This window comes from Orcinus orca, chromosome 2 (assembly GCF_937001465.1).
Source record: "Orcinus orca chromosome 2, mOrcOrc1.1, whole genome shotgun sequence".
In the NCBI taxonomy this organism is placed as follows: domain Eukaryota; kingdom Metazoa; phylum Chordata; class Mammalia; order Artiodactyla; family Delphinidae; genus Orcinus; species Orcinus orca.
The window spans coordinates 169842439-170419154 of NC_064560.1; the positions used below are offsets into that span (position 1 = coordinate 169842439).

At 40.9% G+C, this 576716-nt stretch overlaps 6 protein-coding genes, 5 long non-coding RNA genes, 1 other non-coding gene and 2 pseudogenes across 21 annotated transcripts in view; 5 read left to right on the plus strand and 9 right to left on the minus strand.

Annotated features, from left to right (window-relative positions):
* Positions 1-5701: 5701 nt before the first annotated feature.
* Positions 5702-165307, minus strand: LOC101290084 (cytochrome c oxidase assembly protein COX16 homolog, mitochondrial). Of its 3 annotated transcripts, none has more exons than XM_049706224.1 (4): positions 165043-165307; positions 32126-32197; positions 9299-9361; positions 5702-6067 (listed from the first exon to the last, which is right to left on the minus strand). In XM_049706224.1, exons 1-4 carry the CDS (start codon positions 165295-165297, stop codon positions 5951-5953), a joined length of 507 nt encoding a protein of 168 aa, XP_049562181.1. In that variant the 5' UTR covers positions 165298-165307; the 3' UTR covers positions 5702-5950. The 3 variants fall into 3 exon arrangements, with proteins under 3 accessions (XP_049562181.1, XP_004262229.2, XP_049562182.1); XM_004262181.4 differs by lacking the exon at positions 165043-165307 and adding an exon at positions 39188-39397; XM_049706225.1 differs by lacking the exon at positions 32126-32197.
* LOC125963551 (UV radiation resistance-associated gene protein-like) lies at positions 56697-58389 on the plus strand (annotated as a pseudogene).
* Positions 65940-73126, minus strand: LOC125963553 (uncharacterized). The gene is made up of 2 exons (XR_007475662.1): positions 72410-73126; positions 65940-70539 (listed from the first exon to the last, which is right to left on the minus strand). It is a non-coding gene; the product is annotated as an uncharacterized LOC125963553 (long non-coding RNA).
* On the minus strand, positions 76991-126852 carry SYNJ2BP (synaptojanin 2 binding protein). Of its 2 annotated transcripts, XM_049706226.1 has the most exons (5): positions 126674-126852; positions 121804-122066; positions 90858-90994; positions 82096-82191; positions 79529-79883 (listed from the first exon to the last, which is right to left on the minus strand). In XM_049706226.1, exons 2-5 carry the CDS (start codon positions 121865-121867, stop codon positions 79728-79730), a joined length of 453 nt encoding a protein of 150 aa, XP_049562183.1. In that variant the 5' UTR covers positions 121868-122066; positions 126674-126852; the 3' UTR covers positions 79529-79727. The 2 variants fall into 2 exon arrangements, with proteins under 2 accessions (XP_049562184.1, XP_049562183.1); XM_049706227.1 differs by lacking the exons at positions 79529-79883; positions 126674-126852 and adding an exon at positions 76991-79489 and having other exon boundaries at positions 121804-122043.
* LOC105747719 (synaptojanin-2-binding protein) lies at positions 76991-246905 on the minus strand. 4 transcript variants are annotated; one of them, XR_007475661.1, is made up of 4 exons: positions 215798-215962; positions 207037-207132; positions 203815-204434; positions 76991-77447 (listed from the first exon to the last, which is right to left on the minus strand). XR_007475661.1 is itself a non-coding variant. In XM_012531653.3 (4 exons), the coding sequence occupies exons 1-4, from the start codon at positions 246809-246811 to the stop codon at positions 204294-204296; spliced, it is 438 nt and encodes a 145-aa protein (XP_012387107.1). In that variant the 5' UTR covers positions 246812-246905; the 3' UTR covers positions 201936-204293. The 4 variants fall into 4 exon arrangements, 1 of the variants encoding a protein (XP_012387107.1); XR_007475660.1 differs by having other exon boundaries at positions 203238-204434; XR_007475659.1 differs by having other exon boundaries at positions 76991-77794; positions 202739-204434.
* Positions 181643-183335, plus strand: LOC101269660 (UV radiation resistance-associated gene protein-like; annotated as a pseudogene).
* Positions 246906-246920: 15 nt separating the features above from the next.
* Positions 246921-305777, plus strand: LOC125963554 (uncharacterized). The gene is made up of 4 exons (XR_007475663.1): positions 246921-247034; positions 275616-275848; positions 301608-301737; positions 305740-305777. It is a non-coding gene; the product is annotated as an uncharacterized LOC125963554 (long non-coding RNA).
* Positions 305778-337344: 31567 nt separating this feature from the next.
* On the minus strand, positions 337345-487974 carry LOC125963557 (uncharacterized). Its single transcript, XR_007475666.1, has 2 exons — positions 487878-487974; positions 337345-337842 (listed from the first exon to the last, which is right to left on the minus strand). It is a non-coding gene; the product is annotated as an uncharacterized LOC125963557 (long non-coding RNA).
* LOC101269907 (disintegrin and metalloproteinase domain-containing protein 20) lies at positions 348397-413353 on the minus strand. Its single transcript, XM_004262184.3, is given in 12 exon segments — positions 348397-352691; positions 352694-354462; positions 354464-354562; positions 354564-354605; positions 395039-395165; positions 395772-395799; positions 405372-405487; positions 406919-407027; positions 407334-407416; positions 409031-409122; positions 410190-410349; positions 413194-413353. Coding segments are annotated over 12 exon segments (3078 nt in total). The 5' UTR covers positions 413216-413353; the 3' UTR covers positions 348397-352260.
* Positions 419027-419099, plus strand: TRNAW-CCA (transfer RNA tryptophan (anticodon CCA)). Its single transcript has one exon. It is a non-coding gene; the product is annotated as a tRNA-Trp (tRNA).
* On the minus strand, positions 456887-459812 carry LOC125963558 (uncharacterized). The gene is made up of 2 exons (XR_007475667.1): positions 459719-459812; positions 456887-458253 (listed from the first exon to the last, which is right to left on the minus strand). It is a non-coding gene; the product is annotated as an uncharacterized LOC125963558 (long non-coding RNA).
* TTC9 (tetratricopeptide repeat domain 9) lies at positions 458626-494993 on the plus strand. 2 transcript variants are annotated; one of them, XM_004262185.4, is made up of 3 exons: positions 458626-459265; positions 486638-486820; positions 489563-494993. In XM_004262185.4, the coding sequence occupies exons 1-3, from the start codon at positions 458866-458868 to the stop codon at positions 489640-489642; spliced, it is 663 nt and encodes a 220-aa protein (XP_004262233.1). In that variant the 5' UTR covers positions 458626-458865; the 3' UTR covers positions 489643-494993. The 2 variants fall into 2 exon arrangements, with proteins under 2 accessions (XP_004262233.1, XP_033278192.1); XM_033422301.2 differs by lacking the exons at positions 486638-486820; positions 489563-494993 and adding an exon at positions 462652-475771 and having other exon boundaries at positions 458701-459265.
* Positions 494994-511071: 16078 nt separating this feature from the next.
* On the minus strand, positions 511072-526745 carry LOC125963556 (uncharacterized). The gene is made up of 3 exons (XR_007475665.1): positions 522107-526745; positions 519999-520162; positions 511072-511237 (listed from the first exon to the last, which is right to left on the minus strand). It is a non-coding gene; the product is annotated as an uncharacterized LOC125963556 (long non-coding RNA).
* Positions 526746-536615: 9870 nt separating this feature from the next.
* MAP3K9 (mitogen-activated protein kinase kinase kinase 9) overlaps positions 536616-576716 on the minus strand; it is a 78336-nt gene continuing 38235 nt past the window's right edge. For 2 of the 3 annotated variants that reach the window (XM_004262187.3, XM_033422211.2), the window contains 10 exons: positions 569733-569913; positions 560386-560534; positions 559273-559448; positions 555083-555323; positions 553224-553346; positions 551797-551950; positions 549486-549554; positions 547934-548046; positions 545912-546718; positions 536616-544798 (listed from right to left, as the gene is read on the minus strand). In XM_004262187.3, the coding sequence (XP_004262235.1) occupies positions 544314-544798; positions 545912-546718; positions 547934-548046; positions 549486-549554; positions 551797-551950; positions 553224-553346; positions 555083-555323; positions 559273-559448; positions 560386-560534; positions 569733-569913 (2498 nt within the window). In that variant the 3' untranslated portion in view covers positions 536616-544313. The remainder of the gene's footprint in view (positions 544799-545911; positions 546719-547933; positions 548047-549485; positions 549555-551796; positions 551951-553223; positions 553347-555082; positions 555324-559272; positions 559449-560385; positions 560535-569732; positions 569914-576716) is intronic. The other variant, XM_033422206.2, reaches the window with a different exon arrangement.

Genomic DNA, 576716 nt, shown 5'->3' on the forward strand with positions numbered 1-576716 from the left:
TCTTGATATGATAATGTGGTTTTTGTCAATTCTATTGATAGTCTCTTACATAATTTAAAAAAATTAAATCAATATTGCATTCCTGAGATAAACCTCACTTGATCATGATGTATAATCCTTTCTATACATTACTGGATTCAGTTTGCTAGTATTTTTTTGAGGATTTTTACATCTACAATTCATAAAAGATATTGGAGTGTAACTTTCTTATGATGTCTTTGCCTGCTTTTTGTATCAGGATGATACCAGTTTCATAGAATGAGTTGGGAAGTGTTCTGTCCTCTTCTTTTTTGGAGGTAAAGTTTGTGAATAATTGGTATTAATTCTTCTCTTGAATATTTGGTATTATGTGCCAATGAAGCTATTTGGGTCTGGGCTTCTCTTTGTGAGTATTTTTTAAATACTAATTCAGTTTCTTTATTTGGTATAGGTATATTCAGATTTATATTTCTTCTTGAGTCAGTTTTGATAATTTGCCTTTCTAAAATGCATTTATTTAATCTAAATTATTTAACCTATTGGCATAGAATTGTTCATAGCACATTCCCTTATAGTTCTTTTTTAAAAATTTCTGTAAGGTTGCTAGTAATGTCCCCTTTTTCGTTTTTGATGTGAACAATTTGAGTCTTTTTTTAATCTAAAGACTAAAAAATCAAAACTTTTGGTTTCATTGGTTTCTGTTGTTTTTCTATTCTCTTTCATTTACTTCTGTTATAATCTTTATTATTTACTTTCTTCTGCTTTTAGTTTTTTGTTTTGTTGCTCTTCTTTTTCAAATATGTTAAGGTAGAAAGTTAGGTTACTAAATTTGAGATCTCTCTTTTTTTTTTCTTTTGTAATACGGGTGTTTACAGCTATGCATTTCCTTCTAAGTACTGTTTAGATGCATCCCACAGTTTTGGTATGTTGTGTCTTTATTGTAATTCATCTCAAAGTATTTCTCATTTCCCTTGTGACTTCTTCTCAAATGGCCAGTTGGACATTTAATTACATTTAAGTTTCAGATACTTGCAAATTTCCAACATTTCCTTTATGGTTGATTTCTAATTTAGTTCCCAGGATGTTGTATGATTGAAATCCTTTTAAATTTACTGAGGCTTGTTTTATGTCCAGGCATAAGGTCTATCCTGGAGAATGTTCCAGGTACACTTGAGAATATGGATTCTGCTGTTGTCAGGTAGAACGAGCCATAGATGTCTGTCAAGTTTAGCTGGTTTACAGTGTTCTTCAAGTCTTCTATTTACTTGACTTTCTGCTTAGCTGTTCTATCCATTATTGAAAGTAGGGTATTGAAGTCTCCAACTATTATTGTAGAGTTGCCTTTTCCTAAGTTGCCTTTTTGGCTTCCTGTATTACTGGGCTATGTTATTAGTTGTATATATGTTTTATAATTGTTATATCTTATCTAGATTATCTTTTTTCTTTCTGTGTTTCAGATTTCATAATCAATTTGTCTTCATGTTACTCAAATCTTTCTTCTATACTCAAAACTACTGTTTTGCCTCTCTAGTGAATTTTTCATCTTGGTCATTGAGTTTTTCAACTCTGTAATTTCCATTTGTTTCTATTTTGTAATTTCTAATTCTTTATCAATGTTCTCTATTTGATGAATCATTCTCATCATGTATGATCCTTTCCATGAAACTTTAGAATAAGTTTGTTTATATCCACAAAATAACTCACTAGAATTTTGAATGGGATTACACTGACCCTATATATCAGATTGTGAAGAACTGGGTTTTTTTTGTTTGTTTTTTGGCTGCATTGGGTCTTCATTGCTGCACGCAGGCTTTTCTCTAGTTGCAGCGAGTGGGGGCTGCTCTTCGTTGTGGTGTGCGTGCTTCTCACTGCAGTGGCTTCTCTTGTTCATTCCCAAGTACAGGCTCTAGGCACATGGGCTTCAGTAGTTGTGGCACGAGGGCTCAGTAGTTGTGGCTCACGGGCTCTAGAGTGCAGGCTCAGTAGTTGTGGAGCATAAGCTTAGTTGCTCCACAGCATGTGGTATCTTCCCGGACCAGGGATCGAACCCATGTCCCCTGCATTGGCAGGAGGATTCTTAACCACTGCACCACCAGGAAGGTCCCAAGAACTGGCATCTTAATATTGAGTCCTCCTAACCATGAACATGGCATATCACTCCATTTATTTAAATCTTCCTGGATCTCTTTCATCAGAGGGTTTGTAGTTTTCTTCATTTAGATCTCGTACGTGTTTTGTTAGTTATACCAAAGGGTTTTTTTATGCTAATAAATGAAACTGTGCTTTTAATTTCAAATTCCAGTTGTTCATTGCTGGCATATAGGAAAGTGATTGACTTTTGTATATTAACCATGTATTCTGCATCCTTGTTTTAATTTCTTATTTGTTCCAGGTTGTTTTTGTTGATTCTCCAAGATATTCTCCATGTCACCTGTTAACAAAGACATTTACTTCTTCCTTTCTAATCTACATACCTTTTATTTTATTTTCTTGTCTTATTGTATTAGCTAGAACTTTCCATATGATGTTAAATAGGAGTGATGAGAGGGGACATTGTGTATTGTTCCTGATCTTACTGAGAAAGCATCTAGTTTTTCACCATTAAATATAATGTCAGCTGTAGATTTTTTGTAGATGTTCTTTATCAGTTTGAAGAAGCTCCCCTTCATTCTTAGTTTGCTGAGAGTTTTTATCATGAATTGGTGTTGGAGTTTGTCAAATGCTTTTTCTGCATGTATTTATATGATCATATGATTTTTCTTCTTTAGCCCATTGATGTGATGGATTACAGTAATTGATTTTTGAATGTTAAACGAGCCTTCTGTACCACCCCAGGAATACGTGGGATAAATCCCACTTGGTCGTGGTGTATAATTGTTTTTATACATTGTTGGATTTGACTTGCTAATAATTTCTTGAGGCTTTTTGCATCTATCTTCATGAGTGATATTGGTCTATCGTTTTACTTTCTTGAAATGTCTTTGTTTGCTTTTGGTATTATGATAATGTGGACCTCAGAGAATGAGTTAGGAAGTATTTCCTCTGCTTGTATTTCCTGGAAGAGGTTGAAGAGAACTGATATAAGTTCTTTCTTAAATATTTGGTAGAATTCACCACTGAACTCATCTGTGTTTGGTGCCTTCTGTTTTGGGAGGTTAATTATTGATTCAATTTCTTTAAAAGATATGGGCTTATTCAGATTACCTATTTCTTCTTGTGTGAGTTTTGGCAGATTGTGTCTTTCAAGGAATGAAATTTCAAGTAATTGAAAGGTAATGGAATTGATCCATTTTATCTAGGTTATCAAATTTGTGGGCATAAATTTGTTCATAATATTCCTTTATTATCCTTTAATGTTGTTACAGAGTCAATAGTGATGGCCCCTCTTTTATTTCTGGTATTAGTAATTTGTGTCTTCTCTCTTTTTTTTCTTAGTCTGGCTAGAGGTTTATCAATTGTATTGATCTTTTTAAAGAACCAGGTTTTGGTTTTGTTGATTTTCTCTACAGATTTCAGCTCTAATTTATTATTTATTTTCTTCTCCTTGCTTTGAATTTAAGTGGTGCTTTTTTCTTGTTTCCTAAATTAGAAGCTTAGATTAATAATGTTAGAGTTTTTTCCTAATACATGTATTCAATGCTTCTAATTTCCCTCAAAGCACTGCTTTTGCTGCACCCAACAAACTTTGATAAGTTGTATTTTCAACTTCATTTAGCTCAAAATATTTTAAGTTTCTCTATAGACTTCTTGGACATGTGTTATTTAGAAGTGTACTGATTCATCTCCAAGTATTTGGGAATTTCCAAGTAGCTTTCTGTTACTGATTTCTAACTTAATTTCATTGTGGTTTGAGAGTATACTTTGTATAATTTCTGTTCTTTTAAATTTGTTAAGGTGTGTTTTATGACCAAGAATATTGTCTTGAAAAATGTTATGAGTTTGAGAAGAGTGTATTCTGTTGTTGTTGGATGAGGTATTCTAGAGATTTCAATTAGACCAGTTGATTGATGCTACTGTTGAGTTCAACTATGTTCTTACTGATTTTCTGACTGCTGGATATATCCATTTCTGACAGAGGGCAGTTGAAATCTCCAACAGTAATAGTGGATTCATCTATTAGTCTTTGCCTTTTTGTCAGTTTTTGCTTCATGTATTTTGCTGCTCTGTCATTAGGTACAAACACATTAAAGATTGTTGTCTTCTTAGAGAATTGACTCATTTATCACTATGTAATTCTCCCTCTTTATCCCTGATAATTTTCCTTGCTTTAAATTTTAATTTTCCTACTTTGCCTGAATTAAATAGCTACTTCAGCTTTCTTTTGATTAGTGTTAACATGGTATATGTATCCTTCTCCCTCCTTTTTCTCCCTCCCTCAACCATATCTACTCTACTGATGACTACATCATTCTTCATTTCTGTTATATTGATATCCTTATGATTCCTTAGAACTTCCTTCTCTCTGCTGACATTACCCAACTGTCCATGCATGTTGTGTACTTTTTTTCATGAGAGCTCTAAGCATACTGACCATACTTATTTTAAATTCTCAGTATGATGATTCCAATCCCTGCCATTTATGAATCTGATTCTCTTGCTTAGTTTGTCTTTTCAAACTGTGCTTTTTGCCTTTTAGTATGCCTTATAGTTTCTGTTGTTGTGGAAAGTTGGACATGATAACCATTTGGACTGCGTAAAAGAAACTCCAGTGAGTGGGCCTTTGGCGATGTGGCAGTAATGTGGAAAGTGAGGGGAACCTTCTATACTCTTTTGATTAGATCTTAGTCTTTTAGTGATCATGGGATCCTGGTATGTGACCTGCACAACTGCTTCTCAGTCTTACTCCCCACCCCTCTTCCTCCATTTAGGTGAGACAGAAAGGCTAGAGGGAGGCAGAGTTGGGTATTTCCCTTACGCCAGTTGGTTAGGCTCTGGTAAAACCCAGTATAATTAAGCTCTAACAAAATAGTTTCCTTTGAGACCAGGCTTTTGTTAAGTACAGAATTCGGAGGGCACATTTCAAAATGGTTACCTTCCCCTCCCCTTGTTAGAAGAACAAGATTTTTCTCTGACATTCACTGTGAGAACTTGGTGGGGTTCCAGGAAGTAAAAGTGTGTCCCTGGCCTGGTCTCCAGGAGTTTTTATCTCTCAGGTTAGTCCATGCTCAGTCTCTAATAATTAGTGAATTACCCTTTAGGTATTCCTATCTGATGCTGGGCCCAGAAGTGGTTTCCAGGTGTTTTCTCCTCCAGGTAAACTGTGATTCTTTATATTTCTCTGTGTCTCTAGTTTTCAGGGTGATGGTTTTATCCTGTACCTCAGTTCTCTCATGGATCAAAGCATACTGTTTTCAGTTTTTCAGCATTTTTCTTTTTTTTTTTTTTTTGTATATTAGGATGGAAGTTATGACCTCATGATTTTTGCTTTAACTTGGAGCAATAAAACTATCTTAACGCATTTTAATGGTATCAACACCATCATCAGGTGATGCTTTGGAGACTGATTAGCCTGACATGTGAGGTATTACAAATAAAACCAAGGCTCTTACCAGACTGATCAACATTATTTTCCACATAGGTCTGACATAAAATCCTGCTTGATGTTACTGTGAAAATTTGGATCCAGACCTATTATTCTCATTAGGAATCAGATTGCCCTACTGGCTAGGGGAAAAGAAATATGGGTGGGTACCTGGGAGTAGAATAAATGACACTGTTTAAGTGGCAGTATTCACATTTTTATTGAGCAGTAAAAAATATATGTGGTCAACATTGTTACTTTCATTTGCAAATAAAAGAGTTGGGAAGTATAGAAACCTGTACTTAACTTTTTATCAAGAGTACTTATCATCAAATTACTCCCATCCAGGCTTCTGCAGGTCTGTAATTTTCTTTCCAATGTACAGGAGTATGTGGTGGGAATTCCAGTTGATAACATTTTTATTTAAAAAAAAAAAAAGAATCAGCATAGTCAAGTTGTCTTAGTGTTACGGATTTCTGGATTTTGTCCTTGGAGGAGGTCAGGATCTTCCCAAGGCCTGGGTCCTCGAATATTCTTCCAGTCATCAAAAGTGGAGTCTTTTATTTTCTATAGAGCCACAAATATTAGAGGATAAATATTAGTATAGGAGCCCTGTGGGTTCGATTAGGACCTCAGTGAATGAATGAATAAATGAGTAGAAAGAATTCAATAGGCCCTCACTTATAATTCTAATAAATAACTGCATATCAAGCTTAATAATTAAAGAAATGTCATATTTCTTAGGACTTAAAATTTTTCTTACTTCCTATTGATGTTACTGCCTATCTTTCCCCTCATCAGAATTAAACTATTAAAACAGAAAAACTCTATATTTTTTAAAAATTTATTTTATTAAATTATAGCTTATTTACAATGTTGTGTTAATTTCTGCTATACAGCAAAGTGATTCGGTTATACATATATATGTATATACACACACATACATTCTTTTTCATATTCTTTTCCATTATGATATATCACAAAATACTATAGCTCCCTGTGCTATACAGTAGGACCTGGTTGTTTATCCATTCTATATATAATAGTTTGCATCTGCTAATCAAAAACTCCCAATCCATCCCTCCCCCATGCTCCCCCTTGGCAGCCACAAGTCTGTTCTCTATGTCTGTGAGTCTGTTTCTGTTTTGTAGATGTGTTCATTTGCATCATATTTTAGATACCATAATAAGTGATATCATATGGTATTTGTCTTCCTCTTTCTGATTTACTTCACTTAGTATGATAATCTCTAGGTCCATCCATGTTGCTGCAAATGGCATTATTTCATTCTTTTTCATGACTGAGTAGTATTCCATTGTATATATTAATATGCACCACATCTTCTTTATCTATTCATCTGTTGATGGACATTTAGGTTGTTTCCATGTCTTGGCTATTGTGAATACTGCTGCTATGACATAGGGGTGCATGTATCTTTTAGAATTATAGTTTTCTCCAGATATATGCTCAGGATTGCTGGATCATATGGCAACTCTATTTTTAGTTTTTTGGGGAACCTCCATACTGTCTTCCATAGTGGCTACACCAATTTACATTCCCACCAACAGTGTACAAGGGTTATCTTTTCCCTAAACCCTCTTCAGCATTTGTTATTTGTAGATTTTTTTAATGATGGTCATTCTGACCTCTGTGAGGTGGTACCTCATTGTAGTTTTAACTTGCGTTTCTTGAATAATGTACATGTTTTATTTTTGAGAGCACAAAGAAAGGGAAGAAGCTGGGAAAACAAAACTCAAGGTCCGAACGCTAATCCAGCATAATAATGACTAGCATGGGTTAACATGGGTGATGGCAGTAAATGAAGAGAACAAAAGTGGAGAATCTAGAGTCTGCTAGAAGGAATAGAGACCAAGATGATTTGTTCTGCACCTAAGAAATGAGCCTGGGCTTAAGAATGAAAAGATATTCCCCATAGCTGCCATAAGCAAAGCTCTTTTGGGGCAATAAAAACTAGCTTCAACCACAGTTTGGATCACCATATCTTTAGTTAGTGTGAAGTGTCTCTCAAGCACAGGAATGAAAATAGGAAAAAAGGGAAGAACATAAACCTTTCTTTACCCTTCTGACACCACTCTGACAGTAACTTTCATATATCTGCTTTGGTTATTCTGGAATAATTAAGTGCACAAGATAGAAAAAGAAACACAGAGAACACAGGACAGCTTTTATTCAGAGACAGGGAAAATGATATCAATTTACCTTGACACTTGGATACTAAGCACTACTGTTTTACTAACAAGCTATATAACCCTGGGCTAGTGATTTGAGCTATCTGGGCACTAATTCTCTCAAAAGTAATAATGAAAAGGCTAGACCAAATGGTCTATATAATTTCTTCAGCTCTCAAACTCTACGGCTTCTAAAAGAACTTTAAGGAACGTCCACTCCCAGACAAACCCTCCATAGATATATACTGAGAAGTAGCAAATTAGAGGTTTTGACAAGATAATGGGGAAATAGTAAATGAACCATTCTCTAAATTTCACTTACAGTTTTACCAGGAGTTTACTAAATCTACATAGATGAACAAAATTCTACTAATTTAGTGTCAAGAACAGAGTAAATTATTTTCACGTATAGTTATGAAATGATACAAAGTTATAAAAAGGTTTTAAGAAAGAATAATGGCCTTCACTCAGATAACATAAGACCTATATGCTCAAGAGAATTTGAGAATAATTCTTAAATGGGATGCAAGGTTGGCAGAACAACTTCATGCAAAAGTGGTCCAGTCCCAAACTAAACTAAAAAACAACAACAATAAAACAAAAACAAACAACAACAACAAAAAAGTGGTCTAGTCTTAAGCTCTGACGAGATCCTCTGGGTGAACAATTTGGAGACTGAATGCCACAGTTTGAGGGGTTTAGGAAACGTCAAAACCTTTCTACAGATCCTCCCTTATGAAGCATAAAATCAAGCTCAAAATGATCAGCCAATGATTGAAATGCTAAAATGAGAATCAACACTCTACACACGTCTCTTCAATGTATATTGTTCACAATGTCCACCTTTCAATCAAAAATGACCAAACATGAAAAGAAATGGGAAAATATGATCAGAGATGGAGAACACCCTCTCTCTCCACATCCTATAATAAAACATGCTATTAAGCTCTTTGATTTCGTTAATAAGATAGGTGGAAAATGATACCTCGCTATAATTTTAATTAACATTCCTATTATAAGTTGAGCATCTCTTTATCTGTTTAAAAATGATATTTATTTCCTTGTCTCTGAACTCATTACATGCTCTGCCCATGTTCCTACTGATCAAGTGAGTTGTTGAAATTTTCCATACTGATTTGCTCTTCATATTTAAATAAATTAATTCATCGTGTTAAGATAAAAAATATTTTTAGAATTTCACATTTAACTAGTAACTTTATATACACTATTTTTTTTAGGTTGAACTTTTGAACTTTTGAATTTTTATGTATGAATTCTGCAATCTTTACTTTTAAAGCTTCTGGGTTTTCTATATTTAAATAGGGTTTTCTGACTCAAGACCACTAAAAAGAATCTTCATTGTTTACTCCTAGTACTTTTACCTTTTGTTTCTTATTTTTAAATTCTTGATCCATCTAGAATATGGATATGAAACAGTATATGAAATATAGATCCATCTTTATTTTCTTTTCAAACGACTACATAGTTGTTCCAATAACATATATTTAAGGTAAATATTTTTTTCCTGTACTGATAATAATTTGAATTTACCTTAAAGCAGATAGAACCAGTCACTGACTAGGAAGATTGCTACATTAGCATACTGTACCTCATACTCGGACTCCAATGACACTTTATTCATTTTCAGTTTTTTTTCTAACTCAGGATCAATCTGTAGAAAAGAAAGAGCAGCCATAAGTTATTTAAGTCTGTTAGATCCCATTTTCAATTTTAAAAAGTAATATAAGGCATGGCTGGGATGGCATGGCAGATTACAAAAGCATGGGAAAATCTCCACAAAACATACAATTGCATAATGATAACTAATATAGTACTACCACCACTACTACAACTAATAGCAGCTAATATTTACTGAGGACTTGGTATATGCCACGTATTTTGACATTTATTACCTCCTTTAATCCTCAAAAAATTCTATGACATAAGTATTAGTATTATGATCAAAGTAAGGATAATGGAATACAGGGAGTTTGAATAGCTTGTCAAAGAGGCAGAACTTGGCTTTGAGCCTCGGCCCTCTGCCTCCAGAGTCTATGCTATTAACCACCACAATAAATTATGTTATTACATAGAATCATTACAAAAATACTAATAAATGTAACACTGCTCTTGAAAACAAAAAAGAACATTTTATATACACCAGAAATTAAAAAGTTAGCTATGAAAAAATTAGACAGGATTCCATAGTGGTAAACAGAAACTGATGCCACGTTACCTGTGTGTAGCAAAGTCTTTAGGAAAGAAGAATGTGATTGCTGAAATTAATTAACAACCATCACCATCAACAAAACCCAAATTAAATTCAGTGGAATAGCTGAATAATGACTAACACAGCTTAAGACCAAAGTAGTACACAAGAAACACAACATGAGGATTCCACTAGAATGATGCACAAACAGATGGGATAAATGAAAGAAAAGGCATATTATGAAAGCTAGATCCAAAACAGGTCTATTAGGGGTTTCAGAATTACAGGATAAAGAGAATGGAGGAAGGGCAATAACTAATCAATAATTAATGAATAATATATAAAAATACATGATTCCTCAGACTGAAAGAGCACAATAAAAAATAACCACAACAGGAATTCCCTGGTGATCCAGTGCTTAAGATTCATTGATTTCACTGTTGTGGGCTGAAGTTCGATCCCTGGTCAGGGACCTAAGACCCTATAAGCCATGAGGCGCAGCCAAAATAAGTAAATAAATAAAATTTAAAAATAACCACAACAAAACAAAGCCAGCCCACTCTTCATCAACTAATAGTAAAGCCTCAGGATATTAAGGATAAAAAGAAAATCTCAAAAGCAAAAAGAGTGAAAAGACAAAGGGATGAGGATTAGAAAAAAGACTTCATCAGCAACTTAAAACGCTAAAATAAAATGAAATTATATCTACAATGTTGATATTAAAAGGATTACTTTGAACCTCAGTTTTTTTGGGGGAGGGTTTGGGTTTTTTTTGTGGTACGCGGGCCTCTCACTGCTGTGGCCTCTCCCGCTGTGGAGCACAGGCTCCAGACGTGCAGGCTCAGCGGCCATGGCTCATGGGCCCAGCCGCTCCACAGCATGTGGGATCCTCCTGGATCGGGGCACGAACACATATCCCCTGCATCAGCAGGTGGACTCTCAACCACTGCACCACCAGGGAAGCCCTGAACCTCAGTTTTATTTTGACTATTTTCTCTCTTCTTTCTCAGCTTCTACTTGATTGGGTTTTTCTCAATCAGTGTTTTGAGTGGTGGAAATACATACAAACATATCAACAATCTCAGTAACTGCTGAACTCATCTATTAACTAATAAAGATTTTCTGACTGACATTTTTAGAAATCCAGTTATATATTACTTACAAAAAATGCACTTAAAAAAAAGAATGAAAACACAAGATTGAAGGCAGAGGTTACAAAAAATGATACACTACACACACACACACAAAACTGGTGGGGGCAGGAGGATCAATACATAACAATATTTTTAATGGACAAAACAGAATTCAAGGCAAACAGCATCAAAAAGGAACATTTAGGACTTCCCTGGCGGTCCAGTGGTTAGGACTCCGCGCAATGCGCGGGTTCAATCCCTGACTGGGGAGCTAGGATCCTGCATGCATGAGGCACGGCCAAAAAAAAAAAAAATTCAATACTGGAAAATGGAACAATTTTTAAAGAAAATGTTAGAATTATTAAATATTATGTGACTATATTGCTTTGAACTGTATGCAGCAAAATGGATAAAAATTTAAGAAATAAATACACAAAACATCCTAAAGGAGCTTAACATACCTCTCCCAGAAACTAAGTGATCAAGCAGATTATAAATAAAATTATTGAAGATGAGTAAAGTGATTAAGTTCTTTCTAATAGATATATATAGAATTTTGAGCTCAGCAAATTTGGATTGCTATTTTCTCCTCAAACACACACAAAATATTAATAAAAATTAAACTTATTATAGGGCATAATGGAAAACTAGGCAAATTCACATATAAAAAATCGTCATATATAACATATTCAATGACTACAATCGATAATATTTAAAATCAATAGCAAAGAGATAACTGCAGAAAGAATCCATATATATGGAAGCTGAAAACGTTTTAAAATACATTAACATGTTAGAGAAGAAATCAAAATGAAAATTACAAAGTATTTACAAGTGAAGAGCTATCTGTTGCATGATCTTTTTCATTCTAATAGGTTTAATCTTCTTGTGTATAAAATTTCTTGGTAGAGAACATTTCATCTGCACATAATGACATTTTCACTCCTTTCTATCTAAACCCACTTAGTTCAGATTAGCTCAAGATGGCAGAGTGGAAGGATGTGAGCTCGCCCCCTTCTTACAAAAATACCAAAATCACTACTGTAGAATAATCATCAACAAAAAAACACAGGAATCTACTAAAAATGATACCCTACATCCAAAGACAAAGAAGCCACAATAAGATGGGAGGAGGGGGCGCAATCGTGATAAAATCAAACCCCATACCCACCCGATGGGTGACCCACAAACTGGAAAATAATTATACCACAGAAGTTATCCCACAGGAGTGAAAATTCTGAGCCCCAAGTCAGGCTTTCCAGCCTGGGCATCCAGCAATGGGAGAAGGAGTCCCCAGAGAATCTGGCTTTGAAGGCCAATGGGGTTGATCACAGGACTTCCACAGGTCTGGGGAAAACAGAACTCCACTCTTGGAGGGCATACATAAAGTCCTGAGGGTACCAGGACCCAGAGGAAAAAAGCAGTGACCCCAGAATAGACTGGGTCAGACCTACCTGCTAGCATTGGAGGGTCTCCTGGGGAGGCAGGGGGTGTCTGTGGTTCAGTGCGGGGACAAAGACACTAGCAGCAGTTCTTGGAACTACTCATTGGCATGAGCCCTCCCAAAGGCCGCCATTACCACCAAACAGCCTGTAGCCTCCAGTGCTGGATCACCTCAGGCCAAATAACCAATGGCACGGGAACACAGCCCTTCCCATCAGCACACAAGTGGCTTAAAGTCTCCCTGAGCACAGCCCTGCCCACCAGAGGGACAAGACCCAGCTCCCCACCACTGGGAACCAGTCCCTCCCATCAGGAACCCTGCACAGGCCTCTTAGACAGCCTCATCCACCAGAGGGCAGACAACAGAAGCAAAAACTACAATCCTGCAGCCTGTGGAATGGAAACTGCATTCACAGAAATCTAGTCAAAACGAGAAGGCAGAGGAATATGTCCCAGATGAAGGAACAAAATGAAACCCCAGAAGAAAAATTAAGTGGAGTGGAGATAGCCAAGCTACTAGAAAAAGAATTCAGAATAATGACAGTGAAGATGATCCAAGATCTTGGAAAAAGAATAGAGGCAAGGATTAAGAAGATGCAAGAAATGTTTAACAAAGACCTAGAAGAATTAAGAACAAACAGAGATGAACAATATGATAACTGAAATGAAAAATACATTTGAAGGAATCAACAGTACAATAAGTGAGTCAGAAGAACAGATAAGTGACCTGAAAGACAGAATGGTGGAAATCATTGCCACAGAACAGAATAAAGAAAATAGAATGAAAGAAATGTAGACAGTCTAAGAGATCTTTTAAATGCACCAACATTCCCATTATAGGGGTCCCAAAAGGAGAAGAGAGAAAGGACCTGAGAAAATATTTGAGGAGATAATAGCTGAAAACTTCACACAGTCATCCAAGTCCAGGAAGCACAAAGAGTCCCAGGCACATAAACCCAAGGAGGAACACGCCAAGACTCCTAGTAATGAAACTGACAAATACTAAAGACAAAGAAAAAATATTAAAAGTAACAAGTGAAAAACAACAAATAACATACAAGGGAACTCCCATAAGGTTATCAGCTGATTTCTCAGCAGAAACTCTGCAGGCCAGAAGGAAGTAGCACAATATACTGTATTTAGAGTGATGAAAGGGAAGAACCTACGACGAAGAATACTCTACCCAGCAAGCCTCTCATTCAGATTTGATGGAGAAATCAAAGGCTTTACACACCCCAATATGTTCACTGCAGCACTATTTACAACAGCCAGGTCATGGAAGCAACCTAAATATTCATTGACAGATGAATGGATAAAGAAGATGTGGTACATATATACAATGGAATATTACTCAGCCATAAAAATGAATGAAATTGGGTCATCTGTAGAGACGTGGACGGACCTAGACACTGTCATACAGAGTGAAGTAAGTCAGAAGGAGAAAAACAAACATTGTAAATTAATGTATATTTGTGGAATCTACAAAAACTTCACAGATGAACCAGTTTGTAAGGCAGAAACAGAAACACAGAGGTAGAGAACAAACATATGGGCATCAAGAGGGGAAAGGGCGGGTGGGATGAACTGGGAGATTGGGACTAACATATATACACTAATATGTATAAAATAGGTAACTAATGAGAACCTGTTGTATAGCACAGGAAACTCCACTTCACTGTAGAGAAGAAGCAAACAACCCTGTAAAACAACTATATCCCAATTTAAAAAAAAAAAAAAGAAACTTTACAGACAAGCAAAAGCTGAGAGAATTCAGCACCACCAGACCAGCTCTGCAACAAATGCTAAAGGAACTTCTCTAGATGGGAAAGAAACTAGAAAGTTAAAACAATCTTGTACCTATACAGACTGCTATATCAAAACCTCACAGGAGGGATTTCGCTGGTGGCAGAGTGATTAAAAATCCACCTGCCAATGCAGACGACATGGGTTCAAACCCTGGTCTGGGAAGATCCCACATGCCACAGAGCAACTAAGCCCATGTGCCACAATTACTGAGCCTGTGCTCTAGAGCCCATGAGCCACAGCTACTGAAGCCTGTGCACCTAGAGTCTGTGCTCCGCAACAAGAGAAGCCATCGCAATGAAAAGCCTGCACACCACAACAAAGAGTAGCCCCCGCTGGCCACAACTAGACAAAGCCCGTGCACAGCAACAAAGAACCAATGCAGCCAAAAATAAATAAATAAATTAATTAATTAATTAAAAACAAAAAAACCTCATGGGAACAGCAAACCCCAAAACTATAAACAGATACACACACAAAAAAGAAAAAGCAACACAAACAGAACAATAAAGATAGCCATCAAACCACAAAAGAACAAAAGAGAAAGGGAAGAAAAAAGACCTACAAAAACAAACCCCAAACAATTAAGAAAATGGCAATAGCAATTTACATACCAATAATTACCTTAGTACAGTGGAGAAAGGACAGCCTCTTCAATAAGTGGTGCTAGGAAAACTGGACAGGTACATGTAAAAGTATGAGATTAGATCACTCCCTAACACCATACACAAAAATAAGCTCAAAAGGGATTAAAGACCTAAATGTAAGGCCAGAAACTATCAAAATCTTAGAGGTAAACATAGGCAGAACACTCTATGACATAAATCACAGCAAGATCTTTTTTGACCCACTTCCTAGAGAAATGGAAATAAAAATAAACAAATGGGACCTAATGAAACTTCAAAGCTTTTGCACAGCAAAGGAAACCATAAACAAGACCAAAAGACAACCCTCAGAATGGGAGAAAATATTTGCAAATGAAGCAACTGACAAAGGATTAATCTCCAAAATTTATAAGCAGCTCATGCAGCTCAATATCAAAAAACAAACAACCCAATCCAAAAATGGGCAGAAGACTTAAATAGACATTTCTCCAAAGAAGATATACAGACTGCCAACAAACACATGAAAGAATGCTCATCATCATTAATCATTAGAGAAATGCAAATCGAAACTACAATGAGATATCATCTCACACCAGTCAGAATGGCCATCATCAAAAAATCTAGAAACAATAAATGCTGGAGAGGGTGTGGAGAAAAGGGAACACTCTTGCACTGTTGGTGGGAATGTGAATTGGTACAGCCACTATGCAGAACAGTACGGAGGTTCCTTAAAAAACTACAAATAGAACTATCATATGACCCAGCAATCCCACTACTGGGCATATACCCTGAGAAAACCAAAATTCAAAAAGAGTCATGTACCAAAATGTTCATTGCAGCTCTATTTACAATAGCCCGGAGATGGAAACAACCTAAGTGCCCACCATCGGATGAATGGATAAAGAAGATGTGGCACATATATACAATGGAATATTACTCAGCCATAAAAAGAAACGAAATTGAGCTATTTGTAATGAGGTGGATAGACCTAGAGTCTGTCATACAGAGTGAAGTAAGTCAGAAAGAAAAAGACAAATACCATATGCTAACACATATATATGGAATTTAAGAAAAAAAATGTCATGAAGAACCTAGGGGTAAGGCAGGAATAAAGACGCAGACCTACTAGAGAACGGACTTGAGGTTATGGGGAGGGGGAAGGGTGAGCTGTGACAGGGCAAGAGAGAATCATGGACATATACACACTAACAAACGTAGTAAGGTAGATAGCTAGTGGGAAGCAGCCGCATGGCACAGGGATATTGGCTCAGTGCTTTGTGACAGCCTGGAGGGGTGGGATAGGGAGGGTGGGAGGGAGGGAGACGCAAGAGGGAAGACATATGGGAACATATGTATATGTATAACTGATTCACTTTGTTATAAAGCAGAAACCAACACACCATTGTAAAGCAATTATACCCCAATAAAGATGTTAAAAAAAAAAAAGCAGCAGAATACACATTCTTTTCATGTGCACATGGAACATTCTCCAGGATTGACCACATGCTGGGCCACAAAGCGAGCCTCGGTAAATTTAAGAAAACTGAAATCATATCAAGCATCTTTTCCAACCACGCTATGAGATTAGAAATCAACTACAAGAAAAAAAAACTGTAAAAAACACAAATGTGGAGGCTAAACAATATGCTACTAAACCACCAATGGATCACTGAAGAAATGAAAGAGGAAATCAAATAATACCTAGCGACAAATGGAAACAAAAGCACAACGAATCAAAACATATGGGATGCAGCAAAAGCAGTCTAATAACCAATGGGGTGGGAACACAGCCCCGCCCATCAGCACACAAGTGGCTTAAAGTCTCCCTGAGCACAGTCCTGCCCACCAGAAGGACAAGACCCAGCTCCACCCACCACTGGACGGGAACAGGCCCCTCCCATCAGGAAGCCTGCACAAGCCTCCTAGACAGTTTCGAGCAATACAATCTTACCTCAGGAAACAAGAAAAATTTCAAACAACCTAACCTTACAGCTAGAGCAACTAGAGAAAGAAGAACATAAAGATCAGAGAAGGAAAGAAATCATAAAGATCAGAGCAGAAATAAATGAAATAGAGATGAAAAAAACAATAGCAAAGATCAATGAAACTAAAAGCTGGTTCTTTGACAAGATAACAAAATTGATAAACCTTTAGCCAGACTCATCAAGAAAAAAATGGAGAGGACTCCAATCAGTAAAATTAGAAATGAAAAAGGAGAATTTAAGATGGACACCACAGAAATGTAAGGATCATAAGAGACTACTACAAGCGACTATATGCCAATAAAATGGACAACCTGGAAGAAACAGATAAATTCTTAGAAAGGTACAAGCTCCCAAGACTGAACCAGAAAAAAACAGAAAACATGAACAGCCCAATCACAAGTATGGTAAGTACCCTACATACGAGCCTTCAAGTTGCCATCTTTCAAAGATGCAAACTTATGTTCACATGTCTAATCACATAAGTTACTTCACGTGTCTGGTGTACATTGTCACATGAATGCATCCTCTACAAGTGGTTGTGCTTTTGTGTACCTTACTATACAGTACTGTATAGAGTACAGTAGTACAGTATCTTTATTTCAAGCCCAGGATGTCTGGAAGCAAGTGTAAAAGGAGCGGGTGATGTAGCTGGCACTGCTAAGAAGTGCCAAGAGATAACAATGGAAACAAAAGTGAAAAAAATTGAGAGTGAAGCGAGGAGAAAAGATGGTAGACGTCACTTGTTCTTATAACATGAATCATTCAACCATCAGCACAATTCTAAAGAACAAAGACAAGATCATGGAATATGAGAAGTGTGCTGTGCCGATGATGTCGACAATAATATCAAAGAAGTGTGGAAGAATGATGGAAGAGATGGAGAAACTTCTCAGTGTATGGATGCAGGATCAGCAACAGTGTTGAGCCCCACTCAGCTTTATGCTGATTCAAGACAAAGCTAAAAGCCTTTACAAAGACTTGAAGAAGAAACACGGCAAAGAATCAGAGGGCACATCTTTTAATGTCAGCAATGGCTGGTTTCACGGGTTCAAGGTTAGAGCCAAACTTCACAACGTAAAAGTAAGTGGCAAGGCAGTGAGTGCAGATACGGTAGCTGCCCAGGAATTTCCTGAAACTCTTTGAGAAATTACTGATGAAGGCGTGTATTCAACAGAGAAGGTTTTTAATGTGGATGAGATAGTACTGTACTGGAAGAGGATGGCAGACCAAAGTTACATCAGTAAGGAGGAAAAGTTAATGCCAGGCTATAGAGCAGCAAAGGGCAGACTAACTCTATTGATTGGTGGCAGTGCTTCCCGCAGTATGAAGCTGAAGGCTCTCTTAGTTTATTATTCAGAGAACCCAAGAGCCCGTAAAAACAAAGCCAAGGGATCTCTTCCTGTTGTGTGGAAGAGTAACCCCAAAGCCTGGGTTACACAGGCCATTTTCTAGAACTGGTTTTTCCACCACTTTATCCCGGAGGTAGGGAAATATTGCTTGGAGAAGGACATCCCATTCGACATTCCTTTGCTGCTTGACAGTGTTCGGGGCCAACCCCCATTCATGGATGACTTTCATCCCAACGTCAAAGTAGTACATCTGCCACCAAATACTATATTGTTCATTCAACCTATGGACCAGGGCGTTATAGTGACTTTCAAGAAATATTATTTACATCACACTTTTCGCAGTAAAGGCGAGTGACAGGAATCAGGGACCACCTTGTGACAATTTTGGCAGGACTACAAGGCCATAAAAACACTGACTTTGCATGGCGTGAGGTTACGGCCATCACCACGAATAGGGTTTGGAAGAACCTTTGCCTGCAGTTTGTTCACGATTTTCATGGATTTGAGAAGGTGGATGAGGAGCCCAAAGAGGTCTTCAGCAACTCAGTGACCCTAAGCAAGAAGCTGGAGCTAGATCTGCAACAGGATGGCTTCATTGAATTCCTTGCTGTGCAACACAAGGAGGTTACAGTACTAATTGAAGACTTGATGGAATTGGAGGCCCAGAGAAAGGACAAAGAGAGACAAGAGGAAGAAGTAACTGAAGAACCGAAGAGATTCACAACAAGGGAAATGGCAAGGGGATTTTCTTTATTTGAGGAGGCACTGTTAGGTTTTGAGGCACAGGACCCAAACATAGAATGGTGCACAAAGGTTGCAGCAGACGTTCAGAATTCAGTCCAGTGCTACCATATCATCTATGACAAGAAAAAAAGAGCTACTACCCAGACATCAATGGATCATTTTTTCAAGAGGGTGGATAGAACTGAATCCAGCAAGGAACCAGAACCTGCGCCATCAACATCAGGCGTGAGTGAAACTGCACCTTGCCCTCCACCTCCTACTGCTGACGATCCTTCCTCCTATTGCTCTACCATCGCCCCCCTCCTCTCCCTCCTCCAGTCAGTAACTCTTCTTGCCTGTTCACTTGATGCCAGCCTCTGTGTCAGCTGTTGTACTGTACTACTGTACTTTTCAAGGTACTGTACTGTAAGATTAAAAATGCTTTAGTTTTTTGAGATGTTTGATTTTTACGTATTATTTGTGTGAAAAGTATTATAAACCTATTACAGTACAGTACTATATAGCCGACTGTGTTAGTTAGGTACCTAGGCTAACTTTGTTGGATTTACGAACAAAGTGGACTTACAAATGCACTCTTGGAACAAAACTCATTCATGTGTAGGGGACTTACTGTACTGAAATTGAAACTGTGATTGAAAAACTCCCAACAAACAAAAACCCAGGACCAGATGGCTTCACAGGCAAATTCTATCAAACATCTAGAGAAGAGTTAACACCTATCCTTCTGAAACTGTTCCAAAAAAATTGCACAGGAAGGAAAACTCCCAAACTCATTCTATGAGTCCACCATAGCCCTAATACCAAAACCAGACAAACATATCACAAAAAAAGAAAATTACAGGCCAATGTCACTGATGAACACAGACACAAAAATCCTCAACCAACTACTAGCAATCTGAATCCAACAATACATTAAAGGATTACACACCATGATCAAGTGGGATTTATCACAGGGATGCAAGGATTTTTCAGTATCCACAAATCAATCAGTGTGATACACCACATCAACAAACTGAAGAATAAAAACCATATGATCATCTCAATAGATGAAGAAAAAGCTTTTGACAAAATTCAGCACCCATTTATGAAAAACAGTCTCCAGAAAGTGGGCATAGAGGGAACCATACCTCAACATAATAAAGGCCGTATACTACAAACCTACAGCTATTCAGTGTTCAAAAGCTAAAAGCAGGGACTTCCTTGGTGGTCCAGTGGGTAAAACTTCACACTCCCAATGTAGGGGGCCCGGGTTCAATCCCTGGTCAGGGAACTAGATCCCGCATGCATGCCGCAACTAAGAGTCCACATGCCACATCTAAAAAGTCTGCATGCCGCAATGCGGAGCCCGCGTGCCTCAATGAAGACCCAGCACAGCCAAAATAATAATTTAAAAATAAATAAATATTTCAAAAAAAAGCTGAAAGTATTTCCTCTAAGATCAGGAAGAAGACAAGGATGTCCACTCTCATCACTTTCATTCAACACAGTTTTGGAAGTCCTAGCTGTGGCAATCAGAGAATAAAAAGAAATAAAAGGAATCCAAATTAGAAAAGAAGTAAACTGTCACTGTTTGCAGATGACATGATTCTGTACATAGAAAATCCTAAAAACGCTACCAGAAAACTACTACAGCTCATCAATGAATTTGGTAAAGTTGCAGGTTACAAAATTAATACACAAAAATCTGTTGCATTTCTATACACTAACAACGAAAGATCAGAAACAGAAATTAAAGAAAAAATCCCATTTACCACCACATCAAAAAGAATAAAATACCTAGGAATAAACCTACCTAAGGAGACAAAAGACCTGTACTCTGAAAACTATAAGACACTGATGAAAGAAATCGAAGACGACACAATAGAGGGAAAGATATACCATATACTTGGATTGGAAGAATCAATGTTGTCAAAATAAGTATACTAACCAAGGCAATCTAGATTCAATGCAAACCCTATCAAATTACCAATGGCATTTTTCACAGAACTAGAACAAAAAATCTTAAAATTTGTATGGAGACACAAAAGACCCTGAATAGTGAAAGCAATCTTGAGAAAGAAAAATGGAGCTGGAAAATTCAGGCTCCCCAACTTCAGACTAAACTACAAAGCTACAGTCATCAAAACAGTCTGGTACTGGCACAAAAATAGAAATATAGATCAATGGAACAGGATAGAAAGCCCAGAAATAAACCCACGCACCTATGGTCAATTAATCTATGACAAAGGAGGTAAGACTATACAATGGAGGAAAGACAGTCTCTTCAAGAAATGGTGCTGGGAAAACTTGACAGCTACCTGTAAAAAAATGAAATTAGAATGCTCTTTAACACCATACACAAAAATAAACTTAAAATGGATTAAAGACCTAAATATAAGACTGGACACACACAACGTATTACAGGAAAACATAGGCAGAACACTCTCTGACATAAATCACAGCAATATCCTTTTCAATCCATCTCCCAGAGTAATGGAAATAAAAACAAAAATAAACAAATGGGACCTAATGAAATTTAAAAGCTTTAGCACAGCAAAGGAAACCATAAACAAAACAAAAAGACAACCCACAGAATGGGTGCAAATATTTTCAAACAATGCAACAACAAAGAATTAGTCTCCAAAATTTATGAACATCACATGCAGCTTAATATCATAAACACAAATAACCCAATCAAAAAATAGGCAGAAGACCTAAGTAGACATTTCTCCAAAGAAGACATACAAATGGCAAGAGGTGCATGAAAAGATGTTCAGCATCACTGATTATTAGAGAAATGCAAATCAAAACTACAGTGAGATATTACCTCACATAAGTCAGAATGGCTATCATCAAAAAATCCACAAACAACAAATGCTAGAGAGGGTGTGGAGAGAAGGGAACCCTCCTACACTGTTTGTTGGAATGTAAATTGGTGCAGCCACTGTGGAGAACAGTATGGAGATTCCTTAAAAAACTAAAAATAGAGGTACCATATGATCCTGCAATCCCACTCCTGGGTATATATCTGTAGAAAAACATGGTCCAAAAGGATACACGCACCCAAATGTTCATTGCAGCACTGTTTACAATAGCCAAAACATGGAAGAAACCTAAATCTCCAACGACAGATGAATGGATAAAGAAGATGTGGTACATATATACAATGGGATATTACTCTGACATTAAAAAGAATGAAATAATGCCATTTGCAACAACAGGGATGGACCTAGAGATCACCATACTGAGTGAAGTAAGTCAGACAAAGACAAATATTGTATAATACTGCTTATATGCAGAATCTTAAAAACAAATGATACAAATGAACTTATTTACAAAACAGAAACAGACTCACGACTTAGAGAATGAATTTATGGTTGGGGGGGTGGGGAGGCTGGGGGGTGGAAAGGATAGTTAGGGAGTTTGAGATTGACATGTACACACTGCTATATTTAAAATGGATAACCAACAAGGACCTACTGTATAGCACAGGGAACTCTGCTCAATATTATGTAACAACCTAAATGGGAAAAGAATTTGAAAAAGAACAGCTACATATATATGTATAACTGAATCACTTTGCTGTACACCTGAAACTAACACAATATTGCTAACCAACTACAGTTCAATATAAAATAAAATTTAAAAAAAGTGTGCTGTTCAATTTTATAGGCTATGCTGTCCAAAATATTACTTAAAAAGCTTTAATAGGAATGCTTTTAATGTTTCTCTATTAAGAATATTTACTATGATTACTGCTTGTTAAAGAGAATTCAACAAGGTAGTTAAATCAACACCCAAAAATCAAAGGGCATGGATCCACATACAAAATCAATATAGTTTCTTTATGCAAGTAAAAACCAATTAGAAAATGTAAGAGAAAGAAGAATACATAGCCAGAATAGTCTCATCTATTTAGAAAATTAAATTCATAGCTAAAAACATTTTGAAAAAGAAAACGAGATGCCCAGATGGTTTCACTGGCAAACTTCTATAAAATATTTAAGGAAGAAGTAACACCAGTTCTACATAATCAATTCCAGAAAATAAAAAAGAGGAAACACTTCCCAACTCATGTTATGAAGTCAACATTATCCCAATACCAAAACCAGACTGTTGGGGAGGAACAATTTTCCCTTCTTCCCTTCTAGGGTCGTTGGCTGGTTTAATAATTAAACTGACATAAAACAGATTTAACAGGAGAAAAACGTTTAATTATGTATGTATGGGAGCCCCACAAACACATAAGACTCACAGGTAGTCAACTTAGACTTATATGCCATCCTGAGCTAAGGGGGTAGGGGTCTGGGGCTTCAAAGAGGAAGAAGCAGGAAGATGAGAAGACCAAATGTTTGGTAAACAAACGTTTCCATGCCATGCAGATAAGTCCTTCTGATATAAAAAGTTCTCTCTCATAATAGCTATCTTCCTGTACAGGCTTCCTACCTAAATCCTTTTGGGCAGTTAAGGAAGAGATAAAAAGCTTTTCCTGAGTCTGTTGGGTCATAATTGCCTTCAGCTTAAAACAATCCACATGCCAAAGTGGCACATTGTGGGGTGGTGTATTCTGCTCCCCATCAAGACCAAAACAGTAGAAGGAAAAAAAAAAAATCTGTAGATCACAACAGTCTCTAGTGAAACTTCTAGTGGAAGAGTAAGACTACAGCTCCCAAACTAATGGAACAACAGCAAAATAATATAATGTTATTAATCCAAAAGAGAACAACAAGACAGAAATAATTATAACAATAGCACATAAAAGGAAGGCATATTTAAACCCAAATATATTTTAAAATTACATTAAATGGAAATATATTTAATGAGCCAATTATAAAACAAAACTATTAAAACATATTTTCTGTTTATAAGAGATATATCTAAAACTTAAGTTTACAGAAAGGTTGAGATTAAAAAGAAAGCTGGTGAAGCCATATTAATATCCAACAAAATAGGTTGTAAGGGGAAAAAGCATTATTACCACGCAAAGTTTCATTACAATGAAAATTCAATTCACCAGAAGACATAATAATTCTGAAATTATATGTACCTAAAAGCACGGTGAAATAGGCAAACAGTCATAATGAGAGATGTTAACACAATTCTCTTGATAGGAGAACAGATATAAAAAGTCAAAAACACAGAAATTTGAAAAAACACAAATAACAAACTTGACCAAATGAATGTATAAACTTTTAGTATGTACCCAACAACATACTTTTATTATGTACCCAACAAGCATACATCATTCATACAAACTGATCATGTGTTAGCTCATAAAGCCAGTCTCAACAAATATCAAAAGAAAGAACTCAATGAAAATTTTCTTTGATTACAACACACTCAAGTTAGAAATCAATAAAAAATAGTAACTAGAAAATTCCCGATGTTTATAAGTTAAGGAAAACCACTTCGAAATAGCTCACGGATAAATAAAAACAAATTTAATTCGATTGATTATGAATATATTACATATTAAAACTTTCATGACATAGCCATGGCCATGCTTAAAAGGAAATTCATCACATTACAAGCATATATTACAAAAGAAGATGGAATTAATCATCTTCTTAATTGCAGTTTTGAGAGTCAAGATGTCTTTTGTTTATGATTCTCTGCCCAGGCAGTCCATGGCTCAGGGGTCTGTGAGCTAGTCTTGCCCTAGAGAAACAACCTGAGTTTCTACATTAATGATGATATCTATAATAGCAATTTTAGTACATTAATAATGTTACTAACAACGGCAATTTTTTAGTCATCTGACTCTGGTTGATTAGTGTTCAGTTAGCTCAAGATTGAGGTCAGATGGGACAAGAAAGGGACTAGAGTTCTGGATAGAGAGATTAATCAGACTCAATACAAGAACTTTTAGGGGGACTCAGTTTCATCATCACGAAAATTTCAAATTCATCACATAATTAGGTAACAATTCATAACACACCCACCAAAACAGCTTTAAAAAACAAAATGAGGAAAACTACCCCAACCTATAATAGCAAGTATTGGCAAGTATTTGGAGCCTGGGGTACAAAAAACTGTTAGCAGTGTTGACTGAAAGAAAAACGCACAATATAAGAGCTCTCGGTTGAGTATCCAGTGTCTCACTGAGGACTATAGCCCAGGAGACAACCTCCCAGATAAATCTGAAGAATTGCTCTGAAGAGGTAGGGGAAGAGGCTAGTATATAGAGAGTATATATATGGCTAAGGAATACGTGCAATCAAGCATACATCTCGGTAGAAGGTTATTGCTAGTCGTGAGGAAGAGACATCTCAGTTAATGATTTTAGTGCTCTTCTGAGTATGGGAAGATGCAAGAATCCAGGTTCATAAAAATCTTTTTCCAAAATATATCTAACTAAGGGCCTGTTTTGCCAAAGCAGAGTGTCTCATCCTGTTCTTTGTCTTGAATTCCTTTCAGGGTGTATGGTAAGGTCAGTGATTGTAGTGGCTAATTACCTGATTCCTATGAGGCAGGAGACAGATGGGCCCCAGGCTGAGCAGCTCGAGACTATCCTGTTGGGGGACAGAATCAAGGAGGAGCTGAGCCCTGCCCAGATAAAAGATAAAGAGACCACATATTTCTCATTCTTGAGGTCAAGGAGACCTTCCCGACTATGCATGCGCAGAAAGGCTCCTCGGGGGTCAAAAAGGGAGGGGGCATCACCCCACAGTAAGTGATGTCAACCTACCCATAGCCCTCTTCACTAGAATCCATCTTGGCTAAGAGATGCGTGTGCACACAGGGGAGGACCCTGACATAAACAAATATGGACTCAGAGCCAGGCAAAGGCAAGATGACTGGCCAGAGGAAACCCAGAAGAAATGCCCCGTGTAAGTGATTCCAACTACCACGAGGGCGCGACTCTTTCTCTGAGTCCACCTGTGTTAAGTTTTTTCACACATACTCTTTTCCTCCTAATAAACACTTTATTTGTTTCACTACTTTCCACCTCTTTGTGGAAATTCACTTCTACAAACCCTACTGGCCACTGGCCTAGTGGCTAGGATTCACCACTCTCACTGCCACAGCCTGAGTTCAGTCTCTGGCCAGGGAACCGAAATCCTGCTTCAAGCCACTGCAGTCCAAGGCCACCCAAGATCACCTACAGAACTGGACGGAGGACGACATTCTTTGTTTTAAAGCAGCAGTGCAGAATGTGAAGGGAAGCAGAATATGACACCCCAAAATATGTCTCTTTGGCATAAAGATTATCTTGAGCTGATTGTTTTTAGGAAACACCAGACGCGCAAGCTCTGAAAACCAGTACAAGTTACACTTTTGTGAGGGACACATACATTTACAAAGGAAATCTCCATTTATAAGTATCTCCCTTTTAGTACCAGGAAGAGAAGGATGATTCTAAATCACAAGAAACTTCTACCAGTCGAGAAGGTACCCACTTCAATCTGTGTAACAACCTTACCCTTTTACTGTGCTTTTCCCAGTAACCTCTCATAACTGCCCTCCCCCTCCAACATCCTTCTTCTGTCTTAAGATAGTATTTAAGGTGGTGGTAGGGAAAGTTTTACTCACTTTTCCTGGGTATCTCCCATGTATACAAGAGGTATACATGTTATTAAACTTCTGTTTGTTTTTCTCTTATTAATCTGTATTTTATTACAGAAGGATCTCAGACAAGAATGTAGAAGGGTAAAGGGAAAATTATTTTTTCTTCCCTACAACTGATTCAATCACTCTGAAAAACAGTTTGGAAATTATCAAATGAAGGTGATAATCCAGCAATGCCTTTTTTGCACACATGCAGCAAGAAAAATATACAAGAATGTTCACAGCAACATTATTTTCAGTAACCAAAACTGCCAAGCAACTCAAATGTCTAAGAGTAAAATGGATAAATAAATTATGGTATAATTAGTGGAATACCATACAGCAATGAAAAAATCATGGGGTCAGCAACTATGGCCCATGGACCAAATCTAGTCTAATATCCATTTTTGTCAGTAAAGTTTTATTTGAACACAGCCATGCTCATTTGTTTTTGTCCATGGCTGCTTTTATGATACAACACCAGATTTCAATAGTTGTGGAAGAGTGTAGCTCACAAAGCCTAAAACACTTACTACCTGGCTCCTTACAGGAAAAGCTTGCTGACCCTGAATTTAGAGCTAAAATAGAGATGAATTTCACATACATAATACTGGGGGGAGGAAAAGGCAATCAACACAATGATAAGGCAACCTACTGAATGAAAGAAAATAAGTGCAAATCATATAACTCATAAAAGGTTAATATCCAAAATATATAAAGAACTCATACAACTCAGTAGCACCCCCTCCAAAAAAAAAATCTGCTTAAAAAATGGGCAGAGGATCAGAACATTTTTCCAAAGACAACATACAGATGACCACCAGGTACATGAAAAGATGCTCAACATGACTAATCATCAGGAAAATGCAAATCAAAACCACAATGAGATATCACCTCATACTTGTTGGAATGGCTATTATCAAAAGGACAAGAAATGACAACTGATGGAGAGGATGTGGAAAAAGGGAGTCCTTGTGCACTGTTGGTGGGAATATAAATTTGTACAGCTATTGTGGAAAACACTATGGAGATTCCTGCAAAAAATGGAAAATAGAGCTACCATATGGCCCAGGAATTTCACCTCTGGGTATTTATCTGAAGGAAATGAAATCACTATCTTGAAGAGGTATCTGCACCCCATGTTCACTACAGCATTGTTCATAATAGCCAAGACATGGAAACAACTTAAGTTGTTTAAAAGGGAAAAAATTAAACAAGCACTATTTCTTTACAAACTACAACAGTCAAGCAAAGGTTTAAAAAAAAAGACTGTTAATGCTCAGGATTACAGTGCACTTAATTGTACACTTAAATCATATTACTTGGAATGATGCAAAAGCAGATAATCTATTACTGTGGAGCCACAGTTGTTAGCATTAGGAGTCAGGAGAAAACAAGAGCAACAGCCATAATGAAGGCAGATGAGCTATGTCAGGTCTATTTCACACTAATTGAAAGCTATTGCTTTCAGCTTATTTGTTTAAGCCTGCCTCATGGGTTCTGTACTTTCCTTTCAACCTTCCATACCCACAACTGAAGAGCAGGAATTTTTACATCCTGGGACACTGGATTTTCAGTCCTAAAATCAGGACAGCTCCAGGCAACCTAAAACGGCTGGTCACTCTGAATCAATACAGTCTTTTTCCACCCTCCTCAAAACTTCTCAGCTGTACTTATCCTTGATCTTTCTTAACTGAATTTGTCCTCTCAACCAGTCTTGACCCCCAGCCCTTGACCTCAGCAATCTTTCCCTCGACTCCTCCTTAATCTCAACCTCTCAACCCTTGTAAGAGCTGTCAGCCTCAACCAATCTTACCTTCTCAATTCCTCTCAAATTTAATCCACCTTACCCTCTCAACCTTATTTGAACTCAACCTCACCTAAACACTGACTCTTGACTTCACCTGAGTCTGACTTCTCAACATCAACCAACCTGGACATCTCAGTCTCAGTAGGTCTTGTTCTCTGATCCTTCTCACCTCAACTTTGTCCTCTCAGCCTCCTTCCATAGACCTTGACCAATCTCATCCTCTTAATTTCAATCAGCCTCATTTCTCCCACCTTTGTTCTCTTTACTTCGACCCCCCTCGTCTAGACCTCTTCTGTTATTGCAATCTCCCTCACTCTCTCTTGCTACGAAAATTTACCCAGTCCTCAAAAGCAAAGCCTCAAGTCATCTGATATTTATTCAGATTTTAATATTATATCACTATCAATTTGCTGCTAAAAATTTTTCTGGAACCCGTTCATTTCTATCTTCATTGCAAATGTTTTATTTCAGATTCCATTATTGTTCATCTATACTCTACTGCCAAAGTGTCTTAACAGGTCTCTGCATCTCCACTTGAAACAATCTCCTCCCTCCTATCTTGCTCCCCCAATCTTCCCTCTATGTTAGCCACTCTATGTTATATAATACTAATCATTTCCATCATTTAGCTAACTCTTACTCATTCTTAACCTTAATTCAAAGGTTGATACCTCTAGCAGACCTTCTCTGATACCCCTTTGCCAAGTCTAAACCGTATGCTTCTCCTTGAAGTTCTAGTAATGTTTTATGCAGAGTTCTAATACAGCATTTCACTGGGCATTGTTATATTGTATGTTTGGATACATTTTTATATTAGATGTCTCCCAGCCTTGATGATGCTATAAACTTTATAAGAACCAGTTTCTTGAATCTTTATCTGTAGGATCTAACATATGATAAACACATGACAAATATTCAATTATTTTTCAAATATGTACATGCCATCCCATTTCTAAAAGTCAGATTATTATAACTTTCATCTTAAAGCAAAAGGGAAAAAATTCCTTAATAAAATAATTGGAATGCTAACAGAAACTTTAAAACTCAGTTATAATTGCTCTATTCCCTCATAGAAAGTATATATTCCTTTTAAATTTACTATTTTTTCTAATACCTACTGTCTTTAAGACTAGCTAGGGCTTCCCCAGTGGTGCAGTGGTTGGGGGTCCGCCTGCCGGTGCAGGGGACGCGGGTTCGTGCCCCGGTCCAGGGGGATCCCACATGCCGCGGGGCGGCTGGGTGCATGAGCCATGGCCGCTGGGCCTTTGCGTCCGGAGCCTGTGCTCCGCGGCGGGAGGGGCCGCAGCGGTGAGAGGCCCGCGTACCGCAAAAAATAAGAAGAAGAAGACTAGCTAGCGTTGGTATTTCTCTTAAACCATAAAATTAACTGAAAAAATTGAATAGGCCTTTAATACTCTCCCACCAACGTTACTGAGGTCTGCTAATGAAATACACCTGACCCTTGAAAACACGAGTTTGAACCTCGAGGGTCCACTTATACAAGGATTTTCCTCAATAAATAACAGTTGGCCCGCCATGCCATATCTGCGAGTTCTGCATCCGTGGATTCAACCAACCGCAGATCGTGTAGTACTGTAGTATTTATTGAAAAAAATCTGGGTATCAGTGGACCATCACAGTTCAAACCCCTGTTGTTCAAGGGTCACCTGTACTCAGGAAAAAACCCTCAAATATCAGAGGTGTGCCACAAACAAAAGCTACATACTTCTGAATGAATGAACCAGAATTGGTCTGTAACAACAGACCTGAATTTGACAGTAATTGTGTAATCATAGAGGTGGGAATCCTAGTTCTAGCCCTAAACAGCCACATGGCCTTAAGCAAGTTACTTAAGCTCTCTGAGACTCAGATTCCTCACCTGTAAAAATAAAGACAGTCATATATCTACGCAGGAACCACTACAGTCCTACCACAAATGCATACGCGTTAAAAGGATCGCTATGAAAAGACAGGTATCACTATAATGAAAGATAATTTTCCTTTCTTTTAGTATTAGTTACTAAAGATACACATCAATATAACTTATAATTTACTGGTATTAATACAAAATAGCTAATTTACAAATAGAATAATAAAATGGAGTGAAATTATTGTCCCCTGTTCTTTAGTCCCTTCTAGATCCTAAAAATGGCTACATCAGAGCATATTTTATGGGAAAAAGCTAACAGAACTGCAAAGTTTCTAATGAGTGAGGAGAAAGATAACTAAATTCTATACATTTCATGATTCACTTCCATGTGATCATTAATGTTATTTTAAAGAGTAAGAAAGAGCCCAAAGATCATATATCAAGCAAGATAAAACTCAGACTGCTTAGTATATTGAGTATACATGATATCATCTCACACCTGTCAGGATGGCTACCATCAAAATAACACAACAAATGTTGGTGAGGATGTGGAGAAAAGGGAACCCCCCTACACGGTTGGTGGGAATGTAAATTGGTGCAGCCACTGTGGAAAACAGTATGGAGGGCTCTCAAAAAACTAAAAATAGAACTACAATATGACCCCAAAATTCCACTCCTGTGTATAACAAAAACACTGATTCAAAAAGATACATGCACCCCAATGTTCATAGCAGCATCACTTACAGTTGCCAAGATATGGGAGCAACCTAAGTGTCCATCAACAGATGAATGGATAAAGAAGATGTGTGTCAGACCTACTAGAGCATGGACTTGAGGATCTGGGGAGGGGGAAGGGTAAGCTGTGACAAAGTGAGAGAGTGGCATGGACATATATACACTACCAAACGTAAAATAGACAGCTAGTGGGAAGCAGCCGCATAGCACAGGGAGATCAGCTCGGTGCTTTGTGACCACCTAGAGGGGTGGGATAGGGAGGGTGGGAGGGAGACGCAAGAAGGAGGAGATATGGGGATATGTGTATATGTATAGCTGATTCACTTTGTTATACAGCAGAAACTAACACGCCATTGTAAAGCAATTATACTCCAATAAAGATCTTAAAAAAAAAAACCATAATTTGCCAAAAAAAAAAAGATGTGTGTGTGTCTGTGTGTGTGTGTATATATATATATATATATATATATATATATACATATATATATATATATATATATACACACACACACACAGACACACACACGTATGTTTTACTTAGCCATAAAAAAAAGAATGAAATTTTGCCATTTGCAGCAACATGGATGGACTTGGAGGGCATTATGCTAAGTGAAATAAATCAGAGAAAGATAAATACGGTATGATAACGTATATGTGGATTCTAAAAAATATCACAAACTAGTGAATACAACAAAAAAGGAAGCAGACTCACAAATATAAAAAACAAACTAGAGGTTACCAGTGGGGGGGGGGAGGGGCAACAGGGGTGAAGGCATGGGCAGTACACACTGTTGGGTGTAAGACAGGCTCAAGGATATAATGTGCGACATAGGGAATATAGCCAATATTTTGTAATAACTGTAAATGGAAAGTAACCTTTAGAAATTGTATAAAAAATTTTTTTTAAAGAGTCCAAAGATCATATATCAGTCTTTTTTTTTAAACAGCTCTTTGTATTATTTTTATTATATTTAGTTAGTTAGTTATTTTATTTTTTGGCATCACCATGCAGCATGTGGGATCTTAGTTCCCTGACCAGGGATCGAACCCATGCCCCCTGCATTGGAAGAGCAGAGTCTTAACCACTGCACCGCCAGGGAAGTCCCCATATATCAGTCATAAAAAGCAAGATAAAACTCAAGACAGCTTAGTTTACTGAATATTCGTGTCTCATAAACCAGAACATACATGTACACATGTCAAATACCAATGACAGTTCTTACTTTAATCTTTACAGCATCATAACGGATTTGTGAAAACTCACGAAGGCCAAAAGAACCTCCAACAATCAGCAACTGAAACAAGACAGGGAAACGATTAAACAAAATAGAAGGGCAGAATTCAGTCTATCTATACATTACTTATCTGAACACCAACAGTGGTAGATTATACAAAATCTTATAGATTATTTTCCCTGGTGAGTTACCATTCATCTTCTCAGAGTAGATATAGTACACACTATCACTGGGAAACATTTTAGCACATGAGCAAATACCAAAATCATTACCCCCACCTGTACTTGACCTTATTTAAATATCACCATTAGAAGCATTATATTAGTTGATTCTTACAAAAGACCTATGAGCTAGGGGAAAAAAAATACACTTAATAGATGAGGAAATAAAAGTACAGCGAACTAAATGACTTGCCCATGATTGTAATGGGTAAATCCAGGAATAAAATCCTGGCCTTGCTTCTTCAAGACTAGAATTCTTTCAATTTTATGATTTTGCAAAATAGGCCAATTAGAGAGCATTTTTCTCCATTTTCTAACCAAGTGATAAAACAATCTCATGAAGTATGTTACCCTTCTCAGTATGTGGTACACCTTAAAAGAGCCCATGAATGGCCATTGCTGCTTTAGCATCTCCTCCGATAATCTAACGGGCTTCACTCTCATCCTCAAGCTGTAAAAGTCTAGCAATTTGGAAAAACATTAAGTTTGATCCCTACCATCAATATATTAATATTACCAATTAAAGTAATACAAACAGATAAAAACACTGTAAAATATAAAATTCTATAATTTTGAAGTGGGAATACCAACAAAACCTTGAGGCTATGAATTTAAAAACCCAATAAATCTGACCACATAAAAATTTAGTCTCTTATCTGCAAATAAATAAAACAAAAATGACATCAAATCAAAAGACAAGAAACCAGGAAAAATATGTTATATATAACCAGCTAATACTTCCAATGTCAATATCAATATCCAATGTCAATATGTTATCATTCTTTGTATAAGTAAAGTAACTTTTTTGTCTCTTGGTTTCAATGAAAATGAGACACGCTGGGACCTGGGACCTGGGACCCTTTGCTGCAGTGCTTGCACCTGGACAAACTTCTCCTCCAGCAACAAAATGCAAAGAAAGTATTAGGGACTAAAAATTACTGCAAGCATGCACAGTTGGGACAAATTATGCACAACAAGATACAAAAAGACCAAAAACCCAACTGCCACTTCTGAAGAGCCGGGAGCAAAAACACGGTGTCAGGAGTAAAAGCAGGGTACTGCACATGCCCCCTACACTCAACACCACAAAGGGGTGGGCAGACCACCTAAGCCACCCCTTTAGCTCCACCCATAGACACATTCCTACGCTCTCCCCATATAAGGAATCAGCTGGCCCCCACCCTAGGGGTTCGAGCGAGCCAGGGAACCTATTTTCGCTCCCCCCTGCTAATAAAGTCTTGCCTGAATTTCTTGTCTGGCCTCTTATCAATATCTGTTGATTAAGGAAGGCCAAGAACCCCAGTTGGTAACAAAAAGACACACCTGTGATTTTCCTAACTCCTCTCAGCCTCCCTTTATTCATTCTTCCTCACCTTCCCATCTCAAAATGTTGGAGTATCTCAAAAGGCTCAGTCTTCACACCTTTTTTACCTATTCACAACCAAGAGAGTCCCTAGGTGATGCCATCCAGTTCCACGGATTTAAATAGCTTCTGTAACCTAACAACTTCCACATGTACATTCTCAGTGGGAAACAGCCCTGAGGTGAAGACCTGCCCTCCTACTTCACGTCTCCACTTGAAAGTTTAACAGGTGCACATAAATTAACATGCGACAACTCTTGATTTTTACCCCAGCACCCTTTCTGCCCCAATCTGCTGCTAAGCGATCTTCCACATCCCAATTAAGGTCAAATACTTCCATCCAATTACTCAAGCCAGCTTCTCTGGAGTCATCTTTAGCTCCTCTAATTCCTATCTCACATCTAATCCATCACTGAGTTCTGTCAAAATATTTCTTAAATCTGACAATTTCGGACTATATCTTCTTCTAATATTCTAGTCTAGGCCCCCATCATCTCTTTTCTGCACAACTGCCATCGCAATACCCACGTGTTACATAATAAAGAATTTGTCTGGTCTTGGTCCTGGGTTCTTGGGAGGGAGCTACTCACTTGGAATTTCCTGAGTGACAGGGGCATCTTTGTTATTGGGACCACAGCTGAGTTTATGCTAATGAGATGACTCACTGTGGGTCCCTAGATAGTCACAGCATAGAGGTTGGCCATGCTGGAATGATCAACCATGTGACTAGAGGGTGGGGGCCTTGAGCCATGTGATAGCCACCTGACCTCCTGACCTCCAAGGAGGAAAGTGAGGCAGGAGATTGAGTTCAGTCACACAGCCAATGATCCAATCAACCATAGATGATGAAAATCCCAATAATAGAATCCCAATAAAAAACTCTGGATGAGCTTCCTAGTTGGTGAACACATCAGTGTGCTGAGATGGTGGCATACCCTGATTCCACAGGCAGAAAACAGGGAAACTCTGCCTTTGGGACATTCCCCAGACCTTGCCCTAAGGGTCTCTTCCTTCAACTGTTCCTAATTCATAACCTTTATGATAAAACAATAATCCTCAGTATAGTGATATCCTGAGTTCTGTGAGTCAGTCTACTGAATTATTGAACCTGAGGGGCTATCAGGAACCACTGAATTTGTAACCAGTTGATCAGAAGCACAGGTGGCCTAATATCGCACAGCTTTCAGCTGGTGTCTGATGAGGGGAGTTTTATGGAGAACTGTGCACTTAATCTATGAAGTCTGTACTAATGCTACATAGTTAGTGTCAACATGGCACTGTACTACCGACCACTCATTACCATGGTATCTACACTCCTAGCTAAATATCTTCATTTCTGCACTAGATCCCAACCATCTTATATACTGAAGGGCAGTGATTCATCAAAAATCTTGCTCACCACACTGCATGATTCATCATAAAAAATGCTATCATTTCTCCCATCTTATTACCAGATTTCTCTAGACCTTACTTCCCCATGTTCTTAGCCCGCTTCTTCGTTCTCACCTGCAGTAAAATTTCTCAAACAAGTTGTCTGTGCTTGCTGCTCTTTCCACTTTCTCTCAGATCCATTCCAACCAACACTGACATCATGTTACTAAATGCAATGTTTAGCTCTCTGTTCTCATCTTATTTCATGAGCAAAATTGGACACCGTTGATCACATTTTCCTTCTCTTCCCTTAAACCTGGTTTTCCTTTTACCTCACTGAGAACCCTTCTCAGTCTCCTGTATTGGTCCCTCCTGTACACCCCAACCCTCTGAACTTGGAGTACCCCCAGGGCACAGTGATCTACTCTACCTACATTAACTTCTATCCACAAGCTTAATGCAAGCATGGTGACCGCTGCTAAAGTAGAAGACCTAAAGAGAATATAAAGTTTCCTAACATACTATACAGAATGTCCAAGATAAAATAAACATTCACTTGTTACAAGAATCAGGAAACAGCAACTTGAATTAGGAAAGACTATCGAGTGACATTAGCAAAGATTTTAAAGGAACCATCATAAAAGTGCCTCAAAGAGCAATAAACAAATGAAAATTTAGAAAAATCTCACCAGAGCCCCCCCAAAAACAAAAAAAGTGACATCAGTGAAATGGCAGAGTAAGAATCTCCAAAACCTTCTCCATTAACGCAATGAAAACACTGGCAAAAGTTGTCAAATCTATTTTTTCAGAACTTTGGAAATTAAAAAAGGCCTGCAGTGATGTTGGGAACATTTATGTAAGGAGAATGACTGAATCTCGGTTAAAGCAGAAAGCTTGGTGGCATTTTTAGCCTACCTGTTCCCACGACTCGACCCACACTCCTTGGTAAACATGAAAACCAGCAGTCTAAAATCATGATATAAAGCAGTAACCGCTGGAAGGGGCATAATGGGGTGGAGCTCCTTGAAGTCTTATTCCCTGAGAATTTTCATTATTTGACCAGTCTGGTGGTTCCCTGGAAGACCCACTCACAAGGCTGTCTTTAGTTTTCCTGACTTGGAGCTCAACTAGTGCAAACAGACTTCTCCCTGGAAGTGTTTGCTGAAAAAATTCAGAGGCCATTGTTTAACATCATACTGCCTGAGGTGGTAGAAAACAGGGCAAGGAATAGTCTAACCAAAAAACTCAAAGGAAAATATGAGGCATAAGGTGTCCATAGCGGACTCTGAAAAGCTCAAACATATTCCTGACACTCTGGAAGGACATGCACATGAGCAGAACTGTCCACGTGCCCAGAGCAGCGCGTAAGCTCAGGAGAGATCTGAGAAGGCCCTAAACACTCACCTGTGGCTAACCTTGAGGCTCTGAGCAAGCAAGAAGTAACAGCTTAAGGCGAAGTGTAACCTGCCTGGGTACTGAAGGCATACCCAATCAAGCACACAGAGCCCCTTGACAAACACTGGGAAACTTACTGCTTCCAGGTGTTTAAGAAAACCTCTGCCCAATAAAAACAAAAACAGCCCCATTTAAAAATGGGCAAAGGACTTGAATAGACATTTCCCCAAAGAAGATATACAGATAAACAATAATCCACTGTATGAACGAATGTCCTGCATCATTAGTCATTAGGGAAATGCAAATCAAAACCACAGTGAGATACCACTTCACACCCACTAGTAAGGGTTTAATTAAAAAACAAAAGTGGACAATGACAACTGTTGGCAAGAATGGAAAAATCAGAAGCCTCATATATTGCTGGTGGGAACGTAAAATGACGTAGTTTTTGGGAAATAGCTTGGTAGTTCCTCAAAATGTTAAACATGGAGTTACCATATGACCCAGCATTTCTACTACTAGGTATTTACTCAAAAGAAATGAAAACACATCCATACAAAAATCCGTACATGAATGTTCATAGCAGCATCATTCATAATAGCCAAGAAATGAAAACAACCTAAATGTTCATCAATGAAAAATAAATATTCCAACTGATGGAATATTATTTAGCCATTAAAAGGAATGAGGTTTTGATACATGTTACATGAGTGAACCTTGAAAACATTATGCTAAGTGAACAAAGTCAGTCACAAAAGACCATAAGTTGTATTATTCTATGAAATCTATAGACAAAAGTAGATTAGTGGTTAACTAGGATGGGAGAAGGGTAGGGGACAACAGGAAGTGGCTACTAGTGAGTATGGTGTTTCTCTTAGGGTGATGAAAATGTTCTAAAATTAGACTGTGGTGATAGCTGCATAACACTGAATAAACTAAAAACAACTGAACAGAAAACATTAAATGGGCTCATTTATTAGAATGTAGAAACCAGTAGTCACTGGTCAGATTAGAAAGGTAAATTCTGCCGACTAAATGCGCAGTGTGGAAACTGAAACAACAAATATACTCTCTTTTTCAAGTGGTTTGGGAGAGCAGGGAAGGACAGTATTATTGGCCTGTACCTGGTACTCTAAGTCCTCTTCTGTATGTTGCTGAATAAAGATTCTTATGAAGCAAGCATTAACATTTATCTAAGAGAGGAAATAATTTCAACTTGAAGTATAGTAGTATACTACAGTAATTATGGAATATTTGACTGATACATGATGAAGACGATGTATCTTTTGAGGTCCTTCTAGTAGTACTGGGTTTTAGAGTACTGAATTCAACATTTTCCTCTACAAAAGTAGTTATATGTCTAGGACCCATATTTTGAAACAGTACAGACCTAGGTCCAGTATAGTACAGGTCCAATATAGACACAGAGATCAGTATAGAGAAATACACTTGGGAAGAAGTCTACTGTGGTAGTCTCCACTCCATGAAATAAAACAAATGAGGGAAACCTTAGAAGGTACTTTAATACTACTGGTTTTAAGAGCTTAGCTTTGATGATTTTGAAAGATAAAAAACAAAATCAAACTGTCTTCCAGTGGGACATGCAGGTGACCTCAACGTAATGACTACAATCACAGTATTTTTGAATGGATCTCTATTTTGTGGCAGGGGAATCTACAGGGACGATAGTTTTTACACATTCCCCATCACCTACATTGTCTTATAGCTTTCTTTAAACTTTTAGAAAGATAGATAAAAAGGAGTTTCCGAAGATGAGCAAGAAATCCGCATTCATCAAAGATGAGTAAAAAAACTCATTACTTTTCTAAGGTCACTTCTTTCCTTTAGTCCTGCTTAAATGCAAAAGCTAGTAACTTCACCTGTACCAAATCCATACCAAAGTAATAAACTATTTAAAAGAAAGTGGACTTTGTCCACATGCTTTTTATTTAAATTGTTTCATTTACTATGACATCAAGGCTTGCTGAAGCAAAGTAACTTGCCAAGGTCAAACTGAAAAGAAACGGAGTGGTCTCGCTGGATTCCCACTCGGGTTGGTGGTGTGTTAAGCCAACAACAATCTAAATTTCAAGACGAATGCAACCTTCTGGGGACTCCGCGTAGGAATAGATGCAAAGAAATAGACACCAAAACTACTTTCAACGTGCTTTAAAAATATCAACTATAATTCAGCGACCATGTTTTGAGGGCTGCTACAACGTGCTTCGTTCAATTCACAAGGATTTATTTAACTCATCACAACCCTGGAAGAATTAAGCCAGTTCACAAACTAATAAGCTGACACCTGAAGATGCCCGAAATTATACAGTTAAATTAAGTAAATACAACTAGTTCCAATGCTGCAGAGTGTCGTCAAGCTGTAGCTGGGGGCGGGCGGGCGCGGAGCGGGGTAAGATGGAAGGTTAGTAATCACCCAGACTTGGGTTAAAATCTGGTTCTGACATCACTCTCAGAAGCACATCCAGGTAACTACCAAAGAGGTAAAAGGGGGACTCGAGATCCCACTACCAGCGCGGGGAGAGACTAGGAGACTAGGACCGCCTAAACGCCAGCCCCTTCCTAGCCCAGACTGCGGTTCTGGGTCGCACGCGTTACAGTTTCACAGAACTCTCCTTCCAGCCAGACTTGTGGTCCCACCCCTTCCGGAATCCCTCCCCCACTTTTTCTCACGGCGCTCACCAACGTGGGAACTCCGTAGCGAAGGGTCTTATTCTTGCGCAGGGCGCGCGTCACCGCGTGGGCGAACATGACTGAACTCTCCGACCCGCTTGGATGCCCAGCCAAACAGGCCAGTGTGGCCTTCCGAATCTCAGTGGCTCTGGGTCCCTCCCGAGGAGTACGTCCTTTACTAACCTCCTTTCCTTTGCCTTCCCAGTGCAGGGCCCTTCCAGATAGGTCTCCGCCAGGCAAAAGCAATCGATCCGTAGTAACATACTCACGCTTCCCCCCGGAAATTCGAGCGTCAGAGATTTGGTCCGGCAAGCTGGTTTGCAATCGGGACTTAGGGACTTACGTCGTGTGTGTAGTAACCGTCAAAGGATATAGAAACCTGTACCTCCTGTGTTGTGGGTCTCTTCTTAGAACACTCCCCTGGCACATAAAATCAGCTCAATAAAATCTGTTTTAAAAAAGTTACTTTGAAGCCAGTACTTTAGCCTCTATAGTTACGTGTGGGATGGGTAGTTTACCAGCTTAAAAAAGATGGGGGGAAAAAGTGCTGTGAAAGTTTAGGTTTAACGTTAATTGTTGTAGTGTCTTGCTATCCGTGAATTTTTAATGTTAGTGCTTTTATTGCCAGGTTGCGTGTAATCTTCAGCCATTTATGAATGTCTAGTTTCCACTCATTCATCAACCATCCAGCACACCTTTCTGTGGGACACAGAGAAGAAGAGATATGATCCCTGCCTTAAAGAGACTGGCAATCTAATGGGCACACGAATGAACCATGGGTAGCTTGGGAAACAGACCTCCCCCCCACGTGTGCCATTTGCCAGGGTGAGTCAGAGGAAGCCTCAACTGTCAAGTGTTTGAGATGACATAATAGTATAGAGTGCAGGTGACATGACTCACATTTCCCATGCTATCCCTGAAATCTTTCCATCTATCCCTGCCTCTTTATTGCCACTGAAATATTCCTGGTTTAATCCCTTATCATCTTTCCATCTATTAAATTCACCCCTAAGTGTCTGTAGAAAAGAAATTCCTGATCTCCTTCCTGCCTTTAGGCTGATCTAGTTAACACTCATATCTAGACCCAAAAACAACAACAGAAACAAACAAAAACCTTAATTATAGGGACTTCCCCGGCAGACCAGTGGTTAAGACTCTGCACTTCCAATGCAGAGGGCGCCGGTTCTATCCCTGGTGGGGGGAACTGAGATCCCACATGCCATGGGTGCGGCCAAAAAACTTAAAAAACAAAAACAAAACCTTAATTATGAACTCAAGTCTATCTCCCACACTGCTGACAGTTATCTAAGAGACATAGATAATGATGAGATTCTCCTCTTTTTTTCTGCCTACAATAGTCACTCCAATTTTCTTAGCAAGTAAGTGAAGGGCGTTTGTAATATGACTTTGGCCTGCCTTTACTACCACTGTTCTTCATTCACTCCATGCTCCATCCTGGAGGAGATATTAACTCCCTGAGTATTGCATGAACTTCCACATCTTCCAGATGCAGCTTTAGGGACACCAGGTTCTTGAAGCCTCCCTTACTCCACAGGCAATGTAAATTATTTCCTCTTCAGAGCTCCACTAGTCTTTGACTAAAATATATCACAGAGCTCTATCACACTGTATTGTCGGTTTTGGTGTACAAAGTCATTGTAAGTCCAAACAGTATATAAGAAAGATGAAAAAAAGGAGAGTGGAAAGAATAGTTCAGGGTTTGAATTTGAACTTTGGGGTTTTGTTTTGGGTTCTGGGGCTGAGCAAATGTATCAACCCCCTCCCCCAGAGCATCACCTGAACTGAACCAGGAAGATTTTAAAGTGATCAGCGTAAGGTTTATTAAAGTAAGACTGCTAATCCCTTCTCTTACCCCTATTTCTCCAATCTTCCCCAACCCCAATCTCTCCAAAAAAGAGACACCTTGCAAACCTGGGGACTGGAGCAGTAAGAAAGGTGGGAAGACTTAGCCTGAGAGGTTAAGTCACACTACATAGTTGCTGGGAGGAAATTATTTGGATTCATGGGAAAGAGCCTGGAGCAGTTGTAGAATACAGGAGAATTTAGGATTGCAGAGGTGGTCTTGTGAACAGGGTTGCTAAGGTTTATGAATAGTCTCCTTCAGTGCTGTGATTCCTTTGTATTTTATTTTGAATTGTTTGGCTTACATTTTTTGTTGTATGTTTGTTTGTTTAACTTATCTCTGTGCAGAGACAGAAACATATAGGGCCATAGGATTTATTAGAGAATGTATTGTGAAGTGTGCAAGAATTTGTATATGGCATTGCCTCTCGCCTTAGTCACTTCTTTTGATACTTCAGAACTCATACAGCATCCAGGTTAGTCAAGTGTATTCCTTCTCCAACTTTTCCTCATATCTTAAATGCCGAGGGAACTGTTCTAAAAGTCCAGACCTTTTCCTACCTTTTCACTACATAAAATGTCACCTTATGGATCTGACTCCAATAAAGGCTGGCACTCAACGAATAGTTAATAATGGATTAAACCATATACATGTATTCTAGGTAATGCCATAGCTAATAATGTTACCCTTATCAGATAAAGCATATATTCAATTTAAGTGAATATAGGTCTTCAGTCTTCCATTTATTCCATCATCCAAATAAGCCCTTATTAAGAACCTTGAAATGATCTCGAAGGAGCAACTAAATAGTAGGTATTACAAGTATGCTGGAAAGTTTTCATGAGATAAAATTGGGGGCAGTGTGGCATTTAAGCACTTAAGAAATGTTTTGCCAAAAGCCTGCTTTCAGTTTTAAGGTTCGTTGGATTCGCTGGCAAAATTACCACTCATTTGACACAAATAAACAGCTTTAATCCACTCTTTAATGAAAGCTGATTTAACTTAATTTTAATATACAATCATTAGAAGGAAAGGAATAAGAATATTAGAGAAATACAACAGGGCATATGCATCACTGGATTGGGCCAACACCTACTTCCAGATCCAAACAGAAGCTGGGAGGTTCTGAGTAACAGCAATCTGGACCCCCAGTAGGGAAGGGTCCCGGGTGGTGCGTCCACCCAACGGGTGAGACTTTAGAGTTCTGGGGGCTTCCGTTTGTAATTCCAGGCCACAAACTGATATCGGTTTGCGTGCAAAAATGCAGCTCGGGGGCTTCCCTGGTGGCGCAGTGGTTGAGAGTCTGCCTGCCAATGCAGGGCACACGGGTTCGTGCCCCGGTCCGGGAAGATCTCACATGCCGCGGAGGGGCTAGGCCCGTGAGCCATGGCCGCTGAGCCTGCGCGTCCGGAGCCTGTGCTCCGCAGCGGGAGAGGCCACAACAGTGAGAGGCCTGCGTACCGCAAAAAAAAAAAAAAAAAAAAAAAAAAAAAATTGCAGCTCGGGATTCACTTTAACAATGCTGTTGATTTCACCATGTGAGTCACAAGATTTTCCAGACTCCAGGGGACTGGCCAGGTCCTCAGGGCTCAAGACATTGCAAGACGCACTCCCTTTCTTATTGTAAGCACCATTTGACTTGCTAGCAGTAATTGTTAGGTGTGCAAGCAGGCGTGCAGTCCAGCCAAGGTCACAGGTCGCTCAGAGGCCTGCTTCTGCCTCTGAAGGCTGAACAAGATTATTTTACTAGTTTTCCCAACAACAAATAACACGTATCCTCACCTTAAGCATCACTACTGTATACCTCACTTTACCTATTTGTTAAATCAAAGTGATATTTGTCATCATTTTATAATTCTCACAAAAACCACAAAATAGCTCATCAGTATGGCTTCTGTTGCTTTCCCATAAATATGACTCAAATCTCAACTGTGTGTTTCTAGTGTTAATAAACAGAAAAATAGTTGACCCAGCCATCTTAACTGTCACGCTTCCACGTGGCAGTTTATAAAAATTTACATCCAGAAAACAAGGCATCTCCACCGTCCATGCCAGTCCCTCAGCACTAGTATGTTCTTGATATCTAGCCAAGTTACATAATCCTCCAGTATCTGCTCTACCATCACTTAACTCATGCAAGTATATGGCAGTGTTGTTATCAAAATCACCAATTCAAGGGGCTTCCCTGGTGGTGCAATGGTTGAGAGTCCGCCTGCCGATGCAGCGGACGCGTGTTCGTGCCCCGGTCTGGGAAGATCCCACATGCCGTGGAGCCGCTAGGCCCGTGAGCCATGGCCACTGAGCCTGCGCGTTTGGAGCCTGTGCTCTGCAACGGGAGAGGCCACAACAGTGAGAGGCCCGCGTACCGCAAAAAAAACAAACAAAAAAAATCACCAATCTTGAGAGCTTTAATACCAAAGTTAGGTTTTAGAACTATGGCCAAATTTAATGGCTATGGTACAGAAAGATTACTTCATGAATCATCTGGTTTCATAATTGACATCTAGTATATAATTTAATTCACTAAAAATCTTAAAATTTTGGAAGAGCATGATTCCAGACTCATTTTACAGGTGCACACATTGAGGCTCAGAAAGGTTAAGAAGCTTGCACAACAGTTCACATCTGTACTATTTGTGAACTAGTACAAATGCCCCAACTTGAACTAAACTTCCTATAACATTTGACAATACTGACTATCTCCTTCTTGAAATTCTCTCCTCCCATGGCTTCCATGAATGTTTGGCTCCCATGGATCCTCTCCAACTTTGAGACTTCCTTTTGTCTTCTGCAGCCTTATAAACCTTCAACTGGGGTCTTTAGCTCTCTTCCATTTTTTTTATTTGTCCCAGTGACTCTCAAACTGTAGTGTGCACAGGATCCCCTGGAGACTTTATCAAAACACAGATTGCTGTGTTCCATCCCCAAGATTTCTGATTCAGTAGATCTGGAATGGGACCTGAAAAACTGGGTTTTCTAACAAGCATCCAGATGCTGCTGGTGGTGGTGGTGGTCCAGGGACTACACTATGAGAACTATTGCTGTATCCTCTTTTGCTAGGTAAACTCAACTTTCACCTTGGCTTCAAATTTTATCACAGTGTGGATGATTTCCGGTACATTTTCAGTAACCTAAATGGTTTTCTAACACCTCAAAGTCAACATTCCACAAAGATCTCCTTCTGGACGGGGTAGGGAGTCTTTCCCTCCATTCTATCTAACTTCTATGGCTAGAACTAGAGAGTTGGCTACTCAGTTTCCAATTCAGTCCAATTTCAAACCACTTAAAATTAGTACTTTACATTATTCAACTAGGAAATTCACTGTTTTGCCCTTTATTGTATATTTCTCCTATGGTAGTGATCATTAACATCTAGTTTTAGAATAATTCATGTTTTGTCCTATTATTTTTTAAGTATTTAAATATTTATTTATCTGTGCTGGGTCTTAGTTGTGGCATGTGAGATATGCGTTGTGGCGTGCAGGGCTCTTAGTTGCAGCATGCAGGATCTAGTTCCGTTATCAAGGATTGAACCCAGGCCCCCTGCATTGGGAGTGCTGAGTCTTAACCCCTAGACCACCAGGGAAGTACCGTATCTTATTACTTTTTATAGAGTATAGGCTACGGGATGAATGGGACTGTGCCTAATACATTTCTGTCCTCCATGACTTTTTTCATAGTCCTAAACCATAATTCATACTTTTTGGAAAAACAAATGAAATGGCAACTGGAAAGGTGGCAAGAGTTTCCCATACCATGCTATACAGTGAAGAATCCCCCATTACTGATTCCTAAACCAAACAAAAATCTGCTGCATAACACTTTGCAGAGAATCAAAGGTAACTCTTCTATACAAAAGTGCTAGAGATCTCTTCTGTACAGATTAGTGAAAGCAAAAGGAATTCAAAGTTAAACGAATTGTCTTGAAGTACACTTACTACCTTGGTTAAAATTAAGTTTCGGGCTTCCCTGGTGGTGCAGTGGTTAAGAATCCGCCTGCCAATGCAGGGGACACAGGTTCGAGCCCTGGTCCAGGAAGATCCCACATGCCACGGAGAAACTAAGTCCATGCGCCACAACTACTGAGCCTGTGCTCTAGAGCCCATGAGCCACAAATACTGAAGTCTGTGCACCTAGAGCCCGTGCTCTGCAAAAAGAGAAGCCACTGCAATGAGAAGCCCACGCACCACAACAAAGAGTAGCACCTGCTCGCCGCGACTACAGAAAGCCCACGTGCAGCGACAAAGACCCAATGCAGCCATAAATAAATAAATAAATAAATAAATAAATAAATAAAATTTTTAAAAATTCAAAAAAAAAAGTTTCATGAGGTAGAGCAAATCAGGAAACTTCTAACTTTCCAATTGCCATGGGACTAAAGCCCATCTGAAAGCTTTCTGAATACTGTCAGTTAAGCTAACTAGGGCTTCCTTTTTGGGCAGGTGAATGTGTGCTTTTGTGATATAAGTCAATGGTGAAACAGGATCTTATCTATTGAAATTTATGTTAAAAAACCTTTGCAGGAAAACATATTTAGAAATGTAAAGACAAATCTTTGAATTCAGGGCAAGTAAAGTGTACTTTAATCTGAAGATAAATTTTTTGGAAAGGAAACCATTAAAAAATGGCCTGACTGTATGTGTGTTTTAAGTGCTTGAGTAACATCAGTTGCCCTGGTTTAAGAAAAAAGTCAAATACCATTGTACTATAAAGTTTCCTATACACCAAAACACAATGCCCATCCAATAAAAATAGAATTTGAGGGCTTCCCTGGTGGCACAGTGGTTGAGAACCTGCCTGCCAATGCAGGGGATACGGGTTCGAGCCCTGGTCTGGGAAGATCCCACATGCCGTGGAGCAATTAGGCCAGTGAGCCACAACTACTGAGCCTGCGCATCCGGAGCCTGTGCTCGGCAACAAGAGAGGCCGCGATAGTGAGAGGCCCACACACTGCGATGAAGAGTAGCCCCCGCTTGCCACAACTAGAGAAAACCCTCGCACAGAAACAAAGACCCAACACAGCCATAAATAAATAAATAAATAAATAAATAAAACTTGACACCTCGAAAGTAAATTGGCTTCCTAAAGTACCACTTCAAAATCATATAACACTATTTTTAAAATTTAAATTTTTTTCAATTTTATGGAGATAAATTGACACATAACATTATATAAGATTAATGTGAACAACATAACAACTAGATATACATATATATTGTGAAATGTTTACCATGATAAATTTGGTTAACATTCATCACCTCATATAGGTACAATATTTTTCCTTGTGTTGAGAACTTTTAAGATCTATAACACTATTAGTAATACTACTTTGCATAACCCCCCAAATCAAAAAGGGTATCAAAATAGAAATTATAAGTTATATGGCAAGTAAAAGGAAAAAATTTCATATGAAATCCTATTATTTAAGATGACAGAAAATAAATACCTGACTTACAAAAAAAAATGAACTAAGAGAAAGTATAAAGAGAGAATTAGTCAAAAGAAAAGCTAAAATAAAAGAAATGGAAAACAAACAAAACCAGAAGAATAAATCAATAAAACAAAAAGCTGGTTATTACAAAGAATCAATTAATAGATTAAGGGAAAAAATTTAATGTTAGGGATGAGACAGAAAATAAAAACGTGTAAAAGAAAATAAAAGGGATTACATGAGAATTTCAAGTTATCTTCTATTACAGTAAATAAATTGAACAGCTAGAGAAATTGATGTTTTAGTGATAAAACATAAAGGATCATTTAAAAGTCGAAAATCGGGACTTCCCTGGTGGTGCAGTGGTTAAGAATCCACCTGCCAATGCAGGGGACACGGGTTCGAGCCCTGGTCCGGGAAGATCCCACATGTGCCCCACAGCTACTGAGCCCGAGTGCCACAACGACTGAAGCCCACGTGCTGAGCCAGTGCTCTGCAACAAGAGAAGCCACCACAATGAGAAGCCCATGCACCACAACAAACAACGAAGAGTAGCCCCTGCTCACCACAACTAGAGAAAGCCCATGCGCAGCAATGAAGACCCAACACGGCCAAAAATAAATAAATAAATTTATTTTTTTTTAAAAACGTCGAACATAACAAGTACTATGGAAATTGCAAATTTACCATTAAGAAGAACTAGGCAGTTGGCTGTGACACAGGAAGAAGCATTCATGCTAATTGAGCCAAACCATATCTTGCAAAAGTCTAGTGCAAAATTTTATTCTTCCTCTATTAAGATCTTCTTGGGAACTATTATATAGGTACTTTTACTGGTTCCTTAAAGGAATTTACCATTTCATGGTTTCAAGAGCCTTTTCCCCAACACTGTATGATCACAGACCTGATATCAACTTCCTTTGTCAGTTGTTTGCAGGTTTCTGGAAGAATTTGAGTTCTTATGCCTTGTCCTTTATGTCCTCCCTAGGCGCAAAGTTCTTTACTGTCTACATATGTTGGGTATCCCTCAAACAAAAAATTATCACTTTTTGTGGAGCCCCAGAGTGGATGCCCAGGGAAAATTTAGAAACCCAAGAGGAAGGATTGGAGTCTAGAGTGATAATGAGAAAATAAGACAAATTTGAAAACAAAAGTAAATGAGTAGTTGGTATTAGAATGGACTGATGGGTGGAGAATCTAGATGTAAAAGGTTTAATCCTTGGAGGTTTCTGCAGAGGTGCAGGTTGGGCTATGGGGAGAAGGTCTCTGAGGGGCATTGTGGCCTCCAGGAGGCGGTGAGGAGAATGCATCTAGGGAACCAGCTCTAAGGTGCCCCCCGGGACCAAACAAGCTTGAAAATACAGAAGGCATCTGGGGAAATAACACTAAGTTGAGAATTTAGCCCGAAAATCAGTGGGGGAGGAAATACACAAACTTTAAAGTTTGTAGGAAGACCCTAAGGTAAAGAATCTGGTATTTTTGAGTAACTGAAAGGCCAGGGAGGAGAGGGATCAGAGAGAAAGCATGGAGTGTAGAGTGAAATGAGTTTGGAGAAAGTAGGCAGGAATTAGATCATGCAGTGCATTATAAGTGGTGATGAGTATTTTGGACTGAATCCTACGGGCAGCTGGAAACTTCTAGGGGATTTCTAAGCAGGGGAGAGATGGGAATACAAGCCACCCCACCCCCTCACTGTCCCCCAGAGCCAGGTGAACAAGGGGTGTCCCATGGGTGGCAGCTGCAAAAACCAGGCCACCAGACATAAAAAACTAAGTCACCAGCCGTATGGTGGAGTAAAACTCCCCTCCAGGAGACACTGGTGCACTGGAGTGTAGCAGAGGGAGAGCTTAAAATAGTGCCCGCCCTCCAAGGTCTCTGAAAAGGATTAGAGTCAGCCCTTAGATGAATGTTTAGTTAGAGGCCTGCCCCTCAGGTCGCAGTCATAATGGCTAGCTAATAGGCTTCCTTCACAGAAAGACCAAGCATTTGGGTCTGTTGCCTTTTGCTGTGTCCTGGGGGCGGTAGCTGTTTAAGAACTCTTTCTCTCTTGGCTACAATCCTGTGGGACCCAAGATCATAGGCCCCACTGTCCTCCAGAGCCAGGCAATGTAGAGGTGTCTCCTGGCAGCAGCCACAAATATCTGGGTGCCAGGCAGAGGGGTATGAACTCCTTTCTAGGTGACATCAGTTATTACAGTCCCACGGGACAGGAACGCAAACTCCCCTGGCCTCCAGAGCCAGGCAGTTAAGATGCACGCCTTTGGCAGCAGCCGCAAAGATCTGGGCAGCAGACGCATGGAAAAGGTCCCTTCCAGGAGAAACGCGTGCTCTGGAGCATGGCAAAGGGAGAGTGCAAAGACGGCACCCGCCAGTCTCTGTCGCTGGAGAGTATTCCAGCAGGCTCCCGGATGTATGTGTTAAATTAGATGCCTGCCCCTCAGGCTGATGCTTTAATATAAGCAGGTGAGCCTCCTTCACTTTATTTTTAATTTTTTTAAAGTTTTATCTATACAATTTTTATTTTATATTTTTTAATTACAATGTTTTCCTCCAAGTTTATTGAGATGTAATTGACATACAGCACTGTATAAGTGTACAGCATAATGATGTAACTTACATCATGAAATGATTACCACAATAAGTTTAGTAAACATCCATCTCGTAAAGATACAATATTAAGCAATTAGAAAAAATTATATTTTCCTTGTGATGAGACCTCGGGATTTACTCTCTTAACGACTTTCATATATAAGACACAGCAGTGTTAATTATATTTATCCTGTGGTACACTACAATCCTGGATTTACTTATTGTAAAACTGGAAGTTTGTACTTTGTGACTACCTTCATCCCTCCCCACAACCCTGCCTGCGGTAAGCACAAATCTGATCTCATGTTCTGTGAGTTTGTTTCTTTGTTTGTCTGTTTGTTTTGAGGTATAATTGACCAACAACGCTATATTAGTTCCTGGTATATAGCACAGTGATTCCATATTTCTATACATTTCAAAATGATCACCATGGTAAGTCTACTTACCTTCTGTCACCATACAAAGACATTACATGATTATTGACTATATACTCCACAGAGTACATGTCATACCCATGACTCATTAATTCTGTAACTGGAAGTTTCTACCTCTCAATCTCTCCTCCCCTGCCTCCCCTCTGGCAACCATCTGTTCTCTGTATCTATGACTATGTTTCTATTTTGTTATGTTTGTTCATTTGTCTTGATTTTTATTTTTTAAATAAATTTATTTATTGTATTTATTTTTATTTTTGGCTGCATTGGGTCTTCATTGCTGTGCACGGGCTTTCTCTAGTTGCAGCGGGCAGGGGCTACTCTTCATTGCAGTGCGTGGGCTTCTCATTGTGATGGCTTTTCTTTGTTGCAGAGCATAGGATCTAGACACGCAGGCTTTAGTAGCTGTGGCATGTGGGCTTCAGTAGTTGTGGCTTGTGGGCTCTGGAGCGCAGGCTCAGTAGTTGTGACACACGGTATTAGTTGCTCTGCGACATGTTGGATCTTCCCAGACCAAGGCTCGAACCCATGTCCCCTGCATTGGCAGACGGATTCTTAACCACTGTGCCAACAGGGAAGCCCTGTCTTGATTTTTAGATTTCACATAAAAGTGAAATCATATAATGTTTGTCTTTCTCTGGTTGACTTATTTCATTGAGCATAATACCCCCTAAGCCCATTCATGTTGCCACAAATGACAATATTTCATTCTTTTTTATGGCTGAGTAATATTTTACTTTATAGATATATTGTATTGTGTGTATATATATATAAAATACATACCACATATATATATATACCTATACATAAATACCAATATATATATAAATACACACATATACACACACACACACACACACACACACACACATATATATATATATATATATATATATATACACACACACATATATATCACATCGTCTTTTTCTATTCATCTATGGATGGACCCTTAGGTTGCTCCCATATCTTGGCTGTTGTAAATAATGCTGCAATGAACATTGGGGTATATATATCTTTTCAAATTAGTATTTTCATTTTCTTTGGAAAAGTAACCAGGAAGGGAACTGCTGGATTGTATGGTAGTCCTATTTTTCATTTTTTGAAGAACCTCCATACTCTTTTCCATAGTGGCTGCACCAATTTACACTCCCACCAACAGGACGTGAGGGTTCCCTTTTCTCCACATCTTGCCAACACTTGTTATTTGTTGTCTTTTTGATGATAGCCATTCTGACAAGTGTGGAATATCCCTAATGATTAGTGATGTTGTAAACCTGAAACTAATAGAATGTTATATGTCAATCATACATCAATACAAATTATTTAAAATGTACTGGTGCAAGGGGCAACATCATCTTTAAGGAGTTCAGTTGAGTCCCTCATCTGTAGAACAGTCTGATGATACATTGTCACAGACCAGTGTTTGTTAAGAGCTCTGAGGATAATGAGTTCTCCCAAGTAACAGAGGTCAGGGGCTGCACTTAAGAGCCTGAAACTACGAGATCAGAATTAGCATCAAAATTGCCAATATTGGAGGGGCTGCTGAAGTGATTTATCTTTTACCTAAGGACTTCTGAGGTGCTAACAGACAATGTCATTCTAAGACAAACAGATGAGTAGCCAAAGAGAGTGCTGCTTAACATCTATAATCAGAAGAAGGCAAAGTGGGAGGAGCAGGAGACTGAGAATGGTTGCACCAAGAAAAAAAAAAAATAGTGATGCCTGCTCAGTTCATGTGGCAAAGCTAATTTTCAAATACAGAATCTGTTGACTAAAGAGATCACTGTGCTCCTAGGAGGAAGGACATATTAACATCATGACAAATAGATTATGTAGTGATTCTCCCAGTCCTTTCCCCAAGAAACCTACAACCATTTCCTTGGGAGACAATATGGTAGGGATAGAGAAACAACTAGAATTGAGAAGATTATTGGACACAGTGTCTTCACTGATATTGCTGCTCAGACTCCAAAGCATTTTCATGGACCCTGAAATAGTGGGAGCTTATGACATCAGGAAATAAGTGGAGTCCTAGCTGGCATACATTTTACAATGTGTTCAGTGGTCTGCAGTCCAAACCAGTGGTCATTGCCTCCAAGTCCCCAGGTATATAATTGGGATTGGTATCTTAGGCAGTGGGGATAATGTCCTTCTAAGGTCCTTGGCATGTGGAATAAGAGCTATCATCGTCACTGTGCGGGTGGAAGCCTCTTAAACATCCTTCTGGCCCTGGCCAAGATAGTGAATCGAAGTCAATATTGTGTTCACGGTGGGAAGATGGACACAAGGGTCACCATTAAAGACAAAAAGAGGCAGCAGTGGTTGTACATATCATATCTCCATTGAAATCACCAGTCTGGCCCTAACAGAAACCTAATCAATCCTAATGAGTGATTGTAGACAACCAACTCTCCCAAAGAGAATGTCTCATTGTGGCTGCTGGATCAGAAATACTATCATTCCTAGAGGATATTTAAATGACCTCAGGTGCCTGGCATGCAGCCATTGATTTGGTAAACTTGTTAATTTCTATTTTGAACAGAAAAGAGTATTAAAAAAAAGGTAGCATTCATGTGGCATGGATAATCATATTTGTGTACTTGCCTCCAGGGCCATGTTCACCTTCTTGCATCTGGCATAATATTATCTGAACAGATCTAGAGTCTCAGAACCTGCAGAAGACATCGTACTGATTCATTATATCAAGAGCATCATGCTGATGGGACCAGGTGAACATGAGTTGGTTAGTTCATTAGAGGTCTTATAAGGAGATACACACTCCAAGCTTAAGAGATAAACCTTACAAAGATTCAGGGACAGTTCACATTACTGGAGTATTTAGGGTTACAGTGGTGTAGGTCATGTTCAGGCATACCCCGAGTTTAAGGGAAATTGCTTCATGGTGCCTTCCCTACCACAAGGAATGTGATGGCTGATATATATGTCGCTTTGGGTTATTGAAGCAAACATTTCACACCTATGAATACGAGCTGGATGATAATGAAGTGGGAACACAAGGCAAGAAAGGGCCTTGCTTTCTTGCTAGCCTGTGTAAGCAGAAGCCATAATTTGAGCCATAATGTCTGGCACGGCTGATGTCTTTGACCCTGTGGGAAACTGGTGGTAGGGGTAAAGATGTGGTGTGGAATCTGTGGCAGGCCCCAAAGGAGAATCACAACGTAGGCCATAGGGTTTTGAAACAAGGCCATGCCATCTATGTCATGGAGACTATGGAGAAACAGCTCTCAGTGCGTTAGGGGAACCTGAGCAAAGTGAGCTTTTAGTCCATGTGGCCCCATATGAGCACGTGTCCTGAATCATTGTGTATCAGCTAGGTTTCTCTGGGCCTGGCAATCCATAAAATCAGATGGATCTGGCAGCAATTCACAGAAAACTCAAAATAGAACATCCAATACCAAGCTCATACAAGAGGAGAAGACATGTGTACGTTGTATGAGCAGGTATTTGAAGTCATCATATCACTCACCATGGTTTCACCAGTCACTTCACTCACCTTCCATATATGCCCACATGGGGGTTTTGTTCAGTCAGCTAAATGAGGAATAAAATGCCTGACTTTGGTGTATGGATGGGTAGGCTTGGTATGTGGGTTCAAACCAAACATGGAAGATGACTGCATAACACTCCTCTTCAAGGATGACTCTAAAAAGAGAGAAATAAAAAATCATATTATTGGGCAGTTTTATGCCTAGTACCTTGATTGTCTACCCTACGTGGAAGGTTTCTAATTAGACTACTTCAGGTGGCGAAGAGCCTGATGAGCTGGTCAGGGCCTGGAATAAAAAGGACTAGAGCATCAGAGAAAAGGTGTTCTGCGATAGAGCTCTGTGGCTGCTCATATAGCTTTAGTCAGGAAGTGTGAAGATTTTCTTTTTTAAGTATAGTTGATTTACAATATTGTATTAGTTTCATTTGTATAGCAAAATGATTCAGATATATATCTCTCTATAACTGTATCTCTCTATCGCTATACAGTGCAGATTATTTTCCATTATAGGTTTTTAGAAGATATTGAATAGATTTCCCTGTGCTATACAATAAATCCTTTTTGTTTATCTATTTTGTGTACAGCAGTTTGTATCTCTTAATCCCAAACTCCTAATTTATCCCCCTATTCCCACCCTTCCCCCTTTGGTAACCGTACATTTGTTTTCTATGTCTGTGAGTCTGTTTCTGTTTTGTATATAGATTCATTTGTATTATTTTTTAGACTCCACGTATAAGTGATATCATATAACATTTGTCTTTCTCTGTCTGATGTACTTAGTGTGATATTCTTTAGTTCCATCCATGTTGTTGCAAATGGCAGTATTTCATTTTTTATGGCTGACTACGATTCCAGTGTGTGCACGTGTGTGTGTGTGTGTGTGTGTGTGTGTGTGTGTGTGTGTGTATATATATATATATATTACATCTTCTTAAACCAATTATCTGTAGATGGGCACATGGGTTGTTTCCATGTCTTGGCTATTGTAAATAGTGCTGCTATGAACATTGGGTTGAGTGTATATTTTTGACTTAGTGTTTTTGGTTTTTGCGGGTATATACCCAGGAGTGGAATTGCTGAATCTTATGGTAGTTCTATTTTTTTTTTTTTTTTCAGTACGCAGGCCTCTCACTGTTGTGGCCTCTCCCGTTGTGGAGCAACAGGCTCCGGATGCGCAGGCTCAGAGGCCATGGCTCATGGGCCCAGCTGCTCTGCGGCATGTGGGATATTCCCAGACTGGGGCACAAACCCGTGTCCCCTGCATTGGCAGGCGGACTCTCAACAACTGCGCCACCAGGGGAGCCCTATTTTTAGATTTTTAAGGAACATCCATACTGCTTTCCATGGTGACTGCACCAATTTACATTCCATTAATAGTGTACGAGAGTTCTGTTTCTCCCACATCTTCTCCAGCATTTATAATGTGCAGATTTTTGATATAGCTATTCTGACATTTGTGAGGTGATACCTCACTGTGGTTTTGACTTGCATTTCTCTAATAATTAGTGATGTTGAGCATCTTTTCATGTGCCTGTTGGCCATCTGCATGTCTTCTATGGAGAAATGTCCATGTTGGTCTTCTGCCCATTTTTGATTGGATTTTTGTAACACAGGTTCATGCCTATCAAGAAGCATCCATCCTGGAAAAGGTCTTGAACAACCAGGCAGAGAAAATGACTCGGCCAATCAACATTAGACAATCTTCACCGTTGACCCACCATGGAACTGGCACAATGGGCACATGAACAGAGTGGCCATGGTGGCAGAGGTAGTGGCTACACTGAGCTCAATAGCATAGACTCCCACTTGCCAAGAAAGTCAGTCCAGGTACTACCGTCTCTAAATGTCCAACTTGCCAACAACAAAGATCATTGCTGAAGTCCTGAGAAGTCATTATTTCTCAAGAAGACCTAGCAGTTAATTGGTGGGAAGTCAACTACCGTGGGCCCCTTCCAATCTGGAAGGGCCAGCATTTGGTCCTCGCAAGAATAGATAGCAATTCTAGATGTGATAAGTAGCCTTTTGTGCCTGCAGAGCCACAGCCAGCATCAGTATTGGGGGCTTGCTTATGAAATGTGTGATCTTTAACCATGGAATCCCACGTGGCTTAGGATGTGAACAGAGACCTCAGCCTTCAGTGAATGAGGTAAAGGAATGGGCCCATCCCAATGGAATCCATTGTTTGCACCACATCAAATATTCACTGGCAACCACCCGCACACTGCACTGCAATGAGCTACTGAAGGCACGGCCGAAACATCAGCTCAGAAACAATATCCTGGAAGGATAGAGTGCCATCCTTCAGGGTACAGTGTGTATGTTCAATCAAAGACTGCTACATGGTACTGTATATCCATTATGAGGAATATATGGGACCGGGAAGCAAGGAGTAGAAGTTGGGTGGCCCTACTTACCATGACTCTTAATGATCCACTGGTGGTTTTTCTGCTTGTCCTCCCAGCAACTGTGTATTCTCCAGGGCTGTAGGTAGGTCTTGGTCTACAGAGAATGCACTTTTGCCAGGGATACAGCATGAATGCCATGGAACTGCAAGGTACAGTGGCCATCAAGGCCCCTCAGTCATCATATGTCCAAAGACTAGCTTGTGAGAGCAGGAGTCACCATTATGGATGGAGTCATTGACCCGGAGTAGCAGGGGAGTTAAGGCTGCTATTCCTCAGTAGAGGCTTGGAGGATTACCTTTGGAACCCAGGTGATACTCTTGCCAGACTCCTGGAACTCCCTTGCTTGGGCAATGGTAACTGGAATGGACTTGTGCAACAATCTTGGCCTGAGAGGTCTCAGACTCCTCGAGGATAAAGATGCAAAATTTTTAACAAACAATATAGAGAGTCTCCTGTTTTTCCTGTATGTTGTACTCTTCCCCATCTACTTTCTCCTTTCTTATACTCATACCCCATGAGTATCTAAAACTACCACAAGGCTTGCAGAAACAGTTCTCAGCAATAGTGTTCTGTTGGTTATCGGGACTCCTTCAAGGGGCAGGATAACAGGAAAGAGCCTCAAGCACTCGTCTTGGTTAAAGGTGAAACTGCTGCTAAAGTTAAAATATAGGACAGTTTCTCCGATTCTTCCTCTTACAGAAACCCTGAGCCTGCTTCAGCTGTGAAGCCACCTGGTCTGCCATTGTTCTCTGATACGCCTCAACTCAATGAAGATTTACCCTCTATTGGAGTCACATAAATCTTAAAAAAAAATAATGTGGTGCCATTGCTTGGGGAGAGGGTAGAAAAATTTCCAACACTGCCTGATGGGGTCAAAAACAGAACCGATCAAAGAACCCTAATTTTCTTTGGTGTGGAGGTAAGTCCTCCTCCTGTTCTCATTTTGTTTTTGTTTGTTTGTTTATTTGTTTTTTCATAGTTTGGAGTTGCAGGGCTGTGGATCTCTTGAAGGTCAAACTTTTGTCAGACTGAGGTCAGTATTCTTCTTTTGCTTTCTGGAGATCTTTGGACGAGCGGAAACTTAGGCATTTTTCCTGAGGTAGGTCATGTCCCTCTTTCTACCTCAGACTTCTTTTACCTGGGAAAACTCCTATTTTACCCAAACTGCTGGTCAGATTTGCTCTAGAAATATGGTCTGCCAGAAAGACCTTTACTCTGTCAATTTCTTCTCAAAGTAGCATGTGTTCATTGAGTACCATCTCAAATTTAGTGGCCCTATAGTTTCTTGGGTGTGTCAGACTTGTGAGTGTGGCACCTTAGAAGAAAGGGCATTAGAATGGCCATCGCACCATGGGCAGCCTACCTCAGTTGGTACAAAGAAGACAAGAAAGGAAATACATTAAACAGATTCCAATATTTTGAGGCCTCTTTAAACGTCAACCTTCTTCTCCTCTCAAAGCCTTTGACCTTCTCTCTACCTCTGTTTATGTCTCTCATAACCCCACTCCTTCCTAACATCGTTACTAGCCTGACCTCTCCTTTCTTTTAAGCTCCCTTGCTTTTCTGCCCTTGTTTGATTGGGAGTAATCCAACCATGTTAACTAGGCTATACTTAATCTATCTCACAGGTCTGGCACCAGTTAGAAACTGCTTTTTAGGAATATTCATCTTAGGCCTTAACATGAGATAGCCACCTTTCCAAAAAGTGTGGCCTAAACCTGAAACATCAAATGTTATTTAGAAGTACAAAATGGACTGACAGACCACATGCATCCTCACATTGCCCAATTCTGAGGACTTCCAAGCAAAAGATGCTGGAAGCATTGCTGTTGCCCTTGTTTACACTGCACATTTGGTATCCATGATTTCCTTTTTCCTACAAGTGCCCCTCAGATATCCTATAACTTTAAGAGATCTATCAACAGTCAAAGATAATATTAATGACAAGTTGAAAAGGAGGGAGAGTTTCCATTACACCCAAAAGGAGGGGAGAAGTGGCTGTTTGATTACAGTGTCTATCTTCTGAACAAAAATATAGCACAGCTAAGATATCAACATGGACTAGGGACTCCAGACTTGAGGCAAACCCTCCCCAACCTGAAAAACTTCATGGAGCGGACTAGTGGTCAGGTGCGACAGACATCACACCTCCAGTGCAACCGCCGTTCCAAAGATACAAAGCTCCATATTTGGGGGTGCAGATGTAGGCTTTTCTGGGGGATCCCTTCACCAGACAAAGGACACCGGAAACGGGCTAGCTCAGGGAATGAGAGACGCGAGTACAAAACCCCTCCCTCCAGTTAGAACTCAGTATTTGCCCAGCCTGTGACCACCATCCCCTCCATGGGAGAATCTGAAAGATAATGTCTCTGTCTTCCTCCTTAGACACCTCCAAAGAAAACAAGAAAAAAGGGGTAGATCTGGGAGACAGATTACATGGAGGCCAAGTGAGTGTGAACACTAGCCAGGAACAGGGACAAGCCCTCTCGGGGTCTCCAGCCAGTCAGCGGCACCCTCCTGCCCAGCGAGCAGGCCGGCTCCTCCAGCACCCTGCTTCTGGAGACGGGGGTGGGAGGGGATTTCCACCCTGGGTCTGAAGCCGAGCTCTGCTGTGCAATGGAGCAAGGGGAAGAGTTCATCGGTATGAAAGCCCCAGCCTTCACCTCAGGCAACCAGCTGAAAGCATTTAACTGCATCCCCGTGGACAGTGCCGGGGCAGTGGAGGGTGATGAACAAGTTCTGGGAGAATTTGAAGAGTTCTCCCCAAGGATCTATGCACTGAATGAAAACATATCCAGCTTCCACTGGCCATGCAGGAGTTCTGATAAGTGAAGCGAGAGGACAGACAGTAGGACCAGGGTAGAGTCACTGCTTGAAATGAGGATAAAGCTGCACTGGTCACCCTTTGTAATAATTATGACACAAAATGAATATTAATGAAGGGTATTCCTCAGAAATATAGACTTTGTGAATCGAGGAGGAACTCAGGATCACTGTGTATCAGGGCCAAAGTTAGATTTTGCTTGCAAGATTTGCTTTTCAGGCCTGACAATTGTTTAAAGGCAAAAGTCACTCTATAGCTCGAGTCACTTTATAGGCATTTGTCTGCTTTTATATTTACACTTCTATGTTATCCTCAGAGGGAAGATGATAATATATAAATAATATAGTGAACTCGCTTTTAGTTTCTCATGAGCATTTGCCCTCACCACAGTTTATGAAACTTTGGGGAAATCGAATATTCAGTAAAGGTCTCCAGGATCTTTGGCCATCCATTAAGTTGATGAATAAGAAGAACAATGTTCTACTTATACACAGGCCCACCCGCCCCCGCCCCTGCCCCCAGGCTCCACAGTCAACCTAGCTGTCGTCGCATCTGCACAGTAGATGCTTGTGCATCCTGAGCGACTGAGAACACCACATTCACTTGTTCTTTAATGCCCTCACCATGAACTTCCAGCTCTTCCAGTCAGCCATACCCTTGATGCAGCCCTCAGATTAGATGAAAAACCTCACCTCTGGTGGATCCCAGGGGACCCCCAAGGACCACAAGGTTACTATAGTCAGATGGCATCCAGTTCCACCTGGGAGTCAAAGTTTTATGTGTGCAGATGCTGTTGTCAAAAGCTGGGTGTGTTTTCTGGTAATGCACTCATCATATAAAAATCCCTATATGCAAATCCCGTGTTAATTTATCACATTTCAGTTGGAAAGGAAGGCATTGTATATGATGAAATATATGTGGAGAGTCAGGCTGTCCAATGTGCAAACCGCAAGGCAGTTGAGGTAGTTGGATTAAGAGACTAGATGAGGCATAGAATACTACTGGTATGTGTGCAATGGAAGAAATATTAAGTTATGTTTTTGAGGTCCATTTTCATTCCTGGAGCTCAGATTTCATTTGCTATTGCTATGTACTTTATATACCCAAGGACATTGCCTCAGGGTTGCAAGCTCTTTAAGGAAATTTTGTGCTTATATCCATGTATTGTATAGAAGAACACAAATTGAGTTTTCCTCAAAAAAAAAAAAAAAGCAGTCCAAGATTTTAGAGATAGCATAATAACCAAAGAGAAAATCACATACACTCAAATGTATGAGACTATAAATTACATAGCTTGAGGGAAAAGAAAGTCCTTCACAAATACAAACAGATCCATAATGATACCAGCAGTTAATGGAAAAATGGAAGTAAGAGAGAAAAAAGGCTACAGGGACCACGGTTATCATTCTTTGGCAAATGGACTGCTCAATTCGAAACCAAAGTGCTCTACTTCTGGGAAGACACAGTTTAGTTTCAACAAGTCCCTTTGGATCAGCAAGAAATAACAGTGTTGGAGATTGGTTCAAGATGGTAGAGAAGGATGTGCGCTCATTTCCTCTTGTGAGAGCAATGGAATCACAACTAACTGCTGAACAATCATCGACAGGAAGACACTGAAACTCACCAAAAAAGATACCCCACATCCAAAGACAAAGGAGAAGTCACAATGACACATTAGGAGGGGTGCAATCACAATAAAATCAAATCCCATAACTGCTGGATGGGTGACTCACAAACTGGAGAACACTTATACCACAGAAGTCCACCAACTGGAGTGAAGGTTCTGGGCCCCACGTTAGGCCTCCCAACCTGGGGGTCCGGCAACGGGAAGAGGAATTCCTAGAGAATCAGACGTTGAAGGCTAGCGGGATTTGATAGAAGGACTTTGACAGGACTGGGGGAAACAGAGACTCCACTCGTGGAGGGCACACACAAAGTAGTGTGCACATCGGGACCCAGGGGAAGGAGCAGTGACCACATAGGAGACTGAACCAGACCTACCTGCTAGTGTTGGAGGGTCTCCTGCAGCAGTGTGTGGTGGCTGTGGCTCACTATGAGGACAAGGACACTGGCAGCAGAAGTTCTGAGAAGTACTCCTTGGCATGAGCCCTACGAGAGTCCACCATTAGCCCCACCAAAGAGCCTGGTAGGCTCCAGTGTTGGGTCACCTCAAGCCAAACAACCAACAGGGAGGGAACCCAGCCCAACCTATCAGCAGACAAGCAGATTAAAGTTTTACTGAGCTCTGCCCACCAGAGCAACAGCCAGCTCTACCCACCACGTGTCCCTCCCATCAGGAAACCTACACAAGCCTCTTAGATAGCCTCATCCACCAGAGGGCAGACAGCAGAAGCAAGAACTAGAATCCTGCAGCCTGCAGAACAAAAACCACATTTCACAGAAAGATAGACAAGATGAAAAGGCACAGGGCTATGTACCAGATGAAGGAACAAGATAAAACCCCAGAAAAAGAACTAAATGAAGTGGAGATAGGCAAAATTCCAGAAAAAGAATTCAGAATAATGATAGTGAAGGTGAGCCAGGTTCTCGGAAAAAGAATGGAGATAAAGATCGAGAAGATGCAAAAAATGTTTAACAAAGACCTAGAAGAATTAAAGAACAAACAAACTGATGAACAATACAATAACTGAAATGAAAAATACACCAGAAGGAATCAATAGCAGAATAACTGAGGTAGAAGAACGGATAAGTGACCTGGAAGACAGAATGGTAGAATTCACTGCCGTGGAACACAATAAAGAAAAAAGAATGAAAAGAAATGAAGACAGCCTAAGAGACTTCTGGGACAACAGTAAACACAACAATATTCGCATTATAGGGGTCCCAGAAGGAGAACAGAGAGAGAAAGGACATGAGAAAATATTTGAAGAGATTATAGTGGAAAATTTCCCTAACATGGGAAAGGAAATAGCCACCCAAGTCCAGGAAGTGCAGAGTCCCAGGCAGGATAAACCCAAGGAGGAACACACTGAGACACATAGTAATCAAAGTGACAAAAATTAAAGACAAAGAAAAAATATTGAGAGCAACAAGGGAAAAAGGACAAACAACATACAAGGCAATTCCCATAAGGTTAACAGATGTTTTCTCAGCAGAAACTCTACAAGCCAGAAGGGAGTGGCATGACATATTTAAAGTGATGAAAGGGAAGAACCTACAACCAAGATTACTCTACCCCGCAAGGATCTCATTCAGATTCGATGGAGAAATCAAAAGCTTCACAGACAAGCAAAAGCTAAGAGAATTCAGCACCACCAAACCAGCTCTACAACAAATGCTAAAGGAACTTCTCTAAGTGGGAAACACAAGAGAAGAAAAGGACCTACAAAAACAAATGCATAACAGTTAAGAAAATGGTAATAGAAACATACATATCGATAATCACCTTAAACGTGAATAGATTAAATGCTCCAACCAAAAGACAAAAGCTCACTGAATGGATACAAAAACAAGACCCATATATATACGCTGTCAACAAGAGACCCACTTCACACCTAGGGCCTCACACAGACTGAAGGTGAGGGGATGGAAAAAGATATTCCATGCAAATGGAAATCAAAAGAAAGCTGGAGTAGCAATACTCATATCAGATAAAATAGACTTTAAAATAAAGAATGTTACAAGAGACAAGGAAGGACACTACATAATGATCAAGGGATCAATGCAAGAAGAAGATATAACAATAACAAATATATATGCACTCAACATAGGAGCACCTCAATATATAAGGCAACTGCTAACAGCTATGAAAGAGGAAATCGACAGTAACATAATAATACTGGGGGACTTTAACACCTCATTTACAATTAGGGACAGGTCATCCAAACAGAAAATTATATAGAAACACAAGCTTTAAATGACACAATACACCAGATAGATTTAATTGATATTTATAGGACAGTCCATCCAAAAACAGCAGATTACACTTTCTTCTCAAGTGCATACGGAACATTCTCCAGGATAGATCACATCTTAGGTCACAAATCAAACCTCAGTAAATTTAAGAAAATTGAAATCATCTCAAGCATCTTTTCTGACAACAATGCTATGAGATTAGAAATCAATTACAGAGAAAAAAAAGTAAAAACAAAAATACAACACATGGAGGCTAAACAACATATTACTAAATAAGCAAGAGATCACTAAAATCAAAGAGGAAATAAAAAAATACCTAGAGACAAGTGACAACGAAAACACAACGATCCAAAACCTATGGGATGCAGCAAAAACAATTCTAAGAGGGAAGTTTATAGCAATACAAGCCTACCTCAAGAAACAAGAAAAATCTCAAATAAAGAATTTAACCTTACACCTACAGGAAGTAGAGAAAGAAGAACAAACAAAATCCAAAATTACTAGAAGGAAGGGAATCATAAAGATCAGAGCAGAAATAAATGAAATAGAAACAAAGAAAACAATAGCAAAGATCAATAAAACTAAAAGTTGGTTCTTTGAGAAGATAAACAAAATTGATAAACCATTAGCCAGACTCATCAAGAAAAAGAGGGAGGCGCAGTGGTTCCCTAGTGGTGCAGTGGTTGAGAGTTCGCCTGCTGATGCAGGGGACACGGGTTCGTGCCCCAGTCCGGGAAGATCCCACATGCCGCAGAGCGGCTGGGCCCGTGAGCCACGGCCGCTGAGCCTGCGCGTCTGGAGCCTGTGCTCCACAACGGGAGAGGCCACAACAGTGAGAGGCCCGCGTACCGCAAAAACAAAAAAAAAAAAGAGGGAGAGAGCACAAATTAATAAAATTAGAAATGAAAAAGGAGAAGTTACAACAGACATGGCAGAAATACAAATTATCCTAAAAGACTACTACAAGCAACTCTATGCCAATAAAATGGACAACCTGGAAGAAATGGACAAATTCTTAAAAAGGTATAACCTACCAAGACTGAACCAGGAAGAAATAGAAAATATGAACACCCCAATCACAAGTAAGGAAATTGAAACTGTGATTAAAAATCTTCTGACAAACAAAAGTCCAGGACCAGATGGCTTCACAGGTGAATTCTTTCAAACATTTAGAGAAGAGCTAACACCCATCCTTCTCAAACTCTTCCAAAAATCGCAGAGGAAGTAACACTCCCAAACTCATTCTATGATGCCACCATCATCCTGATCCCAAAACCAGACAAGGATACTAAAAAATAAAGAAAATTACAGACCAATATCAGTGATGAATGTAGATGCAAATATCCTCAACAAAATACTAGCAAACAGAATCCAACAACATATTAAAAGGATCATACATCATGATCAAGTGGGATTTATCCCAGGGATGCAAGGATTCTACAATATACGCAAATCAATCAATGTGATACATCATATTAATAAATTGAAAAATAAAAACCATATGATCATCTCAACAGATGCAGAAAAACCTTTTGACAAAACTTAACACCTATTTATGCTAAACACTCTCCAGAAAGTGGACATAGTGAGAACCTACCTCAACACAATAAAGACCATATATGACAAACCCACAGCAAACATCATTCTCAATGGTGAAAAACTGAATGCATTTACTCTAAGATCAGGAACAGGACAAGGATGTCCACTCTCACCAATATAATTCAACATAGTTTTGGAAGTCGTAGCCACAGCAATCAGAGAAGGAAAAGAAATAAAAGGAATTCAAATTGGAAAAGAAGAAGTAAAACTGTCACTATTTGCAGATGAAATGATACTATACACAGAGAATCCTAAAGATGCCACCAGAAAACTACTAGATCTAATCAATGAATTTGGTAACGTTGCGGGATACAAAATTAACGCACAGAAATCTCTTGCATTCCTATACACTAATGATGAAAACTCTGAAAGAGAAATTAAGGAAATACTCCCATTTACCATTGCAACAAAAAGAATAAAATACCTAGGAATAAACCTACCTAGGGAGACAAAAGACCTGTATGCAGAAAACTATAAACACTGATGAAAGAAATTAAAGATGATACCAACAGATGGAGAGATATACCATGTTCTTGGATTGGAAGAATCAATATTGTGAAAGTGACTATACCACCCAAAGCAATCTACAGATTCAGTGCAATCCCTATCAAATTACCAATGGCATTTTTTACAGAACTAGAACAAAAAATCTTAAAATTTGTATGGAGATACAAAAGACCCCGAATAGCCAAAGCAGTCTTGAGGGAAAAAAAATGGACCTGGAGGAATCAGACTCCCTGACTTCAGACTATACTACAAAGCTACAGTAATCAAGACAATATGGTACTGGCACAAAGACAGAAATATAGATACAGAACAGGACAGAAAGCCCAAAGATAAATCCACACATCTATGGTCAACTAATCTATGAAAAAGGAGGCAAGGATATACAATGAAGAAAAGACAGTCTCGTTAACAAGTGGTGCTGGGAAAACTGGACAGCTACATGTAAAATAATGAAATTAGAATACTCCCTAACACCATACACAAAAATAAACTCAAAATGGATTTGAGACCTAAATGTAAGAGTGGACACTATAAAACTCTTAGAGGAAAACATAGGAAGAACACTCGTTGACATAAATCACAGCAAGATCTTTTTTGATCCACCTCATAGAGTAATGGAAATAAAAACAAAAATAAACAAATGGTACCTAATGAAACTTAAAAGCTTTTGTAAAGCTAAGGAAACCATAAACAAGATGAAAAGACAACCCTCAGAATGGGAGAAAATATTTGCAAATGAATCAACGGACAAAGGATTAATCTCTAAAATATATAAACAGCTCATGCAGCTCAATGTTAAAAACACAAACAACCCAATCAAAAAATGGGCAGAAGACCTAAATAGACACTTCTCCAAAGAAGATATACAGATGGCCATGAAGCACATGAAAAGCTGCTCAACATCACTAATTATTAGAGAAATGCAAATCAAAACTACAATGAGGTATCACCTCACACCAGTTAGAATGGGCATCATCAGAAAATGTACAAACAACAAATGCTGGAGAAGGTGTGCAGAAAAGGGAATGCTCTTGCACTGTTGGTGGGAAGGTAAGTTGATACAGCCACTATGGAGAACACTATGGAGGTTCCTTAAAAAACTAAAAATAGAATTACCATATGACCCAGCAATCCCACTACTGGGCATATACTCAGAGAAAACCATAATTCAAAAAGACACATGCACCCCAATGTTCAGCGCAGCACTATTTACAATAGCCAGGACACAGAAGCAAGCTAAATGCCCATGGACAGATGAATGGATAAATAAGATGTGGTACATATATACAATGGAATATTACTCAGCCATAAAAAGGAATGAAATTGGGTCATTTGTAGAAACGTGGATGGATCTAGAGACTGTCATACAGAGTGAAGCAAGGCAGAAAGAGAAAAAGAAACACCGTATGCTAACACATATATATGGAATCTAGGAAGAAAAAAAAAAAAGGTCATGAAGAACCTAGGGGTAAGACGGGAATAAAGACACAGACCTACTAGAGAATGGACTTGAGGATATGGGGAGGGGGAAGTGTAAGCTGTGACAAAGTGAGAGAGGGGCATGGACATATATACACTACCAAACGTAAAATAGATAGCTAGTGGGAAGCAGCCGCATAGCACAGGGAGATCAGCTTGGTGGTTTGTGACCACCTAGAGGGGTGGGATAGGAAGGGTGGGAGGGAGGAAGACGCAAGAGGGAAGAGATACGGGAACATATGTATATGTATAACTGATTCACTTTTTTATAAAGCAGAAACTAACACACCATTGTAAAGCAATTATACTCCAATGAAGATGTTAAAAAAAAAAATCAGATGTTCAAATTTGGAAGAAGCCTCCAGTGGTTTGATTTCCTAAGTGAAGTCATCCACCTGCAGCATGCCACGCAGACCCCCATAGCAGGTGTCCAGTGTGCCCATGGACCCAGGAACCCCTTCCAGGTAGCTAAAGTAGTAACAGTCTCGGGGGATAAAAGGGTAGTCCTCCTGCATGGCACCTTGGTCGTTATCGGTGATTAACAGGAAAATGCCTGGGCAGCAAGCTCTTCTTGACTCTCATGTGAAGCACGTGTCTTTGGCCACTGAAGCGAAACTTGTAGGAGAGCTGGCCTTGTGTTGTGGCTCCACGCACTCTGTGGGACACCTTCCTGGGGATCACAATTTCAGAGGAAGTGAAGCGCCAACCTGGGGGGTCATGGGAGCAGCAGGTCGGAAACAGGAGTAGTCAGAGCAGAGGCAGCCAGAGATCATCTGCCAGGTGGGCCTGGGCCCAGGCAGGCCCCATGAGTGAAGAAGCCTGTGACCAAAGAAATCCACTCCAGCGGGAGGCAGGCAAGACTATCCCTGCAACAGCAACTCCTAAAAAGCAGTCTAGTCCTGAGGAGAGCAGAGAGAGGCTGGAGGCTGGGCATCCCCAGAGAGGTGGAGGAGGGAGAGGGAAGCTCTTACATAACAATGGTGTATTCATAAGGGGGAGGGGCTGTGCTAAGTGATCCTGGGGATCCTGGCACAGGGCTCTTAGAGAGGAGGAAACATGGGAGAAATTAGGAAAAACGGAGTGTATAGCTTGGGCTGAGTGGTCCCGTGGCCTCTTGGAGAAGTCACAGGGGAAGAATCAGTGGGTGTCGTGCAATTTTAAGACAGTGATTGACATATTTTTCCTGAAACCAAAATGAGACAAGGCTTCAATTTGTAATTAAGAAATTACAAAATGGAGAGGAGAATGGAAGCTTCTTTGTGTAAGAATTTTGAGGAAAGAACCAGATTCTCTCATACTTTATAAAAATGGAATGTGTTGGGGGTGATTAACGGAATGAAAGAATAAATAGTGTCACGAGTAGAAAAGGTAGGGTGGATAATAATAGTTTCTAATAAAGTTAAACTTATACTTGCTCTACATCTCAGTGATTCCAGCCATAGGACGTTCCCCACAGTGGTATGTGGATATTTATAGCAGCATTATTCACAAGTTTATTCCACAGACTGGAAAAAAACAACCAGTACTGAATAGATGAATGGCAAACTGGCATATTCATTTAGTACGATAATCCTAAGTAAATCTGAACAAGTTTCCAACATGTGTAAGAACATGGATGTATCTATCTCATAGATATTATGATGATAGAAAGAAATCAGACCAAAGAAACTTCATACAGGACTTCATTTGTATGAAGTTCTGGAATAGTCCAAAAAATAATATAGGGGAACAGAAATAAAATCACTGTTTTTGTGATGTGAGGGAAGGGAGGGATGGAGGGAAGTTTCTGGAGTGATGGGAAACTTCTGAATCTTGATTGGGGTGTGCTCAAGATGAACGTTTTAAATCCTAACCCCCAAGGTGGTGGTATTAGCAGGTGGGGTCTTTGGAAGGTGATTAGTGCTTTTATAGAAGAGGACTCAGAGAGATCCTTCACCCCTTCTGCCCTGTGTGGTTACAGTGAGAAGGAGTCATCTATGAGCCAGGAAGTGGTTCTCACCAGACACTAAATCTGCTGGTGCCTTGATTTTGGACTTACTAGCCTTCAGAACTGTGAGAAATTAAGTATTCTTGTTTATAAGACACCGAGTCTAAGGTATTTTATTATAGCAGTCCAAACAGACTAAGACAGGATGGTGCTTACAAGTCAAAACTCATCAAGCCACATCCTTAAATCTGTGCATTTTATTGTATGCTGACTATACCTCAAAAGAATTGATTTATAAAAAAATTCTGACTTTAGCTTCTTTTTAGCTCTTTCCAGAAGAGTGCATCACTATCATGATCATCACTGTTTCATACTTCCTTTTCCTTGTCTTTTCAAAAATCATTTCTACATAGAACTGCTTGTAAATTGAATCAACTCAAAATAAGGAAGTTACCATGAACAGCTTATCTCACTTGACTAATCCTCTTGTGGATCATATTAACACACACATTAATATTTAGAAAAGAAGAATGTACCACTGTGTAAATGTGTTGTATGCAATACTGGAGGATTTTTTTAAAAATCAGTGCACCCAGGAATATTCAAAAAGATACAAGTATGATTTAACTCAGCCTGAATTCACCACGAGAAAAAACGTAATTTCTTTTCTTATTTTTAAACTGAAGTATAGTTGATTTACAATATTATATTGTTTTCAGGTGTACAACACAGTGATTCAATATATTTATAGATTATACTCATTTACGTTTACTACACTTTAAATATATGATGCCAGATGCCACTCTCTTCTGGCCTCTAGCATTTCCACAGAAACTTCAGCTGTTGGCCTTCTGAATTAGTGTTTTCCTTTTCTTCTTATATATACCCAGGTGTGGAATTGCTGGATCATATGGTAGTTTTACTTTTAGCTTTTGATAAATCTCCATACTATTTTCCATAGTGGCTGCACCAATTTACATTCCTACCAACAGTGCATGAGGGTTCCCTTTTCTCCACATCTTCGCTGACACTCATTGTTCCTTGTCTTTTGGATAATAACCATTCTGAAAGTTGTGAGGTCGTATCTCATTGTATATTTGATTTGCATTTCTCTAATGATTAGTGATGTTGAGCATCTTTTCATGTGCCTGTTGGCCATCTATATGTCTTCTTTGGAAACTCTTCAGGTCCTCTGCCCATGTTTTAATCAGCTTATTGGGTTTTTTTCCTTTTTTTTTTTCATGTTTAGTTGTATATTGCGGATATTAACCCCTCATCAGATATATCATTTGCAAATATCTGTTCCCATTCATTAGGCGGCCTTTTCACTTTGTCAATAGTTTCTGCCACTGTGCAAAACCTTTTTAGTTTGATTAGGTTCCATTTGTTTATGTTTTCTTTTGTTTCCTTTGCCAAAGGAGACATATCCAAAAATATATTGCTAAGAAGAATGTCAAAGAATGCACTCTCTCTGTTTCCTTCTAGATGTTTTATGATTTCAGGTCTTACATTTGAGTCTTTAATCCATTATGAGTTTATTTATACATAAGGGGTGAGAAAGTTGTCCTGTTTGATTCTTTTCTATGTTCCTGTCCAGTTTTCCCGACACAATTTACCAAAAAGGTTATCTGTTCCCCATTGTATTTTCTTGCCTCCTTTGTTGTAGGTTAATTTCTGTATAAATGTGGGTTTTTCACTACTGTAGTTTTGTAGTATAGTTTGAATTCAGGAAGTGTGATACTTCCAGCTTTGTTCTCTCTCAAGATTGCTTTGGATATTTAGGGTCTTTTGTATTTCCATGGAAATTTCAGAATTATTTGTTATAGTTCTGTGAAAAATGCTATTGGTATTTTCATAAGGATTGCACTGAATCTGTAGACTGCCCTGGGTAGTAAGTTCATTTTAACAATATTAATTTTTCCAATCCATGAGCATGGTATATCTTTCCATTTGTTTGTATTGTCTTCAATTTTTTTCATTAATTTCTTATAGTTTTCCGAGTAGTCATTTTACCTCCTTAGATTTTATCCTAGGTATTTCATTCTTTGCATGTGATTGTAAATGGGATTGTTTTCTTATTTTCTCTGATAGTTTGTTGTTAGTGTATTGAAATGCAACAAATTTTTGTATATTAATTTTGTATTATACAACTTTACTGTATTCATTGATGAGTTCTAGTAGTTTTCCAGTGGTGTCTTTAGGATTTTCTATGTATGGTATCATGTCATCTGCAAACAATGACAGCTTTACTTCTTCAATTTGGATTCCTTTTGTTTCTATTTCTTGTCTCATTGCCGTGGCTAGGACTTCCAATACTATGTTGAATAAAAGTGGTGATAGTGGTCATCCTTGTCTTGTTCCTGATCTTCCAGCCTCTTTCACTTTAAGTCTGGGTGTGATTGGCTGATGGATGAGCTGAGCCCTGGTGCTCTTCTCAGTGCATGGGCCCTTTAAGAAATGTCTCCCAGATTACTACAGTCTTGTGGGTCCTCTTAGTTTTCAAAGATGTTGGGGGTCATCTCTCTGGTGCAGGTCCTAAAAGTTGAGGTTACTGATGTGGAAATAAAACCCTTTGCTCCTCAGGGAGAAGCTTCAGGTTTTGAGTTTTCTCTGGGTTGTGTGCCACTGTGCTGGGGATGGGGTTTATGGCAAGATTGTATCCCAGCCTCCCGCCCAGTTTGAGGTGGTTTTCCTCTTGTTTGCCTGATGTGGTCATCACTTAGCCAGTCTTTAGGTTTTTTTAAGAGAAAATTGTTCTGTAGGTAGCTGTAGACTCAGTGTGTGAGAAGAAGTGAGATCAGGGTTTTCCTATGTTGTCATCTTGAACCAGAACCCTCTGTTGTTGTTTTGCTTCCTTCCTTGTTCTTGGCTATTTTCTAGATAGTTCTGATTACCTTTGGCTATCTCAGTCATTTCTGTAGGTTTGGGAGTAAAGGCAGAAATTAGAGGGACAGAGATCCCACTATAGTAGTAGTGGCAGTGTAACCAGTGTTTTTTATCTTCTGTATTTTGATGCTTTGACATCTGGGGCCTTCCTGACCCTGAATGGACTACTCCTCCCAGTGTTAGTCAATTTCTAGAGATAGTAAACAACTCTCCCATGAGCGCAGTTTTCAAATACAAACCAGACAATCCAGAGCCCACATTCCAAATACCTCCTTTCTCAGCTCTCACACTTAGGGCCATTATCCACATGCCCTAATCACCCCCAAGGCCAGGTACCAGATAGCTAGGGACAGCCCCTATGCCACAGAGACCATTGACATTATTCAAACTAGCCAATCCTAAGCCTGCTTACCTGGCCTTGTCTGTTCCTTCTCATGGAAACCACAATCAAGTCTCTTGCCCACAGTTCCTCCCTCTCCCTCTGCTTTGTGACCAGCATCAGTGCTTCCCTGTGTGGCCCCCATGGCACAGTGTGTCCTCTTTTCTTGGAAACTGTGAGTAACAAACTATCTTTTCAATGTCAGTTTTCTCCTGATCTTTTGGCCTTACTATACCTCAAGTATTCTATTAATGCACAATATTTAAAACAGGTAGGAGAAAACTACCAATCCTTTCTTATTCCCTATCTTTTTTCTGCATCTGAAGAGACACTATTGTGTGTGTGTGTGTGTGTGTGTGTGTGTGTGACTAGTACCAAATAATTTTTCCAGTAAGTTATTTTTCTACACAGATTACTTTCCTCCAAACTCAAAAGGCAAGGACAATGTGGTGGAGTATAAGGAGCCAGAAAATATTCTGGTTCTGGTTTCAAACCTTGACTGTTTAGGTTTTAACATTAATAATGATATTAACTAGAGACAGTTAACTTCACAACTCCAAAGTTCTATCTTTCCATCTTTATCATAGGGTAATAATTTCAATCTAATAACATTATTTAAGCATGGAATGAAATAACTTCCATAAAGTGCCTGGTGAGTTCTTAATATTGTTATAACTTTTATGTAAATCCTTGAATTTTGGATGGTATCCTGGCTATGATGGGTGCTTCATGAAGTCTGACAATGGTCACTCTTCAATTCATTTCCAAAATTACAGCAGGGGAAATTTTCATTGAACTTTCCCTGGCTTCTCTTTCTTGTAGGATAAGAGATTCTTAAAAAGAGCCTTTCCTAGGAAATGTGTCAATGCTCCTCAATTTGGGACTCCAAGGGATCAACATTTGGGAGCTTTCTTCTCTCGTTTTCACTCTTAGAAGTCTATCTCAACCTGCGATAGTCTTTGGCAGCAGTCCTCAAACTATAGTGTAGCAGGACCTCAGTTTTTGTAAATAAAGTTTTACTGGAAAACAGCCACACCCTTTTGCATATATATATTGTCTATGGTTGCTTTCATACCAAAACTGCAAAGACCCAAGGCCTGCAAGCCTAAAATATTTACTATCTTGTCCTTTGAGAAAAAATTTGCTGAACCCTGGTCTTTGCTGTTTGAAGTTGGGTTTCTTCCTCTGTGGATTAAAAATGACCACAAATTCTTTGCACTGCTTCCAGCAAGAGGTGGCGTTTAGGTCCCATCCGATAATGACTCTAGGCTTGGCCATGGCCTGGTCTGGCCAATAAAACATCAGCAAGTGTGACAAGTACAAAGGCTTGACTAGCGCTTTCCACATTGGGACTTGCCTTCTTAGAACAATTCCCTGAGAACCCCCCCTTCCACTGCTATGAAGAGCCCAATCTAGTCTATTGGAAAATGAGAGGCCATGTGGAGAAAAAGCAAGGCACCCTGGGCTATAGCTAGCACTAAGTACCAGACAGGAGAGAGAGGCCATCTTGGACTACTTACCGTTCTTCTGTCATCAGATGAATGCTGTTCCATGTGACTCTAGGTGGTAGCAGAAGAAACAGTCAATTCATAGAATCTCTTTGAAAAGAATTTTTAAAAATTTAAGCCATTAAGTTTTGCAGTGGTTTGTTATGTAATTGATAACTTACATACCTTCTTTGCCCATCAAGGGAGAAAATGGCCATTCTGTACACATTACAGTTAGACACTAGCACTTTGACTCCAGGTCTGGTGTTTGCTTAAGTCATATGATGCAGCAATAATGACTTTTCATATCAGAGTCAGCTATATACAAGGTAACTTGGGCAAAAGTCAATATTCAGTTCTGACAAGTCCTTTCACATCCTGTGGCACAAACCCCTTTCTGTATTCTATGTATCTTGTAAGGTTTTGGGGGATGGAGGGAAGACAAGTCAGATAGCAAATGTTGGTAATTGTTTTCAAACTTTGTATAAAACGAATGGTACTACTACTGCTATTGTGGTAGAACATTTAACCTAATGCAGTCAATTCCCTATTATCCATAATGGAAGGCTATGCTAGCATGGTTGAACCAAATTCAGTATAATAAACTTTAATTTCCCGGAATGATGGAAGAGAAATGAGACTCCTCACTGGCTTGAAGGAAATTCCCACGTCTGGCGCTAATTAGCAATGTATCTTGAGCAAGTTATTAACTTCTTTAGGCCTTGAGTTACCCTATCTATAAAAATAGAATTATTGGGCTTCCCTGGTGGCGCAGTGGTTGAGAGTCCGCCTGCCAATGCAGGGGACACGGGTTCGTGCCCCGGTCCGGGAAGATCCCACATGCCGCGGAGCGGCTGGGCCCGTGAGCCGTGGCCGCTGAGCCTGCGCATCCGGAGCCTGTGCTCCGCAACGGGAGAGGCCACAGCTGAGAGGCCCACGTACCGCAAACAAAACAAAACAAAACAAAACAAAACAAAATAGAATTATTGATACTGACTCGCATAGTTGTGAGAATTCACTGACATTTATAAGTCATGGAAAAGGATGGCCCAATGTAGTGCCTGGAACCATGGAGAGTAGAGACAGCATAGTGTAATGGTTATGTATGTAGGTTCTGGAGCTAAACCGCCTGAGTTTAAATCCCAGCTCTGGCACTTAATAGCTGTGTACTTCAGGCAAATTAATCTATGTCTGACGCTTATCTCATCTGTAAAATGGGGATAACAGCAGCAGTTATAGAGTTGTTGTGAGGCTTAAATAAACACATGTAAAGGGCTTAGCACAGTAGCTAAAATAAGATTAAGATAGAAATAAATTGATGAGAGCTTAATAATTGTTAGCCAATTATTATCAGCAGTACATGATAGAGCCCTTATCCTTATCTCCTAATCTTCTATGTCAAAGCTAAGCCTCAAACTGATCATTTAGATTTCTTTCTTTTCTCTTTCCATTGCTCTGTCAGAGTGTTACCCCAGGAAGTTGGTGGTTAAATAAGGAGATATTTATTCAACAATCCCCAAAATAAGGTGGAAAAGATTGTAAAGATTTACTGACAAATGCAACAAGTTTTTGTTGAATGTCAATACTAAGTTAGGCACAGTTAGATACACTATTATTTCATGTACTGTATCTGGTATCAAATAGAAAAGCTTAAGAGAGATTATTATCTGTTTTGATGGCCTCATTAACATATTTAATGTATAATGGTATTCCTTAGAAAATATGGTTTTATCTCCATATGTCTTCCAAGTTGCTATAGGGCATCTATTTGATCTGAGAAACTGACTGCTCTTTAGATCCAGGCATGCAATATGACGTTAGGATCAAAGTAGAAAGGAAGCAAAATAAAATAAGGTTCATAAGGAAAATAATCTTATAAAGACTAACATGTCTTGGGGGTAAAATGCGCATGTATTTCACACAATAAAAACAACGTTCAACGTCAAAAACAGTAATAAGAAACTCATTCAAATCAGCATTGCCGATACAGAATTAAAATGGGATTCAATTTTGTGATTCTATTCGCAAATCTGCAAAGTAGGAAGGATCACCCATTTTCCTGTGACTGGTCAAGCAGTTTAATGATTACAGTAAATACAAAGTTCTTTTGTAAATGACTCTGTTAATGATTGACTTGCATTTGAAACCACATTTCAGCTCTCTCCCTTTCCCCCTTTCCCCTGCAAAAAGAAAGAGAATATGAACAGTAAGGAAAACATTTAGAAACAAGACCTAGTGGTTGCTATAATTTGATTCTTTAGACACAACAATGCTTTCTTATCATATAGGTTATTACAGTATCGTCAAGTATATCAGGTAAGCAGATCAAGTGCTTTGGAGTCTCTCTATAAATATCAACATCAGGCAAGAGACTATGGCTGTTAAGGACTTGGTTCTGATCAGAACAGAATTCCTTAAAATACTGTCTTCCTTTTGGTAGCAATTGCCCTTTTGGATGTGAGTGCTTGTCTCAAAAAGATTTGCAGATAAAAACAGAAACAGCAAAAGGGGCTTACCCCAGGATACCAACCAACTGTAAACCTATTATAAATGAGAGGTAAAGAGCTTCACAACTCAATCTACTATTTCTAGGTGATATCAGAAAAATACTTTAACATCAAGATCACCAACAAATACTCCCCCACTTTCAGATAATGAGCTATTTCAGCTTAGAGTGACCATATTTAATTTATATTATCAGCACCTAGCACATAGTAGGCACTCATTTGTTGAATGAGGAAAAAAACTCTCATCTGTCCAAAGATAAATTTCAACTAAAATAGTTATAATAAAATGTTTATTGTCTTCACATGAAATTACATGAACTCTACTCCCCCACATAGTTGAGAACCTTATGTTTCATTTTAAAAAATATTTTAAAAATTGCTTATCTACACAACAAAAACAATGTCCAATGTAAAAAAAATACTTTTCTAGTTTTGAACTATTGGAATTAGTCTCAGAAGAACTCATCTGATTGAATTTGATACAAGGTCTTTCTCAGATTACTCTGTGTAATCTCCCAATTCTGCATGATGCTTGCAATACCCTTCAGCTGTCAGTTCTTCTGATCTTTATTCAAGGCCCAAAGAAAGAAGATGGAAGTGGACTGAGATAAAAAGGATAGCTTTGTCTATGTTCATATAGTGGATACATTCAAGACATATATATGAGACAGAAAGGGCACCTCTGCCACAGACTAAGTCTTTGATCTGGGTTAAGTTAGTTCACATCTCTGAACCTTGATTTTCTCATCTTTAAGACAGATTCATCCTAGAATCTTTTAGCTCCAATGTTCTATGATTTGGTTTTAATTTAATAGAGGCACACACTGACACGCTAATACATTTTGCTGGAGTTTGGTCAGTCCTTAGCAAATCAGAAGCCAAATACTGCTCCACTTCTTATTCCACATCTATACTTGAGGCAGAAGCTAATGAAAGCTGGGCTCCAAAAAGGCCCAAGTGCAATTCTCATTTTTGGCTGGAGCAATGCCCGTATGTAATTCAATAATTTAAATAGTGTCTAGGTTTAAATGCCAGAGCGTTTTTGTTTTTGTTTTTCCTGACACTGCACACTGGAATTACATGAACTCTGTTCTACTGCTGCCCTATTCCCACCCCTAGAGATTCTGCTTAACTGATCTAGGTGCAGCCTGGGCATCAGAATTTTTATCAGCTCTCTGGGTGATTCTAACCTGAGAAAAAGGTGACTATTGGCATAGAGCAGTGATTCTCAAACTTTAATGTGCATCAGTCACCTGGAGGGAGTATTAAAACAGATTGCTGGGTGCCCTACTCAATTTCTGATTCAGTAGGTCTAGTAGAGCCCAAGAATTTGCTTTCCTAACAAGTTCCCAGGTAGTGCTGATGTTTTTGTCCAGAGACCTCACTTTGAGAACCACTGCCAGTAAGGAAATATTGGTGGTGGCACCTGAAGTCCTGAGTTTAAATCCTGATTCTACTATTACCACCTATGTAATCTTAGTAGAACAATTTATTCTCTTTTCTTTAGTGTCTTTTTAACAATACTTAGACTTCAGAGTTGTGAGGCATGAAGAAACAGTGTTACCAATCAGGGTTTAGTTTAGTACCTGGCACAGAATGTAGTAACAGGTATTAATTTCCTTTTTCTATTATACTTTCTAGATGGTGTGATTAAGTTAAATCAATAGCATTGGTTAAAACTTGGCAGGAAAAGAGAGACGACTGAAGCAAACAATGTCTTATTAGAATTGTATGTATAATATAGGATGATAAATGTAGCAAAGTGTTTTAAGTAAATGTCTTAAAAAAGATTTTCATTCAATTTTTAAAACTTTGAACATAGTAATTTAGGTGGGAAGAATATTACCTACAATCGATAAAGTGATAGAAATGTTAGTCAATCTATAAATAGGATGCATTTTTTAATGACCTACAATGGACTCCAATACTTCATCTATGATAATAATTTAATTTTCTAGAGAATCAGAAATAAGAATATAATTGAAGTAGCATACTTGCCTAAACCTTTACTATATTGATCTTTAAATGCTATTTAATTCCAGAGAAAACCTGAATTATTAAAGTGCATTGGAATCCCTATTATCAACCAAAGCAAAACCTCTACCAATGATGGGATAGGTGTTTTTATTTACATATACCAACAAACAAAAAACAAAATAGCTGTCCTTCCTGCTTGCCATTTGCTTCCTTTTGTATGTCTCAAGGTCCTCTCAGGAGTTAATGTCCAAACCCCGAAAGGAATCCTGGGAGGAAAGCAGGCCCACTGCAGAAGCTGCTGCACATTCCTCCAGATACAGGGAGGGCACCCGAGGTTGTGCCTCCACAGAGGGGCTGGTTGAGGTGAGAACTGGAATACTGAATGCAGTTGTCTAAGTGAGTCTCAGAGGTACTGAACAGTTCAGGTCTGAAGGCAGAAATCCTCTTAGGATTGTTTACAGCAAGTTTCTTCTTATACCAATAGGTGACCCAGAGGCAAGGTCTTAACTGGGGTTTTTATTTTTAAAAGCCTTCCCTTTCCACTCTGGCCTGATGCCATTACGTGACAGCTTTCTTTTTCTGAATTCCTAAAAAAAAAAAAAGAAAATGTGTCTGCATGTCTTTGTAGCTGCATCATACTCTGAAAAGTACCATTTCTTTTATTATTGTTCTCAACTATTACTTAACCTGATGATATACTTTTAACTTCTCATCTATTTATGAATTCTCTTGACTGTGAGCTCCTCAAGGGTCCTTAACTTGTTCCCTTCCTCCATGCAACTTTCTCAAGTGCCTCTATTCTCAGTAACCGTTCCCTTTGGTTTGCAATATAAATTTGACACTAACTTACATTGCCTTGCCTATGGAGGTAATTGTTTATTATTTTATGTGTAAAGGTGTTCTATTCCCAACTGGAACCAAAAAAAAAAAAACCCTTTAGGAATGGAGGCTAAGTATTTTGCTTCTTTGTAAAAGTCATAACAAAGCTGATGTCCAATCAACATTTATAAAATTCTTACCAGATGGTCCATGCTAAAAATTGGACACAACTGACTGCCTGAGGGAAAGTCTTCATACTCTTGCTGTCAAGATTATATAAAGCCTATAGCCTGGCCAGTATATTTAGAGGATGGAAATGATTTTCTTTAAGCCAGAAAATTAGTCTTGGTTCAGCTCTCCTTAGTGCTTTAAAACCAACCTTCAATACCACACGAACAGGAGGGTTCCCACCTCATTTATCTCCTTGGTATTCCCTAACATCCATTCATCCGTAAGGCTTCTCCTTGAAACATCCACCAAACTTCCCTAGCCGCTAAAACAAACAAAACTCTTTTCTAAGCCTTCCCCGCAAAATGATTTATTCATTAAAAGCCATAACCAGCGTTCAGAACCTTTCAAAAAACAGTAGCAATCCAAATCCTTTCAACTTAACTGAATTGAAGCAGAGCTGATTTCATGCCCATCCTGCTGGCAGCAGTCCCTTTCTCAGATTTTGCCTGTTAGTCGAAACAAGACTGGTAGATAGCCTGAGTTTTTTCACTGGGTTGGTTTGGCCCCATCGTCATAGTTATAGCTCTGACCACAGTCATTCCAGCTGATCCTTTATCAGGTCTGTAAGGTACCAAAACAGTCACTAGGGTAGCCCAGAGATTAGTAAGGTTTATATTTACATCTCCCGAGTTTTTTAAACAGACTGACTTGCACAAAGCTGGATTATGTCATTTTACCTCAACTTCACCGCAGCTATTATGAGAAGAAATATTGTTCTAAGATTTTTAATTAGCTGCATCCTCTCTTAAGGCTCACTCTCTCACTCCTGCTATGTATCGAATTCTTCAATTAAGATTATCCCTTAATTCTTACATCAGAAACCCAGAAACCAGAGTTATTTCTCTTTAATTCTCCATAAGGCATCACTATTATACTATCATATATGAATAAGTGTATGTATGTGTGTGTGTGTATTTTTTTTGCTTTCTTAAAAAAGTAGAAATTCTCTCTTCATTCACCTCTGTTTGATACAAAGTAGGTGCCCAGTAGGTAGTTAGAAATTAAATAAAGGACACAAAAACTTCCCAATGAAGATCATTGAAGAGAAAAATCCTTTCTTCCTCTTATTACAGCTGATCTTTGACACATGCCAGGTAAGAAAAAAGGAATCACGCATGGTGATGGGAAGACTGGACCTCTCCCTCTCTGGGTTGCAGCTGAACTTCTATTGGTGGTCCTAGTAAAATATATAACTCTTCATTTGTTCTAAGCAAGTCCTTCTTTCAGCATTCCTTCAAACAATGCCTTTACTCTCCCACCAGAGTATGAGGATTTAGAGATTTTGAGCAGCAAGGTTCTGGTTGGGTAGCAGTCTCTTTAAATTGTGTGTTGGCTATGTAGAGAGAGGGAAAGTTATGGGAGAATGGCAGGGGAGGAGGGTGAGAGAAAGAGAGAAATGTATCTTCTTCTCCGGGAGCACTGGAAGAAAGCAAGCCTTTCAAAGTCGTTGCCGGTATCTCATGAAGGCCCAGGCTGCTACCATGATGAGGGCAAACACGGGCACCAGCACCACAGTTATGGGAATACCACTTGGCTCCCCTTCACCGTGATGTCCTAGAGGCCCATTCTGCACCTGTAACTGGAAGGGGAAGAAAAATGTTAACTGTAGTGACCAATGTGTGTTTACCACAACTGAAATGTCCAAGTTGACACATTACCTGGGTCTACAGTCTCTATACCACCCAAAGCTGCAAACCCCAAGCACTATCGAACAGGAGTCCTCTCTGTTTGTCCTGAGTTGATACAACAATCTCACCAATTCTTTGGAAACAAAATAAATCTGATGGGGAGGCATTTAACCTTGCTGTGCTACTGACCTAAAGGGACCCCTGAGATAACCTCTTTCTATTTCTGTACTGTCTCCACCAAGCTATATGTGTATCATACCAGGAAAATGAAGATATGAGGTGAAGCCTGTTGATCCTATAGGGAGCCTGGAAATTACTGGCCAGGGGCAGGGTGTGTCCATCTTTCTAGAAAGATTATCAGTCATCAGAGTGCAATAAGAGCAGATCTGAGCAATGTTAACACAGGTGCAATGCCATTATTTAGAAATACTTCCAATTCCCAAAAGGTACCCACTCCTTCCGAAGGTGGGGTCCTGTCCTTCATCCCCTATTCTGTAATACTAGGCAAAGATAAAGGTGAAACCTATATGGAACGGAAGTAAAAGACTCAAAGGTAAATAAGTAAAAATAAATCATATCCTAACAGTTATAATTTTTCATTGCCTAAGCATTCCATTTTGAGGCTGGTGGTCTTTCTTTATTTCAATCAATTTTGTAAAAGGTAGCCTTTCTTAACATTACCTTTTTTTTAAACCGTTTTTTAAAACTGAAGTATAGTTAATTTACAATGTTGTGTTAGTTTCAGGTGTACAGCAAGGCGATTCACTTATATACATATTCTTTTTCAGATTCTTTTCCATTATAGTTATTACACGATATTGAATATAGTTCCCTGTGCTATACAGTAGGTTCTTGTTTATCTATTTTATACATAGTACTGTGTATATGCTAATCCCAAACTCCTAATTTATCTCTCCCCCCTCTGCCCCCACTATCCCCTCTGGTAACCATAAGTTTGTTTTCTATGTCTATGAGTCTATTTCTGTTTCATAAATAAGTTCATTTGTATCACTTTTTAAGATTCCACATATAAGTGATATCATACAGTATTTGTCTTTGTCTGACTTACTTCACTTAATATGATAATCTCTAAGTCCATCCATGTTCCTGCAAATGGCAATATTTCATTCTTTTTTTACAGCTGAGTAATATTCCATTACACACACACACACACACACACACACCCATCTTCTTTATCCATTCATCTGGACACTTAGGTTGCTTCCATGTCCTGGCTATTGTAAATAGTGCTATGAACATTGGGGTACATGTATCTTTTCGAATTAGATTAACATTAACTTTTAATAGGTAAGTGGCAGCAACTGTGATGCCATCTTTAATTAGATTTAATCTCCTCATTACAATCCATGAAACTCTGATGCCCTCAATCTGAAAGACAAGACTGAACAAACTACCTTTTCTATCCTCTATCCCACCTCTACATCTTTCATTCATTTCCTGATGAGATGTCCTGAGAGAACATACTCAGTAGAAAGACATGGTTTTTAGGGCTAGGCCAATTCCTTGACCAGAAGAATCTGTTTTGTTTGGAGTTATTTATGGAAGTTTCCTAAAAAATGAACCTTGGAAATCACTTCTCACATGCCTTCAAAAAGAACTCTAATTGTATCTAAAGCGTATGCCTATATTTGCTTGCCTTTACCTATTGCATACATTCTCCCATGCTTTCGAAACAAAGAAGAGCCAAGGCAGAAGCAGCTGAATACCAATGTCTCCTATCAACCTGTTTTCTAATCCAGCACGCTGAGATTCTGCTTGCAACCCCAGCTGTTTTCTCAGATATCTTTCGTGCCTTGCCCTCTCCACTTTTTTTTAACTATCTCCTGTTGAACTTTGAAGCCTCACTCAGGAGTTAATGAAGCAAAGACAGCATCAGTTCAAGAGGGAGTAACTTTAAAGGTACAACTAAACTGTGTTGTAAATGCATTCCAAAGTCCTTCGTGCTATGGGAGGAATTATGTCCACTCAGGCTTCTCTTCTCATTATCCAAATTATAAAACACTAGGAACTAAGGAATGGATGTAGAATAGGTGCTAACTTGACTGAATTCTGAATCCCATTTCCTTTTTCCTGGAGCTCCCCTTTGAGCACTAGAACTTTGGTCAAGAGGATCCCTAAGTTGATAAGAAAAGGGTTCGTTGTGGTGATAGGGAAAAGCACATAGTGGGTATCAAAAAACCCACCATCGTTGCACTTAGAGTTTCATAAATAAGAATGTTCAAGGGCAGACATATATTTCCTTCCCTAGTAAGAAATAAAATTGATTCTGGTTGTATTTTTCCCCATTTATTTTAATTTGGTTGTCAAGCTTTATCTTTAGGGCACATTACCTTGAAGCCAGGACCTGGGTTGCAAACATACTGTTATAAATTTCCTTTAATGATAAGCAGAAGTCTCAGAAGACCCCTGCCTGTGCCAGACAGGTTTTTCAAAAGAATGACAGTGAAAGGAAAAAAGCCAAACACACTACTGAAAATTACACCACATGGTTTATTCACAACGTTACAAAAGCCTGGCGGCAGCAAATGACACCTACCCTGTGCTGCACTCTCAGGGACACAGCATAGCCTGCATTACGAAAGAGGTCTACAGCATCCTGGTGCAGCAGGTTCTTTAGGTCTTGGCCGTTTACCTGCCAAAAACAGCAAGGAAAAGTAGTAAGAGACGTAGAATGTGAACTCTCATAAGTCAAAGATTTACTTTCATGTGACCAAAGATTTAAAAAACAAACTCCTACAGAGCAAATTCCAAGGGCTAGAAGAAGGGGTAAAGTTACTTAGAACTCAGAGTAACTTTTTTCATTTTTGAAGCTATGTTTTCCTAGAACTGAGGTTACATGGGCCATCTGAAGAGTACCTAAGTTTACAACAACAACAACAACAACAAAAGGAATCTCTCCTTTTTCTGAGCTCCTACTGCCTGCCCTGTTTTGACACTTGGGATTCTGTTACTGTATTTGTATGTCTTCCACGAGTATCAGCCTGCTTCCCTACAGCTAACATGGTCTCCCAGGTTATCACTCTATCCTTTATATGTCTAATCCCTGGCATGGCCAGCTTCAGCTCTAGAAATACAACTCTGAGAAGCTCTTCCACAATTTAGTTTGATGTGGTACAAATCTACTAGCTCCTTCTATTGTTCTTGTTTTCTTTTGAACAATTTCCCTTGACTCCATGGATATCCCTATCCTCCTCAAATTTACTAAAAACCGTATTTCTGTGATGATACAAACTTCTAAAATGTTTCGGTGAAGGTGAGTCCTACTACTTAAAGGTGAGAGATGTGAAGGACTCTGGTATTAACACTGCTCAGTGTCAGGAGTGACACTGGCCACAAGTGGTATCTATTCTATGCTGCAATCAGTGACACAGCATAGCGTACTTTATGCAAAATCTACGTATCTTTTATACATGTCAATGTCAGCAACGGCAGCAAGAACATCTAATATATTTGGTAGGTTCTGTGCTATATGTTTTACATACATTATCTCACTGAGTAATCACAATAATCCTATGAGGTAGACACTATTTTTATCTTGTTTTCACAGATGAAAAAACTGAAGCTTAGCAAGGCTACGTAATTTACCTAAAGTCATAGTAAGTGTAGAAGCTAGGGCTATAGGGGTTTTATATCCTGGAAGGAAGACTAAAGTGCCCTGGCCTTTTACTGATCCTTCTGCGCGATTATTCCTCCACCTTGACTCACCAGCTATTCTTTCCTCAGCTGAAGATCAAGTCACTGACTTATTCAACCTTCTCATCTTCCTTGTCACAGTTTTCCTTCTCCAAGAGGTTCAAAATTGTCCCTCCACGCTATTTCCTGCCAATATCCTTGTGAATTAATCTATCAACACTTTGGCCTTATAAACTGTCTACCTTTCCAAAGTGAAGAATTCCTGCTCTATTCCATTCTAATCGCCAATTGGCATAAGCCTTCAACTTCAACATTAGGCATGCTACAGCTCCAATATCTCAAATTCTTAAAAAAAAACAATTTCTACTTTCTTCATACTTCCTATACCTCTGTGAATTCCCCTTTTACCCATCTAGGAGTTCCTATTATTTCAAAAAAGCACTTGGAAAACTATTAGAATCCCTCATCCCCACGATCTTCTGCCAGCTTTCCAGTCCTGGGCAACACACTGCATTTACTTTCCTTGTCATCAGTGTGTTTAATATTCCTAGAGAAAGATACACAGTCACATTCTCTACCACAGACGCATACTAGCTGGCTCCTGCTGCATCCTTACAACCCTTCTCATCTGGTGAACTCCCTAATAAATATGCAGTGGTAGCTGTTCCAAGACCTTTCCTACCATCAAACTCCAACTCCAATCACATCTCTCTTCTCAGCAGATTCCTTTGCCTTATCTTTCTTGAGAATACTGAGAACTTCTGACAAACACTTCTCTCCACTTTCTTTCCTTTCCCCTCAGTTCCCTGATCTCTCATAGTGCTGCTTCCCCCTTACTTCTGAATTAGAGTCCTTTATCTAGGCTAACCCATTTACTAGTGCTCTTGATCATGTTCCTTCCAGCCTCCTGACAGAACTTAAGCAGTCACTTACCCTCTTGACTCCTTAAGTATTATTGTTCTCTGCTCCTTCTTAACTAAAGTTACCCTCATCTATTAAAACACACACACACACACAAGTATTCCTTGGAACCCACCATCACCCTCTTCCCATCTTCTCTCCTCTTTCTTTGCCAATCTTTTTGAAAGAACTGTTTCATGCACTGTCTCCACTTCCTCACCATCCGCTCCCTCTATTTCCTTGTGTTCTTAGTATATGAGGTGTGGGGGGGGGGGCAGGGAAGAACATGCTGCCCCTGCAGGTCAGCAGTAACTTCCAACCACCAAATCCTATAGCCCTTTTTCAGTGTTCAGACCACCTCCTCCCTTCTGCAGTTCTCTCTTGTCTTAGCTTATGAACACTTGGATCTCTTAGTTCTTGCACTGTTCTGTATCCCTTCCTTCCTTCTTAAGGTAAGTAAATATTCCTCAGTATCAATAGTCCTTTGTCCTCTTCTCTCCCATGGTGAATTTTCACAATTTCAACTATAATCTGCTAGACAACTCCCACATTTTCATCCCTACTTCTACTTCTGGATTTGCCGGTTTCCTGCTGGGTACCTATTCTGTCAGCTGGGGCATATTCTGTTAAGACCCCAACTCAACATATCCAAAGCCTCTTTTTTATTTCCCACAAAACCAAACTATCCTGACTTCTTTCTTATTGACACTACCATTCCTTCAGACTAAAATTTTGGTAATATTTAAAAACTCTCTCTGTCAATCTTTACATACAATATATTGGCAACTCCTGTAGTCTAACATAATAACATTACTCATATGTTATTTTCTTTCTATTGCCCCTCTCTTTAGGTTATGAATACTCTTAGTTGAACTACTGGGATCGCCTTCTCTCTAATTTACTTTCCTCTGGGTCCTCCCTCATTCTAACCTATTCAAACATTACGTCTCCAGATCAATCTTCCTGAAGTATAATTCTGTTCATGCCACTTTATTGCTCAAAAACAAACACAAAACTGGGAGCAGGGGAGGAAAGCGTGCATGCCTGATTTCTCATTCTGGTATGCAAAGTCCTCCAGGAAATGAAGGACTGGAAACCTACCTTTCCAGTTTAATCTTTCATTACCCTTTCATACATCCTATGCTTTAGCTAAATCACACAACTCACTGATCCTGGGACATAAAACATATATTCTTACCTTCATACCTGGGCTCAAGCTATACCCATCATCTGAATACCTTTCCCTTTTAAAAAATTCTATTTATCTCCCAAGACTGATCTTAAATACGATTAGTCATGCTACCTATATAGTGTAGAAATGAATACAGGGTTTTCTAGTTGATAGACTGTGATTTCATGCTACCAAGCCACCTTCTGATTATGTCTTGGTTTTCTGGCCGGTAGATTTGTCAAAGGGAAAGAACTGCAGAATTTCTAGAACCATCACAGTGAATTCTCAGACTCAGTTTTCTAGTTAATTCCTGGTAGAGAGAGAATAGGTATGAGATTGCTGATGGTAGTGGGAATACTCACGTAACTAAACTTGCCCATAGGGTAACTGCATTTCTCATTGTAAAGAAATAGGTATTTTCTCTCAGAGGCAGACAAAAAGTTAGTGATGCAATCTTGTCAACAAATGGCAAAGATGTCATAGCTCCATAACAGAGCCAAGTTTCATAATGATATGAATCCAAGTGGGAAAACTGAGTCACTACATGACATTCAATGACAGGAATACTGAGCTCAAAATAATCTTTGCTGTAGCCGTCAGTTTTAATAGCCGGGAATCACTGTATATTTATTATCATGTCTGGAGCTGTCTATCCATTTTACATGTACTAACTTATTTAATCTTCACAATAGTCCTATAAGTTTGGAACCCCATTTTATAAGTAATAAAACTAGAGAGGCTATGCAACCTTTCCATGGACATACAGAATGGAGGTAGCAAAGCTAGGATTCAAACTCAAGCAGCCCAGCCCCCAAACCTTCACTAACAACACTAAACTTTAGAAATTTACATTGTAAGCAAGAATTTTATTTCTGCAGCCTATCACTATCCATCACATTAATGTTGTAAATTAAATTTTTATTGGTTTTGGAGTTTCAGTTTTATGTGTTATACTATACGTTTAAAAAAATTTAGAGTTGTATGAAGACACATGGTGTTTATATGTTAGTATTTTTATTCATTTTATATATTGAAGTGGCATTCACATTAAAAAAGCAATTTAGTTAAGTGCCACTTCATTGACAAGGCCTTTCTAGATAACTGCACTAGATGTGAATGATTTACTTCCTGAATCTCCATACTATGTAACTATCTTAAAGCTCAAACTGAACTGTCTTGTAACACTTTACGTTGGACTGTAAGTAACTTAGGCTGGATCTCAACTCATCATTATCACCCCTATAGTACCTGAATACTGCTCTGAACAACATTTGAGGATAATAAATGCCACACGATTTCTTGAGGTTTGGCTGCAGAGTATACTCTGCAAAAGCCATAACTACACAAAGCCTGGGTGACATTTATTGATATTACACAAAGCTGAAAGGCCTAGACTCTAATAGCAGCTCTAGCTGCCAATGACTCAGTGTGTAATCTTGGTCCTCATGTGAGTTTACTTTTGCTAGCAGGGAAGAAAGACATTGGGTGACATCAGGCAAAGGAGCACAGGCCAATTATACCTTTCAACCCTCCTAGTTAATTCTAAAGGTATCCTAATGTATGAGGTCAGTTACTCTAATTGCTTAAAAAAAAAAAAAAAGAGGCCTTTTAGAAATGCAAAGGGAGTTTCTTTTTTAAAGAACCATTTCTCATCCTTTGTCCAAGTATGCTGGAGGTAAACCAGCTCTATAAAACAAATGATGATTCTTTTTCAATTGACAATATATCTCTCTACTCCAAAGCCAAATTTGCTTTCCAATATTTACCTCCTCTAACTGCTTTTACAGATTCCAGCTCATACTGACTAACCTCCAAGTTCTGTAGATTTTTACCCCTAAATATATGTGGAATCCACTTTCTCTTTATCACCATCCTTACTAATATAGACCAGAGGTTCTCAAAGTATGGTCCCAGGACCAGCAGCATTAACTTGGGAACTTGTTAAAAGTGCAAATTATTAGGTCCCATCCTAGCAATCTGGTGAAGTTTGAGTTAGCTTTAACCTAAACTGCCTGAGTCTTCTCCACACCCAGCCTACTTAATCCACAGATTCCATCAGTGATTTTCCATTTACTGAGTAGTGATTTTTCAAATATAAGTCTGTTGACCCATTCCAAAAGATAGTGAAGTCAATCCAGTGGGTCAAGACCAGTATTTAATTTTAAGTAAGTGAAATTAGAAGAAAACACAAAATATTAGAATGCATCATATATAGAAGAAATAGGTATTATTTTGTTAAACTTTGCTTCAGTTATGTGTGTGTGCATGTATTTCCTATTATGGGTCATAATTCAAAATGTCTGAAAGACACTTGCCTACAGCAGTGCTTCTCAAACTTTATTCATGGGCTTACCCAAGGATCTGTTATAATGCAGATTTTTATCTGAGTGGGTCTGGGTCTGAGGAGCTTCCTGAGACTCTGCATTTGTAATCAGCTCCCAGGCGAAGGCCAGATTCCTTGGACCTCACTTTTACTATCAAGAGCTATTCATTCAACTGAGAAATTTTAGAATACTGCTAAACTTGCTACTTCAGTTTCCTTAACTCATGATATTATAAGTTATATTAAACTTGAGATATGACAGATTTGCAACATGCTAGAAAATTTTGTTAACTGAATGTTCAGAGTGTTGGGATTGTGGTATTCTAGTTAACTGATGGGGAGTCATACAATTTTTTGCTTTAACTGTGGTTGTTATCAATCTATGAGTTTCCTATTTCTTGCCTTAGGAAAGGAGTAAACTGAGTTAAAATATGTTTTCTTGGATGATAAATAATTTTGGATTGCCTTAGGATAATCTAACATTATCTTAGGATAATGTAAGAGTTACTGGAGCACTAACTATATAGGATAATACAAATACAGGTGTATAAAATATAGAAAGAATGGGCTCAATTTAATAAGCACTGACCTCAGATTATACTCTGGATATTTTCATTTTCCCCCAAAATCTTGAAGTGAATTACAATTTGGGGGGAGGGGTCCTCTCTTTCCATTAAAGTTGAAGGAAGAAAAAAAATAGATTATCTAGCTCCAATTAATCAAGCCAAACCAAAAAAGTTATAATTCATTCACAGAGCAAATAATTTACTAGATGCTTACTCTGTTCCAGCTACAGGCCTACATGCTGCAGATAGAGATGAGAAGACAAAGACTCTTCCTTAAAGGTACTTGGTCTAAAGGATTCTGTATATTTCAACGTCTCTGTAGCTGATTGGATGAGGGTTTCTGGTGGGTCTTCCCCATTGATCTAAGACCACAGACTGGTCTTTCATTTTCTTTTAATTTTCCATGGCACCTGGCAGTGCTCTGCAGGCCATCAAATACAATAGTTAATATATGTTGATGACTACTCAACTCTTTTATTCACCAAAGTAAGAATTCTGTTTGAAGAGAATAGGAAATGCAGCTGACTAATGGCCCAATCCATGCCATTCTGTTATATAACAGGTTTGGTCAAAATGGAACATTAATCTGTATCCTATAATCAGCTACATCACCCTGAAGTTATAAGTTTCATTAAACATGTAGAGTTCACTGAGAATTGACTATTCTTGACTATCTACCTCCCTTCATTTAGGTAGACACACAGGAGAAATGAGAAACCTACATAGTTTATTTTTTTACAAAAATATAATTTTCCCAGGTTCTCTGATAGCCTATATAAATATTAAAGCATTCTCACCATCACACACACATACAAATGAACTTTGGGTAAGGACTCTCCAACCCTCATCTCAACTTCAGATCTTTTCTTCTATTGGTAATATCTGTTTTTGTTTCATGGTTGTCAGATACAACAGGGTCTTAAAAATCATTTACATTCATCCACAGTGATCACAAAAAATTAAATTTCACTTTTGATGAGAAAGGAGAAACTGCATGATAAATCATGCAGTTATTTAATTTTAGAACTTGAAATTAAGATAAAACATGGGCATTATTTAGGGAGAAATGGAAAGATTAAATTAATAGTCATTAATAACTCACCTGAAATCTAGACCACTTAATGATACTTCTATTAGTTACCCAAAATGGATATGCACTAAGGAAAGGACATATTATTAGTCTGATTATCTGGCAACAGTTAAAAGAAAGAGTTGGAGCAAATTTTACAACATGGAAAAATAACCATGTGAGGAAACTAGGGAATCCCGTAAAGAATAAATGAGAATATAGGCTAATAAATAATTTAGCATCATTTTACAGAGATTCCAAAGCCAATTATAAGTGAGTACTTAAGTACATCAAAGAGATAAAGTGAGCTCAAGAATAGATGGAACAATTTAATGGTTAATACCTAACAAGTTCACTTAAGGATACAGTGGGAATAGGACGGTGAGGCAATATTTCTTAAGAAACAGGATCTAGAATTTGAATTTTGGAGCAAACTCTTGGCAGGGAAACTGGAGTCAGGGAATATAGCCCTAGATAGAATAGAGAATATGCTGGCCTTTTCCTCTTGCATAAGCTCCATCTTTTTCTCTTTCTGTCGTCTTTTTTTTCTCTCCGTTACCTGTCTTATATTTTTGCCTTTTCTTTGCCTGGCATTTCTTCCTCTCTCCTTTCACATGCTTTTTCCTTAATTGGCTAGAACATAACCTTGAATCAATGTCGTACATATATTTGTAGTGTTTTATATCTTGTAGAGATCTTTGTAATAATTCTTTTATTTTGATAGTCAAGTCCTCTTCGCTAAAAATTTTAAAGACAAATGAGCTCAGTTTCTTAGATATCTACTTTTCTTTTCATTAACATTTATCTCCTACCATACCTTTTTAAGAAACTTGAGTGGCCTTCAAATAATTTCTTTTCTCTCTGAGGTGATGGCTCACATAAGAAAGGCTCCTTATCTTGGCTTGTGTCTAATAAATTCTCTCACACTGAGGTTTATGTCTTTTTGTTCCCTAATTCTACCCTTAATAGAAAAGACTAATTTCAGTTTTTATACAGAACCATACATAAACTCTATTATTAAATAACCATGCAACTTTCTGTTTAGGATAACGAACCCTAGCTCCTCACTTATCTTTTAGGAGGCAATATAGTATATGGGTTAAGAGTAGAGGTTCCAAATTCACAGACCAAGTCCTCTGCCATACACTAGTTGAATGACCTTGAGCAAGCTGTTTGACCTCACCAAGCCTCAGCTTCCTTAGCTGCAAAACAGGCATAATAATTGTACCACTTCATAGGGTTGCTACAATATTAAATAAGTTTAAAGTTCTCAGCATACTGCTTGGCACAGAGTGCTCAAAACTTTCTAACCATTCTCATTTTTCAATAATTTACATTTAACCAAAACTTTTTGAGTAATATGGCTCTCTTCTTAACCCCTGTATTTTTCAAGTCCTTCTTCACCATGGAACCTAGTTCCCAGTGTTCTGGAGAGAATGCAGTTATCTGTCAAAATATTAAACTGCATAGTTTCTAACTACATACTATACTTTAATCTTAACCCATTCTCAAGTTTTCCTTACTGTATTTCCTGATCCAAAAGGGCAGGCAGGAATCTTCCCAAGGAAGGAGTTGGGGGTAGGGACTAGGGTCTAGGGAGCCAGGGACAGTGAAGGAGGTGGAAGCCAGTTCTCACCGAGAGGATCTTATCACCCTCCTGGAGCCGCCCATCCAGGGCTGCAGCCCCGTTCTCTTTGATGCGGCTGACGAAGATGCCACTGTCATTGGAGACATACTGCTGATCTGTGCCACCGACGATGTTGAAGCCCAGCCCTAAGAAAATCATGGAGGAGTTGTAAAGGAGATAGGGGTGAAGAAGAAGGAAAGGGATTAGAGAAGAGGAGAAGGAGAAAGGAAAGGCCATGTGGCAAGGGTGGGGGTTGGGGAGTGGGGGGGTAGGAGGCGGGGAAGTTAAGACTGTGATGTAGCTGGTGGCTAGTCATGGGCAAGGTAAATGATTAGTATCACCAACAGAGGTCAAGAGTACCGAGAGTTGCCCACTCAGACCAGGCAGGACTAAAAATACAAACACAATGATCAACATGGTTAGGTGAATATAAAAAGAAAGATCTATACTGAGCTCAGTGAAAAAATAATGCTGATTCTTTTAAGATGTACTTCTGCTCACATTTGATTTTGATTCTGTTGGTGGCATTCAGAGGCCCCAAATCTTGACTTTCCTGCTTAGAAGAAGCTATGCTTTAAACTAATCGGCAAACGAACGGTTCCTTATTTAGTAGGAGAGAGATTCTTAAGCAAACCATCCCCTCAATACTTCTCCTAACGTCAGGAGAGTTTGTGGATGGTGGTGCTTTGGAAGAAATGACCTTGGGAGTTCTTTTTTTTTTTTTTTCCTAGTTTGAATCGAGGGGGCAGTACTGTAGGCGTTGGCAGAAAACCTGGGAACTAAAAAGGTAACTTATGCTTCATGACAGGACTAAATCACCAAATTAACTCTTCTTTCCTTTTATACCTCAAGTACAAATAACCACATCCTTGGGTACAGTGATTGCCAAGTTTTATTCACTATAGATAACTGATAACCTATTGATTAGCAACTACCCATTTCCCCCTTTTCCTAGCCCCCGGCAATTACCATTCTATTCTTCACTTCAATGCGTGATTATTTTAAACAAGGATAAAATTTCAGTTATGCAAGATGGAAGTTATGGAAATCTGATGTACAACATTGTGCCTTATAGATAACAACAGCCTTATTAGACACATAAGAATCTGTTGAGAGCAGATCTCATTTAAGTGTTCTTACCACAATAAAATAAAACTGAATTTAAAAAAGAACGAAAATTGACTACCAAGGTAATTTTTCCATGGACCAAACACTAAGTTGTGGGAAGGACTTCATTTTACAAAACCATTTATATAGGGATTTTATCTATGCAATAAAAAGAAATGAAAGAAAAGGGAACTTCCCTAGGGCTTTCTTTATGTCAGGTACTGTAGAATTCAAAGCCACAGTGCAAAGAGAAAGGAGATAGTTAGGAAACAATTGAAAAACAAATATCTGGTGGCACAACTGGAAAAAACAGCCATAATCAGTAGCCTCTTCTACTGATTTCAACAGAAAACAGATACTTAAAAAGGTGAGAGGAAAGCTTATAAGTGACCCTCACAATATTAACATAAGCAGTAGCGAATCGATCTATGATTTATGGAAACACATGGCCAAAGAAGGAAGCAGCAGGAAATGTCTAATTGAAATATCATACCTCGTGTACAGTGTACCTATAGCTAGAGAATGAAAAGAAGAATACATAATAGAAAGAACTTCCACTGGAAGATGACTATTTCAGTTTCTTTAAAGGGTAGGGTATGAAAATTTTATGTTACTAAATGGTTTCCCTCAGAAAACTCTTAATTTGAATCATAGTGGGTGGGAGGTATTGGAAAGGGGATGGGAGGTAGTTAATTTAGATCAGATGGAAAGGTAGGTGGACCTTGATTATAAAAGGCTTTGAAATAACTTTAAGACTGTGACAGGTTTGAGCAAGGTGGTTGAGGCCAACCAGCCTCTCTCACTACTGGAAGAAACTATCTGGAGAAAATCTTTCAGTGAAATTCAATATCCTCACCAAACACTAGAGCTGCCTCTGGGGATCCTGGGAACAGGAAGTATGTGTTAAGCAGCTGAATGCAACATAGTAATTAGGGAGAAAAGGGACTCTGCTACTGCTTATTTAAAGCTACAGAACAGTGATTAAAAAAGGAGAGTGGGGCTTCCCTGGTGGCGCAGTGGTTGAGAGTCCGCCTGCCGAGGCGGGGGGCACGGTTTCGTGCGCCGGTCCAGGTGGATCCCACATGCCGCGGAGCGGCTGGGCCCGTGAGCCATGGCCGCTGAACCTGCGCGTCCGGAGCCTGTGCTCCGCAACGGGAGCGGCCACAGCAGTGAGAGGCCCGCGTACCACAAAAAAAAAAAAAAAAAAAAAAGGAGAGTGGATGGTGACCTAAATTGGAAGGAAATCCAAAACAGAGTATGTGTATAGCTGATTCATTTTGCTGTACAGTAGAAACTAACACAACATTGTAAAGCAACTATACTCCAATAAAAATTAAAAAGAAAAAAAAGGAGAGTGGAAAAAAATGTTACCAAAATTTTCTATAAACAAACAAGTGTAGTCTATTCCCCCCATCACATTATATAGGCATGTTTATAACCATGCTTATTGCTACTTCAATTGTAAATGAACCACACCAATTAATATGAGAATTTCTGGACTGACATGAAGTCCCTTTCTACGGTTACAACATTTACAAACTGAACTTATCTATAATTTGAAGCATCGCTGCAATAAACGGGAATCACCGAAGAACTGAGTACCAATACTACCAGTTTAAACCTGGGCCCCATGGATACCTACGTAATCCTCTATCCACTTACTCAGTAAAAATTATTGATCATTTACTGTGTGTCAGGCACTGCATTATATTCTGAGGAAAACATAAAGCTAAACTGGACAGTCCCTGCTTTAACAACAAATAGAAATTTATCCTTTTTCCTGTACCTTTTAGATTCTGCAGAAGTCAATTAGAGTCAGAAGACCTGGCCACAAATTCAACTCCATAACTTACTTGGTATGCGGACTAAAACAAGTGAGTGTATCTCTGATCCTCAGCTTCTTCTGTAATGTAAGGATTATAAATTCTGTCCTCTCTATCTCAAAAGGTAGTTGTTAGCATCCAATAACATAAAATCTGAAAAACTCCTTTATAAACTATGTAGTGGTTGCTATATGGAGTAACTGCACTAAGAGTAGTTGTCAATAAACTAGTAGTGCCTGGAAGATGGCGGAAGAGTAAGACGCGGAGATCACCTTCCTCCCCACAGATACACCAGAAATACATCTACACGTAGAACAACTCCTACAGAACACCTACTGAACGCTGGCAGAAGATCTCAGACCTCCCAAAAGGCAAGAAACCCCCCACATACCTGGGTAGGGCAAAAGAAAAAAGAATAAACAGAGATAGAAGAATAGGGACGGGACCTGCACCAGCGGGAGGGAGCTGTGAAGGAGGAAAGGTTTCCACACACTAGGAAGCCCCCTCGCGGGCAGAGACTGCGGGTGGCGGAGGGGGAAAGCTTTGGAGCCGTGGAGGAGAGCGCAGCAACGGGTGAGGAGGGCAAAGCAAAGAGATTCCCGCACAGAGGATAGGTGCCGACCGGCACTCACCAGCCCGAGAGGCTTGCCTGCTCCCCGGCCGGGGCGGGCAGGGCTGGGAGCTGAGGCTCGTGCTTCAGTCGGAGCGCAGGGAGAGGACTGGTGCTGGCGGCGTGGACACAGCCTGCAGCGGGTTAGTGCGCCACGGCTAGCCAGGAGGGAGTCCGGGAAAAAGTCTGGACCTGCCTTAGAGGCAAGAGACTTCTTCTTCCCTCTTTGTTTCCTGGTGCGCGAGGAGAGGGGATTAAGAGCGCTGCTTAAAGGAGCTCCAGAGACGGGCGCGAGCCGCGGCTAAAAGCGTGGACCCCAGAGACGGGCATGAGACGCTAAGGCTGCTGCTGCCACCAAGAAGCCTGTGTGCGAGCACAGGTCACTCTCCACATCCCCCTTCTGGGGAGCCTGTGCAGCCCGCCACTGCCAGGGTCCCGGGATCCAGGGACAACTCCCCCGGGAGAACGCACGGCGCGCCTCAGGCTGGTGCAACGTCACTCCGGCCTCTGCCGCCGCAGGCTCACCCCGCACTCCGTGCCCCTCCCTCCCCCGCGGCCTGAGTGAGCCAGAGCCCCCGAGTCAGCGGCTTTAACCCCGTCCTGAGCGAAGAACAGACGCCCTCCAGCGACCTACATGCAGAGGCGGGGCCAAATCCAAAGCTGAGCCCCTGGGAGCTGTGAGAACAAAGGAGAGAAAGGGAAATCTCTCCCAGCAGCCTCAGAAGCAGCGGATTAAAGCTCCACAATCAACTTGATGTACCCTGCATCTGTGGAATACATGAATAGACAACGAATCATCCCAAATTCAGGAGGTGGACTTTGAGAGCAAGATTTATGATTTTTCCCCCTTTTCCTCTTTTTGTGAGTGTGTATGTGCATGCTTCTGTGTGAGATTTTGTCTGTATAGCTTTGCTTCCACCATTTGTCTTAGGGTTCTATCCGTTTTTTTTTTCTTTTTCTCTTAATAATTATTTTATTTTAATAACTTTATTATATTTTATCTTTATTTTATTTTACTTTATCTTCTTTCTTTCTTTTTTTCCTCCCTTCCCTCCTTCCTCCCTCCTTTCTTTCTTTCTTCTACTAATTCTTTCTTTTTACTTTTTCTCCCTTTTATTCTGAGCCGTGTGGATAAAAGGCTCTTGGTGCTGCAGCCAGGAGTCAGTGCTGTGCCTCTGAGGTGGGAGAGCCAACTTCAGGACACTGGTCCACAAGAGACCTCCCAGCTCCACACAATATCAAACGGCAAAAATCTCCCAGAGATCTCCATCTCAACACCAACACCCAGCTTCACTCAACGACCAGCAAGCTACAGTGCTGGACATCCTATGCCAAACAACTAGCAAGACAGGAACAAAACCCCACCCATTAGCAGAGAAGCTGCCGAAAATCATAATAAGTCCACAGACACCCCAAAACACACCACCAGACGTGGACCTGCCCACCAGAAAGACAAGATCCAGCCTCATCCACCAGAACACAGGCACTAGTCCCCTCCACCAGGAAGCCTACACAACCCACTGAACCAACCTTAGCCACTGGAGACAGACACCAAAAACAACAGGAACTACGAACATGCAGCCTGCAAAAAGGAGACCCCAAACACAGTAAGGTAAGCAAAATGAGAAGACAGAAAAACACACAGCAGATGAAGGAGCAAGATAAAAACCCACCAGACCTAACAAATGAAGAGGAAATAGGCAGTCTACCTGAAAAAGAATTCAGAATAATGATAGTAAAGATGATCCAAAATCTTGGAAACAGAATAGAGACAATGCAAGAAACATTTAACAAGGACCTAGAAGAAATAAAGACGAAACAAACAACGATGAACAACACAATAAATGAAATTAAAAATACTCTAGATGGGATCAATAGCAGAATAACTGAGGCAGAAGAACGGATAAGTGACCTGGAAGATAAAATAGTGGAAATAACTACTGCAGAGCAGAATAAATAAAAAAGAATGAAAAGAACTGAGGACAGTCTCAGAGACCTCTGGGACAACATTAAACACACCAACATTCGAATTATAGGGGTTCCAGAAGAAGAAGAGAAAAAGAAAGGGACTGAGAATATATTTGAAGAGATTATAGTTGAAAACTTCCCTAATATGGGAAAGGAAATAGTTAATCAAGTCCAGGAAGCACAGAGAGTCCCATACAGGATAAATCCAAGGAGAAACACGCCAAGACACATATTAATCAAACTGTCAAAAATTAAATACAAAGAAAACATATTAAAAGCAGCAAGGGAAAAACAACAAATAACACACAAGGGAATCCCCATAAGGTTAACAGCTGATCTTTCAGCAGAAACTCTGCAAGCCAGAAGGGACTGGCAGGACATATTTAAAGTGATGAAGACGAAAAACCTGCAACCAAGATTACTCTATGCAGCAAGGATCTCATTCAGATTTGATGGAGAAATTAAAACCTTTACAGACAAGCAAAAGCTGAGAGAGTTCAGCACCACCAAACCAGCTCTACAACAACTGCTAAAGGAACTACTCTAGGCAAGAAACACAAGAAAAGGAAAACACCTACAATAACGAACCCAAAACAATTTAGAAAATGGGAAGAGGAACATACATATCGATAATTACCTTAAATGTAAATGGACTAAATGCTCCCACCAAAAGACACAGATTGGCTGAATGGATACAAAAACAAGACCCATATATTTGCTGTCTACAAGAGACCCACTTCAGACCTAGAGACACATACAGACTGAAAGTAAGGGGATGGAAAAAGATATTTCATGCAAATGGAAACCAAAAGAAAGCTGGAGTAGCAATTCTCACATCAGACAAAATAGACTTAAAAATAAAGACTATTAGAAGAGACAAAGAAGGACACTACATAATGATCAAGGGATCGATCCAAGAAGAAGATATAACAATTGTAAATATTTATGCACCCAACATAGGAGCACCTCAATACATAAGGCAAATACTGACAGCCATAAAAGGGGAAATTGACAGTAACACATTCATAGTAGGGGACTTTAACACCTCACTTTCACCAATGGACAGATCATCCAAAATGAAAATAAATAAGGAAACAAGCTTTAAATGATACATTAAACAAGATGGACTTAATTGATATTTATAGGACACTCCATCCAAAAACAACAGAATACACATTTTTCTCAAGTGCGCATGGAACATTCTCCAGGATACATCACATCTTGGGTCACAAATCAAGACTCGGAAAATTTAAGAAAATTGAAATTGTATCAAGTATCTTTTCTGACCACAACGCCATGAGACTAGATATCAATTACAGGAAAAGATCTGTAAAAAATACAAACACATGGAGGCTAAACAATACACTACTTAATAACAAAGTGATCACTGCAGAAATCAAAGAGGAAATCAAAAAATACCTAGAAACAAATGACAATGGAGACACAACAACCCAAAATCAATGGGATGCAGCAAAACCAGTTCGAAGAGGGAAGTTTATAGCAATACAATCCTACCTTAAGAAACAGGAAACATCTCGAATAAACAACCTAACCTTGCACCTAAAGCAATTAGAGAAAGAAGAACAAAAAAACCCCAAAGTTAGCAGCAGGAAAGAAATCATAAAAATCAGATCAGAAATAAATGAAAAAGAAATGAAGGAAACGATAGCAATGATCAATAAAACTAAAAGCTGGTTCTTTGAGAAGATTGATAAACCATTAGCCAGACTCAGCAAGAAAAAAAGGGAGAAGACTCAAATCAATAGAATTAGAAATGAAAAAGGAGCGGTAACAACTGACACTGCAGAAATACAGAAGTTCATGAGAGATTACTACAGGCAACTCTATGCCAATAAAATGGACAACCTGGAAGAAATGGACAAATTCTTAGAAATGCACAACCTGCCAAGGCTGAACCAGGAAGAAACAGAAAGTATGAACAGACCAATCACAAGCACTGAAATTGAAACTGTGATTAAAAATCTTCCAACAAACAAACGCCCAGGACCAGTTGGCTTCACAGGCAAATTCTATCAAACATCCAGAGAAGAGCTAACACCTATCCTTCTCAAATTCTTCCAAAATATAGCAGAGGGAGGAACATTCCCAAAATCATTCTACGAGGCCACCATCACCCTGATACCAAAACCAGACAAGGATGTCACAAAGAAAGAAAACTACAGGCCAATATCACTGATGAACATAGATGCAAAAATCCTCAACAAAATACTAGCAAACAGAATCCAACAGCACATTAAAAGGATCATACACCATGATCAAGTGGGATTTATTCCAGGAATGCAAGGATTCTTCAATATACGCAAATCAATCAATGTGATACACCATATTAACAAATTGAAGGAGAAAAACCATATGATCATCTCAATAGATGCAGAGAAAGCTTTCAACAAAATTCAACACCCATTTATGATAAAAACCCTACAGAAAGCAGGCATAGAGGGAACTTTCCTCAACATAATAAAGGCCATATATGACAAACCCACAGCTAACATTGTCCTCAACGGTGAAAAACTGAAAGCATTTCCACTAAGATCAGGAACAAGACAAGGTTGCCCACTCTCACCACTATTATTCAACATAGTTTTGGAAGTTTTAGCCACAGTAATCAGAGAAGAGAAGGAAATAAAAGGAATCCAAATCGGAAAAGAAGAAGTAAAGCTGTCGCTGTTTGCAGATGACATGATACTACACACAGAGAATCCTAAAGATGCTACCAGAAAACTACTAGAGCTAATCAATGAATTTGGTAAAGTTGCAGGATACAAAATTAATGCACAGAAATCTCTTGCATTCCTATACACTAATGATGAAATATCTGAAAGTGAAATCAAGAAAACACTCCCATTTACCATTGGAACAAAAAGAATAAAATATCTAGGAATAAACCTACCTAAGGAGACAAAAGACCTGTATGCAGAAAATTTTAAGACACTGATGAAAGAAATTAAAGATGATACAAATAGATGGAGAGATATACCATGCTCCTGGATTGGAAGAATCAACATTGTGAAAATGACTCTACGACCCAAAGCAATCTACAGATTCAATGCAATCCCTATCAAACTACCACTGGCATTTTTCACAGAACTAGAACAAAAAATTCCACAATTTGTATGGAAACACAAAAGACCCCGAATAGTCAAAGCAATCTTGAGAATGAAAAACGGAGCTGGAGGAATCAGGCTCCCTGACTTCAGACTATACTACAAACCTACAGTAATCAAGACAGTATGGTACTGGCACAAAAACAGAAAGATAGATCAATGGAACAGGATAGAAAGCCCAGAGATAAACCCACACACATATGGTCACCTTATCTTTGAAAAAGGAGGCAAGAATGTACAGTGGAGAAAGGACAGCCTCTTCAGTAAGTGGTGCTGGGAAAACTGGACAGGCACATGTAAAAGTATGAGATTAGATCACTCCCTAACACCATACACAAAAATAAGCTCAAAATGGATTAAAGACCTAAATGTAAGGCCAGAAACTATCAAACTCTTAGAGGAAAATATAGGCAGGACACTCTATGACATAAATCACAGAATGACCCTTTTTGACCCACCTCCTAGAGAAATGGAAATAAAAACAAAAATAAACAAATGGAACCCAATGAAACTTCAAAGCTTTTGCACAGCAAAGGAAACCATAAACAAGACCAAAAGACAACCCTCAGAATGGGAGAGAATATTTGCAAATGAAGCAACTGACAAAGGATTAATCTCCAAAATTTATAAGCAGCTCATGCAGCTCAATAACAAAAAAACAAACAACCCAATCCAAAAATGGGCAGAAGACCTAAATAGACATTTCTCCAAAGAAGATATACAGACTGCCAACAAACACATGAAAGAATGCTCAACATCACTAATCATTAGAGAAATGCAAATCAAAACTACAATGAGATATCATCTCACACCAGTCAGAATGGCCATCATCAAAAAAACTAGAAACAATAAATGCTGGAGAGGGTGTGGAGAAAAGGAAACACTCTTGCACTGTTGGTGGGAATGTAAATTGATACAACCACTGTGGACAACAGTATGGAGGTTCCTTAAAAAACTACAAATAGAACTACCATATGACCCAGCAATCCCACTACTGGGCATATATCCTGAGAAAACCATAATTCAAAAAGAGTCATGTACCAAAATGTTCATTGCAGCTCTATTTACAATAGCCCGGAGATGGAAACAAGTGTCTAAGTGTCCATTCATCCGATGATGGTGTAAGTGTCCATCATCGGATGAATGGATAAAGAAGATGTGGCACATATATATAATGGAATATTACTCAGCCATAAAAAGAAACAAAATTGAGCTATTTGTAATGAGGTGGATAGACCTAGAGTCTGTCATACAGAGTGAAGTAAGTCAGGAAGAGAGAGACAAATACCGTATGTTAACACATATATATGGAATTTAAGAAAGAAAAAATGTCACGAAGAACCTAGGGGTAAGACAGGAATAAAGACACAGACCTACTAGAGAATGGCCTTGAGGATATGGGGAGGGGGAAGGGTAAGCTGTGACAAAGCGAGAGAGAGGCATGGATATATATACACTACCAAACGTAAGGTAGATAGCTAGTGGGAAGCAGCCGCATAGCACAGGGAGATCAGCTCGGTGCTTTGTGACCGCCTGGAGGGGTGGCATAGGTAGGGTGGGAGGGAGGGAGATGCAAGAGGGAAGAGATATGGGAACATATGTATATATATAACTGATTCATTTTGTTGTAAAGCAGAAACTAACACACCATTGTAAAGCAATTATACTCCAATAAAGATGTTAAACAAAACAAAAAAAAACTAGTAGTGCCTGCGACAACCCCAAACTAGACAGTCTGATGGAGAAAGGATGAATAAATATAAAGTACAAATGTGAAAAGTCTTGAAATACAGGAAGACGGAGAGATTAAAAAGTCCACCCATCTATTAATAAGACAAGAATGGATTGGAACTCAAACTTATTGAAATGAAGGATGTCTCTTACCTGTGACCTACACATCTCCCTCATGTGTAGTTTCTAGCAATGGTGGTATTTAAAATATGCAGTAACCAGGCCAGCACATGCACCAACCAGATGCCAGCTAGAAACAACCAGAAGGGGGAAGGGCTATCCCAGTATATAACTGCTGATTATTGGCTACGTCCTAGGAAAATCTTCTATAAATAGGGTGGATCACATATCTTGGTTTGTTTGGGAGTCTTGATATACGCCTGTTGTCTCTGTAATTAAAATAGTCCCCTTCAATGTCAAAAGCATCTGTTTGGACCAATGTGATCATCCTATCAAGGGTAATGTAAGAATATGTTAATTGCCGCATGTTTTGTGGTATTGAGGAACTGATGGTAATTTAGGTGTTCATCCTTTGGGGCAGGGGTCCCCAACCCCCAGGCCGTGGACTGGTAGTGGTTCATGGTCTGTTAGGAAACGGGCCACACAGCAGGAGGTGAGCGGCGGGCAAATGAGCAAAGCTTCACCTGCCGCTCCCCATCACTTGCTTTACCACCTGAACCCCCCCCCCCCACAACCATCTGTGGAAAAACTGTCTTCCACGAAACCGGTCCCTGGTACCAAAAAGGTGGGGGATTGCTGCTTTGGGGAACAGGTAACTGAGAGATAATTAAAATTCAGAAGCACTGAATAATTATACACAAAGTAACAGAGTTTTAAAATGTAATGTTGGTATTAATAGTATAAAATCTTCTTAAAAACACATTCATGCAGAACAGTATTACCTATTTACAAAAATGCATGCATATTTAAGGACATGTAAAGACACATTATCTGTGAGGGAAGGATACAGGGTGAGGTTTAGGGATGAAAGGTAAAAATAAAACCAAAGAGGGACCTTGCACGTACTGATGAGGACAATGTATTATGGAGCTGAAGAGTATAATTAATTCAGTTCTTGGCATCTACTATCCAAAAGGGGTTGAAGGGAGAGGGAGAAAGAAAAAGACGGGGACTCAATAGACTTTTTAAAAAAGTGAGTGAATGAAAACGTACTCCATAGTGAACCCTGGTTATAACGTGCCAATAAATTTTTTAAATGTGGCAAGATTAAAATGGATTGCTTGGCCTCTAATTTGGAAGAGAAGTCTAACCACAAAAAAGTACAGATGGCGTAAGAATGACACCATCATAGGACTGGGAGAGAAAGAAAATGTGCCTAGTATAAGAGCCCTGTAAAATTAAACAAGACATGCCGTCTTGTGGACTCCTCCTGTCTCCAGGTCTGGATCTTGAGCTTGTTTCCAAATAAGAGCAGCAACAGCAGCAGCAACAACTAATATTTATTAAGAGTTTAATATGTACCAGGTACTATGCTAGGTACTCTATGTATATTATCTCATTTAGTCTTCTCAACAAACACATGAAGTGTTTATCACTCACATTTTACAGGTGAATTTAAAAAGTGAGGCAGGAAGAGATTAAGTAACTTTATAAAAGGTCACACAGTTAACTCTTTGCAAAGCCCAGACACTAAGTTAGGATGTTTGATTGCTAAGTGTAAGTTTTAAACCATCTTGCTATACTGTATCTTTGTAGAAAGTATGAACAACTGCTTTAGAAAAAAGTCTGTGAATTCAACTTGTTTGGGGGCTGGCTGGAATAAGCAATGCTGGGATAATGGTTGTAGAACAATCCTCAGGGATAATATATTCCAGAGGAAGAATTGGTCATTCTGTAGTTCTGCCACCATAGTCAGGGTCCCTATTTCTTACTATCATGATAGAGAACAAAAAATCCTTCATTTCCTTCAGATTCTTCTCTTTAAAATCTAAAGGTTATAAAGTAAAAAAGCAGTGTTTCACAATCTGTTATTCTGGAAAAAATAATTTATTAAAATGAAACAAAACAGTCGATTAACCCCAATGATGACAGCCACTGTTATGAACACTAGATTGACAAACACTCTAATTTCCCCCGATCTACCTGCAGGGCTTTTCTATCCCAAGATAATCTCACTAATTTTCCCTAGACACCAGTCAAGCTCTATTGGTCACACAACCCACTATTCATCTAATCATTTTGTGGTAAAATATATGTAACACAAAATCAAGCACCACTGGACAAACAACTTACTGTCTGTGTAGAGGTAAAATATATGCAACATAATATTTAACACTTTAACCATTTTAAAGTGTATGATTCAGTGGCATTAAGTACATTCACAATGTTGTGCAACCATCACCAGTATCCACATCCAGAACTTTTTCATCATACCAAATAGAAATTCTATATACATTAAACAATAACTCCCCGCTCCCCCCCCCCAGCCCCTGGTAACCTCTATTATACTTTCTGTCGCTACGAGTTTGCCTATTCTATATACCTCATATAAATGGAATTATAAAATATTTGTTCTTTGTGTCTTATTTCACTTAGCATAATGTCTTCCAGGTTCATCCATGTTGTAACAGGTATCAGAATTTCATTCCTTTTAAAGGCTGAATAATATTCCATTGCATGTACATACTACATTTTGTTTAGTCAACTGTCAATAGATATTTGGTTGTTTCAACATTTTTGCTATTGTGAATGCTGCTGCTACGAACACTGGTGTACAAGTGTCTGTTTGAGTTCCTGTTTTCAATTATTTTTGGTGTATATCTGGAATTGAATTGCTGGATCACATGGTAATTTTATGTTTAACAATTTGAGGAACTGCCCAACTGTTTTCTACAGCAGCTGTACCACGTTTTAAATTCCAAAAAGCATTGCCCAAGGTTCCAATTTCCCCACATCCTCATCAATGTTTGTCACCTTCATTTTTGGGGGGTTTTGGGATAGTAGTCATTCTGATGAATGTGAAGCGGTATCTCACTGTGGTTTTGATTTGGATTTCCCAAAGGCTAGTGATGTCGAACATCTTTACATGAGCTTATTGCCCATTTATATATTTCTTAAGAAATGTCTCTTCAAGTTCTTTGCTGATTTTTGAATCCGGTTGTTTTGTTGTTGTTGTTGTTGAGTTGTAAGAGTTCTTTATATATTTTGGGTGTTAATCCATTATCAGATATATGGTTTGCAAATATCTTCTCCCATTCTGTAGGTTATCTTTAACTCTCTTTATAGCATCTTTTGAGTCATAAAATTATTAATTTTGGTAAAACCCAATTAATCTTTTTTCTTTTGTGCCTGTGCATTTGGTGTCATATCGAAAAAATCATCACTGAATCCAATGTCATGAAAAAATTTCCCTATCTTTTCTTCTAAGAGTTTTAATCTTAGCTCTCATATTCAGGTGTTTGATGCATTTTTAGTTAATTTTTGTATATGATGTAGGGCAAGGATCCAAATTCATTCTTTTCCATGTGGATATCCAGTTTTCCCAACATCATTTGTTGAAAAGACTGTCTTTCCCCTCACTGAATGGTCTTGGTACCCTTTCAAAAATCATTTGGCCATATATGAGAGGGCTTATTTCTGGGCTCTCTATTCTGTTCCACAGCTCTATATATCTGTCCTTATGTCAGTACCACATTGTTTTGAATGCTGCAGTTTTGTACAAGTTTTGAAATCAGGATGTTGTGAGTCCCTCAACTTTGTTGTTTGTTTTCAAGATTACTCTGGCTAATAGGGAGTCCTTTGAGATTTCATATGAGTTCTAGGATGGGGTTTTCTATTTCTGCAAAAAGGCAGATGAGATTTTGATAAAGATTGCACTGAGTCTGCAGATCGCTTTGGATAGTACTGTCACCTTGACGATATTAACTCTTCTAATCCATGAATGCGGAATGTATTTCCACTTATTCATGCCTTTAATTTCTTTCAGCCAAATTTTGTAGTTTTCAATGTACAAGTTTTTGTCTCCTTGGTTATATTTATTTATGAGTATTTTATTATTTTTGATGCTATTGTAAATGGAAATGTTTACTTAACATCCTTTTCAGATTGCTCATGTATAGAAACTCAATTAATTTTATGTGCTGGTTTTGTATCTTGCAACTTTGCTAAGTTTATTATTAATTCTAAGTTTTTTTGGTGGAATCTTTAGAGTTTTCTACATATAAGATTGTATCATTTGTGAACAGAGACCATTTACTTCTTCCTTTCCTATTTGTACGCCTTTGATTTCTTTTTCTTGCCTAACTGTTCTGCATAGAATTTCCAACACTATGTTGAATAGAAGTGGTGAAAGCAAGCATACTTTTCTTGTTCCTGATCGTAGAAGAAAAGCTTTCAATCTTACATCATTGACTATGATGTACCCATATATGGATTCTTCATATATGACCTTTATCATGTTGAGGAAGTTCCTTCTATTCCTAGTTTACTGAGTGTTTTTAATGTGGAAAGGTGTTGAATTTTCTCAAATCCTTTTTCTGTATATTGAGATGATCATGTGGGCTTTTTTGCCTTTATTCTATTAATATGTTGTATCACATCAGCCAGTTTTCTTATATTGAACCATCTTCACACTCTTGGAATAAACTGCACTTTGTCACGGTATATAATCTTCTTAATAGGCTGCTGAATTAAAACCATGTACCTCTATGATCACCACAGCTTTCTGTGTGGAGACAATTTCTAAATCACCACCACAGGGAATAAGACCCAAATAGAATCTAGCAGCTTCACTGGTTGGAGGAAATGGGGATCAGAGTTTGAGGAGGGTGAGGTTGCTGGAAGTTGCAGGGCAAAGTTCTGGAAAGGAGGAAGTTAGACCAAAAAAAAAAAAAAGAAAGAAAAAAAAAAAGAAAAAGAGCTCCAGGTATTTGCATGAGTCTTTCCAAGAGGCCATGTATACATTGAGTGGAACTCCACAAGGCTAGACAAATAAAAACTAGTAAGTTATAGGCTGAACAATTCTCAGAGTTCAGCAAGGCAGGGAGACTTTCAACTTTTGACCAACCAGAATTGAAATCCTCAGCGATTCACTAGGAAATTCAGTGGAGACCCACTTAGAACATTTGGAGGGCTCAACTATCGCCGAAGTGAATGCTACTTTTGACTCACCCTAGGAAAGCTTACAAACAGGTCTAAAGAGGTGAAACTGACCTGCAAGTTACTTAACTGCCTACCAAAACAAATTCAACAATGTAATATTAAAAATGTTAATGTAAGAAAACAAAATGCAGACACTGAACAATGTAACAATCACAACATCCAGAATCTAATTAAAAAAATTTAACATGCTAAGAAGCAAGAAAACATGACCTAGAATCAAGAAAAAAACTGGTCAATAGAAACAACCAGAAATAACAGAGGATGAAACTAGCAGACAAGGATGTTTAAAAGGCTATTATAACTATGTGGAAATAACTAAAGGAAGTCAAACATAATGTGAAAATGGAAGTTTTTCCCCCAGTCTTGAAGCAGCTTTTGACTTCATTTTGAGCTGATTTTTGTGCATGGTGTAAGACAGTAGGCCAGTTGCATTCTTTTGCATATGGCTGTCCAGTTTTTCCAACATCATTTACTGAAGATACTATCCTTCCTCCACTGTATATGCTTAGCTCCTTTGTCATAAATTAATTGACCATATATGCATGGGTTTATTTCTGGGCTCTCTATCCTGTTCTACTGATGAAAATGGAAGATTTTTTTAGGAAAATGAAACTTATAGGTTTGAAAACTAGAATATCTGGAAGGAAAAATACACTAGATGTGAGTAACAACAGATTTGATACCACAGAATAAAAGGTAAGTGAGAAGACATAATAGGGAAACCACAGTAACACGTGGGATAACAGGACATGGTTTAATATATATGTAACTAGAGTTCCAGAAGCAGAGGAAAAAAGGGAGATAGAAAAAAATGTCTGAAGAAAACACTTAGCTCAAATGTGATGAAAATATAAACAAACAGATGCAAGAAGCTCAACAAACCCCAATCAGGATAAATACAAAAGAAAAAAACAGTAAGACATATCATAATCACATTGCTCAAAACCATGTATAAAGAGAAAATCTTAAAAGTAGTTCACAGGGAAAAAGGACACCTTAAGTACAAAGGAATAAAGATAAGAACGACAATAGACTTCTCCTCAGAAACTATGCAAGCCATAAGTCAATGAAGCATCATCTTTAAAATGCTAAAAGAAAAATACAAGTTAACTTATAATTCTATGTCCAGTGAATACAGCCTTCAAAAAGTAAAGTAAAATAAACACTTTGTGAGCAGAACAAAAGCTGACAGAATGTGTCTTAAGCAGATTTACATTATGATAAATATTAAAGGAAATTCTTCAGGCAAAAACAAAATACTGAATGGAAACTTGGATCTCTATGAAGGAATGAATACCACCAGAAATCATAAATACACGGGTAAATGCAACTTAAAATAAAAAGAATGAACATAGATATACTAAGCAGCTGGATTGACCGTATTAGTAAGTAAACTTTGGAAAAAGGAATATTACAAGGGATAAAAAGGGGCATTTCCTAATAAAAAAGGAGTCAATTCATAAGAAGACGAAACACTAGATATGAATGTACCCAATAACAGAATTTGAGTATCAATGAAACAAAAACTGAAATGAGAAAAAGGCAAGTCAAAAAGGACTATTGTAGATTTCAACATTTCTCCCTCAGTAATTGATAGAACAAGTAAACAGAAAAGTCAGTAAAAATATAGAACACTTGAACAACACTAAGAATGAACTTGACCTAATTTACATTTACTGAACAACATACTCAGCAACTATAAACATTCTTTTGTAGTGCAAAGGGAATGTTCACAAGGATTGATGGTAGGTCAAGAAAGTCAGTCTCAATAAATTTCAAGACAGAAATGAATTAGAAATCAACAAAAATAACTGTATTAGTCTTCTTGGGCTGACATAACAAAATACCACAGAGTGACTTAACAGAAATTCTGTTCTGGAGGCTAAGGAAGTCCAAGATCAAAGTACCAGCAAGACAGATTTCATTCTAAGGTCTCTTCTCTTAACTTGTAGGTGGCCACCATCTTGCTCTCTGGTCCTGTGACTGCTTTGTTACACACAAAGAGAGAGTGAGCTCTCTGGGTCTCTTTCTATAAGGACACTAATTCTATAGGATCGGGGCCCCATCATCATAACTTCATTTAACCTTAATTACTTCAGTAAAGGCCCTGTCTCCAAATGCAGTCACATTAGAGATTAGGGCTTCAACATGTGAATTTTGGAGGGACACAAACACTGTCCTCAAAAATAAGATATCTAAAAACTCCCTAAATGTTTGGAAAACAAATAACCTATGAGTTAAGGATGAAATTATAAGGGAAAATAGAAAACATTTTAGTTGAATGACAAATCAAAATATATTAAAAACTGTGGGAAACAATAAAAAACTAAATAAATGAAGATACACCATGTCCTGGACTAGATGTCTTAGTACTTTTAAGATACAATTCTCTCTAAATCAAAATGGATTTTTATTTATTTATATATTTTTATTGACGTATAGTTCATTTACAATGTTGTGTTAATTTCTGCTGTAAAGTGATTCAGTTATACATATATATATATATATATATATATATACACATTCTTTCTCATATTCTTTTCCATTAGGGTTTATCACAGGATATTGAATATAGTTCCCTGTGCTATACAGTGGGATATTGTTGTTCATCCATTCTATGTATAACAGTTTGGATCTGCTCATCGCAAACTCACAATCTATCCCTCCCCTCCCCTCCCTCCCCCTTGGCAACCACAAGTCTGTTCTCTATGTCTATGAGTCTGTTTCTGTTTCGTAGATAAGTTCATTTGTGTCATATTTTAGTTTACACATATAAGTGATAGCATATGGTATTTGTCTCTTTCTGACTTACTTCACTTAGTATGATAATCTCTAGATCCATCCATGGTGCTGCAAATGGCATTATTTCATAAAATGGATAATTTTAATGCAATCCCAGTCAAAATCCAACAGAGATGTATTTGTAGAAACTGACAAGCTGGTTCTAAAATTTACATGGAAATTAATACTCTGGGGTGGTTTTTTTTTGAAACTTATATTATTAAAGTTCTAGAACAGTCAAAACATTTTTGAAAAGAAACAAAATTGGAAGACTCACACTTCATTTCAAGGTTTACTATAAAGCTACATTTGTCAACATACTATGGTATTTGTATAGAGAAAGACAGGATAATGGAATCAAATTGAGATCAATATTGGGCCCACATATAAATGGTCAACTGATTTTTGATACAGATAATAATGTATTTCAATGGTGAAAGGATGTTTTCAATAAGTGTTGAGACAACTGCGTATCTATACGAGATAGAGATAAAAATGAATTTTAATGATTAACTCAAACACATGCAAAATAAATTAATTTGAAATGTATCTTGGAACTAAATGTAAAAGCTAATCTATAACATTTCTATTAGAAAACATAGAAGAAGATGTTCTTTACCTTGGGGTACTTAAGATTTCTTAGACATTACACAAATAGCACAACCATAAAAGAAAAAAAAAAAAAAACTTGACAAACTGTTCTTCATAAAACTTAAAGCCTTCTACTCTTCAAAACACAAACCCTACTTCCCAAAAAGGAAAGGCAAGCCAAACTGAAAGAAAATATCTGCAACACATATACATGACAAAGGACTTGTGCCCAGAATATATAAAGAACTCTTACAATCCAATAATAAGAAAACAAACAATCCAATAAAAATGGGTAAACGACTTAAACAAATACTTCAGAATATATATGAATGGCCAATAAACATATAAAAATATGCTCATCATCATTAGTTATCTGGGAAATGCAAACAAAAAACCACTCCACAACCCCTACGATGGCTAAAATAAAAAGGAATGATAATATCAAACGTTGGCAAATGTTGGATGTGAGATAACTGGAACTGTCATACACAGCTGATAGAATTGTAAAATGACACACATACTTTGAAAAAGTTTGGCAGTTTCTTTTAAAGCTAAACACACACTTACCCATAAAACCCACCAAACCCACTCCCAATTATTAGGTATTTAATCAAGGCAAATTAAAACACGTGTTTACACAAAGAGTTGCATATGAATACTCACAGCAGATTTATTTTTAATAATCAAAACCCAGAAACCCAAAAGTCCATTAATAGGTAAATGGATAATCATAATGTGGTATATTGTGGTATATTTACACAATGAAATACTACTCAGTAATAACAAATAAATGCATAGATGAGTGAAAGAAGCCTAAATACACTCTATATGATACCATTTCTATGACGTTCTATATTAGGCAAAACTCATCTACAGTGTTAGAAATCAGATCAGTGGTTGCCTAGAGGATGGGGTGAAAGGGCCCACTGCAGGAACACACAGAGAATTTTCTAAAGTGATGAGTCATGATTACACATGTGTATATTATTCGCCAAACTCCTTAGAACTTTACACTTAAAATGAATGCACTTTATTACATGTCAATCATACTGCAATAAAATTGATTTAAAAATGAATCTGGTAATTCTTAAGTGTGAAAATGCAAGTATCCTAAGCAACTATCATTGACTCTTATTATTAATCAATAATAAAAGACAGTCTAAAGTTACTTGAAGCACCGATTATTTGGTGATAATTGGGCAAAAAATGTGATTACAGTACCCTACTTCTCACACAGTATCTTTTCAATGCAAATATGATAAAATGATTTTTTTTTAAATTCTAAGCACAGTCTCAGGATGTTAATGTGAATGAAAGTTGAAAGTTAAAAAGAACTGAAAAATGCTGATATAGAAGATGAAGTTTAAACTCAAAATCCTTATAACCGACCTTTCTAGCCAGCTTTGGACCCTCCCTGCTCTACACTATACAGTAACAACAAAACTTAATAATTGCCCTCACCAAAGAAGATCTACAGATGTCAAATAAGCACATGAAAAGATGCTCCACATCGTATGCCATCAGGGAAATGCAAATGAAAACAACAATCGGATACCACTACTCACCTATCAGAATAGCCAAAATTCAGGACACTGATAACACCAAATGCTGGTGAGGATGTGGAGTTACAGGAACTTTCACTGACTGCTGGTGGGAATGCAAAATGGTACAGCCACTTTTGTTTCTTACAAAACTAAACATACTCTTACCATATGATCCAGCAATTGCGTTCCTTGGTATTTACCCAATGGAATCAAAAACTTATGTCCACACAAAAACCTATGCATGAATATTCACAGCAACTTTATTCATAATTACCCAAACTTAGAGGAACCAAAACTCCTTCAGTAGATGAATGGATAAAGTGTAGTACATCCAGAGAATGGAATATTATTTAGCACTAAAAATAAATGGACTATCAAGCCATGAAAAGATGTGGGGATCCTTAAATGCATATTACTCAGTGAAAAAAGCCTATCTGGAAAGGCTACATACTGTATGATTTCAACTATATGACACTCTGGAAAAGGCAAAGATCAGTGGTTACTAGGGTTAGGAGGGAAGAGAGGGATATATAGGTGAAGCACAGAGGATCTAAGGTAGTGAAAATACTCTGTATGATACCATAATGATGGACATAGGTCATTATACATTTGTACATTCCCATAGAATGTACAACACCAAGAGTGAACCCTAGTATGAACTATGGACTTTGGGTATTTACAATGGGTCAATCAATGTAGGTTCATCAATTGTAACAAATGTACCTCTCTGGTGGGGGATGTCAATAATGGGGGAGGCTATGCATATGTGGGGATGGGAGATATGGGAAACCTCTGTACCTTCTCAATTTTGCTGTGAAACAAAAACTGCTCTAAATAAATAAAGTCTTAATTAAAAAAAATAATAATTACCACCTCCCTGCTTTTCACCCTTACACACACACAGCTGTTCCATGTCTCCAAGATTTTCGATGTCTTCTTCCTTTTGCCTAGAAACATATTTCACTGAAATTACTTGTTTAATTAGCTCTTTACACTATTGCAGTAATTATCAATAGTTCCAATGATGAATAAAGCTGCTATAAACATCCATGCACAGGGGATTGGCTTTTTTTCATTTTTGTATCTCCTGTGCCCACCCAGTACCTAGGACACATACAAACCTCAGTTGGTGGCAAGCGACTGTTAAAGCCATTGGAAGTAACACCTAAGCCAGGAATTCCTAACATTTCTAATTCTGGGGAAATGCAGCAACGTTAATAACGTCTCTGTGAGCCTCCAGTAGGCTTTTTCATAACCTGAAAAAGAAGGCACAAAAGGAAAGGAGGGAAATATAGAAGGGGAAACCCAATGTCCCTAAAATGCCTATGACATAGGTTACCCTGCCTTCCCTGGATGACTCAACTCTTGCTCCTCTGCAATCTATTTTCCACACAGCAGCAGTAATGACAGGCACCATTTAATTAATTAAATGAGTTATCTTTGGTAAACTGATTAGAAGAGTGCCTGATACAGAATCAACACTATAAAAGTATCTGTAAAACAAAACAAAACAAAACCCCCATTTAATTCTCACAACAAGTCTGAATAGGTGCTGTTAATACTCTCATTTTATAGCTAAGGAAATCAAAGTATATAGAAGTGAGGTAACTTGCCCAAGGCACATAGCTAGTAACACAGGTATTCTGGCTCTTAATCACTATGCTTTACTGCTCACTGCAATTATATTAAAATTCAGTTCTCTTTGTATCCACAGTGCCTAGCACAGAAACATGCGCTACAGTCATTGCTCAATAAATGTGTAGATTGAAAGAAAGAAAGAATGAATGATTCAAACAAGTGATTCAAGAGGTTAAATGACTAGGCATCTTTTCACCCAAAACTATTATATTCTCTGGAGACTCTCTGGTCCAAAGATGAAATATGTCAGTTGTTATTTGTTACTTCTCCCAAAAGAGAGTAACATGACAAAGAGAGAAAGAGGGAAAATCTTAAACCTCAAAGAAACAGAAAGACAGTGCAGCAACAAAAAATGTATTACGCCCATGGTCCGTCTCTGTCCATCCTGGTGCCCCATCTGATGGAGGCGACAAAGAATATGGCCTGTGTGAATGAAAAAAATATTGCCTGCAACACTGTAAACAAAGGTTGTTGCAGCCATCGAGCCATCACATTATAGCTGCCCGTGACAGTGAGCCCTGAGGAAACTCAGGATGGAAGCAGCACTCCTGCCATCAAGCAGTCAGCCACCACAGCCACCTCCAGTGATGTACCCTGAGGAGACTCCAGGTGAGAAAGCCCAGGATACTGGCCCCAGATAGCTGAGGTGCATGTCAAAGGAATGATTTCAATGAGCCCAGACTTTTGCATCTTCCCATACACAGAAAAGCACTAAATTCCTTAACTTGAGATGTCTGGTTTTCTTTACTTAACAGTAACCTTTTGATGTTCTGACTACCTGGTCTTTGTTGCAAGAACTCCTATGTGTCCTGGCTCCTCCCTTACCCCTTCAGAGCAGACTCTCAGAGCTATCTGAGAGGCTGCGTCCCAGGCTTAAGTCCAATTTTGTCTGCTAAATAAAACTTAACTCTCGACTTTTAGGTTGTGCATTTTTTTTTTTTTTTCAGTCAATACAGACCAAAGATGTTTCAGGCAGTACATGCCAGGACATACATCTGGGCCTCTTTTTATTGCTCCTAAGTTTCTCTTTCAAATATCTAGGTAGGCATTTGATCTACCTATTCCTGATCCCTCCAGAATTTGGCTTTTCCAGCTGGCTCTCCTGTGGACTTGATGGTTTATTGCAACCAGATTACAACTAGTTATACTAATTATCATTTTAATTTGTTCTCTGTTTCCAAATTATTTGTGCTTTTTGTCTCTCTGCTGCAGTATGACTTTGTTAATGTTACTAGCCGTATTACTTATATCCTGTCTATTTTATAAGATTGTTGTCTCCTGCATTACCCCAGGCCCCCAACAAAATTAGTGATGTCTTGAGAGTTAAACCTATATAACTCTATACAGAATAATTGTAATAGTGCAACTCTAGGTATGGGAAGAAGCAACAAGGGAAAACATTTCCTGGATCATAATAAACTAGTAAGACGGCGGATCCAGAGAATTTTAAATTATCAACAGGGCCTAATCCAGAAATTGGCACCTTGAGTGGCATATCAACAGAATCTTTGCCTGATCTAGGAATGAGCCTTCCTAGCACTGTGGGACAAGAATCAGTCATGAAATGTCTCCCAAACGTTGGGAATTTATGACCAAGGGGAGGGACTGTGTGTGAAAAGTGTTGCCTGCCATTTTGGTAAACAAAGGATGTTGTAACCATCAAGCCATCAAATTACAGCTGCTCCTGACAATGAGCCCTGAGGGAACTCAGGATGGAGACAAAGGGGCTGACCCACCGCCAAGCCCTGAGCCACTGCAGACACGCCCAATGGTGCAGCCTGAGGGGACTCAGGATGGGAAAGAACAGGATACTGGCCCTAGATAGCTAAGGTGTGTATCAAAGGAACGCTTTCAATGAGCCCAGACTTGCATCTTTCCATACATAGAAAAGCCCTAAATTCCCTAACTTGGGATATCTGGTTTTCTATCATTAACGGTAATCTTTTGATGTTCTGACTACCTGGCCTTTGTCTCAAAACCCCTACATATTCTGGCTCCTCCCTTACCTCTTGGGAGCAGTCCCTCAGAGGTATCTGAGAGGCTGTCTTCTGGGCTTGAAGTCCTCAGAAAGAATGCCAAATAAAACATTTAGATTGTGCATATTTTCTCAACATTTAGATTGTGCATTTTCTTCAGTCGACAGCATCCTTATTCTCTCACTCCAGGATAAGCCCTTTTGCAAGCACTGAATTTGTATATCCGGTCTCTACTAGATCATGTCTCTACTTGCTCCCTTGCTTTCAAAATGTTTCGATCTCTTAATTTTTGCCTGATATTACAATTTATACCCTATCTGTTGCCCTCTTATCAATTTTCTCTTATTCTGCTGCTTCTTGCCCAATATATGGTAAGCTGTGCATAGCAACAGGCATGAAAACACCATAGTTTTGTACAAGGGGAGAAGGACATTATCTAATTCGTTTCTAAGACACTTCCTAAAGGCACTGAGTATTTCCTTTGGTCTTCTGTCTGAAATGTTCCACTGAGTCTGACTCTACTGGGAACGTATCTTATGAAGGTCCATAAGTCTCTGGATATTCTACCTCTTGAGGATAGTTAGCACATGCCTACCATAATTATCCTCCTACTGAACTGCAAAATTCTTAAAAATAGGGATCGTTTCTTATTCTTTATCCTAGTGTCAATGATTCCTAATCATAGTGTACATAGTAAACACTAAATGAATATTTTTAAAAACAGCTTCCCTTTATTTCTGAGCCTCCTGAAACCAAGTTTGTTCTGATTCAATCAATCAAGTATAGATAGTTTTCCTCAATAAATAATTGTGCATTTACTCAAATACAATCATTGGCTACTTTGTTGCCTAGTCACATGGCTTTACAAAATGTTTCTATAGTTGAGCATCTATCAGCTTGCCTTTCTACTTCTATCTTGAAAAAATTCTCAGTAAGATTGATCCTTGAAGCAATCTTTAGAGACACATTCTTTGTATCATATACTTTTCTCACTCTCTGTGTTTTTCCACTTATTCCATCTCCTTGTTTCTGGAATGTTAGTCAGTTTCCTACCGTTATATCACATTAGGACCAAACTGATTCTTCCTTCTCAAATTGTATTTAGTGGAGAACCTTGTTTATGACTTTTTGAAAGCTGAAATAGACCATGTTACTGGTTATCTTTATATAACAACATCCTATTATACTTTTCTGATATTCATCAATTTGCCTAGTCCTTTCAAGAACATTTACTGACCACTTTGTGTCATGTACCAGGCAAGGCATTAGGAAAACAAGAGATGAAATATATATATCCTTTTAATCAGAAGAGCTCAGACTGAAGTAGAGGGAAGAGGAGACACAAGTAAGGAAGCAAATATAGAAATAACGCTATTTTTTTCTCTCTGTGTTCCCACAGGACTCTGTGATCTTTCTAGGATCGTTCAGAGCCTGGATTTTTAAGTCACATAGACCTGGATCCAATTCTTTTTTTTTTTTTTTAACATCTTTATTGGCGTATAATTGCTTTACAGTGGTGTGTTAATTTCTGCTTTATAAAAGTGAATCAGCTATACATATACATATATCCCCACATCTCTTCCCTCTTGCATCTCCCTCCCTCCCACCCTCTCTATCCCACCCCTCTAGGTGGTCACAAAGCACCGAGCTGATCTCCCTGTGCTATGCAGCTGCTTCCCACTAGCTATCTATTTTACACTTGGTAGTGTATATATGTCCATGCCACTCTCTCACTTTGTCCCAGCTTACCCTTCCCCCTCCCCGTGTCCTCAAGTCCATTCTCTAGTAGGTCTGCACTGGATCCAATTCTTAACTCTGCCACTTAAAGAGTTGTGTGATGAGAGTCAAGGTTTTCTCCTTTGCAAAATGGGATAATAACCATTTATTCCTTGCTGGGAGTAGATGAGACAAAGTGCTTAGTTTGGCAATACATGACAGACAATAAATGGTGTCTGAGATTCATAATAAGGGGGCATCTAGCCTGGGTAAAGAAGGCTTCCTGGAGGAGGTGACTCTTGAATTGAATCTTAATCAATGAATGAATAGGAATCAATGAATAGGAAGGGGAAGGAATCAAGATGGAATCTTAGAGAAAGGTTAAGTTTTCACACCAGCATTGAGAACTTTTCATGATCCAGTCTCTACCTATCTTAGCAACCTCTTCTCCCTTAACTCTCCTAAATGAACCCTTCCTTCTACCCAGGCTGGTTTATTCACTCATCTCAGAATATGCTTACTTATTTTCTTTTCTCTATTTCTCCTTAAGCCATCCCTGGTTGTGGCACTAGCCTAAAGCTTGTCTATAAGAGCAACATAAGTTCCACCTTCTTGTAATTGATCAGTCTGGCCCCCACCAATGCCTCCATTCTTTCACCTTTTCTAGCACAGGGTTAGATTAACATACCTCTCTACACACTTCCTTTGTCCTATTACATTCATGCTCATCACAGTCCTTAACCATCTGCACCTCTGCACTGAGATTTAACTTTTTACATGTGAATGTCATATCTCCATCGGAACATAAATTCAATGAGGGCTAGACGTCACATAATCAAAAGAGAAAATAGGGGGCTTCCCTGGTGGCGCAGTGGTTGAGAGTCCGCCTGCCAATGCAGGGGACACGGGTTCGTGCCCCGGTCCGGGAAGATCCCACATGCCACGGAGCGGCTGGGCCCGTGAGCCATGGCCACTGAGCCTGCGTCTGGAGCCTGTGCTCCTCAACGGGAGATGCCACAGCACTGAGAGGCCCGTGTACCGCAAAAAAAAAAAAAAAAAAACCAAAAAATAAAAAGAGAAAATAGGGCAAGGATACAGCACTTTATTCTCAGCTCTATTTGGCATATGAAGGGTCAGAAAACTGTTAGCACCAGTCTCGGGGTTAAACACAAAGCACACGGCAGGTCTGTAGAGGCTTAGATGCTTGGACTTTATGAGGTTTTTGTTTTTAGGTTCTCACCTTGATACGCTGTCAGCTCTGTCAATAGAAAACTATAAAAACTTTCCACTGCGGATTGTGTTAGTCATAGGATGCCTCAAATCATTCTGGAAATAAGGCATGATATAACAAAATAAAGGTCAGGAGAAAGGCTGGGAGCCAACTCCTTAGACATAGCTACTATAGTGGGAGGTAGTATATGGAACACTATAATCAACAGATCTGGGTTAAATTCCTGGCTTTTGAAACTTACTGGCTTTATAACTTGGGCAAATCCTTAACCTCTCTGAGAGACAATTTCCTCAATTAATAATGTGAATTAATCACCATTCACGGTGGTTGTGAAGAAAAAAAATTTATATATATATAAAAAGTAACTAGCACACTGCCAGAAAGAGAATACTTCCTTAATTATTCATTATTAAAACATTGTACCAACCCATTACCCTCTGCAACTCCTTTAAAGAAAGTAGAAAAATAGAGATTCTGTTCCCTCTTTAAAGGTGGTAATCGGGAGCAACTTGCCGAAACTCACTGATAACTCAGTCCTGAACAAGGAATCCTAATATCCAACATGAAGTAGGGTTGTCTTTATGGCCAATATGTACCTGTTACAGTGAAAAAAAGCTAAATTAGATTCTTGTCATACTTCTTAGAGTAACTGAGTCTTTCCAACATTAAAAACTCTCAATTTGATAAAAGTGGGAGGCTTCGAGACTATAATCAAGCTGGATGCCCATAGAAAGAAGAGTGTTCCATAAAGGATAAAAAGTAAACTCTTCAAACCCTTGAGGGCATTTCATTTGAGATTGTGATTGATTCTTCAGACCACCTACTGCTGGTTCAAAATGGCAGGAACCATAAAACAACACATGGCCAAAGAATCATGAACTCTTGGAAGTGGAAGAAACTTACAAAGTCGTCCAGCCTAAGCCTCTCCTTACATGGCTGAAGAAGTAGGCATAGGATAGATATCAAGCTATGTACCAAGCTTTCTTTTGCCTCACCAGATACTCACTTCATAGTCATAACTTCCCCAAGATTTTATTCCCCTTGCAGTAAGCAAGATCAGACAGAATAGGTTCATTTGCCTTGCAAAATGGGCCTAAACACTGGAATTACCCAAGACTCTTGCCCCTGACAGAACACTGACACAAAAAGGCAAAAGTATGTACATCCTTGCAGTTACCTGATTAAACTATCAGGTCCCTACAAAGGACGCTGTACTGAAACAAAGAGTGACAATGCTGACTACAAACAGAGATGCATACTTGGAACTATAGGCTTTTCATATTTCTTCTGTAGAAAGAAAGAACACTATGGGACTACCAAAATTACTGGAAGCTTCTAGTGGTGATAACTGACTTCTTCCCTATGCATCTTCATGATGGCACAGTGAGGAAAAGCCGAGTTAGACTGTGAGACTTCTTAGGAATACCACATACCAGGTAACTAGCTTTGCGAGGTGATAAACAGAAACTTGGAACCTTGTTAAATGAACCAATCAAACTTCAAATGACTGTTTTTATCCAAGTTTGTGGCTCTACTCATCTAAACTTTTAAGTTTATCAACTTATATGAGTAAAACATGAAAATGCTTAGAAAAAATTAAAAGTCACTAGGTGAATAAATTCATTCATTTTTGAATAAATGCACATACAAAACAGAAATGAAACAACTCTGAGGTGAGACACACTAGCATATACAAGTATTCTTAATCAGTCCTTTGACGTTTGTCCTAATTCTAATAATGCAGAAAAATGGTAACACTAGGAACTTCAGGTCTGCAAGATCAATAGGATCAGAAATTTCAGTGAATAGTGAGCTGAACATTAATCAACACTGTTATGTAAATACCAAAAAAGGTGAAGTGATATTACACTAAACTTTTAAAATATTTAGTGACTGGAATATGCAAGAGAATACCAGAGTTCTGCTCTGCTCCAGTCAGGAGATCCTGAAAATACTGTGGATACTGCAGCAAAAGGACCATGTCAAAATACGTTAAATTCTTAAGCAAGAGACAAGAATCAAACTTCAAATCACATCACAAGAGAGCTAATGTAACAACTAGGGATATTTAGGCTGTAGAAGAGACAAAACAGGAGAACAGATGCCTTTAAATACTTGCAGGGCAATCAGAAAATGAACTACCATTGTTTCAGTTGGCCCTAGGAGAAGAACAAGTACCAATGGATGAAAAGTACAGAAAAACAGATTTTGGTTTAACAATAATTTTCCATGTTAGCCTCAAAAGTCAATAACCATTAACAGGGAGAGAAGGAGAAATTTACATAAAATAAGAAAAATGTACCTAAGAGACTTGGGCACACTGAATGAGCCTTTGACAAAAGTTTAGGAGATCGTATGAAGCATGACATTAAACCATGCAGATTAGTAATAAATTACACTCTCATAAGTAAAGCTGATTTCCAATTTTTTTATAACAAGAAAGAAGACAAAGCATGGATGATTCAGAAAGCCATATTTGGGCTTCCCTGGTGGCGCAGTGGTTGAGAGTCCGCCTGCCGATGCAGGGGACACGGGTTTGTGCCCCGGTCTGGTAAGATCCCACATGCCGCGGAGCGGCTGGGCCCGTGAGCCATGGCCGCTGAGTCTGCGCGTCCGGAGCCTGTGCTCCGCAACGGGAGAGGCCACAACAGTGAGAGGCCCGCGTTAAAAAAAAAAAAAAAAAAAAAAAAGAAAGCCATATTTTATGAAAAATAATCTATGAGTGGTGGTCAAGCTACTGCAAAATTCCAGATGGGAAAAGATGGACTGGTCTAAGTAGTGACGATGGAAACAGAAAGGAGTGAAAGACTTAAAAAATTATTTCCGATAGAGTTCATGGTACTTGATGAGTTGTTGGAGACTCTTGAAATAACAGTATTTAGCAGTATTTACTGTGTTAACCTAACCATTTATCTACTAACAATAAAAACAACAATAGTAGTGAACACACAGTGCTTAGCACACAATGTTCTAAATATTTTACATAGATTAACTGATTTCATTCTCATAACCAGAGGAAGCGTACTCTATTATCATGCACATTTTACATATGAGAAATTAAGTCTTACATCAGTAAAGTTAGTTAATAAATATCAAAGAACTAGTAAGAGGTTAGATACCATTTTTGGACCTACATAAGCCCAAAGCTAAAGCTCTTAATTGATACACTAGACAGCTGTAAAGGAAAGGCAACAAAAGCCAAAGTGGGCAGCATGTAGTACTATTAAGAGCCTAGTGGAGTGAAATGCATCAGGAGATAAAAGCACAGTAGGTGAAAGTGAGGATTTGGTAGTATCGGAATCACATGACAGGCTTGTGGGAAGGAAGGAAGGGATGAAAAGGACCAAAGAAACATCTGTATTGAATCCAAATTCACAGAGGTGGGTCCTAGGAATTAACCTTTTTTTTTAAAAAAAAAAAGAAAAACCAAAAAACCTTGGATAATTTTGAGGCGAAACCAGCTTTGGGAACATCTGTAGCAGATCTCTAAGGTCTCTTTCTGGTTTAACATTCCAGTTGACCGTCTAAATGAATTTCCCAGAAATGAAAGGAGGGAGGGAGGGATACTAGCACCAAGAAAACGGCTATGCATTTACAGTACACACCGTTTATGCTCCCATTTTTACTAAACTGTCTCTCATAGAAACAGGGATAGAGCAGGCAAACGGAAGGAAGGGTGTGGTGTTCATGGGTGCTGGCTAAAAAGCAGGCTTTCCCCCAGGATTTTCTAGTACCGTTAGCAGAAAGAAACTTCCTGACTATAAATATATGTGGTAACCCGACTGCAAAATGAGGTGGACCCCTCAGATCCGTCTCAGGCTAACGCTGGATGCCAATATAGCCTTCTATGTGCTCACAAGCGTTGCAGGAAATATCTCGGTTGGGGCCTGCCTTCTCCAAGGCCAAAAGAATCTGGCTCTGCAGAAGAGGTGTCCGCTCTGCAATTACAGCCTCAAGTACCCTACTCCCAGCGATGATCATTTCTGCACATACCTGAGGGTCCTCTAGTGAGATTGATCTCCTCCTCAGTAACCAAGCAATCCACTCTTCCGTTCATATTTTACTCTTGTCCGGCTTCCCAACCTGGGTCAGCGAGGGCTCGCGCAGGCGAAGGTGAAAATCACCCCGGCGGCGGCCACAGCATCGCACTTTCGGTTTCAGTAGCCCCTGAACCGGAAGAGGAAGCAAGGAGAGCGGCGAGCGCCAGGAATGCTGGGAGTCGTGGTTCTGGCTGCCGTTCTGAGGCGTTATCTCACCTGGTGGTCAAAACAAACTGTGAGGTGAGTAGGGAGCGCATTTCTATCCTGGGTAGGGATAGGGAAGGTAAGAGACATAAATGAATTGATATTGTCAAGGAAAAATGAAAACTAAGATCTCCTGCCATCTCAGAAAATCTTACCGAATGTAGAAAAAAAATTATGTTATTCAGTAAGCCCTGAACCAGACTGGGATGGGTGTCACAGGCAACTGCTAATGCGATTGCAAAGAAAGAATCTCACCCTTTTTTATAGACAAGCAGATACAATCCATTACGTGCATGTTCTCATGTAAGAGTACTACGTAACCACACCGGTTGCTATACCTTCTTTGGTAGGTCACGCTTGGGGTAGCCATTTGTGTTCGTTAATTGCCATTATCGAAGGGAAAAAGAAAACTTTTCTATTTCTGTGACAAGAAGGTACTTTTAGCTTGGAGCAACGAGCCTAGGCTAACTTCTATGGTGCGAGGATATGGGGCACTATCTTCCTGGATGTTTAGATTTCAAAGAGTTGGCTCCCAGGACCTTAAGAAAAACTTTACTGAGTTGTACCTGGTAAGAGGCTTGTTTAGCTTTTAAAAAGACTTATATACATATAAAAGAGACATAGGAAGGATTTATAATTACAAATTTGTTCAAGAAAATTCTCTATGAAAGGGGAGAGGGGTAAAGGTCTCTTCCTTTTGGTAACAGGGAAAACAGGGAAAATTCAATCTTTTTTTTTTTTTTTAAGTCCCTGCAGTAAGACTGGTAAACACAGTAGCTTCTGGTTTGATTATTTAATCTGAATTGGAATGCCTTAATTGGAATTGAACTTTTCAATCTTCCATCAATCCCTGTGGTCTGACTCCAGGTGATTTCTCAAACCAGAAGCTACTGTGTTTATCAAACAAAACAAGAAAGAGGCAGATTCAGCAGGAAGGCCTCTTATTTGCCAATCCTGAGAGAAGTTAATATGCAATAGTGGAAAGAACACAGGAGGTGATGTTAGAAGACCTGATCTCAAGTTTCAGCTCCATCTTCCAGTTGTCTGGCTTTGATCGGGTAACCTAATATCTCCCAACTGTGTTTCCCCATCTTAAAAAGGGCATGATAATAGATCTTTAAAAATGTTTTTGAAATGAGTAAATGAGATGAAAATTTTAAAAATGACTTCTCAACTTCAAACTCAGATTCATGCCATCCTCAACTTCCAGCCCTCCTAACACGTGTTAATTGAATGAGTGAATAAAGTGAAAAACAAAGTATGATAAGTGAAAAAAAAAGTAAGTAGGTGATATTGGAATGCCAAGAGAGAAGACATCAGATAGAAATAGGAAAAGAAAATCAGGAAACTTATTAATGAAGAAATTTTGAAGAAAAATAAAAGTTTCTTGTAGACTATGTGGGGGTAGGGGAGTCACTAATCTGTACCTGGGAAGATTGCCCTTTTCACCTGAGCCCTCAGTTTCAAAAGAAACACAAAGAGCAGTAAAAGAAAAAAGGTCACCAAATAAGTTTAGGAAGTGCTGGTAATAAGTGGAGTGACAGATAAGGCATGTAAATTGTCTTTATACCTTAATGTAAGTATAGTTTTTAAGAATGAGGAAACTTTAATATGTAGGAAGGCAGATAACAGAGGAAATAGGAGTTTCCACTAAGAGAAAACAATTGAGAAAAGCTATGGAATCAGGGTAATCACGGTGTTAATGAACACAAGTGCATGTGCCTGATGACGCACAGTGAGGCCAAACAATACCAAAATGTCAGAACTTGGAGCAGAGAATGGTTTATTGCAGGGCCATGCAAGGAGACGGGTGGATCATGCCTTAAAAAACCCAAACTCCTTGAACGCTTTCAACACAGCCCCTTTATAGGAAAGGTGAGGGAGGGGCGTGGTTAGTTGTTGCAAACTTCTTGGTGTCAGATCCTTTGTTCTTGAGGTCAGGTCATGGTCAAGTGATGGTGTTCCTGTAAATCTCCACCAAACAAATGTTATTCTCTGTTCTGACAAGAAAGGGCAAGGTCCCAAGGCATAACTTTCACCTTTCACCCTCCGAGGTCCAGGTCCTGGCTAAGAGGAGGGGATCCCTGCGGGGGCCAGTTTCCCTGCCCAGGAGCGTTCGTCTAGCACCCAGTCTGGGTCCTCCCGCCAGTACCCAGGCCCAGCTAAATAGGCAGATCTCAGCTGGCAGTGCCCTCAGGGCCAGGTCCCCAGTCCCTGCCCAGCCATCATCACTGAGGGAGCCAGGTGCCCAGGACCCAATTGGTCCTCAGGTGCCTCAGGCTGCCTAAATGGGGGGTAGGGAGCCAGGTCCAATGGACCGCAACCCATGCAGACTGCCACTGCCATTAGGTTGCAGAGGTGGGGATGGGGGAGAGGTTCATCACTACCTCAAGGCCTGGGACCGGCCAGCGGATGACCTTGGTGAGGCCTATGGAGCCCTGCAGGACACAGCCCCCTGCCTGTTCCCTGGGCCTCCCAGCTCACCTGCCAGCCTGAGGCCAGGTGAGCTGTAGGGCCCAGGGGGAGAAGGCCAGGATCCGCCTCTTACCTAACTCTCTGCCTGGTGACCACCACACCCGAGGGTTGGCCTAATGGGCCCCCTAACCACCATGCTAGTGGTCTTGCAGTAATGGTTGCCTGGTAACTGCCGCCTGCCAATGGCTGCACGCCCTGCTCTATTACAATTCCCCCCTTTTCTTCGATATTCCTCAATCTTGAGGAGAACATGTAGGTATGTTTTGGATAGAGTGGTTAATCATGAACTTGGCAGAGGAACTCAGTTTTAGGGGGACTTGGTTTCAACCTCCAATTCTGTTTCATCCTTCCCCAAGTCTTTCAGGGAATGGGGTGATGACCACTCTAGCTACTTCCTGCTAAAATGGGACACAGTCCTACCTTGATTTGGGGCATGGATACCGAGTTGGAAATAATCCCAAGTTCCAAGTCCTGGATCCAAGTCTTGTATAAGAAAGATCTCATTCCCTGAGGAATTCAGGAGAATAAGCCTGAAAACCAGTATGGACCTGGCATGCTGGGGGAGACTTGTTGCCACAAAGCCAGACTCATAGAAGTATAATTTACCAAATTGCTTTAAGTCACGAGTAACTTGAGGGGAAGGGCTTCCCTATATCTAGAGAACACAGATCAAAATCAGTAATATTCCAGACAAAACGCATAACCATTATAACCATATATACCAGTTTACTCAGTAACCAATCCTTTTGTTATCTTTTTATGAAGCCATCAGGTCTTCCATTAGAATTTTAAATTTCTTACCCAGTTCAGTGGTATAATCTGAACTTTATTAGAGACCTGCACTTATCAAAAAAGTCCTCCCTATGAATCTTCTTGAAGATGAAGCACTTTTGCAAAGCATCAGCTTAACTGTCTATTAAAGACTTAAAAAGGCAAGGTTAAAAATCTGATCACAATGTGTTGACAAAACTGAATCAATTTGCTATGATATGACCAGAGTTATGGCTGATAGATTATACCAGGACATATCTACATTTCAGAAACTTTATATAATTTCTAGAATATCTATAGTAGTAACATTTATCTGTACAGTATAATAAAGGAAGGCTTATTACTCCTTTGACAATGCTTCCCATGTAATTCAATGTACCAAATAATACTAGTTAAATATTCCTCCTTGAGATGCCTTAGGGGCCCCCTAACAAATCCCAAAGTTAGCTGGAGGTCAAAAGAACTTTAATTAAAATTTGATATTTGGGAAGTTTGCCAAAAAGTTTCAAAACACTTGGTCAAATAAGATCATCAGTCACTGTAAGACAATACTTGTTTCTTATCCACAGTGAGAAGAGAACTTAAAAGCAAATACAGATCACTTAAAGGAAGGAAGTTTATATAACCTGTTATCAAAAGCAGCATTCTAGGTAAACTTGTTCTCTTAGCAGAGAGGAACCAAATCTAGTCTCGCACCAGCTTACTTTTAATATTGATAACAAAATCCATTTACCTAAATTTAATCTAATCTCAGCCTGACCATGCATAAAAGTCCTTTTTTACTCAAAACATATATCCTACTTTCCTACTGTAAACTGAAATGTTTTTAAAAATATTTTAGTAGCTTTAATTACATATTTAGATTAGAATCCTCAACTCTTAAGTACCTTAATTTTTAGTGAAAACTAAGAGGCAAGTAATTGTGAACTGTTTGTCATACCAGCATTTTCTGATTGGAAACTTATGCTTTGGTTTTCCTCTCCTAAGAAGGCAAAGGTAGGTAAACTTAGATTTGCCCAGCAACCAGTGTTCCAATATTTTATCCTATTTGAAATGACCTAGATGGTCAATGAATTCTTGCCATTTAACTTAGTTCAGTTTCAAGTTACCAGTTTGGAGAGGCTATTTTAGATAGACTTAAGGTTTCATTATATCAAGTTATTTTTCTTGCTGACAAATTTGCAACAGATATAAGGTCTTATTTGATCTCTAAATAACCTAGGTACAACAGAAGTATTATACTTAACAAGCTTAAGCTAGCTTCAGTGCCAGATATCAATTCAGTACTGAACATTTCCCAGGTCATGAGGACCTGAAATTCATTTTGGCCAACTTTCTAAATATTAAAAAGTATTTCATTTGTAAGCACTTACTTTTGAGTCAATTAAATAGAGCTCACTTAGGGAGCTTCCCTGGTGGCGCAGTGGTTGAGAGTCCGCCTGCCGATGCAGGGGACACAGGTTCGTGCCCCGGTCCGGGAAGATCCCACATGCCGCGGAACAGCTGGGCCCATGAGCCATGGCCGCTGAGGCTGCGCGTCCGGAGCCTGTGCTCCGCAACGGGAGAGGCCACAACAGTGAGAGGCCCGCGTACTGCAAAAAAAAAAAAAAATAGAGCTCACTTACAAGTTAACTTAGCTGTAATATAACTGAAAGTGGTCCAGTTCTGGAGAATGCATCTCAAGGGGCTGCATTCAGGAAACAAATTTGAGTTTCCCATAGCCAGCACAATTACACACAAGACAAATGCAAACATACACACAAGGAACAAAATCTAATTCCTGCAGGACAAAAACAAAAGGGTGAAGTTCAACAATTTCCTCAACTTTTTCAAGCAAAGATCCCTCTTTTTAACAACAAACAACATGCAAATGGAAAGATAGGGAATCATGACTGCATATGTCGTGGCAATTGATCTGGCAAATGCAAAACCAAAAAGGAAAATAACACCAAAAAACAGTTGGAATAAGTTAAATTTACTTAGTTAACTCCAAGCTTTCTCCTAGAAATATTTTTATTTTCTCAGGGTCAGAATTCTGAAAAAAAAGTATTTCATCAAACCAGCTTTCTCTAACTACATATGCAAAAAGAACAAGTTTTGGAATTTCAAAAGGGTTTCATCTTAACCAAATTTCCTCCAGAGTCTAAAGAACATAGTGGCCACACAGTGGTAAAAAAATCTTCTTTCTTACACCCTAGGGGTGTAAGCTCTATAAGATGGAATAGAGCTCTGATTATCATGGCAGGTGTTATTAAATATCAAACAAACAAATGCAATGCAAAATGGTCTCTCAGGATCACAGTTCCCTAGCACCAAAAAGGAGATTCCCACCCACTGCAAAGGGAAAATCCCAACCAATGTTCCAACACAGGTGAAACCCAATGCAATAGGGAAGGATACCTGGTGTCATCACTTGTGAGCTACATTATTCACCAAAGACGTCTCAACTAGCCAATACAAGTACTGATTCACACACGTACAACATAACAAATAACAAACATGGTCCCACAAACAAAAGCACAAACCAGAGTGGCTCACCCCAAGATGACACACACAAACAACAAATAAGCTACAGTCACACAGACAGAAAATCAGAGGAGGTGTAGTCTAAAATTCCACTTCCACTCACAGATTGAGGCCTACAAACAGAGTGGCCCAGCTCTCAAAAGTGAACAGACCTAAAGTGGCTCACTTCCTGCAAGGGAAGCAGCCCAAATGGAGTGGAGAGAAATCCCAGCCTGAACAAGGGGGAGCGACTTACCCCAAGTGACACCAAATGTGGACCATAGCTCTGGATGTTTGTCTGCTCCAAACAGCCTTGTGCTGTGGGGCGGCTGGCGCCTGTCAGGGAGAGTCCCTCCCAGTTCCCTGGAGCAAAATGAGCTCCAGCAGCTGCTGGGAGCTTGGGAAGGGGCTGCCCCTGGCCGGGGTCAACCTGCCATGGGAATAGACCTCCTGGCTGGCTCACGATAATGAGCATTTGGGGAAAAGAAAATAGAACATAATCTATGAGCGAAAAAGCAGAATGGGTTGGTAGGTGATGACACAAAAAATAGGCTACAAACAGATCATGAAAAAAACCCCACCAGTACAGAGATATACACTTAATTCTATATGCGATAGGCTAAGGAAGTTTATTTCTCTCACATTAAAGAACTCTGGAAATAGACAGTAGAGGACTGATGTTGAGGCTCCTCAGTCACCAGGCATCTTAAATTATCATGATGAAAATAGAATTCCTAATCCCCTATACCTCCTTTAGTCTTTCCTCTTCCTGGGTAACTGGATTTGCCCAATTCAAATAAAAATATTCAGAATAATTCTTTTATTTTCCCCAGCTTCTACTATTTATTTTTAATTGAAGTATAATTGACTTACAATATTATATTTGTTTCAGGTGTACAACATAGTGATTTGATATTTTTATATGTTATAAAATGATCACCACAATAAGTACAGTTACCGTCAACATACAAAATTATTACAATATTATTGACTATATTCCCTATGCTGTACATCCCCATGACTTATTTATTTTATAACTATAAGTTTGTACCTCTTAATCTCCCTCATCTATTTTACTCACCCCAAGGCCTTCCTCTCTGCAATCACCAGTTTGTTCTCTAAGGCTGTTTATATTATGTTTGTTCATTTGTTTTGTTCTTTTAGATTTCACATATAAATGAAATCTTATAGTATTTGTTGTTATCTTTCTGATTTATTTCACTTAGCATAATACCCTCTAGATTCATCCATATTGTTGAAAATGGCAGGATTTCATTCTTTTTTATGGTTAATATTCCATTAAATGCACACATACCCACACATATATCTCACACATCTTTTTATCCTTTCATGTATTGATGGACACTTAGGTTGTTTTCATATCTTGGCTATTGTAAATACTGCTGCAATGAACATAGGGGTGCCTATATCTTTTCAAATTAGTGTTTCTGTTTTCTTTGGAAAAATACCCAGAGGTGGAATTCCTGGACCGTATGGTATTAATTTTTTGAGGGACTTCTATACTGTTTTCCATAGTGGCTGCACCAATTTTGCACCACTGTTGTCCCACCAACAGTGCACAAACCTTCCCTTTTCTCCACGTCCTTGCCAATGCTTGTTATTCCTTCTTGTTCGTTTGTTTTGTTTTGTTTTTTGCTTTTGTTTTTGTTTTTTGATGATAGCCATTCTGACAGGTGTGAGGTCATATCTCATTGTGGTTTTGATTTATATTTTCCTGATGATTAGTGATGTTGCACATCTTTTCATGTGTCTGTTGTCCATGTATATGACTTCTTTGGGAAAATATCTATTCAGGTTCACTGCCATTTTTAATCAATTGTTTGTTTTAATTTTTGATGTTAAATTGTATGAGTTCTTTGTATATTTTGGGTATTAACCCCTCACTGGATATATCATTTCCACATATCTTCTTCTAATAAGCAGGTGGCCTTTTGTTCTGTTGGTAGTTTCCTTTTCTGTGCAAAAGCTTTTTAGTTTGATTAGGTCCTATGTGTTTATTTTTTCGTTTCCCTTATCTGAGGAGACATATCAAAAAATGTTGTTAAGACTGATATCAAAGAGCATGCTGCCTATGTTTTCTTCTACAAGTTTTATGGTTTCAGGTCTTACATAAGTCTTTAATTCATTTTGAGTTTATTTTTGTGTATGGGGTGAGATAGTCCACTTTGATTACATGTGCCTGTCCAGTTTTCCCAACACCATTTATTGAAGAAGCTGTCTTTTCTCCATTTATATACTTGCCTCTTTTGTTGTAGATTAGTTGCCCATTTAACCATGGATTCATTTCTGAGCTGTCTATTCTGTTCCATTGATCTATGTGTCTGTTTTTGTGCAAGTACCATACTGTTCTGATTACTGTAGCTTTGTAGTATAGTCTGAAGTCAGGGAGCCTGATTTTTCCACCTCTGTTCTTATTTCTGAAGATTGTTTTAGCTATTTGGGGTCTTTTGTGTTTCCATACAAATTTTAGAATTATTTGTTTTAGTTGTGTGAAAAATGCCATTAGTATTTTGATAGGGATTGCATTGAATCTGTGGATTGCCTTGGGTAGCATGATCATGTTAACAATATTAGTTCTTCCAATCCAAGAGTATGGTATATATTCCAATTTTTGTACGTCTTCAATTTCTTTCATCAGTGTCTTATAGTTTTCCTGAGTACAGGTCTTTTACCTCATTTGATAAATTTATTCCTAGATATTTTATTTTTTATGTGATTATAAATGGGATTGTTTTCTTAATTTCTCTGATAGTTTGTGTTAGTGTATAGAAATGCAACAGATTTCTGTGTATCAATTTTGTATCATGCAACTTTACTGAATTCATTGATGAGTTCTAGTAGTTTTATTAAATTTTTTTGGTGGTGTCTCTAGGATTTTCTATATATAGTATCATGACATCTGCAAACAGTGAGTTTTGCTTCTTCCTTTTCAATCTGAATCCTTTTATTTCTTTTTCTTGTGTGGTTTCTGTGGTTAGGACTTCCAATATTATGTTAAATAAAAGTTGCAAGAATGGGCATCCTTGTCTTGTTCCTGATCTTAGAGGAAATGCTTTCAGCTTTTGACCACTGAGTATGACATTGACTGTAGGTTTGTCATAAATGGACTTTATATATTGAGATGTGTTCCCTCCACACTCAACTTTGTTGAGATTTTTATCATAAATTGTTGTTGAATTTTGTCAGAAGCCTTTTCTGCATCTTTTGAGATGATCATATGATTTTTATTCTTCAATTTATTAATATGGTGTCTCACATGGAATGATCTGTGGATACTGAACCATCCTTACATTCCTGGCACAAATCCCCCTGGATCATGGTGTATGATCCTTTTAATGTATTGTTGAATTCACTTTGCTGATATCTTGTTGAGGATTTTTACACGTATATACATCAGTGATACTGGCCTGTAATTTTCTTTTTGGTATGGTGTCTTTGTATGCTTTTGGTATCGGGGTTTTTCTGGCCTCAGAATGAATTTGGAAGTGTTCCTTCCTCTTCAGTTTTTGGAATAGTTTGAGAAGGATAGGTGTTAACTCTTAAGTATTTGGTAGAATTCCCGTGAAGCCAGCTGATCCTGGACTTTTGTTTCTTGGGAGGTTTTTTATTACTTATTCTATTTCATTACTGGTAATTGTTCTGCTCATATTTCGTATTTCTTCCTGATTCAGTCTTGGGAGATTGCTTCTAGGAATGTATCCGTTTCTTCTGGGTTGTCCATGTTATTGGCATGTAATTGTTCACAGTAATCTCTTATGATCTTTTGTATTTCTGTGATGTCAGTTATAATTTATCACTTTTCATTTCTGACATTATTTATTTGGATCCTCTATCTTTTTTCCTTGATGAATCTGGCTAAAGGTTTATCAATTTTCTTTATCTTCTCAAACAGTCAATTCTTACTTTTATTGATCTCTTCCATTGTTTTTGTTTGTTTTTACATCTCTATGTCATTTATTTCTGTTCTGATTTTAATCATTTCATTCCTTCTACGAACCTTGGGTGTTGTTTGTTCTTCTCTGTCTAGATCCCTTAGGTGTAAGGTTAGGTTGTCTATTTGAGATTCTTCTTGTGTTGCTACAAACTTCCCTCTTAGAACTACTTTTGCTGTGTTCCATAGATTTTGGATCATTGTGTTTCCATTTTGTCTCCAGGTATTTTCTGATTTCCTCTCTGATTTCTTCAGCACCCATTGGTTTGTTTACTAGCATATTGTTAGCCTCCATGCAGTTGTGTTTTTGCTTTTTTTTTTCTTGTAGTTAATTTCTAATCTCTTATAATTGTGGTCAGTAGAGATTATTTCAATCTTAATATATATCAAGATTTCTTTTGTGGCCTAGCATGTGATCTATACTGGGGACTGTTCCATATGCATTTGAAAAGAATGTATATTTAGCTGCTTTCAGATAGAACTTTCTCCCTGTATATATATATCTTAGGTTCATCTGGTCTAATGTGTCATTTAAGGCCAATTTTTAACCAATTTTTAAATTGATTTTCTTTCATGATGATCTGTTCATTGATGTAAGTGGGGTATTAAAGTCCCCTATTATTGTATTACTGTCAATTTCTCCCTTTATGCCTGTGAATATTTGCTTTTTTGTATTTAGGTGGTCATCTGTTAAGTGCATACATATTTAAGATTGTTATATCTTCTTCTTGAATTGATTCCTTGATCACAGGTAATGTCCTTCTTTGCCTCTTGTAACAGTTTTTATTTTAAAGTCTGATTTCACTGACGTAAGTATTGCTACCCCAGCTTTCTTTGATTTCCATTTTCATGGAATACCTTTTTCCATCCTGTCACTTTTCAGTCTGTGTGTGTCTAGATCTGAAGTGAATCTCATGTGGGCAGCATATATACAGGTCTTGTTTTCATATCCATTCAGCCACTCTATGTCTATTGATTGGAGCATCTAGTCAATTTGGATTTAAAGTAATTATTGATAGGAATGTAATTGTTGCCATATTGTTAATTGTTTTGGTGTTGTTTTTTTAGTTCTTTTTTGTTCTTTCCTTCTTCTTTTGCTCTCTTCCCTTGTGATTTGATTACTTCTTTTATGTTATGTTAGATTCCTTTCTCTTTTTTGTGTGTTTATCTACTATAGACTTTTCATTTGTGGTTACCATAAGGTTTATATATAATGACATATATAAACCTGATTATATTAAGTTGATGATCTCTTAAGTTTGAATGCATTCTAATAACCCTCCCTACATAGGAAATTTTATTTCCCTACACCCATGTTTACTCTCTTTGACATCATATTTTACATCTTTTTATTTTCTGTATTTCTTAACTACTTATGGTGGATATAGGGATTTTACTACTTTTATCATTTAATCTTCCTACTCGTGCTATGAACGGCTGTTCTACTATATTTACTGTATGTTTTCTTTACCAATGAGATTTTTCTTTCACAATTTTTTTGAAAGTTTCTTTCTTTAATTTAATCTTTATTTTATATTCAAGTATAGTTGATTTACAATGTTGTGTCAGTTTCAGGTATAACAAAGTGATTCAGTTATACATATACATATATCCATTCTTTTTCAGATTCTTTTCCCATATAGGTTATTACAAAATATTGAGTAGAGCTCACTGTACTATCCAGTAGGTGCTTGTTGATTATCCATTTTAAATATAGCAGTATGTATATGTTAATACCAAACTCCTAATTTATCCCTCCCCCCACTTTTCCCCTTTGGTAACCATAAGATTGTTTTCTATGTTTGTGAATCTGTTTCTGTTTTGTAAATAAGTTCATTTGTATCATTTTTTAGATTCCACATATAAGTGATATTATATGATATTTGTCTTTCTCTGTCTGGCTTACTTCACTTGGTATGATACTCTCTAGCTCCAACCATGTTGCTGCAAATGGCATTATATTATTCTTTTATATATATATACATATACAAATACATATATACATGCACACACATATATATATACATACATATATACATATATATATATACACATACACATACATATATATATATATATACACCACATTTTTTTTATCCATTCCTCTGCCTATGGACATTTAGGTTACTTCCATGTTATGGCTATTGTAAATAGTGCTGCAACGAACACTGCGGGGGGTGGTGCATGTATCTTTTCGAATTATGATTTTCTCTGGATATATGCCCAGGAGTGGGATTGCTGGATCATATGGTAGTTCTATTTTTAGTTTTCTAAGGAATCTCCATACTGTTCTCCATAATGGTTGTACCAATTTATCAATACATTGCCACAAACAGTGTAGGAGCGTTCCCGTTTCTCCACACCCTCTCCAGCATTTATTGTTTGTAGACTTTTTTGACGATGGCCATTCTGACCAGTGTGAGGTGATACCCCATTGTAGTTTTGATTTGCATTTCTCTAATAATTCATGATGTTGAACATCTTTTCATGTGCTTTTTGGCCATCTGGATGTTTTCTTTGGAGAAATGTCTATTTAGGTCTTCTGCCCATTTTTTGATTGGTTGTTTGGTTTTTTTTGATATTGAGCTGCATGAGCTGTTTGTATATTTTGGAGATTCTCGGTCAGATCATCTGCAAATATTTTCTCCCATTCTGTGGGTTATCTTTTCATTTTGTTTATGGTTTCCTTTGCTGTGCAAAAGCTGTGAAGTTTAATTACATCCCATTTGTTTACTTTTGTTTTTATTTTCATTACTATAGGAGGTGGAGCCAAAAAGATATTTCTAATTTATGTCAAAGAGTGTTCTGCCTATATTTTCCTCCAAGAGTTTTATAGTATCCAGTCTTGCATTAAGTCTTTAATCCATTTTGAGTTTATTTTTGTGCATGGTGTTAGAGAATGTTCTAGGTTCATTCTTTTACATATAGCTGTCCAGTTTCCCCAGCACCACGTATTGAAGAGATTGTCTTTCCTCCATTGTATATTCTTGCCTCCTTTGTCATAGGTTACTTAACTATCAGTGCATGGATTGATTTCTGGGCTTTCTATATTGTTCCATTGAGCTATATTTCAGTTTTTGTGCCAGTACCATACTGTTTTGATTACTGTAGCTTTGTAGTATAGTCTGAAGTCAGGGAGCTTGTTTCCTCTGTCTCCATTTTTCTTTTTCCAGATTGCTTTGGCTATTCAGGGTCTTTTCTGTATCCACACAAATTTAAAAATTTTGTGTTCAAGTTCTGTGAAAAATGCCATTGGAAATTTAATAGGAATTTTATTGAATCTGTAGATTGCCTTGGGTCCTATAGTCATTTTGACAATATTGATTCTTCCAATCCAAGAACATGGTATATCTTTCCATCTGTTTGTGTCATCTTCAGTTTCTTTTATAATTGTCTTATAGTTTTCAGAGTACAGGTCTTTTGCTCCCTACGTAGATTTATTCCTAGGTATGTTATTCTTTTTGATGTGATGGTAAATGGGGTTGTTTCCTTAATTTCTCTTTCTGATCTTTCACTGTTAGTGTATAGGAATGCAAGAGATTTCTGTATATTAATTTTGTATCCTGCAACCTTACCACATTCATTGATGAGCACTAGCAGTTTTCTGGTAGCATCTTTAGGATTTTCTATGTAAACTATCATGTTATCTGCAAACAGTGACAGTTTTACTTCTTGCTTTCCAATCTGGATTCATTTTCTTTTTCTTCTCTGACTGCCATGGCTAGGACTTCCAAAATTATGTTGATTAAAAGTGGTGAGATTGGATATCCTTGTCTTATTCCTGATCTTAGGGGAAATGCTTTCAGCTTTCCACTGTTGAGTGTGATGTTAGCTGTTGGTTTTTATATATGGCCTTTATTATGTTGAGGTATGTTCCCTCTATGCCCACCTTCCAGAGAGTTTTTAATCATAAATGGACACTGAATTTTATCAAAAGCTTTTTCTGCTTCTATTGAGATGATCATATGGTTTTTATTCTTCAGTTTGTTAATGTGGTGTATCACACTGATTTGCAGATATTGAAAACTTCCCTGCATCCCTGGAATAAATCCTGCTTGACCCTGATGTATGACCCTTTTAATATATTGTTGGAGTCAGTTTCCTAATATTTTGTTGAGAATTTTTGCATCTATAGTCACCTAATATCACTAATACAGTGATATTAGCCTGTAATTTTGCTTTTTTGTGGTATCTGGTTTTGGTATCAGGGTGATGTTGACCTCATGGAATAAGTTTGGGAGTGTTCCTTCCTCTTCAATTTTTTGGAAGAGTTGCAGAAGGATAGGTGTTAACCCTTCTCTAAATGTTTGATAGAATTCACCTGTGAAGCCATCGGGTCCTGGACTTTTTTTGTTGTTGTAACTTTTAAAATCACACTTTCAGTTTCAGTACTGGTGATTGGTCTGTTCATATTTTCTATTTCTTTCTGGTTCAGTCTTGGAAGATTGTCCCTTTCTAAGAATTTGTCCATTTCTCCTAGGTTGTCCATTTTATTGGCTTATAGTTTCTTGTAGTAGTCTCTTATGATCCTTTTTATTTCTGTGGTGTCCATTGTAACTTCTCCTTTTTCATTTCTAATTTTATTGATTTGAGCCCTCTCACTTTTTTTTCTTGATTAGTCTGGCTAAAGGTTCGGCAATTTTGTTTATCTTTTCAAAGAAGCAGCTTTTACTTTCATCGATCTTTGCTGTTGTTTTCTTCATCTCTGTTTCATTTATTTTTGCTCTGATCTTTATAATTTCTTTCCTTCTACTAACTTTGGTTTTGGTTTTTCTTTTTTCTCTACTTGCTTTAGGTGTAAGGTTAGGTTGTTTATTTGAGGATTTTCTTGTTTTCTGGGGTAAGACTGTATTGCTGTAAACTTCCCTCTTAGAACTGCTTTTGCTGCATCTGATAAGTTTTGGATCATTGTGTTTTCATTGTCACTTGTCTCTAGGTATTTTTTAATTTCCTCTTTGATTTTTTTTCAGTGATCCATTGGTTGTTGAGTAACATATTGTTTAGCCTCCACGTGTTGTGTGTTTTCCAGTTTTTTTTTCTTGAAGTTGATTTCTAATCTCATACTGTTGTTGTTGGGGAAAAAAATGCTTGATATTTCAACTTTCTTAAGTTTACCGAGGACTTTGTGGTCCAGCATGTGATCTATCCTGGAGAATGTTCTGTGTGCACTTGAGAAGAATGTGTATTCTACTGCTTTTGGATGGAATGTTCTATAACTATCAATTAAGTCCATTTGGTCTAATATGTCATTTAAAGGCCTGTGTTTCCTTATTGATTTTCTGTTGGGATTATCTGTCCATTGTTGTAAATTGGGTGTTAAATCCCCACTATTATTGTGTACTGTTGATTTTTCCTTTTATGGCTGTTAGCATTTGCTTTATATGTTCAGGAGCTCCTATGTTGGGTGCATATATATTTACAATTTTTATATCTTCTTCTTGGATTGATCTGTTGATCATTATATGGTATCCTACTTTGTCTTTTGTAACAGCCTTTATTTTAAATCTATTTTGCCTGATATGAGTAATGCTACTCCAGCTTTCTTTTGATTTCCATTTGCTTGGAATACCTTTTTCCATCCCCTCACTTTCAGTCTGTATGTGTCCCTAGAACTGAAGTGCATCTCTTTGAAACAGCATATATATGGGTCTTCTTTTTGTATACATGCAGCCAGTCTATGTCTTTTGGTTGGAACATTTAATCCATTTACATTTAAGGTTATTAGGGTTATGTACGTCCTTATTGCCATCTTGTTGTTTTGGATTTGTTTTTGTATATCTTTTTTCTTACCTACCTCCTTTGTTTTCTTTTGTTGTGATTTGATGACTAACTTTAGTGTTGTGTTTGGATTGCTTTTGTGTGTGTATCTCTTGTAGATTATATGTTTGCAGTTACCATAAAGTTTAAATATAGCTGTCTCTCTCTCCCTCTCTCTCTCTCTCTCTCTCTCTCTCTATATATATATATATATATATATATATACACACACATACACATACAAGGTTGTTTTAAGTTGCTGGTCTCTTAATTTCAAATGCATTTTCAATACCCTTCATTGGTAGTCTCCTCTTCTCACAATTGCTGGTTTTGATATCATATTTTGTACATGGATGATTTCCTACCTTTACTGTATGTTTGTCTTTAGTGGTGAGCTTTCCCATTTGTAATTTTCTGTTTCTAGTTGTGGCCTTTTCTTTTCCATCTGGAGAAGTTCCTTTGGCATTTGTTGTAAAGCTGGTTTGGTTTTCCTGAATTCTCTTAGCTTGTCTGTAAACCTTTTAATTTTTCTGTCAAATCTGAACGTGAGCCTTGCTGGGTAGAGTATTCTTGGTTGTAGGTTTTTCCCTTCATCACTTTAAATGTATTTTGCCACTCCTTTCTGGCCTGCAGAGTTTCTGCTGAAAAATCAATTGATAACCTCCTGGGGATTCCCTTGTATGCTATTTGTCGCTTTTCCCTTGTGGCTTTTAATATTTTCTCTTTTTTTTTTTTTTTTGTCAATTTGATTAATATGTGTCTTGGCATTTTCCTCTCGGGTTTATCCTGTATGGGACTCCCTGTGCTTCCTGGACTTGCGTGAGTGTTTTCCTTTCCCATATTAAGGATGTTTTCAGGTATTATCTCTTCAAATATTTTCTCAGCCTCTTTCTCTCTCTCTTCTCCTTTTGGGTCCCCTGTAATGCAAATGTGTGTTTAACGTTGTTCAAGATGTCTCTTAGACTGTCCTCATTTCTTTTCATTTTTCCTTCTTTATTCTGTTCTGTAGCAGTGATTTCCACCAATCTGTTTTCCATCCACTTATTTGTTCTTCTGATGCACTTATTCTCCTGTTGATTCCTTCTAGTTTATTCTTTTTTTTTCTTTTTGCGGTACGCGGGCCTCTCACTGTTGTGGCCTCTCCCGTTGCGGAGCACAGGCTCCAGACATGCAGGCTCAGCGGCCATGGCTCACGGGCCCAGCTGCTCCGTGGCATGTGGAATCTTCCCAGACCGGGGCATGAACCCGTGTCCCCTGCATCGGCAGGCGGACTCTCAACTACTGCGCCACCAGGGAAGCCCTAGTTTATTCTTCATTTCGGCTATTGTATTGTTCATCAATGTTTTCTTTGTTTTTTTAAGCTTCTAGCTCTTTATTCAACATTTCTTGTATCATCTTGGCCCATGCCTCCATTTCTTTTCTGAGATCTGGATCATCCTTTCTATCATTATTGTGCACTCTTTTTCAGGCAGATTACCTATCTCTACTTCACTTAGTTGTTCTTCTGGGGTTTAATCTTGTTCCTTCATCTGGAACATATTTCTCTGCCATCTCATATTGTCTCATTTTCTGTGTTTGTGGTCTCCATTCCTCAGGCTGCAGGTCTGTAATTCTTCTTGGTTCTGGTGTCTGCCTCCTGGTGGGTGAACTTGGTCCAGGGGCTTGTGCAGGCTTCTTGGTGGGAGGGACTGGTGCCTGCCCACTGGTGTGTGGAGCTGGGTTTTTCCCTCTGGTGGGCAGGGCCATGTCAAGGGGGTGTGTTTATAGGTGGCTGTTGGATCAGGATGACTTTAGGCAGCCTGTCTGCTGATGGGTGGGGCTGTGTTCCCACCCTGTTGGTTGTTTGCCCTGAGGCATCCCAGCAGTGGATCCTGCAGGCTATTGGGTGGGGCCACGTATCAGTGCCAAAATGGTGAGTTCCGAGAGAGCTCACACCAATGAGTATTCCCTGGGGTGTCTGTCACCAGTGCCCTTGCCCCCACAGTGAGCCACAACTGACCCCTGACTCCCCAGGATACCCTCCATGACCTGCAAGTAGGTCTGGCCCAGGATCTTACAAAGTCACTGCTTTGCCCTGTCTCCCATTGCATGTGAAACCTTGTGTGCATTCTCCAAGAGTGGAGTCTGTTTCCCCCAATCCTGTGGATCTCCTGCACTGAAGCCCCAGTAGCCTTCAATGCCAAATGCTCTGGGGGCTCATCCTCCTTATTTCAGACCCCAAGGCTGGGGAGCCTGACGTGGGGCACAGAACTTTTACTTCTGTGGGAGAAACTCTGCAATGTAATTATCTTCCAGTTTGTGGGTTGCCCACCCGGCAGCATGAGATTTGATTATATCACGAAAGTGCCCTGCCTATCATCTCATTGTGGCTGCTTCTTTGTCTTTGGGTATAGAATATCTTTTTTGGTATGTTCGAGTCTTTTTTGTCTATGATTGTTTAGCAGTTAGTTGAGATTTTGGTGTTTTTGTGAAAGGAGATGAGCTCATGTCCTTCTACTCTGCCATCTTGTCTCTTGTCTCTTTATAGACTATTCTCAATGGATTTCCCTTCTTTGCTGAGCTTCAAAGCTTCCAAGATCTTGGCAGCTAGGAAGTGAAAGGCAGCAGGAGGGAGCACAGGGCAGGAATGGCACCTAGGTGTGTGCCCACAGGGGTGGCTGCCCAAGGGACCCAGAAGCAGAGGGCAAAATGTCCCTCAACTGGATGGAGTGGAGCAGGGACTGTCTTTCATAAATTTCATACTTCTAGAAAAATTTTTTTCCACGTAGAGTAGTCCCTTTAACATTTCTTGTAAAGCCAGTTTAGGGTGCTGAACTCTTTCTTTTAGCATTTCCTTGTCTGTAGAACTCTTTATCTCTCCTTCAACTCTGAATGATAGCCTTGCTGGGTAGTGTATTCTTGGTTGTAGGTATCTTCCTTTCATTGCTTTAAATATATCATGCCTGCACAGTATCTGCTGAGAAGTCAGCTGACAGTCTTACGGCAGTTCCCTTGTACATAACTAGTTGCTTTCCCCTTGCTGATTTTTTAAAATAAAGTTATTTATTTTTTATTTATTTTTGGCTGCATTGGATCTTCATTGCTGCATGCAGGCTTTCTCTAGTTGCAGCTAGCGGTGGCTACTCTTTGTTGCAGTGCGTGGGCTTCTCGTTGCAGTGGCTTCTCTTGTTGCAGAGCATGGGCTCTAGGCACACGGGCTTCAGTAGTTGTGGCATGTGGGCTCAGTAGTTGTGGCTTGCAGGCTCCAGAGTGCAGACTCAGTAGTTGTGGCACATGGGCTCAGTTGCTCCACAGAACGTGGGATCTTCCCAGACCAGGGATTGAACCCATGTCCCCTGCATTGGCAGGCGGATTCTTAACCACTGTGCCACCAGGGAAGTCCCTCCCTTGCTGCTTTTAATATCCTCTCTTTATCTTTGCCATTTTAATTACAATGTGTCTTGTTGTAGACCTTTTTGAGTTGATCTTGTTTGGGACTCTCTGTGCTTCCTGGACCTGGATGTCTGTTCCCTTTTCCAGGTCAGGGAAAAATTCATCTATTATTTCTTAAAATAAGTTCTCTACCACTTTCTCTCTCTTCTCCTTCTGGGGCCCCTATAATGCAAATGTTAGTATGTTTGATGTTGTCTCAGAGGTCTCTTAAACTGTCCTCAGTTTTTTAAATTCTGTTTTCTTTTTTCTGTTCAGTTTGTATGATTTCTACTACTCTGTCTTCCAGTTCACTGATCCACTCCTCTGTATCATCTAATCTACTAATGATTCCTTCTAGTGTATTTTTTATTTCAGTTATTTTATTCTTCAGATGTTCAGTTCTTCTTTATATTCTCTAACTCTTAGTTAAACTTCCATTGTGTACATCCATTCTTCTCCCAAGTTATCTCCATTTTGCTTAGTTCTTCTTCTTGGGTGTTATCTTGTCTCTTTGTTTTGAACATATTCCTTTGTTGCCTCATTTTGCCTAATTCTGTGTTTATTTCTATGTCTTAGGTAGTAAGGTTACACTTCCTTATCTTGGAGAAATGGTCTTATGTAGGCGATGTTCTATGTGTCCCAGAAGCACACTCTGGTCACCAGAGCTTTATGATCTACGGATATCCCTATATGGGCTGAGTGGGCCCTCCTTTTGTTTTGGAGCCAACTATACTGTGGGCATGCTGGTAGGTGGGGCTGGCCCCTGGTCCAGTTGGCTGGCAGGCCCTGCCTTGCGCGGAGGCTGCTGGCCCCTGGTGGGTGTGTCTAGGTCCTGATATAGCTGCCTGCATGGCCTGGGGGGTCCTGAGGCTAATGCCACCTGCTGGTGAGTAGGGTGAGTCCTGGTGTGGCTGGCTGCAGGGCCCAGGGGTTCTGGGGCTGGTGCTGACCCTCTCTTGGGTGGGTTATGTCCCAGGGCAGCTGGCTGCAGAGCCTGTGGGTCCTGACACTGGCGCTAGCCTGCTGAAGAATCATTCTTAATTCTATTCTGTCCTTCATACCCCACATACAACCCATTAGAAAATCCAGTTGTCTCTACATACAGGAAAATACACCCTGTATTGGACCATCTCTGCTACTATCATCCTATTCCTAACCACCAGTATTTATTGCCTAGACTTCTGCTATTCTTCCTAACAGTCTTCCCTGCTGCCATTCTCCACACTCAATCTATTCTTCCCATAGCAGTCGGCTCAGTCTTACAAAAATGTAGATCAGATGATATCATGCCTCTGCTTGAAATCCTTCAATTGATTTCATCTGACTTAGAATAAAAGTCAAGTTTTTTAATATTGCCTATAAGGTCCCACATGATCTGGCCTCTGTCTAGCTCTCTAATTCATCTACTACTACAACCACCACCCCACCCCCACTCACTACTTTCCATCTTCCCAGGCCTTTTATCTATTCCTCAATTCCTCTACGTTTTTCCTTTAGATCTTTGCATTTGGTGTGCTATCTGCCCCCACTCCTTCTTGTTCAGTGCTTTATCTCTAGAATAGATAGCAGCACATGGTAGGCCTTCAGTGAATGAATGTATTTCAGTGATGGCAAAACTAAAACTCAATCACTTGGTGAAGGTGTTACTGCAGTTGTCTTTTGCTGTTTCATCATCTGCTGCTCCCTCTAGTGTCTTGGCTTTCCTGCCTGTATTACTTAGTTCTAGCTGTTCCCATTGACATTGCTGATACCCTCAAAATGATACCCTTAAAATCCAGAATGTTTGCCTCCAAAAGGCAGCCTTGTTTTTTTTCAGGTTGTCAAAAGAAAATTTTGTCCTATTGCTAACACCTGGTTAAGGTATATATTCTGCATCTTCGTTTTGCTTTTGTATAAACTGGCAACGGTCTCTTTAAAATTAGAACTTGTTGCTTCTGGTCTCTGCTGACCTTCCTGCTTTCCTGGTAATTGGCCCTATCAGATGCTACTGTTGGGAATGAAACCTTGTTATTCCAGTATTAGACCCAGATATATTATCAGTTGCTTTTTTTTTTTTTTTTTTTGCCGTACGCGGGCCTCTCACTGTTGTGGCCTCTCCCGTCGTGGAGCACAGGCTCCGGACGCGCAGGCTCAGCAGCCATGGCTCACGGGCCCAGCCGCACCGTGGCATGTGGGATCTTCCCGGACCGGGGCATGAACCCATGTCCCCTGCATCTGCAGGCGGACTCTCAACCACTGCGCCACCAGGGAAGCCCTATCACTTGCTTTTTAAATGTGCTGTTTTTTCCTTTTGGAGAGAGTTGGCCTGCCTGGCATCTTCAGTTATCATTCACAGACTTCCTTTGTAACAACTGATATGGACATGATATTTTTATGACCTTATGAAATTAATTTTTGATATTTTTAATTAAAAGAACCCAATTAGCTGTCTATGTAAATATTCTGTGTTTCCCTCGTATATAATCTTTCATAACTTCTCTCAATTGGTCCACTTTTCTTTTGTTAGTCATCTATCTGGCCTCCTTGTTAAGAAGGTAATAAAGATGCGGGAAGGGCAGAGCAGTGGGCGCCATGAGTGGCTGAGGAACTGTAAGCGTACCTTGGAGCGTTGGGCGGTCCCCCTCCCAAAGCTTCTGGAGTAAAGGCCCTGGGTGCCCCTTGGCATGCCCCATCTTGCAGAGGGGTGCACAGACCATGGCCCTCCAGAGAAGTTGGGTGGCCCCGGGGACGAGTGGCTGCGTTTGTGCAGCTGTTGTAAGCAAGATGTGGCAGCACGTGACCCTGGAACACAAACTCTGATGCCAGTTCCACATCACCTATGTGCACTTTTCTCTGACACTTGGCCCCCAGCAGATGCATCAAAGGATGAATGAAATGAACCTAAGCCCAGTGGGGATGGAGCAGTTTGAAAACAAAACAAAAAAAAAGGAGTTAATAAAGTTTGACATGTGCTTGAGATAAATTTGTCTAAGAAATTTTAAACAAGTCTTATAGTCCCCTCATTTAAGACACTCAGAAAAAATATCTATTCCTATTAATTTATTCTCTATTTAGGTGAAACATATCTCTATACACCTAGCAATTTAAGGACCAATCCTGTGAGATAGCCCAGACTGCTCTCTAGCTTCCTTCCTCCCTTCTTTCTTCCATCAATCAGTCAATCCTTGTGCTTAAGTATCAAAAATATTTCTTCCTCTCCATTCTTTAACTAATTTCTTTAGTTAATATCCTTGAAGTCTTATCTACAATGTTTTAGGAACCTATTCAATAGTCTCTTTGACTGTAGTCTTATAAACCTAAATTCATCCTCCATATGTTTCCAGGTTATCTTTCTAGAATCCAAATTTTATCCTATGAGTGTCTTGCTTAAAATCCATCAATGTTTTATCTTAGCCTTCAGGTAAAAGCCAAATTCCTTAGAAGGGCATACAGTGCTTCATGATTTGGCTTTCCCTACCTTTATCCTTTATTTCTTACATTTTCTTGCTCTAATAGTGTAGTTTGGATTATATTATTTCCCCACTTAAAACCCTTCAATAGCTTTCCATCTCACAAGAAAAGCCAAAGTCTTAATTTTGCCCATAGGGCCTATATGATATGGCCTCTTTTTAGCTCTTTAACTCGTATACTACCACAGTGTTTCCTTCCCCCTATTAACCACCTTCCCACCCCTGCCAACTTTGCAGCCACACTGGCCTTCTTTCTACATGTTCTTGCTTTCAGTCATAGCACTTGCTGGGTCATCTGCTTCCAGAGGAAGCAATAACTTCCTTTTACATTCCTACTTCAGAAGCAGGATGTGTGTGGCTTCTCAGATTGTTTGGTTGGTGATCCCTTCTCTGATTCACCAGGACCTCCTTTTGGACTTTCACTTCTGCATAGTTGTATAAGGTCTAAATCCTTTATATGAATCCCTTATCCTAAAACACTGATAGTGATTCTGCAACCCTGACTGAGTCCTGAATGAAAAGGTTATTGGTACCAAAAGTGTTTCCAGAGGAACAGAACCTAAGGTAGGAATGTGAAATTGGTTCTCCATAGCATTCAGTGACAGAACAGTTACATAAATTATTACCAGTGGTTACCTGCAGTCAAATATCTGTTGCCATTGAACATTTTAGTCAAAATAAAGCAGTTAAGGAATGTGGGGTTAGTTAGTTGCTTTATGTGTACTAGCGAACCTGGAGAAAGAAAATGATGAGATCGGAGTTTTAAATGTTTAGCTTAAGTTCATGGTACAAATAGAAGTATGTCTATGTATCTATATCAATATCTATACGTACATCTCTATTTCTGTTGACAAAAAGGTGGAATTCTAAATGTATATAGTAGTTTATGACTTTTTTGTTTGTATGCTTGATTTCGGTCAGATAATAATACAACACAAGAACATTTATTCAGTCTTAAAAAGGTTTTCTATGAACAGTTAAAAATGAAAAAATATAGAAAAAATCATATGAAAAGATGCCCAGACTCACCAATTAAAATAATGAGACATCAACTTTTGACTGTGAGTTTGGCAGAAATTCAAACAATTTTCTAATTATTTCTTAGTACAGTGAAACTCAGTACTTAGAACAGTGAAACTCAGAACAATGAAAACCTATTTCTAAAATCCATTAAAATAATTAATAGAATGTCTGGTATTGATCAGGGTGAAGATAGCTAAAAAACTGGTAGTAATCATTTCTGGAGTAGGGGCTTTTGATTCAGTCCTAGCCAGTCATCACTGAAATTTGTACTTCTGATTAGGGCAACTAAGTGTATATGCTGAAATACTGTGAAATAATTTACAGACAGCAATAACAAGTTTATAGTAGGAGTGAAACAGTTTATAGTAGATATAAAACAGAATTCAGAAGGAATAAAAGTGAAAGTTCCCTTTTCTCCCAGCTTTATCAGTTCCACTCCCCAAGGGTAACATTGTTTAACTTTTCTATTAGTATCTAGAAATTCTCAGTATGTATAAATACCTTTCAAGGTCTAGTCATGAAAATAGAAACCATACTAATATTTCAAACTACGTAGATTTACTTAATATAGGGAATTACCCACCCAGGACTCACAGCAGCTAACTAGCTGTGGTATTTTTGAGGTGGGACAGCTTGTGATAGGATGACCAAGACAAGGTGGAGGTTACAGCCAGAGTTGTGTTTTGCTGCTACAGAAATGCTGACAGAAAGTACAAACAGGAAGAAAATGCCTTTCCCAATTTGGAAACTCCTGCTAGTGTCTCTGGTTTGCAGAGCCTAGACAGAAGGCAGCCATCAAGGGAATCTGGGAAATTAGTTTGCTGAGTCACAGCCCCAGTATTAAAGAGTAGTAGAGAAGGGTAGGCCTGCTGCTGTGATACAAGTGTATAACTAGCAAAACATACATAAACACAACACATACACACACCCAAACACACTTACGTTTCTATGTGTCACATCAGAAATGGTAGGGGACCCAAATCATACCATCAGATCTCTTTCTCTCTGGATTCTTTCAAGTGGAGGAAACAAGAAATGATCACCAGGTGAATCACAAATTGGATTTCTTAATTTGAGCAAGTACTCCTAAACCCTAAACATCAGTGCTTCTCATAAAACTGTGTCAGAAAATATGGCTTATATGTGAGGCTGAAGATAAGCTTAGTATCTCTCACCCAAAATATAAATATATTTATATTTATATTTTATAGTACCCTTCAGGTTTTCTTGGAGAGGTATGACCAACCGTGTTTTTGCCTGGATGGGGACCACAACTTTCTGCTGGGAGGATGGCCAAAGATGGATTAGACAATAGCCAGGGCGCCTTGGCTTTCATTGCATTGGCCCATAAAGTTGGTAACAGGAAGGTCAAACCCTGACCCATCAGATTAACTATGATGTTAATTAAGCAGTTGAAGATAGGTTTGAGAGATTTGGAGTTTCCTGTGGATCAAGATGGATATATGGTAGGAAGTACAGGAATATTATTTCCCCCACTGTAATTATCTGTAACTTGATTTGTTTATTTAATAATGTATTTAGTCTGTCTACTTTCATCTGTAGTGGTATAGTTCATATATAGATGTTTCATAAGATTTTTAACTTCTATTGACAGGTATTTTTATTTGTGTTAAATTTTACTCCTACAACAGTTTTAAGTGAAAATTCAGAATCAGTGTGTGTCTCGGGAGAGTAAAATTTCTAGAGGTGGACCTTCTGGGTCAAAGGGTAACTACATATTAATTTGTAATAAATATCACCAAATTTTACTTCAAAGAACTTGCACCAATCATCCTTATACCAACATTATATGAGAAGTCTTTTTTCCCTAATAGAATTAGCATCACACCTTTACGTCCTTGCCAAAATGATAGGTGGAAGATAGTATATTATTTTAGCTTGAATTTTTCACTCATGAATGCTGTTGAGATTATTTTAAAATTATTTATTGGCTCCTTTTATTTGTTATCATTTTTTGTTTTTCTGAAAAGTCTTGCTCTTTTCCCATTTTTTCTGTTGGGTTGTTTTTTGTTTTTGTTTTTTTCTATATAGGCTTGAATTAGCTGTTACAGAGAGATTGCAGAAGACTACACAGAACTTCCATCTACCTTTTACCCATGTCTCCAGTTTCTTATAATTTACTTCTTTACTGTGTTTCCTCTCTCTCTTGCTCTTGCTCTTACTTTCTTGTCTCATATATATAACGTATACATAGGTTAATAGAAAGAAGATAATAGGATGAAAGAAAGGAAGGGAAGGAGAAATGGAGGGAGGGAAGAAGATAAAGATACATACAAGAAAAGGTATTCTTGTACATAAGTACAGTATAGTTATCAAAATCAGCACTTTTTTTTTTTTTTTTTTTTGCAGTACGCGGGCCCCTCACTGTTGTGGCCTCTCCCATTGCGGAGCACAGGCTCCAGACGCGCAGGCTCAGCAGCCATGGCTCACGGGCCTAGCCACTCCGCAGCATGTGGGATCCTCCCGGACCAGGGCACAAACCCACGTCGCCTGCACCAGCAGGCGGACTCCCAACCACTGCGCCACCAGGGAAGCCCCAGCACTTTTAATATTGATACAATACTATTATCTAATTCATGGACCACATTCCTCAACTGTTCCTTAATTGTCCTTTACATCTTTTTTCCCTGTCCTAACATATTCCATTCAGTTGCCATGTCTCTTTAATCTACAGCCTGGACCAGTTCCTTAGTCTTTTATTGTCTTTCATGACAAGAATGTACTACAATTATTTTGTAGAAAATCTATCAATTTTCGTTTAGCTGTGACTTTATTTTTGGAATCAGTACCACAAAAGTGATCAATGTTATGTCCATCTCAGCACATATTATCAGTAGGTAAAGATGTCGGTCAGTCCTATTATTGGTTATGTTAACTTTGAACACTTACAGTGTTGTCTAATAGATGGCTCTACTGAAAAGTGACCATGTTTCTCTTTATAATTAATGTGAAATTTATGGAGAATTACTTTAAGACTATGTTATTATTCTTTTCCTCATCAATTTTTTACCCACTAATTTTAGGATTTATTGATAATCCTCCACTGAAAGAGTTGTTACAATGAAGACTGTCAAATGATGATTTTCTACCCATCATTCTATCCACATGTATTACTTGGCATTCTACTGTAATAAACAGATTTCCCCCTTCCCTTACTTCCTTTGTTTATTGTGTCAGTATGGACTCGTTGGCTTCCATATAATTAAAGGCTTATAGTCCATTACTCTAATTCACTTACTTTAATGCTAAATTGCCTTGGATTTGACCCACGGGAGCATCTTTAAGCTGGTATCTGTGTCATTTCAACATATCTCCATCATTATTTGAGCATTTCATTACTCTTTGGCACAAAATATTTCAGGCTTATCTTGTATTTTACCTGCTTGAGTCCTGTAATTAGCAGTTTCTTCAAGGATACCTGGTTTCTTTGAGCACACTGTGCTTTTTATAACACAAGATCTGGGGATGAAGTGTGTTTACTGCTACTGGGGTATAATTGCCTCCAGTCCCTCTCAGAAGGCTGAACTAGATAATACATTTATCTATATCTTTACCTGGAGGGAGACAGTTCTCCATGCATCTCTTACATTTCTGTACATCTTACATGCAGAAGCACTGACAGGTACTATTCTAGAACATCCTCAAGGATGTTTGCGTAGTGCACTGACTTGGAAGATAAAATGTCACACTCCAGAACAGAAGACAGGTTTGTTTACTGTCCAATATAATAAAGACAGTGTCTTCCTTCGGGGCAGAAATTGGGCAGGTTTGCTACCCTACCATGAAAGATTTGGTTTCCCAAAGCATAGAGTTCCTCGGTTATGATGTAAAAGTACTATATGTGCAGTATCCCCAGGACCCCTCTGCCTTACCCCACTGAGATTTTACAGTAAGTTAAATTGACAAGAACTTGAAACTCATGCTCCTTGCTGTGCTATAAGTAATAAATTCCTTTTTCTGAACCAGGCATCATATTATCTTCTGCCAGCATCCTTGAAACTGTGGCAGGCTAACTTGTTAAGTTGCATGTAGGGTAAAATCTTAGACCTATCACATTTCTGGACAGTTTTTGGTGACAAAGATGGCGTGCTGACAGGGACATAGTTTTCTGGAATAAAAGAACAAAAGCCCCCACAGGCCAGCTTACAGGATACTAGAAGACTCACCTGGGTCCATTACTGAATGGTCTTGCCCAAGTAGTAGACAAGAAGGGACTAAGGGTTCCCCTCTGTCCTACCTTTAAAGTGTGTTTAGAGGCTGAGTAGCAAAAGTTAGGATTCAAACAAGTCAATCAAATGCTACTTTAATTGTTGCTCATTCTCCTCCAAAGTAGGATGTGGAAGGATGTTATTATGATAATGGAGGCAGAAAGACCTGTAGCCCCAGCCAAAATGCAGTGCAGCTGTAGCTGCTGAGTCAAAGCATTCTAAGAGTAGAAATAAAGGATGTCCACAATGAAGATTTAGACATTAGATGGGCCAAAAACATTAGAAGTTAATTTGGTTGAGCCGTAAGCAGAGTGGGTCTGGATTTAGTGCCTCTGTTCTCTGGTGTCCAAAGATTTCACTGTATAGATGATACCTTGTTAGTTGGCATATCAGAAGCCACAGTCTCATGGCTCCGACTGACATTAGCACATTTCCACTAGCAGGGTTGTCTGATTAACCGTGACAAAATCCAGAGGGCTTCTCAACAAGCAAAACTGTTTAGGATTCTGTGAGGATTCACAAAGCTCAATCTTTCTGTCAAACAAGGAAAAACTGCTGCCTCCTTGACCCCCAAACACACAAGAAAGAGGTTTAGCACCATACTGAACTCTTTGAATATTGGAGAGAGTTATGTGCTTCTTTGAGGAACCTTATTTTTTCTTTATATTGGATAATCTGAAATCAGCATCCTTTGAGTGAGACTTGCTATGGCCTGAATGTTTGTGTTCCCCTAAAATTCATATGTTGAAATCCTAACGCCCAAAGATGATGGTTTTAGGAGGTGGGGCCTTTAAAAGATGCTTTTAGGGATAGAGCCCTCATTATTGGGATTAGTGCCTTATAAAAGAGGCTCCAGAGATATTCCTAGCTCCCTCTACCATGTGATGACACAGTGAGAAGGCACTGGCTATGAACCAGGAAGCAGGCTCTCAGCAGACACTGAATCTGCTGGAGACTTGATCTTAGATTTCCCAGCCTTCAGAACTGTGAGAAGTAAATCTCTGTTTTTATAAGTTACCCAGTCTATGGTATTTTGTTTTAGCAGCCCAAATGGACTAAGACAAGACCCAAACCAAAAGGCTGTCTTGGAAACTTGCCAGCAAGCTGTTCCACACTCTCTACCTTTGGGCTCACACAGCCATGAACCTTTTGAGTTACCAGCCTCTGTGACTGATGATACTGCAAATGGAGCCTCCTGCAAAGGGAGGCAGCTTCTACTCAAGAGGCCCTACCCCTTGAGGCTTCAGATTCATCATCTCCCCAACATGACTACAGGTATACTCCTTTTGAAAAGCAAGTATTAGTTTGCTGCTGACTCTTGGCTAAACTAAACAGTTGACCCGTGAAGATGTGACTCTCCAGAATGATTTTCCCTTTTGAGGATGGGAAAACTTGGACATAGCAAATAATAAGAGGGAATGGCCCAATAAGCCTCACCCTCACTTGTCAAATGTACATGGTATATTCAAGAATACCACCAGCCTTGTTCCTGATCTTAGAGGGAATGATTTCAGCTTTTCACCATTGAGGATGATGTTAGCTGTAAGTTTGTCATATATGGCCTGTATTATGTTGAGGTATGTTCCCTCTATGCCCACTTTCTGAAGAGATTTTTATCATAAATGGACATTGAATTTTATCAAAAGCTTTTTCTACATCTTTTGAGATGATCATATGATTTCTATTCTTCAATTTGTTAATGTGGTGTATCACATTGACTGATAATCAGGTATTCAAAAATCCTTGCATCCCTGTGACAAATCCTGCTTGATCATGGTGTATGATCCTTTTAATGTATTTGTTGGAGTCACCTTGCTAATATTTTGTTAAGGATTTTTGCATCTATATTCATCAGTGATATTGGCCTGTAATTTTATTTTGTGGTATGTTTGGTTTTGGTATCAGAGTGATATTGGCCTCATGGAATGAGTTAGGGAGTGTTCCTTCCTCTGCAAATTTTTGGAATAGTTTCAGAAGAATAGAGGTTAACTCTTCTCTAAATGCTTGATAGAATTCACCTGTGAAGCCAACTGGTCCTAGACTTTTGTTTGTTGGGAATTTTTTAGGTACTGATTCAATTTCAGTACTGGTAATTTGTCTGTTCATATTTTCTGTTTCTTCTTGGTTCAGTCTTGGGAGATTGTGCCTTCCTAAGACATTGTCCATTTCTTCTACATTGCTTATTTTACTGGTATACAGTTGCTTGCAGTAGTCTCTTATAGTCCTTTTAATTTCTGTGGTGTTGGTTATAACTTCCCCTTTTAATTTCTAATTTTATTGATTTGGGCCCACTCCCTTTTTTCTTGATGAGTCTAGCTAAAGGTTTATCAATTTTCTTTATCCTTTCAAAGAACCACACTTAGTTACCTTGAGCTTTTCTATTGTATTTTTAGTCACTGTTTCATTTATTTTTGCTCTGATTTTTATGATTTCTTTCCTTCTACTACCCTTAGGTTTTGTTTGTACTTATTTCTCTGGTGCCTTTACGTGTAAGGTTAGCTTGTTTATTTGAGATTTTTCTTGTTTCCTGAGGTAAGCTTCTATTGCTATAAGCTTCCTTCTTAGAAGTGCTTTCGCTGGGTCCCATAAGTTTTGGATCATCGCATTTTCATTTTCATTTTTCTCTTAGTATTTTTTGATTCCCTCTTTGAAATCTTCAGTGATTCACTGGTTATTTAGTAGCATATTGTTTAACCTCCACATGTTTCTGTTTTTTGCAGTTTTTTGCCTGTAGTTGATTTCTAGTCTCATAGCATTGTGGTCAGAAAATATGCTTAATATGATTTCAATTTTCTTAAATTTACTGAGGCTTGTTTTGTGGCCTAGCATGTGATCTATCCTGGAAAATGTTCCACATGCACTTGAAAAGAATGTGTATTCTTAAAAAAAAAATGTGTATTCTGCTACTTTCAGATAGAATGCTGTATTTATATAGGTGGGTGGTAAGAGAATGCCCACTCTCACCACTTTTATTCAACACATTTTGGAGGTCCTAGCCATGGCAATCAGAGAACAAAAAGAGATAAAAGAAGTCCAAATTGTAAAAGAAGAAATAAAACTGTCACTGTTTGCAAATGATATGATACTATACCTGGAAAACCCTAAAGACATCACTAGAAAACAACAAAATTAATATACAGATTATACAGATTCAATGCATTCCTTATCAAATTGTCAATGGCATTTTTCACAGAACTACAACTAATAATTTTGAAAATTGTATGGAAACACAAAAGACCCTGAATACCCAAACCAATCCTGAGAAAGAACAGGGGGGGAGGAATCATGCTCCTTGACTGCAGACTGTACTACAAAGCTACAGTAATCAGAACACTATGGTACTGGCACAAAAACAGACATGTATATCAATGGAACAAGAGAGAAAGCCCATGCACTTATGGTCAATTAATCTATGACCAAGAAGGCAAGAATATGCAGTGGAGAAAAGACAGTATCTTCAATAAGTGGTGCTGGGAAAACTGGACAGCTACATGTAAAAGAATGAAATTAGAACATTCTCTAACACCATATACAAAAATAAACTCAAAATGGATTAAATACCTAAATGTAAGACTGGAGACTCTAAAACTCCTAGAGGAAAACATAGGCAGAACACTCTACGACATAAATCGTAGCAATAATGTTCAGCAGAAGCAAACAAAACTACAATCCTGCAGCCTGTGGAACAAAAACCATATTCACAGAAAGATGCACAAGATGAAAAGTCAGAGGGCTATGTACCAGAGGAAGGGACATGATAAAACCCCAGAAAAACAACTAAAGGAAGTGGAGATAGGCAACCTTCCAGAAAAAGAATTCAGAATAATGATAGTGAAGATGATCCAGGACCTTGGAAAAAGAATGGAGGCAAAGATCGAGAAGATGCAAGAAATGTTTAACAAAGATCTAGAAGAATTAAAGAACAAACAGAGATGAACAATACAATAACTGAAATGAAAACTACACTAGAAGGAATCAATAGCAGAATAACTGAGGCCGAAGAACGGATAAGTGACCTAGAAGACAGAATGGTGGAATTCACTGCTGTGGAACAGAATAAGGAAAAAAGGATGAAAAGAAATGAAGACAGCCTAAGAGACCTGTGGGACAACATTAAACACAACAACATTCGCATTATAGGGGTCCCGGAAGGAGAAGAGAGAGAGAAAGGACCCGAGAAAATATCTGAAGAGATTATAGTCGAAAACTTCCCTAACATGGGAAAGAAAATAGCCACCAAGTCCAGGAAGGGCAGAGAGTTCCCATACAGGATAAACCCAAGGAGAAACACGCCAAGACGAAAGTAATCAAATTGGCAAAAACTAAAGACAAAGAAAAATTATTGAAAGCAACAAGGGAAAAATGACAACATACAAGGGGACTTCCATAGGTTAACAGCTGATTTCTCAGCAGAAACTCTACAAGCCAGAAGGGAGTGGCATGATATACTTAAAGTGATGAAAGGGAAGAACCTACAACCAAGATTACTCTACCTGGCAAGGATCTCATTCAGATTCGATGGAGAAATCAAAAGCTTTACAGATAAGCAAAACCTAAGAGAACTCAGCACCACCAAACCAGCTCTACAACAAATGCTCAAGGAACTTCTTGAGGTGGGAAACACAAGAGAAGGAAAGGACCTACAAAAACAAACCCAAAACAATTAAGAAAATGGTCATAGGAACATACATATTGATAATTACCTTAAATGTGAATGGATTAAATGCTCCAACCAAAAGACTTGCTGAATGGATACAAAAACACATATATGCTGTCTAAAAGACACGCACTTCAGACGTAGGGACACATTCAGACTGAAAGTGAGGGGATGGAAAAAGATATTCAATGCTAGTGGAAATCAAAAGAAAGCTGCAATAGCAATACTCATCAGATAAAATAGACTTTGAAATAAAGAATGTTACAACAGACAAGGAAGGACACTACATAATGATCAAGGGATCAATCCAAGAAGAAGGTATAACAATTATAAATATATATGCACCCAACATACGAGCACCTCAATACATAAGGCAACAGCTAACAGCTATAAAAGAGAAAATTGACAGTAAAATAATAGTGGGGGATATTAACACCTCACTTACACCAATGGACAGATCATCCAAAATAAAAATAAATAAGGAAACAGAAGCTTTAAATGACACAATAGACCAGATAGATTTAATTGATATAGGACATTCCATCCAAAAACAGCAGATTACACTTTCTTCTCAAGTGCACATGGAACATTCTCCAGGATACATCACATCTTGGGTCACAAATCAAGACTCGGAAAATTTAAGAAATTGAAATTATATCAAGCATCTTTTCTGATCACAATACTATGAGATTAGAAATGAATTACAGGGAAAAAAAGTAAAAAAAAAAACACATGGAGGCTAAACAATACACTACTTAATAATGAAGTGATCACTGAAGAAATCAAAGAGGAAATGAAAAAATACCTAGAAACAAATGACAATGGAGACACGATGACCCAAATCTATGGGATGCAGCAAAAGCAGTTCTAATAGGGAAGTTTATAGCAATACAATCCTACCTTAAGAAACAGAAAACATCACGAATAAACAACCTAACTTTGCACCTAAAGTAATCAGAGAAAGAAGAACAAAAAAACCCCAAAGTTATCAGAAGGAAAGAAATCCGATCAGAAATAAATGAAAAAGAAATGAAGGAAACGATAGCAAAGATCAATAAAACTAAAAGCTGGTTCTTTGAGAAGATAAACAAAATTGATAAACCATTAGCCAGACTCATCAAGAAAAAAAGGGAGAAGACTCAAATCAATAGAATTAGAAATGAAAAAGGAGAAGTAACCACTGACACTGCAGACATACAAAAGATCATGAGAGACTACTACAAGCAACTCTATGCCAATAAAATGGACAACCTGGAAGAAATGGACAAATTCTTAGAAATGCACAACCTGCCAAGACTGAATCAGGAAGAAATAGAAAATATGAACAGACCAATCACAAGCACTGAAATTGAAACTGTGATTAAAAATCTTCCAACAAACAAAAGCCCAGGACCAGAAGGCTTCACAGGCGAATTCTATCAAACATTTAGAGAAGAGCTAACACCTATCCTTCTCAAACTCTTCCAAAATATAGCAGAGGGAGGAACACTCCCAAAATCATTCTACGAGGCCACCATCACCCTGATACCAAAACCAGGCAAGGATGTCACAAAGAAAGAAAACTACAGGCCAATATCACTGATGAACATAGATGCAAAAACCCTCAACAAAATACTAGCAAACAGAATCCAACAGCACATTAAAAGGATCATACACCATGATCAAGTAGGGTTTATTCCAGGAATGCAAAGATTCTTCAATGTATGCAAATCAATCAACGTGATAAACCATATTAACAAACTGAAGGAGAAAAACCATATGATCATCTCAATAAATGCAGAGAAAGCTTTCGACAAAATTCAACACCCATTTATGATAAAAACCCTGCAGAAAGTAGGCATAGAGAGAACTTTCCTCAACATAATAAAGAACATATATGACAAACCCACAGCTAACATTGTCCTCAATGGTGAAAAACTGAAAGCATTTCCACTAAGATCAGGAACAAGACAAAGTTGCCCACTCTCACCACTCTTATTCAACATAGTTTTGGAAGTTTTAGCCACAGCAATCAGAGAAGAGAAGGAAATAAAAGGAATCCAAATTGGAAAAGAAGAAGTAAAGCTGTCACTGTTTGCAGATGACATAATACTATACATAGAGAATCCTAAAGATGCTACCAGAAAACTACTAGAGCTAATCAATGAATTTGGTAAAGTAGCAGGATACGAAATTAATGCACAGAAATCTCTGGCATTTCTATACACTAATGATGAAAAATCTGAAAGTGAAATCAAGAAAACACTCCCATTTACCATTGGAACAAAAAGAATAAAATATCTAGGAATAAACTTACCTAAGGAGACAAAAGACCTGTATGCAGAAAATTATAAGACACTGATGAAAGAAATTAAAGATGATACAAACAGATGGAGAGATATACCATATTCTTGGATTGGAAGAATCAACATTGTGAAAATGACTCTACTACCCAAAGCAATCTACAGATTCAGTGCAATCCCTATCAAACTACCACTGGCATTTTTCACCGAAATAGAACAAGAAATTTCACAATTTGTATGGAAACACAAAAGACCCCGAATAGCCAAAGCAATCTTGAGAACGAAAAATGGAGCTGGAGGAATCAGGCTCCCTGACTTCAGACTGTACTACAAAGCTACAGTAATCAAGACAGTATGGTACTGGCAGAAAAACAGAAAGATAGATCAATGGAACAGGATAGAAAGCCCAGAGATAAACCCACACACATATGGTCACCTTACCTTTGATAAAGGAGGCAGGAATGTACAGTGGAGAAAGGACAGCCTATTCAAATAAGTGGTGCTGGGAAAACTGGACAGGTACATGGAAACGTATGAGATTAGATCACTCCCTAACACCATACACAAAAATAAGCTCAAAATGGATTAAAGACCTAAATGTAAAGCCGGAAACTTATCAAACTCTTAGAGGAAAACATAGGCAGGATACTCTATGACATAAATCACGGCAAGATCCTTTTTGACCCACCTCCTAGAGAAATGGAAATAAAAACAAAAATAAACAAATGGGACCTAATGAAACTTCAAAGCTTTTGCACAGCAAAGGAAACCATAAACAAGGCCAAAAGACAACCCTCAGAATGGGAGAGAATATTTGCAAATGAAGCAACTGACAAAGGATTAATCTCCAAAATTTATAAGCAGCTCATGCAGCTCAATAACAAAAAAACAAACAACCCAATCCAAAAATGGGCAGAAGACCTAAATAGACATTTCTCCAAAGAAGATATACAGACTGCCAACAAACACATGAAAGAATGCTCAACATCACTAATCATTAGAGAAATGCAAATCAAAACTACAATGAGATATCATCTCACACCAGTCAGAATGGCCATCATAAAAATCTAGAAACAATAAATGCTGGACAGGATGTGGAGAAAAGGGAACCCTCTTGCACTGTTGGTGGGAATGTAAATTGATACAGCCACTGTGGAGAACACTATGGAGGTTCCTGAAAAAACTACAAATAGGGCTTCCCTGGTGGCGCAGTGGTTGAGAATCTGCCTGCTAATGCAGGGGACACGGGTTCGAGCCCTGGTCTGGGAGGATCCCACATGCCGCGGAGCAACTAGGCCCGTGAGCCACAACTACTGAGCCTGCGTGTCTGGAGCCTGTGCTCCGCAACAAGAGAGGCCGCGATAGTGAGAGGGCCATGCACCGCGATGAAGAGTGGCCCCCGCTTGCCACAACTTCCGTGCCCTCGCATGGAAACGAAGACCCAACACAGCAAAAATAAATAAATAAATTACTAAACTCCTACCCCCAACATCTAAAAAAGAGACTGCAAGGTCAATACAAGCAACAAAATGCCTCCTATAAAAAAAAAAGAAAAAAAAAACTACAAATAGAACTACCATATGACCCAGCAATCCCACTACTGGGCATATACCCTGAGAAAACCATAATTCAAAAAGAGTCATGTACTAAAATGTTCATTGCAGCTCTATTTACAATAGCCCGGAGATGGAAACAACCTAAGTGTCCATCATCGGATGAATGGATAAAGAAGATGTGGCACGTATATACAATGGAATATTACTCAGCCATAAAAAGAAACGAAATTGAGCTATTTGTAATGAGGTGGATAGACCTAGAGTCTGTCATACAGAGTGAAGTAAGTCAGAAAGAGAAAGACAAATACGATATGCTAACACATATATATGGAATTTAAGGGAAAAAATGTCATGAAGAACGTAGGGGTAAGACAGGAATAAAGACACAGACCTACTAGAGAATGGACTTGAGGATATGGGGAGGGGGAAGAGTAAGCTGTGACAAAGCGAGAGAGAGGCATGGACATATGTACACTACCAAACGTAAAATAGATAGCTAGTGGGAAGCAGCCGCATAGCACAGGGAGATCGGCTTGGTGCTTTGTGACCACCTGGAGGGGTGGGACAGGTAGGGTCGGAAGGAGGGAGACGCAAGAGGGAAGAGATATGGGAACATATGTGTATGTATAACTGATTCACTTTGTTATAAAGCAGAAACTAACACACCATTGTAAAGCAATTATACTCCATAAAAAAAAAGATGTGGGGTGTGTGTGTGTATATATATATATATGTATATATACATGTATATATACGTATAATGTAATCTTACTTAGCCATGAAAAAAGAATGAAATTTTGCCATTTGCAGCAACATGGATGGACTTGGAAGGCCTTATGTTAAGTGAAATAAATCGGACAGGGAAAGACAAATACTTTATGATAGCACGTATATGTGGATTCTACAAAATACAATGAACTAGTGAATAAAACAAAAAAAGAAGCAGACTCACAAATATAGAAAACAAACTAGTGTTTATCAGTGGGGAGAGGCGAGGGGCAATAGGGGTGAGGGCGTGGGAAGTACAAACTGTTGGGTGTATAACAGGCTCAAAAACACGGTGTCAGGAATAAAAGCAGCGTACTGCACATGCCCCCTACACTCAACACCACAAAGGGGTGGGCAGACCACCTAAGCCACCCCTTTAGCTCCACCCATAGACACATTCCTACGCTCTCCCCATATAAGGAATCAGCTGGCCCCCACCCTAGGGGTTCAAGCGAGCGAGGGAACCTGTTACCTGTTTTCGCTCCCCCCTGCTAATAAAGTCTTGCCTGAATTTCTTGTCTGGCCTCTTATCAATATCTATTGATTAAGGAAGGCCAAGAACCCCGGTTGGTGACAAAAAGACACACCTGTGATTTTCCTAACTCCTCTCAGCCTCCCTTTATTCATTCTTCCTCACCTTCCCATCTCAAATTGTTGGAGTATCTCAAAAGGCTCAGTCTTCACACCTTTTTTACCTATTCACAACCAAGAGAGTCCCTAGGTGATGCCATCCAGTTCCACGGATTTAAATAGCTTCTGTAACCTAACAACTTCCACATGTACATTCTCAGTGGGAAACAGCCCTGAGGTGAAGACCTGCCCTCCTACTTCACGTCTCCACTTGAAAGTTTAACAGGTGCACATAAATTAACATGCGACAACTCTTGATTTTTACCCCAGCACCCTTTCTGCCCCAATCTGCTGCTAAGCGATCTTCCACATCCCAATTAAGGTCAAATACTTCCATCCAATTACTCAAGCCAGCTTCTCTGGAGTCATCTTTAGCTCCTCTAATTCCTATCTCACATCTAATCCATCACTGAGTTCTGTCAAAATATTTCTTAAATCTGACAATTTCGGACTATATCTTCTTCTAATATTCTAGTCTAGGCCCCCATCATCTCTTTTCTGCACAACTGCCATCGCAATACCCACGTGTTACATAATAAAGAATTTGTCTGGTCTTGGTCCTGGGTTCTTGGGAGGGAGCTACTCACTTGGAATTTCCTGAGTGACAGGGGCATCTTTGTTATTGGGACCACAGCTGAGTTTATGCTAATGAGATGACTCACTGTGGGTCCCTAGATAGTCACAGCATAGAGGTTGGCCATGCTGGAATGATCAACCATGTGACTAGAGGGTGGGGGCCTTGAGCCATGTGATAGCCACCTGACCTCCTGACCTCCAAGGAGGAAAGTGAGGCAGGAGATTGAGTTCAGTCACACAGCCAATGATCCAATCAACCATAGATGATGAAAATCCCAATAATAGAATCCCAATAAAAAACTCTGGATGAGCTTCCTGGTTGGTGAACACATCAATGTGCTGGGATGGTGGCATACCCTGATTCCACAGGGAGAAAACAAGGAAACTCTGCCTTTGGGACCCTCCCCAGACCTTGCCCTAAGGGCCTGTTCTTTCAGCTGTTCCCAATTCATAACCATTATGATAAAACACTAATCCTAAGTATAGTGCTTTCCTGAGTTCTGAGTCATTCTACTGAATTACTGAACCTGTTTTCGCTCAGGAACTACCTGTTTTCGCTCAGGGCTATCAGGAACCACTGAATTTGTAACCAGTTGATCAGAAGCACAGGTGGCCTAATATCGCACAGCTTTCAGCTGGTGTCTGATGAGGGGAGTTTTATGGAGAACTGTGCACTTAATCTATGAAGTCTGTACTAATGCTACATAGTTAGTGTCAACATGGCACTGTACTACCGACCACTCATTACCATGGTATCTACACTCCTAGCTAAATATCTTCATTTCTGCACTAGATCCCAACCATCTTATATACTGAAGGGCAGTGATTCATCAAAAATCTTGCTCACCACACTGCATGATTCATCATAAAAAATGCTATCATTTCTCCCATCTTATTACCAAATTTCTCTAGACCTTACTTCCCCATGTTCTTATCCCGTTTCTTTGTTCTCACCTGCAGTAAAATTTCTCAAACAAGCTGTCTGTGCTTGCTGCTCTTTCCACTTTCTCTCAGATCCATTCCAACCATCACTGACATCCATGTTACTAAATGCAACGTTTAGCTCTCTGTTCTCATCTTATTTCATGAGCAAAATTGGACACCGTTGATCACATTTTCCTTCTCTTCCCTTAAACCTGGTTTTCCTTTTACCTCACTGAGAACCCTTCTCAGTCTCCTGTATTGGTCCCTCCTGTACACCCCAACCCTCTGAACTTGGAGTACCCCCAGGGCACAGTGATCTACTTTACCTACATTAACTTCTATCCACAAGGTTAATGCAAGCATGGTGACCGCTGCTAAAGTAGAAGACCTAAAGAGAATATAAAGTTTCCTAACATACTATACAGAATGTCCAAGATAAAATAAACATTCACTTGTTACAAGAATCAGGAAACAGCAACTTGAATTAGGAAAGACTATCGAGTGACATTAGCAAAGATTTTAAAGGAACCATCATAAAATTGCCTCAAAGAGCAATAAACAAATGAAAATTTAGAAAAATCTCACCAGAGCCCCCCCAAAAACAAAAAAAGTGACATCAGTGAAATGGCAGAGTAAGAATCTCCAAAACCTTCTCCATTAACGCAATGAAAATACTGGCAAAAGTTGTCAAATCTATTTTTTCAGAACTTTGGAAATTAAAAAAGGCCTGCAGTGATGTTGGGAACATTTATGTAAGGAGAATGACTGAATCTCGGTTAAAGCAGAAAGCTTGGTGGCATTTTTAGCCTACCTGTTCCCACGACTCGACCCACACTCCTTGGTAAACATGAAAACCAGCAGTCTAAAATCATGATATAAAGCAGTAACCGCTGGAAGGGGCATAATGGGGTGGAGCTCCTTGAAGTCTTATTCCCTGAGAATTTTCATTATTTGACCAGTCTGGTGGTTCCCTGGAAGACCCACTCACAAGGCTGTCTTTAGTTTTCCTGACTTGGAGCTCAACTAGTGCAAACAGACTTCTCCCTGGAAGTGTTTGCTGAAAAAATTCAGAGGCCATTGTTTAACATCATACTGCCTGAGGTGGTAGAAAACAGGGCAAGGAATAGTCTAACCAAAAAACTCAAAGGAAAATATGAGGCATAAGGTGTCCATAGCGGACTCTGAAAAGCTCAAACATATTCCTGACACTCTGGAAGGACATGCACATGAGCAGAACTGTCCACGTGCCCAGAGCAGCGCGTAAGCTCAGGAGAGATCTGAGAAGGCCCTAAACACTCACCTGTGGCTAACCTTGAGGCTCTGAGCAAGCAAGAAGTAACAGCTTAAGGCGAAGTGTAACCTGCCTGCGTACTGAAGGCATACCCAATCAAGCACACAGAGCCCCTTGACAAACACTGGGAAACTTACTGCTTCCAGGTGTTTAAGAAAACCTCTGCCCAATAAAAACAAAAACAGCCCCATTTAAAAATGGGCAAAGGACTTGAATAGACATTTCCCCAAAGAAGGTATACAGATAAACAATAATCCACTGTATGAACGAATGTCCTGCATCATTAGTCATTAGGGAAATGCAAATCAAAACCACAGTGAGATACCACTTCACACCCACTAGTAAGGGTTTAATTTAAAAAAAAAAGTGGACAATGAAAACTGTTGGCAAGAATGGAAAAATCAGAAGCCTCATATATTGCTGGTGGGAACGTAAAATGACGTAGTTTTTGGGAAATAGCTTGGCAGTTCCTCAAAATGTTAAACATGGAGTTACCATATGACCCAGCATTTCTACTACTAGGTATTTACTCAACAGAAATGAAAACACATCCATACAAAAATCCGTACATGAATGTTCATAGCAGCATCATTCATAATAGCCAAGAAATGAAAACAACCTAAATGTTCATCAATGAAAAATAAATATTCCAACTGATGGAATATTATTTAGCCATTAAAAGGAATGAGGTTTTGATACATGTTACATGAGTGAACCTTGAAAACATTATGCTAAGTGAACAAAGTCAGTCACAAAAGACCATAAGTTGTATTATTCTATGAAATCTATAGACAAAAGTAGATTAGTGGTTAACTAGGATGGGAGAAGGGTAGGGGACAACAGGAAGTGGCTACTAGTGAGTATGGTGTTTCTCTTAGGGTGATGAAAATGTTCTAAAATTAGACTGTGGTGATAGTTGCATAACACTGAATAAACTAAAAACAACTGAACAGAAAACATTAAATGGGCTCATTTATTAGAATGTAGAAACCAGTAGTCACTGGTCAGATTAGAAAGGTAAATTCTGCCGACTAAATGCGCAGTGTGGAAACTGAAACAACAAATATACTCTCTTTTTCAAGTGGTTTGGGAGACAACAAATATATTCTATTTTTCAAGTGGTTTGGGAGAGCAGGGAAGGACAGTATTATTGGCCTGTACCTGGTACTCTAAGTTCTCTTCTGTATGTTGCTGAATAAAGATTCTTATGAAGCAAGCATTAACATTTATCTAAGAGAGGAAATAATTTCAACTTGAAGTATAGTAGTATACTACAGTAATTATGGAATATTTGACTGATACATGATGAAGAGATGTATCTTTTGAGGTCTTTCTAGTAGTATTGGGTTTTAGAGTACTGAATTCAACATTTTCCTCTACAAAAGTAGTTATATGTCTAGGACCCATATTTTGAAACAGCACAGACCTAGGTCCAGTATAGTACAGGTCCAATATAGACACAGAGATCAGTATAGAGAAATACATTTGGGAAGAAGTCTACTGTGGTAGTCTCCACTCCATGAAATAAAACAAATGAGGGAAACCTTAGAAGGTACTTTAATACTACTGGTTTTAAGAGCTTAGCTTTGATGATTTTGAAAGATAAGAAACAAAATCAAACTGTCTTCCAGTGGGACATGCAGGTGACCTCAAGGTAGTGACTACAATCACAGTATTTTTGAATGGATCTCTATTTTGTGGCAGGGGAATCTACAGGGAGGATAGTTTTTACACATTCCCCACCAGCTACATTGTCTTATAGCTTTCTTTAAACTTTTAGAAAGATAAAAAGGAGTTTCCGAAGATGAGCAAGAAATCCGCATTCATCAAAGATGAGTAAAAAAACTCATTACTTTTCTAAGGTCACTTCTTTCCTTTAGTCCTGCTTAAATGCAAAAGCTAGTAACTTCACCTGTACCAAATCCATACCAAAGTCATAAACTATTTAAAAGAAAGTGGACTTTGTCCACATGCTTTTTATTTAAATTGTTTGATTTACTATGACATCAAGGCTTGCTGAAGCAAAGTAACTTGCCAAGGTCAAACTGAAAAGAAACGGAGTGGTCTCGCTGGATTCCCACTCGGGTTGGTGGTGTGTTAAGCCAACAACAATCTAAATTTCAAGACGAATGCAACCTTCTGGGAACTCCGCGTAGGAACAGATGCAAAGAAATAGACACCAAAACTACTTTCAACGTGCTTTAAAAATATCAACTATAATTCAGCGACCATGTTTTGAGGGCTGCTACAACGTGCTTCGTTCAATTCACAAGGATTTATTTAACTCATCACAACCCTGGAAGAATTAAGCCAGTTCACAAACTAATAAGCTGACACCTGAAGATGCCCGAAATTATACAGTTAAATTAAGTAAATACAACTAGTTCCAATGATGCAGAGTATCGTCAAGCTGTAGCTGGGGGCGGGCGGGCGCGGAGCGGGGTAGAATGGAAGGTTAGTAATCACCCAGACTTGGGTTAAAATTTGGTTCTGACATCACTCTCAGAAGCACATCCAGGTAACTACCAAAGAGGTAAAAGGGGGACTCGAGATCCCACTACCAGCGCGGGGAGAGACTAGGAGACTAGGACCGCCTAAACGCCAGGCCCTTCCTAGCCCAGACTGCGGTTCTGGGTCGCACGCGCTACAGTTTCACAGAACTCTCCTTCCAGCCAGACTTGTGGTCCCACCCCTTCCGGAATCCCTCCCCCACTTTTTCTCACGGCGCTCACCAACGTGGGAACTCCGTAGCGAAGGGTCTTATTCTTGCGCAGGGCGCGCGTCACCGCGTGGGCGAACATGACTGAACTCTCCGACCCGCTTGGATGCCCAGCCAAACAGGCCAGCTTGGCTTCCCTAATCTCAGTGGCTCTGGGTCCCTCCTGAGGAGTACGGTCCTTGACTGACCTCCTTTCCTTTGCCTTCCCAGTGCAGGGCCCTTCCAGATAGGTCTCCGCCAGGCAAAAGCAATCGATCCGTAGTAACATACTCACGCTTACCCCCAGAAATTCGAGGGTCAGAGGTTTGGTCCGGCAAGCTGGTTTGCAATCGGGACTTAGGGACTTAAGTCGTGTTTGTAGTAACCGTCAAAGGATATAGAAACCTGTACCTCCTGTGTTGTGGGTCTCTTCTTAGAACAGTCCCTGGCACATAAAATCAGCTCAATAAAATCAGGTTTGAAAAAGTTACTTTGAAGCCAGTACTCTAGCCTCTATAGTTACGTGTGGGATAAGGATGAGGCAGGAGATAGATGGGCTCCAGGCTAGGCATTTACAACTGGCCTCCTGTTCACACCTCCTGGGGTAAGAAGATGAGCTCCAGGCCGGACATTCATTACCAGCCCCCTGTTTGCAATTCCTGAGGCAAAAGACAAACGGGCCCCAGACTACATATTTATGACCAGACTCCTGTCTATATTTCGAGATCTGCACTTCAATATAAGAAACAACAACAGGAATAGAGTAGATAACTGGACATTGGACACTTTTATGGCAGGGACAGAGAGAGGCTAAACCCTGTTAAAAGATCAAGAAGTCATACATTTCCCATCCTTGGGGCAAGGGAGACATTGCACATGTGCAGAAAGGCTCCTTGGGGGTTAAAAAGGAGGGGACACTATCCCATAATATGTGATGCTAAGGCCATCCCATAGGCCTCTGGGCTGTAATCCATCTCGGAAAAAAGTTGCCCACTTATGTTGGGGAGGGTCCTAGGGCAGGTCAGGTGTGAAAAAAGAAATCAGATAATTGGCCAAAGGTAAACAAAGACCTGGAAGAACCTCCCTGTATAAATGACTTAACTGCCTCTTTCCTGGGCTCCTCCTCATTAGGGAGGCTGCCCACACCCTTTCTCTCCAGGTGTGCATCTCTGCCTTGCTTCTATCTTAACTAACCAAACTTCCTCTGTGCGCTCCCACTTGTTTTTGTGCTGTGTCTCTAATAATAAACTTGTACCTATTTTTACAGGTTTTGTCTCCATGAGAAATGCATTTTTCACTGGGGGTAAGAACCAGGGGCGTGGTGGCCAGGATTCCTGGTTTTCATCCAGGCTACCCAGGTTCAGTTCCTGGGCAGGGAATTAAGATCTTGCTTCACACCACCCCTCACTGCTGCCTCCCTGAGATCAGGTAGTTCACCATCTTAATAAAAATAGGGGGGAAAAGTGCTATGAGAGTTTAGGTTGAATGGTAATTGATGTAATGTCTTGGTATCAGTGAACCTTTAATGCTAGTGCTTTTACTGCCAGATAGCCTGTAATCTTCAGTCATTTATGAATGTCTAGTTTCCACTCAGTCACCAACCATTCAGCACACCTTTCTGTAGGTCATTAGGAACCTCGAGGAACACAGAGGTGAAAAGATGATCCCTGTCATAAAGAGGCTGGCAATCTAATGGGCAGCAAATGAACCACAGGTAGCTTGGCAAACAGCCCCCCACGTGTGCCATTTGCCAGGGTGAGTCAGAGGAAGCCTCAACTGTCAAGTGTTTGAGATCACATAATAGTATAGAGAGCAGGTGACATAAGACTCATGCTATCCCTGAAATCTTTCCATCTATCCCTGTCTCTCTGTTGCCACTGAAATATTTCTGGTTTAATCCCTTATCACCTTTCTATCTATTAAATTCGCCCGTAAGTGTCTGTAGAAAAGAAATTCCTGATCTCCTTCCTGCCTTTAGGCTGATCTAGTTAACACTCATATCTAGGCCCACCGGGTCTAAAAGAGCAACACAAACAAACAAAAAACTTAATTATAGGGGGACTTTCCCGGCAGACCAGTGGTTAAGACTCTGCACTTCCAATGCAGAGGGCGACAGTTTGATCCCTGGTGGGGAGGAACTGAGATCCCACATGCCATGGGTGCGGCCAAAAAACTTAAAAAACAAAACCAAAACCTTAATTATGAACTCAAGTCTATCTCCCACACTGCTGACAGTTATCTAAGAGACATAAATAATGATGAGATTCTCTTTTTTTTTTTCTGCCTACAGTAGTCACTCCAATTTTTCTTAGCAAGTAATTGAAGGGTGTTTGTAATATTACTTTGGCCTGCCTTTACGGCAACTGTTCTTCATTCACTCCATGCTCCATCCTGGAGGAGATATTAACTCCGTGAGTATTGCATGAACTTCCACATCTTCCAGATGCAGCTTTAGGGACACCAGGTTCTTGAAGCCTCCCTTACTCCACAGGCAATGTAAATTATTTCCTCTTCAGAGCTCCACTAGTCTTTGACTAAAATATATCACAGAGCTCTATCACACTGTATTGTCGGTTTTGGTGTACAAAGTCATTGTTGTCCAAACAGTATATAAGAAAGATGAAAAAAAGGAGAGTGGAAAGAATAGTTCAGGGTTTGAATTTGAACTTTGGGGTTTTGTTTTGAGTTTTGGGGCTGAGCAAATGTATCAACACCCTCCCCCAGAGCATCACCTGAACTGAACCAGGAAGATTATAAAGTGATCAGCGTAAGGTTTATTAAAGTAAGACTGCTAATCCCTTCCCTTACCCCTATTCTTCCAATCTTCCCCAATCCCAATCTCTCCAAAAAAGAGACACCTTGCAAACCTGGGGACTGGAGCAGTAAGAAAGGTGGGAAGACTTAGCCTGAGAGGTTAAGTCACACTACATAGTTGCTGGGAGGAAATTATTTGGATTCATGGGAAAGAGCCTGGAGCAGTTGTAGAATACAGGAGAATTTAGGATTGCAGAGATGGTCTTGTGAACAGGGTTGCTAAGGTTTATGAATAGTCTCCTTCAGTGCTGTGATTCCTTTGTATTTTATTTTGAATTGTTTGGCTTACATTTTTTGTTGTATGTTTGTTTGTTTAACTTATCTCTGTGCAGAGACAGAAACATATAGGGCCATAGGATTTATTAGAGAATGTATTGTGAAGTGTGCAAGAATTTGTATATGGCATTGCCTCTCGCCTTAGTCACTTCTTTTGATACTTCAGAACTCATACAGCATCCAGGTTAGTCAAGTGTATTCCTTCTCCAACTTTTCCTCATATCTTAAATGCCGAGGGAACTGTTCTAAAAGTCCAGACCTTTACTTACCTTTTCACTACATAAAATGTCACCTTATGGATCTGACTCCAATAAAGGCTGGCACTCAGCTAATAGTCAATAATGGATTAAATCATATACATGTATTCTAGGTAATGCCATAGCTAATAATCTGTTATCCTTATCAGATAAAGCATATATTCAATTTAAGAGAATATAGGTCTTCAGTCTCCCATTCATTCCATCATCCAAATAAGCACTTATTAAGAACCTTGAAATGATCTTGAAGGAGCAAATAAATAGTAAGAATTACAAGTATGCTGGAAGATTTTCATGAAACAAAATTTGGGGCAGTGAAAAATTTAAGCACCTAACAAATAATATATATTCTCACTTTAAGCATCACTACTGTATACCTTAGTACATCTATCTGTTAAATCAAAGTGATATTTGTCATCATTTTACAATTCTCACAAAAAACACAAAATAACTCATCAGTATGGCTTCTGTTGCTTTCCCATAAATATGACTCAAATCTCAACTGTGTGTTTCTAGTGTTAATAAACAGAAAAATAGTTAACCCAGCCATCTTAACTGTCACGCTTCCACGTGGCAGTTTATAAAAATTTACATCCAGAAAACAAGGCATCTCCACCGTCCATGCCAGTCCCTCAGCACTAGTATGTTCTTGATATCTAGCCAAGTTACATAATCCTCCAGTATCTGCTCTACCATCACTTAACTCATGCAAGTATATGGGAGTGTTGTTATCAAAATCACCAATCCAAGGGGCTTCCCTGGTGGCACAATGGTTGAGAGTCCGCCTGCCGATGCAGTGGATGCGGGTTCGTGCCCTGGTCTGGGAAGATCCCACATGCCGTGGAGCGACTAAGCCCGTGAGCCATGGCCGCTGAGCCTGCGCGTCTGGAGCCTGTGCTCCGCAACGGGAGAGGCCACAACAGTGAGAGGTCCACGTACCGCAAAAAAAAAAAAAAAAAAAAAAAAAATCACCAATCTTGAGAGCTTTAATACCAAAGTTAGGTTTTAGAACTATGGCCAAATTTAATGGCTATGGTACAGAAAGATTACTTCATGAATCATCTGGTTTCATAATTGACATCTAGTATATAATTTAATTCACTAAAAATCTTAAAATTTTGGAAGAGCATGATTCCAGACTCATTTTACAGGTGCACACATTGAGGCTCAGAAAGGTTAAGAAGCTTGCACAACAGTTCACATCTGTACTATTTGTGAACTAGTACAAATGCCCCAACTTGAACTAAACTTCCTATAACATTTGACAATACTGACTATCTCCTTCTTGAAATTCTCTCCTCCCATGGCTTCCATGAATGTTTGGCTCCCATGGATCCTCTCCAACTTTGAGACTTCCTTTTGTCTTCTGCAGCCTTATAAACCTTCAACTGGGGTCTTTAGCTCTCTTCCATTTTTTTTATTTGTCCCAGTGACTCTCAAACTGTAGTGTGCACAGGATCCCCTGGAGACTTTATCAAAACACAGATTGCTGTGTTCCATCCCAAGGTTTCTGATTCAGTAGATCTGGAATGGGACCTGAAAAACTGGGTTTTCTAACAAGCTTCCAGATGCTGCTGCTGGTGGTGGTGGTCCAGGGACTACACTATGAGAACTATTGCTGTATCCTCTTTGCTGGGTAAACTGAACTTTCACCTTGGCTTCAAATTTTATCACAGTGTGCATGACTTCTGCTACATTTCTAGTAGCCTAAATGGTTTTCTAACACCTCAAAGTCAACATTCCACAAAGATCTCCTTTTGGAGGGGGTAAGGAGTCTTTCCCTCCATTCTAACTAATTTCTATAGCTAGAACTAGAGAGTTGGCTACTCAGTTTCCAATTCAGTCCAATTTCTAACCACTTAAAATTAGTCCTTGACATTATTCAATTAGGAAATTCACTGTTTTGCCTTTATTGCACATTTCTCCTGATAGTGATCATTAACAATCCAGTTTTAGAATTATTCATGTAGTTGTCTTATTACTTTTTATAGAGTATAGGCTACGAGATGAATGGGACTGTGTCTAATACATTTCTGTCCTCCATGACTTTTTTCATAGTCCTAAACCATAATTCATACTTTTTGGAAAAACAAATGAAATGGCAACTGGAAAGGTGGCAAGAGTTTCCCATACCATGCTATACAGTGAAGAATCCCCCATTACTGATTCCTAAACCAAGCAAAAATCTGCTGCATAACACTTTGCAGAGAATCAAAGGTAACTCTTCTATACAAAAGTGCTAGAGATCTCTTCTGTACAGATTAGTGAAAGCAAAAAAATTCAAAGTTAATTGCATTGTCTTGAAGTACACTTACTACGTTGATTAAAAACAAGTTTCATGAAGTAGAGAAAATCAGGAAAATTCTAACTTTCCAATTGCCATGGGACTATAAAGCCCATTGAAAGCTTTCTGAATACTGTCAATTAAGCTAACCAGGGCTTCCTTTCTGAGCAGGTGAATGTGTGCTTTTATGATATAAGTCAATGGTGAAACAGGATTTTATCTATTGAAATTTATGTTTACAAACCTTTGCAGAAAAACATATTTAGAAATGTAAAGACAAATCTTTGAATCCAGGGCAAGTAAAGTGTATTTTAATCTAAAGATAAACTTTTTGGAAAGGAAACCATTAAAAAAAAATGGCCTATCTGTGGGCTTCCCTGGTGGCGCAGTGGTGGAGAATCTGCCTGCCAATGCAGGGGACACGGGTTCGAGCCCTGGTCTGGGAAGATCCCACATGCCGCGGAGCAACTAAGCCCGTGAGTCACAACTACTGAGCCTGCGCGTCTGGAGCCTGTGCTCCACAACGGGAGAGGCCGTGACAGTGAGAGGCCTGTGCACCGCGATGAAGAGTGGACCCCACTCGCCGCAACTGGAGAAAGCCCTCGCACAGAAGCGAAGACCCAACACAGCCAAAAATAAATAAATAACTATTTTTAAAAATGGCCTATCTGTATGTGTGTTTTAAGTGCTTGAGTGACATCTGTTGCTCCGGTTAAAAAAAAAGTCAAATATCATTGTACTATAAAGTTTCCTATACAACAAAACACAATGCACATCCAATAAAAATAGAACTTGACACCTCAAAAGTAAATCTGCTTACTAAAGTGCCACTTCAACATCATGTAACACTTTTTTAATTTAATTTTTTTTCAGTTTTATTGAGATAAATTGACACATAACATTATATAAGATTAATGTGAACAACATAACTGGATATACATATATATTGTGAAATGATAACCACAATAAATTAACATTCATCACCTCATATAGGTACAATATTTTTCCTTGTGTTGAGAACTTTTAAGATCTATAACACTATTAGTAATACTACTTTGCATAACCCCCCAAATCAAAAAGGGTATCAAAATAGAAATTATAAGTTATGTGGCAAGTAATAAAAAGGAAAAAATTTTCATATGAAATCTATTATTTAAGATGACAGAAAATAAATATCCGACTTACAAAAAAAGAAAAAGAAGAACCAAGAGAAAGTATAAAGAGAGAATTAGTCAAAAGAAAAGCTAAGATAAAAGAAATGGAAAACAAACAAAACCAGAAGAATGGATCAAGAAAACCAAAAGCTGGTTAGTACAAAGAATCAATTAATAGATTAAGGGAAACAAATTAATGTTAGGGATGAGGCAGAAAATAAAAACGTGTCAAAGAAAATAAAAATGAGTACATGAGAATTTCAAGTTATAGTCTATTACAGTAAATCAATTGAACAGCTAGATAAATTGATGTTTTGGTGATAAAACATAAATGATCATTTAAAAGTCGAACATAACAATTACTATGGAAATTGGAAATTTACCATTAAGAAGAACTAGGCAGTTGGCTGTGACACAGGAGGAAACATTCACGTTAATTGAGCCAAACCATATCTTGCAAAAGTCTAGTTCAGGGGCTTCCCTGGTGGCGCAGCTGTTAAGAATCCTCTGGCCAATGCAAGGGACACGAATTCGATCCCTGGTCCGGGAAGATCCCACATGCCGGGGAGCAACTAAGCCCGCACGCCACAACTACTGAGCCTGCACTCTAGAGCCCGTGAGCCACAACTACTAAGCCCGCACACCTAGAGCCTGCGCTCCGCAACAAGAGAAGCCACCACAATGACAAGGCTGCCACCACAACGAAAGAATAGCCCATGTCACCGCAAGTAAAGCAACGCACAGCAACAAAGACCCAATGCAGCCAAAAATTAATTAACTAATTAATTAATTTTAAGAAAGTCTAGTGCAAAATTTTATTCCTCCTCTATTAAGATCTTCTTAGGGACTATTATATAGGTACTTTTACTGGTTCCTTAAAGGAATTTACCATTTCATGGATTCAAGAGCCTTTTCCCCGACACTGTATCATCACCGACCTGATATCAACTTCCTTTGCCAGTTCTTTGAAGGTTTCTGGAAGAATTTGAGTTCTTATGGCTTGTCCTTTATGTCCTCCCTAGGTGCAAAGCCCTTTACTGTCTACATATGTTGGGTATCCCTCAAACAAAAAAGTATCACTTTTTGTGGAGCCCCAGAGTGGATGCCCAGGGAAAATTTAGAAACCCAAGAGGAAGGATTGGAGTCTAGAGTGACAATGAGAAAATAAGGAAAATTTGAAAAGAAGCATAAATGAGTAAGTAGTTGGTATTAGAATGGACTGATGGGTGGAGAAGCTAGATGTTAAAGGGGAGCTGGAAACTTCTAGGGGATTTCTAAGCAGGGGAGAGATGGGAATACAAGCCACCCCACCCCCTCACTGTCCCCCAGAGCCAGGTGAACAAGGGGTGTCCCATGGGTGGCAGCTGCAAAAACCAGGCCACCAGACATAAAAAACTAAGTCACCAGCCGTGTGGTGGAGTAAAACTCCCCTCCAGGAGACACTGGTGCACTGGAGTGTAGCAGAGGGACAGCTTTAAGACAGTGCCCGCCCTCCAAGGTCTCTGAAAAGGATTAGAGTCAGCCCTTAGATGAATGTTTAGTTAGAGGCCTGCCCCTCAGATCGCAGTCATGATGGTTAGCTAATAGGCTTCCTTCACAGAAAGACCAAGCATTTGGGTCTGTTGCCTTTTGCTGTGTCCTGGGGGCGGTAGCTGTTTAAGAACTCTTTCTCTCTTGGCTACAATCCTGTGGGACCCAAGATCATAGGCCCCACTGTCCTCCAGAGCCAGGCAATGTAGAGGTGTCTCCTGGCAGCAGCCACAAATATCTGGGTGCCAGGCAGAGGGGTATGAACTCCTTTCTAGGTGACATCAGTTATTACAGTCCCACGGGACAGGAACGCAAACTCCCCTGGCCTCCAGAGCCAGGCAGTTAAGATGCACGCCTTTGGCAGCAGCCGCAAAGATCTGGGCAGCAGACGCATGGAAAAGGTCCCTTCCAGGAGAAACGCGTGCTCTGGAGCATGGCAAAGGGAGAGTGCAAAGACGGCACCCGCCAGTCTCTGTCGCTGGAGAGTATTCCAGCAGGCTCCCGGATGTATGTGTTAAATTAGATGCCTGCCCCTCAGGCTGATGCTTTAATATAAGCAGGTGAGCCTCCTTCACTTTATTTTTAATTTTTTTAAAGTTTTATCTATACAATTTTTATTTTATATTTTTTAATTACAATGTTTTCCTCCAAGTTTATTGAGATGTAATTGACATACAGCACTGTATAAGTGTACAGCATAATGATGTAACTTACATCATGAAATGATTACCACAATAAGTTTAGTAAACATCCATCTCGTAAAGATACAATATTAAGCAATTAGAAAAAATTATATTTTCCTTGTGATGAGACCTCGGGATTTACTCTCTTAACGACTTTCATATATAAGACACAGCAGTGTTAATTATATTTATCCTGTGGTACACTACAATCCTGGATTTACTTATTGTAAAACTGGAAGTTTGTACTTTGTGACTACCTTCATCCCTCCCCACAACCCTGCCTGCGGTAAGCACAAATCTGATCTCGTGTTCTGTGAGTTTGTTTCTTTGTTTGTCTGTTTGTTTTGAGGTATAATTGACCAACAACGCTATATTAGTTCCTGGTATATAGCACAGTGATTCCATATTTCTATACATTTCAAAATGATCACCATGGTAAGTCTACTTACCTTCTGTCACCATACAAAGACATTACATGATTATTGACTATATACTCCACAGAGTACATGTCATACCCATGACTCATTAATTCTGTAACTGGAAGTTTCTACCTCTCAATCTCTCCTCCCCTGCCTCCCCTCTGGCAACCATCTGTTCTCTGTATCTATGACTATGTTTCTATTTTGTTATGTTTGTTCATTTGTCTTGATTTTTATTTTTTAAATAAATTTATTTATTGTATTTATTTTTATTTTTGGCTGCATTGGGTCTTCATTGCTGTGCACGGGCTTTCTCTAGTTGCAGCGGGCAGGGGCTACTCTTCATTGCAGTGCGTGGGCTTCTCATTGTGATGGCTTTTCTTTGTTGCAGAGCATAGGATCTAGACACGCAGGCTTTAGTAGCTGTGGCATGTGGGCTTCAGTAGTTGTGGCTTGTGGGCTCTGGAGCGCAGGCTCAGTAGTTGTGACACACGGTATTAGTTGCTCTGCGACATGTTGGATCTTCCCAGACCAAGGCTCGAACCCATGTCCCCTGCATTGGCAGACGGATTCTTAACCACTGTGCCAACAGGGAAGCCCTGTCTTGATTTTTAGATTTCACATAAAAGTGAAATCATATAATGTTTGTCTTTCTCTGGTTGACTTATTTCATTGAGCATAATACCCCCTAAGCCCATTCATGTTGCCACAAATGACAATATTTCATTCTTTTTTATGGCTGAGTAATATTTTACTTTATAGATATATTGTATTGTGTGTATATATATATAAAATACATACCACATATATATATATACCTATACATAAATACCAATATATATATAAATACACACATATACACACACACACACACACACACACACACACATATATATATATATATATATATATATATACACACACACATATATATCACATCGTCTTTTTCTATTCATCTATGGATGGACCCTTAGGTTGCTCCCATATCTTGGCTGTTGTAAATAATGCTGCAATGAACATTGGGGTATATATATCTTTTCAAATTAGTATTTTCATTTTCTTTGGAAAAGTAACCAGGAAGGGAACTGCTGGATTGTATGGTAGTCCTATTTTTCATTTTTTGAAGAACCTCCATACTCTTTTCCATAGTGGCTGCACCAATTTACACTCCCACCAACAGGACGTGAGGGTTCCCTTTTCTCCACATCTTGCCAACACTTGTTATTTGTTGTCTTTTTGATGATAGCCATTCTGACAAGTGTGGAATATCCCTAATGATTAGTGATGTTGTAAACCTGAAACTAATAGAATGTTATATGTCAATCATACATCAATACAAATTATTTAAAATGTACTGGTGCAAGGGGCAACATCATCTTTAAGGAGTTCAGTTGAGTCCCTCATCTGTAGAACAGTCTGATGATACATTGTCACAGACCAGTGTTTGTTAAGAGCTCTGAGGATAATGAGTTCTCCCAAGTAACAGAGGTCAGGGGCTGCACTTAAGAGCCTGAAACTACGAGATCAGAATTAGCATCAAAATTGCCAATATTGGAGGGGCTGCTGAAGTGATTTATCTTTTACCTAAGGACTTCTGAGGTGCTAACAGACAATGTCATTCTAAGACAAACAGATGAGTAGCCAAAGAGAGTGCTGCTTAACATCTATAATCAGAAGAAGGCAAAGTGGGAGGAGCAGGAGACTGAGAATGGTTGCACCAAGAAAAAAAAAAAATAGTGATGCCTGCTCAGTTCATGTGGCAAAGCTAATTTTCAAATACAGAATCTGTTGACTAAAGAGATCACTGTGCTCCTAGGAGGAAGGACATATTAACATCATGACAAATAGATTATGTAGTGATTCTCCCAGTCCTTTCCCCAAGAAACCTACAACCATTTCCTTGGGAGACAATATGGTAGGGATAGAGAAACAACTAGAATTGAGAAGATTATTGGACACAGTGTCTTCACTGATATTGCTGCTCAGACTCCAAAGCATTTTCATGGACCCTGAAATAGTGGGAGCTTATGACATCAGGAAATAAGTGGAGTCCTAGCTGGCATACATTTTACAATGTGTTCAGTGGTCTGCAGTCCAAACCAGTGGTCATTGCCTCCAAGTCCCCAGGTATATAATTGGGATTGGTATCTTAGGCAGTGGGGATAATGTCCTTCTAAGGTCCTTGGCATGTGGAATAAGAGCTATCATCGTCACTGTGCGGGTGGAAGCCTCTTAAACATCCTTCTGGCCCTGGCCAAGATAGTGAATCGAAGTCAATATTGTGTTCACGGTGGGAAGATGGACACAAGGGTCACCATTAAAGACAAAAAGAGGCAGCAGTGGTTGTACATATCATATCTCCATTGAAATCACCAGTCTGGCCCTAACAGAAACCTAATCAATCCTAATGAGTGATTGTAGACAACCAACTCTCCCAAAGAGAATGTCTCATTGTGGCTGCTGGATCAGAAATACTATCATTCCTAGAGGATATTTAAATGACCTCAGGTGCCTGGCATGCAGCCATTGATTTGGTAAACTTGTTAATTTCTATTTTGAACAGAAAAGAGTATTAAAAAAAAGGTAGCATTCATGTGGCATGGATAATCATATTTGTGTACTTGCCTCCAGGGCCATGTTCACCTTCTTGCATCTGGCATAATATTATCTGAACAGATCTAGAGTCTCAGAACCTGCAGAAGACATCGTACTGATTCATTATATCAAGAGCATCATGCTGATGGGACCAGGTGAACATGAGTTGGTTAGTTCATTAGAGGTCTTATAAGGAGATACACACTCCAAGCTTAAGAGATAAACCTTACAAAGATTCAGGGACAGTTCACATTACTGGAGTATTTAGGGTTACAGTGGTGTAGGTCATGTTCAGGCATACCCCGAGTTTAAGGGAAATTGCTTCATGGTGCCTTCCCTACCACAAGGAATGTGATGGCTGATATATATGTCGCTTTGGGTTATTGAAGCAAACATTTCACACCTATGAATACGAGCTGGATGATAATGAAGTGGGAACACAAGGCAAGAAAGGGCCTTGCTTTCTTGCTAGCCTGTGTAAGCAGAAGCCATAATTTGAGCCATAATGTCTGGCACGGCTGATGTCTTTGACCCTGTGGGAAACTGGTGGTAGGGGTAAAGATGTGGTGTGGAATCTGTGGCAGGCCCCAAAGGAGAATCACAACGTAGGCCATAGGGTTTTGAAACAAGGCCATGCCATCTATGTCATGGAGACTATGGAGAAACAGCTCTCAGTGCGTTAGGGGAACCTGAGCAAAGTGAGCTTTTAGTCCATGTGGCCCCATATGAGCACGTGTCCTGAATCATTGTGTATCAGCTAGGTTTCTCTGGGCCTGGCAATCCATAAAATCAGATGGATCTGGCAGCAATTCACAGAAAACTCAAAATAGAACATCCAATACCAAGCTCATACAAGAGGAGAAGACATGTGTACGTTGTATGAGCAGGTATTTGAAGTCATCATATCACTCACCATGGTTTCACCAGTCACTTCACTCACCTTCCATATATGCCCACATGGGGGTTTTGTTCAGTCAGCTAAATGAGGAATAAAATGCCTGACTTTGGTGTATGGATGGGTAGGCTTGGTATGTGGGTTCAAACCAAACATGGAAGATGACTGCATAACACTCCTCTTCAAGGATGACTCTAAAAAGAGAGAAATAAAAAATCATATTATTGGGCAGTTTTATGCCTAGTACCTTGATTGTCTACCCTACGTGGAAGGTTTCTAATTAGACTACTTCAGGTGGCGAAGAGCCTGATGAGCTGGTCAGGGCCTGGAATAAAAAGGACTAGAGCATCAGAGAAAAGGTGTTCTGCGATAGAGCTCTGTGGCTGCTCATATAGCTTTAGTCAGGAAGTGTGAAGATTTTCTTTTTTAAGTATAGTTGATTTACAATATTGTATTAGTTTCATTTGTATAGCAAAATGATTCAGATATATATCTCTCTATAACTGTATCTCTCTATCGCTATACAGTGCAGATTATTTTCCATTATAGGTTTTTAGGAGATATTGAATAGATTTCCCTGTGCTATACAATAAATCCTTTTTGTTTATCTATTTTGTGTACAGCAGTTTGTATCTCTTAATCCCAAACTCCTAATTTATCCCCCTATTCCCACCCTTCCCCCTTTGGTAACCGTACATTTGTTTTCTATGTCTGTGAGTCTGTTTCTGTTTTGTATATAGATTCATTTGTATTATTTTTTAGACTCCACGTATAAGTGATATCATATAACATTTGTCTTTCTCTGTCTGATGTACTTAGTGTGATATTCTTTAGTTCCATCCATGTTGTTGCAAATGGCAGTATTTCATTTTTTATGGCTGACTACGATTCCAGTGTGTGCACGTGTGTGTGTGTGTGTGTGTGTGTGTGTGTGTGTGTGTGTGTGTGTATATATATATATATTACATCTTCTTAAACCAATTATCTGTAGATGGGCACATGGGTTGTTTCCATGTCTTGGCTATTGTAAATAGTGCTGCTATGAACATTGGGTTGAGTGTATATTTTTGACTTAGTGTTTTTGGTTTTTGCGGGTATATACCCAGGAGTGGAATTGCTGAATCTTATGGTAGTTCTATTTTTTTTTTTTTTTTCAGTACGCAGGCCTCTCACTGTTGTGGCCTCTCCCGTTGTGGAGCAACAGGCTCCGGATGCGCAGGCTCAGAGGCCATGGCTCATGGGCCCAGCTGCTCTGCGGCATGTGGGATATTCCCAGACTGGGGCACAAACCCGTGTCCCCTGCATTGGCAGGCGGACTCTCAACAACTGCGCCACCAGGGGAGCCCTATTTTTAGATTTTTAAGGAACATCCATACTGCTTTCCATGGTGACTGCACCAATTTACATTCCATTAATAGTGTACGAGAGTTCTGTTTCTCCCACATCTTCTCCAGCATTTATAATGTGCAGATTTTTGATATAGCTATTCTGACATTTGTGAGGTGATACCTCACTGTGGTTTTGACTTGCATTTCTCTAATAATTAGTGATGTTGAGCATCTTTTCATGTGCCTGTTGGCCATCTGCATGTCTTCTATGGAGAAATGTCCATGTTGGTCTTCTGCCCATTTTTGATTGGATTTTTGTAACACAGGTTCATGCCTATCAAGAAGCATCCATCCTGGAAAAGGTCTTGAACAACCAGGCAGAGAAAATGACTCGGCCAATCAACATTAGACAATCTTCACCGTTGACCCACCATGGAACTGGCACAATGGGCACATGAACAGAGTGGCCATGGTGGCAGAGGTAGTGGCTACACTGAGCTCAATAGCATAGACTCCCACTTGCCAAGAAAGTCAGTCCAGGTACTACCGTCTCTAAATGTCCAACTTGCCAACAACAAAGATCATTGCTGAAGTCCTGAGAAGTCATTATTTCTCAAGAAGACCTAGCAGTTAATTGGTGGGAAGTCAACTACCGTGGGCCCCTTCCAATCTGGAAGGGCCAGCATTTGGTCCTCGCAAGAATAGATAGCAATTCTAGATGTGATAAGTAGCCTTTTGTGCCTGCAGAGCCACAGCCAGCATCAGTATTGGGGGCTTGCTTATGAAATGTGTGATCTTTAACCATGGAATCCCACGTGGCTTAGGATGTGAACAGAGACCTCAGCCTTCAGTGAATGAGGTAAAGGAATGGATCCCAATGGAATCCATTGTTTGCACCACATCAAATATTCACTGGCAACCACCCGCACACTGCACTGCAATGAGCTACTGAAGGCACGGCCGAAACATCAGCTCAGAAACAATATCCTGGAAGGATAGAGTGCCATCCTTCAGGGTACAGTGTGTATGTTCAATCAAAGACTGCTACATGGTACTGTATATCCATTATGAGGAATATATGGGACCGGGAAGCAAGGAGTAGAAGTTGGGTGGCCCTACTTACCATGACTCTTAATGATCCACTGGTGGTTTTTCTGCTTGTCCTCCCAGCAACTGTGTATTCTCCAGGGCTGTAGGTAGGTCTTGGTCTACAGAGAATGCACTTTTGCCAGGGATACAGCATGAATGCCATGGAACTGCAAGGTACAGTGGCCATCAAGGCCCCTCAGTCATCATATGTCCAAAGACTAGCTTGTGAGAGCAGGAGTCACCATTATGGATGGAGTCATTGACCCGGAGTAGCAGGGGAGTTAAGGCTGCTATTCCTCAGTAGAGGCTTGGAGGATTACCTTTGGAACCCAGGTGATACTCTTGCCAGACTCCTGGAACTCCCTTGCTTGGGCAATGGTAACTGGAATGGACTTGTGCAACAATCTTGGCCTGAGAGGTCTCAGACTCCTCGAGGATAAAGATGCAAAATTTTTAACAAACAATATAGAGAGTCTCCTGTTTTTCCTGTATGTTGTACTCTTCCCCATCTACTTTCTCCTTTCTTATACTCATACCCCATGAGTATCTAAAACTACCACAAGGCTTGCAGAAACAGTTCTCAGCAATAGTGTTCTGTTGGTTATCGGGACTCCTTCAAGGGGCAGGATAACAGGAAAGAGCCTCAAGCACTCGTCTTGGTTAAAGGTGAAACTGCTGCTAAAGTTAAAATATAGGACAGTTTCTCCGATTCTTCCTCTTACAGAAACCCTGAGCCTGCTTCAGCTGTGAAGCCACCTGGTCTGCCATTGTTCTCTGATACGCCTCAACTCAATGAAGATTTACCCTCTATTGGAGTCACATAAATCTTAAAAAAAAAATAATGTGGTGCCATTGCTTGGGGAGAGGGTAGAAAAATTTCCAACACTGCCTGATGGGGTCAAAAACAGAACCGATCAAAGAACCCTAATTTTCTTTGGTGTGGAGGTAAGTCCTCCTCCTGTTCTCATTTTGTTTTTGTTTGTTTGTTTATTTGTTTTTTCATAGTTTGGAGTTGCAGGGCTGTGGATCTCTTGAAGGTCAAACTTTTGTCAGACTGAGGTCAGTATTCTTCTTTTGCTTTCTGGAGATCTTTGGACGAGCGGAAACTTAGGCATTTTTCCTGAGGTAGGTCATGTCCCTCTTTCTACCTCAGACTTCTTTTACCTGGGAAAACTCCTATTTTACCCAAACTGCTGGTCAGATTTGCTCTAGAAATATGGTCTGCCAGAAAGACCTTTACTCTGTCAATTTCTTCTCAAAGTAGCATGTGTTCATTGAGTACCATCTCAAATTTAGTGGCCCTATAGTTTCTTGGGTGTGTCAGACTTGTGAGTGTGGCACCTTAGAAGAAAGGGCATTAGAATGGCCATCGCACCATGGGCAGCCTACCTCAGTTGGTACAAAGAAGACAAGAAAGGAAATACATTAAACAGATTCCAATATTTTGAGGCCTCTTTAAACGTCAACCTTCTTCTCCTCTCAAAGCCTTTGACCTTCTCTCTACCTCTGTTTATGTCTCTCATAACCCCACTCCTTCCTAACATCGTTACTAGCCTGACCTCTCCTTTCTTTTAAGCTCCCTTGCTTTTCTGCCCTTGTTTGATTGGGAGTAATCCAACCATGTTAACTAGGCTATACTTAATCTATCTCACAGGTCTGGCACCAGTTAGAAACTGCTTTTTAGGAATATTCATCTTAGGCCTTAACATGAGATAGCCACCTTTCCAAAAAGTGTGGCCTAAACCTGAAACATCAAATGTTATTTAGAAGTACAAAATGGACTGACAGACCACATGCATCCTCACATTGCCCAATTCTGAGGACTTCCAAGCAAAAGATGCTGGAAGCATTGCTGTTGCCCTTGTTTACACTGCACATTTGGTATCCATGATTTCCTTTTTCCTACAAGTGCCCCTCAGATATCCTATAACTTTAAGAGATCTATCAACAGTCAAAGATAATATTAATGACAAGTTGAAAAGGAGGGAGAGTTTCCATTACACCCAAAAGGAGGGGAGAAGTGGCTGTTTGATTACAGTGTCTATCTTCTGAACAAAAATATAGCACAGCTAAGATATCAACATGGACTAGGGACTCCAGACTTGAGGCAAACCCTCCCCAACCTGAAAAACTTCATGGAGCGGACTAGTGGTCAGGTGCGACAGACATCACACCTCCAGTGCAACCGCCGTTCCAAAGATACAAAGCTCCATATTTGGGGGTGCAGATGTAGGCTTTTCTGGGGGATCCCTTCACCGGACAAAGGACACCGGAAACGGGCTAGCTCAGGGAATGAGAGACGCGAGTACAAAACCCCTCCCTCCAGTTAGAACTCAGTATTTGCCCAGCCTGTGACCACCATCCCCTCCATGGGAGAATCTGAAAGATAATGTCTCTGTCTTCCTCCTTAGACACCTCCAAAGAAAACAAGAAAAAAGGGGTAGATCTGGGAGACAGATTACATGGAGGCCAAGTGAGTGTGAACACTAGCCAGGAACAGGGACAAGCCCTCTCGGGGTCTCCAGCCAGTCAGCGGCACCCTCCTGCCCAGCGAGCAGGCCGGCTCCTCCAGCACCCTGCTTCTGGAGACGGGGGTGGGAGGGGATTTCCACCCTGGGTCTGAAGCCGAGCTCTGCTGTGCAATGGAGCAAGGGGAAGAGTTCATCGGTATGAAAGCCCCAGCCTTCACCTCAGGCAACCAGCTGAAAGCATTTAACTGCATCCCCGTGGACAGTGCCGGGGCAGTGGAGGGTGATGAACAAGTTCTGGGAGAATTTGAAGAGTTCTCCCCAAGGATCTATGCACTGAATGAAAACATATCCAGCTTCCACTGGCCATGCAGGAGTTCTGATAAGTGAAGCGAGAGGACAGACAGTAGGACCAGGGTAGAGTCACTGCTTGAAATGAGGATAAAGCTGCACTGGTCACCCTTTGTAATAATTATGACACAAAATGAATATTAATGAAGGGTATTCCTCAGAAATATAGACTTTGTGAATCGAGGAGGAACTCAGGATCACTGTGTATCAGGGCCAAAGTTAGATTTTGCTTGCAAGATTTGCTTTTCAGGCCTGACAATTGTTTAAAGGCAAAAGTCACTCTATAGCTCGAGTCACTTTATAGGCATTTGTCTGCTTTTATATTTACACTTCTATGTTATCCTCAGAGGGAAGATGATAATATATAAATAATATAGTGAACTCGCTTTTAGTTTCTCATGAGCATTTGCCCTCACCACAGTTTATGAAACTTTGGGGAAATCGAATATTCAGTAAAGGTCTCCAGGATCTTTGGCCATCCATTAAGTTGATGAATAAGAAGAACAATGTTCTACTTATACACAGGCCCACCCGCCCCCGCCCCTGCCCCCAGGCTCCACAGTCAACCTAGCTGTCGTCGCATCTGCACAGTAGATGCTTGTGCATCCTGAGCGACTGAGAACACCACATTCACTTGTTCTTTAATGCCCTCACCATGAACTTCCAGCTCTTCCAGTCAGCCATACCCTTGATGCAGCCCTCAGATTAGATGAAAAACCTCACCTCTGGTGGATCCCAGGGGACCCCCAAGGACCACAAGGTTACTATAGTCAGATGGCATCCAGTTCCACCTGGGAGTCAAAGTTTTATGTGTGCAGATGCTGTTGTCAAAAGCTGGGTGTGTTTTCTGGTAATGCACTCATCATATAAAAATCCCTATATGCAAATCCCGTGTTAATTTATCACATTTCAGTTGGAAAGGAAGGCATTGTATATGATGAAATATATGTGGAGAGTCAGGCTGTCCAATGTGCAAACCGCAAGGCAGTTGAGGTAGTTGGATTAAGAGACTAGATGAGGCATAGAATACTACTGGTATGTGTGCAATGGAAGAAATATTAAGTTATGTTTTTGAGGTCCATTTTCATTCCTGGAGCTCAGATTTCATTTGCTATTGCTATGTACTTTATATACCCAAGGACATTGCCTCAGGGTTGCAAGCTCTTTAAGGAAATTTTGTGCTTATATCCATGTATTGTATAGAAGAACACAAATTGAGTTTTCCTCAAAAAAAAAAAAAAAGCAGTCCAAGATTTTAGAGATAGCATAATAACCAAAGAGAAAATCACATACACTCAAATGTATGAGACTATAAATTACATAGCTTGAGGGAAAAGAAAGTCCTTCACAAATACAAACAGATCCATAATGATACCAGCAGTTAATGGAAAAATGGAAGTAAGAGAGAAAAAAGGCTACAGGGACCACGGTTATCATTCTTTGGCAAATGGACTGCTCAATTCGAAACCAAAGTGCTCTACTTCTGGGAAGACACAGTTTAGTTTCAACAAGTCCCTTTGGATCAGCAAGAAATAACAGTGTTGGAGATTGGTTCAAGATGGTAGAGAAGGATGTGCGCTCATTTCCTCTTGTGAGAGCAATGGAATCACAACTAACTGCTGAACAATCATCGACAGGAAGACACTGAAACTCACCAAAAAAGATACCCCACATCCAAAGACAAAGGAGAAGTCACAATGACACATTAGGAGGGGTGCAATCACAATAAAATCAAATCCCATAACTGCTGGATGGGTGACTCACAAACTGGAGAACACTTATACCACAGAAGTCCACCAACTGGAGTGAAGGTTCTGGGCCCCACGTTAGGCCTCCCAACCTGGGGGTCCGGCAACGGGAAGAGGAATTCCTAGAGAATCAGACGTTGAAGGCTAGCGGGATTTGATAGAAGGACTTTGACAGGACTGGGGGAAACAGAGACTCCACTCGTGGAGGGCACACACAAAGTAGTGTGCACATCGGGACCCAGGGGAAGGAGCAGTGACCACATAGGAGACTGAACCAGACCTACCTGCTAGTGTTGGAGGGTCTCCTGCAGCAGTGTGTGGTGGCTGTGGCTCACTATGAGGACAAGGACACTGGCAGCAGAAGTTCTGAGAAGTACTCCTTGGCATGAGCCCTACGAGAGTCCACCATTAGCCCCACCAAAGAGCCTGGTAGGCTCCAGTGTTGGGTCACCTCAAGCCAAACAACCAACAGGGAGGGAACCCAGCCCAACCTATCAGCAGACAAGCAGATTAAAGTTTTACTGAGCTCTGCCCACCAGAGCAACAGCCAGCTCTACCCACCACGTGTCCCTCCCATCAGGAAACCTACACAAGCCTCTTAGATAGCCTCATCCACCAGAGGGCAGACAGCAGAAGCAAGAACTAGAATCCTGCAGCCTGCAGAACAAAAACCACATTTCACAGAAAGATAGACAAGATGAAAAGGCACAGGGCTATGTACCAGATGAAGGAACAAGATAAAACCCCAGAAAAAGAACTAAATGAAGTGGAGATAGGCAAAATTCCAGAAAAAGAATTCAGAATAATGATAGTGAAGGTGAGCCAGGTTCTCGGAAAAAGAATGGAGATAAAGATCGAGAAGATGCAAAAAATGTTTAACAAAGACCTAGAAGAATTAAAGAACAAACAAACTGATGAACAATACAATAACTGAAATGAAAAATACACCAGAAGGAATCAATAGCAGAATAACTGAGGTAGAAGAACGGATAAGTGACCTGGAAGACAGAATGGTAGAATTCACTGCCGTGGAACACAATAAAGAAAAAAGAATGAAAAGAAATGAAGACAGCCTAAGAGACTTCTGGGACAACAGTAAACACAACAATATTCGCATTATAGGGGTCCCAGAAGGAGAACAGAGAGAGAAAGGACATGAGAAAATATTTGAAGAGATTATAGTGGAAAATTTCCCTAACATGGGAAAGGAAATAGCCACCCAAGTCCAGGAAGTGCAGAGTCCCAGGCAGGATAAACCCAAGGAGGAACACACTGAGACACATAGTAATCAAAGTGACAAAAATTAAAGACAAAGAAAAAATATTGAGAGCAACAAGGGAAAAAGGACAAACAACATACAAGGCAATTCCCATAAGGTTAACAGATGTTTTCTCAGCAGAAACTCTACAAGCCAGAAGGGAGTGGCATGACATATTTAAAGTGATGAAAGGGAAGAACCTACAACCAAGATTACTCTACCCCGCAAGGATCTCATTCAGATTCGATGGAGAAATCAAAAGCTTCACAGACAAGCAAAAGCTAAGAGAATTCAGCACCACCAAACCAGCTCTACAACAAATGCTAAAGGAACTTCTCTAAGTGGGAAACACAAGAGAAGAAAAGGACCTACAAAAACAAATGCATAACAGTTAAGAAAATGGTAATAGAAACATACATATCGATAATCACCTTAAACGTGAATAGATTAAATGCTCCAACCAAAAGACAAAAGCTCACTGAATGGATACAAAAACAAGACCCATATATATACGCTGTCAACAAGAGACCCACTTCACACCTAGGGCCTCACACAGACTGAAGGTGAGGGGATGGAAAAAGATATTCCATGCAAATGGAAATCAAAAGAAAGCTGGAGTAGCAATACTCATATCAGATAAAATAGACTTTAAAATAAAGAATGTTACAAGAGACAAGGAAGGACACTACATAATGATCAAGGGATCAATGCAAGAAGAAGATATAACAATAACAAATATATATGCACTCAACATAGGAGCACCTCAATATATAAGGCAACTGCTAACAGCTATGAAAGAGGAAATCGACAGTAACATAATAATACTGGGGGACTTTAACACCTCATTTACAATTAGGGACAGGTCATCCAAACAGAAAATTATATAGAAACACAAGCTTTAAATGACACAATACACCAGATAGATTTAATTGATATTTATAGGACAGTCCATCCAAAAACAGCAGATTACACTTTCTTCTCAAGTGCATACGGAACATTCTCCAGGATAGATCACATCTTAGGTCACAAATCAAACCTCAGTAAATTTAAGAAAATTGAAATCATCTCAAGCATCTTTTCTGACAACAATGCTATGAGATTAGAAATCAATTACAGAGAAAAAAAAGTAAAAACAAAAATACAACACATGGAGGCTAAACAACATATTACTAAATAAGCAAGAGATCACTAAAATCAAAGAGGAAATAAAAAAATACCTAGAGACAAGTGACAACGAAAACACAACGATCCAAAACCTATGGGATGCAGCAAAAACAATTCTAAGAGGGAAGTTTATAGCAATACAAGCCTACCTCAAGAAACAAGAAAAATCTCAAATAAAGAATTTAACCTTACACCTACAGGAAGTAGAGAAAGAAGAACAAACAAAATCCAAAATTACTAGAAGGAAGGGAATCATAAAGATCAGAGCAGAAATAAATGAAATAGAAACAAAGAAAACAATAGCAAAGATCAATAAAACTAAAAGTTGGTTCTTTGAGAAGATAAACAAAATTGATAAACCATTAGCCAGACTCATCAAGAAAAAGAGGGAGGCGCAGTGGTTCCCTAGTGGTGCAGTGGTTGAGAGTTCGCCTGCTGATGCAGGGGACACGGGTTCGTGCCCCAGTCCGGGAAGATCCCACATGCCGCAGAGCGGCTGGGCCCGTGAGCCACGGCCGCTGAGCCTGCGCGTCTGGAGCCTGTGCTCCACAACGGGAGAGGCCACAACAGTGAGAGGCCCGCGTACCGCAAAAACAAAAAAAAAAAAGAGGGAGAGAGCACAAATTAATAAAATTAGAAATGAAAAAGGAGAAGTTACAACAGACATGGCAGAAATACAAATTATCCTAAAAGACTACTACAAGCAACTCTATGCCAATAAAATGGACAACCTGGAAGAAATGGACAAATTCTTAAAAAGGTATAACCTACCAAGACTGAACCAGGAAGAAATAGAAAATATGAACACCCCAATCACAAGTAAGGAAATTGAAACTGTGATTAAAAATCTTCTGACAAACAAAAGTCCAGGACCAGATGGCTTCACAGGTGAATTCTTTCAAACATTTAGAGAAGAGCTAACACCCATCCTTCTCAAACTCTTCCAAAAATCGCAGAGGAAGTAACACTCCCAAACTCATTCTATGATGCCACCATCATCCTGATCCCAAAACCAGACAAGGATACTAAAAAATAAAGAAAATTACAGACCAATATCAGTGATGAATGTAGATGCAAATATCCTCAACAAAATACTAGCAAACAGAATCCAACAACATATTAAAAGGATCATACATCATGATCAAGTGGGATTTATCCCAGGGATGCAAGGATTCTACAATATACGCAAATCAATCAATGTGATACATCATATTAATAAATTGAAAAATAAAAACCATATGATCATCTCAACAGATGCAGAAAAACCTTTTGACAAAACTTAACACCTATTTATGCTAAACACTCTCCAGAAAGTGGACATAGTGAGAACCTACCTCAACACAATAAAGACCATATATGACAAACCCACAGCAAACATCATTCTCAATGGTGAAAAACTGAATGCATTTACTCTAAGATCAGGAACAGGACAAGGATGTCCACTCTCACCAATATAATTCAACATAGTTTTGGAAGTCGTAGCCACAGCAATCAGAGAAGGAAAAGAAATAAAAGGAATTCAAATTGGAAAAGAAGAAGTAAAACTGTCACTATTTGCAGATGAAATGATACTATACACAGAGAATCCTAAAGATGCCACCAGAAAACTACTAGATCTAATCAATGAATTTGGTAATGTTGCGGGATACAAAATTAACGCACAGAAATCTCTTGCATTCCTATACACTAATGATGAAAACTCTGAAAGAGAAATTAAGGAAATACTCCCATTTACCATTGCAACAAAAAGAATAAAATACCTAGGAATAAACCTACCTAGGGAGACAAAAGACCTGTATGCAGAAAACTATAAACACTGATGAAAGAAATTAAAGATGATACCAACAGATGGAGAGATATACCATGTTCTTGGATTGGAAGAATCAATATTGTGAAAGTGACTATACCACCCAAAGCAATCTACAGATTCAGTGCAATCCCTATCAAATTACCAATGGCATTTTTTACAGAACTAGAACAAAAAATCTTAAAATTTGTATGGAGATACAAAAGACCCCGAATAGCCAAAGCAGTCTTGAGGGAAAAAAAATGGACCTGGAGGAATCAGACTCCCTGACTTCAGACTATACTACAAAGCTACAGTAATCAAGACAATATGGTACTGGCACAAAGACAGAAATATAGATACAGAACAGGACAGAAAGCCCAAAGATAAATCCACACATCTATGGTCAACTAATCTATGAAAAAGGAGGCAAGGATATACAATGAAGAAAAGACAGTCTCGTTAACAAGTGGTGCTGGGAAAACTGGACAGCTACATGTAAAATAATGAAATTAGAATACTCCCTAACACCATACACAAAAATAAACTCAAAATGGATTTGAGACCTAAATGTAAGAGTGGACACTATAAAACTCTTAGAGGAAAACATAGGAAGAACACTCGTTGACATAAATCACAGCAAGATCTTTTTTGATCCACCTCATAGAGTAATGGAAATAAAAACAAAAATAAACAAATGGTACCTAATGAAACTTAAAAGCTTTTGTAAAGCTAAGGAAACCATAAACAAGATGAAAAGACAACCCTCAGAATGGGAGAAAATATTTGCAAATGAATCAACGGACAAAGGATTAATCTCTAAAATATATAAACAGCTCATGCAGCTCAATGTTAAAAACACAAACAACCCAATCAAAAAATGGGCAGAAGACCTAAATAGACACTTCTCCAAAGAAGATATACAGATGGCCATGAAGCACATGAAAAGCTGCTCAACATCACTAATTATTAGAGAAATGCAAATCAAAACTACAATGAGGTATCACCTCACACCAGTTAGAATGGGCATCATCAGAAAATGTACAAACAACAAATGCTGGAGAAGGTGTGCAGAAAAGGGAATGCTCTTGCACTGTTGGTGGGAAGGTAAGTTGATACAGCCACTATGGAGAACACTATGGAGGTTCCTTAAAAAACTAAAAATAGAATTACCATATGACCCAGCAATCCCACTACTGGGCATATACTCAGAGAAAACCATAATTCAAAAAGACACATGCACCCCAATGTTCAGCGCAGCACTATTTACAATAGCCAGGACACAGAAGCAAGCTAAATGCCCATGGACAGATGAATGGATAAATAAGATGTGGTACATATATACAATGGAATATTACTCAGCCATAAAAAGGAATGAAATTGGGTCATTTGTAGAAACGTGGATGGATCTAGAGACTGTCATACAGAGTGAAGCAAGGCAGAAAGAGAAAAAGAAACACCGTATGCTAACACATATATATGGAATCTAGGAAGAAAAAAAAAAAAGGTCATGAAGAACCTAGGGGTAAGACGGGAATAAAGACACAGACCTACTAGAGAATGGACTTGAGGATATGGGGAGGGGGAAGTGTAAGCTGTGACAAAGTGAGAGAGGGGCATGGACATATATACACTACCAAACGTAAAATAGATAGCTAGTGGGAAGCAGCCGCATAGCACAGGGAGATCAGCTTGGTGGTTTGTGACCACCTAGAGGGGTGGGATAGGAAGGGTGGGAGGGAGGAAGACGCAAGAGGGAAGAGATACGGGAACATATGTATATGTATAACTGATTCACTTTTTTATAAAGCAGAAACTAACACACCATTGTAAAGCAATTATACTCCAATGAAGATGTTAAAAAAAAAAATCAGATGTTCAAATTTGGAAGAAGCCTCCAGTGGTTTGATTTCCTAAGTGAAGTCATCCACCTGCAGCATGCCACGCAGACCCCCATAGCAGGTGTCCAGTGTGCCCATGGACCCAGGAACCCCTTCCAGGTAGCTAAAGTAGTAACAGTCTCGGGGGATAAAAGGGTAATCCTCCTGCATGGCACCTTGGTCGTTATCGGTGATTAACAGGAAAATGCCTGGGCAGCAAGCTCTTCTTGACTCTCATGTGAAGCACGTGTCTTTGGCCACTGAAGCGAAACTTGTAGGAGAGCTGGCCTTGTGTTGTGGCTCCACGCACTCTGTGGGACACCTTCCTGGGGATCACAATTTCAGAGGAAGTGAAGCGCCAACCTGGGGGGTCATGGGAGCAGCAGGTCGGAAACAGGAGTAGTCAGAGCAGAGGCAGCCAGAGATCATCTGCCAGGTGGGCCTGGGCCCAGGCAGGCCCCATGAGTGAAGAAGCCTGTGACCAAAGAAATCCACTCCAGCGGGAGGCAGGCAAGACTATCCCTGCAACAGCAACTCCTAAAAAGCAGTCTAGTCCTGAGGAGAGCAGAGAGAGGCTGGAGGCTGGGCATCCCCAGAGAGGTGGAGGAGGGAGAGGGAAGCTCTTACATAACAATGGTGTATTCATAAGGGGGAGGGGCTGTGCTAAGTGATCCTGGGGATCCTGGCACAGGGCTCTTAGAGAGGAGGAAACATGGGAGAAATTAGGAAAAACGGAGTGTATAGCTTGGGCTGAGTGGTCCCGTGGCCTCTTGGAGAAGTCACAGGGGAAGAATCAGTGGGTGTCGTGCAATTTTAAGACAGTGATTGACATATTTTTCCTGAAACCAAAATGAGACAAGGCTTCAATTTGTAATTAAGAAATTACAAAATGGAGAGGAGAATGGAAGCTTCTTTGTGTAAGAATTTTGAGGAAAGAACCAGATTCTCTCATACTTTATAAAAATGGAATGTGTTGGGGGTGATTAACGGAATGAAAGAATAAATAGTGTCACGAGTAGAAAAGGTAGGGTGGATAATAATAGTTTCTAATAAAGTTAAACTTATACTTGCTCTACATCTCAGTGATTCCAGCCATAGGACGTTCCCCACAGTGGTATGTGGATATTTATAGCAGCATTATTCACAAGTTTATTCCACAGACTGGAAAAAAACAACCAGTACTGAATAGATGAATGGCAAACTGGCATATTCATTTAGTACGATAATCCTAAGTAAATCTGAACAAGTTTCCAACATGTGTAAGAACATGGATGTATCTATCTCATAGATATTATGATGATAGAAAGAAATCAGACCAAAGAAACTTCATACAGGACTTCATTTGTATGAAGTTCTGGAATAGTCCAAAAAATAATATAGGGGAACAGAAATAAAATCACTGTTTTTGTGATGTGAGGGAAGGGAGGGATGGAGGGAAGTTTCTGGAGTGATGGGAAACTTCTGAATCTTGATTGGGGTGTGCTCAAGATGAACGTTTTAAATCCTAACCCCCAAGGTGGTGGTATTAGCAGGTGGGGTCTTTGGAAGGTGATTAGTGCTTTTATAGAAGAGGACTCAGAGAGATCCTTCACCCCTTCTGCCCTGTGTGGTTACAGTGAGAAGGAGTCATCTATGAGCCAGGAAGTGGTTCTCACCAGACACTAAATCTGCTGGTGCCTTGATTTTGGACTTACTAGCCTTCAGAACTGTGAGAAATTAAGTATTCTTGTTTATAAGACACCGAGTCTAAGGTATTTTATTATAGCAGTCCAAACAGACTAAGACAGGATGGTGCTTACAAGTCAAAACTCATCAAGCCACATCCTTAAATCTGTGCATTTTATTGTATGCTGACTATACCTCAAAAGAATTGATTTATAAAAAAATTCTGACTTTAGCTTCTTTTTAGCTCTTTCCAGAAGAGTGCATCACTATCATGATCATCACTGTTTCATACTTCCTTTTCCTTGTCTTTTCAAAAATCATTTCTACATAGAACTGCTTGTAAATTGAATCAACTCAAAATAAGGAAGTTACCATGAACAGCTTATCTCACTTGACTAATCCTCTTGTGGATCATATTAACACACACATTAATATTTAGAAAAGAAGAATGTACCACTGTGTAAATGTGTTGTATGCAATACTGGAGGATTTTTTTAAAAATCAGTGCACCCAGGAATATTCAAAAAGATACAAGTATGATTTAACTCAGCCTGAATTCACCACGAGAAAAAACGTAATTTCTTTTCTTATTTTTAAACTGAAGTATAGTTGATTTACAATATTATATTGTTTTCAGGTGTACAACACAGTGATTCAATATATTTATAGATTATACTCATTTACGTTTACTACACTTTAAATATATGATGCCAGATGCCACTCTCTTCTGGCCTCTAGCATTTCCACAGAAACTTCAGCTGTTGGCCTTCTGAATTAGTGTTTTCCTTTTCTTCTTATATATACCCAGGTGTGGAATTGCTGGATCATATGGTAGTTTTACTTTTAGCTTTTGATAAATCTCCATACTATTTTCCATAGTGGCTGCACCAATTTACATTCCTACCAACAGTGCATGAGGGTTCCCTTTTCTCCACATCTTCGCTGACACTCATTGTTCCTTGTCTTTTGGATAATAACCATTCTGAAAGTTGTGAGGTCGTATCTCATTGTATATTTGATTTGCATTTCTCTAATGATTAGTGATGTTGAGCATCTTTTCATGTGCCTGTTGGCCATCTATATGTCTTCTTTGGAAACTCTTCAGGTCCTCTGCCCATGTTTTAATCAGCTTATTGGGTTTTTTTCCTTTTTTTTTTTCATGTTTAGTTGTATATTGCGGATATTAACCCCTCATCAGATATATCATTTGCAAATATCTGTTCCCATTCATTAGGCGGCCTTTTCACTTTGTCAATAGTTTCTGCCACTGTGCAAAACCTTTTTAGTTTGATTAGGTTCCATTTGTTTATGTTTTCTTTTGTTTCCTTTGCCAAAGGAGACATATCCAAAAATATATTGCTAAGAAGAATGTCAAAGAATGCACTCTCTCTGTTTCCTTCTAGATGTTTTATGATTTCAGGTCTTACATTTGAGTCTTTAATCCATTATGAGTTTATTTATACATAAGGGGTGAGAAAGTTGTCCTGTTTGATTCTTTTCTATGTTCCTGTCCAGTTTTCCCGACACAATTTACCAAAAAGGTTATCTGTTCCCCATTGTATTTTCTTGCCTCCTTTGTTGTAGGTTAATTTCTGTATAAATGTGGGTTTTTCACTACTGTAGTTTTGTAGTATAGTTTGAATTCAGGAAGTGTGATACTTCCAGCTTTGTTCTCTCTCAAGATTGCTTTGGATATTTAGGGTCTTTTGTATTTCCATGGAAATTTCAGAATTATTTGTTATAGTTCTGTGAAAAATGCTATTGGTATTTTCATAAGGATTGCACTGAATCTGTAGACTGCCCTGGGTAGTAAGTTCATTTTAACAATATTAATTTTTCCAATCCATGAGCATGGTATATCTTTCCATTTGTTTGTATTGTCTTCAATTTTTTTCATTAATTTCTTATAGTTTTCCGAGTAGTCATTTTACCTCCTTAGATTTTATCCTAGGTATTTCATTCTTTGCATGTGATTGTAAATGGGATTGTTTTCTTATTTTCTCTGATAGTTTGTTGTTAGTGTATTGAAATGCAACAAATTTTTGTATATTAATTTTGTATTATACAACTTTACTGTATTCATTGATGAGTTCTAGTAGTTTTCCAGTGGTGTCTTTAGGATTTTCTATGTATGGTATCATGTCATCTGCAAACAATGACAGCTTTACTTCTTCAATTTGGATTCCTTTTGTTTCTATTTCTTGTCTCATTGCCGTGGCTAGGACTTCCAATACTATGTTGAATAAAAGTGGTGATAGTGGTCATCCTTGTCTTGTTCCTGATCTTCCAGCCTCTTTCACTTTAAGTCTGGGTGTGATTGGCTGATGGATGAGCTGAGCCCTGGTGCTCTTCTCAGTGCATGGGCCCTTTAAGAAATGTCTCCCAGATTACTACAGTCTTGTGGGTTCTCTTAGTTTTCAAAGATGTTGGGGGTCATCTCTCTGGTGCAGGTCCTAAAAGTTGAGGTTACTGATGTGGAAATAAAACCCTTTGCTCCTCAGGGAGAAGCTTCAGGTTTTGAGTTTTCTCTGGGTTGTGTGCCACTGTGCTGGGGATGGGGTTTATGGCAAGATTGTATCCCAGCCTCCCGCCCAGTTTGAGGTGGTTTTCCTCTTGTTTGCCTGATGTGGTCATCACTTAGCCAGTCTTTAGGTTTTTTTAAGAGAAAATTGTTCTGTAGGTAGCTGTAGACTCAGTGTGTGAGAAGAAGTGAGATCAGGGTTTTCCTATGTTGTCATCTTGAACCAGAACCCTCTGTTGTTGTTTTGCTTCCTTCCTTGTTCTTGGCTATTTTCTAGATAGTTCTGATTACCTTTGGCTATCTCAGTCATTTCTGTAGGTTTGGGAGTAAAGGCAGAAATTAGAGGGACAGAGATCCCACTATAGTAGTAGTGGCAGTGTAACCAGTGTTTTTTATCTTCTGTATTTTGATGCTTTGACATCTGGGGCCTTCCTGACCCTGAATGGACTACTCCTCCCAGTGTTAGTCAATTTCTAGAGATAGTAAACAACTCTCCCATGAGCGCAGTTTTCAAATACAAACCAGACAATCCAGAGCCCACATTCCAAATACCTCCTTTCTCAGCTCTCACACTTAGGGCCATTATCCACATGCCCTAATCACCCCCAAGGCCAGGTACCAGATAGCTAGGGACAGCCCCTATGCCACAGAGACCATTGACATTATTCAAACTAGCCAATCCTAAGCCTGCTTACCTGGCCTTGTCTGTTCCTTCTCATGGAAACCACAATCAAGTCTCTTGCCCACAGTTCCTCCCTCTCCCTCTGCTTTGTGACCAGCATCAGTGCTTCCCTGTGTGGCCCCCATGGCACAGTGTGTCCTCTTTTCTTGGAAACTGTGAGTAACAAACTATCTTTTCAATGTCAGTTTTCTCCTGATCTTTTGGCCTTACTATACCTCAAGTATTCTATTAATGCACAATATTTAAAACAGGTAGGAGAAAACTACCAATCCTTTCTTATTCCCTATCTTTTTTCTGCATCTGAAGAGACACTATTGTGTGTGTGTGTGTGTGTGTGTGTGTGTGTGTGACTAGTACCAAATAATTTTTCCAGTAAGTTATTTTTCTACACAGATTACTTTCCTCCAAACTCAAAAGGCAAGGACAATGTGGTGGAGTATAAGGAGCCAGAAAATATTCTGGTTCTGGTTTCAAACCTTGACTGTTTAGGTTTTAACATTAATAATGATATTAACTAGAGACAGTTAACTTCACAACTCCAAAGTTCTATCTTTCCATCTTTATCATAGGGTAATAATTTCAATCTAATAACATTATTTAAGCATGGAATGAAATAACTTCCATAAAGTGCCTGGTGAGTTCTTAATATTGTTATAACTTTTATGTAAATCCTTGAATTTTGGATGGTATCCTGGCTATGATGGGTGCTTCATGAAGTCTGACAATGGTCACTCTTCAATTCATTTCCAAAATTACAGCAGGGGAAATTTTCATTGAACTTTCCCTGGCTTCTCTTTCTTGTAGGATAAGAGATTCTTAAAAAGAGCCTTTCCTAGGAAATGTGTCAATGCTCCTCAATTTGGGACTCCAAGGGATCAACATTTGGGAGCTTTCTTCTCTCGTTTTCACTCTTAGAAGTCTATCTCAACCTGCGATAGTCTTTGGCAGCAGTCCTCAAACTATAGTGTAGCAGGACCTCAGTTTTTGTAAATAAAGTTTTACTGGAAAACAGCCACACCCTTTTGCATATATATATTGTCTATGGTTGCTTTCATACCAAAACTGCAAAGACCCAAGGCCTGCAAGCCTAAAATATTTACTATCTTGTCCTTTGAGAAAAAATTTGCTGAACCCTGGTCTTTGCTGTTTGAAGTTGGGTTTCTTCCTCTGTGGATTAAAAATGACCACAAATTCTTTGCACTGCTTCCAGCAAGAGGTGGCGTTTAGGTCCCATCCGATAATGACTCTAGGCTTGGCCATGGCCTGGTCTGGCCAATAAAACATCAGCAAGTGTGACAAGTACAAAGGCTTGACTAGCGCTTTCCACATTGGGACTTGCCTTCTTAGAACAATTCCCTGAGAACCCCCCCTTCCACTGCTATGAAGAGCCCAATCTAGTCTATTGGAAAATGAGAGGCCATGTGGAGAAAAAGCAAGGCACCCTTGGCTATAGCTAGCACTAAGTACCAGACAGGAGAGAGAGGCCATCTTGGACTACTTACCGTTCTTCTGTCATCAGATGAATGCTGTTCCATGTGACTCTAGGTGGTAGCAGAAGAAACAGTCAATTCATAGAATCTCTTTGAAAAGAATTTTTAAAAATTTAAGCCATTAAGTTTTGCAGTGGTTTGTTATGTAATTGATAACTTACATACCTTCTTTGCCCATCAAGGGAGAAAATGGCCATTCTGTACACATTACAGTTAGACACTAGCACTTTGACTCCAGGTCTGGTGTTTGCTTAAGTCATATGATGCAGCAATAATGACTTTTCATATCAGAGTCAGCTATATACAAGGTAACTTGGGCAAAAGTCAATATTCAGTTCTGACAAGTCCTTTCACATCCTGTGGCACAAACCCCTTTCTGTATTCTATGTATCTTGTAAGGTTTTGGGGGATGGAGGGAAGACAAGTCAGATAGCCAATGTTGGTAATTGTTTTCAAACTTTGTATAAAACGAATGGTACTACTACTGCTATTGTGGTAGAACATTTAACCTAATGCAGTCAATTCCCTATTATCCATAATGGAAGGCTATGCTAGCATGGTTGAACCAAATTCAGTATAATAAACTTTAATTTCCCGGAATGATGGAAGAGAAATGAGACTCCTCACTGGCTTGAAGGAAATTCCCACGTCTGGCGCTAATTAGCAATGTATCTTGAGCAAGTTATTAACTTCTTTAGGCCTTGAGTTACCCTATCTATAAAAATAGAATTATTGGGCTTCCCTGGTGGCGCAGTGGTTGAGAGTCCGCCTGCCAATGCAGGGGACACGGGTTCGTGCCCCGGTCCGGGAAGATCCCACATGCCGCGGAGCGGCTGGGCCCGTGAGCCGTGGCCGCTGAGCCTGCGCATCCGGAGCCTGTGCTCCACAACGGGAGAGGCCACAGCTGAGAGGCCCACGTACCGCAAACAAAACAAAACAAAACAAAACAAAACAAAATAGAATTATTGATACTGACTCGCATAGTTGTGAGAATTCACTGACATTTATAAGTCATGGAAAAGGATGGCCCAATGTAGTGCCTGGAACCATGGAGAGTAGAGACAGCATAGTGTAATGGTTATGTATGTAGGTTCTGGAGCTAAACCGCCTGAGTTTAAATCCCAGCTCTGGCACTTAATAGCTGTGTACTTCAGGCAAATTAATCTATGTCTGACGCTTATCTCATCTGTAAAATGGGGATAACAGCAGCAGTTATAGAGTTGTTGTGAGGCTTAAATAAACACATGTAAAGGGCTTAGCACAGTAGCTAAAATAAGATTAAGATAGAAATAAATTGATGAGAGCTTAATAATTGTTAGCCAATTATTATCAGCAGTACATGATAGAGCCCTTATCCTTATCTCCTAATCTTCTATGTCAAAGCTAAGCCTCAAACTGATCATTTAGATTTCTTTCTTTTCTCTTTCCATTGCTCTGTCAGAGTGTTACCCCAGGAAGTTGGTGGTTAAATAAGGAGATATTTATTCAACAATCCCCAAAATAAGGTGGAAAAGATTGTAAAGATTTACTGACAAATGCAACAAGTTTTTGTTGAATGTCAATACTAAGTTAGGCACAGTTAGATACACTATTATTTCATGTACTGTATCTGGTATCAAATAGAAAAGCTTAAGAGAGATTATTATCTGTTTTGATGGCCTCATTAACATATTTAATGTATAATGGTATTCCTTAGAAAATATGGTTTTATCTCCATATGTCTTCCAAGTTGCTATAGGGCATCTATTTGATCTGAGAAACTGACTGCTCTTTAGATCCAGGCATGCAATATGACGTTAGGATCAAAGTAGAAAGGAAGCAAAATAAAATAAGGTTCATAAGGAAAATAATCTTATAAAGACTAACATGTCTTGGGGGTAAAATGCGCATGTATTTCACACAATAAAAACAACGTTCAACGTCAAAAACAGTAATAAGAAACTCATTCAAATCAGCATTGCCGATACAGAATTAAAATGGGATTCAATTTTGTGATTCTATTCGCAAATCTGCAAAGTAGGAAGGATCACCCATTTTCCTGTGACTGGTCAAGCAGTTTAATGATTACAGTAAATACAAAGTTCTTTTGTAAATGACTCTGTTAATGATTGACTTGCATTTGAAACCACATTTCAGCTCTCTCCCTTTCCCCCTTTCCCCTGCAAAAAGAAAGAGAATATGAACAGTAAGGAAAACATTTAGAAACAAGACCTAGTGGTTGCTATAATTTGATTCTTTAGACACAACAATGCTTTCTTATCATATAGGTTATTACAGTATCGTCAAGTATATCAGGTAAGCAGATCAAGTGCTTTGGAGTCTCTCTATAAATATCAACATCAGGCAAGAGACTATGGCTGTTAAGGACTTGGTTCTGATCAGAACAGAATTCCTTAAAATACTGTCTTCCTTTTGGTAGCAATTGCCCTTTTGGATGTGAGTGCTTGTCTCAAAAAGATTTGCAGATAAAAACAGAAACAGCAAAAGGGGCTTACCCCAGGATACCAACCAACTGTAAACCTATTATAAATGAGAGGTAAAGAGCTTCACAACTCAATCTACTATTTCTAGGTGATATCAGAAAAATACTTTAACATCAAGATCACCAACAAATACTCCCCCACTTTCAGATAATGAGCTATTTCAGCTTAGAGTGACCATATTTATATTATCAGCACCTAGCACATAGTAGGCACTCATTTGTTGAATGAGGAAAAAAACTCTCATCTGTCCAAAGATAAATTTCAACTAAAATAGTTATAATAAAATGTTTATTGTCTTCACATGAAATTACATGAACTCTACTCCCCCACATAGTTGAGAACCTTATGTTTCATTTTAAAAAATATTTTAAAAATTGCTTATCTACACAACAAAAACAATGTCCAATGTAAAAAAAATACTTTTCTAGTTTTGAACTATTGGAATTAGTCTCAGAAGAACTCATCTGATTGAATTTGATACAAGGTCTTTCTCAGATTACTCTGTGTAATCTCCCAATTCTGCATGATGCTTGCAATACCCTTCAGCTGTCAGTTCTTCTGATCTTTATTCAAGGCCCAAAGAAAGAAGATGGAAGTGGACTGAGATAAAAAGGATAGCTTTGTCTATGTTCATATAGTGGATACATTCAAGACATATATATGAGACAGAAAGGGCACCTCTGCCACAGACTAAGTCTTTGATCTGGGTTAAGTTAGTTCACATCTCTGAACCTTGATTTTCTCATCTTTAAGACAGATTCATCCTAGAATCTTTTAGCTCCAATGTTCTATGATTTGGTTTTAATTTAATAGAGGCACACACTGACACGCTAATACATTTTGCTGGAGTTTGGTCAGTCCTTAGCAAATCAGAAGCCAAATACTGCTCCACTTCTTATTCCACATCTATACTTGAGGCAGAAGCTAATGAAAGCTGGGCTCCAAAAAGGCCCAAGTGCAATTCTCATTTTTGGCTGGAGCAATGCCCGTATGTAATTCAATAATTTAAATAGTGTCTAGGTTTAAATGCCAGAGCGTTTTTGTTTTTGTTTTTCCTGACACTGCACACTGGAATTACATGAACTCTGTTCTACTGCTGCCCTATTCCCACCCCTAGAGATTCTGCTTAACTGATCTAGGTGCAGCCTGGGCATCAGAATTTTTATCAGCTCTCTGGGTGATTCTAACCTGAGAAAAAGGTGACTATTGGCATAGAGCAGTGATTCTCAAACTTTAATGTGCATCAGTCACCTGGAGGGAGTATTAAAACAGATTGCTGGGTGCCCTACTCAATTTCTGATTCAGTAGGTCTAGGGTAGAGCCCAAGAATTTGCTTTCCTAACAAGTTCCCAGGTAGTGCTGATGTTTTTGTCCAGAGACCTCACTTTGAGAACCACTGCCAGTAAGGAAATATTGGTGGTGGCACCTGAAGTCCTGAGTTTAAATCCTGATTCTACTATTACCACCTATGTAATCTTAGTAGAACAATTTATTCTCTTTTCTTTAGTGTCTTTTTAACAATACTTAGACTTCAGAGTTGTGAGGCATGAAGAAACAGTGTTACCAATCAGGGTTTAGTTTAGTACCTGGCACAGAATGTAGTAACAGGTATTAATTTCCTTTTTCTATTATACATTCTAGATGGTGTGATTAAGTTAAATCAATAGCATTGGTTAAAACTTGGCAGGAAAAGAGAGACGACTGAAGCAAACAATGTCTTATTAGAATTGTATGTATAATATAGGATGATAAATGTAGCAAAGTGTTTTAAGTAAATGTCTTAAAAAAGATTTTCATTCAATTTTTAAAACTCTGAACATAGTAATTTAGGTGGGAAGAATATTACCTACAATCGATAAAGTGATAGAAATGTTAGTCAATCTATAAATAGGATGCATTTTTTAATGACCTACAATGGACTCCAATACTTCATCTATGATAATAATTTAATTTTCTAGAGAATCAGAAATAAGAATATAATTGAAGTAGCATACTTGCCTAAACCTTTACTATATTGATCTTTAAATGCTATTTAATTCCAGAGAAAACCTGAATTATTAAAGTGCATTGGAATCCCTATTATCAACCAAAGCAAAACCTCTACCAATGATGGGATAGGTGTTTTTATTTACATATACCAACAAACAAAAAACAAAATAGCTGTCCTTCCTGCTTGCCATTTGCTTCCTTTTGTATGTCTCAAGGTCCTCTCAGGAGTTAATGTCCAAACCCCGAAAGGAATCCTGGGAGGAAAGCAGGCCCACTGCAGAAGCTGTTGCACATTCCTCCAGATACAGGGAGGGCACCCGAGGTTGTGCCTCCACAGAGGGGCTGGTTGAGGTGAGAACTGGAATACTGAATGCAGTTGTCTAAGTGAGTCTCAGAGGTACTGAACAGTTCAGGTCTGAAGGCAGAAATCCTCTTAGGATTGTTTACAGCAAGTTTCTTCTTATACCAATAGGTGACCCAGAGGCAAGGTCTTAACTGGGGTTTTTATTTTTAAAAGCCTTCCCTTTCCACTCTGGCCTGATGCCATTACGTGACAGCTTTCTTTTTCTGAATTCCTAAAAAAAAAAAAAGAAAATGTGTCTGCATGTCTTTGTAGCTGCATCATACTCTGAAAAGTACCATTTCTTTTATTATTGTTCTCAACTATTACTTAACCTGATGATATACTTTTAACTTCTCATCTATTTATGAATTCTCTTGACTGTGAGCTCCTCAAGGGTCCTTAACTTGTTCCCTTCCTCCATGCAACTTTCTCAAGTGCCTCTATTCTCAGTAACCGTTCCCTTTGGTTTGCAATATAAATTTGACACTAACTTACATTGCCTTGCCTATGGAGGTAATTGTTTATTATTTTATGTGTAAAGGTGTTCTATTCCCAACTGGAACCAAAAAAAAAAAAACCCTTTAGGAATGGAGGCTAAGTATTTTGCTTCTTTGTAAAAGTCATAACAAAGCTGATGTCCAATCAACATTTATAAAATTCTTACCAGATGGTCCATGCTAAAAATTGGACACAACTGACTGCCTGAGGGAAAGTCTTCATACTCTTGCTGTCAAGATTATATAAAGCCTATAGCCTGGCCAGTATATTTAGAGGATGGAAATGATTTTCTTTAAGCCAGAAAATTAGTCTTGGTTCAGCTCTCCTTAGTGCTTTAAAACCAACCTTCAATACCACACGAACAGGAGGGTTCCCACCTCATTTATCTCCTTGGTATTCCCTAACATCCATTCATCCGTAAGGCTTCTCCTTGAAACATCCACCAAACTTCCCTAGCCGCTAAAACAAACAAAACTCTTTTCTAAGCCTTCCCCGCAAAATGATTTATTCATTAAAAGCCATAACCAGCGTTCAGAACCTTTCAAAAAACAGTAGCAATCCAAATCCTTTCAACTTAACTGAATTGAAGCAGAGCTGATTTCATGCCCATCCTGCTGGCAGCAGTCCCTTTCTCAGATTTTGCCTGTTAGTCGAAACAAGACTGGTAGATAGCCTGAGTTTTTTCACTGGGTTGGTTTGGCCCCATCGTCATAGTTATAGCTCTGACCACAGTCATTCCAGCTGATCCTTTATCAGGTCTGTAAGGTACCAAAACAGTCACTAGGGTAGCCCAGAGATTAGTAAGGTTTATATTTACATCTCCCGAGTTTTTTAAACAGACTGACTGGCACAAAGCTGGATTATGTCATTTTACCTCAACTTCACCGCAGCTATTATGAGAAGAAATATTGTTCTAAGATTTTTAATTAGCTGCATCCTCTCTTAAGGCTCACTCTCTCACTCCTGCTATGTATCGAATTCTTCAATTAAGATTATCCCTTAATTCTTACATCAGAAACCCAGAAACCAGAGTTATTTCTCTTTAATTCTCCATAAGGCATCACTATTATACTATCATATATGAATAAGTGTATGTATGTGTGTGTGTGTATTTTTTTTGCTTTCTTAAAAAAGTAGAAATTCTCTCTTCATTCACCTCTGTTTGATACAAAGTAGGTGCCCAGTAGGTAGTTAGAAATTAAATAAAGGACACAAAAACTTCCCAATGAAGATCATTGAAGAGAAAAATCCTTTCTTCCTCTTATTACAGCTGATCTTTGACACATGCCAGGTAAGAAAAAAGGAATCACGCATGGTGATGGGAAGACTGGACCTCTCCCTCTCTGGGTTGCAGCTGAACTTCTATTGGTGGTCCTAGTAAAATATATAACTCTTCATTTGTTCTAAGCAAGTCCTTCTTTCAGCATTCCTTCAAACAATGCCTTTACTCTCCCACCAGAGTATGAGGATTTAGAGATTTTGAGCAGCAAGGTTCTGGTTGGGTAGCAGTCTCTTTAAATTGTGTGTTGGCTATGTAGAGAGAGGGAAAGTTATGGGAGAATGGCAGGGGAGGAGGGTGAGAGAAAGAGAGAAATGTATCTTCTTCTCCGGGAGCACTGGAAGAAAGCAAGCCTTTCAAAGTCGTTGCCGGTATCTCATGAAGGCCCAGGCTGCTACCATGATGAGGGCAAACACGGGCACCAGCACCACAGTTATGGGAATACCACTTGGCTCCCCTTCACCGTGATGTCCTAGAGGCCCATTCTGCACCTGTAACTGGAAGGGGAAGAAAAATGTTAACTGTAGTGACCAATGTGTGTTTACCACAACTGAAATGTCCAAGTTGACACATTACCTGGGTCTACAGTCTCTATACCACCCAAAGCTGCAAACCCCAAGCACTATCGAACAGGAGTCCTCTCTGTTTGTCCTGAGTTGATACAACAATCTCACCAATTCTTTGGAAACAAAATAAATCTGATGGGGAGGCATTTAACCTTGCTGTGCTACTGACCTAAAGGGACCCCTGAGATAACCTCTTTCTATTTCTGTACTGTCTCCACCAAGCTATATGTGTATCATACCAGGAAAATGAAGATATGAGGTGAAGCCTGTTGATCCTATAGGGAGCCTGGAAATTACTGGCCAGGGGCAGGGTGTGTCCATCTTTCTAGAAAGATTATCAGTCATCAGAGTGCAATAAGAGCAGATCTGAGCAATGTTAACACAGGTGCAATGCCATTATTTAGAAATACTTCCAATTCCCAAAAGGTACCCACTCCTTCCGAAGGTGGGGTCCTGTCCTTCATCCCCTATTCTGTAATACTAGGCAAAGATAAAGGTGAAACCTATATGGAATGGAAGTAAAAGACTCAAAGGTAAATAAGTAAAAATAAATCATATCCTAACAGTTATAATTTTTCATTGCCTAAGCATTCCATTTTGAGGCTGGTGGTCTTTCTTTATTTCAATCAATTTTGTAAAAGGTAGCCTTTCTTAACATTACCTTTTTTTTAAACCGTTTTTTAAAACTGAAGTATAGTTAATTTACAATGTTGTGTTAGTTTCAGGTGTACAGCAAGGCGATTCACTTATATACATATTCTTTTTCAGATTCTTTTCCATTATAGTTATTACACGATATTGAATATAGTTCCCTGTGCTATACAGTAGGTTCTTGTTTATCTATTTTATACATAGTACTGTGTATATGCTAATCCCAAACTCCTAATTTATCTCTCCCCCCTCTGCCCCCACTATCCCCTCTGGTAACCATAAGTTTGTTTTCTATGTCTATGAGTCTATTTCTGTTTCATAAATAAGTTCATTTGTATCACTTTTTAAGATTCCACATATAAGTGATATCATACAGTATTTGTCTTTGTCTGACTTACTTCACTTAATATGATAATCTCTAAGTCCATCCATGTTCCTGCAAATGGCAATATTTCATTCTTTTTTTACAGCTGAGTAATATTCCATTACACACACACACACACACACACCCATCTTCTTTATCCATTCATCTGGACACTTAGGTTGCTTCCATGTCCTGGCTATTGTAAATAGTGCTATGAACATTGGGGTACATGTATCTTTTCGAATTAGATTAACATTAACTTTTAATAGGTAAGTGGCAGCAACTGTGATGCCATCTTTAATTAGATTTAATCTCCTCATTACAATCCATGAAACTCTGATGCCCTCAATCTGAAAGACAAGACTGAACAAACTACCTTTTCTATCCTCTATCCCACCTCTACATCTTTCATTCATTTCCTGATGAGATGTCCTGAGAGAACATACTCAGTAGAAAGACATGGTTTTTAGGGCTAGGCCAATTCCTTGACCAGAAGAATCTGTTTTGTTTGGAGTTATTTATGGAAGTTTCCTAAAAAATGAACCTTGGAAATCACTTCTCACATGCCTTCAAAAAGAACTCTAATTGTATCTAAAGCGTATGCCTATATTTGCTTGCCTTTACCTATTGCATACATTCTCCCATGCTTTCGAAACAAAGAAGAGCCAAGGCAGAAGCAGCTGAATACCAATGTCTCCTATCAACCTGTTTTCTAATCCAGCACGCTGAGATTCTGCTTGCAACCCCAGCTGTTTTCTCAGATATCTTTCGTGCCTTGCCCTCTCCACTTTTTTTTAACTATCTCCTGTTGAACTTTGAAGCCTCACTCAGGAGTTAATGAAGCAAAGACAGCATCAGTTCAAGAGGGAGTAACTTTAAAGGTACAACTAAACTGTGTTGTAAATGCATTCCAAAGTCCTTCGTGCTATGGGAGGAATTATGTCCACTCAGGCTTCTCTTCTCATTATCCAAATTATAAAACACTAGGAACTAAGGAATGGATGTAGAATAGGTGCTAACTTGACTGAATTCTGAATCCCATTTCCTTTTTCCTGGAGCTCCCCTTTGAGCACTAGAACTTTGGTCAAGAGGATCCCCAAGTTGATAAGAAAAGGGTTCGTTGTGGTGATAGGGAAAAGCACATAGTGGGTATCAAAAAACCCACCATCGTTGCACTTAGAGTTTCATAAATAAGAATGTTCAAGGGCAGACATATATTTCCTTCCCTAGTAAGAAATAAAATTGATTCTGGTTGTATTTTTCCCCATTTATTTTAATTTGGTTGTCAAGCTTTATCTTTAGGGCACATTACCTTGAAGCCAGGACCTGGGTTGCAAACATACTGTTATAAATTTCCTTTAATGATAAGCAGAAGTCTCAGAAGACCCCTGCCTGTGCCAGACAGGTTTTTCAAAAGAATGACAGTGAAAGGAAAAAAGCCAAACACACTACTGAAAATTACACCACATGGTTTATTCACAACGTTACAAAAGCCTGGCGGCAGCAAATGACACCTACCCTGTGCTGCACTCTCAGGGACACAGCATAGCCTGCATTACGAAAGAGGTCTACAGCATCCTGGTGCAGCAGGTTCTTTAGGTCTTGGCCGTTTACCTGCCAAAAACAGCAAGGAAAAGTAGTAAGAGACGTAGAATGTGAACTCTCATAAGTCAAAGATTTACTTTCATGTGACCAAAGATTTAAAAAACAAACTCCTACAGAGCAAATTCCAAGGGCTAGAAGAAGGGGTAAAGTTACTTAGAACTCAGAGTAACTTTTTTCATTTTTGAAGCTATGTTTTCCTAGAACTGAGGTTACATGGGCCATCTGAAGAGTACCTAAGTTTACAACAACAACAACAACAACAAAAGGAATCTCTCCTTTTTCTGAGCTCCTACTGCCTGCCCTGTTTTGACACTTGGGATTCTGTTACTGTATTTGTATGTCTTCCACGAGTATCAGCCTGCTTCCCTACAGCTAACATGGTCTCCCAGGTTATCACTCTATCCTTTATATGTCTAATCCCTGGCATGGCCAGCTTCAGCTCTAGAAATACAACTCTGAGAAGCTCTTCCACAATTTAGTTTGATGTGGTACAAATCTACTAGCTCCTTCTATTGTTCTTGTTTTCTTTTGAACAATTTCCCTTGACTCCATGGATATCCCTATCCTCCTCAAATTTACTAAAAACCGTATTTCTGTGATGATACAAACTTCTAAAATGTTTCGGTGAAGGTGAGTCCTACTACTTAAAGGTGAGAGATGTGAAGGACTCTGGTATTAACACTGCTCAGTGTCAGGAGTGACACTGGCCACAAGTGGTATCTATTCTATGCTGCAATCAGTGACACAGCATAGCGTACTTTATGCAAAATCTACGTATCTTTTATACATGTCAATGTCAGCAACGGCAGCAAGAACATCTAATATATTTGGTAGGTTCTGTGCTATATGTTTTACATACATTATCTCACTGAGTAATCACAATAATCCTATGAGGTAGACACTATTTTTATCTTGTTTTCACAGATGAAAAAACTGAAGCTTAGCAAGGCTACGTAATTTACCTAAAGTCATAGTAAGTGTAGAAGCTAGGGCTATAGGGGTTTTATATCCTGGAAGGAAGACTAAAGTGCCCTGGCCTTTTACTGATCCTTCTGCGCGATTATTCCTCCACCTTGACTCACCAGCTATTCTTTCCTCAGCTGAAGATCAAGTCACTGACTTATTCAACCTTCTCATCTTCCTTGTCACAGTTTTCCTTCTCCAAGAGGTTCAAAATTGTCCCTCCACGCTATTTCCTGCCAATATCCTTGTGAATTAATCTATCAACACTTTGGCCTTATAAACTGTCTACCTTTCCAAAGTGAAGAATTCCTGCTCTATTCCATTCTAATCGCCAATTGGCATAAGCCTTCAACTTCAACATTAGGCATGCTACAGCTCCAATATCTCAAATTCTTAAAAAAAAACAATTTCTACTTTCTTCATACTTCCTATACCTCTGTGAATTCCCCTTTTACCCCTCTAGGAGTTCCTATTATTTCAAAAAAGCACTTGGAAAACTATTAGAATCCCTCATCCCCACGATCTTCTGCCAGCTTTCCAGTCCTGGGCAACACACTGCATTTACTTTCCTTGTCATCAGTGTGTTTAATATTCCTAGAGAAAGATACACAGTCACATTCTCTACCACAGACGCATACTAGCTGGCTCCTGCTGCATCCTTACAACCCTTCTCATCTGGTGAACTCCCTAATAAATATGCAGTGGTAGCTGTTCCAAGACCTTTCCTACCATCAAACTCCAACTCCAATCACATCTCTCTTCTCAGCAGATTCCTTTGCCTTATCTTTCTTGAGAATACTGAGAACTTCTGACAAACACTTCTCTCCACTTTCTTTCCTTTCCCCTCAGTTCCCTGATCTCTCATAGTGCTGCTTCCCCCTTACTTCTGAATTAGAGTCCTTTATCTAGGCTAACCCATTTACTAGTGCTCTTGATCATGTTCCTTCCAGCCTCCTGACAGAACTTAAGCAGTCACTTACCCTCTTGACTCCTTAAGTATTATTGTTCTCTGCTCCTTCTTAACTAAAGTTACCCTCATCTATTAAAACACACACACACACAAGTATTCCTTGGAACCCACCATCACCCTCTTCCCATCTTCTCTCCTCTTTCTTTGCCAATCTTTTTGAAAGAACTGTTTCATGCACTGTCTCCACTTCCTCACCATCCGCTCCCTCTATTTCCTTGTGTTCTTAGTATATGAGGTGTGGGGGGGGGGGGCAGGGAAGAACATGCTGCCCCTGCAGGTCAGCAGTAACTTCCAACCACCAAATCCTATAGCCCTTTTTCAGTGTTCAGACCACCTCCTCCCTTCTGCAGTTCTCTCTTGTCTTAGCTTATGAACACTTGGATCTCTTAGTTCTTGCACTGTTCTGTATCCCTTCCTTCCTTCTTAAGGTAAGTAAATATTCCTCAGTATCAATAGTCCTTTGTCCTCTTCTCTCCCATGGTGAATTTTCACAATTTCAACTATAATCTGCTAGACAACTCCCACATTTTCATCCCTACTTCTACTTCTGGATTTGCCGGTTTCCTGCTGGGTACCTATTCTGTCAGCTGGGGCATATTCTGTTAAGACCCCAACTCAACATATCCAAAGCCTCTTTTTTATTTCCCACAAAACCAAACTATCCTGACTTTTTTCTTATTGACACTACCATTCCTTCAGACTAAAATTTTGGTAATATTTAAAAACTCTCTCTGTCAATCTTTACATACAATATATTGGCAACTCCTGTAGTCTAACATAATAACATTACTCATATGTTATTTTCTTTCTATTGCCCCTCTCTTTAGGTTATGAATACTCTTAGTTGAACTACTGGGATCGCCTTCTCTCTAATTTACTTTCCTCTGGGTCCTCCCTCATTCTAACCTATTCAAACATTACGTCTCCAGATCAATCTTCCTGAAGTATAATTCTGTTCATGCCACTTTATTGCTCAAAAACAAACACAAAACTGGGAGCAGGGGAGGAAAGCGTGCATGCCTGATTTCTCATTCTGGTATGCAAAGTCCTCCAGGAAATGAAGGACTGGAAACCTACCTTTCCAGTTTAATCTTTCATTACCCTTTCATACATCCTATGCTTTAGCTAAATCACACAACTCACTGATCCTGGGACATAAAACATATATTCTTACCTTCATACCTGGGCTCAAGCTATACCCATCATCTGAATACCTTTCCCTTTTAAAAAATTCTATTTATCTCCCAAGACTGATCTTAAATACGATTAGTCATGCTACCTATATAGTGTAGAAATGAATACAGGGTTTTCTAGTTGATAGACTGTGATTTCATGCTACCAAGCCACCTTCTGATTATGTCTTGGTTTTCTGGCCGGTAGATTTGTCAAAGGGAAAGAACTGCAGAATTTCTAGAACCATCACAGTGAATTCTCAGACTCAGTTTTCTAGTTAATTCCTGGTAGAGAGAGAATAGGTATGAGATTGCTGATGGTAGTGGGAATACTCACGTAACTAAACTTGCCCATAGGGTAACTGCATTTCTCATTGTAAAGAAATAGGTATTTTCTCTCAGAGGCAGACAAATAAGTTAGTGATGCAATCTTGTCAACAAATGGCAAAGATGTCATAGCTCCATAACAGAGCCAAGTTTCATAATGATATGAATCCAAGTGGGAAAACTGAGTCACTACATGACATTCAATGACAGGAATACTGAGCTCAAAATAATCTTTGCTGTAGCCGTCAGTTTTAATAGCCGGGAATCACTGTATATTTATTATCATGTCTGGAGCTGTCTATCCATTTTACATGTACTAACTTATTTAATCTTCACAATAGTCCTATAAGTTTGGAACCCCATTTTATAAGTAATAAAACTAGAGAGGCTATGCAACCTTTCCATGGACATACAGAATGGAGGTAGCAAAGCTAGGATTCAAACTCAAGCAGCCCAGCCCCCAAACCTTCACTAACAACACTAAACTTTAGAAATTTACATTGTAAGCAAGAATTTTATTTCTGCAGCCTATCACTATCCATCACATTAATGTTGTAAATTAAATTTTTATTGGTTTTGGAGTTTCAGTTTTATGTGTTATACTATACGTTTAAAAAAATTTAGAGTTGTATGAAGACACATGGTGTTTATATGTTAGTATTTTTATTCATTTTATATATTGAAGTGGCATTCACATTAAAAAAGCAATTTAGTTAAGTGCCACTTCATTGACAAGGCCTTTCTAGATAACTGCACTAGATGTGAATGATTTACTTCCTGAATCTCCATACTATGTAACTATCTTAAAGCTCAAACTGAACTGTCTTGTAACACTTTACGTTGGACTGTAAGTAACTTAGGCTGGATCTCAACTCATCATTATCACCCCTATAGTACCTGAATACTGCTCTGAACAACATTTGAGGATAATAAATGCCACACGATTTCTTGAGGTTTGGCTGCAGAGTATACTCTGCAAAAGCCATAACTACACAAAGCCTGGGTGACATTTATTGATATTACACAAAGCTGAAAGGCCTAGACTCTAATAGCAGCTCTAGCTGCCAATGACTCAGTGTGTAATCTTGGTCCTCATGTGAGTTTACTTTTGCTAGCAGGGAAGAAAGACATTGGGTGACATCAGGCAAAGGAGCACAGGCCAATTATACCTTTCAACCCTCCTAGTTAATTCTAAAGGTATCCTAATGTATGAGGTCAGTTACTCTAATTGCTTAAAAAAAAAAAAAAGAGGCCTTTTAGAAATGCAAAGGGAGTTTCTTTTTTAAAGAACCATTTCTCATCCTTTGTCCAAGTATGCTGGAGGTAAACCAGCTCTATAAAACAAATGATGATTCTTTTTCAATTGACAATATATCTCTCTACTCCAAAGCCAAATTTGCTTTCCAATATTTACCTCCTCTAACTGCTTTTACAGATTCCAGCTCATACTGACTAACCTCCAAGTTCTGTAGATTTTTACCCCTAAATATATGTGGAATCCACTTTCTCTTTATCACCATCCTTACTAATATAGACCAGAGGTTCTCAAAGTATGGTCCCAGGACCAGCAGCATTAACTTGGGAACTTGTTAAAAGTGCAAATTATTAGGTCCCATCCTAGCAATCTGGTGAAGTTTGAGTTAGCTTTAACCTAAACTGCCTGAGTCTTCTCCACACCCAGCCTACTTAATCCACAGATTCCATCAGTGATTTTCCATTTACTGAGTAGTGATTTTTCAAATATAAGTCTGTTGACCCATTCCAAAAGATAGTGAAGTCAATCCAGTGGGTCAAGACCAGTATTTAATTTTAAGTAAGTGAAATTAGAAGAAAACACAAAATATTAGAATGCATCATATATAGAAGAAATAGGTATTATTTTGTTAAACTTTGCTTCAGTTATGTGTGTGTGCATGTATTTCCTATTATGGGTCATAATTCAAAATGTCTGAAAGACACTTGCCTACAGCAGTGCTTCTCAAACTTTATTCATGGGCTTACCCAAGGATCTGTTATAATGCAGATTTTTATCTGAGTGGGTCTGGGTCTGAGGAGCTTCCTGAGACTCTGCATTTGTAATCAGCTCCCAGGCGAAGGCCAGATTCCTTGGACCTCACTTTTACTATCAAGAGCTATTCATTCAACTGAGAAATTTTAGAATACTGCTAAACTTGCTACTTCAGTTTCCTTAACTCATGATATTATAAGTTATATTAAACTTGAGATATGACAGATTTGCAACATGCTAGAAAATTTTGTTAACTGAATGTTCAGAGTGTTGGGATTGTGGTATTCTAGTTAACTGATGGGGAGTCATACAATTTTTTGCTTTAACTGTGGTTGTTATCAATCTATGAGTTTCCTATTTCTTGCCTTAGGAAAGGAGTAAACTGAGTTAAAATATGTTTTCTTGGATGATAAATAATTTTGGATTGCCTTAGGATAATCTAACATTATCTTAGGATAATGTAAGAGTTACTGGAGCACTAACTATATAGGATAATACAAATACAGGTGTATAAAATATAGAAAGAATGGGCTCAATTTAATAAGCACTGACCTCAGATTATACTCTGGATATTTTCATTTTCCCCCAAAATCTTGAAGTGAATTACAATTTGGGGGGAGGGGTCCTCTCTTTCCATTAAAGTTGAAGGAAGAAAAAAAATAGATTATCTAGCTCCAATTAATCAAGCCAAACCAAAAAAGTTATAATTCATTCACAGAGCAAATAATTTACTAGATGCTTACTCTGTTCCAGCTACAGGCCTACATGCTGCAGATAGAGATGAGAAGACAAAGACTCTTCCTTAAAGGTACTTGGTCTAAAGGATTCTGTATATTTCAACGTCTCTGTAGCTGATTGGATGAGGGTTTCTGGTGGGTCTTCCCCATTGATCTAAGACCACAGACTGGTCTTTCATTTTCTTTTAATTTTCCATGGCACCTGGCAGTGCTCTGCAGGCCATCAAATACAATAGTTAATATATGTTGATGACTACTCAACTCTTTTATTCACCAAAGTAAGAATTCTGTTTGAAGAGAATAGGAAATGCAGCTGACTAATGGCCCAATCCATGCCATTCTGTTATATAACAGGTTTGGTCAAAATGGAACATTAATCTGTATCCTATAATCAGCTACATCACCCTGAAGTTATAAGTTTCATTAAACATGTAGAGTTCACTGAGAATTGACTATTCTTGACTATCTACCTCCCTTCATTTAGGTAGACACACAGGAGAAATGAGAAACCTACATAGTTTATTTTTTTACAAAAATATAATTTTCCCAGGTTCTCTGATAGCCTATATAAATATTGAAGCATTCTCACCATCACACACACATACAAATGAACTTTGGGTAAGGACTCTCCAACCCTCATCTCAACTTCAGATCTTTTCTTCTATTGGTAATATCTGTTTTTGTTTCATGGTTGTCAGATACAACAGGGTCTTAAAAATCATTTACATTCATCCACAGTGATCACAAAAAATTAAATTTCACTTTTGATGAGAAAGGAGAAACTGCATGATAAATCATGCAGTTATTTAATTTTAGAACTTGAAATTAAGATAAAACATGGGCATTATTTAGGGAGAAATGGAAAGATTAAATTAATAGTCATTAATAACTCACCTGAAATCTAGACCACTTAATGATACTTCTATTAGTTACCCAAAATGGATATGCACTAAGGAAAGGACATATTATTAGTCTGATTATCTGGCAACAGTTAAAAGAAAGAGTTGGAGCAAATTTTACAACATGGAAAAATAACCATGTGAGGAAACTAGGGAATCCCGTAAAGAATAAATGAGAATATAGGCTAATAAATAATTTAGCATCATTTTACAGAGATTCCAAAGCCAATTATAAGTGAGTACTTAAGTACATCAAAGAGATAAAGTGAGCTCAAGAATAGATGGAACAATTTAATGGTTAATACCTAACAAGTTCACTTAAGGATACAGTGGGAATAGGACGGTGAGGCAATATTTCTTAAGAAACAGGATCTAGAATTTGAATTTTGGAGCAAACTCTTGGCAGGGAAACTGGAGTCAGGGAATATAGCCCTAGATAGAATAGAGAATATGCTGGCCTTTTCCTCTTGCATAAGCTCCATCTTTTTCTCTTTCTGTCGTCTTTTTTTTCTCTCCGTTACCTGTCTTATATTTTTGCCTTTTCTTTGCCTGGCATTTCTTCCTCTCTCCTTTCACATGCTTTTTCCTTAATTGGCTAGAACATAACCTTGAATCAATGTCGTACATATATTTGTAGTGTTTTATATCTTGTAGAGATCTTTGTAATAATTCTTTTATTTTGATAGTCAAGTCCTCTTCGCTAAAAATTTTAAAGACAAATGAGCTCAGTTTCTTAGATATCTACTTTTCTTTTCATTAACATTTATCTCCTACCATACCTTTTTAAGAAACTTGAGTGGCCTTCAAATAATTTCTTTTCTCTCTGAGGTGATGGCTCACATAAGAAAGGCTCCTTATCTTGGCTTGTGTCTAATAAATTCTCTCACACTGAGGTTTATGTCTTTTTGTTCCCTAATTCTACCCTTAATAGAAAAGACTAATTTCAGTTTTTATACAGAACCATACATAAACTCTATTATTAAATAACCATGCAACTTTCTGTTTAGGATAACGAACCCTAGCTCCTCACTTATCTTTTAGGAGGCAATATAGTATATGGGTTAAGAGTAGAGGTTCCAAATTCACAGACCAAGTCCTCTGCCATACACTAGTTGAATGACCTTGAGCAAGCTGTTTGACCTCACCAAGCCTCAGCTTCCTTAGCTGCAAAACAGGCATAATAATTGTACCACTTCATAGGGTTGCTACAATATTAAATAAGTTTAAAGTTCTCAGCATACTGCTTGGCACAGAGTGCTCAAAACTTTCTAACCATTCTCATTTTTCAATAATTTACATTTAACCAAAACTTTTTGAGTAATATGGCTCTCTTCTTAACCCCTGTATTTTTCAAGTCCTTCTTCACCATGGAACCTAGTTCCCAGTGTTCTGGAGAGAATGCAGTTATCTGTCAAAATATTAAACTGCATAGTTTCTAACTACATACTATACTTTAATCTTAACCCATTCTCAAGTTTTCCTTACTGTATTTCCTGATCCAAAAGGGCAGGCAGGAATCTTCCCAAGGAAGGAGTTGGGGGTAGGGACTAGGGTCTAGGGAGCCAGGGACAGTGAAGGAGGTGGAAGCCAGTTCTCACCGAGAGGATCTTATCACCCTCCTGGAGCCGCCCATCCAGGGCTGCAGCCCCGTTCTCTTTGATGCGGCTGACGAAGATGCCACTGTCATTGGAGACATACTGCTGATCTGTGCCACCGACGATGTTGAAGCCCAGCCCTAAGAAAATCATGGAGGAGTTGTAAAGGAGATAGGGGTGAAGAAGAAGGAAAGGGATTAGAGAAGAGGAGAAGGAGAAAGGAAAGGCCATGTGGCAAGGGTGGGGGTTGGGGAGTGGGGGGGTAGGAGGCGGGGAAGTTAAGACTGTGATGTAGCTGGTGGCTAGTCATGGGCAAGGTAAATGATTAGTATCACCAACAGAGGTCAAGAGTACCGAGAGTTGCCCACTCAGACCAGGCAGGACTAAAAATACAAACACAATGATCAACATGGTTAGGTGAATATAAAAAGAAAGATCTATACTGAGCTCAGTGAAAAAATAATGCTGATTCTTTTAAGATGTACTTCTGCTCACATTTGATTTTGATTCTGTTGGTGGCATTCAGAGGCCCCAAATCTTGACTTTCCTGCTTAGAAGAAGCTATGCTTTAAACTAATCGGCAAACGAACGGTTCCTTATTTAGTAGGAGAGAGATTCTTAAGCAAACCATCCCCTCAATACTTCTCCTAACGTCAGGAGAGTTTGTGGATGGTGGTGCTTTGGAAGAAATGACCTTGGGAGTTCATTTTTTTTTTTTTTCCTAGTTTGAATCGAGGGGGCAGTACTGTAGGCGTTGGCAGAAAACCTGGGAACTAAAAAGGTAACTTATGCTTCATGACAGGACTAAATCACCAAATTAACTCTTCTTTCCTTTTATACCTCAAGTACAAATAACCACATCCTTGGGTACAGTGATTGCCAAGTTTTATTCACTATAGATAACTGATAACCTATTGATTAGCAACTACCCATTTCCCCCTTTTCCTAGCCCCCGGCAATTACCATTCTATTCTTCACTTCAATGCGTGATTATTTTAAACAAGGATAAAATTTCAGTTATGCAAGATGGAAGTTATGGAAATCTGATGTACAACATTGTGCCTTATAGATAACAACAGCCTTATTAGACACATAAGAATCTGTTGAGAGCAGATCTCATTTAAGTGTTCTTACCACAATAAAATAAAACTGAATTTAAAAAAGAACGAAAATTGACTACCAAGGTAATTTTTCCATGGACCAAACACTAAGTTGTGGGAAGGACTTCATTTTACAAAACCATTTATATAGGGATTTTATCTATGCAATAAAAAGGAATGAAAGAAAAGGGAACTTCCCTAGGGCTTTCTTTATGTCAGGTACTGTAGAATTCAAAGCCACAGTGCAAAGAGAAAGGAGATAGTTAGGAAACAATTGAAAAACAAATATCTGGTGGCACAACTGGAAAAAACAGCCATAATCAGTAGCCTCTTCTACTGATTTCAACAGAAAACAGATACTTAAAAAGGTGAGAGGAAAGCTTATAAGTGACCCTCACAATATTAACATAAGCAGTAGCGAATCGATCTATGATTTATGGAAACACATGGCCAAAGAAGGAAGCAGCAGGAAATGTCTAATTGAAATATCATACCTCGTGTACAGTGTACCTATAGCTAGAGAATGAAAAGAAGAATACATAATAGAAAGAACTTCCACTGGAAGATGACTATTTCAGTTTCTTTAAAGGGTAGGGTATGAAAATTTTATGTTACTAAATGGTTTCCCTCAGAAAACTCTTAATTTGAATCATAGTGGGTGGGAGGTATTGGAAAGGGGATGGGAGGTAGTTAATTTAGATCAGATGGAAAGGTAGGTGGACCTTGATTATAAAAGGCTTTGAAATAACTTTAAGACTGTGACAGGTTTGAGCAAGGTGGTTGAGGCCAACCAGCCTCTCTCACTACTGGAAGAAACTATCTGGAGAAAATCTTTCAATGAAATTCAATATCCTCACCAAACACTAGAGCTGCCTCTGGGGATCCTGGGAACAGGAAGTATGTGTTAAGCAGCTGAATGCAACATAGTAATTAGGGAGAAAAGGGACTCTGCTACTGCTTATTTAAAGCTACAGAACAGTGATTAAAAAAGGAGAGTGGGGCTTCCCTGGTGGCGCAGTGGTTGAGAGTCCGCCTGCCGAGGCGGGGGGCACGGTTTCGTGCGCCGGTCCAGGTGGATCCCACATGCCGCGGAGCGGCTGGGCCCGTGAGCCATGGCCGCTGAACCTGCGCGTCCGGAGCCTGTGCTCCGCAACGGGAGCGGCCACAGCAGTGAGAGGCCCGCGTACCACAAAAAAAAAAAAAAAAAAAAAAAGGAGAGTGGATGGTGACCTAAATTGGAAGGAAATCCAAAACAGAGTATGTGTATAGCTGATTCATTTTGCTGTACAGTAGAAACTAACACAACATTGTAAAGCAACTATACTCCAATAAAAATTAAAAAGAAAAAAAAGGAGAGTGGAAAAAAATGTTACCAAAATTTTCTATAAACAAACAAGTGTAGTCTATTCCCCCCATCACATTATATAGGCATGTTTATAACCATGCTTATTGCTACTTCAATTGTAAATGAACCACACCAATTAATATGAGAATTTCTGGACTGACATGAAGTCCCTTTCTACGGTTACAACATTTACAAACTGAACTTATCTATAATTTGAAGCATCGCTGCAATAAACGGGAATCACCGAAGAACTGAGTACCAATACTACCAGTTTAAACCTGGGCCCCATGGATACCTACGTAATCCTCTATCCACTTACTCAGTAAAAATTATTGATCATTTACTGTGTGTCAGGCACTGCATTATATTCTGAGGAAAACATAAAGCTAAACTGGACAGTCCCTGCTTTAACAACAAATAGAAATTTATCCTTTTTCCTGTACCTTTTAGATTCTGCAGAAGTCAATTAGAGTCAGAAGACCTGGCCACAAATTCAACTCCATAACTTACTTGGTATGCGGACTAAAACAAGTGAGTGTATCTCTGATCCTCAGCTTCTTCTGTAATGTAAGGATTATAAATTCTGTCCTCTCTATCTCAAAAGGTAGTTGTTAGCATCCAATAACATAAAATCTGAAAAACTCCTTTATAAACTATGTAGTGGTTGCTATATGGAGTAACTGCACTAAGAGTAGTTGTCAATAAACTAGTAGTGCCTGGAAGATGGCGGAAGAGTAAGACGCGGAGATCACCTTCCTCCCCACAGATACACCAGAAATACATCTACACGTAGAACAACTCCTACAGAACACCTACTGAACGCTGGCAGAAGATCTCAGACCTCCCAAAAGGCAAGAAACCCCCCACATACCTGGGTAGGGCAAAAGAAAAAAGAATAAACAGAGATAGAAGAATAGGGACGGGACCTGCACCAGCGGGAGGGAGCTGTGAAGGAGGAAAGGTTTCCACACACTAGGAAGCCCCCTCGCGGGCAGAGACTGCGGGTGGCGGAGGGGGAAAGCTTTGGAGCCGTGGAGGAGAGCGCAGCAACGGGTGAGGAGGGCAAAGCAAAGAGATTCCCGCACAGAGGATAGGTGCCGACCGGCACTCACCAGCCCGAGAGGCTTGCCTGCTCCCCGGCCGGGGCGGGCAGGGCTGGGAGCTGAGGCTCGTGCTTCAGTCGGAGCGCAGGGAGAGGACTGGTGCTGGCGGCGTGGACACAGCCTGCAGCGGGTTAGTGCGCCACGGCTAGCCAGGAGGGAGTCCGGGAAAAAGTCTGGACCTGCCTTAGAGGCAAGAGACTTCTTCTTCCCTCTTTGTTTCCTGGTGCGCGAGGAGAGGGGATTAAGAGCGCTGCTTAAAGGAGCTCCAGAGACGGGCGCGAGCCGCGGCTAAAAGCGTGGACCCCAGAGACGGGCATGAGACGCTAAGGCTGCTGCTGCCACCAAGAAGCCTGTGTGCGAGCACAGGTCACTCTCCACATCCCCCTTCTGGGGAGCCTGTGCAGCCCGCCACTGCCGGGGTCCCGGGATCCAGGGACAACTCCCCCGGGAGAACGCACGGCGCGCCTCAGGCTGGTGCAACGTCACTCCGGCCTCTGCCGCCGCAGGCTCACCCCGCACTCCGTGCCCCTCCCTCCCCCGCGGCCTGAGTGAGCCAGAGCCCCCGAGTCAGCGGCTTTAACCCCGTCCTGAGCGAAGAACAGACGCCCTCCAGCGACCTACATGCAGAGGCGGGGCCAAATCCAAAGCTGAGCCCCTGGGAGCTGTGAGAACAAAGGAGAGAAAGGGAAATCTCTCCCAGCAGCCTCAGAAGCAGCGGATTAAAGCTCCACAATCAACTTGATGTACCCTGCATCTGTGGAATACATGAATAGACAACGAATCATCCCAAATTCAGGAGGTGGACTTTGAGAGCAAGATTTATGATTTTTCCCCCTTTTCCTCTTTTTGTGAGTGTGTATGTGCATGCTTCTGTGTGAGATTTTGTCTGTATAGCTTTGCTTCCACCATTTGTCTTAGGGTTCTATCCGTTTTTTTTTCTTTTTCTCTTAATAATTATTTTATTTTAATAACTTTATTATATTTTATCTTTATTTTATTTTACTTTATCTTCTTTCTTTCTTTTTTTCCTCCCTTCCCTCCTTCCTCCCTCCTTTCTTTCTTTCTTCTACTAATTCTTTCTTTTTACTTTTTCTCCCTTTTATTCTGAGCCGTGTGGATAAAAGGCTCTTGGTGCTGCAGCCAGGAGTCAGTGCTGTGCCTCTGAGGTGGGAGAGCCAACTTCAGGACACTGGTCCACAAGAGACCTCCCAGCTCCACACAATATCAAACGGCAAAAATCTCCCAGAGATCTCCATCTCAACACCAACACCCAGCTTCACTCAACGACCAGCAAGCTACAGTGCTGGACATCCTATGCCAAACAACTAGCAAGACAGGAACAAAACCCCACCCATTAGCAGAGAAGCTGCCGAAAATCATAATAAGTCCACAGACACCCCAAAACACACCACCAGACGTGGACCTGCCCACCAGAAAGACAAGATCCAGCCTCATCCACCAGAACACAGGCACTAGTCCCCTCCACCAGGAAGCCTACACAACCCACTGAACCAACCTTAGCCACTGGAGACAGACACCAAAAACAACAGGAACTACGAACATGCAGCCTGCAAAAAGGAGACCCCAAACACAGTAAGGTAAGCAAAATGAGAAGACAGAAAAACACACAGCAGATGAAGGAGCAAGATAAAAACCCACCAGACCTAACAAATGAAGAGGAAATAGGCAGTCTACCTGAAAAAGAATTCAGAATAATGATAGTAAAGATGATCCAAAATCTTGGAAACAGAATAGAGACAATGCAAGAAACATTTAACAAGGACCTAGAAGAAATAAAGACGAAACAAACAACGATGAACAACACAATAAATGAAATTAAAAATACTCTAGATGGGATCAATAGCAGAATAACTGAGGCAGAAGAACGGATAAGTGACCTGGAAGATAAAATAGTGGAAATAACTACTGCAGAGCAGAATAAATAAAAAAGAATGAAAAGAACTGAGGACAGTCTCAGAGACCTCTGGGACAACATTAAACACACCAACATTCGAATTATAGGGGTTCCAGAAGAAGAAGAGAAAAAGAAAGGGACTGAGAATATATTTGAAGAGATTATAGTTGAAAACTTCCCTAATATGGGAAAGGAAATAGTTAATCAAGTCCAGGAAGCACAGAGAGTCCCATACAGGATAAATCCAAGGAGAAACACGCCAAGACACATATTAATCAAACTGTCAAAAATTAAATACAAAGAAAACATATTAAAAGCAGCAAGGGAAAAACAACAAATAACACACAAGGGAATCCCCATAAGGTTAACAGCTGATCTTTCAGCAGAAACTCTGCAAGCCAGAAGGGACTGGCAGGACATATTTAAAGTGATGAAGACGAAAAACCTGCAACCAAGATTACTCTATGCAGCAAGGATCTCATTCAGATTTGATGGAGAAATTAAAACCTTTACAGACAAGCAAAAGCTGAGAGAGTTCAGCACCACCAAACCAGCTCTACAACAACTGCTAAAGGAACTACTCTAGGCAAGAAACACAAGAAAAGGAAAACACCTACAATAACGAACCCAAAACAATTTAGAAAATGGGAAGAGGAACATACATATCGATAATTACCTTAAATGTAAATGGACTAAATGCTCCCACCAAAAGACACAGATTGGCTGAATGGATACAAAAACAAGACCCATATATTTGCTGTCTACAAGAGACCCACTTCAGACCTAGAGACACATACAGACTGAAAGTAAGGGGATGGAAAAAGATATTTCATGCAAATGGAAACCAAAAGAAAGCTGGAGTAGCAATTCTCACATCAGACAAAATAGACTTAAAAATAAAGACTATTAGAAGAGACAAAGAAGGACACTACATAATGATCAAGGGATCGATCCAAGAAGAAGATATAACAATTGTAAATATTTATGCACCCAACATAGGAGCACCTCAATACATAAGGCAAATACTGACAGCCATAAAAGGGGAAATTGACAGTAACACATTCATAGTAGGGGACTTTAACACCTCACTTTCACCAATGGACAGATCATCCAAAATGAAAATAAATAAGGAAACAAGCTTTAAATGATACATTAAACAAGATGGACTTAATTGATATTTATAGGACACTCCATCCAAAAACAACAGAATACACATTTTTCTCAAGTGCGCATGGAACATTCTCCAGGATACATCACATCTTGGGTCACAAATCAAGACTCGGAAAATTTAAGAAAATTGAAATTGTATCAAGTATCTTTTCTGACCACAACGCCATGAGACTAGATATCAATTACAGGAAAAGATCTGTAAAAAATACAAACACATGGAGGCTAAACAATACACTACTTAATAACAAAGTGATCACTGCAGAAATCAAAGAGGAAATCAAAAAATACCTAGAAACAAATGACAATGGAGACACAACAACCCAAAATCAATGGGATGCAGCAAAACCAGTTCGAAGAGGGAAGTTTATAGCAATACAATCCTACCTTAAGAAACAGGAAACATCTCGAATAAACAACCTAACCTTGCACCTAAAGCAATTAGAGAAAGAAGAACAAAAAAACCCCAAAGTTAGCAGCAGGAAAGAAATCATAAAAATCAGATCAGAAATAAATGAAAAAGAAATGAAGGAAACGATAGCAATGATCAATAAAACTAAAAGCTGGTTCTTTGAGAAGATTGATAAACCATTAGCCAGACTCAGCAAGAAAAAAAGGGAGAAGACTCAAATCAATAGAATTAGAAATGAAAAAGGAGCGGTAACAACTGACACTGCAGAAATACAGAAGTTCATGAGAGATTACTACAGGCAACTCTATGCCAATAAAATGGACAACCTGGAAGAAATGGACAAATTCTTAGAAATGCACAACCTGCCAAGGCTGAACCAGGAAGAAACAGAAAGTATGAACAGACCAATCACAAGCACTGAAATTGAAACTGTGATTAAAAATCTTCCAACAAACAAACGCCCAGGACCAGTTGGCTTCACAGGCAAATTCTATCAAACATCCAGAGAAGAGCTAACACCTATCCTTCTCAAATTCTTCCAAAATATAGCAGAGGGAGGAACATTCCCAAAATCATTCTACGAGGCCACCATCACCCTGATACCAAAACCAGACAAGGATGTCACAAAGAAAGAAAACTACAGGCCAATATCACTGATGAACATAGATGCAAAAATCCTCAACAAAATACTAGCAAACAGAATCCAACAGCACATTAAAAGGATCATACACCATGATCAAGTGGGATTTATTCCAGGAATGCAAGGATTCTTCAATATACGCAAATCAATCAATGTGATACACCATATTAACAAATTGAAGGAGAAAAACCATATGATCATCTCAATAGATGCAGAGAAAGCTTTCAACAAAATTCAACACCCATTTATGATAAAAACCCTACAGAAAGCAGGCATAGAGGGAACTTTCCTCAACATAATAAAGGCCATATATGACAAACCCACAGCTAACATTGTCCTCAATGGTGAAAAACTGAAAGCATTTCCACTAAGATCAGGAACAAGACAAGGTTGCCCACTCTCACCACTATTATTCAACATAGTTTTGGAAGTTTTAGCCACAGTAATCAGAGAAGAGAAGGAAATAAAAGGAATCCAAATCGGAAAAGAAGAAGTAAAGCTGTCGCTGTTTGCAGATGACATGATACTACACACAGAGAATCCTAAAGATGCTACCAGAAAACTACTAGAGCTAATCAATGAATTTGGTAAAGTTGCAGGATACAAAATTAATGCACAGAAATCTCTTGCATTCCTATACACTAATGATGAAATATCTGAAAGTGAAATCAAGAAAACACTCCCATTTACCATTGGAACAAAAAGAATAAAATATCTAGGAATAAACCTACCTAAGGAGACAAAAGACCTGTATGCAGAAAATTTTAAGACACTGATGAAAGAAATTAAAGATGATACAAATAGATGGAGAGATATACCATGCTCCTGGATTGGAAGAATCAACATTGTGAAAATGACTCTACGACCCAAAGCAATCTACAGATTCAATGCAATCCCTATCAAACTACCACTGGCATTTTTCACAGAACTAGAACAAAAAATTCCACAATTTGTATGGAAACACAAAAGACCCCGAATAGTCAAAGCAATCTTGAGAATGAAAAACGGAGCTGGAGGAATCAGGCTCCCTGACTTGAGACTATACTACAAACCTACAGTAATCAAGACAGTATGGTACTGGCACAAAAACAGAAAGATAGATCAATGGAACAGGATAGAAAGCCCAGAGATAAACCCACACACATATGGTCACCTTATCTTTGAAAAAGGAGGCAGGAATGTACAGTGGAGAAAGGACAGCCTCTTCAGTAAGTGGTGCTGGGAAAACTGGACAGGCACATGTAAAAGTATGAGATTAGATCACTCCCTAACACCATACACAAAAATAAGCTCAAAATGGATTAAAGACCTAAATGTAAGGCCAGAAACTATCAAACTCTTAGAGGAAAATATAGGCAGGACACTCTATGACATAAATCACAGAATGACCCTTTTTGACCCACCTCCTAGAGAAATGGAAATAAAAACAAAAATAAACAAATGGAACCCAATGAAACTTCAAAGCTTTTGCACAGCAAAGGAAACCATAAACAAGACCAAAAGACAACCCTCAGAATGGGAGAGAATATTTGCAAATGAAGCAACTGACAAAGGATTAATCTCCAAAATTTATAAGCAGCTCATGCAGCTCAATAACAAAAAAACAAACAACCCAATCCAAAAATGGGCAGAAGACCTAAATAGACATTTCTCCAAAGAAGATATACAGACTGCCAACAAACACATGAAAGAATGCTCAACATCACTAATCATTAGAGAAATGCAAATCAAAACTACAATGAGATATCATCTCACACCAGTCAGAATGGCCATCATCAAAAAAACTAGAAACAATAAATGCTGGAGAGGGTGTGGAGAAAAGGAAACACTCTTGCACTGTTGGTGGGAATGTAAATTGATACAACCACTGTGGACAACAGTATGGAGGTTCCTTAAAAAACTACAAATAGAACTACCATATGACCCAGCAATCCCACTACCGGGCATATATCCTGAGAAAACCATAATTCAAAAAGAGTCATGTACCAAAATGTTCATTGCAGCTCTATTTACAATAGCCCGGAGATGGAAACAAGTGTCTAAGTGTCCATTCATCCGATGATGGTGTAAGTGTCCATCATCGGATGAATGGATAAAGAAGATGTGGCACATATATATAATGGAATATTACTCAGCCATAAAAAGAAACAAAATTGAGCTATTTGTAATGAGGTGGATAGACCTAGAGTCTGTCATACAGAGTGAAGTAAGTCAGGAAGAGAGAGACAAATACCGTATGTTAACACATATATATGGAATTTAAGAAAGAAAAAATGTCACGAAGAACCTAGGGGTAAGACAGGAATAAAGACACAGACCTACTAGAGAATGGACTTGAGGATATGGGGAGGGGGAAGGGTAAGCTGTGACAAAGCGAGAGAGAGGCATGGATATATATACACTACCAAACGTAAGGTAGATAGCTAGTGGGAAGCAGCCGCATAGCACAGGGAGATCAGCTCGGTGCTTTGTGACCGCCTGGAGGGGTGGCATAGGTAGGGTGGGAGGGAGGGAGATGCAAGAGGGAAGAGATATGGGAACATATGTATATATATAACTGATTCATTTTGTTGTAAAGCAGAAACTAACACACCATTGTAAAGCAATTATACTCCAATAAAGATGTTAAACAAAACAAAAAAAAACTAGTAGTGCCTGCGACAACCCCAAACTAGACAGTCTGATGGAGAAAGGATGAATAAATATAAAGTACAAATGTGAAAAGTCTTGAAATACAGGAAGACGGAGAGATTAAAAAGTCCACCCATCTATTAATAAGACAAGAATGGATTGGAACTCAAACTTATTGAAATGAAGGATGTCTCTTACCTGTGACCTACACATCTCCCTCATGTGTAGTTTCTAGCAATGGTGGTATTTAAAATATGCAGTAACCAGGCCAGCACATGCACCAACCAGATGCCAGCTAGAAACAACCAGAAGGGGGAAGGGCTATCCCAGTATATAACTGCTGATTATTGGCTACGTCCTAGGAAAATCTTCTATAAATAGGGTGGATCACATATCTTGGTTTGTTTGGGAGTCTTGATATACGCCTGTTGTCTCTGTAATTAAAATAGTCCCCTTCAATGTCAAAAGCATCTGTTTGGACCAATGTGATCATCCTATCAAGGGTAATGTAAGAATATGTTAATTGCCGCATGTTTTGTGGTATTGAGGAACTGATGGTAATTTAGGTGTTCATCCTTTGGGGCAGGGGTCCCCAACCCCCAGGCCGTGGACTGGTAGTGGTTCATGGTCTGTTAGGAAACGGGCCACACAGCAGGAGGTGAGCGGCGGGCAAATGAGCAAAGCTTCACCTGCCGCTCCCCATCACTTGCTTTACCACCTGAACCCCCCCCCCCCACAACCATCTGTGGAAAAACTGTCTTCCACGAAACCGGTCCCTGGTACCAAAAAGGTGGGGGATTGCTGCTTTGGGGAACAGGTAACTGAGAGATAATTAAAATTCAGAAGCACTGAATAATTATACACAAAGTAACAGAGTTTTAAAATGTAATGTTGGTATTAATAGTATAAAATCTTCTTAAAAACACATTCATGCAGAACAGTATTACCTATTTACAAAAATGCATGCATATTTAAGGACATGTAAAGACACATTATCTGTGAGGGAAGGATACAGGGTGAGGTTTAGGGATGAAAGGTAAAAATAAAACCAAAGAGGGACCTTGCACGTACTGATGAGGACAATGTATTATGGAGCTGAAGAGTATAATTAATTCAGTTCTTGGCATCTACTATCCAAAAGGGGTTGAAGGGAGAGGGAGAAAGAAAAAGACGGGGACTCAATAGACTTTTTAAAAAAGTGAGTGAATGAAAACGTACTCCATAGTGAACCCTGGTTATAACGTGCCAATAAATTTTTTAAATGTGGCAAGATTAAAATGGATTGCTTGGCCTCTAATTTGGAAGAGAAGTCTAACCACAAAAAAGTACAGATGGCGTAAGAATGACACCATCATAGGACTGGGAGAGAAAGAAAATGTGCCTAGTATAAGAGCCCTGTAAAATTAAACAAGACATGCCGTCTTGTGGACTCCTCCTGTCTCCAGGTCTGGATCTTGAGCTTGTTTCCAAATAAGAGCAGCAACAGCAGCAGCAACAACTAATATTTATTAAGAGTTTAATATGTACCAGGTACTATGCTAGGTACTCTATGTATATTATCTCATTTAGTCTTCTCAACAAACACATGAAGTGTTTATCACTCACATTTTACAGGTGAATTTAAAAAGTGAGGCAGGAAGAGATTAAGTAACTTTATAAAAGGTCACACAGTTAACTCTTTGCAAAGCCCAGACACTAAGTTAGGATGTTTGATTGCTAAGTGTAAGTTTTAAACCATCTTGCTATACTGTATCTTTGTAGAAAGTATGAACAACTGCTTTAGAAAAAAGTCTGTGAATTCAACTTGTTTGGGGGCTGGCTGGAATAAGCAATGCTGGGATAATGGTTGTAGAACAATCCTCAGGGATAATATATTCCAGAGGAAGAATTGGTCATTCTGTAGTTCTGCCACCATAGTCAGGGTCCCTATTTCTTACTATCATGATAGAGAACAAAAAATCCTTCATTTCCTTCAGATTCTTCTCTTTAAAATCTAAAGGTTATAAAGTAAAAAAGCAGTGTTTCACAATCTGTTATTCTGGAAAAAATAATTTATTAAAATGAAACAAAACAGTCGATTAACCCCAATGATGACAGCCACTGTTATGAACACTAGATTGACAAACACTCTAATTTCCCCCGATCTACCTGCAGGGCTTTTCTATCCCAAGATAATCTCACTAATTTTCCCTAGACACCAGTCAAGCTCTATTGGTCACACAACCCACTATTCATCTAATCATTTTGTGGTAAAATATATGTAACACAAAATCAAGCACCACTGGACAAACAACTTACTGTCTGTGTAGAGGTAAAATATATGCAACATAATATTTAACACTTTAACCATTTTAAAGTGTATGATTCAGTGGCATTAAGTACATTCACAATGTTGTGCAACCATCACCAGTATCCACATCCAGAACTTTTTCATCATACCAAATAGAAATTCTATATACATTAAACAATAACTCCCCGCTCCCCCCCCCCAGCCCCTGGTAACCTCTATTATACTTTCTGTCGCTACGAGTTTGCCTATTCTATATACCTCATATAAATGGAATTATAAAATATTTGTTCTTTGTGTCTTATTTCACTTAGCATAATGTCTTCCAGGTTCATCCATGTTGTAACAGGTATCAGAATTTCATTCCTTTTAAAGGCTGAATAATATTCCATTGCATGTACATACTACATTTTGTTTAGTCAACTGTCAATAGATATTTGGTTGTTTCAACATTTTTGCTATTGTGAATGCTGCTGCTACGAACACTGGTGTACAAGTGTCTGTTTGAGTTCCTGTTTTCAATTATTTTTGGTGTATATCTGGAATTGAATTGCTGGATCACATGGTAATTTTATGTTTAACAATTTGAGGAACTGCCCAACTGTTTTCTACAGCAGCTGTACCACGTTTTAAATTCCAAAAAGCATTGCCCAAGGTTCCAATTTCCCCACATCCTCATCAATGTTTGTCACCTTCATTTTTGGGGGGTTTTGGGATAGTAGTCATTCTGATGAATGTGAAGCGGTATCTCACTGTGGTTTTGATTTGGATTTCCCAAAGGCTAGTGATGTCGAACATCTTTACATGAGCTTATTGCCCATTTATATATTTCTTAAGAAATGTCTCTTCAAGTTCTTTGCTGATTTTTGAATCCGGTTGTTTTGTTGTTGTTGTTGTTGAGTTGTAAGAGTTCTTTATATATTTTGGGTGTTAATCCATTATCAGATATATGGTTTGCAAATATCTTCTCCCATTCTGTAGGTTATCTTTAACTCTCTTTATAGCATCTTTTGAGTCATAAAATTATTAATTTTGGTAAAACCCAATTAATCTTTTTTCTTTTGTGCCTGTGCATTTGGTGTCATATCGAAAAAATCATCACTGAATCCAATGTCATGAAAAAATTTCCCTATCTTTTCTTCTAAGAGTTTTAATCTTAGCTCTCATATTCAGGTGTTTGATGCATTTTTAGTTAATTTTTGTATATGATGTAGGGCAAGGATCCAAATTCATTCTTTTCCATGTGGATATCCAGTTTTCCCAACATCATTTGTTGAAAAGACTGTCTTTCCCCTCACTGAATGGTCTTGGTACCCTTTCAAAAATCATTTGGCCATATATGAGAGGGCTTATTTCTGGGCTCTCTATTCTGTTCCACAGCTCTATATATCTGTCCTTATGTCAGTACCACATTGTTTTGAATGCTGCAGTTTTGTACAAGTTTTGAAATCAGGATGTTGTGAGTCCCTCAACTTTGTTGTTTGTTTTCAAGATTACTCTGGCTAATAGGGAGTCCTTTGAGATTTCATATGAGTTCTAGGATGGGGTTTTCTATTTCTGCAAAAAGGCAGATGAGATTTTGATAAAGATTGCACTGAGTCTGCAGATCGCTTTGGATAGTACTGTCACCTTGACGATATTAACTCTTCTAATCCATGAATGCGGAATGTATTTCCACTTATTCATGCCTTTAATTTCTTTCAGCCAAATTTTGTAGTTTTCAATGTACAAGTTTTTGTCTCCTTGGTTATATTTATTTATGAGTATTTTATTATTTTTGATGCTATTGTAAATGGAAATGTTTACTTAACATCCTTTTCAGATTGCTCATGTATAGAAACTCAATTAATTTTATGTGCTGGTTTTGTATCTTGCAACTTTGCTAAGTTTATTATTAATTCTAAGTTTTTTTGGTGGAATCTTTAGAGTTTTCTACATATAAGATTGTATCATTTGTGAACAGAGACCATTTACTTCTTCCTTTCCTATTTGTACGCCTTTGATTTCTTTTTCTTGCCTAACTGTTCTGCATAGAATTTCCAACACTATGTTGAATAGAAGTGGTGAAAGCAAGCATACTTGTCTTGTTCCTGATCGTAGAAGAAAAGCTTTCAATCTTACATCATTGACTATGATGTACCCATATATGGATTCTTCATATATGACCTTTATCATGTTGAGGAAGTTCCTTCTATTCCTAGTTTACTGAGTGTTTTTAATGTGGAAAGGTGTTGAATTTTCTCAAATCCTTTTTCTGTATATTGAGATGATCATGTGGGCTTTTTTGCCTTTATTCTATTAATATGTTGTATCACATCAACCAGTTTTCTTATATTGAACCATCTTCACACTCTTGGAATAAACTGCACTTTGTCACGGTATATAATCTTCTTAATAGGCTGCTGAATTAAAACCATGTACCTCTATGATCACCACAGCTTTCTGTGTGGAGACAATTTCTAAATCACCACCACAGGGAATAAGACCCAAATAGAATCTAGCAGCTTCACTGGTTGGAGGAAATGGGGATCAGAGTTTGAGGAGGGTGAGGTTGCTGGAAGTTGCAGGGCAAAGTTCTGGAAAGGAGGAAGTTAGACCAAAAAAAAAAAAAAGAAAGAAAAAAAAAAAGAAAAAGAGCTCCAGGTATTTGCATGAGTCTTTCCAAGAGGCCATGTATACATTGAGTGGAACTCCACAAGGCTAGACAAATAAAAACTAGTAAGTTATAGGCTGAACAATTCTCAGAGTTCAGCAAGGCAGGGAGACTTTCAACTTTTGACCAACCAGAATTGAAATCCTCAGCGATTCACTAGGAAATTCAGTGGAGACCCACTTAGAACATTTGGAGGGCTCAACTATCGCCGAAGTGAATGCTACTTTTGACTCACCCTAGGAAAGCTTACAAACAGGTCTAAAGAGGTGAAACTGACCTGCAAGTTACTTAACTGCCTACCAAAACAAATTCAACAATGTAATATTAAAAATGTTAATGTAAGAAAACAAAATGCAGACACTGAACAATGTAACAATCACAACATCCAGAATCTAATTAAAAAAATTTAACATGCTAAGAAGCAAGAAAACATGACCTAGAATCAAGAAAAAAACTGGTCAATAGAAACAACCAGAAATAACAGAGGATGAAACTAGCAGACAAGGATGTTTAAAAGGCTATTATAACTATGTGGAAATAACTAAAGGAAGTCAAACATAATGTGAAAATGGAAGTTTTTCCCCCAGTCTTGAAGCAGCTTTTGACTTCATTTTGAGCTGATTTTTGTGCATGGTGTAAGACAGTAGGCCAGTTGCATTCTTTTGCATATGGTTGTCCAGTTTTTCCAACATCATTTACTGAAGATACTATCCTTCCTCCACTGTATATGCTTAGCTCCTTTGTCATAAATTAATTGACCATATATGCATGGGTTTATTTCTGGGCTCTCTATCCTGTTCTACTGATGAAAATGGAAGATTTTTTTAGGAAAATGAAACTTATAGGTTTGAAAACTAGAATATCTGGAAGGAAAAATACACTAGATGTGAGTAACAACAGATTTGATACCACAGAATAAAAGGTAAGTGAGAAGACATAATAGGGAAACCACAGTAACACGTGGGATAACAGGACATGGTTTAATATATATGTAACTAGAGTTCCAGAAGCAGAGGAAAAAAGGGAGATAGAAAAAAATGTCTGAAGAAAACACTTAGCTCAAATGTGATGAAAATATAAACAAACAGATGCAAGAAGCTCAACAAACCCCAATCAGGATAAATACAAAAGAAAAAAACAGTAAGACATATCATAATCACATTGCTCAAAACCATGTATAAAGAGAAAATCTTAAAAGTAGTTCACAGGGAAAAAGGACACCTTAAGTACAAAGGAATAAAGATAAGAACGACAATAGACTTCTCCTCAGAAACTATGCAAGCCATAAGTCAATGAAGCATCATCTTTAAAATGCTAAAAGAAAAATACAAGTTAACTTATAATTCTATGTCCAGTGAATACAGCCTTCAAAAAGTAAAGTAAAATAAACACTTTGTGAGCAGAACAAAAGCTGACAGAATGTGTCTTAAGCAGATTTACATTATGATAAATATTAAAGGAAATTCTTCAGGCAAAAACAAAATACTGAATGGAAACTTGGATCTCTATGAAGGAATGAATACCACCAGAAATCATAAATACACGGGTAAATGCAACTTAAAATAAAAAGAATGAACATAGATATACTAAGCAGCTGGATTGACCGTATTAGTAAGTAAACTTTGGAAAAAGGAATATTACAAGGGATAAAAAGGGGCATTTCCTAATAAAAAAGGAGTCAATTCATAAGAAGACGAAACACTAGATATGAATGTACCCAATAACAGAATTTGAGTATCAATGAAACAAAAACTGAAATGAGAAAAAGGCAAGTCAAAAAGGACTATTGTAGATTTCAACATTTCTCCCTCAGTAATTGATAGAACAAGTAAACAGAAAAGTCAGTAAAAATATAGAACACTTGAACAACACTAAGAATGAACTTGACCTAATTTACATTTACTGAACAACATACTCAGCAACTATAAACATTCTTTTGTAGTGCAAAGGGAATGTTCACAAGGATTGATGGTAGGTCAAGAAAGTCAGTCTCAATAAATTTCAAGACAGAAATGAATTAGAAATCAACAAAAATAACTGTATTAGTCTTCTTGGGCTGACATAACAAAATACCACAGAGTGACTTAACAGAAATTCTGTTCTGGAGGCTAAGGAAGTCCAAGATCAAAGTACCAGCAAGACAGATTTCATTCTAAGGTCTCTTCTCTTAACTTGTAGGTGGCCACCATCTTGCTCTCTGGTCCTGTGACTGCTTTGTTACACACAAAGAGAGAGTGAGCTCTCTGGGTCTCTTTCTATAAGGACACTAATTCTATAGGATCGGGGCCCCATCATCATAACTTCATTTAACCTTAATTACTTCAGTAAAGGCCCTGTCTCCAAATGCAGTCACATTAGAGATTAGGGCTTCAACATGTGAATTTTGGAGGGACACAAACACTGTCCTCAAAAATAAGATATCTAAAAAATCCCTAAATGTTTGGAAAACAAATAACCTATGAGTTAAGGATGAAATTATAAGGGAAAATAGAAAACATTTTAGTTGAATGACAAATCAAAATATATTAAAAACTGTGGGAAACAATAAAAAACTAAATAAATGAAGATACACCATGTCCTGGACTAGATGTCTTAGTACTTTTAAGATACAATTCTCTCTAAATCAAAATGGATTTTTATTTATTTATATATTTTTATTGACGTATAGTTCATTTACAATGTTGTGTTAATTTCTGCTGTAAAGTGATTCAGTTATACATATATATATATATATATATATATATATATACACATTCTTTCTCATATTCTTTTCCATTAGGGTTTATCACAGGATATTGAATATAGTTCCCTGTGCTATACAGTGGGATATTGTTGTTCATCCATTCTATGTATAACAGTTTGGATCTGCTCATCGCAAACTCACAATCTATCCCTCCCCTCCCCTCCCTCCCCCTTGGCAACCACAAGTCTGTTCTCTATGTCTATGAGTCTGTTTCTGTTTCGTAGATAAGTTCATTTGTGTCATATTTTAGTTTACACATATAAGTGATAGCATATGGTATTTGTCTCTTTCTGACTTACTTCACTTAGTATGATAATCTCTAGATCCATCCATGGTGCTGCAAATGGCATTATTTCATAAAATGGATAATTTTAATGCAATCCCAGTCAAAATCCAACAGAGATGTATTTGTAGAAACTGACAAGCTGGTTCTAAAATTTACATGGAAATTAATACTCTGGGGTGGTTTTTTTTTGAAACTTATATTATTAAAGTTCTAGAACAGTCAAAACATTTTTGAAAAGAAACAAAATTGGAAGACTCACACTTTATTTCAAGGTTTACTATAAAGCTACATTTGTCAACATACTATGGTATTTGTATAGAGAAAGACAGGATAATGGAATCAAATTGAGATCAATATTGGGCCCACATATAAATGGTCAACTGATTTTTGATACAGATAATAATGTATTTCAATGGTGAAAGGATGTTTTCAATAAGTGTTGAGACAACTGCGTATCTATACGAGATAGAGATAAAAATGAATTTTAATGATTAACTCAAACACATGCAAAATAAATTAATTTGAAATGTATCTTGGAACTAAATGTAAAAGCTAATCTATAACATTTCTATTAGAAAACATAGAAGAAGATGTTCTTTACCTTGGGGTACTTAAGATTTCTTAGACATTACACAAATAGCACAACCATAAAAGAAAAAAAAAAAAAAACTTGACAAACTGTTCTTCATAAAACTTAAAGCCTTCTACTCTTCAAAACACAAACCCTACTTCCCAAAAAGGAAAGGCAAGCCAAACTGAAAGAAAATATCTGCAACACATATACATGACAAAGGACTTGTGCCCAGAATATATAAAGAACTCTTACAATCCAATAATAAGAAAACAAACAATCCAATAAAAATGGGTAAACGACTTAAACAAATACTTCAGAATATATATGAATGGCCAATAAACATATAAAAATATGCTCATCATCATTAGTTATCTGGGAAATGCAAACAAAAAACCACTCCACAACCCCTACGATGGCTAAAATAAAAAGGAATGATAATATCAAACGTTGGCAAATGTTGGATGTGAGATAACTGGAACTGTCATACACAGCTGATAGAATTGTAAAATGACACACATACTTTGAAAAAGTTTGGCAGTTTCTTTTAAAGCTAAACACACACTTACCCATAAAACCCACCAAACCCACTCCCAATTATTAGGTATTTAATCAAGGCAAATTAAAACACGTGTTTACACAAAGAGTTGCATATGAATACTCACAGCAGATTTATTTTTAATAATCAAAACCCAGAAACCCAAAAGTCCATTAATAGGTAAATGGATAATCATAATGTGGTATATTGTGGTATATTTACACAATGAAATACTACTCAGTAATAACAAATAAATGCATAGATGAGTGAAAGAAGCCTAAATACACTCTATATGATACCATTTCTATGACGTTCTATATTAGGCAAAACTCATCTACAGTGTTAGAAATCAGATCAGTGGTTGCCTAGAGGATGGGGTGAAAGGGCCCACTGCAGGAACACACAGAGAATTTTCTAAAGTGATGAGTCATGATTACACATGTGTATATTATTCGCCAAACTCCTTAGAACTTTACACTTAAAATGAATGCACTTTATTACATGTCAATCATACTGCAATAAAATTGATTTAAAAATGAATCTGGTAATTCTTAAGTGTGAAAATGCAAGTATCCTAAGCAACTATCATTGACTCTTATTATTAATCAATAATAAAAGACAGTCTAAAGTTACTTGAAGCACCGATTATTTGGTGATAATTGGGCAAAAAATGTGATTACAGTACCCTACTTCTCACACAGTATCTTTTCAATGCAAATATGATAAAATGATTTTTTTTTAAATTCTAAGCACAGTCTCAAGATGTTAATGTGAATGAAAGTTGAAAGTTAAAAAGAACTGAAAAATGCTGATATAGAAGATGAAGTTTAAACTCAAAATCCTTATAACCGACCTTTCTAGCCAGCTTTGGACCCTCCCTGCTCTACACTATACAGTAACAACAAAACTTAATAATTGCCCTCACCAAAGAAGATCTACAGATGTCAAATAAGCACATGAAAAGATGCTCCACATCGTATGCCATCAGGGAAATGCAAATGAAAACAACAATCGGATACCACTACTCACCTATCAGAATAGCCAAAATTCAGGACACTGATAACACCAAATGCTGGTGAGGATGTGGAGTTACAGGAACTTTCACTGACTGCTGGTGGGAATGCAAAATGGTACAGCCACTTTTGTTTCTTACAAAACTAAACATACTCTTACCATATGATCCAGCAATTGCGTTCCTTGGTATTTACCCAATGGAATCAAAAACTTATGTCCACACAAAAACCTATGCATGAATATTCACAGCAACTTTATTCATAATTACCCAAACTTAGAGGAACCAAAACTCCTTCAGTAGATGAATGGATAAAGTGTAGTACATCCAGAGAATGGAATATTATTTAGCACTAAAAATAAATGGACTATCAAGCCATGAAAAGATGTGGGGATCCTTAAATGCATATTACTCAGTGAAAAAAGCCTATCTGGAAAGGCTACATACTGTATGATTTCAACTATATGACACTCTGGAAAAGGCAAAGATCAGTGGTTACTAGGGTTAGGAGGGAAGAGAGGGATATATAGGTGAAGCACAGAGGATCTAAGGTAGTGAAAATACTCTGTATGATACCATAATGATGGACATAGGTCATTATACATTTGTACATTCCCATAGAATGTACAACACCAAGAGTGAACCCTAGTATGAACTATGGACTTTGGGTATTTACAATGGGTCAATCAATGTAGGTTCATCAATTGTAACAAATGTACCTCTCTGGTGGGGGATGTCAATAATGGGGGAGGCTATGCATATGTGGGGATGGGAGATATGGGAAACCTCTGTACCTTCTCAATTTTGCTGTGAAACAAAAACTGCTCTAAATAAATAAAGTCTTAATTAAAAAAAATAATAATTACCACCTCCCTGCTTTTCACCCTTACACACACACAGCTGTTCCATGTCTCCAAGATTTTCGATGTCTTCTTCCTTTTGCCTAGAAACATATTTCACTGAAATTACTTGTTTAATTAGCTCTTTACACTATTGCAGTAATTATCAATAGTTCCAATGATGAATAAAGCTGCTATAAACATCCATGCACAGGGGATTGGCTTTTTTTCATTTTTGTATCTCCTGTGCCCACCCAGTACCTAGGACACATACAAACCTCAGTTGGTGGCAAGCGACTGTTAAAGCCATTGGAAGTAACACCTAAGCCAGGAATTCCTAACATTTCTAATTCTGGGGAAATGCAGCAACGTTAATAACGTCTCTGTGAGCCTCCAGTAGGCTTTTTCATAACCTGAAAAAGAAGGCACAAAAGGAAAGGAGGGAAATATAGAAGGGGAAACCCAATGTCCCTAAAATGCCTATGACATAGGTTACCCTGCCTTCCCTGGATGACTCAACTCTTGCTCCTCTGCAATCTATTTTCCACACAGCAGCAGTAATGACAGGCACCATTTAATTAATTAAATGAGTTATCTTTGGTAAACTGATTAGAAGAGTGCCTGATACAGAATCAACACTATAAAAGTATCTGTAAAACAAAACAAAACAAAACCCCCATTTAATTCTCACAACAAGTCTGAATAGGTGCTGTTAATACTCTCATTTTATAGCTAAGGAAATCAAAGTATATAGAAGTGAGGTAACTTGCCCAAGGCACATAGCTAGTAACACAGGTATTCTGGCTCTTAATCACTATGCTTTACTGCTCACTGCAATTATATTAAAATTCAGTTCTCTTTGTATCCACAGTGCCTAGCACAGAAACATGCGCTACAGTCATTGCTCAATAAATGTGTAGATTGAAAGAAAGAAAGAATGAATGATTCAAACAAGTGATTCAAGAGGTTAAATGACTAGGCATCTTTTCACCCAAAACTATTATATTCTCTGGAGACTCTCTGGTCCAAAGATGAAATATGTCAGTTGTTATTTGTTACTTCTCCCAAAAGAGAGTAACATGACAAAGAGAGAAAGAGGGAAAATCTTAAACCTCAAAGAAACAGAAAGACAGTGCAGCAACAAAAAATGTATTACGCCCATGGTCCGTCTCTGTCCATCCTGGTGCCCCATCTGATGGAGGCGACAAAGAATATGGCCTGTGTGAATGAAAAAAATATTGCCTGCAACACTGTAAACAAAGGTTGTTGCAGCCATCGAGCCATCACATTATAGCTGCCCGTGACAGTGAGCCCTGAGGAAACTCAGGATGGAAGCAGCACTCCTGCCATCAAGCAGTCAGCCACCACAGCCACCTCCAGTGATGTACCCTGAGGAGACTCCAGGTGAGAAAGCCCAGGATACTGGCCCCAGATAGCTGAGGTGCATGTCAAAGGAATGATTTCAATGAGCCCAGACTTTTGCATCTTCCCATACACAGAAAAGCACTAAATTCCTTAACTTGAGATGTCTGGTTTTCTTTACTTAACAGTAACCTTTTGATGTTCTGACTACCTGGTCTTTGTTGCAAGAACTCCTATGTGTCCTGGCTCCTCCCTTACCCCTTCAGAGCAGACTCTCAGAGCTATCTGAGAGGCTGCGTCCCAGGCTTAAGTCCAATTTTGTCTGCTAAATAAAACTTAACTCTCGACTTTTAGGTTGTGCATTTTTTTTTTTTTTTCAGTCAATACAGACCAAAGATGTTTCAGGCAGTACATGCCAGGACATACATCTGGGCCTCTTTTTATTGCTCCTAAGTTTCTCTTTCAAATATCTAGGTAGGCATTTGATCTACCTATTCCTGATCCCTCCAGAATTTGGCTTTTCCAGCTGGCTCTCCTGTGGACTTGATGGTTTATTGCAACCAGATTACAACTACTTATACTAATTATCATTTTAATTTGTTCTCTGTTTCCAAATTATTTGTGCTTTTTGTCTCTCTGCTGCAGTATGACTTTGTTAATGTTACTAGCCGTATTACTTATATCCTGTCTATTTTATAAGATTGTTGTCTCCTGCATTACCCCAGGCCCCCAACAAAATTAGTGATGTCTTGAGAGTTAAACCTATATAACTCTATACAGAATAATTGTAATAGTGCAACTCTAGGTATGGGAAGAAGCAACAAGGGAAAACATTTCCTGGATCATAATAAACTAGTAAGACGGCGGATCCAGAGAATTTTAAATTATCAACAGGGCCTAATCCAGAAATTGGCACCTTGAGTGGCATATCAACAGAATCTTTGCCTGATCTAGGAATGAGCCTTCCTAGCACTGTGGGACAAGAATCAGTCATGAAATGTCTCCCAAACGTTGGGAATTTATGACCAAGGGGAGGGACTGTGTGTGAAAAGTGTTGCCTGCCATTTTGGTAAACAAAGGATGTTGTAACCATCAAGCCATCAAATTACAGCTGCTCCTGACAATGAGCCCTGAGGGAACTCAGGATGGAGACAAAGGGGCTGACCCACCGCCAAGCCCTGAGCCACTGCAGACACGCCCAATGGTGCAGCCTGAGGGGACTCAGGATGGGAAAGAACAGGATACTGGCCCTAGATAGCTAAGGTGTGTATCAAAGGAACGCTTTCAATGAGCCCAGACTTGCATCTTTCCATACATAGAAAAGCCCTAAATTCCCTAACTTGGGATATCTGGTTTTCTATCATTAACGGTAATCTTTTGATGTTCTGACTACCTGGCCTTTGTCTCAAAACCCCTATATATTCTGGCTCCTCCCTTACCTCTTGGGAGCAGTCCCTCAGAGGTATCTGAGAGGCTGTCTTCTGGGCTTGAAGTCCTCAGAAAGAATGCCAAATAAAACATTTAGATTGTGCATATTTTCTCAACATTTAGATTGTGCATTTTCTTCAGTCGACAGCATCCTTATTCTCTCACTCCAGGATAAGCCCTTTTGCAAGCACTGAATTTGTATATCCGGTCTCTACTAGATCATGTCTCTACTTGCTCCCTTGCTTTCAAAATGTTTCGATCTCTTAATTTTTGCCTGATATTACAATTTATACCCTATCTGTTGCCCTCTTATCAATTTTCTCTTATTCTGCTGCTTCTTGCCCAATATATGGTAAGCTGTGCATAGCAACAGGCATGAAAACACCATAGTTTTGTACAAGGGGAGAAGGACATTATCTAATTCGTTTCTAAGACACTTCCTAAAGGCACTGAGTATTTCCTTTGGTCTTCTGTCTGAAATGTTCCACTGAGTCTGACTCTACTGGGAACGTATCTTATGAAGGTCCATAAGTCTCTGGATATTCTACCTCTTGAGGATAGTTAGCACATGCCTACCATAATTATCCTCCTACTGAACTGCAAAATTCTTAAAAATAGGGATCGTTTCTTATTCTTTATCCTAGTGTCAATGATTCCTAATCATAGTGTACATAGTAAACACTAAATGAATATTTTTAAAAACAGCTTCCCTTTATTTCTGAGCCTCCTGAAACCAAGTTTGTTCTGATTCAATCAATCAAGTATAGATAGTTTTCCTCAATAAATAATTGTGCATTTACTCAAATACAATCATTGGCTACTTTGTTGCCTAGTCACATGGCTTTACAAAATGTTTCTATAGTTGAGCATCTATCAGCTTGCCTTTCTACTTCTATCTTGAAAAAATTCTCAGTAAGATTGATCCTTGAAGCAATCTTTAGAGACACATTCTTTGTATCATATACTTTTCTCACTCTCTGTGTTTTTCCACTTATTCCATCTCCTTGTTTCTGGAATGTTAGTCAGTTTCCTACCGTTATATCACATTAGGACCAAACTGATTCTTCCTTCTCAAATTGTATTTAGTGGAGAACCTTGTTTATGACTTTTTGAAAGCTGAAATAGACCATGTTACTGGTTATCTTTATATAACAACATCCTATTATACTTTTCTGATATTCATCAATTTGCCTAGTCCTTTCAAGAACATTTACTGACCACTTTGTGTCATGTACCAGGCAAGGCATTAGGAAAACAAGAGATGAAATATATATATCCTTTTAATCAGAAGAGCTCAGACTGAAGTAGAGGGAAGAGGAGACACAAGCAAGGAAGCAAATATAGAAATAACGCTATTTTTTTCTCTCTGTGTTCCCACAGGACTCTGTGATCTTTCTAGGATCGTTCAGAGCCTGGATTTTTAAGTCACATAGACCTGGATCCAATTCTTTTTTTTTTTTTTTAACATCTTTATTGGCGTATAATTGCTTTACAGTGGTGTGTTAATTTCTGCTTTATAAAAGTGAATCAGCTATACATATACATATATCCCCACATCTCTTCCCTCTTGCATCTCCCTCCCTCCCACCCTCTCTATCCCACCCCTCTAGGTGGTCACAAAGCACCGAGCTGATCTCCCTGTGCTATGCAGCTGCTTCCCACTAGCTATCTATTTTACACTTGGTAGTGTATATATGTCCATGCCACTCTCTCACTTTGTCCCAGCTTACCCTTCCCCCTCCCCGTGTCCTCAAGTCCATTCTCTAGTAGGTCTGCACTGGATCCAATTCTTAACTCTGCCACTTAAAGAGTTGTGTGATGAGAGTCAAGGTTTTCTCCTTTGCAAAATGGGATAATAACCATTTATTCCTTGCTGGGAGTAGATGAGACAAAGTGCTTAGTTTGGCAATACATGACAGACAATAAATGGTGTCTGAGATTCATAATAAGGGGGCATCTAGCCTGGGTAAAGAAGGCTTCCTGGAGGAGGTGACTCTTGAATTGAATCTTAATCAATGAATGAATAGGAATCAATGAATAGGAAGGGGAAGGAATCAAGATGGAATCTTAGAGAAAGGTTAAGTTTTCACACCAGCATTGAGAACTTTTCATGATCCAGTCTCTACCTATCTTAGCAACCTCTTCTCCCTTAACTCTCCTAAATGAACCCTTCCTTCTACCCAGGCTGGTTTATTCACTCATCTCAGAATATGCTTACTTATTTTCTTTTCTCTATTTCTCCTTAAGCCATCCCTGGTTGTGGCACTAGCCTAAAGCTTGTCTATAAGAGCAACATAAGTTCCACCTTCTTGTAATTGATCAGTCTGGCCCCCACCAATGCCTCCATTCTTTCACCTTTTCTAGCACAGGGTTAGATTAACATACCTCTCTACACACTTCCTTTGTCCTATTACATTCATGCTCATCACAGTCCTTAACCATCTGCACCTCTGCACTGAGATTTAACTTTTTACATGTGAATGTCATATCTCCATCGGAACATAAATTCAATGAGGGCTAGACGTCACATAATCAAAAGAGAAAATAGGGGGCTTCCCTGGTGGCGCAGTGGTTGAGAGTCCGCCTGCCAATGCAGGGGACACGGGTTCGTGCCCCGGTCCGGGAAGATCCCACATGCCACGGAGCGGCTGGGCCCGTGAGCCATGGCCACTGAGCCTGCGTCTGGAGCCTGTGCTCCTCAACGGGAGATGCCACAGCACTGAGAGGCCCGTGTACCGCAAAAAAAAAAAAAAAAAACCAAAAAATAAAAAGAGAAAATAGGGCAAGGATACAGCACTTTATTCTCAGCTCTATTTGGCATACGAAGGGTCAGAAAACTGTTAGCACCAGTCTCGGGGTTAAACACAAAGCACACGGCAGGTCTGTAGAGGCTTAGATGCTTGGACTTTATGAGGTTTTTGTTTTTAGGTTCTCACCTTGATACGCTGTCAGCTCTGTCAATAGAAAACTATAAAAACTTTCCACTGCGGATTGTGTTAGTCATAGGATGCCTCAAATCATTCTGGAAATAAGGCATGATATAACAAAATAAAGGTCAGGAGAAAGGCTGGGAGCCAACTCCTTAGACATAGCTACTATAGTGGGAGGTAGTATATGGAACACTATAATCAACAGATCTGGGTTAAATTCCTGGCTTTTGAAACTTACTGGCTTTATAACTTGGGCAAATCCTTAACCTCTCTGAGAGACAATTTCCTCAATTAATAATGTGAATTAATCACCATTCACGGTGGTTGTGAAGAAAAAAAATTTATATATATATAAAAAGTAACTAGCACACTGCCAGAAAGAGAATACTTCCTTAATTATTCATTATTAAAACATTGTACCAACCCATTACCCTCTGCAACTCCTTTAAAGAAAGTAGAAAAATAGAGATTCTGTTCCCTCTTTAAAGGTGGTAATCGGGAGCAACTTGCCGAAACTCACTGATAACTCAGTCCTGAACAAGGAATCCTAATATCCAACATGAAGTAGGGTTGTCTTTATGGCCAATATGTACCTGTTACAGTGAAAAAAAGCTAAATTAGATTCTTGTCATACTTCTTAGAGTAACTGAGTCTTTCCAACATTAAAAACTCTCAATTTGATAAAAGTGGGAGGCTTCGAGACTATAATCAAGCTGGATGCCCATAGAAAGAAGAGTGTTCCATAAAGGATAAAAAGTAAACTCTTCAAACCCTTGAGGGCATTTCATTTGAGATTGTGATTGATTCTTCAGACCACCTACTGCTGGTTCAAAATGGCAGGAACCATAAAACAACACATGGCCAAAGAATCATGAACTCTTGGAAGTGGAAGAAACTTACAAAGTCGTCCAGCCTAAGCCTCTCCTTACATGGCTGAAGAAGTAGGCATAGGATAGATATCAAGCTATGTACCAAGTTTTCTTTTGCCTCACCAGATACTCACTTCATAGTCATAACTTCCCCAAGATTTTATTCCCCTTGCAGTAAGCAAGATCAGACAGAATAGGTTCATTTGCCTTGCAAAATGGGCCTAAACACTGGAATTACCCAAGACTCTTGCCCCTGACAGAACACTGACACAAAAAGGCAAAAGTATGTACATCCTTGCAGTTACCTGATTAAACTATCAGGTCCCTACAAAGGACGCTGTACTGAAACAAAGAGTGACAATGCTGACTACAAACAGAGATGCATACTTGGAACTATAGGCTTTTCATATTTCTTCTGTAGAAAGAAAGAACACTATGGGACTACCAAAATTACTGGAAGCTTCTAGTGGTGATAACTGACTTCTTCCCTATGCATCTTCATGATGGCACAGTGAGGAAAAGCCGAGTTAGACTGTGAGACTTCTTAGGAATACCACATACCAGGTAACTAGCTTTGCGAGGTGATAAACAGAAACTTGGAACCTTGTTAAATGAACCAATCAAACTTCAAATGACTGTTTTTATCCAAGTTTGTGGCTCTACTCATCTAAACTTTTAAGTTTATCAACTTATATGAGTAAAACATGAAAATGCTTAGAAAAAATTAAAAGTCACTAGGTGAATAAATTCATTCATTTTTGAATAAATGCACATACAAAACAGAAATGAAACAACTCTGAGGTGAGACACACTAGCATATACAAGTATTCTTAATCAGTCCTTTGACGTTTGTCCTAATTCTAATAATGCAGAAAAATGGTAACACTAGGAACTTCAGGTCTGCAAGATCAATAGGATCAGAAATTTCAGTGAATAGTGAGCTGAACATTAATCAACACTGTTATGTAAATACCAAAAAAGGTGAAGTGATATTACACTAAACTTTTAAAATATTTAGTGACTGGAATATGCAAGAGAATACCAGAGTTCTGCTCTGCTCCAGTCAGGAGATCCTGAAAATACTGTGGATACTGCAGCAAAAGGACCATGTCAAAATACGTTAAATTCTTAAGCAAGAGACAAGAATCAAACTTCAAATCACATCACAAGAGAGCTAATGTAACAACTAGGGATATTTAGGCTGTAGAAGAGACAAAACAGGAGAACAGATGCCTTTAAATACTTGCAGGGCAATCAGAAAATGAACTACCATTGTTTCAGTTGGCCCTAGGAGAAGAACAAGTACCAATGGATGAAAAGTACAGAAAAACAGATTTTGGTTTAACAATAATTTTCCATGTTAGCCTCAAAAGTCAATAACCATTAACAGGAAGAGAAGGAGAAATTTACATAAAATAAGAAAAATGTACCTAAGAGACTTGGGCACACTGAATGAGCCTTTGACAAAAGTTTAGGAGATCGTATGAAGCATGACATTAAACCATGCAGATTAGTAATAAATTACACTCTCATAAGTAAAGCTGATTTCCAATTTTTTTATAACAAGAAAGAAGACAAAGCATGGATGATTCAGAAAGCCATATTTGGGCTTCCCTGGTGGCGCAGTGGTTGAGTCCGCCTGCCGATGCAGGGGACACGGGTTTGTGCCCCGGTCTGGTAAGATCCCACATGCCGCGGAGCGGCTGGGCCCGTGAGCCATGGCCGCTGAGTCTGCGCGTCCGGAGCCTGTGCTCCGCAACGGGAGAGGCCACAACAGTGAGAGGCCCGCGTTAAAAAAAAAAAAAAAAAAAAAAAAAAGAAAGCCGTATTTTATGAAAAATAATCTATGAGTGGTGGTCAAGCTACTGCAAAATTCCAGATGGGAAAAGATGGACTGGTCTAAGTAGTGACGATGGAAACAGAAAGGAGTGAAAGACTTAAAAAATTATTTCCGATAGAGTTCATGGTACTTGATGAGTTGTTGGAGACTCTTGAAATAACAGTATTTAGCAGTATTTACTGTGTTAACCTAACCATTTATCTACTAACAATAAAAACAACAATAGTAGTGAACACACAGTGCTTAGCACACAATGTTCTAAATATTTTACATAGATTAACTGATTTCATTCTCATAACCAGAGGAAGCGTACTCTATTATCATGCACATTTTACATATGAGAAATTAAGTCTTACATCAGTAAAGTTAGTTAATAAATATCAAAGAACTAGTAAGAGGTTAGATACCATTTTTGGACCTACATAAGCCCAAAGCTAAAGCTCTTAATTGATACACTAGACAGCTGTAAAGGAAAGGCAACAAAAGCCAAAGTGGGCAGCATGTAGTACTATTAAGAGCCTAGTGGAGTGAAATGCATCAGGAGATAAAAGCACAGTAGGTGAAAGTGAGGATTTGGTAGTATCGGAATCACATGACGGGCTTGTGGGAAGGAAGGAAGGGATGAAAAGGACCAAAGAAACATCTGTATTGAATCCAAATTCACAGAGGTGGGTCCTAGGAATTAACCTTTTTTTTTAAAAAAAAAAAAGAAAAACCAAAAAACCTTGGATAATTTTGAGGCGAAACGAGCTTTGGGAACATCTGTAGCAGATCTCTAAGGTCTCTTTCTGGTTTAACATTCCAGTTGACCGTCTAAATGAATTTCCCAGAAATGAAAGGAGGGAGGGAGGGATACTAGCACCAAGAAAACGGCTATGCATTTACAGTACACACCGTTTATGCTCCCATTTTTACTAAACTGTCTCTCATAGAAACAGGGATAGAGCAGGCAAACGGAAGGAAGGGTGTGGTGTTCATGGGTGCTGGCTAAAAAGCAGGCTTTCCCCCAGGATTTTCTAGTACCGTTAGCAGAAAGAAACTTCCTGACTATAAATATATGTGGTAACCCGACTGCAAAATGAGGTGGACCCCTCAGATCCGTCTCAGGCTAACGCTGGATGCCAATATAGCCTTCTATGTGCTCACAAGCGTTGCAGGAAATATCTCGGTTGGGGCCTGCCTTCTCCAAGGCCAAAAGAATCTGGCTCTGCAGAAGAGGTGTCCGCTCTGCAATTACAGCCTCAAGTACCCTACTCCCAGCGATGATCATTTCTGCACATACCTGAGGGTCCTCTAGTGAGATTGATCTCCTCCTCAGTAACCAAGCAATCCACTCTTCCGTTCATATTTTACTCTTGTCCGGCTTCCCAACCTGGGTCAGCGAGGGCTCGCGCAGGCGAAGGTGAAAATCACCCCGGCGGCGGCCACAGCATCGCACTTTCGGTTTCAGTAGCCCCTGAACCGGAAGAGGAAGCAAGGAGAGCGGCGAGCGCCAGGAATGCTGGGAGTCGTGGTTCTGGCTGCCGTTCTGAGGCGTTATCTCACCTGGTGGTCAAAACAAACTGTGAGGTGAGTAGGGAGCGCATTTCTATCCTGGGTAGGGATAGGGAAGGTAAGAGACATAAATGAATTGATATTGTCAAGGAAAAATGAAAACTAAGATCTCCTGCCATCTCAGAAAATCTTACCGAATGTAGAAAAAAAATTATGTTATTCAGTAAGCCCTGAACCAGACTGGGATGGGTGTCACAGGCAATTGCTAATGCGATTGCAAAGAAAGAATCTCACCCTTTTTTATAGACAAGCAGATACAATCCATTACGTGCATGTTCTCATGTAAGAGTACTACGTAACCACACCGGTTGCTATACCTTCTTTGGTAGGTCACGCTTGGGGTAGCCATTTGTGTTCGTTAATTGCCATTATCGAAGGGAAAAAGAAAACTTTTCTATTTCTGTGACAAGAAGGTACTTTTAGCTTGGAGCAACGAGCCTAGGCTAACTTCTATGGTGCGAGGATATGGGGCACTATCTTCCTGGATGTTTAGATTTCAAAGAGTTGGCTCCCAGGACCTTAAGAAAAACTTTACTGAGTTGTACCTGGTAAGAGGCTTGTTTAGCTTTTAAAAAGACTTATATACATATAAAAGAGACATAGGAAGGATTTATAATTACAAATTTGTTCAAGAAAATTCTCTATGAAAGGGGAGAGGGGTAAAGGTCTCTTCCTTTTGGTAACAGGGAAAACAGGGAAAATTCAATCTTTTTTTTTTTTTTTAAGTCCCTGCAGTAAGACTGGTAAACACAGTAGCTTCTGGTTTGATTATTTAATCTGAATTGGAATGCCTTAATTGGAATTGAACTTTTCAATCTTCCATCAATCCCTGTGGTCTGACTCCAGGTGATTTCTCAAACCAGAAGCTACTGTGTTTATCAAACAAAACAAGAAAGAGGCAGATTCAGCAGGAAGGCCTCTTATTTGCCAATCCTGAGAGAAGTTAATATGCAATAGTGGAAAGAACACAGGAGGTGATGTTAGAAGACCTGATCTCAAGTTTCAGCTCCATCTTCCAGTTGTCTGGCTTTGATCGGGTAACCTAATATCTCCCAACTGTGTTTCCCCATCTTAAAAAGGGCATGATAATAGATCTTTAAAAATGTTTTTGAAATGAGTAAATGAGATGAAAATTTTAAAAATGACTTCTCAACTTCAAACTCAGATTCATGCCATCCTCAACTTCCAGCCCTCCTAACACGTGTTAATTGAATGAGTGAATAAAGTGAAAAACAAAGTATGATAAGTGAAAAAAAAAGTAAGTAGGTGATATTGGAATGCCAAGAGAGAAGACATCAGATAGAAATAGGAAAAGAAAATCAGGAAACTTATTAATGAAGAAATTTTGAAGAAAAATAAAAGTTTCTTGTAGACTATGTGGGGGTAGGGGAGTCACTAATCTGTACCTGGGAAGATTGCCCTTTTCACCTGAGCCCTCAGTTTCAAAAGAAACACAAAGAGCAGTAAAAGAAAAAAGGTCACCAAATAAGTTTAGGAAGTGCTGGTAATAAGTGGAGTGACAGATAAGGCATGTAAATTGTCTTTATACCTTAATGTAAGTATAGTTTTTAAGAATGAGGAAACTTTAATATGTAGGAAGGCAGATAACAGAGGAAATAGGAGTTTCCACTAAGAGAAAACAATTGAGAAAAGCTATGGAATCAGGGTAATCACGGTGTTAATGAACACAAGTGCATGTGCCTGATGACGCACAGTGAGGCCAAACAATACCAAAATGTCAGAACTTGGAGCAGAGAATGGTTTATTGCAGGGCCATGCAAGGAGACGGGTGGATCATGCCTTAAAAAACCCAAACTCCTTGAACGCTTTCAACACAGCCCCTTTATAGGAAAGGTGAGGGAGGGGCGTGGTTAGTTGTTGCAAACTTCTTGGTGTCAGATCCTTTGTTCTTGAGGTCAGGTCATGGTCAAGTGATGGTGTTCCTGTAAATCTCCACCAAACAAATGTTATTCTCTGTTCTGACAAGAAAGGGCAAGGTCCCAAGGCATAACTTTCACCTTTCACCCTCCGAGGTCCAGGTCCTGGCTAAGAGGAGGGGATCCCTGCGGGGGCCAGTTTCCCTGCCCAGGAGCGTTCGTCTAGCACCCAGTCTGGGTCCTCCCGCCAGTACCCAGGCCCAGCTAAATAGGCAGATCTCAGCTGGCAGTGCCCTCAGGGCCAGGTCCCCAGTCCCTGCCCAGCCATCATCACTGAGGGAGCCAGGTGCCCAGGACCCAATTGGTCCTCAGGTGCCTCAGGCTGCCTAAATGGGGGGTAGGGAGCCAGGTCCAATGGACCGCAACCCATGCAGACTGCCACTGCCATTAGGTTGCAGAGGTGGGGATGGGGGAGAGGTTCATCACTACCTCAAGGCCTGGGACCGGCCAGCGGATGACCTTGGTGAGGCCTATGGAGCCCTGCAGGACACAGCCCCCTGCCTGTTCCCTGGGCCTCCCAGCTCACCTGCCAGCCTGAGGCCAGGTGAGCTGTAGGGCCCAGGGGGAGAAGGCCAGGATCCGCCTCTTACCTAACTCTCTGCCTGGTGACCACCACACCCGAGGGTTGGCCTAATGGGCCCCCTAACCACCATGCTAGTGGTCTTGCAGTAATGGTTGCCTGGTAACTGCCGCCTGCCAATGGCTGCACGCCCTGCTCTATTACAATTCCCCCCTTTTCTTCGATATTCCTCAATCTTGAGGAGAACATGTAGGTATGTTTTGGATAGAGTGGTTAATCATGAACTTGGCAGAGGAACTCAGTTTTAGGGGGACTTGGTTTCAACCTCCAATTCTGTTTCATCCTTCCCCAAGTCTTTCAGGGAATGGGGTGATGACCACTCTAGCTACTTCCTGCTAAAATGGGACACAGTCCTACCTTGATTTGGGGCATGGATACCGAGTTGGAAATAATCCCAAGTTCCAAGTCCTGGATCCAAGTCTTGTATAAGAAAGATCTCATTCCCTGAGGAATTCAGGAGAATAAGCCTGAAAACCAGTATGGACCTGGCATGCTGGGGGAGACTTGTTGCCACAAAGCCAGACTCATAGAAGTATAATTTACCAAATTGCTTTAAGTCACGAGTAACTTGAGGGGAAGGGCTTCCCTATATCTAGAGAACACAGATCAAAATCAGTAATATTCCAGACAAAACGCATAACCATTATAACCATATATACCAGTTTACTCAGTAACCAATCCTTTTGTTATCTTTTTATGAAGCCATCAGGTCTTCCATTAGAATTTTAAATTTCTTACCCAGTTCAGTGGTATAATCTGAACTTTATTAGAGACCTGCACTTATCAAAAAAGTCCTCCCTATGAATCTTCTTGAAGATGAAGCACTTTTGCAAAGCATCAGCTTAACTGTCTATTAAAGACTTAAAAAGGCAAGGTTAAAAATCTGATCACAATGTGTTGACAAAACTGAATCAATTTGCTATGATATGACCAGAGTTATGGCTGATAGATTATACCAGGACATATCTACATTTCAGAAACTTTATATAATTTCTAGAATATCTATAGTAGTAACATTTATCTGTACAGTATAATAAAGGAAGGCTTATTACTCCTTTGACAATGCTTCCCATGTAATTCAATGTACCAAATAATACTAGTTAAATATTCCTCCTTGAGATGCCTTAGGGGCCCCCTAACAAATCCCAAAGTTAGCTGGAGGTCAAAAGAACTTTAATTAAAATTTGATATTTGGGAAGTTTGCCAAAAAGTTTCAAAACACTTGGTCAAATAAGATCATCAGTCACTGTAAGACAATACTTGTTTCTTATCCACAGTGAGAAGAGAACTTAAAAGCAAATACAGATCACTTAAAGGAAGGAAGTTTATATAACCTGTTATCAAAAGCAGCATTCTAGGTAAACTTGTTCTCTTAGCAGAGAGGAACCAAATCTAGTCTCGCACCAGCTTACTTTTAATATTGATAACAAAATCCATTTACCTAAATTTAATCTAATCTCAGCCTGACCATGCATAAAAGTCCTTTTTTACTCAAAACATATATCCTACTTTCCTACTGTAAACTGAAATGTTTTTAAAAATATTTTAGTAGCTTTAATTACATATTTAGATTAGAATCCTCAACTCTTAAGTACCTTAATTTTTAGTGAAAACTAAGAGGCAAGTAATTGTGAACTGTTTGTCATACCAGCATTTTCTGATTGGAAACTTATGCTTTGGTTTTCCTCTCCTAAGAAGGCAAAGGTAGGTAAACTTAGATTTGCCCAGCAACCAGTGTTCCAATATTTTATCCTATTTGAAATGACCTAGATGGTCAATGAATTCTTGCCATTTAACTTAGTTCAGTTTCAAGTTACCAGTTTGGAGAGGCTATTTTAGATAGACTTAAGGTTTCATTATATCAAGTTATTTTTCTTGCTGACAAATTTGCAACAGATATAAGGTCTTATTTGATCTCTAAATAACCTAGGTACAACAGAAGTATTATACTTAACAAGCTTAAGCTAGCTTCAGTGCCAGATATCAATTCAGTACTGAACATTTCCCAGGTCATGAGGACCTGAAATTCATTTTGGCCAACTTTCTAAATATTAAAAAGTATTTCATTTGTAAGCACTTACTTTTGAGTCAATTAAATAGAGCTCACTTAGGGAGCTTCCCTGGTGGCGCAGTGGTTGAGAGTCCGCCTGCCGATGCAGGGGACACAGGTTCGTGCCCCGGTCCGGGAAGATCGCACATGCCGCGGAACAGCTGGGCCCATGAGCCATGGCCGCTGAGGCTGCGCGTCCGGAGCCTGTGCTCCGCAACGGGAGAGGCCACAACAGTGAGAGGCCCGCGTACTGCAAAAAAAAAAAAAAATAGAGCTCACTTACAAGTTAACTTAGCTGTAATATAACTGAAAGTGGTCCAGTTCTGGAGAATGCATCTCAAGGGGCTGCATTCAGGAAACAAATTTGAGTTTCCCATAGCCAGCACAATTACACACAAGACAAATGCAAACATACACACAAGGAACAAAATCTAATTCCTGCAGGACAAAAACAAAAGGGTGAAGTTCAACAATTTCCTCAACTTTTTCAAGCAAAGATCCCTCTTTTTAACAACAAACAACATGCAAATGGAAAGATAGGGAATCATGACTGCATATGTCGTGGCAATTGATCTGGCAAATGCAAAACCAAAAAGGAAAATAACACCAAAAAACAGTTGGAATAAGTTAAATTTACTTAGTTAACTCCAAGCTTTCTCCTAGAAATATTTTTATTTTCTCAGGGTCAGAATTCTGAAAAAAAAGTATTTCATCAAACCAGCTTTCTCTAACTACATATGCAAAAAGAACAAGTTTTGGAATTTCAAAAGGGTTTCATCTTAACCAAATTTCCTCCAGAGTCTAAAGAACATAGTGGCCACACAGTGGTAAAAAAATCTTCTTTCTTACACCCTAGGGGTGTAAGCTCTATAAGATGGAATAGAGCTCTGATTATCATGGCAGGTGTTATTAAATATCAAACAAACAAATGCAATGCAAAATGGTCTCTCAGGATCACAGTTCCCTAGCACCAAAAAGGAGATTCCCACCCACTGCAAAGGGAAAATCCCAACCAATGTTCCAACACAGGTGAAACCCAATGCAATAGGGAAGGATACCTGGTGTCATCACTTGTGAGCTACATTATTCACCAAAGACGTCTCAACTAGCCAATACAAGTACTGATTCACACACGTACAACATAACAAATAACAAACATGGTCCCACAAACAAAAGCACAAACCAGAGTGGCTCACCCCAAGATGACACACACAAACAACAAATAAGCTACAGTCACACAGACAGAAAATCAGAGGAGGTGTAGTCTAAAATTCCACTTCCACTCACAGATTGAGGCCTACAAACAGAGTGGCCCAGCTCTCAAAAGTGAACAGACCTAAAGTGGCTCACTTCCTGCAAGGGAAGCAGCCCAAATGGAGTGGTGAGAAATCCCAGCCTGAACAAGGGGGAGCGACTTACCCCAAGTGACACCAAATGTGGACCATAGCTCTGGATGTTTGTCTGCTCCAAACAGCCTTGTGCTGTGGGGCGGCTGGCGCCTGTCAGGGAGAGTCCCTCCCAGTTCCCTGGAGCAAAATGAGCTCCAGCAGCTGCTGGGAGCTTGGGAAGGGGCTGCCCCTGGCCGGGGTCAACCTGCCATGGGAATAGACCTCCTGGCTGGCTCACGATAATGAGCATTTGGGGAAAAGAAAATAGAACATAATCTATGAGCGAAAAAGCAGAATGGGTTGGTAGGTGATGACACAAAAAATAGGCTACAAACAGATCATGAAAAAAACCCCACCAGTACAGAGATATACACTTAATTCTATATGCAATAGGCTAAGGAAGTTTATTTCTCTCACATTAAAGAACTCTGGAAATAGACAGTAGAGGACTGATGTTGAGGCTCCTCAGTCACCAGGCATCTTAAATTATCATGATGAAAATAGAATTCCTAATCCCCTATACCTCCTTTAGTCTTTCCTCTTCCTGGGTAACTGGATTTGCCCAATTCAAATAAAAATATTCAGAATAATTCTTTTATTTTCCCCAGCTTCTACTATTTATTTTTAATTGAAGTATAATTGACTTACAATATTATATTTGTTTCAGGTGTACAACATAGTGATTTGATATTTTTATATGTTATAAAATGATCACCACAATAAGTACAGTTACCGTCAACATACAAAATTATTACAATATTATTGACTATATTCCCTATGCTGTACATCCCCATGACTTATTTATTTTATAACTATAAGTTTGTACCTCTTAATCTCCCTCATCTATTTTACTCACCCCAAGGCCTTCCTCTCTGCAATCACCAGTTTGTTCTCTAAGGCTGTTTATATTATGTTTGTTCATTTGTTTTGTTCTTTTAGATTTCACATATAAATGAAATCTTATAGTATTTGTTGTTATCTTTCTGATTTATTTCACTTAGCATAATACCCTCTAGATTCATCCATATTGTTGAAAATGGCAGGATTTCATTCTTTTTTATGGTTAATATTCCATTAAATGCACACATACCCACACATATATCTCACACATCTTTTTATCCTTTCATGTATTGATGGACACTTAGGTTGTTTTCATATCTTGGCTATTGTAAATACTGCTGCAATGAACATAGGGGTGCCTATATCTTTTCAAATTAGTGTTTCTGTTTTCTTTGGAAAAATACCCAGAGGTGGAATTCCTGGACCGTATGGTATTAATTTTTTGAGGGACTTCTATACTGTTTTCCATAGTGGCTGCACCAATTTTGCACCACTGTTGTCCCACCAACAGTGCACAAACCTTCCCTTTTCTCCACGTCCTTGCCAATGCTTGTTATTCCTTCTTGTTCGTTTGTTTTGTTTTGTTTTTTGCTTTTGTTTTTGTTTTTTGATGATAGCCATTCTGACAGGTGTGAGGTCATATCTCATTGTGGTTTTGATTTATATTTTCCTGATGATTAGTGATGTTGCACATCTTTTCATGTGTCTGTTGTCCATGTATATGACTTCTTTGGGAAAATATCTATTCAGGTTCACTGCCATTTTTAATCAATTGTTTGTTTTAATTTTTGATGTTAAATTGTATGAGTTCTTTGTATATTTTGGGTATTAACCCCTCACTGGATATATCATTTCCACATATCTTCTTCTAATAAGCAGGTGGCCTTTTGTTCTGTTGGTAGTTTCCTTTTCTGTGCAAAAGCTTTTTAGTTTGATTAGGTCCTATGTGTTTATTTTTTCGTTTCCCTTATCTGAGGAGACATATCAAAAAATGTTGTTAAGACTGATATCAAAGAGCATGCTGCCTATGTTTTCTTCTACAAGTTTTATGGTTTCAGGTCTTACATAAGTCTTTAATTCATTTTGAGTTTATTTTTGTGTATGGGGTGAGATAGTCCACTTTGATTACATGTGCCTGTCCAGTTTTCCCAACACCATTTATTGAAGAAGCTGTCTTTTCTCCATTTATATACTTGCCTCTTTTGTTGTAGATTAGTTGCCCATTTAACCATGGATTCATTTCTGAGCTGTCTATTCTGTTCCATTGATCTATGTGTCTGTTTTTGTGCAAGTACCATACTGTTCTGATTACTGTAGCTTTGTAGTATAGTCTGAAGTCAGGGAGCCTGATTTTTCCACCTCTGTTCTTATTTCTGAAGATTGTTTTAGCTATTTGGGGTCTTTTGTGTTTCCATACAAATTTTAGAATTATTTGTTTTAGTTGTGTGAAAAATGCCATTAGTATTTTGATAGGGATTGCATTGAATCTGTGGATTGCCTTGGGTAGCATGATCATGTTAACAATATTAGTTCTTCCAATCCAAGAGTATGGTATATATTCCAATTTTTGTACGTCTTCAATTTCTTTCATCAGTGTCTTATAGTTTTCCTGAGTACAGGTCTTTTACCTCATTTGATAAATTTATTCCTAGATATTTTATTTTTTATGTGATTATAAATGGGATTGTTTTCTTAATTTCTCTGATAGTTTGTGTTAGTGTATAGAAATGCAACAGATTTCTGTGTATCAATTTTGTATCATGCAACTTTACTGAATTCATTGATGAGTTCTAGTAGTTTTATTAAATTTTTTTGGTGGTGTCTCTAGGATTTTCTATATATAGTATCATGACATCTGCAAACAGTGAGTTTTGCTTCTTCCTTTTCAATCTGAATCTTTTATTTCTTTTTCTTGTGTGGTTTCTGTGGTTAGGACTTCCAATATTATGTTAAATAAAAGTTGCAAGAATGGGCATCCTTGTCTTGTTCCTGATCTTAGAGGAAATGCTTTCAGCTTTTGACCACTGAGTATGACATTGACTGTAGGTTTGTCATAAATGGACTTTATATATTGAGATGTGTTCCCTCCACACTCAACTTTGTTGAGATTTTTATCATAAATTGTTGTTGAATTTTGTCAGAAGCCTTTTCTGCATCTTTTGAGATGATCATATGATTTTTATTCTTCAATTTATTAATATGGTGTCTCACATGGAATGATCTGTGGATACTGAACCATCCTTACATTCCTGGCACAAATCCCCCTGGATCATGGTGTATGATCCTTTTAATGTATTGTTGAATTCACTTTGCTGATATCTTGTTGAGGATTTTTACACGTATATACATCAGTGATACTGGCCTGTAATTTTCTTTTTGGTATGGTGTCTTTGTATGCTTTTGGTATCGGGGTTTTTCTGGCCTCAGAATGAATTTGGAAGTGTTCCTTCCTCTTCAGTTTTTGGAATAGTTTGAGAAGGATAGGTGTTAACTCTTAAGTATTTGGTAGAATTCCCGTGAAGCCAGCTGATCCTGGACTTTTGTTTCTTGGGAGGTTTTTTATTACTTATTCTATTTCATTACTGGTAATTGTTCTGCTCATATTTCGTATTTCTTCCTGATTCAGTCTTGGGAGATTGCTTCTAGGAATGTATCCGTTTCTTCTGGGTTGTCCATGTTATTGGCATGTAATTGTTCACAGTAATCTCTTATGATCTTTTGTATTTCTGTGATGTCAGTTATAATTTATCACTTTTCATTTCTGACATTATTTATTTGGATCCTCTATCTTTTTTCCTTGATGAATCTGGCTAAAGGTTTATCAATTTTCTTTATCTTCTCAAACAGTCAATTCTTACTTTTATTGATCTCTTCCATTGTTTTTGTTTGTTTTTACATCTCTATGTCATTTATTTCTGTTCTGATTTTAATCATTTCATTCCTTCTACGAACCTTGGGTGTTGTTTGTTCTTCTCTGTCTAGATCCCTTAGGTGTAAGGTTAGGTTGTCTATTTGAGATTCTTCTTGTGTTGCTACAAACTTCCCTCTTAGAACTACTTTTGCTGTGTTCCATAGATTTTGGATCATTGTGTTTCCATTTTGTCTCCAGGTATTTTCTGATTTCCTCTCTGATTTCTTCAGCACCCATTGGTTTGTTTACTAGCATATTGTTAGCCTCCATGCAGTTGTGTTTTTGCTTTTTTTTTTCTTGTAGTTAATTTCTAATCTCTTATAATTGTGGTCAGTAGAGATTATTTCAATCTTAATATATATCAAGATTTCTTTTGTGGCCTAGCATGTGATCTATACTGGGGACTGTTCCATATGCATTTGAAAAGAATGTATATTTAGCTGCTTTCAGATAGAACTTTCTCCCTGTATATATATATCTTAGGTTCATCTGGTCTAATGTGTCATTTAAGGCCAATTTTTTTAACCAATTTTTAAATTGATTTTCTTTCATGATGATCTGTTCATTGATGTAAGTGGGGTATTAAAGTCCCCTATTATTGTATTACTGTCAATTTCTCCCTTTATGCCTGTGAATATTTGCTTTTTTGTATTTAGGTGGTCATCTGTTAAGTGCATACATATTTAAGATTGTTATATCTTCTTCTTGAATTGATTCCTTGATCACAGGTAATGTCCTTCTTTGCCTCTTGTAACAGTTTTTATTTTAAAGTCTGATTTCACTGACGTAAGTATTGCTACCCCAGCTTTCTTTGATTTCCATTTTCATGGAATACCTTTTTCCATCCTGTCACTTTTCAGTCTGTGTGTGTCTAGATCTGAAGTGAATCTCATGTGGGCAGCATATATACAGGTCTTGTTTTCATATCCATTCAGCCACTCTATGTCTATTGATTGGAGCATCTAGTCAATTTGGATTTAAAGTAATTATTGATAGGAATGTAATTGTTGCCATATTGTTAATTGTTTTGGTGTTGTTTTTTTAGTTCTTTTTTGTTCTTTCCTTCTTCTTTTGCTCTCTTCCCTTGTGATTTGATTACTTCTTTTATGTTATGTTAGATTCCTTTCTCTTTTTTGTGTGTTTATCTACTATAGACTTTTCATTTGTGGTTACCATAAGGTTTATATATAATGACATATATAAACCTGATTATATTAAGTTGATGATCTCTTAAGTTTGAATGCATTCTAATAACCCTCCCTACATAGGAAATTTTATTTCCCTACACCCATGTTTACTCTCTTTGACATCATATTTTACATCTTTTTATTTTCTGTATTTCTTAACTACTTATGGTGGATATAGGGATTTTACTACTTTTATCATTTAATCTTCCTACTCGTGCTATGAACGGCTGTTCTACTATATTTACTGTATGTTTTCTTTACCAATGAGATTTTTCTTTCACAATTTTTTTGAAAGTTTCTTTCTTTAATTTAATCTTTATTTTATATTCAAGTATAGTTGATTTACAATGTTGTGTCAGTTTCAGGTATAACAAAGTGATTCAGTTATACATATACATATATCCATTCTTTTTCAGATTCTTTTCCCATATAGGTTATTACAAAATATTGAGTAGAGCTCACTGTACTATCCAGTAGGTGCTTGTTGATTATCCATTTTAAATATAGCAGTATGTATATGTTAATACCAAACTCCTAATTTATCCCTCCCCCCACTTTTCCCCTTTGGTAACCATAAGATTGTTTTCTATGTTTGTGAATCTGTTTCTGTTTTGTAAATAAGTTCATTTGTATCATTTTTTAGATTCCACATATAAGTGATATTATATGATATTTGTCTTTCTCTGTCTGGCTTACTTCACTTGGTATGATACTCTCTAGCTCCAACCATGTTGCTGCAAATGGCATTATATTATTCTTTTATATATATATACATATACAAATACATATATACATGCACACACATATATATATACATACATATATACATATATATATATACACATACACATACATATATATATATATATACACCACATTTTTTTTATCCATTCCTCTGCCTATGGACATTTAGGTTACTTCCATGTTATGGCTATTGTAAATAGTGCTGCAACGAACACTGCGGGGGGTGGTGCATGTATCTTTTCGAATTATGATTTTCTCTGGATATATGCCCAGGAGTGGGATTGCTGGATCATATGGTAGTTCTATTTTTAGTTTTCTAAGGAATCTCCATACTGTTCTCCATAATGGTTGTACCAATTTATCAATACATTGCCACAAACAGTGTAGGAGCGTTCCCGTTTCTCCACACCCTCTCCAGCATTTATTGTTTGTAGACTTTTTTGACGATGGCCATTCTGACCAGTGTGAGGTGATACCCCATTGTAGTTTTGATTTGCATTTCTCTAATAATTCATGATGTTGAACATCTTTTCATGTGCTTTTTGGCCATCTGGATGTTTTCTTTGGAGAAATGTCTATTTAGGTCTTCTGCCCATTTTTTGATTGGTTGTTTGGTTTTTTTTGATATTGAGCTGCATGAGCTGTTTGTATATTTTGGAGATTCTCGGTCAGATCATCTGCAAATATTTTCTCCCATTCTGTGGGTTATCTTTTCATTTTGTTTATGGTTTCCTTTGCTGTGCAAAAGCTGTGAAGTTTAATTACATCCCATTTGTTTACTTTTGTTTTTATTTTCATTACTATAGGAGGTGGAGCCAAAAAGATATTTCTAATTTATGTCAAAGAGTGTTCTGCCTATATTTTCCTCCAAGAGTTTTATAGTATCCAGTCTTGCATTAAGTCTTTAATCCATTTTGAGTTTATTTTTGTGCATGGTGTTAGAGAATGTTCTAGGTTCATTCTTTTACATATAGCTGTCCAGTTTCCCCAGCACCACGTATTGAAGAGATTGTCTTTCCTCCATTGTATATTCTTGCCTCCTTTGTCATAGGTTACTTAACTATCAGTGCATGGATTGATTTCTGGGCTTTCTATATTGTTCCATTGAGCTATATTTCAGTTTTTGTGCCAGTACCATACTGTTTTGATTACTGTAGCTTTGTAGTATAGTCTGAAGTCAGGGAGCTTGTTTCCTCTGTCTCCATTTTTCTTTTTCCAGATTGCTTTGGCTATTCAGGGTCTTTTCTGTATCCACACAAATTTAAAAATTTTGTGTTCAAGTTCTGTGAAAAATGCCATTGGAAATTTAATAGGAATTTTATTGAATCTGTAGATTGCCTTGGGTCCTATAGTCATTTTGACAATATTGATTCTTCCAATCCAAGAACATGGTATATCTTTCCATCTGTTTGTGTCATCTTCAGTTTCTTTTATAATTGTCTTATAGTTTTCAGAGTACAGGTCTTTTGCTCCCTACGTAGATTTATTCCTAGGTATGTTATTCTTTTTGATGTGATGGTAAATGGGGTTGTTTCCTTAATTTCTCTTTCTGATCTTTCACTGTTAGTGTATAGGAATGCAAGAGATTTCTGTATATTAATTTTGTATCCTGCAACCTTACCACATTCATTGATGAGCACTAGCAGTTTTCTGGTAGCATCTTTAGGATTTTCTATGTAAACTATCATGTTATCTGCAAACAGTGACAGTTTTACTTCTTGCTTTCCAATCTGGATTCATTTTCTTTTTCTTCTCTGACTGCCATGGCTAGGACTTCCAAAATTATGTTGATTAAAAGTGGTGAGATTGGATATCCTTGTCTTATTCCTGATCTTAGGGGAAATGCTTTCAGCTTTCCACTGTTGAGTGTGATGTTAGCTGTTGGTTTTTATATATGGCCTTTATTATGTTGAGGTATGTTCCCTCTATGCCCACCTTCCAGAGAGTTTTTAATCATAAATGGACACTGAATTTTATCAAAAGCTTTTTCTGCTTCTATTGAGATGATCATATGGTTTTTATTCTTCAGTTTGTTAATGTGGTGTATCACACTGATTTGCAGATATTGAAAACTTCCCTGCATCCCTGGAATAAATCCTGCTTGACCCTGATGTATGACCCTTTTAATATATTGTTGGAGTCAGTTTCCTAATATTTTGTTGAGAATTTTTGCATCTATAGTCACCTAATATCACTAATACAGTGATATTAGCCTGTAATTTTGCTTTTTTGTGGTATCTGGTTTTGGTATCAGGGTGATGTTGACCTCATGGAATAAGTTTGGGAGTGTTCCTTCCTCTTCAATTTTTTGGAAGAGTTGCAGAAGGATAGGTGTTAACCCTTCTCTAAATGTTTGATAGAATTCACCTGTGAAGCCATCGGGTCCTGGACTTTTTTTGTTGTTGTAACTTTTAAAATCACACTTTCAGTTTCAGTACTGGTGATTGGTCTGTTCATATTTTCTATTTCTTTCTGGTTCAGTCTTGGAAGATTGTCCCTTTCTAAGAATTTGTCCATTTCTCCTAGGTTGTCCATTTTATTGGCTTATAGTTTCTTGTAGTAGTCTCTTATGATCCTTTTTATTTCTGTGGTGTCCATTGTAACTTCTCCTTTTTCATTTCTAATTTTATTGATTTGAGCCCTCTCACTTTTTTTTCTTGATTAGTCTGGCTAAAGGTTCGGCAATTTTGTTTATCTTTTCAAAGAAGCAGCTTTTACTTTCATCGATCTTTGCTGTTGTTTTCTTCATCTCTATTTCATTTATTTTTGCTCTGATCTTTATAATTTCTTTCCTTCTACTAACTTTGGTTTTGGTTTTTCTTTTTTCTCTACTTGCTTTAGGTGTAAGGTTAGGTTGTTTATTTGAGGATTTTCTTGTTTTCTGGGGTAAGACTGTATTGCTGTAAACTTCCCTCTTAGAACTGCTTTTGCTGCATCTGATAAGTTTTGGATCATTGTGTTTTCATTGTCACTTGTCTCTAGGTATTTTTTAATTTCCTCTTTGATTTTTTTTCAGTGATCCATTGGTTGTTGAGTAACATATTGTTTAGCCTCCACGTGTTGTGTGTTTTCCAGTTTTTTTTTCTTGAAGTTGATTTCTAATCTCATACTGTTGTTGTTGGGGAAAAAAATGCTTGATATTTCAACTTTCTTAAGTTTACCGAGGACTTTGTGGTCCAGCATGTGATCTATCCTGGAGAATGTTCTGTGTGCACTTGAGAAGAATGTGTATTCTACTGCTTTTGGATGGAATGTTCTATAACTATCAATTAAGTCCATTTGGTCTAATATGTCATTTAAAGGCCTGTGTTTCCTTATTGATTTTCTGTTGGGATTATCTGTCCATTGTTGTAAATTGGGTGTTAAATCCCCACTATTATTGTGTACTGTTGATTTTTCCTTTTATGGCTGTTAGCATTTGCTTTATATGTTCAGGAGCTCCTATGTTGGGTGCATATATATTTACAATTTTTATATCTTCTTCTTGGATTGATCTGTTGATCATTATATGGTATCCTACTTTGTCTTTTGTAACAGCCTTTATTTTAAATCTATTTTGCCTGATATGAGTAATGCTACTCCAGCTTTCTTTTGATTTCCATTTGCTTGGAATACCTTTTTCCATCCCCTCACTTTCAGTCTGTATGTGTCCCTAGAACTGAAGTGCATCTCTTTGAAACAGCATATATATGGGTCTTCTTTTTGTATACATTCAGCCAGTCTATGTCTTTTGGTTGGAACATTTAATCCATTTACATTTAAGGTTATTAGGGTTATGTACGTCCTTATTGCCATCTTGTTGTTTTGGATTTGTTTTTGTATATCTTTTTTCTTACCTACCTCCTTTGTTTTCTTTTGTTGTGATTTGATGACTAACTTTAGTGTTGTGTTTGGATTGCTTTTGTGTGTGTATCTCTTGTAGATTATATGTTTGCAGTTACCATAAAGTTTAAATATAGCTGTCTCTCTCTCCCTCTCTCTCTCTCTCTCTCTCTCTCTCTCTCTCTCTCTCTCTATATATATATATATACACACACATACACATACAAGGTTGTTTTAAGTTGCTGGTCTCTTAATTTCAAATGCATTTTCAATACCCTTCATTGGTAGTCTCCTCTTCTCACAATTGCTGGTTTTGATATCATATTTTGTACATGGATGATTTCCTACCTTTACTGTATGTTTGTCTTTAGTGGTGAGCTTTCCCATTTGTAATTTTCTGTTTCTAGTTGTGGCCTTTTCTTTTCCATCTGGAGAAGTTCCTTTGGCATTTGTTGTAAAGCTGGTTTGGTTTTCCTGAATTCTCTTAGCTTGTCTGTAAACCTTTTAATTTTTCTGTCAAATCTGAACGTGAGCCTTGCTGGGTAGAGTATTCTTGGTTGTAGGTTTTTCCCTTCATCACTTTAAATGTATTTTGCCACTCCTTTCTGGCCTGCAGAGTTTCTGCTGAAAAATCAATTGATAACCTCCTGGGGATTCCCTTGTATGCTATTTGTCGCTTTTCCCTTGTGGCTTTTAATATTTTCTCTTTTTTTTTTTTTTTTGTCAATTTGATTAATATGTGTCTTGGCATTTTCCTCTCGGGTTTATCCTGTATGGGACTCCCTGCGCTTTCTGGACTTGCGTGAGTGTTTTCCTTTCCCATATTAAGGATGTTTTCAGGTATTATCTCTTCAAATATTTTCTCAGCCTCTTTCTCTCTCTCTTCTCCTTTTGGGTCCCCTGTAATGCAAATGTGTGTTTAACGTTGTTCAAGATGTCTCTTAGACTGTCCTCATTTCTTTTCATTTTTCCTTCTTTATTCTGTTCTGTAGCAGTGATTTCCACCAATCTGTTTTCCATCCACTTATTTGTTCTTCTGATGCACTTATTCTCCTGTTGATTCCTTCTAGTTTATTCTTTTTTTTTCTTTTTGCGGTACGCGGGCCTCTCACTGTTGTGGCCTCTCCCGTTGCGGAGCACAGGCTCCAGACATGCAGGCTCAGCGGCCATGGCTCACGGGCCCAGCTGCTCCGTGGCATGTGGAATCTTCCCAGACCGGGGCATGAACCCGTGTCCCCTGCATCGGCAGGCGGACTCTCAACTACTGCGCCACCAGGGAAGCCCTAGTTTATTCTTCATTTCGGCTATTGTATTGTTCATCAATGTTTTCTTTGTTTTTTTAAGCTTCTAGCTCTTTATTCAACATTTCTTGTATCATCTTGGCCCATGCCTCCATTTCTTTTCTGAGATCTGGATCATCCTTTCTATCATTATTGTGCACTCTTTTTCAGGCAGATTACCTATCTCTACTTCACTTAGTTGTTCTTCTGGGGTTTAATCTTGTTCCTTCATCTGGAACATATTTCTCTGCCATCTCATATTGTCTCATTTTCTGTGTTTGTGGTCTCCATTCCTCAGGCTGCAGGTCTGTAATTCTTCTTGGTTCTGGTGTCTGCCTCCTGGTGGGTGAACTTGGTCCAGGGGCTTGTGCAGGCTTCTTGGTGGGAGGGACTGGTGCCTGCCCACTGGTGTGTGGAGCTGGGTTTTTCCCTCTGGTGGGCAGGGCCATGTCAAGGGGGTGTGTTTATAGGTGGCTGTTGGATCAGGATGACTTTAGGCAGCCTGTCTGCTGATGGGTGGGGCTGTGTTCCCACCCTGTTGGTTGTTTGCCCTGAGGCATCCCAGCAGTGGATCCTGCAGGCTATTGGGTGGGGCCACGTATCAGTGCCAAAATGGTGAGTTCCGAGAGAGCTCACACCAATGAGTATTCCCTGGGGTGTCTGTCACCAGTGCCCTTGCCCCCACAGTGAGCCACAACTGACCCCTGACTCCCCAGGATACCCTCCATGACCTGCAAGTAGGTCTGGCCCAGGATCTTACAAAGTCACTGCTTTGCCCTGTCTCCCATTGCATGTGAAACCTTGTGTGCATTCTCCAAGAGTGGAGTCTGTTTCCCCCAATCCTGTGGATCTCCTGCACTGAAGCCCCAGTAGCCTTCAATGCCAAATGCTCTGGGGGCTCATCCTCCTTATTTCAGACCCCAAGGCTGGGGAGCCTGACGTGGGGCACAGAACTTTTACTTCTGTGGGAGAAACTCTGCAATATAATTATCTTCCAGTTTGTGGGTTGCCCACCCGGCAGCATGAGATTTGATTATATCACGAAAGTGCCCTGCCTATCATCTCATTGTGGCTGCTTCTTTGTCTTTGGGTATAGAATATCTTTTTTGGTATGTTCGAGTCTTTTTTGTCTATGATTGTTTAGCAGTTAGTTGAGATTTTGGTGTTTTTGTGAAAGGAGATGAGCTCATGTCCTTCTACTCTGCCATCTTGTCTCTTGTCTCTTTATAGACTATTCTCAATGGATTTCCCTTCTTTGCTGAGCTTCAAAGCTTCCAAGATCTTGGCAGCTAGGAAGTGAAAGGCAGCAGGAGGGAGCACAGGGCAGGAATGGCACCTAGGTGTGTGCCCACAGGGGTGGCTGCCCAAGGGACCCAGAAGCAGAGGGCAAAATGTCCCTCAACTGGATGGAGTGGAGCAGGGACTGTCTTTCATAAATTTCATACTTCTAGAAAAATTTTTTTCCACGTAGAGTAGTCCCTTTAACATTTCTTGTAAAGCCAGTTTAGGGTGCTGAACTCTTTCTTTTAGCATTTCCTTGTCTGTAGAACTCTTTATCTCTCCTTCAACTCTGAATGATAGCCTTGCTGGGTAGTGTATTCTTGGTTGTAGGTATCTTCCTTTCATTGCTTTAAATATATCATGCCTGCACAGTATCTGCTGAGAAGTCAGCTGACAGTCTTACGGCAGTTCCCTTGTACATAACTAGTTGCTTTCCCCTTGCTGATTTTTTAAAATAAAGTTATTTATTTTTTATTTATTTTTGGCTGCATTGGATCTTCATTGCTGCATGCAGGCTTTCTCTAGTTGCAGCTAGCGGTGGCTACTCTTTGTTGCAGTGCGTGGGCTTCTCGTTGCAGTGGCTTCTCTTGTTGCAGAGCATGGGCTCTAGGCACACGGGCTTCAGTAGTTGTGGCATGTGGGCTCAGTAGTTGTGGCTTGCAGGCTCCAGAGTGCAGACTCAGTAGTTGTGGCACATGGGCTCAGTTGCTCCACAGAACGTGGGATCTTCCCAGACCAGGGATTGAACCCATGTCCCCTGCATTGGCAGGCGGATTCTTAACCACTGTGCCACCAGGGAAGTCCCTCCCTTGCTGCTTTTAATATCCTCTCTTTATCTTTGCCATTTTAATTACAATGTGTCTTGTTGTAGACCTTTTTGAGTTGATCTTGTTTGGGACTCTCTGTGCTTCCTGGACCTGGATGTCTGTTCCCTTTTCCAGGTCAGGGAAAAATTCATCTATTATTTCTTAAAATAAGTTCTCTACCACTTTCTCTCTCTTCTCCTTCTGGGGCCCCTATAATGCAAATGTTAGTATGTTTGATGTTGTCTCAGAGGTCTCTTAAACTGTCCTCAGTTTTTTAAATTCTGTTTTCTTTTTTCTGTTCAGTTTGTATGATTTCTACTACTCTGTCTTCCAGTTCACTGATCCACTCCTCTGTATCATCTAATCTACTAATGATTCCTTCTAGTGTATTTTTTATTTCAGTTATTTTATTCTTCAGATGTTCAGTTCTTCTTTATATTCTCTAACTCTTAGTTAAACTTCCATTGTGTACATCCATTCTTCTCCCAAGTTATCTCCATTTTGCTTAGTTCTTCTTCTTGGGTGTTATCTTGTCTCTTTGTTTTGAACATATTCCTTTGTTGCCTCATTTTGCCTAATTCTGTGTTTATTTCTATGTCTTAGGTAGTAAGGTTACACTTCCTTATCTTGGAGAAATGGTCTTATGTAGGCGATGTTCTATGTGTCCCAGAAGCACACTCTGGTCACCAGAGCTTTATGATCTACGGATATCCCTATATGGGCTGAGTGGGCCCTCCTTTTGTTTTGGAGCCAACTATACTGTGGGCATGCTGGTAGGTGGGGCTGGCCCCTGGTCCAGTTGGCTGGCAGGCCCTGCCTTGCGCGGAGGCTGCTGGCCCCTGGTGGGTGTGTCTAGGTCCTGATATAGCTGCCTGCATGGCCTGGGGGGTCCTGAGGCTAATGCCACCTGCTGGTGAGTAGGGTGAGTCCTGGTGTGGCTGGCTGCAGGGCCCAGGGGTTCTGGGGCTGGTGCTGACCCTCTCTTGGGTGGGTTATGTCCCAGGGCAGCTGGCTGCAGAGCCTGTGGGTCCTGACACTGGCGCTAGCCTGCTGAAGAATCATTCTTAATTCTATTCTGTCCTTCATACCCCACATACAACCCATTAGAAAATCCAGTTGTCTCTACATACAGGAAAATACACCCTGTATTGGACCATCTCTGCTACTATCATCCTATTCCTAACCACCAGTATTTATTGCCTAGACTTCTGCTATTCTTCCTAACAGTCTTCCCTGCTGCCATTCTCCACACTCAATCTATTCTTCCCATAGCAGTCGGCTCAGTCTTACAAAAATGTAGATCAGATGATATCATGCCTCTGCTTGAAATCCTTCAATTGATTTCATCTGACTTAGAATAAAAGTCAAGTTTTTTAATATTGCCTATAAGGTCCCACATGATCTGGCCTCTGTCTAGCTCTCTAATTCATCTACTACTACAACCACCACCCCACCCCCACTCACTACTTTCCATCTTCCCAGGCCTTTTATCTATTCCTCAATTCCTCTACGTTTTTCCTTTAGATCTTTGCATTTGGTGTGCTATCTGCCCCCACTCCTTCTTGTTCAGTGCTTTATCTCTAGAATAGATAGCAGCACATGGTAGGCCTTCAGTGAATGAATGTATTTCAGTGATGGCAAAACTAAAACTCAATCACTTGGTGAAGGTGTTACTGCAGTTGTCTTTTGCTGTTTCATCATCTGCTGCTCCCTCTAGTGTCTTGGCTTTCCTGCCTGTATTACTTAGTTCTAGCTGTTCCCATTGACATTGCTGATACCCTCAAAATGATACCCTTAAAATCCAGAATGTTTGCCTCCAAAAGGCAGCCTTGTTTTTTTTCAGGTTGTCAAAAGAAAATTTTGTCCTATTGCTAACACCTGGTTAAGGTATATATTCTGCATCTTCGTTTTGCTTTTGTATAAACTGGCAACGGTCTCTTTAAAATTAGAACTTGTTGCTTCTGGTCTCTGCTGACCTTCCTGCTTTCCTGGTAATTGGCCCTATCAGATGCTACTGTTGGGAATGAAACCTTGTTATTCCAGTATTAGACCCAGATATATTATCAGTTGCTTTTTTTTTTTTTTTTTTTGCCGTACGCGGGCCTCTCACTGTTGTGGCCTCTCCCGTCGTGGAGCACAGGCTCCGGACGCGCAGGCTCAGCAGCCATGGCTCACGGGCCCAGCCGCACCGTGGCATGTGGGATCTTCCCGGACCGGGGCATGAACCCATGTCCCCTGCATCTGCAGGCGGACTCTCAACCACTGCGCCACCAGGGAAGCCCTATCACTTGCTTTTTAAATGTGCTGTTTTTTCCTTTTGGAGAGAGTTGGCCTGCCTGGCATCTTCAGTTATCATTCACAGACTTCCTTTGTAACAACTGATATGGACATGATATTTTTATGACCTTATGAAATTAATTTTTGATATTTTTAATTAAAAGAACCCAATTAGCTGTCTATGTAAATATTCTGTGTTTCCCTCGTATATAATCTTTCATAACTTCTCTCAATTGGTCCACTTTTCTTTTGTTAGTCATCTATCTGGCCTCCTTGTTAAGAAGGTAATAAAGATGCGGGAAGGGCAGAGCAGTGGGCGCCATGAGTGGCTGAGGAACTGTAAGCGTACCTTGGAGCGTTGGGCGGTCCCCCTCCCAAAGCTTCTGGAGTAAAGGCCCTGGGTGCCCCTTGGCATGCCCCATCTTGCAGAGGGGTGCACAGACCATGGCCCTCCAGAGAAGTTGGGTGGCCCCGGGGACGAGTGGCTGTGTTTGTGCAGCTGTTGTAAGCAAGATGTGGCAGCACGTGACCCTGGAACACAAACTCTGATGCCAGTTCCACATCACCTATGTGCACTTTTCTCTGACACTTGGCCCCCAGCAGATGCATCAAAGGATGAATGAAATGAACCTAAGCCCAGTGGGGATGGAGCAGTTTGAAAACAAAACAAAAAAAAAGGAGTTAATAAAGTTTGACATGTGCTTGAGATAAATTTGTCTAAGAAATTTTAAACAAGTCTTATAGTCCCCTCATTTAAGACACTCAGAAAAAATATCTATTCCTATTAATTTATTCTCTATTTAGGTGAAACATATCTCTATACACCTAGCAATTTAAGGACCAATCCTGTGAGATAGCCCAGACTGCTCTCTAGCTTCCTTCCTCCCTTCTTTCTTCCATCAATCAGTCAATCCTTGTGCTTAAGTATCAAAAATATTTCTTCCTCTCCATTCTTTAACTAATTTCTTTAGTTAATATCCTTGAAGTCTTATCTACAATGTTTTAGGAACCTATTCAATAGTCTCTTTGACTGTAGTCTTATAAACCTAAATTCATCCTCCATATGTTTCCAGGTTATCTTTTTAGAATCCAAATTTTATCCTATGAGTGTCTTGCTTAAAATCCATCAATGTTTTATCTTAGCCTTCAGGTAAAAGCCAAATTCCTTAGAAGGGCATACAGTGCTTCATGATTTGGCTTTCCCTACCTTTATCCTTTATTTCTTACATTTTCTTGCTCTAATAGTGTAGTTTGGATTATATTATTTCCCCACTTAAAACCCTTCAATAGCTTTCCATCTCACAAGAAAAGCCAAAGTCTTAATTTTGCCCATAGGGCCTATATGATATGGCCTCTTTTTAGCTCTTTAACTCGTATACTACCACAGTGTTTCCTTCCCCCTATTAACCACCTTCCCACCCCTGCCAACTTTGCAACCACACTGGCCTTCTTTCTACATGTTCTTGCTTTCAGTCATAGCACTTGCTGGGTCATCTGCTTCCAGAGGAAGCAATAACTTCCTTTTACATTCCTACTTCAGAAGCAGGATGTGTGTGGCTTCTCAGATTGTTTGGTTGGTGATCCCTTCTCTGATTCACCAGGACCTCCTTTTGGACTTTCACTTCTGCATAGTTGTATAAGGTCTAAATCCTTTATATGAATCCCTTATCCTAAAACACTGATAGTGATTCTGCAACCCTGACTGAGTCCTGAATGAAAAGGTTATTGGTACCAAAAGTGTTTCCAGAGGAACAGAACCTAAGGTAGGAATGTGAAATTGGTTCTCCATAGCATTCAGTGACAGAACAGTTACATAAATTATTACCAGTGGTTACCTGCAGTCAAATATCTGTTGCCATTGAACATTTTAGTCAAAATAAAGCAGTTAAGGAATGTGGGGTTAGTTAGTTGCTTTATGTGTACTAGCGAACCTGGAGAAAGAAAATGATGAGATCGGAGTTTTAAATGTTTAGCTTAAGTTCATGGTACAAATAGAAGTATGTCTATGTATCTATATCAATATCTATACGTACATCTCTATTTCTGTTGACAAAAAGGTGGAATTCTAAATGTATATAGTAGTTTATGACTTTTTTGTTTGTATGCTTGGTTTCGGTCAGATAATAATACAACACAAGAACATTTATTCAGTCTTAAAAAGGTTTTCTATGAACAGTTAAAAATGAAAAAATATAGAAAAAATCATATGAAAAGATGCCCAGACTCACCAATTAAAATAATGAGACATCAACTTTTGACTGTGAGTTTGGCAGAAATTCAAACAATTTTCTAATTATTTCTTAGTACAGTGAAACTCAGTACTTAGAACAGTGAAACTCAGAACAATGAAAACCTATTTCTAAAATCCATTAAAATAATTAATAGAATGTCTGGTATTGATCAGGGTGAAGATAGCTAAAAAACTGGTAGTAATCATTTCTGGAGTAGGGGCTTTTGATTCAGTCCTAGCCAGTCATCACTGAAATTTGTACTTCTGATTAGGGCAACTAAGTGTATATGCTGAAATACTGTGAAATAATTTACAGACAGCAATAACAAGTTTATAGTAGGAGTGAAACAGTTTATAGTAGATATAAAACAGAATTCAGAAGGAATAAAAGTGAAAGTTCCCTTTTCTCCCAGCTTTATCAGTTCCACTCCCCAAGGGTAACATTGTTTAACTTTTCTATTAGTATCTAGAAATTCTCAGTATGTATAAATACCTTTCAAGGTCTAGTCATGAAAATAGAAACCATACTAATATTTCAAACTACGTAGATTTACTTAATATAGGGAATTACCCACCCAGGACTCACAGCAGCTAACTAGCTGTGGTATTTTTGAGGTGGGACAGCTTGTGATAGGATGACCAAGACAAGGTGGAGGTTACAGCCAGAGTTGTGTTTTGCTGCTACAGAAATGCTGACAGAAAGTACAAACAGGAAGAAAATGCCTTTCCCAATTTGGAAACTCCTGCTAGTGTCTCTGGTTTGCAGAGCCTAGACAGAAGGCAGCCATCAAGGGAATCTGGGAAATTAGTTTGCTGAGTCACAGCCCCAGTATTAAAGAGTAGTAGAGAAGGGTAGGCCTGCTGCTGTGATACAAGTGTATAACTAGCAAAACATACATAAACACAACACATACACACACCCAAACACACTTACGTTTCTATGTGTCACATCAGAAATGGTAGGGGACCCAAATCATACCATCAGATCTCTTTCTCTCTGGATTCTTTCAAGTGGAGGAAACAAGAAATGATCACCAGGTGAATCACAAATTGGATTTCTTAATTTGAGCAAGTACTCCTAAACCCTAAACATCAGTGCTTCTCATAAAACTGTGTCAGAAAATATGGCTTATATGTGAGGCTGAAGATAAGCTTAGTATCTCTCACCCAAAATATAAATATATTTATATTTATATTTTATAGTACCCTTCAGGTTTTCTTGGAGAGGTATGACCAACCGTGTTTTTGCCTGGATGGGGACCACAACTTTCTGCTGGGAGGATGGCCAAAGATGGATTAGACAATAGCCAGGGCGCCTTGGCTTTCATTGCATTGGCCCATAAAGTTGGTAACAGGAAGGTCAAACCCCGACCCATCAGATTAACTATGATGTTAATTAAGCAGTTGAAGATAGGTTTGAGAGATTTGGAGTTTCCTGTGGATCAAGATGGATATATGGTAGGAAGTACAGGAATATTATTTCCCCCACTGTAATTATCTGTAACTTGATTTGTTTATTTAATAATGTATTTAGTCTGTCTACTTTCATCTGTAGTGGTATAGTTCATATATAGATGTTTCATAAGATTTTTAACTTCTATTGACAGGTATTTTTATTTGTGTTAAATTTTACTCCTACAACAGTTTTAAGTGAAAATTCAGAATCAGTGTGTGTCTCGGGAGAGTAAAATTTCTAGAGGTGGACCTTCTGGGTCAAAGGGTAACTACATATTAATTTGTAATAAATATCACCAAATTTTACTTCAAAGAACTTGCACCAATCATCCTTATACCAACATTATATGAGAAGTCTTTTTTCCCTAATAGAATTAGCATCACACCTTTACGTCCTTGCCAAAATGATAGGTGGAAGATAGTATATTATTTTAGCTTGAATTTTTCACTCATGAATGCTGTTGAGATTATTTTAAAATTATTTATTGGCTCCTTTTATTTGTTATCATTTTTTGTTTTTCTGAAAAGTCTTGCTCTTTTCCCATTTTTTCTGTTGGGTTGTTTTTTGTTTTTGTTTTTTTCTATATAGGCTTGAATTAGCTGTTACAGAGAGATTGCAGAAGACTACACAGAACTTCCATCTACCTTTTACCCATGTCTCCAGTTTCTTATAATTTACTTCTTTACTGTGTTTCCTCTCTCTCTTGCTCTTGCTCTTACTTTCTTGTCTCATATATATGACGTATACATAGGTTAATAGAAAGAAGATAATAGGATGAAAGAAAGGAAGGGAAGGAGAAATGGAGGGAGGGAAGAAGATAAAGATACATACAAGAAAAGGTATTCTTGTACATAAGTACAGTATAGTTATCAAAATCAGCACTTTTTTTTTTTTTTTTTTTTGCAGTACGCGGGCCCCTCACTGTTGTGGCCTCTCCCATTGCGGAGCACAGGCTCCAGACGCGCAGGCTCAGCAGCCATGGCTCACGGGCCTAGCCACTCCGCAGCATGTGGGATCCTCCCGGACCAGGGCACAAACCCGCGTCGCCTGCACCAGCAGGCGGACTCCCAACCACTGCACCACCAGGGAAGCCCCAGCACTTTTAATATTGATACAATACTATTATCTAATTCATGGACCACATTCCTCAACTGTTCCTTAATTGTCCTTTACATCTTTTTTCCCTGTCCTAACATATTCCATTCAGTTGCCATGTCTCTTTAATCTACAGCCTGGACCAGTTCCTTAGTCTTTTATTGTCTTTCATGACAAGAATGTACTACAATTATTTTGTAGAAAATCTATCAATTTTCGTTTAGCTGTGACTTTATTTTTGGAATCAGTACCACAAAAGTGATCAATGTTATGTCCATCTCAGCACATATTATCAGTAGGTAAAGATGTCGGTCAGTCCTATTATTGGTTATGTTAACTTTGAACACTTACAGTGTTGTCTAATAGATGGCTCTACTGAAAAGTGACCATGTTTCTCTTTATAATTAATGTGAAATTTATGGAGAATTACTTTAAGACTATGTTATTATTCTTTTCCTCATCAATTTTTTACCCACTAATTTTAGGATTTATTGATAATCCTCCACTGAAAGAGTTGTTACAATGAAGACTGTCAAATGATGATTTTCTACCCATCATTCTATCCACATGTATTACTTGGCATTCTACTGTAATAAACAGATTTCCCCCTTCCCTTACTTCCTTTGTTTATTGTGTCAGTATGGACTCGTTGGCTTCCATATAATTAAAGGCTTATAGTCCATTACTCTAATTCACTTACTTTAATGCTAAATTGCCTTGGATTTGACCCACGGGAGCATCTTTAAGCTGGTATCTGTGTCATTTCAACATATCTCCATCATTATTTGAGCATTTCATTACTCTTTGGCACAAAATATTTCAGGCTTATCTTGTATTTTACCTGCTTGAGTCCTGTAATTAGCAGTTTCTTCAAGGATACCTGGTTTCTTTGAGCACACTGTGCTTTTTATAACACAAGATCTGGGGATGAAGTGTGTTTACTGCTACTGGGGTATAATTGCCTCCAGTCCCTCTCAGAAGGCTGAACTAGATAATACATTTATCTATATCTTTACCTGGAGGGAGACAGTTCTCCATGCATCTCTTACATTTCTGTACATCTTACATGCAGAAGCACTGACAGGTACTATTCTAGAACATCCTCAAGGATGTTTGCGTAGTGCACTGACTTGGAAGATAAAATGTCACACTCCAGAACAGAAGACAGGTTTGTTTACTGTCCAATATAATAAAGACAGTGTCTTCCTTCGGGGCAGAAATTGGGCAGGTTTGCTACCCTACCATGAAAGATTTGGTTTCCCAAAGCATAGAGTTCCTCAGTTATGATGTAAAAGTACTATATGTGCAGTATCCCCAGGACCCCTCTGCCTTACCCCACTGAGATTTTACAGTAAGTTAAATTGACAAGAACTTGAAACTCATGCTCCTTGCTGTGCTATAAGTAATAAATTCCTTTTTCTGAACCAGGCATCATATTATCTTCTGCCAGCATCCTTGAAACTGTGGCAGGCTAACTTGTTAAGTTGCATGTAGGGTAAAATCTTAGACCTATCACATTTCTGGACAGTTTTTGGTGACAAAGATGGCGTGCTGACAGGGACATAGTTTTCTGGAATAAAAGAACAAAAGCCCCCACAGGCCAGCTTACAGGATACTAGAAGACTCACCTGGGTCCATTACTGAATGGTCTTGCCCAAGTAGTAGACAAGAAGGGACTAAGGGTTCCCCTCTGTCCTACCTTTAAAGTGTGTTTAGAGGCTGAGTAGCAAAAGTTAGGATTCAAACAAGTCAATCAAATGCTACTTTAATTGTTGCTCATTCTCCTCCAAAGTAGGATGTGGAAGGATGTTATTATGATAATGGAGGCAGAAAGACCTGTAGCCCCAGCCAAAATGCAGTGCAGCTGTAGCTGCTGAGTCAAAGCATTCTAAGAGTAGAAATAAAGGATGTCCACAATGAAGATTTAGACATTAGATGGGCCAAAAACATTAGAAGTTAATTTGGTTGAGCCGTAAGCAGAGTGGGTCTGGATTTAGTGCCTCTGTTCTCTGGTGTCCAAAGATTTCACTGTATAGATGATACCTTGTTAGTTGGCATATCAGAAGCCACAGTCTCATGGCTCCGACTGACATTAGCACATTTCCACTAGCAGGGTTGTCTGATTAACCGTGACAAAATCCAGAGGGCTTCTCAACAAGCAAAACTGTTTAGGATTCTGTGAGGATTCACAAAGCTCAATCTTTCTGTCAAACAAGGAAAAACTGCTGCCTCCTTGACCCCCAAACACACAAGAAAGAGGTTTAGCACCATACTGAACTCTTTGAATATTGGAGAGAGTTATGTGCTTCTTTGAGGAACCTTATTTTTTCTTTATATTGGATAATCTGAAATCAGCATCCTTTGAGTGAGACTTGCTATGGCCTGAATGTTTGTGTTCCCCTAAAATTCATATGTTGAAATCCTAACGCCCAAAGATGATGGTTTTAGGAGGTGGGGCCTTTAAAAGATGCTTTTAGGGATAGAGCCCTCATTATTGGGATTAGTGCCTTATAAAAGAGGCTCCAGAGATATTCCTAGCTCCCTCTACCATGTGATGACACAGTGAGAAGGCACTGGCTATGAACCAGGAAGCAGGCTCTCAGCAGACACTGAATCTGCTGGAGACTTGATCTTAGATTTCCCAGCCTTCAGAACTGTGAGAAGTAAATCTCTGTTTTTATAAGTTACCCAGTCTATGGTATTTTGTTTTAGCAGCCCAAATGGACTAAGACAAGACCCAAACCAAAAGGCTGTCTTGGAAACTTGCCAGCAAGCTGTTCCACACTCTCTACCTTTGGGCTCACACAGCCATGAACCTTTTGAGTTACCAGCCTCTGTGACTGATGATACTGCAAATGGAGCCTCCTGCAAAGGGAGGCAGCTTCTACTCAAGAGGCCCTACCCCTTGAGGCTTCAGATTCATCATCTCCCCAACATGACTACAGGTATACTCCTTTTGAAAAGCAAGTATTAGTTTGCTGCTGACTCTTGGCTAAACTAAACAGTTGACCCGTGAAGATGTGACTCTCCAGAATGATTTTCCCTTTTGAGGATGGGAAAACTTGGACATAGCAAATAATAAGAGGGAATGGCCCAATAAGCCTCACCCTCACTTGTCAAATGTACATGGTATATTCAAGAATACCACCAGCCTTGTTCCTGATCTTAGAGGGAATGATTTCAGCTTTTCACCATTGAGGATGATGTTAGCTGTAAGTTTGTCATATATGGCCTGTATTATGTTGAGGTATGTTCCCTCTATGCCCACTTTCTGAAGAGATTTTTATCATAAATGGACATTGAATTTTATCAAAAGCTTTTTCTACATCTTTTGAGATGATCATATGATTTCTATTCTTCAATTTGTTAATGTGGTGTATCACATTGACTGATAATCAGGTATTCAAAAATCCTTGCATCCCTGTGACAAATCCTGCTTGATCATGGTGTATGATCCTTTTAATGTATTTGTTGGAGTCACCTTGCTAATATTTTGTTAAGGATTTTTGCATCTATATTCATCAGTGATATTGGCCTGTAATTTTATTTTGTGGTATGTTTGGTTTTGGTATCAGAGTGATATTGGCCTCATGGAATGAGTTAGGGAGTGTTCCTTCCTCTGCAAATTTTTGGAATAGTTTCAGAAGAATAGAGGTTAACTCTTCTCTAAATGCTTGATAGAATTCACCTGTGAAGCCAACTGGTCCTAGACTTTTGTTTGTTGGGAATTTTTTAGGTACTGATTCAATTTCAGTACTGGTAATTTGTCTGTTCATATTTTCTGTTTCTTCTTGGTTCAGTCTTGGGAGATTGTGCCTTCCTAAGACATTGTCCATTTCTTCTACATTGCTTATTTTACTGGTATACAGTTGCTTGCAGTAGTCTCTTATAGTCCTTTTAATTTCTGTGGTGTTGGTTATAACTTCCCCTTTTAATTTCTAATTTTATTGATTTGGGCCCACTCCCTTTTTTCTTGATGAGTCTAGCTAAAGGTTTATCAATTTTCTTTATCCTTTCAAAGAACCACACTTAGTTACCTTGAGCTTTTCTATTGTATTTTTAGTCACTGTTTCATTTATTTTTGCTCTGATTTTTATGATTTCTTTCCTTCTACTACCCTTAGGTTTTGTTTGTACTTATTTCTCTGGTGCCTTTACGTGTAAGGTTAGCTTGTTTATTTGAGATTTTTCTTGTTTCCTGAGGTAAGCTTCTATTGCTATAAGCTTCCTTCTTAGAAGTGCTTTCGCTGGGTCCCATAAGTTTTGGATCATCGCATTTTCATTTTCATTTTTCTCTTAGTATTTTTTGATTCCCTCTTTGAAATCTTCAGTGATTCACTGGTTATTTAGTAGCATATTGTTTAACCTCCACATGTTTCTGTTTTTTGCAGTTTTTTGCCTGTAGTTGATTTCTAGTCTCATAGCATTGTGGTCAGAAAATATGCTTAATATGATTTCAATTTTCTTAAATTTACTGAGGCTTGTTTTGTGGCCTAGCATGTGATCTATCCTGGAAAATGTTCCACATGCACTTGAAAAGAATGTGTATTCTTAAAAAAAAAATGTGTATTCTGCTACTTTCAGATAGAATGCTGTATTTATATAGGTGGGTGGTAAGAGAATGCCCACTCTCACCACTTTTATTCAACACATTTTGGAGGTCCTAGCCATGGCAATCAGAGAACAAAAAGAGATAAAAGAAGTCCAAATTGTAAAAGAAGAAATAAAACTGTCACTGTTTGCAAATGATATGATACTATACCTGGAAAACCCTAAAGACATCACTAGAAAACAACAAAATTAATATACAGATTATACAGATTCAATGCATTCCTTATCAAATTGTCAATGGCATTTTTCACAGAACTACAACTAATAATTTTGAAAATTGTATGGAAACACAAAAGACCCTGAATACCCAAACCAATCCTGAGAAAGAACAGGGGGGGAGGAATCATGCTCCTTGACTGCAGACTGTACTACAAAGCTACAGTAATCAGAACACTATGGTACTGGCACAAAAACAGACATGTATATCAATGGAACAAGAGAGAAAGCCCATGCACTTATGGTCAATTAATCTATGACCAAGAAGGCAAGAATATGCAGTGGAGAAAAGACAGTATCTTCAATAAGTGGTGCTGGGAAAACTGGACAGCTACATGTAAAAGAATGAAATTAGAACATTCTCTAACACCATATACAAAAATAAACTCAAAATGGATTAAATACCTAAATGTAAGACTGGAGACTCTAAAACTCCTAGAGGAAAACATAGGCAGAACACTCTACGACATAAATCGTAGCAATAATGTTCAGCAGAAGCAAACAAAACTACAATCCTGCAGCCTGTGGAACAAAAACCATATTCACAGAAAGATGCACAAGATGAAAAGTCAGAGGGCTATGTACCAGAGGAAGGGACATGATAAAACCCCAGAAAAACAACTAAAGGAAGTGGAGATAGGCAACCTTCCAGAAAAAGAATTCAGAATAATGATAGTGAAGATGATCCAGGACCTTGGAAAAAGAATGGAGGCAAAGATCGAGAAGATGCAAGAAATGTTTAACAAAGATCTAGAAGAATTAAAGAACAAACAGAGATGAACAATACAATAACTGAAATGAAAACTACACTAGAAGGAATCAATAGCAGAATAACTGAGGCCGAAGAACGGATAAGTGACCTAGAAGACAGAATGGTGGAATTCACTGCTGTGGAACAGAATAAGGAAAAAAGGATGAAAAGAAATGAAGACAGCCTAAGAGACCTGTGGGACAACATTAAACACAACAACATTCGCATTATAGGGGTCCCGGAAGGAGAAGAGAGAGAGAAAGGACCCGAGAAAATATCTGAAGAGATTATAGTCGAAAACTTCCCTAACATGGGAAAGAAAATAGCCACCAAGTCCAGGAAGGGCAGAGAGTTCCCATACAGGATAAACCCAAGGAGAAACACGCCAAGACAAAAGTAATCAAATTGGCAAAAACTAAAGACAAAGAAAAATTATTGAAAGCAACAAGGGAAAAATGACAACATACAAGGGGACTTCCATAGGTTAACAGCTGATTTCTCAGCAGAAACTCTACAAGCCAGAAGGGAGTGGCATGATATACTTAAAGTGATGAAAGGGAAGAACCTACAACCAAGATTACTCTACCTGGCAAGGATCTCATTCAGATTCGATGGAGAAATCAAAAGCTTTACAGATAAGCAAAACCTAAGAGAACTCAGCACCACCAAACCAGCTCTACAACAAATGCTCAAGGAACTTCTTGAGGTGGGAAACACAAGAGAAGGAAAGGACCTACAAAAACAAACCCAAAACAATTAAGAAAATGGTCATAGGAACATACATATTGATAATTACCTTAAATGTGAATGGATTAAATGCTCCAACCAAAAGACTTGCTGAATGGATACAAAAACACATATATGCTGTCTAAAAGACACGCACTTCAGACGTAGGGACACATTCAGACTGAAAGTGAGGGGATGGAAAAAGATATTCAATGCTAGTGGAAATCAAAAGAAAGCTGCAATAGCAATACTCATCAGATAAAATAGACTTTGAAATAAAGAATGTTACAACAGACAAGGAAGGACACTACATAATGATCAAGGGATCAATCCAAGAAGAAGGTATAACAATTATAAATATATATGCACCCAACATACGAGCACCTCAATACATAAGGCAACAGCTAACAGCTATAAAAGAGAAAATTGACAGTAAAATAATAGTGGGGGATATTAACACCTCACTTACACCAATGGACAGATCATCCAAAATAAAAATAAATAAGGAAACAGAAGCTTTAAATGACACAATAGACCAGATAGATTTAATTGATATAGGACATTCCATCCAAAAACAGCAGATTACACTTTCTTCTCAAGTGCACATGGAACATTCTCCAGGATACATCACATCTTGGGTCACAAATCAAGACTCGGAAAATTTAAGAAATTGAAATTATATCAAGCATCTTTTCTGATCACAATACTATGAGATTAGAAATGAATTACAGGGAAAAAAAGTAAAAAAAAAAACACATGGAGGCTAAACAATACACTACTTAATAATGAAGTGATCACTGAAGAAATCAAAGAGGAAATGAAAAAATACCTAGAAACAAATGACAATGGAGACACGATGACCCAAATCTATGGGATGCAGCAAAAGCAGTTCTAATAGGGAAGTTTATAGCAATACAATCCTACCTTAAGAAACAGAAAACATCACGAATAAACAACCTAACTTTGCACCTAAAGTAATCAGAGAAAGAAGAACAAAAAAACCCCAAAGTTATCAGAAGGAAAGAAATCCGATCAGAAATAAATGAAAAAGAAATGAAGGAAACGATAGCAAAGATCAATAAAACTAAAAGCTGGTTCTTTGAGAAGATAAACAAAATTGATAAACCATTAGCCAGACTCATCAAGAAAAAAAGGGAGAAGACTCAAATCAATAGAATTAGAAATGAAAAAGGAGAAGTAACCACTGACACTGCAGACATACAAAAGATCATGAGAGACTACTACAAGCAACTCTATGCCAATAAAATGGACAACCTGGAAGAAATGGACAAATTCTTAGAAATGCACAACCTGCCAAGACTGAATCAGGAAGAAATAGAAAATATGAACAGACCAATCGCAAGCACTGAAATTGAAACTGTGATTAAAAATCTTCCAACAAACAAAAGCCCAGGACCAGAAGGCTTCACAGGCGAATTCTATCAAACATTTAGAGAAGAGCTAACACCTATCCTTCTCAAACTCTTCCAAAATATAGCAGAGGGAGGAACACTCCCAAAATCATTCTACGAGGCCACCATCACCCTGATACCAAAACCAGGCAAGGATGTCACAAAGAAAGAAAACTACAGGCCAATATCACTGATGAACATAGATGCAAAAACCCTCAACAAAATACTAGCAAACAGAATCCAACAGCACATTAAAAGGATCATACACCATGATCAAGTAGGGTTTATTCCAGGAATGCAAAGATTCTTCAATGTATGCAAATCAATCAACGTGATAAACCATATTAACAAACTGAAGGAGAAAAACCATATGATCATCTCAATAAATGCAGAGAAAGCTTTCGACAAAATTCAACACCCATTTATGATAAAAACCCTGCAGAAAGTAGGCATAGAGAGAACTTTCCTCAACATAATAAAGAACATATATGACAAACCCACAGCTAACATTGTCCTCAATGGTGAAAAACTGAAAGCATTTCCACTAAGATCAGGAACAAGACAAAGTTGCCCACTCTCACCACTCTTATTCAACATAGTTTTGGAAGTTTTAGCCACAGCAATCAGAGAAGAGAAGGAAATAAAAGGAATCCAAATTGGAAAAGAAGAAGTAAAGCTGTCACTGTTTGCAGATGACATAATACTATACATAGAGAATCCTAAAGATGCTACCAGAAAACTACTAGAGCTAATCAATGAATTTGGTAAAGTAGCAGGATACGAAATTAATGCACAGAAATCTCTGGCATTTCTATACACTAATGATGAAAAATCTGAAAGTGAAATCAAGAAAACACTCCCATTTACCATTGGAACAAAAAGAATAAAATATCTAGGAATAAACTTACCTAAGGAGACAAAAGACCTGTATGCAGAAAATTATAAGACACTGATGAAAGAAATTAAAGATGATACAAACAGATGGAGAGATATACCATATTCTTGGATTGGAAGAATCAACATTGTGAAAATGACTCTACTACCCAAAGCAATCTACAGATTCAGTGCAATCCCTATCAAACTACCACTGGCATTTTTCACCGAAATAGAACAAGAAATTTCACAATTTGTATGGAAACACAAAAGACCCCGAATAGCCAAAGCAATCTTGAGAACGAAAAATGGAGCTGGAGGAATCAGGCTCCCTGACTTCAGACTGTACTACAAAGCTACAGTAATCAAGACAGTATGGTACTGGCAGAAAAACAGAAAGATAGATCAATGGAACAGGATAGAAAGCCCAGAGATAAACCCACACACATATGGTCACCTTACCTTTGATAAAGGAGGCAGGAATGTACAGTGGAGAAAGGACAGCCTATTCAAATAAGTGGTGCTGGGAAAACTGGACAGGTACATGGAAACGTATGAGATTAGATCACTCCCTAACACCATACACAAAAATAAGCTCAAAATGGATTAAAGACCTAAATGTAAAGCCGGAAACTTATCAAACTCTTAGAGGAAAACATAGGCAGGATACTCTATGACATAAATCACGGCAAGATCCTTTTTGACCCACCTCCTAGAGAAATGGAAATAAAAACAAAAATAAACAAATGGGACCTAATGAAACTTCAAAGCTTTTGCACAGCAAAGGAAACCATAAACAAGGCCAAAAGACAACCCTCAGAATGGGAGAGAATATTTGCAAATGAAGCAACTGACAAAGGATTAATCTCCAAAATTTATAAGCAGCTCATGCAGCTCAATAACAAAAAAACAAACAACCCAATCCAAAAATGGGCAGAAGACCTAAATAGACATTTCTCCAAAGAAGATATACAGACTGCCAACAAACACATGAAAGAATGCTCAACATCACTAATCATTAGAGAAATGCAAATCAAAACTACAATGAGATATCATCTCACACCAGTCAGAATGGCCATCATAAAAATCTAGAAACAATAAATGCTGGACAGGATGTGGAGAAAAGGGAACCCTCTTGCACTGTTGGTGGGAATGTAAATTGATACAGCCACTGTGGAGAACACTATGGAGGTTCCTGAAAAAACTACAAATAGAGCTTCCCTGGTGGCGCAGTGGTTGAGAATCTGCCTGCTAATGCAGGGGACACGGGTTCGAGCCCTGGTCTGGGAGGATCCCACATGCCGTGGAGCAACTAGGCCCGTGAGCCACAACTACTGAGCCTGCGTGTCTGGAGCCTGTGCTCCGCAACAAGAGAGGCCGCGATAGTGAGAGGGCCATGCACCGCGATGAAGAGTGGCCCCCGCTTGCCACAACTTCCGTGCCCTCGCATGGAAACGAAGACCCAACACAGCAAAAATAAATAAATAAATTACTAAACTCCTACCCCCAACATCTAAAAAAGAGACTGCAAGGTCAATACAAGCAACAAAATGCCTCCTATAAAAAAAAAAGAAAAAAAAAACTACAAATAGAACTACCATATGACCCAGCAATCCCACTACTGGGCATATACCCTGAGAAAACCATAATTCAAAAAGAGTCATGTACTAAAATGTTCATTGCAGCTCTATTTACAATAGCCCGGAGATGGAAACAACCTAAGTGTCCATCATCGGATGAATGGATAAAGAAGATGTGGCACGTATATACAATGGAATATTACTCAGCCATAAAAAGAAACGAAATTGAGCTATTTGTAATGAGGTGGATAGACCTAGAGTCTGTCATACAGAGTGAAGTAAGTCAGAAAGAGAAAGACAAATACGATATGCTAACACATATATATGGAATTTAAGGGAAAAAATGTCATGAAGAACGTAGGGGTAAGACAGGAATAAAGACACAGACCTACTAGAGAATGGACTTGAGGATATGGGGAGGGGGAAGAGTAAGCTGTGACAAAGCGAGAGAGAGGCATGGACATATGTACACTACCAAACGTAAAATAGATAGCTAGTGGGAAGCAGCCGCATAGCACAGGGAGATCGGCTTGGTGCTTTGTGACCACCTGGAGGGGTGGGACAGGTAGGGTCGGAAGGAGGGAGACGCAAGAGGGAAGAGATATGGGAACATATGTGTATGTATAACTGATTCACTTTGTTATAAAGCAGAAACTAACACACCATTGTAAAGCAATTATACTCCATAAAAAAAAAGATGTGGGGTGTGTGTGTGTATATATATATATATGTATATATACATGTATATATACGTATAATGTAATCTTACTTAGCCATGAAAAAAGAATGAAATTTTGCCATTTGCAGCAACATGGATGGACTTGGAAGGCCTTATGTTAAGTGAAATAAATCGGACAGGGAAAGACAAATACTTTATGATAGCACGTATATGTGGATTCTAAAAATACAATGAACTAGTGAATAAAACAAAAAAAGAAGCAGACTCACAAATATAGAAAACAAACTAGTGTTTATCAGTGGGGAGAGGCGAGGGGCAATAGGGGTGAGGGCGTGGGAAGTACAAACTGTTGGGTGTATAACAGGCTCAAAAACACGGTGTCAGGAGTAAAAGCAGCGTACTGCACATGCCCCCTACACTCAACACCACAAAGGGGTGGGCAGACCACCTAAGCCACCCCTTTAGCTCCACCCATAGACACATTCCTACGCTCTCCCCATATAAGGAATCAGCTGGCCCCCACCCTAGGGGTTCAAGCGAGCGAGGGAACCTGTTACCTGTTTTCGCTCCCCCCTGCTAATAAAGTCTTGCCTGAATTTCTTGTCTGGCCTCTTATCAATATCTATTGATTAAGGAAGGCCAAGAACCCCGGTTGGTGACAAAAAGACACACCTGTGATTTTCCTAACTCCTCTCAGCCTCCCTTTATTCATTCTTCCTCACCTTCCCATCTCAAATTGTTGGAGTATCTCAAAAGGCTCAGTCTTCACACCTTTTTTACCTATTCACAACCAAGAGAGTCCCTAGGTGATGCCATCCAGTTCCACGGATTTAAATAGCTTCTGTAACCTAACAACTTCCACATGTACATTCTCAGTGGGAAACAGCCCTGAGGTGAAGACCTGCCCTCCTACTTCACGTCTCCACTTGAAAGTTTAACAGGTGCACATAAATTAACATGCGACAACTCTTGATTTTTACCCCAGCACCCTTTCTGCCCCAATCTGCTGCTAAGCGATCTTCCACATCCCAATTAAGGTCAAATACTTCCATCCAATTACTCAAGCCAGCTTCTCTGGAGTCATCTTTAGCTCCTCTAATTCCTATCTCACATCTAATCCATCACTGAGTTCTGTCAAAATATTTCTTAAATCTGACAATTTCGGACTATATCTTCTTCTAATATTCTAGTCTAGGCCCCCATCATCTCTTTTCTGCACAACTGCCATCGCAATACCCACGTGTTACATAATAAAGAATTTGTCTGGTCTTGGTCCTGGGTTCTTGGGAGGGAGCTACTCACTTGGAATTTCCTGAGTGACAGGGGCATCTTTGTTATTGGGACCACAGCTGAGTTTATGCTAATGAGATGACTCACTGTGGGTCCCTAGATAGTCACAGCATAGAGGTTGGCCATGCTGGAATGATCAACCATGTGACTAGAGGGTGGGGGCCTTGAGCCATGTGATAGCAACCTGACCTCCTGACCTCCAAGGAGGAAAGTGAGGCAGGAGATTGAGTTCAGTCACACAGCCAATGATCCAATCAACCATAGATGATGAAAATCCCAATAATAGAATCCCAATAAAAAACTCTGGATGAGCTTCCTGGTTGGTGAACACATCAATGTGCTGGGATGGTGGCATACCCTGATTCCACAGGGAGAAAACAAGGAAACTCTGCCTTTGGGACCCTCCCCAGACCTTGCCCTAAGGGCCTGTTCTTTCAGCTGTTCCCAATTCATAACCATTATGATAAAACACTAATCCTAAGTATAGTGCTTTCCTGAGTTCTGAGTCATTCTACTGAATTACTGAACCTGTTTTCGCTCAGGAACTACCTGTTTTCGCTCAGGGCTATCAGGAACCACTGAATTTGTAACCAGTTGATCAGAAGCACAGGTGGCCTAATATCGCACAGCTTTCAGCTGGTGTCTGATGAGGGGAGTTTTATGGAGAACTGTGCACTTAATCTATGAAGTCTGTACTAATGCTACATAGTTAGTGTCAACATGGCACTGTACTACCGACCACTCATTACCATGGTATCTACACTCCTAGCTAAATATCTTCATTTCTGCACTAGATCCCAACCATCTTATATACTGAAGGGCAGTGATTCATCAAAAATCTTGCTCACCACACTGCATGATTCATCATAAAAAATGCTATCATTTCTCCCATCTTATTACCAGATTTCTCTAGACCTTACTTCCCCATGTTCTTAGCCCGTTTCTTCGTTCTCACCTGCAGTAAAATTTCTCAAACAAGCTGTCTGTGCTTGCTGCTCTTTCCACTTTCTCTCAGATCCATTCCAACCAACACTGACATCATGTTACTAAATGCAATGTTTAGCTCTCTGTTCTCATCTTATTTCATGAGCAAAATTGGACACCGTTGATCACATTTTCCTTCTCTTCCCTTAAACCTGGTTTTCCTTTTACCTCACTGAGAACCCTTCTCAGTCTCCTGTATTGGTCCCTCCTGTACACCCCAACCCTCTGAACTTGGAGTACCCCCAGGGCACAGTGATCTACTCTACCTACATTAACTTCTATCCACAAGCTTAATGCAAGCATGGTGACCGCTGCTAAACTAGAAGACCTAAAGAGAATATAAAGTTTCCTAACATACTATACAGAATGTCCAAGATAAAATAAACATTCACTTGTTACAAGAATCAGGAAACAGCAACTTGAATTAGGAAAGACTATCGAGTGACATTAGCAAAGATTTTAAAGGAACCATCATAAAAGTGCCTCAAAGAGCAATAAACAAATGAAAATTTAGAAAAATCTCACCAGAGCCCCCCCAAAAACAAAAAAAGTGACATCAGTGAAATGGCAGAGTAAGAATCTCCAAAACCTTCTCCATTAACGCAATGAAAACACTGGCAAAAGTTGTCAAATCTATTTTTTCAGAACTTTGGAAATTAAAAAAGGCCTGCAGTGATGTTGGGAACATTTATGTAAGGAGAATGACTGAATCTCGGTTAAAGCAGAAAGCTTGGTGGCATTTTTAGCCTACCTGTTCCCACGACTCGACCCACACTCCTTGGTAAACATGAAAACCAGCAGTCTAAAATCATGATATAAAGCAGTAACCGCTGGAAGGGGCATAATGGGGTGGAGCTCCTTGAAGTCTTATTCCCTGAGAATTTTCATTATTTGACCAGTCTGGTGGTTCCCTGGAAGACCCACTCACAAGGCTGTCTTTAGTTTTCCTGACTTGGAGCTCAACTAGTGCAAACAGACTTCTCCCTGGAAGTGTTTGCTGAAAAAATTCAGAGGCCATTGTTTAACATCATACTGCCTGAGGTGGTAGAAAACAGGGCAAGGAATAGTCTAACCAAAAAACTCAAAGGAAAATATGAGGCATAAGGTGTCCATAGCGGACTCTGAAAAGCTCAAACATATTCCTGACACTCTGGAAGGACATGCACATGAGCAGAACTGTCCACGTGCCCAGAGCAGCGCGTAAGCTCAGGAGAGATCTGAGAAGGCCCTAAACACTCACCTGTGGCTAACCTTGAGGCTCTGAGCAAGCAAGAAGTAACAGCTTAAGGCGAAGTGTAACCTGCCTGCGTACTGAAGGCATACCCAATCAAGCACACAGAGCCCCTTGACAAACACTGGGAAACTTACTGCTTCCAGGTGTTTAAGAAAACCTCTGCCCAATAAAAACAAAAACAGCCCCATTTAAAAATGGGCAAAGGACTTGAATAGACATTTCCCCAAAGAAGGTATACAGATAAACAATAATCCACTGTATGAACGAATGTCCTGCATCATTAGTCATTAGGGAAATGCAAATCAAAACCACAGTGAGATACCACTTCACACCCACTAGTAAGGGTTTAATTTAAAAAAAAAAGTGGACAATGAAAACTGTTGGCAAGAATGGAAAAATCAGAAGCCTCATATATTGCTGGTGGGAACGTAAAATGACGTAGTTTTTGGGAAATAGCTTGGCAGTTCCTCAAAATGTTAAACATGGAGTTACCATATGACCCAGCATTTCTACTACTAGGTATTTACTCAACAGAAATGAAAACACATCCATACAAAAATCCGTACATGAATGTTCATAGCAGCATCATTCATAATAGCCAAGAAATGAAAACAACCTAAATGTTCATCAATGAAAAATAAATATTCCAACTGATGGAATATTATTTAGCCATTAAAAGGAATGAGGTTTTGATACATGTTACATGAGTGAACCTTGAAAACATTATGCTAAGTGAACAAAGTCAGTCACAAAAGACCATAAGTTGTATTATTCTATGAAATCTATAGACAAAAGTAGATTAGTGGTTAACTAGGATGGGAGAAGGGTAGGGGACAACAGGAAGTGGCTACTAGTGAGTATGGTGTTTCTCTTAGGGTGATGAAAATGTTCTAAAATTAGACTGTGGTGATAGTTGCATAACACTGAATAAACTAAAAACAACTGAACAGAAAACATTAAATGGGCTCATTTTTTAGAATGTAGAAACCAGTAGTCACTGGTCAGATTAGAAAGGTAAATTCTGCCGACTAAATGCGCAGTGTGGAAACTGAAACAACAAATATACTCTCTTTTTCAAGTGGTTTGGGAGACAACAAATATATTCTATTTTTCAAGTGGTTTGGGAGAGCAGGGAAGGACAGTATTATTGGCCTGTACCTGGTACTCTAAGTTCTCTTCTGTATGTTGCTGAATAAAGATTCTTATGAAGCAAGCATTAACATTTATCTAAGAGAGGAAATAATTTCAACTTGAAGTATAGTAGTATACTACAGTAATTATGGAATATTTGACTGATACATGATGAAGAGATGTATCTTTTGAGGTCTTTCTAGTAGTATTGGGTTTTAGAGTACTGAATTCAACATTTTCCTCTACAAAAGTAGTTATATGTCTAGGACCCATATTTTGAAACAGCACAGACCTAGGTCCAGTATAGTACAGGTCCAATATAGACACAGAGATCAGTATAGAGAAATACATTTGGGAAGAAGTCTACTGTGGTAGTCTCCACTCCATGAAATAAAACAAATGAGGGAAACCTTAGAAGGTACTTTAATACTACTGGTTTTAAGAGCTTAGCTTTGATGATTTTGAAAGATAAGAAACAAAATCAAACTGTCTTCCAGTGGGACATGCAGGTGACCTCAAGGTAGTGACTACAATCACAGTATTTTTGAATGGATCTCTATTTTGTGGCAGGGGAATCTACAGGGAGGATAGTTTTTACACATTCCCCACCAGCTACATTGTCTTATAGCTTTCTTTAAACTTTTAGAAAGATAAAAAGGAGTTTCCGAAGATGAGCAAGAAATCCGCATTCATCAAAGATGAGTAAAAAAACTCATTACTTTTCTAAGGTCACTTCTTTCCTTTAGTCCTGCTTAAATGCAAAAGCTAGTAACTTCACCTGTACCAAATCCATACCAAAGTCATAAACTATTTAAAAGAAAGTGGACTTTGTCCACATGCTTTTTATTTAAATTGTTTCATTTACTATGACATCAAGGCTTGCTGAAGCAAAGTAACTTGCCAAGGTCAAACTGAAAAGAAACGGAGTGGTCTCGCTGGATTCCCACTCGGGTTGGTGGTGTGTTAAGCCAACAACAATCTAAATTTCAAGACGAATGCAACCTTCTGGGAACTCCGCGTAGGAACAGATGCAAAGAAATAGACACCAAAACTACTTTCAACGTGCTTTAAAAATATCAACTATAATTCAGCGACCATGTTTTGAGGGCTGCTACAACGTGCTTCGTTCAATTCACAAGGATTTATTTAACTCATCACAACCCTGGAAGAATTAAGCCAGTTCACAAACTAATAAGCTGACACCTGAAGATGCCCGAAATTATACAGTTAAATTAAGTAAATACAACTAGTTCCAATGATGCAGAGTATCGTCAAGCTGTAGCTGGGGGCGGGCGGGCGCGGAGCGGGGTAGAATGGAAGGTTAGTAATCACCCAGACTTGGGTTAAAATTTGGTTCTGACATCACTCTCAGAAGCACATCCAGGTAACTACCAAAGAGGTAAAAGGGGGACTCGAGATCCCACTACCAGCGCGGGGAGAGACTAGGAGACTAGGACCGCCTAAACGCCAGGCCCTTCCTAGCCCAGACTGCGGTTCTGGGTCGCACGCGCTACAGTTTCACAGAACTCTCCTTCCAGCCAGACTTGTGGTCCCACCCCTTCCGGAATCCCTCCCCCACTTTTTCTCACGGCGCTCACCAACGTGGGAACTCCGTAGCGAAGGGTCTTACTCTTGCGCAGGGCGCGCGTCACCGCGTGGGCGAACATGACTGAACTCTCCGACCCGCTTGGATGCCCAGCCAAACAGGCCAGCTTGGCTTCCCTAATCTCAGTGGCTCTGGGTCCCTCCTGAGGAGTACGGTCCTTGACTGACCTCCTTTCCTTTGCCTTCCCAGTGCAGGGCCCTTCCAGATAGGTCTCCGCCAGGCAAAAGCAATCGATCCGTAGTAACATACTCACGCTTACCCCCAGAAATTCGAGTGTCAGAGGTTTGGTCCGGCAAGCTGGTTTGCAATCGGGACTTAGGGACTTAAGTCGTGTTTGTAGTAACCGTCAAAGGATATAGAAACCTGTACCTCCTGTGTTGTGGGTCTCTTCTTAGAACAGTCCCTGGCACATAAAATCAGCTCAATAAAATCAGGTTTGAAAAAGTTACTTTGAAGCCAGTACTCTAGCCTCTATAGTTACGTGTGGGATAAGGATGAGGCAGGAGATAGATGGGCTCCAGGCTAGGCATTTACAACTGGCCTCCTGTTCACACCTCCTGGGGTAAGAAGATGAGCTCCAGGCCGGACATTCATTACCAGCCCCCTGTTTGCAATTCCTGAGGCAAAAGACAAACGGGCCCCAGACTACATATTTATGACCAGACTCCTGTCTATATTTCGAGATCTGCACTTCAATATAAGAAACAACAACAGGAATAGAGTAGATAACTGGACATTGGACACTTTTATGGCAGGGACAGAGAGAGGCTAAACCCTGTTAAAAGATCAAGAAGTCATACATTTCCCATCCTTGGGGCAAGGGAGACATTGCACATGTGCAGAAAGGCTCCTTGGGGGTTAAAAAGGAGGGGACACTATCCCATAATATGTGATGCTAAGGCCATCCCATAGGCCTCTGGGCTGTAATCCATCTCGGAAAAAAGTTGCCCACTTATGTTGGGGAGGGTCCTAGGGCAGGTCAGGTGTGAAAAAAGAAATCAGATAATTGGCCAAAGGTAAACAAAGACCTGGAAGAACCTCCCTGTATAAATGACTTAACTGCCTCTTTCCTGGGCTCCTCCTCATTAGGGAGGCTGCCCACACCCTTTCTCTCCAGGTGTGCATCTCTGCCTTGCTTCTATCTTAACTAACCAAACTTCCTCTGTGCGCTCCCACTTGTTTTTGTGCTGTGTCTCTAATAATAAACTTGTACCTATTTTTACAGGTTTTGTCTCCATGAGAAATGCATTTTTCACTGGGGGTAAGAACCAGGGGCGTGGTGGCCAGGATTCCTGGTTTTCATCCAGGCTACCCAGGTTCAGTTCCTGGGCAGGGAATTAAGATCTTGCTTCACACCACCCCTCACTGCTGCCTCCCTGAGATCAGGTAGTTCACCATCTTAATAAAAATAGGGGGGAAAAGTGCTATGAGAGTTTAGGTTGAATGGTAATTGATGTAATGTCTTGGTATCAGTGAACCTTTAATGCTAGTGCTTTTACTGCCAGATAGCCTGTAATCTTCAGTCATTTATGAATGTCTAGTTTCCACTCAGTCACCAACCATTCAGCACACCTTTCTGTAGGTCATTAGGAACCTCGAGGAACACAGAGGTGAAAAGATGATCCCTGTCATAAAGAGGCTGGCAATCTAATGGGCAGCAAATGAACCACAGGTAGCTTGGCAAACAGCCCCCCACGTGTGCCATTTGCCAGGGTGAGTCAGAGGAAGCCTCAACTGTCAAGTGTTTGAGATCACATAATAGTATAGAGAGCAGGTGACATAAGACTCATGCTATCCCTGAAATCTTTCCATCTATCCCTGTCTCTCTGTTGCCACTGAAATATTTCTGGTTTAATCCCTTATCACCTTTCTATCTATTAAATTCGCCCCTAAGTGTCTGTAGAAAAGAAATTCCTGATCTCCTTCCTGCCTTTAGGCTGATCTAGTTAACACTCATATCTAGGCCCACCGGGTCTAAAAGAGCAACACAAACAAACAAAAAACTTAATTATAGGGGGACTTTCCCGGCAGACCAGTGGTTAAGACTCTGCACTTCCAATGCAGAGGGCGACAGTTTGATCCCTGGTGGGGAGGAACTGAGATCCCACATGCCATGGGTGCGGCCAAAAAACTTAAAAAACAAAAACAAAACCTTAATTATGAACTCAAGTCTATCTCCCACACTGCTGACAGTTATCTAAGAGACATAAATAATGATGAGATTCTCTTTTTTTTTTTCTGCCTACAGTAGTCACTCCAATTTTTCTTAGCAAGTAATTGAAGGGTGTTTGTAATATTACTTTGGCCTGCCTTTACGGCAACTGTTCTTCATTCACTCCATGCTCCATCCTGGAGGAGATATTAACTCCGTGAGTATTGCATGAACTTCCACATCTTCCAGATGCAGCTTTAGGGACACCAGGTTCTTGAAGCCTCCCTTACTCCACAGGCAATGTAAATTATTTCCTCTTCAGAGCTCCACTAGTCTTTGACTAAAATATATCACAGAGCTCTATCACACTGTATTGTCGGTTTTGGTGTACAAAGTCATTGTTGTCCAAACAGTATATAAGAAAGATGAAAAAAAGGAGAGTGGAAAGAATAGTTCAGGGTTTGAATTTGAACTTTGGGGTTTTGTTTTGAGTTTTGGGGCTGAGCAAATGTATCAACACCCTCCCCCAGAGCATCACCTGAACTGAACCAGGAAGATTATAAAGTGATCAGCGTAAGGTTTATTAAAGTAAGACTGCTAATCCCTTCCCTTACCCCTATTCTTCCAATCTTCCCCAATCCCAATCTCTCCAAAAAAGAGACACCTTGCAAACCTGGGGACTGGAGCAGTAAGAAAGGTGGGAAGACTTAGCCTGAGAGGTTAAGTCACACTACATAGTTGCTGGGAGGAAATTATTTGGATTCATGGGAAAGAGCCTGGAGCAGTTGTAGAATACAGGAGAATTTAGGATTGCAGAGATGGTCTTGTGAACAGGGTTGCTAAGGTTTATGAATAGTCTCCTTCAGTGCTGTGATTCCTTTGTATTTTATTTTGAATTGTTTGGCTTACATTTTTTGTTGTATGTTTGTTTGTTTAACTTATCTCTGTGCAGAGACAGAAACATATAGGGCCATAGGATTTATTAGAGAATGTATTGTGAAGTGTGCAAGAATTTGTATATGGCATTGCCTCTCGCCTTAGTCACTTCTTTTGATACTTCAGAACTCATACAGCATCCAGGTTAGTCAAGTGTATTCCTTCTCCAACTTTTCCTCATATCTTAAATGCCGAGGGAACTGTTCTAAAAGTCCAGACCTTTACTTACCTTTTCACTACATAAAATGTCACCTTATGGATCTGACTCCAATAAAGGCTGGCACTCAGCTAATAGTCAATAATGGATTAAATCATATACATGTATTCTAGGTAATGCCATAGCTAATAATCTGTTATCCTTATCAGATAAAGCATATATTCAATTTAAGAGAATATAGGTCTTCAGTCTCCCATTCATTCCATCATCCAAATAAGCACTTATTAAGAACCTTGAAATGATCTTGAAGGAGCAAATAAATAGTAAGAATTACAAGTATGCTGGAAGATTTTCATGAAACAAAATTTGGGGCAGTGAAAAATTTAAGCACCTAACAAATAATATATATTCTCACTTTAAGCATCACTACTGTATACCTTAGTACATCTATCTGTTAAATCAAAGTGATATTTGTCATCATTTTACAATTCTCACAAAAAACACAAAATAACTCATCAGTATGGCTTCTCTTGCTTTCCCATAAATATGACTCAAATCTCAACTGTGTGTTTCTAGTGTTAATAAACAGAAAAATAGTTAACCCAGCCATCTTAACTGTCACGCTTCCACGTGGCAGTTTATAAAAATTTACATCCAGAAAACAAGGCATCTCCACCGTCCATGCCAGTCCCTCAGCACTAGTATGTTCTTGATATCTAGCCAAGTTACATAATCCTCCAGTATCTGCTCTACCATCACTTAACTCATGCAAGTATATGGGAGTGTTGTTATCAAAATCACCAATCCAAGGGGCTTCCCTGGTGGCACAATGGTTGAGAGTCCGCCTGCCGATGCAGTGGATGCGGGTTCGTGCCCTGGTCTGGGAAGATCCCACATGCCGTGGAGCGACTAAGCCCGTGAGCCATGGCCGCTGAGCCTGCGCGTCTGGAGCCTGTGCTCCGCAACGGGAGAGGCCACAACAGTGAGAGGTCCACGTACCGCAAAAAAAAAAAAAAAAAAAAAAAAAAATCACCAATCTTGAGAGCTTTAATACCAAAGTTAGGTTTTAGAACTATGGCCAAATTTAATGGCTATGGTACAGAAAGATTACTTCATGAATCATCTGGTTTCATAATTGACATCTAGTATATAATTTAATTCACTAAAAATCTTAAAATTTTGGAAGAGCATGATTCCAGACTCATTTTACAGGTGCACACATTGAGGCTCAGAAAGGTTAAGAAGCTTGCACAACAGTTCACATCTGTACTATTTGTGAACTAGTACAAATGCCCCAACTTGAACTAAACTTCCTATAACATTTGACAATACTGACTATCTCCTTCTTGAAATTCTCTCCTCCCATGGCTTCCATGAATGTTTGGCTCCCATGGATCCTCTCCAACTCTGAGACTTCCTTTTGTCTTCTGCAGCCTTATAAACCTTCAACTGGGGTCTTTAGCTCTCTTCCATTTTTTTTATTTGTCCCAGTGACTCTCAAACTGTAGTGTGCACAGGATCCCCTGGAGACTTTATCAAAACACAGATTGCTGTGTTCCATCCCCAAGGTTTCTGATTCAGTAGATCTGGAATGGGACCTGAAAAACTGGGTTTTCTAACAAGCTTCCAGATGCTGCTGCTGGTGGTGGTGGTCCAGGGACTACACTATGAGAACTATTGCTGTATCCTCTTTGCTGGGTAAACTGAACTTTCACCTTGGCTTCAAATTTTATCACAGTGTGCATGACTTCTGCTACATTTCTAGTAGCCTAAATGGTTTTCTAACACCTCAAAGTCAACATTCCACAAAGATCTCCTTTTGGAGGGGGTAAGGAGTCTTTCCCTCCATTCTAACTAATTTCTATAGCTAGAACTAGAGAGTTGGCTACTCAGTTTCCAATTCAGTCCAATTTCAAACCACTTAAAATTAGTCCTTGACATTATTCAATTAGGAAATTCACTGTTTTGCCTTTATTGCACATTTCTCCTGATAGTGATCATTAACAATCCAGTTTTAGAATTATTCATGTAGTTGTCTTATTACTTTTTATAGAGTATAGGCTACGAGATGAATGGGACTGTGTCTAATACATTTCTGTCCTCCATGACTTTTTTCATAGTCCTAAACCATAATTCATACTTTTTGGAAAAACAAATGAAATGGCAACTGGAAAGGTGGCAAGAGTTTCCCATACCATGCTATACAGTGAAGAATCCCCCATTACTGATTCCTAAACCAAGCAAAAATCTGCTGCATAACACTTTGCAGAGAATCAAAGGTAACTCTTCTATACAAAAGTGCTAGAGATCTCTTCTGTACAGATTAGTGAAAGCAAAAAAATTCAAAGTTAATTGCATTGTCTTGAAGTACACTTACTACGTTGATTAAAAACAAGTTTCATGAAGTAGAGAAAATCAGGAAAATTCTAACTTTCCAATTGCCATGGGACTATAAAGCCCATTGAAAGCTTTCTGAATACTGTCAATTAAGCTAACCAGGGCTTCCTTTCTGAGCAGGTGAATGTGTGCTTTTATGATATAAGTCAATGGTGAAACAGGATTTTATCTATTGAAATTTATGTTTACAAACCTTTGCAGAAAAACATATTTAGAAATGTAAAGACAAATCTTTGAATCCAGGGCAAGTAAAGTGTATTTTAATCTAAAGATAAACTTTTTGGAAAGGAAACCATTAAAAAAAAATGGCCTATCTGTGGGCTTCCCTGGTGGCGCAGTGGTGGAGAATCTGCCTGCCAATGCAGGGGACACGGGTTCGAGCCCTGGTCTGGGAAGATCCCACATGCCGCGGAGCAACTAAGCCCGTGAGTCACAACTACTGAGCCTGCGCGTCTGGAGCCTGTGCTCCACAACGGGAGAGGCCGTGACAGTGAGAGGCCTGTGCACCGCGATGAAGAGTGGACCCCACTCGCCGCAACTGGAGAAAGCCCTCGCACAGAAGCGAAGACCCAACACAGCCAAAAATAAATAAATAACTATTTTTAAAAATGGCCTATCTGTATGTGTGTTTTAAGTGCTTGAGTGACATCTGTTGCTCCGGTTAAAAAAAAAGTCAAATATCATTGTACTATAAAGTTTCCTATACAACAAAACACAATGCACATCCAATAAAAATAGAACTTGACACCTCAAAAGTAAATCTGCTTACTAAAGTGCCACTTCAACATCATGTAACACTTTTTTAATTTAATTTTTTTTCAGTTTTATTGAGATAAATTGACACATAACATTATATAAGATTAATGTGAACAACATAACTGGATATACATATATATTGTGAAATGATAACCACAATAAATTAACATTCATCACCTCATATAGTTACAATATTTTTTCCTTGTGTTGAGAACTTTTAAGATCTATAACACTATTAGTAATACTACTTTGCATAACCCCCCAAATCAAAAAGGGTATCAAAATAGAAATTATAAGTTATGTGGCAAGTAATAAAAAGGAAAAAATTTTCATATGAAATCTATTATTTAAGATGACAGAAAATAAATATCCGACTTACAAAAAAAGAAAAAGAAGAACCAAGAGAAAGTATAAAGAGAGAATTAGTCAAAAGAAAAGCTAAGATAAAAGAAATGGAAAACAAACAAAACCAGAAGAATGGATCAATAAAACCAAAAGCTGGTTAGTACAAAGAATCAATTAATAGATTAAGGGAAACAAATTAATGTTAGGGATGAGGCAGAAAATAAAAACGTGTCAAAGAAAATAAAAATGATTACATGAGAATTTCAAGTTATAGTCTATTACAGTAAATCAATTGAACAGCTAGATAAATTGATGTTTTGGTGATAAAACATAAATGATCATTTAAAAGTCGAACATAACAATTACTATGGAAATTGGAAATTTACCATTAAGAAGAACTAGGCAGTTGGCTGTGACACAGGAGGAAACATTCACGTTAATTGAGCCAAACCATATCTTGCAAAAGTCTAGTTCAGGGGCTTCCCTGGTGGCGCAGCTGTTAAGAATCCTCTGGCCAATGCAAGGGACACGAATTCGATCCCTGGTCCGGGAAGATCCCACATGCCGGGGAGCAACTAAGCCCGCACGCCACAACTACTGAGCCTGCACTCTAGAGCCCGTGAGCCACAACTACTAAGCCCGCACACCTAGAGCCTGCGCTCCGCAACAAGAGAAGCCACCACAATGACAAGGCTGCCACCACAACGAAAGAATAGCCCATGTCACCGCAAGTAAAGCAACGCACAGCAACAAAGACCCAATGCAGCCAAAAATTAATTAACTAATTAATTAATTTTAAGAAAGTCTAGTGCAAAATTTTATTCCTCCTCTATTAAGATCTTCTTAGGGACTATTATATAGGTACTTTTACTGGTTCCTTAAAGGAATTTACCATTTCATGGATTCAAGAGCCTTTTCCCCGACACTGTATCATCACCGACCTGATATCAACTTCCTTTGCCAGTTCTTTGAAGGTTTCTGGAAGAATTTGAGTTCTTATGGCTTGTCCTTTATGTCCTCCCTAGGTGCAAAGCCCTTTACTGTCTACATATGTTGGGTATCCCTCAAACAAAAAAGTATCACTTTTTGTGGAGCCCCAGAGTGGATGCCCAGGGAAAATTTAGAAACCCAAGAGGAAGGATTGGAGTCTAGAGTGACAATGAGAAAATAAGGAAAATTTGAAAAGAAGCATAAATGAGTAAGTAGTTGGTATTAGAATGGACTGATGGGTGGAGAAGCTAGATGTTAAAGGGGAGCTGGAAACTTCTAGGGGATTTCTAAGCAGGGGAGAGATGGGAATACAAGCCACCCCACCCCCTCACTGTCCCCCAGAGCCAGGTGAACAAGGGGTGTCCCATGGGTGGCAGCTGCAAAAACCAGGCCACCAGACATAAAAAACTAAGTCACCAGCCGTGTGGTGGAGTAAAACTCCCCTCCAGGAGACACTGGTGCACTGGAGTGTAGCAGAGGGACAGCTTTAAGACAGTGCCCGCCCTCCAAGGTCTCTGAAAAGGATTAGAGTCAGCCCTTAGATGAATGTTTAGTTAGAGGCCTGCCCCTCAGATCGCAGTCATGATGGTTAGCTAATAGGCTTCCTTCACAGAAAGACCAAGCATTTGGGTCTGTTGCCTTTTGCTGTGTCCTGGGGGCGGTAGCTGTTTAAGAACTCTTTCTCTCTTGGCTACAATCCTGTGGGACCCAAGATCATAGGCCCCACTGTCCTCCAGAGCCAGGCAATGTAGAGGTGTCTCCTGGCAGCAGCCACAAATATCTGGGTGCCAGACAGAGGGGTATGAGCGCCTTTCTAGGTGACATCAGTTATTACAGTCCCACGGGACAGGAACGCAAACTCCCCTGGCCTCCAGAGCCAGGCAGTTAAGATGCACGCCTTTGGCAGCAGCCGCAAAGATCTGGGCAGCAGACGCATGGAAAAGGTCCCTTCCAGGAGAAACGGGTGCTCTGGAGCATGGCAAAGGGAGAGTGCAAAGATGGCACCCACCAGTCTCTGTCGCTGGAGAGTATTCCAGCAGGCTCCCGGATGTATGTGTTAAATTAGATGCCTGCCCCTCAGGCTGATGCTTTAATATAAGCAGGTGAGCCTCCTTCACTTTATTTTTAATTTTTTTAAAGTTTTATCTATACAATTTTTATTTTATATTTTTTAATTACAATGTCTTCTTCCAATTTTATTGAGATGTAATTGAAAAACAGCTCTGTATAAGTGTACAGCATAATGATGTAACTTACATCATGAAATGATTACCACAATAAGTTTAGTAAACATCCATCTCGTAAAGATACAATATTAAGCAATTAGAAAAAATTATATTTTCCTTGTGATGAGACCTCGGGATTTACTCTCTTAATGACTTTCACATATAACACACAGCAGTGTTAATTATATTTATCCTGTGGTACACTACAATCCTGGATTTACTTATTGTAAAACTGGAAGTTTGTACTTTGTGACTACCTTCATCCCTCCCCACAACCCTGCCTGCGGTAAGCACAAATCTGATCTCGTGTTCTGTGAGTTTGTTTGTTTGTTTGTTTCGAGGTATAATTGACCAAAAACGCTATATTAGTTCCTGGTATATAGCATAGTGATTCCATATTTCTATACGTTTCAAAATGATCACCATGATAAGTCTACTTACCATCTGTCACCATGCAAAGACATTACATGATTATTGACTATATACTCCACAGAGTACGTGTCATAGCCATGACTCATTAGTTCTGTAACTGGAAGTTTCTACCTCTCAATCTCTCCTCCCCTGCCTCCCCTCTGGCAACCATCTGTTCTCTGTATCTGTTCTCTGTAGCTATGACTATGTTTCTATTTTGTTATGTTTGTTCATTTGTCTTGATTTTTATTTATTTTTATTTTTTTATAAATTTATTTATTGTTTTTATTTTTGGCTGCATTGGGTCTTCGTTGCTGTGCGTGGGCTTTCTCTAGTTGCGGCGGGCAGGGGTTACTCTTCGTTGCAGTGCGTGGGCTTCTTATTGTGATGGCTTCTCTTTGTTGCAGAGCATGGGCTCTAGGCACACAAGCTCCAATAGCTGTGGTGCGCGGGCTCAGTAGTTGTGGCTTGCAGGCTCTAGAGCACAGGTTCAGTAGTTGTGGTACCCAGGCTTAGTTGCTCCACGGCATGTGGGATCTTCCCAGACCAGGGATCAAATCCATGTCCCCTGCATTGACAGGCGGATTCTTAACCACTGCACCACTAGGGAAGCCCTGTCTTGATTTTTAGATTTCACATACAAGTGAAATCATATAGTATTTGTCATTCTTTGGGTGACTTGTTTCACTAAGCATAATACCCTTTAAGCCCATTCATGTTGCCACAAATGACAAGATTTCATTCTTTTTTATGGCTAAGTAATGTTTTACTCTATAGATGTATTGTGTGTATATATATATATATATAATGCATACCACATATATAAAAATACATATATATAAATACATATATATATATATATATCACATCTTCTTTATCTATTCAACTATGGATGGACTCTTAGGTTGCCCCCCCCTATCTTGGCTATTGTAAATAATGCTGCAATGAACATTGGGGTACATTTATCTTTTCAAATTAGTATTTTCATTTTCTCAGGATAAGTAACCAGGAAGGGAACTGCTGGATTGTACGGTGGTTCTATTTTTCATTTTTTGAAGAACTTCCATACTCTTTTCCATAGTGGCTGCACCAATTTACATTCCCACTAACAGTGCACGAAGGTTCCCTTTTTTCCACATCTTGCCAACACTTGTTATTTGTTGTCTTTTTGATGATAGCCATTCTGACAAGTGTTTAATATCCCTAATGATTAGTGATGTACACCTAAAACTAATAGAATATTGTATGTCAATTATACATCAATACAAATTATTTAAAATGTACTGGTACAAGGGGCAACATCATCTTTAAGGAGTTCAGTTGAGTCCCTCATCTGTAGAACAGTCTGATGATACATTGTCACAGACCAGTGTTTGTTAAGAGCTCTGAGGATAATGAGTTCTCCCAAGTAACAGAGGTCAGGGGCTGCACTTAAGAGCCTGAAACTACAGGACCAGAATTAGCATCAAAATTGCCAATATTGGAGGGGCTGCTGAAGTGATTTACCTTTCACCTAAGGACTTCTGAGGTGCTAACAGACAATGTCATTCTAAGACAAACAGATGAGTAGCCAGAGAGTGCTGCTTAACATCTATAATCAGAAGAAGGCAAAGTGGGAGGAGCAGGAGACTGAGAATGGTCGCACCAAAAAAAAAAAAAAAAAAAAATAGTGATGCCTGCTCAGTTCATGTGGCAAAGCTAATTTTCAAATACAGAATCTGTTGACTAAAGAGATCGCTGTGCTCCTAGGAGGAAGGACATATCAACATCATGACAAATAGATTATGTAGTGATTCTCCCAGTCCTTTCCCCAAGAAACCTACAACCATTTCCTTGGGAGACAATATGATAGGGATAGAGAAACAACTAGAATTCAGAAGAAACAACTAGAATTTGTTCACCGTGGGAAGGTAGACACAAGCGTCACCATTAAAGACTAAAAGAGGCAGTAGTGGTTATACGTTTCACATCACCATTGAAATCACCAATCCAGCCTTTACAGGAAACTTATCGATCCTAATGAGTGATTATAGACAACTAACTCTCCCAAGTATAATGTCTTATTGTGGCTTCTATGTCAGATATACTATCATTGCTAGAGGATATTAAAATGGCCTCAGGTGCATAGCATGCAGCCATTGATTTGGTTAACTACTTAATTTCTATTTGGATCAGAAAAAAGCATCAAAAGAAGGTAGCATTCATGTGGCATGGATAACCATATTTGTATATTTGCCTCCAGGGCCATGTCCACCTTTCTACATCTGGCATATTATCTGAACAGATTTAGACCCTCAGAACATACAGAGGACATCGTACTGATTTATTATAAGAAGAGCATCATGCTGATGGGACCAGGCGAACGTGAGTTGGTTAGTTCATTAGAGGGCTTATAAGGAGATATACATTGCAAGGTTAGGAGATAAATCTTACAAAGATTCAGGGACAATTCACATTATCAGAGTATTTAGGTTTACAGTGGTATAGGTAATATTCAGACATACCCCGAGAGTAAAGGCAAATTTCTTCATGGTGCCTTCCTTACCACAAGGAAGGTGCTGGCTGATATATATACTTCTTTGCATTACTGAAGGAAACATTTCACACCTATGAATATGATGCTGGATGATAATGAAGGTGGCCATCTTTGAGTGGGAACACAAGGCAAGAAAGGGCCTTGCTTTCTTGCTAGCCTGTGTAAGCAGAAGCCATAATTTGGGCCATAAAGTCTGGCACGGCTGATGTCTTTGACCCTGTGGGAAACTGGTGGTAGGGGTGAAGATGTGGTGTGGAATCTGTGGCAGGCCCCAAAGGAGAATCACAACATAGGCTGTAGGGTTTTGTAACAAGGCCATGCCATCTATGTCATGGAGACTATGGAGAAACAGCTCTCTGTGCATTGGGGGAACCTGAGCAAAGTGAGCTTTTAGTCCATGTGGCCCCATATGAGCACGTGTCCTGAATCATTGTGTATCAGCTAGGTTTCTCTGGGCCTGGCAATCCATAAAATCAGATGGATCTGGCAGCAATTCACAGAAAACTCAAAATAGAACATCCAATACCAAGCTCATACAAGAGGAGAAGACGTGTACGTTGTATGAGCAGGTATTTGAAGTCATCGTATCACTCACCATGGTTTCACCCGTCACTTCACTCAGCTTCCATATATGCCCACATGGGGGTTTTGTTCAGTCAGCTAAATGAGGAATAAAATGCCTGACTTTGGTGCATGGTTGGGTGGGCTTGGTATGTGGGTTCAAACCAAACATGGAAGATGACTGCATAATATTCCTCTTCAGAGATGACTCTAAAAAGAGAGAAATAACAAAGACTAATATTCTTGGGCAGTTTTATGGCTAGTACCTTGGTCGTCTACCTTATGTGGAAGGTCTCCAATTAGACTATTTCAGGTGGCTAAGAGCCTTGTGAGCTGGTCAGGGCCTGAAATAAAAAGGACTAGAGTGTCAGAGAAAAAGGTGTTCTAGGGTAGAGCTCTGTGGCTGCTCATATAGCTGCAATCAGGAAGTGTGAAGATTTTCTTTTTTAAGTATAGTTGATTTACAATATTATGTTAGTTTCAGTTTATAGCAAAATGACTCAGATATATCTCTCTATATATCTCTATGTGTATCTATCTATCTATCACTATATGGTGCAGATTATTTTCCATTATAGGTTCTTAGAAGATATTGAATAGAGTTCCCTGTACTATATAGTAAATCCCTTTTGCTTATCTATTTTGTGTATAGTAGTTTGTATCTGTTAATCCCATACTCCTAATTTATCCCTCCACTCCCTCCCTTCCCCCTTTGGTAACCATACGTTTGTTTTCTATGTCTGTGAGTCTGTTTCTGTTTGGCATATAGATTCATTTGTATTATTTTTTAGACTCCACATGTAAGTGATATCATATAATGTTTGTCTTTTTTCTGCCTGACTTACTTCACTTAGTATAATATTATCTAGGTCCATCCATGTTGCAGCAAATGGCAATATTTCATTTTTTATGGCTGAGTACTATTCCAGGGTATACACATACCACAGGTTTTTTAAAAAAATCTTTTGGCCACGCCACACAGCATGTGGGATCTTAGTTACCCTAACAGGGGTCGAACCCGTGATCCCTGTGCTGGCAGAGCAGAGTCTTAACCCCTGGACCACCAGGGAAGTCCCACATACCATATCTTCTTAAATCAATCGTCTGTAGATGGGCATGTGGGTTGTTTCCATGTCTTGGCTATTGTAAATAGTGCTGCTATGAACATTGGGGTGTGTGTATATTTTTGAATTAGTGTTTTCATTTTATCCGGATATATACCCAGGAGTGGAATTGCTGAATCTTATGGTAGTTCTATTTTTAGCTTTTTAAGGAATCTCCATACTGCTTTCCATGGTGACTGCACCAATTTACATGCCCACCAACAGTATACAAGCGTTCCCTTTCCCCCACATCCTCTCCAGCATTTATCATTTGTAGACTTTTTAATGATGGCCATTCTGACAGTTGTGAGGCAATACGTCATTTTGATTTTGATTTGCATTTCTCTAATAATTAGCGATGTTGAGCATCTTTTCATACGCTTCTTGGCCATCTGTATGTCTTCTTTGGAGAAATGTCCATGTAGGTCTTATGCACTTTTTTTTTTTTTTTTTTTTTTGCTGTACGCGGGCCTCTCACTGTTGTGGCCTCTCCCGTTGCGGAGCACAGGCTCCGGACGCGCAGGCTCAGCGGCCATGGCTCACGGGCCCAGCCGCTCCGCGGCATGTGGAATCTTCCCGGACCGGGGCACGAACCCGTGTCCCCTGCATCGGCAGGCGGACGCTCAACCACTGTGCCACCAGGGAAGCCCTTCTGCACATTTTTGATTGGATTTTTGTAGCACAGCTTCATGCCTATCAAGAAGCATCCATCCTGGAAAAGGCCCTGAGCAACCAGGCAGACAAAATGACTCAGCCAATCAACATTAGACAATCTTCACCATTAACCACCATGGAACTGGCACAATGGGCACATGAACAGAGTGGCCATGGTGGCAGACGTAGTGGCTACACTGAGCTCAATAGCATAGACTCCCACTTCCCAAGAAAGTCAGTCCAGGTACTACCGTCTCTAAATGTCCAACTTGCCACAACAAAGATCATTGCTGAACTCCTGAGAAGTCATTATTTCTCAAGAAGACCTAGCAGTTAATTGGTGGGAAGTCAACTACTGTGGGCCCCTTCCAATCTGGAAGGGCCAGCATTTGGTCCTCGCAAGAATAGATAGTAATTCTAGATGTGATAAGTAGCCTTTTGTGCCTGCAGAGCCACAGCCAGCATCAGTATTGGGGGCTTGCTTATGAAATGTGTGATCTTTGACCATGGAATCCCACGTGGCTTAGGATGTGAACAGAGACCTCAGCCTTCAGTGAATGAGGTAAAGGAATGGGCCCATCCCAATGGAATCCATTGTTTGCACCACATCAAATATTCACTGGCAACCACCCGCACACTGCACTGCAATGAGCTACTGAAGGCACGGCCGAAACATCAGCTCAGAAACAATATCCTGGAAGGATAGAGTGCCATCCTTCAGGGTACAGTGTGTATGTTCAATCAAAGACTGCTACATGGTACTGTATATCTATTATGAGGAATATATGGGACCGGGAAGCAAGGAGTAGAAGTTGGGTGGCCCTACTTACCATGACTCTTAATGATCCACTGGTGGTTTTTCTGCTTGTCCTCCCAGCAACTGTGTATTCTCCAGGGCTGTAGGTAGGTCTTGGTCTACAGAGAATGCACTTTTGCCAGGGATACAGCATGAATGCCATGGAACTGCAAGGTACAGTGGCCATCAAGGCCCCTCAGTCATCATATGTCCAAAGACTAGCTTGTGAGAGCAGGAGTCACCATTATGGATGGAGTCATTGACCCGGAGTAGCAGGGGAGTTAAGGCTGCTATTCCTCAGTAGAGGCTTGGAGGATTACCTTTGGAACCCAGGTGATACTCTTGCCAGACTCCTGGAACTTCCTTGCTTGGGCAATGGTAACTGGAATGGACTTGTGCAACAATCTTGGCCTGAGAGGTCTCAGACTCCTCGAGGATAAAGATGCAAAATTTTTAACAAACAATATAGAGAGTCTCCTGTTTTTCCTGTATGTTGTACTCTTCCCCATCTACTTTCTCCTTTCTTATATTCATACCCCATGAGTATCTAAAACTACCACAAGGCTTGCAGAAACAGTTCTTAGCAATAGTGTTCTGTTGGTTATCGGGACTCCTTCAAGGGGCAGGATAACAGGAAAGAGCCTCAAGCACTCGTCTTGGTTAAAGGTGAAACTGCTGCTAAAGTTAAAATATAGGACAGTTTCTCCGATTCTTCCTCTTACAGAAACCCTGAGCCTGCTTCAGCTGTGAAGTCACCTGGTCTGCTGTTGTTCTCTGTTATGCCTCAACTCAGTGAAGGCTTTACCCTCTGTTGGAGTCACAGAAATCTTAAAAAAAAAAAAAAAGTTGGTGCCATTGCTTGGGAGAAGGTGGAAGAATTTCCAGCACTGCCTGGTGGGGTCAAAAACAGAACTGATCAACTGATCTTTGGTGTGGAGGTAAGTCCTCCATCTCTTCTTATTATTTTTTGTTTGTTTTTGGTTTTTTTGTTTGTTTCTTCATAGTTGGAGTTGCGGGGCCATGACCATCCCTTGAAGGTCAACCTTTTGTCAGACTGAGGTCAGTAATTTTCTTCTGCTTTCTGGAGAATTTTGGACAAGCAGAGAATTAGGCATTTTTCCTAAGGTAGGTCATGTCCCTCCTTCTACCTCAGACTTCTTTTACCCGGGCAAACTCCTCTTTTACCCAAACTGCTGGTCAGATTTACTCTAGAAATATGGTCTGCCAGAAAGATCCTTACTCTATTAATTTCTTCTCAAAGTTGCATGGTTTCATTGAGTACGATCTCAAACTGTAGTGGCCCTTTGGTTCCTTGGGCATGTCAGACTTGTGAGTGTGGCACCTTAGAAGAAAGGGCATTAGAATAGCCATCACACCATGGGCAGTCTACCTCAGTTTGAGGTAGAGATAGATGGGCCCCTGGGCTGCACAGCTGGTGTTTGTCAAGTGGAGTAAAAGTGAAGCTTTGTTCTCGCCCCAGACACTCCAAGGGCAAAGCTAGTGGCAGAAGCTGAGCTCTGCTGAAGTAAAGAGATAAGATGACCACTCCTGAGGTCAAGGAAAACTTCCCTGTCTGCACATGCGCAGGAAGGCTCCTTGGGGGTCAAAAAGGGAGGGGCGCCACCCCCTAATAATCTGTGGACATACCCCCAGGGGCCTCTGCGGTGGGATCCATCTTAGCAAAATGTTGCACGTGCATGTTGGGGAGGGCCCTAGGGCAGGTCAGGTGTGAAAAAAGCAACAAGATGATTGGCCAAAGGTAAACAAAGACCCGGAAGGACTGTCCTGTATAAGGGATTTAAATCACCTCTTTACTGCACTCCTCATTAGATTAGAGAGGACACCCATACTCCTTCTCTCCTTTCTCTCTGGGTGTGTATTTCTGTCTTGCTTCAGTATTAAATAAACAAACTGTTTCTCCGGTGCTCTCCCATTTATTGAGCTGTGTCTCTGATAATAAATTTGTACCTGTTTTTGCAGTTTTTGCCTCCTTGAAACATTCTTGCTTTCAAATGGGGGCAAGAGCCATGGGGACTTTTCTTCTAGCCTCTAGTCCCTGGTGGTCTAGTGGTTAGGATTCCTGGCTTTTCACCCAGGCTACCCAAGTTCAATTCCTGGGCAGGGAACTAAGATCCCTCTTCAGGACAGCTCATTGCTGTGTCTCTGAGATCAAGTTGGTACAAAGAAGCCAAGAAAGGAAAGATTTTGAACAGATTCTAATATTCTGTGACCCCTAGTATACAACTTTCACATTGCTTCTTCCTGTCCCAGAGACCTTGTCTTTCTATGTCTACCTATGTTTGTGTGTCTCACAACCCCACTCCTTTCTCACCTTCCTCCTATCCTTCCCCCTGTTTTCCTTTCTGCCCCCTTGATTCTCTCCTTCACCTTCTGGTGCTCCCACTTACCTTTGTTCTGGAACTTCACCCTTTCTTGATATGCCATAGCCCTAGCAATAGGAAAAAAAAAAAATCTTCTAAGGCTATCCCTGAGCGTGTCTGCCCTTATTTGACTGGGAATAATCCAACCACATGAACTTGGCTGTAATGATTCAGTCTCACATATCTGGCACCAATTAGAAACTGCTTTTCAGGAATACCCATGTTGGAGCTTAACACGAGACAGCCACCTTTTAAAAGTATGGCCTATACCTGGAATATCAAATGTTGTTTAGAAACATAAAATAGACTGGAGATCACACTCAGCCTCAGGGTAAAACACTTAGGTCAAGATTTTGGAGATAGCCTGGTAACCAAAGAGAAAACATACACAATTGACTGTATGGTACTACAAATTAAACACCTTGAGGGAAACAAAAGGTCCTTCACCAGTGCAAAAAGACCAATAAGGACATGAATACATATCAGAAAAATAGAAATAGAGAAAAAAAGCTACAGGGGCCACAGTTTTCACCTTTTGGCAAATGGACTGCTAATTTGAAACAAAATCACCCCGACCACACACCCCGACCCACAGGAAGAAAGATACTTTGTTTTCATCAGGTGCCTTTGGATCAAGGCGAAGTAACCATGTTCGTAAATGGTCATCCAACTTCGATTTTAATAGATATTGGTGCAAAGAGCGAATGCAGTAACATATGTTTGACAAGGGTATAGTAAACTGGGTCTCAGACCTGTCAAGGATGAAGATCCAGATTACTCTACTGGATAAGCTCTGTGGACAAGAAATGCTGCCTAAGAGAACTCTATAAAAGTTGGACAAATTAAAATGTCACAGAGTGGCAATCCCATTGATTCTCTACTGCTGCATCCTTCCTCTTCCCTTAGGTAGCTACCCTCATCTGGACTCCATATTTAGAAAGGGATTTGATCCAACGTCTGAGACATTTTAATAGCACGAATATAACACATCTCACTTATGAGACCTGCTTCTAATACTCTCTGATGAAGCGATTGCTTCCTGTTTCCTTTTATGTAAGTTTTTGTTCCTGTACGTATTATACATCAGGCACGCAGTTTCATCCTGTACTTTATAGACTGGCTGTGCTTGGGCAATTCCTAGGATTTTAAATGTGAGATGGTATGACATTAATAACTAGGGCCCATAAGAAGTGATAAATCAGTGATCAATGGCTCCTTGTGTGATGGCTTTACAATAAAAGATATCAAATGCCGAAGTCCTTATACTTGGAATACTTCTGTTTTAGCACTACCCGAGATAATAATGAGAATGAAAGAGTCAGCATTTATTAAGTGCCTAACATATTCCAGGCCCTTCTTGGGGCCTTTCTTTGGACCATCACAAAACCCCAGAAAAGTATATTTCATCTCTCAGTGTAACGTGTCACATATAACCTTGATCCTCTGAAAGCCTATGACTTTGGACAAGATCACATACTTAGCAGGTTGTTGAACTACTGTTGATATTCATGCACTTATGAGCCAAAATTTTTGATCTTCCTACTGTATCTGTCAAGGTGTCTTTTATGCTATCTTTTATGTTAGGCTTATTTAACACTAGCAAAAACATGAACGAATGACACAAATCTAGTACATAATCAACTAAGGGAAAGTCTAATAAACTATTAAACAAGTGCATACCGGTTCAAACAAGGAGTGCTACAGGCATATCTGTGAAACTTTAGTATGCACAACATAAATAAGTATAAGTCCTCTTGTTGTTGAATCTAACAGTTCCCACTATCATCTACAGGAGTAGTAAGACTATGATCAGATATAAAATATTAAATGCATTTAACCACACAGACCCTTTTTAAATTGCCAAGTCATTTTATTTCAAGATAACAACTTGGGAAGAGTTATAGAATTACGTAATTAATCCTGTAAGAGTGATTATCGATCATTTCTTCCAGTAAGTGCCAAAGTAATTTTCTCCATTTTGTGTGTTCCAGTTTGTATTTACTTGGGTTCAAGAGGTTATTTTTTCCAACAGTTTATTTTTCGTTTTCCATAGTATCTTTTACATAGAAAAAGGCACCTATCACCGCTGAAAGCAAAAGAAGGGAAAGACGAAGAAGCAGTAGAGCTGTTCCTCTGTTTATATTCTCTAGTAGCCTGGCTCGAATACCTATTTCTCTGGCAGGTGGGGGGCCACTATCTACACTGCCGCCTGGTCCTTTCTTGCTACAATTTGGTGGTTTCCAGCCTCGCTGACAGTGACAATGTCTTCGGTTGTTGCATACCCCTCTGTAATTGCACATCTTGACATCACAGTCAAAACGCATGTCTTGAAAAGAAGTACAGTTTTGGTTCTTACAGTATGATCCTGGGCCACATGATGCACCATCCACTACAAGCCCCATTTCTGGTGAGTCTGTCCCAAAGTGGGCATCGTACCCAAAGCAGCTTTCTGGTTTAGTACCTTGTACTACTATATGATGAAATGTAGTGTGCTCCCCACCACCAGGAAGTACCTTCACATTAGCACAGTGCAGCATTCCACACAGAACATCATCTTTTTCACATTTTACAGGTTTTCCTCCTCCTTGAAGCACCCTCACACCACAGTTCCCAAATCGGTCACCTAAGATATTCAATGTATTATAGCATGCTGGTGCAGCATCTTTTACTTTATAGCCAAAGAGGGCTTGACACTGCATATCACGGTCACTACAGTTTCCCTTCACACAAACAGCTAATGGCGAACATGGGGTTCCATCCTGGATATAGGTGTCAGCTGCACAAACATGCGTTGTCCCGTTACAGTATTCTGGTAAATCACAAATACCAAGAGTATCTCTGCAAAGAGTTCCAGGTTGAGCATATTTACACTTAACACAGCAACTTCCTTCATTGCAATCACTGCCACGGGTGAGGGAACAATTGTTCTCACAACACGGATCCCTAGCACAGTCTTTTAAGGTGCCACAGTCACATTCTTCCCTCTGATTTATGATCTTGTCACCACAGTGAGGAGCTACATAAGGAAAATTACGGTATGGTACATTTGGTATACTCAAACAAGGATCCCACATAGAAACCCGCTTATACAGTTGGCTATATGTACAATTGCTCATCATATCTAGAAGACCAGGCTCAGGAGCCATGATGCAGTGATCTCTTCGAAAACAGTGACAACCTGGACCATCGTGTACACAGCCCAGAACATGACCTATTGCATGTGCTGCAACAGTTGCAGCTAAAAATATGTGATAATTTAAAACAAATACAAACGATGCTCCCCAATTGGGGTTGCATATTCCTTCATGGGAGCTAAAATATGAGGACCCAGCGATTTTATGTCCTGTGAAAAGCATTGAACTATCATGAGGAATTTGTTTAAACCATCCCCACCATTTCCATAAACCAAATTCCCTTACTGCAGTTGCAGCATTAGGCCACTTATATAAATTCACCTTATCAGCGCGATCCCATATGCACATAAGACGAATCAAAACCTGAAGTTGACCCTGGTAGAAAATGCTATGCAATATGTTGTTTATAATCACTACATACTCTATTATATGTGTATGATTAGTGTCCTTAAGAAATAATGATCTAGAAACTGTGTAGTGAAGTTTTAAGTATTTCCTATGCGGCCACCACAAATACGCAGGACCTGCTCTAGGTATCTCAGCAGTCATCGCCTCCTCATATGCTTGATTTGTATCTTTCCTTTCAATCTTACATTTTGCATCCTCTGCTGGTGTTTTTTGCGACACAAGCTGAGAAATCACATGCTCGAATTTGGAAGAAGCCTCCAGTGGTTTGATTTCGTAAGTGAAGTCATCCACCTGCAGCATGCCACGCAGACCCCCATAGCAGGTGTCCAGTGTGCCCATGGACCCAGGAACCCCTTCCAGGTAGCTAAAGTAGTAACAGTCTCGGGGGATAAAAGGGTAGTCCTCCTGCATGGCGCCTTGGTCGTTATCGGTGATAACAGGAAAATGCCTGGGCAGCAAGCTCTTCTTGACTCTCATGTGAAGCACGTGTCTTTGGCCACTGAAGCGAATCTTGTAGGAGAGCTGGCCTTGTGTTGCAGCTCCACGCACTCTGTGGGACACCTTCCTGGGGATCACAATTTCAGAGGAAGTGAAGCGCCAACCTGGGGGGTCATGGGAGCAGCAGGTCGGAAACAGGAGTAGCCAGAGCAGAGGCAGCCAGAGATCACCTGCCAGGTGGGCCTGGGCCCAGGCAGGCCCCATGAGTGAAGAAGCCTGTGACCAAAGAAATCCACTCCAGCGGGAGGCAGGCAAGACTATCCCTGCAACAGCAACTGCTAAACAGCAGTCTAGTCCTGAGGAGAGCAGAGAGAGGCTGGAGGCTGGGCCTCCCCAGAGAGGTGGAGGAGGGAGGGGGAAGCTCTTACATAACAATGGTGTATTCATGAGGGGGAGGGGCTGTGCTAAGTGATCCTGGGGATCCTGGCACAGGGCTCTTAGAGAGGAGGAAACATGGGAGAAATTAGGAAAAATGGAGTGTATAGCTTGGGCTGAATGGTCCCATGGTCTCCTGGAGAAGTCACAGGGGAAGAATCAGTGGTTTGGTGCAATTTTAAGACAGTGATTGACATTTTTTCCCTGAAACCAAAATGAGACAAGGCTTCAATTTGTAATCAAGAAATTACGAAATGGAGAGGAGAGTGGAAGCTTCTTTTTGTAAGAATTTTGAGGAAAGAATCAGATTCTCTCATACTTTATAAAAATGGAATGTGTTGGGGGTGATTTATGGAACAAAAGAATAAATAGTGTCACGAGTAGAAAAGGTAGGCTGGATAATAATAGTTTCTAATAAAGTTAAACTTATACTTGCCCTACGTCTCAGTGATTCCAGCCATAGGACGTTCCCCACAGCGATTCGTATGTGGATATTCATAGCAGCATTATTCACAAGTTTATTCCAGAGACTGGAAACAAACAACCAGTACTCAATAGATGAATGGCAAACAAAATGGCATATTCATTCAGTGGGATAATCCTCAATAAATCTGAACAAGTTTCCAACATGTGTAAGAACATGGATGTATCTATCTCATAGATATTATGATGATAGAAAGAAATCAGACCAAAGAAACTTCATATAGGACTTCATTTGTATGAAGTTCTGGAATAGTCCATAGTAATATAGGGGAATAGAATTTAAATCACTCTTTTCCTGATGTGAGGGAAGGGAGGGATGGAGGGAAGTTTCTGGAGTGATGGGAAACTTCTGAATCTTGATTGGGGTGTGCTCAAGATGAACGTTTGAAATCCTCACCCCCAAGGTGGTGGTATTAGCAGGTGGGGTCTTTGGAAGGTGATTAGTGCTTTTATAGAAGATGACTCAGAGAGATCCTTCACCCTTTTACCCTGTGTGGTTATGGTGAGAAGATGTCATTTATGAGCCAGGAAGTGCTTCTCACCAGACATTAAATCTGATGGTGCCTTGATCTTGGACTTACTGGCCTCCAGAACTGAGAAATAAAGTTCTCTTATGTATAAGTCACCCAATAATGGTGTTTTGCTGCCTTAACATAATATAACATAAAATCGGTTCCTGGAAGTACTGTTGTAGGTAACAGTTACCTGAAATTGTGTGAATGGCATGGAACTAGGTATTGGATAGAGATTGGAAGAGTTTTGAGCAGAAGACTAGAAAGCCTACAGTGCTGTGGACAGACTCTTGGTGACAGCCTAGAAAGAAAAGAGAAAAGTTGCATAGAAAACCCCCAACCTCTTTAGAAAATACCTTAGAAAATACCTAGGTAATCTTGAACAGATTGGTAGGATATGGACTGGAAAGGCCATACTAATGAGGCAGAAATGGGGATTATGTTATTGGACAATGGAGGAAAAGCCATTTGTTATCAAGTAGCAAAGAAATTGGCTGGAGTGGGTTTGGCTGGAGTGGGTTTGTGTCCTAGTGTTTTGTGGAATGTACAACTTTAGAAAATAAGTTGGATATTTAACTGGGGAAATATCTCAGCAAAGTGTTGAAGGAGTGGCTGGCTTATTTCCTTTTGCTATAAGCTTCTAGTAAAATGTAGGAAGAGAAAAGTGATTTAAAGATGGAATTATTCATCAAAGAACAGTGGAACTTTAAAGATTTGGAAAATTCCCAGGCCATCCATATAGAAAAGACTGAGAAAGCATGGTCTGAATAGAACACTAAGGATGTGGTCAAGCAAACCACTTGATAAGATTAGTAAGTCATCTCCACAAGTCAGGAGCTATGTACAAGACAATAGCAGAATCACCCCCTTGCTCCAAAGGGTGATCCAGAGATCATCAGATCAATTTCAAAGGAGGGGTCTCCAGTGCCTTCAGGACCTTTTCATGCCTTATCAGAGGCATGACAGAGTTGCCACACACTTGGGTTCCATTCCCAGCACTCCACAGCACAGGCAACAGTAGCCACTCCTCTAGAAGGCACAGACAGCAGGCTTTGGCAGTGTCCACGCTGGGCATTCTCCATTGGTGTGCAAATTCCACCCAGATTTTGAAGGATGGAGATTACTGGAGCCGAGGGCCTATGACCCTGGAGAGGCGGCCACCTTACAGAGCACACACTAGGGTAGTACCCAGCAGAGCCATGGGGGCAGGTCACTTCCAGGACCCCAGACTAGTAGAACCACTGCACATTATTTAAGCCTGGGGAGCCACAGGCATATGACTTCAGTCCATGAGAACTGCAGTGTGGGCTGTGCTCAGCAAAACCATGGGGCAGGCCTCCAGGAGTCTTGAGTGTCCAACCTAGAACTGCCAGCCCAGTGTATCTGGAAGGCAGGACCTTCACTCCAATGGATCCGGAAGTGAAACAAAATCCCCAGTGTGCCTAGAGGGAAGAACACGGAGCCAAAGAGAATTAATTATTCTCTTGCCTTAAGATTTTGGACATACTTGGGACTGGTCGCTCCTTTCTTCTTTCCTATTTCTCCCTTTTGGAATGAGAGTGTCCATCCTGTGCCTGTCCCACCATTGTATTTTAGAAACATATAATTTGTGTGACTTTAAAAAAAAATTATTCAGGGAGTTCCCTGGTGGCCTAGTGGTTAGGATTCTGGGATTTCACTGCTGTGGCCTGGGTTCAATCCCTGGTCAGGGAACTTAGATCCCACAAGCCACATAGTGTGGTGAAAAAAAAATTATTCAGAAATATCCCTATATAATTTAAAGATAAAGATTGAGGCTTTGGGGAGGACCTTCAAGGAGTAAGGAGGAGTAAGACATGGTGATCACCTTCTTCCCCACAAATACATAAAAAATACATCTACATGTGGAGCAACTCCTACAGAACATCTACTGAACACTGGCAGAAGACCTCAGACTTCCCGAAAGGCAAGAAACTCCCCACGTACATGGTCATGTGGCTGACATGGTCTTGGTGCTCCAGCCAAGTGTCAGGCCTGAGCCTCTGAGGTGGGAGAGACGAGTTCAAGACATTGGATCACCATACACCTCCTGGCCGCACTTAATATCAATCAGTGAGAGCTCTCCCAAAGATCTCCGTCTCAATGCTAAGACCCAGCTCCACTCAAGGATCAGCAAGCTACAGTGCTGGACACCCCCATGCCAAACAACTAGCAAGATAGGAATACATCCCACCCATTAGCAGAGAGGCTGCCTAAAATCATAATAAGTTCACAGATACCCCAAAACACACCACTGGATGTGGTCCTGTCCACCAGAAAGACAAGATCCAGGCTCATCCACAATAACACAGGCACCAGTCCCCTCCACCAAGAAGCGTACACAAGCCACTGAACCAACCTTACCCACTGGAGGCAGACACCAAAAACAATGGGAACTAGGAACCTGCAGCCTGCAAAAAAGGAGACATCAAACACAGTAAGTTAAGCAAATGAGAAGACAGAGGAATACTCAGCAGATGAAGGTAAAAGTAAAAACCCACCAGACGAAACAAATGAAGGGAAATAGGCAGTCTACCTGAAAAAGAATTCAGAGTAATGGTAGTAAAGATGATCCAAAATCTTGGAAATAGAATGGAGAAAATACAAGAAACGTTTAACAAGGACCTAGAAGAAAAAAACCAAACAAACTATGATGAAAAACACAATAAATGAAATTTAAAATTCTCTAGAAGGAATCAATAGCAGAATAACTGAGGCAGAAGAATGGATAAGTGACCTGGAAGATAAAATAGAGGAAATAACTACTGCAGAGCAGAATAAAGAAAAAAGAATGAAAAGAATTGAGGACAGTCTCAGAGACCTCTAGGAGAATATTAAACGCACCAACATTCAATTATAGGGGTCCCAGAAGAAGAAGGGAAAAACAAAGGGATTGAGAAAATATTTGAAGAGATTATAGTTGAAAACTTCCCTAATACGGGAAAGGAAATAGTCAATCAGGTCCAGGAAGCACAGAGAGTCCCATACAGGATAAATCCAAGGAGAAACATGTCAAGACACATATTAATCAACATATCAAAAATTAAATACAAAGAAAAAATATTAAAAGCAGCAAGGGAAAAGCAAAAAATAACATAAAAGGGAATCCCTATAAGGTTAACAGCTGATCTTTAGCAGAAACTCTACAAGCCAGAAGGGAGTGGCAGGACATATTTAAAGTGATGAAAGGGAAAAACCTACAACCAAGATTGCTCTACCCAGCAAGGATCTCATTCAGATTTGACGGAGAAATTAAAATCTTTACAGACAAGCAAAAGCTAAGAGAATTCAGCACCACCAAACCAGCTTTACAACAAAGGCTAAAGGAGCTTCTCTAGGCAGGAAACACAAGAGAAGGAAAAGACCTACAATAACAAACCCCCCAAAATTAAGAAAATGCTAATAGGAACATACATATCGATAATTACCTTAAATGTAAATGGATTAAATGATCCAACCAAAAGACATAGACTGGCTGAATGGATACAAAAACAAGACCCGTATATATGCTGTCTACAAGAGACCCATTTCAGACCTAGGGACACATAGAGACTGAAAGTGAGGGGATGGAAAAATATATTCCATGCAAATGGAAATCAAAAGATAGCTGGAGTAGCAATTCTCACATCAGACAAATACACTTTAAAATCAAGACTATTACAAGAGACAAAGAAGGACACTGCATAATGATCAAGGGACCAATCCAAGAAGAAGATATAACAACTGTAAATATTTATGCATGCAATATAGGAGCACCTCAATATATAGGGCAAATGCTAACAGCCATAAAGGGGGAAATCGACAGTAAACAAAAATAGTAGGGGACTTTAACACCCCACTTTCACCAATGGACAGATCCTCCAAAATGAAAATAAATAAGGAAACACAAGCTTTAAATATCACATTAAACAAGATGGACTTAATTGATATTTACAGGACATCCCATCAAAAACCAGCAGAATACACTTTCTTCTCAAGTGCTCATGGGACATTCTCCAGGATGGATCATATCTTTGGTCACAAATCAAGGCTTGGTAAATTTAAAAAACTGAAATCTTATCAAGTATCTTTTCTGACCACAATGCTATGAGACTAGATATCAATTACAGGAAAAAAATCTGTAAAAAATACAAACACATGGAGGCTAAACAATACAGTACTTAATAACCAAGAGATCACTGAAGAAATCAAAGAGAAAATCAAAAAATACCTAGAAAAAAAATGACAATGAAAATACGATGACCCAAAACCCATGGGATGCAACAAAAGCAGTTCTAAGAGGGAAGTTTACAGCAATACAATCCTACCTCAAGAAGCGAGAAACTTCTCAAATAAACAACCTAAACTTACACTTAAGGCAATTAGAGAAAAAGAACAAAAAAACCCCAAAGTTAGCAGAAGGAAAGAAATCATAAAGATCAGATCAGAAATAAATGAAAAAGAAATGAAGGACACAATAGCAAAGATCAATAAAACTAAAAGCTGGTTCTTTAAGAAGATAAACAAAGTTGATAAACCATTAGCCAGACTCATCAAGAAAAAAAGGGAGAAGACTCAAATCAATAGAATTAGAAATGAAAAAGAAGTAATAACTGACACTGCAGAAATACAAAAGATCATGAGAGATTGTTACAAGCAACACTATGCCAATAAAATGGACAACCTGGAAGAAATGGACAAATTCTTAGAAAAGCACAAAATTCCGAGACTGAACCAGGAAGAAATAGAAAATATAAACAGACCAATTACAAACACTGAAATTGAAACTGTGATTAAAAATCTTCCACCAAACAAAAGCCCAGGACCAGATGGCTTCACAGGCGAATTCTATCAAACATTTAGAGAAGAGCTAACACCTATCCTTCTCAAAATCTTCCAAAATATAGCAGAGGGAGGAACACTCACTAACTCATTCTATGAGGCCACCATCACCCTGATACCAAAACCAGACACAGATGTCACAAAGAAAGAAAACTACAGGCCAATATCACTGATGAACATAGATGCAAAAATCCTCAACAAAATACTAGCAAACAGAATCCAACAGCACATTAAAAGGATCATACACCATGATCAAGTGGGGTTTATCCCAGGAATGCAGGAATTCTGCAATATATGCAAATCAATCAATGTGATACACCATATTAACAAATTGAAGGATAAAAACCATATGATCATCTCAATAGATGCAGAGAAAGCTTTCAACAAAATTTAACACCCATTTATGATAAAAACCTTCCAGAAAGTAGGCATAGAGGGAACTTACCTCAACATAATAAAGGCCATATAGGACAAACCCACAGCCAACATCATTCTCAATGGTGAAAAACTGAAATCATTTCCACAAAGATCATGAACAAGACAAGGTTGCCCACTCTCACCACTATTATACAACATAGTTTTGGAAGTTTTAGTGACAGCAATCAAAAAAGAAAAAGAAATAAAATGAATCCAAATCAGAAAAGAAGAAGTAAAACTGTCACTTGCAGATGACATGATATTTTACATAGAGAATCCTAAAGGTGTTACCAGAAAACTACTAGGGCTAATCAATGAATTTGGTAAAGTAGCAGGACACAAAATTAATGCACAGAAATCTCTTCCATTCCTATACACTAACAATGAAAGATCAGAAAGAGAAATTAAAGAAACAATCCCATTCACCACTACAACAAAAAGAATAAAATACTTAGGAATAAATCTACCTAGGGAGGTAAAAAGCCTTTACTCAGAAAACTATAGGACACTGATGAAAGAAATCAAAGATGATACAAACAGATGGAGAGATATACCATGTTCTTGGATTGGAAAAATCAATATTGTGAAAATGACTATACTACCCAAAGCAATCTACAGATTCAATGCAATCCCTATCAAACTACCAATGGCATTTTTCACCGAAATAGAACAAAACATTTCACAATTTGTATGGAAACACAAAAGACCCCGAATAGCCAAAGCAATCTTGAGAAAGAAAAACGGAGCTGGAGGAATCAGGCTCCCTGGCTTCAGACTGTACTACAAAGCTACAGTAATCAAGACCATATGGTACTGGCACAAAAACAGAAATGTAGATCAATGGAACAGGACAGAAAGCCCAGAGCTAAACCCATGCACATATGGTCACTTTATCTTTTTTTTTTTTTTTTTGTGGTACACGGGCCTCTCACTGTTGTGGCCTCTCCCATTGTGGAGCACAGGCTCTGGATGCACAGGCTCAGCGGCCATGGCTCATGGGTCTAGCCACTCTGTGGCATGTGGGATCTTCCCGGACTGGGGCACGAACCCGTGTCCCCTGTATCGGCAGGGGGACTCTCAACCACTGCACCACCAGGGAAGCCCTGGTCACTTTATCTTTGATAGAGGAGGCAAGAATATACAATGGAGAAAAGACAGCCTCTTCAATAAGTGGTGCTGAGTAAACTGGATAGCTATATGTAAAAGAATGAAATTACAACACTCCCTAACACCATACACAAAGATAAACTCAAAATGGATTAAAGACCTAAATGTAAGGCCAGACACTATAAATCTCTTAGAGGAAAACATAGGCAGAACACCCTATGACATAAATCACAAGATACTTTTTGACCCACCTCCTAGAGAAATGGAAATAAAAACAAAAATAAACAAATGGGACCTAATGAAACTTAAAAGCTTATGCACAGCAAAGGAAACCGTAAACAAGATGAAAAGACAACCCGAATGGGAGAAAATATTTGCTAATGAAGCAACTGACAAAGGATTAATCTCCAAAATATACAAGCAGCTCATGCAGCTCTATATCAAAAAAACAAACAACCCAATCAAAAAATGGATGGAATACCTAAATAGACATTTCTCCAAAGAAGATATACAGATTGCCAACAAACACATGAAAAGATGCTCAACATCACTAATCATTAGAGAAATGCAAATCAAATCTACAATGAGGTATCACCTCACACCAGTCCGAATGGTCACCATCAAAAAATCTACAAACAACAAATGCTGGAGAGGGTGTGGAGAAAAGCAAACCCTTTTGCACTGTTGGTGGGAATGTACATTGATACAGCCACTATGGAGAACAGTACGGAGGTTCCTTAAAAAACTAAAAATAGAACTACCATATGACATAGCAATCCCACTACTGGGCATATAACCTGAGAACACTATAATTCAAAAAGAGTCATGTACCACAATGTTCATTGCAGCACTATTTACAATAGCCAGGACATGGAACCAACCTAAATGTCCCTGAACAGATGAATGGATAAAGAAGATGTGGCACATATATACAATGGAATAGTACTCAGCCATAAAAAGAAACAAAATTGAGTTATTTGTAGTGAGGTGGGTGGACCTAGATTCTGTCATACAGAGTGAAGTAAATCAGAAAGAGAAAAAAATACCATATGCTAACACATTTATATGGAATCTAAAAAAAAATGATTCTGATGAACCTAGGGGCAGGACAGGAATAAAGATGACGACATAGAGAATGGACCTGAGGACATAGGGAGTGGGAAGTGTAAGCTGGGATGAAGTGAGAGAGTGGCATGGGCATATATACACTATCAAATGTAAAATAGCTAGTGGGAAGCAGCTACATTGCACAGGGTGATCAGCTCGGTGCTGTGTGACCACCTAGTGTGGTGGGATATGGAGGGTGGGAGGGAGATGCAAAAGGGAGGGGATATGGGGATATATGTATAGATATAGCTGATTCACTTCGTTATACAGCACAAAGTAACACAACATTGTAAAGCAATTATACTCCAATAAAGATGTGAAAAAATTTAAAAATAAAATAAAAACAGTAGTGGGGAAAAAAAGAGATTGAGGCTTTCACTGAAGGTGGTTTGAACTTATCTGGGCCATTATGTGACTGATGTCACCTTTCAATCATCTTTTCTTCCTGTTTCCTCAGGTCATGATCTCCCAATGTCCAGTGTAGCATCTCATTTATTTCTAGAGTGATTAAATTTCTGGAGGCTTAGAAGTCTGAGATCAGAGTGCCATCATGGTTGGGTTCTGGTGAGAGCTGTCTTTAGGGTTCCAGGCTGCTGAATTCTCCTTGTATCTTCTCATGGCTTAAAGAGACTTGTGTGTGTGTGTGTGTGTGTCCCATAAGAAGTTTATTGTGTCTTCAAGACCCTACAATGTAGACTCTTCTCCCAGAGAAGGGTCTTTCAGAGACAGGGACCCATTATCCATATGAGTTGCTCATTTGTCATTTTCATAAACAGCTGGGATCCTCCTCTTGTATTTCTTAACCTCCTGGATTCCCCATGTTACACATGATAAAACACTACAAATGGCAACGTGATGTGAAGGATGGACACCCAAGTACAGTGCAGTGTGTTGAGGATGCGCTTGTTGAAACACTGCAGTAAGCGTGCTGCTGGAAAAGGGGAACAAGGTCATCATGTGCTGCATCCCCATCAGATTCCCAGACTTGCAGCAGACCATGATCACAGTGGTGCCTGAGTCATCTCACCCACTACGGTTGTGGGAAGCCACCTGCTTTTTTCTTTTTTTTTTCTAGTATTTTCTTTTCCACTTCCAAGGTAATCAAGGCAGAAGAAAAGAGAACTTACTGTCTTATCAGAGAGTAGAAGGTATTTTGTTGAATAATATAAAGAGTTAACAGTCTGGCACTGTGTCATCTTAAACATGAAAGGATGTTGTAGTGAGACATATTGAATATTCCAGTAAAACTATTGTGATGATAGTCCCTCTGCTAAAAGACCCCCACATTTTTTTCAAATTAAATCATAAACAGTATTTGAGTATTGATATCTTTATTCCCATTCTACCAAAAAGAAAACAAAGAACATGAACAATTTATCTACTAGTCAGAAAAAAAAAGGTTTATAACTAAAAAAGAAAAACAAAAACAAATCTTTACTCTCTAAGAGCTGTTGATTGCTGAAATCACTTAAATTAGAGATGTCAGTGGAATTTTAGCAGTAAATAAAGTAATTCCTATACATGTTCATATGGAGACAAAAGGCAGCTGCTCCAATTTACTGATTCTCTTTTGAAATTGTTTTTTGTATAAAAAATTTTTAATTTTGTTACAGTCAAATGTGTCAATCTAATGTTCTTTTATATTTACTGGGTTTTATATTTTCGCTTGAGATAACTTTGCGATAATCCTTTTTATTTTCTGGGATTATGTTGACTTCAGTTTTCATGCTTAAATTTGGAATTTATTTTGCTATAAAAAATTAAATAGAAATCCAACCATATGTTTTTGCAAATGGCTAGCCAGTTAGCCCAATACACTTTACTGAATAAGTCATTGTTCACTGCTTTAGTGGTGAATTAAGATTCTGTATTATATTTTAAAGTTAATTTGTTAGAGTCATATTATTTTCCTTGCAAATTTTTACAAGAAGCTGTAACTTTTGCAATATTTCTAATTTGAGGAAAAGCTGCATTGTTATTTTATGTTGGCTGAGTTAATTAGGGCTGAGTATGTCAATTATATCAAGATTAGTGGATAAAATTAACCTCCTTATAACAAACATAGAGTCTTACCTACTCTCTAAATTTGGGTTCCCCAAAAAGCATGTGCTGAGACCAGGGTTTAGGTGGAGTTAGTTTATTTGGGAAGCACACAAAAAGTATATTATGAGCAAGTTTCCACTGTGGGCTACTGGAGCCATTCCCTGTGGACTCTCTAAGTCATGTGAAACACACCTTGGAATATTCCTCCATGGTGTAGGAGAAAGCTGTCAGGAAAAGAAGTGAGATACAGCATTTGAAATAGGAAACTGTCAGAGAATGGAAACTGTCTCCTGCAGCTGCCAGTGAACTCAGGTGGAACAGGGGGATGTAGAGTGGACCATCATATACTGTACCCAGATTCTCTAGAAAATAGATGCTGAGGCAAGGATTAAATGCATATGTATCTTCTGTAGTATGGTGACAATTCCTATACAGACTAGTGGCTTCCTACTTTACAGGAGTGTATTTGGCCCATCCATGGAGCAGGCTAGGAGCAAAAAGGAGTGAATACATCTGGAAGCAACTCTTAACCAATGAGAAATGTTTTGCGAATAAATCTCACAGTTTCCCCAGTCCTCATGGGACAATTCTGAGGTATCTGACAGTGTCTCTCAGAGAGTCCACAGTAGAATTGTGTCCTAGTTGCTCATGTGGTCACTCACCCATTAATGTATGCTTGATTTGCTTTTATCCCTTTCCTGTCTCAGTTTCCCACTCCTTTACCATGCACTCAAATCTTGGAATTTCATCCCAAATAAACTGCTCATACTCAAATTCTTGTCTCAGGATCCATTTCTAACAGTTGATACAAGAAGTGTTCCTTCAAAGAAGGATCCATAAGATGTGAGATTTTAGAATTGGATCAGTTACTTAGATTGCAACTAGAACACATAGTCCAGCCAGTAGAAACTAGTGTGCAGTAACATTGTAAACTAAGACTCTCACTTGTGGTGTGCTGGGATGAGGTACAGACAGAAGTAGTGCCCTGGATTATACATTACTCCTGGTATCTGAATTAGAAATGCAAGAATTATGAGGTTAGTTAACTAGTGAAGAAGCCATGAAGAAAGAAAATTGCAGGTTCAGGTTAAAAAATGTGAGTGTGGTGTGACTGTCCCAAGACCTCTATGACAATGTTTACAGAGAATCTCATCCTACAGACTGTACTGAAAATAATACCCAAGATTTGTCATAAATGTGCAGAATTATAAAGATCACTGGGTTTAGATGTCTGGTATGTTCTCCTAAAAAATCAAAGGTCCTATTAGAGGAGAATTGTTATCCTAAGATTTTGGATGAGGACATCTGAGGGGATGCATTTGAAAACTTGAATTGTGAGGTTTTCTTGAACACTCTGGGCCAGGAGAACTCATTCCTTAACACTTGCTAGAAGAGAGCAGTCTCTCATTGCCTGGAGACCATGCTTCACCAAAGACTACGCTTACCCTCCTGAAGATCTGTCCTTAATTTCCCCTCATAGCATCTAGACCTATAACTAGGGTCAGTCCTCAAAGTGGCCCAAGTGGGGCTGTACAGTTCTTAGTATGAGAGGAACTGGATCCTTTCTCAAGAGAATGTAGGGAACTGGCTAACATATACCATTAGAAGCCAGAAGGATATATATAGGAATATATCCTGAGGATACTGGATCAGGAGAAATAGAATATAAGATTATATAGGGGAAAGCTTTTACTTGTTAAATTTTTTAATTTTTTATATTTCATTAATGTGTCATTCATTCTTCCATGAATGCTATAGATTTTAGCCTAATGAAATATCTTTTTCCAGTACTTCTAATTGTCCATGCTCTTATTTCTATTCATGTTTCATTAAAAAAATTTTTTATCGGAGTATAGTTGATTTATAATGTTGTATTAGTTTCGGATGTACAGCAAAGTGAATCAGTTATACATATAACCACTCTTTTTTTAGATTCTTTTTCCATATAGGCCATCACAGAGTATTGAGTAGAGTTCCCTGTGCTATACAGTAGGTTCTTATTAGTTATCTATTTTATATGTAATACTGTGTATATGTCTATCTCAATCTCCCAATTTATCCCTCCCCACACTTATCCCCTGGTAACCATAAGTTTGTTTTCTACATCTGTGACTCTACTTCTATTTTGTAAATAAGTTCATTTGTACCCCCTCTTTTTTATATTCCACATATAAGTGATATCATATGATATTTGTCTTTCTGTGTCTGACTTACTTCACTCAGTATGACAATCTGTAGGTCCATCCATGTTGCTGAAAATGGCATTATTTCATTCTTTTTTTATTGCTGAGTAATATTCCATTGTGTATATGTACCACATCTTCTTTATCCATTCCTCTGTTGATGGCCATTTAGGATGCTTCCATGTCCTGGTTATTGTAAATAGTGCTTCAGTGAAAATTGGGGTGCATGTATGTTTTCGAATTATGGTTTTCTCAGGGTATATGCCCAGGAGTGGGATTCCTGGGTCATATGGTAATTTTAGTTTTTTAAGAAACCTCCATACTGTTCTCCATGGCGTCTGTACCAATTTACATTCCCCCCAGCGGTGTAGGAGGTGATACCTCACTGTAGTTTCGATTTGCATTTTCTAATAATTAGTGACGTTGAGCATCTTTTCACGTGCTTGTTGGCCATCTGTATGTCTTCTTTGGAGAAATGCTTATTTAGATCTTCCCCCCATTTTTTTGATTGGGTTATTTGCTTTTTTGATATTGAGCTGCATGAGCTGTTTGTATACTTTGGAGATTAATCCCTTGTCAGCTGCTTTATTTGCAAATATTTTCTCCCAGTCTGAGGGTTGTCCTTATATAGGGAAAAGCTTTTAAATAAGGAAGTTCTTAGGACTTAACATTCTTGCAAGGATGCCCAGAGCTTATCCTCATGTGCTGCTGGAATTATTGCATCTTCATGACTTGGAAATGTTGGTGGACTATAATAATTGAGGTGGAAATGCTAGAACTACTTTGGCAGTTAAGTGAATTTGGGGGTCAGAATATTCAGGGAAGAAGGCTTGTTAGGAAATGGATTTACTACAAATGACCAGAGAAATCACTGCTGACCTTGTTTATCTGGAGGTCCTAGAGGACACTATCTTCACTCAAGCTGTAAGAAATTCACTTGTCAGAGGAAAGCAGGCATCATTGGGACCTCAGTGGTAGCTGTCTTTGTAGGCCAGATATGATGGCCTACAATAATAGTAGAAAAAAGGAGACAGCCCTTAACTAAAAACAACGGTGGACATAATTACTGTAATGGGCAGTAAGACTGTAATTGCAAACATTGGGCCCTGACATAAGTGTATTTGATGCTATCTCTAATAGATTTTGGTTCTCCTAGGGATGAGATAGCTGGGCAGGTAATGAGGGCATTTATTACTTTACACAGCCAATAAAAGATCAAAAGCTGGTGATCAATAGACTAATGAAACTTCTGCAATGGGCATCTCTTGTCCAGTTTTCAGACCGAAGTCAGAATATCACCGATCTTTTATTGCCAATTAAAGGAGAGACCAGGTATTTTTTAGGAAGGACCCTGAAATGTCATCAGAAATATATAAAATAAATATTCCCCTGACTTGTTCCCCCAACAGGACCTTGTTTCCCAAAGGGGCATGTTCGTCAAGTGGATACACATGTACCAGAGTAACCACTCAATGGGGAAAGAGGGAATACTCAGACTATCAGATGCAAGGTCTGACCTGACACAGATACCACAGAAACCAAAATGCCTCATGAAGGAGACCATATAAGAAATAAAATCCTGATCCAACGGCATCTCACAATGGGTCCAATGGGCACATGAACCCATTCTGTGGTAATTTCCCTGGGTCCTGAGTGCCTAAACTCAGAAGTTGACAGTATCCTCAAAGTGGTTCTTTGGTCTATGGAGTAAAAGTTATAGTGGAAGGAAATACCGAGTAAGAGGACCTAAAAATTTTCCCCACATCCATGCACCTCCAGCCAAAATAGTAAAACAGAAGGACTAATACATCATGAGTGAAAGAGAAGATCACTAATGACTTAAAGGTTGAAGAGTGGTGATCCACATCACATTCTCATTTAATTTACTGCTTTTCTGCTGCAAAGATCAAATAAGTCTTGGTGAATTACCATAAACTTACCCAAGTAGAGGCCTCAAACATGCATAGCATGCTGGGTATATTAACTTTACTGGAAGAGATCAGCACAGTATCTGGCACATGATATATACCCATTGATCTGACAGATACATTATTTTCAGTCTCTATCAGGAAGGAAGATCAAAAGCAGTTAGCATTCTCTTGGGATAGAAAGCAGTATACATTCAAAATCTCACTTCAAGGCTATGTTAACCCTTCTCTTCTCTGCCACAATATAGCTTAAAAATAATTTGATCATCTTGACACTCCTCAGAACATCACACTTGTCCACTATATTATGGTATCAGGTTAATCAAGGGAATCCCCATAAGGTTATCAGCTGAATTTTCAGCAGAAACTCTTCAGGCCACAAGGGAGTGGCATGATATACTTAAAGTGATGAAAAAGAAAAAGCTGCAACCAAGATGACTGTATTCCAGCAAGGATCTCATTCAGATTCAATGGAGAAATCAAAAGCTTTTCATACAAGCAAGAGCTAAGAGAATTCAGCACCACCAAACCAGCTTTACAACAATGCTAAAGGAACTTCTCTAGGTGCGAAACACAAGAGAAGAAAAGGCCCACAGAAACAAACCCAAAACAATTAAGAAAATGGTAATAGGAACATACATATCGATAATAACCTTGAGTGTAAATGGAGTAAATGTTCTGAACAAAAGACACAGGCTGGCTGAATATGTACAGAAACAAGACCCATATATATGCTGTCTACAAGAGACCCACTTCAGACCTAGGGACACATACAGACTGAAAGCAAGGGGGTGGAAAAAGATATTCCATGCAAATGGAAATCAGAAGAATGCTGGAGTAGCAATACTCATATCAGATAAAATAGACTTTAAAATAAATACTGTTACAAGGAATAAGGAAGAACAATACATAATGGTCAAGGGATCAATCCAAGAAGAAGATATGACAGTTATAAATATATATGCACCCAACATAGGAGCATCTCAATACATAAGGCAAATGTTAACAACCATAAAAGGGGAAATTGACAGTAACACAGTAATAGTGGGGGACTTTCTAACACCCCACTTACACCAATGGACAGATCATCCAAAAAGAAAATAAATAAGGAAACACAGCTTTAAATGACACAATAGACCAGATAGATTTAATTGATATTTATAGGACATTCCATCCAAAAACAGCAGATTACACTTTCTTCTCAAGTGCTCATGGAACATTCTCCAGGATAGATCACATCTTGGGTCACAAATCAAGCCTCAGAAAATTTAAGAAATTGAAATTATATCAAGCATCTTTTCTGACCAAAATGCTATGAGATTGGAAATCAATTACAGGAAAAAAACCCTGTAAAAAACACAAATACATGGAGGCTAAACAGTGCAGTACTAAATAACCAAGAGATCACTGAAGAAATCAAAGAGGAAATCAAAAATTACATAGAAACAAGCGACAACAAAAACACAACAACCCAAAACCTATGGGATGCAGCAAAAGCAGTTCTAAGAGGGAAGTTTATAGCAATTCAATCTTACCTCAAGAAACAAGAAAAATCTCTAACCTTACACGTAAAGCAACTAGAGAAAGAAGAGCAAAGAAAGCCCAAAGTCAGTAGAAGGAAAGAAATCATAAAGATCAGAGCAGAAATAAATGAAATAGAAATGAAGAAAACAATAGCAAAGATCAAAAAAACTAAACGTTGGTTCTTTGAGAAGATAAACAAAATTGATAAGCCTATAGCCAGACTCATTAAGAAAAAAAGAGAGAGGATGCAAATCAATAAAATTAGAAATGAAAAAGGAGAAATCACAACTGACACTGCAGAAATACAAAGGATTATAATAGACTACTACAAACAACTATATGCCAGTAAAATGGACAACCATGAAGAAATGGACAAATTCTTGGAAAGGTACAATTTTCCAAGACTGAACTAGGAAGAATTAGAAAATACAAAAAGACATATCGCAAAATGAAATTTAAACTGTAATTAAAAATCTTCCAACAAACAGAGTCCAGGACCAGATGGCTTCGCAGGCGAATTCTATCAAATATTTAGAGAAGAGATAGCACCTATCCTTCTCAAACTCTTCCAAAATATTGCAGAGGGAAGAACACTCCAAAATTCATTCTATGAAGCCACCATCACCCTGATACCAAAACGAGACAAAGATATAACAAAAAAAGAAAAGTACAGACCAGTATCACTGATGAAGATAGATGCAAAAATCCTCAACAAAATACTAGCAAACAGAATCCAACAGCACATTATAAGGATCATACACCATGATCAAGTGGGATTTATCCCAGGAATGCAAGGATTCTTCAATATATGCAAATCAAACAATGTAAAACACCATATTAACAAATTAAGGAATAAAAACCATATGATCATCTCAATAGATGCAAAAAAGCTTTTCACAAAATTCAACACCAATTTATGATAAAATGTCTCCAGAAAATGGGCACAGAGGGAACCTACCTCAACATAATAAAGTGTATATATGAGAAACCCACAGCAAACATCATGCTCAATGGTGAAAAACTGAAAGTATTTCCACTAAGATCAGGAACAAGACAAGGATGCCCACTCTCTCCATTCTTTTTCAACATAGTTTTGGAAGTCCTAGCCATGGCAATCAGAGAAGAAAGGAAATAAAAGGAATCCAAATTAGAAAAGAAGAAGTAAAACTGTCACTGTTTGCAAATGACATGATACTATACATAGAAAATCCTAAAGATGCAACTAGAAAACTTCTAGAACTAATCAATGAATTTGGTAAGGTTGCAGGATACAAAATCAATGCACAGAAATCTCTGGCATTCCTATACACTAATGACAAAAAATCAGAAAGAGAAATTAAGGAAATAATCCCATTTACCATCTCAACAAAAAGAATAAATACCTGGGAATAAACCTACCTAAGGAGGCAAAATACTTGTACTCAGAGAACTATAAAACACTGATGAAAGAAATCAAAGATGATATAAACAGATGGAGAAGTATACCATGTTCTTGGATTGGAAGAATCAATATTGTGAAAATGACTATACTACCCAAAGCAATCTACAGATTCAATGCAATCCCTATCAAACTACCAATGGTATTCTTCACAGAATTAGAACAAAAAATGTTACAATCTGTATGGAAAAACAAAAGACCTTGAATAGCCAAAGCAATCTTGAGAAAGAAAAATGGAACTGGAGGAATCAGGCTCCCTGACTTCAAACTATACTACAAAGCTACAGTAATGAAGACAGTATGGTGCTGATACAAAAACAGAAATATAGATCAATGGTACAGAATAGAAAGCCCAGAGATAAACCCACACACATATGGTCACCTAATTTATGACAAAGGAGGCAAGGATATACAATGGAGAAAAGACAGTCTCTTCAATAAGTGGTGCTGGGAAAACTGGACAGCTGCATGTAAAAGAATGAAATTAGAACACTCCCTAACACCATGCACAAAAATAAACTCAAAATGGATTAAAGACAGAAATGTAAGGCTGGACACTATAAAACTCTTAGAGGAAAACATAGGAAGAACACTCTTTGACATAAATCATAGCAAGATCTTTTTTGACTCACCTCCTAGAGTAATGAAAATAAAAACAAAAAACAAATGGGACCTAATGAAACTTAAAAGGCTTTGCACAGCAAAGGAACCCACAAACAAGACAAAAAGACAGCTCTCTGAATGGGAGAAAATATTTGCAAATGAAGCAATGGACAAAGGATTAATCTCCAAAATATACCAAGAGCTCATGCAGCTCAATGTCAAAAACAACAAACAACCCAATTAAAAAATGGGTGGGGGGCTTCCCTGGTGGCACAGTGGTTGAGAGTCCGCCTGCTGATGCAGGGGACACGGGTTCGTGCCCCGGTCGGGGAGGATCCCACATGCCGTGGAGAGGCTGGGCCTGTGAGCCATGGCCGCTGAGCCTGCACGTCCGGAGCCTGCGCTCCGCAACGGGAGAAGCCACAACAGTGAGAGGCCCACGTACCGCAAAAAAAAAAAAATGGGTGGAAGACCTAAATAGACATTTCACCAAAGAAGACGTACAGATGACCAAGAGGCACATGAAAAGATGCTCAACATCACTAATTGTTAGAGAAATGCAAATCAAAACTACAATGATGTATCACCTCACACTGGTCAGAATGGCCACCACCAAAAAACCTACAGCAATAAATGCTAGAGAGGGTTTGGATAAAAGAGGACACCTTTGCACTGTTGTTGGGAATGTAAATTGATACAGCCACTATAGAGAACAGTATGGAGGTTCCTTAATAAACTAAAAATAGAACTACCATAGGACCCAGCAATTCCACTACTGGGTATATACTCAAAGAAAACCATAACTCAAAAGGACACATGTATCCCAATGTTCATCACAGCACTATTTACAATAGCCACGACATGGAAACAACTCTAATGTTCAACAACAGATGAATGGATAAAGAAGACGTGGTACATATATATAATGGAATATTACTCAGCCATATAAAGGAACAAAATTGGGTCATTTGTAGAGATGTGGATGGACCTAGAGTCTGTTATACAGAGTGAAGTAAGCCAGAAAGAGAAAAACAAATATCATATATTAACACCTATATGTGGAATCTAGAAAAATGGTAGAGATGAACCTACTTTTAGGGCAGGAATAGAGACATAGATATAGAGAATGGACATGTGCACACATTGGGGGAAGGGGAAGGTGGGCCTAATTGGGAGATTAGGTTGCCATAAATACACTACCATATGTAAAATAGCTAGTGGGAACCTGCTGTATAGCACAGGGAGCTCAGCTTGGTGCTCTGTGATGACTTAAATGTGTGGGATGGGGGGTAGGAGGGAGGTCCAAGAGGGAGGGAATATAGGTATACATATAGCTGACTCACTTCATTGTACAGCAGAAACTAACACAACATTGTAAAGCAATTTTACTCCAATAAAAAATAATAATAAATGTTAGCTACACAAACACTAATCATAAGAAAGTACAGTTGATAAATTGACACCAGAAAAAGTTGACTTCAGGACAAAAAATTACTACCAGAGATTGAGAGGGACATTTTGCAATGATAAAAAGGTCACTTCATCAAGAAAACATAACAGTCCTAACTGTATAGGTGCATAATAATAAAAACATAATAAACATAAAGCTTAAAACTGGCAAATTAAAAGGAGAAATAAACAAGGCCATTATAAGTGATATGATGATTTCAACACTCCTTTCTCACTAATTGATAGAACAAGTAGAATATCAATAAAGATATAGAAGACTTGAACAGAAGTATCAACCAATTTGACTTATGTGATATTAGGAAACATTCTACCCAACAATAGGAGAATACACGTTCTTTTCAAGTGCACATGGAACATTCACTATGCTGGTCTATGAAATAAGTCTCTGGAAATTTAAGAGGTTTAAAATTATTCACGGAATGTTCTCTGAACAAAATGTAAATAACTTAGAAAACAATAACAAAAAATTTAGGAAACTCACCCAAATATTCCGACATTAATCAACACACCTTTAAATAACTTGTGGGTGACAGGGCAAATCATGAGGGAAATTAGACAATATTTGAACTGAATGAAAATAAACTTACTACATATCTAGATTTATATATTTAAATATTCAAATAAAATATAGAATATGTAGTATATAGAATATTGCCTATTCTAGGATTTCATATAATTTAAAGAGTATGCATTCTTTTGAGAATTGCTTCTTCCACTCAGCATATTTTTGGAGGTTCATCCATTCTACCTATTCATGAAGTCTCTGTAGTTTTGTCATAAGAAAAGACATATAGATCAATGGGACAGGATAGGGAGTCCAGAAAGAGATCCATGCATACATACTCTATTGATTTTATGGCAAATTTACCAAAGTAATTCAACGAGGAAATGAAAGTTATTGACTCTGGCACAACTGAATATCCTTTTTTGGACTTTATTATTACTACTTTAAATTAAAATATAGTTGATTTACAATGTTATTAGTTTCAGCTGTAGAACATAGTGACAATATTTTTATAGATTACACTCCATTTAGAGTTATTATAAAATAGTGGATATATTCTTTGTGCTTTACATTACATCCTTGTATGTTGCACATCCTTGTATCTTATTAATTTTATACCTAGTAGTTTGTACCTCTTAATCCCCTTCCTCTGTTTTCCCCCTCTTCTCACCCCTCCCCTCACTGGTAACCACTACTTTGTTCTCTGTATCGATGAGTCAGTTTCTGTTTTGTTATATTCATTCGTTTTATTTTTTTGATTTCACATTTAAGTGAAAATATACAGTATTTGTTAGGTTGCTTCCATATCTTTGCCATTGTAAATACTTCTGCTATGAACATTGGGGTACATATATCTTTTCAAGTTAGTGTTTTAATTTTCTTTGGATATATACCCAGGAGTGAAATTTCTGATCATATGGTAGTTCTATTTTTACTTTTTTGAGGAACCTCCATACAGCTTTCCATAGTCGCTGTACCACTTTACAGTACCACCAACAGAGTACCAGGGTTCCCATTTCTCCACATCCTTGCCAACATTTGTTATTTGTGGTCTTTTTGATGAAAGCTATTCTGAGAGGTGTGAGGTCTTATTGCATGGTGATTTTGATTTGTAGTTCCCTGATCATTAGTGATGCTGGGCATCTTTTCATGTGCCTGCTGGCCATCTGTATGTCTTCTTTGGAAAAATGTCTCTTCAGGTCTTCTGCCCATTCTTTAATTGGGTTGTTTATTTGTTTGTTTTTTATATTGAGTGGTATGAGCTGTTTACATATTTTGGATATTAACCCCTTATTAAATATATCATTTGTAAATATCTTCTCCCATTCAGTAGATTGTTTGTTCACTTTGTTGATGGTTTCTTTACTGTGCAAAAGCTTTTAAGTTTAATTAGATCCCATTTGTGTGTTTTTACTTTTAGTAAAAGTTAGTTGCTTTAAAAGAAAACAACAGATTTCTTTTGTTTCTTTTGCCTGAGGAGACAGATCCAAAATAAAATTTATTTTTAAGACTTATATAAAAATGTGTACTGCCTATGTTTTCTTCAAGGAGTTTAATGGTTTCCAGTCTTACATTTAGGTCTTTAATCCATTTTGAGTTTATTTTTGTATATGTTGTGAGGAAATGTTCTCATTTCAATATTTTACATGTAGCTGTCTAGCTTTCCCAGCACCCCTTTTGAACAGACTGTCTTTTCCTCAATGTACTTTTGTGTCTTCTTTGTTGTAGACTGTGACAGTTTGCTTCTGGGCCCTCTATTCTGTTCCATTGATCTATATTTCTGTTTTTGTGCCAGTACCATACTGTTTTGATTACTGTAGCTTTGTAGTACTCTCTGAAGTCTGGGATGGTGATTCCTCCAGCTATGTTATTTTTTTTCTCAAGATTGTGTTGTCTATTCAGGCTCTTTTGTGGTCCCATATGAATTTTAGGAGTACTTGTTCTAGTTCTGTGGAAAATGTCATGAGTATTTTGAAAGGAATTGCATTAAATATGTAGATTGCTTTGGGTAATATGGCCATTTTAATATTAATTCTCCCAATCCAGGGACACAGGCTATCTTTCCATTTCTTTGTATCATCTTCAATTTCCTTCATCAGTGTTTTATGGTTTTCAGAGCACAGGTCTTACACCACCTTGGTTAAGTTTAATAGGTATTTTATTCTTTATGGTGTAATTTTAAACAAGATTGTTTTCTTGCTCTGTCTTTATGATAGTTCATTATTAGTGTGTAGAAAAGCAACAGATTTCTGTGTATTAATCTTGTATCCTATAACTTTACTGAATTTATTGATTAGTTCTAATCATTTTTTGGTGGAGACTTTAGGATTTTCTCCATATATTACCAGGTTACCTGCAAATAGTGACAGTTTACTATTTTCTTTCCAATTTGGATAAATTCTATTTCTTTTTATTGTCTGATTGCTGTGGCTAGGACTTGCAATAATATGTTAAATACAATAGAAATGGTGAGAGTGGGTATCCCTGTCTTGTTCCTGATTTTAAAGGAAAAGCTTCACCATTGAGTATGATGTTAGTGTCGGTTTGTCATAAATGGCCTTTATTATGTTGAGATATGTTCCCTCTATACCCAACTTGATGAAAGATTTGTCTTGAATGGGTGTTGAATTTTGTCAAATGTTTTTTCTGTGTCTATCGAGATGATCATGTGATATTTTATCCTTCTTTTTGTTAATGTGGCATATGACAATGATTTTTTTCAAATGTTGAATCATCCTTGCATCTCTGAAATAAATCCCACTTGATCATGGTATTTAATCCTTTTTACATATTGTTAAATTCAGTTTGCTAATATTTTGTTGAGGAGTTTTGCATCTATGTTCATCAGAGATATTGGCCTGTAATATCGCCTGTTTTTGGAGTATCTTTGGTTTTGGTGTCAGGGTAATGGTGGCCTCATAGAATAAATCTGGTAGTGTTTAGTCCTCTTTAATTTTGGGGAATAATTTGAGAAGGATAGGTATTAATTCTTTATTCGTTTGGTAGAATTCCCCTGTGATGGCTTCAAGTGCTGGACTTTTGTTTGCTGGGAGTTTCTGGATTACTAAGTCAATTTCACTGCTAGTGATTAGTCTGTTCAGATTATCTTTTTCTTCCTGATTGAAACATTGTATGTTTCTAGAAATGTATTCATGTCTTCTAGATTGTCCAATTTGTTGGCATATAACTGTTCATAGTATTCTCTTATGATTGAGTTTCTGTGATATTGGTTGTAATTTCTCCACTTTTATTTCTTATTTTGTTTATTTGGGTCCTCTCTCTTCTTTTTTAATATCTTTATTGGAGTATAATTGCTTTTAGTTTCATTGATCTTTTTATTGTTGTTTCTGTCTTTCTTTTGGTCTCTATTTTATTTATTTCCTCTCTGATCTTTATTGGTTCCTTCCTTTTGCTGAATTTGGGCCTTGTTCTTTTCTAATTCCTTTAGATGGTAGACTAGGATGGTTATCTGAGATTTTTCTTGTTTCTTGTGGTAGGCCTGTATCACTATAAACTTCCCTCTTCGAATTGCTTTTACTGCATCCCATAGACTTTTGAAAGTTATGATTTCATTTTCATTTGACTTGAGGTATTTTCTGAACTTCTATTTAATTTCTTCATTGACACATTGCATTTTTAGTGGCGTGCTTTTTTTTTTAGTTTTCATGTGTTTGTGTTTTTCCCATTTTTCTTCCTGTAATTGATTTCTTGTTTCATACCATTGTAGTTGGAAAAATGCCTGATATAATTTCTATCCTCTTAAATTTGTTGAGACTGGTGGCCTAGCGTGTGATCTATCCCAGAGAACTTTCTATATGCACTTGAAAAGAATGTGTATTCTGCTGATTTTTTAAAACATCTTTATTGGAGTATAATTGCTTTACAATGGTGTGTTAGTTTCTGCTTTATAACGAAGTGAATCAGTTATACATATACCTATGTCCCCATATCTCTTCCCTCTTGCATCTCCCTCCCTCCCACCGTCCCTATCCAACCCCACTAGGTGGTCACAAAGCACTGAGCTGATCTCCCTGTGCTATGCAGCTGCTTCCCACTAGCTATCTATTTTACATTTGGTAGTGTATATATGTCCATGCCACTCTCTCACTTTGTCCCAGCCTACCCTTGCTCCTCCCCGTATCCTCAAGTCCATTGTCTAGTAGGTCGGCACCTTTATTCCCATCTTGCCCCTAGGTTCTTCATGACCTTTTTTTTTTTTTTTTTTGGTTCCATATACATGTGTTAGCATACGGTATGTGTTTTTCTCTTTCTGACTTACTTCACTCTGTATGACAGGCTCTAGGTCCATCCACCTCACTACAAATAACTCAGTTTCATTCCTTTTTATGGCTGAGTGATATTCCATTGTATATATGTGCCACATCTTCTTTATCCATTCATCTGTTGATAGACACTTTGGTTGCTTCCATGTCCTTGCTATTGTAAATAGAGCTGCAATGAACATTGTGGTACATGACTCTTTTTGAATTATGGTCTTCTCAGAGTATATGCCCAGTAGTGGGATTGCTGGGTCATACGGTAGTTCTATTTTTAGTTTTTTAAGGAATGTCCATACTGTTCTCCATAGTAGCTGTATCAATTTACATTCCCACCAACAGTGCAAGAGGGTTCCCTTTCTCCACACCCTCTCCAGCATTTATTGCTTGTAGATTTTTTGATGATGGCCATTCTGACTGGTGTGAGATGATATCTCACTGTAGTTTTGATTTGCATTTCTCTAATGATTAATGATGTTGAGCATTCTTTGATGTGTCTGTTGGCAATCTGTATATCTTCTTTGGAGAAATGTCTGTTTAGGTCTTCTGCCCATTTTGGGATTGGGTTGTTTGTTGTTTTAATGTTGAGCTGTGTAAGCTGCTTGTAAATTTTGGAGATTAATCCTTTGTCAGTTGCTCCATTTGCAAATATTTTCTCCCATTCCGAGGATTGTCTTTTCGTCTTGTTTATGGTTTCCTTTGCTGTGCAAAAGCTTTTAAGTTTCATTAGGTCCCATTTTTTTATTTTTGTTTTTCTTTCCATTTCTCTAGGAGGTGGGTCAAAAAGGATCTTGCTGTGATTTATGTCATAGTGTTCTGCCTATATTTTCCTCTAAGAGTTTGATGGTGTCTGGCCTTACATTTATGTCTTTAGTCCACTTTGAGTTTATTTTTGTGTATGGTGTTAGGGAGTGTTCTAATTTCATTCTTTTACATGTAGCTGTCCAGTTTTCCCAGCACCACTTATTGAAGAGGCTGTCTTTTCTCCATCTGCTGATTTTGGATGGAATTTCCTTTAGATATGTATTAAGTGCAGCTGGTCTAATTTGTCATTTAAGAGCACTGTTTCCTTATTGATTTTCTGTCTGGATGATCTGTCCCTTGATTTAAGCAGGGTGTTAAAAGTCCCTTACTTTTTTTTTTTTTTTTTTGCGGTACACGGGCCTCTCACTGCTGTGGCCTCTCCCATTGCGGAGCACAGGCTCCGGATGCACAGGCTCAGCGGCCATGGCTCACGGGCCCAGCCGCTCCACGGCATGTGGGATCTTCCCGGACCGGGGCACGAACCCGTGTCCCCTGCATTAGCAGGCAGACTCTCAATCACTGCACCACCAGGGAAGCCCTAAAATTTATTTATTTATTTATTTTGGCTGCGTTGGGTCTTCATTGCTGTGTGTGGGCTTTCTCTAGTTGCAGTGAGGGGTTACGGTGAGGGGGAGCTACTCTTCACTGCAGTGCATGGGCTTCTCATTGAGGTGGCTTCTCTTGTTGTGGAACATGGGCTCTAGGTGCATGGGCTTCAGTAATTGTGGCACGTTGGCTCAGTAGTTGTGGTTCATGGGTTCTAGAGTGCAGGCTCAGTAGTTGTGGCGCACCTGCTTAGTTGGTCTTCAGTGTTTGGGATCTTCCCGGGCCAGGGCTCGAACCTGTGTCCCCTGCATTAGCAAGTGGATTCTTAACCACTGCACCACCTGGGAAGTCCCCTGTATCATTATTTTAGATGCGCATTTAAGTGATATCATATGATACTTGTGTTTCCCTATCTGACTTACTTCATTTAGAATGATAATCTCAAGGTCCACCCATGTTGCTGCCAAGGCCATTATTTCATTCTTTTTTATGGCTGAGCAATATTCAATTATATATATAATGGAATATTTTTTATATATGCATATATCCATTCATTCTTCTTTATCCATTCATCTGTTGATGGACACTTAGGTTGCTTACATGTCTTGGCTACTGGAAATAGTGCTGCTATGAAAATTGGGGTGCATGTATCTTTTCAAATTAGAGGTTTTGTCTTTTCTGGATATATGCCCAGGAGTGGGATTGCTGGATCATATGGTAACTCTACTTTTAGTTTTTTAAGGGACCTCCATATTGTTTTCTAAAGTGGCTGTACCAATTTGGAAACTTTGTAGACTTTTTGATGATGGCCATTCTGACTGGTGTGAGGTGATATCTCAGTGTAGTTTTGATTCACATTTCTCTAATAATTAGTGATGTTGAGCATCTTTTCATGTGCCCATTGGCCCTCTGTATGTCTTCTTTGGAGAAATGTCTATTTAGGTCTTCTGTCCATTTTATTTTTATTGGGTTGTTTGTTTTTTTGTTATTGAGCTGTATAAGCTATTTGTATATTTTTTGAAAATAAGCACTTGTCGTTCATGTTGTTTCCAAATATTTTCTCCCATTCCATAAGTTGTCTTTTCATTTTGTTTATGGTTTCCTTCACTGTGCAAGAGCTTATAAGTTTGATCAGGTGCCATTTGTTTATTTGTAGGTTTTTGATTTGTGGTTACCATGGGGTTCAATATATTATTACATCTACTTGTTTTAAACTGATAGTCATTTAAGTTCAAACACATTCTAAAGGATCTACAGTTTTTACCCCCCTCCCCAAGGTTTTGAAATTAGATGAAACAGTTAACTGTCTTGTGTTTTACATCTTTATACCTACCCCTTAATTGTTTACTGTGTTACAGTTGATTTAAAAATTTTTGTATTTTAAACTTTGCACTAGCTTATTTAAGTGGTTGATTCACAGCCTTCAGTATATGTTTGCCTTTACTAATGGAATTTTTCTTTTCTAAAAATTCTTACTTCTTGTTGTAGCCTTTCCTTTTCCACCTAAATAAGACCCGTTAACACCTCTTGTAGGGTTGGTTTAGTGCTGGTGTACTCTTTTAGTTTTGCTTGTCTGAGAAGTTCTTTATCTCCTTCAATTCTGAATGTTAACCTTGCTGGATAGAGAATCCTAGGTTGTAGATTTTCCTCTTTCAGCACTTTAAATATATCATGCCTCTCCCTTCTGGCCTATGAAATTTCTGCTGAAAATTCAGCTGATAGCCTTATGGGGGCTTTCTTGCATGTTACTCTTTGTTTTTCTCTGCAGCCTTTAAAATTCTCTATCTTTAACTTTTGTCATTTAATTATTATATGCCTTGTTGTGGGTCTCTTTGCGTTCGTCTTTGTTGGGACTCTGTGCTTCTTGCGCCTGTTTCTTTCTTCAGCTTCAGGACATTTTCAGCCGTAATTTCATCAAATATATTTTTGGCCATTTTCTTTTTCTCTTCTCCTTTTGGGATCTCTGTAATGTGTATATTAATACATTTGACATTGTCTCAGAATTCCCTTAAAATTTGGGGTTTTTTTTCTGTTCTGATTAGGTGATTTCCATTATTCTACCTTCCAGATCGCTTATGTGTTCTTCTGTATCACTGTGTCTGCTGTTAATTCCTTCTAGTGTATTTTGCATTTCAGTTATTTTATTCTTCAACTCTGGTTCTTTTTTTTTTCTAGTTCCTTATTAAAATTCCATGTTCATCTATTCTTTTCCCAAGTTCAATTAGCATGCTTATTACTAAAGTTTTGAACTTTTATCTGGTAAATTATTTATCTCTTTTTCATTAGTTGGTTTTTTTCAGGTTTGTTTTTTCTTATTCTTTTATTTGAAACATATTCCTCTGTCTTCTCATTTTGTTTAATTTTCTCTATTTCTATGAAATTAGGTGAAACAGTTAACTGTCTTGGTCTTAAAGACATGTCCTGTGTGGGGGCATCCCTATGCAGTCTACATGTGCCCAGTGGCTTTGCTGGGAAACCGGGATCTGAAGTGAGCACTGGCTGTGTCATCCTCTGGGGTGTGCTGGCCACCACTGCCTTGGTGGGAGGTATGGCTGGAGTTTCAGGGGCTAGAGTCAATTCCAGGTGTAAGCCTGAGCCTCTCCCATGCTTAATGTTCAGCACTCCCTGTCAGGAGTGGAGGCAGTGTCCAAAGGGCTGGAGCAGGAGCCCTGAGGGAGTTGGGTTTCTCCAGGTTGTGATGGCAGTCCCCACCTTGGTTTGGGGTGTGGCTGGGTCCTGAGGGCTTGGGACTGTTCTTCTGTGCTCATTTCACTTTTTCCCAGGTGTGCATACCCTGGTTAGAGGCTAGGTCAGAGCTGGAGGGGTTGGCATCACATTACTGAGTTTATTTCACCCCCCACTCTCTGAATATGCACAGGGACACACGCTCCAGTGATGGTGTTTTCCGTCATGGAGTTAGTTTTGCTCCCTCCCAAGTGTGTGCACTGATGCATGTGCTGGCAGTGGCTGCCTCTGTCCTGGTCAGAGGCAGGGCCAGCGTCTGAGCCAGCTCCATTCCCTCTAAGTGTGTACACTCTTGTTGGCAATGGCAGCCTCTACCTTAGTGGAGAGGAAGAGTGGCTGGGGCAGGAGCTCAGTGCAGGCTGGGGAGGGGAGCTGGGAACAGGTGCCGGGGCAGTTCTGGCAGGCCAGCCAGAACCCCAGGCAGTTTTCAATCTGCTGCCTCCACACTGTGACTGTGAGTGAGCAAGTCTGTGCATGTGTTCTTTAAGAGCAGAGTCTCGGTTTCTTATAGTCGTCTGGTTAAGTCTCACTGGTTTTCAAACCAGCTAAGGGGGCTCATCTTCTTGGTGTTGGACCCCAGGGCTGTGGTTCCTAAGATGTGGCTCAAAGCTCTCACCCCCCAGGAAGATCCCCGAGCCTGTGATATCCCCCTCCTCTTGTGTGTCCCCTGCTAGGGATGTGGGTCCCAACCAAATCACTTCTCCTCTCTTCCTAACAGACTCTGGGTGGATCTTTATTTACATTCTTGGTTGTGGAAGAGCTTTCTTGCTAGTCCCCAGGTCTATTTCAGTGAGAGTCTCTCTATATGCACTTGTAGTTTTGATGTGTTGATGAGGGAAGGTGAGCCCAGCATCCTCCTACTCTACCATCTTGATCTCTGCCACAACTGAATATTTTTATTTAAAAATAAAGAAGAAAACCCGCCACCACCTTCCATAGTAAACAGAAATAAACTCAAGATGCATCACAGATGCAACTATAAAAGTTAAAACAAAAGAACTCTCCCCAAAATAGGGGGAAATCTATGTAATATTAGGGTAAGCAATAATTTTATACAGCATACAAAAAGCACTAACCATAAAATAATTGGTAAATTAGATTTAATCAAAATTAAAATTCTCTGTTCTCCCAAGACACTGGTGAGAAAATGACTGGGAGAAAATATTCAATGTACATATACATGAAAACACTTCCAAAAGAAGACATAAAAATGGTTAGTAAATACATGAAAAAAATGCTCAAGGTCATTAGTCATAAGGGAAATGCAAGTTAAACCACAAGTATATACCACTACAAATCTACCAAAATGGTACAATTAAAAGTCTGATGGCACCAGGAGTCTGGAGGGTAGAGTAACTGGAGTACTCAACCATTGTTGGTGGGAGTTTCAACTGTTATAACGACTTTGGAACACATTTTCGGCAGTTTCTCATAAGATGAAATACACACTTATTCTATGCCCAATAACTCTACTCTTGGATGTTTACCCGGCAAAAATTAAACACATGCTCTCCAAAAGACTTGTATATGCATGTCCATTGCAGCTTTACTTACAAACAGGTAAAATACTGGAAACAACCCAAAGATTCATTAACAGATGATTGAAAAAACAAGTTTTGTTAGAATCATATAATGGAATACTGCTGATACAAGCAACAACATGGATGAATCTCAGAAAGAAAAAAAAAGCCAAGTGAACAAAGCAAGACTCAGATAATACTATTTGACTGAATTTATATGAAATTCTAGAATAGGCTACATTCTATAGTGACAGAAGTCATATCAGTGGCTGCATAAGGTAGAGAATAGGGGCACTGACTGCTCAGGGGCACAAGGAAATTTGGGAGGTAATGGTATTGATCCATATGTTGATACATATGTATTATGTGTCAAAACTCATCATACTGTTACACTTAGAGTGGGTGCATTCATGATATTGTATATAAATTATACATGAATAAGTCGACCAAAAAATCATGAATTCATATTAATACTTTCTTTCAAAATGAAAGATAATAAAATTTTAATTTGACTTCTTTGATTGCTTACTTGTAACTTTTTTCTGTTACATTAACTTTGCTACCTTTTGCTTTATCCTATGCTGTATATCAAATACAGTCAAAGTAATTATACCAATATTATTACTAACAATACGACTGTTTGAAAGTCACTTGAAACAATTCTTTTGTCTGTGTGGTTATGTCATCAACATGATATGTGTTTAGGTTTATTTATTTGTTTCCAATTTTGAGTAATTGGTATTTTAGGGGTCAATTTTTCTTTATATCAGTCATTTACATGATCCCAAACTGAACCATATAACCAGTGCTGTTCAAATAAGTCTTATTTCTATTCTGAACTCTCCCCCATCTTATTTTCCCTATTCCCCTCTAAGTAACCATTTTATTAACTTTTGTTTTATTTTTCCAATCTTTATTTTTTTTGCAAATAAAAGAAAATAAATGTGCCTATCTGAACCAATCCTCTTTCTTACAAAAAGAGCAGCTGTATATTACATGTAACGTGATGAATATAGCGTTGTATCCCTTAAGAACAGGTCCTGGAGATCATGTCATATCAGTGTATGGAAATCGTGCTTATCCATTTTAAATGTTGCCACGTATCCATTGTGTGGAAGTATCATATTTTATTCAACTAGTCCTCTGTGGGTAGGCATTGGTGTGGGTAGGCTCCCAATCTTTTGCCATTATATGCCACAAATAACCTTATACCAAAGTAATTTCAAAGTTTTGAAGTATATCTTTAGGATAAAATTCCAGAAGGATTGCTGAGTGCAAGGTTAAGTGCACATGTATTTTTGCTGAATATCAACAAATTCCACTCCATAGAGGTTCTACCAGTTGTCTTTACCACCTGCACTGTATGTGAATTTTGTTCCCCATAATCTCACCAAGAGAGTGTGATACATTTGGTAGCTTAGAGAGGGCTGCAACTTCTTTGACCCTACTCCCCTTGATATGTGGGGTCTATTTATATCCCTGTAACAGTTAATTCTATGTACCACCTTGACTGGGCTAAGGGATGCCCAGATAGCTGCTAAAACATGATTTCTGGGTGTGTCTGTATTTCTGGAAGAGATTAGCATTTGAATCAGTAGACTTAGTAAAAAAAAAAAAAGGTCACCCTCACCAGTGCAGCTGGGCATCATCCAATCATTGAGGGCCTGAATAAAACAAAAAGGCAGAGAGGAAGGGTGAATTTGCTTTCTCTGCTTGAGCTGAGACACCCCTTTATGCCACCCTCGGACATCAGTCCTGGTTCTCAAGCCTTCAGATTTGGACTGGGTCTTACACTATCAGCTCCTCTGATTCTTAGGCCTTAGACTCAGAATGAATTACACCACCAGCTTTCCTCGTTCTCCAGCTTGCAGATGGCAGACTGTGGGACTTCTTGGGGTCTATAATCACGTGAGCACGTATACTACCAGTTTTATTTCTCTAAAAAACCTGGACTAATATGGATTTTGATACCAGGAGTGGCTTTAGAGGAACAGAATTTTAAAGATGAGTTTTCTGAATTGGTTCTGGCGTTGCTGAAATTGGCTCTCTAATCTGATTAAAGACTCTAATAACTCTTTCCAGTAGTAAAGAGAGTACTGATAGTCTGTGGTGAACTGTTGATTAAAGATAGGTAATATATCTGCATCGGAAACTCCTAATCAACCACTCTGTGAAGCAAAGAGAGAAGTGGATACTTTTGGATATTTTTTTAAAACTAAGGGATAAATGACATTGGTTGGTTGCCTAATGTTGCTGGACAAAGTGGTGAAAGAAAAGCATGAACCCGGGGATTCCAATTCCCAGCTCAGGCACTCCGTAAGTGATCTAAGAGCTCCTCGCACGCCCTGAAGTAGAGCCTTATCTCTAGGAGTCACAGGGCTGAAACTGGTGAAAATGAAATACAGAAACTCATTTTGAGATAGGCTGAATTACAACACAAATTGAACTCCCAGCCTCACTGTTCAAGTGAAGGGACTGATTAGGAAAGAACGAGATCCTGTAAGTTGGGATGGGATGTGTGAGAAGACCCTGATGAAACTGCGGAAACTGAGCCTTCTCTAGTGAGTCTTCCTAACCAGGGGAAGAGTTCTCCCCGCAACACACACCCAGTAGCAGCAGCCTCCCCACCCACAGTGGTAGCAGCTTCTCCATCTCTATCTGAGGGGATTAACCCTGCATTGCCTGAGGAAACACTAATGGCCTCCCCTGAGATAGCTGCCACGGAAAACAATGCTGATTCTCCTCAGGACCCACCCCACTACACGCTCTGCTTCTGGACCTACAACTAGAGTCAAGACTTAGCAGACCTCTAGAGGTGAGGTACAAAGTGTGACCCATAAGGGTGTGTACTACACTTCATGAGAACTATTTGAGTTTTCTAATCTATACAAGCAGATGTCCAGGGAACATGTGTGGGAATGGACTCTGAGGGTGTAGGATAATGCTGAAGGGAATGTAAAGTTGGATCAGGCTGAATTTATTGGTATGGGCTCACTAAGCTGAGATTCTGCATTTCATGTTGCAGCTTGGGGAGTTAGAAAGGGCTCTAACTGGAAATACCCAGCCTCTCTTGGTTTAATGTAAAGGAAGGGATTCAGAGGCTTAGGGAGACTGAAATGTTAGAGTGAACTTGTCATTTAAGACTTACTCACCCACACTGAAGGGGTTCAGAGGACATACCTTTCACTAATATTTTGAGAAATAAATTTATGAGGGGAGCCTAACATCCTTGAAGGGCTCCATGATGGCTCTTCCCTGGAGGACGGATCTTAGAGTGGGAACCACGGCCACTCAATTGGGAAGCCTAAATGCAATAGGAATATACGTATCCTAGGGTGGCAGGGGCCAAGTGGTGGCACTCAAGCACCAAAGACAAGGAAGGCAAGATTACCATAATGAACAGTAGAGACAAAGCAGCAATCAGAAAAGTCAGACTCATGCAAACTTTTGGTCTTGGTGAGTTAATCACGATGCTCCTAGAAGAGAAATGGAAATTCTCTCTTGATCTAAATAAGCAGAAAAGCTCTAAGTCAAGTGAACAAAAGTCACTTAACTCAGAAAAACAGAGAGTCACAGCCATTCAATCAATTCCCAGAGTTAAGCCAGTTTACAGACCCCAAACCCCTTGAATGAATGGGAGACCAGTTCCCCTTGAGGAAGGACCCTGATACACTAATGAAAATTTGTACAGTTAACTTTTCTCCCAGCCTTCCCTAGAGGGACCTGTGGCCCTTTACCAGGGTAACTGTACATTGGGGGAAAGGAAATAATCATACCTTTCAGAGACTACCAGACAGTGGATCTGAACTGACACTGATTCCCGAAGACCCAAAACATCACTGTGGCCCTCCAGTCAGATTAGGTGCTCATGGAGGTCAGGTGGTCAATGGAGCTTTAGCTCAGGCCCATCTCACAGTAGGTCCAGTGGCTCTCTGAACCCACCCTGTGGTTATTTACCCAGTTGCAGAATACATAATTGGAAAAGACATATTAGCAGCTGGAAAAATCCTCACATTGGTTCCCTACTTATGCAGTGAGGGCTATTATGGTAGAAAAGGCTAAGTGGAAGCTATTAGTACTGTCTCTACCTAGGAAAATAATAAACCAAAAGTAATACCACATCCCTCGAAGGATCACAGATACTACTGCCACTATCGAGGACTTGGAAGGATGCAGGGGTGGTGATTCACACCACATCCTCATTCATCTCTATTTGGCCTGTGCAAAAGACAGGTGGATCTTGGAGAATGACAGTGGATTACTTTATTGTAAGCTTAACCAGGTGGTGCCTCCAATTGCAGGTGCTGTACCAGATATGGTTTCATCGCTTAAGCAAATTAACACATCCCGGGGTACCTGGTATGCAGCTATTGATGTGGCAAATGTCTTTTTCTCCATACTTGTCCATAAGGTCCGCCAAGCAGCAGTTTGCTTTCAACTGGCAAGGTTAGCAATGCACATACACTGTTCTCCCTCAGAGGCATATCAACCCTCCAGCCCTATTCATAATTTAGTTTGCAGGGATCTCAATCACCTTTCCCTTCCACGGGATATCATACTGGCCCATTATATTGATGATATTATGTTGATTACACCTAGTGAGTGAGTAGTAGTAACAACCCTAGGCTAATTGGTAAGACATTTGCGTGTCAGAGGGTGGGAAATAAATCTGACTAAAATTCACTTCTACCTCAGTGAAATTTATAGGGGTCCTGTGGTATGGAGCATGTCAATATATCACTTCTAAGATAAAGAGGAAGTGGAATCTGGCTTTCCTACAACCAAGAAAGAGGCTCAATACCTAGTGGTCCTCTTTGGATTTCGGAGGCAACATATTCCTTCCTCATTTGGTGTGTTACTCCAGTCCATTTACTAAGTGACCTGAAAAACTGTTAGTTTTGAGTGGGGCCCAGAAGAAGAGAAGGCTCTGCCCCAGGTCCAGGCTGCTGTGCAAACTGCTCTGCCACTTGGGCCATATGATCCAGCACATCCAATGGCGCTTGAAGTCTCTCTGGCAGGTACGGACACCGTTTGGAGCCTTTGTCAGGCTCCTATAGGTAAATCACACTGCAGGCCTTTAAGATTTTGGAGCAATGCCGTGCCATCACCTTCGGATGACTGCTCTCCTTCTGAGAAACAGCTCTTGGCGTATTAGTGGGCCATAGTAGCTACTGAATGCTTGATGATGGGCCACCAAGTTGCCCATCATGAAATGGCTATTATCTGACCCACCACGCCATAAAGTGGGCCTGCACAGTACACTCCATCATCAAATGGAACTGATATATACAAAGTCAGGCCCAAGCAGGGGAGCCTCATGGGGAGTTCCCTGTGATCAGTTGACAGGGGAAGAGAAGATCTGGGCCTGGTTTAGAGATGGTTCTGCATGATATACATGCACCACCTGAATGTGGACAGCTGCAACACTACGGCCTTTCTCTGGGACATCCCTGAAGGATAGTGGTGAAGAGAAATTCTCTCAGTGGACAGAACTTTGGGGAGTTCACTTAGTTGTGCACATTGCTTACAAGGAGAAAAGGCCAGATCTGTGATTATATACCAATTCATGGGCTGTGACCAAAGGTTTGTCTGCATGGTTAGGGACATGGAAGAAATATGATTTGAAAATTGGTGACAAAGAAATATGGGAAAGAGGTATGTGGATAGACCTCTCTGAATGGTCAAAAAACATGAAGATATTTGTGTCCCATGTGAATGCTCACCAAAAGCTTACATCAGCAGAGGATTTTAATAACCGAGTGGACAGGATGACCCATTCTGTTGATACCAGTCAGCCTCTTTCCCCAGCCACCCGTCATCACCCAATGGGCTCATTAACAAACTGGCCATGGTGGCAGGGCAGGGTTGGCAGTTATACATGGGCTTTGCAACATGGACATCCACTCACCAAGGATGACCAAGCTACGGCCACCAATAACTGCCCAATCTTCAGTGGCAGAGACCAACACTGAGCCCCAAATATGGCAACATTTCCTGCAGTGATCAGACAGCTACCTGGTGGGTGCATGCCAGAAGAGGGTTCATTACACTGGACTGCTTCCTGTACAGAAGGGGAAGCATTTTATTCTTACTGGAGTAGACACTCTGGATGTAATTTTCCCTCCCTGCACCCAATGCTTCTGCCAAAGATACCAACCATGGACTTACAGAATGCCTTATCCACCACCATGGTATTCCACACAGCATTGCTTCTGATCAAGGAACTCACTTCATAGGAAAAAAAAAAGTGGCAATTGGTCCATGCTTATAGAATTCACTGGTCTTACCATGTTCCCCACCATCCTGAAGCAGTTGTCTTGACAGAATGGTGGAATGGCCTTTTGAAGACTCAGTTATAGTGCCAGCTAGGTGGCCATACCTTACAGGGCTGGAGCAAGGGTCTCCAGAATGCTGTATATGCCCTGAATCAACATCCAATATATGGTGCTGTTTCTCCCAAACCCAGGATTCATGAGTCCAGGAATCAAGGTGGAAATGGAATTGACACCACTCATTATTTTTTATTTTTTAAATTTTATTTATTTATTTATTTTTGGCTGTGTTGGGTCTTCGTTTCTGTGTGAGGGCTTTCTCTAGTTGCGTTGAGTGGAGGCCACTCTTCATCGCGGTGCGCGGGCCTCTCACTATCGTGGCCTCTCTTGTTGAGGAGCACAGGCTCCAGATGCCCAGGCTCAGTAGTTGTGGCTCATGGGCCTAGTTGCTCCGCAGCATGTGGGATCTTCCCAGACCAGGGCTCGAACCCGTGTCCCCTGCATTAGCAGGCAGATTCTCCACCACTGCGCCACCAGGAAAGCCCAACACCACTCATTATTAACCTTAGTGACCCACTAGCAAAGTTTTTGCTTCCTGTTTCCATGACTTTACTCTTTGCTGGCCTAGAGGTCTTAGTCCTAGAGGGAGGAATGCTTCCACCAGGAGACACAACAATGATTCTATTAACTGGAAGTTAAGACTGCCATCTGCCATCATCAAAACATCTACAAACAATAAATGCTGGAGAGGGTGTGGGAAAAGGGAACACTCTTGCACTGCTGGTGGGAATGTAAATTGATACAGCCACTATGGAGAACAGTATGGAGGTTCCTTAAAAAACTACAAATAGAACTACCATACAACCCAGCAATCCCACTACTGGGCATATACCCTGAGAAAACCATAATTAGAAAAGAGTCATGTACCACAATGTTCATTGCAGCTCTATTTACAATAGCCAGGACATGGAAGCAACCTAAGTGTCCATCATCGGATGAATGGATAAAGAAGATGTGGCACATATATACAATGGAATATTACTCAGCCATAAAAAGAAACGAAATTGAGTTACTTGTAGTGAGGTGGATGGACCTAGAGCCTGTCATACAGAGTGAAGTAAGTCAGAAAGAGAAAAACACATACCGTATGCTAACACATATATATGGAATCTAAAAAAAAAAAAAGAAGTCTCTGAAGAACCTAGGGGCAGGATAGGAATAAAGACGCAGACATAGAGAATGGACTTGAGGACATGGGGAGGGGGAAGGGTAAGCTGGAACGCAGTGAGAGAGTGGCGTGGACATATATACACTACCAAATGTAAAATAGATAGCTAGTGGGAAGCAGCCACATAGCACAGGGAGATCAGCTCGATGCTTTGTGTCTACCTAGAGGGGTGGGATAGTGAGGGTGGGAGGGAGATGCAAGAGGGCGGAGATATGGATATATATGTATATGTATAACTGATTCACTTTGTTATAAATCAGAAACTAACACACCATTGTAAAGCAATTATACTCCAATAAAGATGTTTAAAAAGAAAAGAAAAGAAAAAAAGACTGCCACCTGGCCAGTTTGGGCTCCTCATGCCTCTGAATCAATAGGCAACGAATGGAACTATGGTGATGGCTGGGGTGATTGATCCTGATTACCCAGGGGAAATTGGACTACTTCTCCACAGTAAAGGTAAGGAAGAGTAGGTCTGGAACACAGGAAATAGCTTAGGGTGTCTCAGTAATACCATGCCCTGTTATTAAGGTCAATGGAAAACTATAACAACCCAATCCAGCATTGGCCCAGACCCTTCAGGAATAAAGGTTTGGATCACCCCACCAGGTAAAGAACAATGATTAGATGAAGTACTTGCTGAAGGCAAAGGGAACAGAGTGGGTGGTAAAAGAAGATGGTCATAAATACCAGCTACAACCATGTGACCAGTTATAGAAACAAGGACTGTAATACGTTGCGAGTATGTTCTTATTTTTATATGAATACATTTGCATTCATATTTCCTGTTTGTTTTCTTTCCTTTCTTTTTCCTTGTTATTTCCTCTTATTCCCTTAACATGTAGCATAAGACATATTGAATTTATATCATAGTATCTCATTATTAATTTCACATCATAGTATTTAAGTTACCGGATATCAGGAAGAACAAACATCCCTGAGGGCTTTACTTCCTCTTCTGGGGAAAGGATAAATATATAAATCACCATATCCTGTTGGTTCTGTTTCTCTGCTGAACCCTAATAACAAGTACCATTCCATGATGGGTTGTACACACTAAACCAGAGGCCTCTACATGGGTGGGAACCAGGGGCTGGAAGGAGAAGTGGCACCACTTACCATCACTACCTATGACTCACTGAGGTGGTTCGTGCCTCCTGTCCCCTGCAACTCTAGGCTCTGCAGGGTCACCAAATGGGTCATACTTTCACAGTGGGACAAAGCTGGAGTCCCACCTGGGCATTTGGGGCTCCCTGTGTCCCTGCAGTAGCAAGAAGAGGTGTCACAGTCTTGACAGGCATACTGGAGCCTAATCATTGAGAGGAGGTAGGGCATATGTGTGGAACCCAGGTGATCTCCTTAGGTGCCTCTTTGTATTTTCTAGCTCTATTGCTACTATAAATGGATAGATTCAGCAATCCGAGCCTGAGAAAGACATGGTGACCAGGCACTCGGGTGCTTTAAAGATAAGGGCCTGGGTAATAACACAGGGTTAACATCCAACCCAAGTCATCAGAATGCTATCTAGAGATGAGGGAAACTAGAACAGATAGTGGAGAGACAGTATCAACTTTAGCCCCAGAACTAAACACAGTACTAGGGTCTCTGCTTCATCCCACTAACCTCCCTCTTCTATGGTTCCCCACAGGCAGAGATGCCTGCCAGAATCCTGGAGGAGCTGTTTCCAGAACATATAAAGAAAAGTTGATCAGAGCAATGCAAAGACCAGACTGTGGAATTTCCCAATGAGCCACCTTCATCCTCCTCCCAGGAAAGTCTTGCTGACCAGCTGCTGGGATTATGATCAGCATAGAGCCTCCAGATGTTAGCTCTTTGGGGTCAGTCTCAGTTGCTGGGAGGTGCACGGCCAAGCTCTTACCCTTCCCAGGGCACTCACATCCAGTGAATAAGCAAGAGGAGGGAATGAAGACCAGGCCATTTTGGACCAATTCGAGACTAGTCTGTCAGGCAATATTCGTCCTGGAGCCTTGCTGCCAGGTTGGCCAAGGCTGAAAGGTGAAACGGCCAAGGCTATTTCTCATCTGCACAACTGACTTCATCAACCTTTCTCTCTGACCTTTAATTCAGTGTCTGCTACTGGAGAACCCAAGCTATCATAATGAAGTAACCACTGAAAGCACCTAGATGTCCTAGGGCCAAGGGAACGAAGGAAAGAGGTTGGGTTCATTCAAGTACTGGTGATTTAAGGAGGCCCCCTGCAGAGCAGGCACCAAGACCTCTAAGGAGAGCAAGTGACTAGCTGATGCTGGTGCTTCAGCAACTCAGAGGAGGACCACACTGCTAGCCCCAGAGCTGCAACTCTGATCTCTGAAAGTATCAGTGGTCATCTGGTGCTGGTACTTCTAATGAAGAATGAGGGTAGTTCTAACAGGGTCAACAAAACTGCAATCCAAAGCCAAATGTGGCTACCAAAAGGACAGAGTAACTTTTAGCACACAAGAAAGTGAACTCCCTGCTCCCTTCATCCACCATTCCAGGCTACTTCCACTGCCCCCTTTTGGCACCGCTACCTGGAAAAGAGCTGGCAAAGCAGCAACGGGGTATGTAGCGGCACATCCCGGACATTACATTTTAAGAATACAAAGGTCGGAGGAGGTTTACAACTGATGAGACATTAGCTTAAAAATGTGACTTTGCCATGCCTTTGCTCAGGAAACATAAAGAGATGACTTCCAGGAAAAAAAATGAACTTTTAATATTGCTTAACACACTGAAGAGTAAGTAAGAACATGCTAGGAATCCTTCAGTGAAATATTAATGCTTATGATTCTGACATGAGGGATCCTTAAATTTTTCTTGAAACAGTCAGACATGCCCTAATACTTCTCTACTATTAAAAGAAAAACCAGAGATTTAAAAAAAAATGAAGCAGGAGCCTTAGTCACCTTCTTCCTCCTCAGTCTCTTTTTCTTCCATCGTTTCTGCCTCCTCCTTTTTATGTTTCTCATAAAGCACAAAGATGCAACGTAAAAATAAACAAGTCAAAGGAATAAGCCACAATAATGGCTGTTTTCCCTTCTCCTTCAGTCCTGTCTCTTCTGCTTGGGGATTAAAAGGTGGGCCACTACTATTACTACCTCCATTGCCTTGCTGTTCACAGTAGGGAGGTGCCCATCCAGGATTGCAGTGACATTGCTGTTTATTATTGCAGATCCCCTTCATATGGCAGGTCTCAGGCTGACAGGCTTGTGGTACACGAACCATACTGACACACTTGTTGCAGATACATATCTTTCCTGGACCACACATTGTGCCGTCTTTCACTTGACCGATATCAGATATGGACATCCCTATATGATAATCAGTGCCCAACAAGTGGTGTCATTGAAGTGAAGCTGATGCACTGTGGAATGTTCTATCAGATTAGGAATTACTCCCACATTTTCACACTGAACTCTCCCACACAGGATATCAGGGGATGCACATTTTACGTACTGTGTGTCTTTGATACCACAGTGACCAAATCGATTTCCTTGGGTGTTGATTTCTTTGTAGCAACTCTGAGGTGCACTCCTTGCATCTTTGCCAAATATCTCCCTGCACTGTTCATCATGGTTATTACAGCTCTTTTGATAGCAGTAGGCACCATCACTACAGGGAATCCCATCCTGCACATATACATCTTCTGGGCACTGATGGGATGTCCCATTGCACCACTCTGGAAGGTCACATTCACTGACCTGTTTTCTGCACAAAGTCCCTGATGACATGACCTTGCAGTCTTTACAACAAAGCCCAAAAGCACAAGCAGCTCCAGGCTTCAGAGTGCAATTCAACAGACAGCAGGGATCATTTTTGCACTGCTCTATGGTTCCACAGTCACACTCCTCTCCTTCTTCAACCACTAGGTTCCCACAATACTTCAGCCTAAAGATATTCCCTGGATGTGGAGGAGAGTAAAGACATAATCCATTACTGATAAGATTGTCCCAATACTCGGCATAACTGCAGTTGCTGAATTTATTTGTCACCTCTCTGGCAGGAAACATTATGCACCACTGAAGTTCACACACACACCATTCAGTATCATGCTGCATACCTAAATTATGACCAAGTTCATGGGTCACAACAATTGCAAAAGCATACAGACTCTCGTCTTCAAAAACATTAACTCCACTATTAAAAGGACGCTGGCATATTCCACCAACATAGGCAAGTCCAAGCGTTATGCCAAACGATTTCTTTATGAAAAGATGGGCTGCATCATGTGACAGTCGGTGATCAAGGCTAAAATACTTCCAAACAGAAAAATCCTCCAAAAGCTTATCTATGTTATCGATGGGAACTGGGTTTCCTTTAGTCCAGACTTCAAGCCCAGTTAAAATTACAACAAGTTCCAAAGAGTGATACAAGCTACCTATTATACTGACAACATCAAGTATTTCACGCTGCACTACTTACACATTACTTTCCGAGTGAACGAATCGAAGATTGTCCACAACCACTACCAACTCAAGAAAACGCAAGTGGGTCCACCAGCCTGTGTAAGAACTTTGCATCAGAGTGAAATTATGCAACTCTTGCAACTCCAGTTGGCGTGCTATATCCTCTTCTGTTAACCCACATCTCATAGGTGGGAACTGTGTATCATCACTGTCTATCTTATACACCCAGTGTTCAAATGTGGCAGAAAACCTAACTGGTTCAATTTCATAAACAAGATCATTTATCTGTAGTATTCCTCGAAAACCTCCAGAACAAGTACTGAGGGCAACCAGGGACTTGGGAACCCCCTCCACATAACCATGATAGTAGCAGTCATCAGGAACAAAAGGCTGATCCTGGCGGAGGGCACGCTGGTCTGTGTAGGTGAACACTGGGAGGTATCTGGAAACCAAGAACTTCTTGACCCTCATGTGGGCAATGTGTCTCTGGCCCCCAAACCGCAGGCTGTAGGAGAGCCAGCCCGGAGCCTTTGCATTTCTGCCCCTGCCAGTCACCTTCAAGGGGATCACCAGTTCTGGAGAGGAGAAGTGCTGGGAGGCCCTGGCCTGAGAGTGGTCAGAAATGAACAAAGACACCCCAAATGAGAGCAGCAGAAGAGTGGCTCTGATGTGCACCAGGGCCTCACCCACTGCCATTATGGAGGCATCTGTTTAGGGCTGAAGAGGGCAGGGCATCAGGCGCTACTGGTCTGGCTCCTCCCTCTGAGCTGTTCAGGGTGCAGGGCTGACCTTTATGGATCTATGTCCTGGAAGAGGTGAACCATCAGAGCTTCAGTGCTGAAAGTGAAAACAGAAAGAAGAGCTAGGATGGGGTGGTTGGGGCAGGGAGGGTGGGGGGGCTGGAGAGAGAGAAGAAGGTGATTTCAATTGGGACAAGGCTTGAATCAATAAAATTCCTGAGATTGTTTCATATACAAGTAAGGGCAAGGGGTGGGGGAAGAGCAGGTTACCTGGGAAAGAGATGAAGGAAATGCATCATAGGTTGGTAATTATTGAACCTGATAAAGATTCATTATATACTGTTCTCTAAACATGTACACTGGCATGACATTTTCCCTACTAAAAAGATTGACATCTGACTCCCAATTTCTCCTCTACCCAAAAATCTACTGATACTCTGCTAGCTTCAGTAAGCATGTAGACAGCCCATCCAAAGCTCACCATTTTTTTTATCCCTTTATTCAGACAGTTTGATCCATCTTTCCTTCTCTTCTACAGACATCTTATCTAGCCCCCATTTCTGTTTGAGGTTAGCAGTCAAACTAAGCCTCACTTAATGGACTCATTAGTTTTGTGAGACTCCTCCAATCAAGACAAATTTTTATTTTATAACGCATTCTTACCTGCAGAAAATCCCTGTACATTCAAAGGAAGGCATCCATACTGACGGTGTAATAGGGAAAGGGGCTGCTATTTGGGCACAGCCCCATTGCCTCCAATCACAGCATGGAAGCAGCAGCCTTCTCTCCACCCAGCCCAGCTGCATCATGTTCTGAATCATTAGAGACTCATCTTGGCTGTGTAAATACAGATTCCATTCTATATTTTACATGGCTGGTGAGTTAGCTGAATTCTCTAGAGAAAGCTGGACTGAAGAATTTAAAACTAGAATCAGTTCACTAAAATGTTCAAAGACTACAATTTGAATGGACTTTCTTCATACCTGTTAAAAACATAAATTTTACCTCAGGTAAAAGCTAATTTCACTCATTTTCTGATTTTCAGTTAAAAGTATCAATAATTTGTGCTTCCCTGGTGATGCAGTGGTTAAGAATCCACCTGCCAATGCAGGGGACACAGGTTCGATCCCTGGTCTGGGAAGATCCCACATGCCATGGAGCAACTAAGCCCGTGTGCCACAACTACTGAGCCTGTGCTCTAGAGTCCACAAGCCACAACTACTGAGCCCGTGAACCACAACTACTGAAGCCCATGTGCCTAGAGCCTGTGCTTCGCAACAAGAGAAGCCACTGCAACGAGAAGCCCGCAAACTCGCAACAAAGAGTAGCCCCTGCTCACTGCAACTAGACAAAGCCCATGAGCAGCAACAAAGACCCAACACAGACAGATAAATAAATAAATAAAATTTAAAAGTATCAATAATTTGCTAAATATTTAAAAACAAAAGTTAAAAAAAATTGGAGACACATTTGAACACATATTGGTGGCCGAATATTCTAAATAAGGACACAAATGGGTTCAGTAGTAGAGAGCGTAAGAAATATCCTCAGCATTATGATGTCAAAAACACCTGTACACTCCTGGATACTTTTCCAGAACTAATGTATGAATACTGGAAGCCAAGAATACTAGATGAAACCTCTTAGGGAAAGCACCTCTGATATAGGTGAAATCCTAGTGACCAGATTTCCTTTCCATGTCTCTCTTCATGATATCCCTGGCTACAGATTTGGGAGTATTAAGATGGAAATGTGTGAGTTGGAAGAGGATTATTAAAGCATTATAAAGAGGAAAATAACCTATATTAAGCTTCATCAGAAATATGTGGTAATAATAGAAAATTTCATTGCCAAGAATCTTTGGGTCATACCAGTCTTTGTCACTATTGCACTATTCCAAAGACAAGTCCTGAAGGACCATCACATTACCATTAATTACGTGAACTGGTGTCACACAAAAGCCCTTCCTCTCTAGCATTACCTGTACTTCAAGCAGTGTAAGAATCTTCTTCTGTATCAGTAATTAACTCTTCTATTTCCAGCAGCTATTTCAAATTCCCCAAAACCCCTATTTTACCTTGTCTCCACACACTCTTAGTCACAGCTATTTCAGTGTTTCAAAAACTAGGTCACAAACCATTCAGGGTCATGAAATCAATTTAGTGAGCCACAACTAAATAAAACAACAGAAAACATCAGAGAGCTTCACACAGATCAGTATCACCTGCTATTACCTGTCACCACAGAAGCTACAGCAGCATTCTGCTGACACATCTTACGCTGATTATCAATTATTTTCTGAACCCCAAAACTAAATTTTTTTTTTTTTTTTTTTTTTTTTGCGGTAGGCGGGCCTCTCACTGTTGCGGCCTCTCCCGTTGCGGAGCACAGGCTCCAGACGCGAAGGCTCAGCGGCCATGGCTCACGGGCCTAGCTACTCCGTGGCATGTGGGATCTTCCTGGACTGGGGCACGAACCCGTGTCCCCTGCATCGGCAGGCGGACTCTCAACCACTGCGCCTCCAGGGAAGCCCCCAAAACTAAAATTTATACTTTGTCTATGTAGCTGAAGATGGGAATCTGCACATTATATTACCCCATTTCTAGCTGGCTTCCTGAAGAGTTTTGTCAAGAAGGGCATGAGAGGGAGAATAAAAGGCAAAACGAAAGGACATGGGGCTCTACCTGTTTGCCTGCTGTTACTTTCAGTGACCACCACCTGCAATGGGATCTTGCTCTGGTGGCAAGAGTCAGTTACCACATTCCCAGAACCAGCTCCATCAAGCCCTATCAAAGGTACCCAGGGGACAGTGCCCCCTCCTCAGAAGTCTGAAAACCAGATGTACAGAGCCATCTTCCAGTACCCTGGGCAACCCACACCAGCCAGCCAGTGTCTCTTTCTCAGATGTTCCCTGGCTATACCACAAATCTCCTTGATACAAGCCCCATAAAAGAGCACACACCCCTTCTCTGATATCTGAGTCAGAGTTTTAGAGGACCTTTTTCCAAGTCCTTAAGGAACCAGCACCAGCTCAGCATTACCTTATAGTAGGTACAGCTATCAACTCCACAAAACCCCTTTTCTGAGTTCCAAAATTACCAGCATCACCTGGGCTTGTAATGCCCTATCTTCTACACTCCAGGTCCAGACATATGAGGCCCATTGTGACAGCTTCTAGGTTATGATAACCCCAACCTCTTCCCTTTGTTCCCCCAATCTTACGGGTAGAACTCCTTCTGGCAACTCATACTTCTGTGTACCTCAGTGTCCCCTTTTTTCCCTTTTCAGTCCTCTATTACCTTTTCAAGAATTCCCTATAGTAATTGCTCTTGGTGGGTTTCTCTTTTCTGAACTAGATCTTGACAGATACAGGACTTGGTACCAAGAGTGCTGCCAAGAGAGACAGACAAGATGGGACTCTGGGATTGGCTTGGGTATGTTCATGGCCTTAACACAACACTGAACTCCTTTTTTTTTGGGCGGTACGCGGGCCTCTCACTGTTGTGGCCTCTCCCATTGTGGAGCACAGGCTCCGGACACGCAGGCTCAGCGGCCATGGCTCACAGGCCCAGCCGCTCTGCGGCATGTGGGATCTTCCCGGACCGGGGCATGAACCCATGTCCCCTGCATCGGCAGGCGGACTCTCAACCACTGCACCACCAGGGAAGCCCTGAACTCCTTTTGAATGGGGAATGGGCACATAGTAACACCACAATTAATTAAATTACTACTCACGTTGATTGTGATGAAGTGCCCTACTGAAGCAAGTGTGTGGGGGACCAAGGGAGGGCTGTGATGATGCCTATAAGTATCTCAAGGACTGAGGTGTGGAATAGCTATACTAAATTCTAATGGAGATTTTGCAAAATGAGGTTCAAGGCTCTAAATTCTCAGCTCAGATTTCTGATAATGGTGGACAACGCCCCCGCCCCCCTCCCCCAAATCTCTCTTTTAGCCACATGGCCAACTTCAAAGAAAATCAAAATTTAACTGTGGAGTTACAGAATCACAGAGTAAGCTGAATACAGAGATTTGCCAAGACTGTAGTGGGAAATCTGATTGAGACAGGAAAAAACCTTGACACTTGAAAAGAGGAATTCCAGGTGGACTGGATTGGCTCTGAGTATCTAGATGCTCCCAAGTACCCCTGATTCTCCTTTACCAGGGACGGAGACTACACCTTTCCTGTCTGAGACGTCTAACCACCTCTAGCTGGAGATGCTGTAATTATCTCAGCTGGGAAAATTTTCCTGCTAGGGGATGCCTAGTATCCTCAAGACATACTCCTACTGCCCCTTATTGGCTCTAAATGCAAATCAGAATCTAATTCAACATGCTCCAGAGAAAAAGGTTCAACGTCTGAATTGAGAGGAAAGAAAAGGTACTCTAAAATAATAACAATAGTTTACTAATTTATATTGGCAAAAGAAAGGAAATAAACCATATTAGTAGCAGAAAAGACGAAGTGGTTACAGAGATAAAGATATATCTAATAGGATAAAATTCAAGAAGAATTTGTATCTACTTAACAAATAGCTTTGAAATACATAAAGTGAACACTGACAAAACAAAAAGGAGAGGGCTTCCCTGGTGGCACAGTGGTTGAGAGTCTGCCTGCCGATGCAGGGGACACGGGTTCGTGCCCCGGTCCGGGAAGATCCCACATGCTGCGGAGTGGCTGGGCCCGTGAGCCAGGGCTGCTGAGCCTGCACGTCCAGAGCCTATGCTCCACAATGGGAGAGGCCACAACAGTGAGAGGCCCGCTTACCGCAAAAAAAAAAAAAAAAAAAAAAAGGAGAAAGAGAAAAATTCAAAATCTACCTGTACGTATTAGCACACTGTCAGCAATGGATAGAACCACCACCGCCCCCAAAAAATGAATAAGGAAGTAGAAGATTTAAGCAAAGATAATCAAGTTAATCAAGTTAACCTAACTGATACATATAAAACACCCATCAAAAAAAGTGAGATGACAAAGAAATATGTTAAAGATGAAGGAGCAAGGTAAGAACCTACAAGACCAAATAAATGAAGAGGAAATAGGCAACCTACCTGAAAAAGAATTCAGAGTAATGATAGTAAAGATGATCCAAAATCTCAGAAATAGAATGGAGGCGTGGATTGAGAAAATATAAGAAAAGTTTAACAAAGATCTAGAGGAACTAAAGAACAAACAAACAGAGGTAAATAACACAATAACTGACATGAAAAATACACCAGAAGGAATCAATAGCGGAATAACTAAGGTAGAAGAACAAATAGTGAGCTGGAAAATAGAATGGTAGAAATAACTGCCAAGGAGCAGAATAAAGAAAAAAGAATGAAAAGAATTGAAGACCGTCTCAGAGCCCTCTGGGACAACATTAAAGGCACCAATATTTGAATTATAGGGATCCCAGAAGAAGAAGAGAAAAAGAAAGGGTCTTAGAAAATATTCAAAGAGATTATAGTGAAAAACTTCCATAACATGGGAAAGGAAATAGCTACCCAAGTCCAGGTAGTGCAGAGAGTCCCATACAGGATAAACCCTAGGCGAAACACACCAAGACAAATATTAATCAAAATAATAAAAATTAAATTCAAAGAAAAAATACTAAACGCAGCAAGGGAAAAGCAAAAAATAACATACAAGGGAATCCCCATAAGGTTATCAGCTGATTTTTCAGCAGAAACTCTGCAGGCCAGAAGGGAGTGGCAGGATATATTTAAAGTGATGAAAGAGAAAAACCTACAACCCAGATTACTACCCAGCAAGGATCTCATTCAGATTTGATGGAGAAATTAAAACCTTTACAGACAAGCAAAAGTTGAGAGAGTTCAGCACCACCAAACCAGCTTTACAACAAATGCTAAAGGAACTTCTCTAGGCAAGAAGCACAAGAGAAGGAAAAGACCTACAATAACGAACCCAAAACAATTTAGAAAATGGAAATAGGAACATACATATCGATAATTACCTTAAATGTAAATGGATTCAGTGCTCCAAACAAAAGACACAGACTGGCTGAATGGAGACAAAAACAAGACCCGTATAAATGCTGTCTACAAGAGACCCATTTCAGACCTAGGGACACATACAGACTGAAAATGAGGGGATGGAAAAAGATATTCCATTCAAATGGAAATCAAAAGAAAGCTGGAGTAGCAATACTCATATCAGATAAAATAGACTTTAAAATAAAGACTGTTACAAGAGATACGGAAGGACACTACATAATGATCAAGGGATCAATCCAAGAAGATATAACAATTATAAATATTTATGCACCCAACATAGGCGCACCTCAATACAAAAAGCAAATGCTAACAAAAATAAAAAGGGAAATCAACAGTAACACAGTAATAGTGGGGGACTTAACACCCCACTTACACCAATGGACAGATCATCCAAACAGAAAATTAATAAGGAAACACAAGCTTTAAATGACACAATAGACCAGATAGATTAATTGATATTTACAGGACATTCCACCCCAAAGTGGCAGAATACACTTTCTTCTCAAGTGCACATGGAACATTCTCCAGGATAGATCACATCTTGGGTCACAAATCAAGTCTTGGAAAATTTAAGAAAATTGAAATCATATCAAGCATATTTTCCAACCACAACACTATGGGATTAGAAATCAATTACAGAAACAAAAAAACTGTAAAAAGCACAAACACACGGAGGCTAAACAGTGTGCTACTAAATAAGAGATCACTGAAGAAATCAAAGTAAAAAATACATAGAAACAAATGACAGTGAAAACACAATGACCCAAACATATGGGATGCAGCAAAAGCAGTTCTAAGAGGGAAGTTTATAGCAATTCAATCTCACCTCAAGAAACAGCTCAAAAAAATAATTTAACTTTATACCTAAAGGAACTAGAGAAAGAAGAACAAACAAAACCCAAAGTCAGTAGAAGGAAAGAAATCATGAAGGTCAGAGCAGAAAGAATTGAAATAGAAATGAAGAAAACAATAGCAAAGATCAATAAAACTAAAAGTTGGTTCTTTGAGAAGATAAACAAAATGGATAAACATTTAGCCAGACTCACCAAGAAAAAAAACGGAGAGGACACAAATCAATAAAATTAGAAATGAAAAAGGAGAAATTACAATGACACCACAGAAGTACAAAGGATTAAAAGAGACTACTACAAGTAACTATATGCCAATAAAATGGACGACCTCAAAGAAATGGACAAATTCTTGGAAAGGTACAATTTCCCAAGGCTGAACTAGGAAGAATTAGAAAATATAAATAGACCTATCACAAATAATGAAATGGAAACTGTAATTAAAAGTTTTCCAACAAACAAAAATCCAGGACCAGATCGCTTCACAGGCGAATTCTATCAAACATTTAGAGAAGAGCTAACACCTATCTTTCTCAAACTCTTCCAAAAAATTGCAGAGGAAGGAACACTCCAAAATTCGTTCTATGAGGCCACCATCGCCCTGATACCAAAACCAGAAAAAGATATCACAAAAAAGAGAAAATTACAAACCAATATTACTGATGAACATAGATGCAAAAATCCTCAACAAAATGCCAGCAAACAGAATCCAACAACACATTAAAAGAATCATACACCATGATCAAGTGGGGTTTATCCCAGGAATGCAAGGATTCTTCAATATATGCAAATCAATCCATGTGATACACCATATTAACAAATTAAGGAATAAAAACCATATGATCATCTCAATTGAAGCAGAAAAAGCTTTTGACAAAATTCAACACCCATTTATGACAAAAACTCTCCAAAAAACGGGCATAGAGGGAACCTACCTCAACATGATAGGCCATATACGACAAACCAACAGCAAATATTATTCTCAATGGTGAAAAACTGAAAGCATCTCCTCTAAGGTCAGGAACAAGACAAGGATGTCCACTCTCACCACTCTTATTCAACATAGTTTTGGAAATCCTAGCCATGGTAATCAGAGAAGAAAAAGAAAAAACAGGAATCAAAATTGGAAAAGAAGTAAAACTGTCGCTGTTTGCAGATGACGTGATACTATACATAGAAAATCCTAAAGATGCCACCAGAAGACTACTAGAGCTAATCAGTGAATTTGGTTAGGTTGCAGGATAGAAAATTAATGCACAGAAATCTCTTGCATTCCTATACATGAACAATGAAAGATCAGAAAGAGAAATTAAGGAAACAATCCCATTCACTACAGCAACAAAAGGAATAAAATACCTAGGAATAAATCTACCTAGGGAGGCAAAAAACTTTACTCAGAAAACTATAGGACACTGATGAAAGAAATCAACGATGACACAAACAGATGGAGAGATATACCATGTTCTTGGATTGGAAGAATCAATACTGTGAAAATGACTATACTACCCAAAGCAAACTACAGATTCAATGCAATCCCTATCAAATTACCAAAGGCATTTTATACAGAACTAGAACAAAAAATTTTAAAATTTGTATGGAGACACAAAAGACCCCAAATAGCCAAAGCAATCTGGAGGAAAAAAAACGGAGCTGGAGGAATCAGACTCCCTGACTTCAGACTATACTACAAAGCTACAGTAATCAAGACAATATAGTACTGGCACAAAAACAGAAATATAGATCAATGGAACAGGATAGAAAGCCCAGTGTTAAACCCACACACCTATATCAACTAATCTATGACAAAGGAGGCAAGGATATACAATGGAGAAAAGAAAGTCTCTTCAATAAGTGGTGCTGGGAAAACTGGACAGCTACATGTAAAAGAATGAAATTAGAACACTCCCTAACACCATAAACAAAAATAAACTCAAAATGGATTAAAGACCTAAATGTAAGGCCGGACACTATAAAAACTCTTAGAGGAAAACACTCTTTGACATAAATCACAGTAAGATCTTTTTTGACCCACCTCCTAGAGTAATGGAAATAAAAACAAAATAAACAAATGGGACCTAATGAAACTTAAAAGCTTTTGCACAGCAAAGGATACTATAAACAAGACAAAAAGACAACCCTCAGAATGGGAGAGAATATTTGCAAACCAATCAACAAAGGATTAACCTCCAAAATATATAAACGGCTCGTGCAGCTCAATATTAAAAAAACAAACAACCCAATCAAAAAATGGGCAGAGGACCTAAATAGGCATTTCTCCAAAGAAGACATACAGATGGCCATGAAGCACATGAAAAGCTGCTCAACATCACTAATTATTAGAGAAATGCAAATCAAAACTACAATGAGGTATCACCTCACATGGTTAGAATGGGCATCATCAGAAAATCTAAAAACAACAAATGCTGGAGAGGGTGTAGAGAAAAGGGAACCCTCCTACACTGTTGGTGGGAATGTAATTTGATACAGCCACTATGGAGAACAGTATGGAGGTTCCTTAAAAAACTAAAAATAGGGCTTCCCTGGTGGCGCAGTGGTTGAGAGTCTGCCTGCCGATGCAGGGGACACAGGTTTGTGCCCCGGTCCGGGAGGATTCCACATGCCACAGAGCGGCTGGGCCCGTGAGCCATGGCCACTGAGCCTGTGCGTCCGGAGCCTGTGCTCCGCAACGGGAGAGGCCACAACAGTGAGAGGCCTGTGTAACGCAAAAAACAAAAAAACAAAACAAAAATACTAAAAATAGAATTACCATATGACCCAGCAATTCCACTACTGGGCATATACCCATAGAAGACCATAATTCAAAAAGACACATGCACCCCAATGTTCATTGCAGCACGAGTTACAATAGCCAGGACATGGAAGCAACCTAAATGCCCATAAACAGACAAATGGATAAAGAAGATGTAGTACATATATACAATGCAACATTACTCAGCCATAAAAAGGAACAAAATTGGGTCATTTGTAGAGACGTGAATGGACCTAGACTGTCATACAGAGTGAAGTAAGTCACAAAGAGAAAAACAAATATCGTATATTAACGCATATATGTGGAATCTAGAAAAACTGTACAGATGAACTAGTTCGCAAGGCAGAAATAGAAACACAGATGTAGAAAACAAATGCATGGACACCAAGCGGGGAAAGCCGGGGGAGGGTGTCACTTGGGAGATTGGGATTGACATATATACACTAATATGTATAAAATAGATAATTAATAAGAACCTGCTGTATAAAAATAAATAAATAAAAATGTTTAAAAAAGAAAGAAAAAAAAAACTTCTGATCTGTAAAGACCTTGTTAAGAAAGGAGAAGAGACACAGACTGGGTGAGAATATTTGCAAAACACATATCTGATAATGGATATTATGCAAATTACACAAAGAACTTCTAAAATTCAAAAATAAGAAAATAAACAACCCAATTTAACAATAGGCAAAAGACTTGAACAGACATCTCATCAAAGAAGATATACAGATGACAAGTAAGCATATAAAAAGACGCTCCACGTCATATGTCACCACGAAACAGTGAATTAAAACAACAAGATGCCACTACACACTTAATAGAATGGCCAAGATCCAAAACACTGACAACACAAAATGCTGGCAGGGAAGCAGAGCAAAAGGCACTCTAGTCCACTGCTAGTGGGAATGCAAAATGGTACAGCCACTTTGGAAGACAGTTTGGTAGTTATGTACAAAACTGAACATACTCTTACCACACAATCCAGCAATTGTGCTCCTTAGTGTTTGCCCAAATGAGGTGAAAACTTATGTCCATACCAAAGCCTTCACACAGATGTTTATAGCAACTTTAGTCATAACTGCCAAAAGTTGGAGGTGACCAAGGTGTCCTTCAGTAGGTGAGTGGATAAATAAACTGTGGTACATCGAAACAACAAAACACTATTCAGTGCTTAAATAAAAAAACTATCAAGATATGAAAAGACACAAGGGAACTTAAATGCATATTACTAAGTGAAGGAGCCAATCTGAAAGGCTGTATATTGTAAGACTTCAACAATATGACATTCTAGAAAAGGCAAAACTTTGGAGACAGTAAAGAACATCAGTGGCTGCACAGAGTTAGGGAGAGGGAGGGTGAACAGACAGAGCACAGAGGATTATTACAGCAGTGAAACTATTCTGCATGATAAAATGGTGAATATATGTCATTATACATTTGTCCAAACTCAAAGAATGTATAACACCAAGAGTGATCCCTAGTGTAAACTACAGACTTTGGATAATAATGACATAGCAATGTAGGTTCATCGATTATAACAAATGTACACTCAAGTGTGGGATGTCGATGGTAGGGAGGCTGCACTTGTGTGGAGCCAAGGGAGTGGGGTATGTGAGAACTCTGTACTTTCCACTCAATTTTGCTGTGAACCTAAACCTGCTGTTAAAAAAAATATACAATTTATTGAAAATTTCAATGACTAAACAAGGGAAATTAAATACTATTTTAAATTAAAATAAAAACAAAAATCACAATATACAGAATGCCACTAGAGCAGTATTTAGAAGGAAATTTATAGTATTAAATGCCTATATTAAGAAATAATAGGGAGAAATAGACAGCAATACAATAATAGAAGGGGACTTCAATACCCCATTTTTATCAATGGCGAGATCATCCAGACACAAGATCAACAGGGAAACATTAGACTTAAACTACACGTGATATCTGATGGACTTAACATCAGATATAATACATATACAGAACATTTCTCCAAAAACAGCAGAATACACATTCTTGTCGAGAGCACAGGGAACATTCTCCAGTATAGATCACATGTTGAGCCAAAAACAAGTCTTAATAAATTTAAGAAAACTGAAATCATATCAAGCATCTTTTCCAACCACCATGGTATGAAACTAGAAATCAATTACAAAAAGAAAACTGGAAAATTCACAAATATGTGGAGATTAAACAACATGCTATAACAACCAATGGGTCAAAGCAGAAATCAAAAGAGAAATCAAAAAATATCTTGAGAAATGAAAATGGAAATACAACATACCAAACTTTATGGGATGCAGCAAAAGCAGTTCTAAGAGGAAAGTTCATGGCAATAAATGCCTACATTAAGAAACAAGAAAAATCTCAAATAACAACCACCCTTTACACCTCAAAGAAATAGGAAAAGAAGAACAAACTAAGCCCGAAGTTCATAGAAGGAAGGAAACGACAAAGATCAGAGTAGAAATAAATGAAATAGAGACTAAACAGATAATAGAAAAGATGAATAAAACTAAGAGTTTATTTTTTGAAAAGATAAACAAAATAGAAGAAACCTTTAGCTAGATTCATAAAGAAGAGAAACAGCACCCAAATAAAACTAGAAGTGAAAGAGGAGATGTTACAACTGATACTACAGAAATACAAAGGATCATAATACAACAGTATGAACAATTATATGCCAACAAACTGGACAACCTAGAAAAAAATGGATAACTTCCTAGAAACATACAATCTACCACCTACTAAGACTGAATCATGAAGAAACAGAAAAAGTAGACAGATCAATTACTAGGAAGGAGATTGAATCAGTAATCAGGAACCTCTCAACAGAGGGCGGAGTCAAGATGGAGGACTAGGAGGATGCGAAATTCATGTCTCCACACAACTAGGGCACCTACCAGGCACCAGTGGGGGACCATGGACACCTAAGGGGATGGGAGGAATCCCCAGTGACCGGGTAGGACGTGGGGCATGGGGGGAGTGAAGCGGGAGGAGAAGTGGAGATGGGACGGGACTGACGCCCCTGAGGGGCGGCTGAGGGAGGGGAAGGGATCCCACGGTCGAAGGGGGAAACTGAGGGACGGTTGGGAGGACAGATCAAAAGGCAGCATGGTCAGGTTTCCCCTGCCCACATGGGTCCCTGGGAGACTGCTGAGACCCTGGACCTTATCCTCTGCCCACCAAGGGCCCCTCCAGCCACGTGGGTCCTGAGGGAGTGGGAGGGAGGGAAGGGGGAGCAAAAGTGAAGGCCAGACCTCTGGGACTGGCACCCCTGAGGGGTGGCTGGGGGAGGGGAGGAGTTCTTACACCCAGAGGTCCCACCCAAGGTTAGGAGTCCAGTGGCGATGAGGGATACTCTGGGGGAGATGGTGGGGTGGGACGTGGAGGAACAGAAGGGAATGTGGCCAGCGCTTTCCCCATCCACTTAGGCACCGGGGAGCCTGTTGGGCTGCTGGGCCTAATCCTCTGCCCTTGGAGCCTCCCTCCTGCTGTGCAGAGCCCAAGCCCCGCCCCTACACCCCCACCCAGGGCCCCACCTCTACACTCAGAGACCCCCTCTGACACCCCCTCTAATGAGCTGGGCCTAAACCCCACCCACATACACTGACCCAGGGCTTTATCTCCAAACTCCAAAACTCCGCACTCCAGAGGCCCTCCTTTGAAAGCACTGCCTCCCCTTCTGCACAGGTCCTAAGCAGAGGCCCTGTCCCAAGCTTGAACATCGCCCTGCCTAGGCCCCGCCCCCAAGGCCTTTTCTGACTGCATGGGTCCTGAGCCTTGGCCCCACCCCACCCTAAACCCCACCCCTGCTTAAGTTCCACCCCTGTCTAAACTCTGCCCCCCATAGTCAAGGCTTTTTTTTTTTTTTTCTTTTTTCCTCTTTTAGATTGGGGTTCTGTTTTACCTTGTTGATTCACTGTTGTTGATTCATTTATATTTTTATTTTTTCTGATAAATATTTTATTTTTCTAATTTTATTTTATTCTTTATACTTTGTTACTGTTCTCTGCTTTTGGCTTGTTCCCCCCACCCACCCCCTTTTTCTTTTTCGTTTATCTGTTGTGGTTTTATTTTACCTTGTTGCAGTTGTTTCAATTATATTTTTATTTTTCCTAATATATTTTTTATCTTTTGAATTTTATGTTGTTTTTTATTCTTTGATATTGTACTGCTCCTTTTTTTCCTTCTCTCTCTCTTTTTTTTTCCCGCACCATGCAGCTTGCGGGATATTGGTTCCCAGGCTGGAGGTTGGGCCCAAGCTCCTGTGATGGGAGCTCTGAGTCCAAACTGCTGAACTAACAGAGAACCCCAAAACCCAGGGAATATTAATCGGAGTGAGGCCTCCCAGAGGTCCTAATCTCAGCAGCAAGACCCAGCTCTACCCAATGGCCTGAAAACTCGTGCTGGATGCCTCAGGCCAAACAACCAGTAAGACAGGAATACAGCCCAACCCATCAAAAAAAAAAAAAGAAAAAAAGAAACAACAAAAAAATATATTACAGATGAAGGAGCAAGGTAAAAACCTACAAGACCAAATAAATGAAGATGAAATAGGCAATCTACCTGAAAAAGAATTCAGAGTAATGATAGTAAAGATGATCCAAAATCTTGGAAACAGAATGGAGAAAATACAAGAAACATTTAAGAAGGATCTAGAAGAACTAAAGAGCAAACAAACAGTGATGAAAAACACAATAACTGAAATTTAAAATACTCTAGAAGGAATCAATAGGAGAATAACTGAGGCAGAAGAATGGATAAGTGAGCTGGTAGATAAAATGGTGGAAATAACTTCCAGGAAGCAGAATAAAGAAAAAAGAAGGAAAAGAACTGAGGACAGTCTCAGAGACCTCTGGGACAACATTAAACACATCAACGTTTGAATTATACGGGTCCCAGAAGAAGAAGAGAAAAAGAAATGGTCTTAGAAAATATTCAAAGAGATTATAGTCAAAAACTTCCCTAATAAACTCATCAAGAAAAAGAGGGAGAGGACTCAAATCAATAAAATTAGAAATGAAAAAGGAGAAGTTACAACAGACTCCACAGAAATACAAAGCATCCTAAGAGACTACTACAAGCAACTCTATGCCAATAAAATGAACAACCTGGAAGAAATGGACAAATTCTTAGAAAGGTATAAACTTCCAAGACTGAACCAGGAAGAAATACAAAATATGAACAGACCAATCACAAGCACTGAAATTGAAACTGTGATTAAAAATCTTCCAACAGGGCTTCCCTGGTGGCGCAGTGGTTGAGAGTCCGCCTGCTGATGCAGGGGACACGGGTTCATGCACTGGTCCAGGAAGATCCCACATGTGCGGAGCGGCTAGGCCCGTGAGCCATGGCTGCTGAGCCTGCAAGTCCAGAGCCGGTGCTCCACAACGGGAGAGGCCACAACAGTGAGAGGCCCGTGTACCACACACACACACAAAAAACCTTACAACAAACAAAAGCCCAGAACCAGAGGGCTTCACAGGTGAATTCTATCAAATATTTAGAGAAGAACTAACACCTATTCCTTTTCAAACTCTTCCAAAATATAGCAGAGGGAGGAACACTCCCAAACTCATTCTATGAGGCCGTCATCACCCTGATACCAAAACCAGTCAAAGATGTCACAAAAAAAGAACACTACAGGCCAATATCACTGATGAACATAGATGCAAAAATCTTCAACAAAATACTAGCAAACAGAATCCAACAGCACATTAAAAGGATCATACCCCATGATCAAGTGGGGTTTATCCCAGGAATGCAAGGATTCTTCAATATATGCAAATCAATGTGATAAACCATATTAACAAATTGAAGGAGAAAAACCATATGATCATCTCAACAGATGCAGAAAAAGCTTTTGACAAAATTCAACACCCATTAATGATAAAAACTCTCCAGAAAGTAGGGATAGAGGGAACCTACCTCAACATAATAAAGATCATATATGACAAACCCACAGCCAACATCATTCTCAGTGTTTACAACCTGAAACCATTTCCTCTAAGATCAGGAAGAAGACAAGGTTACCCACTCTCACCACTATAATTCAACATAGTTCTGGAAGTTTTGTCCACAGGAATCAGAGAAGAAAAAGAACTAAAAGGAATCCAAATTGGAAAAGAAGAAGTAAAACTGTCACTGTTTGCAGATGACATGATACTATACATAGAGAATCCTAAAGATGCTACCAGAAAACTACTAGAGCTAATCAATGAATTTTGTAGAGTAGCAGGATACAAAATAAATGCAGAGAAATCTCTTGCATTCCTATACACTAATGATCAAAAATCTGAAAGAGAAATTACAGAAACACTCCCATTTACCATTGCAACAAAAAGAATAAAATACCTAGGAATAAACCTACATAAGGAGACAAAAGACCTGTATGCAGAAAACTATAAGACACTGATGAAATAAATTAAAGATAATACAAATAGATGGAGAGATATACCATGTTCTTGGATTGGAAGAATCAACATTGTGAAAATGACTATACTACCCAAAGCAGTCTACAGATTCAGTGCAATCCCTATCAAACTACCAATGGCATTTTTCACAGAATTAGAACAAAATATTTCACAACTTGTATGGAAACACAAAAGACCCCGAATAGCCAAAGCAATCTTGAGAAAGAAAAATGTTACAGGTTCCCTGACTTCAGACTATACTACAAAGCTACAGTAATCAAGACAGTATGGTACTGGCATAAAAACAGAAATACAGATCAAAGGAACAGGATAGAAAGCCCAGAGATAACCAACACACATATGGTCACCTTACCTTTGACAAAGGAGGAAAGAATATACCATGGAGAAAAGTGGTGCTGGGGAAACTGGACAGCTACATGTAAAAGAATGAAATTAGAACACTTCCTAACACCATACACAAAAATAAACTCAAAATGGATTAAAGACCTAAATATAAGGCCAGAAACTATAAAACTCTTAGAGGAAAACATAGGCAGAACACTGTATGACATAAGTCACAGCAAGATCCTTTTTGACCCACCTCTTAGAGAAATGAAATAAAAAAATAAATAAATAAATGGGACCTAATGAAAGTTAAAAGCTTTTGCACAGCAAAGGAAAACATAAACAAGATGAAAAGACAACCCTCAGGGGCTTCCCTGGTGGCGCAGTGCTTGAGAGTCCGCCTGCCAATGCAGGGGACACAGGTTTGTGCCCCAGTCTGGGAAGATCCCACATGCCACAGAGCAGCTGGGCCCGTGAGCCATGGCTGCTGAGCCTGCGCGTCCGGAGCCTGTGCTCCGCAACAGGAGAGGCCACAACAGTGAGAGGCCCGCGTACAGCAAAAAAAAAAAAAAAAAAAAAAAGACAACCCTCAGAATGGGAGAAAATATTTGCAAACGAAACAACTAACAAGGGATTAATCTCCAAAATATACAAGCAGCTCATGCAGCTCAATATCAAAAAACAAACAACGCAATCCAAAAATGGGCAGAAGACTAAATAGACATTTCTCCAAAGAAGATATACAGATTGCCAACAAACACATGAAAGGATGCTCAACATCGCTAATTAGAGAAATGCAAATCAAAACTACAATGAGGTATCACCTCACACCGGTCAGGATGGCCAACATCAAAAAATCTACAAACAATAAATGCTGGAGAGGGTGTGGAGAAAAGGAAACCCTCTTGCACTGTTGGTGGGAATGTAAATTGACACAGCCACTATGGAGAACAGTATGGAGGTTCCTTAAAAAGCTAAAAGTAGAACTACCATATGACCCAGCTATCCCACTACTGGGCATATACTCTGAGAAAACCATAATTCAAAAACAGTCATTTACCACAATGTTCACTGCAGCACTATTTACAATAGCCAGGACATGGAAGCAACCTAAGTGTCCACTGACAGATGAATGGATAAAGAAGATGTGGCACATATATACAATCGAATATTATTCAGCCATAAAAAGAAATGAAATTGAGTTATTTATAGTGAGGTGGATGGACCTAGAGTCTGTCATACAGAATGAAATAAGTCAGAAAGAGAAAAACAAATACCATTTGCTAACACATATATAGGGAATCTTAAAAAAACAATGTTTCTGATGAACCTAGGGGCAGGACAGGAATAAAGACACAGATGTAAAGAATGGACTTGAGGACATGGGGAGGGGGAAGGGTAAGCTGGGATGAAGTGAGAGAGTAGCATTGACATGTACACACTACCAAATGTAAAATAGATAGCTAGTGGGAAGCAGCTGCATAGCACAGGGAGATCAGCTCAGTGGTTTGTGACCACCTAGAAGGGTGGGATAGGGAGAGTGGGAGGGAGATGCAAGAGGGAGGGGATATGGGGACATATGTATGCATATAGCTGATTCAGTACGTTATACAGCAGAAACTAACACAACATTGTAAAACAATTATATGCCAATAAAGATGTTAAAAAAAAAGAACCTCTCAACAAAGAAAAGTCAATGACCAGATATTTTCAACTGTGAATTTACCAAACATATAAAGAAGAATTAATACCAATTGTTCTCAAAGTCTTCCAAAAATAGAAGAGGAAGGAACACTTCCAAACTCATTTTATAAGGTCCTCATTACCAATACCAAAAACAGACAAGGACACTATAAGAAAAGAAAACTACAAGCCATTATCTCTAATGAACATAGATGCAAAAATACTCAATAAAATATTAGCAAACCAAATTCAACAATATATTAAAAATGTCATACACCATGATCAAGTGGGATTTATTCCAGGATAAGTCAGACAGAGAGAGACAAATATTGCAGGACCTCGTGTATATGTAGAATCTAAAACCAAACCCACTGATACAGAGATCAGATTGGTATTTGCCAGAGGCAAGGGTGGGGGCGTTGGGTAAAATGGGTCAAAAGATACAAACTTCCAATTATAAGATAAAACAGTCCTGGGGATATAACATACAGCATGGATACTATAGTTTACAACACTGTATTGTATATTTGGAAGTTGCTAAGAGAGTAGATCTCAAAAGTTCTCATCACGGGCTTCCTTGGTGGTGCAGTGGTTGAGAGTCCGCCTGCCGATGCAGGGGACACGGGTTCATGCCCCAGTCCGGGAAGATCCCACATGCCGCAGAGCAGCTGGGCCCGTGAGCCATGGCCGCTGAGCCTGCGCGTCCGGAGCCTGTTCTCCGCAACGGGAGAGGCCACAACAGTGAGAGGCCCGCGTACCGCAAAAAAAAAAAAAAAAAAAATCATAGAAAAAAAAATATATATATAAGGGAGAGAACAATTCTATACAAACTCTCCAAGAAAACTGAAGAGGAGGAAATATGTCCCAACTATAGTCCTTTGCAGCCACCATTACCCTGATGTGGAAATCAGATTAAAACGTACATTAATACAAAAATTCGGATCAATGTTCCTCATGAACACAGATGGTGAAATCCTAAACAAAATGTTAGCAACTGAATTCAACAATATACAGGGCTTCCCTGGTGGCACAGTGGTTGAGAATCCTTCTGCCAAGGCAGGGGACACAGGTTCAAGCCCTGGTCCAGGAAGATCCCACATGCCACGGAGCAACTAAGCCCGTGCGCCACAGCTACTGAGCCTGCACTCCAGAGCCCGCGAGCCACAACTACTGAGCCCACGTGCCACTACTACTGAAGCCCACATGCCTACAGCCCGTGCTCTGCAACAAGAGAAGCCACGACAATGAGATGCCCGCGCACCGCGACGAAGAGTAGCCCCCGCTTGCCGCAACTAGAGAAAGCCCGCACGCAATGAAGACCCAACGCAGCCAATAAATAAATAAATTTATTTAAAAAAACAATATATAAAAAGGATAATACACCATGATCAAATAAAATTTATCCTATGGATATAGGGTTGGTCTGAAAATCAATCAATGTATGTTACCATATTAACAAAGTTAAAATGAATAATCACATTGAAAAAGGAAGACAAAGAGTACACAGCCATTTTGGAAAAGGAGCAAGGGAACGGCCTGGAGCAAACAGGCCTAACAAGCCCAGTAAAACAAAGCACCTGAAGGCTTGGGTCTTTGAGACAACAACTAGAGACCCACAGAAGCAAAAGATTATCTCTGTCCCACTGATGTATGTACAATTTCCAAAGGACAAAAGCGGAACTATAAATCCACCAGAGAGCAGAATCACTGAACTCCCAGCTCCCTAAAAGCTAGAGATACAGGCCTGACACACACTCCTAAGCTGTTGTTTCAGGAAGCAGACCCCCACCCGATGAAAACTGCTGACTGCAAGCACATGGACCCCAGACCAACAGAAACCAGAATGCTGATGACATTCAAAACTTCACTTTGATGCCAACCAAACTGAGAACTGAGCACAAGCTTATCAGGCACCCTGTGGCCCTCACACTGCCTTTAAAACCCTTTCCCTGAACATCCTTGGGGAGTTGGCACTCTTTCACCATCTCCCTTGTGCACAAGCTATCCTTTCAATAAAAAGTATTGCTTGCCTAAGAATCTTTTGGGAGTGATATTCATTTCTGTACTACTGCTGTCCAAGAATCCGGAGAAAGCCCAGTAACAATCTGATCACATCAATAGATCAGAAAAATCATTTGACAAAATCCAACATCCATTCCTAATAATAACTCCCAGAAAACTGTCAATAGAAGGGAACTTTTCAACATGATAAAGGGCATCTATGGAAGAATCTACAGCTAATGGTAGATTTTAATGGTAAGACATTGAATACCTTCCCCCTAAAATCAGAAACAAGACAAGAGGTTCTGGCCAGTGCAATCAGGCAAGAAAGAGAAATAAAAGGATTCAAGATTAGAAAGGAAGATTTAAAATTGTCTTTATTTATAGATGACATTTATAGATGTCTATGTAGAAATCCGAGGGAATCTATAAAAAAAGGTACTAGAACTAGTGAGTTTAACAAGCTCAAAGGACGCAAGATGAATATGCAGCAGTCAATTCTATTTTTATATACTAGCAATGAACTGGAAATTAAAATTTTTAAAGAATACTATTACACAGCCAAAAAAAAAAAATTAAGTACTTAGCAATAATTCTGACAAAAGCTGTGAAAAACCTGTAACTTAAAACTATAAACATCAGTGAGAGAAATTAACACCAACCTAAATAAGTGGTGAGATCTTATTCACTGATCTGAATAATTAACATCATTAAGATGTCAATTTTCCCCAGAATGACCAATCAGAAGGTTTTACTTGTAGAATTTAACAAACTGATTCTAAAATTCAAACAGAAATGCGAAAGATCTAGAATAGCCTATCCACTTTGAAAAAGAAGAAAAAGTTGGAGGACTACCATTTTCTGATTTCAAGACATATGAAGTTAGTCTCAAAACAGTGGGTTATTTGTGTAACAATAGATCAATAGAACAGAATAGAAAGACTAGAAATACACCCACACAAATCTGGCAACAGATTTTTGACAAGTGTACAAAGGTAAATCACTGGAGAAAGGATAGTCTTTTTACATACAGTGCTGGAACAACTGAATGGAAAACAAAAGAACTTACTTTCATACCTTGAACCACATACAAAAATCAGTCCAAAATAGACCACAGTCCAACATGTAAAACTGAAAACTATAAAACTTCTAAAAGTAAACAGAGGAGAAATGTTTTTTTCTTTTTAGAAGAAATCTTTTAAACCTAGGGCCTAGGGTTAAGCAAAGATTTCTTAGATATGGCAGAGAATGTAAAATCCATAAAAGAACAAATTGATAAGTTGAACTTCATCAAAACTACAAACTTCTCTTTAAAATATTTTATTAAGAGAATGAAGAGACAAGCCACAGATTGGGATAAAATATTTTCAAAACATATATTTGCTAAAGGACTATTCAAAATATATAAAAAGCTCAGTAAGAAAAGAAACAACTCCTCAAGAAACAGGCAAAAGATGTGAACATATACTTTATCCACCCCCAAGTTTTTACCCAAGAGAAAAGAAAGATCAGGTTCATACAAAGATTTATACATGAAGGCTCATAGCAGCTTCATTTGTAATAGTCTCAAACTAGAAACAAGCCAAATGTTCATCAACAGGAAAACAGATAAGCAAATAATGGTGAAGGTTTCAGGGGTGTACACATATGTCAAAATTTAGCTTGTTACACAATTTAAATATGTGCAGTTTATTATAGATTAAATAAACTGCAATAAAGCTGTTTTATTAAAATAAAAATTTTAAGGGGTGAAAAAATGATACTATATTAAAGTATTGGCAGTCCCTAACTCTCTCTCTCTCTCTCTCACAAGCACACACACACACACACACACACACACACACACACACACTTCACTATCTACTTCAGGTGTTTAGCAAAAATGCAGCAACACCCTCTTAGTCTTCCTCACGGAAGCTCACTTACGTTATATCGCTCTTACAAACAACCAGCTGCTGGCTTTAGCAAACTTTTATCAGCCCACAGTGGAAACAAGTTAATGAAAATTTAGTTTTGCCTTTTTGTTCAGGACCGACACCAAGAAGTGAACTAGGCTTGGGCTCTCAACTTCCATAGCCTCTGGTTCCAGAGTGCTAAGATTCCCTAAATTTCTCTCTTCTGAATTGAATTCCCATCACCCCAGGGCGCCCTTTTGCTGCTGTCTTTCCTCTACTGTACACCCTCTCACTCCTCCCCTCCAAACCGAGTGATTGCCTGCTCAGTTCCCTCTTGTTCTCACTCTGCTTTTCCCCTTAAGTCTCTCTGTGGCCACCTTCCAGACCCTGGAACCTTGGCGCCAGTTCCTTATAACGGACAAACACTGAGGAACCGCCCTTTTTCTTTGGGGCGGGGCGGGGCGGCGGCCGCCGAACCCAGGAGGCTGGGTTACCGCCTTGGAAGAGGATTTGCCTCGGAAGCAAGAGTTTCAGACTCAAGTCTCCAACACCCACCTTCCTAGCACAGCTGACAGCTGTCCCCAAGCTCTCCGAAAGGCCGCATCCTGGAAAGCGAAAGCGGTGTGGGCCGGGTGCCTGCCGCTGGGCGCCCTCCTGCGGCTCAGGCTCCAGGTACTCCTGGCCCCCGCGCGGGCTCCTCGCAAACTCAGCCCAACGGGCACTTGGTCTCCCACGCAGTGCTTCCCCGGAAGGTCTCCAACGCCCCCAGAGCACGTGGAGCCTTCGATGTGTCCCGCGGGCTGGCCGACAGCTGGCACCCACGTCATTCGTCTACAGCCTAAGAAGCTCTTGGTTTCCAGACACCTACCTACATGGAGCAGGGCGGCTTCCATGAGAATCAGCCCTTCATCCAGAATACCTGCTACTCTCATGGTTATGTGGAAGGGCTCCCAATTCCCTGGTTGTCCAGCATTTGGGGGCCTTTCGAGGGATGCCACTGATAAATGATCTCACTTATGAAACAGAGCCCTTAAGGACTCTACCACATTTGAACACCAGCTGCATAAGACAGTAACAAGGTTCAATTCCCATGCAATGCAGCTTAGAAGAGGAAATAAATATGTCAGAAGCTGGAGTTCAAGGCAGAGAATTCAAAACTGCCACAATGCCACAAAATAGCTACTCCCATGGCTGGTGGACCCACTGGCCCTTTGTGGAGTGTGCTTGTGGTGGTGGACAATTACAGTTTCAATTATTCAAATAACAATGTCTCAAAGGCAACAGAAGTTATATTAAATGTGATCAATGTAACAGATTCCATCTACCTATGGCTAGGCCTTCATGTTTCTTTAATTGGGATTGAGATTTGGAACCAGGGGAATCTTATAAATGTTGAACAACACATGAGTCAACTTCTTGACAGCTTCAGTGAATGGAAAAGTATTCATCTTTATCCCCATCTGCCACCTGATTTGGGGGATCTGTTTGTGTGCAAGGATTTTCCTAATATATTTAAGTTGGCCTGAATCTCAGGAATGTGCTACTGTCATTTTGGGCTAGCAGTTTATAAATTCCTCAAAGATAAATCGATTGCTTTCATTTTGCAGTGGTCATTACTCACCAACTGGGTCATAATCTTGGTATGTCTCATACAGAGGAATTCTGTTCATGTAGGAAAAAACATTGCATCATGAATGCCTATAATACAAATACCAGTGCTTTTAGCAACTGCAGTTATGGAAGTTATTTTAACCTCATTAACCACAAAGGAGTCTGTCTGATGAATACACCAGCTTCTCAAAACATTATCCCATTGGAACAATGTGGCAACAAGGTAGTGGAAGGTGAAGAAGATTGCTGTGGGCTCAGAATGTCAGTGCAGAAGGGATCTGAAACCTTGGGCAGACTGTGCTTTTGGACCTTGCTATGTAAAATGTAAGTTTGCTTCTCTTGGAATGCTCTGTAGAGCACATGTCAGTGAATGTGACCTTCCTGAGTGGTACAATGGAAGTTCAAGGTGATGCCCTGACAATTTCTATGTGCAGGATGGGATGCCTTGTGGTGACAGCACCTACTGTTATCACAAAATGTACAACAGCCACAATAAACAATGTCAATATATTTTTGACCAAAAAGCAAGGAGTGTCCCCCAAGCTGCTACAAAACAATTAATGTGCAAGGAGATTGTTGTGGCCAATATGGCGTGGAAATTCAACATACAAAAGATGTCTTCCTTCAAATATTTTGTGTGAAGGAGTGCAGTGTGAATATATAGAAACAATTCCCAATCTAAAATAACACAACGCCATAATTCAGATAACACTGTTAACGGTACCAAGTGTTGGGAAACCAGCTACCACTTTGGGAGGGATACAGTTGATATTGGAGAAGTAAAAGATGGCACCTTGCATGCTCTAGGCAAGATATGTACGAGAAGGAGCTGTGTCAATTATTCAACCCTCAACTCTGCAAATTATAGAAATGTCATGAGAGGAGTATACAACGATGAAAAACATTGCCACTGTAGATACAAGTGTGCTCCTCCCTACTGTGACTTTACAGCCTATGGAGAAAGCTCAGACAGTGGTCCCGCTCCAAGGGGCAGTGTCCTTCCCTCACTATTAACAATTCTTTACACAGTAATTCTAGTCCAACTCGTTTTCCTTGCCTCAGTATCATTATGTTTTTATCAGAGTACTACTCTGTTTTTAAGAGTCCCTACTCAAGAAGAGTAAAAGAACTTAAAACAGGAAATAGAGTATTGCAAAATATTCACTGATTTAAAGAAAATGTCTTTGGAAAGAGAAGACATTGCATGATCATTGTCCAATGACCCACAGTTCATTAATTTAGAAAGTCTGATTAAAGGCAGATATTCTTGGTTCTCTGTATTTAATCAAAAGATAAGCAGGCGCCTAACTTCCAAAATTAAATGTCTTTTACTTTTCCTTAGTATTTAGTTCTTTCTATTTAAGGCAGGGTTGCTCTCAGCAGGAAACCCTGGAAATATGTTCCAGTGTTTTCATTATACTAGCTCTGTGGCTACACCCTTTAACCAGGTATAAGGGAATAAGTGTGTGGCATAATAACTAAGACAAAGCATTAAAAGGTATAGGCTCCTTTGTAATATCTGAAGTAGAAATGGTAGAGGAAAGAATAAGGCTAATAAACAAAGAGCCAGAAATGAGATGAGAATTACAAAAAGATATTAAAAGGCAAAACTCATGGAGTCAAAGGAAAGCACAGGAAAATATGCTTTCTGTTTCTATGGTTTTCCTAAAAGCAGGTAATGGTCTGAAAAGATCTCCAGTGAATTAGTTTCGGAAAGGAATCTGGCAAGAGAGTGTGTGCGTGTGTGCGTGTGTGTGTGTGTGTGTGTGTAGTGCCAAGTACACTGTACAGAGCTGTGGAGACTCTCCTGCCCTCTAGAGTTGCTCCATGTCTAGCTGGGATGAACAGATGTGAGAATTTACAGAATTACAGTAGAGGAGGATAAGTGCTCTAAGATGGTGTACACAGGGTTCTTGGAAGCATAAGTTACTGGAGGGGAGAAGAGGCAATCAGAAAGGTTTCCTAAAAGAGGTGACAGCTAAACTGAGTCACCTCAGAAGGAAAAGTGATAATGAAAGTAGCCAACCCTTACTGAATGCTTATCAAGTATCAGGTTCTAATGTAAAATGATATTAATTAATTTAACTTTCAAAAAACAATCCTCGCATGTAGGTATTGCTGTTATCCCCATTTTATAGTTGGAGAAACTGGGCACAGAAGGATAACATACTCAAGGACACGGATGGCAAAAAATGAAGTAGTATTGGAACCTAGGCTGTATTCTTCATCATTAAACTAAGAGTTAAAATTATGCATGGCAGAGAAGACAGTGCACAGACTTTAAAGTTGGAGAATCCGAGTTCTGCCACTTATTAGCAATAGTACTTCCACATTTCAATCTCTGCAAATTTTTAGTTCCTTGATTGTAACACCACTATCAGTTGCCTACAGGATTGATGCGAACATTGAAGATAGCGCACGTAAAACATCTGTCGCATAGTAACGATGGTGGTGTTGCCTTCCACACTCTCTGCTGTTCCTCATAGGCAAAAGTCAAGGGCAAGCATGGCACAGGGAGGTCAGCTCGGTGATTTGTGTCCACCTAGAGGGGTGGGATAGGAAGGGTGGGAGGGAGATGCAAGAGGGAGGAGATATGGGGATATATGTATATGTATAACTGATATACTTTGTTATAAAGCAGAAACTAACACACCATTGTAAAGCAATTATACTCCAATAAAGATGTTAAAAAAAAAATTCAAGGGCAAGAACTCAGCATTTTGCTTTGCTGTTACTCAAGTTCCAAAGTATGAATCAGGCCAAGAGTGTTAGGGTGGAGTTTTCTAAGTCATCCTAAAATGTGCTAGTCATAGCATACATGGACCTGGGTGTTCATTCATTCATCCTTTCATTCAGCAAACATTTACTGCTGTTGGGCACGGTGAGAAATGCTGGGGATGTAGCAACAATCAACTCTGATATTGCTTATGGAAGTTAAAGTCTAATACAGGAGGCAGACATTAAACAAATAAGGACAATTGTGTTGAGAACTCCCAAAAGAGAATGTTAGGGCCTGTGAAAATGTATAAACTAGTGTGAGTCAGAAAAGGCTTCCCTGAGGAAGAGACACTTGATCTGAGACGTGAAAATGAAGTAAAAATAAGCAAGCTGGGAGGTAAAATGTAAAAATTTCACGAAAAAGGAACAACATCTTCAAAAACTTATCATTGGGATTTGACAAAGTTAACCACTCCCTCCTCCTTGAACTGCTTTCTTCATTTGGTTTTCAGGGGCTCACTTCTGGCTGCTGCTACTCATATTCACTGCTATTCTTTCATATCTCCACAACCCTGAATGATGGAGTGTTTTAGTGCTTAGTCCTCGGGTATTTTCCCCTCTCTCTGCACTCATCCTACTGGTGATCTCATTCCACCTCATGGTATTAAAGACCATATACATGCAGATGACTCCAAAATGTGACCTCCAGCCTGAGACTTCTTTAATATCCAGATACATGCTTCCAGCTGCCTACTTGTCATCACCACTTGAATGTCTAATTAACACCTCAAAATAAGTATGTCCAAACTGAATTATTTATCTCCCCCCCCATCCGCATCCCTAAATCTGCTTGTCTCAGTCTTCCCCATCCCAGTTAATGACAAATCTATCTTTTGAGATGCTCAGAACAAAAGTCTTACAGTCATCCTTGATTCTTCTTTTTGTTACTTCATATCTAATCTGTGAGCAAATCCTATTGTTGCAACCTTCAGAATATACACAGAATCTGATTACTTTTCACCACCTCCACTATTACCACATGGTCAAAGCTACCATCATCTTTCACCTTGATTACTGCCACAGCCTCCTAATTTGCCTTCTGCTTCCATTCTGATCTGCAACACTCAATTCCCACACAGGAGACAGAGTGAATTCTTCTACAAGTAATGATGCGTCATATCATCATTACTTTGCTCAGAATCCTCCAAAGATTTCCCATCTCATTCACAATAACGGTCTACAGAATATTCTATAAAGTCCTACCCAATACAACTCCTGCCACCACTACCCATCCCTTCCACCTTATCGCTCTGATTCATCTCCTACCTATTCTGTACTTTGTTCACTCCTTTTCAGCTGTTCTCCTTGCTGATCCACTAACACACCAAAGCATGACCCCACCTCAGGATCTTTTTAATCCTTGTTACTTCCTTGACCTGAGTGGATGGAAGGAAGGAGAAATGGAGACAAAGTAAAGGGAGCACACAAAATCTCACATACTCCTGGATGCAGAACAGAAGCAGTTATTTGAAAGGAGCCTGGGTCAGACCTATCTGATGATCTTGGAGAGTCTCTGGAGAGGCAGGAGGCAACTGGAGCTCACCCTGGGGACACAGACACTGGTGGCAGCCATTTTAGGGAGGTTGTCTACCACATGGACACTGGTGCTGGCAAGCGTCATTTTGGAATCCTCCCTCTAGCTTATCAGCCTCAGGACCCAGCCTTGCCCCCACCCAACAGCCTGTAGGCACCAGTACTGGGATGCCACAGGTCAAGCAACTAACTAGGCAGGGACACAGCCCCACCCACCAGCAGGCGGGTTGCCTTAAGAACCCCTGAGCCCACAGCTGCCTCTGGACACGGCCCTGCCCAACACAGAGCCCAGGACCCAGCCCCACACACCAGTGCACAGGCACTAGACCTGATACCTCCAAGGTCCTGCGGCCAGAGGAACTGGGGCCAAGCTCTTCCCACCAGTGGGCAGGCACCAGCTGCAGGACAATTGCAGCCTGCAGACCCAGCCCACCCACAAGCAGGCCAACACAAGCTTTAAGACACCTCAGACACTGCAGCCAGCTGTGTCAGGAACTGGCCCCACCCACCAGCAGCCAGCAGCCTCTGCACAGGCAGGGCCTGGCAACCAAAGATACTGGAGGCCAACCAAGCCTACCAGACCACCCACAGTAGTCAGCCCACCACAACAGAACGACCCACTCAGCCCACATAGGGGGGACCCCTAGAGCATACAGCTCTGATGACGAGAGGGGACTGCACTGCTGGGACACACAGGATGTCTCCTACAAAAGGTCCCTTCTCTAAGGTTGGGAAACATAACCAATCTACCAGTAACAGAAATGAAAAAGCAAGCTAGGCAAAAATGAGGCAACAGAGGAACATATTCCAAATGAAGGAACAAGGTAAAACCCCAGAAGAAGAAATAAGTGAAGTGGAGACAGGCACTCTACCTAAGAAAGAGTTCAGGGTAATGATTATAAAGATGACCAAAGAACTCGGAAGAAGAATGGATGCAGAGCAAGAAGTCAGAAGTCTTTAACAAAGACTAGGAAAATATAAAGAGCAACCAAACAGAGATGAAGAACACAATAACTGAAATGAAAAATACACTAAAAGGAATCAACAGCATAGTAAATGATACAGAGGGACAGGTCAGCAAGCTGGAAGACAGAATAGTGGAAATCACTGAAGCTGAGCAGAGAAAAGAAAAAAGAATGAAAAGAAATGAGAACAGTTTAAGAGTCTCTGGGACAACATCAAACATACTAACATTCACAATCTAGGGATTCCAGAAGGAGAAGAGAGAAAGTGGCAGAGAACATACTTGAAAACATAACAGCTAAAAACTTCCCTAAGATGGGAAAGGAAACAGACATACAAGTAATACAAGTACAGGAAGCACAGAGTCCCAAACAGGATCAACCCAAAGAGAAACACACCAAGACACATTATAAGTAAAATGGCAAAAATTAAAGGTAAAGAGAGAATATTAAAAGCAACAAGGGAAAAGCAACAAGTTACATACAAGGGAATTCCCATAAGGCCATAAAGCTGACTTTACAGCAGAAAACTTTGCAGACAGGGCGAGGCACAATATAGTTACAGTGATGAAAAAGGAAAAACCTACAACCAAGAATGCTGTACCCAGCAAGGCTCTAACTCAGATTTGATTGAGAGATCATAAGTTTTACAGACAAGCAAAAGCTGAAAGAGCTCAGCACCACCAAACCAGCTTTACAAGAAAAGTAAAAGGGACTTCTCTAAGCAAGAAAAAAAAAGGCCACAACTAGAAACACGAAAATTGCAAAAGGAAAAAGGTCATCGGCAAAGGCAAAAGCACAGTAAAGGTAACAAAATCAACCACATGCAAAGTGTGTAGGAAGGTTAAAAGACAAAAGCAGTAAAATCATCTATATCTACAGTAAACAGTTAAGGGATATCAAAACAACTAGATACAAAATATGTCAAAAACAGTAATCATGACAGGAGGAAAGTACAAATGCAGGGCTATTAAAATGTTTGAAATCAAGAGATTAGCAACTTAAAACAGCATAGATAGATAGACAGATAGCTACATATAAAGCTCATGGTAAACTCAAACCAAAAATCTGTAAGAGATACATACACACAGAGAAAGGAATCCAAACATAACACTTCACCAGACCACAAAAGAACAAAAGAAGAAGAAACAAAAAAGAACTGCAAAAACAATAAAAATGGCAATAAGAGCATACATATCAATAATTACTTTAAATGTAAATAGTCTAAATGCTCCAATCAAAAGACATAGAGTGGGGCTTCCCTGGTGGCGCAGTGGTTGAGAGTCCACCTGCTGATGCAGGGGACACGGGTTCGTGCCCTGGTCTGGGAGGATCCCACGTGCCGCGGAGCGGCTGGGCCCGTGAGCCATGGCCGCTGGGCCTGCGCGTCCGGAGCCTGTGCTCCGCAACGGGAGAGGCTGCAACAGTGAGAGGCCCACGTACCACAAAAAAAAAAAAAAAAAGACATAGAGTGGCTGAATGTATACAAAAACAAGACTCATAAATATGCTGCCTAAAAAAGACTCACTTCAGATCTAAAGACACACATAAACTAAAAGTGAAGGGATGGAAAAAGATATTTCATACAAATGGAAATCAAAAGAAAGCCAAAGTAGCAATACTTATATCAGCGAAAATACACTTTAAAACAAAGACTGTTACAAGAGACAAAGAAGTACATTACACAATGATCAAAGGATCAATCCAATAAAATATAGCAATTGTAAAATATACACACCCAATGTAGGACCACCTAAATATAGAAAAAAAATATTAACAGACTAAAAGGGAGAAATTGAGAGTAACACAATAATAGTAGGGAACTTTAACACTCCACTTACATCAATGGACAGATCATCCAGACTGAAAATCAGTAGGGAAACAAGGGCACACTTAGACCAGTAGAACACATATTCTTTTGAAGTGCACATGGAACGTTCTCCAGGATAGATCACATGCTAGGCCACAAAACAAGTCTCGGTAAATTTAAGAAAGTTGAAATCATATCAAGCATCTTTTCTGACCACAACACTATGAGACTAGAAATCAACTACAAGAAAAAAACTGCAAAAGACACAAACTCGTGGAGGCTAAAAATATGTTACTAAATAACCAATGAATTGCTGCACTAAAGAGAAGTTTATAGCAATACAACCTTACCTCAGGAAATAAGAAAAAATCTCAAACAACCCAACTTACACCTAAAGGAACTAGAAAAAGAAGAACAAACAAAACTCAAAGTTAGAAGGAAAGAAATCATAAAGATCAGAGCAGAAATGCATGAAATAGAGACTAAAAAAAGAAAGAAAAGATCAATGAAACTAAGAGCTGGTTCTTTGTAAAGAGAAACAAAAATGATAAACTTTTAGCCAGACTCATCAAGAAAAAAAGAGAGAGGGCCCAAATCAGAAATGGAAAAGAAGTTATAACCACAGAAATACAAAGGATCATAAAAGATTACTGTGAACAACTATATGCCAATAATGAAGAACCTACATGAAATGAACAAATTCTTAGAAATGTACAATCTCCCAAGACTAAACCAGGAAGAAATAGAAAATATGAACAGACAAATTACCAGTAATGAAAGTGATTACTGGTGAAAAAAGTGATCAGCAATTTTTTAAAACTCCCCAAAAACAAAGAACCAGACAGCTACACAGGTGAATGCTACCAAACATTTAGAGAAGAGTTAACACCTATCCTTCTCAAACTATTCCAAAAAACTGCAGAGGAAGGAACACTTCCAAACTCATTGTTCGAAACCAACATCACCTTGATATCCAAACAAGACAAAGATTATCAGAAAAAAATAAAATTAGAGGCCAATATCACTGATGAACATAGATGTAAAAATCTTTGACAAAACATTAGTAAACCAAACTCAACAGTACATTACAAAGATCATACACCATGATCAAGTGGGATTTATCCCAGGAATGCAAGGATGGCTCAATACCCATAAATCTATAAATGTGATACATATTAACAAATTGAAAAGTAAAAATCATATAATCATTTCAATAGATGCAGTAAAAGACTTTGACAAAATTCAACATCCATTTATGATAAAAACTCTCCAGAAAGTGGGTGGTATAGAGGGAACAAACCTCAACATCATAAAGGCCATATATGATAAGCCCACAGCTAACACCATACTCAATGGTCAAAAGCTGAAAGCATTTCATCTAAATCAGGAACAAGAAAAGGATGCACACACTTGCCACTTTTTATTCAACATAGTATTGGAAGTCCTAGCCACAGCAATCAGACAAGACAAAGAAATAAAAGGAATCCAAATTGGAAATGAAGAAGTAAAACTGTCACTGTTTGCAGATGGCATGATACTATACTTAGAAAATCCAAAAGAAGCTACCAAAAACTACTGGAGTTCATCAATGAGTTCAGTAAAGTTGAGGGATACAAAAGTAATATACAGAAATCTGTTGCATTTCTATATACTAACAACAAACTATCAGAAAGAGAAAATAAGGAAACAACTCCATTTTCAACCACATCAAAAAGAATAAAATACCTAGGAATATACTTACCTAAGGAGGTAAAAGATCTGAACTCGGAACACTGACACTGATGAAAGAAACTGAAGATGACACAGATGGAAAGACATACTGTGTTCATAGGCCAGAAAAATTTATATTGGTAAAATGACCATACTACCCAAGGTTATCTACAGATTCAATGTACCTACTGAAATACCAATGGCGTTTTTTCACAGAACTAAAACATATAATTTTAAATTTTGCATGGAAACACAAATGACCCTGAAAAGCCAAAACAATCTTGAGAAAGAAATGAGGTGGAGGTATCACACTCCCTGACTTTAGACCACATCACAAAGATACAGTAACCAAAACAGTATGGTACTAGCACAGAAAGAGACACACAGATCAAGGGAACAGAATACAGAGAAAGTCTAGAAATAAACCCATGCACTTATGGTCAATTAATTTACAACAAAGGAGGCAAGAATATACAATGAAGAAAAGACAGTCTCTTCAATAAGTGGTGCTGGGAAAACTGAACAGTTACATGTGAAAGAATGAAATTAAAACATTTTCTCAAACCATATACAAAAATAAACTTAAAATGCGTTAAAGATCTAAATGTAAGACCAGAAACCATAAAATTCTTAGAAAAAAACATAGGCAGAACACTCTTTGACATAAATCATAGATCTTTGGATCTGTCTTCTAAGAAAAACAAATAAAAGCAAAAATAAACAAATGGGACCTAATCAAACTTATAAGCTTCTGCACAGCAAAGGAAACCATTGACAAAACAAAAAGACATCCTACTGAATGGGAGAAAATATTTGCAAATGATATGACCAATAAGGGGTTAGTGGGGAGAAAGTGGGGAGGGGCGAGATAGAAGGGTATTAAGAGGTACAAGCTACTATGTATAAAAACAATAAGCTACAAGGATATATTGTATAGCACAGGAAATATAGCCAATATTTTATAATAACTATAAATGGAGTATAATCTTTAAAAATTGTGAACCACTATGTTGTACATCTGAAACTTACATAATATTGTAAATCAACTATACCTTAATTAAAAAATATTTTTAAATGTGCCAAAGCCTTGAATAGACATTTCTCCAAAGATATGCAAATATTCTGCTTTAATTTTATAATTAATTTTATTAAAATATTTTATGTAAAAACAAATACACAAATGACCAATAAGCACATAAAAAGATGGTCAACCTCACTAATTATTAGGTGTGATTTTGTGATTTATAATAAGAAATATATATTTGGTCTTCTTCCTGGCACAGAACTCCTAAAACCCTTGGAATTTCCTGAGGGGAGAACCATAAAGGTGTCTTTTGTGATGTTAATGAGGTGACTTTTGGAAAGCCCCTATGTCACCTAAAAATGGGAGCTGGTCACCAGAGGAACCAACCTTGTGATTAGAGGGTTTCGATCCCACCCCACCCCCACCTCTGGGGATGGAAAGGGGGTTGAAGTTGGGTTTGATCACCAATAGCCAATAATTTAATCAATCATATCCATGTAATGAAGCCTCCATAAAAACCTTAAAAGGACAAGGTTCTGAAAGCTTTCCGGTCGGTGAACATGTGGAGATTCGGAGAGTGGTGCACCCAGAAAGGGCACGGAGGCTCTGCACCCCTTCCCACATGTATTGCCAGATATTTGTACATCACTGTATGTAGCAGCATTATTTTTTAAAAAATATTTATTTATTCGTTTGGCTGTGCTGCGTCTTAGTTGTGGGAGGTGGGATCTTCATTACTGCGCGTGAGATCTTTAGTTGCAGCACAAGGGTTCTTTAGTTGCGGCATGCAGGCTCCTTTAGTTGTGGCATGCGGGACCTAGTTCCCTGACCAGGGATCGAACACGGGCCCCCTGCGTTGGGAGCGCATAGTCTTAACCATTGGACCACCAGGGAAGTCCCTGTAGTAGCTAGCATTATATACAATAGTGAAAAGGTGGAAGCAACTCAAATGTCCATGGACTGAGGAATGAATAAACAGAATGTGTGTGTGCATACATATATACATACAACAAAATATTATTTAACCTCAAAAAGGAAATTCTGACACATGCTAGAATATGGATGAACCTTGAAGACCTTATGCTAAGTGAAATAAGCCAAAAAACCAAATACTGTATGATTCCAGTTATATGAGATACCTACAGCAGTCAAATTCATCAGGACATCAGTAGAATGGTGGTTGCCAGGGGCTGGAGGAAGGGGAAAAAAGGGAGTGTTTAATGAACAGAGTTTCAGTTTGGAACGATGAAGAAGTTCTGGAGATGGATGGTGATGATAGCTGTGCAACAATGTGAATGTAGTTAATGTCACTGAATTGTATACTTAAAGTGCTTAAAATGGTAAATTTTATGTTTTTTATATTTTACCACAATTTTTTGAAAGGTATACAGATTGAAGATAAAACTCTTTTTTATTCCCAGATGACACTGATCATGGATGTAGAAATTCCTAAGCAATGCACAAAAAAGCTACCAGAACTAATTATTGAAGTTAGTAAAGTAACAGGATACAAGGTCTATATACTAGAGACAAACAAATGGAAATTAAAATTTTTTAAACATCTTTTACAACAGCATCAAAAAAATACGTTATGCTTAGGGGTAACTTTAACAAAACATGTATAAGACCTGTACTCTGAAAGCTCATAACTTTACTCTGAGAAATTAAAGAAAACCTAAATAAAAGGAGGAATATAACAAGTCGGTGGTTCTGAATACTCGATATTGCTAAACTGCTAAATTGTCAATTCTCCCCAAATTGATTTATAGATCAATCCCAACCAAATGGACTATACTCCTGAATGTGAAGTGTAAAATAATAACGCTTGTAGATAATCACAGAGGAGTATATCTTCATAACCTCAATGTAGGGAAAAACCTCAGACAAGACACAAAAAAGCATTAACGATAAAGGAGAAGATTGACAAACTGAGCTACATTAAAATTAAGAACTTCTGATCATTTTTAGGTCACCATTAAAGGGTAAAAAGGCAAGCCAGAGTGGAGAGAAGACACATTTAAACACAATACATGTAACCAACAAAGGATTCTTATCCAAACATACAAAGGACTCTTCTTACTCTATAAGACAAACACAGACAAAACAGTAGAAAAATGTGCAAAAGACACACTTCACAAAAACGGATATTCAAGTAGCCAACAATCACAGGAAAAAAAGCTTAACATCATCAGATCACCAGGAAATACAAATTTCAGCCTCAACAAGATACCACTGTATACCCATCAGAATGACTAAAATTTTCTTTAGTTGACAGTATCAAGGGTCAACAAAGGTGTGGACAATAGGAACTCTCACACACTGCTGGTGGGAGTATAAACTGGAAAATAAAACAACAGAAATTTATTATCTCAAAGTTCTGAAGGCTAGAAGTCCAAAATCAAGGTACGTGCAGGGCCATGTTCCCCCTGAAACCTACAGGGGAATCCTTCCTTGCCTCCTCCTTGCTTTTGGTAATTTGGTGTCAATCTTTGGTGTTTTTAAGCTTGTAGATGCAACACTCCAATCTTCTATCTTCACATGGTGTCTCCCTTTGTCTCTTCATGTGGCATTCTTTTTATAAGGTCACCAGTCACATCAGATTAGGGTCTCAGCCTACTCTAGCAAGACCTCATCTTAACTAATAACATCTGAAATGACCCTATTTCCAAATAACGTCACATTCTGAGGTACTGGGAGTTAGGACTTCAACATTTTGGGGGTGAGATGACACAATTCAGCCTATAATATACACCAAAAAGAATATTCATAGAAGCAATTTTTCACAATAGCCCCAAACTACAAACAATCCAAATGTCCATCACCATTAGAATGGATTTTTAAAAATTGTAATACATGTATATAAAGGAATACTGTACAGAAATGAAAAAAAAAGAACTACAATAACATGAAACAACTATGATAAATGTCACAAACATAGTATTGAACAAAATAAGTCATACATGAAATACACATACTAAATCTATTCATACTAAAAATAAAAAGTAGGCAATAAAAACTAAAAATTTATTTAGGGATGCAAGGTGATGTGGTAAAAATGTAAAGAAAATAAGTGATTACCATAAAACAGGATAAGTGTGACCTCTAATCGGGACAAACATTGTGATTAGGAGGGGACATAAAGGAGCTTCTGGGGCATTGGCAATGTTCAATTTCTTTACCTGCATGGTAAGTTACACAGGTACAATGAACTGTACTATTATTTTGTGTACTTTTCTGTTAACTGATATTTTAAAATAATGTGAGTGAAAGAAAAAGGAGCTTTGCTGGAAATAAAAAGTTGAAAAAATACTAGAGTTAATATCTTTATGTCAAATCAAAGTTCATGCTTAAATAAGTGGAAAGTAAGCAAAGTGCAAAAGTTCATATAATATGTTGCCTTTTGTGTTAGAAGGGGAAATAAGAAAACATCTATTCATTTGTGCAGCAGAAATACAGTAAAGGTAAACTAGAGACTAATTAGGTTCATTTCTGTGAGAGGGGCAGGTAGGAATAAGGTGGAAAAGATAGAAGAAATGAGGAAGGGGTATGATACTTAGAATCTCTTTTGGACAGGTCTGACTTTAAGAACTATGCTAATAACTCACACATCCCACAGTACAACAACAAAATAATCAATAACAATGAGGGGAAAAACTAAAATGGAATTCAAAGCAGAACCAAATGAACTGGAACATCTGATAAATGAGTAATGTAACCACACTGGGGGAAAAAAAAAATTAACCCAAGTGATTTTTAAACACAGTATCTGAACTATATATCTACAAACTAAAGACAAAAAGAAGTCTAAGCAAATACTGAATTCTAATTAAGAGGTTTCTTTTTTTGCAGAGGTATAGGTTAGCAATTCTAAAACAACTTTCTGTTATTCTAGGATTAAGCAAATAAGTACAAACATTGTGTATAACAAGAAACAGTTCTAATCAATGTGGAAGAAAGTTACAAATGTGAAAGAGAACAGCGTAAACCCTGTGATGAATAAACTGGAATTGGTGTTATCAGTGTGAATTGGTTCCTTTTAATATATATAGAATAGGGCTTCCCTGGTGGCGCAGTGGTTGAGAGTCCGCCTGCCGATGCAGGGGACACGGGTTTGTGCCCCGGGAAGATCCCACATGCCGCAGAGCGGCTGGGCCCGTGAGCCATGGCCGCTGAGCCTGCGCGTCCGGAGCCTGTGCTCCGCGACGGGAGAGGCCACAACAGTGAGAGGCCCGCGTACCGCAAAAAAAAAAAAAAAATATATATATATATATATATATAGAGAGAGAGAGAGAGAGAGAGAGAGAGAGAGAGAGAGAGGGAGAGAGAGAGAGAGAGAAGACAGATATGTGTGTGTGTGTGTGGACATATGTGTATTCGCTCATGTCACACACATATGTACATATCTATTTCTTTTTCTTTTTTTTTTTTTTGGCCACGCAGCATGCAAGATCTTAGTTCCCCAACCAGGGATAGAATCCATGCCCCCTGCAGTGGAAGCACAGAGTCTTAACCACTGGGCCACCAGAGAAGTCCCAGTATATATCTATTTCTTAACTCTATCAGCTGACAAAGCCCAGAAGCCATGACACCCCAGTAACAAATGAACACACCTTGCACAAAGATCTTGATTTCCAAATATATTCTCCACCAAAAGGAACTAGGGGTCCTTAGAGAAATGGCTGACTCCAGGGTTGGAATGAGCCTGGGATATCTTACTGTGCCAAAACATAAAGAAAATCCTCAATGAATGACAAGGTCATGTCAAAAGGACCTAAGAATCAGCTTGAAACGGTTCCCATTGGCCCAATCTGGGACAATTTGAGCATCAATATAAATTAATGAGAGTAAAGAAATATAACTCGTTGAATAAATAAGAATCCAAGAGTCTACAATGATATAAATAAATAAGCAGGGGGGGGAAAGGAAAGCTCTTCTTTATAGCAGAAAGCCAACTAATAAACACAGAAGGAATGAAGGAATTAGAAAGAAAATCACCATTCGGCAACCATAATAGTAATAAATGATTTAGGCAAGAATTATCAGTGAATGCTACTGGAGGGTAAAAGTTCTGAGCAATAACAGGGTATTTACAGACCTCGAACTACTTCCCCCCCCCAAAATACCTATAAATTAGAAAAAGAAAAATTCTAACTTTACAGTGGAGTAACCTGACAAACACTACCTTAACCAAGTGATCAAAGTTAACATCACCAGGAATGGGACAAGTTGACAGCACGCGCCTCCACGAGCATCTTTTCCAAGGTATTCCTAACAAAAGTGTATTTTTGCAATTAATATGTTAATTCAGAGTAATAGATCCAATTGTTGAATCATTCTCGTAATCCTGGAATAAACAATGCTTGGAATGTGAAAAAAAATGTTTTTAAGTGCATGAGGTGAATTTAATTATGAAAATATATCAAACAAACCCAAATTAAGAGACATTCAACAAAATAACTGGCCTAAACTCTTTAAATATCAAGTCATGAAAAACATGGAAGATTAAAGAACTGTTTCAGATTAAAGGAGACTAAAGAGCTACGACAACTAAATCTAATGCACAATTCAGGATATTCTTTTGCTGTAAATGACATTCTTGGCATCACTAGCAAGATCTGAATAAGACCTACAGATTAGATAATGGTATCATACTGGTTTAATTCTGATAATTTTACCAAGGCTATGTAAAAGAATGTCCTTGATTTTAGGAAATGCACACTAAAGTTCTTAGGGAAAATGGGCATCACGATTGCAACCGACTCTCAATCCAAAATAAAAGGTGTATATATGTGTGTATTATATGTGTATGTACACACACACACACACACACACACACACACACACACACACATAGAGAGAAGGAGAGAGAAACAGCAAATGACAACACGAGTTAGAGACAGGGAAAGAGAGACAGAGACTAAAGAATAAGACAAATATGGAAAACGTTAATATATGGGGAATTAGGGCAAAAGGTGTATATAGAGAAATTCTCTGTACTACTCTGACAACTCTTCTGTAAGCCTGAAATTATGTCAAAATAAAAAAACTAAAAAATCTTACACAATACAGAAAATCAGATACTTCATAAAAGTAAGAATCAAAGATGAGAAATTATTCAACCACTTAAAATAATGAAACACCACTTTTTTGCTACGTAATTGGCACTAAAAATGTAGGTGACAATACTCAGTTTCAGCGAGATTCTACAGAACTTGGTACTTTCATATTTTGCTGTTAGAGTAATAACAGGCCAAAAAAAAAAAAGTACAGATTCTAATGATTCTATGGCTGGGACTCCATACTAAGGAGATAAATACTAAGTACTGAAAACTCATGATACACTACAGCCTTATTTAAATAATGTAATCACTACAGCCTTAATGCAAATTGTAAATTGGTAAAAACTTAAGTACAACACAGGGAGAGTTTAAGAAAACAGATATAATCACTCATAGGAATTATTCAGTTAACAAAGTATAGTCTATAAAAACTAAGTAAACATGGAATAGCACATACAACAGACATAATATGATAAAGTAAAATTGTATGAACAGAATAATTACAAACTATGGTTTTAAAAATATCTACACACAGGGACTTCCCTGGTGGTCCAGTGGTTAAGACTCCATGCTTCCATGCCACAACATTGTTATAGTATCTGTAGGGTGGTGATATTGCTTAATGAGGTTGTTTTCCTTTTCTTTATCTTTCAAACTGTTAGTAACCTTACTATTTTAATACTGAGGAATATGCAACTAATAATAGAAAATAAGCTTAGCTACTATTTTAACATTAATCCTTTGTGTTTACAAAATGCATCTGGAAATATTTCAGAGGGAAAATAAGGGGGAAAACGTCATGATAAACTAATTTATACAAATACCTTCATCTTATCTTTAAACATGTATCACAGTAAATATGTGAGGGAGGAAGCTGCTCAAGTCCAGTAGGGAAAAGGTTACAAAAGATACATTAAAAATATTCAGACTGAAAGCATGAGCATCCTTACATCCTTTCTCAAAGAACAAGCACATTCTATACAAATGATTGTGACAAAGAATTTTAAAGTTCAAGAGCCTGTCACAGTCATGAGGTAAAATGTGGACAAGAGCAGTCTTGCCAAGCGTCTCTCTCGTCCAATACTCACTGAAGTCTCATTCGTTTTTCAGGGGGGCCTTTAGTACCCACAGTCTGTTGAACGTTCTTTGTGGTCTCCTTCTCCTCAGATTTTACAGTTTCTGGTATAGGTTCTGCCTCTTTCTTTGTCTGATCCACTAGACATCAAAAGCAGATATTTTTTGGAGGGGGAGGAGGGTGGAGGGATAAGACCAGTTTAGACAACAGTTAATGTGAATGGTTCAGACTCTCAAATTAATTTAGAACTACTTATCTCAAGTTCTAAATTTAGCTGTTTCATCAGGCAGATGTATAAGAACCAATTTACAAACAAAAAACCTGATAATACAAGCAAATTATGATACTAGACAAAAACACATGACATTTAAATAAGACATTATGCATAAAAAAGATACATAATTATTCTATGCCAGGTCAATGGGCAGTCCAATACCTATTCTCAATGATGAAACAGAAGGCCTTTTTTCAAACTTTTGACAACCTAGAATCACCTCAGCTTCTCCACACACCCTCAATACCTGTTCATCCCACTCTAATGCATCTTTCAAATACTAATATCACTACCACAAAAGCACCACCTTTTGGCAATCAGCAGATCAAAGGTTAGGAGTAACAAACTGGCATTAGAGAGTCTAAAAGGACAAAATGATCATAATTCACCTCACATGTTATGATTGTTACTGAGTTAAACAGGCTGTTTGGTCTTATTTCAAGTTTGATAAGAATTATCAGATGAACCATACCTGGGACAGGCTTTTCTCCAGACTTTTGCTGTAATTAAAAAAAAAAAAAAAAAAAAGTGGGGAAGAGGGGTGAAGGAAGAGGAAGAAGAAAACAGGGCAGGTTAGCAAAGCTTTTTGCTTCTTGACGTCATAATTTTCATTAAAATTACACCTGCATGCGAATTATATTATAAATGACTTCATCAAGAGAAACTACTATCCATGTACCATAAAAAAGTAAATTTATCATTTTCTACTTCTTATTCCTGTTCCAGAAAAGACACAAATCTAAAACTAGAACAAAAGAGTCAAACATAAAAAAACCCTTGAACATCAACAAAGCCCTTTGCCTCTGCACCGAGGCTACAATGCTTTATAAAAAGTTGCTAAGGAGAATCCAATGAGAGGGAATAATGGAGCCTTTCAAGACTCCAGAGGCTTATTTGCACAGGCGATATGAGCTATAAGTAAGTAGAATGAAATTTGGATGTCTGACTTTTAAAGTTGGCAGGTATGGAACGTAAAGAAAAAGAGGTATTTTTCTATGAATATAAGGCTTCTGTTGAGTGTACTATTAGAAATCAAACTGCAGGAAAAAATGATGGGGGCACTAGGAGTCAGGAACAAGGTCAGATCCTTCATTCTGCACAGCAATTCTTTTACTTCAGTGGGCCCTGTCATCTCCCTGTTCTCGCTACCCAAGTTAAATGCTTTAAAACACTTTCCTCCTCCTCTCCCTCCTTCTTCCTCCTCAAGGCTCACAACCTACCCCTCACCCTCAGCCAATAAGGGTGTCAATGTTCTCTCCCATCCATCTACCTCCAAACTTATTACACCTTTATATACAGACATATATACATAAAAAATACCTCTCTATACTTCCCTGTCATCTCAGAATAAAAGTGTTCTCTTTATTTTTATAAAGTTTAATGCCTCCATTTGTTTTCTGAATTTCTTTCTGAATTTACATGCCCTCCTTAAGCTTCTTATCTATTCCTATGACTAGCGACTACACAATTTTCTGATGTCACATGATCCAGATTCATGCTACAAACTGCCTACTAGCCCACTCCAACTACAAGTTCTGGGAACCATTACATTTAATAAGACCAAAACTGAGCTTCTCATTATTACCCATTGTACACAAAAGGTTAATATAGAAGGTCTGAGCTACTATCCTTAGAAGGGCCAGGCTGCGAGGTTGGCCTTTGGCTGGTATCTGGAAATTTGGATGTCAGGAGGGTTCCCACCATTTTGTAACTGATAATGGCAATTCATTATGCCTAGACTGTTTGTATAAAAAATGTTGTTTTTGCTGAATACCTGCCTTCCTTCAAAGAATGTGGAATTTTGGTATGTGCTAGATTGAAAGTACCTACCTGAAAAACCTCCCCCAAAAACGTGGGCACCAAGTCTCTAATGGACTTCCTTAGGCAGAAATATCACTTACATGTTGCTGCATTTTCACTGTTGAGGCAAGAGTGTACTCTGTATGACTCTTCATGGGAAGAAGAGAGTGTAAGGAAGCCTGCAGGTGGATTCCTCCAGACTCCACTAATGCCTTTTTTCCTTGTATCTGGCTGTATAGCCCTACTATGTCACTGTAATAAATCCTGTGAGTGCTCCAAGCAAATCTCCAAACATGGGGGTGGCCATGGGACTCCCCAACACAACAACATTATTACCTGTTTCATGAACATATTAGGACTTAAACATGTCTAAAGTAATTTGAGGGGACAAATAATTTTTCCTTACTTTAAAACAGGAGAGGATATAGATGGTGTAACATTGAGGAATGAGAAATCGAGAGGGGATATTCTTATACTGCTAGCACTGAACCACTTGAACTATACTGGACACTGGACCATATCCAGACATTGAAATAATGTCATTACCTAATTAGTGCACACTGTCTAATCTTTTCTAGTGAACACTGTCACACAAACTAGTAGGATGTGGTTTAAGATGGGAAAATAGAACAGAGGCGGCCTTTCTGACAAAATTTATCAGGTAACTTTGGAATAAACCTAACTGAAGCAATATCCTATGGTGTCCTAGCAGCTTCTGAAAACAGCACTGAAAAGACATTGATAATAAAAGGCACTGAAGGCCTGAACTCCTATCACATCAGTTTTGGTGTAACTTTCAGCAGTAACAAAAGTTAAAATATGGAAAAAGGAGCTTCAAGGAAAAATGCAGGACTTCTCCAATATTCTCTTGAGCACCCCCATAAAGGGGCAACATCCCTCGGATCCAGAAGTCCTAAGCTACAAATGGTTCTGGGAGACAAAATGGGTAAATAGGGGCTCACAGAAGGCTTCAAGGAGACCAAGAATCTATTTTCTTCTCCAGATCTGAGGAGAAATGCTGTGGGTTGGAGAAACAAAGAGATTATTAAAAGTCCTAGAGAACTTTGATTATTAAAAGTTCTCCTAGGTCTGCTACATAGAGTTGACATACTCTCTCTCTTTGTGAGTTGGCTTTTGGCCCCTGGATGGTTAAAAGAAGGTGAGGTTCTGGAAAATGACAACTTAAGGGTGACTATGGCTAAACCTTTACAAGAAAAATGTAAAAACTCATGGAAGCAGGTAGTCTGCAACCTGCTTAAAATAATTGGGAGGAAATAGGGGAAGAAGAGAGAAAACAAGATTGGCCACGCCTGATAACTGTTGAAGCAGGATAATATCAATAGGTACATGGGGGCTTCATTTTTTATTATTCCCTCTATTTTTATATGCGTTTCTAAATTTCCATAACTTTCTACAAAGTGAAGTTTTTTTGTTTTAAGATTCAAGAGAGTCTTTGAGCTTTCTACAGTGTCCAGCCTAGCTCACCAGGATAGAACAGTACATGGAATTCAAGTCAGGACCCCTAGCCAGAGAAAAAGGAACTGTCAGTCAGCTGGAGTACCACAGAACCCAAACACAGTAGTAAGCTACTGAATGTTCTGGAGGTTGGCTAATGAAAATAGAACCCCTAACAACTATATTTACCCCAAATCTGTTTCTTTTCCTATATTCTGAATTTGGGTTCAACACCAAGTTGATTCTAATCCTAGGCCTGAAACCTCAGAATCATCCATAATGCCAATCTCTCCATATCCAACCACCAAAGTTAGGCAATGCTAAATCTGAAATATACCTTGAATCTGTTTCCTCTCTATCTATGGCCACAGAATTAATTCAGGCTTTCCATAATCTAACTTCCTTGACTCCAAACATCACATTTTTTTAAACATCTTTATTGGAGTATAATTGCTTTACAATGGTGTGTTAGTTTCTGCTTTATAACAAAGTGAATCAGTTATACACATACATATATGCCCATATCTCTTCCCTCTTGCCTCTCCCTCCCTCCCTCCCACCCTCCCTATCCCGCCCCTCTAGGTGGTCACAAAGCACCGAGCTGATCTCCCTGTGCCATGCAGCTGCTTCCCACTAGCTATCTATTTTACATTTGGTAGTGTATATATGTCCATGCCACTCTCACTTTGTGCCAGCTTACACCTTCCCTCTCCCCGTATCCTCAAGTCCATTCTCTAGTAGGTCTGCGTCTTTATTCCCGACTTAACCCTAGGTTCTTCATGACCATTTTTTTGTTTTGTTTTTTAGATTCCATATATATGTGTTAGCATACGGTATTTGTTTTTCTCTTTCTGACTTACTTCATTCTGTATGACAGACTCTAGGTCCATCCACCTCACTACAAATAACTCAGTTTCATTTCTTTTTATGGCTGAGTAATATTCCACTGTATATATGTGCCACATATTCTTTATCTGTTCATCTGTCAGTGGACACTTAGGTTGTTTCCAAGTCCTGGCTATTGTAAATAGAACTGCAATGAATATTGTGGTACATGACACATTTCCTATGCATCGTCTATACCATGAATGGTTATCTTCCTAAAACAAACAAATAACTACATTATTTCGTTGCAACTGTTTTTAAACACTTAATGGGTCCCTACTACCATCATCAATAATTCACAGCTAGTCAGTGCTGAGGGTCAAGAAGATGAGGTAGAGGATATCTAAGTTTACTTCAAGAGAGGGTGTATTTGAAAAAGAATGTACAAAAATTACCACTGCTTTCATTTGTCTTTAGTGATGATAGTTATTGTTTTAATATTTCAAATAACATTTAATGTACCTGGAAACGTATGTTTACAGGAGTGGTACCAGGTTATGGGTTTAAAATAGTGAATAAACACACTGGACCACAGAACTAACCAAAACTCCTTTGTCGAGCATATACGATTCTTCTCAATATGACCTTAATAGAAACTTTAAGTCTCATATTTCAGTACTCCTCCCTTCACAAACACATAAGAGTAATAAAACTTCAGAGTATTTTCTGGTTCCTTTCTTTTTTTTTTTACAGGTACACTGAGGTATAACTGATACATGAAAAATACCTGCACATATCTGATATACACAATTTGATGAGTTTGGACATATACATACACCTGTGATACCATCACCACAATCAAGGTAATAAACATATCCATCACCTCCAAAAGATTTCTTCTGCTCCTTTAGTTTGGGGTTTGTGTGTGTGTGTGTGTGTGTGTGTGTGTTAAGAACACTCCATATGAGATCCACCCTCTTACCAAGTTTTTAAGTGCACAACACCATATTGTTAACTGTAAGCAGTATGTTGTACAGCAGATCTCTACAACTTATTCATCTTATATAACTGTAATTTTACAGCCTTTTTAGAACTCCCTATTTTCCCCTTCTTCCATCCTCTGGCAACCACTATAATATTTTCTGTATCTGACTATTTTAGATACCTCATGTAAGTGAAATCATATAATATTCATCCTTCTGTGACTGACTTATCTCAATTAGCACAATATCTTCCAGATTCTTCCACGACACCACAAATGGTAAAATTTCCTTCTTTTTTAAGGCTGAATAATATTAAGCTATATGTATATCCCATAGTTTCTTTATCTATTCATCTGTTGATGGACATTAGGGCTATTTCCATACCTTGGCTATTGTGGATAATGCTAAATATTCACAAAACTAATAAATGTGGGAATACAGATAGCTCAGGTTTCAAACTATATTACAAAGCTACAGTAATCAAAACAGTATGGTATTGGGATAAAAACAGACATAAATCAATGGAACAAAATAGAGAGTCCAGAAATAAACCCATGCATATATGGTCAATTAATTTACACCACACAAAAAAATTAACTAAAAATGGATTTAAGACTGGAATGTAAGATCTGAAACCATAAAACTCCCAGAAGAAAACATAGGCAGTAAGCTCCTTGACATCAGTCTTGGTGATGAGTTTTTGGGTTTGACATGAAAAGCAAATGCACCAAAAGCAAAAATAAACAAGTGAGACTACAGCAAACCAAAAAGCTTCTGCACAGCAAAGTGAATCATCAACAAAATGAAAAGGCAACCTACAAAATGGAAGGAAATATTTGCAAATCGCATATCTGATAAGAAGTTAATATCCAAAATATATAAAGAACTCATATATCTCAACAGTGAAAAAACAAACAATTCAATTAAAAAATGGGCAGAGGACCTGAATAGATATTTTTCCAAAGAAGACATACAGATGACCAACAGGTACATGAAAAGGTGCTCAACATCACTAATCATCAGGGAAATGCATATCAAAACCACAATGAGATATCACTTCACAGTTGTTATAATGGTTACCATTGAAAAGACAAGAAGTAACAAGTGTTGGTGAGGGTGTAAAAAAAAGGGAACACTTGTGTACTGTTGGTGGCAATACAAATTGGTGCAGCCAATATGGAAAACAGTACAGAGGTTCCCCCAAAAATTAAAAACAGAAATACCATATGATCCAGCAATCCCACTTTTGGGTATATATTTGAAGGGAATGAATACAAGATCTCGAATGGACACCTGCATTCCCACATTCACTGTGGCATTATCCACAATAGCCAAGGTATGGAAACAACCTACATGTCTGTCAACAGAATGGGTAAAGAAGATGTGAGATATATATATGTTTGTGTGAGAGAGAGACATATGTGATACACACACACACACACGCGCGCGCGCGCGTGCGCACACATATACAGGAATATTGTTTAGCCATGAGAAAGAAGGATATCCTGCCATTTGTGAGAGCATGAACCTGGAGAGCATTATACTAAGTGGAGTCAGACAGGCAAATATGATATATCACATCACTTATATATGGAATCTAAAATGTTCAAACTCCTACAGAGGGTACAGCGGTGCCTGCCAGCGGCTGAGGGGGTGGGGGAAATGGGGAGATGTTGGTGAAAGGTATAAGATGAAATAAGTTCTGGAAATCTAATACACAACATGGTGATTATAGTTAGTAACACTGTATTATATATTTGAAAGTTGCTAAGAGAGTAAAACTTAAATGAACTCACCATAAAAAAGAACAGTAATTATGTGACATGACAGAGATGTTCGCTAATGCTATGGCGGTAATCATTTTGCAGTATATAAGTGTATCAAATCAACAGGTTGTACACCTTAAACTTACACAATGTTATTACACCAATTATATCTCAATAAAGCTGATAACAAAAAGTTTATCCCTAAGTATGTTTTTGATGCTATTATAAGTGGGATTTTCTTGATATCCTTTACTGATAGTTGTTAGTATACAGAAGTGCAACTGATTTTTGTGTGTTGATTTTGTATCCTGCAATTTCACTGAATTCATGTATTAGTTATAACAGTTTTTTAATGGAGTCTTTAGGGTTTTCTATGTATAAGATCATATCATCTGCAAACAAGACAATTTTACTTCTTTTCCCATTTGGATCCCTTTTACTGCCTAATTTCTCTGGCTAGGTCTCCCAGCACTATGCTGAATAGAAGTGTGGAGGGTGGATATCCTTGTCTTGTTCCTGATCTTAGAGAAAAAGCTTTGTTCTTCACCACTGAATATGATAGCCGTTTGTTTGTTATACATGGCTTTTATGATGTTGAGGTACATTCCTTTTATACCTAGTTTGTTGTTTTTACCATAAAAAGGGTTTGTTATACGTGGCTTTTATGATGTTGAGGTACATTCCTTTTATACCTAATTTGTTGTTTTTACCATAAAAAGATGTTGAATTTTCCCAAATGCTTTTTCTGCATCTATTGAGATGATCACGTGATTTTTATCCTTCATCCTGATAATGTAGTGTATCATACTGATTGATTTTAGTATGTTGAACCATCTCTGCACCCCAGGGATAAATCCCACTTGATCATGATATATGATCCTCTTAATGGGCTACTGCATTTGATTTGCTAGTATTTCATTGAGAATTTTTGCATCTATTTTTATTGGACTGTAGTTTTCTTGTCTTGTAGTGTCTTTTGGTCGTTGGTATCAGAGTAATGCTGGCCTCATAAAATGAATTTGGAAGTGTTCCCTCCTCTTTAATTTTTTGGAAGAGTTTGAGAAGGATTGGTGTTAATTCTCTTTAAATGTTTGGTAGAATTCATCCATGAAGTCATCTGTTCCTAGACATTTCTTTGGGAGGTTTGTGATTACTGATTCAGTCTCCTTATTCATTATTGGTCTGTTCAGATTTTCTATTTCTTCATGACTCAGTCTTGGTAGGTCATATGTTCTAGGAATTTCTTATAGGTTACCCAATTTCTTGGCATATAAACTGTTTATAGTAGTCTCTTACGATCATTTTACTTCTGTGGCATCAGTAGTAACGTCTCTTCAATTTCTAATTTTATTTATTTGAGTCTCCTCTCTTTGTTAGTCTAGCTAAAAGTTGGTCAATTTCGTTTATCTTTTCAAAACACCAACCCTTAGTTTCCTTGCTTTTTTTTTGTTGTTGTTGTTTTTATTGAAGTATAGTTGATTTAAAATGTTGTGTTAGTTTCTGGTGTATCACTGATTCTTTTCTATTGTTTTTCTAGTCTCTATTTCATAATTTTTAATCTTTGTAATTTCTTTTCTTCTGCTAACTTGTAAGTGGAAATTAAACAAAACACTCCTGAACAACCAGTAGGCCAAAGAAGGAATCAAAAGGGAAATCAGAAATTATCTGGAGAGAAATTAAAATGAAACTACATCATACCAAAACTTATGGGATGCAGAAAAAGAAGTACTAAGAGGGAAGTTTATAGCAATAAATCCTACATTAAAAAGGAAAGATCGCAAACAACCTAACTTTACACCTCAAGAAACTAGACAAAGAACAAACTGAGGGATTTTCTTGGTTTCTGAGTATGTGTTCATTGATCATCTTTCATGTTTTTGGTTTTGCATTTTCTGTTCCCATTTTCTAGATCAGCACTGCCCAAAATATAATGTGAGCCACAAATACAAGCTATATATGTAATTTAAATTTTTCTAGTAGTCACATTTTCAGAAAGAAACAGATGAATTTTATTATTTTTAACCAAATGTATCTAAAAGAGTATCACTGACATATAATCAATATTTTTAACTATTAATGAAATATTTTATAAATTTTTTGTACTAAGTGCTTGAACCCAGTATGTATTTCACACATAACACAACTCACTTTGGACTAGCTGTGTTTCAAATGCACAATAGTCACATGTGCCTAGGGGCTACTGTACTGTGCAGTTCTAGGTGTTCTGCCACGAATGGCCAACCACACCTAACCTCTTACACTCTGTAGTCACTACTCGTCATCTTACACAGAGCTATAATTCATTTATTTATTTATTCAACAGACATTGTTTCATCTTCACGCGCAATTCATGAGATTTCTCTAAACTGGCTTTTTGGTCCTGAGTTCCAACTGTGGCCTCTGCTCCCTTCACCACCACGTCACCATTCCAACAGTACACCTCATCCAGTAGAGTCAGGGAAGGGGGAAGGAAAGGCCTATTCTAAAGTCATCTCAGGGTGTGAAAAATCTCAGTCTAAAACAACCCTTGAAAATCTCTTAAATAGGCCCTCCACAGGAAAAACATGACCTTGTGTGTACACAGCCCTGTAAAGATAAGTAAGAGCTGAGGCAAACCATAAGAATAACATGTTCACATATTCCATCTCACACTTACTTCTCTGCAAAAGCTCATTTAGTACCACGGTACGTGGACCTGCTATTGCTGTTGGAATGCCCAAGACAACATAATGGAATTCATATAGCTCCAATGTATGTTATAAGTCTATTTATTATTACTCCTGCCTCCTCCATTTATCATGCCAAACCCTCCACATCAAATGTACTATTCTTTTTATTACAAAGTTTTTATTATTCTATCATTTAAGGACTTAAATACCCTCTACATCAGGGTGGAAGGCAGCACGTACAGTAAAAACAGCATGAGTTTCAAATTCTAGTTTTGTTACCATCTATGACACTTTCAGCAACCTTCTGAATGAGAATATTATTATATTCAGTCCTCACAGTTTACGAAGATTCAATAAGGAATTAAACTTAAGTGCACGGAACAGTACTAATTCCATTCCCTTTACCACCTCCTCCATTAAGTCCTTGAAAAACCTTTCTTTGATTCAGAGATCATTTTTTTAACTAACAAGGAAAATCAGTATTTTTAGGTCACATCTGAAACAGTCCTCAATTAAAAATAAATATGCCAGGAAAAAGTGTTGAATCAAAATTAACCACACGCATTCTCATTACCTGCACAAATCTGGGTGGAAATTTTTGTCTAAGGTCTAGGAGTAAAGCATCCACACGCTGTCTCTGGAAAATAGAGCTCGGTTCTTCTTTCCTTTTGACTTTAGGTTTGACTTTATCTATTAAAATATAAGGTCCAAATCAAAACATTGTCTAAACTACTTTGGTGCCTTATTATTTCACAAATCTTTGTCTGCCATGAATATATTCAAATTTTATTATTTTTAATGGCTGTTATTCCAAAGATAATCCCCCCAAATACGTTAAACATAGCATATACAGAGAAGCATTCAAACTCTCCCTCTGAAATGAGGTTAAAATTCTAACATTTAAAAAGCTGATATATCTTTCAAAGACATTTCGGTTTTAGCATGTAAACATGGATAAACATCGTTCTTATGTTTCCATAATTACTTAATTATGGAAAACTTTAAGGCTAAATTTTCCATAATTACCTAAGTCACATTCAGATTATTGGTTTGAAATTATCTTGTGTATATTTTAAGTGTATTAAACAGACTTTTCCCGCAAAACCTAATAGGTACAAATGGAAAATGCAACTTTCATAAACTCAAGTAACCATACTCAATTATGAAGACTATAATCCACTGAAAAAAACAGGACAAACCAAACAACAGAAGATCATAAAGACAAGAGAGAAAAGAACTTGCAAGAAAAATTATGAAGCTAATCACGTGTGGGATTTTCCCTGGGAGGGGAGTGTGCTGGTGGACTGTCTATAAAGATAGGGTTCCAGTTAAGTTTTACTCCAAACATTTCATTAGGGTAGGGGCAAAGAGCTCTTGGGAGAAGTTTATTCAACTGATGCAAACTTTCCTAAGTCAAATGTTGTCGCCGGGACCTACTATTACGAATAAATATAACTGTATCTCAAAGACCATTCATTCCACGGGTCTGAATTTTATTTAAAGGCTACCTTTTCCATAGTAATTCATTCTAAGTTTCTATTTCTCTAGAAAGAAATGCAGAATATAGGTATACTGCTATAGATACATTTCTAGAAGTACTTTTATTAGTAAAATATGGTACAGAACAAGTAGCAGATTAGCAGCTATGGCAACTAGAGGACCTGGCATCACGACAGGCGGTAACATAGAAAGATCAGAAAACAGACTGTTCATCTGGAGATAGGGCTTTAAGAGCATATCCCCTATTTCAAAAACTTGGAAGACTTGGGTTCCAGATTTCAAGATGACTCAACAGTTTGGTAAGCAGGAAATATCATCATTACTCATTCCTCATCACTGATTTCCCCTACATGTCCTAAATATTTTAAAACCTTGTATCAACTTATCAAAGATTATCATGTACCAAAGAGATTAAAATTTGTACCTGTTCCTATGGGAATGCTATTATTACCACATCTAGTTACATGAATCATAGCTCTGACAATGTCATCATCCTATGAAACCTTCCCACAGAGAAGTAAAACACAGCTAGAAATCATCAATAGCCATCTTCCGAAAGAAAGCAGCTTCATTCTCTGAGTAACAAAAAGTGTTTTAGGAGGGTCCCGGTGTCCCACCTACCTTGCTCTTCGTGATCTTTGAAGTGCCACCAATACCCTTTGGAAGGATGATATCGACAGTATGACATAGCTTCATCAAAAGCTGACTGAATGCCATGTACCACAGTAAGCTTAGAAAAAGAAAACAAATTCTGAATTTCTCATCAATCATCCAAAATTTACAAAGTGAACACAAAATATTACATATGCAAAGACAGTAAATCTTCTGCTTTTCAGAACCTGAATCACTATGTATCTAGGGGTGGTATATACTTTGAACATGGAGTTGGCCCACAGGAACCAATGCTTAAGATATTCTAATAGTCAACACTTTATACCAACGTACACAAGGGAGAGGAGTTCCTGTTTAATTCTCGGTAGCAAGGTAGTTCGGTTAGAAGTTTTCTTTAATGTTTGAAGTATGTAAAGACACTCACCACTCTAGAGTTTATAACTGATCCCAAGTCTGGTGCCTGATAGATCACTCCGGCAATAATATAGTAATCAGCCAGTGGGATAACTAAAGCAGCGAGGAAAAAAAATTTTTATCAATATAGCTATGCACACAAACTGCTAAATATATTTCCATAAAAAGAACAACTAAAGTTTAACATTTTCCCACACTAAAGCTTAAGGTAGGGTTTGGCAATTCCTGTTTTTGTAAATAAAGTTACATAGGAAAATAACCACACTCATTCATTTGCGTTATTATCTAAGGCTGCTATGGCACTAGTTGAATAGTTGTCTCAGAGACCATGAGGCTCCAAAGCCTAAAATATTTAGTCTCTGGACCTTCACAGAAAAAGTTTGCTAAAAAAAACGTTTGCCCTAGGAGCAGTGCTTCTTAAACTTTAACGTGCTTTTGAATCACCTGAGTATCTTGTTAAAATCAGATTCTTACTCAGTAGGGACGATGCATTTCTAACAAGTTCCTAAGTGATCCGATGCTGCTGTCAGTCAACCACACTTTGGGGAATAAGACCTTAGAGCAAGAGAGATTTAGGGCCCAGGATGAAGATACCAGACACACTGAACTTGCCTCTGTGCCCCAGTCCGAGGTCCTACGGAATAAAACAGCGGCTAGTGAGGCTGGTGCCATCTTCTGTCGCTTCTGTACCTGGAACCCTTCCATCATGGAACTCTTGTCCCCAGCCTTGTCTTTGTTCTAAGTTTCTCTGGGCAGGGACTCTAGATCTTTGACTTTTTTTTTTTTAATTAATTTATCTTTATTTATTTATTTTTGGCTGTGTTTGGTCTTTGTTGCAGTGTGCGGGCTTCTCATTGTGGTGGCTTCTCTTGTTGCGGAGCATGGGCTCTAGGTGCTCGGGCTTCGGTAGTCGTGCCTCACGGGCTCTAGGGCGCAGGCTCTGTAGTTGTGGCACACAGGCTTAGTTGCTCTGCGGCATGTGGGATCTTCCCGGACCAGGGCTCGAACCCATGTCCCCTGCACTGGCAGGCGGATTCTTAACCACTGCGCCACCAGGGAAGTCCTAGATCTTTGACTTTGAAAGTAAATTTGGATTCTTGACTCTGGAACCACAACTTCAGTAGCAAGTCATTCTCTGGAATCAATACTAGGGTGAAGGTTATTCTCAAAGGTCTTGATGAGAGTATCTAATTTAAGAGATGTAGCTGGTCATCTCTGGAATAGGTGACTAGCTCTTTGATTGAAAATCAAGTCTGAATTCTATACTTTTCAGTATGATTTCTAAAGCAAGTTTTTGTCTGGTAATTTTGATTGAATGTATCAATGAGGATTTTCCATTGATCTTTTATGAATTTGGTGCAACTGCATCTGCCAAGAATTAAACCTGATTTCCTTCTGAGAGACTAGAATTTGACAGGCAGAGGACGTCTACATGATCAGCCCTCAATAAAAATTCTCGACTCAGAGTCTCAAACGGTCTTCCCTGAGCTCTGAGCAGACATAGTACACACTGCATTTCACTACTAGAGGGAAGGTGCACTTGGTGTGGCCCCTCACAGAAGGGAAGGCATAGGAAGCCTACACATGGATTCCTACAAATCCCTAAAACAGAACCCAATCCACAAAAATAAGAACATATGTAGCTCCGGAGTAAATAAATCATGGTATTTTAAGAAGAAAATAATGCCTAAAGTTTACATATTTTACCTTGAGTAGGGGACTGCCGCTGTTGCTTTCGAATGATGAAAAGAATGGGCTCTTGGGCATGTAAAAGGATGTATTCCACTCCAACCATCTGACTGAAAACAGGACACAGACACTCAGATATCTATGAATGCCCTACAAACAATTCTCTAGAACATTCAAATTATCACATAAAAGTATAGCAACATTGTAAACAGGATAAAACTGCCTATGTTTGATATGAAAAATTGGCTGTTCAATAAAACTGGCTATTTTTCCCAGGTAGGTGGGGCTCAAATAAAGTAAGATTTCGTTTTTAAACAACAACAAAATTTCTCTACAAAAATTCATGATGAACTTAAATCGGAGTATTTTCAGTCATGAGAGTACAATGAACCTACATTTCAAAAAAGGCAACCAAAATACCAGGATGCTTCCTGACCAAGGAGATCTATAAATATATATAAAATATTAAAATATACATGAACACTATACCTGTCTTAATATAGATCACTACTATATATTGTACCCAACCAGAAAACATCAAAAACCTTATCCTCACCCCCAACATATTTTTTCCTGACATACTATGTTTAAAAGCAACACCAAGGTATCTCAGTAAATGTAAATATTTACCTCAAAACAAAAGCTATTTAAAATACCAGAAATTTAATTTCTTAGAACCCCTGCTCTCCATGTTTAGCTGACAGATGAAAAACTTCATTACACAGTTGTTTCAGAAACTTTTATAATAGTAATGAATTATTTAGCATCCCAAGTCTGAAGAATCTTGCTAAATTTGGCTAAAATTTTATTTGTCAAACAAAGAAAAATCTACTATAAACTCGACTATGGTTTAAGACATCAAATTACATGTAGAGGAGACAACATATATAGTTACCTGGTTAAGGTAACAGTTGCATTGCGGAAATCAATGAGATTTACATCTAAACCTCATAGTTGCATTTTAACTAGACAGTAATATGTGCAGTTATAAAGAAAAGACTTCCCAGGTTACAAGTGACTACTAATAATTCCTTTGCATGTCAAATCTGCACAAACCCAAACAAAACTCCGGTTCTTCCAACACTTCTACTCTGTACTTCATGATTCACAGCTTGAAAGAACTATTCATTACAAAATCTGCAGTTGGCAAAAATGCTACCTTCTTATAATAACTTACTTTAAGTGTTCTAATGTTAGCCTCTGCATTTTGACCACTTCATTATTACATGTCCTGTCATAAAAAGGATTACTTCTTTCTGAAAAGTAATCCAGGACACTTCCACTGTTCAAAATAGGGATCCAGGAACTGTCAACCCAAGAGATTCCCAGCAGATTATCTATAGAAAAGAAACAAAATGATAAAGGATGAGAAAAGAGAAAAAAATCCAATCCAACAAACATTTATTATGCATATAATGTAGGAGGCACTATGAATATAAGGATGACGTGGATCCTAACCTACATACCCTCACAGTCCCGCAGAAGAGCTAAGTATGCAAGAAAGCAATGACAACACAAGATCCATAATAAAGGTATGAATAAATGTGTTATGAGAGCACAGTGGAGCAAGCAGAATACCTTACCTGAGGGAACAGGAATGGTTTTTCATGGGATGAGGAGGAGGTGGGTTTTAGCACTATATGTTAAAGAATAAATAGAGGCTCACCATGGAGAAAAGAGAGGCAAAGTAATTCCAAGCAGAGGTAATGCATATACAAAGGTAGGGAAATATAAAAGAATATTATATGTTTAATTGGGAGATTCTGATTGACATATATACACTAATATGTATAAAATAGATAACTAATGAGCCTGCTGTATAAAAAATAAATAAAATTCAAAGATTCAATAAATAAATAAAAGTACATTATATGTTTAAAGAATAACTCAATTAGGTGAAGAAGTTATAGGATTTGAAATCTAGAGAGGTCTTTCAAAATATCGGAAATCCTGAGTTTTTATAATGTTGGCAACTAATTCAAAAATTTTCAAACAATATGTATGCCAAAGAAAACACATCCATCGCCACTAATGGGAGATCTTCCAATTAAAGAGACAGAAATAAGTTAGGAATCTATTATTATAGATGAGATAATAATTATGTAAAAGGGGCAAATGAAAAGTAGAATGCCCTTAATTACAGCCATTTTAAAGAATTAAACTTTAAATTTTTCAAAATGGAAAAAGAAAACAAAGACATGATAAGTAGGGCTAGATAGCTTTAATTAATGAGCTTTTATTGGGTACTGGCTGCAATGTTTCATACCACTGACAGTACTAAATCCCACTAGCTGTAAGTCATGAAACATCAAATTGCCTATATAATTACTGGTTGAAGAAGGAAGAATGGAAAAGTTCAACCTCCCCATGCCTTAGTTTTCTCATCTATAAAATAGGGATTATAATAGTATCTACATGCTAGATTATATATGTAAAATGCTTAGTACATTGTAATAACCCAATAAATGTTCATTATGATGATGGTGGTAGTGCTGGTAGTCAATTTCTTTTAAGATTAATATGAACAAACTTATTTCTGGCTTAACCAAAGGCTGTCCTAGTTTGTGCCTCTTTTTTTTTTCTAGTTTATGCACTTCTAAAAAATATAGAAACGTCTTTCATTCTAAAAAGGTATAGGTTTACTAGATATTCAAATGGTCAAGCTAGATTAAACTCATTTTAAATGTCACTAATCTCTGCAAAGCCTTTCTCTACTTTGCAAGGCAGAAATAATGGTTTCTTTCTCTATGTCCTCATAGCGGTTTTTATATAGTTTTATAATTGATTATTAATAACCCACAAGTACAAATGTTTTCCCATTAAATGCTGAGTTTTTTAAGGAACTGGGGCTGTGGGTTACTCATCAGAACTAGCACAGGACCTGTTTGGTAAGAATTAGAAAATGTTTATTAATTCATGATTAAGGGCTAAGGACATAAATTTACACACACTCCAGTATCCAAGTATGTTCAGTTACAAACTAGTTAACTGGGGTTAAGAGGGTGGTGTGTGGCTGTGAAATAGGATATATTAGTTCTCCTACATAGAAGCTACCTGTGACCACAACCCAATAGACTACACTACCAAAACAAGCAGACTCCAACTATTTCTTACCATCTCCACTGTTACCACCCTAGTCTGAGCCACCCCCAAATCCCCATGCATTACAAAAATGCCTTCCTAACCGGTCTCCCTAATTCTACCTTTGCCCTCCTACAGTGTTCTCAGCAGTCAAGGTGATCCTAAAAAAAAGTAAGTCAGGTTACGTTCATCCCTTCTGGTCAAAACCCTCCAGTGGTTCTCTATTTTACTCAGAGGACAAGCCAAAGGCCTTACCACGGCCTACAATTCCTGTATGAACAAGCCACCACACCAATTCTCTCTCTGACCTCATCTACTTCCCGCCTCCTCGCTCACTGTGCTTCAGCCATACTGGCCCCCTTGCTGTTCTTCTGACATGTTCCCACCTTAGAGCCTTTGCAATGGACCTAACAAATCTAAATAAAAAGTAAAAAGTTATGAAAGCTAAACAGCCTCGTGGACTAAATGTTCCTCTTTTGTATTCAGTAGCAAGGGAGAGCATACTGACATGGCTCTAATACAGCTCTCTAACAGTCAGCAAGTAATGAAATTAGGTACTTGATATTCTCACTTATAACGAAAGACAAACATATAGTAAACATTATCCAGAACTGCTGAAGATCACTGGACATTTTGACAATATATAAATGACAATATATTTGGAATATGTGTGCTAGACTCCAATTTGGTTAATATAGAAAAAGGAACCTCAAACGTCAGTAATAAGGTAGGCCCCAGGCCAAGTGCCAAGAATGAACCAAACACTGTCGGCTCATGACCCCACCCCCTTCTCTGTCGTTCCTTCACCTGGACAGAACAGCCCCAATACTGCTGTAGAGATACGTATGTAGGACAACACCACAGGGCTCAAAGCCCAGAGCTTCTTCCAACCCCTTCGTTTTGACTCTTCTAAGAGACTCCTGAAAAACTGCGAAAATCTAGGCAATTTTTCGACAGATTGGCGCTTTGGGTCGTTCACAGAAAACATTCCAAAGAGCTTGGGAGACAACACAAAGGAAACGGAATCTTGCTCCCAAGAGCTATAAATCCCTAAACCAGCTCCCAAACAATCAGGAAACAAAGGGGACAGCCCGGGTTACCTCGGATATCCACCGCCGCCATAGTCCCAAAAGCGTCCTCAGGTTCTTCTTCCGGCGCAGAGTAAACGTAACAAGTCTGAGACGAAAGAGCTCTGCTGCAGAGCAGAGGAATGTTAAGGAGGAACCAAAAGAGGGGAGGAGACTGCAAGGCCAGGAAGACAGGGCAGGGAAAGGGAAGAAGTGGAAAGAATAGGAGGTGGAGCGGGACGGGGCTGAGGGGCGGGGCTGAGAGAGGGTGGGGCGGGCTGGGAGGTGCAGCGGGGCGGGGAAGAGGGGAGGGGCGGAGAGAAGGGGTGGGGCGGGGCTAGGAGGTGGAGTGGGGCAAGGAGGAGGGGGGAGGGATGGAGCCGGGAAGTAGAGTAGGGTTGGGGGGAGAGGGGTGGGACGAGGCAGAGAAGGGCGGGGCGGGGCTGGGAGGTGGAGCGCGGTGGGTAGGGAAGGGGTAAGAAGGGGAGGGAGAGGCTAGGAGCTGCTAGCAGGAAGGAGAGAGCAGCGCCAAAGGAAGGAGAGGTAGAGGCAGGGCATACTACCGGGGTAAAAATTTGGAGACTTTGAGGAAAAACAGAGTGAGCAGAGCCCTGCCCAACGTCCACCACTGAGGGATTCGAAAATTCGACCTTGGGCTTCCCTGGTGGCGCAGTGGTTGAGAGTCCGCCTGCCGACGCAGGGCACGCGGGTTCGTGCCCCGGTCCGGGAAGATCCCACATGCCGCGGAACGGCTGGGCCCGTGAGCCGTGGCCGCTGAGCCTGGGCCTCCGGAGCCTGTGCTCCGCAACAGGAGAGGCCACAACAGTGAGAGGCGCGCGTACCGCAAAAAAAAAAAAAAAAAAAGAAAGAAAATTCGACCTTGATCTCCTGTGATCGTTTAAAAGAACAAATTCTGATTGTGCAGAGTTGGGGGTGGTAACATCTTTCATTTTAAAAGCTCTTTCAGGTGTATCCAATGAACTGTTCAGTTTAGGAGCTACTGGCCGTTGTTTTTCACCCTACCTCAAGTGTGGGGATGGGCAGGACTAAGCAGGAAAAATTTGACAGTCATTAGCTTTTATGTGACTAAGCCCATTAAAAGTCTAAAGCCATTGAAGAAAATATTACATGCCTCTGAGACAAAATTTTCACAAGACAGGAAATGCTTCTGAAGCAAAATATTAAAAAGATTAAAAGAAAGGGAATACCCCTGGGTCCCTAAGTAAAGACCTAATGTCTGCATTCCGGCTAATCTGGGCTAGATAGCAAGATGCCAGAGAGGGAATAATTCTGTGAAATGCAGAAGCCATAGGAAGCCTTAGAAAGATTTTCAGGCTCCATAAAAGCAAAATGATGAGGATATCTGCAAGCAAGACCCAGATGCCAAGAAGAGAACCTGCAAATCTGAAGAAGCCCTTTTCATGGTGATGAAGTGTTAGTGCCTGTATCTGTTCCAAAACTTAGGTACTATGAAGGTTCCCCCAGAATTTAACCACAAAACAGAGGTAAGGGGGTGGGGGACCATGAATTTATTGGAATTTTCTACCTCATAGACTGGGAATTCAAAAATTTTAACTCTAAGTGGCATACAAATATATTGCTTTGTTATACTCCACTTTTTGAACTGGGATTTTATACTTGAGATGGTATGTATACAGTATGTGTCCCAATAAAAGCATGCACATGCACAGAGCAGAGTTTTCAAAGGAGAAAGGCCTGGTAGGGTCCTGGTGGAGAAGGCATTCCAAAACAGGGGTTATCATGTCCAATAAACAAAAGTGTGAAACATCAAGCTTTTTGTTTTGTTTTGTTGGTTCTGTTTTCTTGTGTTTTTATTAGAAGAGGATTAGGAAGAGGTACAACAGAACACAGATCTGTAGGTAATAAAACATATGGTAAGCATGGTAGGCCAGACCTGGGAGCTCAGCCTTTATCTTGTAGACAGTGGGAGAAATGTAATTGGGCTTCCATTTTAGAAAGATTGTCCAAGGAGCATGAGTTGAGGCATTTATAAGACTAAAAACAGGGAGTCCGTTTAGGAGACTCTTGCAAACTAAATGATGTCTACACTCATACAAAGGCAGCAGTAGCTGAGGGAAGAAAAAGGATGACAGATATTTAGGAGATAAAATCAAAAGGGAATTAGTGACTAGTAGATGAGCTTGAGGAAGGAAAGGCAGGAAACAAAAAATTATTCCCAGGATACTGCTTTATAAGACTAAGTGTTGTTAATCAAATTAGGAATAACAAGTAACAAGTAAGTAGGTGAAAAGGGGAGTAATGTTTTTTTTTTTTTTTTTTGCGGTACGTGGGCCTCTCACTGTTGTGGCCTCTCCCGTTGCGGAGCACAGGCTCCAGACGCGCAGGCTCAGCGGCCATGGCTCATGGGCCCAGCCGCTCCGCAGCATGTGGGATCTTCCCGGGACCGGGGCACAAACCCGCGCCCCCTGCATAGGCAGGCGGACTCTCAACCACTGCGCCACCAGGGAAGCCCCATGATTTATCTTTGAACATGTCCATCTTATACATGAAGTGTCTGCAGGACATTCTGTATACTAGAGTTCCTTAGCCTTTGCATTATTGACGTTTGGGGCCAGATAATTCTTGGCTGTAAGTATGGGGAGCTGTCCTGTACATTGTAGAATGTTTAACAGCAATCCTGGCTTCTACCCACCAGATGCCAGTAGCAGCAACCCCGTCCCAGTTATGATGACCAAAAATGTCTCCAGACATTACCAAATATCCCTGGAGGGCAAAACTGCCCCCAGTTCATAACCACTGCTTACAAAGGTATCTACAGTAGTATGAAGTCAAAGCAGAAAAGTTTCAGGAAGAGAGGAGTACTCACAGTGTGAAGCAGATATGTGAGATAAGGGCTACGAAGCAGGCATTGGATTCGGTAAATAGGAAGCCCCTAACAAGAATAGTTTTTGTGGAATGATGAGGGTCAGAGGAGAGTATGTTCAGGAGTGAAGGGAAGTGGCATTGGGTATAGTCTGTATTTTCAAGGCTGAGAGGGAAGCCTAGAGTGCTACCTGGAAGCTGTATGGACATAATAATACTGAAATGTGAATATGTGGATAGGCTAAGGTAAAAGACCCAGAGAAGATCTTCAATTACTCTTCAGCAAATTCATTCATTCATTCAGTCAGCCACCAATCATTTAATACCTACTCTGTGTTTTGCTCAGCTCTAGTTGCAGAGGATAAAGCAGTAAACAAAGCCTCTGACTTCAAGGAGTCAACAAGTCTGATGGAAAAGACAGACGATAAACAAGTACATAAATAAAGAAGAGCATTACAGACTGTGATAACAAAAATGGGGGGAGATGAGACAGCGATTAACTGGAGGAAGCCACTTTGGATACGATGGTCAGGACAGACCTCTCTGAGGAGGTGATATATCTGAGCTGATACCTGGAGGATGAGAATGAATCAGCCACATGAAGAGCTGGGGCTCAAGCTTTTCAAGCAGAGAGAAGAGCATACAGACCCTGCAGTGGAAAGTGGCTTGGTCTGGGAACCAGGAAAAGGCCAGTTTAAACTGAATCACATAAGTGAAGGAGGAATAGTGGGAAGAGACGAGGAAAGAAGGTAGGAGTCAGATGATAGATGGCCTTGTAAATAAGTTTTTTGTTTTTTGTTTTTTTGCAGTACGCGGGCCTCTCACTGTTGTGGCCTCTCCTGTGCGGAGCACAGGCTCCGGATGCGCAGGCTCAGCGGCCATGGCTCACGAGCCCAGCCGCTCCGCGGCATGTGGGATCTTCCCGGACTGGGGCACGAACCCGTGTCCCCTGCATCGGCAGGCGGGCTCTCAACCACTGCGCCACCAGGGAAGCCCAATAAGTTATTTTTTTATTCAAAGGAAATGAGAAGCTATTAAAGACTTTAAGGGGTAGAATGCCACAAAGGTATTAGTTCTAACTGTAAATTTGCACTGGATGTCAAAAATAGTTGCTGTTTATTGAGCCACTTACTATGGATCAGGCACTGTGCCAAGCCCTTTGATGAATTACCTAGTTTTCCCCTAACAATTTTATGAGGCAGATGCTATTATTACTCCCATTTTGCAGATGAGGAGACTGAATGAGGCAGATGAATTAGCTGCTCACAAATTATTATCTATGTGAGTACATCGTTGATCTACGTTTTCCACTCCCCTTGTATCTAGATGTAGCTACCTAGGTAGTTCTCATCAATGGAATATGGATGGAAGTGATTAGTGTCATCCCCAGGCCAAGCTGCTTAAAAGCATGGGTGCCTTTTCCACTCTCTCTCTCTGCTTCCACTTGGTAGATATCACAGAGACCTTCAAGTCATGGATTGAACATGGGGAGAGCCAGGATCTCTGAATGGCTGACCATGGTGCTGAACCTCCCTGCTGACCTACATCGGACCTTGATAAAAACAAGAAATAAGGTTTTATTGTGTTAAACCACCCCCCAACACACACACACAATTTGCTTTGTACTCTCTCTTCTATAAAGTCAATAATGGTGATGTAATCTACTCCCTCTTCTGTAGGATATGCTAAAAATTTGTACCTGCCTCCCCTATATACAATATGGCCCTTTGAGGCTTTGTGGTTTGGGGACTTACATCATTTGACATGCAAGTGTTAGAGTGCAAATGAAAGAGAAAAACAAAAAGCTCTTCAGTAAGAGGGTAGGAATGATTTTCTGATTGGTTAAAAGAAATTCATAGCACATTAGAAACAATTACCTGCTCGCACCTTCCTCCATATGGCTACGATCCAGATTCCTCACATAGGTGCCTTTTAAATACTTGACACACTGCTCCTCTTTACCATGTTTTACCTTCTTTAACATTCTCTGCAATAGTCTAAATTTACACACATCATATCCTCCCACTTCTTTACCTGTGTGCCCTTCTTTATAGGGATACCTCTATAATTCCAGGGCCTGAATTAAGACTCTTTCCTAAAAAGAAGTTCTCTAGACTGTAAACTCCACAAGGACACGGTCAGGTATGTGTTTGCCTGATATAATTGATCTAGTCCCTGGCATGGTGTCTTCCATGTACTAGGTGCTCGACAAATATTTGTTGAATTAACAAATCATGTATAAATGAATGGATGATACAATGGCCCTCAGATCAATAACAAACTTCTGCATTTCAATAATAGATAAATGTAATGGGATTGTTAAGTGGAAATGGATTTATGGGAAGTTATAAGAAAACTTAAAATCTCTCTTGATCTTAGAACAATGTAGAACAAACAACAACAACTTCATTTATGCTAATGTTCTGGAAATCCACAGAATAAAAAGAAAAACACAAGATTGTATTTTGTGTGATATCCTACCAGAAAAATGTTCTAGAAAATATTAAAGTTGTGTGAGTTTTTTCTTTCTTATTTAATGAGCAAAAAGCCAGCTACTTCAAAATACAGAACAGGACAGAAAATCACCTCAGAATTACTTAGGAGGTATCTCTGAAAAGTTACCCTGGAACCTCTGGGAATGGACTTGATGGTCCATGGAGAGATATGTTACCAAATATTTCGTATTTTAAGGGTTGTGAGAAAATCTACACTACCCCTGCATGGCAAATACCCAAACCTGACCCTGGGCAGTACCTCTGAAGGCAGCTGTTCACCTTAGGAATTAGCTATAATTGTAGACCAAAAAACCCGATCACTAAGAGTTCAACCCTAGAATCCCAAACATAGAGTACAGATAAGCTTAGTCCAGAAGAAACAGAATCTTCTTCCCTCCAAGAACCTCTCCTTGGATTTTGTTCCCATTGCAGGACAGTGGTCAAGTATCCATGAGACTGGGCAGTACTAAACCTCCGATAAGACTCCATGCAGCATCACAAAGCAATAGCAAAGGCTGACTGGGACTTCCCTGGTGGTCCAGTGGTTAAGACTCCAAGCTCCCAATGCAGGGGGCCCAGGTTCGATCCCTGGTCAGGGAACTAGATCCCACATGCATGCCGCAACTAAGAGTTCGCATGCATAACTAAGGAGCCCGGGAGCCGCAACTAAGGAGCTTGCCTGCCACAACTAAGACCCGGCGCAACCAAATAAAAATAAATACCAAAAATGTTATTTTAAAAAAATTGCAAAAGCTGACTAAATTGATTAGACTTCACTATTACATTCAAAGATGGCTAATAAGTCTCATCCTGTTGGGCGGAGCAGGCTGCTGAGCTGTTTTGTTAATTCTGGAGTGAAGCAAAGAGAGTATCCCAAAGAAGATCGTTAGCTAACCACAGCAAGTAGGGCCCCAGAAAGTGATGCTGAAAGTCAAATTGCTATATCTCAAGTGACTATGCCAGCAAACCTTGGGAAAGGAGTGGCTGAGGCAATAGCTTGCAACTCTGCTGGTAGATTTTGCTTTACTCTTAGGGACCTACAAGTAAAGGATTTGGTAGTTTCCTCAATAAGATTACAGGAAAGAAAGAAGTAATTCCTAGGCCTTATTAGTGATAAAATTGTTCATAGTATTCTCATATTGTCTTCTTAATCTAGGCTATAGCTGTACATATGTCCCCATTTTTAATCATATCTTTTCTTCTTTTTTTTGATTAATGTCACTAATGATTTACCCAATTGGATTGTATTTTTTTTATAAATTTCTTTTTTTTTTTTTTTACTTATTTACTTTTGGCTGTATTGGGTCTTCGTTGCTGCGCTCAGGCTTTCTCTAGTTGTGGCAAGCAGGGCTACTCTTCGTTGTGGTGCACGGGCTTCTCACTGCTTCTCTTGTTGCAGAACACAGGCTCTATGCATGCAGGCTTCAGTAGTTGTGGCTCACGGGCTCTAGAACACAGGCTCAGTGTCATGGCACATGGGCTTAGTAGCTCTGTGACATGTGGGATCTTCCCAGACCAGGGCTCAAACCTGTGTCCCCTGCAGTGGCAGGCGGATTCTTAACCACTGCACCACCAGGGAAGCCCTGGATTGTATTTTTTAAAGAACAACATTTAGCTTTATTAACTCACTCTGTGGTATCTTTTCCTTCTCTCTCTCTCTCTTTTGGTATCTTTTTCTATTTCACTTATTTCTGCTTTTATTTTTTTTTCTTTCCTTCCTTCTACTTTCTTTGGCTTTATTCTGTTGTTCATTTCCTAATTTCTTGGGATGAACATTTAGTTCATTAATTTTCAGCCTCTACTTATTTCTTCAATAAGCATGTAAGGCTATAAATTTTCCTTGAAGAAACCTTTTCACTGTATACCTCAAGATTTGAAGTATAGTGTTTTATTATCATTTGTTCAGTGTTAAGTTTTAATTCAGTTTATTCTTTGACACATGAGTTACTTATATGTATTTTTTTAACTTCCAAATCTATGGCATTTTAAAATTTATCTTTTTGTTGCTAGCATCTAACTTAATTGTTTTCAGAGAACATGTTCTCTATAATAATGTTCTCTATAATAATATTCTTTGATATTTGTTTGGGTTTGCTTTATGCCTTATATGATCATGTATGCTTAAGAAGGAAATGCATCCTTTGAGTGTTGGTTACAGAATCTGGAAGCATTAGACACCCCCAACATCTCAAAACTATCTTTTTCTGGTCTCCATAGCATTACCTTCCTAACATTTCTGCTGCCTCTCAGACCATTCCTTTTCTACTTCTTACATTGGCTTCTCTTCCTCTATTTTACCCTCAAATTCTCTAATCCTTAGTTCCATGTCTCATTGTTTCTATCTTCCTGCTTTTCACTCTCCTCTCTAGATGATCCAGTTCACACTGTGGCTTCAATTTCCATCTATGTTATCACGGTTTACAAAGTAGCCTAATCTAGATCTCTCTCCTAAGTTCTAGGAACATATTTGCAACTGCCTTCTGGACAGCTCCAACTTGCTGTTTTGCGTCCCACACTGAAAGATTTTCACTCCTGCCTGTATTCTTTTTTTTTTTTTTTTTTTTTTGGCGGTACGCGGGCCTCTCACTGTTGTGGCCTCTCCCATTGCGGAGCACAGGCTCTGGACGCGCAGGCTCAGCGGCCATGGCTCACGGGCCCAGCCACTCTGTGGCATGTGGGATCCTCCCTGACCGGGGCACGAACCCGTGTCCCCTGCATCGGCAGGCGGACTCTCAACCACTGCGCCACCAGGGAAGCCCCTGCCTGTATTCTTGATCTTAGCTGAGAAACCTTGCCTCCTCTCTTCCTGACTTCACCAAATCTCGTCCATTCTCCTCAGGCACCTCCCTTGTATCAGGCTCCTCCTCTGCGTCACCATTGCTGTGCTTTTCATCTCAACCCTGGTTCTGTCTTGCTGAGCACTGTTGCTAGGGAAACTTTTCTTTGAAAAGTGTTTTCTTGTTCTAAAATCTCTACTGACTCCCTATTTTCTGCCCACAGAATGAAATGTAAGCGGGCCTCAGCTTGCTTTTCAGCTTTATCTCCAAACCACAAACCACCACTCACACTCTGAATCCCTCCTACAATACTGAGCTTATCGAAGATTCCAGAACTGCAGAGGGTGTTTATGTCTTTGAACCCTTGGAAGTGGTTCTACCTGGAAACTTCTCTCCCTTCCTTCACTCACGCTCTCAGCTCAGTATACAGGAGAGCAAATGTGCATGGGTACACGTGCACACACACACGAACACACACATTTACCTGGAAAAATCTGCCTATGTGTAAGCAAGATTAGAATGGGGGGAAAGGTTTATATTCTGGTTTTTTTTAAGTTTATTATTTTGCAGATGCTGCCAATGAGTGATGAATGTGATTTCGTTAGAGGGGAGTAGGTACAGGGAAAAGTCAGGAAATGGTTAATAAAATCTGTGTTTGCAGATAGTTCCCTTCTCTTTATCCTCTCTCTGCTGACTTAGGACATTTTCTTTAGATTCCATGAAATGATAACACGTCCATTTTCACTCCTTCTCAGACACCTAATTGCCCAGGTATTTAGATGACTCCATCTCCTAATCCACTTTCACGTTACTTTCCCTTGGGATTGGTTGCCTGGTAACTCTGATACCAAGCTTGCTTTCCTAGTAATTATGCTCTTCGTATTCTCCAATAATTATCTCCTGCTGAGTTTCCTTACAGTTTATTTCTAAATTTCATATATGTGGACCTAAGAAAATAATTTTATTTTCTTAGGGTCATGTATAAAGTGTATTTATAAAGAACATTTACCAAATGTTTATTGGTAGAAGGAAAATTTCTGGGTTCATGTTCCATTTCCTGCCAGATAAAGTGACCCTTTGCTTCACAGACTATCTGTCCTTGTGAGTATGGCTTTATGTGAACCTGACATATAATGTGAGCCAATTCTTTACCTTCCTGTGAGTGCTCAACTGTAACATTCAATGTCATTTCACAGAACTGGATTAAAACAAGATAAAAAATTCACTAACAGCCAAATAAAACTTAAAAACAGAAAAAATGTATGAGATGATAGACTTTGTAATTAGTGTCTTTTCTTGTGTCTCCAGTCCATGCCAAAAGTTATTCCCAAGTTATATGCAAGAAAAGTATCAATGCATATACTATTTGGATATGCCATATACCCATGTAAAATGTAAAACCAAATTATACATATGCTAGCATTCAAGGCTTTGTTTTTTAACATGCTATATACAAACATGGAAATATCTGTCTGATTTGTGGACAAATCACTCAGAGAAACAATCTGTCTTCTCAGTGATCATTCATCTAATCATTTGTATTTATCTATTGAGCTGTCAGTGGTGGGTGAGTACAAAATGGCCCCGTGACCCAATATTGTAATACAAATTGAAAAGTGATGTAATAGATGTTACTATTACAGGCTTACAAAAGACAAATCAACTGTAAATTTCATGGGGAGCTCATGGGGAGCTGTGGAATAATGGGGAAATCCTTTTATGCTTAAGACATTTAAGTCTGTATTTTTAAAAAATATTTATTTATTTATTTATTTGGCTGTGCCAGGTCTTAGTTGACACATGCAGGATCTTTTGTTGTGTCATGCGAGCTCTTGGTTGCGACATGTGGGATCCAGTTCCCTGACCAGGGATCTAACCTGGGGCCCCTGCATTGGGAGCGTGGTTTCTTAGCCGCTGGACCACCAGGGAAGTCCCCTAAGTTTGTATTTTTAGATGATAAGACATAGTTGTACACATGTATACACTCAAAGATGAGATAAGTAATTCATAATTAATTTGTGCTGCAAATTTTATTACCCTTCTTACCAGAAACTTATATTTACATAAAAGAGTTTGTCGGATCTCAAAAGCTAGATTAAAAATCACAATGTATCTGTGGCATTTTGATATAGAATGAAAATAAATTTAATTTTGATGCGTAGTTAACATTGAAATAAGTCAAATTTTAAATTAGAGTAAGTTCAAAGTGGTATTTAAAAATCACACTTGTGTGTATAAATTCGGTAAAAATATTTTTCTCCATTCAGACATAGCAAACATAGGTAGAAAGAGTTTTACAAAGGTAGAGTGTTGAAATTATTTGGTTATGTTAATGTTGTTTATTATGAATGCAAAGCATTAAAAATACCTGACTGGACTCTAAGAATGCCCAAAATAGAAAAGTTTGATCCTGGCTTAAAAGTTCTTGGTGGAATCACACTTAAAAGTATCACTGTTACATGGCAGTTCAATATCACTTGTTCAACCATATTCCATGAGATACAGCTGTGATAAATGCTAAGGAATAAAGGAACTAGAGTTGGTAATGACTATTACCTTTCTCATTCAATTCACCCAAATTAATATTATTCTAGGCATAAAAGGCTGGTTAAGCTGAAACATAACAAAGTTAAAATACAATCAAGTTGGAGAAAATGTCAGCAAAAATAGGAATAATAGTTAATATTTACATATTAAGTACTTACAATATGGCGGGTACAGTGCTAAGCACTTTTAAAAGATTGCTGCACTTAATCATCCCAACAACCTCATGTATTACTTACTATTAAATCTACAACTCATAGAACCAGACAGTAGAATCGTGGTTGCCAGGAGCTGAGGAAAACTGGGGAGATGTTGGTCAAAGGGTATAAACTTTCAGTTAAAAATGAATAACTTCTGGGACTCTCATGGTGATTATAGTTACTGATACTGTACTGTATACTTGAAATTTGGTAATAGAGTAGATCTCGTGTTCTCACCATACACCCCCCCCCAAAATGGTAACTATGTGAGGTGATGGATGTGTTACTTAACTTGACTGTGGTATTCATTTCACAGTGTATATGTATCACCACATTGTACAACCTAAATATATACAATTTTTATTTGTCAATCATACTTCAGTAAAGGTGGAAGGAAAAAGTTGCTACCTTACATATGAGGAAACAGAAGCTGAGGGAAGTTAAACAAGTCACTTGAGGTTACAGTGATCAGTGGTGGAGCCCAAGTCTCCAGTCCCCTTACTCTTTCCCATTTTTCTGTTCTGCTTTTTACATATTGAACACAAAAACCGAAATTTGAACTTGTATGAAAAGATGAGTATGATTTTTTTTTCCTAGAAGACAAAAGGCAATGGGCACTTTGGCTGGGGGAATAGCTAATGCAAATTCAGATGTGGAAGGGATTTTGTTCAAAAGAGAGCAGGTATATTGTGCATTGAGCAAACAATGTGATGATGCTGGAAGATGATGTTGAAAGATAAGACCCTTGTGCCCCATTTGTTTCAGATCTTATTTGCTTAAGAGTTTTGACTTGATCCTAAAGGCATCGGCTAGTCAATGGAGATTGTTATTTGATCATGGAAACTCAGATGTCAGTGTGGAGGCTGAATTCGATGATTACTAAGGAATAGCTCCTAACAACCCAGACAAGAACCGATGATGGACCAATCTAAGGCAGGAACTCCCAAAGTAGTGGAGATATAGACCTTGGAGAGGTAAAAGAAATTTGCTCTCCTCCTCCCAGATGCAAGCACTTCAATCAGCTGTTGAGTATGCGTAAAAATGGGAATGGTCAGCAAAAAAGTGCAGTCCTGAGTTTTTCCACACATCAATAATATTTCCTGATGTGGGTTCTTCTTTACCAGTCCAGATGGGGAATTATCACTTGCAGACTTCAGAGGAAAAGGTAATTATAAAATTCATTAGGCTTCCTGAATGAAGAAGTATAATTAAACCACCATGGGCAAAGAGCCTCGTCTGTATAATTTAAAGCTATGCAGCGGGTCATTGTTTATGTCTCCAATCTCATCTACATGTAGCTAATTCATAATCATGCTCCATCTGGCCAAAATTAGTTACATTATTCTGTAGGCCAAGCGAGAATATTTGTTTTTTTTAAAGAGGTTTCAGTATCCTATCCAGTGTAGTCTCACGTGCATCTGAATTATCCATTCTCCTTTTCTCGAAATATTTGAATCTTGCTAGAGTGAAAAGTAAAAATAGAATATATGGAATGTATAAGAAAAAACTCTTGTTTCAAGAGCCCAGCACCCTTAACAGAATGGGGTTAGGATAGGATATTCTTATACCTATTTAAAGGACAGAGAAACCAGGCAGGTCTGTGCCAAGCTGCCAGATGTTGAGGTGTTCAATTAGGATAACAAGCCAAAATGAAAGCAATAATCAAACCTCTTTATTCATTTACTGCGACAGTGCAAGCAAGAGGCAGAAGCGAAAGGCATTGGCTCCCTAGTGTTGCATTTTCCTCCATGGAATGGCCCCAGGCAAGGATCAATGGAAGCACAGATGGGAGATATCATCTCCCTGGCAAGGAGCCCTGAACAAAAAGCTCCTGCTCTTTTACAGACCTGTGTGTCTACAGGAAGGAAGAGGGGAAAGGGCTAGGTGTGAAAAGTACTGAGTCAAAGTGAGAAAAACGGCCTCATCACCTCCCTGATAATGAGGTCCTGGTGGAGGGGCTTGGAAAATGTCTCAGCCAAAGCCCCGGGTAAAAAGACTTCCAAATGGAGGTGCCCGGGCTGGAAATGAAGATATGCATATGAGCATGGCTTGCCCAAGAAGGCCTGAGTCACTGACTGCAACTCCCTCCAGAAAACTACAATGCACAAGTACGATGTGGGGAGGGCAGCTTCCCCCATGAGGCCTGCCAGGCAATTACCAAAGTCCTGTAATTCCCTGTGGTCAAACCTGACCACACATAGGATTTTGTCCTGGAGCCACACTACTCAATGTGAATCCAGATCTGATAATAAGTTGAAATGGGTTCACGTGTCCAGCATATGCCAATCTGCTAAAAGCCATAAACTGTGAATAGAGAGAATAAAGGAAAATTTTTGGTCTAATGTTATGCAACTGCTAAGGGTAGTTGGCAGTCTTGATTTTATATGTTATATCTGAGAAGCCCAAGTACAAAGGTTAGGCCCGGGGCTTGGGTAGGGAAAGGAGAAACTGGGATTTTCCCTCTTGCTTCCCAACTTTGCTGATTTCTCAGCAATCTGTACATTGGAGTTTGAGAAGAGAAGGGAAGAGAGAAGGAGTGGTGCTCTGAAAATACTTGACCTTCTCAGGCCAGTGAACACTCATTGTGTCAGCCTTCACCATTTGGGAAGTAGACATCAGCGCATGCTGTGTAATTTCAGAGCAGTGGCAGGAATCTCCTCATCTGACCTGGAGGCAACTCATTTCTCCGACGGCTCTTAAATTTTTCCCCTAATTTCCATTCTCACTGCCTCTCACTTAGGTTATTATAACAGACTTTGGATTACTGTCTCTGCCTCTGGTTTATTTTTCCCACTGGACTATCTGATAAGCCTTAAAAGACATAGAACCAGAGCTTCTTCGGAAGTCAGTTATGTAGAGTTGGTAACTGAAGCCCACGGGAATGAATAAGCTCTCCTAGACAGTGATGTAATATTAAAAACAAATAACCAAACTCTTCTACTAACGAACTAGGGAAAGAGCACACACCCATCTTTCACTTATTCAATAAATAATTATTATGAATATTTATTATTATACCATTATTACATTCTAAGGATTAAGAAATTCTACCCAGGAAATAAGGGGAACAATGGGGTGGAGTTTTCAGCAAAGGTTTTGTATGACATTTGAGCTGACATGAAAGATGAAGGGTTTTTTCCAGATGAGGTAGGGAGGGGAGGAAAGAGAGGAGTACGGAGGAAAAAGGAAGTGAAACAGAAATATTTAGAAATGAAGCATCCTGGAATATTCAAAGTATTGCAAACATTTCCCTATGTCTGGATAAGGTGGATAATGAGTGAGATGAGTGAGTATAAGAAACAGTAAGAGGCAAAGTGAAGCCCAGTAATTGGAGGGCTCGTAGTCCATGATAAGTAATTCGGGCTTTATTCTGTAGGCAATTCGGGCACCATTGGAGAATTTTTTTACTTAGAGTAATAATAAGGTAAGATTTTCATTTTAGAAACCGCAATCTGGCAATTGTATGAGACAGTTTGAAGGGTATAAGTGACTGGAGAGACTATTGCCTATGGTGTAAGTGAAAAAGAATATGGGCGTGAGTAGGGAAAATAGCAATGGAATGAAGAGGAAGGAATGGATGCGATGGGCATCAAGAAAGTAGAATTTAAAGAACTTAGTAACTGAATAGATGTGGGAGTGAGAAAAGTCCAGGGTGATTCCTAGTTATTTGGCTTGGGTGAATGGTTTGATATCATTCACTGAGACAGGGAATAAAAGAGGAGAAGGGGAGTTTTGAACATATTAAGCTTGAGATGACTATAGAACATATAAAACTGTGCGATCCAGAAGGCAATTGGAATAAGAGCTAGAGGTCAAGGGAAAGCTGTGGACTAGAGTCTTATGTGCCTGGGCAATGTTTGAAGCAAAGAGAATTCATCTTTCCTCTGTAGCCCTGCCAATGACTTTGTTCATGACCTCATCATCTCTCTTTTGGACCACTAAAATATTCTTATTGATCTTCAATCTCTACCCTTGGCAGTTCATTCTTCGTATTCCCATCAGAGTGATATTTCTAAAATACAATTATATATATTCCACCATTTAAAACTTCTCATGGCTCCCTACAAGTCTGCAAAAGAAAAATCTATACTTCTTACTTTGGCTTTCTTGACAGTGAGAGAATAGAGCAGCCTTACTAAAGACACTTATTTTTACATCATACGTTGTAAGGCTCTAACACTTTACAGTTATCCCCCAGGATATCTTGCAGAAGTGCTTCCCAAACATATGTATATTGATTACCCTCCGAAAAGACAAGGTCAGATGGCCAAGATCCTGAGCCCCCATATTCTTCACAAGTTGTCTTCAACTTTAACCGTAAGATCTCACACATACCATGAAAATAATTGCTTTTCATTACCAACCTATGACTTTGGCTCCAAACCCCAATGCATTATCCTGGAGAACTTGAATGGACAACATAAGAGCCACCTAGAACAGGCAATTCTCAAAACTCCAGGTGAAACACAGGTGGAGGGCATTCCTTGGCCCCTTGCCCCTAGACCTATTCCCTGATCATTACCCTCAACTATTTGTCATCCTAGTGACAATAAAAAGCGACTAAATAAATGACCCAAGGGAACAGAAGGTTCTCCCTGCTCTCTAAATCACTAAAATGTGGGCCAGAGATTTTACACCGGCAGCTGCTACAGCACACGCCACTTACAAGCATCTTTTGTTAGCCAACACAGTGAGGCCCCACACAATATTTTTTAAAAAATCTTCATCCTTTCCTTGCCATCCAAACATGAAAAATGAACTTGCAGAAGGGGTGGCGGTGCTCTTTGCATTTTGACATTCGACAATCAACTGGAACTAAAACAGTATTCCTCCTTCGATGGGATATTTATCTTCCAGTTCATCACCTCTGACCCAGTTCTCTCATGGGCGTTAGGCCAGTGCTTTTCAATCATTAATGCGCCTGCGAATCACCTGGGGAAACTTGTTAAAATTCAGTCTCTGACTTGGTAGGTCTGGGGTGAGGTCTGAGATTTGCTTCCAGATAATGCTTCTGCTGCAGGCCCAGGAACCACACTTCGGGTGACAAGGAATTACATAGGTAGCACAGTAGTTAAGTGCTTCTCTGTGGAGCCAACAGTCTGGTTTGGGATTCTAGTTCAGCCACTTACTAGTTGAACCACCCTGGGAAAAGTTCCTACATTAACTGTGCCTCAGCTTCCTCGTTTACAAAATGGTGCTAATAACAGTTCTTAATTCAAAGGATTCTAGAAAAGAGAGTGAGTCCTACGTGACAATCCTCAAAAGAGCGCCTGGCACACTGTAAGAAACCAATGAGTGCTAACTATTATTATTCATTATTGAAGTTATAGTAGGTCCCTCCCCTGCTTAAAATTATAAACTGGTTTTCCATTGTCCTCAGGATGAAGTCCAAACTCCTTGACATGGATTACAATGCCCTTTGTGACCTGACCTCTGTTCTCCTCTCCAACCTCATCTCCCTCCTTTTGCCCCTAGCCATGCACTCTAATCTCTCTCATCTTGATCCTTCTACTCATGGAGTTCTCTCTACCTAGAATAACCTTCCCTTTCTTTACCCAGCCAACTCCTAGAAGTCCTTCAAAACTTAGTTGAGGCAACTCGAGTTAGTTGTGTTGGAATTCTTCCCAGACCCTCCCCATCACCACTGTGAGTTAGGTAGCTCTCTTAAATGTTCCCATAGCTTCCACAGCACTTCTCTGTCACAATACTTATCACATTTATATTGTAATAGTCAAATTGTCTCTGTCTTCTTTGGGGCAACTCCTGTGGTCATAAGCTTTCAGTGTGTCCAGCGTGGCATTAGTAAATGAATAAATGATCAAATATGTTTCTTGGTGCTGCTGTAGATCTCTATTGGCCCAAATCCTTTGATTAGACCTCTTCTTTTATGGGTTGTGGATCACTGACCTTTAAGGATCCAGACAAGCTATAGCCCCATCTCCCCATCCCAGGGATGCACACATATTCACCACTGCCATGACCCTGCCAAGTAACTGGTATCATAGCAGCCCTGTGGGTAAACAATACACATACACTGCAGAAGTTCTTGCATTTCCAGATTTAAGAATATGGCTCATTGCGGTATGGATGTGGGGCTCAATCATTAGCTAAATTACTACACAGCAAAGTAATTTTAAACCTAGAGTTAGTGGCTTCAGTTCCAATTCATGCTAGGTTCTTTCTGTAAGCCATATTCATTTAACCTTTTTATCTCATTTTCATGGCCTGTGAAACTGCTTATGATCTAGCTCCAGTTCACCTCTCCAACCAAGTTTCACTACACTTGCTATGCTCCCGCCACATTGGCCTGATTTTGGTTCCTGGAATACCCAGCTGACCTCTGCAGGATCTTCCCACCAGCTAGTTCCTTGGCCTGAGATGTAACTCCATCCCACCCACCACTCCCACACACTCACAGACTGTAGACCACCTCTGCCCCCTTTTCACTTCCAGAATGCAAGCTCCTTGAGGCCAGGACTTTGGGTTTTTTCCACTGCTCTATTTCTAACACCAAGAGTAGTGCCTGGCCCACAGGAAGAGCTCAATAGTTATTTGTTGAGTGTTGAGTGAATTAAAACTTCCTATCAGGTCTCTGCTTGACTGTATCCTCCATGCTTGCCCCATGTAAGGGCAGCCTCCCTCTCCCTTTAATTCATATGAGCTCTCACTGGGTTTGTCTGTTTTATTTTATGGCATCTATCACTGCTTGTAAATATCTTCGTTTGTTTGTTCACTCCCCTCCCCCCACCCCGTGTTCTCTCCAACAGATTCTAAGTTCCAGGAGGGAAGAAATGATATTAGTTTTGTTCAATGTCCAGCACCTAGTAATTAGTTGATAAATATTTTTTTTTCTTGAATTGTTCAGTGAAAATTAACTGGCCAAAGGAGAATAATGGCACTATTATTCCATTTTATTTATCTGATATAAAAAATCCTACAAAAGTTTCAAGGGCTATTTGTAGCTTTAAAACAGAAGAAATTAGTATTAACCATAGAATGTTTGAATGAGAAAAAGTCTTAGATGTCATGAGGCCCATTTTCCTCACTTTGCAAATAAGTAAGTTAGGGCACAGGAAGGAGAAGTGACTTGCACAACTAGTTAGTAGCAGGATTGGAAGTACAACCCAGGGTTTCTAATGCATGGTTCATCCACCAATGAGTAAAAAAATATATTAAGTACCTACCCTGTTAAGTAATTTTGACTTATATGCTCACCCTAGTGACATCTCCAGGTATCCATTCAAAGGCAGATGCAGGTAAAAGATGGAGTACAGATTGCTACTTCTAAGGATCAGGTTCTTCCATTTATAAAGGCATATTTGGGTTGAGTCAGAAAAAGTGTACCCACTCCTATTTAAGCTCATGAAGAGTTCACTTGTAGCCAAGTTCTGAAGGTGGTGGTAGTAATTAAAACCAACTACACAAAGACCTCATTTTGATAATCATGTATTATCAACAAATGACTCACAGTTTTGATATCTGCAACTGGTTAGGAAAATTCTGTGTAGAAACTAAGTGTCGCATAGGGTCATGCGTTCTCAGTGGGGCAATGAAAACTGGTTCTTGGGGGTGTGTAAAAAAATTTCACTCTCTTTATATATAAAGCACAGATATATATGCAGTACATAAATACATGTATAGTGTATCTGTCCTATGACCACATATTATATAATTCCTTTCATAGGAAATGTTCAGAAAGGCAGATCTATGGAAATAGAAAGTGGATTATTGATTGTCTGGGGCTGGGGGGAATGAAGGTAGGGGCCTGGGGTGATAATTAATGGGTACAGGGTTTATTTGGGGGTTGATTAAAATGTTCTTAAATTATTGTGGTGATGACTGTAGAGCTCTGTGAATATACTAAAAGTCATTGATTTGTACACTTTAAATTGTGAATTTTATGGTATGTGAACTGTATCTCAATAAAACTGTTTTAAAAAAACACCTTCCCTCCTTAAAAAGTCATGGGGAAGGATGGCAATTAGAGGAAAGCCTCTAGAAAGGCTCCTTAAGGGCTCAATAATGAAAAAAAAATTGAGAAACGCTGCCTTGGACCAACAAAATGAATTTCATTTTAAATCTTTGTATTCCCAGTTCAAACATCCGTGATGACAGTGCATCCTCACTTAGCCTGAACAGTTCCTGGGTTAATCCTACCCAAGCCAGGCAATGTCTTCTGGGTCTCATCTCTACCAATAGGTAGAGTCTGGAATTAGGTTTGCTGCCCAGAACCTGGTCTCTGAGGGGCTGAGAAAAGGGTTTGGGGGAGGCACACACCTTATAGGGATCAGAAACCATCTCCTAAAAACTAGGTTGCTTGAGATGGCTAGAGGGTCCTTGAGCACTTAACTCTCTAACTCAGTGTCACAGAGTAAGCTCTCAGGGAGACAGACTCTGAGGTGTTTAGCAAGCATGGCTTGGGAATCAACTTCCGTGGAAAAGCTGGGAGGGAAACAGGAGTCTGCCGAGGGAAAGGTTGAGCTCTGATGCAAGCCTGACAATGGGTTTAGCCAGCCTCAAGAGAAGCTCTAGCACTGGGATAGCACTTCAGAGTTGTCCCAACAGCTGAGCATAAGCTCTTCACTCCTGAAGGGGTGTCTGGGTGATGCATCATAGCATTCATCCCACTCAGCATTTCACAAGGGTCTGACTTGGTGTATTAAAGAGCACCAACAGAAGCTCGTTGAGACTTCTTGGTTGCTGTAACTAAAGTTGACTGCAGAAAGTGACCTCCCAGATGAATCCATCCTTTCAGTGACAGAACCATAGGGGATGAATCTGTAGAGTGTTGTAATGAATATGCAACTAACATTAGCTAATATCACAAATGTATATGGATATTACGACAAAATAGATGAACCAGCCATTATCACAGAAGCCATATCCATCAACATAAGAATATTTAGTAAATGTTGCCAATAATGTACCTTTTAATACCATGCATCTGTGTGTTGTGTTACCTGGCATGCAATGTATCAGGTATGATATGCTATTTCTTTAAGACATATTGCCACATGATAATATAAAAAACTGTACAAATATGTTCAGTTTTTTCATATATATTTAAGAATGCTGCAGCAACATGGATGGAGTTGGAGGGCATTATGCTAAGTGAAATAAGCCAGACAGAGAAAGACAAGCACTGTATGACATCACTTACATGTGGAATCCAAAAAATACAACCAACCTGTGAATCTAACAAAAAAGTAGCAGACTCACAGATATAGAGAACAAACTAGTGGTTACCAGTGGGGAGAGGGAAGGGGGAAGGGGCAATATAAGGGTAGGAGAGTAAGAGGTACAAATTATTCGATATAAAATAAGATATAAGGATATATTGTACAACATGGGGAATATAACCAATATTTTATAATAACTATAAATGGAGTATAACCTTTAAAAATCGTGAATCATTATATCATATACCTGTAACATATAATATTGTACAGCAACTATACTTCAGTTAAAAAAAAAAAGAATGGGGACTTCCATGGTGGCACAGTGGTTAAGAATCTGCCTGCCGATGCAGGGGACACGGGTTCATGCCCTGGTCCAGGAAGATCCCACATGCCACGGAGCAACTAAGCCCATGCACCACAACTACTGAGCCTGCGCTCTAGAGCCCACAAGCCACAACTACTGAGCCCACGTGCTGCAACTGCTGAAGCCCATGTGCCTAGATCCCGTGCTCTGCAACAAGAGAAGCCACCACAATGAGAAGCTGGTGCACAGCAGCAAAGAGTAGCCCCCGCTCGCCACAACTGGAGAAAGCCCGCATGCAGCAACGAAGACCCAACACAGCAAAAAAAAAATTTATACACACACACACACACACACACACACACACACACACACGTCTAACAAAGTCTTTCTCACAGATGTTACATTATGATTAGTAATGAGGGGTTTAGCAGGTTTGGTTTGTCAGAGGATTAAGTAAACCACAAGAATGAAAGCTTCTCAAAGGATTTTTGTCTGATGTTTAGAATAGGATCCAGCACATAGTAGATGCTCAATGAATATTTGTTGGTTGTTCAATGCAAACATAGTGTGTCATATGTCATTTCTAAATATTTCAATAAGAAGCCAATGAGTTTATAGGTTCTTGAATCTGTAAGGGATGGAAACTTTTGACATCTCAAGCTATTACCATAGTCAGCATTTCAGCAGTCCTGCATCAAGCAATTGGCTCACTCTTTCTTTCTACAGGCTACCTGCACTGGACTGAGCATGTGATGGGATGGCAAGTCCCAGTGATGGACTTGTAGGAGATGCGGATCAAGAGAGAACTTCAGGATCTTTCAATTTCTGATTACATGTTGATATCTCTAAGTATGGCTGATTTTACCTTAAGAGAGCTGCAATAATAAAAAAAAGAATATTTTTGTGTTATTATTCAAAATTCATTCAAAAAACAGTTAGAATGTAAACTCCTGTGCCAGCCACTGTGCTAGATGACAGAGAAATAACAGTGAATAAGATAGACATGGTCTCAATATTTCAGTCTAGTGAGAGATATGGACAAAAAAATCTGAGAATTAAACTACATTATAATTGGAGCTATGATGGAGGAAGCAGAGCAATCTGAGAGCATAAAAAGAGGATACAAAACACAGGAGGGGGCTTCCTTGGTGGCTCAGTGGTTGAGAGTCCGTCTGCCAATGCAGGGGACACGGGTTCGTGCCCCGGTCCGGGAAGATCCCACATGCCGTGGGGCGGCTGGGCCCGTGAGCCATGGCCGCTAAGCCTGCGCGTCCGGAGCCTGTGCTCCGCAACGGGAGAGGCCACAACAGTGAGAGGCCTGCGTACCGCAAAAAAAAAAAAAAAACCAAAAAAAACCCACAGGAGGGAGATAGGGAAGACTTCCTGGAAGAAAGCATGTCTAAGCAGACACATGAAAGAAGAATAGGAGTTTACCAACTGAACAGGAGAGGTAAGAAAATGCAAGGCAGGGAATTCCCTGGCAGTCCAGTGGTTAGGACTCTGCGCTTTCACTGCCGAGGGCCTGGGGATCAATCCCTGGTCAGGGAACTAAGATCCCACAAGCCACGCAGTGCGGCCAGAAAAAGAAAGAAAGAAAAATTACAAGGCAGAAGGAAGAGCATGAAGCAAAGCCAAGAGGCAAGAGAGAACAAGAAAGTGAATGTTCAGAATGACTGGAGCATAGAATATATGAAGATTGGGGGAGACAAACCTAGAGCAGAACTCAGGGGCAAGATCACTGTAAACTACATCGAGGAATTGAGAGCAGTAGGATACTAAAGAAAGGTTCTAAGGAACCGAGTGACAAGGTCAGACTTGAACTTAGAAATTGGTTACTATAATCTAAGCCTGAAAAGAAGATGACCTCCACTAAAGAAGTAACAGTAAGAAATGAACTAAAATGATAAATGTGTAAGAGGTGGAATTGATAGGAATTGATGAAGAACCCAGGGTGAGGCAAGGCAAAATTCAAGATAGCTAGCTTGGCAGTTGGGTGAATGATTTACTGAAATAGGAAAGGAGGGAAAGCAGTTTGGAGAAAGGAGTAGAATAGGTGGGTTTTGTTTTCGTTGTATTTCACGTGCCACTGAATTATCCAAGTGACTATGTCTACTGGGCAGATAAAACCAAGTAAAATCCATAAATCCCATATGTAAACGTAGGAGCTCTGGCAGCCATTGAGTATATAGTGGAATGCTGGGGCTGTGTCAAAAATATTAAAGGAAACAGGTATGATGGATACTTTTATTGTCCCATCATGAGCATGAGTTGATTTAATATTCTATTCTGGCTTCCTGCCCTTACTTGTTGAATAAAGACCTCTCAAAACCTTGTGTTTGGGACTTCCCTGGTGATCCAGTGGTTAAGACTCTGTGTTTCCACTGCAGGGGGCGCAGGTTTGATCCCTGGTCAGGGAACTAAGATCCAGCATGAAAAACAAGAAACAAAAAAACCCTGGTATTTGTTAAGAAGCAGATCCTATCTGTTAAACTATTCTAGATCATTTTCATTCCAGGCAGTTACCTGGGCTACATCTGAGACAGGTGACTCAAAGAGGGTGGTAATGAAGTCACATGGTTTTCTAGAAACAACACAAACAATAATTGATTTTTTAAGTGTTTGGAACAGGGTAATGCCTAAACACCCTTTATAGCTGTCAGTCTCATAACTCCCTCTTCTAATCCAAATTCATCATTGCAAAAACTTAGGTGTTCTCCTAAGCCTAAACTAGAATGATGATATCCCTTGCCTGAATGTAAGTTAGGTTGGCCTCTATTGTTTAAAAAACATATTAGACCTTTGAATTCAAACTTTAGTGAGCTTGTTTCAACTCCAAACTCCTCTACATCCCCCCATTTTTAGAAAGCACTGAGATGGTTTTCTAGTTTGGCACCAAACTTCTCTATATTTCAGTTCATATCTCAGTTGCTCAGATATTGAGCTAATTACAGACAACGCTTTTTTTTCATGTAAACCCCACAATGACCATAGAGAGAATACTGGGGTTTAGAGAGGTTTCCCAAGGTCATGGAGCCCACATTCTTTAGCTATGCTGGCTACCATTTTCTATCTATTATCTCAGTCTTGATGGTGACAATAACTACCACAAAAATAACTAACATGTATCAAGCATTTATTATGCCCTAGAAACTCAATGAAACACTTGACAGGAATTTTGGCATTTAATCCTCTCAGCAGTTTTATAAAGTACTATTGTCTCCAATCTTAAGATGGGGACTCTGAAGCCTAGAGAAGTTGTCACTTGCTGAATGCACCCAAGTGATCAACGACAAAGCCAGGATTTGAACACAAAAGCTGGCTTCAAAGTCCTCACTGTAATCACTACAGTTCGGTCAGGGTAGCCTCTGAGGTCCCTCTCCCACTACCTAACCCCCGCTGCCACCTATTCAATGATTCAGTGATTTGTTCCTGTACCATGGAGCCTTATCACATTTGATTTCACATAAGTTACATCATTAAAATTATGGGTTTTGAATGGTTGTGTTGAGTTTATCTTGTTTAACAAGTTTTTGTCTAGCTTAAACACTATAAGTAGCTAAGGAAGAAGAAGCAGGTAGAGCCTGTCACAGGTTGGCCCAAGACCAAGCTGAGGCCAAGGGGTTTAATTTTCAGTCCTGAAGGTACAGGGAAAGGGCTGATTCTTGGCTTCCCACTCCACAGCTTGGGAGAGCCGAGTGCCTCCCCAGACAGCAGAAGTCACCTTTGCCAGCAGGAGTCTCTGCTTCACAAAGCAAATCTTCTACTTGGCTCTTCTTTTGGCTCCAGAAACACGAGGCTGGCAGGACTACCTTCTCAGGGCTCAGGAGGAACTCCAGAGCCCAGATAAAACAACACTTCATCTTTCTCTGGCTTTTTCTTTTAACTGAAAGAGGATTGGTACAATAGGCAGCTATACTTTTATAAGACTTTTTTCAAAAAAATCCTGAGCATTGTGCTACCCAAAGTCTTCAAGCTAATGTGCAAGACTTGGAAATGAACCCTTGGCTTGCTATTTTGAACTTGCTCCCTAGCCGTCCGATAGTCCTCAACTCATATCATGATAGCCCTCATAATACCTTTGTACTGCTCTTCCAGCCCCACATTCGGGTCTATCCATTCTGATTCTTAATTCTTCACTAGACCTTGCCTCTTCTCCCACATAGCCAACTCAAAACAATAGTACCTTACCTTTTCAGCACAAAAGAGTACTTGGTGAATATAGATAAATCTATCAGCTACAGTACAACTTGGTTGCTGGAAAATAGAAGTAAAGAAAAATTGGAAGGAGAGGAAAAGGAAAGAGGAAAAGAAAAAAAGGGGAATTGTTAATAAACTTTCTCTATGTGGTGTAATATATGCTTTCACATGTTTCTCTCTTAATATTAGCCATAAGCAGCCTCCTTAAATCCCACCAGTGAGCCTGAACTTTGATTTATCGAGAAAGTTCAGAGAGCCCTGGGTTTCTGGTCTTAATAGGTCAGATATTTTACAACCCCAGTATAAGATTACCTGGTACATGTAAGAAACAGAAGTATAAATGAAGCTTCATTGTTCATCCTAATTCTTTTCCTCTGCCCTACCAACCTTTACAACCAAATACCTCCCTCGCAGGCCTACACCTCAGCTCTGAATTTACTGACAAAGCCTTTGCAGTCTGTGAGTGGGAGGGCTGAGGCACAGTGTAAGGAAAGGAAATAAATAATGATAAGCTTGGCTGGTGACAGATTGTTGCCACAGCAGCAGAATCTGCAAGAGTTTAGATGCAATTCTGCAGATCTGAAGAGATCTTGAGTACAAGAGAAGGGAAAGAAAATTTGGTCATCTTCAACAGCTCCTTACAAGCTCACACTTCACAGGTGGTGGTCACAAGGCAACAGACAGTTCCATAAAATCCAAACATTTGTGATGGTAAATAGTGTGATTTGAGTTGCATAAGAACAGTTACCTGCTCAGGAAAAGCTCTCTTCCTTGGCTTGAAATGTTCCATTCATTCATCAGACCTTGATGGTTTCCCAGTTCCAAAATCACAAAACCAGGGCAACAATATTGTACCAGTCAGGTACTCAAATTTGAGTGATTTGAGTAGAAAAAATATTGATTAAAAGGCTATGGGGGGGGGGGCTTCCCTGGTGGTGCAGTGGTTGAGAGTCCGCCTGCCGATGCAGGGGACACGGGTTCGTGCCCCGGTCCGGTAAGATCCCACATGCCGTGGAGCGGCTGGGCCCATGAGCCGTGGCCGCTGAGCCTGCACGTCCGGAGCCTGTGCTCCGCAACGGGAGAGGCCACAACAGTGAGACGCCGCGTACCGCAAAAAAAAAAAAAAAAAAAAGGCTATGGGGGGAGAGAGTGATGTCAGCATGATGGTGGACTAAGAATCTTCAGGCCCTCCTTCCCCATGGAGACACCAAGTTAACAATACATGGACTAGACTACCTCTGTGAGAACTTTAGAGACCAGTCAAGAAGCCACAGCAGCCAGGTCATTGTAAAACCAAGAAGACCTTCCAACAACAGGGGTAGGTAAATTTGCAGCATTTCGCAAACCCATGCCTGCCCTTCCTCTGTGCAGCATAGTGCTGAGCAACTGGGAGGAAATCTCTCAGACCAGAGCTCCCTCTTAATATGGAAACAAAAGAGTGGACCATGTGTCCAGCATTCTAGCTTGTCTGGGGGGGTGCCTGAGGGAAAGATTTCTATCTTGCCCGACTTGTACCAGAGTTTGGAAACTCTGAAAACAGAGGCAAGAAGCATGTTAGAGCTGCAGACCACAGGTAGACACCAGGGGGAGCAATAGATCAGAAAAAGTTTGAGATGCCCTAGAACTTGCAGTTGAGCTGATTGGTGAGCCCACAAAGACTGGGAGAGGTGATTATTTTTTCAAATCCCCAATCCTAGCTAAATATTATAAGGCACACAAAGAACATTGGAAACATGGGCCAATTAAGGGACCAAAATAAAACTCCAGAAACTGACTCTAAAGAAACACAGAACTATGAGCTGTGTGGTGAGGAATTTAACTGTCATAAAGATGCTCAATGAGATAAAAGAGAACACAAATAGAAAACTAAATGAAATCAGGAAAATGATGCATAAGCAATGTGAGAATATCAAGAAAGAGATAGAAACTATAAAAAAGAACCAAACAGAAATTCTGGAGCTCAAAAAAACAAACATATGGAAAAATTCATCAGAGAAGTTCAACATTAGACTTGATAAGGAAAAAGAAAGAATCAGGGAGCTTGAAGATAAGTCATTTGAAATCACTGAGTCAGAGGCACAAAAAGAAAAGAAAAAGAATGAAGAAAAGCAAAGAGAACGTAAGGTACTTATTGGACACTATCTAGAGGACTAATATACATACTAGGGATTCACAGAATAAGAGAGAGAAATGGGCTGAAATCTTACTTGAATAAATAATGGCAAAACTTCCCAAATCTGAGGACATAAATGGACATACAGATTCAAGGAGCTGAAAGAATTCAGCTAGGATAAATCCCAAAAAACCACACTGAGATAAATTACAAGCAAATTGAAGTCAAAGATAAAGAGAGAATCTTGAAAGCAGCAACCGAAGATGATTTATAACATACAAGAGCGCTTCCTTAAGATTACTAGTGGATTTCACAGTGGACACTTTGCAGGCCAGAACAGAGTGGCATCATATACTCAAAGTACTGAAAGAAAAAAAAAATCTGGCAACCAAGAATATCATACTCATTAAAACTGCCCCTCAAAAATTAAGGAGAAATTAAGACTTTCCCAGATAAACTAAAGCTGAGGAAGTTTAACCACTAGACCTGCTCTACAAGAATTATTAAAGAGTCCTTCAGTTATTTAAATTGATAACTGTCATTATCAGTTTAAAATAGAATGCTATCACCCTAAGATGTTTTATGTAATTGCAATGGTAACCACAGGAAAATATTATGTGAGGTACCTAGTCAAATTCATAAAAACTGAAAATGGAATGGTGGTTACCAGGGGCTGGGAGAAAGGGGAGGTGAATTGTTTGATGAGTATAGAGTTTCAGATTTACAAGATGAACAAGTTCTGGAGATCTGTTTCAGAACCATGTGAATATACTTAACACATCTGAACAATACACTTAAAGAATGATTAAGATGGTAAATATTATGCTTTTTACCACAAGAGAAAAAAGACTATGAAGGTGAAGGGAAAGTTCCTGTTTAATGGGTATAGAGTTTCAGTTTTGCAAGACGAAAACAATTTGGGAATTGGATGGCCGTGGTGGTTGCATAACAATATGCATGTACCTAATGCCATGATGTTATATGTATTTTACTCCAGCACAGTTTTTTTTAAAAAGCACTGAATCCAAAATAACCAGTAAATGACCAATTCACTTCTTTCTAAATTGTGTTTTATTCTCTTTAGCATAGCGCCTTCACATCAATTACATAAATATTCAGCAAAATTTGCCAATAGAAACAAGCAAAATATGGCAAAAAAAAAAAAATGCTATGGGGTAGCTCACAGAATTACCAGGGCAAGACCCAGGGCTATGTAGGCAAGAACAATGTCTCTAAATCATGCCACTAAATAAATCTGCAGTGTGTGCAGCATGCTACCAGAACCAGGTGCTGGATGCTGTAGCCTGCACCATTATCATCAGATTCTGTCACTGGCAACACTTGTCAAAGCAATCCATGACTCCTCCACGCAGAAGGTTAAGACCCAATGGACCATAAGGTAGCTAATGACAGAATAATCTTATGGAAAACAATCTCCTATCAGCAGAGTAGCTTCAAAGTGATGTTCCAGGAACCAATGATATTTTAACATCTGAAAAGTGCATTGATAATACTTTCCAGTTTTAAAATTAGGAAGTTAAATTTACAGGAAAACAAAAAACCGAAAGAGCTTTGAGTTCTAAATTCCTTTCAACATCCTGAATTTCATGTGGCTTTTGTAATAAAAATGCATGCTTTTAGAGATTGGATAAAGATGGTGGAGTAGAAGGATGTGCTCACTCCCTCTTGCAAGAGCACCGGAATCACAACTAACTGCTGAACAATCATCGACAGGAAGACACTGGAACTCACCAAAAAAGACACCCCACATCCAAAGACAAAGGAGAAGCCACAATGAGACGGTAGGAGGGGCACAATTACAATAAAATCAAATTCCGTAACTGCTGGGTGGATGACTCACAAACTGGAGAACACTTTTACCACAGAAGTCCACCCACTGGAGTGAAGGTTCTGAGCACCATGTCAGGCTTCCCAACCTGGGGGTCCGGCAACAGGAGGAAGAATTCCTAGAGAATCAGACTTTGAAGCCTAGCGGGATTTGGTTGCAGGACTTCGACAGGACTGGGGGAAACAGATACTCCACTCTTGGAGGGCACACACAAAGTAGTGTGCACATTGGGACCCAGGGGAAGGCGCAGTGACCCCATAGGAGACTGAACCAGACCTACCTGCTAGTGTTGGAGGGTCTCCTGCAGAGGCGGGTAGGGGTGGCTGTGTCTCACCGTGAGGACAAGGACACTGGCAGCAGAAGTTCTGGGAAGTACACCTTGGCATGAGCCCTCCCAGAGTCTACCATTAGCCCCACCAAAGAGCCAGGTAGTCTTCAGTGTTGGGTCGCCTCAGGCCAAACAACCAACAGGGAGGGAACCCAGCCCCACCCATCAGCAGAAAAGCGGATTAAAGTTTTACTGAGCTCGGCCCACCAGAGCAACAGCCAGCTCTACCCACCACCAGTCCCTCCCATCAGGAAACTTGCACAAGCCTCTTAGATAGCCTCATCCACCAGAGGGCAGACAGCAGAAGCAAGAAAAACTACAATCCTGCAGCCTGTGGAACAAAAACCACATTCACAGAACGATAGACAAGATGAAAAGGCAGAGGGCTATGTACCAGTTGAAGGAACAAGAAAACACCCCAGAAAAACAACTAAATGAAGTGGAGGTAGGCAAACTTCCAGAGAAAGAATTCAGAATAATGATAGTGAAGATGATCCAGGACCTCGGAAAAAGAATGAAGGCAAAGATCGAGAAGATGCAAGAAATGTTTAACAAAGACCTAGAAGAATTAAAGAACAAACAAACAGAGATGAGCAATACAATAACTGAAATGAAAACTACACTAGAAGGAATCAATAGCAGAATAACTGAGGCAGAAGAACGGATAAGTGACCTGGAAGAAAGAATGGTGGAATTCACTGTGGCGGAACAGAATAAAGAAAAAAGAATGAAAAGAAATGAAGAGAACATAAGAGACCTCTGGGGCAACATTAATCGCAACAACATTTGCATTATAGGGGTCCCAGAAGGAGAAGAGAGAGAGAAAGGACCCGAGAAAATATTTGAAGAGATTATAGTGGAAAACTTCCCTAACATGGAAATGGAAATAGTCACCCAAGTGCAGGAAGCACAGAGAGTCACATAAAGGATAAACCCAAGGAGAAACACACCGAGAAACATAGAAATCAAATTGGAAAAAATTATAAAGACAAAGAAAAATTATTGAAAGCAGCAAGGGAAAAATGACAAATAACACCCAAGGGAACTCCCATAAGGTTAACAGTTGTTTTCTCAGCAGAAACTCTACAAACCAGAAGGGAGTGGCATGACATATTTAAAGTGATGAAAGGGAAGAATCTACAACCAAGATTACTCTAACCAGTAAGGATCTCATTCAGATTCGGTGGAGAAATCAAAAGCTTTACAGACAGGCAAAAGCTAAGAGGATTCAGCACCACCAAATCAGCTCTACAACAAACACTAAACAAACTTCTCTAAGTGGGAAACATAAGAGAAGAAAAAGACCTACAAAAACAAACCCAAAACAATTAAGAAAATGATCAGAGGAACATACATATCGATAATAACTTAAACATGAATGGATTAAATGCTCCAACCAAAAGACACAGGCTCGCTGAATGGATACAAAAACAAGACCCATATATATGCTGTCTACAAGAGACCCACTTCAACCTTAGGGACACATACAGACTGAAAGTGAGGGGATGGAAAAAGATATTCCATGCAAATGGAAATCAAAAGAAAGCTGGAGTAGCAATACTCATATCAGATAAAATAGACTTTAAAATAAAGAATGTGACAAGAGACAAGGAAGGACACTACATAATGATCAAGGGATCAATCCAAGAAGAAGATATAACAATTATAAATATATATGCACCCAACATACGAGCACTTCAATACATAAGGCGACTGCTAACAGCTATAAAAGAGGAAATCGACAGGAACACAATAATAGTGGGGGACTTTAACACATCACTTACACGAATGGACAGATCATTCAAACAGAAAATTAATAAGGAAACAGAAGCTTTCAATGACACGATAGACTGGAGAGATTTAATTGATATTTATAGGACATTCCATCCAAAAACAGCAGATTACACTTGCTTCTCAAGTGCGCACAGAACTTTCTCCAGGATAGATCACATCTTGGGTCACAAACCAAGCCTCAGTAAATTTAAGAAAATTGAAATCATATCAAGCATCTTTTCTGACCACAACACTATGAGATTAGAAATGAATTACGGGGAAAAAACGTAAAATGCACAAAACACATGGAGGTTAAAAAATATGTTACTAAATAAACAAGAGATCACTGAAGAAATCAAAAAGGAAATCAAAAAATACCTAGAGACAAATGACAAATAAAACACGATGATCCAAAACCTATGGATGCAGCAAAAGCAGTTCTAAGAGGGAAGTTTAGAGTAATACAAGCCTACCTCAAGAAACAAGAAAAATCTCAAATAAACAATCTAACCTTACACCTAAAAGAACTAGAGAAAGAAGAACAAACAAAACCCAAAGTTAGCAGAAGGAAAGAAATCATAAAGATCAGAGCAGAAATAAATGAAATAGAAACAAAGAAAACAATGGCAAAGATCACTAAAACTAAAAGCTGGTTCTTTGAGAAGATAAACAAAATTGATAAGCCATTAGCCAGACTCATCAAGAAAAAGAGGGAGAGGACTCAAATCAATAAAATTAGAAATGAAAAAGGAGAAGTTACAACAGACACTGTACAAATACAAAGCATCCTAAGAGACTACTACAAACAACTCTATGCCAATAAAATGGACAACCTGGAAGAAATGGACAAATTCTTAGAAAGGTATAAACTTCCAAGACTGAACCAGGAAGAAATAGAAAATATGAACAGACAAATCACAAGTAATGAAATTAACTGTGATTAAAATTCTTCCAACAAACAGAAGTCCAGGACCAGATGGCTTCACAGTGAATTCTATGAAACATTTAGAGAAGAGCTAACACTCATCCTTCTCAAACACTTCCAAAACATTGCAGAGGAAGGAACACTCCCAAACTCATTCTATGAGGCCACCATCACCCTGATACCAAAACCAGATAAAAATACTACAAAAAAGAAAATTACAGACCAATATCACTGATGAATATAGACGCAAAAATCCTCAACAAACTACTAGCAATCAGAATCCAACAACACATCCAATCATACACCATCATCAAGTGGGATTTATCCCGGGGATGCAAGGTTTCTTCAATATATGCAAATTAATCAATGTGATACACCATATTATCAAATTGAAGAATAAAAACCATATGATCATCTCAATAGATGCAGAAAAAGCTTTTGACAAAATTCAACACCCATTCATGATAAAAACTCTCCAGAAAGTGGGCATAGAAGGAACCTACCTCAACATAATAAAGGTCATATACGACAAACCCACAGCAAACATCATTCTCAGCAGTGAAAAACTGAAAGCATTTCCTCTAAAATCAGGAACAAGACAAGGATGTCCACTCTCACCACTATTATTCAACATAGTTTTGGAAGTCCTAGCCATGGCAATCAGAGAAGAAAAAGAAATAAAAGGAATACAAACTGGAAAAGAAGAAGTAAAACTGTCACTGTTTGCAGATGACATGATACTATACATAGAAAATCCTAAAGAAGCCACCAGAAAACTACTAGAGCTAATCAATGAATTTGGTAAAGTTGCAAGATACAAAATTAATGCACAGAAATCTCTTGCATTCCTATACACTAATGATGAAGAATCTGAAAGAGAAATTAAGGAAACATTCCCATTTACCATTGCAACAAAAACAATAAAATACCTAGGAATAAACCTACCTAGGGAGACAAAAGACCTGTATGCAGAAAACTGTAAGACACTGATGAAAGAAATTAAAGATGATACCAACAGATGGAGAGATATACCATGTTCTTGGATTGGAAGAATCAATATTGTGAAAATGACTATACTACCCAAAGCAATCTACAGGTTCAGTGCAATCCCTATCAAATTACCAATGGCATTTTTTACAGAACTAGAACAAATAATCTTAAAATTTGTATGGAGACAAAAAAAACCCCGAATAGCCAAAGCAGTCTTGAGGGAAAAAAATGGAGCTGGAGGAATCAGACTCCCTGACTTCAGACTATACTACAAAGCTACAGTAATCAAGACAATATGGTACTGGCACAAAAACAGAAATATAGATCAGTGGAACAAGGTAGAAAGTCCAGAGATAAACCCACGCACCTATGGTCAACTAATCTATGACAAAGGAGGCAAGGATATACAATGGAGAAAAGACAGTCTCTTCAACAAGTGATGCTGGGAAAACTGGACACCTACATGTAAAAGAATGAACTTAGAACACTCCCTAACAATATACACAAAAATAAACTCAAAATGGATTTGAGACCTAAATGTAAGACTGGACACTATAAAACTCTTAGAGGAAAACATAGGAAGAACACTCTTTGACATAAATCACAGCAAGATCTTTTTTGATCCACCTTCTAGAGTAATGGAAATAAAAACAAAAATAAGCAAATGGGACCTAATGAAACTTAAAAGCTTTTGCAAAGCAAAGGAAACTACAAACAAGATGAAAAGACAACCCTCAGAATGGGAAAAAACATTTGCAAACCAATCAACAGACAAAGGATTAATTTCCAAAATATAAAAACAGCTCATACAGCTCAATACAACCCAATCCAAAAATGGGCAGAAGACCTAAATAGACATTTCTCCCAAGAAGACATACAGATGGCCAAGGAGCACATGGAAAGCTGCTCAACATCACTAACTATTAGAGAAAGGTAAATCTAAACTACACTGAGGTATCGCCTCATACCAGTTAGAATGGGCATCATCAGAAAATCTACAAACAACAAATGCTGGAGAGGGTGTGGAGAAAAGCCGACCCTCTTGCACTGTTGGTGGGAATGTAAATTGGTACAGCCACTATGGAGAACAGTATGGATGTTCCTTCAAAATCTGAAAATAGAATTACCATATGATCCAGCAATCCCACTACTGGGCATATACCCAGAGAAAACCATAATTCAAAAAGACACATGCACCCCAATGTTCCTTGCAGCACTATTTACAATAGCCAGGTCATGGAAGCAACCTAAATGCCCATTGACAGATGAATGGATAAAGAAGATGTGGTACATATATACAATGGAATATTACTCAGCTATAAGAAAGGAATGAAATTGCGTCATTTGTAGAGACGTGGATGAATGTAGAGACTGTGATACAGAGTGAAGTAAGTCAGAAAGAGAAAAACAAATATCGTATATTAATGCCTATATGTGGAACCTAGAAAAATGGTACAGATGAACCGGTTTGCAGGGCAGAAATTGAGACACAGATGTAGAGAACAAACGTATGGACACCAAGTGGGTGAAAGCGGCCGGTGTGCGGGAGGGGGTGGTGGTGGTGTGATGAATTGGGAGATTGGGATTGACATATATACAGCAATATGTATAAAATGGATAACTAATAAGAACCTCCTGTATAATAAATAAATAAACAAACAAACATAATGGTGCTGACATGGGAAAAAATGCATGCTTTTATACATATTATGAGCAATGGTCAGCTTATCTCATTTTATTTTTCTTTTGATAGTACACAAATTCCCCTTTAGCGCTAGCAAATAGATAGGTACAATAAAAAAACAAATACCTATTTCTCTCTTGACGTAGCCAGGCTCCAAAGACGTTCTCCCAATATTCCCTACCCCCTAGTATTTACAACCTGTGTAGTCCCCTACCACTTTGTACCCGGATTAGTCTGTGTGACCAATAGACTATGGCAGAAAGTATGATAAGTCACTTCTGAGATTAGGTTTTAAAAGACTATGGATCTCTTACAACTCTCGCCTAGGCAGAAGCCAGGTAGCATGTCATGAGGACATTCAAGAAGCCTATGAAGAAACCCACCTAGAGAAGAACTAAGATGTCCAACCAAAGGGTAGCAATGGACGTGCACCTCCCAGCATTGATGTGAGTGAGTTCGGGACTGGAATCTCCTCCCGTAGAGCCTTCAGATAACTTCAGTGCTGGCCATCAGCTTGACTGGAACTTTCTGAGAGACCTTGAGCCAGAATCACCTAACTAAGATGCTCCCACAGAAATTGTGGGACTGTTTAAGAACAGTAAATTATATTTTAAGCTGCTAAATTTTGAGATAATCTGTTACTCAGCTTTGGATAACTGATACATCTCTCCAGCAATCCTGTAGGGGGAAAAAGTTATGGGTGTGTGTTTCAGAAAAGGCTGTTAAAATGTTAAATGACTCCCGATGCACACATAAAATTATGAGGCACAGAACAAAGAGAAAAAATCCATATACGCACAACCTCACATACCAACAGTAGAGCAGGTCTCAGCGTTTGGCTGAATAGGCTGCTGCCAAGCAGATAGAATTTGAGAGTAAAAAGGTTGTGATTAGCTCCAAATAGCTTGCCCTATTAATGTGAAATTTTACCAGTAAAGACAAATTTCGTTGGGTCTTTTTAAAAACAGTTTTTTTCTATTTCTTTCTTTATTTTATTTATTTATTTATTTTTGCTGTGTTGGGTCTTCATTGCTGCATGCAGATTCTTAACCGCTGCACCACCAGGGAAGCCCTCGTTGGGTCTTATAGTATCAGGACTACAAGTCTGGGACCCTTAAAGACGGCATCAGGTCTTTAAGGGTCTCCTGAAAGGCATAACATCTTAAAACAATATTTATAATAGGGTCATGACAGAAAACAAAATCTAACTCTAATAATGGTTCATCTGAAAAGACTTTTAATACTGAGATTACTTACAAAAGTGTGGGCATGGTTACTGGCACCAAGAAAGAATGTTGAAGCATCCAGAGACCATAAGAGAGGCAAGATATTTGGGCAAAAGGTAGGAATTGTGTTATCAGAGTCCACTGACAGGTGGACCCAAGGAGGAGGGGGCACTCCATCATAACTACCACAATGTCAGGACATGGTCACCCCCAAAACCATGGTTCCCCAGGGAGAGAGAAAGTGGGAAAGAAATTTATTCATCTCTGTCTTCCCCCATCCTCCAGTCTCATGTTGGGGCTTTCCTTTGGGCAAAGCTGACCGGCAGCAAGAGGGCAAAGGAGCCCAGCTGGTGCAGGGGTCAGTTTCCCAGGGCAAAGCCAGACAGAAAAGGACAGAGAATGGATGGTGAGGCATGGCACAGTATTAAAGAATTTCTAGATTCTTAAAGAATTTTAAGGTCATCTAAGACAGTCCACCAGGCAGTCTGTGTAAATCCTATTTACTTCACCTCCAGCAGATGTACCAAAACTTCCAATGGTAGCAAAAAGCATGGCCTCTGGAGTCAGGCAGGCCTGCTCCCCACTGCCAAGTTGTGTGACCTTGGGCAAATGACCTAACCTCTGAAAACTCAGGTTTCTTCTTTGTAATGCAAGCATCCTAATAACAACCTCACTGGGTTGTGGTGAAATTAAATAATAAACACAAAGGTGAGGAGACTGGACTCTTCCCTGACAGGGAGCTGTTGACCTAGTTAAGCGTGAAAAATTTGATTACCAGATTCACAGTGCTACCCGACTTCCAAACTAGTTGAGTGGTTCATCAAACCATCTTCGTTTCTACTTAAACACCCATCAGCTGATGCCCTGGTAAAAGCATTCTGATACATCCATATAAACAAATACTGTATAGGTATATTTTTAAATGTGGTAGTTCTCTATATACTGAAGTACAATGGTTTTCAAGATAATACTTATAATTTAAGATAGACATGGAGATAGATAGATAGATAGGTAGGTAGATAGATGGATAGGTAACCTCTGGAGCGATTCACAAGAAACAAGGAACAGTGGTTCCATTAGGAAGGATTTGGGAAGACTGAGCCCAGCGGTAGAAGGACATTTTGATTTTTATTATATAATCTTGATACCTAAAGTCTTTTGAGTTATATTCTTCTGTTTATTCCATTTTTTCCACAACCATTACAAAACTACAAAAAAAAAAAAAAAATAAGACACTATCCCTACTTTCCAGTAGCTCCAGTCTAGTTGACAAAAAAGCAAGTAGATAACCATTATGCAGTGTAATAAGTGTGGCCTATCTGATTTTCCTTATTTAAAACTTGAAGACACACACACACACACACATACACACACCCCAATTGCCCCTTAAACTCCCTTTTTTTCATTGTACTCATCACATTCTAACATCTTATATAATTTATTTATTTATGATATTTATGGTCAGTCTCCCTCCATTCTATGAATGTGAAAATTTTTGCCTGTTTTGTTCATTGATAGATCTCCAATGCCTGAAATGGTAAATTTTTTCAATGGGTGTTTGTTGAACTAATGTTGAATGAATAAATGTTATATAATATAAAATTATGAAAAAGGAGCTATCAGAACACAGCAGAAGGAACACAAAATATGTACATGGAGGTCAGTAAGGCTTCACAGTAGAAGTGACATTTGTGCTGTCTTGAAGCAAATCTGAGTGACTTTGCCTGAAAGGCCTAATGCTCTAAGAGCAAGTAAATGAGAAATACAGAAAGATGAAACACACAGGGAACTGGAGGTCCAAAGGTATAAAGATATGAGAGAATGACATGTATGAAAAACTGAACATATGGCAACAAGTATGGGTTGCTGTTAATTGTTTATGATGGTGGGATGATGGGTTCTTGAAGATTTGTTACATTGCTATTTCTTCTATGTATGTTCAAATTTTTTCCATAACACAAAATTAAGAATAAATGGGGGCTTCCCTGGTGGCGCAGTGGTTGAGAGTCCGCCTGCCGATGCAGGGGACATGGGTTCACGTCCCGGTCCGGAAGGATCCCACATGCCGCAGAGTGGTTGGGCCCGTGAGCCATGGCTGCTGAGCCAGCACGTCCGGAACCTGTGCTCTGCAACGAGAGAGACCACGACAGTGAGAGGCCCGCGTACCGCAAAAAAAAAAAAAAGAATAAATGAATAAGGGGCTTCCCTGGTGGTCCAGTGGTAAAGACTCTGCTCTCCCACTGGAGGAGGAATGGGTTCAATCCCTGGTCGGGGAACTAAGAGCCCTCAAAGATCCCGCATGCCGCAGGTTGCGGCTAAAATAAATAAAGTTTTAAAAGAATAAACCTTTGTATAAAAAAAGAATAAATGAATAAGTAAACCACTTTTGAAGAGTGTAAAAGAAGACTTTAAAAAATGTTTCTAGGCTGTGGTTACCAGCCACAAGTAACAGCACCCAAACTAGGGTGGCAGTAGGTAGTAGGTGAAAAGGGTAAATACCAGAGAAGGAACATATAAGTCCATAGTTTTTCAGTTGTAAATGACAACTCAGACAAGCTCAAGTGTAAAGGGGAATCACGATTGGTTCACATGCTAGGAAGTCCAAGGAAGTATCTGGGCATTAAAAACTGCAGGATCTAAGAACTTAATGGATACCACTAGAGCTTTGTCTCTCCCTCATATCCTTTTTATCTCTGTTCAACTTCGGTTTTCAGATAGGCCTTCCCTAGGTGGTAAGCAAGATGGCCATCGATAGCCCCCACCTCAAATCCTCCCAACTTAAAAAACCACTCTCTCCCAGTGTCCGTATATATCTCTCAGGGAAAATTCTGATTCTCTACTTGGGTCATGTGCTCCTCTCTGACCAAACACTACAGGATAGAGAGATGGCATGGAATGATTGGCCAAGCCTAGAATAGGCACTAGCAGAAGAAGATGGAGGCTCAGACACTCTTTTTGGTGTTCTGAGCACCCAATTCCAGTGTAGGGGAGGGGGAGTTCCACCCGACACCAACAAGCAATACTTCAGACACCAGCTGTGTGTCCTACAATTAACCTCAGTTCTGACACTGTTGACCCAAAGATAGCATCAGACTCCACAGGTCCTACAAGACTGCCACCCCCGCTCCTACTTCAGATGCCAGTCGCAAGTCCAGGTTGTTACCTGTACTTCTGACCAACAAGCTGTAAATCAGAGGTTTCCATGATTCCCCCCCACCCCGCCCCTCATGTTTGATAAATGTGCTAGAGAGGCTCACAGAACTCAGGAAATCTATTTACTCACTAGATTACCGACTTAGTATAAAAGGATACAACTCAGGAACATCCAAATAGTAGAGATGCATAGGGCAGGATATGTGGGAAGTGGCACGGAGCTTCCATGCTCTCTCCAGGCATCCCGTTCTCCCCAAATCTCCATGTGTTCAGCAACCTGAAAGCTCTCTGAATTGTGTCCTTTTGGTTTTCTGATGGAGGCCTCATTACATAGGCATGATTGATTAAATAATTGATCATTGGTGATTGGACTCCAGCTGCAACTCCTCCCCCCTTCCCCAGAAGTTGGATGTCCAAGGACTGAAAATTCCAGTCCTCTAATCACATGGTTGACTCCACTAGCAACCAGCCTCCAGCCTTAGGTGAGTTCCAAAATCATCTCATCAGCATAAAGAAAAGACACCTTCGTTGCTCTCATTATTCAGGAAATTCCAAGGGTTTTAGGAGCTCTGTGCCAGAAAGAGAGATGAAGATCAATTATATATTTCTTATTATAAATCATAATATCTAGACTTCCCTGGTGGTGCAGTGGTTGAGAATCCACTTGCCAATGCAGGCGACATAGGTTCGATCTCTGGTCCGGGAAGATCCCACATGCCGTGGAGCAACTAAACCCATGCGCCAGAACTACTGAGCCTGTGTGCCACACTACTGAAGCCCACACCCTAGAGCCCGTGTGCTGCCACTACTGAGCCCACACACCGCAACTACTGAAGCTCGCTCACTCTAGGACCCGTGTGCCACAACTACTGAGCCTGTGTGCTGCAACTACTGAAGCCCACGCACCTAGAGCCCGTACTCTGCAACGAGAGAAGCCACTGCAATGAGAAGCCTGCACACCACAATGAAAAGTAGCCCCTGCTCACCGCACCTAGAGAAAGCCCGCGCACAGCAACGAAGACCCAACGCAGCCAAAAATAATAAAAAATAAAACAATAAAAAATGAATCATAATATAGACACCATGATTGACAGCTCTACCAGGACCACATGGAATAGGGGAAGGAAGAATCCCTTAAGGAAGACAGGGTAGCAGATCCAAATAACTGACATCATAGCCCCCATGGAGGGCTACAATTGATATTGGAGATGGGAAGACTGGGGGGTGCAGAATGGACTGAGTAGCAGGAGAGTGTAAGGATAGAGTCTCTCTCTTATTTAGAGTGTCTTATTTTTCTAAATAAGACCAGACTGAACCAGGTTCTGGAATGATAGAGAAATTTCTTGTTGGGGTGGGTGTGGGGGGATGAAAATATGAAACTCACATTAGCCTCATATGGTTAATGTTACATCTGGGGATGAGATAGTTAAAAATCTCCCACTTGTCCATAGAGGGATTTTTGAAGGTTGAATATGGATTAAAAACTGGTGATGGAAATGCTGTAATTTTCTCAGGTAAATTGTGAAATTGAGTGCCATTAGAAAAACATCCCGAAAATAGCATTGGTTTTGTTGGCATGTGACCAAACCCTGAACAGCTCAGATTAGTATAAAAGAGATTCAAATATATGTCTTTCACATATGCTTAAGAAACTGAGCTGAAGGAAGAGAAAAAAGCAGCACATGCCATCTGTTTAGGAGGTAAGAAAGCTCCGGAGAGAGTTTGGAAAGAAAGGGAGGCTTCAGTCTTCTAAGACCTGTAGGCAGTGAGAAAGGCAGAGACGCAAAGAAACAGAAACAAGGTCAGGACCAAGGGCACATACAGAGCCTGAGGCCCGTAAAGCCAGCAGGAGCGCTGTGCCTTCTGCTGTGTACCACACCAAATTCTTCCCATCGAAATAGTCCACATACATCTCTAAGAAATCCTGCAACGTGTCTCAGCGGCAATGAGCTATTACCATTAGTGGTATGATCGATCATGCATAGGACTCATTGGCCTATGCCCCGTGCTTGCCTGTTAGGAATGAAGGAAGAGGTTTTGATGACATTGGGCCAAAGAATCAATGAAACCAACCGTGTAGTAGAAACCTACTATGGCTCAACCATTGTTCTCCCCTGTAAGGTTCATGAGCAAGCAATACATTCAAGAACCATCTATAGGTGAGAAGTCAAAATATTACTTTATTTCCACCTGAATAGGTGCCCAATTTCTTAGTGCAGGGTTCTCCTGTAAAAACAAGATTGGAGAAAAAGTAAAGGCCAATAGTAAAGGCCTACATGAATGCTTCCCTCCCCATTACACATCAAAATCTCACCCTCTGTCCTGCCATACTGGGCCAGAAAGAGAAGCAATAAAAAGTATGGTTGTCTATGCATTTGAGGAAGAGAAAACAAGATGGCGAGATCCCAAGAGGAGGCTCTAGCTCAGCTTACCTATTCCTGCTGCACGAAATAGAAGAGGAAACTGCATGGAGGTTCAGAACCCTGCCCTTGTGAAATGTGGACCAATTAATTTCCTGGAATCTGCCCAATCTAATGAACAAGTCTTCTCTGGGAGAAAGCAAAGACCAGGAGAGAAGGGGAGAGATGGAATGTCCCTTGCCTTTAAATACTTTCTCCCCAAAATGTGGGCCATGGACCAGCAGTATCATCATCTACTGGTAGTTTGTTAAAAATACACATTCTTGGGCCCCACCGTAAATTAGTAGAATCAGGAAATTGCTTTTTTTTTTTTTTTTTTTTTTTGAGGTACGCGGGCCTCTCACTGTTGTGGCCTCTCCCGTTGCGGAGCACAGGCTCCGAACGCGCAGACTCAGCGGCCATGGCTCACGGGCCCAGCCGCCCCGCGGCATGTGTGATCTTCCCGGACCGGGGCACGAACCCGTGTCCCCTGCATCGGCAGGCGGACTCTTAACCACTGCACCACCAGGGAAGCCCAGGGAATTGCTTTTTAATAAGATCTCCTGTGGAGTCACATGCATGTTAAAGTTTGAGAAGCACTGAGTTTGTGAATCCTAAATCCATGCCCAAATTGTCTGTCGTTTGGATCTTCACTCGCTGAAATAGTGCTCTGCATATAGTCAATAGTTAATGAAAAGATGTTTGAGAAATTCCCTTTGGCACCTAATTAATTCCATTTGAAGGGAGGAGGCCATTTCTGAGAAACCAGCACACACTTACCAATGAGTGGCTTAGACAGAGACAGAAGCATACTAGAAACAAGCAAACAAAACTGTTCTAGACATACACACACGGCTCTGCAGTGTGGGACAGATGGGCATAGTCAGTTTCCTCTCACACCATCCCCCCCGCCCATAATATTCCCTCCCTTCCTCACTCATGCTCTCCTTCATCCAAGCTAGTCTGAAGCTCTTATGTTGAGCTCTGTTTCCTACACAGGATAGTACCACGTGTGTTACATGTCTTTTGCAGCTCTGTCCTCAAACCCAACATTGAAGAATGAGACACTGTACCATTAAGCCAGGACACAGAAGGAAAACAAAAAGCAATTGGGCACATCAGTACTTCTCACATTTAAATACTGTGACCATCACGACCCAATTCACATCTTATCTCTGACCGTAGCCAAATCCCAGGCCTGGATGTTCATCTGATATTTGCTTTCAGTGGCTCTTCCTACCTAAGTAGGAAGGTAACAATAAAAATTCAGAGCACCCAACTCCCAGTTTCTTCTCTTTGCTCTACCTGACACAATACCCTAAAGTGAAAAGGGCCAGGGGTTGGCAAATATGGACTGAGTCTGCCGTAACATTATTATGTAATCCAATAACGATAAGATTTAATGAGTCATAATTAAAGTCATAATGTGTTGAGCACTTACAATGTACTTCACAACAACTCTGTGAAGTAAGTAGTAACCCCGTTTAATGAGTAAGGAAATTTGAAGTTGTCAGAAGTTGAATAACTTGCTCAGGAAGCAGCAAAGTTAGAATTCCAACCCACACCTGTCTAAGTCCAAAGCCTCTTAACCACTGAACTAGTATGATCTCTCACTGATCAGAAACTACTCTAAACTCACTGCGTGAGTAGAAAATCATTTTCCAGTTCTGAAGAACCTAGGGGCAGGACAGGAATAAAGATGCAGACATAGAGAATGGACTTGAGGACATGGGGAGGGGGCAGGGTAAGCTGGGATGAAGTGAGAGAGTGGCATGGACATATATACACTACCAAATGTAGAATAGATAGCTAGTGGGAAGCAGCCGCATGGCACAGGAAGATCAGCTCGGTGCTTTGTGTCTACCTAGAGGGGTGGGATAAGGAGGGTGGGAGGGAGACGCAAGAGGGAGGAGATATGGGGATATATGTATATGTATAGCTGATTCACCATGTTATACAGCAGAAACTAACACACCATTGTAAAGCAATTATACTCCAATAAAGATGTTAAAAAAAAAACATTTTCCTTCTCTGGGGCTATGAGGAGGATTAGATGAGAATAAAGATGTTCAAGCACTTAGAAAAGTAAGGTGCTGTAACATATAAGGTACAATTTAGTACATTAAGGCTGTGTCCAAATAAAAACCCTCAGTACCATACAAATGGTAAGTACACGTGTGAGAAGTGTTCACCCTTGAAATTAGAGATATCCCAGTTTGTTCGATACACAGTTCTTATTTATCAAATTAGAAAATATTTTTAAAAATTTAATCCTCCATGGTGGCAAGGATGTTGGGAAACTAGTACGTTGCTGGTGGGAGGTCAAGTTAATACAACCTTTCTAAAAAGCAGATTGAAAGTATGTTCCGAGACATTTTTAGACATTAGCATAATTTCTTGCAAGGAAAAACAAATTAGGACAAAAATTTAAGTATAAATATAGTTAGTTAAGAGCATAGATACTGAGACCAGATTGCCTGGATTTAAATCCCAGCTCTACTTCTTATTAGCAGTGTGACCTTGGGCAAGTCTCTGTGACCTGGTGTCCAAAATAGGGATAATAATAGCACCTATTTCACTGGATTGTTATGATATAAGTGGTATCTATTATTTGTATTATCTCAGTGTTTTTTGTAATACCAAACAATTGGAAATCAATCTATCTGACCACAGAAAAATGATTAAGTACGCTATGCTGTAGACACAAAGGGAATATTATGAAGTCATTAAAAATAAGGCTTTAAAAGACTATTTCATCACATTTAATGTAAAGTAAAAAGAGCAGGAAACTGTATATATCGTCCCATACCACTCATGTTCATTAAAAGAGCACTTTGTACAGATACAGATGTATAGAAAACAACCAGTAGGAATTACATCAAAATATTAACAAAGAATATATCTGGGTGACGGTGTAGGGTTGGGGGTTTCTTTATACGTTTCTGTACTTTGCAAATCCTCCAGAGCAGTGTTTTTCACACTCTTCACAGGCATATGAATCACCTGGTAATCTTGTTAAAATGCAGATTCTGGGTCAGTAGGTCTGGGATTTTGCAGATTCTCCACCTTTAACAGGTTCCCGGGTGATGCTGGTGCTACAGGCCCAAGGTCTCCACTTTGAGTAGCAAGGTTTTGGAGCAGGGGTCCTCAAACGTGAGTGTGCATCTGAACCAAGTGGGGGTGGGTGGATCCCATGCCTAGACTTTCTGATTTTAGTAGGTCTGGAGTGGGACCCTAGAAACTGCATTTCTGTTTTGCAGGTGATCCTGATGCTGCAGGTCTGGAAACCATGCTTCAAAAACCACTGCTGTAGACTATATATACATATACTTTTTTCTCAGCATCATAAAGGAGGGGGGAGCACTAAAAAACAGGCCAGCCTTCTCCACTGTTTACAAAATCAAATGCAAACGCTTCATCCAAATGCCTCCATAATCTAACCCGATCATTTCCAGTTACTTTTGTTTAGGCCATAAAAATCACACCACTAATGCCCTAAACACACTCAAGATTCCGAACATCATGCCCTCTGCTGTTTCCTCACTCTGGTTGAGATGTCATTTCCTTCTATCTCCTCATGCCCAGATCTTACCCATCTGTCAAGGCCTTCGAAGGCCATTTCCGGTACAAAGCTTCCCTTCCTTGGGGCTCCACGGGACTTTCTGTTCCCCCCTGATGACACTTACCAATCTCTGCCTGGCAGAGTGACTCTGCCGGTGGGTGGTGTATCTCCCCCAGTAGACTGGGAGTTAGTTAATGGTGAGCAGGGCATCCCTTCCTTGACTATCTTTGTCTGCCCCCTGATCTCAGCAAATCCCCAGTAGACAGCCGCCGCTCAGGGCAGACTGAAAGAATGAATGAACGAAGGGATGGAACCTCCCGAAGCAGGGCAGAACTGTCCTGTAAATGGAAATTCGAATGCACGCCCAGCCTTGATGACCAACAGTAACAGGTGTTTTCCATCGCTGATGTCTGATTCATTCTGCACAACTGCCTGCACACCCAGGCTTCGGCACACGGCGGCTCCTGGAATCCAGTGCCCTACACGCTGAAGTGCCCACTGTGTTCTGGGCGCCTGGGCAGCCACACACGGAGACACACCTCAGCGACAACCTGCATCCACAAAAAAAAGAGGCCCTGCCACCTTAAAAATATTAACGCCTCACTGCAAAGAACACGCGCGCGCGCGCACACACACACACACAGACCCCCTCCCCCGTGTGCCTCTTTCAGACTAGGCGCGTCTCCGAGGGCTGGATTGAATGGGAAAGAAAGGGCCAGTCTTTGTCATTAATCCTCCCCTCCTTCAGGCGAGCCAAGCTTCTTCCGGGTCAGCGACAATCACCGCCAACCCCAGCAGGCCCTCGGTCCCCCTCACCGCTAGCCCCGGAGCGCGCGAGGGCCAGGTCGCCACCGCCCGCAGGTTGAGGGAGGGGAGGAGGGCGAGGAGGAGGGCGGGCGGCGCGGGAGGAGGGGAGGGAGGGAGGGAGGGAGGAGGGAAGGAGGGGAAGGCAATCCGAGGAGGAGGAGGAGAGAGCAGCCTCCCGCAGCTGGCGAGGAGAATGGGAGTGCGGGACGACAGACCGCCGCGGGGTGTCACGGCCGCGGCCAAGCTTGCCAGGCGTGGGGCAGGCGCCCGGCGCTTTTAAACCCGGGAGGGCGCGGCGGCGGCGGCGGCGGCGGCGGGCGGATCGCGGCGCGCGCTGGGCGCCGGGTGGCGGCCGAATGGAGAGGAAGGGCTCGGCGGCCAAGGGGAACCCGAGCCCGCCGGCAGCCGGCGAGGCTCAACGGCCGCAGCCGCCACTGTGCGTCCCGGGCGGCGGCGGAGGGACCCCGGCGCGGGGCCAGGGTGGCGCGGCTGCGGAGCCAGCCGAGTTCATCCGGCGAGCGCATGAGTTCAAGAGCCAAGGGGCGCAGTGCTACAAGGATAAGAAATTCCGCGAAGCCATCGGCAAATACCACAGGGCGTTGCTGGAGCTGAAGGGGCTGCTGCCGGCCTCCGGGGAACGGGAGCGGGACTCGCGCGCGGCCTCCCCGGCCGGGGCCCCCAACCCCGGGAGCCTCTCGGAGGAGCAGAGCAAGACGGTGGAAGCCATCGAGATCGACTGCTACAACAGCCTGGCAGGTGAGCCGCGCCGCGCCCCCGACCCCTCCTCTCCCTGTCCTCCCGATCTCCCGCCAGGCGCCGGTCCCCATTCCCCAGCCCCGGGCCTCCGGGTCACAGCCGACCGCCGCGGCGCGCCGCGACGCACACGCCCCCGCTGGGACCGTGCCGCTCTGGGAAGGAGAACCTGAAAGGGGGGCGCTTTGGGAAAAGTGTGACTTTTAGGATTATACCTTCCAAAACTCGTTGTCATTTCGCATTCCTCCTCCGCATCCTCGTAAATCTCGCCTATAAATAACTGGACCGAGAGATGGGGACCCAGCCGGCCTGGCGGCGACTGCTACTGCTACTACTGCTCGCCAGTGGCCCTGGGTCCAAATGCGGGCAGCAGCACCCAGGGTGGGCCACCCGCACCCACGGCATGCCCAGTGGCTGCTTGCCTCAGGGATCGTTAGCACCAGAGCTCGCCCTCACCTTCCCCGCAGCTGACCGCATCCGTCTGAGTCAAGTCCTTCCCCAAGTTCCTTTGGCCCCAGTAGCAAAGGGCAGTTTGCTACGATGCCTTCAGCATCTCAAGCAAAATGGATTCCAAAATGCACTTTCTTCTCTCTGAGCTCTGCTGGGGCCCGGGTTGCCAGGTGAAGAGAGCGATCTCAACGGAAAGCTAGTCCAAGGTTGGGCTTGAGCTGTGCTGCATTCTAGCTCTTCTCCCTGCCTTACTCCGTGTAGCACTGGTTCTCACACCAGCTAGCTGCTAGGCTTGAGGAAAACGGAGTCCTTTTATTGGGATAAGAAAGTGAGGTATACATTCCCGAGTACACTTTGGGGATTAAGGTCAAAGGCGGGCATTTTAAAAATTAACTTTGGCACAGAAAATTTTAAAGTCTCTAAAACCGGAGGAGTCGGGGTCACTCCAGGGGCTTCATGTGAGAAAGTGGAAGATGTTGGCAGAGGCAATAGCCTTATATTTGAAAAACACTCTCTCTCCTCTTCTCCCACCCCATTTGGTGGGATCTGGGCATGATGCAGCTCCTCTGGCCAGATAAAGGCCATCGCTCCTAGTTCTTAATCCTTGAAGTTGCCTAAACTAGCTCTGGACAGTTGTAGCAGAGTCAAGTTGGAAGAATGGGTGTGGTTGGGGACGGTGGATTTGTCTAGGGCCCAGACAGCTGGGGATGAAAACAAATGTATGGACAATTCTGCTCTGTTCCTAAGTGCCAGTCAGCTCAGTTCCCTTTGAGATCTCTGGCGCCAGCCTACCTCTGCCTTCCCATAACGCCACGTCCAGTGTCATCTCTAGTCAGGCAAAGCCCAGGCACTTTGTAGATTGTTAAGTAGTTTACAAACTTAAAGGATTAATGATAATAGTAGTAGTAGCAATTGTGGAAATGGTGGTGATGATAGCAGTACTAGTAATAACGGCAGCAGATAAAGTAGTAGGAATACAGCATAGATGGACTATTTCAATCCATCGCAAGGTACACCATGACTCCCTTTATTTCCCGTAAGTCTCTGGCATATTCGTTACTGCCTGATGAATATAAAGGGCAGAGTGGCCATGGGGGAAGGAGGGGGCACTCTGGATCACTGATGCAGTGATTTCAGAGTGGTAATAGAGTCTTATATTCAGTGTTTTCCATGGGCATTCTAGAGTTGCCCCTCACCCCATGCTTTGGCTGCCGGCCGATGGCTAGCACTGCCTACTTTCTACCCCAGAATTGGTTACATTTCCAAGGTGAAACCTAAGCTGTGTCCTTGGTCAGGCCAGCCCACTCAGGGCAGGGCTAAGATCTGGACGGTTCCTCCACTTCCATACCCACCCCTCCACACACTTTGGAAAACTTTAGTGGCGAGAGAATGGAAAGTAGCAATGGCAGATTTCCCCCTCTGCTGCCTTCTCCGGTGCTCACCACTTATTAATATTAATAACTTGTGGATTACAAAAGTAATGCTTACCTATAAAATGTATTTTCGTTTAGAAAATACAGAATTACCTTTAATCCCACCAACCTAAAGAAATCCATTGTGATATATTTCCTTCCTGTATTTTTTTCTATACCTAAACATAAACTATTTACAAAGCTAAGGACCTCCCGTGTCCTGTTTTTATTCCCACTTGGCATCATTGTGTCAGAGCATTTTTACATTTCACTAAAATATTTTTGTGAAGATTATTTTAAATGGCAACCTAAAATTTGTAAATGTGTGTTTGCAATGAGCATTTGATGGAAAGAGAAAGAAAGATGATCGCTGTTATTGCTTTTAGAACCAGAACAGTGCAGCGTGGCCCATAAGATAATCTACCCCCCCCCACCCCACCCCCGTGCCTGATTAAAGGGAGGAGACAGCAACTACAAGTTTGTTCCAGCAAAAAGGCAACTGGCCCTTCCACTGGGGCTGCAGTGCTGGCTGAGCAACCCAGTGGGCTTCAGGAGAGAGCATCTGAAGATGTTGGTTCTCTCAAGGACCTGTCCTTCCACACAGCTGTGCATAGAGGGAGAGGTTTGGGGTTTAGAAGCAACATGAACTAGCCCAGAAACACCTGGAGGATTAGGCTGTGTTGCTAAGGGCATCTCAGCACCAAACAAAAGACTATTATGAGGCTTCGGGAGGAAACCTAGGTTCAGTGGACCCTTGCACTCTTAATGGAAGACTCCAAGAGAACAGCAAGGGGGCGGTTAGAATCTGTTAAGAGATGTTAACCTAAAAATCCATTTGGATGACTTGAGGTGCCACTTGAAGGGTGTGCAGGCAGCGTGCAAAGTGCCTGTGGCTGTGGTCTGTTCTGCCTCGGAGTTCCTTCTGATTAGTAGGGATCTGGCCAAGGGTGCAAGACCCCCAGATTTGATTTTGTATGTCTTATTCTCTAAGAAATTCAAGGAAGGAAATGAGAAGCATCTTCTTCCTTCAGAATTTCTAATGACTTTGATACAATGATTAGAAAAGATATTCTGCCTGGGAAGATGTAGACATGTGATTCTTAGCAAGGCTGCAAAAGAAGCATGTACTGGCCTGTCGATCAACTCCCACTGACCTTGAGCAAGACACAGGACTCCCCTGGGGCCTTGGAATGTTCTGTGCAAAACCTCTTGAAGGACAGAACCTTTTGCTTTACAGCTGTTCCTGTGGGGCTGTAGTGGCCCCAGCTGGGTTTGATCAAAATGTTGCAATGCATGACTCTGTTGGTATTTTCAAATGATGTTCAGGACTCAAATGCCCACAGTGGAGATGGGTGCTGACAGGCCATGGCATTGGATCTGAAGGCTAGACGAGAGTCAGCTTATGTCCCTATTCCTGGCATACCTCGTGACTTTGTAGAAGTCCCTACCACATCATTTTACCTCCATTTTCTCATCCATTTAGAGCTATGTTTGGGCGGGGGTTTTTTTTGTTTTGTTTTTTACCAGAGGGGCAGATAATATCCATTGATGCCAACCGAAAGTCGCAGGACAGGGGAGTGACAAGGCCTAAAGAAGTCACGCAAGAAAAAGGCCTGGATGGGAGCCAGCTTTATGAGTGCTTGTGGACGTGTCTTGAAGCCATGGGACCGGGCCAGCTACATAATTTGTGAGGCCCAGAGCAAAATGAAAATGTGGGGCTCCTTGTTCAAAAAAGCAGGAAAAAGTTGTCATTAAAAGTTTTAAAAGATAAAGTTTTTCCCCTTTCTTTCATGGTTTCTCTCTCGACTGGAATGGTGTTTTTATCTGCTATTTAATGTCATTTCAAGAAAATTACAATTTTAAATTATTGGCATGAATTTACTATTCATCTTTATAGTGTGCAATGCCAATTTTAAGTGGAAATATAAAAACACTTAACTGGTATATGAAATCATGTCAGTTACACAATTCACGTTTCGTAGCTTGTACATGCATATGTAGTTTATTCTTTTTTTTTTTTTTTTTTTTTTGCGGTACGCGGGCCTCTCACTGTTGTGGCCTCTCCTGTTGCGGAGCACAGGCTCCGGACGCGCAGGCTCAGCGGCCATGGCTCATGGGCCCAGCCGCTCCGCAGCATGTGGGATCTTCCCGGACCGGGGCACGAACCCGCGTCCCCTGCATCGGCAGGCGGACTCTCAGCCACTGCGCCACCAGGGAAGCCCTGTAGTTTATTCTTACTGGAACCATGGAAATGCGGACAAAATGAACTCAACTGCTTTTATTTCCCTTTTTATATGCATACTTTATAGGTGCCCTTTCTACCAGTCTTGGCTTTCTGATGAATAAGGAAAGGAAAAGGAGCTATTCCATACTCCTACCCTAGTCTTTCCTCCTCTGTCATCATTTTCAGCATAAGTGGCTGGCTAGTACAGGGCACTTAAGCAAGAAAGGATGTGATGGGGTTTTAGGTTATTTTTGTTTCTTAGAACACCATTGCTCTCTTTCTGCATTTGAAGCAATTTCTGGGTTGAATGGAAAGCCTGGCCTCTTCGGCTGTCAGCGTGTGTGCTTACTTAGTTATTGACCTAAGCCTCTTGTTTGTTGCTGAACTCCCCTGCATTGTGGATCCACTGGAATTCCGTGCTCATGGGGTATCGTGAATGCTATATACTACATGGGCCTGCAAAGAATAGTTGTACCTCTGTCTTCTGCTCAACTTCATGCTCCATTATCCAATCAGGCTTCACTTCCAAAACACAGTTTCAAAGGTAAAATAATTAGAATTTCAAGAAGTCAACAGCAGAGCATTAAACCAAATACAAGGCCCTTCTGAGCATGGGTCTTATGTGACGGCACCCTTAAAGCCACCCCTGCAATGGGACACCAGAAGATGACTGAGTGTATACATCTAAGGTGGACAGAATTAGATATAGACCCTGAGGCAGATTCTAAGACAAAAGGTACCCCACAGAAATTGGTGTGGGAACCAGAGAACCAAGCAGGAAGATGGATAAATTACAAATGCAAGAACTCAGTGAGAAAAAAAAAAAAAAGAGGTCAAGAGCTAGAGACAAGCAGTAACCTGGTAGCCAGAAGATGAATTGTTGGGATAAGAGCTGGCAAAGGAGGGGAAAGAAGAGGGGCTTCATGCTAAGTTGCTCAGTCAAGATGCTGCCATCTGGATGGGAGAGTTTGACTGGCCAAGCCATTGTTAACCTGAGGCTGTTCCTCAGGCAGCCCCTTGGCCAATAAATCTTAAGCCTGTAAATGTGGCTTCAAAGATCATCTTCCAAGAAAGGATGTGAGAATTGAAACTTGTAGAATGCTTTCAAGGAGAGAAAATTCTGAATGTGGACTTTGGGCTGAGTTTCTAAAGTGGATTCTGAAGTTCCTTAGTTTACCTGCAAAAGTAATGAGTTGGGTGGCTCGTAGCCAGAAACTGTCTAAGATATCTTGAAGTAAGAGTCCCTACAGCCAAAAGGCATGGGAGTGCCCCATCCAAGGCAAGGGGACTTGGCTGCAGGATGGACAGGAGGGCCAAGGTGTGGAGCAGCCCAAAGCTTCACAGAGCTTCACAGGTTGGGAGTGACCTTCAGATGGGACATCCTCTCCTGCCAGCTCTTCTCTTTCTTCACTAGGTTGTGCCTCCTCCAAAGAGCTGGGATAAAAGCCAAATGTTTCAACCAACCAGCCAACCAGCAATTTCCTAATTCCCAGATATTTGGCTTTGGGAAGTCAGAGGTCCATGCTGGGACCAGAGTTTGCCATTATCACCAACGCGATTAGTGTGGTCCATTCCTAATTACATAGCAGCAAGCACAGCTCTAGCACAGACAGTGGTACCAGACATTTGAAAAGCCAAAGATAGGGGCTTCCCTGGTGGCGCAGTGGTTGGGAGTCCGCCTGCTGATGCAGGGGACGCGGGTTCGTGCCCCGGTCCGGGAAGATCCCACATACTGCAGAGCGGCTGGGCCCGTGAGCCATGGCCACTGAGGCTGCGCGTCCAGAGCCTGTGCTCCGCAACGGGAGAGGCCGCAACAGTGAGAGGCCCGCGTACCGCAAAAAACAACAACAACAACAAAAAAACTGCCAACGATAGGGGAATTCCCTGGCAGTCTGGGACTGGGCTCGGTGCTATCACTGCCGGGGCCCTGGGTTCGATTCCTGGTCAGGGGACTAAGATTCCGCAAGCCACGTGGTGCGGCAAAAACAAACTTTAAAAAAAAGCCAAAGATAATACGACAGAAGATTAAAAGAGTTTAGTCTTGGCGTTCATATGGCCTTGAAATGATCATAAGCAGTGTAAAGCTCATTATCTTCCTCTTAAACATACATACACATTTTCATATCAGCAATGAAATGATGCCATGTCTGGTAGGACTCAAAACCAACAGTTCCCAAATATTTTTTAAAAAGAAGCAGGATGTAGGAGCTATACTCAATATTTTGTAATAACCTATAAGGGAAAAGAATCTGAAAAAGTATGAGATTATATATAATATATATATATTATATATAAAACTGAATCACTTTGTTATACACCTGACACTAACACAACATTTGTAAATCAACTATACTTCAATTAAAGAAAAAGAAAAAAAAAGGAAGGGGAATGTGTAGTGCCAAGGAGAGCTGACTTGAACTAAAAGAATCCTGGGTTGAAATATATCCAAGTGGACCTTCTCTTCTCTTTCAGCCAAAAGGATTTTAAAACAGCACTGAAATTACAGACAGTGTTTACAGAGAGGAAGCTTGTGGAGCAAAGTTTCCCTGCCACAGTGTGTCTGTGGGAAAAGAACAAAAGTGCTAAGGAAGTGCTAACTAGCTAGCTCGAGAGTTATGGAAAACCAGAATTACGATTTCAGATTTGGTTATGACTCCATACCTTACAGAGGTGTGTGAATTTCCTTGTCAACATTACCACCTTGTTATCAGCGTGAGCTTAGGCATTTCCAAAAATAAGGATACTCACCACTACCTATAGTGACTTATTTAATAACCACCACCACAAAACAACAACTATAATAATAATAGCAGTAACAATCATGGTAGTAAAGACTACCGTGAGGAGCCCAGCTCCTGGCACCCAGTAGATGTTCCACAAATGTGTTTGAAAGGAGTGAAAATGCTTATCCCAGCATCTGTCTCATTAAGGATCCAAGAAATTCAATCATTTCATTAATATTCATTGAGCAACTAATAGGTGCTAGACGCTGGGCCTTAAGGGCTGGGAACACAGGAGTAAACATAAAGAACAAGGTCACTGCCTTTCATGAATTTGCATATGTACCTGTATAACTTTGTGAGAAAGAAAACTCAAGCTGGAGCAGTTAAGTCCCTTGCCCATGGTCACACAGTAGTATGTGGCAAACTGGGATTTCTCATCTGCCAGGTCTGTAATTCCAAAGCCTATAGTCCTAACCATTCACCCCACAACCTCCATCTTTAGAAGTTTCTTCCTTAGGTACTAAAATTTGCCTCCTTGAAATTTCTATCAATCCATCCATATTCTATCTATCTTTTGAAACAACAAAAAATACAGCTCATCACTGTAACCAGGAAAAGCCTTGACATTTTTAGGGCAACTCGCTTGCCCATCCTCCAGTCTTGTCTTCTGTAAGTTATTCCTTTTACCGTGATTGTGCCTTGTGTGATTAGGATTCCCATTCCATGACCATCCTGGGTGGTTAAGGGGAAACTGTCCTGCTCTCTGTAACCAGGTTCTATGTCACTAGGAAGGTGACCTGAGGGGAATGAGAATCTGATGAGTCATAATTTCTAATGAGCCTGGAGGCTTACAGAAGCCTCACCCATACCTCCCCTAGTTTTTATCCCCTTTGCTCCAGAGTGTGTGAATTCCAGTTTAGAGGTCTTGAGAAATTTAAGTGGATGTGGTAAGAGTAGGAATTCATTTCAGCCATTAGTTTTCAGTAACCAGTTTGTGGATACAATGACGGGAAATGACCCATTAGAAGAATAACATCTGGACTTGTGCAGATGCATTACTCCAGACCTGGTCAGTTTTAATGTCATGAGAGTGATGATACCATCATTTAAAAATATGTTCTGGTTTAAGTGCTAAACGAGATTGGACACAGTATTATTCTGTGTGGCATGGAACATTTTTCTCTCCTAACATCCTGTAAAGTAGTATTTATTTTTTAGTTTGTGTTTTTATGACTGGCTGATAAGTTCTAACTTTGTGAGCCGAAACCTCATCTCCCAAGAAACAAAAATAACCCCTCCCCCAAACCCAGCAGTAAATAGACCAGTTGGCCCTGTGTCTAGTGGGACGGGAACTAAGGGAGACTCGTGTGACAGCTGGTGGCACATTCGCTACATATGTGAACTTAATCTGGTCTTGAGTTTCCTCACATATTAAATGGGTATAATCATGCCAGCCTGACTCGCAAGATAAGGGTGAAAAGCAAGAAGATAACGTATGAATGTACTTTATAAACTACAAAGTATTAGAAGTGTAAATTATCCTTTTAAGTGGGCAGGGATATTTAGGAGAACAAAAAAAAGAATAGAAATAAGAAGTGGGAACTGAGGCTTCCCTGGTGGCATAGTGGTTAAGAATCCGCCTGCCAGTGCAGGGGACATGGGTTCGAGCCCTGGTCTGGGAAGATCCCACATGCCGCAGAGCAGCTAAGCCCGTGCGCCACAACTACTGACCCTGCGCTCTAGAGCCCGCGTGCCACAACTACTGAGCCTGCGTGCCACAACTACTGAAGCCTGTGCGCCTAGAACCCATGCTCTGCAATAAGAGAAGCCACCGCAATGAGAAGCCCGCGCACCGCAACGAAGAGTAGCCCCCCCTCGCCACAACTAGAGAAAGCCCGCACATAGCAATGAAGACCCAACGCAGCCAAAAATAAATACATTAAAAAAAAAAAAGTGGGAACTGCCCAATGAAGGAAATTTTCACCTTTAATTCTAACAGTTTTAAGACAAAAGAGATACTTGAGTAGTACCTACTAGGAAAACTCTCTTGATGCGTGGTTTCTGCATTAAATATCTATTGATGCTGACTCTCCCATTTTGTTTCAAACGCACACAAAAAAACTGCTCCCCAAATGCACGTACTCCACCAAAAAAAGCACTTGCTAATACAGTAAAACAAAAGCGTTTCTGATGAGCAGAATGCGAGGGACGTTCTTTGAAAGTCTTCAGACGTCCCCATCAAAGACACAGCGGAAGCGTGACTTGGTAAAGAGTGACGTGGACAGCAAGTTCTGTCTCTAACTCACCAGCTGGCTTGGGTCAAGGAATTTTACCTCTTGGGCCGTAGTTTTCTGATGTCTAAAAACCGAGGGTTGGAGTCCAGGATCTCAAAGTTCCTTTCCAGCTCTGGAAAGAATAATTCTCCATTCTTTCTGAACTGGGTGGCCATTACCCAGAATGGGAGAGTTCCATGTGGACTGATAGAGACCAGTCTACAAAATCTGTTATTACGTGAAAAGGCAGAATGCAAAACAGTGTTTATTTGCTTTGTGTCTGAAAAAAGAAAAAAGATATAAACTAGCATCAACATATACTCTAGTACAATACTTGCTTTCAAGAAGATTATCTGAAATTATGCAAGTGGAGCTGTTCACTTCGCTTGAATAGGGACTGGGCAGAGAAATTGGGGAGAGACTTTCACTTCTTTTTTTTTTTTTTAAAGATTAAGACTTGATTGTTTTTAGAGCAGTTTAAGGTTTACAGCAAAATTGAGGGGAAGGGACAGAGATTTCTCATATACTCCCTGCACCCATACATGCCTAGCCTCCCCCGTTATCAGCACTCCCCACCAGAGTGGTACATTTGTTACAGTTGGTGAATCTGCACCGACACGTCATGATCACCAAAAGTCCACAGTTTACTTCGGGGTTCACTCTTGTGTTGTACATTCTATGGGTTTAGACAAATGTATGATGACATGTACCCATCACTGTGGTACCATACTGAGTGCTTTCACTGCCCTAGAAATCCTCTGTGCTCTGCCTCTTTATCTCTTACGCCCCACCCTTGGCAACCACTGATCTTTTCACTGTCTCCATAGTTTGCCTTTTCCAGAATGTCCTATAGTTGGAATTATACAGTGTGCAGCCTTTTCAGACTGGCTTCTTTCACTTAGTCATATGCATTTAAGGTTCCTCCACGTCCTTTTTTAACTTTTTATTCTAAATCTTTCCATAGTGCATGACTTTTCTAAGTATATGCATTATTACTTTATGTTTTACAAAAAACGATGACAGGATTATCTGTGTAGAAAGATTATGGGTAGTTTTGCTTTCTTCTTTTATATTCCCGAAGAAAACCTACCTCAAACACATAATTTTTAATGCCGTTCTGGACATTATCTGTGCCTTGTCTAATCCTGTCAGACTGTAACACCAAAGATGTCAAGCAAACTTATCCCAAGCCTCAGACTTTCTCTTAGTTTCCCATAATATGACTTATCCTTTCTGCAGTGCCCACCACCCCCATGCACACATAGGGCTGGATCCTGGCAGCATGGTACCCCACAGTAGGGAGACGCCCCTTTGGACTCAGTAGCACGTGAGTGACGGTTTGCATCTGCTGGTGAGGCAGGGAAGAAAGTTGGGTCAGAGCTTGTGATACAAACTGGTCCTGAGCATTAGTGATGTGCCGCCGGTGTGGAGGAAGGGACCGTATGGGTGGTCCATGTCCAAGATGCTTGTTGGCCCCTGAGTCTAGGAAGTCCTGCCCATCGATAGCTCAGACACAGCACCCAGAAGGAAGCTCACTCAATCATCAGATCTTTATTGGATACTTGCCATGGCTCTTCACAGCCCAAATCTCAAATCCACTGTGTTCTCCTCAAAACATGGCATGCGGTTGTGGGAACAGGGTTCTAATCTAGAGTCTGCCGTCAACTTGCTCCGTGACTTTGGAAAAGTCACATCACGCTGAGCCTCAGTTTCCTCATATGTAAACAATCGGTGTTGGGTCACATGCCCTCCGAGTCCCCTTTCGGAAGTGCTGAACTGTCTAGGAGTTTGAAGACCCTCTAGCTCCCCTCTCCCCCACCTTCTAGCCTCTCTCTCTGGAAGCAACCAGATTTAGGAAGGAAACAGGAAACGAGCTCTCTTTTGTTCCCGTTTACTGATATGTGTTGACAAATAAGCATAAAGATCTCAACTAAGATTTCCAAGGTAACCTTGCAAATCTGAGGGGAAACCAAAGTAAATGGCAGTCTCCCCGGACGATAGAGTCAGACAGAGGGTCTCAGAGAGAAACCGGAGTAGGGGTTGGAAGCCTCTATAAAACATTGCCTGGGCCCTGGAATCTGAATCGATGGCACCAGAGATTACCTACTGCTGCTACACCTTCTCAGATTATTCCAAAATTCAGACTTTGGTTCTAAGCAGGCAGTCGTTCACCATAAGAAATCTGGCAAGACTAGCTGTATTAGGCCAGGAAGTTCTGATGGAGGGGAAAAAAAAAGCTGTTAGGAAATGAACTGGCAGCGGCAGGGCCAAGAGTTTCAGGGAGCAGTTGCTGGCTAAGCTATAGCATCTCAGAGAGTTGCCACCATTGACTCAAGACTGGAGAGCCCTGAGGAGTCTGGGCCAGATCTGAGGATTTGGGGGATTTGGGGGATGTGATTCTAGGCCAACTGCTCATGCTGAGTCAGAACGGAGCTCCTTTCTTGAATGGACCTGAACCTCAGGCTGTAGGTGCCACTGGGTCATTGGAACTTGTGTGGAATTCTCCCTGATACCTCGAGAGAGAGAGAGAAGGGCTGTGTTCCTGTGTGTGCCAGTGAAGATGGGAGGGAAGAAAGGGAGCACAGAAAACCTGTAGGGCAAGGTGGCCTGATGGAAAAGATCTTTACTTAGTGTAAGAGGATCTGGGTTTGACTCCTGACTTCCCATCGACTCCTCCGTTAACCTTGGGATGGTCCTAATCTTGACAAGCTTCTGCTTCCATTATAACATGGGAGTAGTAGTATGCACCAAACAGGATTGTGATGGTGATTGAAATTAAAGGATACATGCACGCATGCCTAGCACAGTGCCTGGCACGTAACAGATGCTTAATAGATGATGGCTACGGGGACTTCCCTGGTGGCGCAGTGGTTGGGAATCCGCCTGCCAATGCAGGGGACACGGGTTCGATCCCTGGTCAGGGAAGATCCCACATGCCGGAGCAACTAAGCTCGTGGGCCACAGCTACTGAGCCTACATGCCACAACTACTGAAGCCCGTGCACCTAGAGCCCGTGCTCTGCAACAAGAGAGGCCACCACAATGAGAAGCCTGCACACCGCAATGAAGAGTAGCCCTGCTCGGCGCAACTAGAGAAAGCCCGTGCGCAGCAATGAAGACCCAACGCAGCCAAAAATAAATAAATTTCAAAAATAAATAAATAAAATATAAAAAAAATAGATGATGGCTATGTGTAAATCTAACTCCTACTCCGGTAGGAACTATGGCGGGAAAGTGTGCAAGAGGGGAGGAGAAAGGACTCAGAAAAGGAGGCTATGGGGGAGCATGGGAAGCAAGTGAGCAATAGAGGGGTCACACCTTGCTCGCCTCCCCTGCACTGTAGCCACTTAAGAGCAAGTTTCAGCTCTTAAGTGCAGGGGAGGCAAGCAAGGTGTGAACCAACAGTCTTTGGTATGGATGTTTCCTACCTGGGCCCACAGGGCTGGATGAACAAGTAGCCCATCAGGCTTCCTCTGAAGGGCAGCTGAGCTCCAGCAGAACCAAGGACCTTTGGGCCCTGAGGTCTATGCCTGCTTCCAGCTTCTCAGGATATAAGGCGGTCCAGAAAACACTTAGAAACTGCTGAGTTGGGACTTCCCTGGTGGTGCAGTGGTTAAGAAACCACCTGCCAATGTAGGGGACATGGGTTCGAGCCCTGATCCAGGAAGATCCCACATGCCACGGAGCAACTAAGCCCGTGCGCCGCAACTACTGAGTCCACGTGCCACAACTACTGAAGCCCACACGCCTAGAGCCTGAGCTCCGCAACAAGAGAAGCTACCGCCATGAGAAGCCCGCGCACTGCAATGAAGTGTAGCCTCCGCTTGCCGCAAGTAGAGAAAGCCCGTGTGCAGCAACGAAGACCCAACACAGCGAACAATAAATAAGTAAATCAATAAATGAGAAACTGCTGGGTTCTAGGCAGACATGTCTCTGGCCTGAGGTTGTGCAAGCGAATAAGCCTCAGTTAGACGGTGTCTGTTCTCTGCCACTTTCCATCCTCTGCCCCAGGATTCTCTGACCCGTTCTTTGAACTGAACTAGTAGGGAAAGAACTTCGGATTCTCTCACAAGTTAGACCAGTTCAGAGTCTGAGAGCAGAGAGCAAGGATGTTCCAGGAAGAGAAGATATATGCTGTGATCAGCTGGGTTCTCCGGGCAGCTTCACAAGCAAGAAAGTTGACTGGTGCTCTGGGGAAAGGAGGCTGTGGAGGAAGGCAAGGCCCCTGCAAGAGGGAGAAGCTGCTAAGCTGGCAGCCTCATGCCTGCTCTGCCTGTTCTCTTGTGTCTTATGCTGGCGCCAGTTTCCTGAGCTGCCTTCCTCATGTCGGATGAAGAAAGCGCCTGGCTTGATCAGGTGTCCTGGGAATAAAAGCACTAGCAGCCATGTCCCTTGGAGCCTCCTTTCAATCCCGCCTTACCGGCACTCCTCTGCCACAATGCCTGGAGTCCTCTCATGACCCTGGGTCTCTCCAAATTGGTGCTCCGTGAACAGCCAGTGCTTTCTGCTCAGTAAACCCTTCAGAAGCCTTTCCTGCATCTCTCTCCCAGGTTCCCCCACTTCTCTCTTTGAAGACATAATGGGCAGAGGCGATTTTTTTTTTTAATAAAATCACAGTTGATGAGGGTATTCTAGAAAAAGATAATTGCTTCCCTAAGAGGAACTCTGATGCCTGTTATCACACATTCTTCACCCTGATACACACACACTCACACACACACACACACACATATTTATTTTTCACAAGATTCAGGTTGTACTGCACAAACGTTCACAACTTTTTCCACCAATATTTTACACTAAAAACATTTTTCCGTGTCATTATTTTTCTACAGCATGATTTAATGTACGCGTCATGTTCCATTATACCAATGCCCTGTTATTTATTTAGCCAATCTCCTACTGATGGATCTTCAAGTTATTTCCAATACTTTGCTAATACACACAGTGCTGCCACAGAGAGGCCACAAAGGTGCTCTTTCTGCTACATGTGTGCCTGTTAACTAACTTATCTCCAAACATATCTGGTTACGTGGTATTTGCCCTGTTGGCATGGAAAGATGGCAGGAGAGGCAATAGGAACAGGAGAGGTGTTGCTGGGGTCACAGAAGGATGGAGGGAGAGGTGATCAGAACAGGAGAGGTATTTTTTAAAGTCTAAAAAGAGAACAAGATGGCATTTTGGCTTCTGAGATTTTCCCCCATCCTGGCTCAGAATTCCTGCCAATGGGCATGACATGTGTCCTTGGCCAGAGCTAACAAGGTAAAGATACTATCAGGCAGTGGGTTTCTTCTGAATGTTTCTGGGTATATACTCATTGTCATATTCCAGATGGCCCAACTGGCCCTTCCAAAGTCCCACTTCTAACCCAAGAAAGGGTGTTAATGAAGACAAACAGTAATCCTGTCCTACCTTCTTCCTACTACTCCACTTCTCTCTGTGTATATACCCCAATGAAGTCGATAAGAGTTGGGGGCCGTGGATGGGATAACTTGTAAGTATGCTGCTGTAGCACCCAAGTCTGCTCCTTCCCTCATGAACAGGAGCATGTGACAGGCACCAAAAGGCTGAGCTGACCTCAGGCTTTGGCATTACAACTCTCTTGAGCAGATTTCGATATCCCTTAAAGGACTATCAACATAAGCTTTTAGCTTATAAGAGTTTTAGACTGGTTTTTCACTTGAGCTCTTTCAAATGCCACTTTCACAGCCAAGTAGTGGCCAACAGAGGGTGAATAAGAAGAATATAAACTCCTTGAAGATATCAATATCTTTTGAATGCTCTCCATTTCCTTACAAAGCCCCGGCACAGGCCGTGATGAATGAATCCTCATCGAATACGTTTACGAAGAGCCTGTACCCAGGATTGTGTGGTGATGGTGAGAGGGATGCAGCAGCCCTTGAATGCTGGGGACATCCATGTGAAGAATTCGAAGGGCGGAAAACAAAGGGCAGCTTGGGAATGGTGTAAAGAGACCTCCAAGAATAATGTCGCTAAAACAAAACAAAAGAAACACTTCGCAATGTTTATTTGAATCCATGTTAAGCATGTGCTAGATTGGAAAAATAGAAGGTCAGAAATTCATGTGAATGGAATCAGAGGAGATTTAGCCCATGAGACAAAGGCAGACGATCCCTGGTCATGGGAACAGCATCAGCAGTGATGGGGAAACTCTATCTAGGCGCCAGGCAGGGCAAGAATGATGTGAATGAAGATACTGCCACTTGAAGGGTGCTGGCTTCCTGAGTCAGCAGGAAGTTGTCATAGCTTCCCAGTGCCTTAGACTTGGAAAAGACCTTCAGGAATCAGTGAGTCCAGGTCTCTTTACCCACCAGCTCTGCTGGAGGGGAACCAATGTGGGCTTGGGCTTAGACAGTCCTGGCTCTTTCCCTAAAACTCAAATGGCCTTAGCAAATCACTTAACTTCTTTAAGCCTCAGCTCTTGGAAGCAGGACTACTAAGACCTATTTTCCCAGAGTCACTGTCAAGGTCAAGTGAGTCATGAAACGCTATATAAGTGTTTGGTATTGCTACTTCCTGAGCATACAATGTGTGTAAACCAGTATGATGTAGCTTTGCTGTGTGAGGGTTTACAGATGCCCTACAGATGCTTGTCTGGAAAGCAAAGAAGGTATGTGTCATAAATAGCTACCATGATGGGCATGAGCTGAGTCTATGGCTGTGAAAAATGATTTTATTCATTGGGAAACAAAAGGGCCCACCTGATGACTGTACCTGTAGATCTGGCCTCATTATAAAAAGACCACCCTACATGTTCTGTGAAAGTGTTCCCATCAGGGAGGGTTGTACTATAATTCACAGGTATTAGAAAGATGGTAACTTCTCAGCAAATTAGAAATAGAGGGAAATTACCTGATCTTGATAAAGAGCATCTACCAAAAAAACTAAAGCTAACATCATACTAATGATGGTGAGAGACTGAATGCTGTCCACAACTCTTCATAGCAGCATCATTCATAATAACCAAACACTGGAAATGGCCCAGATGTCCTTCAACAGATGAACGGTCAAACAAACTCTGGTATGCCCATACCATGGAATACTACTCAGCAACGAAAAGGAATGAACTGTTGATACTTGTAACAGCTTGGATGCATCTCAAGGGGATTATCTCAAGATTATGCTAAGTGAAAAAAAAGCTAATTCTCAACAACTTCATACTATATGATTCCATTTATGTAACACTTTGAAATGACAGAATTTTAGTCATGGAGAACAGATTAGTGGTTGTCAGGGGTGAAAAAGGAGGTGGGGATACAGGAGAGACATGGATGTAGTTATAAAAGGGCAACAGGATCCCTCCTGTGATGGAACTGTTCTGTAACTTAACTTTGGGTGTAGACACAGGAAACCACGTATGTGATAAATGGTATAGAATTAACACACACACACACACACACACACACACAAATGAGTACAAGTGAAGCTGGAAAACCTGAATAAGATCTGCAGATTGTATCAGTGTCAATATGGTAGTCAATATATTATACTATAGTTTTATAAGATGTTATCATTGGGGACACTGGATAAAGGGTGCAAGGGATCTCTGTATTATTTCTTACAACTGTATGTGAATCTAATATTATCTCAATAAAAATTTCAATTAAAAAATAATACTGTTGGTGTTAGTCTGGCCAGCAGCAGCTAAGATGGATGTTGTTTCAGGAAGAAACCAGAGATGTGTCATGTCAGCCCTATTAGGATCACAGCCGACTCTCAATGGAATTGGAGATGCAGGTGGTTTTAGGACTTAAAAAAGAGAAGCCTCGGTGGAAACTTTGCACTTGGTTTTGTTTGTTTGTTTTTGTCTTTGAATGCAGAGACATAAGAGGGGTAGAGGGTCCCGGAGAGTTATATAGGAAGCTTCCAAATGAGATGTATACAGATAAAGTATACAAATAAAATGAGCACAGTTTGGTACCGACAGAGTCCCACAGTTGCACCTGGCAAGAAGCAGAACTCAAGCCTCAAAGCTGTCTAATGAAGGAACTGAATTAAAATTCATTATAGGCAGTTGAACATTCTAAGACAGCACTGTGGGTAATGCTTAAGATCACGGTCTCAGGTGACAGATGGCTTAGAATCAAATCCCGGCCCTGATGCATATTAGCTTTGTGACCTTTGGCAAGTGACTGAACTTCCTTGGGCCTTAGTTTCCCCATCTGGAAAATGGGCAAAATACTAGAACCTACCTCATAGGCTGTTGTCCAGATTAAATGGGTTAATGCTTAGAACACTCCCTGGCCAATTCATGCTTGATCAAGGTTACCTGCTCTTACTCTTACTACCCTTCTGGGAGGATAGATGAATACTGCCTATGGTGCAAGGCTAGATTCTCCTGAGCTCATCAGGAAGCATCTCAGCGTGCTACCCTGTTTCTTCATTTCCTTGGCCTGGGCTCCTATTTACCAGTCAGAAGTCTCTAATCACTAAGAAGGAAAGAACCCAAAATGTCACATGCTGACTGTCGGAGAACAGCTGTTTGCCTACATGTGCGGATTTCCTGGCTCTAGGGCATGGCTTTCTGGGACCTGTTTGCCCTTGTGGGTAATCCTGGGGCCTCCCATGGTTATCCTGGGCTCTCATGGTTTAACCAATAGATGATCCTGAAGAAACATACATCGAAAATGGTAGAATGTAAAGTACTAGCTCAGGTGAGGCGGCCCACCTGCAGGTGCTCACTGGGGACTTTTTAAAAATGTGGATTACGGGGACTTCCCTGGCAGTCCAGTGGATGAGACTCCACGCTTCCAATGCAGGGAGCGCAGGTTCGATCCCTGGTCGGGGAACTGAGATCCCACATGCTGTGCAGCTCAGCCGAAAAAAACAGACTTAAGAAAAAAATGTGGATCACAGAGTTCCAGAATCTCCATGTTAACTAACGACGATCAGTTAGCGTGGATGATTTAATGAGAAACACTGTGGGGTTCTCATCCGATGTCAGGGAAACCCTGACTTTTCTCAGCCCGCTCACAAGCCTTCTAGGGAGCAGCCATAATTACCTTCATTTTTACCCACTTCAAAACTGAAACTCTGAGAGGCGAGCCGTCTGAACCCAAGGATGCCAGGTGAATGCTAGTGCTGGGGACCTTGTCTTCTATCCACTAACTCAGAGGCACTGAAACTGGCCAGCAACTTCTCCGTAAAAATATTTCCGTCTTCTCTCGAAGGCTCTTTCATGCCCTATAGAGTCGGGAACAAGGCCTATTCATTTTCCTGCCACAGCTGGCTTTTAGAGCTCCTAGCTTTCCCAAATTATTAGGACTCCAGAGGAGCCCAGCAGCTTTGGGTCTGTCTGCCACCCCATCCAAAAAGCTGTCAGTGGAATATCGGCGGTGGTACCCAGTCATCCACTCGTGATGAGAGAAGGGCTGAGAGCAGGCAGGAGGCAGCATTCACGTCTGCAGTTTAGGGATGGAGATGGGTGGGAGGAGGGTACAACTAACTGTTGACTCAGAGGCTGTCTAATCTATAAGTGAAAAGAAAATAGTCCCAGAACCCTACGCCATTCTTTCCCTAAGCCCCCTTTTCTGGCTGCAAAGCTGCTTTTATCATGTTCTCTGCACATACCCACCCACCCCCGATAGGAAAACACACCTTTGAGCACACTTTTGAAAGGAAAACTGGTAAGTAAAACCAAGCGTCAAACCTAGGTGTGGGAAACATTTGTGGCAAGTGTGAGTTTATGTACATCCGAGACCATGAAAGGAAAAATGAGAAATCGGGGATGGGCTCTGCCCTCGCTGCACAGGTTTGGGGGCGGAGCATTTTTGCTGATCTCTGAATCAGCTCATGTCCACGGAGCATTTGCTGTGGGCCCAGCGCTGCATCCAGCGTTGTGGTGCACTTTCTCACTTCATCCTCAGAACAGACCGGTGAGTTCGATAGAGTTGCTGTCTTTATTTCAGAGACGAGGAAACGAGTCTTAGAGAGGGCCAGTCACTTTCTAAGGCCGCATAACTGGCCAGGGGCAGTCAGGATTAGAACCCAGGTCTGCCTTACCCCTAAATTCTTCATCTCCCTTAGAAAGTAGACATCTCTTTGTGCAAACTGGGGTTTGCCCATCTCCTTCCAGCTGTCTTCTTTGCCCTCCCCACAACCCAGTGAAATAAAAGCAAGCCAAACATAGATTATTTCTGAAATGAAGATTCCTAGGCGTTTGGGAGGGCCCAAGGCTCTAAGTAAACAGCCGCTGTCAAGGGGAAAGATCTGTGTGTTACGTGGCAAAGGCCACGCAGACAGTCACACACCCTGACCTAGTAATTGTAACCCTGGGATTATAGGTTATATTTAACATAAACAAAACCTCCATGAGTATATTTATCATAAAGTTACTCCAGTATCTAAAATGTAGAGGCAACATAAATGTCCAGAAAGAAAAAAAAAGAGAGAAATCAAGAAAAGAAAGTTGTTTTCAGAACTCTGAGTGTAAGCATTCGTGTACAAAGAGAGGAAAATCAGTACTTTTATGGAAAGGTAAAATTGGGTGGGTCATAGCAGTCCTGGATATGAAGCCTAATAAGTAAAAATACCCATCATTTCACTGCACACACTACATTCCCATTGCTCTGCCACAGAAAGACCCTCTGTCATTTTGCAATATATACAAACATCAAATCACCATGTTGTACACCCGAAACGAACATCATGTTATGTCAACTTTACCTCAACCTTTTTTCAATTTTTTTTTCTTTTTTTATTTTCTTTGGCCACACCGCATAGCATGCAGGATCTTAGTTCCCCGACCAGGGATTGAACCTGCACCCCCTGCAGTGGAAGTGCAGATTCTTAACCACTGGACCGCTAGGGAAGTCCCTACCTCAATTTTTTAAAAAAAGAATCAAGATGCTAAAAAAAAGAAAGAACCTCTAAATTACCCTCCAAAATATATCTGACCTATTCTTGAAAATTGGCTTTAAATTAAGCTGTAGTTTCCTGCACTGTGTGTAGGATTCAAAATGGAAATTTCCTCTGGTTAACATAACACGTTGCTGGGGAAACCACATTCGACTAGTGATTTCCTAAAGAACTAGCATTTATGAGAATCAGTGTTTGTGCCTAGCGCTGTGTGGGGCCTATAACATACATTAATTACTTCATTTTATCATCACAAGAGTCTCTACAACATAGGTATTATTATCTTCATTTAACACATGAGAAGAAGGAGACCGAGGGAGATGAAGTAACCTGCCCAAGGGCCAGGGCTAGTGCGCGCCAGAGCTTGGATTCCAGCCCGGGACCGTATCTCCAAATCCAGCACTAATGCAGCCAGAACACCCCAGAACCAGCACAATCCCATGTGCCTATTCCGTGTGGTTAGGACCTATACCAGTTGTTAAATATCCTGAATGTCACCTCTATCCTGATCCAAGCTCTTTCCACTTGACTCCTATGCCAACGCCCCTTGAAATCAATTTGAAAATGGGTCAAATAATTTGGTTTGGGAAAATCTCCCCCAGGAACGTCATAGCCAATTCCTGGGCCCACTTCCCAAAGAAATGACCAGCAAGGTGTATTCGTTTCCTAAGGCCACCATCATAAAGCACCACAAACGGCATGGCTTAAAATAACAGAGAAACACTGTCTCACAGTTCTGGAGGTTAGGAGCCCAAGATGAAGGTGTTGGTAGGGTTGGCTCCTTCCGAGAGCTGTGAGGGAGAATCTGTTCCAGGCCTCTCTCCTAGCTTCTGGTTGCCTCTGGCATTCCTTGGCTTGTAGGGGCCACCTTCTCCCTGTGTCTCTTCACATCGTTTTTTCTGTGTGTCTCTGACTCTGTGTCCAAATTTCTCCTTTTTATATGGACACCAGTCGTACTGAATTAGGGTCCACCCTACTGACCTCATTTTGACTTGATCACCCCTATGAAGACTCTCTCTCCATATGGGATCACATTCTGAGGTGTTGAAGATTAGGACTCCAACATACCTTTTTGGGAGGACACGATTCACCTCCGAACAGGGAGCAGCCTCGTGAAGCAGGTTCCCCCTCCTCACTCCTGGCCCCAGATGGGTCTCTCCTTCCCTCCCATCCAGCCCATGCTTCCCTCCCGTCCAGCAGGTAAGGGCAAATGGTAGTGAATCGGCTGTCAGAAGAAAACCAATGGCTACATGAACTTGGCCTTCCTCCTCCCATCCAGTTTCCTTTCATCTCATGCCAACAAGTGGCGTTTTGCCCGGGCTGTCACCATGCCCTGCATGCACCAGGAAAAACAGAAACAAAACAGGTGGCAGAGCCAGGAGAGCCTGACGTGTTTTAGCCTGAGGTCTCAGTGTGGTTGCCTTGGGGAACATCAAACTTAAGATTTCCTCTGTCTCTGTGTGTGAGTGCTTGGGGCTGTTTAAGTTTCTGATTCTCTTTCTCCTACTGAAGAGTCCTCTGCGGAGTTAAGAAAGCCTGCCAAGCTCTTTCCATAAAATCATACCGTAACCACCCAAGGTTGGCAATGGAAGAGGAATCTCCACATGCGAGGAGCGACTGAGGACTTACCGTCCCAATTTTGTCCTCCAAATTTACCTTTCTCTTGTAAGTTGCACTGGCCACTACTGCTGCCCCCACGGTAGGCTCGGGCAAGGCAGTTTCCCTTCTAGCACTCCTCTCCAAGTATGAATGGAAGCTTGTCCTAATTCTCCACAGCTTGGTCGATTCCAGGATGCAGCATTTATTCAAACTTGTCAGAAGATCCAGAGACCAGAAAGTTCATAGTATTTCTCTGAAAAGAGCTTCTAGATATGGTGGTCTGGGAGCCCGGGCCCATCTCCACATGTCTACTTTGGACATGTCTCCCCACCGGGCATCTGCTGCTTAATAACTGCATCTTGGAAGCCAAATATATACTCAGAGCCAAGGCCATGGACAAGAACAAGCTCCCTTTCCATCTAGCCTGAGCCCTGCCTTCCCAAGTCCACGGTCTCCTAAGCTGGGACTGGCCAACAGCGGCGGTGCTTACGCCCTGCAGGGAAGATCCTGCCCCAGAGCCTTGGCTTGGGAAGACCACATCCGAACATAGTCCAGTCTCTGTGCCAGAACAAATCTCCACGTGGCAGGACTGTCTTAGACAAGCCCTTCAATCGCTGCCCCCCCCCATTTCTGATTGTCATCTGCAGCAGAAGATGCCTTTTACCAAAAGTAATAGAAGTCCTTTTGAAGAAGAACCAGTGAAACAATTTCATCCTTCTATTAAGTGGCAAACATTGATATTCACAGGCTGTTAGGTATGGTAGAGATGACTCAATGAAGTGTGGGCCCCTCGTTTTTACTGAGGTCCCGAAAGGGAAAGTGATTTTCCTAATGTTGGCTAGTGGCAAAGGTGGGACGAGGATCCAGCTCTTCTGATTCCCAGCCCAGTACTCTTTAGTATAGTGATCTGTGCCATACAGTAGAGCACAGAGACTCATATTTTAAACCTTATTTCAAACGGAGACCAGGTTGCTACAATGTGGAAGAAAACTCGTGGATCATCAGTGGATCCAAAATGGCAATCTAGGATCTCCCGGGATGACGGGATCCAAGCACGTGAGTGTAACAGCAGAGGGAACATACGTCAGGGGTTCCCTAATGCTAGTCAGTTCTGACTCCTGGGTGCCGCTTGAATGAATCCCTTTCTTCTGCCTTTCTGCCTCAGCTTGAGTCAACCGAGTCACCATTATTTTATCATCCAAATCCACTCTTGCCCTAAGAATAAAGTCCCAGATCCTCAACATGAACCAGGAGGGTCTGTGTGTCCTGGTTTCATCTTGCTTCTCTAGCTTTATCCCCTTTTACCCTTCCCTTCAGTCTCTCTGCTCCAGCTGGGCTTGGCTACTCAAACCTCCTCAAATAAGCCATAATCTCTCTTTCTATCTTCCTTCCTTCCTTCCTTCCTTCCTTCCTTCCTTCCTTCCTTTCTTTTCTCTCTTTCTTTCCTTCCTTCCTTCCTCCTTTCTCTTTCTTTCTTTCTTTCCTTCTTCCTTCCTTCCTCCATCCCTCCCTCCCCCCCCCCACATGGAAAGATTTTTCTCCTTTCCACCTACATCAACTGTTCTCACACAAGCGTGATTCCCCCCGCCCCCCACCAGGGGACATCTGGCGATATCTGGAGACATTGTTTTGCTTGTCACAATTGGCATCTAGTGTGTAGAACACAAGGATGTTGCTAGACATCCTACAATGCACAGGACATCCCCCCCCTAACAAACAATTACCCAGCTTAAAATATTTATGGTGCTGAGGTTGAGAAACACACAACCTTTGGAACCCAGCTTAAACACCGCTTCTTCCAAGAAGCCTCCCATGATACTTGATCTTGGTTTAGGACCCTCCCCCCTCAGGAGGCTGCCACTCATCACTTCTCGTTCACAGCTCTTGGCACACGGGGGTATTTGAGATAACGCACCATCTGCCCTCCCCAGCAGTCCATCAACTCCAGGACGGGGCAGGGCGTTTGGTTCACCACCTCATCCCAGTGCCCTGTACAGTGCTCTGTGCAGTTAGTTTTTGTTTTGTTGACCCTGGGACCCAAAGGAAGGCTGTTTACACAGGTGCCCTGTCTTTTACGAGGGGTGATGTGGTTTCTAAAGGCTTCACACGTAGACCCACAGGTACCCACGGGCAAGAGCACAGTCTTGGGAGCCAGGCAGAAGTGGGAGGATATCGTAATTCCGCCACCTCCTAGTTGAGTGACCTCCAGCAGGTTACCTACTTTCTCTGGAACTGGGTTTCATCATCAGTAAAAGAAGCATAACGGAGAACCTGTTTCATAGATTTGCTGTGAAGATGAAAAGACATAGTATATGTAAGGTACTGAGGTAAGGTAAGGTATCCTCTGACACAAGGTAAGGGATTAACGACAGAGAGGAAGAAAGGGCAATGGGACAAAATGACCTAGTCTCAGGGTTTCCTGCAGCCCCCAGGCCCTGGGTAGCAGGCAGAGAAACATGGAAGAAACATCAAGAGACTGCTGGTCAACCTCTCCTTCTTAACTTCTTCAACTCTAAAATGTGCCTACAAACATCCCATTTTACTTATCCCATGGACTTGTTATATGTACCCCAGATAACTCCCCACCCAAACAAGAGAGGTACCTAAACATCACCCGCAGGTAGGGCTGAGTGCAGCCCAGACTGTCTCTTGCCTCCTCCACCCTGGGCCTTCTTAAGAGCTCTGGCCTGCCACCCCTTGTTTCTTATCTGGATTCCCCCTCTCGGTGCAGAGTTTTGGGAAGGCAGCCCATCTGGACCCGAGCTAACTCCAGATTTCTCCATCTCCCTGGGCTCTGCCTCTGGTGCCAATAGGGCCTCCACACCCTGTAACCTGCCGGGCCCCACCTCCCCTGCGGTCTGAACCCAGGTCCACAACCAGGTCTCACAGTTCACACCAGATCTGCAGGGGAATTCCAGACATTTTCACTGAATGAGTCCTAGAAATCGACTGCTATCCTTCTTTTGCCCAAGGTGGGGGGATGGTGTGTTAGCGGGAGGACTTCCCCATTTCCAGGCCTTTTTGTTTCCCCCCCCACCCCAGTTTTAGACATTCAAACACTGTTTTTTTAAAACAAACAAAGATCCATTTCCTAGACTGCTCAGGTCAGCAAACAGAAGTGTCTGAGGATGGAGGGCTGGACAGGAAGAGGGCTCTCAGCTGAGAACAGTGGACACGAGATGGCCTGTGGAAGTTTGGACAGGAAACCCTTCAGTTCTGGGGGCAGCTGTTAGAGCCAAGTCCCACACAGGTAGCAGCCAGTGAGGTTCCCAGGCGGGAACCTCATGACAGAAGCCCTCCCTGTCCGCAGAGCTGTGAAAGCACCAAGGCAAACTCCAGCAGCAACGGGGTAGGGCAGGGGGGCAGGGGGGCCTCCACCCCACAGCTGAGGGAAGAGAGGGCAGGGAGCTGGTGGCATCAGCTCGGCAGGGTGGACCCCTAGTGTGCCAGCAGGTCTGCGTGTCTCTGAGACCACAGCCACCCACGCCCATGCCCACGGGGTTAGCAACCTGCTGCTTCTGTCGACTTGTTTGGCTTCCTGCCCTGTAGCGAGTGGAACGTGATGGGTCAATTTCCAGATCTGGGCTGATTCTCTGCCACTTCCTGGTTGTCATAGCGCCAACTCAGCCTGCAAAAGGATGTTTTTTGTTTGGGTTTTTTTTGTTTTTTTGGGTCTAAAATGCCCGATGAAAGATCTGGTCTCTTAATCAGCAGTTCACATCCCTGGGAAGTTATTTAAGGAATCAAAGCAGCAGAAGTTAGACCCCTGAAGATTAAAATCAGTGACTTGACTCTATCCCGAGGATGATTCTTCCAACGTGGGAGAAACCTGGGTGCAAAGGAGCAGCGCATCAGCATCCTCCCACGTCCCACCAGCCAGGTCTTGGCAGGAAGCAGCAGTTTGACCTGCTAAGTCTGTTTTCATTCACTTTGAAGAAGCAGACAGGTGCCCTTCCGCCACCGCACCCCACCCCCTTTTAAAAAATTCCTCCAGTGTGTTTGACACCCCTCTTTGCCTTTAGTCAACGCCTACTGAATGCTTGAGGGATGGAATGGAGGCCGAGGTAGCTCAGCAGGGCTGGGATTAGGGTGAGGCAAGTGAGGCCCCTAGGGCACAGTATGTAAGGAGGTGCTCACTCAAGGGTACAAGCTTCCTCACCCTCGCCCTAGCCCTGGCCCTGTGGCTGATCGCTGTGAGAGAAAGCTTCAAGGGGGAGACGGTTTACTCAGAGATAACTGACTCTGGAATAGGAAGGAGCCCCACATAGGCAGCTGCCAGCCTCAGCTTCCTCTTGCCTGGGACCCCCAGGTCTCTCACGCCCAGAGGTGTGCTCTGTATAAGGCTGGTCACTAGCCCGTCAAGAGGCCCCTGCTCCCAGGGACTGCAGAGACAAACGTGTGGAAGAGAACTTGAGGAAAATAGAGGCAGTTGTCACCACGGGATTGCAGGGGCTGCAAAGAATTATAATGACATGAAGTAACAGTGTGGGTGTTTACTATGTGCCAAGCCCTGTGTCAAATACTGTGCCACCATTTCATATAATCTCTTCAACAGCTCAGTGAGGAACCTGGTCTCTGGAGCTGGACAGTTTTGATTTAAATCTCAGCCTTGCCTCTTTCATGTTGTGTGTCCTTGGGAAGTTACTTAAACCTCTCTGGGCCTCAGCTTCCTCATCTGTAAAATGGGAATAATACTTGGACCTTCGTTATAGTATCCCAAAGATTCTATCAGGTGAGACAAGTAAAGCAACGAAGCAAGCATCTGGCACAAGGGAAGCGTTTGACAAATATTGGCCAAGGTTAGTATTGTCATTGTCTCTTGTGGCATGTCCCTACAGTAGCCACAACAAAAGTGTCACAGACTGATGGCTTATACAAGAGATACGTTCTGTCTCATGGTTCTGGAGGCTAGGAGTCCAAGATCAACGTGTTGGTAGGGTTGGTTCCTTCCGAGAGCTGTGCTTCTCTCCTAGCTTCAGGTAGCCCCAGGCATTCCTTGGCCATCTTTTCCCTGTGTCTCTTCACATCGTCTTTCCTGTGTGTCTGTCTTGGTGTCCAAACTTCTCATTTGTCTTAGTCTCTTTGGGCTGCTGTAACAAAAGTATTGCACAGTGGGTGGCTCAAACAACAACCACTTATTTCTCATAGTTCTAGGAGCTGGGAAGTCCAAGATCAAGACACCGCAGATTCAGTGTCTGGTGAGGGCCCACTTCCTGGTTCATAGATGGCTGTTGTCTCACTGTGTCCTCACATAGCAGAAGGGGTGAGGGAGCTCTCTGGGGTCTCTTTTATAAGAGCACGAATCCCAGTCATAAGGGCCCCACCCTCAATACTTAGTCACCTCCCAAAGACCTCACCTCCAAATACCGTCACTCTGGGAATTAGTTTTCAACATGTGAATGTTCGGGGGGACACAAACATTCAGTCTATTGTACCCTTTTTATAAGGACACTGGTAAGATTGGATTAGAACCCACTCTAATGACCTCTTTTTAACTGGATTACCTTTGTAAAGACCCTATTTCCAAAGAAGGTCACATTCTAAAGCACTGGGACTCAGTGAGGGGGGCGGGGGGCACAATTCAATCCATATTACAAGGTCAGGTAACTTGCTCAAGGTCACACAGCTTGTTGAAGATGAAACAGGATCCTAGAACCCTGGATTATTTGATGACCAACTCCATGGCATAAACCCCACCGTAAAGCCCCAGCACTCATAAACCTTCTCCAGTCAGAGAGGAAAAACCAAAGGGAGACATTCAGAGCCTGCTGCTGTTGTGGTGATGACACCATCCCTTCTTTCTCCCTTCCTCTGTAGCCTGCCTGCTCCAGGCTGAGCTGGTGAACTATGAACGAGTCAAAGAGTACTGCCTCAAAGTCCTGAAGAAAGAAGGGGAGAATTTCAAGGCCCTTTACCGGTCCGGCGTGGCCTTCTACCACCTTGGAGACTACGACAAAGCACTCTACTACCTGAAAGAAGCAAGGACCCGACAGCCAACAGGTAAGGCAGCAACTGCTCTTTCCTTACCACCAGCCCCCTGGGGCAGCTCCCAGGCCGTCTCATTGCCGTGGTCAGAGTTCCTGGCCGGCAGGGCCAGGCAGGGAGCGAAATGGCAAATGAAGGGTCAGGTGTGTGCTAGGTCCTGGAACAAGGAGAACACAAAGTCCATGCCTTTGCCTGGGGTCTGGGTTCCAGGGAGCTTGGGCATCTCTTCTTTTCAAATAGAATATGGAATTCTTCATTTCTCCAACCGAGAATCCAGCCCTCTTTACTTATTCAATGGGTACATATTGTATTCTTACTATGTGCCAAGATTTGTGCTGGGTGCCAAGGATGGAGATGAGAAGACTTGGTCCCCACTTGTGAGGAGCTCACATTCTGGTTGATGAGACAGAATACAAATGGATAATCTGGGGGCTAAGCCCAGCATCCTCCAGGAAGCATGCTCCAACTCCTTCAGTCAGATCCTAGTCCTTAGAGCAGGTGTCATCTGTACCATTTGCTTAAGTCACATCCACTAGCCCCGCCATTTATTCATGCCACAGGTATATATTGAGCAGGTACAATGGGCCAGGAACTCTTCTAGGTGCTGGGTAAATAGCAGGGAACAAAAAAAAGTTGCTACCTTCAAGGACTTTATGTTATAATGGAAGGAGATGGACAGTAAACAGACAAATGGATAACGTAATATTTAGTAGTAGTAAGTGCTATGAAGGAAGTAAAGCAGAGTCAGAGGATCAAGATTAAAGGGGGTGCTATTTCAGACCAGGTGGTCAGGAACACCCTCTCTGAGGAGGTATCATTTATTTATTTATTTTTTAATAAATTTATTTATTTATTTTTGGCTGAGTTGGGTCTTTGTTGCTGCACAGGGGCTTTCTCTAGTTGTGGTGAGCGGGGGCTACTCTTCGTCGCGGTGTGCAGGCTTCTCATTGTGGTGCCTTCTCTTGTTGTGGAGCACGGGCTCTAGGCGCACAGGCTTCAGTAGTTGCTGCTCACAGGCTCCGTAGTTGTGGCTCGCGGGCTCTGGAGCGCAGGCTCCGTAGTTGTGGCGCACGGGCTTAGTTGCTCCGCGGCGTGTGGGATCTTCCCGGACCAGGGATCAAACCCGTGTCCCCTGCACCGGCAGGCGGATTCTCAACCACTGCGCCACCAGGGAACACTTGAGAAGGTATCATTTAAACCATGACTTTGACTTGCTGTTGCCGTGGTTGTTCATATGGATGATTTCTTTTTAATGCAATTCTCCTTCCAAGGAGTCTTGCTAGGATGAATTTGCAAATACCCAATATGCTTTTTTCTTTATTTTTTTAAAGAACACTAATATCTTTATTTTTATGTGTTGTTGATTTGTTTTCTGTATATAAATCGTGTTCCCCCAGCTCTACTATAAGCCACTTGAGGACCAAGAATGGGACTCATTCAACAGAGTTTTCTTGAGCACCTGCTATCTGCCAGTACTGTTCTGGGTGCCCTGCCAGGCATTCTGGAATATTATACAGCATTCATTTGTGCTTGTGGAAGTAAACATCTCAGGCAGCCTAATTCATATTTTGGTGTGTGCAGGGCTAAATAGTTGTTCTATGTTTAGAACACTCACTAATTTAAGGGCTGGAACTGGGGGGAAATTCCCCAGTTTGTGGTGAGGTGGTTGCCTAACCTTACTAGTAAGAACGAGATAAGACAATGAAGCAAATTTCTTCTAAACTCTCCAACTGAAAAACATTACAGGGGCTTCCCTGGTGGCGCAGTGGTTAAGAATCCGCCTGCCAATGCAGGAGACACGGGTTCGAGCCCTGGTCCAGGAAGATCCCACATGCCGTGGAGCAACTAAGCCCGTGAGCCACAACTACTGACCCTGCGCTCTAGAGCCCGCGAGCCACAACTACTGAGCCCACGTGCCACAACTACTGAAGCCCGCGCGCCTACAGCCCATGCTCCCAACAAGAGAAGCCACCGCAATGAGAAGCCCGCGCACCGCAACGAAGAGTAGCCCCCGCTCGCCACAGCTACAGAAAGCCTGCGTGCAGCAACGAAGACCAACACAGCCAAAAATAAATAAAATTATTTTTTTAAAAAAACCATTACAATCAACTAATATTTATTGATCATTTGGATTAAGCCCTTTTAGACATATCTACTTTGGTCCTCATAGCAATTTTATGAGGAAGATATTATGATCCCTGGGAGAGGCAGCCTTTGGATTCAGATGCAGCAACTATGTGTGTCTCCTTGGGCATCTGACTTAATCTCTCCGGGGCCCAGTTTTAACTTTGGTCACAGTGAGGATGATGAAACATACCTACAGGATTATAATGATGGTTCAGTGAGACGATGAAGGTTAAAAACATGGCATAAAGTAGGCACTCAAAAACGGAGGTTGTTTCTTGCAGACGAGACAGGAGGCTCAGAGAAACTTCTAAGTTGCCTGAGGTTAAACTCCAACTAACTGTGCTGACTCAGGACCACTGGGGTTTGCTGCTCCATAGACATAAGGGGAGAAATTCCCCTGTCTCTCCTCTCCTTGCCATCTGTCCTCTGGGTCACAGGGACCTGTCCACGTGGAGACGCGGAGCAGTCAGAGAGAGGAACCACATCCTGGTTGCCCTTCAGCCACACTGGACCTTGGCTGGGTGCGTCTGGCTTGTCCATGGTCTGCAGATACAGCTTTGGTCTGATTCTCCACAGACCCAAGAGTTCCCCTCACCAGCTGTTCCCTAAGGTGTGTTTCTCTCCTCACAGACACCAACGTGATTCGATATATCCAGCTGACGGAGATGAAGCTCAGCAGATGCTCCCAGAGAGAGAAGGAAGCCATGTAACTGGAACACCTTTCTAGAGCCGAGCCTAACCCGGGACATCCAGGCACCTGCTGGTGGAGAGCTCTTCCCAGAGTTCTGTTCCTTTCTCCCCACTTCCTCCTCCTATTGCCCCTCAACTCTTTGTCTACTCCCAGTGTGAAAAGAAGGAGACGTGCAGATTTGGAATCTGGTGGGTTGCCCTGACAAGGGACATCCTCTTTCCGGTAGGGCAGCCACTGAGAGGGACCTAACTTCAGCGGGAACAGCCGGAGAGGACTGTCACAGGTTGGGAATGCCATTGCAGCTTTGACTTGGGCCAGTGCTTCCGGCAGAGGCAGAGCCTGGCAGGTGCACCATCCCAAAGGCGTCGGGCACGGAGCCCACGGGCTGGACCCCTCCACAGCTGCCTGACAGACTGCAGCATCTCAAGGCAACTGTGACAAATCCAGGGATGAGACAGACACCAGAAGCGTTGGTTAAGCCAACAGAGTCTGAGAGTCTGTGCACTGGATTCCTGCACACAGACCCGCTCCCCACCCCCAAAACCTCAGGCCCTGCCTCCCTCCCTCACTCGTTGTCTTGGTGTGTGCTTTCTCCTCTCCCACTTGGGGATCTGAGACTCTGCCAGGATTCACATGCCATCGAAGCCCACTCTCAGTGCCCTCTGGTGACCACACATACCATTCTCCCAGACTCCCAGCCAGCAGGCAGCTGTGACAGCAGAAGGGCAGGGTAGAGTGGGCCAGGGGCTGACCACATAGGGACGGGGAGAGGGAGAGATGATATCTAGGGGAAAGAGCATTGTATAGACTGGGAGACTGAACTGCGGACGAATGAAGTGTAAATAAAAATAAATTAACAGGCAGCAGTTCCTGTCATTTCTGTTGAAAGCGGCCCACTCCCTCACTTTTACTCCCTCCCGCAACCCTCGATCAGAGCTGCTTGCAGCCAGGTAGGATGGGGCTTCCCCCAAAACAATGGGCCATTTGCGCAGGGGTCTACAATGCTGGCTGCGCCTTTGTGCTTTTAGAGTAGGCTGGCATTGTGGAGACTGCCCAGGGATTTGGCTATGCGGGAACCTGTAACCTCTCTTTTGATGAAATTACCTGGACTCAATATCTAGCACATAGAATGTGTTCAACAAATATTTGTTGAATGACTAAATGATGACTGCAGACTGGCTCTCCTGCCTTAAACTAATTTTATCCCAGCCTAGTCTCCCGATACCGATGCCCTTTTTGCGATGCCATGTTGCTTCAGTCAAATCAGAGACGCTTACTGAGGGCTTCTTGTTTGCCTGTCATTGTGCAGTTTGCCCTGGGACGTAGGATGTAGTCCCAGTCTTCAAGGAGTTGGAAGAGTTGAGAAATAGTCATAGGAGATTATTACCAATGATACCTTTAATTTATATGATGCTTTAAAATTTTCGAAGCACTTTCATGTATTTTTTGTGTGATCCGTGAGATAATATTGTACAAATTAAAATATATACAGATGCAATAATATTAATAGTGAGCATTTATTAAATGCACTATCCTCAGATCTTTACATGTATAATCTCATTTCTTTTGTGCAATTACCCTACTATTCCCATCTGATGGATAAAAAAACTGAAAAAGAGGAAACTAGCCCAACGTTGCATGGCCTTAAGTGGCATAGCTAGGATTTGAACCGAGTCTGTCTGACTCCAGAGCTTCAGCTGTTAACTACTCTGTAGTTAGTTGCTGCCCTAAAAAGTATAATACTGAGTAGTTACAACCATTCAAAAGCAGGACAGTATGTGTGACAAACCTTGACTACGTCAATGATGGTACGTGGGCTGCCTTTCATATTTAGCCCAAGGTGAAAAATTGTCCCTAACACTTGACTCCCTAGTGGCGGAAAAGGCAGCTGAGACCCAGCAGTTATTTCTGTGTATTGTTTATTCTCCTTGCTGACGGGCCAGCACGTATCCAAACAATCCACCTAGCATTCCTCACCCCATTCCCAGCTTTGGGGAAGAGTCACAGTTACAGGTAGAGATTGAAAGGAAACACAAAGTTAATTCTGGCTTATTTGTTTAATCAGAGGCTCCAACACTGCAGGATCCAATCACTTCTGAGGGGCCCAGAAGCCGGCAGCACAGTTTATATTCACATAGCTCCTCAAACGCTTCCAACGGGGGCTGCAAGAAGGTGCTAGAAATATCCAGGGGCCCCCAGTTGGTTGCCTATAGCTCACCCTCTGGAGAAGGGATAAAGGGAAAAACGCTGATACTGCTGCCACATCCTCCCCCACCCCTACCGTGTCCTCCTCTCTGCCCTCTTCCCTCAAAATGATTTCACATGACCCCAACTCAAATCCGCCCCGCAGCACGCATAGTACAGGCAAACGTGCAGAACTCCCCTCTTCCTGAGGCTCCAGCCCAGAGAGTTTGCGAGCTGGCAGACTGCTTGTTAGGATCTGAAGGATGAAGATGAGGTCAGAGGTGGTGTGCAGAACCAGTTCAAATGGGCAGGGTCTTCCTTTGGTCTTAGTGCCATGAAGAAGGACTCAGAGTAACTATTCGCAGCGTGGAACAGGAGAGGGGTCTTGCCTCACCAAGTGAGTTGGGGCAGAGCTGGACAGATGGGGATGATAAGATTGCTGCCATCCTTCCAAAGAAAACGGTTGAAAACCAGAACTAGGTGAGGACAACCTCATGGGACCTCATAGAACAAGCAACCAGGTCTTCTGCTTGTCTGGTAACGTAGGTACGCGTGCTGGGAACTCCATTCACTGTGACCCAAAGTTAAATGATCCCAAAGAAAAAAGCTGCCTGGGACTTGTTTGAGATGGTGGGACTGAACTTCCTGTGCGTTTGTCCAGAGACTTCAGAGAGCCGGTAGGCAACATCAGCTCTGTTCCCCTTAACAAACCATCAGCTTCCTTCTCCTCGTCCCTCCCCCAAACAGGGACTGGTATTTAATTATACGTTTTGTTTGCAGATATCACTGCTGAGCTATACTTGGAGCGCTCATCCTGGATCTGACCTGCTTTGCCATCTCCCGCTTGGACTTTTGTGATAGACTCTTTGGGGAAAAAATATTATACTTTTATTGTAATTATTATGAAAGCCTCACATGTGTATTGTAGAAATATTAGGGGAAAAAAAAGATAAATTCCGCCCCATAATCCTACTACCGGAGACAGATATTGTTATCCTTATGGATGTATCTTTTGGTTGTTTTTGGTATAAATGTACACATGCACATGCATTTTTTTAAACAAAGATTGGATCATACTGTACATACTCTTTAATAACTCACTTTTCAAAATGTGTATTTATATTGTAGAATATGTAATGCATACACAGGTACAAAATTCAAGAATTACAAAAAGATCTGGAGTCGGAAGTAACTCTCTTTCCTGCCCTGTCTGCCAGCCTCTAGTTTCTCTCCAGCTACTTGTATATCCTTTCAGAGACAGTTACGCATTTTCAAATGTATGTATCTATTTTGTCACAAATGGTAGCACCTGGGACACACTTTCTGCACCTTGTGCTACTTCACCCACTATAACACGAACGTACCATTTTTTGCTGGTCTCGCAAACTGTTTCAACAGCATCCTCATTATGTGGGTGGACCCTCATTTGGTAACCAATCTTCCAATAGTGATTATCTCATGCGTTCCCAATCTTTATTGTAAATAATATTGCAACAGACATTCTTGTAGCTAAATTTTGCACATATCTAGCACTATTTCCTGAGGATAAAATCTGAGAAGGATGTCGTTTGGCTATCTTTAAGAATTTTGATATATTTTACCAACTGCCCTCTGGAGAGTTTGTACCAAAGCACTCTTCTACTTGCAGGCTTGAGAGTGCCCTGTTCCCTGCACCCTCACTACAGGTGGGTATTATCACTTACCAAATCTTTACCAATTTGAGAGGAAAATAATAGTATATCAATGTTATATGAACTCACAATTCTTTATTAGTGAAGAGCATCTTCATATGCTTATTGACCATTTGTACCTCCTTCTTTGTGATTTTTCTATTTATTTGATATTGGTATGTTGATTATCAATATGTAATTTTATTAAGAGTATTATTTTGGGCAAGAAACACTGCCAAGTATGCTTTCCAAGTGCTTTGTTTTCAAATTTTGTTTATGGTGCTTTTTGACATACATAAATTCTTAATTCTGCAATTCATTTGTTTCTCTGTTGCCAGCTTCTTCTGCCTACGGTTCACCTTTTCATTTCTAGCAGAGTGGCCCTTCTAAAACACCATCTGATTATGTCACGCCACAGCTTAGAAATCTTTAGTGGCTGCTCGTCACTTTTAGAATAAAGGCCAAACTCAGCATATCACACAAGGTCTTTCATGTGATTTCTCCCACTGACACCTCCTGGTCCTCTTCCCAAGGTTCCCTACATTCTACTGCTGCCTAGCTTCTTGTGATTCCCCGAACCCATTGTTCTGGGGTCTCTGGGCCTATCCATGCTGTTCCCTCTGCCCAGTTGGCTATGCCTCACCCCTCCAGTCCACTCTTTGCCATGCTAACTCCTATAGGACTTGTTCAAGTCATCACTGCTGGAAAGCCTTCCTTGATCCCTTAGTCTGCATTCCAAACAACATGAGTCTACCTCTGCCTGGCATCTGCTACAAATAGGAATCAGAACTTCCTATTTCTATTCGTCTGGTCCACTATCCGGATGTTCCTCAGGGCAGACACTGTGGTTTATTCATCTTTGCAGCTAGAATGCCTAGTACAATGCCTGGCACATACTAAGTGGCCAATAAACGTTGAGCATTGAACCTGGAATGAATGATGGATCCAGCGGCAAATGTTACTTGAAGTAAGTGCAGGGCTCACTGGATCTTGGCTTCTGAGGACTGAAGAAATCCTACGAGACTTGGGTTAGAAGAGAAGCTATGGGGCTTCCCTGGTGGCGCAGCGGTTGAGAGTCTGCCTGCTAATGCAGGGGACGCGGGTTCGAGCCCTGGTCTGGGAGGATCCCACATGCCGCGGAGCGGCTGGGCCCGTGAGCCGCAACTACTGAGACTGCGCATCTGGAGCCTGTGCTCCGCAACAAGAGAGGCCGCGACAGTGAGAGGCCCACGCCCCGCGATGAAGAGTGGCCCCCGCTCGCCGCAACTAGAGAAAGCCCTCGCACAGAAACGAAGACACAACACAGCCAAAATAAATAAATAAATGACTAAACTCCTACCCCCAACATCTAAAAAAATAAAAATAAAAAAATCACTTCTATCATATAGTCACAAGCCCAACCAGATTCAAAGAGAGGGGATATAGACCCCATCTCTCAGTTAGAGGTGTGTCAAAGAATCAGTGACCACGTTCTAAAAAAAAAACCACCTAAAAAAAAAAAAAGAAGAGAAGCTATGTGCTCCAGTGCTGTGCTTTTTCCAAAACATCAGAATCACTTGAAGCAGCTTTTTAAAAATACATAATCTCAGGCTGTGCCTTAGATGCATTGAATCATGGGGATGATGCTCAAGCTACTATAGTTTTTTAACGTCCTGAAAAGTTTCCGCTGACCAGCCAGGTTAAGGAGCCACTGCTGAGGTAGACCAGCAGGCAGTCGGAACACCCAGCTCCATTATTTCAAATCCTGGGATCTTTCGGCGTGGACAGATGGAGCTTTGTTTGAATACCAGCTTTGATGTCTACTAGCTGTGTGACCTTGGGGCAGTTGCTTGACTTTTCTGATCCTCATTTTCCTCACCTATACATGGCATAATGTCACATTTCTTAAAAGGCTGTTGGGAGGATTAAGAAGTACCTGTCTCCTAGCTCAGTACTTGGCACAGAGTAAGCATGGAATAAACATTCATTTCTTCCTCCCACCCTGCTCAGCCTCAGTTTCCTCATTTATAGTGTGGCTACTAATACCTGTATGTTTATCTTCTGTATTTCCCTACACTGCACTCTAGAAGAAAGTGAACTTCCAGCAGGCCCCTGGGTTACTCTCTGATCAAATAGAACAAGTATAGATACTTGGGGGTTAGGGGAGTAGAGGAAGCCCCATACTCCATCGCATGCCTTCTGCAAGCATATATCAGACTCCACAGCAATCGGTTGGAATAATTCTGATGGTTTGCAGAACCAGGTGTTTCCTAGTCACACCCAAAGATCAACACAGTTTTCTTGCTGCAGTTGTTCCCACAGGCTAGCGGCTTCTGCGCTGCAAGGAGAAGGCAATCGTCAGGGAAGAGGATAGCCATCGCCCACTCTCCTTCCAATGCCATGGTATCCACATCCTGGGCCTCAGAGCAGGAAACACAAAACTGGCTGCAAGGCCAAAACAGCTGATCTGCAGCTGCTTAGATTAAAGTGCCCCTGCTTCCCACTCCCAATGCCTGCACTTTCTCTTCCCACCAGCCCAGAGCGGGTAACACAGGCAGGGAAAATGCATTCAGTCCATCAGGCATGACAGAGTTCAAATTACCAAGTCAGCATGAAAAGTCCCCCTCTAAATGGACTGAAATTGGATTCTGTAAAAAAACCACCCTCAGTGAGGCCCTCGGCTATTCATATTTGCTAAGACATGGAGAAGGGGGAGAAGGCAGAGGACCCTGCAAAATGTTGGGAATCTCAGCTGTTCTGTTGAATTGCTTGTCTGGAAGTAAGCCAACAATTGAAAGCCAGATTTGCTCTGTCTTCAGCATCTCACAGAATATTAGGGCTGGAAAGGATTTAAAACTGAATACTTCAACCTCTCAACTTACAGATGAGGGATCAAGTCCAGAGAAGATAAGTGACTTCTTCAAGGTCACACAGCTAGTAAGTAACAAAGCCAGAACTAGAACTCACATTAGTTTTCACATCAGTTTTCTAACAACAAATTTAACTTCTACCCAGTGAACCAAAATACACTTACAAAGCATCTTTCTTTTTTTAATGTGATGCTGTGACATTACTCTCTTCTAAAGAAAGAAGGAACATAATACTCAGGCAATCATTCCCTCACTCAATATTTATCACTCCCATCACTTCACTGTAGGTGGTTAACAAGGTATTACACAAATCTGTGTAATAAATATTACAGAAAACACCAAGGGCACAGCAAGAAGGGGCATCTATAGCAATCCTGAAGGATCAAGGAAGATTTTCCCGAGGGAGTGCCAATGAGAGGAGCAGAAGTGGTAAGAGGGGTCAGCTTCAGACCAGGGTCAACGGCAAAGCTCTGTTACTCCCTTTACTGGATACCACATGAAAGGATTTGAGGCCGTCAGCATGAGCTGTCTTTTCTCACCCTTTCCCTGTTTCCTCATGCCTGAGCTCAGGCAATGGCAATGTCACTTTACTACCCTTATAGGCCCAAGGGCTGAGAAGTCACAGAAAACTCTGCAGACTCTTATCTGATTAAATCCCCTCTGTGCAGAGTAGGGACAAGTACACCTATTATCTCTGAGTGCAATCAGAAGCTCTTCAACACTTGTGATTTCCATAATAGGTGAAAATTCTACACTAGGTTTCACAAATGTAGCTCCAGAGCCATCACGGCATGCATACTTTTGATATATTCCATTGTTTTATGTTCCTTTTTTCCTCTAATCTCAGCCTCTTCATTCTAGAACAGCACTGTCCATAAGAAATATAATGTGAGCCACCTGTATAATTTTAAATTTTCTAGTAGCCAACCTTAAAAAAGTAAAAATAAACAGAGAAAATTACTTTTAGTAATATTTTCTAAACAAAAATAAGATTAAGAAAACAATCAAAAAATTAAATCATCAGGAATAAATTTAGCAAAAGCGCAAAACTGATACTCTGAAGACTACAAAACATTGTGGAATAAAATTAAAGAAGACCTGAATAAATGGAAAGACTTTCCATATTCATGAATTGAAAGTCTTAAGATTGTTAAGACAGTAATATTTTCCGGGACTTACCTGATGGTCCAGTGGTTAAGACTCCACCCTTCTACTGCAGGGGGCAGGGGTTCGAACACTGGTTGGGGAAGATCATGCATGCCTCGTGGCGTGGCCAAAAAAAAAAAAAAAAAAAAAGTAATACTTTCCAAGTTGATCTATGGATTCAACACAAACTCTATTAATATCCCAACTGATTTCTTTGCAGAAATTGACAAACTGATCCTAGACTTCATATGGAAATTCAAGAGACCCAGGATATCCAAAATAATCTTTAAAAGGAAGAGCAAAGTTGGATGACCCACACTTCTTGATTTCAAATTGACTACAAAGCTACAGTAATTAAGACAGTGTGATACTGGCATATAGATCAATGGAATAGAAATAATAGTCCAGAAATAAACCCTCTCACTTGTGGTAAATTCATGTTCGACAAGGGTGCTAAGACAATTCAATGGGGGAAGAAGAGTCTTTTCAACAAACAGTGCTGGGACACCTGGATAACCATATGCCAAAGAATGAAGTTGGACTGCTACTTCACATCATATACAAAATATTTACTCAAAATGGATTGAAAATCTAAATCTAAGAGCTAAAACTATAGAACTCTTAAGAAAAGAACTTTGGCGTAAATCTTTATGATCTTGGATTAGGTGATGATTTCCTGGGTATTACACCAAAAGCACCAGCAACAAAAGTAAAAATAGATGAACAGGACTTTTTATCTATTAAAATTAAAAACTTCTGTGCTTCAGAGGACACCATCAGGAAAGCAAAATGACAATCCATAGAATGGGAGAAATTTTTGCAATCATCTATCTGATAAGATAATTGTATCTAGAATATATAAAGAACTATTAAACCCTATAATAAAAAGACAATGGGCAAAAGCATCTGAATAGACATTTCTCCAAAGAAGGTATACAAATGGCCACTAAACACATTAACAAATGCTCAACACATCATTAGCTACTAGAGAAATGCAAATCAAAAGTACAGTGAGACACCCCTTCATACCCACTAGGATGACTATCATCAAAAGACAGATAACAAGTGTCCCGATGCAGGGAATTAGAATCCTTATACACTGCTTGTAGTAATATAATGTGGTACAGCTGCCATGGAAAACATTTTGGCAGTTCCTCAAATGGTTAAACATAAAGTTACTGTATAACCCAGCAGTTCCGCTCCTAGGTATATACCTAAGAGAACTGAATACATATGTCCACACAAAAACTTACACACTAATATTCGTAGCAGTGTTATTCATAAAAGCTAAAAAGTGGGGAAAATCCGGATGTTCATCAACTGATGAATGGATAAATAATATGTGACATATCTGTACAATGGAATGAAATTAAGTAGTGATACATTGTACAACATGGGTGAACCTTGAAAACATTAAGTGAAAGCAGCTAGTCACTAAATACCACATACGTACGATTCAATGTTTATGAAATTTCCAGAATAGGCAAATACTAGAGGCAGAGAGGAGATTACTGGCTGCCCAGAGCTGGAGATTTGGGCGTGGTGGTGGGAGGATTGGGGGGTGATGCCTCAGTGGTGCAGGGTTTCTTGCTGAAACGTGATGAAAATGTTCTAAGATTGATCATGGTGGTGGATGCACAACTCTGTGAATATACCGAAAGACTTTGTCAAGTACATTTTTTTTTTGGCTGCACTGCCCGTTTTGGGGATCTTAGTTCCCCCACCTGGGATTCAGTCTGGACCCTCAGCAGTGAAAGCGCCAATTCTGAACCACTGGACCCCCAGGGAATTCTCTCAAGTACATTTTAAATGAGTGAATTTTATCCCAATAAAACTGTTTACGTAATGTATTTTATTTAGCCTAAGATATCTAAAATATTACCATTACAGCATATAATCAATATAGAAATTATTAATGATGTATTTACATTCTTTTTTCATAATCCAGTGTGTAATTTACACTGACAGCACATCTCCATTTGAACTAGTCACATGTTAATTGCTCAATAGTCATGCGTGGCTAGTGGTTACTGTATTGGACAGCAAAATTCTAGAGCTTCAAGGACCGTCCTATGTCATCAGGGGCCTTCCTGGTTATTTTAATCTTGCTCTTTCATGGAGTTTCCATGTCCCCCAACTCCAGACCCTTCCGTAGCTGCTGCCACTGAACCAAGGCAGAGGGGCAAGGATTGCAACATTGTAGGAGAGAGGGCAGCAGGGGAGAAGAGAGCGCAGTCTTCTGCTCCCTGGGCCTCTACTTCTGACCCCACTCTGGCTCACACACCTTTTGTAATGTGAGCCAATCAGAGTTCAACTTCAGACTTTAACACTTATTTGCTGTGTGTCTCATTTCCGAAACTAAGGATAATAACAGTATCATTCTCAAAGATTTACTGTGAAGATTAAATGCAATAATGGGGGTAAACTGCTTTGGATGGCGTCTGGTACAAAGTAAGCATTCTTTAGCATTAGCTAATTATTTAATGATAATAATAATAGTAATAAGATGAGAAGGAGGAAGAAGAAGGAGCAGAGGAATATTTTTTAACAGAATATATAATTATATACATTATATATGCATATTATATATAAATATATAATATAATGTAGTATATTCCTTATCCATTCATCCTTATCCGCATCTTTGTCATCCGTTCATCCATTGATGGACACTTAGGTTGTTTGCATATCTTGGCTATTGTAAATAATGCTGCAATGAACGAGCAGAGGAATATTATCATTCCTAACGTCTCTAGGTTTTAGCAGAGTGCCTGGCATATAATAGATACTCAGGAAACCATAGCTCTCCACCCTGGAAGCTTATGACATCCCCAACAGTTGGTTCTCTAGTCTCTGCGTGAATGCTTCCAGGGAGTTTCATATCAAATAGAGCCCATTCCATTTTTAGGTACTTCTACTTGTTGAAATCCACCATCTTATATTGGACTGGAACTTATAAAATGCACAGATCTCACGTCTTACCAAGTATGAAAACTGATAAGTCCTAATAATGAATACTCCCCTGTAACCAACACAACAATCATGATATAGAACATTGCTGTCATCCTAGAAAGTTCTCTTATGCCCCATTCCAGTTAATCTCCTCCCGGAAACCCTAGAAGTAACCACTATTCCAATTTCTACCCCATAGATTGGTCTTGCAAAAATAAAAATTGTTTTTAAAGTTCATGTAAATGGAATAATACAGTATCGTCACATTGTATTTTTATCTCAATGCACAATTTTATTCCTATTGCATTTAATCATATTGATTTCAGTCTTCCCTTACAGCTTGTTGTGAGCATTTTCATCTTGATCCCATCACCCATATCTGCTCATTTCTCCCACTTGGTGCCACCTACAGATTTGATAATAATTCTCTCTTGTCCTTCGCCCAACAGGACACAAGAACAAAGATGGAGTCCAGCAGTACCTGACTAGAAATCTCCACTAATTTGAAAACGTAGGAGATGAGAAGCATTGTGGAGGTGCTGCCAAAAAGGGGGCATGGGGAGAGGCTCCATGTTGATGGAGAAGACTGAGTTCTGCCTGGATTCATGGAAAGAGGGCAGTGCTGACATGGCATCCTGCTGGGGAGAGTGCAGGGCTGCAGAGGAAGGGCTGAGACTCACATGCATAGAAATGAGTGCTGAGCTGGAGGGAGGAAAAGAGCTTGGGGCGGGGCGTATGGAGAACGGAGGACCCATCACTCACCCATAGTTAGAGGGCCACGAAAGTTTCCAAGATCATCTCGGAAGTCCTGAGCTAAGGTTATTGTTTGGTCTGGTTTTACGTTTGGTTTTATTTGTATTGATAAGTCCCAAATGGAGTCTGGCAGCTTATAAGAAAAATTATTTTCTTGGATTTAGAATCTACTGAAATTGTTAAAACCATGGAGCGCTCTTAGTCTCTCCCCAGCTTCAAATCAGCGAGGCTTTGGGTACCTGCTGAGTGCAGGCTGGAAGGTGGAGCTGCGGGAAAGGATGTTTGGGACTTGTTGGTTCTTTTCATCTTTCAGTCAGGGGATAATTCTGGTAAAGTAAAGCCCACCTTATCAAGATGTTCTTTAAACTTTTACTTTTTGATTACTTTTGATTCAGCATCATAGGGGCTTCTGTTTCTTTGACACACATGTGAACTCAGAAATGTAGATAAGTGCATGACCTATAACAAAGGAAACCTGAACCTCCATCTGCCATCATTGGCTTTGGTACCTTGAACGTGTGGCAGGCCTCATTTACCTTATCCTCAACTATAAATGGGTGAAGGTGAGTCAGAATCCTGTCTTGGTATCAGGAGCACCCAGCCAGCATTTAGGAAATACAGATGTGGGGTCCTGGAAACTGCATTTTTTTAGAAGCTAAAATTCTGATAGAGGTTCAGAGTCATATTTGGGAATCGCTGAACTATTGAGGTCTCTGGCAGTTCTAATAGTCTATAAATATGTGGTAGGAGATCCTAGCTGACACCAAACAGAATTGGTCCTTTCTGGTCCATGTATTTATTTCGTTTATTTGCACGCATCAATATACATATTGGTCAAAGTTGAGAAAACGCTTTTTTTTTTTTTCCCAGAGATTTAGAGAAGATGGAGAGATAGACATAAAGACAGTAGGGATGGAGTGTCTGACCATCAGGTCTGGTTATAAGTTCACGGTAGATTGACATTTGATGGAAACTTCTATGATGAGGAAATGAGGAGATTAAAAAGGTATGCCAGGGGAGTTCCCTACTGGCCTAGAGGTTAGGATTCCAGGCTTTCACTGCTGTGGGCCAGGTGCAGTCTGGTCGGGGGAACATAATTCAGCATAAGCAAGGTACTGACACCTCATCCCCAGTGGACTGAACTGTGAAACCTTTGAGCATGAGGTTACTTAGGCCTCTTAGGTACCATGAGAGCCGTCATTGAACTTGTAGAAGAATTAAATTCTTTCACTTCCTCCATTCTCCTTCTGCTCCTTGTAACCACAGCTACCTTTTAAGCCACTGAGTCCCACTTTCCTAGACTGGGTCTAATCTTACACCTGCCCAGGTTTGCACCAGTTTCCAGTTAAAAGAAGCCAAGGTCTTAGCCGAAGCGTGTTCTGAGATCCAGAAAAAGGAACGGTAAAACAGAAGAGGAAAGGGAGCTGAGAGAAGCTAAAACTCTTTGTCAATCATGTTGCTCACTTTGCAGTTAAGAAACTGAGGCACAGAGCACTCATGCACAGCAAGAGCGTTGCTAGCCTGGTCTTCAGTCTTTCTGGGATTCACTGTACAGAGACTTCAAAGTCTCTCTTTAGGACTGCTGGAGGTTGCTTAAATTGATTTCCTACATCCCCTGGCAGGTGGCAATAGGGGAATTTTGAATAAGACTATTAATAGAAGGTATGCATTAGGGAATGTCTAGTGAATCCACTAATAGAAGAATTATGTCTGGTGACTTAAAAAAAAAACCTCATACTGAATATTGCTGGTGTTAAACTCTGAATATATGCCGAGGCCAAGAATGTTTGATGTGGCAAAGGCGTACTGGTGATGTGGCTCCCTCTTGCTACTGGTCTATATGCAAAGACTTTATTCAAAGACGAGCTCACTAAAGTATAAAGTTAATTTCAATATAGAATGTAATCCAGTTCTTAGCACACCTGATGGCATTATATCCTGGCTTAGAGTTTAAAAATCGTAGCAGTTCACACATTCCCTATGGAGAACCTGGGACCTAGATGTGTGAACAGCAGTGCTTCTCAAACTTTGATGTGCCCAAGAATCACCTTGGAGATCTAGTTAAAATGCAGATAAACTACTGAATGGGAGAAAATATCTGCAAATGATATGAGTGATAAGGGGTTAATATCCAAAATTTATAAACCACTCATACAACTCAATATTGGAAAAGGAAAACAACAAAGAACACAATTTTTAAAATGGGCAGAAGACCTGAATAGACATTTTTCCAAAGAAGACATCCAAGTAGGCAACAGGCATATGAAAAGATGCTCAGCATCGCTAATCATCAGAGAAATGCAAAGCAAAACCACAATGAGAGATCAACTCACACTTGTCAAAATGGCTATTATCAAGAAGTCTACAAATAACAAATGTTGGTGAGGACGTAGAGAAAAGAGAACTCTAGTACACTGTTGGAGGGATTGTAAATTGGTGCAGCTGCTGTGGAAAACAGTATGGAGGTTCATCAAAAAATTAAAAATAGAAGTACCGTACGATCCAGCAATCCTACTCCTGGGTATACATCCGAAGAAAACGAAAACACTAATTTGAAAAGATACGTGCATATGTTCATAGCAGCATTATCTACAATAGCCAAGATATGGAAGCAACCTAAGTGTCCATCGACAGATGAATGGATAAAGAAGGTGTGGTATATATACACAACGGAATATTACTCAGCCACAAAGAGAATGAAATTCTGCCATTTGCAAGGACATGGATGGGCCTAAAGAGTATTATCCTTAGTGAAATAATTCAGACAAATACTCTACATTATCACTTATATGTGGAATCTAAAAATAAAACAAATGAATGTATATAACAAAACAGAAACAGACTCACAGATATAAAAAGACAAAATAATGATTACCAGTGGGGAAAAGGTCAGGGGAGGGGCAAGACAGGGGTATGGGATTAAGAGACACAAACTGCTGTGTATAAAATAAATAAGCAACAAGGATACGCTGTACAGGACAGGGAAATATAGCCATTATTTTGTAATAACTTTAAATGAAGTATTATCTATAAAAATATTGAATCACTATGTTGTATAGTTGAAATTAATGTAAAATGGTAAGTCAACTATACCTCAATAAAAAAAAATGCAGATTAGGATTCAGTAGGTCTGGAGGGAGGCCCAAGATTCTGCCTTTCTAACAAGACGTGGGAGATGTTCTGCAGCTGGTGTTTGGGCCATGCTCTGAGTAGAGAGAGAAGAGAGTAGCCTGACTCCTGAGCAGAGACAGCCAGCCTGCAGAGTCAGCTATTCCTAACCCTGCATCCAGATACTCCTCTGACCATATCTTTATCTAGCTACATGTTGTTTATAAATAAACTGCTGTATGCTTAAGTCTCACTGAGACTTTTGGGTATTCCAGCACTCCAAACATCTTGGGAATCAGGATCTGAACCCCACAAGCCACCTCTACTTCCAACCCCTTTTGCTAACCTCTAAGTTCTTCTTTGCGCAGTCACCCTAATCCAAACCCTATAATCCATACTCCCCAATTTACTTTATTTCCCTGTTTTCCTCCCTGTGAAATAATTTGCTTCTATAATAGGAAACGTCAATTGACTTCTATGCGCCAGAACAGTGTTTTACGGTCCTATCAGGTTTGTAAACATCATTTTATGAGACAGTTATTATTAGAACAACTATTTTACTGACAAGAAACTTGAGAACCAGAAGGGTTAAATAAACTGCCCAAGGTCGTGGAATTAATAAGTGGAAATACCGAGATGTGATCCCAGACCATCTGACTCCAAAGCCCACATTCTTGGCCACTGTAATGTGGGAAGTTGTCCTGGGAGCGTGAGCAATCCATTCTCCCTGGGATGTCAAAGACTCTTACTGCCTCTTCTCAGCCAAATTGTATCTGGTCCTAACCCACTCTGGCTGCTTTCATCTCTCGTTAGCCTGGAACAAAGTTACATTAGGTCCTGAATGTCCGGGATCAAAGTCTGGGTTAACCTTTGAGCCTCTTCAGCACTAGAGAAGTTGGCCAGATTGATGTCTGAGACCCCCAACCTCCTCTTCCTGACCCTCCCTGCTGGCCCCCACGGGACCACCTTTCAGTCCGCTCGTCCCTCTCACTTCAGGAGCCTCTGCTTTCCTTTGTTCTCTACTCTCCTTTCCTTCTACATCAAAGGTGGCTTTTAGAGAAAGATCTGAAAAGATTTCTCAGTGTCTCCACATGCATGAGTTTTTTGAGGCAGTTTGCATTTTAAGCCTTATCACTTCATCAAGGGAGAAAAGTTCTGGGGCGCTTAGGTCAGAAGGATACATGGCTGTTGATTAGGCCCAGGCTGGAAAGGGAAGTGGGCAAGGAAAGGGCATTCCAGGCAGGAGGACCTAAGCTTGCATATCGTAGTTACTCAATAAATGTTTGTTGACAAAACACTGAAGAAGAAATGGATACGTTTAGGTCCACTGGAACCAGAGAGGGATCTCCCTGCAAAAAATCTGGCCTCCCCTCCTGAGCCTTTATCCAACTCTAAGAGAGTTGGACAGAATATGCTTAATAGATAGGGTTTTCCCCCTTCTCTTGGCCACATAGGTTGATTTTTCCTTTAATTTAGTATTCTAACAGTAAAAATAATAATTCCACCAGGTACCACTTAAACAAGAGGAAATCTCTGACATTCAACCAAAGGTACTTGTTATGATGGAACGGGCTGGAATTGCCTCCTTTACCTTCCCACTAGCTCATTTGGTTATTCGGGCCTCCACAGTTTCTCCTTCTAGAAGAGTGACAATAATCATTAGGAGTCTGGCCTCTGACCTTTGGAGCCTCGTCAGGAATAGGAACCAGAACCTAGAACTTTGCCAGGGAGGCTACCTATCAACCCAGTGCATGAACTGGCAGCTCCACCCATTCTTTCGTTTTTCTGGCCCTCGCTCTCCAGCCCCTTGGCTTGTCTGTCATGAGGACCTGTGACCACTCCTCTAAGAGAGCAGCAATCAAGAAGACAGCAGCGAAAGCAGCTTTAGGGTAAATTTCAGGCAGCAGGAGGGCTCTACCATTAGTTGATGCCTGTGTACCAATGAATAGAAGTGTATTAGACTAGACTAGAATGGAAGATAGAAGTGTGAGGAGTGGGGACCTGGGGACGCACTGGGATCATATGTACAGGCCAAGGAACAAGGGTCCAGACAAACCGTCAACTTCTTATCATCTGCTGAAACATCTCCCCATTGTCTCTTGGGTTGAGAACCAGGGACACTTGGCTGGTAAGGGTCTACTTATAAGAACAAACAGCAAGATGAATGTGTTAGCACAGACATTTAGAAGGAAAATTCTGAGCTTTTATATTGTCAAGTGTGGCATAAGAGATGTTAACCAGTAGAACATCTTGCTAGAAAAACAGAAGAAAGGTTCTCATCCACAGAACGTTTGGGCAGCGACCTGGAAAAGAACTAGCTTATTCTAGGAACAGCCAGGTTAAATTTTTTTAAAGTTATCTCTGGCTATTCAGTGAAGGTGATCATCTAACCATAAGTCTTCATGTTTCTGTCCCCCATTAGACACAAGTTCTTCAAGGGCAGAGACCATGCGTCATGCTTTCTTTTGCATCCTTGATGATAGCCATACAATAGTGTGGGTAATCCACCGACCTTTAATAGCCAGGGAAAAGAGTTCACAATAAATATCAAGGGCAAGAAAAAGAAGTTGAATAGTTAGAACCACTTCTGCATCACCTACTTCTGCCCAAAGCTAAAGGCAAGGGAAGACCTAGGCCCTAAATTTGCCCTAATGGAAATGCAGCCTTCCCTCAGCCTCTACTGCTCTCGTGTTGAATTTCACCCACGTCACTGTTTTTTGGGGTTTTTTATTTTATTATTTTTGGCTGCACTGGGTCTTTGTTGCTGCACGCGGGCTTTCTCTAGTTGCAGAGAGCGGGGGCTACACTTCATTGCAGTGCACGGGCTTCTCATGGCAGTGGCTTCTCTTGTTGCGGAGTTCAGGCTCTAGGCGTGTGGGCTTCAGTAGTTGTGGCACATGGGCTCAGGAGTTGTGGCGCACGGGCTTAGTTGCTCCGCGGCATGTGGGATCTTCCTGGACCAGGGCTCGAACCCGTGTCCCCTGCATTGACAGGCGGATTCATAACCACTGAGTCACCAGGGAAGCTCTCACCCGTGTCACTGTTGCCTAAGCATTACAGCTTTTCCCCGTCAAAGCAAAAACTTCTAATTCTGACCACTTTGGTCACTGAGTCTCAGTCGGGAAAAACCAACTATATGGCATGTGACTCCTCCTCCGATAACCCCATAAACAGTCACCGGCAAACCAGTGTCACTCGTTCAAGCGTCATTTAGGAAACATAGTCTTAAGGGTGATGGTGACCAGTTCAGAAAGATCAGAGGGAGAATTTGGGCTTTCCCATCATTGGCTTGAAGGAATAGCTCCCAGGCTGGCTCCAAGACAGCTGGCAGGCTCTGTGTTGCCACAAAAGAAAGATTCCCCCCTGTCCAAAGCTAGGAGGGCTCAAATTCTTTCTCTACAGCCCCTCCTACCAGGCTGATGACCCCAAACAGAACCAGTTAGAGAAGGGTGACCTGGTGACACCCAAGAACGATGGGCCACTTCACATCTTCATGCCTTGTCATGCCTATAGCCCTGGGGCTGACAGAAAAATTTCATTTGCTTTCTGAAAGACAACACACAAGAAACGAGAATAAAGACACCTGGCAACAAGAAAACTAAACCCTGCTGGCATCACCTTCTCTCGTCCCTCCTTTCTCCTGACTTATTCCTTCTTGCCTCAAAGATGAGCATCTTCCACTCAGGCTGCCAAGCGAGGCCCACTGACAGGAGGACGATGAGCTCTCCAAGCCTTAGCCTGGTGATCTAGCTTGAAGGCATCCTCTCTGTCGTCAGGCCATTTTGGAAAACTGTAATTCACCTAGCTATCCTGATTTGTAGGAGGCGAATCGTAAAAGAATGAGGACTCTGAAGGAGTCATGGCCAGAGAAGTCACTATCTCAGTTAACAAAATGCTTTTATTGCATAAACTTCACAGGCCTTTAGAACTTAAAAGAAGCTCATCTAATTGAACCCTTTATAAACAGACGGAGGCCCATGGTGACAGGGCTGGGACTCAAATCCATTTCTTTTGGAGCCCGAGCTCCATACTTCTTAGTGGCCCTGGACCTTCCATGTACTTCTAGATTGGCAACTTGTTTCCTGGGTTGGGAACTCCCTCCTGGAACCCCTCAATGTGTACCTTAAAACTAAGAAGGGAAGGAAGAAATGACTTTTGGGCTTCACCGTCAGGTCCCTGAACTGAAAGAGAGTTGCCACCATAATAAAAATCCTTCATGCCTCCTGTGGGAGTCTTGGCTTCAGAGTTTCCCAAGCACAGGAGCCATGGCTGTGACCTTAGAGATCTTAGCAGTTCTCTATACCTTGGGTTGCCATGGAAAGGGGGTGACCCCTGAGCATATTTGACAGAGATGTGCATGGGAAGGATTGGCTGGCAGGAAGGACCATGTGCCAAGTTATACTTGAGGGCCTGGAATTGGAATTTACGTCACTGCTAGCAAAACACAGCAGTAGTTAAGCTGAGCAAATCCCATCACTTCTACTTTCAAAATATATCTAGAATCTGACAACCTCTTTCCACTCCTACTAGTACCACTCTGGTCTGAGACATGATCTCTAGCCCCCTTAACAACACCAGTTGGACCCAGTACTCCTGTGCTTGACTCCCCCAGTCTATTACAAAGTGATTCTGTAAAACTTGATTCCAGTCATGTAACTCCTCTGTGCAAACCCTTCCACGGCTTCCCTCTCACTCAGAGTAAACGCTGAACTACGAACCACTTACTATGAACAACAGGATCCAACAGGATCTGGATCTGTAGTCTCTGACTGCGTCACCTACTGCTCTCCATCTTCTCCAGCAACACTGGTCTCCCTGGGACTCCTTCTTGGTGCCCACCTCAGGGCCTTTACACTGGCTGTTTCCCCTGTCCGGAATTCTCTACCCACCCCCTCACCCCAATAACATGACTAGCTCTATCACTTCTTTCAAGGTCTTTAATCAAAAGACACCTTCTTAGTGAGGCTCTCCCTGACTAGCCCCCTTTAAAATGTTAACACTCATCCCAGCCGGCTGACATTTCATACATCTCTTTCCCGTTTTATTTCTTCTCCTTCACACCTGCCAGTGACACATTACATACTTTACTTATTTATCTTATTTGTTGTCTTCCTCTCCCACTAGAATACAAACGCCATGAGGGTTCACTGCTGTAACTCCAGCAACCAGAATGATATCCAGCACACAGTAGGTATTCAATTAACATCAGTTAATTGTTGAAAGGCCAGTGGATTACCCCCACTATTGTATGCTTATCATCAAGGATGCAAAAATGAGCCTGACACATGATCTCTGCCCTTGAAGAACTTGTGTCTAATGGGGGACAGAAAAATGGAGACCGATAACTAGATGATCAACTTCACTGAATAGCTAGAGATGACTTAAAAAAATTCAACCTGTCTGTTCCTAGAATAAACTAGTTCTTTTCCAGGTCACTGCCCAAACATTCTGTGGCTGAATGAAGGAAAGTGTGGTTTGGGTGCCCATGACATGGTAGCACTGACCTGCGCCTCAGCTGGGAATGAGGAGTCAGGCCCCCTGAAATAGCGACATTTGAGCATCCCCATCCCCAACTGTTTACAACTCTGTCTCCCCCTGTAGGCAATGAATAAAGACACGCTCCCCAGGGACTTCCCTGGTGGCGCAGTGGTTAAGAATCCGCCTGCCAATGCAGGGGACACGTGTTTGAACCCTGCTCCGGGAAGATCCCACGTACTGCGGAGCAACTAAGCCCGTGCACCACAACTACTGAGCCTGCACTCTAGAGCCCGCGAGCCACAGCTACTGAAGCCCACGCGCCTAGAGCCCATGCTCCGCAACAAGAGAAGCCACCGCGATGAGAAGCCTGTGCACGGCAATGAAGAGTAGCCCCTGCTCACCGCAACTAGAGAAAGGCTGCACGTAGCAACGAAGACCCAATGCAGCCAAAAATAAATAAATAAATCTATTAAAAAAAAAAAAAAAGACATGTTCCCCATATTCCCAAATCCCATCGCTTCAGCCTGACCCTCCTTTCCTACCCAGGCCCATCCAGGCTCAGAGATCCTCCTGCCAAGTCCAGTGAACCTCAACTTGAATAAGAGCAGTTGTTCAAGGGGCAGCACTTACTGTGTCAGCCACAATGATAAGCACTTTTCGAACAGTATTTCATTTCATCCTCATGAGGTAGGTAATATCATTCCCATTCTCATATGAGAAAACCAAAGCTTAAAGACTGCACTGAACACCCAACTGAATGATTTTCCACTTCTTTCTCTTCTTTGAGGACCTGCTATCTACCCACAAAGGTGGGTCATTGCTGGCATGCTGGTACCAAGCATGCCCCACACTCCTCAGGCCACGGTGGAAACTTGACCCCAGAGCAGCAGGTTCAGGTTTTTTCTCAGAAATGTAGATGTGGATATAGAGACATTACTGTAAGGCCCTTCATGACGGGGGGACTGGAACATCAGCCTGTGGTCATGTGTACCATGAAGGCTAAGCCAGAAAGAAGAAAGAATCAGATGCGCTGAAATTCAGGTGCACAGAGAACTTTGCAGCTCCAGGGAAGAAAGAGGAGGAAGAAAGAGGCCACGCCGTGGTCCATGGTGACTCTTCCACTGGCTCCCAGATTTTCTGAGACTCTTTCAATTAGGTACTCCATTCTGATTAAGACAAACCAGGTGGCTTTCAATTATTTGTAACCAAAGGGGCATGACTCAGAGAAGTTAAGTAACTTACCAAATTCCACATAGCCCCAGAAGGATGAAGCTGGACCTTCAAAGCCCATGCATTTCCATAACTGCCAAACCACTCGGGCTGTGTCTTCTCCCAGAGGCTGGCAGGGTAGCTGTAGGGCATTCTCTGCCAGGTCACACTCTCCTTGTCCCTCCTTTCACACCCAATACATTGTCCCAAGGAAAACTGAGGTCACAAGAACCTCCAGGGCAGCCTCAAATGAGATGATAAGAATCTGTAGCAAGTAGAAAAGAGCAGAACCGTATTGTGGGTAGGGAGGGGACATCATGGGGTAATTGATGTTTTTACCAAGTCTCAGGTCTTTGGGGGGAGCAGGTGAACCGTTTCCTTCCCTCCATCAGACCCAGCTAAGCAGATGGCTAAGGTGAGGAGGGGAGAGCCCAGGAAGGAGTATGGGGACAGTCTCTGGAGAGGGGACTTTGTCCATGAGGATTCCAAGCCCAAATCCCCCATGAAGAGAACTGCATTCAGACTTGTCCCCAAATACGCAGTCAAGCCAGGTGAAGCCCAAAGAAAAGTGGGCCAAAGGCTTCTCGGGGCAGATCCATCAGAGGTAGCCGCTCCCTCGGAGCCACTTGAAGCCTGCAGCTCCTGGAGCTCTGGTTATTGACTCTCTTTATTTCTCTAATTTGTCAAGTACTGTCTGCAAGCATGTGCTTGCCTCCTAAGTGCTCAGCTTCTATCCTGCCTCCCAGGCTTCTCCAATTTGATTAGTATACTCTGCACTCCATCTTTTGAGTCATTAATGAAAACACTGATGAATATTGGGCATAAGTCAGATCCCTGGGAGGCCTCTCCTCGGCTGCCATGTCTTCTTGACTTGCTAACAACGCGGCAGGGATGACCCCTCTTTTCAGACAGGCTTTGCCTGTTGTTCAAGGGTTTTTGCCTCCTATTTTCATTTATCCATTTATTCAATCACTCATTCGTTAATTGTGCTAGGGCTAGAGACTTCCCACAATTTCTGGCAAGTGCAAATTCATGGAAAATGCTTAACAAATACTAGTCATTACTACTATGAAATGCTGTGGGGACACAAATATGCATGGGACAGACCCCAGCCCTCAGTAATGAGAATGAGGATAAGAATAAGAGCTGACACCCGCCAGTGCCAGGTTAAGTATCACACAGATATTATCGAGCCTGTGCTGGACATTATCCACCCTAGGGGGGCAGCTGTTGGTAAGGATTAAGAGTAAGGATTCTGGGCTTCCCTGGTGGCGCAGTGGTTGAGAGTCTGCCTGCAGATGCAGGGGACACAGGTTCGTTCCCCGGTCTGGGAAGATCCCACATGCCGCGGAGCGGCTGGGCCCGTGAGCCATGGCCGCTGAGCCTGCGCATCCGGAGCCTGTTGCTCCGCAACGGGAGAGGCCACAGCAGTGAGAGAAAAAAAAGAGTACGGATTCTAATCTTATAATAGCCTATAATGGAAAAGAATCTGAAAAAGAATGTGCATATATATATATATATAACACACATATATATTTATATATCTTTGAATCACTTTTCTATATATCTGAAACTAACACAATGTTGTAAATCAACTCTACTACTTCAATAAAAAATAAAAGTAATAAAGAAAAGAGTAAGGATTCTAAAGTCAAACTTTTTATTCTGGCTCTTCCACTTACTGGCTTAAACCTTCTTTGTCTTAGATTCTTCTTCTGTAAACTTACTAAATCGGGTTGTTATAAAGGATTTAAATTATTAAGTAAGATAATACAGAAAAGTTGCTTAGAGAACAGCCGAGCGCATAATAAGCATTCAGTAAATGCTAGCTATTATTATTACTTCATGCCATACAACTACCTGATATGAACTACTATTATCTGGGTTTTACCAGCAAGAAAACTGAAGATTAGAGAGACTAATTTGCCCAAAGTCCTACAACCAATAACAGAACTAGGATCCAAGTTTGATGCCAAATCCCATTTGCTTAATTATTATAACCTAGAAAGGACAAAGACGTGCATAAATAACTATTCAACAAGATAGAAAAGCAGATGAAACTGTAAGGCACAGAATATTGTCATGACACAAATAGATTCTCAATAAATACTACCAAGTGATGATGATGATGATATAATTATAAGTGCCACACTAAAGTTTTAAAAGAAAGTGTTGTAGGGTGTCAGAGGAAAGAGAGATCATCTCTGGACAAGGAAATAGTTGGGGACTTTGAGGGAGGAGGTGCCGTTTGAGTAGGACTTAGCATATGGATAGGAGATGGACGCAATGAGAAAAGAGAAAATGATCCCCCACGTAGAGGACACTGCATGAGCAAAGGCAAGAAGATGGGGAACATGTCGGGTGTGTCTGAAAAAAAAAATAGCAAGAAGTTTCCTTTAGATAGTATGTGGTATATGCAAGGAAATAGTTGGGAATGAGCCAGAAAGGAAAACACACACACACACACACACACACACACTACCACACCAGTGGCCTCATTAAATAAATGAGGCCTTGAACAAAAAATTGGCCAAAGCAGAGAGATTCGCACATTCCAAGAGTCTCCTGGAACTCATACTGGGGAAGGAACCATAGTGGGGATTTGGGAAGGAGGAACGGGATTTCTTTGATATTCGGGCAAGAGTAACTTCCAGGACTCCTGTACAACAGGGCTTAAGTTTGAGGTGGAGGCTGGGCAGGGCTGACATGCAGCCAACACACGTGCCTAAATATGGGTCCTTAAAAGATCAATGTGCTTTGAACGTCGAGGACAAGATGCCAGGTGAAATGAGCCAGTCACAAGAGGACAAATACTGTATGATCCCACTCCTATGGAGGATCTAAAGGCATCCAAATCATAGACGTAGAAACTAGAAAGGTGTTACCAGGGGCTGGGGAGAGGCAGGAGGGGGGAATTCGTGTTTAGTGGGTAGAGAGTTTCAATTTCACAAGATGAAAATGTTCCAGAGATCTGTTGCACAACAATGTAAAGATACTTAACACTACTGGACTGTACTTTAAAAATGGCTAAGATGGTACATTTAATATTATGTGTTTTTGACAATAAAGAAAAAAAACGTGAATACCACCTCCCTCAAAATAGTGTTTCCCTTTTAGACGGTAAGTGGCACTGCCCTGCGCCTCCTTCCCCTGGACCTCCCTGACATCCTGCTATAAAAGGATTCGTGTCTGGCACTATTTTGAAAATCACCCCTGGGGCTAGGGGACTTGGCTCAAAGATGCTTTTGCGCTGCATTTTTCTTAAGATGGAAAAACACAACCATTATATTGATGAATGGGGGAGGTGGGCAGGGCTGCTGCTGAAGGGTGTGGAAAAAGCAAACAGACTCAACCACTATACTCTGGCCTCGGATTTTCCTGAGGCGGGATCCCTGCAAAAGCGAGTGAGCACTGCCTGGAACTCTCTTCCTGCTGAGTCACCAAGGCGGTAACCCCACCCAGCCATGCCACTGTGTTCTTTAGGCGTCTGGAGGTACAGACCCTGAGATGGTTCCTTCCTGAGCCCAGGATGATCACGAGGACCATATCAGGACATGAGGCATCGCCACCCCGCTGGGCACACACCCTGACTGTTCACCTTGCGGGCACCTGGTTTTCCTGATGCTCCCAGCATCAGATACCCCTGACCCCTCCATTAGCTTGGAAATGCTGTGGAAGGTGTCAGAAAGCAACAGTCCGGAAGAGTTTGTTCTTGGCAGCTCTGCCGCCATCATTTCTCTTCCTAATGAACCAGTGGAAAGCCGGATCTGTCCGCGCATCACAGCTCCTTGCCCGGCTCCCAGTTCATCATCTGTCAGGCAGGACAGGAGGGGAGGGGAGGTGAAAGCTTAACGCCCTGCTCTCACCTCTGCTCTAACTTCCTCCTCCTGTCCTGAGCAGCGGCCTCTCTCAGTCCTGCGTGTCAATCTGATTCCTCCGACTTCCCACAATCACCTCCCACCAACCCGCAGTCCTTCACAAAAAGAGAACCAAGAACAGGGAGGAAGGGATCCTGAGCCAGAGTCCCTGACTGGCCAGGGTCCGAGGGGTGATGCCAGAGGTCAGATGTGAGTGGTGCTCCAGGATGGACGGTGTCCCCAAGCCCTGCCTTCCGGGGGCCGTGCATGCCACATGCTGCTCCTCGCTTGGGAAGCAGTAGGAAGAAGCCTAGACCTCCAACATCTGCCCTCCTGCTGGGTGACGATATTCTTTCTTTAATAAAAGTCAAGGCCTTCCAGTCCTCCCATAGAGAAAACTTAGAAGACACATAGAAGACCTTATCATTCACCCTCAGCTATGGCTGCTCTCAGGGCTTTTCCAAGGGGTCTCCCCTGGGAGGGGAAAGGAGAGCCCATGAATGGCATTGAGGACCTGAACAAGGGAGAAAGGGCACAGGAAATGGAGGGGAGGCAGTTGTGACAATTAAAATGGTCTTTATTACAGTATGGAAGCTCCTCAAAAACCTAAAAATAGAACTACCATATGACCCGGCAATTCCACTCCTGGGTATATCTTAAAAAAAAAAAACCACGAGAAACACTAATTTGAAAAGATACATGCACTGCAATTGCATAGCAGCATTATCTACACTTGCCAAGGTATGGAAGCAACCTAAGTGTCCATCAGCAGATGAATGAATAAGCAGATGTGGTGCACATACACAATGGAATACTACTCAGCCATAGAAAAGAATGAAATTTTGCCATTTGCAGCAACATGGATGGACTTAGAGAACATCATGCTAAGTGAAATAATTTAAACAGAGAAAGACAAATACTGTATGATATCACTTATATGTGGAATCTAAAAGATACAACAAACTAGTGAATATAACAAAAAAGAAGCAGACTCACAAATATAGAAAACAAACTAGGGGTTGGCGGGGGACTGCAATATAGGGGTGGGGCTATGGGCGGTACAAACTATTAGGTGTAGGATAGGCTCAGGGATGTATTGTGCAGCACAGGGAATATAGCCAATATTTTGTAATAACTGTAAATGGAAAGTAACCTTTAAAAATTGTATAGAAATTAAAAACAAATTTTAAAGAAATAACAGGAAATAAAGGTCTTTTTTGGCACATCAGTCCTGCTTACGCAGTGCCTCCTGCCTGCCCGTCTCCAGCAGCTTCCTAGGGAAGCATATGTGTTTTCCATTTTGGCCATCCCTTCCCCTGCAGTGGCACACACTCTCTGTTCCCCAGCCCACTGCTGGCCTGATGCTCCAGTGAGTGCTGGAATGACGTCATCCCTGCCCGTGCAGAACCCACCTTCCATTCCCTACCTCAGCTCCCCTTCTCTACGGCAGTCCCCACGTCTCAAGACGACGGTGCTGATTTGGGGAATTGGCTCAGCCTTTCCTGGGCATCACCAATGTTGGCTTGGCCACTCTGATGGCAGCAGACACTGATCTGTGCCCCCCCCCCCGCCATATCCTGGTCACCCCATTGTGTCTCGTGATTCAGCTCGTCATGGCTGGAAGGCGACCTTTCCTACACACAGAAGAACTCTTGTTGAGCTATGGTACTTCGATTCATATTTATACAGATAACACCACCTAATTTTTCTAGAACTTCTCAAGTGCCAGGCACTACCCAAAGTGTTTATATGTATTATTCATTTAATCCTTCAGCTCCGCAAGTTCTATACTGTTGTAAGCCCCAATTTATGGACTAAGGAAACTGGTGTCTAAACGTTTGCTAATATACCCAGAGCGGCATGTAAGGAAGAGAGCCTGGATTCCAACCCAAGCTATTAAACTCCAGAGTGCAGGCATTTTCCAAAACATCATGCAATGAGGCCACCGAAGGTACAGAGGACTGGTACCCAATTCTTTCCTCAAAACAGGTGGCGATGCGGTGGATGGAGAAGCGTACGAGGAGGCAGATACCTGAAAGAGGGAGGGGAAAGAGCGCAGAAAGGGGATTGGAGCCAAAGGCCAAAGATTTAGGATTTGCTTTCCTGTTCCCCAAGACCTGGCTCCCATGGCAGATGGTAAGCTGTGGGGTGGGAGTGAGGAGAAGAGGAAATTAAGGACCTGGAAAGAGAGTAGATGAGCAGAGGGGGCCTAGAGGCGAGGAACGCAGGCAGGCTTGCCTGAGACAAGCGGTGAGATGGATACGGCACATCCGGGAAGCATGATGGGAAGAGGGGCTGGGGAACCAGTGCTGACCCTTCTGTCGAGATCGTTGATCCCGGGCAGAGCCAGGCAGTCGCTGACTTTAGCTGTAAGCCATGAAAGCAATCAGTTTATCACTACAGCCCTCTTATTGACCAAATGTTTCCAAAGGCATGAGACACCAGTGACCTCAAAATGGGTCTTGGGGAAAGGAGGGCCAGGGATGCAGAAATGGAGACCAAACACTAACATTTCTGCCAGCAGGGCTCAGGGCCCGCCTGGCAATGCTGGTTCCCTGGCCCTGAAGCAGGCTGCAGGCTGCCAAGCCAGGCCAGGGCCTAGGAAAGGGAGGAAGGCCACCCCCCAATGCCCTTGGGATACCTTGTCAACGGGCTAGCGTCCTTTGGAAAACAGTCCAGAAAAAACAGCAAAAGTGAGACAGAGGATTTCCTTCCTCCTCTGACCTGTCAGAAATTCCCTTAGGGCTATTCCGGCAGCCACGGGTCTGTCTTTATAACAATCCTAGACACTGGTCAAATGTTTCAATCCACCCTGCAAACAGGAAATGGAGAAGGAAGCAAGATGGAAAAGACACGTCAGAGTCTGTCACTGTTGCTGGTTCCTGTCACGGGGGATAAAGCTGAGGAAACACAGATTTTTCCGAGTTGTACTTGATGGAGGTGGAAGCTGAGACCCACAGCCTAGAACTGGGGGTCAGGGGGAAACAGAGCAGACCTTTACAGAAAGGGGTCAGCAGGAAAGAAAGAGAGTACCAGAGGCAGATGGGGGAAGGGCTGCAGGGAAAAGAGGGAAAAGGGAAGGATGGGAAAGGAAAGATGGGCAGAGGAGGAAGGGGAGGGAGGCGGGGGGGGGGAGGGGACGGGGTGGGGCAGGGAGAGGGGAGAGGAGAGATGGAATCCTCATTGACTAGCCTGTCTTTACTTCTCGCTGCCTCTCCCATCTGCTATATGCTCTCAGTCAGCAAGTTCTTGCCATGGACACTTAAATTCTCTTCACTTTATCGGCCCCACTGCCCAACCCTCCAGGTCCTTCCTGCCTCTCACCTGGACCTTGTCAGTGGTTTCCATTAGTCTCTTAGTTTCAGTTTCTCCCATCTCCAGCTCATCTTTCCACCCCTCTAGGCTTACCTTCCTAAACTAATTTTTTCATGACTTTCTTACCCTACCATATCATTTTTTTCATAACCCCCTCTTCAACTTTCACCACCCAATTTGGTGTAATGGAAAGAACATGGGATTTTTGTAGAACAGACCTCAGGGGCTGTCAGTCTCAGCGCTACTGACGTTTGGGACCCGATCATTCTTTATTGTGGGGGGCTGTCTTGTGCATTGTTGAACATTTAGTGCATTCCTATTACCCAGTAGCACACCCCTATCTCCCCACCTCCAACTTGCTACAACCAAAAGTTTCTCCAGGCATTGCCAAGTGTCTTCTGGGGGACAGAACTGCCCCCAGTTAAGAAACACTGACCTAGATCCAAATCCTGACTCTGTTACCTACTAACAAGATTCCCTTGGTGATGTGATGGATGGAGAAGCATATGAAGAGACGTAACTTATTTGAACCTTTAGTTTCCCTGACATTAACACAGGGCTGATAATAGCTACCTTACTGAGCCATCGTGAGAATTAAATACTTCTAACACGTAACACATACGTAAACCTAACACAATGCCTAGTACACGATAAGCACTCAGCAAATATTTGTTTCTTTCCCTAATCTCCATTCTCTCACCCAAAAGATTTTAGCAGTTATCATTGTATACAGTCCAAACCAGAGGTCCCACCAACATTTAGCCCCATCCTGTATGTATCAGTTAGCCATCTGTCTGTTATTATAAGGTACAAACAACAGTAGATTAAACAACATAGGAGCTTCTCTCTCCAGTTACAGTCTAAGCGAGATCCGTCCAGGCCTGACACAGCAGCCACGTGTTGTCTGCGTCCAGGCTCTGTCTATCTCGTTCCTGCCATCTTCAACATCTCATGGTTTAAGACAGCTGTTCCAGTGCCCACCAGCACATGTCCACTTCCAACCAGGGATGAGGAAAGAAGGGTGAAAGGGGAGGGTGCACTTCTTATTTTAGACAATTTTACAATTGGGAGGTTGGCCGCATCACTTCTTCCGCTCACATTTTATTGGCCAGAACCGAGTCACATGACCACACCTAACAGCAAAGGACATGTCTGGCCAGAGAGCCAAGTGCTCAGCTAAAGCTTCTATTAGCGTGGATGAGAGGAGATCTCGGGAGGACCTGTGGCTGTCAGCGTCTGTGGATAGCCCCATCCTCCACAGTTCTACCGGAGGGGCCGCATCTTCGGCCAGCCTGCACTACAGACTATCTCCCTCAACACCTCCCACTTTCTCCTCTCCACCCCTTTGCTAGCCTTGTCCCCCGAGGGGGGCTTGCCTTCCCTTCTGCCCTGCCAACCCCAATCCTGTACATGCTTCGAGGCTGAGCTCAATCGCACCTACTCCTTTATTATTTCTTTTTTTTTGGCCGTGCTGTGTGGCATGTGGGATCTTAGTTTCCCTGACCAGGGATCCATCCCATGCCCCCTGCATTGGGAGTGTGGAGCCTTAACCACTGGACCACCAGGGAAGTCCCCCACCTCCTCCTTTAAACGTCCCCCACCCAGAGCAAGGGCTTGCTTCTCTAACCTCCAAAAGGGTTTATTGCCAGCCTGATTACCCAAATCTGAGTCATACTGGCTAGAAGGGCCAGTTGCCAATCTCTGTGCTTCTTCCCTTCCTAAAAGACTTCTAAGTTCTCTGAGAGACTTAGCCCGTGGTGTTTGCTTTTTCAAATCCCGATGTACAGCACTGTATTAATTTGCTAGAGCTGCTACAGACTGGGTGGCTTGAACAACAGAAATCTATTTTCTTACAGTTCTGGAGGTTAGATGTTGGAGGTGAAGGCGTAGGCAGGGTTGGTTTCTTCTGGAGGCCTCTCTCTTTGGCTTGTAGATGGCCATCTTCTCCTTGTCTACACACGGTCTTCTCTCTATGCCTGTCTGAGTTTTAATCTCCTCTTCTTATAAGGACATCAGTCCTGTTGGATTAGAACCCACATATACGACCTCGTTTTACCTTAGTTACCCCCATAAAGTCCCTATCTCCAACTACAGTCATATTCTGGTACTAGGGTTTAGGGCTCTAACATATCGTTTTGGGGGGACACAATTCAGCCCATAACAACCATACTGTAGATGCTCAGGAAATATTTATCTATCTGATTAAAAGACACAGAAGGAGAAAGAATAATCACACTGTTAACTAACTCCTGTGTCCAGGACCTCTCAGTAATGTTCAGCGTGGTTACTTCTCTTGCCTCCTCTTAGAACTCAATATTCTTTGGCTTCTATGACTCCACTCTCTCCTAGGTCTCCTTCTTCTCAGACCACTCCTTCTTCATCTCCTTTGTGAATTCTTCTACCTCTATCATCCTCTAAAACGTCAGTGTTTGCTGCTGTTCTTTTCTCCTAACCCTAAGCTCTTTCCGTGGTGATCTCAGGTACTCCATTGCTGCAGTCATCTTCTGCATCCAGATGGTTCTCAGATCCATAGCTTCCACGAAGACCTCTTCTGAACAACTCATTCAAAGCACTGTTGCAGAAAAAAACTGGGGCACAAGGGGATGGTTGTGTCCCAGGTCTCGAGTGAGTCCCTGGGATGGGCTGCTAGGTGAGGGTCCTTGGCTTCCAGCAGGAAAGAATTCAAGAGCGAGTCATAGTAAAGTGAAAGCAAGTTTATTTAGTGAGATACACACTCCATAGACAGGGTGTGGGCCATTGTAGAAGGTGGGAGCAGAAGGCTGGAGCCACAGCCCCAGGGCATGGGGTCATCTGGGAATGTGAGAGCAGTGGAGGTGTGGGGTGGTTAGTTTTTATGGGTTTAGTAATTTCATAGGCTAATGAGTGGGAGAGATATTCTAACTATCTTGGAGAAGGGGCGGGGACTTCCAGGAATTGGGGCACCACCCACCTTTTGGCCTTTTATGGTTGGCCCTGGAACTGTCATGGCGCTGGTGGATATGTCATTTAGCTCGCTAATGTATTATAACATGCATATAATGAGGCTCAAGGTCTACTAGAAGTAGAGTCTTCTGCCATCTTGGGCCTAGTAGGTTCTAACCTGTTTTTGTCGTATCCTGTTCTCAATGGTTGTGTCATTCTTTTTTTTTTTTTTTTTTTTGGTGGTACGCGGGCCTCTCACTGCTGTGGCCTCTCCCGTTGCAGAGCACAGGCTCCGGACGCGCAGGCTCAGCGGCCATGGCTCACGGGCCCAGCCGCTCCGCGGCACGAACCCGTGTCCCCTGCATCGGCAGGCGGACTCTCAACCACTGGGCCACCAGGGAAGCCCTGTCATTCTTTTACTGGTTGTGCCTTGCCCCCTTCCTTCCAGTCTCAGCGCCAAGCTCTGTTTGGCCATCCTGCTGGTGCCAAAACTGGATTATTTATTAATTCCTTCTATCTTCTCCATCATGACACACTATCTTCCCCAACACACACACACACACACACACACACACACACACACACACACACACACACACACACACAGTCTTCCTTCTCTAAAGATCCTTATCTCAGTGAACTGTATCACCATCTCCCCAGGACTAAACTCTCCCTCAAGTTTTACCTTCTTAATACTCCTTTTCATTGCCTCTTCTACCAGTTGACTTTAGGCCACTGTCACCTCTCACTTAGATTACTGAAAGCAGCCTTCTTTCCAATCTCCCTGCCTTTAATCCACTCTCTCCTCTTCAACCAAAGCGATTTTTCGGAAACATAAATACAATGATATCACTCCCCTGATTAAGACCTTTTAGGAACTTACCACTGGCCTTAGACAAAATTCCAAATTTGTTAGTCTGGCAAGAGAATTCTTCATGCTGTGAGCCCTTTTCAATTCAGCTTCATCTCTCACCCATCCCCCCTGACACTATTATGTTACATTACTTTATCACATTACATTACCATATTACATTACTTACAATTTCTCAAAGAGGTCTATACTCTCCTTCAGCCTCCAGCCTTTATACATGTTTTTCAGTCTGCCTGGACTCCTTTTCTTTTTTTTCTTCTTCTGGTCAATTCTTATTGATATTTCAGGTCTCAGTTCAAGATACTACTTCCTCCAAGAAGCCTGATCATCATTTGAGAAACAGTTTGTCTGCAAACCCCTTCCCAGGAACCAACCACCTCCCCCTACCTTCACACACATTAACACCCTCCCCCGCAGATTTCATTTCCTGACCCTGAGCTCCTCCTGTCCTTTGCTCATGTCTTTGTTAAAGCATTTATCACACTGTAATTTGCACTCCTGTCTCCCCTTCTGGTATGCAAGCTCCTTGAGGACGGAAGCTGTGCCTGATTTCTGAGCTAGAAATCTGTTTGTCGTTCCAGATCCCCACTCTGCTCTTCTCTGCCCTGCTGTGAACCCCAAGAGGCTGACTCATACCAACTATATCAACAGAGTTCGGCCAATGGAGGGAAGTGAAGGAGGTCAAGGTTTTCACCCCACCAGCAAGATAAGTCCTTCAACCTAAGGTCACACACAGCTCCTGCCAGGTGGCCCTCTCCACGTGGCTCTCTCTTTTTGGATTCTGGGAATGTTCTCTCCTTTTACCCCTTCAGCCCAGGGTTGATAACATCATCCTTATATTACTAGCTCCAGGGTACTACACTACGCCTTGTTTTTCTACACTCTATCCACCTTTGAAAAGTCCCTTTAGTAACTCTCCTCAAATGACTAATTACCCAATTTAAGTTTGCCAGGATTTGACTAGTTTCCTCTCTGAATCCCTTGCAAATAATCTAGGACATAAAAGTTGAATGAATGAATGATGAGTAAGTGAATGACTCAGTGAGAACAACCCAAGACCTCGGCTAGCGCGGCTTGATCAACCTCCATGTCACCTCCATTTCACAAGGAGGGGGAAGAAATCCCAGTTCAGAACTTGGAACTGAAGTGAGACAGTTCTAGGGTTGGCAAATAAGGGGATCCCGGGGGCTCTTTTGGCGGGACGTGTGGTGGGAAATCGGAAAGGGGCTGTTGGGCAGATGAGCTTTTACAAGCAGTGCCCAAGCCCTTCTGCAGAGCTTCCGGAGGGCTGGGCATATCTCCCCCGTGAGCCCACAAAGGAAGTCCATTTCCTGCAGTGATGCTGTCCCAGGCAGTGACTATGGGTGGGAAGGGCTCTCAAGCCTTCCTTTTATTTCTCTTGGTCTCACCCCTAGAGAAGTGCTTAGAAAATCACTAGATATGTTGCTTCCTCCATCCTCCCCCTCAAATCCAGCAGCCAGAAATTCAAGCTCTAGAGGTGTGGGAGGGGAAAGGCCAGCAACTGTCAGAACAGGATAGACTGTATTATTGAGGAGAGTGGGGTTAAGGCCACAGCCTGGGGGCAGGATCTTCCGTCATGATTCATACACCACACAACCCGGTGGTGTCCTCCACGGTCCTGAGGGCTGTTTCGAGCTGGGAGAGACCTCAGTGCTCATCAAACCAGTAGAACCTGGGGCCCAGGGAGCGGACGTGATTACCCAAGATCACACAGTAAGAACAAACCTACTGTCTCCTCTGCTACATTTACCACGATGCCTCCCGAGGACAGGCGAGGCTTCCAAGATGTCAAGTTTCAGTGGGAAGGACAGGTTCGCAACAGAAGAGCGGGCAGACGGGCCACAAGCTTCTTACGCTCTGTGACTTGGAGAAGGGAATTAGCCCTGGCCAAGCCACGGCTACACAGCAGGCCCTGTGCACGATGCTGTCAGGGTTAAGAGTGCTGGCTCTGGGCTCAAACAAATATGGACCTGCATTGTGTGTGACCCTGGATAGATGACTCAACTTCTCTAAGCCTCAGGTTCCTCTTGTGTAAAATGAAGATAAAACGAATACCTCATAGGATTTGGGGGAGGATGAAACCAAATAATCCCCATTAAGCATTTAGCGCATTTGAAAACTGGCACTGAATAAGCAAGTACGAAATATATGTTGGCTGTTATTTTTATCTACAGCAGTTGTCTTACTTAATTCTCATACCATCCTTTAAGAGAGGGAGGACATAGGCTCAGAAAGGTAAGTGACTTTTGCTCAAATTGATGTATCCATTTGTATTTGTTAAGTTCCTACCAATAGTCAGGCACTGTTCCAGACACTGGGGTTGGAGCCCTGAACAAAGCCGACGAAAATCTCTGCCCTCGTGGAGCTTACATTGTAGCTGGGGGAGACGGACAATAAATAAGAAATATAAGTGAATTGTACAATATGCCAGAGGGTGATAAGTGCTGTGGAGAAACAAAGCAAGGAAGAAGATGGAGTGAGGGCGTGGCGGACTGCAATTTTAGAGAGCGGCCGTGAAAGGCCCCCACCCGATCACATTGGGCAAAGGCTTGAAGGAGGCAGGGGTGTAGGCGTGTGGATCTCTGGGGGAAGAGCATTCCAGAGAAAGGAAAGCACACGTGCAAAGGCCCTGAGTCAGGCACCAAGGATTAGAGTGGTAACCTGGAGGCTAATGCGCTGAAACAGCCTTAGAAAAGGGTTGTCCATTATGATGCTGGAAGCTGGGGTTTGAACCCAGAACGGATTCCCAACCCCAGGCTCACAAACACACTCTGCCTTGCTGGGCCCCGTCCCAGGCTCCCTAGATAATTAGCTGGTGTGATTGTGAGGGCGGGGTGTTGATTCTGTTCTTTGTGTGGTTCAAAGTCAGATACCAGGAAGGGGGTGAAGAATTCCACTTCCAAATAAATGTAATGTCTCTATCTTTAGAACCAAAAACGGGAATGTAAATTTCGGTTAAGTACATGAACTTATAAAGACAGAATATTTGAAATCAGGGCATCCAAGACATCCAGGACATGGTCACCGTAAACAAACAAAAATGCTTTTCAATCCCAAAGATCCTCAGCTATTTCTCCTTTATCCACCCCTAATAAAGAGCATATGAGAAACTCCTCCTTCACTGGCCCGGGGAAGGGGAAACTGGGTCTCGTTCAAATCCTCTATCTGCTGCGGTAGCAACAAGGTCCAAATAGGCAGCATGAAGGAGGGGTGGCTGCGAGGCTCAGAGACCCCGTCCTGACCTCTGGTCACTCTCGGGACCTTCTGTGTGCCTTCCTTTTCATCCTCTAGGAAGAGGCCCTCCATCTGCCCCCACCCACCCACCCACATTTCTGAGCGCATTGCTAGGAAGGATCGAAGAGAACCTCTTGAAAGGTTCCCACTCCAGATTATTGCCAGGTAAACACACAGTGTATTTATAATGTAATGGGCCTGTGCAGGCAGAGCTGAACAGAGGAAATTGCTCACTTTGGGGAGGGGCAGGAACTCTTCCAGGCCATTACGGTCCACTAAGTAAGTTGCCTTTGCCAAGGTGAAATGGTTCCCTCGTGACTTGAAAAGTGAACTATCGTCTACCATTTCATAAAGCATTTAAGTTACCTGGGCTGTGACCTTCCTCTTCTCTCTCCTTGAAACATCTGCAGCAGGGCTGCCATACTTCTGGTCAAAAGACTGGGAGAACAGCAGTATTTCAAGAGGGTGGGAGTTCATGTGGAAGGAGGTTGGGCAGGGAGCAGGATGGAGAAGAGACAGCCTAGAGCTATGGGAGGGGCCTCAGGGTTATACCAGAGAGGACCCTGGGCCCAGGTTCCGGTCCCGGGCATTTCCTGATACCACCCATCACCTGAGTCACCTTCAGGAAGTCCACAACTCTGGCCTCAGATTTCTCATATATAAAGTGAGAAGGTAATTGCCAAGTTCATATTCAGCTCTAAAATGCTGTGACGATAATCCAAAGAAGATATTGCACGGGAGCATTTGTAATGACTGGGATGCCATGGTTGGGCTGAGATGATCCATCTTTGTTTCCGATCCACAAACCCCTTCAACTGAATGTTACTGACGCAGGACAGACTGAGACCTAGATGGGGCTTTCATCCGGGCGCCAAAACAAAACACATGAAGGGAGCTGGTCATTTTTACGTGGAGCTTGGAGGCCCAGAGAAAAATTGTACCAATAGGAGAGGGACACACACACACTCAGCCCCTGAAATTTTAATATCAGAAGATCATAAGCTGTATCAACAGCCTGGTATCCCAGTTGGTGCCAACTAAGCCCGCTCGCTTAATTACATGCCGAGAGCGCTACAATTTAAAATTCTGGCAACCGTGTTCTATGCAATTAAAAACAAACCAACAGGCCTTCCTTGCGCCCCAGGATTTTGTTAGTTTGCTCCTGCTGTTCTCCCACATCCCTGGTAACACAATGCTTTTCATCAAACATCCTCACTCCCCTGTTCCCCTAATGCCTGCCCATCATTCTCTGACTTCACACAAGGGGCCCATGGTCAGCTATGATTTATTGCCGTAAACAATATCTTTGCTTACTGCCAGCCCCAGCTGCCAGGTCACTGTGCTTCCATTTTTCCCCATTAAGGAACAAGATTCCTGGACTGAGTTGAGGATGCCGAGTGGATTTTGCATCATCACTGGCTTTGAAAGTGAGAATTGAGCATCCAGCCTCAGTTAGCCTCCATTCATTAATCAGCTCTGCTTTTTCTGCCTTTCCAGGTTTTTGAACAGAAATCTTGAGTGCCTAAGAGATGCTCTCCATCGGCCAGAATCACAGGGGACAGAGAGCCCTGACCCCAGCACGCACACTTCCAGGGATCATCCCAACCAAATGTTAACGCCAACTACATATTCTCGCGAGAGCTAGGAACCAGAAGCTATTGGGTCGGGCGTGAAGTTTAACATCTCCCCAACCTCCCACCCCTTCCTGCCCCAGCAAATACTGACACTTCACCAGGGAGCAAAGGAGGCCCCATGGGGTACGCTTAGGGATGGAATCTCCACATCAAATCCATCAGCAAGACCTGGGTGTTCTCCTTTTCTTCACCTCTGGTGCCACAGCCCCAGTCCAGGCCTTCCTGGGTGTTGGGCAGACAACTGTAACAGCCTCCGTTGACAGCTGTGACTTTCTGTTACTCTAGTTAATCCACCCTCCACTCCACAGCCTGGAGGAGCTTTTCAAAATTCAAAGTAGATGATGTCACCCATGACTAAAAACAATGATTTCTTTCTACTTAGAGTAAAATCCAAACTCTTTACTATGGCCTCAAAGACCCCCAATGCAATCCTCTCTCGAGGGACTCCTTATCTTTCGGGTCTCAGCTTAAATCAGTGCTTCTCAAGCAGGAAAAATTTTGGTCCCAAGGGATGTTTGGCAATGTCTGGAGTCTTTTTTTTTTTTTTTTGGTTCTTACAAATGGGGGTGGAGGGTCCTCCTACTGGCATCTCGTGGGCAGAGGTCAGGGATGCTGCCAAACATTCTACAATGTGCAGGATAGTCACCAAAACAAAGAAATGTCTGGCCTGAAATGTCAATGGTGCTGAAGTTGAGAAATCTTGGCTTAAATTCATTTTCTCTGAGAGGCCTTCCCCAACCATCTTTATCTCAAGCTGGTTCCCACCCCGTTGTCCTTCACATCACTAACCACAATCTGTCAGTATGTTTTTGTTGTTGTTTACCTACTTGTATTGTTGTTTACATACTTGTATGCTCCACCAGGTTAGAGACCAAGTACATCTTGTTCAGCTCTTTTGCCTCAGCACCTATCACTTGGTAGATGCTCAATAAATATTTGTGGGAAGAAGAACAGGAAGGAAGGGAAGAAGGAAAAGAGAAAGGGCAGCCAAGATCGAACGGCATCCCTTCCTATCATTTATGAGCCTCTTGCAGTGTCACACCCACCTTCATCTTTATGTGGAAAATCTTCCGCTCAACTTGGCCAATTGCACTGATGGTTTTACTAGAGAATAAGCTTTCTGACCTTTGAAGTGTTTCAAAAAGTCTATGCTGGGTGGTGGCATGAAGATATCTAGATTTCTTCAGTATTGACCTGGTTTCCATAAGATGTTATGGAAAACCCGAATGAACTTTTTGGCCAACCCAATATGAGTGGAAGGCACATGTAAACCCCCAGCCTAGAGGGGAGGGATGGGCGATACCACACTGCATCCATTTCTCTAGCAGCTGGTAAACCCATTCAGAGGGCCAGCCCCCAGTTCAGGCTCTAGTTCCTTTTCTTTGTGACCCTTAAAAGAGCGTTGCCGATAAGCACTTCACCTTCGGAAGAGCATTCTGTCCTTTGTCAGCTATCTCAGACTGCCCTTGAAGGAAAAATAAATTGGCTTCAAGTTTTCCCAACGCCCATTTATAATTCCTCACACAAAGCCCAGCCATTTACACTATTTTGTCCTCCAGAGGCCAGCTAACTCTCTCAAAGATGACCTTCTCTCCACCTCCACCGCAACGACTCCCAACCCAGTCACCTCTCCGCCCACTCAGGGCCACCAAGGACCTGTGGGAAGGAGCTGCCAGCTCGGAGGTTACTACAATGTGCTCCTTACTGGAATGAATCTGCCTACATTTCCCTCTTAAACCCCAGAGATTAATGTTATCTTATTAACAACACAAAATGGAAAAGACGGAGCTCTTTCAGTTTAATCTGCTTAGTTTCCAAGGCTGCACAGAGCTTCTCCGGGGAATGCACTTGGCTTTTGTTAGAGGAAGTAAAAAAAAAAAAAAAAAAGAAAAGAAAAGAAAAGTCTAACATATTATTTGGCATAAATCTGCCTATTTAATTTATATTGTGAAAACCCACTGATTAAATCCTGGGCCTGTCACTTTCTTCCTACGGAGTCTACAAATATCATTGCTATTAGGACGTCTCACACCATAAAACTCCCTACTGCAAATCCCACGTTTATTCACACACACACACACACACACACACACACACACACACACACACACACAAGATCTGCTCTTTATTTTCATCAGCGCCATCTGGTGGTCTCTCAAATCCTCTAGGACTTTTAAAAATTATTGAAGCCCCCAAAGAGTGCCAGTGTATATATGTGCTTTCTATCTATCGTATTTGAAAATGAAACAAAGAAATTTTTTAAAAATTATTGATTCATTTAAAAATAACAATAAGAAACTTGTTAAATTTTAAACATAAGGTATCTTAATGAAAAATAACTATATTTTAAAAAAATTCTATGAAAAGAGAGTCATTATTTTACATTTTTGCACATCCCTCTAATGTCTGGCTTAATAAAAGGCAGCCGAACTCTCCTATCTGCTTCAGCATTCAGTCTGTTTCAACATCTTGTTTTGGTTGAAACATATGAAGAAAACCTGGCCTCACACAGATATGTAGTTGGAAAAGAGAGGCATATTTTAATAGTCTTTTCAGATAATTGTGGGTATTCTTCTTTGATACTATACCAAAACTCAACAAGTTGTAGCTTCTTCAAGATTAGTTGGAATGTAGAATCTGAAACCGTATCCATGATCTTTTTATACTATGCTGCATTAGAACCCATTGGTCTATCCTGGGCTTTGAGTGGATTTTTGTCTTGTTTGTTTGTTTTGCCTGCACCCTGCAGCACATGGGATCTTCCCTGACCGGGGAAAGAACCCACGCCCCCTGCAGTGAAAGCACAGAGTCTTAACCACTGGACCACCAGGGAAGTCCCTGAGTGGATTTTTTTTTTTTTTTTTTTTTTTTTTGGTTTTTTTTTTGCGGTACGCGGGCGTCTCACTGTTGTGGCCTCTCCCATTGCGGAGCACAGGCTCCGGACGCACAGGCTCAGCGGCCATGGCTCACGGGCCCAGCCGCTCTGCGGCATGTGGGATCTTCCCGGACCGGGGCACGAACCCGTGTCCCCTGCATCGGCAGGCGGACTCTCAACCACTGCGCCACCAGGGAAGCCCCTGAGTGGATGTTTGAATGCTTGATTTTGTAGCTCCATTCACTGTATTATGGAAAATATTGGTTCACTGAGTTATGCAGAACTTCTAGAAGTTGACACATTTCGTTATATGACATAAAAAAAAATCACAGTCATTAATATTGCTACCAACCTCATCAGAAAAACCTTTTAAGTATCAGCAGGCTGTCAAAGCACATGACAGACTCAAGTTTTCCAAAATCCTAATTTTTACCTGAAAGCTCAAATTTTATCATTGGGTAACAAATACTGTCAGTTGTTTTCCTTGAAGTAACAGTCTCACTTCATTCATTTTCGAGAATATATCCGCCAAATTCTCAAGCCCGAATAACCATAGTTGGCTTGACAATCATTCTCTTGAGTAAAAATGGCGACCTATGAAAAACAAAGCAGCCAGTGCAGCTAGCAACTCAATCCCACGTGCTTTCCCTCGAGACGACCTCTACAGGCAGCAGGTGTGCTTTATGGGAACTTCACATTTCATCACACAGAACCTTCAGAAGATGACCTCATGAGTCAAGATGTCATTAAGTTGGTAATATTTACTGTTTTATCCAGGATGTTCTTAAGTGGAATTGGCACCTCCTCCGTTACTGTAAGCACGTGGTGGTGGAGAATACAGGGAGTTCTGTGCAGTTTGGTGTCACTGCCACGGCAGGTGCTAAGGTGCCGGGAGTTTTACCTATCATTGTTTTTGTACTCCCGGTGCAGATATCAACACAGCAAAAAGACAATTCTTTAATATTATTGGGAAAATGGTTTTGATCTCGCAGACCCCGGGACGTCTGTGGGCCACACTTTGAAAACCATTGCTGTATGGGCTGTGGGACGAAGGAGGGAGGGGCCGTTATATTCTGTCATTAACATGTTTGCTCAGAGATGGCGTCAGCAATAAGATCCCCATGCCCAGAACCCACCTCCTAAACCCCACATCCCACGCTATTCCCATTGTCCGCAGCCTTTTCAGATTCCCTATAGAAAGTCTCCTTAGAGATACATTTTTTCCTCACTCCTGGGCAGCCTAAATAGCACAGGTGGGAACACATGTGGAAGCATCACCCCCCCCATACCCCCACACCCCCGTTTATCACCTAACCTAACACGATGATAAAGAAAAGAGGACAAGAACAAAGTACCCTATGAGGTGAGGAATGCAAGATAAGCAGTCTGGCAGAGGCTAAATATCCCCTTTACATGGGCTGCTTGCAATCTTGGAATCTCAGTTACCTTCACCACCCAGTGCCTATTTCAGCCTTACTCACCTTTCAGGTCTCAATTTAGACATCACTTCCCACCTCTCCTCTCTCCCTGTCTCCCTCTCCCTCCCCCCACCGCATTTCTCCCTCCCCCGTCCCTCTCCTTCTCTCTTTCTATATGTATATATACATATATACTTAGAGAGAGAGAGAAACAGTATATTGTCATAGCGCCCCATTTGTCTGTAGCTTACCTGATTTTCCCCACTAGATGGTAAACTCCCAAAAGGGAGAAGTCATTCACTCTTGGGGTTTAAAATACAGAGGGGACGCGTTTAACACGTTTTTTATTAGTGGATGCCTTTAGATGGGGCTTGCCTCTCATGTGCCACAGTTCCCCCAGCCCCGCCCCCGACTGCATCTTTTTGTCATAAGAATGCATCATTCGTTGACCTGCCTGACCCCCCAGCCCCCCACCTCCTGCATCCCAGACCAGAGGAGTCCCTCCATAAGCATTTATCAGAGGGATGATTTTTTTTTCTTTTCAGGTTGGGTAAAGCACAGAACAAGACGCGAGTCGGTATTTCTTTAACGACCCCTGCCCCTCACTAGCCATGGCCCTCAAGACTGTCTTGACCTGCAGGATTCCTGATACCAAAAGCTCAGCCTCTCTGTACACCTGTGCCAAACTGAATCTAAGAGACAGAGTTTTGGGCGAAGTAGAAAAGGATAGCTTTTCTGCTTTGCCAGGCAAAGGGGAACACAGCAGGATCCTGCCTCGAAAAACTGTGTCCCAGCCCAGGAGGATTTGATGAGAAGTTTTATAGCAATAGTTCAGGGGTGGGGTTGCTGACAAGATTAGGGTGTGTGCAGGGCCTCAGGTGGTTGTCCTAATCTTGATGAGCTTCTCTCTCCCATTAATCTGGCCTCAGGTGGTTTCATGATGCTCCTCCCTTGATTAGCAAATGTTCAGATGTGCTCTTTGGAACTCAGGAAAGATCATGGAGGCTGGAGTCTTGCCTACAAGAAACAGGGGACAAAAAGGCCTCCACGCCTGGGAGCCCCACAGGGCCCCACTCGGTTTCACTCCCATTGTAAACTTCTTCAGTGCATCCTGGCATATTTGGTCTCACGAGGGGGACTATGAACTTTGAGGGGCAGAATCCAGCCTCTCTTTCTCTGGCCCAATTCTCCATTGCCTCTCCCCTCCCCAACCCAAATGTGACCACTTAATTTGTCAACCACTTAAGTTACAGTCAGCTTCGACACCTGGGTAGATAGCAGAGCGTCTGCTTGAAACAGGAGGGAAGGGGGCAGGGTACAACTTTTAAAAGAATGACATAGACATAGGACATGACAAAAACTGGCTAGAACCAACTAAGTCCAAGATGGCGGAAGATTTGGCTTCCAGTAGACCTTGAGCCCTCATTATACACTCATTGTAACACATCAGCGTATGCTAAATGACACCCCCACAGGCACCATGACGGCTCCGAGGCCAACCATAAAAGGCCAAAAAGTGGGCAGTGGCCCAATTCCTGGAAATCCCCACCCCTTCTCCAAAATAGTTGGAATAATCCTCCCACTCGTTAGTCTATGAAATTACCCAGCCCATAAAAACTAGCCACCCCATATTTCAGGGCCACTCGCCTTCTGAGATGGCCCACTGTCTGTGGAATGTGTTTCTCCCTTGACTGCTCTCACTTTCCGAGATGACCCCATACCTTGAGGCTGCTCTTGCCTTTTGAGACAGACCACATTCTGTCCATGGAATGTGTCTCTCTCTAAATAAATCCACTTCTTACCTATCACTTTTTATCTCACTGAATTCTTTCTGCGGTGAGACATAAAGAACCTGAGCTTCACTGAGTCCTGAGACCAGGTGTGTGATCTCAGATGACTACGGGTTCAAGTCCCAATCTGGGTTTCAGCTGGGTTCAAGTCCCGGCGCATGGGGTCAAGTCCCATCTGAGTTGTGCAGTTTCATGCTCATGAAGAAGAGAATTCTCTTCAGGCAGGAGGCCTCTGTTCCTGGAAGATCGAGTCTTACAGAAAACAGAAAGGGGTATGGTCTTATGTGTGGGGAAGGGCTGGGGGCAGGGAAAGTGTGGTAGGAGTTGGGGAAGGTAGGTTAGGAGCAGATCGTGAAGGCCGTGCTAAAGAATGTGGCTCTTCTACAGACGTTGGGGTGTAACATGATCAGACCTGTATTCCGTGAGCGTATTCGCTAGGGCTGATCTTCTGTCCCAACCCTCCCCCTTTTCCTCTTATCACAAGGAAGTCTCCAGCGCCTGCCATTGAGACTGCACAAGAGGCCCTCCTGATTGGGTGGTTGCCGTGTGACCAGCGTCTGAGAGGAGGGGCAGGGCAGACGCCCACCCTTCACCACCACCGCCCAATGCCCCTACGCCAAAACATGTTCTCCAACTCAAGCTGGTTAGACTAGATCGGGTGGGGACCCAAGGGCTCAGAGGATTAGTACATCCCAGCCTTGAAAGAAGCACATTCCATAGTCAAGTAAACAGGGTGTGGTGTACCTCGGTCCAGCCCAGCTCCTTTCATGGAGGGGTGTGTCCATGTGTCACAAACCTCAGAGCGCACTGCAGGCCTTCCAGGACCTGACATTCCAAACCAGCTCTGCCCTCTAGGAGGCCTGCATGCACCTTCTCTCTTAGCACTTTCTCTGTTCATGTATTCTCACCAGGTTCTGCTTGCATTGCTCAGGTGGCTCCCCTCTCTCAGTTGGGAGGAAGAGATGAGGAAGGGGGTGAGGAAGAGATTCCATTAGGACCAGGAAGCGGGTCCTGGCCCTGGCCCCAATTCTACTTTTCAAGAGCAGGGCTTCTGTAGTTACCTTGCTATATTACTTGGGGCAGGGGGGCAGCCTCGAAGCAAATGACCTCTGGAACATCTGCAGAGGAACCTGAGATCATGAAGAAGTGCCCTCAAACGACTGTATTCACTGTTGTTCTGCTGACTGTAAAAGTAACACATATTCATTGAAAAAACAAAAGTCTTCAAAGTTCTGAAAGTAAAGAACCTTTTTAGATTATCCATGATACCCCTCCATAAAGATATCAGTAACTGACTGTTTCCATCTTTTTCTCGTGCCGACCAAGTGGATATTTTTTTTAAAAGATAGAAAGGAAAGGAAATATATCTTCTGTATATAATTGGGATCAAGTTATTTTTGAAGTTTTTGGTATCCTGCCTTTTAACTTTTGAACACTTCCCTATTTCCTTAACTATTCTTGAACATTCTAATTTTAATGGCTATGTAACCTCACATACGGTTGAATAATAAAATCATCGAGGGTGAGGTATCGCCTGGGGCCACTTTCACACAAAGAAGAGACAGGCGTGTGCTGCTTGCTCTGAGAGGAAGCCACCTCAAGCCTTTGTGCTCTCCCTTCCCTTAAGACTCAACTCAGGTGTCACCGCCTCCCTGAGGCCTGTGAAGCCCCAGCTCAGGCACTTCCCTGGTGGCGCAGTGGTTGAGAGTCCGCCTGCCGATGCAGGGGACACGGGTTCGTGCCCCGGTCGAGGATCCCACATGCCGCGGAGCGGCTGGGCCCGTGAGCCATGGCCGCTGAGCCTGTGCATCTGGAGCCTGTGCTCCGCAACAGGAGAGGCCACAACAGTGAGAGGCCTGCATACTGCAAAAAAAAAAAAAAAAAAAAAAAAGGAATCAGTCTGCCAGTGCAGGGGACACGGGTTTGATCCCTAGTCCAGGAAGATCCCACATGCCATGAAGCAACTAAGCCCATGCACCTCAATTACTGAGCCTGCACTCTAGAGCCCGTGAGCCACAACTACTGAACCCATGTGCCACAACTACTGAAGCCTGTGTGCCTAGATCCCACATGCCATGGGGCAACTAAGCCCATGCACCTCAACTACTGAGCCTGCGCTCTAGAGCCCGCGAGCCACAACTAGAGCCTGTGCTCCGCAACAAGAGAAGCCACCGCAATGAGAAGCCCCCACACTGCAACGAAGAGTAGCGCCCGCTCACCGTAACTAGAGAAAGCCCAGCAACGAAGACCCAATGCAGCCAAAAATAAATAAATAATTAAATAAAGTTACAAAAAAAACCATGCTCTCATGTTCTCAGATCCCACGTTGACTGAGGAAGAGGGTAGAAGTAGACTCCCCAAATCTTGTTTGGGTCATTTGTAGTCACTAGAACCCTCCTGTAAATAAAGTTGAGACGACTTGTTAAACAAGTCTTTGCATCTGACTCATTCTTTGATATGAGTGCAGGGGCTAGAATCAGACAAATCTCAGCTTCACTGTTTGAGAGTTCTGTGGCCTGGGGCCTGTTACTTGACTCCAGTCTTCATTTTTCTCAGTATACAATGGAGAGAATAATGGGATCCGCTCTTAGGATGTTGAGATGTTGTAAATGAGATAATGCAGGTCAAGTCTTAGCACAAGGCGTGGCGCATTGTAGCTAGTTGTTATTACTAAATGAAATTTCTGGGTCCACGTTATAGAATTAATGCCACATGGTCAAACCGCTTTGCAGAAACATGGAGCCATTTATATACATACTCCTCTCACGGCATCTTCTCAAGCAAGGAGTTGGGTCAATTTTTCATCTTTGCCCAATCAGCCTGACAAAGGTTATGTGGCCCTGGTCACACCTACTTTGAAGTCCAGCACAAGGTCACCTTTCCCCCCACAGTCTTAGCGCCCAGCACCCACCACAGTCACCGTCCGTGGGTAGCAGAGGAAGGGGCTAAGAGGGATGCAGTGAGTGAAGGTCACAGTATTAAAGCACGAACGGGTCAATATAAAAATTCAGAAGCCACTTTTCCACATGCAGCTGAATAATGAAACAGTGGACTAAAGTGCCAAAGAATGCCCCCAAACAAGATTCTTCTGTCTGTTTTCACCCTCATCCCCACCCAAAGCACAATCACGGAAAGCGAGAGCACAAAGCCTGCTTTGTGATCAGCCTCTGCTCCAGAAGAGGCCCAGAGAGATTAAGTGGTTTGCCCAAGGTCACAGAGCTCGCAAGTGCTATTAAGAGTTATCAAGACCGCGAGGAAGCCGTGACTCACAGCTGGCAAACCTTGTCCACAAGTGTACAAGTCCATTGGTGTTTGTCGTCTTAGCCACATTTGCAGCTTCACCAGGAATGTCAGTGTGGACAGTGATAGGGGGTGAGAGACAGCACATACTTGCTAGGAGCTCTGAAAGCCAACATTCACGACCTGGGCGAAAGGAAGTTATGTGAAGAAACTGAACTGCCCGGGCAGGCGTTGGTCAGTGCTACGCTTCAGAAAGGCCCCTGTGGTCCAGCGGGGGCTCTAGGACCTTCAGGGAGGTTCCTCAGCCACCTCCTCTTTCCTGCACCATATCTGCCCCTCTCTCTAGTTATTTTACCCCTACGTATGGAAATTCTCAAGAAACAGCCAGTTACTTGGACATCTTGTATAATCACCAAGAAAAGAGGGGAAAAGGACAAGTTTACAAAGCACCACAGCAAACCAAAAGTCATTATTGTAATCGTTTTATTCAAGTCTGTGTGTGCTCTGGTGGTGAGACCAGGCTGAGATCAGCATCACACTGTAATACGATAAGAGGTTTAGCCATTGATCCAAGCCTGCTTGGCATCCCTAGTTAACAATTTACAGTACCTTGAAAAAAAAAAAAAAGCCGAAGAAAAGAACCTGATACGTTTCCTTCAGGACTTTTCTATTTTTAAATATTGTTGACAAATTACAATAACTTAAATCCCAAAGCAAAATGGGAATTCAAGGACACGGGGTCATCACACATGGACAAGACACTGGAGCAGAGAGGGCTTAAGATGAAAACTAGGAGCTACATACTGAGGAACAAAACTAACGTGTATGTGAACTTCCACTTTACCTAGACTTGAAGGCTCTAAGGGGGAGGAAAATCCCAAAGAAAGGTTTTCTGTGAATTAAGTAAAACCCATCTCCAACTCCTTTCCTTAACCCTCTAGAAGATACAGATAGTCTCAGACTAAATCTCCATGTGAGTGTGTGAACATGCGTGTGTGAGATTGAGTGCGTGAGCGTGAGTGTGTGTGTGTGTTTATCATGGGTAGTTAGAGGAGAAAGTCGACAGGTTCGCCACCTCCCTTCTTTGCTACAACTAGGTATTAAGAGCTTGCGGCTCAATACAATACAAAGACAAAAGCCTGATTTCAAGTTCCCAAGAGGAGCTACAGTAAGGCTTCCAAACTCCAGAGGCCGGGAGGGATGTGGGTTGAAGCTGTGCTAAAGGGCGGTAATGGGGCAACTGTGGGCTGGAAACAGAGGCGAGAGGCCCATGGGCCTTCAGTGGTCCTGCGAGAAGAGCTACAGGATGGACACGCTCAACCCTCGCCCCCGTGGAACAGGTCCCTGAACAATCGTGGAGAGGAAATGATGGACGAAGAAGCAGCAGGAGCAGAGAGGAGGTCGGCTGAGCTCCAGGGAGATTGCACGTCCTGCTGGGTGTCTCCAGTCACAAAGGGAGGTGATGGCTTAGCCACAGGACAACTCCTCCCCGGACAACGAGCTACCTCAGAGCCTCAGTGGACCTAAGCTAGGCTGATTTTATCCCAGAACTTCTAAACAGTGCCCTAAAATGTGTTCGGAGGAAAATAAGACATGGCTTTGGAGCCAAACAGGTCAGCAACACTGCTTCCTAGCCATGTGACCTTGGGCATGTTTCATAACCATCTGAGCCTCAGTTTCCACGTCCTTAGATGGAGGTAATATCCCCCACCCCACCCTCCCAGGATTATTGTGAGTCCAAAAAAAAAAAAAAGAAGAAAGAAAAGAATATAAACCTTTAGGACAGCACCTCTCACCTAGAAGAAATATAATGGTTTCATATAATTTATTGTTAGTCCCCATACCCGGGCCAGGATAAACCCATGCCTCATTCAGTGATGAAGAAAAGAGCCACAGCCAGCATGGCTTCTGGAACTGGAGGGAAAGATAAATGATGAGAGTAAAATAAAGATGACAGAGAATAATAATGGTAGCGAAAAAGATCCCAAGGGAGGTGATATGACCGCTGAAGGTCACTGTAGGCCAGGCACAGTGCTAGGCAGGCACGGGAGTAAAAACACCTCTAACTTCTGTCCTTTCTGGAACTGGGAGAGAGAATGATTTATTCACTTCTCTGCAAGTTCAAAGATGGCCCAAAGAGGTTTCAAATGTACTCTGAAGAATCCTCTCCACTGTAATCCCTTCCCTTTCCCTTAAAACACATACACACCTCTAAGTGGCCTCAGGGTTTCAGAGAGGCTGAAAGGAAGCTGGGGGACATCCAGGAAGAGTCACCTCAGTCACAGGTCCAAGGCTGAAAACTGCCCTAGGTGTTTCACTGCTGTTAAGTCAACACATTCCTATTCAAACGCAAACACTTTCAGAGAGCTACCACCCGACTCAGGACTGAAGGGAAGGGCAACCAGGAAAGACCTAACCCTACCTCACAGCTCTGCCTGAGCTTGTTCAGGGGAGGAACAGGTAGGGCTGAGACTAGGATAAGGTGAGGCACTCGCCTTGTACACAGAATTTAAGGGGTCACCAAAAACAAAACAAAACAAAACTCAGTTATCCAGATGAATCATTATTTCAATGCAATACTTTTAAAAGTTAAAGTTAATGAAAAGTGCACGATGAACACAATATCAAAATTTTAAATAAAGTCGGGATCTGTCAAAGCAAGTACCTGGGTGTGAAGGATTTCAGGAACGTGGGCAACACGTCACGGTCTTGGACTACAGGGAGTGTAGAGCAAGACCACCACATCCACGGGGCCATCACTCACCAGGACCCCTCTTGATAAATCAATCTGACCTCTGGGTTCAGATTTCCTGAATGTCTAGCTCACACATCCCAATAGGAAAGGCCTATCTCTGAACCTCTGAAATTGTACTCTGGTGTCTGTCCTGAGATACCTATCTAGCTGCCAGGTTCACGCATGCCAATCAGGCTAGTAAAACTAGGTTGTGGGTGTTTGCAGGGAGGGGGGGTCAGACCAGTCAGGAAGGAGATTGGGTCAGGGAAAAGGCAAGTCTGTTTCCAAGAGAAACAAAGAGAGGAGTAGAAAAGCTCATGCCTCAGCTAACCAGCTGGGCCCCGAGGCTCTTTGCAACTAGCTGTGGTCATGAGTGAAAGACCCAAAGGAAGGCCATGGGCAGGGGATGCAGGGAACCACACAACCGGTAAGAATCAGGAAGAACCAGTCCTACTGGCTCCAGAGCAAGGAGCAGCCCAACCTCCGGCAGGACAAATCAGGGCTCCCTGAAGTGGACAAGGGACGGGGTGAGGCCTGTCAGTAGTGTAACAGGACAAATGGAAAATAATCTAAGTGAATGAGAGGCTCACCTGGCCCGTACAGCCAACCAGAAGCCCGGGCCGGGTCAGGCTAATTAGCCACCTAAGCCCCGTTAATTAGCCTTAATCAGCTAGGACTCTAGTTTCTGCCTCCTGCCCTTCCAAAGCCAGTGCCTGGGGCGGCAGGCACCCAGGAGGCAAGGCCAGGGCAAAGCCAGGGACTGAGGGCTCCCTGGAAGTAGCACTGGGTTTCCCCTTCTGATGTGGAATTTTATTCATTTGAATTCCTGATCTAAGAAAACAATGATCTGTCTGAACAAAGAGAGACATTTGGGAATGTGTTCCTCACAACAGCTGGAGCTTGAAAGGAAGTCATCTCAGGCCTGAAGCCAAGGAGAAGAGGCAGGTGGTCTAGTTGGTCAAACCACATGAAATGGCCAATATTTGACTGTTTTTGACTTCCAACCACACGCACACGCACGCACACGCACACACACTGTTCTCCACAAAAGGAAGCAACCCAGCAAGGGGAGGCTTACCAGTGCTAGACCAGGGGCCCCAGGACCACAGATTTTCAAGCTAGAAAGGCTTCGTGCTTCATCATCCTCAGTTCACAGCTGGGCTCAGAGGTCCAGAGAGGGGAGAGATGTTTGCGACATCACACAACATGCAGGCGGGTAGCTCCGATCACCAGATTCCTGCCGCTCGTGCCACCACGTTCACTTACAAGGCACTGTGAGCTGCTCTCCCCCCGACCCCGGTCTACAGTCTCTGGCAGAGTCCTCAGGAGAAGCCTGCCGCTACAGAAGCGGCAACACCTGCTCCTTCCCCGAAATTCTTCAGGAGACAATGGTGTTTCTGACCTGCCCGACCCACACCTGAGTCAAAGGCACAGGCTAAAAGAAACACACGCAGAAAAGGTCAAGGTCCTGCATTCACAGAGGGGCCTGCCGCACGGACATTTCAACCGTGCGGTGTACCACTCAGAGCACCCAGCCCTCGGCACCCGCTGCTCTGTGCTTTGTGAAAATCGAGCTGGAAGAATTAGGAATGCTCGGGAGGGCTCTTTCCCTGTGGGGGAGGGAGCAGGGAAGAAGCCTCCAACGGGGGGGCTGTGAAGCAAGACTGTTGATACCACGTTAGGCCTAGATGCCCTTGGGGTGTCTTATGGCGTCCCTGAGCAACTGTGGCCTGAGGGGAAAGGGGCCTTGTGAGGAAGCCCACACCATGACCCATGTCCCCCTTTCCCAAGGATTCCTTCTGGAAGCGGGCTGCTTCCAGCCTCTAAACACATCAGAACTTGGGAATGACTCCAAGAAACAAGAGACCCCGAATCATCACCGGGATGTTGCCTCCAGCTCCCCGTCTCCCATCGCCCCCTCTGTAAGACACTAATGGTAGGACCATCAGCCTGACAAATCAGGTGGGGGAATTAGGAGGGATGCTTGTGAACACCAGGGGCGACATAATGCAGTAGAAGAGCATGTGCCTGACCACCGTCCCCATCAGTCATGCTAAGCCAACTCCAAATCATTCCTCTTCCAGAAGCCAGAGGAAGCAGGCAAGTCCCCTAGAGGCAAAGGCGGTAAGAACTGCATCGTCAACTTCAGCGTTTGTCCTATTCACTGGCAGGGAGCCACGGGCTTCACGGACCTGCTCTGATGCACACTCTCTTGCCCTTGTGAGGGAAGCAGGTGATGGTTGCTTTTACAGGAAGGAAATTTGAGAGGGACTAAGAGACAAGCCCAAGGTCAGACAGCAAAAGCAGAACGGAGAACAGAGCCAATCTGTTCAGGTCTCAGGAGTCTGGTGCCCGACTCAGCAATCAGTCCAAGCAGCTTTTTAACCTCTCTTCACTTGAATCTTCATCTTTAAGCACTTCCCCTTCTCTACCAGTAAGCATAACAAATGTAGAAGGCAAATAATGTAATTTTGTAAAGGTCAAGAGGAAAGGTTAGCACAATTCTGAGTCATCCAAATGCAAGGTACCACCACCATCATCTTCACTACCAGACCTCCGGATACTAAAAGATGTGAAGATAAGAGCATCTGTCAAAGCATCTTAGACATAACATATGAAAATAACTGGGACATCTACTCAGCCCCTGGCAGTGGCCTGGATCCCCAAGGACAGAGGACAGTCCTGTGCAAAATCAGTGGAAGGAACTGAAGGAGTCAAGGAGAAGGGGCAGAGAGCAGTATCTGTTTCCCATCACCATCTTCCACGTGGCAGCACCTGCCAAGAGGGGTGGGAAAGTGTCTGAGGAAAGGGAAAGGGGGTCAGCTACTGCTGCTGCAGGGGTTTGATCCCCCGCTCCCAGGCCTGCCCCTGCCCATGACCATGGAGACAAGGGAAGCTGAGTGGACAGAAAGCAACCCAAACCTGTTACTATTACAGGATCCTTATCCCACCTGAGCCTTGCCCCACAGAGAGAGTGTGGCAGGCAGGGGCCCCTCGGAGACCCGGTTTGGAGGAGCTGCGAGATGGTAAGTCCTCCATCTTCGTGGAAGTCCACAGAAGCACCTTCAGAATAACCTCGCTTCCGCTTCTTGCGGGTATAATCGCTCCCTTAGCAGACACCCAGCCTTCCCTTGTCTTGCCCTGGATGGATGAGGAAGAACCGGGTTCAACCTCTTACTCGGCGGCAGCGAGCCATCAGTCTACTCCTCACCAGTTACACTACACTTCCAAGACAGACAGCTGCAATCCAACAAAATGACAGAAAGCAGAAAATGAGCAAAGGAAGGCTTCCTGCCTCCTTCCACAGAGCACTGTCCAGAGCCAGCATGGTCTGGACGACACTGTATGCTGCACCCACCGGGGGGCCATTTAGTGGGGCTAAGGGTTTAGAGATGTGTTAGTGGCTTAGGGCCTGGGGCCCTGGAGAGTCCTGGGAAAGGGCACAGAACAGGCCATCTGTGTCCCTCTCCCCATCGGGAATGAAGGGGAGTCACGTGGTTGGCTGGAACTGCTGACGGGATTCACACTTCCCCCCTCCTAGCCGAGGAGTGGGGCATGGGGGCAAAAATAATCTCTTACGTACTGTCTTCGCTGAACAAAGAGACGGAGAGAGATGAGACGCAATAACAGAACCCTGGACAACAAAACCAACAGTGCCTCCCCGCCCAAGACTACACGGGGCCCTTGAACCAGAGTGTCTGCCAGTGGGCTCGTAAAACAACGAACAACTTGAAAGCCAAGGTCTTCCCCTTTTGTCCTCCCCAGGGCAGGACTTCTATTGTAGTTACAGAGCAAGCAATGACCAAATCCATCCCTCGTGCCCGGATGGCTGCTCTCCTGTCCTGGCATCCAGGCAGCAAACGCAAGGAACCTGCAGGTGGCCCTCCAACACCTGCAGAGAAATAGTCCAGGACAGAAGACAGTGATGTGTAGAGTCTTGAGGGGGGAGGAGCGTGACCTAAGGACTCTACTCCTGTCAAGCTGTTATTCCCATGCAAAGACAACTGTTCACACTTGCTGCAGGAGCCTGAGGGTAAGAGGAAATGTGGAGATACACGTCAGAAAGCGCCAGAAGAAGCTCAACATTCAAGTTAAGGAAACAAATTCCAGAAAAGCCGGGGTTGGCCTCTGTTGTCCTTCCTACCCAGCTCATGGTCCAGAGCCCAGCAGGAGGGCTATCTGTGCACAGAGACAAGAGGCCTTGGTTGGCCTCCAGTGCTCGGAATTTGAAGGTTACTGTACATCAGGGGCTCACTGAGCACCTTACAGACATCATCACTCACCACATCCATTCACACAAGGAACTAAAAAGCGCTCCGTTCTACTTCAAGGGCATCACAGAGTAATGATGGATGAGAAGGAATCCCCACAGTTCCAACTCCCAGGGTCCAGGACCCACCCCCATATGCTATTCTGGTGCAGTGCAGAGATATCTCCCCACCAAACACATAACCTGAAGTCCACTAATTCCAGGGGCTGCAAGAAAGATCAAGGGAAGGGAAGAACACATACAGATCAGATGACCAAACGGACAAACACAAGAACTTTGTCTCTGGTTTCAGAACTGTCACCAGTGAGTCTCCCTGGAAACTATTCCTGGGATGAGAGTGTGTTTGTATCAGAACCTGGTCTGACCACATCTGGAGCCCAGGTAGGAGATGGGTGCCGTCAACAGGTGCTGGTTTCTGCCCTTCTTTGAGTGTTTACAAAAGGAGTGAGGACAGACAGACTCCGTTACCCTCTTTGCTGCAACTCAACTGTATTTCCTAACTCCCTCCCCACCCCTGTCTCACAGAGGCAGGTCCCTACCACTGGGAGGCTCAGATGAATAAGTGGGGCGCCTGGAAGTGCAGTAGGCGGTACTAGCTGCATCGACTCCTGTGCCCGACACTGGGGCACTTTGCCTTTAGTCCTCTGGCCGGCACCGAAGGGCTCAGGACACAGAGAAGCTCACAGCTCACACCAAACGAGATTCTGATTCATGAGTATCAGGGAAGAATGTGGAAGAGGTGCAAAATCAATCACAGAACATCCAATACTGGTGTTTGGAAAGGCTGAACTCAGGGCTAACAGAGGGAGCCCAGGAGGGCACACCCAGGGGGCTGAGGAGAGGGGGCAGCAGACAGATTCGGCTGAGGGACTCTGCAGGGTCACCTCGAAGGCAAGGAAGACTGTGGAGGGTGGAGGACATGCACGCACCCCTCCCTGCCCTACACAGCCACGGCCCTTCCAGTGGACCTGGGGAGAAGGGCCCTGCAGGGCACGAAGCCCTCTCAAGGGGCCCTGCTTCCATCCCTTCCATCTTCAAAGTGCATTATCAGTGCAAGAAGGAGGGCGGGAGCTCAGGGGGTCCAATTCTGAGACAGGGCGGCGCCAGCCGGCTCCCCCCATCTCCTGCTTCCCCCTTGCCCGCCCCCAACCCTTTTCGCGCTAAGACCAGAACTCTTGCTGGATCTCGTAAGGGGCAGGCCTGTGTGTGTTCAGTGCGGCTCTGCACAGCGGCACGGTGCCGTCCTGACTCTGGCCCTCCGCGTCCAGGTCCAGAAGCGTCCGCTCGGCGGGCGGCAGCGGCCCCGCCTGGAAGGGGGGCAGGGCTGGCAGCCCAGGCCGCTCCTCCACGGTGCTGCTGCTGCTTGCCAAGCAGGAGTCCAGGTTGCTGGGCGTCTCCGTGCTGGAACTGTTGGCTGGGGAGGCGCTGCGGGCGTGGCTGGGAGACACGAACCACCAAGGGTCCAGTCGCTGCCGGTTGGCAGAAGGACGCGGCCGAGGCAGAAACTCCAGGGTCTTGGGTCTCTCCAAGGCAGAGTCCTGCTGTGTGTTCCAGCGCCTTGGGGTCGGGGGAAAGACCACATTGGGGTCAGGGAGACGGGGGAATTCCCCTGGGTCTCGGCTGGGGCTGGGGGTTTTCAACATTCCTGGTCAAAGAGACAAAGGGAGAGGCGTTCGATCACGGCGCCACACACGCTGCTTCCTCCCCACCTCGCCGCGTCCCTGTCCGCTCGGGGTAACGTGAATTGCGAGCGCCTACTATTTTTCATGCAGTGTGCTGGCAGGCACCGGGGATGTAATAGTGAACTACAAGGCCACGGTCCCTGTGATCTGATAATAATGGGACACACGGGGCTCGTATCTGTCGTGAAACTTGAGGAAATGTCTGTTCATTCGCAGTTCATCCATTTAATAAACGTGTGACAAGAACAAAGCTAGGTGTCAGAAACCTAAAGACGAGTAACCTAGGGGTCTCTTTTCCCAAAGAGGCCACCTATCTGATTGTAACCAAAAAATCTAAGCAGGGGAAGGGCAAGCTGAATGGTCCAGTACTACTGTCGTTCACACTCAAATCTCACTGAGAGGGTATTGCCATGTTCTCTTCTCCTACGGGATCCGAGGTGGTTTCTAGGTCAGACTGCGGTCTTCTAGGGCGCAAGGGACAGGGTGGGGAAGGCCCAGAGTGACAGTGCACGTCAGGGTGTGCTGGACGTCAGACGGAGAAGGCGAGCGCGTGCACCGGCACAGCGGTTCACCTGGACACATCTCCGCGTCTGAGCGATGGGATGAGTGACTAAGGGATGAGTGATGGAGGGCGTGATGCCCGGGCGGAAGCTCGCCTTCTGAGAGTGTCTGGACTCACACTGTAACGAGAGACAAGAGCCCAGCTGCGTGGCCGAAAATACCCTCCTGCGTGCAGGGCAAGATTGCTCTCGGTAACTGCAGCCTCCTCTGCAGGGAACAGAGCTGGACTCCTGCCCTTGTCCTGAAAGCACCGCGCCGCACGCTCCCAGACCCAGGGCCTGAGCATCCCACCGGAGTCCTGATGGGATTCTTCCCAGAGCCTGCCTGTCTGCTCTCCCTCCTCAGGGAAGACCCCCTGAGGCACAGGACAGAGAGAAGTCGGCCACCTCCCGCGGCCCAGAGCGGCCTGTCTCGACTGGCTGAGCCAGAGGAGAAACGGAGCTGACCCTGATATCTCCACTCCTGGGGGAAGCACGAAGGCGGGCAAGAGGAAGGAGGGGGCGGGCAGGCCTCACCTGCTCCAGGGCTGGGGCTCAGCCCGTTGCTGGAGGGGCTCCTGCTGGCTCGAGGGGCCGCCGGCTTGAGGGCCCCATCGGAAGGAGTCCGCCGGTGAGCGCTGGGCTCGGCGCGGGGGGCCGTGAGGGTGACGTGGGTGGGGGTCAGGGACTGCCTCGGGTCTCGCTTGAAGCGCTCCACTCGGACATTGACCAGGGGATTGCGGGTGCAGGGGCTCAGGGGTGGGGCCTCCCCGGGGCTGACGGGCATCTCGTACACCACAATCTCATCACTGTCGGAACGCAGCAGGGAGCGCGTGGAGTTGCACTCGGAGATGGAGGAGAGCGAGAGCAGTGTGAGGGAGGCAGAGGGGTCTCCTAGCAACAGCACGGGCTCCTCCTTCTTGAAGAGCTTCCGGGATGGGGGGCTGGTGCTCCGACGGGGACGGCTGGCTCTCTGGAAGAGGCCCTCGCGCCTCTTCTTCTCCTCCCGGGCTGGCGGCTCGGGCTCCTCCGGGGGGAGCAGCTGGCACTTGCCAGCTTCCAGCAGGTCACAGCCGAGGCCCGTGGCTGCCAGGACGGCCCCACAGCCGAGCAGAGCCACCTCACAGCGGCGGTGGTGGGGGCCGCCCCGCTTGAGGCTGTTGGTTGGCGTCAGCTGGGGGGTACTGGTGGCCGAGTTGACTGGGGTGGGCTCCTCGGGGACGCCGTCGCCGGGGGGGCCGTCCCCATCCTCTCCACGAGGGAATGGGATACAGAGGTAGGACTGGTTGGGTGACGGCTGTGGACGACTCTCCCCACTCCGTGGACCTTCGCTGTCCTCGTCCTCTGCGAAGATGAGAGGAGTGGAGGGGGAACAGAAAATGGGAACGAAGCGGCAAGAGTAAGAACCTGGTCCTTCTCCCCGACCCCAGGCCCCTGGCCTAGTGCCAGGGATGCAGACGTTGAACAGTCTGAGATGCAGGACAAAGAACCAACAGGGCTTCATGCCTCCACACTCAACTGTGACCAATGTGGGGGAATCACTCTCCACTCCACAGCCTGTTTTCCTATGTGCAGAAAAGACGATCTGCTAATTTGCTCCTTCTGTCGTGGGGACCCTCAACACAAGAAGTGCGGTATGAGTTTCCTAGAACAGACAGATCCCTAATTATTTTACAACTTGAAACTGGAAGGGACCTTGGATTTTTAGAATAATGGCCTACAGACCTGTCTTAAGACTAGCATCCTGCAGGACGTCCCTGGTGGCCCAGTGGTTACGACTCCGCACTCCCAAGGCAGGGGACCCAGGTTCGATCCCTAGTCAGGGAACTAGATCCCACACGCATGCTGCAACTGAGAGTTCGCATGCCCCAACTAAAGAGTCCACGAGCCACAACTAAGGAGCCCACCGGCCACAACTAAGGAGCCGGCAAGCTGCAACTAAGGAGCACGCCTGCCGCAACTAAGAGCTGGTGCAACCAAAATTTTAAAAAAAGAAAAAGACTAGTCTCCTGCAAAGGATTAGAACCCCCTGCGTGGGTGAAGGCCCATCTACTCTGTGGACTGACTTATTATGATCTTGGAATTCTAGGGAGAAGAGTACTTTCTGAGAGAGCCTGGAGAAGGCCTTACCCATTCAGTAATCACAGGGCAACACTGGAAAAGCTTCCTTGGAGGAACACTGAGGTGTCTTCTATCACCATCTCCCATTCTGTGGACTCCCCACATTAAAATACACAGAAATAGACCCAGGAAAGGAAACTGCCTGATTCTAGGCCTCCCCCTTCTTCACTGCCCTAAGAAGACTATAACTGGCCCCTTGGGATAGGAGGCCAAAGGCAGGTTCCATGGCAGCAGTAGTGATTTGAGAAGACTCAATGGAATGAGAGTAGAGCAAACGGAGAAGGAACAAGCGGGGTGGAGGGTGGGGGGGACCAGGAGTTGAGGAAAAGAGGAAACACCCCCATGAAGCAGTACTAGGGGTCCTTAAAGATTCCGAGAAGCTTGGCCAAGAATTCCCTGAGGGAACAGGAGGAGAGTCAAGACAAAGGCAGTACTTACCCATCTCCATAAGGCTGGTGAACCCTGGCAGGGCTGGACTATTCCTCGGCCCCTTCCCCAGGTTGGGGGCACTGGACGACCACTGTTTGTATCCATCTACCAGGGACTTGAGGCTGAATGAGAGGAAGTGAGGAAACTGTGAGAACTGGTTACTTCCTTTACCCTCAGCTCCCTGGGCCTATGGAAATGCCTCTCCCTGTCTGCTTGATTACAGCAAAGCCCAAGAGCCTCGGGGTATAGGCAACAAGCCTTACTGAGCCCACCCGCTTCATTAGCAAAAGTGCACATGCTCTAGGGAATGAAAAGCAGAGACATAACCCACCCCTCACATGCGGCTATGGAGCTGCGGGAAGACCTGCTGGGCAGGCTGGCAAGAGGACAGCGAGAATAAGGACTGCCGGGCACTGGCCAGGGTCTTGCCGAAGCCCAACTTAAGGGAGAGGCAATCACTCCGCAGGCGCTGACTATAACACACTGGTGACATTAGAAAAACTGCAGTGCTGAGATCTGCAATGCAAGGCAAGCACCGGGCAATGAGCTAGCAGAGATGGGCCAGGCCAGGCCACTCCACTCACACCCTTTCTCAATTTCTCCTTCCAAGCTTACGGCATGCTCAGGCAACTTTCAAAGCCATCCATGTTTCAAAAACAAAAATCAACCAACAAGGCTGCACCAACCCAGTGCACTTTGGGACAGACCTATGTGGGCAGTACATAAGGCTGGACTCGAACCCTCGGTTTGTCTGGGAATGGAGAGGAAAATGACAGGCGCTTGCTTTCAAAACCCTGTAATCAGCTCACAGTGGCAAGCCAGTAACTCCAAGGTCACTGACTGGGTACCCCGCCAACTCTCTTATAGGATAGGGGCATCAAAGGCCCAGAAGCACTGGTCTTTCCCCTAAAGGACAGTAAAGAAGGAAGACTGAGGAATCTGTGGGCTATGACTGCCCTGGAGATACCAGTATATAACCAGGGTGGCTCTCATTTTAGGGCTAGAGAGAGCCATTCAACTAAAACCCACTCTTCCCAGCCCATCTTGAGGGAGGGAGAAGGACCAACTTTTTCCCTGACTGCAGACTTCTGCTTCAAGTGCTATCAGAAATACCACTGAATTAAAGTACCTCCCAGCCACCAGTGGTTTCAACCAAAATACACAGCCAGAGAGAAGCGTGCTGCCCAACCCACAGCCTGAGACTTCTCACTGGAAGTCTTATAACATCACCTCCAGCTCTGGGTCCAAGGAATCCAGATCAGCAGAGTCAAAGCCAGTGCTGACGACCAAAGGATAAACAGCCATGGACTGTCTCCCTATAACTAAGGATGCTGGGAGAATCCCAACAGGAGTGGTCAGGGGAGCAAAGGAAACGTCAAGTCAGACCAACACAGGAATTTTCCCAAGGTGCACGATGGTACCGCTTCCAAAAAAAAAAAAGGAAGTCAGCATGGCCCTGGCAATAATGAGGCTTGATTCTGTGGGGTGCGCTGTGAGGAGAAGGAAATGGAGGGAGGGTTATTACCAGTACATGTGATGAGAGGGTGAAGATTAGACTCACCCCAAGTGGAAATGTGGAGATTCTGATGGGGTACTTAAACCATTAGCTTTCTCACGTCTCTGAGGGGATCTTCAATGAATAAAGAGAATCAGTAGCAGGCAACAGTGGGTACATGCAGCTCAGCCTCTCCCACGTGAGAACCCTCAAGGCTGGGCCCCAGCCATGTCGCCAGCTGCCCTCCCCTTGTCTGGTCAGCAAAGCCCCACACCATGAAGGAATCTTAACAAGATGACCAGGCCGGAACTACCACGGGCCCAGGACCTCCCAATCTGTGGGAAAAACATCGCTGGGCAGCCACAGCTTAATTACAGGGGGCTTGTGAATCCTCAGATCCCCGCTGTCTACAGACAGTGCATAAGTTTCCTACAGATATGTACTATTGTTTTCAAGGATGGAGATGCAAATTCACTTAACATTACTGAATTCAATACAGCTTTTTGTCATTACATATTTTCTTCAGTCAACAGGAACTAACATTAGAAATAGTATCCTATAGAGGCTCTCAACATTTTCTGACATGGAAGAGGTCTTTTCTTGAGACTGGGTGGATTTTCCTTATTTCTTCAATAGGAACCGAGAATCATGAAAAATTAAGTCACATATTTTGAACTGCTTCGAAAGTTTTGAGGGCAGATCTATGTAAGTTAATGTAATGTAAGAAAATTCCGAAGTTAATGTTTTGTGTGATGTGAAATGCAGTTAATTTACTAGCAAGACAAAAAATACCTTTAAATGAAGCAGAACCAGAGAAACTATTGGCATCCATAGCCAGCCTGGTAAAGCCTATCTGGAAACACACTAGTGTCAGAAACACCAAGGGACCCAGGGTGATGGAGTTCCTCAGGCTCGGCTCAACCCTACTTCCAGCCAAGGCTCAAAGGACAAACTGAGGAGTGCTTGTACCTACAGAACTTAGTAGAGCAGAGCAACCTGCAATCCCCAGAGGACTCAATCACTGAATTCTTACACAGCTGAGGCAGTCTGCCCTACATATGTAAATATTCTGTTCTAAGGTAGCTAGTGATTTCCAAAGCCTGGCTTCAACGTCATGAACCAACCTGTTCTTTTCACCTTCGGCACAGATCTGACATGGGGAAGTAGATTTGGGACATGAAATCGTAGTATTCAGAGAAATACCCAGGCTCGTTACAGGTTCAGGGCACCTCTAAGTCTAACAGTCAACCTTAGAAGCTCTTTGAAAAGCCACTAAAAAGGATGAAGGGGGCTACTGCTTATCCTCCCACTTGGAAAAGTCAAGAAATAGGGCTCTAGATTCTAACACAAGAATAAGAAGTATATCCCATGACATGCGTTCTTCGAGTATGAAGGAGAACTGCATGAGAAGCACGGACGAATCATGAGAGCAAGTATTTACATATGCTTACTACGAGCCACCCCATCTTCTAGGGACTTCCCAAATATGAGCTTATTCATGATCAACTCCATGAGATGGGTATGGAGAGAATCCCCATTTGATAGATGAGAAAACATAAGGTCCCACAGCTGGGCATGGAGGAGCCGGGCTCAGCAGCCCGGCTCTTCACGACTGCACTACAAGCAACTGGTCTGTGAAGCACTAGGACCCCTGGGTCACAAGCCCACAGTGAGAACACAAGCACATCCAAGGCACCAGGGCGTGCCATGTGCTTTGCCTAGAGGGGCCACTCATACATGGTAGGCGTGGCTGGTGGGTGGGGTCATAAGGAAGTACCAGTGGCCCCGGAGTCACCTCCACCTGCACCTCCAGGGCTGGGTTATTCTGCCTGCCCCTGCTCTAGGATGAGCCTCCACGCAAGGGGCGTGTCACCTCTGTCCCTCCTCCTCTCTCCTCTGGGCAGAGGTTTTAAGGGGAAGAGCCAGGTGTAAACAGAACACTCAGGCTGAACTCCTCACACGCAGTGAATGCTTGGGCTACTTGCTCCTCTGAACAGGAGGCCTCCAGGGCTGGGCCAACTGTAACTCATGGGCTAAATCCTGCCTTGTTTTTGTACAGTCTTACTGGAACGCAGCCATGCTCGTTCATTTACATATTGTCCATGGTCTGTGGCTGCTTCTGTACTACCACAGTGGGGCTGAGCAGTTACTACAGAGACCACGCGGCCCACAAAGCCTAAAATACTTACTCTCCGGCCCTTTATGGACAAAGTATGCCAACTCCTGTCCTAGGGGCTTCCAGGGAACAAGGAGATTGGAAAACCCTATTGTCAAGATCAAGAAGGTTGTCATTTCTCTGAACGCGGCGAAACACGCAACAGAGAAAAAGGTATTCCACATCATAGTTTTAAAGGATTTCCCATCCTCTGGCTCTTACCCTTCGTCTCCTGAGGCAAACTCCTTCTGACCAAGTGTGCCCGGCCCCCACGTCCGTCCCTTCTTCTTGGGGGCCCTCTTCTCCTCCTCTTCCCCCTCCTCCTTGGGGACGACACAGCTCCGTCCCCAGGTTTTGCTGCTTTCGCCTGGTGTCACTGTGAATAACAAAGGTCGAATGGGAGCTGGAAAGCAGAGAGGTCCCCCCAAACTAGCCTCTCCCCGACCGGACACGCACACTCACATAATTGGAGCTGCGGGGGATAGTCAGACCTTGTCAAAAACTTTGTGCCCGAGTGGAGCCTGCCAGGTAAGTAAAGGAGTTCCCAGCCAGCACTCACTCAGTGCTTTCCAAGTACCAAACGTGAGAAAACCTCCCAGATTCTCCCGAGTCCAGCATAAAGTGGGCACTCAGGCCGGCCAGTCACCAGAGCTCCAAGCAGACCTGACTTCGGGAACATGTTTTGTTGCTGGGGACTGGCTTGGGGGGGGGGGCGAGGTGGCGGGTGAGGAAGTAGGTGAGAGATAAGGGGTAAGGAAGATGCAGAAGTGAAGACATTTTGGTAACAAAGTGCTGGAAAGGAAGAAAGTGAGGAATTCAACACTGTGGAGAAGGAAGTCAGGGGTAGGAGAGGGGGAAGGAACAGGCCTGGAGAAATGTAACAGATAGGAGAGGAGGTGCCTTCTTCTGACCCTGATACCTTAGAGCAAGGGTTGAAAGCCAAATGCTTCAGAGACTGGCCTTATATCATAAATGGATGGAGTGACCCAGTTCCCAGAAAACAGGCAGTTGAGGGGACTGAGGCAAAATACAGAGCGTACGGAAAAAAGAATCCACTGGTTTGATTTGATTTTTCAAGGAAAGCCAGAAATCCAGGTCTTGGGAGGGGTTTTGACGAAATCTCTCTCTCTTTAAATTAGGGCATACAACACACTTTACATATATGCATACATGTGTGTCTGTATAAGTTCTTTTTAATAAACACCGTCATAAAATAAAATTGGTTCGGATTCGGCCTATCACAAAGTAGCTGGCAAGTTTACCTTGGAACCTACACTTTGACAAAGCCCCTTCCTGGGAAGCATGGAAAAGAAAAACCACGATGCCCCAAACGTGGCAGCGAGGGCACAAGGTCCCCAGGCCACGGTACCTTCATCGCATCCCAGATTGCTTTGTAATCCACTAAAGAGCCCGCTGGTACCCACAAACCCCTTTGCTGGTGTCTCACTAAGAGTGAAAGGGTCAAGGTCATGGAGAGACGAGGCGGGGGGTAAGGGTCTGCGTACACATGTGCGTGTATATACATATTGTGGAGGAGAGGTGGCAGAGTTACGGACGGAGCCAGCCTGGACCAGCTGGTGGCTGGACAGAGCAGGGGACAGGTGCCCCTGGTGTGTTCTGGCCCCAACTAATTTGGGAAACAGCCTCACACTGGATGGCTCGCAGGCGAGGGATGATGGTGGGGCTCGCAGGAGGGCTAGAGCGGCTGTTGATGAGACTCTTCCTTTTATCCATGGTGGGCGAGGCCTGTACCGTGAACTTGTGCTGGAAATCTGCTTGGGGAAAGACAAACAGATGCGTGTGCATTAGGATTTTCCCATTCTCAAGTTCCTATGAGCTACAAGGATATATACCGCAACACAGGAAATACAGCCAATATTTTATAATAACTCTAAATGGAGTAGAACCTTTAAAAAGTGTGAGTCACTATGTTGTACACCTGACACTTGTGTAATATTGTACATCAACTATACCTCAGTTAAAAAAAAATTCCTATGAGAGAACTGACACTTCCTGGCAGACTTGAGGGACAGGCCCTATTTCCTGAGAAGCTCCTTTTCACCTGGGAAATGTTCTCTTTCAGAATCATTTCTTTTTCCCATAGGGACATGGCAAGATGGACGTATGAAGAGAAGGAAACTTCATTACCCAAGTGAACTTCATCATATCATTTCCATAAAGCCGTCTATATAATGTACATATGTCTATATAATGTATATAGGTGTAGCAAGTACGTGCTTAGAATAGTTTTTAAAAATATCATGAGACCTTGTCGATTATTCTAGGAAATCTAACTTAAAATTCTCCATCTCATACAGTCTATCCGTACACGCCTCCTTTTCTCAGGGACCAAAGCAGGGAGACTGATGCTCCTCGATAAGTGCGGGGTACCAGGACTAACCCACAGAACCTGGGGAAGTGAGGGAGATGCGGTTAATGGTCCAAATTCTGATGTATTCCAAAGGCATTTACAGCGTACATGAGGAATGTAAAATGTACATTCTCTGAGTTTCTGAGCTTCATTCTCCCCATCTATCAAAAGGCTGTAAAACAGATCTGCATGTTTGCACCTAGGTCTCCCCTCTAGACTGTGATCTCCCTGTAGGGGAGCTCCATGGCTTTTCTATCTGCTGCCTTAGCACACAGCAAGATGCTGGCACGTGCCAGATGCTCCGGAGGTGCTTAAAGACTCTGTTGCCTGAAAAGAAAAAAATGTGCAACGACACATTCACTGAATTTCACGAGGTGGATTCTCTTGTCTGTACCTAAGCCACCATCCCAGTGGGTAAAGTCATCCGCTACTACTCCTATTATGCCATTTCCCCTTGGTTCCTTATACTTCTAATAAGCTTGCTTCCTGGGGCCTTACAGACTCAGAATACAATGAACTTTATTTACATAACACACACTTGAGTACTTACCTCCCTCCGTGGGTACGTTACGCCCCGCAGAGATTCTAATTCATAGTTTCATATTTCTTTGCATTTTCCCAAGGCTGTACCTACTGCAAATGTACCTTTGTTCAGCTAATGTGTTTCTGAAAGGTTATGTGTAAATTAAATCCTTAAACGTTCATCCTAATCTCAACCGCACACAGAGAGCTAATTATTTACAGAAACCCTGAGATGAGTTATTTTGCAGACTCACACGCACGTACACACATACCCTGGGATTTTTTTCCCCCAGTGACATAGTCCTTCTCCAGGTTTGCCTATAGTGAGATGTGCCTGTGTGCACGGCCGTGCTACTCGCAGCCTGCAGCCAGGCCTGTCACACTTACGGCCTTCCCCTCATATTCTGTGTGTAGTCAAACTACAAAATCCCCCCGGAAGGCGGAAGCTTTCCATCAGGCCAGGCTTTCCACGGAATAGAATGGACCTTCCTAAACCAGCTCCGTGATGAGCCCTGGGGTCTCCCGTTTCTGAGCTCAGTCCCTGGTTCCCACAGAACCCCTGCCACACCAGCCCCTCGGTCCACTCCCACCTCCCCCAGGTCCCCGGACACCAACCGGAAGGGAGGCTGATGCGGTTTCCATCCTTGAGCTTCAGTCGGTTCTTCCTGAACTTGCCCTTGCGTTTCTTGACCCGGGGCTTCTCCTGGCACAGCTGGTGGATGATGATGTGGAGCTCCCGCTGCAGGATGTCGATCTCCCGCTCGGCCAGCTCCCGCTCCCGGCGCCGCAGCAGCTCCTCCTGGTTCTTCTGCTGGAGTGCGGCCCGCGTCAGCTCCTCCTCCCAGGTGTGCAGCTCCTGCCAGGCAGGTAGAACCATGGCGGGGGTGTGTGTGGCAAGTGGTCCGTGCAGAGGGGGCTCGCCCCTGGGGCGCCAGTGCTCACAGCAGCCTGGACAGCTCTCCTCGGACACCCCACGCTTCAGTCCCCAGCGGAGGTGGGGGCTCAACAGCTGGCTGGAAAAGGAACACCTGACCACCGCAAATGGAGGCCAGGCAGGCTCCGAAGAGCCGTCCTGAGGATACAGCTCGAGGAGCCACAGGCCAAGCCCTGGAGACGGGGGCTGATAGTGCCCCGTGCCCCTTGATTGACTGATTAAAATTACCTGTGACCAGGACAAACGATGGCGTTTGGGTGGAAAATATAATCATATACTCAAATTTTACAGATTTGGTTCTATTTTGATTTTTTCTTTCTGTTACATAAAGGAAAGTTTTTTAAAACCAGAGCCAACTTACTGTGATCTAGCTTAAAATGTGCGTGCTGTGAATGAATCACCCTCCAGGCATCGCCTAACATTCAAATGAAAATAAATATATTTCCAGGGTGGCTGTTCAAAAGGTTCGTGAGGCGCGTCATCTAAATCTTTGTTCACTTGGTGAGTGAATCCACTGAGCGTGTGGTTTAAACTGGCACCTTATCTAAAAGGACAACCCTTTGCTCTGGAAGGATGGGGACAGCACAGCAAAGAGAAGAGGGAACATTTCCTGAAGTCTTTGCCAGGCACTTTCTCTAGAAGGTGGGCAGAACCTCTTCCCTCCCTCCCCTTTTTCCTCCTGCATGAATTCACAAAGGAACTCACCATGGAATTCCTGGAAAGAGGTGGGGGCTTATGGCATCAGGAAATAGGAGAGAGCCCAGGAAAGAGAACAAAGCATGCGTATAAAATTTAAACATGTGGACTCTAAACTGTTAACGCTGGTTACCGCAGGCCTAGGATTGAAGTCGGGTGGAGGCAGAGGACTAAAACTTAAGAAGCTTTCATGTCAACAACCTGAGAGAACCATGTCTAAAAAGGGAGAAGTTTTCTTCAATAAAGTAGCCAGAGCAACACTTCTGTGGTTGAAATTCAAAATTCTCAATGAAATGCTCCCCTGTAAGAAGTCATTCTGGACTAGAACAAACTATAGAAATGGAACCCAGGGCTAGAAAATAGTATGTGAACACATATCGGGGAAGCAGAGCAGCGGGCAGAGAGCAGAAGAGAAAACAAACAAAATGGGAATAAAGTATTCTGATGAAAGGAGTTTTCCGTTCAACTTGCCTTCTATTCTCAAGAGTATATGAAAATGACCATAAAAATGATAGGAGAAAAATGAGAAGAGGATGAGCACCTTGAAAGTTGTCTGGTACGTGGTAGGTCCTCAGTAGTTGCTGATTAACTGCTGAGTCGATGAATGAATGAGAGAGAAAGAAGGAGGAGGAGAGAGAAGACAATTTTATAAATGCAGGTCCTTCTTTATGGGAACATGGATTCATCACAGTGCCTGAGAAATGAGATTGAACTTTTGAACTTCTCCTTCTTTGATGAAATAAGCCCCAAATAAGCCCCAAAGATTAACTGTTGTGCGCCCTCCACCTCCTTGGCTTCCCGGTCCCACTGCTTTGTTTTCACCATCAGAACAAAAACACATCGAAGATTCAGAAAAATTATTCCTGGTTGGTTATTTTGCTGCTAAATGGGAAAGCTGAAAATTAGTTCGAGCTAATCTCAGCCTTCCTAAGTCCTCTCTCCTGCATGCTCTTGTCTAAGGGATGACTTGGGTTTAAGCTCCTTCCTTTAAGGGAACTTGAACCCCAGCCCAGAGACCAATCCATCCTCGCATACACAGAGGCAGCAGTAGGTTGAGACAACCTGAAGAGTGAATCGTATGGGAAAACAGGACATTTATGGAGTCCTCAACTATGGTACCATATACCTGGAAACCCTCCAGCGTGGTAAATCCCCTTCTTGCGAAACACCTATTTGGGTATCAACTCCACAGTACGCAAATCACATCTTCCACATACAATGATTTAAGAGGAATCTCTCCAGAGAGAAAGCTAATGAGCTTTCTTGCCCAACTCCAAGCCTTATAATGGAGAGGTATCACAGCATGGGTGTTAAAAGCAAGGACTCTGGAACAAAGTAGCTGATTTGTGGCCTTGAGCAATTAAAATGGGCATCACACGTTATATGGAGTTAACAGCACCAATATCACAGGACTGTAATACATCAGGCAATTATTACCTTATTATGCAAGATTATGTAAGAATTCATATAAATCACTCATAACAGAGCATGGCAAATAGCACATGCTCTACAAATGTTAGCTATTACGAGAACTGGTTTGACTTTTTCTAGTAACTACCTCCTGACAAAATCCAACTTTCATTTTTCTTATTGGCTGGTACCCTTATAATTCCATCAATCAAAAGAAATAACCACGGAACTATATTCAATATCCTGTGATAAACCATAATGGAAAAGAATATGAAAAAGAATGCATATATATATATATATATATATATATAAAAAACATATAACTTAGTCACTTTGCTGTATAGCAGTAATTAACACAACATTGTAATTCAACTATACTTCAATAAAAAATAAATTTAAAAAAAGAAAAAGAAATAAGCAGGAGTCAGTGATTCAGCAATCTCAAAAAAGGCCAGGAACTCTGGGGTTCTTCTAGTTGGAATAGAACTAGTAATTGGAACAGTCTCTTTTAATCATTCTGCTCAATGGTCAGTGCAGATCCACCCCTCTCTTCCCCTGGGTCCTTAAAGAATTGTCATAAGCTCACTGCATCCCCCTGCAGAATGCTCCTTGACTTGCCAAACAGCACAAGGATTGCTATGTTGCATCAAGAGAGTTATATCTTCAAATCAGCTCCAGAAATGATTTTTAAGTCCTTTGTTTAGGGAAACGATGATATTGGAAAGAAAATGGTTTTGGAATCAGAAGACCCCAGTTCAAGATTCTGCCTCCTCACTTACTAGCTGTGTGACTTTAGACAGACACTGACCCTCAGCTCTGAGATGAAAAAGTTAATAACACCTGCCCTACATGCTGGCAGCAGGGGCCATAAGAGTCCTGGATGAAATGGGTGAAGAGGTCTCATCAGACCTTTCAGGTGAAAGAACTGGGAAGCCATAAAGATAATTTTACATTCTACTATTATTATACTGCTTCCCAAATTTCCACAGAGGGGAGTGAGAAGGGAAAGAAGAAATTAACCAAGTCTATCCATGGACATCCCTCGGGCCCCTAGCCACTGGCCCCGCAGGATAAACAACATAACTACTTTGATTAGCTTCCTCTGTGTGATGCTGACTGCTAGCCAGACACTACGGGCATAGAGAGGGGCCATTTAAGGAATGGTCTCCAAAACAAAAAGGCAAATGCGCTATGGGTCTCTGAACTCCTCAGTTGGTTCAGCCTTTCAGCCCTTTTCATAAAAACATGAAAAATGCCAAACAACTTCAGACTCATGGTATTTTCAGCCCATATGGTGTTTCTGATTCTGATCCCCAAAGACACTGGCAGGATGTTCTGATAATTGCTCTCAGTATTGAAGTATCCCTACATCCAGTTAAACCCCTTCTACAAGTCCACTGCAGAACAAAGAAAGCTTTCTAGAACGCTCTCGTATTTCCAGCCGGCGGGGCGAGACACCCTGCTGGTACTTGCCCAGCCGTGCTCCTCCTCCAGTTTGGACAATAAAGTAGATACTCTGCAAGGACAGCTTTGGATTCATGACTCCCCCCACTTATTCCTGCCACATCCCCAAAAGAAAGAAAACTTCTCCATCGTTTCAGGTCACACCTGAGGCCTGGAGAACTCTCCATGTTAAAGCCAGGAAGGAAAAAGCTGCTCTGTTGCCACAAACCAAGCAGGAACGTGGTCGTGTCAGAATCGGTCCAGAGGCCCCAGTGGAGAAGATCCACTAATTCAATGCATACCTTTTGCTTCTCTTTCTTACCTTTTCTTTGGCCCTGAGTTGGTCAAACATCTCCTGAATCTCATGTTTCCAGTCATCTTGCAGGCAGTGGAAGGAGTCCTTGGGCATTTCAAAGAAACCAGACTCCTCTATGGTAGTTAGCTGGTCCAGGATATTCGTGAAAGATGGTCGTGAATGGGGGTCAGGATTCCAGCAATCTGCATGGGGCACAGGAGTCAGCAGGAAACATCAGCGGACAGAGGCAAATGTAAGATTTAGGGTATGACGTGACCTCATTTGACAGAAAACCACCTCTCATTTCTCCTTCCAGAAATAGAGACTGGGACTTAGAGAACCCCAAACAGGGCTCAGGAAGTAAAGCAATCTGCCCAACATCACAATCACCAACAGTGAAGCTGGAAACCCAGTGCAGCAGCTCTGCACCCATTCCATTCTCACTATTGATTTCACATAGGTAAGGCAAGTCCAAAGCGTTTTCTTGCATGAACTACAGCTACCACAGTTTATCAAGTTACTACACGATTCCAGTCCTGACAATGGGTAACTACACCTTGGGCCCCAATTTCCCATAAATAAATGAGCTACCCTTCCCCAACTCAATGAGCTGATGAGAAGGCAAGGATGAAAAGCATGGGAGTCAGGAAAAGTGAATTCTATCCACTCTCAGCTGAGCCACTAACCAATGGAGTGACCACCTATCCATTTAACCTCTCTCAGCTTAGGATTTCTCACTGACAAAATCATAGGGCTTGCCGAGGTGAATTTTAGAATTCCTTTCTTCATAGATCTTCATTTCTATATGTAAGACACTCAGAGGTCTTGAGATAAAAGCTGCTATACCTTCTTACTTTGGATTAAATAATAATATTCTGAAGCACTGGATAGCAGCCTTCAGTTTCTAAGCTACGTTCTGCAGTCACTAGATGGACAGAAGGGACATCGGTGACACCAGTGTAGCAGGGTGCTGACATCATCTTGTAGTAGCTCTTCCAACCATCTTCAGGATTCCTCCCTGACTGACTCATATTTCACCTCCTCTTTCAGTTACTGACCCTGCAGAACTGGCCACAATCTATCGAGTGCCGATAGAAAAATAAACGGTCTCCAGTTTTGTTCCAGCCAGGGGGCACTCACCTTCCATGAGTTTGGCAAAAGGTTCCGGGCATGTAGAAGGAATGGGAAGGGCAAGCTTGTTCATGGCCACTCCATAAGCGACTGCTAAGCCATCGATTCCTCGGAAGGGCACCTCACCGGTCAGGAGCTCCCAAAGCAGCACCCCATAGCTAAGGAGAGGAAGAAGACAGAAGCCGCACCATGAACCATAGGTGCAACTTCATGCAAATATCTCGCGAGGCTTTGACGAGCATCCCACAGCCTCTCTGACATGTAGGGAGACTAACAAAACAAGTACTGCTATAATATAAAAGGGAGACCATAAAGCCTACTGGCTATAAGCGAAAACTCTGGAGTCGAGCACACTTGGTCTTTTTCCTCAAATTCCTTATGTGTGAAGTGCAAATAACACAAGCAGTCTGACAAGGCTGTCATGAAATGAAATGCACTGCTCTAGTGTTTTAATCAGTGCTCAAGGGCCACATCTATTTTGTGGTTGCTATTGTGAATGTAATAAACTGGGAGAAGAGGCAGGCTTCTGGGAATACATTTTTTCCTGCTTTAAGAAAACTTCAGCTTAAGTCACAGATACATTATTTTTTATTTTTTTAAATTTTATTGAAGTATAGTTGACTTATAATGCTGTGTTTAATTTCTGCTGTATAGCAAAATGATTCACTCATACATATATACGTTCTTTTTCATATTCTTTTCCATTATGGTTTATCACAGGATATTGAATATAGTTCCCTGTGCTATACAGTAGGACCTTGTTGTTTATCCATCCTGTATACAATAGTTTGCATCTGCTAATCCCAAATTCCCAATCCTTCCCTCCCTCACCCCCTCCCCCTTGGCAACCACAAGTCTGTTCTCTATGTCTATGAGTCTGTTTTTGTTTCGTTGATATGTTCATTTGTGTTGTATTTTAGTTTCTACATATAAGTGATATCATATGGTATTTGTCTTTCTCTTTCTGACTTACTTCACTTAGTATGATAATCTCTAGGTCCATCCATGTTGCTGCAAATGGCATTATTTCATTCTTTTTAATGGCTGAGTAACATTCCATTGTGTATATATACCACATCTTCTTAAACCAATCGTCTGTTGATGGGCACATGGGTTGTTTCCATGTCTTGGCTATTGTAAACAGTGCTGCTATGAACATAGGGGTACATGTATCTTTTCGAGTTATAATTTTGTATGGATATATGCCCAGAAGTGGGATTGCTGGATCATATAGCAACAGATACATTTTTTTTTAGCTTTATAAAAGCAGAGAGATGACCACTCGAAACAAACATATTTTGCTCCTGTGAAAGATTTCTTTCAGTGCCCACTAGGTTGAATAGATTCCTGCCCCCGTCAGCGTGAGTGCATCCTTAACGGTGACCTCTGTCTAATTCAAAGGGGAAAGTTTCACAAGGGTGGGCTGCATCGGTAGAGCAGAGCAGCGCATCAGCTGTGAGGGCTTCAAGTTCTTTCCCTACCTTTCAAGTCCACATGAAGAATTTCTTTTCACACGTTCTGTAGTTAGGGAATGGGGAGCACAAAGCTTACGGAATAATTATTCTATGAATTCACAATCAGAACCAGGCAAACTCATGTAGTGTTTAATCCTTCCAGAATAAGTCAGGACCAGAAACCATAAGGCCATGAACAGTTGCAAGAGGGCCTCTCCTTATATTTTCAACACAAAGCTCAATTTTTTGGTAATACTCATCAGTAGTTTACAACCAACAAGAAGACATATTTATTTTTTAAAAAAAATAATAAACCCAGCAACTATTCGATCATGGCACCTTTTATGTGCAGCATGCTAAGACATTTACAAACATGATACTCAATCCCTACAACAAACCTGCAAGATAAGTATTATCATCATTTTGCAGATGAGGAAAGCAAGTTTTAGATAGGGTTAGCAGCATATATTAAGGGCATATGTGGAGTAAGTCACGGTGGACCTGGACCAATTCTCAATTCTTTCTCCCTAGAATGCCCTTCGACCAGTTCTCTGCTTGGTAAACTCTACTAATCATCTTTCAAGATATGATTCAAATGTACCATCATTTATTCACTCATTTTAAATATCTACTAAATATTTACTATGCATCAAACTCAATGCCAAGAACTGGGATACAGGATAAAAAAACACAGATCTTATCCACAAAGAGACTACCAAGAGGAATAGAAAAAGCATCAATTAGAATATGGAAAGAGGAGTCACAACAGAGATACTCTGACAGCACAAAGGAGGGTCACCTACACCAGACCAGGACGGAGGCAGGAGGCAGCTGAACACTGAGTGAAACTTTGCTAATTGAGGGAGGAGCCAGGGCTCCAGAGACAGGGATCAGAGAGCACAACAGCATGGGCTTGCCCTCAAAGGATCCCATGGCCTGGCCTGGCATGGCTCCAAAGGAGAGCAATGTGCCCACCAATGTGCCAGGACATCCCGGGGGTCTCTACAGAGGGACCCTCGGAGTGGACTGGCCAGTGTCCTTGGACAACGGCTTTCCCCGAGTGAGTCCTCCAAATACTATTATTTTCTTTATGTATTTTGACAGGAAAAAAAAAAAAAGCCTAGTAGACTGGTAGTTGCAGGTCTTGTCTTGTCCTGACAAGAAGGCGGATCTTAGTCTGAGGCTGATGGGAACAACTGGACACTTTAGGAAGCCTCCTGACACCACAGCATGTTACTCAGCCCTTGTTTGCGCTGTCAGGTATTCTAGTCGTTTGTTTACCAGCCTGTGGGCTCCTAAAGGGCAGGGACAGTAGTTCCTAATCTTTGCATTCTCAGGGTCTTGCCCAGGCTCTGGGATGCCTAGGCCCTCACATAATGAATGAAGTGGTGGGTGGGTGTAAGAGGGAGTGTGTAGTCAGATGGTCCTTCAGGCTGCCCTGGGTGCCCCAGAGTAAGCCCCAAATATCATCAAGAACTATACTAGGCCACTTCCTGCCAAACCTTTCATGTGACTTATCCAGACAGCAGTCATGCTGGGCAGCGTCCACCCAGTGACCTCTACGAGCTCTCAGCGTTGCTAACTAGATTCCCGGTTACAGAGACTCCCATCTTCAGTTGCCTGCTCTCGGCATTACTGCCCACTTCCACCCTGAGGAACAAAAACTCAAGGTTCCTGAAACCCCTTTCTTCCATCCAGGCAAAGACAATCGATGTCCCAAGCCTAACCACCTGGAAAGACAGGGTGTTTTCGAAGATCCAAACACGCGTCCTGTTTGTGTCCTGGCGTTTCCTCTGTGATGGTGTTTACACTGAGCTCTACTCCGTGGAGATGTCTCAGGCCACCTGGAAGGGAAAGAAGCCAGGGACCCTCCCCTCCCTCCCAGCTTCCACAAGGGCAGCTCTGCTCTCACCTGGCTTGGTCCTTTGTTAATGGGCATTCCGTTCCATTTGAAGGGCTCTACAACTAGGAAAAGTGGGAGAAGTGCTACTCAAGAAAGACTTAGACAGACTTGAGTCGAATGCCTGCTTTACCACTTACAGCCGTGGGACCTTAAGAAAGCAAGTTCACCTCTCCAAACCTGTTTCCTCATCTATGTAACAGAGACAGCAATCCCTACCTCATAGAAGAGCTGCAAGGTAAGAATAACAATAACTACCCCGCATCCTGAAATCGCCATCTATGGTTCGTAAACACCGTGTGCTTCCCTCTCGGAAAGGCCTGAAATGAGAAAGTGGCTGGGGAGAGCCGTGCCGAGGGGTACCAGCATTCAGGGAAGAAGGCTTTCTGGGGATGACTAAACCAGTCGAAGCGTTCCTCTGCCAGCGTTCCTCTGTATTTTTATAACAGAAGGTGGGTGATGTAAATGAAGGCTTGCTGCTCCTCTGTCAGGAACAGAGTCCAAAAAGGGGGCTGGAGAAACACACATTAGATGGATCTGAGCCTCAGGGAGAGGTGGACAGGAGAAGTCCACATGATTCACCTCAGGTTTAGCCTACTTTCTCGCCCTCCCAGGGTTAAGAGAAGGTCAAGAGCTCTGTTCAAGACTGTTTACAAGCAGCCTCGAAGCACCAGCTCAGCTAGAACTCTGCCTCGGAGTCCCTTCCCCCCAGAGAAGTACCAGAGCCCACAGTGCTGCCAATGATTTCCCAAGAGTCAAAGCCTGAACCCAACCCTCAGAAATGCTCCCAGAGGTGCAGTCATCTTTTCCACTGTTTGATAATATCACATGTGGGAGAGGGATGTTTTATTTTTTTCAAAAAGAAGAAGAGCCCTAGAGTGAACAGCAACCCTTCCCAACCGAAGGTGCAGCAATTCTGTACCTGTGCTGGGCCAGGGCTGTTTTTCTTATTAACCTGCATGGACTTTAAGACTGTCAACTCAGGGACCCACCCTCCAAAAGGAGAGGGTGTCCCTTGAATGGGCTCCTGCACTTGGTCATCAGCTTGTGAGCCCACATCCCAGGAACCAAGCTGACTGTTTAATAATCTTTGGCAAAGACAACTGAACTACCATATGTGAAGGTACTCTGTAAACTGTTAGGTAACACACAATTTACTATTCTTGCTGTTAACCAGACCCTCATTCAAAATGACAACATATTTACTAACTTATGTATAAATGTGTATGTTAATATATTTATTGACATAATAAATACTTATTAACATGGCAATATGTTCATGCTCTGTTACATTCAAAAAGCAGCTTACAAAATAGAATGATCCCATTTTAAGGGATGGGTGGGTGATCACAGGAACAGGAATAAACACACCAAAATGTCAACATAGATTATCTTTAGAAGTGCGTTGTGGGTGATTTTTTCTTTTCTTTCCTTTTCTTTTTCTTTTTTTGTTTATTCATATTTTCTATTTTTTTCTATAGTGAACATGTTTTCCTTCCGTAATTTAAAAAACGTAAAATGATTAATTAACAAAATGCCTCCACCTCATCCTACACACGACAGGCAGAGAGTCGCCGTGGGACTATGGCCCCTGGCTGTCACCAGTGCCCTCCCTGCACAACACAACCAAAGGGCAGGCACTGCTTTTCTTGAGGGGGTCTGGGCCATTCTTATCTTACGTTCCACCACAGCACAGAGGAGGCCTAGAGAACTCTACTCGAAGAACAGTGAGACAAACTCAGCTGGCCCTGGGCACCCACCAACTGCAGAGGCCCAAGGCCCCGCATGAGCTCCAGGAGGGGAGTGGGAGGGAAGGGGCTTGGATTCAGGCTCAGCCCTGTACCTGACAATGAAGCCATACCCTTACCTTACACACTCAAGGCCCATAAGGTAGAAGCAAGATAGAAATAAAATGATACGTGGAAGACACCAAGCTTGTTTTGCAGAATACCAGGGAAACCACAGATATGCAGACAACCTGCTGACAGCCCCTTCAGGCACACTGAGGGACTAGGACAACCAATGGTGAACTTTGATAGTGAACTTTAGACATCACAGGCTGAAAATCCACCCCATGTAACACAGGAAACCCCCCTGAATTTGCACATGCAACCCATGAAGAGGCAAGAAGAACAGTTGAGCCTGGGCAGAGAACTCCAGTAACGTACAAATTACTTTCCACCGACCATTTCCCAGCACCCACCGCCCCCGCCTCTTATTCCCTACTTCCATGATAAACATCCTGCTCAACAGCTGATCAACTGGGGAGACATATCTGAGCACTGCCTCCTGCCTCCTCGCTTGGCCACCCTGCAATAAATCCTTTTTCTCTCTGCAAAAGACCGTTGCCTTGGTGTTTGGTCTTTCCATCGTACAGCAGGAAGCAAGTCCACTTGCTTGGTCATAACAGAGTAAGTATGTATTCAACAAACATTTCTTGGAGGAATAAATGCATTACAAGTCAGTCTGGGAACCAGCTCTGCCCCGAGTTCCTAGACATGCTTTGGCCCTCTTGGGACAAGCTGCTGGATCCCAGGCATGGTGGGCCAATCACCCTGGAAGAGGGTGCCCAAAGCGCAGGAGTAAGAGTATATAGATGGTGACGTGGCTAAAAGCACAGAGTTTCAAGAGACACATATCTAGTTCAAATCACAGCTTTACCTCTACCACCTGGCTGAACCTAGGCAACTGATTTCAATCATCTAAGCCTTGGTTACCTCATCTGTAAAACGGAAATAATAATAGCTACTTTTGGAGTCATCTCCAAATTAAAGACAAGCTTCTTGCCATGGATAAGCTCTCTTTCCCCTTTTCTGTGGGATATAATTATTCTGAAGTCACTTTCACTCAGATGTAACCATTCAGAAAAGAATAACACGCCGAGGGATGCTGAAAGGACCTGAGTTCCTGAATGATCTCAAGGTGCAAAGCTGCCCCACCAGCCTAGACAGGCTGGACTACTCTTGAAAAAGAAGTACATTTCTACCATCAGTAGGTCTCTTTGCAATAGCAGATTAGCTTAATTAATACATTAACTAATCTCATTAGCCTACAGTCAAGCAGTGAAAGTGTAGGTTGAAGCATATGAAATTGCTGCTTTTGTGGGTGAAAAACAGTTGAATATCAGGATACAGCTCAACCTAATGAGATCTAGTCAGATATTTTAAGGAAAGGAAAACTCTTTTCTTCACAATAGGTACTTCACCCATAATTAATGTGTAGTGAAATAAGATTCAATATACAGAAGCTATAAAACATCATTGAAAGAAATTAAAGAAGGTCTAAATAAACAGGAAGATATCCCATGTTCATGGATTGAAAGACAATATTATTTAGATGGCAATACTCCCCAAAGTGATCTACAGACTTAACATAATCCCCATCAAAATTCTAGCTGCCTAATTCTCAGAAACTGACAAAATGATCCTAAAATTTGTATGGAAATTGAAGAGATCTGGAATAGCAAAAATAATCTTGAAAAAGAAGAAAGTTGGAAGACTCACACTTCCTAATTTCAAAACTTAGTACAAAGCTACAGTTCTTAAAACAGGTGGCACTGGCAAAATGGGAGACACATAGATCAGTGGAGTAGAATTGAGAGTCCAAAAATAAACTCTTTCATTTGTGGTGAACTGCTTCTTGACAGGGATGCCAAGACAATTCAATGAGGAAAGAAACAGTCTTTTAAACAAATGGTGCTAGGACAACTAGAAGCCACATGTAAAAGAATGAAGCCGGACTCCTACCTCACACCACATACAAAAATTAGGTCAAAATGGAACAAAACGGAACAAAATGGACCTATATGTCAGAGCTAAAATTACAAAACTCTTAGAAGAAAACATACGTATAAAACTTCATGACTTCGTTTCTTAGATATGACACCAAAAGCACAAGCAATCAAAGAAAAAACTGATAAACCGAACGTCGTCAAAACTAAAAATGCTTGTGTTTCAAAGGATACCATCAAGAAAGTGAAAAGAAAACCCACAGAATGGGAGAAATTATTTGCACATCATGTATCTGATAAGGGACTTGTATCTGGAATATATAAAGAACCCTTTCGACATAAAAATGGAAGGACATATAACCCAATTTTAAAATTGGCAAAGGATTTGAACAGATAGTTATTCAGAGAAGATATACAAATGGCCAATAAGCACATGGAAAGATGCTCGATGTCATTAGGGAAACACAAATCAAAACCACAGTGAGATATACCACTTCACATCCACTAGGATGGCTATAATAAAAAATAACAAGTGTTGAGAGGATGTGGAGAAATTGGAACCCTCATGCATTGCTCATGGTAATGGCTGTGGTAAAAAACTGTCTGGCAGTTCCTGAAAAAGTTAAATATAGAATTACCATATGAATCAGAAAATTTCATTCCTAGGTGTATACCATCCAAGAGAACTGAAAATATATGTTCACACAAAAGCATGTAAACAAATGTCCACAGCAGCATTATTTACATTAGACAAAAAGTGAAACAACCCAAATGTCCATCAACTAAAGAACAGACAAATTGTGGTATACCCATATGATGGAATATGATTCAGCTATTGAAAGGATGAAGTTCTGAAAAACATAGATGAACCCTGGAAACATTATGCAAATGAAAAAAGCCAGTCACAGAAGAGCACATACTGTATGATTCCATTTATATGAAATGTCCAGAAGAGGCAAATCCACAGTGACAGAAAGTAAATTAGTGGTTGCCAGGGTGTAGGGGGAGGGGTAGGGGGTATGAGGGAATGACTACTAATAGGTATTGAGGGTTTTTTTGAGTGATAAAAAAATATTCTGGAAATAGTCAGTGGTTGTCATGGGTTGAATGGTGGCCCTGAAAAGATATGTCCATGTCCTAATACCCAGAATCCTTATTTGCAACAGAATCTGCCCCAGAGTCTCTGGAGAGAGTATGGCCCTGCTGATACCGATTTCAGACTTTTGGCCTCTAGGCTGTAAATTTGTATTGCTTTAGGCCACCAGGTTTGTGGTAATTTGTTACAGCAGCCTTAGGAAACTAATAACAATGATGATCAATGTAAAACATTGTAAATTTACTAAAAACCACTGGCTTATACATTTTAAAAAGTGCACTTTACAGTATGTGAGTAATACCTCAATAAAGCTGTTATTTAAAATATACACACACACAAGCTCACTTTACAACAAGTAAAATATACACACACAACAAGCTCACTTTACAACAAGAAGCAACAACTTCATAGATGAAATACGATGATAATCTACAGTCCTTTCTTTTGCCTACCAAGGTGATGCTACTGTCTCACGGTCATGAGGATGCTTACTCTGTAGATGCTCATCCTCCCATCAGTGGGAGAAAGATCTTTAGATCCAACATGTCCTTGTGACCTCTTGGGCTGACATTAACTAAGGGGAACGGTTGGTCTAATCTTTGACTCTGCAGTTCTGGGCGCATGCTTGAGACCTATCTTTTCCCATTTCTATATCAATGCTCGACAGGCAAGACAGAGCCCTGACTAAAAGCTTAACTGGATAACTGGAAAGGATAATTTCCAGCCCACCCAGAAAAAAGAGACAGCACAAACAATACTCATCAGCTGAAGGGCTTATAGTGAGAACAAGTCCAACAGTAACAGCCACTGTTGCTAAGCAAGCCAGGGTGACCGTGGGGAAGGTCTCCAGGACTGTCTGGGTACCCTCACCACCCTGGAGGTCAGTACGCACTGCCCCTAGAATCTCCTGGTCCTTCCTAGGGAGCAATCACCAACACAAAGGGGCCTACACAGAGGTGGTACTTGCCCCCTAGCACTGGGGGGATTTCTGGCAGATGAAGGTGTTAGAAACTGTCCTTTGGCAACGTGGGATTTAGTGTAGATTGCTCTGAAGGGGTCACCTAGACCTACCTGGGGTGCCTGGGGTTCTATGCAACCCCAATTCTCCAAGTCCCGAAGCATCTGTGCAGCCAAAATAGATCTGGGGAGCGCTGACCCTGCACCTCTGGACCTTACCTCCACACGTCGCTGCCTTTGGAAAACATGGAGGCACGAATGACTTCAGGTGCCATCCAGGCATACGTCCCTGCTGCGCTCATCTTGGTGGTTCGGTGCCATTCCCGAGCCAGGCCAAAATCGGTGATCTTCAGAACCTTTTTGCTCAGGTCTCCGTTCTCCACCTTCTGAAGGATCAGTACTGGGCAAGGAAAGGAATACAGAAGAAACCAGAGTCTGCGTGAATCACGGGGAAACCACACAACACAGAGCCCTCCCGCCATCCTCTTGTCCTCTCCTGCAGGCTCCATCATGTGGCTCCCATGGGTGGGTGGTGGGAGCCGCCATCTTTAAACACCTAGGACGCACCCATTTTGGCGCCAAGTACTTTACAGGCATTATCTTCAACCCTCGCAACAACCTCATGAGGTACATACGATTGCCGTCGCTGCTCTACAAACAGGTGAGGAAGCTGAGATACAGCACCACTAAATAAATCTTCCAAGGCCACTCAACTAATAAGCCAGGACTGAAACCCTGGCAGCCTGGCTGGAGAGCCTTCCCTGCTGCCATGCCACCATACGGCCCACTCACAGCCTACCCTTCTGAGGAGCGGCTACCCGGCCTTCCTGACCTCCAGGCCACCGCTGGGCTTTGAGCACTCTCACAGCACCAGGAGTGGAGGTTGCCTGCTGGGCTTCTAAGGTTTCCGACAGTGTCTCAACAGTTTCCATGAACCTCTCCACGTGACTTTATTTAAAGTCTTAAGAAAGCATGTCTTAGTTTCAGGTGGCCAACATTGTTAACCAACTATCCTCCAATATAAAATAAAAACTAAAGAAAAAAAAAAAGCAGGTCATTTGGGCAGAGATTTTCCCTTAATCCAGGAACTCAGCAGCACCCACTGGGGAGTGGCTGACAGGCTGGAGGTCAGAGGGCACACACGCTGAGGCTCACCCAACATGACGGCTCCAGCGAGAAGCATGCCCTCGTGGGAGCCAATCTCCCCCAAAAGAGCAAAAACGCCCATCGACTAAAGTGCTGTAAGCAAAGGCCAGAAACCCTGCCTGAGTCGGCAGCGAGCGAGCTCCTGGGATACGAGGAGGCCGAGCCTCCATCTCCACAGGTGGGACGGTTCCAAGGGCCCTGGGTCAGCACCACCTCTGTGGGCCAGACGCTGAGCCACCGGGAGTTCAGAGCTCTGTACACGGGATTTCAGGGAAGGAAGGAAGATTCTCTCTGCTGTTCAAGTCTAAATGGGGAGAGTGGGGTAAGGGGGCTGGATTTGGGGGCAAGAGCCGCAGGGAGTCCCTCAAGTCACACGACGGTACTTTTCTCTTCCTGCTCCCCCAAACCCCGCCCCGGCACACGTCCACTGAAGTGTTACATAATGAAAGGACGTGGGCCAAAGATCTCTACGTCCTACATGCTTCCCAGAACATCAGCAGTAAAGAGGGATTACAAGCAGCTATAGGGCTGGAAGCATAAGAGAAGTCAGTGCCAGCCACTCCCTAGATCTAATGGACTAAGCCCCCTTCCTCCACACCCTCCCCCCTGCTCCCCTGACACACCCCACCCGCTCCAAGCTTCCAGCATCCTGATGGGTCCAAGCCTCTAAAAGCTTGGGCAGATGAAAACGAACAAACAAAAAACAACTTCCTACATCTCATCTAATCACAAAACTCTTTTCTTCTGTGCCTCTCTCCCCTTCTCTGCGGGTAGACAGATAACGGACTGACATGCATGCAGACTGCTGGGGAAGTGGCACCACAGAAACCCACCATGCCCTCTGCAGTGGCGGCAACCAGCTGCTGAGCATTTCCCTGAGTCGTCCTTAAACGGAGGATTCAAAGAGAGCCTTTCCCCTTACAGATCTAATGGGGCTCAGTCCTGTCACCCGAGGCCACCAGGTGGCTGGGACAGGGTGAGGTAGGAGCTGGGTAACAGTTTCACGATGCTGTATGGGTCCAGCTGAGCTTTCCCAGAGCCTCTGCAGGAAAGGGAAGGCAGAGAGGTTTAGATTCTGCGACAGGAAATTGGTTTTTACAAATGGGATGGCATGCTGAAGATGATTTTTAAAATACATCAGTCTGTCAGATGGCTTAAGAGGGATGGCCGAAAGATGAAGACGGGGCAAGAACCAGCCCAGGGGCAGTCTGTCTAAACTGGAATGCATTTAGACAGTGCACGTCCAGCCCAGTTGCACCTAATCTCCATGACTCCCTGATGCCTTACATCCAGCTGACCTCAAACATTTATCCCAACAGGATAAATGCCCCTGAAGGCATCTGAGTTAGAAAGCCCTGGCCTAGGGATTCTGCCCCCAGCAAAGGAGAGCGGGCTATAATCCTGGCAGCTAATAATTCCGGCAATGATTCTCAAGAACAGTGTCCTGAAGTACTGATATCTACCAAGCACGCATTACTATTAACAATTAAAGCAACAAAGTTTGTGAAAGCTTTACTTTTTTTTTTTTTTGGAGATTTTAAAAATTAAGATGAAATTCACATAACGTGAAATTAACCATTTTAAAGTGAACAATTCAGTAGCATTTAGTACATTCACAACGTCGTAAACCATCCCCTCTACCTAGTGCCAAAACATTTTCATCACCCCCAAAAAGGAAATTCCATACCCATTAAGCATTGTTCCCCATTCTCCCCTCTTCCCAGCCTCTGGCAACCACCAACCTGCTTCCTATCTCTATCGATTTACCTATTCTGCATATTTCATATAAATGGAATCATACAATATGTGACACATCTGGTTACTTCACTTAGCATCATGTTTCCAAGGTTCATCCACATTGTTGCTCATACCAGCACTTTACTCCTTCTTCTGACTGCATAATATTCAATCATATGTATATACCACTATTTGTTTCTCCTTCTGTCCATTGACAGACATTTGGGTTGTTTCCATCTGTTGGTTACTGTGAATCTACTATGAACACATGTACACGTATACTTGTTTGAGTACCTGTTTTCAATTCTTTAGGAGTGGAATTACTAGTTTATATGGTAATTCTATGTTGAACTTTTTGAAGAATCAGCAAACTATTTTCCACAGCAGCTGAACCATTTTACGTTCCCATTAGCAATGTATGAAGGTTCCAATTTCTCCACATCCTCACCATACCTGTCATTTTCCTTTTTCTTATTATAGCCATTCTAGTGGATGTGAAGTGGTATCTCACTGTGGTTTTGATTTGCATTTCCCTAATGACTAACGACGTTGAGCATCTTTTCATGTGCTTTCTGGCCATTTGTATGTCTTCTCTGAAGAAATGTCTGTTGTTTTGTTGTTGAGTTATGAGTTCTTTATATATGCTGGATACTAGACCCTTATCAAATATGTGATTTGCAAATATTTTTCCCTCTCTGTAGGCTATCTTTTTACTTACTTGATAATGTCCTTTGATGTACAAAAGTTTTTAATTTAGATGAAGTCCACTTTATCTATTTTTCCTTTTGTTGCTCATACAGTACTTTTGATGTAATACCAAAGAGCTGTCAAATTCAAGTTCATGAAGATTTGCCCCTATGTTTTCTTCTAAGAGTATTACAGTTTCAGCTCTTATATTTAGGTTGTTGATCCATTCTTCTTTAATTTTTGTATATCATATAAGAAAGGGGTCCAACGCCATCCTTTTGCATGTGGATATCCACTTTTCCCAGTACTGTTTGTTAAAGGGGAAAGCTTTACTTTTTAAAACAGAGTGGAGCATAGTTCTCTCCAAACACGTTTTCCTGGGTAGGAGAGAAAGGTTATATTCACAGCAGCTTACTTATCTGTACCACTGCTGTGAGCCCATTCCAAGCTTCTACCGCTGACAAGCAGCTGCAGCAGTAACAAACTACTGTGCTTTACTTCTTGGAAAACGTAAGGGTGTTTTATCAAAATCTGGTGAAGTCCATGAAAGTGCATTGTGTAAACCTCCCCTTTCATGGGGGGCAGTGGAACAAATGCTGAAAACTAACAAATCCAAGTCAAGAGGGGACCAGCCAGGATAAGAGAAAGAGGGAGAAAAAGATGCATTTGAACTAAAATCCTAGTGATTAACCAGATATAGGGGCTTGATGGAGAAAGGAGACATCTCCCGCCTTTCAGACATGGGTGACAAGTAGAATGGTCGCGCCCCTGACTGAGAAGTTGAAAGACAAAGCCCATTTGAGGAAACCAAGTTCAGTCTGGGACATAATGGATTTAGGGTGACAGTAACAACAGTCAGTGCAGAACAGAAAAAAGAAAAGAAAAAAAAAAAAAAGAGCAGACAATCTAAATCCCAGGCTTGACATTTTCTATGTAACCCTGGGTAAGTTTCATAGACTCTACATCTCTATTCCTGCTTCTATAAAATGGGGATAAAGATTAAAGGCAATACAGTAATAAAGCACCTAGCAGAATGCCTGACACATAATTAGGAGCTCAGGACATTACAGCTATCATTACTACGATTACGACTAAGTGTCTCATACATAAGTGGAAACCATGGGACTCCAAGTTCAAGGTATTGAGAATCCTGGTAGGAAGCCTGGCAGGCCCTGACACAAAATAACCATGTAATAAATTTTTACTGTATAAATAAATAGAATGGTTGATTAAATAATAATGATAGCTACCCATTATTGCTCATTTACTATGTACAGGCATACCTCGTTTTATTGTGTTTCACAGATATTGCATTTTTTTACAGATTGAAGGTTTGTGAGAACCCTGCACTGAGCAAGTTTATTGGCGCCATTTTTCCAATAGCATTTGCTCACTTCCTGTCTCTGTGTCACACGTGGCAATTCTCACAATATTTCAAACTTTTTCATTATTATTACGTCTGTTATGGTGATCAGTGATCTTTGATCTTACCGTTGTAATTGTTTTGGGGAACCACAAACCATGCCCACATAAGATGGGAAACTTAATCGGTAAGTGCTGTGTGTGTTCTGATTGCTCCACCAACTGGCTGTTCCCCCATCTCTCTTCCTCTCCTCGGGCCTCCTTATTCCCTGAGACACAACAATACTGAAATTAGGCCATGTAAGAACCCTACTATGGTTTCTAAGTGTTCAGGTGAAACTCTCTCACTTTAAATCAAAAACTCGAAATGATTAAGCTTGGTGAGGAAGGCATGTCAAAAGCCAAAAAAGGCCAAAAGCTGGGCCTCTTGTATCAGTGAGTCAAGTTCTGAATGTAAAGGGAAAGCTCTTGAAGGAAATTAAAAGTGCTACTCCAGTGAACACACAGAGGATAAGAAAGCAAAACAGCCTTAGTGCCAATGTGGAGAAAGTTTTGGTGCTCTGGATAGAATATCAAACCAGCCACAACATTCCCTTAAGCCAAAGCCTAAACCAGAGCAAGACCCTGACTCTCTAGGAAGGCTGAGAGAAGTTAGGAAGCTGCAGAAGAAAAGTCTGGAGCTAGCAGAGGTTGGTTCAAGAGGTTTAAGGAAAGAAGCCGTCTCCGTAACATAAAAGAGCAAGGTGGAGCAGCAAGTGCTCATGTAGAAGCTGCTGCAAGTTATCCAGAAGATCCAGCTAAGATCATTAATGAAGGGGGCTCCACTGAACAACAGATTTTCAGTGTAGATGAGACAGCATTCTATTGGAAGAAGATGCTACCTAGGACTTTCATAGCTAGAGACGAGAAGTACAATACCTGACTTCAAAGCTTCAAAGGACAGGCTGATTCTCTTTTTAGGGGCTAATGCAGCTGGTGACTTTAAGCTGAAGCCAATGCTCATTTACCATTCCAAAAATCCTAGGGCCCTTAAGAATTATGCTAAATTTACTCTGCCTGTGTTCTCTAAATGAACAACAAAGCCTGGATGACAGCACATCTGTTTATAACATGGTTTACTGATTACTTTAAGCTCACTGTTGAGACCTACTGCTCAGAAAAAGACTCCTTTCAAAATATTACTGCTCACTGACAATACATGTGGCCACCCAAGAGCTCTGATGGAGATGTACAATGAGATTCTTGTTGTTTTCATGCCTGCTAACACAACATCCATTCTGCACCCCGTGGATCAAGGTGCAACTTCGCCTTTGAAGACTTAAAACTATTTAAGAAATACATTTCTTAAGGCTAGAGCTGCCATAGTGATTTCTCTGATGGATCTGAGCAAAGTCAACTAAAAACCTTCTGGAAAGGATTCAACATTCTAGATGCCATTAAGAACATTCATGATGTTCAAAATATCAACATTAACAGGAATTTGGAAGAAGTTGGTTCCAACCCTCATGGATGACTTTGAGGGGTCAAGACTCGGATGGAAGAAGTAACTGCAGATGCGATGGAAACAGCAACTAGAATTAGAAGTGGAGCCTGAAGATGGGACTGAATTGCTGCAATCTCATGATAAAACTTTAACAAATGAGGAGCTGCTTCTTAATGGATGAGCAAAGAAAGTGATTTCTCGAGACGGAATCTACTCCTGGTGAAGATCATTGAAATGACAAAGATAGAATATTACATAAAACTTAGTTGATAAAGCAGCTGCAGGGTTTGAGAGAACTGACTCCAATATCAAAAGAAGCTCTACTGTGGGTAAAAGGCTATCAAAAAAGCATTGTATGCTATAGAGAAATCATTTGTCTATAGATGAGAAATAAAAGTCAATCAATGCAGTAGACTTCACTGTCTTATTTTAAGAAATGGCCACCCTGATCAGCCAACGGCCCTCGACACTGAGGCAAGACCCTCCACCAGCAAAAAGATATGACTCACTGAAGGCTCAGATGATGGTTAACATTTTTTTAGCAATAAAGTTTTGTGTTTTTTTTTGTGGCCTCTCCCGTTGCGGAGCACAGGCTCCGGACGCACAGGTGCAGCGGCCACGGCTCACGGGCCCAGCCGCTCCGCGGCATGTGGGATCTTCCCAGACCGGGGCACGAACCCGTGTCCCCTGTATCGGCAGACGGACTCTCAACCACTGCGCCACCAGGGAAGCCCGCAATAGAGTATTTTTAATTAAGGTATGTACAGTTTTTTTGTGGACATAATAGA

Excerpts from the sequence above, each read along its gene's own strand:
- LOC101290084 (XM_049706224.1), bottom strand. The coding sequence starts at position 165,297 with ATGTTACTACGGATCGATTGCTTTTGCCTGGCGGAGACCTATCTGGAA. Across the intron at positions 32,198-165,042 it reads GCTACGGAGTTCCCACGTTG|TTGCTGATTGTTGGAGGTTC; the intron begins GTGAGCGCCGTG and ends GTCTTGTTTCAG. Across the intron at positions 6,068-9,298 it reads CATTGGAGTCCGAGTATGAG|AAAATAAAAGACTCCACTTT; the intron begins GTACAGTATGCT and ends GTGGCTCTATAG.
- SYNJ2BP (XM_049706226.1), bottom strand. The coding sequence starts at position 121,867 with ATGAACGGAAGAGTGGATTGCTTGGTTACTGAGGAGGAGATCAATCTC. Across the intron at positions 90,995-121,803 it reads TCTCACTAGAGGACCCTCAG|GGCTGGGCTTCAACATCGTC; the intron begins GTATGTGCAGAA and ends TGATTTTCTTAG. Across the intron at positions 79,884-82,095 it reads CCCTGAGAGTGCAGCACAGG|AAAGATGGACACACCCTGCC; the intron begins GTAGGTGTCATT and ends TAATCTTTCTAG.
- TTC9 (XM_004262185.4), top strand. The coding sequence starts at position 458,866 with ATGGAGAGGAAGGGCTCGGCGGCCAAGGGGAACCCGAGCCCGCCGGCA. Across the intron at positions 459,266-486,637 it reads CTGCTACAACAGCCTGGCAG|CCTGCCTGCTCCAGGCTGAG; the intron begins GTGAGCCGCGCC and ends CTTCCTCTGTAG. Across the intron at positions 486,821-489,562 it reads AAGGACCCGACAGCCAACAG|ACACCAACGTGATTCGATAT; the intron begins GTAAGGCAGCAA and ends CTCTCCTCACAG.
- LOC105747719 (XM_012531653.3), bottom strand. The coding sequence starts at position 246,811 with ATGAACGGAAGAGTGGATTGCTTGGTTACTGAGGAGGAGATCAATCTC. Across the intron at positions 207,133-215,797 it reads AGGGTGATAAGATCCTCTCG|GTAAACGGCCAAGACCTAAA; the intron begins GTGAGAACTGGC and ends TGTTTTTGGCAG. Across the intron at positions 204,435-207,036 it reads CCCTGAGAGTGCAGCACAGG|TTACAGGTGCAGAATGGGCC; the intron begins GTAGGTGTCATT and ends TTCCCCTTCCAG.